This window comes from Delphinus delphis, chromosome 2, assembly GCF_949987515.2.
Source record: "Delphinus delphis chromosome 2, mDelDel1.2, whole genome shotgun sequence".
NCBI classification, from domain to species: domain Eukaryota; kingdom Metazoa; phylum Chordata; class Mammalia; order Artiodactyla; family Delphinidae; genus Delphinus; species Delphinus delphis.
The window spans coordinates 145,879,789-146,412,651 of record NC_082684.1 but is presented as its reverse complement, the minus strand read 5'-3'; the positions used below and the strand labels follow the sequence as shown (position 1 = coordinate 146,412,651).

Sequence of the window (532,863 nt, the reverse complement as noted above, 5' to 3'; positions counted from 1 at the left end):
TGTGTTGTGACTTGACCCAAAAATGCATCCATTATGTTTCTGGAGGAACTGATGGGCCAGGATCTTTTTTTTTTTTTTTAACATCTTTATTGGGGTATAATTGCTTTACAATGGTGTGTTAGTTTCTGCTTTATAACAAAGTGAATCAGTTATACATATACATATGTTCCCATATGTCTTCCCTCTTGCATCTCCCTCCCTCCCACCCTCCCTATCCCACCCCTCCAGGCTGTCACAAAGCACCGAGCCAATATCACTGTGCCATGCGGCTGCTTCCCACTAGCTATCTACCTTACTATGTTTGTTAGTGTGTATATGTCCATGACTCTCTCTCACCCTGTCACAGCTCACCCTTCCCCCTCCCCATATCCTCAAGTCCGTTCTCCAGTAGGTCTGCGTCTTTATTCCTGTCTTACCCCTAGGTTCTTCATGACATTTTTTTTTCTTAAATTCCATATATATGTGTTAGCATACGGTATTTGTCTTTTTCTTTCTGACTTACTTCACTCTGTATGACAGACTCTAGGTCTATCCACCTCATTACAAATAGCTTAATTTCGTTTCTTTTTATGGCTGAGTAATATTCCATTGTCATGGGCCAGGATCTTGAAGAGGACAAGCATCGTCTTGAGAGGCACCTACCTGGTGTAACATCTTTGCAGGGCCTCTAGGGGCAGGAGGCTGCTAGCAAGGGCAAGGGAAGGGCTTCTGCCAGTCCAGAGAGTTCAGGGAAATCTGGGTGTATTAGTTTCCTAGGGAATGCCATAGCAAATTGCCACAAACTGGCTGAGTTAAACAACATAAAATTCTTCTCTCACAGTTTTGGAGACCAGAAGTCCAAAATCTAGGTGTTGGCAGGGTAGCACTCCCACTGGAGGTTCCAGAGGAGAATCAGTTCCTTGCCTCGTCCAGTTTCTGGCAGCTGTCAGCATTCCTTGGTTCGTAGCTGCATCCCTCTGCTCTGTCTTTACGTTGCCTCCTCTGTGTATCTGTGTTATGTCCCTCTGCCTCTCTCTCATAAGAACACTTGTGATGGCATTTAGGGCTCACCTGGATAATCCAGAGTAATCTCCTTATCTCAAGATCCTTAACTTACATCTCCAAAGACCCCTTTTCCAAATAAGGTAAAGTAATTACAAGTTCCAAGGATTGAGACTTGCTATGTTCGGGTGGCCATTATTCAGTTTAGCATAATGAGGTTTCAAGTTTCTCAGGCTCTTCCAACCAAATGTCCGCTTCTAAGGTTTACAGAACTGAGTCCAGTATTTTCTCCATCAGAGCCCTGACTTTGGCATGACCAACCTGTTGAGTCTGTGTATTCAGTTTCCTGTGTAGTGTTGCCACCCTTGCCATTAAAGCTTGGACTTGTTTTCATCACAACCTGCCTTAGAGCTACAGGAGAAACAGATCTCTTTACATGGAAGATTTCTGACTTTCACCATTCTATAACATTGCCCACGCTGTCTTTCTTCTTGCAGTGCCCTTCTGCCTCACTTTTCTTTTACTGGAAAGCAGTTACACATTTCTTTTTTGTTGTTGTTGTTGTACGCGGGCCTCTCACTGTTGTGGCCTCTCCGGTTGCGGAGCACAGGCTCCGGACACGCAGGCTTAGCGGCCATGGCTCACGGGCCCAGCCGCTCTGCGGCATGTGGGATCTTCCCGGGCAGGGGCACGAACCCGTGTCCCCTACATCGGCAGGCGGACTCTCAACCACTGTGCCACCAGGGAAGCGCTGTTTGTTTTTTTAAAAAATTAATTAATTAATTATTTTTTGGCTGCGTTGGGTCTTTGTTGCTGTGCACGGGCTTTCTCTAGTTGCAGTGAGCAGGGGCTACTCTTCCTTACAGTGCACGGGCTTCTCTTTGTGGTGGCTTCACTTGTTGGAGAGCACGGGCTCTAGAGAGCGGCTCAGTAGTTGTGGCACACGGGCTTAGTTGCTCCGTAGCATGTGGGATCTTCCTGGACCAGGGATAGAACCCATGTTCCCTGTATTAGCAGGCGGATTCTTAACCCCTGCGCTACGAGGGAAGTCCCAGTTACTCACTTTTTAAGATCCAGCTCACATGTCACAATTCCCCCAGGCAAACTTAGTTGCACTGTTTTCAGTGTAATCACAGACCTCGATTCTTACCTTTTTCTTTAGAAAAAAACTTTAGTCAGCTTTCATTCTTTTAAAAACTTATTCATACCTCTTTTACAGGACCTAATGCATTGTCTTATAAATTGCTTTACAGTGCTCCCTGAATTAATGTGGGAATTCCTTGAATATAGGAATCATGTGTATTATCTTACCACTGGACATATAGTAGCCAGGCAACAGTTACGTGTTAAATGAATGAAAGATATTTCCCAGCAGTAGAGGAAAGGGCATATGTAACACTCATATTTTTACCTCATAAAATTTTTACATTTATGGATTTTATGTTGTTTTGTTATTGCATCTGACTCAGCTCTACAAATAAATAAGTCATGTCTAAACCATCAATACTCTAGCTCAAAACGTGTGAGCAAATGCTATTGCTTGTTTTCACTCCCAAATATAAAATAAACTTACAAAGAACATTCAGTTTTAGTTATTAATGATTTTTGAGTGATAAAATTGAAAAGTGGAGGTTAGGAAAAAATATTAATAATTACTACAAAAATATGGTCTTTCTATGATGACTTGTTGAGCTTTTACTTAAAATGAGTAGCATTTAGGACTATAGATGATATTTGCATGAATTATCAAAAAGTTAGAAAGGTAACGATTTGAACTGCAAAATGTTTTATATTGTTCCCTGGAGGAATAAAAGACATTGTATCAGTGGATTCTTTTACCCTAACTATTCTTAAGTCTGAATTAGAGAATCTATCCATTAAAGTGAATTTGAGTTAAACATTTAAGAAATTGCTTCTACTTTATTATAACATATAGAGTAAAAGTATTATAAATGAGGATTTCTACACTGTAATTTGAAATGACTCAAATCTGTGGCTAAAAATAACATTACCTCCATATAAACCCAAGAAGACAAGTTGGAAAGCAATTAGAAGCTCAATATTTTATTTAAAAATTGAAAATTATCCTGTAGGTAATGTGGTGTGTGTACGAGTGTGTGTAATTTTGTCCTCTTTCTTTACATGCCACATTTCTAATGCAAAGAAATCATTTCTAAGTTACACGTGGCCTCAAATATCTAAACCATTGAGAAAACTCTCTTTGAGTTTTCTTACCAAATATGGGTTGACATTCCAGTTCTGTTAAGAGATGGTGAGAGATAAAATGAATGGCTTGAGGGGTTTGCAAGAAACCACTTATAAATTAAGCTGAAGGTCTTATCTACCTGCACAAACTTGTTTAGCTTTCAACTGAAGAGACTCAAGTGAAGATAAATAAGTTACAAGCAATTTATTAAGTAAATCTGTTGCATCTGAACTCTTCCTCCTTCTCTTGACTCATTTATGAGGCCAAAAATAAACTCACTTCTTCTAAGGAGATAATTTTGAGGTTAAAACACTATACTACCGGTCTAGTGTACAGTGAAAGTACAAAAAGCAACTTGGGGGTTTCCCTGGTGGCACAGTGGTTGAGAGTCCGCCTGCCGATGCAGGGGACGCGGGTTCGTGCCCCGGTCCGGGAGGATCCCACATGCTGCGAAGCGGCTGGGCCCGTGAGCCATGGCCGCTGGGCCTGCGCGTCTGGAGCCTGTGCTCCGCAACGGGAGAGGCCACAACAGTGAGAGGCCTGTGTACCGGAAAAAAAAAAAAAAAAAAAAAAAGCAACTTGGCATCTCTTATTAGAAATACACATAGAATCACAGAATTTTAGAACAATAGGGCATGTCCCTCATTGTATGTGCTAGCTGATGTTTAAGGACAAAAAAAGTGTTTATTGCAAAATAAATAGAAAAATACTGACTTCAAAAATAATGTTCTTTTGCCACATTGAGCTTTTTGGATCAGTTTTATGTATAGAAATATTTTCCTATTATGTGAAAAATTCATAGGAAACAATGTGAAATCTAAACAACCAAATTAACGTCAATAGGGAAAGAGGTTAAATAAATTGTGGTACATTGACACTATATTCCCAAAAATATAAATGTATAAATTAGATGGGTATGCAACACCATAGATTAAAAGACATAGTAGGAAAAAAAAAAACAAGTTGAGGAAAAATGTATACTATTTACTATCTAAGTAGAACTGTATGCATCAAACTTATAACAGTGGTAACTTCTGGCACAGGGGGAGGGTATTGGGATTTGGGGATTTGGTCAAAAGGAACTTTAGCCTTATTGAAAATGTATTCAATATTACGTTTTTTTAAGAATAATTTTAAATCTCTTTTTGTGTTATAATTAGTTAAAACATGATTAAATGAGAGAATGAATGGAGTGCTACATTAATATAAGGTTTAATACAAATACAAATTTATATTTAATATAAAAATATTAGATAAGATTTGGTGTAAGGAGGAAAAGATAAGGCACTTAACCAAAATTACTCCTGATTCTTATTCAATGATAATATTGCAAGGAAATAATTTTCCAGAGGACTTTTTAGAATAGTTTAAAATTTCTATTCAAATGAGAAACCAAATTCTGGCTCATGATGGCTCCAGGACACTGTCACTGTAAGTAAGAAATGAGCATTTAAATGAAAACTAATGTTATAACATTTGCTTTTGGCTGCCCAATGGATCTCCCTTTGGAAAACTTCCATTACTCCCACTTTATATAATTCTGAAAGAATGTCCATCATAAGCCAGCACACCCCTTACCACAGGGATGAGAATGTGGTCCAAGCTAGGCCACTCTGACTCTCTTCTGGGAATTTAAGTTTTAAGTGTGGAATCTAATAAAGGACTCAATAAGAAAAAAGACAGACAACCCAATAAAATACTTAAACAAGCACTTCACAAAGGAGGGTATCTAATTATTCAATGAGCATATGAAAAGAAGGTGTTCAACATCTAAAGTCATCAAGGAAATGTACACAATGAGATAACACTACTTACTCTCCAGAAAGGATAGAAAATTTTAAATGACACTACCAAGTGTTGATAAGAATGTGGAGCAAGTGGAACTCTTATCATCTGCAGGTGGGAATATAAACGGGCACAGCCTCTTTGGAAAACTATTTGGCTATATCTACTACATCTGAATGTACGCTTACTTTACCATCCAGCGGTTACACCCTTAGAGAGTGAAAACATATGTGAACCAAAAGACATGTGGAAGAACATTCATTTGTAGCTTTGTTTACAATATTACCAAATTGGAAACGACCCACATGTCCATCAAGAATACAGTATTTGTAGAGTGAAATACTATATAGCAATCAGAACAAGCAATTGGTATATGCAACAATAAGGATATATTTCCCAGGCATTACCTTGAGCAAAAGAAGTCAGACATTAAAGCATACTGTATGATTCCGTTTAAATAAAGTTAAAAAATAGGCAAAACACATTTATGTGACAGAGAAGTCAGAACAGTGGATACCTTTGAGGGGTAATGACTGGGAGAGGGCATAAGAGAGATTTCTAGGGCAATGATAATGGCCTATATCTTGGTATACATACTAGTTATGAGACAGGAAGGAAGGGGGCAGAGCACAGCCGTTAAAAGAATGACACAGCCGTTGAGAAAATCAGGATATGACAAAAACTGGTTAGAACCAACTAGGCCCAAGATGTTGGAAGATTTGATTCCCAATAGCCCTTGAATCTCATTATACGCTCACTGAAATACATTAGCTAAATGACACACCCATCAATGGTGCCCTGACAGTTCTGAGGCCCACCATAAAAGGCCAAAAAGTGGGCCATGGCCCAGTTCCTGGAAATCCCCACCCCTTCCCCAAAATAGTTTGAATATTCCTCCCACTTGTTGGCATATGAGATTACCTAGCCCATAAGAACTAACCACCCCATACCCCGGGGGCTGCTCTCACTTTCTGAGCCGGTGCACATTCTGCCTATGGAATGTGTATCCCTCCCAATAAACCTGCTTTCACCGTGAAACCTCTTACTATGGCTCGCTCTTGAATTCTTTCCTGCGCGAAGCCAAGGACCCTCACTTGGTGGCCCATCCCAGGGGCTCACTCGCATCCTGGGATGTGATATTTCCTTCTCCCATATCAGTTACATGAGTGTGTTCACTTGGTAACAATTTATTGAGCTATACACTTAAGATCTGTGTACTTAATATATGTTATACTTTAATTTAAAAGGTTTACAAAATAAAATTTCTAGCACAGACACACAGAGATGGAAGGCAGGTGGAACCAAGTTATCCCAAAGCTGGGACCTCTATAAGACTGACCGTGAGTTCCCACCTCTGAGGTCCCCAGAGCTCCAGAGCTATTCTAGTTTCTCTCTTGCCCAGGAACTGGTTGTTAAATTATTGTTTTGATTCTCTGGATCCTTACAATAAATTCCTTTCCATTTTTTCCCTCACATAGTAAGAGTTGGCTTCTTACTGAGACCCAACTTGAGTTGCCAGGAAAAATGTTGGTATTATTCTTGAGGTAAATAGTTACTTTATTTTTTTAAAAAGACAAATGCCTTATAGGTAAAGTGGAAAAAAATTTTCTTATAAATGATAGAAGCCTAGTTGAGTACATTGGAATGCTTGGCTATAAGCAAGAACGTTATATAAGTGACGTCTGTACTGGAAGGGAATGCCATATAACTTAACAGCAATAAAATCCAGATCTAACATCAGAATTAAAAGAATAATAGCCACATGGGTAAGATCAGTTAGACCTGGTGTCTCCTGCCAATTATTACTCTTGAGCACACTGACCTAAACATGATTAACTGATCCTTAATATTCCCTAGTGCAACCAAGAAGGCTGGAAAGTTTAAAATGGCTAACTTACAAGGACAATTCTCTTCTAAAGAGGGTGGATCCTGTTATAAGAAAGCCCCTTCTGTTTTGTTGAATACTTTGATAGATCTGGATACACAAAACAAGGCTAGAGCTAAATTTGAGACTGAAGATTTGAATTGCTCTGCATTTTAGAGACAGAAGAAATTGGAGTTCCTGGTATACTCATTGAGGGTAGAGGAGTTCAGGAAAGAAAGGAAGAGGATAACATGAACTTGGGGAGAAATGGGTACAAAAGAAACATACCTTGGGCTACACACCCCTACACACCCAAAAAATTATTTGCGTTTTAACAATGCAAGCCCCATATCTATCTCCCCAAAATATTCAATCAAGGTTACTCAACACATAAATGTTTCTTGTGTGTGTGTATTTCAAACACAAGAGTTATGCTTCAGATAAAAGTTAGTATAATATTTAGCAGACAGAATACTGCTCAACATATACTAGAGAATGAGATGACCCATAAAGAGAACCATTGCCAACAGTGGGCATATGAACATGAGTACATCTAGAATTCAAAGAAATCTAGAGGAATGCTTTGTATTTCCACAGAACTTGGAATAGTGGGATCAAGATACTCTCTGCATAGTCTCATGGGAAGGAAACTCCAACTAACACATGGCTTACACAAGACTTCACTAAAGCTAAGAAGTAACAAAAGGGAAATAAACTCATCATGTAAGACCAAACTAGATTGCCTGGTTATGATTTGCTTACCAGCTCTCAGTCCTCTGTCCAGTTGAGGGGACTTATTGTTTAGGGGATTATACCTGGACATCTATCGGTCAGTTAAGAGGCTTGCTACTCTAAATAACAGAAAAACAAATCCAAGACTAAACAATGATGCTGGCTCACATAACCAGAAGTCTAGACAGTACAAGCTTCAGGTACAATGTGATCAAGGCTCTGGTCCTATTTTTCTTGCAGTTCTGTCAGCTCCATTCTCCTTCACGTGTAGGTTTTGTTCTCAGGCTGATATCCCTCAAGGTCACAAAATGGCTGCCAGCAGGAAATGGGCAATATTCAATACAGAAGAGTGAGATTGACTTTCCATCACTACTGCTCAAATAAAAGGAAGTACTTTCTTAAAAGCTTTAAGTAACTCATATTTAATTAGCCAACATCGGGGCACATTCCCATTTGTAAACCATTTGCTGGCCAGGGGCAGGATTACCATGAGTAGCTTACCTTAACCAGTCCTCCCTTGGTGAGCCAAGGATGGAGTTAGCTTTCCCTGAGTCAGAAAGGCTATATCTGATAAGGACCAGTACCCAAACAAAACTGGAGATTAATGAGAAAGGAGGCTTGGCAACTGGGTTATGGGTAATCATCTAGAATATCCACTATATCTATTTTCTACCTCCCTCAGACTCTTGCACTATTTTTCCCCTTGCTCTTTGTAATCCATCCTCACTGGCCTTCTTTCAGATCTTCAACATGCTTTGTTCCTTTTCCCTCTAAGGTCTTTGCTCAAGCTATTCCTTTAGCCTGGAATGCTCTTCTTCTACTCCCTTTCCTAGTGAAATACTCATCGGTGTGCTTTCCACTGAAAAGTCACCCCTTTAGTAGAGCCTTCCCTCAGCCCCATACTAGCTCACGTGCTGCTTCTTTCCACTCTAACTTAAGCAAAAAGAGAAGACAGTTGATTCTCATTATTCCTGGTAGGTATGTTCTATAAAGTTGCCACAAATACCGAATTAGTGAATACTGAACCACTGTTGCTAGGGGATACAGGCTTAGGTACCAGGGAACCTGGTCACAACACTGTCAGTAACCAACAAATACATAACATTGTTTTATGGGTGTTTCTGTTTAAAGACACCTGATTTAATATATAGTTGACTCATTGACATAGAACTCACAGCCAATAGTACTATAACTCACACCTGAACTAAGCTGATGTAACACACGTGTTTTCTCTGTAAGGCACCTCACGCCTTCCTGCGCTCAGGGACATTAGAGAACACTTCAGCACTCCCCTCGTGGGACATTTTAAGCAGCAAGGTTACCAATAATAAGTGCAAAAATTAGATAAATGCGAAAAGGACATGTTTACAGTCTGAGAGCTGAAATAAGAAGGCAGAGTGTGGCCTTGTTTGACCTCAGCTGGGAACGTGCACATCAGGCAATTCAAAATTTTCACCATTCTGCACACGTGCATGTCTACAAATGATGGAATGACCACAAAAGTCCACAGGTATTGATGTTGGGGTTACGCATAAATTTTAGCCAGTAGGCAAATTTGCAAATACAGAATCTATGAATAATGAGGATCAACTGTATATTGCTTCATATACCTGGGGAGTCCTAGAAGGTGAATCTGATGCCAGGTGTGACTGGATCTCAGAGTTCCAGGGCTCTTTCTGCCTCCATCTTCTGCCTTTTCTCGGCTTCCTTCCTGAAAACCTCTCTCCACCCGTTAGCACAACAGCCGCTGGTAGCCCCAAGTCTATGTAATTCTTAGTTTACCCACAAACCCAGAGGAAAAAGAAACCCTTTGTCTCTCAAGCTCTCTGTACGGATCTATGGGAAGACTGGTCCTTCTTGCACCCTGCTCTACCCTCTCTGGCGGGAGGGAGCATGTCAGCCCCACACGACCCACGTAGACAAGACTCCTCACTGGGAAGGGGGCCCTGGGATCAGAAGAAAGAGAACAAGCACAGTGGAAAAAATTTAAAATGTCAATTATAGTTGACATACTTTTAGAATTCTTTAAAATGAAAAATGAACTTCTTTTTTTTGGCTGTGCTGCATGGCTTATGGGATTTTAGTTCCCTGAACAGGGGTTGAACCCAGGCCCATGGCAGTGAAAGCATGGAGTCCTCACCACCGCCAGGGAATTCCCTGAACATATTTTTTTTTAAATAATAACTATTTTAATATATTTATAATTAAAGAAGATGTGGTATATACACACAATGGAATATTACTCTGCCATAAAAAAGAATGAATGAACGCCATTTTCAGCAACCAGGATGGACCGAGAGATTATCATATGAAGTGAAGTAAGTCAGACAAAGACAAATATCATATGATATCACTTATATGTGGAATCTAAAACAATGATATAAATGAACTTATTTACAAAACAGAAATAGACTCACAGACATAGAAAACAAACTTCTGGTTACCAAAGGGGACAGCAGGGGGTGGGGAGGTAAATTAGGAGTTTGGGACTAACAGATACACACATATATATATATATGTGTATATATACATATATATACATATATTTTATACACATGTATAAAATAGGTAAACAACAAGGACCTACTGTATAGCACAGGCAACTCTACTCAATACCTTGTAATAATCTATAATGGAAAGGAATCTGAAAAAATATATATATTTATAACTGAGTCACTTTGCCATACACCTGAAACTAATGCATTGTAAATTAACTATACTTCAATTAAAAAATGTTTTTAAAGTATAATAAAAAATCATAGTAGATATATTTCCTTGGCACACCACTGGACCAGTGTGCACATGCTTCACATGAGACAGCACTGTTCTAAACACTCCCATTACTAACCCCTGATGTAGGTCTTACTATCATTCCATTTAACATACGAGGAAACTGAGGCACATCAAGATAATTTTTGAAAAGGAGCAGTGATGGTGGACATCAGTCTTCTTACTGACTTTAGAAAATATTATTTCTAATATTTCACCATGAAATGTGGTGTTTGAGGAACTTTTTTTTTTCTGTACATCTTTTATAGCTATGTTTTATAAAGGTAAACAAGTTTCCTGTTCTGAGTTTTCCTAATGAGGATTTTTTTAAATGTACCTAACTTACCATTGTAAAATGTAATAATTGGACTAAAATATTTTTTTAAATACCCTTGAGATGTTTCCTCACCATTTGCTTATTTCCTATCAACCAAATCATAGACTGTTCAGATTGCTGTTGACCACAGAACATTAATTGGATTCAATTTGCAGAAAAGAAAATTTTTTCCTGCATTTGTAAGAGTATCATATTGTTTTTCTCTTTTGATCTACTAAGTTAGTAGATCATTTATAAGTTTCTCTTGCATTTCTAAGACAAATTCTACTTGATCTAGAGTAACTTGTATAGTCATCCCTAACCACTCTCTTTCATAACCCATATCCAGTCTACTAAATCTATTAGTAGACTCAACTGGCCCCTTCTTCAAATTATACCCTGAATTTGACCACTTCTTACTACCTCTGCCATCCAAAATAAAGACATCATTATCTGTTGCCGAGATGGAATCATCGATCCACTCCTGGTCCCTTTGCCTCCACACTTGCCTTTTTATAGGTGATTCTCAAATTGCAGTTGTAATGATCCTTTAAAAATGTAAGACTTCCCATTTCCTCAGAGTGAACACTATAATCCTTTTAATGGCCCACATCTCCTGTTGCTCTCCCCTGTTCTTGTTCACTCTGAATCACCCCACTGGCCTTCTTGCTCTTCCTCGAGTACACCAGGTACACTGCTACCTCAGGGCCTTTGCATTTGCTGATTCAACTGCCTCTGCCTGGGTAATTCTTTCCACAAATGAGTACAAATATGTATATTGGTCTACATGTATACTAATAGATGGCTACATATATACATGTCTACACAAAGATTACACATATAGGTCCACCTATGTATTATACACCTGTCTACATATATCCATCAACTCTCAGGTCCATGCCCAAATGTCACCTTCTGAGTGAGATGTTTCGGATAACACTATGGACAGCTGCAATCATGCTCCTGTGTTACTTTACCCCCTCCCCACAGCAGCTTTATATTTCTCCACATTTTTCTCCATCTGATATACTGCATACTTGCTTATTTATTGTGTTTCTCCTCCATTAGAATGTCAGCTTCATGACAGTAGAGGTGTTTGCCTGTTTTGTTCCCTGTTACACCTGCAGTGCATGAGTCACTCAGTAAATATTAAATAGATGAGTGGACCATTATTTTATTCATTGTTTGCCTCAAGATCTGCTTCTGTCTCCCCTCATTGTTGGATTCAGTTTAGTAACATTTTATTTAGGATTTGAGGAGCTATGTTTCTTAATGTGACTGGCTTACAATTTATTGGATTGATTGTACTTTCTTTGTTCCTCTTTCTCCCTTCAACTTTTTAGGAAGTTATATCTCCTGTTTTCATTCTTTCAGTAGTTACCCTCAAAATGTTAACATGTAGTATAGACTTAGAAGAGGAAATTAACAGTATCTCTACTCTCCCCCAGTATGATACAGAGACCCTGATCAGACCACATGTTCTGGTTGCTAGTAATTTAGGCTACACTTTGTAGACTGTCAATGTAATTCATGTCCATAGTACGTCCAAAAAAAATTATGAAGCAGACACAATCCTTGGGGTCTCCTCTTCTTTCTGCATTTTTGCACAGTTTCTCCACCTGGGCAGAGGAGTTTTATCTGAACTGTACATTCTGGTTTTAATGCTGTTATACTCTTTCCTATTAATACTTATTGTCTATCAATACCTACAGTCATGAAAGAATCTTATTAACTAGGTCACAATAACCAATGAGATTTACAGTGTTATGTCACCTTAAAGTAATTACATTTCAGCATAAAATAAATGAAAATATCAATACATCACTAGTGGGGAAATTTAAATAGAATAGTTAAATTAAACCTGGTCAAGGGCTCCCTTGTTATTCCTTAAAAAATGTAATATGTATTGCTAACTTCTTTTACTCACGGTCTTTGTCCCATCAATAAGAATTAACAAAAGCTGATTTGATTGTCTCAAATTATTTTTCCTCCATCACTACTTCTTACCCCTCACTGACGTCATCAGTAATATTCTCTCTAACCTTTGCCAGCATTCAAAATATTCTTTATTACATCCGCATCTGTACTAAAATATGAAACCAATATATCTTGTCTTCTTAGTTTATTAATGTTGATTAATGTTGATTAATATTAATGTTGATTAATGTTACATTCAACCTGTAAATATTTTTTAAAATAGTAAACAGCTTAGCAGCATCAGAATCTTGATTTTTGTGGAATACAACTGAATATCTAATGCCATGATTTTTTTTTTTTTCCCCACACTGTGTGGCATCTTAGTTCCCTGACCAGGGGACCAGAGATCAAACCCATGCCCCCTGCAGTGGGAGCACAGGGTCTTAACCATTGGACTGCCAGGGAAGTCCTTAATGTCATGATTTTTAAAGCATTACTTACTTAAATATTTTATTTTATTTTATTTTTTAAATATGCCCTGCTCTTGTAACACAATGCCGGAAAGACTGCCCCTCTCTTGCGACACAGTGCCAGAAAGACTGCCCCATTTACTTTTATCAGTGCCTATTTCCCCATATCACCTTCAAAACAGAGTTTTAGTATTATATTTGGTTTTGCTACATTATTAAGTATAAAGAAATAAAGTACAGTCACTTTGGAAGACAGTTGGCTGTTAATAAATTATTTTAATTTGCATTATTTACTTACTAAAAATGTGAATATTTTCTTGGTTTACTCTTTATGTTTCTCTTTGTAACAAGCTGTTAGTTACTATGCTTAAAAATGAGTTACTGGGCTTCCCTGGTGGCGCAGTGGTTGAGAGTCCGCCTGCCAATGCAGGGGACGTGGGTTCGTGCCCCAGTCCAGGAAGATCCCACATGCCACAGAGCGGCTGGGCCCGTGAGCCATGGCCGCTGAGCCTGCGCGTCCGGAGCCTGTGCTCCGCAACGGGAGAGGCCACAACAGTGAGAGGCCCGCGTACCGCAAAAAAAAAAAAAAAATGAGTTACTACCTGAAGAATGTTTTGACTAGAATCTGGCATATAGTAAGTTCTGAATAAATGTTACTTGTTCTCATTATTATTATTGTTAAAATATTATCTTTGTTTTTGTTACTATGATCATCCCTGGACCTAATGAGGCTAGATTTAGCCCATGGATTTATACCAAATTCCTTCTTTCTCTATTTATTTTTAATAGGCTTTATATTTGAGAGCAGTTTTAGGTTCACAGCAAAATTGAACAGAAGGTAGAGATTCTCATATATTCCCTGCCCTGAGGCAGGCATTATCAACATTCCCCACGAGAGTGATGCATTTGTTACAACTGACAAATGTACACTGATGCAGCATTATCAGGCAAAGTTCATAGTTAATATTAGGGTTCACTCTTGGTGTTGTACATTCAGTGAGTTTGGACAAATGTATAGTTATGTATAGCCACCATTATAGTATCACACAGAGTAGTTTTACTGCCCTAAAAATCCTCTATGCCTTGCCTATTCATCCCTCCCTCCCCTTAGCAACCACTGATCTTTTTACTGTTTCCGTAGTTTTGGCTTTTCCAGGATTCCAAAACTTGGACTCATACAGTGTGTAGTCTTTTCACATTGGTTTCATTCACTTAGTAACACTCATTTAAGTTTCCTCCATGACTTTTCTTGACTTGATAACTCATTTCTTTTTAGCACCAAATAATATTCCACTGTCTCTATGTACCTTAGTTTATTTATTCATTCATTTACTGAAGGACATCTTGGTTGCTTCCAAGTTCTGCCAATTGTGAATGAAGCTGCCATAAACATCCTTATGCAGGTTTTTCATTTTCAGCTCCTTTGGGTAGATATCAAGGAGCACAACTGCTGGATCTAATGCTAAGAGTATGTTTAGTTTTGTAAGAAATAGCCAACTGTCTCGCAAAGTGATTGTACTATAGTACTTTGCATTCCCACCAACAATAAATGAGAGTTCCTATTGCTACTCATCCTCTTTGGCATTAGCTAGCTGTGTCCGTGTTCTGGATTTTGGCCATTCTAACATGTGTAGAATGTATGTGCATATGTAGTGGTCTCTCATTTTAATTTGCCTTTCCCTGATGATATAAGATATGGAGTATCTTTTCATATGCTTATATGCTATCTGTATATCTTCTTTGGTGAGGTGTCTGTTAAGGTCTTTGGTCCATTTTTTAGTTGCGTTATTTGTTTTTATGTTGTTGAGTTTTAAGAGTTCTTTAATGTTTGGATAACAGTTTTTTATCAGGTATGTCTTTTGTAAATGTTTTCTTAGTTAGGGAAATCCCCCCCGCCTCATCAATGTTTCAGATGCCATCTCTTCTCACCTTGTCTAGAATACTGTTTTAGCAAATCTCACCTTTCTCTCCTGCATTATTCGACTTCCCTCTCTACTGGATTTTTCCCTAGCAGCATACAAAATGCCTTTTATATCTCCTATTTTTAAAAAAATACAACAGGGACTTCCCTTGCTGGCACAGTAGTTAAGAATCTGCCTACCAGTGCAGGGGACATGGGTTCAAGCCCTGGTCTGGGAAGATCCCACATGCCGTGGAGCAACTAAGCCCATGTGCCACAACTACTGAGCCTGTATGCCACAGCTACTGAAGCCTGTGTGCCTAGAGCTCGTGCTCTGCAACAAGAGAAGCCACGGCAATGAGAAGCCTGCGCGCCACAGTGAAGAGTAGCCCCCGCTCACTGCAACTAGAGAAAGCCGGTACACAGCAATGAAGACCCAAAGCAGCCAAAAATAAATAAATAAATAAAATTAAAAATAATAATAAAAAAATAAAAAAACATGACAAGAAAACACTCTTGATCACAATTTCGAATCCTGAATTCTCACTTTCCCTTTACAGTAAACTAAAAAGGAATTGTCTAAACTTGTCTCATCTCATCTTTCTTCCAATCTCTTTTTAAAGTTATGAATTTATTTCACATGGTATATACACTATGGAACAAAAATTAAAATAATCAAAATTCCATTAAAAATTTCACAATATGTAGGAAATAGTGAAATAAGATTGACAAAATATTAATAATTGTTGAAGCTACATAATGAGTCCCTGTAGGTTTATTATACTAGTCTTTATATATATATATTTGAAATTTTGCCATAATAAAATGTTAAAGAAGTTTGTGTTGAAATCTTTCTCCTGCTCTTTCCCTATCCACCTCATCTGCCCTGTCCTCTACAGGTAATCACTTTTATTAGTTTCTTATGTATCCTTTCAGAGAAGATACAAGTAAAAATGAACATATATTCTCTACCTTCTTTTCTTACACACAAGGTCGTACACCTCATACACACTTCTGTGATTTGCTTTTATCGTGTTAACAGTAGGTGTTGTACGCTACCTTGTGTGTGAGGCACAAGTCTGTAGGGCAAAACTTTTCTTTGCTTTTCATATTGAGTTACCTTTCAGTCCAGGGTCTCCCTCAGATGGACATCTAGGACTTTCCTTCTTCTCCCTTGGGGCTCCTTCTCCTGCACACAGGGTCCTGATATTTTTCTCCTTGCTGGCACTGTCCTTGAGGGCTGGAGTCGGATCCTTGAGGGCTGGAGTCGGATCCCTGAAGTCCTGCGTGTTCCCTGGCGCAGCGATGTCTGCTCAAGGCCTTCGCATCTTGGGAGGCGGTTTCACTCCTTCAGGTCCTGGGGAGTGAAGCATCTATGACAGTGGTCCCCAACCTTTTTGGCAGCAGGGACCTGTTTCGTGGAAGACAGTTTTTCCATGGACGGGGCTTTGAGGGGGTTCAGGCGGTAATGTAGCTATGGGGAGGGATGGGGAGCCGCAGGCAGAGGAAGCTTCGCCTGCTCGTCCACTGCTCACCACTTGCTGTGCGGCCCGGTTCCTAACAGGCCGTGGACAGATACTGGTCCACAGCCCCGGGGGTTGGGGACCCCTGATCTATGAGACAAAGCTTTCCTTTGCAGATGGTGACTACTTCTTGTGGCCAATTTTTAGTGCAAAGTCTTACCAAGGATTTCTTTCCATTTGGGTGTGTGAGTGTGAAATGGGAATGGGGATATAAAGAGAAAAAAAGGAAGAAAGTCAAATCCAGCCACTCATGTAAAACTTTTAATTTTTTGGTTCTATTTTTACATTATCTGTATCATTAACCTTTATTTCTGTTTATAAAAATTTTTTAAATACGTATTTGTTTTCTATTTAAAAAGATACTGCTTTTCCACTAAAAATAGTTCCTGGAATTCTTACTATTTATTTTTCTGTAAACAGTTTCCTATTTTCTATAGAGGTTTCCATCGATATTTTAATTGTACTGCATTAAATCTATGACTAAATTAGGAAAGATATTGTGTTCCTCAATATATTAATCATTTACACCCCAGAACGTAACATATTGCTTGTTCTATTCAAACCTACCTTTATTGTAATGCTTTTTTATTAGATCTAGTTGGGACTTTTCTAGGCTAATTTTATAAATGCTTTGCTAATTTTATAAATGTCTTAGCACCTTAGCATGGCTAACATACACTGGATTGTTCAAAAACAACTTTGAAAACAAATTAAGGGAAAAAAATCAGAATAATATACTGATGGAAAGTTATAAAACAGCAAAAAAGTCTGAATAATGAGGCTAATTAGCTTTACTGAATCCAAAATTCCCATGTCCTAAGGTAACACCATTCTCTCAAGACAGTGATTGGCACATGGCAATCCTTCCCTCAGTCAGGCGCCAGCGCCCTGCACAACTAGTTCCATTTGGGCAGACACCAACTCATTTCTAAGCTAAACTGTTTTGTAGTTCAAACCTCCCTAGGTTAGGGTTGCCAGATAAAACACAGGACAGTTAAATTTGCAATTCAGATAAACAAGTAATACTTTATTCTAGTATAAGTATTCCTTTTTTTTAACATCTTTATTAGAGTATAATTGCTTTACAATGGTGTGTTAGTTTCTGCTTTATAACAAAGTGAATCAGTTATACATATAAATATATCCCTATATCTCTTCCCTCTTGCATCTCCCTCCATCCCACCCTCCCTATCCCACCCCTCTAGGTGGTCACAAAGCCCTGAACTGATCTCCCTCTGCTATGCAGCTGTTTCCCACTAGCTATTTATTTTACATTTGGTAGTGTACATATGTCCATGCCACTCTCTCACTTTGTCCCAAATTACCCTTCCCCCTCCCATATCCTCAAGTTCTTTCTCTAGCAGGTCTGCACCTTCATTCCCATCTTGCCCCTAGGTTCTTCTGACCAGTTTTTTTCTAGATTCCATATATATGTGTTAGCATACAGTATTTGTTTTTCTCATTCTGACTTACTTCACTCTGTATGACAGTGTCTAGGCCCATCCACCTCACTACAAATAACTCAGTTTCATTCCTTTTTACAGCTGAGTAATACTCCATTGTGTATATGTGCCACATCTTCTTTACCCATTCATCTGTTGATGGACACTTAGGCTGCTTCCATGTCCTGGCTATTGTAAATAGAGCTGCAATGAACATTTTGGTATATGACTCTTTTTGAATTATGGTTTCCTCAGGGTATATGCCCAGTAGTGGGATTGCTGGGTCATATGGTAGTTCTATTTGTAGTTTTTTAAGGAACCTCCATACTGTTCTCCATAGTGGCTGTATCAATTTACATTCCCACCAACAGTACAAGAGGGTTCCCTTTTCTCCACACCCTCTCCAGCATTTATTGTTTGTAGATTTTTTTGATGATGGTCATTCTGACTGGTGTGAGATGATATCTCATTGTAGTTTTGATTTGCATTTCTCTAATGATTAATGATGTTGAGCATCCTTTCATGTGTTTGTTGGCACTCTATATATCTTCTTTGGAGAAAAGTCTATTTAGCTCTTCTGCCCATTTTTGGATTGGGTTGTTTGTTTTTTTGATATTGAGCTGCATGAGTTGCTTGTATGTTTTGGAGATTAATCCTTTGTCAGCTGCTTCATTTGCAAATATTCGCTCCCATTCTGACGGTTGTCTTTTCGTCTTGTTTATGGTTTCCTTTGCTGAGAAAAAGCTTTTAAGTTTCATTAGGTCCCATTTGTTTACTTTTGTTTTTATTTCCATTTCTCTAGGAGGTAGGTCAAAAAGGATCTTGCTGTGATTTATGTCATAGAGTGTTCTGCCTATGTTTTCCTCTAAGAGTTTGATGGTGTCTGGCCTTACATTTAGGTCTTTAATCCATTTTGAGTTTATTGTTGTGTATGGTGTTAGGGAGTGTTCTAATTTCATTCTTTTACATGTAGCTGTCCAGTTTTCCCAGCACCACTTATTGAAGAGGCTGTCTTTTCTCCACTGTATATTCTTGCCTCCTTTATCAAAGATAAGGTGACCATTTGTCTGTGGGTTTATCTCTGGGTTTTCTGTCCTGTTCCACTGATCTATATTTCTGCTTTTGTGCCAGTACCATACTGTCCTGATTACTGTAGCTTTGTAGTATAGTCTGAAGTCAGGGAGCCTGATTCCTCCAGCTCCATTTTTCTTTCTCAGGATTGCTTTGGCTATTCGGGGTCTTTTGTGTTTCCATTCAAATTGTGAAATTTTTTGTTCTGCTTCTGTGAAAACTGCCAGTGGTAGTTTGATAGGGATTGCATTGAATCTGTAGATTGCTTTGGTTAGTAGAGTCATTTTCACAATGTTGATTCTACTACTTCAAGAACATGGTATAACTCTCCATCTATTTGTATCTTTTTTAATTTCTTTTATCAGTGTCTTATAGTTTTCTGCATACAGGACTTTTGTCTCCTTAGGTAGGTTTATTCCTATGTATTTTATTCTTTTTCTTGCAATGGTAAATGAGAGTGTTTTCTTAATTTCACTTTCAGATTTTTCATCATTAGTGTATAGGAATGCAAGAGATTTCTGTGCATTAATCTTTTATCCTGCTACTTTACCAAATTCATTGATTAGCTCTAGTAGTTTTCTGGTAGCATCTTTAGGATTCTCTATGTATAGTATCATGTCATCTGCAAACAGTGACAGCTTTACTTCTTTTCCGATCTGGATTCCTTTTATTTCTTTTTCTTCTCTGATTGCTGTGGCTAAAACTTCCATAACGATGTTCAATAATAGTGGTGAGAGTGGGCAACCTTGTCTTGTTCCTGATCTTAGTGGAAATGGTTTCAGTTTTTCACCATTGAGGATGATGTTGGCTGTGGGTTTGTTATAGATGGCCTTTATTATGTGGAGGAAAGTTCCCTCTATGCCTACTTTCTGCAGGGTTTTTATCATAAATGGGTGTTGAATTTTGTCGAAAGCTTTCTCTGCATCTATTGAGATGATCATATGGTTTTTCTCCTTCAGTTTGTTAATATGGTGTATCACGTTGATTTGTGTAAATTGAAGAATACTTGCCTTCCTGGGATAAACCCCACTTGATCATGGTGTATGATCCTTTTAATGTGCTGTTGGATTCTGTCTGCTAGTATTTTGTTGAGGATTTTTGCATCTATGTTCATCAGTGATATTGGCCTGTAGTTTTCTTTCTTTGTGACATCTTTGTGTGGTTTTGGTATCAGAGTGATGGTGGCCTCGTAGAATGAGTTTGGGAGTGTTCCTCCCTCTGCTATATTTTGGAAGAGTTTGAGAAGGATAGGTGTTAGCTCTTTTCTAAATGTTTGATAGAATTCGCCTGGGAAGCCATCTGGTCCTGGGCTTTTGTTTGTTGGAAGATTTTAAATCACAGTTTCAATTTCAGTGCTTGTGATTGGTGTGTTCATATTTTCTATTTCTTCCTGGTCCAGTCTCGGAAGGTTGTGCATTTCTAAGAATTTTTCCATTTCTTCCAGGTTGTCCGTTTTATTGGCATACAGTTGCTTGTAGTAATCTCTCATGATCCTTTGTATGTCTGCAGTGTCAGTTGTTACTTCTCCTTTTTCATTTCTAATTCTATTGATTTGAGTCTTCTCCTTTTTTTCTTGATAAGTCTGGCTAATGGTTTATCAATTTTGTTTATCTTCTCAAAGAACCAACTTTTAGTTTTATTGATCTTTGTTATCATTTCCTTCATTTCTTTTTCATTTATGTCTGAGCTGATCTTTATGATTTCTTTCCTTCTGCTAACATTGGGGTTTTTTTGTTCTTCTTTCTCTAATTGCTTTAGGTGTAAGGTTAGGTTGTTTATTTCAGATGTTCCTTGTTTCTTAAGGTAGGATTGTATTGCTATAAACTTCCCTCTTAGAACTGCTTTTGCTGCATCCCATAGGTTTTGGGTCGTTGTGATTTTCATAAGTTTATTAATATGTGTCTTGGCGTGTTTCTCCTTGGATTTATCCTGTATGGGACTCACTGTGCTTCCTGGACTTGATTAACTATTTCCTTTCCCATATTAGGGAAGTTTTCAACTATAATCTCTTCAAATATTTTCTCAGTCCCTTTCTTTTTCTCTTCTTCTTCTGGGACCCCTATAATTCAAATGTTGGTGCATTTAATGTTGTCTCAGAGACCTCTGAGACTGTCCTCAATTCTTTTCATTCTTTTTTCTTTATTCTGCTCTGCAGTAGTTATTTCCACTATTTTATCTTCCAGGTCACTTATCCGTTCTTCTGCCTCAGTTATTCTGCTGTTGATTCCTTATAGAGAATTTAACTTCATTTATTGTGTTGTTCATCTGTTTGTTTGCTCTTTAGTTCTTCTAGGTCGTTGTTAAAAGTTTCTTGTATTTTCTCCATTCTATTTCCAAGATTTTGGATCATCTTTACTATCATTATTCTGAATTGTTTTTCAGGTAGACTGCCTATTTCCTCTTCATTTGTTAGGTCTGGTGGGTGTTTGCCTCACTACTTCATCTGCTGTGTGTTTCCCTGTCTTCTCATTTTGCTTAACTTACTGTGTTTGGGGTCTCCTTTTCACAGGATACAGGTTCATAGTTTCCATTGTTTTTGGTGTCTGTCCCCAGTGGCTAAGGTGGGTTCAGTGGGCTGGGTAGGCTTCCTGGTGGAGGGACTAGTGCCTGTGTTCTGGTGGATGAGGCTGGATCTTGTCTTTCTGGTGGGCAGGTCCATATCTGGTGGTGTGTTTTGGGGTGTCTGTGGCCTTGTTATGGTTTTAAGCAGCCTCTGTGCTAATGGGTGGGGTTGTGTTCCTGTCTTGCTAGTTGTTTGGCATAGGGTGTCCTGCACTGTAGCTTGACGGTTGTTGAGTGGAGCTGGGTTTTGGCGTTGAGATGGAGAGCTCTGCGAGATTTTCGCTGTTTGATATTACGTGGAGCTGGGAGGTCTCTTGTGGCCCAGTGTCCTCAAGTTGAGATGGAGAGCTCTGGGAGATTTTCACTGTTTGATATTACGTAGAGCTGGGAGGTCTCTTGTGGCCCAGTGTCCTGAACTTGGCTCTCCCACCTCAGTGGCACAGCCCTGATGCCTGGCTGGAGAACCAAGAGCCTGTCCTCCACATGGCTCAGAATTAAAGGGAGAAAAAAAAAGAAAGAAAGAAAGAAAGAAGAAGATAAAATAAAATAAAGTTATTAAAATAAAAAATAATTATTAAGAAAAAAATTTTTAAGTAAAAAACAAAACAAACAAAAAAAAAACGGACAGACACAACCCTAGGACAAATGGTAAAAGCAAAGCTATACAGACAAAATCACACACAGAAGCATACATATACACACTCACAAAAAGAGGAAAAGGGGGAAAAATCATAAATCTTGCTCCCAAAGTCCACCTCCTCAATTTGGGATGATTCGTTGTCTATTCATGTATTCCACAGATGCAGGGTCCATCAAGTTGATTGTGGAGCTTTAATCCGCTGCTCCTGAGGCTGCTGGGAGAGATTTCCCTTTCTCTGTTTGCACAGCTCCTGGGGTTCAGCTTTGGATTTGGCCCCGCCTCTGCGAGTAGGTCGCCTGAGGGCATCTGTTCTTCACTCAGACAGGACGGGGTTAAAGGAGCAGCTGATTCGGGGACTCTGACTCACTCACGCCGGGGGCAGGGAGGGGTACGGATGTGGGGCGAGCCTGCGGCGGCAGAGGCCGCCGTGACGTTGCACCAGCCTGAGGCGCGCCGTGTGCTCTCCCGGGGAAGTTGTCCCTGGATCCCGGGACCCTGGCGGTGGCGGGCTGCACAGGTTCCTCGGAAGGGGGTGTGGAGAGTGACCTGTGCTCGCACACAGGCTTCTTGGTGGCGGCAGCAGCAGCCTTAGCGTGTCATGCCCATCTCTGGGGTCCGCGCTGATAGCTGTGGCTCGCACCTGTCTTTGGAGCTCCTTTAAGCGGCGCTCTTAATCCCCTCTCCTCGCGCACCAGGAAACAGAGACAAGAAAAAGTCTCTTGTCTCTTAGGCAGCTGCAGACTTTTTTCCCGGACTCCCTCCCGGCTAGCCGTGGTGCACTAACCCACTTCAGGCTGTGTTCATGCCGCCAACCCCAGCCCTCTCCCTGCACTCCGACCGAAGCCCGAGCCTCAGCTCCCAGCCCCACCTGCCCCGGCGGGGGAGCAGACAAGCGTCTCGGGCTGGTGAGTGCCCGTCGGCCCCGCTTTGCCCCCCGCACTCCTGTTGCTGTGCTCTCCTCCGTGGCTCCGAAGCTTTCCCCCTCCGCCACCCGCATTCGCCGTCCGCAAAGGGGCTTCCTAGTGTGTGGAAACCTTTCCTCCTTCACAGCTCCCTCCCACTGCTGCAGGTCCCTTCCCTATTCTTTTGTCTGGTTTTTCTTTTTTTCTTTAGCCCTACCCAGGTATGTGGGGAGTGTCTTGCCTTTTGGGAGGTCTGAGGTCTTCTGCCAGCGTTCAGTAGGTGTTCTTTAGGAGTTGTTCCAAGTGTAGATGTATTTCTGATGTATTTGTGGAGAGGAAGGTGATCTCCGCGTCTTACCCTTCCGCCATCTTGAAGCTCCTCAGTATTCCTAAGTATTCCACGTTCATTGTTTATCTGAAATACAAATTTTAACTGGAGATCTATTTCTATGTCTATACCTATACTTATCTATCTATCTATAAATATGTGTATGTGTGTGTGTATGTGTGTGTGTGTATTTCTAATATTTTCCTAAATCTGGCAATCTTACGCCCTACCCAAGATATTATTACCAACTAGTTTTATTTTCTGGTCTGAGTGATAAACCTAGTTCACAATTAATGTGCTGGCTAATGGAGATAAAGTTTTTGAAACCAATCAAGTAATAAAAGTACATCTTTTAAAGCATTCAATGGTTTGCAGTCCACACTTTCCAGGATATAAAAGAGCAGGCCGGAAGGCTCAAGCCTCCATGTTCAAATCAATGATACACTTTTATTGAACTGATTGCTCCAATTCATCTATCCTAAGAAGCCTGATCTTGGGGCTTCCCTGGTGGCGCAGTGATTGAGAGTCCGCCTGCCGATGCAGGGGACATGGGTTCGTGCCCTGGTCCGGGAAGATCCCACCTGCCACGGAGCAGCTGGGCCTGTGAGCCATGGCCGCTGAGTCTGCGTGTCCGGCGCCTGTGCTCCGCAGCGGGAGAGGCCTGATCCTTAGTATACCTGCCTAAGAATTCATTCCTTCCCTAGCTTCTGGTTCTCTCAGAATCTTCCATACCAGAGCCTTCCTGCTTCATCTGAGCTCTCCATTACTGGCTGAAGCTCACTCATGGAAGTGTGCTTTCTGTGTGCCAACCCTGCACATCCTCTGGCTCCTGGATGCAGTCTGCTGCCTGTCCGTGACTTTCTGCCATTCCTCCCCCTGCACAGCCCTCTGGCACTCCTTCCAGCCACAGTCCCATTCTTCTATCACCCCAAGTGATCTTTAAGAACTCCACTCCCCACTGCAGATTGACTGGGAGAAGGGTGTGAGAAGCCCCTGATGGTGGGCACTCACAGCTGGCCTTGGTGTTCTCCGGTCAAACATAATTTCACAGAACAAACATCAGACAAGGCCCCTGAGACCAGGCTGGATCAAGACAGAAACAAGTCCACTCTGTAATCATGTCTGAACACAGACAAAAACACTGTCCAGACCACAAAAATGACCACCCAAATATGCCCTAGCCTGGCCAGCAGAAGTGACTGCTGCTTCTTTACCAATTACGGCTTAGCTTTACTCTAGTCCTCCCTCCTTCTAGATAAGGTTCATTAAGATCCCCAGTCACAGAATTGCCCCTGCTTCCCGACAGCCTTCAGTCCAAAGCAAGCTCTTGCCTCCTTAAGCTCGCCTTAAAATGAACTAACTAGAGCCCAGATCCTATAGTAAGTCTTTTCAAACCCCCATGGTTACTGAGATGCATGCCATGGGATGCTGTCTCCCCCTTTCTAGGAGCAATAAACCCAAATGCTAAACTGCAGGGGTGTTCCGGGTGCTCTTTGACTGGAGGACATTGACAACTCCCAGCAACATCAATAGTCTTCAAGGTCACTCCCAGGATGGAGCAAAAGTGGCAGGCATTTTGTCAAGCCCCAAGCTGCACTGTGTTCCCTAGAGGTACTCTTATCTCTGGATCCTGCCTAGCCAGTCGAAGCTTACAGCAGGGCTCTAGGGGAGGGTTACAGGGTCTGCCCACCTGTCAGAGGTCAACTTTCCAGCCCTCTCACTCAGAACCACCTGGCTATTGGGGGTTAGCCCCACTTGGCTATTGGGGGGTAACCCCACTCTGCTGGTTTCACTGTGATTGGGTGGGACCAATAAATCTAGAAGAAGTAAGCCCTATGGGCCGTTACCATCTAACTGAAGAACTATGGTTTATAGCTCTGTCCTCACACCCTAGAACAACAATCTTTTCCTTGCAGAAGTACCCACTTCTCTGTCAGTGATCAAAGAGCAAGAAGAATGTTAGGCTTAGCATATACTCAACTCAAAGTTGGTACAGGAGTACCTATGCTATTATTAAAGTTCAAGAGAAAAGAATCCCTGTCTAGCATATGAAGCTGAAACAAGCAGCTTTAAATACCCACCAAAGTCTAGAAATTTCACAACACAGATATTATAAAGAATCTTTAAAAAAAAAGTCAGGTTATCTGCCAGGCTTCCTTGGGAAGCAACTCTGACCATCCAAGGATCTAGGAGGTGAACCCCCCTCTCTGGCCTCAAATATACAACCACCAAAAATTATCCTTCCAAACATAGCAGTGTTGGTTGAATTCCACTTTGTAGAATTACTGTGGGCTGCTGTTTTGTACCTCCCCCATAGGAGAATGTGAGTCCTGTCTCTGTTAGGGTATGTGCTTTCTTGACTTATCCTTAGGACGCCAACATTTGTCTGTCTGTCTGGATTCAGCTTCCACCACATTTGTTGCTGGCAGCAGGGTCAGCAGCAGGGTCTACTTGCCCTGATCTAGAGAAGTCAGTCTCCCATCTGATGGCCCCTGGGACCCAGTGCCCTTGCCACTGTACCCACCAATTCCCTTCTTGGCAGGACTTACCAATAGTCACCTATAGAGTGGTACTAACCTTTTCCTCTGTTCTCTTCCCTCAACTTTGTTGTCATGCTCATTCCTACTCAGTTTAGACTTTCTTCCCATTTGCTGCTTCTCTTCCTTAACTCACTAGTGTTTAATCTAAGTTCTCTAGTTTTAGTAGGATTCAGGTCACTGCTTTTTGGACAGGGAACAAATCATACCATAGGATTACTCAAAATTAAGCTAGAAGATCTCTAAGGTCCCTTTCAACTCTACAATTACATGATCTTTGGAACACTGTTCTCTCTAACTTCTACCTGCTAAATAAATAATTCAACTAGAACTTTCACTTTAGTGGGTACTTTATTAACTCTGTTTAGAGTTAATTTTGGAGACAGAAGACCAGCTCATAAACAAGTTTCTCAACCCTAGAAATAGAGAAATTTAAATTAAGCAACAAAACAGTATTGTTTTCAATCAGTCGAACTGACAAAGATTAAAAATAACAGTAATTCCCAGAATAGGCAAAATTAATGGGATAGTACTTTGGTACATCTTTCTGGAAAAGAACCAGGTAACATATACTAACATTTTAAATATACCATAGTCTACATTTAGGAATTTAAGAGTTCTTTATATATATATATATATATATATATATTTTTTTTTTTTTTTTTTTTTTTTGCGGTACATGGGCCTCTCACTGTTGTGGCCTCTCCCGCTGCGGAGCACAGGCTCCGGACGCACAGGCTCAGCGGCCATGGCTCACGGGCCCAGCCGCTCCGCGGCATGTGGGATCCTCCCGGACCGGGGCACAAACCCGCGTCCCCTGCATCGGCAGGCAGACTCTCAACCACTGCGCCACCAGGGAAGCCCTAGAGTTCTTTATATATGTTTGATTGACATTTTGCTGATAGTGAAGTCGTGCATATTTTCATGTATGTGTTGGCCATTTGTGTCTCTCTTTTTGGAAAAGTGTCTTTAAATACTTTGCCATTTAAAAATGGAATTGTTTGGTTTTTTGCTATTGAGTTGTATGAGTTCCTTACATATTTTGGATATTAACTCCTTTTCAGATAGCTGGTTTGCAAATATTTTCTCTCATTCCATAGGTTGCCTTTTAATGCTGATTATTTCTTTTGTTGTGCAGAAGCTTTTTAGTTTGATGTACTTCCACTTTATTTTTGCTTTCATTGCTTGTGCTTCTGGTGTCATGTCCAAAAGTCTTTCCCAAAGCCAATGTCAAGGAGATTTTCCCCCTATGTTTTCTTCTATGAGGTTTATAGTTTTGGGTCTTACATAAATGTTTAATTCATTTTGAGTTACTTTTTTAAAAATAGTGTAAGATAGGGGTCCAGTTTCATTCTTCTTCATGTGGTTAAACAGTTTTCCCAACACTATTTATGGAGAAGACTCTCCTTTCCCCATTAAGTCTTCTTGGCTCCCTTGTCAAATATTAGTGACAATGCAGAGGAAAAATGAAAAACTGGTCCTGGGATAGTTTCTGAATGTAAGGAGGAAATTCGACCCTAAACCCAACTTTCCATAGCTGACAACAGCAAGTAAGTATTTAGAGAAAATATAGTCACCTAAGGTCAAGTCAAAAAGAGGGGCTAACTAATTATGAACTGTCCTTGTGAATTGATGTTCTAGAGAAAGAGATAATAAAGTGGAATATATAAATGTATAAAGGATATATCACCTTCTATTTTAGAAATCACATATTCAGGCAAGCATTTGTAAGTGCATACTAAAAAGTGTTTGCACACTTGAGGCTGGAGAGTTAAACTTTGTTATAGCTCACATTCTAGAACTTATATATGAACTGGTAGTAGAATTTACTGAAAATCATGATTCATAGTTTTACCACACAGTAGAGTTCATTAAAAAATTACAACTAAAAAAACAATAGAAAGGATCAATGAAACTAAAAGCTGGTTCTTCGAAAAGATAAACACAATGGATAAACCTTTAGCTACACTCATCAAGAAAAAAAGGCAGAAGGCCCAAATCAATAAAATCAGAAATGAAAAAGAAGTTACAACCAACATCACAGAAGTACACAGGATCATAAGAGACTACTATGAACAACTATATACCAATAAAATGGACAACCTGGAAGAAATGGACAAATTCTTAGAAAAGTATAATTTTCCAAGACTGAACCAGGAAGAAACAGAAAATATGAACAGGTCAATCACCAGTAATGAAACTGAATCAGTAATTTTAAAATTCCCAACAAACAAAAGTCCAGGATCAGATGGCTTCACAGGTGAGTTCTATCAAACATTTAAAGAGTTAACAACATCTATCCTTCTTAAACTATTCCAAAAAAATTGCAGAGGAAGGAACACTTCCAAACCCATTCTATGAAGCCACCATCATCCTGATACCAAAACCAGACAAAGATATCACAAAAAAAGAAAATTACAGGCCAATATCACTGATGAATATAGATGCAAAAATCCTCAAGAAGATATTAGCAAACCAAATCCAACAATACATTAAAAGGATCATGGGATCATACACTATGATCAAGTAGGATTTATCCCAGGGATACAAGGATTTTTCAATATCCACAAATCAATCAATGTGACACACCACATTAATAAATAGAAGAATAAAAGCCATATGATCATCTCAATAGATGCAGAAAAAGCTTTTGATAAAGTTCAACATCAATTTATGATAAAAACTCTCCAGCAAGTGGGCATAGAGGGAACATACCTCAACATAATGAAGGCCATATATGACAAACCCACAGCGAACATCCTACTCAACAGTGAAAAAGCTGAAAGCATTTCCTCTAAGATATTAGTTAGAAGACAAGCATATCCACTCTTGCCACTTTTATTCAACATGGTTTTCGAAGTCCTAGCCATGGCAATCAGAGAACAAAAAGAAATGAAAGAAATCAAAATTGGAAAGTAAGAAGTAAAACTGTCACTGTTTTCAGATGACGTGATACTATACCTAGAAAATCCTAAAGATGTCACTAGAAAACCATTAGAGCTCATCAATGAATTTGGTAAAGTTGCAGGATACAAAATTAATATACAGAAATCTGTTGCATTTCTATACACTAACCACAAATTATCAGAAAGAGAAATTAAGGAAACATTCCCATTTACCTTTGCATCATAAATAATAAAATAACTAGGATCAAACCTACCTAAGGAAGAAAAAGACATGTACTTGGAAAATTATAAGACACTGATGAAAGAAACTGAAGGTGACACAAATAGATGGAAAGATATACCGTGTTATTGGATTGGAATAATTAATATGGTTAAAATGACCATACTACCCAAAGCAATTTACAGATTCAATGCAATCACTATAAAAATACCAATGGCATTTTCACAGAACTAGAATAAATAATTTTAAAATTTGTATGGAAATACAAAAGACCCTGAATAGCCAAAACTATCTTGAGAAAGAAGAACAGAGCTGGAGGAATCATGCTCCCTGACTTCAGACTATACATTAATCAAAACAGTATGGGAGGGCTTCCCTGGTGGCGCAGTGGTTGAGAGTCCGCCTGCCGATGCAGGGGACACAGGTTCGTGCCCCGGTCCGGGAAGATCCCACATGCCGTGGAGCGGCTGGGCCTGTGAGCCATGGCTGCTGAGCCTGCACGTCCGGAGCCTGTGCTCCGCAACGGTAGAGGCCACAACAGTGAGAGGCCCGCGTACCACAAAAAGAAAGAAAGAAAAAAAAACAGTATGGGACTGGCACAAAAACAGACACATAGATCAATGGAACAGGATAGAGAGATCAGAAATAAATTCCCACACTTATGATCAATTAATCTATGACAAAGAGGCAAGAATATACAATGGAGAAAAGATAGTCTCTTCAATAGCTGGTGCTGAGAAAACTGGACAGCAACATGTAAAAGAATAAAATCAGAACATTCTCTAACACCATACACAAAAATAAACTCAAAATGGAATAAACACCTAAAAGACCAGATACTATAAAACTCCTACAGGAAAACATAGGCAGAACACACTTTGACATAAATCATAGCAATATTTTTTTGAATCCATCTCCTAAAGCAAAGGAAACAAATGCAGAAATAAACAAATAGGACCTAATTAAACTTAAAAGCTTTTGCGCAGCGAAAGAAACCATTGACAAAAGGAAAAGACAACCTACTGAATAGGTGAAGATATTTGCAAATAATATGACTGATAAGGGGCTAATATCCAACATATATAAACAGCTCATATAACTCAACATCAAAAAAAAAAACCAATTAAAAAATGGGCATAAGAACCAAAGAGACGTTTTTCCAAAGAGGAAATGAAGATGGCCAACAAGCACATGAAAAGATGCTCAATATCGCTTATTATCAGGGAAATTCAAATCAAAACCACAATGAGATATCACCTCACACCTGTCAGAATGGCTACCATCAAAAAGAACACAAATAAAAAATGTTGGTGAGGATGTGGAGAAAAGGGAACCTTCCTACACTGTTGGTGGGAATGTAAATTGGTGCAACCACTGTGGAAAACACCATAGAGGTTTCTCAAAAAACTAAAAATAGAACTACCATATGACCCAGCAATTCCACCCCAGGTATATATTTGGAAAAAGCCAAAAAACTAATTCGAAAAGATACATGAACCCTAACGTTCACAGTAGCATTATTTACAATTGCCAAGGTATGGAAGTAACCTAAGTGTCCATCAACAGATGAATGGATAAAGAAGATGTGGTGTATATATATATATATATATATATATATATATATATGTATACACACAACAGAATACTATTCAGCCATAAAAAAGAATGAAGTAATGCCATTTGCAACAACAGATGGACTTGGAGGGCATTATGCTAAAAGAAGTTAAGTCAGACAGAGAAAGTTAAATACTGTATGATATCACTTATATGTGGAATCTAAAAAATAGAACAAACTAGTGAATAAAACAAAAAAGCAGCAGATTCTCAGATATAGAGAACAAACTAGTGGTTACCAGTGGGGAGAGGGAAGGGAGGAAGGGCAATACAGGGGTAGGGGAAAAAAAAGGGTTATTATGGGGTTATATGAAATCATGGTGTGTGAAAACTTTGAAAATCATAAAGCGCTAAAGAATTTAAAGATTCCTTCATTCAATAAAAAAATTACAACTCAATGAAACTGTATATATATATATATATGTATATTTAAATATCATTGATTTCAAGTCTATAATTCTTTCCTTCCTTCCTTTTTTTGTCAGGGGTTTGAGGGAAAACATCTAATCAACAAGTTTGCACAGGGCTAGATTGTCAAAGACCTGATTTCTTCATATTATATAATCATACTACTTGTGCATTTAAAAAACAATTTAAACTCATAGATAAATTCATTATTTTTTTTGTTACTTCCTTCTATCATATAAAACCTTCCAGAATGATAAGGAGACTGAGGCTCTATTCACAATTAAGTTCAACTGTCAGGAATGAATAAACATCTTCCTTATCCACAGGAAGGGTGTGAACCAAACAGTGAACAACCACGCAAGTTAGGCTGTTGGTTTTCTCCATTCAGATGATACGGTGCATCCTAGCTCAGAAGAGGAAAACAGCATGGTTTTGTACCAGATTATTGGATGGAGAATGGGATAAATTTTCTGACTTCTCTGAGATCAGTCTTCCAGAAAGAGTTGTTTTGCTTGATGTTTTGTTTCCACAACATTTAGACACCAACTCTCAATTGTAATATTCTAAACACGAAAGTCATAAATTATAAGGGATTTTTGAAGCACTCTTCATAACCATCTGTGTTGTTCTTTCCCTTTACTAGCATGGGTAATTTGGAGTTAATTGTAGAGTTAATACGTAGGAAATAAATACCACATGATTTTCAGGTTAAAGGTGAGAAAAAAGGAGAAAGGGCATTTCCTGTACCTTGATGAAACACTATTCCATCTGCAGAAGTAGCTGTAGCTCACATATGTGACTCATATTAGAACAGCAACCTAATATAAAAAGTGCATCACGTCCTGGCAAACAGTGTAAGATGACAGGCTGCTTATCTTATTGGCCTGATGCAATCCTGGAATTTCCTGAATTGAAATACAATTTAGAACCAGAGGCAGGGACCCTGGGCTCTTTGGCCTTTAGCTAATTCTGCCCCTCCTCCTCCTTTTAAATGCATTTTTCTGTTTCTGTCCTTTCTTATGTGTGAGGTGATCATTGCTAAGAATTAGAGGAGTGCCAGACACTCCTCTAAATGTTTAATTCTTTTAACTTTAATCATCCCATTTTACACACAAGGCAACCGAGATGCAAAAATCCTATGTAATTTCTTTAGGTCACACGGGCAAAAATGTAAGACTCTTCCCTTTGAGACTCATATATGAGGGTCTTTGCCTTCAGAGCTCAGGTTGTGCCTAAGTCTTCCAGGAAGCCCCACTCTCGGAAAGACCATGCCCCCTGTGAGCTGTGACAAAGAGGCATTGGCACCTCGGTAAACTCAGAGGTCTGGTCATCCATTTTTAACCTTGAAACTGAAGCTTTCCTTTAACTATATTAGAATCTTATTTTTCTACAATTGTTTCAGATTGCTGTTAGTATTTTGTCTTCAGTGTTTTACTAGAAAAGGGTCACCACCTAAGATCTCCACCTACATTTTTAGGATTTAAATAATGGGATTTACAGACTTCCCTGGTGGCCCCGTGGTTAAGAATCTGCTTGCCAATGCAGGGGATACGGGTTCGAGCCCTGGTCCGGGAAGATCCCACATGCCGCGGAGCAACTAACCTGTGCACCACAACTACTGAGCCTGCGCTCTAGAGCCCACGAGCCACAACTACTGAAGCTCGTGCACCTAGAGCCCGTGCTCCGCAACAAGAGAAGCCACCGCAATGAGAAGCCCGCACACTGCAAGGAAGACCCAAGGCAGCCAAAAATAAAATATAAATAAACACATTTTTAAATAATGGGATTTACTTATCTATTTGGGGTTTTAAGATTATTTTTAGATAAAATCAAATGATGAAGTCAAAATCTTTTATAGCTCATTATTTTGTTCTGGATTTAATAACAATATTTATATAAATAAGAGATCAGAAGAGAAAAACAGGCAAGGACTATGTTGGTTTGATGATTATCCTCAGGTCTCACACAATTCAAAATCCATACATCCTCCACTTCTTATCATTGTATATGAATGGAGGAAACTATAAATGTCTTATAATCCTGGAGGCCATCTCAATGATGGCTTTCATTCAGCCTTGGATATTTTCCACCTGGCAGCCACACCAATCCAAAGTACCTATGCCCTCTGGTACTTTGCTAGGAAGGCAAGGAGCACAGAGTGAGTATAGATCGATTGCCCAAACTTACTACCTGGATCCCAGGTGTCCAGGACAGGTGTCTCTAATACCTCCGAGCCAGGGATGGAATTAGATATTCAGAGTTCATCTCAGCCTGAGGCTCTTTCACTACTTCAGTTTACTCTTGAGACAGAGTTCAACTCTTCCTCTCATGTGTTCCTGGAGTTACTAGAATGTTTCAAAGGTTTAAGTCAAGGTTCGTGGACCTCACCAATAGCACAGGGTCACTGTTCTGTTAGGGCGTCTGGCAAGTGCTACTTCAAGGTGCCTTTCTTACCTATAAAGACTGACTTCTATTTAAAAAAGGACATGTCATACCTAACTAATGGAGGATGAACAGCACTTTTCTATTAGAATATAAATTCTAATTAAATGACAAGTATGATTTATAACCACATATAGACAAAAAAACGAACACAACTGATGCTTTGATTATTGCTTTTTTTCTTTTAATTTTTTGGCTGCGTTGGGTCTTCATTGCTGCACATGGGCTTTTCTCTAGTTGTGGCAAGCAGGGGCTACTCTTCACTGCAGCGTGTGGGCTTCTCACTGCACTGGCTTCTCTTGTTGCGGAGCACGGGCTCTAGGTGCGCAGGCTTCAGTAGTTGTGGCTCACGGGCTCTAGAGCGCAGGCTCAGTAGTTGTGGCACACGGGTTTAGTTGCTCCGTGGCATGTGGGATCTTCCTGGACCAGGGCTCGAACCCGTGTCCCCTGCATTGGCAGGCGGATTTTTAACCACTGCACCACCAGGGAAGTCCTGATTATGGCTTATTTGAAGACTAATTCCTATCTCTCCCCACCCTTCCCCACCCTGTGACATATTAAATATAATCAGTACATTTACCATTTTAAGATGGAGGAGTACCTATAGAGGGGATACTGATGGGAAGAAGTTGATTTACCCCCTCAGAACCCTGGAAATGCTCAGGGATTAGAAGTGCCGAGCACCTCAGAAGTCAGAGAGTGAGGCATGTGAGTGCGTGTGTGAGGACCGAAAGCAGGGGATTGTTTGAAAGTCTGTATAATCAACAGTCAGCTTGCTAGGTTGCCATTCACACTCTAAGTAGTAGGGCCCTCCCCCTTCCCAACACTTTCAGCAGAAGGGATGCTTTGGAGAAATTAGACCAGAGGCTCTGGGCTTGAGGATGCCAGGAATAGAGGAGAATGAGGATGAAATGACACATTTAAAACAAGTAAGTGATATTCTGCATACTGAAAAGTAAAACCATTCTCCTTCCCCACTGAATTTCAGACTAACAGTAACCAGTCTTATAAATACAGGCAGGAGATGGCAAGATGGACAGCCTCAGGAAAAAATGTCTATAGAGAATGACCTTTGGGGTTACATGATGAAAAAGGCAGCTGGCCACCTGTTTGCTCTAAAATAAAGACCACCAACTAACAAGACTGTTCACTCATACTACTTGAATTATGTATGTGAAAAAATATATATATACATATGTAAAAAAATTATATATATACCTAAGTGGTTACATTTAAGGCAGAGAACAATAAGATGAAAAGGGCAGGAGATTGCTGTGTTTTGGTACATGACTTTAGCAGTTATATGATATTTTAAAACTATGGACTAATATTACTTTGGTGAAAGTGATATAATATACAGTTAATAGTAAATTGTTTTATTTCTTATCAATGAATACGTTAAGAAGTGCACACCTTAATGGAATACCACTCACGTACTTGTGTGTGGACTGCTAATGGCACAGAGCTTTGTGGAGAAAATTTCACAGCATCTATCAAATTAAAAAATCTACTTACTACGCAACATAGAAATTCTTCTCTAGGAATAAATCTACAGAAATACTCTCCCAAATACGCAGCTATATATGTAAATGAATTTCAATGTGGCATTACTTGTTACAGAAAAAGAAATATCTGTAGTAGAGAATTGGCCAAATAAATTAATAATTTAAGGTAAAAAAATAAAGAGTGTACACCTTAATTTAATTAAACATGTTATAGGTAGAATACCCCTGTTGCTTTCCAGAAGGAACTAGATTGTTCTCTTTAAGAATACTTCCCATACAGGAACCCTCCCACACTGTTGCTGGGAATGAAAACTGGTGCAGCCACTATGGAAATTCCTTTAAAAAGTAAAAACAGAGCTACCATATGATCCAGCAATCCCACTCCTGGGCATAGATATATACACCCCAATGTACAAAGCAGCACTATTTGCAATAGCCAGGACATGGAAGCAACCTAAATGTCCATCAACAGATGAATGGATAAAGAAGATGTGAGATATATATATATATTCAGCCATAAAAAAGAATGGCATATTACCATTTGCAGCAACATGGATGGACTTAGAGATTATCATACTGAGTGGAATGTCAGACAAAGACAAATATTATATGATATCACTTTTATGTGGAATTAAAAAATGATACAAATGAACTTATTTATAAAACAGAAACTGTCTCACAAACTTCAAAAACAAACTTACAGTTTGTCCTTTTTTTTTTTATTGGGGTATAGTTGTTTTACAATGTTGTGTTAGCTTCTACTGTACAGCAAAGTGGAGTTCCCTGTGCTATACAGCAGGTTCTTATTAGTTATCTATTTTATACATATTAGTGTATAGATGTCAATCCCAGTCTCCCAATTAATTGCCCCCTGCCAACCTGCTTTCCCCCCTTTGGTGTCCATATATTTGTTCTCTACATCTGTGTCTCTATTTCTGCCTTGCAAACTGGTACATCTTTACCATTTTTCTAGATTCCACATATATGCGTTAATATACGACATTTGAAAACAAACTTACGGTTACCAAAGGGGAAGAGGAGGATAGATTAGGAGTATGGGATTAATAGATACACACCACTATATATAAAATAAACAACAAGGGTTTACTATATAGCACAGGGAACTATACTCAATGTCTTGTAATAAATTATAATGGAAAGTATCTGAAGAAAATATATGTATGTATAACTGAATCACTTTGCTGTACACCTGAAGCTAACACAATATTGTAAACCAACTATACTTCAATTTATTTGTTATTAATATTTTATTTTATTTTTTGGCTGCACCATGCAACATGAGGGATCTTTTTTCCCTGACCAGCGATTGAACCCACGCCCCCTGCGTTGGAAGCGTGGAATCTTAACCACTGGACTACCAGGGAAGTCCTTATACTTCAATTAAAAAAAAAGAATACTTCTCATGCAGGAGCTAAATCTTTAATGAAAGACAAAGAGATTTCCCCAGTAAGGTAATTCCATGAAGATATTAGAACCTGGAGAAGGGAAGTAGAAAACTGTCTTTCAGTAGATGCATTGCTCTTTCTTTCTAAATTAGCCTGGATAGCTTTGCAGTAAATGGCTATTACCTTCCTAGAAATTCAAATGCTTCATTATTTAAGAATGTTGTTGAGCTATAGTTTGAGGCAATAGCTTGAAAGCTTTGGAATACGGAGCAAAAAAAATATTGGCAAGCCTTTGATAAATACATCATTTTCTCATTAATTATACAGGGTGAAAAGACATTTTAAGAACACATTATCTCTTCATCAATATTAGGTCGTGCCCCAGGCAGAAATCAAGACCAGCCACAGATTCTAAAGGGAGAAAGTCTACAGGGTCAGGAGACATAGGTCAGGGCTTAATTATCTGGTTATTTAGTACAAAGGGTTATATGGATTATTTAAAGACCCCTTTGAAGAAAAACTGACAATTTTTATAGAATCTTCTTCTCAAGGAGTAACTAAATATTATGACCAAAGTGGAGATCTGAAAAAACAGGCTACTAAATAAAGTCTTAAATTTATTCTATTACCTCATAAATTTACCGAAACAAGTTTTAATTCAATGATTAATGAACTCATGTCTTTCCCTATAAAAATGATCTCCCCGTTTACGTAGAGATTCTCTCTACTGAGTATTAGACTATAAAGAGATGTTAAATATATCAGAAGAAATAACCAAATGTCATAAGGAAATCTCTAAGTCCAGAATTCTCAGCGGCCACGGCTCACGGGCCCAGCCGCTCCGCGGCATGTGGGATCCTCCCGGACCGGGGCATGAACCCGTGTCCCCTGCATCGGCAGGCGGACTCTCAACCACTGCGCCACCAGGGAAGCCCTAAGTCCAGAATATTTAAAAAATATTTATGTATTTATTTATTTGGCTGCGTCAGGTCTTAGTTGCGGCATGAGGCATCTTTTGTTGCGTCATGTGGCTCTTCGTTGGGGCATGTGGGCTTCTCTCTAGTTGCAGCATGCAGGCTCAGTAGTTGTGGTGCACGGGCTTAGTTGCCCTGTGGCATGTGGGATCTTAGTTCTCCAGCTAGGGATCGAACCCGTGTCCCCTGTATTGGAAGGCAGATTCTTAACCACTGGACCATCAGGGAAGCCCCCTCTAAGTCCAGAAATTTTGATAAGCCTTTAAACCTTGACTCCGTTTAACATCCATCTTTCCATAGTGCCTTGCAAGACACATGTCAGTAAAGAAGGGGTTCATCAAATATTTTTAAAGCCATGATGGCATTCTTGAAGAAATGCAAAGGGTCAAAACAAAACCACACAATCAGCAATAATTCCAAAGTATAACAATGTCTCAGCATGTCTCTAAATTTGTACTGAGATAGAATTTAGAGATATTAACCTTGGACCTTTTCTTCTCCTAAAATTATTCTGTAGTTTTTCACTGGTTGGATAATGACATTCACTGTTTGATGAAAGCAGGTGCTGCCTACAGAGAAATAATTCAAATAATTTAATTGAAGGACTGAATGAATTTTTAAATTCACACCTGGCAAAAGAGTCTGAAAGCACAGCATTTTGGACTTGTGTGAGCCAAGCCTCTGACAGAGAAATGGTTTTGTTTTGAATTCACAGAGGGGTTGGTTCCAGATTTTGAGCTTGATTAGAGGACCAGAGTTTAGGCTTTATAAAAAGTAACCATAAAGTAAGGAGCAATACACTCTGACTCCTGGGCATTTCCGCACCTCCAGGGCAGGACAATTACAGAAGCTCTTCCAGGACTGGAAGAGAGAAATCAGAGAAAGAGGGAGAGGAGAGCAAAAAAGCTAAAGTGACTGAATGGGGCTACTGGAACCCAGCCCCTTGGGGAGCAGTCAGACCTGCAGTGGGGGGTAGGTTGGTGGAGCTTGGTTCAGTAATCAAAGCAGGAGCCTGTGCCCCACTTTTCACAAGGGACCCTTGGAGGACACCCCTGCAGAGTGCCCCACCCCACTATGGGAGGCCTCAGTAGAGTAGAAATGGTACCATAATGTGTTTGAGTCTCTGGTTCCCCATGACCTGGACCAGATCCCTGAGTTCCTTGGGCCCAGCTGATAGGCCAGGAGCGCTAAGCAGAGGTAGACACAGGATAGCTGGCAGAAGAAAGCAAGGAACGTGGGATGCTATATTTAAAGTTTCTTTCTTGGACTCCGAATGATTCAAAGAACTGAGCCTCTTTTCAGAGAGATAAAGACATGAAGCACCAAACAGAATCTTAAAGCAACTCAGGCCCTAATGTCAGGCTTAGGGGATATCTGGAAAGACTAGGCTTTGGAGAAAGAGACAAGATTTTTAAAGCTAGGCTTGAAAGAGAACCCAACGCTACTGACAGAGAAACTGTGCAGACCTGGGAGGTGCTGGGGAGGCAGAGAAGAGACAAGGGCAGGGCCATACTGATTCGGGCAGAACCTTGGCTCAGGAGATGCCCACAGCCCTTTCTCTGCCACAAGCCAAGGAAGACACAGCCGCCAGCAAGGAGAAGAGGGACTTGGGTGGAGGGATTGGCCCGCACTGTCTGTTGCTCTTAAGAAAAGATAGCTGCTTACCTTGTTGTTGTGGAGTGAGGACCACCATGTATAACCCTGTGGGGGGAGTCAGACATACAGCTGAGGATAAAAACGATGCCCCCGGGGCAATGCACATCCTGCACTCCTGTACTTGGGACCTTGTCCAAAGCCTGTCTGAAGCTTACCCCCCATTGAGGGAGGCTCTGTGTACATCATGGCTGAAGCTTCCTATGAGGTGCGGTCAGTGGGGGAATGAAGGAAAGCCACTGATGAAGGAATGTGAGGATTTTACTTAAGACCAAGGCCACCCAGGTAAACCTAGAGGGCTTTTGAAGAGAGATGAAACAGATTCTATACAGAAACCTCCTGGAAGTGGGGACATCTAGATGAAAGTAAATGTCTTTGTGAGGACCATGGTTAATTCGCTAGAAGAAATGAATTTGGAATTTTGAAAGCTACTTGGAAGTTTTATATCAAGATTTGTTTTCTTTCCAAAAATGATACTTGTTGCCCAGTGATTCTCCATTCATTAGAATGGCATTCACTGCTTTGGGGAAAGGCTAGAATAAAGAAGGCCATCGAAGGGCTGCAAAGTAGTGCATGCATGTGTGTGTGTGTGTGTGTGTGTGTGTGTGTGTGTGTGTGTGTGTGTGTGTGTGTGCGCGTGTGCACGCGTGTGTGTGTGTAGTCTGTGTGTTTAAACTCAGAGCAGAAAAAATTACCTGAAACCCTTCATATGCAATAGGTTTGAAGTTTATGGTCATAATGATTCAGAAGCAAAGAAATGTAAGGTTCTTTATTTGTCATTAAAAATTGAAAGAGCCCCTCATTTCTACAAATGGTGGGAAAACATTTCGTCCTGTTCCTTTAAGGTAACTCAAACAGCTCCAGTTTAAAATCTCATCTGTTTTGGAAAAACAACTGAAGGGTGACAGAATACGCCACCCCCAAACATGCCACTTAGGCATAAGGATTATTTTGAGCTAAAGGCAAATGAGAAGAATCAGATATAAGGAAAGTCATGGGGATATAGTGCACTGCAGTGTGACTACAGTTAAGAATACTGCATTGCATATTTGAAAGCAGCTAGAAGAATGGGTCTTGAAAGTTCTGAGCACAAGAAAAGAATTCTAAATATAACTGTGCATGGTGACGGATGTTAAGCGGATTTATTGTGATGATCATTTCGCTACATAAATACCGAATCATTGCACTGTACACGTGAAACTAATATGTCAATTATACCTCAACAGAATTTTTTAAAATGCTACTTGTTTATGAAATAATTTCCTTTTAAAAAAAGAAAGAAAAAAGAAAATCCACCTGCCTTTCCCCTATTTGCCTAAAAGTAGGACATACATTTACAAAGGTGTCTCTCCCCTCTCTACGAGGAAGGACAAAAGTGAATCACTGGAGACTTTAGACCCTGTCAGCCTGGAGATGACACCAGAGGGGTTTACATGCAAAGTTTACAACCTAGCCTTTGACCTCTGCCGCTTGTTGGCCTAAGACGACACCTTGCTCAGCTAAGGTGTCTTATTCTCTGCTGTGTGCACCACTAGCCATCACCTGCTTGGAAGCCTATGGCTCTTGCCTTGGCCTCCCTGCGCGAGGGGTCTGCTCTCCTCAGCTGGAATCCAGTCCTGCCCCAGTAACGCCCTCTCAGCTGTTGTGCAGCCTGCATGGAGGCACACGGCCTCTGGATCTTGTCCAGGACACACATAACCCCAGAAAACCCATGGAAAACCACAATCACAGGCCGTTTCTCTGCCTAAACACTCCACCCCGCCATTGCTACTCTATTGTTGGTGTCGGGTATTCTTTAAGGTGGCGTCCTTCCAAATTTCCAAACAGAAAATAGTGCAGGGGCTTCCCTGGTGGCACAGTGGTTGAGAATCTGCCTGCCAATGCAGGGGACATGGGTTCGAGCCCTGGTCTGGGAGGATCCCACATGCCGCGGAGCAACTAGGCCCATGAGCCACAGCTACTGAGCCTGCACGTCTGGAGCCTGTGCTCCGCAACAGGAGAGGCCGCGATAGTGAGAGGCCTGCGCACCGCGATGAAGAGTGGCCCCTGCTCGCCGCAACTAGAGAAAGCCCTCGCACAGAAACAAAGACCCAACACAGCCAAAAATAAATAAATAAATTTAAAAAAATAAAAATAAAGGAAAAAAAAACAGAAAAGAAAAGAAAATAGTGCATGAGCACCCCCTGCTCTAGGAATTTCAAGCTGAGGCTCCTTTTCCCTGCCTGTCCCCATTCATGGAGCTCGAGAATCCTGTGTTCCTCAGTATTTCCTCCAAGCTCCTTCTCCCAAGCCAGGAAGGGTTTTTATTGCCTTTTTGTGTGACAGGAAATTGCCATGACCTCATGTTCTATACCCTATGGTTTATGTTATAGACTCTAAACTTAGCCCTCCAGGCTTTGGGTCTAGAGATTTAAAGAGAACGTTTAGGAAGATGAAAACAAAACAGAGCAAAACCCTGTTCTATCTCCAGTGGCTGGCCTTTGTAATTGGTGTGTGGACACTGAACCTGCTTGCCCTCTAGCGCTCTCTGGTCCTGCCCCTGTCCATCTCTCCGGGGGCTCCGGATGCCTGCAGGTCCCGATGGTACTGACTCTGGCTGGGCTCAGCCACTGGATGACACTAGCAGGAGATGGGGCCGGGATGGGAAGGGAGAATTCTAAATATTTCTCTCTGCCTTTGCGGTACCTCTGGCAGGAGCTGCCTTACTCCACTGTGGATCCAGTTTCCTGTAGCGACAGTCTCCTCCCTTTGCCCCTCCAGTCTTGCTGATGTGGCTCATCTCTGGGTGACTTCACCATCCAGTCTCTGGTTTCTCACCTACTCCATCTCCTGTAAACCCAGTTACCTAAGTCAATTTTCCTATACTGTAAGTTCTTAAAGGGATTTCTGTTTTCCTATTTAGACCCTGACTGTACACCTGGCTTCAAGACTCTTGCTTCTGAAATGGGCTTCAAGATTAAACAATGACTTTGCATTCCTGCTAAAAAATATCCTAATCCTTCTTAAGGCAATGAAGACTAAATTGGGGGGGAAGGCATAGCCAAAGAAGTACAGAAGTAAAAAACACATTAATATATTTCAAAATATCTCACCACCAGAGCACCCATAATTATTGAATTCATTGTATTGTTACTTGAATAGACATTTTTTTGCTGCCCTTATATACTCATGGGGCAAAGTTCTCCGGTGTTCCATTAATCATGTGATCTTTCTGGATTCTACACTTTGTCTCTTACCTCTTCCTTGTAGAAGATTATACCCGATTCAATAGCAAGTCACACAACCCACTTAGTTTAATGAATTGATGGCATATATGCTCAGTTGCAACAAAATCAATTTTACACACTGACCAAAATGTGGATGCAGGAAAGAGTTTGAGAACATCAGTGTGTAATGACTGGTGATGACCAGTCCAACAAAGATACTAAAATCTGCAGATCCCAACGGGCAGACATAGAGATCACACAAATCAAATGTCTATGGGCCAGACAGGTAATATAAATTGGAAAGCAGGTCCTGTGTATTACAGAAGGGAGCAGGGCACATGGAAACTAGAGAGGAGGTGTGTTACTGAATGGGGGGGTGGTCTCTACACAGCTCCAGCTGACTATGCTGAATGGGAACGGGGATGCCTTGTTATGAAATTTTACAATATTTGAAGAGAAGCCAGAAATCTAGATTGCATGTGAAAGCCTCATGATTTGTAAAGTAATATCAAGTAACTCAAAAAAAATTTTTTTTTTTTTGCAGTACGTGGGCCTCTCACTGCTGTGGCCTCTCCCGTTTTGGAGCACGGGCTCCGGACGTGCAGGCTCAGCGGCCATGGCTCACGGGCCCAGCCGCTCCACGGCATGTGGGATCTTCCTGGACTGGGGCACGAACCCGTGGCCCCTGCATCGGCAGGCGGACTCTCAACCACTGTGCCACCAGGGAAGCCCTCAAAAAAAATTTTTTTTAATGTTGTGCAAATTTAACAAAACATATATATATATATATATATATATATATATATATATTTTATTTTTTAAATATTTATTTATTTGGCTGTGCCAGGTCTTAGTTGCAGCACACAGGATCTTCATTGTGAAGTGCGGGATCTTCATTGTGGCATGCTGGATCTTTAGCTGTGGCATGTGGGATCTATTTCCCTGACCAGGGATCAAACCCGGGCCCCCTGCATTGGGAGCACGGAGTCTTAGCTGCTGGACCACCAGGGAAGTGCCCTTACAGAACATATTTTGAGCTAGATAGGACCCCGAGTCACCAGTTTGCAATCTCTGCCCTAATTGGACATTATTCTTTGGAGCAATATACACTGTGTGTTCAAATAATCTTCCTCAACTCAGTAACATTTGTGGATATTTTAGTTACCTCCATAATGTGGTCTATTCTTTTGAATATTCTCATCATATGAAATATACATTCTTTAGTGGTAAGCCAAATTTTCGAAAATAGTTAAAATAATAATAACATGAGTACCCTTAATAAAAAGAGAAAAACTGGGAAAAATGAATTTGGGTTTATTTTTTATCTCTCACTTTCACTACCCCCAACATATTTGTCAGATATTCTAGTAGGTAGGAGGGCTGTAGGTGTGGGGGAAAGGGAGTCCTGACTCCGCCCAAAGGAAGGAATGTGGAGGAACAGAGCCTGGTTTATAGACTGGTGTCTCAAAGAACTGGGGGTGGGGGTGGGGCTGGGGGGCACCTCCATCATTGATTGAATTAATTATAATCTCTTCAACTCGGCATTTAAAACAATATAGCCCTACACTACATGTCAAGTCTTATCTCTTGGTGTTCCAAGAACACATTATCATGCTTTCCCACCTCTGTGTTTGTTTATCCAACACTCTCCACCTCAGTCAGTTGAAATGCTACTTGAACTTCAAAATTCAAATGCTACCTCATCCAAAAATCTTCTGCTAATGTTTTGGAGTTATTCTCTCTTTTGAGTTTCCATAGAACTTCTCATTTGTATTTTGACATTTATATTCTGCTTTGAAATACAGATTCTTGAGTTCTTGTCTTGTCTCCACCAGACTACTATGATGTTTAGAACATCAACTGCATCTTATTTTTGATAATCTGGAGTGCCTAACATTAAGCTTTCCACAAATTATGCGCTGGAGATTTCTGTCTTGTGTTGATAAGAAGATGAGTAAGTTGGTAAGAAGATGGATACATCTAGTGGTAGAACTGAAAATTGCATGCAACTTTTGCTTTATCTAAAAGTTATCACAACCTCCTCTCCAACAACAAAAAAAGATTGCCTCATCGATACTACAGATGGCTTCAACTTTAATCTCTATTGAGGAATGCACTGTGTTACTTCTTAGGCAGACACTGAGCTCTCTTATAGCATTTTTTAAAAATAAATTTATATATTTTATTTATTTATTTTGGCTGCTTTGGTTCTTTGCTGCTGTGCGTGGTTTCCTCTAGTTGCAGTGAGCGGGGGCAACTCTTCGTTGCGGTGCACGGGCTTCTCACTGCAGTGGCTTCTCTTGTTACGGAGCACAGGCTCTATCTAGGCGGGCTTCAGTAGTTGTGGCACTCAGGCTCAGTAGCTGTGGCTCGCAGGCTGTAGAGCACAGGCTCAGTAGTTGTGGTGCACCGGCTTAGTTGCCCCGCAGCATGTGGGATCATCCCGAACCAGGGCTCGAACCTGTGTCCCCTGCATTGGCAGGTGGATTCTTTTTTTTTTTTTTTAACATCTTTATTGGAGTGTAATTGCTTTACACTGGTGTGCTAGTTTCTGCTTTATAACAAAGTGAATCAGCTATACATATACATATATCCCCACATCTCCTCCCTCTTGCATCTCCCTCCCACCCTCCCTATCCCACCCCTCTAAGTAGTCACAAAGCACCTAGCTGATCTCCCTGTGCTATGCAGCTGCTTCCCACTAGCTATCTATTTTACACTTGGTAGTGTATATATGTCCATGGCACTCTCTCACTTCGTCCCAGCTTACCCTTCCCCCTCCCCGTGTCCTCAAGTCCATTCTCTACTTATGCGTCTTTATTCCTGTCCTACCCCTAGGTTCTTCAGAACCATTTTTTTAAAATTCCATATATATGTGTTAGCATACGGTATTTGTTTTTCTGACTTACTTCATTCTGTATGACAGACTCTAGGTCCATCCACCTCACTACAAATAACTCAATTTCGTTTCTTTTTATGGCTGAGTAATATTCCATTGTATATATGTGCCACATCTTCTTTATCCATTCACCTGTTGATGGACACTTAGGTTGCTTCCATGTCCTGGCTATTGTAAATAGAGCTGCAGTGAACATTGTGGTACATGACTCTTTTTGAATTATGGTTTTCTCAGGGTATATGCCCAGTAGTGGGATTGCTGGGTCATATGGTAGTTCTATTTGTAGTTTTTTAAGGAACCTCCATACTGCTCTCCATAATGGCTGTATCAATTTACATTCCCACCAACAGTGCAAGAGGGTTCCCTTTTCTCCACATCCTCTCCAGCATTTATTGTTTGTAGATTTTTTGATGATGGCCATTCTGACTGGTGTGAGGTGATACCTCATTGTAGTTTTGATTTGCATTTCTCTAATGATTAATGATGTTGAGCATTCTTTCATGTGTTTGTTGGCAATCTGTATATCTTCTTTGGAGAAATGTCTATTTAGGTCTTCTGCCCATTTTTGGATTGGGTTGTTTGTGTTTTTGACATTGAGCTGGCAGGCAGATTCTTAACCACTGCGCCACCAGGGAAGCCCTCTTATAGCATTTTTGATCAAAACGCTGTGTGCAAGATATTTCTCTCGATTATAAAAGATGCTACAAACAATCATAAAGATTCCTGTAAATGGGTAAGTTTCCTTTATCAGGCTTAGATAAGTGCCACCATTGTTTTATGACCCATGACATAAATATCTTGGACTAAATGCAGATATTCTCTAATTCTTCTAGTTTAGCAAACCCATATTTGTGGAATTTGTGAACGAAAGGATGCTCTATAAGAGCTGGTTCTCAGTACGTTTCTAACTATTAATCACTCAAGGACAAGTCCAGAAAAGTTAAGCTTAACATTTTGAAATGTAGGTTTTTACAGAAGTTTTTAGAGCACGATTTCTGATAGATAGGGACCTACCCAATGATCTAAAGGTCTTACCTGACAGAATTTCCAGCTGATTGCTGCTCTCACATTCCACTTTCTCCTTACTCTCTTTTCCCCAGGCTTAAAAGGATTTCAGGGGCAGAAAAGCGCTCACCAGCGATGGGGGCCATGCAGGATGATCTCAAGACCTGAGGAAATGTTTGGTAATTCATAAAACAGTTCGGAAACCCTATTTTAGTATTTGGTATCTTTTAAAATTGGCTTTCTAAAAAATAAAGAAAAAAAGAAAGTTAAGGTGGTTTTGACAATAGGGCTAAAGTAAAAATGATGATATAATGCTTTCTTAGATTAATTTTAAAATGTCATATATGTTATTTTGTGTACAGTCATTCTAGTTCTGTTCCTAAGCACAAATACCTGGCATTTCACTAAAATTTTTGTGACATGATGGTAAATTGAAAAACTTGGCCACAATACTTTGCAGCTCTTCTCATCAATAAGATGAGAAAAGAAACTACGTGGTTCTCTCCCGTCTCTTGAATGAATCTGGGCTGACTGTTTGACTTGCTTTGAATGTGGTGGAAGTGACACTGTATAAGTCCGTAGAGACTCACCTTCAGGCAGCCTTGCAGCTCCTGGTTTTTCCTTCTGGGAACGCTGCCCTAAGACCACCATGTAAGGAAACTGGTCTAGCCTACTTAAGATGAGAGGACATATGGAGAAGAACCAATGGCCAGCCCTGTGAGTGAGGCTGTCTTGGACCTTCCAGCCCAGCTAACCCTCCAGCTGAATGCAGCCCTATGAGTGAGCCCAGGCAAAACCTCCACCTTTTGAAGGGTGAACCCCAAAGAACTTGAGCTATCATTAGTCCATCACTATATTTCTGTTGCATTCATCTATTGCTTTGTAACTAGCTATCCCAAAACTTAGTGGTTTAAAACAACCCCTGTGCATTTACTCACAGTTGTGCAATTTGGGTTCGCTGGACTTAGCAGGACAGCTCTTTGCCTGCGGCTGGGAATTCAAGACAGCTTTTCCCACAAGTCTGGTGTCTCACTGTGACAGCTGGAACATCAAGGGCTTGGCCAATGTGACACGGTGATAAAATAAGACATCTATATTTGGTCTTCGTCCCAGTTCCTGTCACAGAGCTCTTAAAATTTTTGTGATTTCCTGAGTGATGTGGTGAGAGAAGGGTCTTTGTTAATCATAATAAACCCTTTTCAACCATGCTTGAGTTTATGTTAATAAGATGAATGGTGGCCAAAAGCCCCAGGATACAGGCTGGTCACCAGAGGAACCAACCAAGTGACTAGAGGATTAGAACTTTCAGTCCCACCCCCAGCCTCCATGGAGAGGAGAGAAGCTGGAGACTGAGTTAATGATCAATGGCCAGTGATTTAATCAATCATACCTACAAAATGGGACCTTCCTAAAATGACTAAACTATAGATTGTTCAGAGAGCTTCTAGTTTGGTGAACGTGTCTATGTGCCGGGAGGATGCACACCCCAAATTCACAGGACAGAAGCTCCTGTGCTCAGGATTCTTCCAGACCCCACCCCATGCACCTATTCCTTTGGCTGTTCCTCTGTACCCTTTACAGTATCCTTTATAATAAGCCAATAATAGTAAGCAGAGTGTTTCCCTGAGTTCTGAGCCATTATAGCAAATTATCAAACCTGAGGGGAGGGTCGTGGGAACTCCTGATTCGTAGCCAGAAGTTGGACAGAAGTTGGATAGAAGTTGGACAGAAGTGTGGGTAACCTGGGGACCCACTATTTGCATAGTGGGACTGATCCCCTTAACCTGTGTGCTAACTCTAGATTAATAATGTCAGAATTGAATTAAATTGTGGGACACCACTTCGTGTGCACAGAGAATTGGAGAATTGCTTGGTGTGGAAAATCTACACACTTGGCGTCAGAAGTGCTACGAGCAGAGAAACAGTTTTCTTTTAGCCAGGCACCTTTCAGCTCTCCATCTGGGTGGCTGAACCTCTTTCCATGTGGCTTGGGGCTCCAAGAGGGCAAACGTGGAAGCTGCACAGTCTTTTAAGACCTGGCACAGTATCACTTCTGCTGCTTCTATTTGTCAAAACAGGTCACGAAGCCAGCCCAGACTCAAGGGGAGGAGAAATAGACTTCTGGTCTCTATGCAAGGACACAAAAGATTTTGTGGCCATCTTTTTACTTTTTATTTATTTATTTATTTATTTTATTTATTTTTGGCTGCATTGGGCCTTCGTTGCTGTGCACGGGCTTTCTTTAGATGGGTCGAGTGGGGTCGACTCTTCATTGCGGTGCGTGGGCTTCTCATTGTGGTGGCTTCTCTTGTTGCGGAGCACAGGCTCTAGCTGCGCGGGCTTCAGTAGTTGTGGCGCGTTGGCTCAGTAGTTGTGGCTCACGGGCTCTAGAGCGCAGACTCAGTAGTTGTGGCTCACGGGCTTTGTTGCTCTGCAGCATATGGGATCTTCCCGGACCAGGGCTCGAACCCGTGTCCCCTGCGTTGGCAGGCGGATTCTTAACCACTGCACCACCAGGGAAGCTCTTTGTGGCCATCTTTATCATCTATCACAATCCATCCTCTGGCCATAAATTACTGGCATTTCTCCCTTATGCAAAACACATTCATCTCTTCCAGTACCTCCCAAAGTCTCACCCAGTATGGCAGCTGCTCGGTGCCCAGAATTTCATCATTTGGATCAGGTCTGGATGTGGATGAGGTTGCTTGGGTGTGGCTTTTCTCAGTCTGGAAACCTGTGAACTAAAAATCCAAGTTATCTGCCACCATCACCAACCCCCCTCCCCGCATGCAGTGGTGAGAGAGGGATAAGATAGCAGCAGATGCTCCCGTTCTCAGGGGGAGGACATTAAAGGCACGTAGCAGGCACGGGTCCTTAGCAGTTCTAAAAGCCAGCTGTACACATGTTGCCAGTTTCCCTAGGTCTGGAGGGAGGGACTATTGCTTGATTGGGGCCTGCTCCTGCTCCCTCCTCCACCACACCCCGCCAAATTACCATCACATCACCTTGTTCTTTTTTTCTTGCCATTTGAAATGATCTTGTTTATGAATTTTCTAATATGTTCACTTTTTCCTCAATCCATTGTTCTTAGCTGTTGGCTCTGTCCTCTGAGACCTTTTTCATTTTCCATGAGAAATGGTTCATCTCTGAGGCTGATTTCTCAGTCTGCTTCTTGCTCATGGAAAGGTGGGAGCCCAGAGGCCTCTTTTCATTTTCAACTGTCTTTGTTCCTTTAAGTGTGTACAGTTCCTTTTAAAATGCTGTGGATGTTCTGTATGGTAAATTATAATCTACTCCATTAGACAAGAGTCACACACCGATCCACACATCTCTTGGGAACGGGCCCTCTGCATTTTGGGCTCTGAGGTCTTAAAATAGGTCTTACAGCCACACCCTCAACTTGATCTTGACTAAGATCACGTTTGGCTGGCAGCATGCTGAGGCCATTTATTATTTTTTCTGCTTGAAAACTGAAATTCTCGTTCATCCTTCCTTCCCATATTTTATGACAGGCAGCTAAAAGAAGCAGATTAGCCCCTTTGGCATTCTACTTGGAAGTTTCCTTTGGACAGATCCACAAGTTCATTAAGTACATTTTCTATCTTACATGTTACCGCAGTCATCAGCTTTACCAGCTGTTCCCCAGCTTTACAACACAGATGACCATCTTTCCAGCGTTCCATTTGCTCACTGCCTTTGCCACCCTTCCAGCCTTCCTCCATGGCTCAATCTCAAAATCACCTGCTTTAGGTTTCCGTTACAGCAGCACCCCACTTCCAGGTGCTACTTTCTCTTTCCGTTTTCTATTGCCATGTAATTAACCACCCCCCAAAATAATGACTGAAAACAGTGATTTATTGTTTCTCATGATTTTGTGGGTTGACTGCAGTAACGTGACCACGTTCTTTTAGGAGCTCGGTGGCGCTGCACTGTCCAAGGTGAACTCTCATCCTCCAGAGGGTGTCTCCATGTGGCCCCTCATCACTCACTAGTCTAGCTCAAGTCACTTTTCAGCATGGTGGCTAGCTTCCAGAGACAGCGTTCCAAGAGGACAAGCTCTAGTGTGCGAGTGCTAATCCAGTCTCCTTCTACCATGCTTGCTAATGTCCCACTGGCCAAAGCAAAGCACACGATCAAGTAAACGTGCTTATGAGTTTTCTAATTTGTTTACTATTTTCCTCTCCCTACCAAAATATAATATCAGGGGTTCTTGTCTACTTTGTTCATAGCTGTATTCCCAGAATTCCAAGTAGCTCCAGTACATACTAAGTACTTAATAAACTTTTTCTTTTTGTTTTCTGGCTGTGTGGCATGCAGGATACCAAGGACATGAATATTGGAAGGGATGATTTGTTGGGGGTCACTGTCTACCACACTCTCCAGCTGTATGTCTGACCAGTTTCTCCCTTGTTTATTATGCTGAATTTACACTGTGTTCCTTGCTGTTCCCTGACACAGAAATCTCTTCCTTGCCTCAGTCTTTTTGATTTTCTCTGCCTGGTTCACTCTATACCCAGTCTTCAAATTGCTGTTCTTTTATATTCTTCAGGTATCAGCTGAAATGTCACACCTCCCCTCCTTCCACCAGGCCGAGTTACTATCACATTACCTTGTTCCTTTCTTTCTTGACATTTGAAATAAACTTGTTTATGAATTTTCTAATTTGTTTACTATTTTCCTCTCCCTACCAAAATATAATATCAGGGGTTCTTGTCTACTTTGTTCATAGCTGTATTCCCAGAATTCCAAGTAGGTCCAGTACATACTAAGTACTTAATAACCTTTTCCTTTTTTTCTTTTTTTTTCTGGCTCTGCGGCATGCAGGATCTTAGTTCCCTGACCTGGGATTGAACCCATGCCCCCTGCAGTGGAACCATGGAGCCTAACCACTGGACCGCAAGGGAATTCCCAATAAATGTTTCTGACGTGTGATGAATGAACAAATGGATGGACAAATGGATGAACTAACTAAATCAGTGTAAAGAAATTTGTAAGTAAATATGCTTATTTTTGTAGAAACTGTATCAAAGTTTTAAACAACTACTGACTACTAAAAATCAGGAGTGATCCAGAAAAAGCCTTTTTGAGAACTGGACTGAACAATGGTTATAGCTTGCTGAAATATTTAAAATAAATGATATACTTGAGATTTGTTTCAAGATAATCTGGAGAACATGGGGAAAATGGATGGGAGTACAGAGAAAATGAGACTAACTGTGAATTGATACTTATTTAAGTTGGGTTAAGGGTACATGAAGGTTCATTATACTGTTCTCTTAACTTACATATTTGTTTGAAATTTCCATAATAAAAAGTTTTAAAATTACATGTAGATTATTAAGGGACTGAAGAGCATTGGAAAGACTGTGAGAAATATTCATAAGTATGAACTAATTTATTAATATTCCTACTTCTCCTACATCTTTTAGAAAGAGATATGATGGGAGGCATTTTAAAGATCATCTAGAAATGTCATTGGCTAGATACTCTGAAGGTTATTTAGATGTTGCATTTAACCTGTAATAGACCTTATTTTAAAATATTCCTGGAACTTTGCATGTGGAACAGATTTCGGTAAAGCAAGTCATTTCCCCATTGATTTCCATTCAATTTTGAAGACATGCTCTCATACCTCCTGATTTCCCAGTCTGCTAATTATAGCCCAAGGTAGGAGATGGGAAGTACAGAGCTCATGTAAGCATTGGCATTTTGCCTTGATCTGGGGCTCAATCAGGTATCTGGTGCAAGAAATTTTTATGTTCTCTGCCTGGATCAAGAAGAAGCCAGGGAGAGCAGGAGCTCGCCTCCACAGATGCCATCCTCAAACTGACAACTGCTTTGCCTGGCTTTGTTATCAGTCTGGGGAGTTGCTAGTAGGTTGGCAGAATTCAATTAATAAGGACTTTTAATTATTATATATCTTCCTTACAAGTCATAATTTGGGGAAATATAGAAGAAATACAGTTTTGTCCCTGGTATCAAAGAGCCTGAAGATTTCAAGGGCTTAGGAACAAGTCCAGCCTTAAGCATTATATAATATTTTCCATCCAGAACTAGAAGAAGAGTAATGTGTTTGGGGGCTGTCATATCCTGGGCATTCATTTAAGGGATCAGGGCCATGGGGCCAAAATCATTCAGCACAAAGCTTATTCATGAGTGAGCAATGGAATCGATGATGTGGTTCTTGGGGCAGAAGACCAGGTGACTGGTTTGCAGGCAGAGGAGTGAGCTCTCCCACTCCTAGAGATCCCCAGATTTATTATAACTAGGCAAATCCATTCAGGAAGACCATTCTGCTGGGCATCTCTGCCTCTGGAATAGAGATAAGGCAACAAGTATGAATTTGTTTTAATGGAAGTCTCTTTGCTGGGGGATTTGTCCTCACTCAGAATTCACACACACCCCCCTACATTTAATGCTGTCTGATTATAAAAATGGTTGGAAGAAGGCCAAAACACAGAAATAGAGGTGTGTGGAGGGAAGAGACCTGGGGTAAGAGAAGCATAACAGTTTAGGGTGCTCTCAGCTGCAAGTAACAGTGAACCGCAAGTGTGGGTTAACTTCAGGCAGCTTCTCGTTCTCAGGGAGGCCCTGAATTTATACTGGAGGCCAGGGGCCAGGTGGCCTGAGTATTGGTCTTGAGTCATCACTTTTCTCACCTTTCCAAACCCAGTTTTCCCATTTGAACAAGGAGGGTGTGGTCTAACTTCTCTGAGATATCAGGATCTAAAGATCCAGGAATATTTGGTGTGTAGTTCCTGTAGGTGGGTAGTAGATCATGGACAAGTGGGAGGAACTAGTTCCTCATTTTGTGATTATGTTCAAAGGCCCACATTGACCTTGGCTTTTTGGAATAAGTTAAATGAAGGTACCTGCCACGGTGCTCAATGAATGTGTCTCCTGCTTCCTTCCCATAGGTGAAGCCCATCTTCCATATGTAGGACCACATCACCTGGACAAGAGAGAGAAGCAGTTCTGATTTGCAAATGCAAACACAAGCCTATGTCAAGACTTCCTTTCAAAAAGGGCTTATTAAATTAAAAAAATATACATTTGCATAGCATAATTTCACATAGACAACAGTAGACTCCAATAACAAAAATAAAAATATAAAAATGTTATATTCTTATTGGAATTCAGTTAGATTTGAGGATGTTACCATTTACAGACTCATGATAAAACAGTAGTTTAATCAAAGATCTGTTTAATGCAAATATTTGGAGTCCTACCAGAAAGACCATAAGGCTATTGTCAAATCAGTTAAATGTCTGTTACAAGCAGTAAGGGTGACCATCTGCTGTGGTTGGCAAAAAATTAACATATTTCAAAATACAAACACTTCTCAGTCTACCCCTACAGACCTCAAAGCAGTCATCTTCGCTATAGACAGTTTGGATCTAATATCTAGTACTTCAACTAAAACGATATCCAATGTCTTTAAACAGGCAAGAGATATTGGATAATAAATGTTCCATTTATTTGCTATTATGAAAGATGACAAGTTCTTAGCTTATTAATACTTCGTGCCTTGTTGAGAAACTCAATCTGAAAATCCCTGGTGTTAATTCAATTAGGCAAACAAGGATTGTGCCCTTGCTCTAGACAGTTCATTGGGCTCCATTGTTTGAGGTATACAATGAAAGGAGACTTCAGGGAGCCTCCAATTTAGTGGGGGCTATGGATACGCACGTTTGCCCATACAAGGCAGAATACTATCACAGAGGCTGAATCCAGTGCCACAGGAGTCTTCTTATTTTATAGGCTTGTAAGGCAAACGTTACCCCTAAGATGGCAGTTGCGGTGGATTTTGAAGGAAAGTATGACCTCAGTTAAAGAAAAAAAAAGTACAGAGGACAGCCTGAGCAAGACTAACAGGCATAGGAATGCACTCTACTCAGGACATAGCACGTGGTCCTGTTTGGCTACATGCGTTTTGTAAGATGAAGCTCAAAAAGTTGTGTGGGAACAATGGTGGGCATCTATTATGATTTTTGCCTGGCTTTGATTCTCCTTCTTCTAGAAACAGCACCATGGTTTTCCCTTGGGAATCTATGCCTGCCCTCTTTTTCAGCTCATGTGACTTGAAGGAGCTGATTGTGCAATGCCATGAATACCATCTAAAAGGCTTGGATTTTGAGTTCCATATTTCAAATCTCTTATTTAATAGAAGGGAGAATCATGAAAACCTTTGTAAATGAAAGAATGTTCAAACATGTACAGAAGTAAAACAAAACAAAACAGTGAATCTCTATAAGCCCCATACCCAGACTAAACAATTACAGGCATACCTCATTGTATTGTGCTTTGGTTTATTGCGCTTTGCAGATAATGTGTTTTTTACAAATTGGAGGTTTGTAGCAAGCCTGAGTTGAGCAAGTCTATCAGCGCCATTTTCCCAACAGCATTATTTCTAAATTAAGGTATGTACATTGTTTTTTTTGTTTGTTTGTTTGTTTTTGTTTTGTTTTTTGCGGTACGTGGGCCTCTCACTGTTGTGGCCTTTCCTGTTGCGGAGCACAGGCTCCGGACACGCAGGCTCAGCCGCCATGGCTCACGGGCCCAGCCGCTCCACAGCATGTGGGATCTTCCTGGACCGGGGCACAAACCCATGTCCCCTGCATCGGCAGGTGGACTCTTAACCACTGCGCCACCAGGGAAGCCCCTGTACATTGTTTTTTTTTTAAAATAATGCTATTGCACACTTAATAGACTACAGTATAGTGTAAACATAACTCTTACATACACTGGCAGACCAAAAAATTCATGTGACTCGCTTTATTGCAACATTCACTTGATTGCAGTGGTCTGAAACCAAACCTGCAATATTTCTGAGGTATGCCTGTGTCAAGATTTTATCATTCTTCCTCTATCCTCCGCTCTGTCTTTTGCCAAAGTATTTCAGAGCAAATCCTGGACATCCTGTGTTTTCAATTCTATGTATTTTAGCATGCGTCTCTAAAAAGTATGGACATTTTCTTACAAACAAAATGTCATCGTCACACCTAATGATTCTTGGGGATTGACTAATCCCCAGTCCATATTAAAATTCCCACTGCTATATTTAAAATAGATAACCAACAAGGACCTACTGTATAGCACAGGGAACTCTGCTCAATATTCTGTAATAACCTAAATGGGAAAAGAATTTGAAAGAGAATGGATACATGTATATGTATAACTGAATCACTCTGCTGTACACCTGAAAGTAACACAACATTATTAATCAACTATACTTCAAAATAAAATTGAAAAACAAAATAAAGTAAAATCTCCCTATCTAAAAAATGTCTTTGGTTAGCTGGCTTGTTTAAATCATGTTCTAAACAAGGTCCACACATGGAATGTGGTTTTTATAGCTCTTCAGTTTATTTTAATCCACAGCAGCCCTACTCACCCCACCTTTTTCCTTTATTTACTATGAACTTTAATATAACGTTTTAAAAAGTGTCTTTTAATCTACAGGTTCTCCTTCCATTGCTTTTTCTTTTTTTTCCTTGTAAGTTATTTGTTAAAGAAACTCAACTGTTTGGCCTGTAGTTTCCCAGACTCTGGATTCTACTGATTATATCTCCATGATGCAGTGTTTCATGATCTGTGTACTTCCTGTAAATTGGTAATTGGGTACAGAGACTTGATTAGATTTCAGTTTAATTTTTGGAGGCAAGCCTACTTAATTGTGAACTGTACTCTTCTATATTGGGGCACATGATGTCTTTTTAATTCTCTCTTTGTGATATTAGTAGCTGTCAATGCCCATTGTCTAGATCCATTCAATTCATTAGGGATTGCAAAATGACGATATTCCAATTTTATCACTCCCTTACTTATTAGCTAAAACATTTCTATATAGAGTAGCTCCCCCTCATCTATTATTTGATTATCCAGTAGTATAGCTCACATAGGAAAGGCAGGATAAATATTTGATTGTTTCCCTTTACCCAGTTTTAAAAATAATAAGTTGGTTGCCTATCACCCTCAAAAGGTGACCAATTAATTTTTTAGGATCATTAAAACTCATGGATTAAAACATTTTAAGTGTGTCAATCCCCTGAAGTTATTACCCCTATGGAGTTTAATTGTTCCAACTCTGGCCAGTGGCAGCTTCTTCAAGTTGGGTCTTATGTCCTTTTGACATGACCTCAGTAATATTTGATAGTTTCCTTGCTATCGTATGGCAAGATATTCCATGAGTTCACACTGATACTTCCAATGCAAAGTCAGGACTGTAATGTTTTTACTTAACATCTTCTGTTTTACATCGGTATCACCTTTCTTCTGAGAATCCAGGTTCTCAGAGACCAGAGAATGATAGAATTAGAAGATCACACAATTACAGTGTGCATGGTCTTGCATTATACCCCACTACAGTCTCAGCAAAATCACCCATTGTACCATCACCAGTACTACTGAAACAGTTTAAAAACTGTTTGCATATACTCTCTCCATTTTCTTTAGTTTGATTTTATATACATTTTCAGAGCATATAGCCAATACATAGTATGCTCTTTCTTCTCTAACCCTCATGTGGTCTTTGTTTTACAAGTAAATAGGTATTTAATGCTCACCACCGGTCCTTAGGTTGACATCTCTCTAGTCGTTTGGACATTTGAAGTCTGTTCTCTAGTAGATTCTTTACGAAATGTGCAAGGAAACAATATTAAATGCCTGTGCTCCCCCAATGTTTCTAAAAGAGGATGGCATCAAGCATAGATTTTTATTTTATTTTTTTGGCTAACCTGATAGGTAAGGAGGGCCAACTTGGCATAGTTTTAATTTGTATTTCTCTTAGTATGAATCAGGTTGAGAATTTTTTTTTAATGTTTAAGGATCATTTCTTCTTTCTGTGAGCTGTCTGTTCACATCTTTTGTCCACTTTTCTATGGGGTTGTTGGTGTTCCTTCTTCCCCCGTTTTTAGGAGTTCTTTCCATATTGGAGCCATTACTCCTTTGTATGTGGTATGTGTTAGAAATATCTCTTCCTACTTTGTCATTTGTTATTTGACTTTACTTATAGGGATTTAGGAATATGACTCTATGTTTAATACCTAGTAGGGTCAACCCCTCAGACATTGCTTTTTTTTTTAAAGATTTTGTTTTGGCGGGGGGCTATAATTAATTATATTCTAAGAATACATTCAACTTGTCTAGAAAAAAAGATTGACATTTTTGTTGGGATCATGTTAAATTCATCAATTATCTTAGTGATGTTGTGTCTTCCCATCTAAGAACACGGTTTTCTCATTCCATTTGCTCTAGTCTACCTTGTGTCTTTCAGTAAAAGTGTTTTAAAAATTCTCCTTATATAACTTTTGCACGTTTCCCATTAGGTTCATGGCTGGATATTTTATCTTTTTTCTTGCTAGCATAAAAAGGATCTTCTCTTGCATTATATCTTCTAGCTGGTTATTGTTTATATATACGAAGAACACTGATTTCTGAATATCAAAGGCTTTTGAGTTAAGGATTTCAAAGGTGACATAGTACAGAGATGATTAGAAAAGTGAGAGATAATTAAGTTACCGATATTTCAAGTGAGAAATGAATCCATGTACCAGGGCAGGATCAGGAGGGAAAAGAAGAACAAGGAGATAGGGACATCAAAGGTATAGAACTTGGAAACTAATTTGATGTTGAGGAGAGGATGAAGGAAAGGGCACATGAGCTTTCAACTGAGTGACTGCAATGATAGTAATGTTGTTAACAAATAATAGGAAGAGGAGAGGGTTGGGGAAAAGAGAGTGGATTTCAATTCTGGGTGCTTAGATTTTAAGACTGGAAGTCAGGGAGAGGCTGGAAGCCATCTGGAGGAGCTGTAGGAGTGTTAGAAATGACTAGGGAGAGAAAGCAGAATGAGAAAAGACAATGATAGGATGTTGAAGGATTTCTATATCTAAATAATAGGCAGAGGAAGCCGATTTATGAGAGAGATGGGCAATGAGGGGTCTGAGGTAGGAAGTGAACCAGAAAATAAAGTCATAGAAACCAAAGGAACAGTGTCGCAGGATTTACTAATTATGAAATCACCAGTAATTTTGAGACAGCCATTTCAGAACTGTTGTGAGGGTGTGGTAAAATTACGAAAGACTAAGTAGAGAGATTATATTGACTAGGGGTGAATTGGCGTAGGAAATTTAAACTCTGTGTCCTTCAAACATGTGAAATCTAAATACATGGTATCATGATTTAAATAATCTATGAAGGTGTCAGTGAAACAAACATGCTCAGGTGACAATAACTTGGTTTAAATTAAATTTTGTTAACGGTGATTTCTTATGGACACATAACCTAATTCAAAGTTCAGCCCTTTGTCTGAATATAATTCTTACTTTACCTCCTGACAGATGTGATATGTGTGTGTTCAAGTAAAACAGTGCATTTTAGTGCTAAAAAGGACAAGAATTTTTCCCACTCCTAGGTGAATGTCTGTTCTTTTATGTAGGCATTTATAACAATCATAATAGTTTATATTTAGGGTTTACAAAATATTGTCATTTCTCACTGAACTTCACAAAAGATTCTGCGATGTAACCAGAACAGAGGTCATTATTCTTCATAAAGTGCAAAGAGGGGGAAAGAATGACAGAACCAGGTCTGGATCTCCGATGTTCATGACTCCTACCTTGTAGGCGCATGAGTCAGAGTTATGTGTAGGAAATGTTTATTCTAGGTATTTTAAGCAAAAAAATACTTAATGCAGGGAATTTGGTACTTCTACATAACATGGAAGAACAAGCTTTAGACTGTGCCTCCAGAAATGACAACCAGAACAACACGGTAGAGTTGATCATTTGGGGGACAAGTTCATACCTGAGACCACTCCACGGATCAGGAAGCCAGACCAGGAAGTTGCTGATACTGCTGCTGTTACCATCACTGCCGCCACTCGACTGTATCTTGATATTCACGGAACTGCTGACTTGGCACTGGGACGTGGACCCTAGATACCAAAGAATCTCAAGAATGGCCTCTAGAACATTGCTGCTGCTATGAGCTTGCTTTCAAGAAAATCACCAAAAATGGGTAGGAGGATAGCTTCTGTTTCATTTTCATCCTCCAGATCTTGCAAGAATGCATCGAATAGACAGCATGCAATTCATATCCAGAACCCAAGCTGTGAGGAAGTCTAGAAAATGTAGTTTTGGGCTTCCCAGGGTCTGCATAAGAGGAAGAGGCTGGAACAGAAATTGAGCAAGCTGTTCCACGGTACTTGCCATAGTAAAACTTTTGTCTTCATTCAAGATGTTGGCAAAAATAACGAACAGGCCAGAACCACGTGGCACACCACTAGGAAATGCTCTCCAGATGGTTATCATTACTAGTACTCATATAACTTGGTAGGGTGATGGTTATAATTGGCAGAGCTGAGATTTAAACCTAGGTCTGACACCAATGACCGGAAAGCCGTATTTCCTTTTGATTCAATCAATTTTCTTTTGTTGTTTAAGTAGCTTAGAATCCACCTGAATTTATTCTTTATATTGGGCAGTCATGAAACACTATTCAAATCTGTGCTAAAATCAGGGTATTCTTTCCAAGAGTCTCTCCTGATTTACCAATTTCAACGAAAAGGAGATGCAAGTTTGTCATTCTGCAGGGGAACCCACGATGGTTTAGTGATCCCCATGCTAATCTAACATTCCCCACTCCTGCTTAAAACCTTCTAGTGGCTACATTGGTTAGAATTTGCATTTGCGTTGAGTAACAGAAAACTCAGAATGACTTGAACCAGAAAGAAACTTCTGCCTCACATAAAACACATCCAGAGGCAACAGTCAGGACTCGTAGGGCAGCTTCCCTCACAGTCATCAGGGCTTCGGGCTCTTTCTATCTTGTTACTCCATCATCCTCTGTGGCCTTACCGCAAAGTCCAAGGGAGCTACTGGAGTTCTAGTCATCATATCTACATTCTAGCCAGCTGAGAGGAAGGAGTGCAGGAACACTTCGAAGAAACACACAAACCTTTTGATTCTTTTTGGCTGAGTACTTGGTAAGCAGCTCCACTTAGCTACAAGGGAAGCTGGTAAATGTCTTTTGTGCAGATGGCTAGGAGAATGTGTTAGTGGCAAACAGCAGTCTCTGCTACAGTGACATCACTGCATCCTGCAATCCTGTTCATTGTGCATCTTCCTCATCATATTGTAAAATTTAAAAATGGCAGATGTCTTCTCCTACTCCTGGCACAGACACTGACATATTTTAGGCACTTTATCATTTGTTCAACAAAACATTTTTTGCCTAGTTTTTATTTCCTGATGAAATTTAAGAGGTGGTTTTAAAATAGATATGATTAGGTATACCTGTAAGACGTGCTTGAAAATCTGTGCGTAAAACAAAATTTTCTATTTAAATCTTACTTCTCCCTTGATTTCCAATACATTAGGGCATGTATTTCCAAGGGGGGGGAGAAGGGGAAAGGAACGCAAATAATTTAGAGGAAACTTACAAAATACAGGCAAAATCCAAAAGCAACAAAAATGCAAAGGAAGTATAAGAAATATAAGGATCAGAGGTTAAACAGAAACAAAATTCCCACGAAAATCAAATTTAATTTTAAATTTTAAGCCAGAATGAAAATTTCAAAGAAGCCACCAAATCAAACTACTACTGTAGGTAATTTGAACAAGTATCTTCAAGTACAGCATAATAGTTGAGAACTTGGCTTTGGAACCAAGTTAATTGCAGCTCTTCCTATTATTAGCTGTTACTCCTACCAGTTAATATCTGAGCTAAAATTTTCTCACTTGAAAAATGATATTCTTTCGTAATTGTTACAATGAGAAAATCAGAATATATGTGAAGTATTTAATACAAGGTTTAGTGCAAGGAAATATTCTATATATGGTAGTAATACCATTCTCATGATACATTTCACTTATAAAACTATTTTCCCTTCTCTCTAAAATTAAGTAGTTCTTAGAAATAAAACCTATCTTGAAAGTTGTTGCCTTTTTGTTTTTCCCCTTCTAAACTTATAGCTCCAGGACTAGTCATATACATATTTTTTAAAAATTCCAGATCATGTGCTATTGATAAATGATCCCATTCACAAATTTGTAATTCTAATTATTTAAAAATTCATTGATAGCAATGTATATCAAAATAAATCTCTACAGACTCAACAGAATCAAAATCTCGGTCTTCTATGACAGTAATAGGTACTGAGGCAATTTACACTTATGATATTCCATAATATCTGATTTTCAACTCAAGAGAGGGAGGCAAGACACAAGTTAACAGTTTACACTAGTTTACAGGCTACTTCTAAATGTAGTCCTTACTAACGACCTCTTTTGCCCAGTTCATGGATCCTCAGAGTGTGAACTCTCACCTTTTTTCTTCTAGATAGCATGCCATATATACTTCTAATTCGCACTTATCAAAGAACATGCAATCAGTTCTTCACAAGACTATGAGCCTCTCTCAAAGGTGGGCACAATATCTTAAGTCCCTGGTATCTTCTCTAGGTTATGGAACTCATTTTCAGTGGATGATCACATGCTCCTGGAAATGGGCCCCTCCCCTAGCTATAAAAGATGAATCAAGAATCTAAACTAGTTAGTTTTATGGTGGGCCTTGACCTTCTTTTTTCTAACAAGATTAAGTAGGGGGTGGAGTGGGAGGGAGTAATGGGAGAGTATGGGAAAGATATTTTTCTCTCTGATAAAAGGCTGAGAGCTGCCCTTACCACCTTGTTTGGGATGTATGAAGATACCATATTTGGAGCTGTGGTAGTCATCTTGTGACCATGAGGCAATAGACACAGAACAGCAACGCTGAAGCTGATGGAACACAGAAAAAAACACTGAGTCACTGAATGAACCTGAGCACCTCCTATCACCAAAATTCTTATTAAGCTAAAAATAAATGTCCTTATGGCTGAAGTCAGTGTTAGGTTTTCTCTTACTTGCAGCCAAAAGCACCTCAGATACTACATAACACTTCTTCCTCCAGAGTTTCTTATTGGTTCATTATATCCATTGGTTCCTGTTCTGCTTGCCTGTTCTTCACCAAAATGCCTATAATGCTTTTGGACATAGCTATGCTTTAAAATTTTCTGTTACTTTTCTATTCAAAGTTCCCCAAATACCCATATCTAGGTACTACACAGACTAACATTTGAAAGCAAACAGTATATGTCAGTGAACGAAAGGAAAGACCTTTTTTTTTTTTTTTGGACAACATAAAGCTCTATGCCATGTATCATTCATTGGTAATAAACTCTAAGTTAGTAGCAGAGTTCTGATGAACAAAATAAGATCTGTGTAGCCCTCCGGATTAATAGCAGAGAATAGATTAGCAGCACTCTTCCTCCTGATGCTGATTTTTTCCCATTTTCTCAACTTTCATGAGATCAAAGGAAGAAATGCTTCAGGTCTGTTTACAAAATGGCATGCTGTCTACATAAAACGGATCCCATAAATCACCTTAAGATCCAGTCAGTTTAATATAAAATGTTTTTAATTGTTTTTGAAAACATTTAAAAAACAATTTTTGAGCACTTTCAATAAAAAAAGAGAACTGAAATGCTACTGCAATATTCAACTACTGTAGTTTCAGCAGGTACAACAGACAACAAAACACTGGGGAAATCTTGAATTTTTGCACTAAATGAAAACATGAAACAGGGCTTGTTTTTGTCATTTATGGTGTAGTAAAACACATTATAGTACAAGACTGTTATATGAACCTCTGATGCACTGCACAAAAAAACACTTTCCTTCTTTTCAGTTCAAAAGTCAGTGCTTATTGCAATTATATGCAAAATTATTTACTTCATGAAGTCTTATCATGATAAACAGTATGCAAAATGTTTAAAACATCAAAACAATGAAAATAATCTGAGAAAAGAACATATTCAACAATAACTAAGCAGAATTAGTAAACATAAAAAAGCAAATAACTTGTGAATAACTATGCTTGTCTGGTTAACAATGAACCAGTTTCAGTACAGCCAAGAAAAAAAAAAAAAGTGGTTACAGGAATACCTAGTACTGTACAAGATAAGTCAATAACACTCATGCACATTTTGTGATCATGTATTAACATGGTGAAGCAAACTAAACTTAACTTTTCCTGCTGTAATATTCTCATGTAAGAGAATAAGAAATAGAAATATCTCATTGAGATTAATGCACATTGCTACATAAGACAATTTTATCTGTCACTTTGATGACATTTTGTCTTTTCATAATGAAACACATTTAAAAAGTTTAATCTGTGGACTGTATTGGTTGCATTTATCCTAAGAGATGTGCCTACCACAGGTTCAACAAATTTAGTGCAATATATGAACCCCAGAAAGTTTGCTGGACGAATTCAACCAAATTTAAAGTGTTTGCTGCAATACTGTACAGGGGGTTAAAAATCCTCCAGTCTTTATATTTTTATCAAAAAAGATTTCCATTATTTTTGTATTAGTAGGAAGTTAATAATGTAAACAAGGGATTAGAATGGCCTCAAAATCTCCTTTTCAGAGTATCTCATGTAGAAAGGCTCCCATCATTTGTTAAAAGAAATCACACAGTTTCCTTTGGGTATTGCATACTTTGGTGTGCAGTAGTGCTGTGTCTCAATGTACAGTGAAGAAATAACTAGCATCAAGAAAGAAAATCTAACAGATCATTAAATCAAGATAACAGCAAACACACACAAATGCCAATAACTAGGACATATCAATATATAAACCTCTGAGCCAAACCTAGCACCATTTATTTATCAAAATGTTAATACCCTACTTTGCAAATTTATTGAACAATGAAATCTTATTAAATTAAACCCTTCATCACATTTGTTAAATATTCATGGATTGTAGTCTTCTGATTGGCTTACTAATTAAGGTAAAGGAAAGCTTAGCTAGGCTCAAGGTAGCATAGAAATGGTTTAATGTTAGCTTTAAAAACTTAACGGCAATTTTTAAGTCTATTTGAAACTGATCTTGAAGCTCACTTAAATGGAGCTGTCAACTAATGAGAAGATTTGTGTCACCATGAAGTTCATAAATAATTATTCACAAAACAAAATGGGAGCCACAGAGAGAAACATTTTAAAACAAATCCTGAGTGCTTCTTTTGCAATTGTGGTTATCACAATAAATAAAAATTAAGCATGTTATAAAATGCTCCTCTTCTTCAAGTACTATTGATATCCCCTTTGTTTTATCAGAGATACAAAGATTTGTGACTTCAGACCTCAGGTGGTGAAATGTTTTCTGTTTAGTTTTTTATGTTCTCTCCTGCTTATTTGTCTTTCAAAGGGATTCTCATGATCAAATTGCATTTCTATATTCAGGAGCAGTGAAGGAGTCAGTCACTAAATCGAGGACTTATAATTAAAACCCTTCAAAATAAATCTTAAATAGAATTTTAATATGTGCATGCAGACATACTGTGATGAAACTAAGAAAATGCTTTTAGTTTCCTTCTAAATTCCCCTATCTCAACTACCAAATAATAAAACATAAAATATTCTTCTAACATGCTTTTATTTATTCTATTAAATTACAATGTTTGGAATTACGTACTTGTTTTGTTTGTGTGTGTGTGCACGTGCGGGCATGTCTCTGTGTAAGCTCCATGTTAAAATCAACATTTTAAAAGAAGACTAATGCAAGGTCACAAATATAAATGGCTACTAGTTTTTTCCTTTTAAATATTTTAGCGCAGCTTTTGCTTTCCTTACATTAATATTTAATTTTCCATTATCTTCTCCTATTTAAGCCCTTCGTTGCAGGTGCAAATGGTACTGAAGTCCCAGAAAGTCCTACAGAGATTTTTTTTTCATTCTACAGTAGCTCTATGCTTCAAGCCTAAATATTTATAATAACCTGAATATTATCCCTGTTTCAAGGAAGACCTTCTTGTCTACAGTTCACCTTAACTATGATTTCATATCTAAATGATAATGCCAACAACAAAAAATATCCTATACCTAAAATCAATGGTTTCCTCTAAAATCTGTGCAGATCAACCAATGAATTAAAATAAACTTATGCAAAATAAAGATCTAGACTGCTCTCGTAAAAGCTGGTTATTCTTTTGCTTACTAGCGAACAATGTGATTAAATGGGGAACATTATAAAATTGAAAACCTAATATTTGTTTTTCTACAGCCTACTCTCTTCAGAAACTTGTTAAGAGCTGAGGCGAGTCTAACCATTTCCTACTGAAGAAGAAACCGCTTCTGCAGCAAACTCTTAAAATGTCACAATTAATAGTAAGTGTTTCTGCTGCGGGAGGCACTTCCATTAAGACAAATACAATACATATGTCTTTCGATACAGTGTGCTACATATTATAAAATACAATTTAACCCAACATTTCAACAGTAGGGTGGTCCTTGCTTTCTATCCATTCAAAACCTGATGAAGTCATAGAGCTCATGGATTCACTGCAAATTTGTTGAAATAATGGGTCATTCTTTAATTCTTCCAGTGTAGCTTCATCATCTTGTCCCTGCTGACGACCTGGATCAAACAGTAGATTTGGATCTAAAGCGTTCAAATCATTGATGCTGCCTGAGAGCTCAGAAGACAACCTGATGTCGCTAGAAAAATCAGATGCAGGATTAGTGAGATCAGATGCTACCTGACCTACCAGCTGCTGGTTGGTTTGCAAGCTGTCTCCACTCAACAGGTCTTTAACAGTGCTACTGAAATCTAATTGTTGCTCTCCAATTTCTGATTGTGCTTGATTATCGCCAGGAGAAAAACTGATCTGATCGGTGCTATTACTTTTGGTGAGGTAAGATGGTGCTTGGAATTCATAAATAGAAGTGCTGGAATCGATCATATTCTGCGGATTGGCACTAGGAAAGACAGTGGAAGTTTCCAAAATCTGAGTGAGATTCATCCGGGCTGTATAATTGGAGGGCAGGTTGTTCATGCCCAAACCTCTCACTGCATCATCATTGTCAGAATCAAGTTTACTCAACAAAACATTGGTTATTTTTTTACTGTTTGTTTGCTTCTGAAGAGCATTTGGGAAGGCTGTTTGCATCATGACTGTCAATGGAACCGACTGACTTCTTTGAGCTATGTTGTTGGCACATGCATCCGTGTGAACGTTTGTGAAAATATGAACTTCAGGGGTTACTGGACTTCCAAAGGGGGTCACATTAGATCGGGGGATATTAGATACTGGGTAGAGGGTGCTTCCACTAAGATTACGTTGGCGATGAACAGCAGGGCTCACGCTTCGGCACCGGAAGTTGCTGCTGGCCGAAGAGTTAGTTCCTTTATTATCAAGAGGGGCAGGGACCGCAAAGCCCTCCTGTTTGTTGGTGTTACTTACAGTGGCACCTTGATGCTGCACAGGAGAGACAGGAGTCAGACGACCAAAATGAGTGTCATGATGTCTGGATTGAGACTGGTAGGACTGTCCAGGCACAGCAAAAGCATGAGGTTTCCTGAAACGGTCTTCCACTAGTTCCTGATAGCTTGGGAGAATGCCATGGCCAGAAACGGATGAATTACCAACCCCACTATACCCATTATTCATCCATTCAAGCTTGGTTTTGTCGGGGTGTGTGGCCATGGGTCTCTGCATCGGTTTCACAGGACTACTTGAGACAATGCTGGCGTCATGATATGCCATACTGGAGCTTATTGGGGTAAATGCAAATGGATTCCTGCATTCCACGGGGCTGGGAGGGACACTGCTGCTGCAGTTAGAATGGGGAGTACCGATGGGTGTATGTCGGCTACTTCCTAAAGCACTATCCACGGGCGTGGTCTGGGCCAACCTGGAGCAAGGGCTCTCCCGTGACAGGCTCTGAGACCCAGCAACCACTTCAGATGTAGGGGTGGGGGTGGGGGTGGGGGTCGGGGTCGGGGTGGGGGTCGGGGTGGGGGTGGGGATCGGAGTGCCATTGCTACGGATGGGGTGATAGAAGTGGGTGCTGGGGGCGTGAGATGACGCTGGAGCGCCTGGAGTCACAGACTGACTCTGAAGGGTCATTCCCAAACAGTTACCGTAAGCATGGGAATTGTTCATTGACATCTGCTGCTCCATGAGTACCAGCTCCTCTACAATACTGTCCTGTGTAAGCTCCTCATCGAAAGGAAAGTAGCTTTCATTTGCTTGGGAAACAGAAGGCTCGAACTCCTTCAGTTCGGACTGTAGAGGTAACTGATCTGAAGACTGTGCTTGCATTTGACTCAAAGAAGATTCTTGTATCTGGCTGTGTAGTTGCTGGGAATACGTGTCCTGTGGCATTCCTTCTAATTCCCAAACAGACTTCTCTAAGTCATTGATATCAGAGTGCTCAGGAACTGTCATGACACTGATATCTTGCTGTTGTTCACAGCCGGCAGATAGAAACTCAGAATCCTTAGTGACCTGTTGCCATTCATTTGGATTAAAGCTGCCATGCGATTTTGAATCACTGTCCAAGAGAAAGACACTGCCTTCAAGCTTTACTTTTATATCTGGAGATGATGATGGTGTGGTTTGCTGTTCTGAAGCTAAATCACTGGTAACAAGAGCAGAGGAATTCACTTGCTGAGGATGACTTGCCACTACGTGTGAGTTAACATTTGTTGATACCTTGCTAGGAATCTGAGAACCTGCTGCTGAACTTTCCGTTTTCCCTGAATGTGGAACCTTTTGGTCCTTCTTAACACTGCCTGGTTTCTGACCTTCTGAGATAACTGCAGAAAGCTGTTCCACAATTGGTTTCTTTACAGGAGGCACCTGGGACTCTTGCAATGCAGAAGACAGCCGCTTTCTTGGACTTTTAGTGCATAATTTAGGGTCTTTATTTATTGAGTCACCATTAGATGGTGAGCTGGTGCTGGTGAAAGTTAAGTTCTGAGTGGCAACTGAGAGAGTGATAGTGCTTTGATTATTGCCTGTTGAAGTGCCTGGCAGAATTTCATTACAGCGATTTTTACATTTGGTCCTCTGGTCACAGACCTTAGTTGCTTTTATTTCATTAACACCTTCATTTGAAGGTTTTTGCACTACTCCCTCTGTATTACTTTTCTGCCCTGAGAGGGCACTAGGTGTTGTTTTGGGCACATCAGCCCCATCAGAGTTCTCTTGGCACTGTACAGGATGCTCATCTGATGACATCTCAGGTTCCATTTTGACTTCCACAGCAGATGGTCCCCCGGTGCTGCTGGTCCTGGATCCAGGAGACTGAAGTGAAACAACAGAACCATTCTTGATCTGTGGAAGGGTCCTTGATTCTTCCGTTGTCGCTGCAGCACTGTTTACTGAGGCAGAATGTTTCAGAGGGGCACTACTGTTGCTGGGTGTGAGGGATATTGCTGTCATTTTCACCACATTTAGAGAACTCACGTGTGACGTGGGTACAACAGCGGTTTTGATGGGACTACTAGTAAAGAGGACAGTAGTTGGAGAGCGGATGGTGAGGGCACTGGTGTTGGCTGGTTTGGGTAAGATCTGAGGGTAGCGGTGTCGGGCAGAGCGATCCCCCCCAGGACTGGCTGGGACGTGCTGAGGAGTCTTTGGTGCCTGCTTCACAGACTGCATGTGCTGGGTGACCACCTGTACATTGAGGGGAAGAACTTTGCCGTCAGAAGAACTCATTGGACTTGGTGAAGTTACCAGTTGCCTGGTCCGTTGGACCTGTTAAAAAGGCGGAAAACAAAAATATCAGATGTAACAAGTCTAGAATATAAATAGCAATTCATATATTCATTAGTATTAAGGCATTTAATACATGTAATGCTAAAAAGAAAAAAAAAAGACAGTTCGTATGTTAGACAAGTTTTTAGACCAGATTCGATAGGATCAGACAAGTAAATACTATAATAAATGCAACATAGTGTAATACAGTTACCAAATACAATGATATGTAAGAAGAGAATTATTAAGACTTCAATGAAAAACTTCACATTTGTGATGAATACTTGCTAAAACAATGAATTTGAAGGAGGTTATAGGGAGCAGAAATAAAATCTTGAAGAAACATGCAACTATAAAGGTATCTAACTGGAGTCTGTGGCAAGATGACTCACTCACAGGGGAGACTGTCTTATAAATGGATCTACCTTGGGCATTACTAATAAATCACTGCGGATAAGGTCTCAGATAAAACTACTGCCTTCCCCAGTTTGCTCTACAATGAATAGTGCAAGAGTATGGTTCCCAGGTATTCCATGTTTCAATAACATGATGATGACGATGATAAGGATAATGATAAGAACAGGAAAAACCACAAGATACTATATTTCCCTAATAACATCATAAATAACAACATAAAATACCATCTTGCTTTAGCATGATGCACTCTCATTTTATTTTTATTTTTTTATTTTTAAACATTAAAAAAACATTTATTTATTTATTTTTGGCTGCTTTGGCTCTTTGTTGCTGCGTGTGGGCTTTTCTCTAGTTGCGGTGAGTGGGGGCTACTCTTCGTTGTGGTGCACGGGCTTCTCATTGTGCATGGGCTTCTCATTGCGGTGGCTTCTCTTGTTGTTCGGCATGGGCTCTAGGAGCACGGGCTTCAGTAGTTGTGGCATGCGGGCTCAACAGTTGTGGCTCACGGGCTCTAGAGCGCAGGCTCAGTAGTTGTGGTGCACGGGCCTAGTTGCTCTGCGGCATGTGGGATCTTCCCGGACCAGGGCTTGAACCCGTGTCCCCTGCACTGGCAGGCGGATTCTTAACCGTGGCGCCACTAGGGAAGCCCCTGCACTCTCATTTTAAAAGCCTCTTCATCATAAACTCAGTTGTGTGAGACAGACAAGTAGACCATAACCTCTATTTGTTGATAAGGAAAGAGACTCAGAGTAGCTTAGAGACTTGACCGAGGTCCCACCATTGAGACAAGTCTATGTTAATGTACTACCAACACATATTACAATTTTGCTCCATCTGAATGTTAAAAAGGAAACAAATATAAACCAAAAAAAGTTTGCAATTTTGTCACCTTTGCTTGGCTAGAGATGAAACAACTCTGAAAATGACTCATCTCTTACATAAAGCTCTGACTGGTTATGTGCAAACTTGTATGTCTTGTAATTGCACTTCCGTTCCTTTTATAGCTCACGCTGTAATCAACAACGTATATCCTGAATAAAAGAACCGACTGAAGTGAAATCTGTGTGTGGTCACAAAATCAGTTTATAACTGAATCTACACCTATACTTGCCTCCTTCTTCTGTGCCACTTTTAACTAAACAACTGACTTCCCACAATCCCAGTAAGGCCAAATGCTATTTAATGATATTACCGGAATGGGACTAGGGACAGCTGCCACAACGATACCAATAGGCTGAGGAGAGAGGATTGCAGGATTTCCATTAGAAAGACTAGTCACTCCATTGGTTGTAGCGCCTTCTGATTTTTTTGCTGAGGATTCTCCTGGCAAAGGGGATTGTAGTTTCTGTTCTTGTTGTTTCTTTTGGATTTTCCGTTGCAATTGCTGTTTAGCGTCAATAGGAGATGGCAGAGTCTTCACTTGAGGCTGAAAGGAATTACTTTCAGCTGTAGGTATAAAAGCAGAAGGCTGGGTAATTCCTTTAATTCCTGAAAATAAACAGAAAGTAAAGCTAAAATACTCCTCTTTATACAAAGAGGTTACAACTCAATTTCTAAGACTATGTAGCCATTTACTGGACAAAGCAACCAAACCCAGCAAATTTTAACTCACAGTTTCTTTATGAAGCATAAATATTACACTTCCAGTTTATAAACATTTGTCAATATGGTTTTAACTGACACCTTAAAATACGGTTCAACTTGGGTGACAGCTGTAGTTATATCTGCAATAATAGATGAAGATTTTGAAAAGAGTAGTAGCTATGTCACTAATGTGCAAAAGCTAAGATAAATGCCAAGAGAGCATGTTTTACATATTATCAGTAGATGTCAGAAAAATCTTCCTTCCCCCTTCTCTAATTAAGAAATTCATGCATTTTCATGATTTTAATACTCAGTCCACAAGGGGTACTCAATAAATATTTGCTGAAACCATCCATATCTTAGAAAAAAATTGTACGGGGAAAACAAGTCTTTAATTCTACATGAATTTCACGAAAACAGGTAATACAATTTTAACCGCTTTAATTAATTAATTATTCCAGTATGACCTAGGAGAAATTAAGCAGAGCTTCTTAATAAGACTAAGGTTAAGGTATTCTAAAAAAGGGTCACTGAGAAAGCTTTTTAAAGTAGTAGTAAGATCAACACTGAGGAAAAGGGATGATAAAATAATCAAGGGATAAATTTTAAGAAAACTTGATTATGTAATACAACTAATTTTTCAAAAGCTCATTTCACATTTAGGGAGTGGCATTAAGATCATTAGATAGTGAGCAGGGGTCAGTAGAAACAGTGGAGAGAGGCAAAGGGAGGACACCCCTGTCCTGCTGGCACATCCTGACCTTCCCTTCCCCAGCCGTTTCTGCTTTTCATCTTGTCAACAGCAACAGCTTCGTGAGTGGGAGGCGGGAAGGAGAGAAAGGGACTGTAAACTCTAACCCACACACTCACTGCTCAACAATCCCACATGTTCTGACCGCCCTTTTATCACCTAAGTACTATTCTTTCTCCTCAAATCCAACTCGAATTGCGCTGCTCCCATCCAGTCCGCAGCCTCGGCTCTGGCTGCTCAGCACCTGAACCCGAGGGCCTGTGCCAACCGCTCAAGCTCGCTGCCTCATGCCTCCTGCTAGGGTTTCTGGACAGGCATGAGTTCCAAGCAGCTGCTTACAAAGGACGTCTGTAATACAACCTGTTCTTAATATGGAGACGATATTTACAAAAAACCAAGTGCACCTTCAAAGGAAGAAGATTCATCACCACCAAAGATATTTTTAAAAGTGGCAATGGGGCTTCCCTGGTGGTGCAGTGGTTAGGAATCTCCCTGCCAATGCAGGGGACACGGGTTCGAGCCCTGGTCCGGGAAGATCTCACATGCTGCGGAGCAGCTAAGCCGTGTGCCACAACTACTGAGCCTGAGCTCTAGAGCCTGTGAGCGGCAACTGCTGAGCCCAGGTGCCACAACTACTGAAGCCTGTGCACCTAGAGCCCACGCTCCACAACAAGAGAAGCCACCGCAATGAGGAGCCTGTGCACCACAACGAAGAGAAAGACGCTTGCTGCAACTAGAGAAAGCCTGCATGCAGCAGCGAAGACCCACTGCAGCCAAAAATAAATTAAAAAAAAAAAGTGGCAATGGCTGAGAACGAAATTTCAGAAGATTGTTAAAAAAACAGTCAGCCTCCCGAGCTACTTTCAAAAAGTGAAAATGCCTACTTATATATGTGATTTTTAGTATTTTGGTTTAAAAAATATACCTTTCTTCACACTTAGCCTTAAAAATCCATTCATTCAACATTTCTTTCAGTGAGACTATGTGAACAATGTGGGAAATAAGAAGATAGAGATGTCTCTGTTTCTTTACCCCATGATACCTCCTAAGTCCTCAACTTGTGGAAGTACTCTTCTGGGTGTCAGTAGGGGTAGCAGAAAGAGAACACAGAAAGCTGAAGGGCCCATATCTTTTAGAACCTCATTTTGCCAGAAGCTAGGAAGACAGTCTGGTGTAAAGGAGTAACCTGGGTTTTGGAGAAGGACAAACCAGGATTCAAATTCTGGCTAATTCCACTACTTATTTGACTATGGACAAATTACTTAACCTCCCTGAATCTGTTTCTCGATCTGTAAAATGGGAATAAATATCCCCTACCTTACAGGACCGCTGGGAGAATAAATGAGGTAACAGATGTGAGCTATCTAGCTAGGTAAGGCTGCCTAAGCACTCTTCTGCCCCTGTGTAACTACATAACTATACAGATTAGAGCCATCCATTTTATATCGAGACAGGAAAAACTATGAGGAGGCTCTTGTAAAAAGCTATTTTGCTGATATTTATGGTCCTCAATTGACAATAAAATGAGAGAACAGAACAATCTCTCTCACACACATACTGCAAATGCTTAGAGCTTCTGATAAATTTAAACAGAGAAAAAGGATTCCTTATTAAAATAATGAAGTTAAGATAGAAAAGTAAAGTCATTTAAGAGTATAATTATAATTATAATTCTGGCTGTGATAAATCTACTGTTTCATATTAATAAATTTTTTATAGAAGTTATAATTTCCTAGAGTAATAAAAAAATGTATTCACTCTTTTTTTAGGTTTATAAAGTATGACTGAAATAAGACATTTTAAAAATTTCATTAAAATAGATACTTTACACAGCTATTAATTTAGGAGGGAGTTATTATTCCAACGATACTGTCAGTCCTAATACTGTTAATTCTTAAGTTGCTATCTGAATAAAAATACTCATCTGAATGCATATTAAAAAAATCACTCTTGCTATTTCATAGTAATGCTTCACATGGTTTATTTTTTGTGAGACTAAGGTACCTTTCACATTGTCCAAAGATCATTTCACTTATAAGTATTAGTTTTGGGGATAGGAGTCTTAGCAAGCAATTAAAAAACTTAATCTTACTTTATATTTGTAATATTTAATTTATCAATTTAGAAATACATATATACTTAAAAGTACACATACGCATCTTCTTTAAACTTTAAAACAGCAATGGAAAAATTAATGAAATACCAACTAGGAAATCATAAAAGTTTCATACTTAAGCAGAGCAACATACAAAGCTATAACTTAAAGTTTATCATGAAAGAACTATTATTATTTTTGTTAGCTCAACAAGCCCATCTGAATTTAGTATTAAGGGAAGTAAGAGTGGACGCATACAAATACTAAAAAGACAAAGGAGGTTTTTAGCTAAGCTCTTCTTTTTACTACCAACTCTAAAGACAGTTAACACCGTGTCAGTTTTAGCTTGTTAATAATTTTGTACCTGGTGGTGCTGCGGCCATTACAGTTAGAGCTGCCATCGACTTGGTGCCTATATAGTGACTTTTTACAAGGAAGCGGGCTAATTCCAAGACCGTGTCAAATGGCTGGCTTAACACTTTCTGGGCCCATTCACACACAAGACGGCAAGCAGAAGTGATAACTTCCTCATCAATATTTTGAAGCTGCCCAGAAGGTTCAGCTCCTTCCAACTAAACAAAGGAAAAAGGAAAAAACTTTTAAAAGAAAGTTCAGAGAAATTAAATTGAAGCACACTTAAGATACATGTTCTTAATCAGAAGACACAATATAAAACTATTGAGTCAAAGTAGTACTAAGTGAGTGGTACTGGCAGGCATAAAAGTACTGCAAATATGAGGTCTATGCCTATACCCACTGGTGCACAGCCACCAGCAGTGTTGTGAATATAACATTTAAACATATATTGTTAAACATATATGGAGACTAACAGATCTTTTGAATTTTTTAAAAAGCCTTTTCTAACATCAAGAAAACAAGCTATGCCATAAGCCGTATTTCCTCTTCTGAAAACATTCGTTCTACACGTTATTCTATAACTTAAATTTTCCTCTTGACAATATATACCATAGATATATCTACCAATCAGGAACTTTAGATCCATCTTTTTTCTCCTTAATTTCACGAACCACGGTGATATAAGTCATATATGCTAACAGTTACCAGCCACTGTTGAATTTTTTGGCTCATTTATTTAGTAAAAGACAGTTCCTGGTCCCTGGTTTTATCCAAATGAGACCATGCAGAATCGTTTCAATGTTGATAATAAGGTACAATTCTACTTATCAAAAAGAAAAGGCAGAAATTCTTACCCCATCCCCAGTTTTGTGAAAATCAAGATTGGGTAGTGTTGGCATATGAACAAAAGCTTTTTTTCTTAGTCCACTGTAGCAATACGTAATAAATGGTTAAGGTCTGAAGTACTCGAAATTAAATGAACTGTTTATATAGTTAGCACTTGAAAAGTAACCATATATGAAATGAGAATAAAATCAGCCTGAGATACCATCGACTTTCTGAATTCTTCTGTAAAAGAAAACTTAATTATTAGAAGCTCAGGACACCTTTACTCTTTTGAAACTGAAACAGTCCTTGTAGAATGTTACTGGCTCAAATGGAACAAAATGATTTTCATCTGTTATAAATTTTATGAATAAATGTTCCTAATAAGCGGTGCCAGCCACCAGTAACAAACAGGTCAGAAGGAAAGGAATATCCAGATGGAAACCTGGCAGAGAGAAGGGAAACTTTAGCCCAGGGCACTGGGACAAAAACAACTCTTATGAGTGTCACAAGAGCTTTAACCTTTTCACTTCTCTTTTTCCACTGAAACGTACAGGATTATCACCTGTAACATGCCAAAGACACATGAAGACATTTTTGTTTGTACTCAGGAAACAAGACTCGGTCGTGCAACAACTGGTTACAGAACACCTGGAGCCGTTTGAGAAAAGCAGCCTCTCCCCTTCCCCTCTTCATCTCCCCCACAGCAGAATTTTTATGTTTTGGAAAAGGCCAAAAGCTAAGCAGAGAGAAATGATGCATTTCTAATATGATACAGAGACCCTCCATGTTACAATCTTCTTCCAAGGGTAGGAAGAACTTTAGTAAACTCTTAATTTTAATTTCCTTACTTCTGTTTGCTCCTAAGTATTTCTCTATCATGAGAGGGGCCTTTTCTATGCCCTGGCTTTAATTTTAATACAGCCTTTAAAGGGTTGGATGAAAATACAAAGAGAACACTAATCCTACAGCACAAGTTCCACAAAAAAATTGTTTGAATGTTGTATATATTACCAAAGAGATCCCTATGTTTCTAAATTAGAGGAAGGAAAGATGATAAACTAACATCTTTCTCCACTTTCACTGACATAATTTACAACTGCTGTACTGTGGCGTGCCTTAGTAATTCTATTGTTAAGGAAAAGAAGATCAGACCATTAAGAACACATTATAGTGACAGAGTAAGGTGAAATCTATCACAATCCTAATAACCACTATTTGTTATTTCTCTTGCAGTGTGATAAACAGCTGGGAAAATACAATTTACAATTATTCTAAGTACTTTTGAGTCGTTTATATTTGTTGATTTAAATTTATTTCTAAATATAGTTGCTAGTTGAACTACAGCAGCAGATGTTCTGTAATAAGGGAGAACTTAAAGAGATTACTAAAAACCATTCTGGTAAAGGATATTTAGATTTGCCTCTCGTGCCCAGACGACGTGCCTTCATGTTTGGAAAGACATTTTTCATGATCTTTCCAAAGTCAGCAGCACTTAATGGATGGTAACCAAGATTGTCACAATAGCTCCTGCAAAACAAGGAGGGATCAATTCAGAGAGAGCAACAGAATTCAGAATCATATTAGCACAGCGTTATTTCAGTCCAATTTGACCCCTATGACAAAGTGAAAAAACACATCTTCAAGTCATTCACCACAAATTTCATTGATACATGCTCATCCTTCTTTAAAGACTAACTCAGGCTTACTTAGCTTGTTTCATCCTCAGGGTACACAGTACTACTGCTTTTAATAGCAAAAACTTGCAGTAAGACATTGGCAGTACAAAGTTTTCCAGCTACAATCCAAACGTGCATTCTGAAATGAGAATATCCAGGCTCGACCAGTAAGGCTATACGTTTCCACATATATATCAAGCTCACATACTGGAATAATTTCCAATGTAAACATTATGTGTGTCAGACATTAGAGACAAAACTACTACATGGTTTGGAATAGAAACACGATGTATTAGAACTAAAAGGGACCTTAGGGATCATCTATACCAACACTCTCATTTTACCAGTAAGGGAAAAAAATGAAGGCACAGTGTTCTCACCCCCCCTCCCCCATTATTGCAAGGAGAAAGTACCTTGTAAGGCAGTAACTTCAAGTGGGACCAGGGAAACAAGCCAAGTCTCACCTACTACTAGATCAGGTGTTCTGTTTTTCTATACAGCTGCCAGTCATGGGTAAAAGGCCAATTCCTTCTCTACCAGTTCAGCAGCAGGAAAATGCCATGTCCTGTTCTGGCTACCAAGGCCAACAGTTATGAGGAGAACCGCTACCAAAGAGCAAGTCAGAGGAATTCCAAAATAACTCAATCAAATCTCCCCAGCTCATCCCCCATTTCAGCATCAACTAGAGCAGCTTCTTGATGAAGCAGTCATGCTGTAGAGAGCCAAGGAGAGAGGTTTAGGATGAAGAAGGAAAACCCCTGGAATGGGCAGCATATAACAGTAACTGGGACTTGAGTTCTTGTAGATGGCTGAATACCCTGGCAACATTCTTGAAGTGACCTGAATTCCAGAAGTCAAATTGGTAGACTCAGGAGAAGGTTGGGACCCCTGGGAGACTTAATAGAGAGAACAGGGTAGGTCTGAAGACTGGTGTTTTTCTTGATTGTGCCCTCCCTATCCCAGCACCAAATACCACACACTTCTGCTGGGGGTGGGGCTGAGGGGAAGGAGAAGAGTTGCCTGGCAAGTGCATTCTCAACAATGCCGCACAGTAGGGAGAAGGGAAAGGAGCTAATATGTATCGAAAACTCCCTCTATAAGAAATATCAGATACATCATATGTACGTTGAGACTAATACTCCAAGTGTCTGGGGGCCAAGGTTTAAAGCACAAAGTGAAGGAGTGACTATTTTGGGGGGCTGACAATTTAAATGAATTGCATCAAATCATAACCATCTCAGTAGCAAGTTAAATTGGTCATCTTTATGGTTTAAACCAGCGCAGAAAGAAAATGTGAATGATCTCTTTTACACCTTAGGGACCTGATACTTGTTTCCTCTACCTGGAATATTTTCTTACCCTTCAAGCCCCTGCTTGTTATGATTTTGAAAGGGTCTCTACTGACTACCCTATCTAAAGCAGTGCTCTCCTGCCATACCCTCACCATATTCCTTGTGTGTGTACTTTCTTTTCAATGCCTGACTTAAAATTATGTAACAGCCAATTTATTTGTTATGCATCCTCCATTAGACTGTAAGTTCAACCAGGGCAGTGACCATATCTATCTGGTTCATCACTGTATTCTTAGCACTCGGAACAAGACTGAAGAGTCATATTATGCCCACGTGTCACATTAAACCTTAATATGACATACAACTTAAAATGACTTTAAATATGACTTAATAAGTATGTCACATTTAAAATGACAAGAAACCTTAAAGAAACACATAAAACAAACAAAGCAAAAAAGAAAACAGTGCCCACTGGCTCCTATGACAGCACTGGCAGAGGGGCCTAAAAAAACTGAAACCAAATAAAGAGAATCAAAGCAATGAGTCTAATGAGAGATATAATATCCATTCTCTTCTCCTTTTGTGATTTAGGTTTTGATATTTTTTCCATTATATTAGTATACCGAAGTTCTTTATTTTGGCAGAAGGGGTAGGTGGAAGGTTGACAAAATTAAGTATCAGGATGACGAATGCAAAATTTGTTTGTCAAACTGAACTAATCCTGAGTGTGATTTCAGAATGTGACCATCTAGTTTCATCTGGTTTTTGATTCTTATTTATTCCACTAGAAGCAGGGAATTCACTATTTGGAAGGATAACAATGAACTTACCTTTAAAATACTCTTTAGTGGATAAATATATAAAGTATCGGTTGGCCAAAAGGTTCGTTTGGTTTTTTCTGTAAGATGGCTCTAGTAGCACTTATTGCCTTTAACTTCATTCAAAACAATTTTGTTAGATTGTATGTGACAGCTGTCATATCAGCGTGCATTTAAAAAAAGACATCAAAACTGGTGAAGTTTTGTGTAGCCATTTTAATATTGAAGATGGAAGGAAAAAAGCAACATTATTTCAAGAAAGGTAAAAACGCAACCGAAATGCAAAAAAAGATTTGTGCAGCACATGGAGAAGGTGCTGTGACTGACTGAAGGTGTCAAAAGTGGTTTGCGAAGTTCTGTGCTGGAGATTTCTCGTTGGACAATGTTCCACGGTTGGGTAGACAATTGAAGTTGATAGTGATCAAATAGAGATATTAATTGAGATCAATCAACGTCATCCCACGTGGGAGATAGCAGACATACTCAAAATATCCAAATCAAGCGCTGAAAATCATTTGCACCAGCTTGGTTATGTTCATCGCTTTCATGTTTGGGTTCCACATAAGTTAAGTGAAAAAAACCTTCTTGACCGTATTTCCACATGTGATTCTCTACTAAAACATAACGAAAACGCTCTGTTTTTAAAACAAACTGTGACGGGCGATGAAAAGTGGATACCGTACAATAATGTGAAACAGAACAGATCATGGGGCAAGCGAAATGAACCACCACCAACCACACCAAAGGCCGGTCTTCACCCAAAGAAGGTGATGTTGTGTATATGGTGGTATTGGAAGGGAGTCCTCTATTATGAACTCCTTCTGGAAAATCAAAGATTAAGTCAAACAAGTTCCCAATTAGACCAACTGAAAGCAGCACTCCACGAAAAGCATCCAGAACTAGTCAACAGAAAACACAGAATCTTCCATCAGGACAATGCAAGACCACATGTTTCTCTGATGACCAGGCAAAAACTATTACAGCTTGGCTGGGAAGTTCTGATTCATCCACCATATTCAACAGACATTGCACCTTCAGATTTCCATTTATTTTGGTCTTTACAAAATCCTCTTAATGGAAAAAATTTCAATTCCCTGGAAGACTGTAAAAGGCACCTGGAACAGTTCTTTGCTCAAAAAGATAAAGTTTTGGGAAGATGGAATTATGAAGTTGCCTGAAAAATGGCAGAAGGTGAATACGTTGTTCCATAAAGTTCTTGGTGAAAATGAAAAATGTCTTTTATTTTTACTTAAAACCGAAGGCACTTTTTGGCCAACCCAATACTTTGGAGACATATAATAAACAACTCAAATTATACCTCCTGAATCATATAGTAGGCAATGTTAAGAATAAAACTGCTTATGGTTCAAGACTCTATACGTTGACACCTTACATGTCAAAGAGAAAATAAAGAGCGCCTCAATTTGAAAGTAACAATGACAATACCCAGACAGGTCATCAATTTCTTTAATTTTGTGAAATTAATGAACTGGAAATGAGTTCAGAAGGTTGTATAGTTCAACTTCCTGCCAGGTGTGGAAATGGCTATCCTCCTGAATGATGGGTTACCTCTGAACACTTCTCCTGATAGGAAGGGCTCTATATTGTGACCTGGCCTATCCAATTTTCAGTGGTTCTAATTTTCAAAGAAAAATAACTTATTACAGCCTCTTCCCCATTGAGAAGTTCTAGACATTCAGTGACACTGTTTAATATAATTAAGTATTTATAGGCTATCTATTCATAATTTTGAAACCAGGGCTATATAAGATGCCATAGGTCATTCCAGGCCATGTGGAGATCTTGGATAGTTTACACCTTGTTTTCCTGCTTCATAACTAAACTGCAGGTTGATCAAGCAAGATATGGTGTCAGTTAACACCTAACTCAGCGTCAGATTATATTTATGCAAGACTCAAAAAAGGGGAAGGTACAGAGAATGTTCTGTTCACAGGATAACTAACACTCTAATGCCATTCTTAAAATGAGATTTTTCCTTTGGTCTTGCTCTTTTTTTAAAAGTATGCTTTACAGACTTTGAAATTAAGCTTAATATTTAATATGGCCATGAACATGTCACTCAAAATCCTCAGTAGCAAGTCAGTCTTCAATGTTTATTCATACCATTTACAAATAAACTATTAAGTTAAAGGTAAACACTGCTTAAAGGTACAAAAATACAAATAAAAATCATAAAAGACTTGTGGCAAAATATAGTCATAGGATACATAACAATACCTGGACAGTTTTGGACTGCTTTGTATGTGTTACATCAATTAATCCCCCCAACCACCTTGAGGCAGGTTGTTTTTTTTTGTTTTTTTTCCTGTGAAGCTGTTTTTATAGTTCTTTTGAGACATTAAATTTCAAAACCCATTATAAATAAGCCCCTATTTTCTTACAGATGTTAAAAAAAATGGCCTCAACATTATTTATATGAAAACATCCACACATACTTTAGTATACATAAAGTATATGTTACCTATACTGCCTAAATGCCAGTTAATGAGGATGGTGACAGTAGCTCCTAGAATGCAATTAAGCTGTCTCCTTGCAATGACACATTATTACCTATAAAAAGACTGATGCAAAAGATAATCCTTACATTATTATGTAGAAAATAAAGAAAACAGCATGTGTATAAAATGTTATAAAGTCCAACTGCTTTTATTTATAAGAACATGCTTTCAATTTGTGCACCAAAAATTCTAATTTGCCTATGGACTCCTACAATTCAAGGTATATACTTCTGACTTAATGTATGATTTCAAGATTTTTTATTTTTAACCTCTTGACCAAGTTCACTCATCTCTCCCACCCTCTACCATCATCCTTTGACAACAAACAATATATTATCTATATCTGTTAGCTTTTTTTTTAAAGGGATTTTTAGTTTCAACATGTAAGAGAGATCACATTGTATTCGTCTTTCTCTGTCTGACTTATTTCACTTAGCATAATGCCCTTGAGGTCCATCCATGTTGCTGCAAATGGAAAGATTTCATTCTTTTTTACAGCTGAATAATATTCCACTGTATATACACACAATTTCTTTATCCATTCATTCATCATTGGACACTTAGGTTGTTTCCATGTCTTGGCTATTGTAAACAGTGCTGCAGTGAACATGAAGGTGCTTATCTTTTTGAGTTAGTGTTTCATTTGTCAGATATATACCCAGAAGTGGAACTCTGGATCATATGATAGTTGTATTTTTAATTTTTTGAGGAACCTCCATACTGTTTTTCATAGTGGCTGCACCAATTTATATTCCTACCAACAGTGCACGAGGGTTCAATTTTCTCCACATCCTCACCAACACTTGTTATTTGAGTTCTTTTTGATAACAGCCATTCTGACAGGTGTGAGGTGATATCTCATTGTGGTTTTTTCATTTCCCTGATGATTTGTGATGTTGAGCATCTTTTCACGTACCTGTTGTCCATCTTTATGTCTTCTTTGGAAAATGTCTATTGAGATGTTCTACCCCATTTTAAAATCGAATTACTTTTTTTTTCCCGTTATTGAGTTGTATGAGTTTTTTATACACTTTGAATATTAACCCCTTAACAGATATATGACTTGCAAATATTTTCTCCCATTCAGTAGGTTACCTTTTTATTTGGTTGATGGTTTTCTTTGCTGTGTGGAAGTTGTTTGGTTTGATATAGTTCCACTTTTTATCTTTGCTTTTAAAAAATTTTATTTTTGGTGTCAGATTAAAGAAATCATCGCCAAGACCTATGTCAAGGAGCTTGCTACCTATGTTTTCTTCTAGGAGTTTTATGATTTCAGATCTTATGTTCAAGTCTTTAATCCATTTTGAGTTGATTTTCCTGTACAGTATAAGATAGTGTTCCAGTTTCACTCTTTTGCATGTGGGTCTCCAGTTTTCTCAACTCCATTTATTGGAGAGACTGTCCTTACCCCACTAATTTTGGCTCCTCTGTTGTAAATTAATTGATCACATATGTGTGGGTTTATTTCTGGGCTCTCTATTCTGCTCCATTCAACTATGTGTTTGTCTTTATGCCAATACCATACTGCTTTAATTACTATAGATATGAAATAGAGCTTGAAATCAGGGAGTGTGATGCTTACACGTTTGTTCGTCCTTCTCAAGATTGCTTTGGCCGCTTGAGGTCTTTTGTGGTTTCATAAAAATTTTAGAATTCTTTGTTCTATTTCTGTGAAAAATGCTATTGGAATTTTGATAGGGATTGTATTGAATCTGTAGACTGCTTTGGGTAGTATGGACATTTTAACACTATTAATTCTCCCAATCCATGAGCACAAAATATCTCTCCACTTATTTGTGCCTTCTTCAACTACTCTCCTTGATGTCTTGTAGTTTTCAGTATGCAGGTCTTGAACACCTTTGGTTAAATGTAATCCTAGGTATTTTATCCTTTTTAATGCAGTTGGAAATGGGATTGTTTTCTTAATTTTGCTTTCTGATAGTTTGTTATTAGTGTGTAGAAATGCAAAAGATTTTCGTGTATTGATTTTGTATCCTGCAACATTACTCAATTTGTTTATTCGTTCTAGAAGTTTTTTTGTTGGAGTCTTTAGGGTTTTCTATATATAACGTCACGTCACCTGCAAATGGTGACAGTTTTACTCCCTCCTTTCCAATATGGATGCCTTTTATTTCTTGTTCTTGCCTAATTGCTCTGGCTAAGACTCCCAACACTATGCTGAATAAAAGTGGCAAAAGTGGGCATCCCTGTCTTGTTCCTAATCTTACAGGAAAAGCTTTCAATTTTTGAGTATGATGTTGACTGTGGGCTTGTTGTACAATATATGGCTTCTGTTATGTTGGGGTACATTCCCTTCATAGCCACTTTGTTGAGTTGTTATCATAAATGAATGTTGATTTTTGTCAAATGCTTTTCCTGTAGCTATGGAAACGATCATATGATTTTTATCCTTCATTTTGTTAATGTGTTGAATCACATTGACTGATTTGTGAATGTTGAGCCAGCCTTGCATCTCTAGAATAAATCCCACTTGATCATGGCGTATGATCCTTTCAATGTATTGTTGAATTGTTTGCTAATATTTTTTACACCTGTATTCATCAGGAATACTGGCCTGTAATTTTCTTTTTTTGTGGCATCCTTGTCCGGTTTGGGGATCAGGGTAATGCTGGCCTCACAAAATGAGTTTGGAAGAGTTTCCACCCCTTCTATTTTTTGGAAGAGTTTGAGAAGGATAGGTAGTAATTCTTCTTTGAATGTTTGGTGGAATTCACCAGTGAACCTGCCTGGTCCTGGACTTTTGTTTGTTGGCAGGTTTTTGATTAGTGATTCCGTCTCCTTACTAGTAATCAGTTGGGTCAGATTTTCTATTTCTTCATGATTCAGTCTTGGTAGGTTGTATGTTTCTAGGAGTTTATCCATTTCTTCTAGGTTGTTCAATATGTTGGCATATAACTGTTCAAAGTAGTCTCGTATGATCCTTTGTATTCTGTGCTATCAGTTGTACCATCTTCTCTTCACTTCTGTTGTTATTTATTTGAGTCCTCTCTTTTTTTCTTGGTGAGTCTAGCTTACGGTTTTTCAGTATTGTTTATCTTTTCAGAGAACCAGCTCTTATTTTCATTGATATTTTCTATTGTCTCTTTCATTTATTTCTGCTCTAACCTTTGTTATTCCTTTCCTTCTAGTAACTTTAGGCTTTATTCTTCTTTATCTAGTGAGGTGAAAAGTAAGGTTGTTTATTTGAGACTTTTCTTGTTTCTTAAGGTAGGCATTTATTGCCATTAACTTTCCTCTTAGAACTGCTTTTACTGTATTCCATAAACTTTGTTATATTCCCATTTTCATTAGTCTCAAAGTATTTTTTTATTTCTCTTTCGATTTCTTCTTTGACTCATTGGTTGTTCAAGTAGCATGTTGTTTAAGTTCCACATATTTGTGAACTTTACACTTTTCTTCATGTAATTGATTTCAAATTCATACCGCTGTGGTTGGAAGAGATGCTTGACATGATGTCAATTCTCTTACATTTATTAAGACTTTGTCTTGTGGCTTAACATATGATCTATCCTGGAGAACGTTCCATCTGTACTTGAAAAGAATGTATTCTCTTGTTTTTGGATGGAATGTCTTTTATATATCTGTTAAGTATATCTGGTCTGCTGTGTTTTTGTTTTTTTTTTGCAATATGCAGGCCTCTCACTGTTGCGGCCTCTCCCATTGTGGAGCACAGGCTCCGGACGTGCAGGCTCAGCGGCCATGGCTCATGGGCCCAGCCGCTCTGTGGCATGTGGGACCTTCCTGGACTGGGGCACAAATCCGTGTCCCCTGCATCGGCAGGCGGACCCTCAACCACTGCGCCACCAGGGAAGCCCCTACTGTGTCTTTTAAGGATGATGTTTCCTTATTGATTTTCTGTCTGGATGATCTATCCACTGAGGTAAAGGGGGCATTAGAGTCCGCTACTATTGCTGTACTGGTGTCTGTTTCTCACTTCAAGTTTGTTAATATATGCTTTACATACTTAGGTCCTCCTAAGTTGGATAAAAAAATATTTTATAAATGTTTTATCTTCTTGTTGGGTTGGCCCAATATAATATAATGTCTTCTTTGTCTCTTATTATATAGCCTTTGTTTGAAAGTCAATTTTGATAAAAGTATAGCTACCCCAGCTTATTTTGGTTTCTGTTTTCATGGAGTATCTTTTTCTATCCCTTCACTTTCAAGTCTCTGTGTGTCCTTATATCTAAAGCAAGTCTCCTGTAGGTAGCATATAGATGGGTTTTGTTTTTTATCTATTCAGCCACTCTGTCTTTTGATTGAAGGAGTTAGTAAATTTACATTTAAAGTAATTATTGACAGGTATGTACTTATTGCCATCTTATTTTGTTTTCTGGAAGTTTTTGTGGTTCCTCTCTTGCTCTTGCTCTCTTTCTTTGTAGTCTGATGACCTTCTTTAGTGATATGCTTGTACTGCTTTCTCTCTATCTTTTGTGAATTTACTATAGGTTTTTGCCTTATGGTTACCATAAGGCTTACATATAAAAACTTTTAACAGTCTACTTCAGGTGGTTAACACCTTAAATTTGATTACATTCTGAAGTTCAACGTTTTTACTCTGCCCTCCAATGTTTTATGTCACATTTTATATCTTTTAATCTTCTGTATCCATTAGTTATTATAATCATAGTTTTACTACTTGTTTTTTTATCTTCATACTAGCTTTATAACTAACCCATTACATTTACTATATATTTACTTTCTCAGTGACACTTATTCTTTCATATGTTTTCTTGTTACTAGTTAGTATCCTTTCTTTAGAGCTTATAGAAGTCCCTTTAACATTTCTTGTAAGGCTGGTTCATGGGTGATAAACTCCTTTAGCTTTTGCTTGGTTTAAAATCTCTTTATCTCTCCTTCAATTCTGAATGATAACTTTGCTGGATAGAGTATTCTTGATCACAGATGGAGATTTTTTTCCTTTCAGCATTTTGAATATATTGTGCCAATCCCAAAGGCTTGTAAAGTTTCTGCTGACCAATCTGCAGGTAATCTTATGAGGGTCTGCTTGTACATAACTAGTTGTTTTTTCTTGCTGCTTTTAAGATTCTCTCCATGTCTTTAACTTCTGACATTTTAATTATAATGTGTCTTATCTCCATTTTATTAAGAATTTTTGCTGAGGTTTTACCTTGTTCTTTCATTTGGAACACTTATATATATATATTTTAAATTTATTTATTTATTTATTTTTGGCTGCATTGGGTCTTCGTTGCTGTGCGTGGGCTTTCTCTAGTTGCGGCAAGCGGGGGCTACTCTTTGTTGTGGTGCACGGGTTTCTCATTGTGGTGGCTTCTCTTGTGGAGCATGGGCTCTAGGCGCACGGGTTTCAGCAGTTGTGGCTCTCAGGCTCAGTAGTTGTGACTTGCAGGCTCTAGAGCGCAGGCTCAATAGTTGTGGTGCACGGGCTTAGTTGCTAAGCAGCATATGGGATCTTCATGGACCAGGGCTCGAACCCATGTCCCCTGCACTGGCAGGCAGATTCTTAACCACTGCACCACCAGGGAAGTCCCTGGAACATATTCCTTTGTTTCTTCATTTTGCTTAACTCTGTGTTGGTTTCTATGCAGTAGATGAAACTACCACCCCTCCCAGTCTTGAAGGATGTAGGAGATGAAACTTGTTGTTCAACTCTGTCCTAGGTCTTGGTTGTCCCTTAAACTTTTGTGCTTGTCCAAGCAGCTTATTATATCTTTAATAGCTCCCAGTAGTTAGGTATGTACCAAGACCTATCAAGGTCCCAGAAGGGAGGATCTCAGCACCTAAAATCAGGCTGACTGGAAGTTGGACCCTCAGGCAGCAGCTTTTAAAAGTATGCAAGTATATATAGTCCAGTATGACTACAGCATAAACCCTGCTTGCCACCAGAGCCAAGCAATCTGGAGGTGTCACTTGGGCAGTTGCAAAAATCAGGGCTCCTGACAAGTGTATGAGATACTGGTGAGCTGGAGCAAGGCAGAGGGAAAGAGGCAAGACTACATCTATTCCTTGAGAGTAGCTCTGTAGGCCACTAGACATATGCCAAACCTGAAGCCTACCCCTTAGGCCAAAGCTCGAGGAAAGCAAAGAGGCTTCCTTCACAGAAAAACTGGGGATGGGAGGGGGTGTCCCAGTCTGCTGTCTGTGCAGTGCCTTGGAGGTGGTACTTGGCCAAGAACTGTCTTTCCAACTGCCACATTACTCTGGAATGACCCAGGAATGCAAGCCGCCCCGGCTACCAGAGCCAGTTGATTTAGGGGCATCCCCTGGGCAGTGGCTACAAAAACCAGGCTGCCAGATGAATGGAAAGCTCCCCCTGGGGGCACACTGGCATTCAGGAGTGTGGCAGAGGGAGAGCACAAACATAGCACCAGCCCTCTGAGGTCTCCGAAAAGGATTACAATCAGTTGCTAGATACACGGTTAAGTAGAAGCCTGCCCCTCAGGCTGCAGCCGTGACAGCTGGGTAACAGGTCTCCACAGAAAAACCGAGCTCTTGGGTCTGTGACTGCTGCTGTGCCTAGAGGTGGTAGCTGTTGAAGAACTCTTTCTCTGTTGGTTACAGTCCTGTGGGACCCTTTACTGTAAGCCCCACTGGCACCGGTGCCATGCTATGTAGAGGTATCCTCTGGCAGCAGCCACAAAAATCAGGGTGCCAGACAAGGGTGTACGATCTCCTTTCTGGGTGACTGTGTTACAGTTCCATTGGACTGGGAACACAAGCTCCCCTGGCCTCCAAAGCAAGGCAATTAAGACGTGTCTCCTGGGCGGAAACTGCAAAAATCAGGGCACCAGATACATGTAGTAGCTTCCTTCTGGGAGATACTGATATTCTGGAGCACAGCAAAGAGAGACTGCGAAGATAGCACCTGCAAGTCTCTGTCCCTGGACAGTGTTCCAGCTGTCTCCTACATGTGTCTTCAATTGGATGCCTACCCCTCAGGCTGATGCTTTAATATAAGTAGGTGATCCTCCTTCCCTTATGTCTGGGCAAGACAGGCTGACTCTGAGCTGGGCCCTGGGGCAGGTAAGTCCGAGTGTGTGGGCCCTCCAATAGCCATGTCTCAGAACCTTATAGTCTTGTGGTTCTCGGGCTGTGAGCCCCACTGGTTTTCAAAATTATATGTTTTTTTGAGGGTTCGTCTCTCAGGTGCAGGTCTTAAAACTTGGGGTGTGCAATGTGGAGTGTGAACCCTTTGCTCCTAATGAGAAGCTCCGGGTTTTGAGTTCCCTCTTGATTGGAGGTTGCTGTGTCACTGGTGGGGTTTATGGCAAGATTGTGTCTGAGCCTCCCTTACCTGCTTCAGGTGGCTTTCTTCTTGTTTGTCTGATGTGTAGTCGTCACTCGGCCAGCCTTTAGGTTTTTTTTAAAGAGGAAATTTTCCATATGTAGCTGGAGACTCAGTGTGTCCATGGGAGGAGATGAGTTCAAGAGCTTCCTGCATCAAGATCTTGAACTGTTCTCCCCAAGTATTTTTTATTATACACATTTTATAAATGAGACACTTGCATAGAGAGGTGAATCTGGAAAGAATTTGCTCATCTAGCCTAATCCACTCATTTTATACGTGAGAAGATTTTGTTACTAATCAGTGAGTGTAAGCAAACTGAATGGCTTGGAAAGCAACCAAAATTATATCACTGAAAGTTTTTCTAATACTTCTAAAGAGAAGAACTTATTAATTTCTATTAGGAGTCTTTTTCTTACCAAGACCTATAGTATTATTAACATTCATGTATTACAGATGACAATAAAAGATGGAATTTAGAAAGGTCCCAAAGACATGGTAGAATTATATTCCCTTACAAGTATTAAGCAAATAATACATTTGCTAGGTAATACATAAATGAGGTAAAAGTAATACGGTCAAACGTCTAATTAGCCTGAGCCTTTGAAAGTATAACAGTTGTTGAAATCCTCCAATAATTTTAAGGTACAATTAGATCGAGTCTCTGGAGAGAAAACTCTTTGAAGGGGCCTGCCTGACCTTGATCATAAAGAGATTTGATTTTTCTTATTGTTCCAGGTTCTGGACAGAACAATAATACACAGCTGAGTCTGAGGCATGGCTAAAGTCCACCAGCGTCTGGCATTTGACAGGAACACTCAGAGAACACTGCAGAAGTACACAGTGTAAAGTACATGAAGGCTTGGTGTCCCAGGGAATAGCACAGCTGGAAAAGCACTGCATAAGTCTGTTGGTTAGTTATGGTGTCTTCTAGTCTAGGCCCTGGAGAGAAACTAAGAGCTGTTAATAGTACCATTAAGCCGAGCTTAGACTAAGATCAAACATCACCTTTGAAATTCACGTGGTAAATCTTATTTTTGTGGTAACTACATAATAAACAATATACTTAAAAGATTACTTTGAAGTCAACATAATTAATTTAAAGAAGAATTAGAGCATCTCCCCACAACTAGGACACCTGCTGGCTGCTGGTGGGGAACACTGATGCCCAAGGAGATAGGAGGAACCCTCAGGTGAACCAGTAGGACATGGGGGGACTGAGGGGGGAGGGCAGTGGAGGCCAGACAGGATCGGCACCCTTGAGACCAGGGAGATCAAGAGAGGCAGGCAGGAGGGACTCTGCAGGAAGAGCGGGAGAGAAGCGGAGGGTGACCGCCTGGCCCACTTGGGCCGGGGAGCCTGTTGAGCTCCCAGGCAGTCCCCTGTCCTCTGAGGCCCCCCTGTCCCCGCTGCCACGTTGGTTCTTGGGGCATAGGAGAGATCAGGAAAGACAGGCGGGAGAGGCCCTCCCAGACCAGAGGAGCAGGAGAGGAGAGGAGGGTGTTTACCCCGCCCACTCGAGCCCAGGAAGCCTGCTGAGATCCCAGGTGAGGTCCTCTGCCCTCTGAGACCAGGGGTGGGGGCATGTCTGGGCCCCTTCTGTTCCTTGAGCTTAACTAAGCTCCAACCCCCACAGACCCCAGGGCCTTTTCCAGCCCTGTGGGTCCTAAGCATAGGCCCTGCCCACAACCCAAACCTCACCCTTGTTTCAGCCCCCCCCTCCACAGCCAAGGCCTCCCCGCCACAACTTTTTTTCTTTTCCCCCATCCCCTTTCTTACTATTGTGGTACTGATGTACCTTCTGGTTGTTTATTCATCTATATTTTAATTTTTAAGTTCTTTCTAACATATCTGTTACTTTCCTAGTCTAATTTTATTTTTTACTTTGTAATTGCTTTTTTGTTTTGTTTTGTTTGCCATCCCACGCAGCTTGCAGGATCTTGGTTCACGAGCCAGAGGTCGGGCCGAAGCTCCTGCGGTGGGAGCTCCAAGTCCGAACTACTGGACTAACAGAGAACCTCAGACCCCAGGGAATATTCATCAGAATGAGGTCTCACAAAGTTCCTCATCTCAGCACCAAGATCCAGCTCTACCCAACAGCCGACAACCCCCAGTGTTGGAAGCCTCAGGCCAAACAACCAGTAAAACAGGAACACAATCCCACCCATCAAAAAAAACAAAGAAAAAAGAAAAAGAGACGGCAAAACAATATGTCACAGTTGAAGGAGCAAGGTAAAAACCTACAAGACCAAATGAATGAAGAGGAAATAAGCACTCTACCTGAAAAAGAATTCAGAGTAACGACAGTAAAGATGATCCAGACTCTCAGAAAGAGAAGGGAGGTACAAACTGAGAAAATACAAGAAATGTTTAACAAAGATCTAGAAGAACTAAAGACCAAGCAAACAGAGATGAACAACACAATACTGAAATGAAAAACACACTAAAGGCATCAATAACTGAGGCAGAAGAACGAATATGGGAGCAGGAAGACAAAATGGTGGAAATAACTGCCAAGGAGAAGATGAAAGAAAAAAGAATGAAAAGAATGGAAGACAATCTCAGAGACCTCTGGAACAACTCTAAATGCAACAACATTTGAATTATAGGATTCCCAGAAAAAGAAGAGAAAAAGAAAGGGTGTGAGAAAATATTTGAAGAGATTATAGCTAAAAACTTCCCTAACATGGGAAAGGAAATAGTCACCCAAGTCCAGGAAGTACAGAGAGTCCCATACAGGATAAACCCTAGGCAAAACACACCAAGATACATATTAATCAAACTAACAAAGATTAAATTCAAAGAAAAGATATTAAAACCAGCAAGGGAAAAACAAAAAGTAACACACAAAGGAATCCCCATGAGGTTATCAGCTGATTTTTCAGCGGAAACTCTGCAGGCCAGAAGGGAGTGGCAGGATATACTTAAAGTGATGAAAGAGAAAAACCTACAACCAAGATTACTCTACCCAGCAAGGATCTCATTCAGATTCGATGAAGTCAAAAGCTTTTCAGACAAGCAAAAGCTAAGAGAAATGAGCACCACCAAACCAGCTTTAAAACAAATGCTAAAGAAACTTCTCTAGGCAGGAAACACAAGAGAAGAAAGAGACCCACAAAAACAAACCCAAAACAATTAAGAAAATGGTCATAGGAGCACACATATCGATAACAACCTTGAATGTAAATGGATTAAATGCCCCAACCAAAAGAGACAGACTGGCTGAATGGATACAAAAAAAAGACCCATATATATGTTGTCTACAAGAGACCCACTTCAGACCTAGGGACACATACAGACTGAAAATGAGGGGATGGAAAAAGATATTCCATGCAAATGGAAATCAAAAGAAAGCTGGAGGGCTTCCCTGGTGGCGCGGTGGTTGAGAGTCTGCCTGCCGATGCAGGGGACATGGGTTCGTGCCCCGGTCCGGGAAGATCCCACATGCCGCGGAGCGGCTGGGCCCGTGAGCTGTGGCCGCCGAGCCTGTGCGTCCAGAGCCTGTGCATCCGGAGCCTGTGCTCCGCAGCGGGAGAGGCCACAACAGTGAGAGGCCCACGTACCGCAAAAAAAAAAAAAAAAAAAGAAAGCTGGAGTAGCAATATTCATATCAGATAAAATAGACTTTTAAAATAAAGATAGTTATAAGAGACAAGGAAGGACACTACGTAATGATCAAGGGATCAATCCAAGAAGATATAACAACTATAAATATATATGCACCCAACATAGGAGCACCTCAATACATAAGGCAACTGCTAACAGCTATAAAAGAGGAAATTGACAGTAACACAGTAATAGTGGGGGACTTTAACTCCTCACTTACACCAATGGACAACCATCCAAACAGAAAATTAATAAGGAAACAGGAGCTTTAAATGACACAATAGACCAGATAGATTTAATTGATATTTATAGGACAGTCCATCCAAAAACAGCAGATTACACTTTCTTCTCAAGTGCACATGCAACATTCTCCAGGATAGATCACATCTTGGGTGACAAATCAAGCCTCGGAAAATGAAAGAAAACTGAAATCATATCAAGCATCTTTTCTGACCATAACGCTATGAGATTGGAAATCAATTACAGGAAAAAAATTGTAAAATACACAAATACATGGAGGCTAAACGGTGTGCTACTAAATAACCAAGAGATCACTGAAGAAATCAAAGAAGAAATAAAAAAATACATAAAAACAAATGACAATAAAAACAGGACAACACAAAACCTATGGGACGCAGCAAAAGCAGTTCTAATAGGGAAGCTTATAGCAATTCAATCTCACCTCAAGAAACAAGAAAAATCTCAAATAAACAATCTAAGCCTACACTTAAAACAACTAGAGAAAGAAAAACAAAGAAAACCCAAAATCAGTAGAAGGAAAGAAATCATATAGAGCAGAAATAAATTCAATAGAAACGGAGAAAACAATAGCAAAGTTCAATAAAACTAAAAGCTGGTTCTTTGAGAAGATAAAATTGATAAACCCTTAGCCAAAGTCATCAAGAAAAAAAGGGAGAGGATGCAAATCAATAAAATTAGAAATGAAAATGGAGAAATCACCACTGACACTGCAGAAATACAAAGGATTATAAGACACTACTACAAACAACTATATGCCAATAAAATGGACAACCATGAAGAAATGGAAGAATTCTTGGAAAGGTACAATCTTCCAGATTGAACCAGGAAGAATTAGAAAATATAAACAGACATATCACAAGTAATGAAATTGAAAATGTAATTAAAAATCTTCCAACAAACAAAAGTCCAGGACCTGATGGCTTCACAGGCAAATTCTATCAAACATTTAGAGAAGAGCTAACACCAATCCTTCTCAAACTCTTCCAAAAAATTGCAGTGGGAGAAACACTCCCAAATTCATTCTACGAAGCCATCACCCTGATACCAAAACCAGAAAAAGATATCACAAAAAAAGAAAATTACAGAGCAATATCACTGATGAACATAGATGCAAAAATCTGAACAAAATACTAGCAAACAGAACCCAACAGCACGTTAAAAGGATCATACACCATGATCAAGTGAGACTTATTCCAGGGATGCAAGGATTCTTCAATATATGAAAATCAATCAGTGTGATACACCACATTAACAAATTAGGAAAAAACCCCATATGATCATCTCAATACATGCAGAAAAAGCTTTTGACACAATTCAACACCCATTTATGATAAAAACTCTCCAGAAAATAGGCATAGAGGGAACCTACCTCCACATAATAAAAGCCATATATGACAAACCCACAGCAAGCATCATACTCAATGGTGAAAAACTGAAAGCATTTCCACTAAGATCAGGAACAAGACAAAGACGTCCACTCTTGCCACTATTATTCAACATAGTTTTGGAAGTCCTAGCCACAGCAATCAGAGAAGAAAAGGAAATAAAAGGAATACAAGTTGGAAAATAAGAGGTAAAACTGTCACTGTTTGTTGATCACATGATACTATACATGGAAAATCCTAAAGATGCCACCAGAAATCTACTAGAGCTAATCAATGAATTTGGTAAGGTTGCAGGATACAAAATTAATGCACAGAAATCTCTGGCATTCCTATACACCAACAATGAAAAAGCAGAAAGAGAAATTAAGGAAAACTCCCATTTACCATTGCAATAAAAAGAATAAAATACCTAGGAATAAACCTGCCTAAGGAGGTGAAAGACTTGTCCACAGAAAACTATAAAACATTGATGAAAGAAATCCAAGATGACATAAACAGATGGAGAAATATACCATGTTCTTGGATTGGAAGAATCAACACTGAAAATGACTACACTACCCAAAGTGACCTACAGATTCAATGCAATCCCTATCAAGCTACCAATGACATTCTTCACAGAATTAGAACAAAAAATTTTACAATCCATATGGAAATACAAAAGACCCTGAATAGCCAAAGCAATCTTGAGAATGAAAAACGGAGTTGGAGGAATCAGGCTCCCTAACTTTGAACGATACCACAAAGCTACAGTAATCAAGACAGTATGGTACTGGCACAAAAACAGAAATATAGATCAATAGTACAGGATAGATGCCCAGAGATAAACCCACGGACATATGGGCAACTAATTTACGACAAAGGAGTCAAGAACATACAATGGAGAAAAGGCAGCCTCTTCAATAAGTGCGCTGGGAAAACTGGACGGCTATGTTTAAAAGAATGAAATTAGAACACTCCCTAACACCATACACCAAAAATAAACTCCAAATGGATTAAAGACTTAAATGTAAGACCAGACACTATAAAACTCTTTGAGGGAGGCATAGGAAAAACACTCTTGGACATAAACCACAGCAAGATTTTTTTTTTTTTTCCTCAGTACGTGGGCTTCTCACTGTTTGTGGCCTCTCCCATTGCGGAGCACAGGCTCTGGACGCGCAGGCCCAGCGGCCATGGCTCACGGGCCCAGCCGCTCCGCGGCACGTGGGATCCTCCCGGACCGGGACACGAACCCACGTCCCCTGCATCGGCAGGCAGACCCTCAACCACTGCGCCACCAGGGAAGCCCGCAAGATCTTTTTTGACCTACCTCCTAGAGTAACGGAAATAAAAACAAAAATAAACAAATGGGACTTAATTAAACTTAAAAGCTTTTGCACAGCAAAGGAAACTATAAACAAGACAAAAAGACAACCCTCAGAATGGGAGAAAATATTTGCAAATGAAACAACAGAGAAAGGATTAATCTCCAAAATATACAAAAACCTCATGGAGCTCAATATCAAAAAAAAAAACCAATCCAGTTAAAAAATGGGTGGAAGACTTAAACAGACATTTCACCAAGGATGACATACAGATGTCCAAGAGGCACATGAAAAGATGCTCAACATCACCAATTATTAGAGAAATGCAAATCAAAACTACAATGAGGTAACACCTCACGCTGGTCAGAATCAAAATATCTAGAAACAATAAATGCTGGAAAGGGTGTGGTGAAAAGTGAACCTTCCTCCACTTTTGGTGGGAATGTAAATTGATACAACCACTATGGAAAACAGTATAGCAGTTCCTTAAAAATCTAAAAATAGAACTACCATATGACCCAGCAATCCCAGTACTGGGCATATACCCTGAAAAAACTATAATTCAAAAAGAGACACGTACCACAATGTTCACTGCAGCACCATTTACAATAGCCAGGACATGGAACCAACCTAAATGTCTATTGACAGATGAACAGATAAAGAAGATGTGGCACATATATACAATGGAATATTACTCAGCCATAAAAAGAAACAAAATTGAGTTATTTGTAGTGAGGTGGATAGACTTAGAGTCTGTTATACAGAGTGAAGTAAGTCAGAAAGAGAAAAACAAATATCAAATACCATATGCTAACGCATATATATGGAATCCAAAAAAAAAAAAAAGGTACTGATGAACCTGGTTGCAGGGCAGGAGTAAAGAGGTAGACACAGAGAATGGACTTGAGGACATGGGGTGGGAGAGGGAAGCTGGGACGAAGTGAGAGTAGCATCAACATATATACACTACCGAATGTAAAACAGTTGGCTGGTGGGAAGCAGCAGCATAGCACAGGGAGATAGGCTCAGTGCTTCGTGATGACCTAGAGGGGTGGGATAGGGAGGATGGGAGGGAGGCTCAAGAGGGCAGGGATATGGGGACATGTGTTATGCATATGGCTGATTTGCTCTGTTGTGCAACAGAAAGCAACACAGTATTCTGAAACAATTATACTCCAATAAAGATCTATTAAAAAATAAAAATAAATAATTAAACTACCATGTATATATAAACAAATGATCATAATGATCATGTATGACCTTAGTAACCAGGTCTTTTCTTCCAACTTGCCTTTCCTTTTTCATGGGATTATTAGCTGAAATGATTTTAGGTAACAATCCCATGAAAAAGACTCAGCCATGATGAATCATGATTGGTATGTCAAGGATCTTATTGCAAAGTTTAAAAATTACTAATAAAAGAATATAAACCTCAGGTGTAGTCACTGATAAATCCTCAATATTTTAAAAAGGAATTTGTGTCAATTTTTTAATAATAAAAAGTAAATATTTCTGCTTTTATTATTTCTTAAAAAAGACTTGATTTCTCACTATTGCTTATAAAAGAGCCATTTAAAACAATTATCCTTTTGCTCAATTTGGATTGTAGTTTTTTTTTTAATTAAAAAAATATCTCTGTATATAGTGCAAACTATACTGGTATGCTTACTTTCATTTCTAGATTGTCTCAGTTTTTCTTTGTTTTACATTAACCTCACATAAAATGTTCAGATTATATGAATGTAGTTTCTGCATACAGATTAAGAATGAACAAAAATACTGAAGCAGTGGGCCTTGAGTCAATTAATTCCTGATCAACCATTTCTGTTCTTTGAGTTTCCACTCAAATCCAATTTTACTACAATTTTTCTTCAATAGTTTCAAACATTTCTGAAATAATTTTAGTAAAATGATAAGTTCAGACAGGAACAAGGTTGTCTACATTTAAAAACCCCCAACAAACTCCAACATCATCTTGTGTATTCACACCATGTTATAGATGAAGAAACAAAAGAACAGAGAAGTAGAGATGACTTGCAAGTTCATTAGTGAAGGGTTCTTCTATCACCAATGGGCCAAGCAGAGTTTTATACAATGGGTATTCAATATATATTTGTTAACTGGTGGCAGTGCAACATCTTCCTTCTGAAGAACATCGATCAGTTCCCAACTTAATCTGCTGCATAAAGTTTCCAATCAATAAATATATAAAGCTATGATGTATACAGCATGGCATTCTTCTAGAAACTATGTCAGCAGTTAATGATGGGTGTGATATATTTACCTGCCTTTAAAGATTATACAGGAGAGAAAAATAAAGACTTAAATAGGTCCTTCATGAAAAAGGATATCCGACCGGCCAAAAAAAATATTAAAAAATCAGTCAACTTTATTTAGTCATCAAGGAAATGCAAATTAAAACCCAAATGGGAAAAAAACCTAATGTCCATACACAGTAGAATGGAAAAAGAAATTGTGGTATATATTCATAAACAGAATACTAAACAGCAATTAGAACGAATGAACCAAAACTACAGAAAGCAAAATGCTTGAATCTTACAAACAAAATGTTGATCATTGTATAATTTCATTCATATAATGTTCTAAAACAAGCAAAGCTAATCCACGGTGTTCAGAAGCCAGGAGAGCAGTTGCTCTTGGCAAGGGTGGGGTGGAGGTGGTGGGAAGGGTAGTGACTGGAAGAGGAAACAAGGGGCCTCTGGGATAATGGCCATGCTCAGTTTCTTGATCTGGAAGCTAGTAATACATGCATACTCACTGCGTGAAAATTTATTAAGTTGTACACTTACAAGGTGTGTACTTTTCTATGTGTATGTTACACCTCAAAGAAAGTTACATAAAACACTGTAAATAAATGGTAAGAGAGATACAAAAAAGGTGTAATGTGATCAAAAAGTAGAGAGTAATTTAACTTAGGTCATTGAGAATATAATCGTATATGGAGAAAGTGGATTTAAACTGGGCCTTAAAAAACAAGCAGATTTAATCATATGGGTGTTAGTGTGGGAGGGGGTGATTCGTGTAGAGGAGTGTGAACAAAAACTGAGAAGAGGAGGGTGTGCTTCTGAAATCTCAGTAAGTTCAAAAGAGCTAAGGTGTAGGATGAATGGTGAGGAAAAAGAAGGAGGGGGAAGAAGTTTATACAAAATAGGGATTACACCAGGTAGGCCAAAATGTTGGGTTGTGGAAGAGTTTGAGTAACAACTGCTGCCACATATTGAGGGCTTACTATGCTCTAGGCATTGTGACAAACATTATATATATATGGTTTTAATTAAACCTTAATAAAAACAGTATAGTATCTTTACATTTCACAAAGGGATAGAAAGCAACTGACACTAAAGATTAAGGACCTGCCTATGGCTACAAACCCCAGTACACTTTAAATTAGTCTCAAACTTTGATGTGGCTAGTTCCAAAGTCTAATCTTTCTCTACCATATAATTCTGCCTTCCTCTGAAAAATAAAGGTGTTGAACTTTATTCTGTAGCAATGGTTAATATTAAATATAATTTAGAATGAGTCTTTCATAGTTTATGATTGTAGACTTTTAAAGAAAATATAGAGGTCTTCATCTTCTAGGCTGAACAATCTTATTTATGTTTGAAACGGCTATTCCATTTGCTGTATCATTTCAGTTAACTTCAATGAAGTGTGGCACTCAGAACTGCATATACCATTTCTGGTCCTTTAACATTTATGAATTTCAATTTTATAGTTTTGGTGAAACATCAATGAACATTGCATAGTAAGGACCATTAAGATTCACTTCTCCATAAAATACCCCATTCTTCAGCAGTAGCCTTGAAAAGTAACAGCCCGTATTCCTAGTTTGGGTGGCCGCCAGAAGAAATATAACACAGCTAGAGCTCTCTCAAAGCCTCATCCCAAAGACTCATTGTTCGTCTTGTGTGGTGGATCCTACGTAGACCCCACCTACTGGTTGTATTTGACCTGTGTTGGAACGTGCCCACTGTGAAAAGCTTTCTCCTTTGTCGGGGTGGAAGGATGGGGAAAAGAAGTTGTTAAAAAAAATTACAGGCAAGTATCTTAACTTCGTGACAGCCTGAGACACTGACTATCAATTAGGGCAAACAATAGACTAACCAAAAAGTTTAAAAGGCAAAGCTGGGAAGTAAGATGTCCAAAGAAGCTTTGAAAAGCTCCAACATACTCCTGGGAATCTAGAAAGCCATGTACATGCAAAGAGTTACGTGCAATTCAAGACCCAAGAAGTCCCTAAGCTCTAACCTTTTGCTAAACTTGAGGCTTCAAAAAAGCAGGAAGTGAAGGCTAAGGAAGAGCTGTCAACTGCTTGAGAGTTTATGGTGTACCCCAACATGCACACAGAGCCCTCTGGCAAAGACTGATTTATTGGTTTAAGATGTTTAAGGAAATCTCTGTCCAATCAACAGCTGACTATTAAGTGAACTGAGTAGAGACTTCAATGGACAGACAAAAATATGAGAATTCATCAGTAGCAGACTGGTCCTATAGGGAGTCATTTAGGCTTAAATGAAAGGACAGTAAACAGTCATTCAAATCCACATTAAGAAATAAAGAACACCATTAAAGGTAACTACATAGGTAAATATAAAATACAGTCTAAATGTATTTTTTGTTTGTAACTCCTTTATTCTCCTATCTGATCTAAAAGACAACTACATAAAGCACCAAATATAAATCTGTGTTGAATGGGTACACAATGTATAAGATAAATGGGGGTGGGGAAGATAACAGAGATATATAGGAGCAAAAGTTTTTATATATTTTTGAAGTTAAGTTGGTTTTAATCCAAATAAGTGTTAACTGTAATCTCCAGGACAGCCACAGAAGAAAATAATTTAAAATACACAACTACAGTAAAAGAAACATGAAGGGGTTTAAAATGGTTTATTAGAAAATGCCCATTTATCACAAAACAAGTTAGTAATGACAGAATTGAAGAACAGACATAAAACATATAGAAAACAAATACAAAAATAGCAAATGTAAATATCATCAGTAGTTACATTAAATGTAAATGGATTAAACTTCCCAATGAAAAGGCAGGGACAGGCAGAACGGATTTAGAATAATATATGATCAAACTACATGTCATTTACGTACTACATATATATTTTACACTCAAAGACACACATAGGTTGAAAGTAAAAAAACAGAAAAAGATGCAGCATGCCAAAAGTAACGAAAAGAGAACTGAAATGCCAATTTTAATATCAGAGAAAAAGACTTTGACAAAAATTGTTACTAGAGAAAAAGAAAGTTATCATTTCATGACAAATGGGTCAACATCAAGAAGATACAACAATCATAACCTGTTATGTACCAAACAACAGAGCTCAAAATACATAAAACAAAAATGGACAGAAATGAAGAAAGAAACAGAAAATTTAACAATAATAATTGGAGATTTTAATACTCCACTTTCAGTAATAGATAGAACTAAGCAGAAGATATACAAGGAAATATACAACAACAGTATAAACCAAATAGAAACAGTAGACATCTATAGAACACTCCACCACCCAACAACAGAATATACATTCTTCTCAAGTGTACATGGAATATTCTCCAAGATAGATCATATGTTAGGCTATAAAACAAGTCTCAATACATTTAAAGGGAATGAATCACACAAAGTATTTTCTTCAACTATAACGGAATGGAATTAGAAATCAATAACTGAAGGAAATTGGAAATTCATAAATATGTGGAAATTACAAATGCGTCAAAGAAGAAATCAAAAGAGAAATTAGAAAATACATTGAGAAGAATAAAAATGAAGGCACAACATTCCAAAACTTATGGGATGTAGTGAAAGCAGTGTTTAGAGGAAAATTTATAGCTGCATATGCCTACATTAGAAAAGAAGAAAGGTCTCAAATGAATAATCTTCCATGTTAAGAAACTAGAAAAATTAAGAGGAAACCAAATCCAAAGCACGCAGAAGAGAGGAATAATATGGATTAGAGTGGAAGTAAATGAAACAGGAAATAGAAAAACAACAGAAAAAATTTAATGAAGCCAATAGTTGATTCTTTGAAAAAGGTCAACAAAGCTGATAAATCTTTAGCTAAGCAGACCAAAATAAAAAAAGAGAGAAGGCTCAACTAAAATCAGAAATAAAACAGGGATATTATGACCAACCTTACAGAAATAAAAGGGACTGTTCAAGAATACCATGAAAAACTGTATGCCAACGAACTAAATAACCTACATGAACAGGCAAATTCCTAGAAAGACACAAACTACCAAAGTGGACTCAAAAAGGAGTAAGACAATCTGATCTATAAAAAGAGACTGAATTAAATTTAATTTAACTGAATTTAACTGAATTTTAAAAGTACCCACAAAGAAAAGCCCAAGACTAGATGGCGTCACTGGTGAATTCTACCAAATAGTTAAAGATTAATACCAATCCTTTGTAAAGTCTTGCAAAAAAACAGAAGAGGAATACTTCCAAACTCATTCTGTAAGGGCAATCTTATCTGATTCCAAAGCTAGACAAAGATATCAAAGAAAGAAAAATACAGACTGATATCCCTTATGATTATAGATGTAAAAATCCTTAACAAAATACTAGCAAACTGAGTCTGTCAGCATATATAAAGAATAATACATCGTGACTAAGTGTGATTTATCCCAGGAATACAAGACAGATTCAACATACAAAAATCAATCAATAACATAATACACTGTATTAATTGCATAAGAAAAAATCTGACACGATTATCTAAATAGATGCGTAAAAAGCATTTGACAAATTTTAACATCCAACAATCTCGCAATAGAATGTAAGTTCCTCACATGTATAAAGATAATCTATGGACAACTCATAGCTATCATAGTTAATGATGAAATGCTAAAGACTTCCCCCTGCAGACTGGGCTCATCATTTCTATTCAGCACTGTACTGGCGATTCTAGCAGAGCAATTAGACAAGAAAGTGGCATAAAAGCCAGATGAGAAAGGAAGAGGTAAAACTATCTCTATTTTCAGATGACATTATATGCAGAAAATCCTAAGGAATTTACTAAAAAAAAAAAAACTATTATCAGAGCAAATAAACTAGTTCAGCAAGACTGCAGGATACAAGACAAACATATAAAAATTAGTCTTACTTCTATAAACTAGCAACAATCAAAAATGAAATTAAAAATTAACTCCATTTACAACATCATTAAAAAAAAAGCCAGGAATAAACTTAACAGAAGTATAAGATAACTAAAAAGTATAAGAAAACTATAAAACATTTCTTAAAAAATTAAAGACCTAAGGAAATGGAAATATATTCTGTGTTCATGGGTTGAAATAAGTAATACTGTTAAGATGACAATACTCCCAAATTGATATACAGATTCAATGCAATCTTTATGGAAATTCCAACTGTCTTCCTTACAGAAACTGAGAAGCTGATGCTAAAATCCATATGGAAATTCAAGGGACCCAGAAGAGTCAAAATAATCTTCCCAATTTCAAAAATTACTACAAAGCTAAAGTAATCAATACATCATAATACTAGCACAAAGAAAGATACATAAAGCGATGGAACAGAATTCAGAGTCCAGAAGTAAGCCCTTATACGTATGGTCAATTGATTTTCCACAAGGGTGCCAAGACCATTCAATGGGGAAGAAGTAGTCTTTTCAACAAATGATGCTGTGACAATTGGATATTGGATATCCATGTACAAAAGAATGAATTTGGGTATCTACTTCCCACCATGTACAAATATTAACTCAAAATGCAAAGACCCAAATGCCTGAGCTAAAACTATAAAACTCTTATAATTATAAGCATAGTGTAAATCTGCAACAGTTTCTCAGATATGATACCTAAAAGCACAAGCAACCAAAGAAAAAATAAATTGGATTTCATCAAAATTAAGTTTTTGTTCATCAGATGACACTATCAAAACAATGAGGAAAGCCCAAAGAGTGGGAGAAATATCTGCAAATCATAATATACCTAATAAGGATCTATTATCCTGAATAAATATAGAGCACTTATAACTAAATAATAAAAAAACAAATAACAAAAATGGGAAAAGAATAAATATTTCTCCAAAGGAAATATACAAATAGCCAATAAGCACATGAAAGGATGTTCAATATCATCAGTCATCAGGGAAATGCAAATCAAAACCATGAGCTACTACTTCGTATGTACTAGAATGGCTATAATATAAAAGGCAGACAAGTGTTGGTGAGGGTATAGAGAAATGCAACCCTCATACATTGTTGATACGAATGTAAATGGTGCAGCCATTCTGGAATACAGTTTGGTAATTTTTCAAAAAGTTAAACATAGAGTTACAATATGGTCCAGAAATTCCACTTCTAGATATATGCTCAAGAGAAAGGAAAACACATACCATATCAAGACTTGTAGACAAATGTTTACAGCAGCCTTATTTATAATACCAAAAAGTGTAAACAGCTCAAATGTTCATTAACTGATGGATGGATAAATAAAATGTGGTATATTCATACAATGGACTATTATTTGGCCATAAAAGAGAATGAAGTACTGATATATGATACAACATAGATACACATTGAAAACTACGTCAACTGAAAGAAGCCAGACAGGAAAGGCCACAAAATATATGAACCCATTTATATGAAATGTCCAGAATAGGCAAATTCATACAGAAAGATTATTTGTTGCTAGGGTCTGGGAGGAAGGAAAAATGGGTAGTTACCACTAATGGATAATGGGGTTTTGGGGAAGTAATGAAAATATTCTAGCATTAGACGTGACTGATGCACGACGTTGTAAATATACTAACACCCACAGAATTGTGCAATTTAAAAGTGAATTTTAAGTGACATATCTCAAAATATAAAAGCTCATAAACAAAACAAAATGTATAGTTTTGCCTACCTGTGAATAACTGTCTTAGTCTATAATATGCAGTAAAATGAGACATTACTACTGTGTGAATCTGAATCATATGCTTTAAGACTGGGTAGTAAAAATAAATAAATAAACAAAAGACTGGGGAGTGGAAGTGACCCCTTTGCTGAGATATAAGCTAGCCAATTACATTTGCATAAGTAAGGCTCCACTGTTCTCAAATCATTAAAACACAGACTCTAAATATGAAAAAAATGTTTTTCTATATTTAAAATAGCTCCAAACCTGGTAATAGATGGATTAGAGGATTGTTAATTTTCCCAGGTGTGATAAAGATATTATGGTTATAAAAGGGATTGTTCTTACTCGTAAAAGTATCATATCCAAAACTTAATTTCATATGGTACAGGAAAAAAACTGTTGAATCTAGGTGGAGAATGTGTGCATATTCTTACATTATTCTTTCAACATTTGTTATATTTGAAAATTTTGATAACAGAAGTTGGAGGAGAAATTGCCCTGAACACAAAACAGTTCTCCAGGGTAGATGATGACAGTACTGAATAGAAGCTGAAGAGATCTAAAAGAGTAAGGATATTCCCAAAACTATGAATTCATGTACGACGTATAGTGTCTACTTGGCAAATTTCAGGCTGCGTTACCTGGCAGCATCATGGTTTTGTGAAAGGGTGAAATGTTTGTTTTCTAATTCTGTTTTCTTTCTGATGGTACCCACTATGATTGATCTTTTTGGCCATGGCACAACATTAGGCTACTCTTCCCAGGATATAATTTATAAAGATCTTCCTGAGCCATTTATAAAAGGTAGCTGAAAATCCTCTTCCTGTAGTACAGGTTATTTTCTTAAATACACTTACTTTTGCCCACAGTGAAGTTTCCTGATTAAATATGCTTATGTGGATTTTTCTGCCAACTTATATGCCTTAGGACTGTTCCTACAGTTGATATACTGCTGGCATTCTTGTCCTGATAGAGCTCAGCGTAAACTGCCTTTCTTCTTACATGGCCCAGAGAGGACTACCCTGCTGTTTGTACTTCTCCTTTAAAGATGTTATTTGTTTACCCTCATTTTTACTTCCCTATCCTTCAGCAAAGTGATCCAGTAAAAAATAAAAACAAAAACATACAGGCACACTACCTTGTTAAAGGCTTCTGAAAAATCAGAGTACCCTTTACTCTTCAATTTAAACATAATATAACCTAAACATAAAGGCAAATCTAACAGTAAAATAAAAATGGTTAAGTAGCCCGTATGTGGCACACCTAGACTTCACCTGAATTAATAAGTGTCCTGTAATACAACCCAGTTGTGACAACCAAAAATGTCCCCTGGCGGGCTAAACTACCTGTAGTCGAGAACCAGTACTCTAAAGCAGTACATGTCAACTCTGGCCTCAAAGTAAGAACACTTGGTAAGCATTTAAAATTCCTAATGCCCAGCTGCACCTCATATGAATTAAACTGGACTATCTGGGTAGACAGGGGTGAGAAACAGACTTGTTTTGAAAGCACCCCAGGTGACTGCAATTTTTAGCCAAACTACTCTGAAGTGACAATTTTATATATAATTTCTCTCTCCCTTCCAGGATATCTATGAACTCTCAGAAAGAGAGGACAGGTGCATTTTGGGTATATGCTGGTCATGTCTAGTCTGGCTACTAGATGAAACAGTACACTCAGGGAAGAGGTGCTAAGAGCTGGGAAAGAAAAGACTTGTTATAAACTCATTTACTTTCAGTAAACAATTTTTTAACCTACACACCCAACGCAATTTTGAAGTTTTTAGAAATTCAATAGTACTGCTGCTTATAGTTGGTAGGGTGCCATGGAGGAAGGGAGAATGGACGGGTGGTGGGGTGGAGCCGGGGTGTGTGTGTAGGAGATAAAGTAAATAGGGTATATGCTCCCAGAGACATGCAGGGATTTCATGTTGACTGATTAGTTTCTTCCAGAGAGTTGCAGGAGAGAATGTAATGCATACAAGCAATACAGTTAATAAAGTTAATATTTTTAAGCATACATTTAAAATATTTTTCTATATTATCTCATCAAATTCACAGACTTGAATTATTAGAAAATGTAATAACTTCTGCCTAAAAAATTTTAATGAAGACAGAATATGGTGAGTTGCAGAGTGAATGAGACATGAGGAAGTTAATGTATGGCCCACTTCTACTGAAAGAAACTTCTTAGAGATCTAAAAGTTATTCTGCCTTAGGCTGTCAGGGTAGTTATTTACACTGTTTAAGTGTTTCCTAGGTGCTAGGTTCCTATGGGGATTTAAGGTTAATCTGGAAGGCCAGAAAACTTGAGATAGTTACATAATCATATGCTGCATTACACTGTCATATGCCAAAGTAAGTGAAGAAAAATTCTGGTTCAATGGACAGATCACATGCTTAAAAAAAAGTTAATATAAGGAATAAATCCTCCCACCCCCCCCACCAAGGCACAGAGTAACAGCGGTCAGAAATCATCTCCCAGGCAGAATAACTTAACCCTTCAGAGAAATTTAAAAGGAGTGAGTGACAGTCAAGAGAAAGCAAAAGGTGAGGTAGAAATCTCAAGCCAGTCTGGGTGGTAGTGGGGAGGGGAAAGGGGAATGCAGTGCAGATTTGTTAAAAGTCTGCTAACAGAATAGTCCATTTCTCCCTTCCCTGCCCAATGTCCAGAACTATTCCCAGTAGCCAGTGGTGCTTCCTAAGCAGAAGTTTGGAAGAATCCTTCTGAAGAACAGAGAGACACCTGGAGAACATAGAGACATTTGGAAATCTCTCAAAATAAAGCCTGGTCACCTAAAAGTAAAGCCCAACAGCAGACAAGCTCTGGCTTGCCTTTCAAAATATGAAGATAACAAAGAGCACTGGACGTGTTTAAGAAAATCTCCAACGTGAAAGAAGATTTAAAAAAAAAATAAACTAAGAATAAAAATTCAGAAGCAGAGATAATGCAGGAAATGAAGACCAAAAAGAATGTGCATCTCTATGTGTTAGATGACTTATGTCCAAATTACAAAAACACAAATCCTTAGTAATTTCATGTATTGGAATTTGTTTTACTGATATACGTGTGTGTTCATTGACGGCAGCACTGTCAGTATTACCAAAAACGCTAGAAACAACCTAGATGTTGATCAACTGAAGTCTAAATATACATAATGATTCATATGATAGAATGAGATGAGGCCATTCGTAATTAAGATTAATTATGATTATTTAATTATAATAATTATACAGGCATACCTCAGAGATATTTCCGGTTGGGTTCCAGACCACCGCAATAAAGAGAACATCACCATAGAGCAGGTCACACGAAGTTTTTGGTTTCCCAGTGCATAACAAAACTATGTTTACACTATACTGTAGTCTATTAAGTATGCAATAGCATTACATCTAAAAAACAACATACATACCTTAATTAAAAAACACTACTGCTAATAAATGCTAACTGTCACCTGAGCCTTCAGTGAGGCATAGTAAAATCAAAGATCACTGATCATCATAAGAAGAATAATAATGATGAAAAAGCTTGAAATTCTGTGAGAATTAACCAAAATGTGACAAAGAGACATGAAGTAAGCAAATGCTGCTGGAAGAATGGTGTCAACAGACTTGCTTAAGGCAGGGTTGCCACAAACTTTCATTTGTAAAAACTGTAGTACCTATGAAGCACAGCATAGCAAAGCACAATAAAATGAGGTATGCCAGTATAGTAAAACGATTAATAATTAATGTTCTGTTATGGATAGATCTCAGGATACGTTGCTGGGTGAACAAATGCAAAGCAAAAAACCATGTAGACAGCACGTAAAGAAAGAGGAAACAAAAATATGTAATACTGCTTACCTGTACAGTATTACAAAATATTGCTGCAATGACAGAAAAGAAACTACAGTAAGTCCCCTACACATGAACGAGTTCCGTTCCGAGAATGCATTCGTAAGTTTAATTTCTTTGTGAGTCCAACAAAGTTAGCCTAGGTACCCAACTAACACAATCGGCTGTATAGTACTGTACTGTAATAGGCTTATAATACTTTTCACACAAATAATACAGAAAAAACAAACACAAAAAATAAAGAAAACCTTTTTAACCTTACAGTGCAGTACCTTGAAAAGTACCAGCTACACCACCGTTGCTTTTACGCTTGCTTCTGGACATCCTGGGCTTGAAATAAAGATACTGTACTACTTACTGTACTCTATCCAGTACTGTAAAGTACATAAAAGCAAAACTACTTGTAGAGGATGCATGCACATGACAATATATGCCAGACACGTGAACTAACTTACGTGATTGGACATGCAAACACACGTTTGCATCTTTGAAAGTTCTCAATTTGAAGGTTCGTATATAGGTGACTTACTGTAATATGAGTTGCTGCCTATAGGTTTAGAAAATGGGTGGCTGAAAGACAAAGATGAGATGGACTTTCTTCCTTGTATACTTTTTATGCTTTATGATTTATAATCATGTGAATGTAATCATTCAAAAACTAAATTAGAATGGATAAACTAGCTTTTGATCTAACAATTCCAAGTACCACTGCTCCCTGAACAACCTGAGGCTGAACTGCATGGGTCCACTTATATGCAAAATTTTTAAAATAAATACTACTACAGTACTATACTATCCTTGGATGGTTGAATTCACAGATGTAGAACGAAGGATATGAAGTACCAAGTGTAAATTTATAGTGGATTTTTGGCTGCTTTGGGTCAGCACTCCTAACCCTTGCAATGTTCAAGAGTCAATCACAGTGTATACTTCAATGTTACTTTCATACAAGTGCAAAGATACTTAATTCAAGGCTGTTGAGCATTTTTTTAATAGTAGAAAAAATCAGGAACTACCTAAATGTCCATCAATAGAGGCTATACACACACACACACACACACACCATGGAACATTTATATTATGAAATACTGTGCAGCAGTAAAAAGAAAAAGAATGTAGTAACTCTACATATATAGACAAGGAGAACTACCTAAGATATAGTACTTAGTGATAAAAGTAAGAACAACATTTACAGTATAGTTTCATTTTAAATAAAAAACTGTATGAATAACTGGCAGGACTCATAGGTACAGAAAAAAAGAACAGGAAGATAAAGCTGTTAGGAATATTTAAATCTCAAGAGCATAGTGGGATGAAGGGGGGAATAAACAAAGATCTTAATTTGATGTTATATTTTCAGACTGTTTTAATTTGTTATAATGAACACATATTGTATATTATTTGTAGAATTAAAAACAAATTAATGTAAATAGCTCATAAGAGGTTAATATTCAGGATATATAAGGAACTCCTACAACTCAACAACATAAAAACAAACAACCCAATGCATAAATGGGCAAAAGAACTTGAATACATTTCTCCAAAGAAGATATACAAAAGGCCAATAAACATATGAAAACATGCTCAATACCACGAATCATTCAGGGAATGTAAATCAAAACCACAATGAGGGAATGGAAGAAGGTATCCCATGCAAACAGAAATCAAAAGAAATCTGGAGTAGCAATACTCATATCACACAAAATAGACTTTAAAATAAAGACTGTTATAAGAGACAAAGAAGGACACTACATAATGACCAAGGGATCAATCCAAGAAGACGATATAACAGTTGTAAATGTATATGCACCCAACACAGGAGCACCTTAATACATGAGGCAAATACTAACAACCATAAAGGGAGAAATCGACAGTAACACAACAATAGGAGGGGACTTTAACATCCCATTGGCATCAACGGATAGATCATCCAGACAGAAAATCAATAAGGAAACACAGGCCTTAAATGATACATTAAACTAGATGGACTTAATTGATATTTACAGAGCATTCCATCCAAAAGCAGCAGAATACACATTATTCCCACGTGCACGCGGAACATTCTCCAGGACTGACCACATGCTGGGCCACAAGGCGAGCCTTGGTAAATTTAAGAAAATTGAAATCATATCATGCATCTTTTCCGATCACAATGCTATGAGCTTAGAAATAAACTACAAAAAAAATTATAAAAAACACAAACACATGGAGGTTAAACAGTAATGCTTGAAACAACCAATGGACCACTGAAGAAATCAAAGATGAAATCAAAAACTACCTAGAGACAAGTGAAAACGAAACCACAATGATCCAAAACCTATGGGATGCAGCAAAAGCAGTTCTAAGAGAGAAGTTTATAGCAATACAGTCTTACAACAGGAAACAAGAAAAATCTCAAATAAACAATCTAACCTTATACCTAAAGCAACTAGAGAAAGAACAAACAAAGCCTAAAGTTAGCAGGAGGAAAGAAATTATAAAGTTCAGTGCAGAAATAAATGAAACAGAGACAAAGAAAACAACAGCAAAGATCAATGAAACTAAAAGCTGGTTCTTTGAAAAAGAAAAAGAAAATTGATAAACCTTTAGCCAGACTGATCAAGGAAAAAAGGGAGAGGACTCAAATCAATAAAATTAGAAATGAAAAAGGAGAAGTTACAACTGACACCACAGAAATACAAAGGACCTGGTGGTCCAGGGCTTAAGACTGCGAGCTCCCGATGCAGGGGGCCCAGGTACAATCCCTGGTCAGGGAACTAGATCCTGCATGCTGCAATTAAAGATACCACACGTGGCAACGAAGATCCCACATGCTGCAACTAAGACCCGGCGCAGTCAAAAAGAAAAAAATAAATAAATATTTTTTAAAAAGAGGATCATAAGAGACTACTATGAGCAACTGTATGCCAATAAAATGGACAACCTAGAAGAAATGGACAAATTCTTAGAAAGGTACCTCCCAAGACTGAACCAGGAAGAAACAGAAAATATAAACAGACCAAGCACAAGCACTGAAATTGAAACTGTGATTAAAAAACTCCCAACAGGGCTTCCCTGGTGGCACAGTGGCTGAGAGTCTGCCTGCCGATGCAGGGGACACGGGTTCGTGCCCCGGTCTGGGAAGATCCCACATGCCGTGGAGCGGCTAGGCCCGTGAGGCATGGCCGCTGAGCCTGCACGTCCAGAGCCTGTGCTCCGCAACGGGAGAGGCCACAACAGTGACAGGCCCGTGTACCGCAAAAACAAAACAAAACAAAACAAAAACCTCCCAACAAACAAATGTCCAGGACCTGATGGCTTCACAGGTGAATTCTATCAAACATTTAGAGAAGAGCTAACATCTATCCTTCTGAAACTGTTCCCAAAAATTGCAGAGGAAGGAAAACTCCCAAACTCATTCTATGAGGTGACCATCACCCTAACACCAAAACCAGACAAAGATGCCACAAAAAAAGAAAATTAGAGGCCAATATCACTGATGAACATAGATGCAAAAATCCTCAGCAAAATACTAGCAATCTGAATCCAACAATACATTAAAAGGATCATACACATGATCAAGTGGGATTTCTCCCAGGGATGAAAGTATTTTTCAATATCCACTAATCAATCAGTGTGATACACTGTATCAACAAATTGAAGAATAAAAACCATATGATCATCTCAATACATGCAGAAGAAGCTTTTGACAAAATTCAGCACCCATTTATGATAAAAATTGCAGATATCAAAACTAATACAGAGGAATATGCTGCATTTCTATACACTAACAATGAAAGATCAGAAAGAGAAATTCAAGAAACAATCCCATTTACCATTGCATTAAAAAGAACAGGGCTTCCCTGGTGGCGCAGTGGTTGAGAGTCCACCTGCCGATGCAGGGTACGCCGGTTCGTGTTCCGGTCCGTGGAGGATCCCACATGCCATGGAGCGGCTGGGCCCGTGGGCCATGGCCACTGAGCCTACGCGTCTGGAGCCTGTGCTCCGCAACGGGAGAGGCCATGGCAGTGAGATGCCCGTGTATGGCAAAAAAAAAAAAAAAAAGAACAAAATACCTAGGAATAAACCTATCTACAGAGGTGAAAGACCTGTACTCTGAAAACTATAAGATGATGATGAATGAAATCGAAGACAAAACACACAGATGGAAAGATATACCACGTTGACAGACTGGAAGAATCAATATTGTCAAAATGACTATACTACCAAAGGCAATCTACAGATTCAATGCAATCCCTATCAAATTACCAATGGCATTTTTCACAGAACTAGAACAAAAAATCCTAAAATTTGTATGGAGACACAAGATCCCAATCCCAAATAGCCAAAGCAATCTTGAGAAAGAAAAACAGAGCCTGAGGAATCAGGCTCCTGGACTTCAGACTATACTACAAAGCTACAGTCATCAAGGCACTATGATACTGGCACAAAAACAGAAATACAGATCAATGGAACATGATAGAAAGCCCAGAAATAAACCTATGCACCTATGGTCAATTAATCTACAACAAAGGAGGAAACACTACACAGTGGGGGCAAGACAGTCTCTTCAACAAATGGCACTGGGAAAACTGGACAGCTACATACAAAAAAATAAAATTAGATCATTCTTTAATACCATACACAAAAATAAGCTCAAAATGGATTAAAGACACTATAAAACTCCTAGAGGAAGACATAGGCAGAACACTCTGACAGAAACTGCAGCGATATCTTTTTTGATCCATCTCCCAGGATAATGGAAATAAAACCAAAAATAAACAAATGGGACCTAATTAAACTCAAAAGCTTTTGCATAGCAAAGGAAACCATAAACAAAACGAAAAGACAACCCACAGATTGGGAGAAAATATTTGCAAATGATGTGACCGACAAGGGATTAGTCTCCACAATTTACACACAGCTCATGTGGCTTAATATCATCAAAACAAACAACCCACTGGAAAAATGGGCAAAAGATCTAAATAGACATTTCTCCCAAGAAGACATACAGATGGCCAAGAGTCACAGGAAAAGATGTTCAATGTCACTAATTATTTGAGAAATGCAAACCAAAACCACAATGAGATATCACCTCACACGAGTCAAAATGGCCATCATCAAAAAATCTAGAAACAATAAATGTTGGAGAGGGTGTGGAGAAAAGGGAACACTCTTGCACTGCTGGTGGGAATGTGAATTGGTACAGCCACTATGGATAACAGTATGGAGGTTCCTTAAAAAACTAAAAATAGAGCTACCATATGACCTTGCAATCCTACTCCTGGGCATATATCCAGAGAAAAACATGGTCCGAAAGGATACATGCACCCCAGTGTTCACTGCAAGCACTGTTTACAATAGCCAAGACATGAAAGCAAACTAAATGTCCACTGACAGAGGAATGGATAAAGAAGATGTGGTATATATATACAACGGAATATTACTCAGCCATTAAAGAGAATGAAATAATGCCATTTGTAGCAGAATGGATGGACCCAGAGATTGTCATACTGAGTGAAGTAAGTCAGAGAAAGAGAAATATCATATGATATCCCTTATATGCAGAATCTAAAAAGAAACGATATGAATGAACTTATTCACAAAACAGAAACAGACTCACAGACTTAGAGAATGAACTAATGGTTACTGCGGGGGACGGGTGGGAGGAAGGGATAGTTAGGGAGTTTGGGATCAATATGTACACACTGCTTTATTTAAAATGGATAACTAACAAGGACCTACTGTATAGCACAGGGATCTCTGCTCAATGTTATGTGGCAGCCTGGATGGGAGGCGAGTTTGGGGGAGAATGGATACATGTATGTGTATGGCTGAGATGCTTTGCTGTGCACCTGAAACTATCACAACATTGTTAATCGGCTATACTCAAATATAAAATAAGAAGTTAAAAAAAAAAAACCACGATGAGATACCACCTCACACCCACTAAAATGGCCACTATCAAAACCCCCAGAAAATAATAAGCATTGACAAGGATATGGAGAACCTTGTACACTGCTGGTGAGGTTGTAAAATGGTATAGTCATTATGAAAAACAATATGATAGTTCCTCATAAAATTAAAATAGAATTACCATATGAGCCAGCAATTCTGCTTTTGAGTATATACCCCAAATAACTGAAAGTAGGTCCTGAAGAGATATCTGTACACCCATGTTCATAGAAGCGTTATTCATCACAGCCAAAAGGTAGAAGCAAGCTAAGTACCCATCACAGAAGAATGGATAAACAAAATTGTGAATACATATAATGGAATAGTCTGACACATGCTACTACATGGATGAACCTTGAGGACATTATGCTGAGTGAAATAAGTTATTCACAAAAGGAGAATACCATATGATTCGGCTTATATGAGGTAATACTTGGAATAGTCAAATTCATAGAGACAGAAAGGTAGAATGGCGGTTGCCAGGTGCTCAGGGAGGAGGGAATGGGGGGTTATTGTTTGATGGGTACAGAGTTGCAGTTTTGCAAGAAGAAAAGAGTTCCCTGGATGTATGGTGGTGTGGTAGCACAACAATGTGAATGTACTCAGTACCACCAAACTATGAACTTAAAAAGGGTTATGATGGTAAATTTTATGTGTGTATTTTACCACAAATAAAAATAAATGTGGTTTTATTATAAGCAAGGCTTAGTGCAAGGTTTTTTTTTTTAAAAGTATCTATTTGGGAAGAGAAAAAAAACACTATATTTAAATGGTAATTTAGAAAACCAGAAGACAGGATGATTAGCTTTAAATAAGTAACATAAATCAGTGATTTTCCAAACTTTTCCTCCCTTCCATAATGCATCTGAATTCTAAGTCGCTTAGTTTTCCCATCAGCCATAGTAGCTCGTTTTGGACGCAACAAGTAAAACCAGACTAGGGATTATGGGTGGTGGAGTGGGGACTTAGAAGCCTGGATTCCTGCTAATATTACAGAGCTGGCAAAAGGAAAACTGAATTCCTTCTTCTTGTTGCAGCTACTGCTCATTGCATGTTGCTATATGCAAATTAACTTGATCCCTAATGGATGAGACTGAAAAAAAAAAAATCTGTTCTCACCACCTCACGTCTCTACTTCTAACTACTTTTTCTTTCTCTAACGCTTTAAAAATAAGTCTCTACTCAAGTTCTTTACTTCCCACCTACTTACCTTTCATGACATTGAAATCAGGCTTCATTCCCTAATACGATGCGGAAACTGCTCTGGCAACAAAATAATCTCTTTTCTCACATTATAACACAACGTGCTTTCTTGCTTCTCTTTTAAATTCCTCTTCATTTTTGGAGGGCTCTTGTTCTTCCTGTTCCTAACTCTTAAATACTAATTCTCTCCTTAACCTTTCAGTTTCTCACTTTCTGCCGATGTTTGTTTTTATTAAGTTTTCAGTGAGCCTGCATGACCTGGTCATGGAAGTAGTCTAACGTTTTTGGTCTGGTCTCTGACATCTTCTCCTGAACTCTGATTATAAGCCTCCATGCATTACGTATTGCACCTTCCACCTAGAACCCCCTTCTCAATCCCTAGTCTGCTTGGTAAACTTCTCAGTTTTTATAGAAGTCACCTCTTCTGTGACGTCTGCCTTCAATTCACCAAGTTAAGCTATAGTAACTCTTTCTTTGCACCTGTTTACTTACTGGTCTGTTTCTCCTATTTGAGAGCAGGGATTGTGTGCATATAATGCTCGGTGAATTAATGCACTCAAATTAATTTATTTTTAATAATTTAATTTGTCCTCAGGAGTAGTAATGTTGAAGTCTTAATAGCATTAGCTAAAAGAAAAGTACTCAGTGCCTATCAATTGCAACATATCATGTTAGTGGCAGACGAAAAAAAAAAGTTAAGGTAGTAAGAGCAGTGATGGATTGATAACAGAAAGATTCAAGATATGGAACAGCTGGGCTCATGAACATGCAGTTTACACGGGTGGGGGTATTGGAAAGGACTGATTTTAAATTAGGAGACTTGCTTTGTAGTTCCAGTTATGACTATAACATATGTTTAGTACAGTTGGTGTAATTTTGGACAAGTCAGTCAGTCTTCTCTACAAATGTGTCAAATAACAGAACTAGTTCCTTTCCTGATATAATATTTACAATTCCAGCTTTATTCTCCACTGTGCTGTTACTGCTCTTCCTATTATTATTGTAAAGAGTTGAGGAGAGGAAGATGAGAGTAAATGAGCGCTCTGTGAAAGTACCAGAGGTCAGAAACATAGAGAAGGTGAGGGAAAGACAGATTATCAACTAGCTCCTTGAGAATCAAGTCAAAGGAAACACAGGGAAAACAGAAAACTAGGATAAGGACCTCTGTGAAACAGGCCACACCAAGGAAGTGTGAAAAAAAACTTACCTGAAAAGTAATAACTTAAAGGCTAGACAATGTATTTAGGGTAACAATTCAGACTACAAATATTAATGTAAATTTAAATGGTAAAAATCTTAAACCAATTTATGTCTTAAGCATATTTAGTATATATTTAACTATCAAATATGAACAAAAAGTCAGTAATCCCAAAATTGATCACTTTTAAGTTTTAGCTTACTATTTCCAATTAGTTATATATATTTAAAATACAATTAAGGCTTGGCAAATGCTACTCTAAAATTTTAAATTTTAAAAAGAATAGCAGGGACTTCCTGGTGGTGCAGTAGTTAAGAATCTGCCTGCCAGTGCAGGGGACACGGGTTCGAGCCCTGATCCAGGAAGATCCCACGTGCCACGGAGCAACTAAGCCTGTGCACCACAACTACTGAGCCTGCGCTCTAGAGCCTGTGAGCCACAACTACTGAAGCCCGCGTGCCTAGAGCCCGTGCTCTGCAACAAGAGAAGCCACCGCAATGAGAAGCCCGCACACCACAACAAAGAGTAGCTCCCATGTGCCACAACTAGAGGAAGCCCGCGTGCAGCAACGAAGACCCAACACAGCCAAATAAAATAAATAAATAAATTTATATAAAAAAGAAAAAGGATAGCATTTGGGACAAGTTTCTAGAGGTAATAGGGATTAATGTAAAAAGAGCCCAGCTTTGAAGTCAGAAAACCTGGTTTCAGATTTGTCCAAAACAATTCACTTCTGAATCATAAGAACATCATCCACAAAGCAGGAATAATATCTGCTTCCATTTATTTCATACAGGTGATGTAACATTAAACAATACGTATTTAAGAAATTTATAAATTCTACACATATGTTTAGGTCTGACCTAGATTATAGGTTGCTGTAAAACATATATATGTCATTTAACTCATGAAATGTTCACTATTTTAAAGGTCTTAAAACAAGTATGTTATTAGAACTTATTTCTACCTTCAAGGTTGTCCTAAGAATTTAACTTACATTGATTAATACAACAAATTACAAACGTAGATGGGTAAGCACTAAAGTATCACACATACAAAATTAATGACCATGCACAAACTAAAAAGCAAAACAGGGAATTCCCTGGTGGCGCAGTGGTTAAGAATCCGTCTGCCAATGCAGGGGACATGGATTCGAGCCCTGGTCTGGGAAGATCCCACATGCCGCAGAGCAACTAAGCCCGTGCGCCACAACTACTGAGCTTGCGCTCTAGAGCCCACGAGCCACAACTACTGAGCCTGCATGCCACAAATACTGAAGCCCACGCACCTAGAGCCCATGCTCCGCAACAAGAGAAGCTACCGCAATGAGAAGCCCGTGCACTGCAACGAAGAGTATCCCCAGCTCGCTGCAACTAAAGAAAGCCCGCACGCAGCCAACAAAGACCCAACACAGCCAAAAAAAAAAAAAAAATTCTTTTTAAATTAAAAAAAATAAAAAGCAAAATAATCATATTCCTTAAAATATTACATAGATTTAACAAAAATGGATTTGGAGAGAACATCTGTGTCCCAGGGAACACTGCAGCCAAAGTTGTCAAGTTTATAAATCTGAACATTTGTGATCCTACCGAGAATGAAAGCAAACAGATTTTCAGGAATGCTAAAACAGGCTACATATTATTTAGTAAGAAATCCACTTAGGATTAATGCTTGTGTTTCTCTAGCATACAGCAGGAAAAAGCAGCAGGAACTGTGGCTGCTGCTGTCTCTGTTGCTAAGTGTTTGCAAACATCAGAGTTCTCAGACTGGTTCATTCCACCAGCTTCTCCTATCGGTCAGATTTTAAGACCAAAGACAATTTTAGATTAAAAACTTTAGAAACATAATAATGTAAACTGCCTAAAACAAAATGACATAAATGGTAAAAATAAAAGGATGGAAAACTATATACTTATATTAGACAGATATCCAGAATGGGTTACAAATATTGGTATCAAAGGAGAATTTAAGACAAAATGCATTTAATATGACAGAGGATCTTTTTTTTTGTTGACAATAGGCTTTAACTATCATAAAGATATATAATCATGAATGTTTTTTGTCTAACAGCCCCAAGACCTGTGCAGCAAAACCCATTAAAAACACCATAAGGAACTGTGAGAAATATCACTTTTGTAAGAGATTAACACAGTACTCATGCTAAACTAATTAAACACACAAAAGAGTAAGGACTTCTTGCAGAATTCGAAGGATCTGAAAATTACAGGAACTGGATTCAGTGCTTATCAATATAAGTCAATATACAGTGCAAATAAAGAGAACGTCCAGACATATTTATAAAAATTGAACGTTAGTCTGAAAGTAAACCTCAATGATTATAAAAAAATCAAAAATTGAATGAGCCACATTCTTTGACTATAATATAATAAAACTAGGAATTAATAAAGTGCAAAACAAAATGGAAAAAGCCCTCAACTCCCTCAAGCACGTGAAAAGTTAAAAAAACCACTCCTAACTATTTTGGGTCAAAGAAGAAATCAAAGCTATAATTGCACACTATTAGAAAATAAAGGTATATTAGAAAATAAAGGTAATCATATCCATACCTAAGTAATACAGCCAGAACTATAAGAGGCAAATTCATAGATATAAAGATGGCTCTCCTGAATGGAAAGAGAGTCGTGTAGAATGTTGACTACCAGGCCGTGTATAGCAGAAGAATGAAAGTGGAATTAAAAATAAAGATCCAATTCGGAGATTTTTTTTTTGAGCTTTTATATTCAAGTTTATTCTTCATTTAATTTTTTTTTTTTTGGCGGTACACGGGCCTCTCACTGCTGTGGCCTCTCCCCTTGTGGAGCACAGGCTCCGGACGCGCAGGCTGAGCGGCCATGGCTCACGGGCCTAGCCGCTCCGCGGCATGTGGGATCTTCCCGGACCGGGGCACAAACCCGTGTCCCCTGCATCAGCAGGCGGACTCCCAACCACTGCGCCACCAGGGAAGCCCCTTCATTTAATTTTTAAAACACTACTATAGTTGAATATTAAAACAAACAGTAGCAAGTAGTGAGCATATTATGATTACGGTCCTTCACTCAATCACTACTGCAAATAAAATGCCAACAGTGAGTGTTATTCACTGGCCATATTAGGAGGTCTGACAAGGAACACCACCCCAAGGATGATGTTCATCATCCTCATATGCTTCTCCATTGTAATGGTGCCGTCTTTTTTATCTTAAATATGAAAAGAATGAAAACGAAGTAAGCATTCCATTTAATAAGGAAAAAACCTGAGAAAATCAGGGTAACAAAAATAGACACCTAAAAATGAGACATCAGGCAAAAAAAAAAAAAAACTGACTTATCAATCTTAGGGTTTTTTTTTTAACAAAACCAATAAAGATAAACTACAGCTAAATATACTTTGAAAAAAAGAGGAAAATTCAAATGACTAAAACTAGAAATATAAAAAAGGATATAACAGATAAAGAAGATATTCAATTTGTGAGAAAATAGTATATATAATGTTATGCCAATATATTTGAAAATCTGAATGAATTCCAGGAAAAACCAATGACCAAAACTAATGAAGTAAAAGTCTAACCAGAAAAAAACCCCCCCAAATTGTCAATGAATTACCTCCAACAAAGGTTCCAGGCCTAGATGGTATTACAGTTGAGTTCTTTAACATTTTCAAGAACAAATAATTCCCAAACCATATAAACTGTTCCAGAGCACAGGAAATTAGGGAAAGAGTTCTAATTCATTTATGAAGCTGGCCAAACCCGATATCAAAACTTGACAAAGACAGCACAAAAACAGAAAATTACAGACCATATTCACTTATGAATATAGATGCAAAGATCCTAAAAAATATACTTGAAAATAGAAACCAACAGTATGCTAAAAGATTACAGATCTTGACATGAAGAAGACATTCATTCTAGGAATAAAAGAAGGGTTTATACTAGGTAGTATCTTTATATGTCATATCAATAGGTAACAGAAGAAGCAATGAATAATCTTAACAGATGCCCAAAAAGCATTAGATGAATTTCAATATCAATTTCTCATAAGAAAGCCAATAAAGTCTTGGTCAATTATAAATGGTACACCCTTAACATCAAAGAACTGTAAGACAAAATGATGCCTATTATTGCTATTATTCAAAGTCAGAAGGAAAATCAATTCAATGTAATTAAATAAAGAGGATGAGGAAGATATACAGGATAAACGCTACCCAGAAGAGTCCAAAGTAATAGCTGAAAAATTAGGATTAAACAAAGTTCACTAAATATAAAATGTGCAACATAAATATAATAGAAGTCTACAGATATCTTACAAACCAAACCAATAATAAAATACATTTTTCATAATATAAATAACATAATAAAAATTTGTAAGGAATAAACTTAACAAGAAAAATAAGTGGAGTCAATTGAAGGAAAAATAACTAAAACTTTACTGAACGACACGAGAAAGATGTTAAGAAACATACTTCTAGCTCTGAAGTTAATTTTTCTAAAATAAATTTTCGTATTTAATGCATTTTGAATCAAAATTCCTTTGAGGTTTCCCTTTTAAAAAAAAGTTAGAAAAGTGATTCCAAACTTCACAAGAAATATTAAGTGGTATGAAAATAAAACCATGGAAATTTTTGAAAAAGAGGAATAATGAAGGAAGACTGTTCCCACTAGCTTTTTAAACATTTAATGGCTAAAATACTTAAAAATGGTATGGTACTGGCATAAGAACAGAAAAATACAAAGGAAGAAAATTGAATCCTAAAGGCTTTAGTAAGATAAAAATTACATTATAGATTAGTATTGAGAAAAAAATTGTCAATAAATAAGACTGGGAAATTAACCATTTAGAAAAAATTAAAATTAGCTCCTTATCTTATGGCATTTATCAAAATAAATGTATATATTTGGTCTAGAAGAACTAATGGGTTATATGTGAAAAATGAAGTAAGTAATATCTAGGGAAAATACACATGAGTATTCAGCTGCTAATGGAATTGGGAAGAAGTTCTTTCTAAGCAAAATAGCAATGTTACAAGCTGCAAAGAAAGAAGACAGATCAGACTACTTATTAAAAAATTAAATAATAAACAGCAATCTTGAAAAAAACTTATATTTCAATACTTAATATCCTTAATATATAATGGTTCATAAGCAGCAATTCCAATTGTAATAATCTACACTAAATTATATAGTCAAGAATGTTCACTGCAGTATTATTTGCAACTGTTCCCCCATTCAAGAATTGTGTAACCAGTGGGGTCAAGATTTGATTAAACAATAACAAGAACATATACATGAAAAGAAGGCGGTAGAAAAAATAAAAAGAATTAATAAGCCAAAATGGTTACTTGTAGGTAGTAAGATTACTGGTGCTAGTTTTCTTTTTATACATTTATAACTACCTGCCAAAACATTCATGATGAACACATACTACTTTCATAATTAGAAAAATTAACACATTAATCATCACTTTCATAAACACATGTGATTATCAGACTTCAGAAGTTTCAACAAATATAAAAATTCACAATAGTTTGTAAATCGACTGTCTTTGCATGTGGGAAGTCCCTTAAAACTTTGGTTCTATTAATATCTTAATTTAGCATAAAAATACAGTTAAAAGAAACCATACTGTCTTGGATTACATCTTCATTTTTTCTCTCAAAGGGATTCTGATTTTAATGGCTATGAAAGGGATTGATTTTCACACAAAGATATCTAAACATCACTGCAATGAATAGGAATGGCTTAAAATAAATGTACATTTCACATTAATAATATTTTTCAATGAATATTTAGAACAGATTCAATTTAAGGTTTGTCACTCTATGTTTTTACTCAGGAAACCTCATTAAGGCATTCCAAACTGGAAAATGACTAGTCCAAAAGGCCTGTAGAAAAGGACAAAATTTCTCTAAAAATCTCTTCTGGCAGGAAGTGTTATTTTGTGTCTAATTGAAATCTCTCCTCCTGTGATTTAAACTTCTTGTCCTTTAAAAAAATATAGCTATATTCCATTTTGCTTTCTCTAGACAACATAATTTAAAAACGTTTAAGTATCTATTTCCTAATACTTTGATCTACTTTTTGCCTGTCTCTAGCCTTTCTACAGTTTTCATCAAGTTATTTAAACCCACATAGCAAATTATGGTTTTAGGCAATGTACAATGAAATGAGAGAATAGCTTGGAGCTCCCACATGCTGTAATTCTGTGGAAACACAAACATACTTTCTTCTTAGAACATGGCATGCTGCTAATAGATGTTACTGTGCTGTGTCTCTTACAACACTCACATTATCTGTATGCATGTATACTAACCGTATATTAACAGATTCATATTTTGTGCAGCTTATTTATTGACACTAAGTGGAAGCCCTAGGCAACTTTATTTCTAACTACTTTCCCAACCTATTCTACTCGCTCTGCTTCATATCACTCAAATTGAACAGGTTTGCCTTCTCACTTATTATGAACTACTCATGGAATCTGAGTTCTAGCCTTATATTCATCCCTGACAAATTTTGGAACACTGGAAGAGTCACCTAACTTTCAAGTTTTAATGTTTTGCCTATACAATGGGGATGGTAGTGTACTAGAAGACTTATAACACTGAAATTTTATTATGAATGTCAAGATCAGATTCCATTCAAGTCACTCACTTTTTTTTGAATTTTATTTATTTTTTTATACAGCAGGTTCTTATTACTTATCCATTTTATACATATTAGTCAATCGCAACCTCCAAATTCATCACACCACCCCCCGAGCCCACCACTTTCCCCCCTTGGTGTCCATACGTTTGTTCTCTACATATGTTTCTCTATTTCTGCCCTGCAAACTGGTTCATCTGTACCATTTTTCTAGGTTCCACATATATGCATTAATGTACGATATTTATTTTTCTCTTTCTGACTTACTTCACTCTGTATGACAGTCTCTACATCCATCCACATCTCTACAAATGACCCAATTTCGTTTCTTTTTATGCTGAATAATATTCCATTGTATATATGTACCACAACTTCTTTATCCATTTGTCTGTCAATGGGCATTTAGATTGCTTCCATGACCTGGCTATTGGAAATAGTGCTGCAATGAACATTAGGGTGCATGTGTCTTTTTGAAATATGGTTCTCTCTGGGTATATGCCCAGTAGTGGGATTGTTGGGTCATATGGTTATTCCGTTTTTAGTTTTTTAAGGAACCTCCATACTGTTCTCCATAGTGGCTGTATCAATTTACATTTCCACCAATAGTGCAAAAGGGTTCCCTCTTCTCCAAACCCTCTCCAGCATTTGTTGTTTGTAGATCTTCTGGTGATGACCATTCTAACTGGTGTGAGGTGATACCTCACTGTAGTTTTGATTTGCATTTCTCTAATAATTAGTGATATTGAGCAGCTTTTCATGTGCTTCCTGGCCATCTGTATGACTTCTTTGGAGAAATGTCTATTTAGGTCTTCTGCCCATTTTTGGATTGGGTTGTTTGTTTTTTTAATATTGAGCTGCATGAGCTGTTTATACACTTTGGAGATTAATCCTTTGTCCACTGATTTGTTGGTAAATATTTTCTCCCATTCTGAGGGTTGTCTTTTCGTCTTGTTTATGGTTTTTCCTTTGCTGTGTAAAAGGTTTTAAGTTTCATTAGGTCCCATTTACTTATTTTTGGTTTTATTTCCATTACTCTAGGAGGTGGATCAAACAAAGAACTTGCTATGATTTATGTCAGAGAGTGTTCTTCCTATGCTTTCCTCTAAGAGTTTTATAGTGTCCAGTCCTACATTTAGGTCTCTAATCCATTTTGAGTTTATTTTTGTGTATGGTGTTAGGGAGTGTTCTAATTTCATTCTTTTACATGTAGGTGTCCAGTTTTCCCAGCACCACTTATTGAAAAGACTGTCTTTTCTCCATTGTATATTCCTGCCTCCTTTGTCATAGATTAGTTGACCATAGGTGTATGGGTTTATCTCTGGGCTTTCTATCCTGTTCCATAGATCTATATTTCTGTTTTGGGGCCAATACCATACTGCCTTGATTACTGTAGCTTTGTAGTATAGTCTGAAGTCAAGGAGTCTGATTCCTCCAGCTCTATTTTTCTTCCCTCAAGACCGCTTTAGCTATTGGGGGTCTTTTGTGTTTCCATACAAATTTTAAGATTTTTTGTTCTAGTTCTGTAAAAACTGCCATTGGTAATTTGATAGGGATTGCATTGAATCTGTAGATTGCTTTGGGTAGTATAGTCATTTTCACAATATTGATTCTTCCAATCCAAGAACATGGTATATCTCTCCATCTGTTGATATCTTCCTTAACTTCTTTCATCAGTGTCTTACAGTTTTCTGCATACAGGTCTTTTGTCTCCCTAGGAAGGTTTATTCCTAGGTATTTCATTCTTTTTGTTGCAGTGGTAAATGGGAGTGTTTCCTTAATTTCTCTTTCACATTTTTCATCATTAGTGTATAGGAATGCAAAGAGATTTCTGTGCATTAATTTTGTATCCTGCAACTTTACCAAATTCATTGATTAGCTCTAGTAGTTTTCTGGTAGCATCTTTAGGATTCTCTATGTATAGTATCGTGTCATCTGCAAACAGTGACAGTTTTACTTCTTCTTTTCTAATTTGTATTCCTTTATTTCTTTTTCTTCTCTGATTGCTGTGGCTAGGACTTCCAAAACTATGTTGAATAATAGTGGCAAGAGTGGGCATCCTTGTCTTCTTCCTGAACTTAGAGGAAATACTTTCAGCTTTTCACCATTGAGAATGATGTTTGCTGTGGGTTTGTCATATATGGCCTTTATTATGTTGAGGTAGGTTCTCTCTATGCCCAATTTCTGGAGAGTTTTTATCATAAATGGGTATTCAATTTTGTCAAAAGCCTTTTCTGCATCTGTTGAGATGATCATATGGTTTTTACTCTCAGTTTGTTAATATGGTGTATCACATTGATTGATTTGCGTATATTGAAGAATCCTTGCATCCCTGGGAAAAATCCCACTTGATCATAGTGTATGATCCTTTTAATGTGTTGTTGGATTCTGTTTGCTAGTATTTTGTTGAGGATTTTTGCACCTATATTCATCAGTGATACTGGTCTGTAATTTTCTTTTTTTGACTATCTTTGTCTGGTTTTGGTATCAGGGTGATGGTGGCCTCACAGAATGAGTCTGGGAGTGTTTCTTCCTCTGTAATTTTTTGGAAGCGTTTGAAAAGGATGGGTGTTAGCTCTTCTCTAAAGGTTTGACAGAATTCACCTGTGAAGCCATCTTGGCCTAGACTTTTGTGTTTGTTGGAAGGTTTTTAATTACAGTTTCAATTTCATTACTTCTGATTGGTCTCTTCAGATTGTCTATTTATTCCTGGTTCACTCTTGGAAGGTTATATCTTCCTAATAATTTGTCCATTTCTTCCAGGTTGTCCATTTTATTGGCATAGAGTTACTTGTAGTAGTCTCTTAGGATGCTTTGTACTAGTGCGGTGTCTGTTGTAACTTCTCCTTTTTCATTTCTAATTTTATTGATTTGAGTCCTCTCCCTCTTATTCTTGATGAGTCTGGCTAATGGTTTATCAATTTTGTTTATCTTCTCAAAGAACAAGCTTTTAGTTTTATTGATCTTTGCTATTGTTTTCTTTGTTTCTATTTAATTTATTTCTGCTCTGATCTTTATGATTTCGTTCCTTCTACTAAGTTTGGGTTTTGTTTGTTCTTCTTTCTGTAGTTCCTTTAGGTGTAAGATTAGATTGTTTGAGATTTTTCTTGTTTCTTGAGGTAGGCTTGTTTTGCTATAAACTTCCCTCTTAGAACTGCTTTTGCTGCATCACATAAGTTTTGGATCGTTGTGTTTTCATTGTCATTTGTCTCTAGGTATTTTTTGATTTCCTCTTTGATTTCTTCAGTGATATTTTGGTTATTTAGTAACGCATTGTTTAGCCTCCAAGTGTTTGTGATTTTTATGTTTTTTTTCCCTGTAACTGATTACTAATCACATAGTGTTGTGGTCAGAAAAGATGCTTGATATGATTTCAATTTTCTTAAATTTACTGAGGCTTGATTTGTGACCCAAGATGTAATCTATCCTGGAGAATGTTCCATGTGCAGTTCAGAAGAAACTGTAATCTGCTGTTTTTGGATGGAATGTCCTATAAATATCAATTAAATCTATCTGGTGTGTTGTATCATTTAAAGCTTGTGTTTCTTTATTAATTTTCTGTTTGGATGACCTGTCCATTGGTGTAAATGAGGTGTTAAAGTCCCCCACCACTATTGTGTTACTGTCGATTTCCTCTTTTATAGCTGTTTTAGCAGTTGCCTTATGTATTGAGGTGCTCCTATGTTGGGTTCATATATATTTATAATTGTTATACCTTCTTCTTGGATTGATCCCTTCATCATTATGTAGTGTCCTTCCCTGTCTCTTGTAACATTCTTTGATTTAAAGTCTGTTTTATCTGAGATGAGTATTGCTCCTCCAGCTTTCTTTTGATTTCCATTTGCATGGAATATCTTTTTCCATCCCCTCACTTTCAGTCTGTATGTGTCCCTAGGTCTGAAGTGCTTCTGCTGGGTGCCCTCTGGTGGATGAGGCTATGTAAGAGGTTTGTGCAAGTTTCCTGATGGGAGAGACTGGTCCCTAGTCACTCTTAATATTAAATTAGTGCCTACTATGTGGAAACACTATGTAGAATACAACAGTGAATAGCGTACATTCTTAGTGAAATGTGTTTTGAACTAAAATACTCAGATTCAGTTACAGTACTATTGTATAGTAATATACTGATTTTTATAAAGAGACAATCATTAGTATAATACTTTCAAATTCCATGAACAGAACTGGTATTTCTTTCCTATTTACGTCATTATCAAGAATTTCCCTTACCTACTACTTCCTTTTAAAACTCTAGCCTAAGTTACTTCCTTTTATTTCAGTTGCTCTCTACTGAATTGCGAATAAACCGCTCAAAATTGGAGCTACCATTCCTTGTCCCAAAACAATGTTATGTTTTGGTTCTCTTTTGTTTAGGAAAAACCTTTAACTTTTCTTAGTGAAAAAAATTGTAAGAATTTATGAGAACCTTAGAAAATGATTTCACAGCAAAATATTATAGAAAAATATAACTGTGCTTTGCCCAAGGCAGGAAACTTTTAGGAACGTAAGGACTGCTTTAATGGTTCAGAGTCATACTTCCACAAATGTAGGGTGCTGTCTCTAATGGTGACGCAAAGGGTTGTGCAGGAGAAGGATATCACTTCAAAAATATATAAATATCCTCGGTTTCCTTATTAATTCATTATGGAAATGTCATGCATTAATTTGTCCGATTTGCCTTTTGGGAAACATGAGACATTTTGGATAATTTGTTTTCCTCATTTCCTACCTCAGACAACTTTCAGAATTTTAGAGCTAAAGGAAACCTCATACCTCTTCAATCATCTCATTTTATAGATTATGCAACTGAAAAAATAGTGGTTAAAACACCTGTCCAGGTCACACAAGTTTAACGACAGAACCTATTCTCTTGATCCTCGATACAGGGTTTCTTAAACATATCATGTTTGCTTGATATTAATAAACTTTTAATGAATTTAAATTTACTTCTTTGTAGTTTCACAAGGTTATCTCTATCTTAATTAGAATTAACTTGTAGTTAAGAATTCATGCTCACTATATATATATTTTTTATATATATATTTTTTGTTTGTTTGTTTGTTTTTGTTTTTTCATATTCTTGATGAGGGCAGAAGCTGTGTTTTATTTGTTGTATCCTCAGAACTTCTTACAGGGTTTGACATGCACATAGCAGGTATTCAGTAGACTGTTGTAGACTGAGAAAATGAACTTTATAGACTTGGATCACATGTACTCTTAGCTTTAATTTTTCTAAAGAGGAAAAATCTAAAGCTGTTCAGTTTAACCTTGTTCCCTTGATTATTTCAGACGTATTTCTCTAGACTTTCTCCAGTTCTACTGCATTTCTTAAGGTGAGGGAATCAGAATTTTGAATGAGCACAGAAAGTTTTCTTTCTAGATACCAATAATCTTCTCAGTAAGTGTAGTTCTTTTGCATCATCTTACACTGGCTAACAGCAGCACTTATTTGACACTTTTCTTCCACATTGTGTAAGTACAACACATACGTGGTCCTTGCTTTGATATTTCAATACCCAGAAAATTTTGGTTTCACTTACTCTGCTAGAACAAATTCCCGCTTCCAAATCAATTATAAAATGTTAAACAAGACTAGATTCAGCATCTATAACATTTATCCAGAAAGGCCCATTAGCCTCTATACTTGTGTTTTCCGTGTTTAAATAAGTTATCTGTACAATCAAAACTGTTTGAGTGTCTTCTATGTGCAAGCCACTGAACTCCTTCGTCTGAGTAAGTAATTCACAACATTCCAGATACTTAGCTTTTTCTCGGGGTGGCACAGAAAATGATTAGGAAAGTTTTGGATTCATGAAAAAGACATTTAAGAAATCTAAATAAAAAACATGTTTTAGTTTTTCCTTATGCATTGATTTATTTATTGCCATCCACTGTCCCTCTACGAACCCCAGACACACCCTTCTTGTCATCCTTAAGAACTTCACAGGAATCCTTTTATTCACCAAACCTACTCCATTGTCCCTCTGCCCTCAGACATCCCTCCTGTGATCCAGAAGAACTCTAAAGAAATCCTTTTATTCAGTAATCCTGTTCTTTATTACACATGCTACCAGAGGAGCTTAGAAATGAATGGAATCCAGAGATTTCTAAGTTAAACTCTCATATACCAGTATGGTATTTGCCAATGATAAAACAAATCATTATAGCCAAGTATAGTATACCATCTCTTTAATATACTGCATGCCTGACATATACACATAATACTTACTTGTACTCATCATAGACTTCCTGTTTGGGCAGTGAAGTCTCAGGATGCTCCTCTAGGGTATTCCGAATCCAGGAAAAGGCATGCATTTGCTGTGCCCGACTAGATGACATGGCATTCTGATCACTAATCATAAAACAAAAACATGTTTTAGCTGAACTAGACAGCAATTCATTGATAATTTTTGAACCAGGCCTAAATGTTCCACTAAAGGACTGTGTGTAAACTCACTATAAATGACCAAACCAAACTCAGGACATAAAGTATATGCCTAGTTATCCAAATACAAATTGTCCACCTGTGGTTGTGAGCCATTTTCTATAGCTAGTGTCTGACTAAAGTTATCGCCCTGTTCCATCCCCACCACCGTCTCTAAACTGGCAGAGATGATGGAGCATTGAAAACATAAGGTATTTGTTCGGCCAAAATTACCTCTAAGGGGATATTTGTTTATTTACTTGCCTGTTCATTTGCCTAAACTTACCAAATCATCAAACTATAAAATGAAAGTTATGGAAAAAATTGTTTATTTTCTATTTGCTTAGCATTCTCAAGTAACTACCCTGAATCTTACTAAAGCCTCTATGATCCAGAATGGAATTCACACTGGAGAGATCCTGAAAGGACAAGTCTCCCTCTATGGTCCTTTCTGTAACCAGTCCTCCTCTCCAGGACAACACCTCCACTAAACATCATAAATTTTTATTATTTGGCAGTGTCTCTTATAACATGAGGGAAGCTCCTCACTCATAAATAATAATTGATGCATTTTCAAAGAAATTACTGAGCAATTTCTAGAACAGAAAATTATTAAAATAGTTACAAAATGTGGTCCAAGGGGAAAAAAGTAAAAGCAACAGATTTTTCATTCCAGTTCTTTTCATACCTATACTTTTAAAGTAATGTTAAGCATAACTTATATGGATGAAATGAACTCTGAGAAATACTTAAAAGGGTAGAGAAACTCCTTTAAGAACAGAATGCATGAACCAACAACTTTTCTCTATATTTTCTAAATGAGGCTATTAAATATTTGTACTAATGAAAATAGAGTAATACCCCGCAAGCACTTAAAACATCACACATTTATCATAAATTCATGTGCCATACAGGCAATTCATTTTTTTTTCTTTTTTATGCTCTGTGATCTGCTTACCTGACAGTACCTAAAAAAACTCTTGCACTTTATTGCTCACAATACTTATCTGTTTATTCTTTGGCTTTCTGTTCAATTTTCAAAATCTGCCACACTGTATAAATACACTAATCTGCTTATAAAACATAACCCAACTGCATTTCCCAGCACTCATCCAGGTACACAAATGAATTATCAAAAACTATGGGTAAACACTTAACCAAATATGATCAAAGACTAAAAAGATCTACTGTTTTGACAGTCTGTTTCCTGATGGTTTTAGGAATAGTGCAAAACAATAACAACCACAACACACACATAAACACTGTAACTGAGGCAAAGACAAGAAGTGATATTACCTTTTCTCTCCATTGCTGAGACCAGAAGGCAGCTGAAGGTAGAGGTAGAGTTTCTCTAGGTCTGTAAACTTCTCAACTTCTTGCTGGTTAAAAAGGATTAAAAAGAAAGATCATTTAAAAAATTCTTGTTTCTCCCTCAACAAAATTTACTAACACCTCCCTAAAAATACTATCTAAATTTAAACCAGGTGGAATGAATCACTTGCCAAAGAAAACAGAATCTAGGCTTTTTTCTTATCAGTAAAATAATACAGTCAAGTTGTGTGATAAAGTTGGTAAGAGAAAATGGTACTTTCCTATTAATTCTTACATTCTAGGTATAAATAAAACCATAAATCAATGCTTAGACGAAAACTTCTCATCTTAAATCACATTTAAAGAAGGAGGGTTGTGCAATATTACAGGAAAACTACTAGATTGGGAGTCAAGAGACTATTTATTAGTTGGCCTTAGCCTAACTATTTAACTGGTTATGAGGCTTCCATTCTCTGGCGGATTTTCCTTAGAAATGTGAAATGAATGAGATGATTTCTAGGCTTCTTTTCTATTTCTCAAAAATCTAGAACATGTGACTGATGATGCTACTATCACTGGGGGTGGAACTGAGGTTTAAAAATATAGTTATCCCTCAATATCCGTAGATAATTGGTTCCAGGACCCCCCTTCTCCCCTCCACGGATACCAAAATCCACAGATACACAAGTTCTTTATATAAAATGGTGTTATATAGCTAGTCCTCCTTATGCACAGTTCCTCCATAACTGAGGAATCAAATCTGATCCAGGGTTGGTCTAATCCGCGAATGCAGAACCTGTGGATACGGAGGGCCAACTGTTCCAAAGTACAACTAACAATCTGTTCCATGCTATGCAGATGTAATTACTCTCTGACTTGCAACAGTGGATGCTATTTGGAGAACCTACTTGTAAGACTGTCTATCACTACTGTTGTGCAACTTTGTCATTTTGTCTATAAATGTACCCTTTAAGAAAATTTCTGCTATGCAGAGGACTGTATAGTTTTCTTTCCCAGCTGAGTTTGCCACAGGATAGCTTTAAATGTGCCACAAATCCTACCTTAATAAAAAAAACATAATAAAATTTTGGTAGCCATATTCATTACAACTGAATTGCATTGCAATGGAAAATATGGACAGATTACTGGCATTCTTGGTGGCAGAATTTATTCTTACACAATAAAGCATAGCTCAAACATAGATCCAATTTTTTAAAAAAGATTACAATGATATAATTTAGCCTGTTCTTATTCTCACCAGAATTCATTCACGAAACAGTTTAATCTTAGAATTTATCCATAGAATGACTTAGTCTATCAATTACATGCAATTAACTCTCAAATCCATATTTTTTTCATTCCACTGTCTATGGGGTATTTTCCGATTAGCTCTTGCTTTAATATCTGATAGACTGATCAGCAATTATCCTGCATAACTCTTCCCTTGACAACAACAAAAAACCCCTACACGTACACAGGCATTTTCTTTCTCAGTTGTTACTTAGCACCTTCTTTTCTCTAGTTTCCCAGTGTTCAGTTTTGAGTCTGCCTAGTTCTGTTCCTCTTGTTGTATTACACTCTAATCCTTCATTTAGCCTTCTTAACTCTTTCCACCATGTTCTTCTAGTCTATTTCCCAGCCACCACATTAGTTTAAGTCTTTAGCTGTCTTTCTTTTAACAATAAAGGAGAATTCATCTACTCATTTATTTATTCACTAAGCTTACTTTCTGCAATGTTCCACAAATGATTTATAACTATGAACTTATACTGTGTATCACAACCTATACAAAGACTGGAAATAGACAGATGAACAACACAACAATAGGCCCTGCCCTTAAGGAACTTACAATGATTCTTGAATTACTAAAAATGTCTAACTACTTGCTTTCCCTGCCTCCAGCCTTTCCCCACTTTTATCTGTCGAAATGGAAATAAAAACAAAAATAAACAAATGGGACCTAATGAAACTTAAAAGCTTTTACACAGCAAAGGAAACCATAAACAAGACAAAAAGACAACCCTCAGAATGGGAGAAAATATTTGCAAATGAAGCAACTGACAAAGGATTAATCTCCAAAATTTACAAGCAGCTCATGCAGCTCAATATCAAAAAAAGAAACAACCTAATCCAAAAATGGGCAGAAGACCTAAATAGACATTTCTCTGAAGAAGCTATACAGATTGCCAACAAACACATGAAAGAATGCTCAACATCATTAATCATTAGAGAAATGCAAATCAAAACTACAATGAGATATCATCTCACACCCATCAGAATGGTCATCATCAAAAAATCTACAAACAATAAATGCTGGGGAGGGTGTGGAGAAAAGGGAACCCTCTTGCACTGTTGGTGGGAAGGTAAATTGATACAGCCACTGTGGAGAACAGTACGGAGGTTCCTTAAAAAACTATAAATAGAACTACCATATGACCCAGCAATCCCACTACTGGGCATATACCCTGAGCAAACCATAATTCAAAAAGAGTCATGTACCACAATGTTCACTGCAGCACTATTTACAATAGCCATGACATGGAAACAACCTAAGTGTCCACTGACAGATGAATGGATAAAGAAGATGTGGCACATATATACAATGGAATGTTACTCAGCCATAAAAAGAAATGAAATTGAGTTATTTGTAGTGAGGTGGATGGACCTAGAGTCTGTCATACAGAGTGAAGTCAGTCAGAAAAAGAAAAACAAATACCATAAGCTAACACATATATACGGAATCTAAGAAAAAAAAAGGTCATGAAGAACCTAGGGGCAAGACAAGAATAAAGACACAAACCTACTAGAGAATGGACTTGAGGACATGGGGAGGGGGAAGGGTAAGCTGGGACGAAGTGAGAGAGTGCCATGGACATATATACACTACCAAAAGTAAGAGATAGCTAGTGGGAAGCAGCTGCATAGCACAGGGAGATCAGCTCAGTGCTTTGTGACCACCTAGAGGGGTGGGATAGGGAGGGAGGGAGGGAGGGAGACGCAAGAGGGAAGAGATGTGGGGACATATGTGTATGTATAACTGATTCACTTTGTTATAAAGCAGAAACTAACACACCATTGTAAAGCAATTATACTCCAATAAAGATGTTAAAAAAAATAAAATAAAATGATGTAATGGAGATAAGCAATAAAATAAATAAATAAATATCACCCCTAAAATACCTCTTGTTCAATATTGTTAACATCACCCACGTAATCCCAACAGTGCCTCTCATATTAAATCGAACATAGATTATGTTACCAAAAAATCCATTCGTATTATTATGGGCAAAGTCTGAGAGAACACAACATAAAACATCATTTTTTTTGGATAAAGAAACTCTCTCTCTCAATGGAATATTATTCAGCCATTATAATGAGTGAAATCTTGCCATTTGTGGCAACATGGATGGACCTGGAGGGCACTATGCTAAGTGAAATAAGTGAGACAAAAAAGGATAAACAGCGTTATGATCTCCCTTGTATGCGGAATCTAAAAACAACAACAAAACAGACAAAAAAACCCTGAGCCCATGGATACAGTGACAACTGGTGGTGGCCTGAGGTGGGGGGGTGGGAGTGGGGAAAATGGGTGAAGGAGGTCAAAAAGGTAAAAATTTCCAGTTACAAAATGAATGTCATAGGGATATAATGTACAGCATGGTGATTACAATTAATAATACTGTACTGCGTATTTGAAAGTAGCTAGGGTGGTAGATCTTGAAAGTTCCTGTCGTAAGAAAACTTATGTATGGTGACGGATGTTAGCTAGATTTACTGGGGTGATCAGTCTGCAATACAAGCATACCTCGAGGTACTATAGGTTCAGTTTCAGACCACTGCAATAAAACAAATACCGCAATAAGGCGAGTCACACAAATTTTTTGGTTTCTTAGTGCATATAAAAGTTATCTTTACCCTATACTATAGTCTATCAAGTATGCAATAGCATTACGTTTAAAAAAACAAGGTACATACCTTAATTAAAAATACTTTATTGCTAAAAACATGCTAACCATCATCTGACAATGCAGGCAGGCTTACCACAAACCTTCAATTTATAAAAAATGCAGTATCTGTAAAGTGTAATAAAGCGCAATAAAATGAGGTGTACCTGTATATACAAGTATCAAATCATTATGTTGTACACCTGAAACTAATATAATGTTGTCAGTTACACCTCACTTAAAAAACATCAAATGAAAAACACATCATTTTTGATGACTAAGAATAAAAAAACTTCATACTGTTGGAGAAACCTTGGATGCTACAGTTTTCAATTTTTATATATGCTAGAGAAAAGAACAGAGAAGAAATTCCAGAAGGAATTCAGAAGATAATCCAAATTAGGATAAAGTGCCAAAGAGATTTAATTTAAAGACGGAATAGTTTTGAAAAAGATCAAACTCACTGCTGCCCCCCTTTTTTTTGCCTTTCAAACAATGAAAACTTACTACTGTCAATCACTCTTTTATTTGTTATGTAGGACTCAACACACAGAAGAAAAAATTGGGGGAGTTTACTAAAACTGATTATCAAAATTCTATGAAGCAAATGAGAACAAAACGATGCAAGTGTATAGTGATGGCATTCCAGTCCAGCAAAGCTGAGTTCACCACGAGGATTTTTGGTTTTGGATACACTTGTCATTTACGGCTAATCACTGGCTTCCAAAACAATGATCAGTGGTGTAGAAGACCTTAACCTTGCTTGATTATCAAGGCAAGAATATCATTTGGCAAGTATGTTAAACCTCAGATTATTTGATATACTTTGTAAAGATTTAAACATCAAGAATAAAAGGTTTGGACTTCCAAGGTGGCACAGTGGTTAACAATCCACCTGCCAATGCAGGGGACATGGGTTCGATTCCTGGTCCGGGAAGATCCCACATGCCATGGAGCAACTGAGCCCGTGCGCCACAACTACTGAGCCTGTGCTCTAGAGCCCGCGTGCCACAGCTACTGAAGTTCGCGGGCCTAGAGCCCGTGCTCCGCAACAAGAGAGGTCACTGCAATGAGAAGACCGTGCACCGCAACGAAGAGTAGCCCCCGCTTGCCACTACAGAAGGCCCGAGAGCAGCAACGAAGACCCAATGTCGCCAAAAAATAAAGAATTAGCTTTCTGTTCCAAGTGGAGATTCATTGGTTGTCAAAAAGAAATATGTTTGATGCATTTATGAAATGAAGGACAAAGCTGCTTTATTTTTAGAGTATTAGGAAAAAGACCAACTGCATAAATTAAAAAAAATTGTAATTTAAAAACTCAGCCATAAAAAGAAATGAAGTATTGATACATGCTGCAACATGGATAAACCCTGAAAACATTACGCTAAGTGAAAGAAGCCAGTCACAAAAAGCCGCATATCAAATGCCTTCACTTTTATGAAATACGCCGAACAGTCAAATCCATGGAGAGAGAAAGATTAGTGGCTGCCAAGGACTGGGAGGAGGGGAGTAAGAGGACTGACTGCTTAATGGGTTTCCTTTTGGGGTGATGAAATCATGTTTTAGAGCTGGGTAGAGGCAGTGTTTACATAACATTATGAATATACTATAATAAATATCACTAATGAGAAACTTTGTGTTAAGTGTATTTTACAATTAAAAAATCACAATTTTTAATAGCACTTGGCATATTTGACAGATATATCTGAATATCTGACCTGAAACGTCAAATGACAAACAACAACATCTCTACTCATTAGTCTTAAAAGTCTTCATTTTCTCGAGTTGAAGAAGTTAAGTTCTCAAAGCAAAGTTACTGAAAATGTCTTCAAGTTTAGGGGGAACCTCAAATATTATCTAGTCTGTTGAATGAACTAAGGTGATGATTTCCCACTACTGGCGTTGAAAATCTTGCCCAAAAGCTTATGGGGACTTCTCTCTCACACAGTTCAATCTTTGCAAGAAGATATCCAAGGGATCTTGGAACTGAAGTTTGATTTAGATGTCAAAGACATGCCAGGAAACCCCTTTGGAGAATTTTTGGTAAAAATCTCCCTGTTTACTTCCCCGTAAGTAAGCAGACCTTGTGTGTCGATCATCCCATTTACATAAGCATACATTTATGTAGCTGGTTTTTCAGAAACTTTGGGTATGAAAACAAAGCAATGTTACAGACTTAATGTTGCAAATGACCTAGATAGTGCTTTGCTCTTTCACATCCTAGACAGAAAAGCATATAGCAAACAACCAGATTCAACATTCACTTTGATATCATATGATCCAGAGAAAATTAAAGGTGTAAAGCAAAATATACAAGATCAAGTTACTTTTGGAGGATCAAGGTGGAGTTTTGTGTTCGAGTTCTACCACTCCTATGCCCTTCCCCTCTGAAACTTTGGCTGATAAAGAATATTCACATGGGGCTTCCCTGGTGGCGCAGTGGTTGAGAGTCCGCCTGCCAATGCAGGGGACGCAGGTTCATGCCCCGGCCTGGGAGGATCCCACATGCCGCGGAGCGGCTAGGCCCGTGAGCCATGGCCGCTGAGCCTGCGCGTCCGGAGCCTGTGCTCCGCAACGGGAGAGGCCACAGCAGTGAGAGGCCCACATACCGCAAAAAAAAAAAAAAAAGAAAGAAAAAAAAAGAATATTCACATGAAGAACGAGAGCATGGAGCTATCTAATTCTTTCTATGAGGTGTAAGTAAAGTGGTTAAGAGAATAAGGAACAGAGACAGTTCATCAAATATTCCATCTGCTCACCTACATTTCTCAGCCTCTTCTGCAGTTAGTTTAGGGCCATGAACTTAGCACAAGTGATGCATTTCATTTCTCAGCTGACATAGTTAAGAATCAATGTGTCACCTCTATATCCTTTTTCCCCCTTTGTGGCACCTTGGCAGTCCTGTGTTTCAGTGGTGAGGCTATAACATGGCAATGTCTGTCAATGTGGGTTCCTGAGGGACTACGTGGAACAGGGTCCTCCAATGATTTGTGCTATACAGGTAGTGTGAATGAAAATAAGTTCTTCTGGTTAGGCCACTGATATTTCAAGCTTCTTTTGTTTCAGCAGCATAGCCTTGCCCATCCTGCTTAATATAGCAAGTCAGACCTTTCCCCCTAGCACTTCTGAGAGAACTGAAGATCCCTTTTAGATATGCAGATAAAAACGTTGAGAGAGGAACTGGGCTCCTCTCTAATCACAAAAGCTTTCATTTACTCATTTTTAGAATAGTATTTAACATATTTTGAAATTTCAAATTATATTAACCAAGAATATAAGATATTTATGTTTATCAAAATGAGACATGGGCTAAAAAAAGTTAAGAAGTACCAGTTTAGAATATACAGCCTTCATGCTCTCTCCCACTTTATTTAAAAAAAAAAAAAAAAACCTAGTTAAAAAATTCAGCTCTAATAGATTTTGTACACAAGGTCCTATAATATGCCTGTTTGTCCCTTTACTTTGGGCCACAGCAATTACTCAGGGATTTATACTCAATTAATTTGCATTTATTGATTGCTAAAAAACAGTTTTTCGGTATCTAGTTACACCTTCCCCCCTCAGCTAGATCGAAGATTCTGGTTTATCCAAACTCAATCACCTTTTGAAGCAGAATCCTGAAATGTAAGACAGAGCCAGATGGTACTCCTTTTAATATTTAATACTCCATTTAATTTTTAAATTTAAAATGATAAAGTATTTCAACCAAAGTATACAAAGTAGTACACATGTATCACTATCCATATTTAAAAGATGCTAACTTTTTACCATATTTGCTTCAGAATTCTTTCACTTTTTAGATTATACAGTAGTGTTTGTTATATGGACTGAAACCAGTTTATCCATTTCTTTATGACAGACAGTTGTTATAAAGTCTCATTATTTCAAAGAGTGCTGCAATAAAAAATTTTATTTGTGACTGTTGTGTCCTTGAGTGGGAGTTTTTTCTACAGTACGAACCTCCCTAAAAGTAGAAGTACTTGGTCATATAAGATGCCCATCTTCAACTTTGTTGGTATTCCCAAATTGCTCGCCAAAACTGTTATGCCTATTTATATTTCCAACAGCAATGCTACAGTTTCTCCACATCCTTGTTAAAACTTAAGATTTCCATTTTAGCTAATCTTATAAGTATGAAAAAGTATCTGTTTTATTTTACATTTTCTGATTGACGATGAGACTATCATATTATTTACCATTTGAGTTTACTCTAATACAATGGCTATCCAATTTTATCATGCATCAGAATCACCTGGAGAGCTTGTTAAAGATGACAGTTTCTGATTCAGTAGTCTGGAGCAGGGACCTTGACAACCTGGATTTCTAAAAAGTTCCCAGTGATGCTGATACTGCTAGTCAGAGGATCACATCTGAAGAACCACTGCTCAAGGAACTACACATTTAATGATGGGAATATTTACTATGTAGTCCACATAGTAATCTTCTATCGCTTAGAAGTGTTGCTAGTATCTTCTCTAGTTGTAGCTTGTATTTGCATTTTGTTTTTGGAGTCTTGAGATGCAGAGAAGTTTTTAATTTCCAGGCAGTCAAATATATCAATCTTTTCATTTATAATCTGTGCTTTGTTGTATCTTATTTTGAAATCCTTCTCTATCCCAATGTCATCAAGATATCCCATGTTTTCTTTTTAAAGTTTTGTTTTTCACATTTAGGTCTTTAGGTATTGTACTTAATTCCCCTAAAATTTATTTTTCTCTAAGTTATGAAGTAGAAACCTAATTAAAAATTTTCCTCAAGGTTAGCTAATTTTCCAAGTATAATTTATTGAATGATTCACCAATTCTAATTTTCATGCCACATCTATTATGGGATTCTTGTTTATTAAAGGTTAAAAATAATGCTGTTTTTACTTTCAGTATTTAAAAACAACTTTCACTGAGTTGGAATTTAACTTAGAAAAAATCTGGCAACTTATCCTTGAGAGGATCATATAGCAAAATGTATGATTCACTGATCCTTCTTGAACTTGTGAAACAGACTTTTCATATAAGAATATCTCCCAGTAACTGATGAGTGTAGTAATAAAGCGGCTTTGATGGAACTTTTAGAAATCCGAGGTTAATAGGCAAGTCTCATATTGATAAATTAATAGTTAGTGAGGATAAAGGAGCTATATCATGTATTATAGATGAATAAAGCAGCTGCTACTTGAGCTTGATTGGTGGACCTTTCAAATCTAATGTATCTAAAACAGTAGGATATAGTGCTAAGGTACAGGATACAGAATCAGAAGAGTTCCAGATTTGCCACTCATTAGCTCTGTGATATTAGGCAAGATGAGCATTAATTTTCAAGTCTGTAAAACAGTGATAAAATGCCCATAATATTTTTGTGAGGATTAAAATAAATTTATAAAAGGTATCTATAATAGGTATTATTATTACATAAATATTATTTTAAAATATATACTTGCTTAAAGTCAGATTTTGGCAAAAGAGTTTATAATTCAAATTCTATCAACAAGTATAGAATCTTTTATTTGAAAAAGCAAGGTATCTTAAGAAATTTAGGAAATATTCTGCCTGGTGACCTCCACTAGCTTAAGAGGTATACCACAAGAGCAAGGTTCCTAGATTTTATGTGAGCATCAGACTTGACCACAAATTACTGAAGACAATGTTCCACCAGCACTGACTTTCGTCAGGGTCTAAGTGCAGAAAAATGTAGACACTATTCCTTCCTGAGCCATCAAGATGTAACTGAAGTTAGAAAATATTTCTGATTAACTGTGATACTAGAGAGAAAGGAATGAATCTAAGCAGAATAGGTCAGAAATAAAAGCTTTCCCTAGGTTGGACTTGGAAAAAAATGTATAACTTTCCATTTGTCTTCCGTTATTAAAAAAAATACCTGAAACAATATTCTATATTTCAGAAAACTGAGTTAATTTTTAGTGCTTCAGCTTGTCTGCTCAGGACATCCACCTCCAAACTGTCAAAACATACCAGAAGAATTGCAGAGAACCAGGTAGAATTTTCAATGTCTTATTACTAGAACTTGAAAACCTTCAGACGGTAAGGAAAAACGTTCCCACTATTTACTGGCATAGAATACAGTTATAAGGTAGTCTGAGTGGAGAGATCTGCTCCGGTTTTTAGGGAACAACCTGAATCAGGTTTACCCCACAATTTCTCAAACATTACTAAAAAAGGTTTTCCCTGTTTGAAATAAATTTCTTTGCAGTGATGTGTTTCTTGTTATGAGACTTTGCTCTCAGGTGTTATTCAGGTTTGTTTTTTTTTAAAAGGTCACAAAACTGGGGAAGGGTTGATGGTTATAAAGATGGTAACAAGTAAGGACTTAACTGAGGAGCTTTCCTGCAAATCCTTAACGGATCATTATCTTTATTTCCAAAAGAAGCAGAAACTCCTGTTGAGATGTATAAACACCTTTCAAGGAACTAGTCAGGTTGACAATGACGGAGTCTTGATGGAAGATGACCAACCAGGGTGTCACATTCATGATTACTTCTTTAAATTTTACTTTTCAAACTAGTATCAGAAAAAGGTTTTAGAAGAATTTTTAATTTAAATTTGTATTTAGAACAGTTAGCTTAAAATCCAGAAACTTAAATTCTCCAGTTTGACAGTTTCTTCAGTTAAGTTACCAGGTAAGGAGCGAAAATATATACAATGACAGGATAATCAGACTTGAATTTGTTTTTTAATTTTGTAAACTTCAGAAACAAAACAAAATGTGAAAAAAATTCTAATTATTTCTTCCCCGACAAGAGACACTGATTCCGGAGCACAGTTACTAAAAGGCCTCTTTCTTGACCAGCATCACTGACAGAAGGACTTGAATGGGAAAGTAGAACCTTATTCTATAGCCTTTTAAAAAATTTATGGAAACAATGAACATACCTGATATTACATTCTCTCAGGCCCCAGCAGTTGTGAAAGCTGTCCTTCCACAGGATTGAATAAGGAAGATAGAGAAAAAGGTCAAGGTATAAGGATTCTATTTTTCAATTCGTTTTGCTTAGAATTCTTAATTTTCAGTTTCCTAACCTGCTATGAGAAGCATGTGGTCATTTTTTATAAATGTGCCCTAAAATATACTCTCTTGATTTTTTTTTTTTAGGGCTTAACAAAAAAGGAAGCTAAATCCCTCAAACTGAAATAATGAATAACATGGTAGCAAGTACCACAGCTACGTAAATGCCCAGATGACTAAAAACCAAATGCAATGCTGAGACAAGGGCATATTGCTAGGGTTCAAATAGGCAGAGGGTACAATAAACCTATAGATTTGAGTCCCTTTGAAACAGGATTCAAATGAGAGCCATCTCTAGGGAGAATACTTCTGCCCATAGTTAAATGCTACAAAAAGTGAGCATCACGGAATGATCATGTAATCTTTCTCTGGGTCATTTAGGTGAGGCAAAGGTTATTATCAATGTTTCTGTATGCTGTTTGAGAAGATCCTAGGGTTCTACTATTGGTTGGGGATAAGGCTGAGGGCACTAGCAAGAAGGATAAGGTTTAGGTCTTTCTAGTCACTGTGTTTAAAGTTTTTTTGTCTGTTTGTTTTTGTTTTTATGGCATGGAAAGAAAGGATAGTCCCTGGGAGCCCAGCTACTATTACGTTTCCGGAAAACTGGATTTGTTCTAATTGATTCTTCAAGATCACAAAGCTGCAGCCTCAACCAAGGTGTAGGCCACAGAGGAAAAGTTAGTTCTTTAATTCCTGTCTCTGCTCCTAGTAACCTTTCCTTCTTTCCCCCTTAGTTTATTTTTCTGTAAGTCTGAAAATAACTTAAAATGAACAAATAGAAAAACTAGAATACTATAAGAATTCATTTGTTTTCTATCAAAACGCATTATTGTGTATTGTATCATTCTTTGAATATAAAGGTACTAATGAAAATTGGGCTTATTTCAGGTAAATGGGTGAGAGATTGCCATCTTGGTCTATCCTATTCCTCTTAGTGGCAATAAAATGAATTTGAAAGCTAGCTGACAATGATAAAGGCATTCTTTACAATTACGAAAGAGAAAAGTAACCAGAACTCATGATTTGGGCCTTAGCGGCAATTTAGTCCACTTGAATTCCTAACAGGAGAAAACCCAAAGAACTGAAAACATTATAACTATATTATCCTCCCATACTGAGGGATAAAATAACTCATGTACTTGATGTAAATAAAAAGGAATAAAAGGTTCAAATTCCTCTGAATGGATGGCATGGCCCTATACAGATGATTTCTTTTTGTGATACTCAAAAAACAAAGCAAATGCAGCTATTTAAATCCAGCCCCTCTGTCAGCAAGCACCATGCCCCAACCCCTGCCAGGACAGGTAAAATCTACACAAAAGTAGCTCTCTTGGGCTTCCCTGGTGGCGCAGTGGTTGAGAGTCCGCCTGCCGATGCAGGAGACACGGGTTCGTGCCCCGGTCCGGGAAGATCCCACATACCGCGGAGCGGCTGGGCCCGTGAGCCATGGCTGCTGAGCCCGCGCGTCCGGAGCCTGTGCTCCGCAACGGGAGAGGCCACAACAGTGAGAGGCCCGCGTACCACAAAAAAAAAAAAAAAAAAAAAAGTAGCTCTCTTGAAAGTTACTCATTTCCTCTCCACCAAGTGGTTGAAAGGAAAAAGTCAGATTCTAAGCTAGGTCTTTACTAAGAGTAACCCCAGTGCTACATCACATGATAAACCCTATCTTCTATTCTAACAACGAGCCTTTTTCAAGTCTGATGTATTTTAATTAGATAGTCCAAACAAAATTTTTAGTTTCAATCAATACTGGGTCAGGAAATTGACCTTGGTCATCATTTAGTATTCATTATAGCAAGGATTTGAGGTGAGAAAGCATGCTTTCCTCCATAAAGGAGGAAAGGGAGGAAAGAAGTCTTTTCAAATTGTATATACCTCATACATGCCCCCTCAGTAACATATATCTCTGGAGGGCAGGAGAGGAGGTGTGCCTTTTGTGAAAAATTCTCCCTTGAGCAAGTTACTCGAATGTATTTCTGGGAGTGTGTCATCTGTCTTAGAAAGTCCCACTCTAGTAACATTAGTCTGGTTCTCAGGAAGCAGATATCCTACACCCTGCTTCACATATCTTTTACTTCTCATCCAACCACTTCAGCAGTAGGCACATTAAAAGAATTGGTTTCTAACTTAAAACATTAACTATGGGATAGATTTGAAAAGTTTAAAAAATTAAATGAGATTATATTCATTCATTCATTCATTGAGTATTGAGTGCCAACTATGCTTTAGACATGCATGACCTTACATTTTAGTACCAGGGAGACAGAGAATAAAATTTAAAAGTAGAACATCCGTTACATGATAATGATAAATGCTATAAAGAATAAGTATTGGTAACGGGTACAATTTAAACTAGAGAGGTCAGGGAAGGTTTCATTGGGAAGTATGAAGATAAAACGTTTTACACAGTAGCTAACCAATAGGAAAGCTTCTCAAAGATCTTTACCATTATCCTTTGTTCTACCCTACTTTTGCTTTCTACTGACTGACTGCTGTAATGGCCAGGCAGGGCAAGAACTGACAGTAAAGAGGTCACATTACTAAGAGACAAAAATGGAGGCTGCCTTCTCATTATCTGTCCTCATACATACTATTATGGCTCCTCCAATCCTGTGATGAATGGCTCTCAGGAAAATCTTGCCCCCAAAGGATCTAACACAGAGGTCAGAAGCTCAAATGCCAGGTAGGTAATGCAAATGATTAAACTAGACTACAGGTAAGAAAAATATATATGTTTAGGAGTTAAATGCATGGCAGGAAAATGCAAGAAAACTGGAAAATACACATCATATAGAAATAAAGACTCATCAGTGCCCTAAGTTTTCAGAGAGGCCAGACTCCTGATTTTTTTCTGTGAACTCTCCCAATTTTAAAATTTCAAATTTGAAATATGGCAACCAATTTGAAATTTAGAAAATGTTACCGTGGGCCAAAGGAAACACCTCTGTGGAATGGATCTAGTCTGCGGGTCTCCAGTTTAGCTCCTCAGGTCTACAGGGTTAAGGGTTGATTCCTTCCAGGGCCATAAGCACCAAGATGCTTGAGTTGCTGGACCAGGCCTGCTTGCTATCACCATCCAGTCCATAGCAACCATATGTTTTAAAATCCAGGATCTCTGGAATGTACAGTACTTCGATTCAGAGTAAGCTATATGAATAAGATGCTATAAGCCAAGATGAAATGAAACTGGAAAGGTTATACCCAGGGTAATATTCTCTACTGCAATGTTCCAGATAGGACCCTGGTGAGAATGTAAGTAATGTTGAACCTCTACTTAGATATCCATGATAAATGAATAGACTTGCTACAGACAGATTGCTTGCCCTGCTCCCCCCACTGCCTGTTTTCTAACCAACTTATTACTGTGCTAAACAGGGTTTTTCAGATGGGGTAGTTAGTACCTCCATTGTGATTCTCTTTCCAGGTTTTAGCATTTATAATGGACAACTCACGTGTGCCCAGAAAGTTGGTTCTTAGGATTCATCTAATAATAGACTTTGGTGTCCATTACAGAAGGAAAGTTTTTATAGAACATAGCTTAGACTGTTAATTATTGTTCATTTCCCCCAGGGAGGACAAACTAGTCCAGCGTGGGTGGGAGGCGACAGCAGAGTACTGAAGGACTACTTAATCAGCATTCAAAACCTAACACACACTGACTATTGATTGATTCCCTACAATCTTACCCTTTCAAGTTTTCTACTGTATTCCCTTGCAAGAGGACCCTATTGAGAGTTCTCCCCTGTAGGGAACCTGCCTCACTACAGAATAATCTGAATGATGGCATCTGTCACCAAATTTCAAGTTTCTCTAGCCCTCCAGAAGGAATAGGCATTCTGGCAACCTCACATCACTTTCAACTTCTCTCTCTTACTGGTAATCCTAGAAAGTCCTCCTTGGTTCAACTCGCATGAATATAACTCGCTCTCTCCCAGTATAGCAGACTTCGGTCAAGAAGTCTTTAGATTTATCTGTGCAAGGAAATCATTAGACATGTTCAATTTCTGCCCAGTTGAGTTTACTTGGCCTTCTTGGTGCAGAGCATAGAATGCTCTGTAAAGCACATGCTTTATTAGGCCATGTTAACTCGTCAACACTGCATTTATTAAACTTAGAAGTAACTAGCAATACATAAGAGTCCTCTCTTAGAATACTGGTCAGTAGAGAGCCCTAGAAGTAAGGCAGTATACTCTTCCTAAGACATTTAAAATATGGACTTAAATGGATCTAAAATACAGTTGACCCTTGAGCAATATGGGGGTTAGGGGTGTCTACCATCCTTGTGGTTGAAAATTCGAGTATAACTTCACTGTTGGCCCTCCATACCACAGTTGCATTTGGGGACTCAACCAACCACAGATCCTGTACTACCATATTTAGCAAAAGAAATCTGCATATAAGGGACCCAAGCAGTTCAAAACTGTGTTGTTCAAGGGTCAACTGTACTTAGCCTCCCTTATTCCTCCTTTTAAGCCTTTTATCTCTCCAGCTGATGGGAAAAAAAGTAAACAAAGATTGTCTACTCTTATCTCTATAATCTTACTAGGATTGCTGTTGAATTGCCCAGTCCATGAGACAGAAATAGTTTTCTTCTTGCTTTCAACTGATTTCCTGATAAGCGAAATGTTATTTGTTTTAATATTTACATTAGCTTTTCCTAATGGGAACCAAAATATACGGTCATTTTCCCCCCTCTCTTGTTAGTTCTAGTAACTCCAACACAACTAATCAATATAGGGGACCTCAACATTAGAACTGGTGAAAGATTGCTTCCTGGTAGCATACACACCTAATATACAGTAATATAAACAGGAAGTTCTCAATATCCTGATAGTTCTGGATAGCACATGGAAAATAATTTCTCTCTCTAGTGCAGAAACTTACCCTATCAGTTTTATCAATCACTTCCCAAATAGTGTGTCTTCTCATGAACATCAGTTTCATGAGAAGTTTTATGAGGGGAAAAAAGTCTTGTATATATTGAATATTTGTTGGGATTCACAATACACAGCAGTATATTAATAACAGCTCTTGACACATCCTTCAATCCAGAGTTCATGAAACATATTTGACTTTTGGAACCTTTTTTGCATATTAACATCCTATGGAATTATTCTTCCAAGGACCATATTTTGGGAAATTAACTATTATTTCCCATCCTTCTGTGGTTGAGCCTCACCAAACCAGGCCTTTTCTCCATCAAACATTCAGAATTATTTCTCTCACATTTTAGGCCTCGCTATAGCTTTCAGGTAGTCCAACTTTCATTCAACTAAAATAAGGGGCCTAGGTAATACGGAATGAGCAGCTTTCAAAGTCTGCTGAGGTCTAGCTAATCCTAGGGGGTTGGAAGTATCAATGGTAAGATTTTTGCCTTGACTATTAAGCTGGTTATGAAAAATATAATTGGATCAGCTTTACAAATATATAATGACATTATAGATCTAAAATTGTTACAACTCATGAGAAATTTAGTTTAAGTCATGTTGATTACTATTAAAATTAAGTAAAAATCAATTGTTTTATTGCAAAAGCATTAAAATATTAACAAAAAACTCTGTTCACAATTATGCTTCTGCAAATATTTTCCATTTGTCTTTACTGATAAGCAGGCAAAATACTAGGCTTTAAAAATAGCACAGATACAATTTTCTATTTGTCCCTTCTAGCATATTTCACAGCACCATAGTCTTCACAATTGTAATCAATTTAAATAGTTGAAATCATTTTAGCAATTTTGTTTTAATGAGCATATTATGTTTTTAAAATGGCATTCAAGCAACCTGCTTGCAAAAAAAGAGACTGAATTTAGAATTACTGACTACTAAAATTCAGTAAGATAATGAGGACAGCTTTACATTTTTTCTTTTCAGATTTATTTTCAAAGTGGATAATTACTTTCAGGAACATTTCTTAATTACAGGAAGATGAAGAAGTAGAATTCTTAAAAATTCATATATAATAACCTAATATTTCAGACACTTTAAAAATGTTATGTATATCACAGTTTTTTAAAAGCCTGGGCTCTGGAGTCAGACGATCTGGATTACAAGCCCAATTTTATCAATTAGCAAGTTTTATGACCTTGAGTAAGTTACTTAACCTGTCTGAGCCTGTTTCTTCATTTGTAAAATGAGGATAACAGATTAACCTCATAGGCAAATTATGAGGGGTGAATGATAAAATATGTAAAGCACTTGTCTGGCACATGATAATAAATAATAAATGTTAATAATAATAACAACAACACGTATAAAGAAACTCTGGGGATATTATGTGCATATTATACATTCTTTTTGATAATTATTGTTTGTGGATAATCATTCAGCAAATATTTACTGAGTGTCTTCCACGTACTAGACACTGCTAAGCACTGAGGATACCAAGACCGTAAGACACAGTCCTTACTACCAAAAGCTTATTCTTGGGGAAGAAAACCAATTAATCTGGGGATTAGCATACTATATGGTAAGAGCTTTAACAGCGGTATAAAGCTTTTTATAAGGTGCATGACAGCAGGGGACCTTAACATGAGAAGGTATGGCAGACAGGCTGGACTCAGACGTATATTGCTAACCACCTTCTTTTTGGTCTTCTTCTAGTAGGTATAGAGGCTAGAAAACAAAAAACTACATATCCTAGTTTCCATTGCAGCTCGAGGCCCCCAAGTGACATTACCCTGGAGGTGGAAGTTCCTGAAGTGGGTTTTTGAAACAGAAGTCCTGTACTGAAAACAAAGACAGAGCTTCCCTAGAAGAAAGCCCTTTGACCCTTCCTCCCTTCTTCCTGCCTTAGCATTTGGACAGAAGGCGTGAAAGTGCAGCAGCCATCAATGACATGACAGGATAAAAGATGACACAGCAAAAAACAAAGGGCCTAGGATTCCAGTGGCATTACTGAGTTAACTGTACCACTCTTGGATGCCTAACTTTGGACTTATTAGATGACACAAACTCTTATTTCTTTAAGTCACCAATAGTTGGGGTTTTCTCTTATCTACAACTGAATGCATTCCTAATAGATAAAAAGCATTCCGAAAAGGGTTTTTGGGCCAAGTCCAAAAGGACTAGGAGTTATCCAAGTGAAGAAATCTGAGAAGGGTACAGGTGGCAGAGGAAACAGCACCTACAAAGGCCTGAAGGGGGAGGGAGCATAGAGTGTTGATACTGGCAGCTGTTCTACAATATGTACCTTCTGGCTTCCAGGCAGCTTTAGCCAGGTGATTCCCAACTTCTCTGTCTTCCACTGTCTATGTTTGAGGGGTTCAATATTCTCCCCTCATTGGTTCCATACGGTAAGCATTCATTCTTAAATGGTAAGTTTTGTGATGATGAACATAAAATGTTATCCCTGACTAACATTTAGACTTCTAGAAACATAAATGTGTGGCAATAAAGTCAATTAGATCCACATTAACAATTTACACATACAACACCTTCAACTGAAGCTGTCATGTGTGCTTACGATGTACCAGGCACTGTATTTATACTGTAAGCATACTTCCTTTTATTGAGCTTCCTTTTATCACACTTTGCAAACATTGTGTTTTTTACAATTTGAAGGTTTGTGGCATCCCTGCGTTGAGCAAATCTATCAGCACCATTTTCCCAATCTTATTTGCTCACTTTGCGTCTCTGAGTCACATTTTGTTCATTCTCACAGTATTTCAAAGTTTTCCATCATTATTATTATATCTGTTATGGTAATCTGTGATCAGTGATCTTTGATATTACTACTAAGACTTGCTGAAGGCTCAGATGAGGGTTAGCATTGTTTAGCAATAAAGTATCTTTCGATTAAGGTATGTACAATTTTTTTTAGACATAATGCTATCACACACTTAAAAGACTACAGTATAGTATAAAAATAACTTCTTTTTAAAACTTTTTATTTTATATTGGAGTATAGCTGATTAACAATGCTGTGATAGTTTCAGGTGCAAAGCAAAATGACTCAGACATACATATACATAAAGATAACTTTTATATGCATTGGGAAACCAAAAAATTTGTGTGACTCGTTTTACTGCAATATTCACTTTACTGCAGTGGACTGGAACTAAACCCTCAGCATCTCTGAGGTATGCCTGTAACAAGTACAGTTGTTATTTCCTTTAATATTCACAGTAACTCAGTGGCTTAGGTACTATTATTATCACCTTTAAAAATATAACTAAAAAAAAAAAAAACTAAAATAGGTTAAAATTGTCCAAAATCAGACAATAATGGCAATAATGGTAGGGGCAAAGATTCAAATTCAGGACTGTGTCATTCTATAGCTTCAGCTCTGAGCCATTCTGTTATGCTGCCAGTTTCTCTTAGTTTCTGAACTATTTATCCCACTTTACTTGCTTAAATCCTTCCTGAATCTATGCAATAAAGTTTCAGTTCCCCATCTGTACTCTGGGGATGAGTGGGAGTGGTTTTGGCTGGTTCTCTCTTAACAGGTTAGTGTAGGAGGAAGGGAAATACCTAGCTGAGAAGAACAGGGGAAAAGAGGAGAATGCCAGGAAAAAAAAAAAAGTTCTTTCCCTCTAAAGGAATGAGACCAGTTTCTGTTCTTACGGGCAAACTGTGAGGTAATTCCAACAAATAAATTCAAATGTTTTATCAAGTATATGGTCTCTAAGGAGGCCTCAACTGAAGGCGGTAACACTTCTTTACATTTTACATTGCAATATGTTTAATAATTGAGTCGTTAGATTATACTCATTCATACATTTAACAAGTATTTATTGATCATCCTCATGTGCCTTTGGGCATATTCCAATATGTTCCTACACTCAAGAAGCCAAGAACAAATAAAAATGCTGATTATGACTATCATAGAGGTGACTGCGTAAAACAAATAAAGGTAAGCACAGGACATTAGGGGACAGAAAATGTATCAGACTCAGACCTGATAAATCACAGATGGTTTTCCGAGGGGTGATATCTAAGATGAATCTTAAAATATAACTAGATAGAGGGAAAAAAAAAAAGAGAGGATAGTCTAGACCACAGTTTCTCAACTTTAACACTACTGACAATTTTGGGCTGATAAAGTGATGTCCTGTGTTTTACAGGATGTTTAAACAGCATACTTGTCCTCTACCCACTCAACTGGTAGCAAAACAAAAATGTCTCCAGATATTGTCAAATGTTTCCTGGGGGGCAAAACTGCCTCCAGTTGAGAACCACTGTCTAGATATGCACTATCCAAAAAGGTTGCCACTGGTCACTTGCGGCTATTTAACTTAAAATTAAATTAATAAAATTAACAGTTCAGTTTCTCAGTCACACTAGCCACATTCCAAGTGCTTAATACATAGCTACATGTGTCTACTGGCTACCATACTGAATAGTGCATATACAAAACATTTCTACCACCACAGAATGTTCTAATGGCTACTGCTGTTCTAGACTGAGAGAGTATATATTCTCTTTTCTTACTCCACAAATGTTCATTACAGCTTGCTGACAGCCTGTGGAGGGAGTAGAGAAAGATGACATTAAATAAGAAAAGTAAAGCCTGAGTATGAAGAAGGGTCTTCAATGCCTTAGATAGAACAATGGGGAACCAGCAAAAGGTCTTAAGCAAGGGTGCAAAATACACAGATTCACATTTCATAAAGATGATTGTAATGATATGTGAAGAATGGAATAAAAGTGGAGAGACAAGAAGCAGAAAACTAGCTGCAGTATTTCCAACAAGTAAAATGATCTGGATTAATGTAGGAGCTGTAGGGACAGACAAAAATGGAACAATTATGAAGACAGAAGTGATAGGACTTGGTGACTGACTAGATGTGAGGCAGGTGAGAAAGAGGATGAAAACAAGAAGGACCGCCAGGCTTTTAGGTTGGATGAGTGAGGATATTCACTAAGGCAATATGGTAGAAAGAATAATGGCCCTCCAAGATGTTCATGTCCTAATCCTTGAATCCCTGGAACCTGTTAATCTGTTTCCTTACATGGTAAAAGGGACTTTCCAGATGCGATTAAATTAAGGACCCTGAGGTGGGGAGAGCATCCTGGATTATCTAGTAGGCCTAATGTAATCACAACTGTCCTAGTAAGAGGGAAGTTGAGGGAGATTTGACTACAAAAAAGAGATGTGTCAGCGTGATACAGTGTAAGAAAGACTTGAGCAGCCATTGCTGGCTTTGAAGATGCAGCCACTAAAAGCTGTAAAAAAAGGCAAGGAAACAGATTCTCCCCTAGAGCCTCCAAAAGGAACACAGCTCTCTCGACACCTTCATTTTATCTAGGTGAGACCTGTGTCAGACTGCTGACCTGCAGAACTAAAAGATAATAAATGTGTGTTGTTTTAAGCCACTAAATTTATGATAATTTGTTACAGCTGCAATAAGAAACAAATACAAATATGTTCAGAATTTGGGGTGTGATACAGTGAGATTGGTTCTGGAAAAGCTGAGTCTGAAGTGCCTATGTGACATCTTAGTAAAATTGGTGAATTGATAACAGTTTGGCTGTATGGGTCTAGAGCTTAAACTGGGGATGTATAATTATGCATCATCAGTATACTGAGATTAATTGAAACCATCAAAATAGATGAGATCACCATGGGCAAATATAGACAGAATACAGAGGACTTAGGTTGAGGAACAGAGGCCCTTGAAGAAACTGGGAAGGAACAGCCTAAGGTGTAACAGGAAAACCAGGATAGTGTGGCATCTAATGAATTAAAAGAATGAGAATGAACAAGGGAGGGTTAAAGGATGGTCAACAGAGTCAACCGAAAAAGGGTTGTCAAGTTAGGAACTGAGACTGTCCATTATATTTAGCAATGAGAGGTCATGGTATCCTTGATAAACACAAGTTTCAGAGGAGGAGACTGAATTCAATCAACACTTTGACTAAGCCTTGACTTTCTTCTTTCAAAAGAAAGAGGACAGGGTGGTAGCTAAAGAAGGGTTGTGTGTTTCGGAAGGATTGTTTTTTAGATGGAAAAAAATTAAGCACTGAACTCTTAATGGGAAAAGGTCAGTAGAAAATGAGAGCATAAAAGAACAGGAGGAAGAGAATAAATGAATTCAGAGACAGGAAGAGATGGAATCCAGGGCCTAGAAGGAGGAGATCAACCTTCAGATAGGCAGAAAGATATTTCTTCTGTTGGGAGGAAGGGAAGGAAGACATGGTACAGAAGTGAGGAACTACTGAGTTGGGAATTCGAAGTGGTTTTAATTTTGTGAGATACCTACACTGCATCTTCCTACTTCCTCAGAGAAGTAGGAGGTGAGATCATCTGCTGACAACAGAAGTGACTTTAGGAACTTTAGCTAAAGAAGCTTAAGTTAAAAAGAGCACATTTGTTGTCCATTTTCTGAAAACAGAGTTGTATATTCTACTGTCATTGGATGGAATGTTCTTAGCAAAAAAAAATAAATGAGATGATTCTGTCTGAAGGCAACTTCTGAACTGTGGTATAGGAAGTAGGAACCCAAGCAGTTCAGTTTCTGAGATCAGTGTCTGAGAAGGCAAAGTACCAAAAGGAAGGAAGACACAGAAATATCTTCAAAATCTATACAAATCCCTACGTAGATTTGGAATCTACTGCTGAGTATTAAACTATATATGGGTAGAGGAAAACTCCATGAGGCTGGGAAAAGAACTACCAGGGAACTGTAACTGACTGTGACATGTTCAAATTCCAGTCAGACAGCACTGAGATCTCAGTCAACACCCAAGGAATGCAGTACAGACACTAGAGTGGTAACATTCTAGTGTAAAAGCTGAACTCTAAAGTCTAGCTATTCTAGACTTGCCACAACAGAGCTTAAACACAGCCTCAAAAGGATCAAACTAATCTGCAAGTAGTTTAGCTGCCAGCCAAAGAAAACTGCAATACATTTTAAAGAAAGAGAACAAAATCTAGACATTCTAAATAAATACTAAACTAAAAATTACTAGATGTGGAAAGAAGCAGAAAAACGTGATCCCATAATTGCAACAAAAACTCAGTAAATAAAAAGATACTTAGAGATAATATAACTAGCAAACAAGGACTTTAAAATAGCTATTATAAACATGCCCAAGGATAAAACAAGGAAAGAAATGGAGGATATATATATTAAAAAAATAACCAAGTGAAATTTCTAGAACTTAAAAAATGCAAGGTCTAAAATGGGTAATTCACTGAATAGAATTATAGCAGATTAGACACTTTAAGAAGATTAAGGAATGTGATAATAATAGTAATAAAGAAATATAAAGTATCCAAAATGAAGCAAAAAGAGAAAAAAATAAACATAGCCTTAGTGTCCCGTGGAAAATTACTAAGGAATGCAATGCAGGCATAGTTTGAATCCCAAGATGGAAGGGGGCAAAGAAGAGTATTTGAATGGCTGGAAATTTTTGAAAGTTGATGAAAAATCATAAGCCCACAGGTTTGAGGAAGCTCAGTAAACCACAAGCAGGACAAAAACAAAGAAAACCATACTAAGGTTATAAAATTGCTAAAAACCACTAATAAATAATCTTAAAGGAAGCCAGAGAAAAAAACAACACATTACACACGGGAAAACAAGTTAAGAATGACAACAAACTTCTCAGTGGAGTCTATGCAAACCACAAGAAAACGGACCTACATTGCGAAAATGCTGAAAGAAAAAGTATCTAGAATTCTATACCCAGTGAAAACACCCTTTGTAAATGAAGGGAAATTAAAGACCTTTTTCAGATAAGCTAAAGCTGGGAGAATTAATCAACAGGAGACCTACACTACAAGAAGATAAATAGCAAAATGGTATACATACATTCAACCAATCACAAGACAAAACTTGTCAAACTGGTTAAGAGACAAGCATATGATGTCAACAACAACAAAACACTTTAACTACAAAGACTCAGATTGCTTAGAAGTAAAAGAACGAAAAAAGATATGCCACACAAACACTAATTATAAGAACGATGGAGGGGCTATGGTGATATCAGACAAAGCAGACTTGAAAGCAACAAATGATACCAGAGTTAAAAATAGAAATATCATAATAAAAGAATCAATTCATGAAGAATACATAAAAATCCTAAAAATTTATGCTCCTATTAACAGCTTCAATACATGAAGCAAAACCTGACAAGATCAGAGAAAAAAAATTCACAATCACAAATATGAGATTTTAGGCATCCCTCTCAATAAGTGAAATAAGTAAAAAAAAAAATCAGTAAGGATAAATATGTCTTGAAAAACAATAACCAACTGATATATACATATATCAGTTTATATATCTATATATAAATATATATATAGAGAGAGAGCACGCAGTCCATCCAATAACACTAGAATATACATTCTTTTCAAGTACACATGAAACATTCATGAAGATATACCATAAACAAGATTCAATAATCACTCAACTATTTGGAAACTGATCAGCCTATATCTAAGTGTTCCATGGGTACAGGAATAAATCAGAATGGAAAATAGACAAAAAATTTAATTGAAAGATAATGAAAACACAACATAATTTATGGAACGTAGCTAAACCAATGCTTAGAGGATAATTTGCAGCATTAAATGCTTACAATGAAAAGAAAAAAAAGTTTAAAATTTCCTTCCTATTTACAAAGTAACAAAATTATTTAATATAATTAATTTTATTTATAAAATTTTTAAAACTCTAGCTAAACTGATCAAGAAAAAAGAAGACACAAATGGCCATTATCAGAAATTAAAGGAAACTGCTACAAATCCTACAGATAGGAAAGGATGATAAAGGAATATTATGAACATTACACTAACAAATTCACTAACATAGGAAACATGAACAAATTCCTTGAAAGACACAAACACCAAAACTGCGTGAAGAAAAAGTTTAAGAATTTAATAACCTTATAATAATTAAAGAAACTGATTTCATAACTAAAACCTTTTCCACTGATAGTTTCACTAGTGACCTCTACCATAAACATTTAAAGAAGAGGGAATTCCCTGGCAGTCCAGTGGTTAGGACTTTGCGCTCTCACTGCCGAGGGTGCAGGTGAGGGCCTGGGTTCAATCCCTGGTCGGGGAACTAAGATCTCACAAGCCGTGCAGTGTGGCCAAAAGAAAAAAACAACCAAACATTTAAAGAAGAAATAATATTAATTTTAAATAAATCCCTTCAAAAAATAAAGGAAAAACACTTCCAAACTCATTTCATGAGCCAACATTACCCAGAGAGCAAAAACAAAAAGACATTATAAGAAAACAGCAGATCAAAAGTCCTGATTAACACAGACAATAGTCTTTAAAAAAACAGCAAATCCAATGTAGCAATATATAATAGTATAACACAACATACGGAAATATATGCACCATATGGAGTTTACCAGGGGAAGGCAAAGATGGTTGATTTTGGAAAATCCCTCAGTGTAATTCACCTTTTTAACAGAATCATGTAGAAGTACCATGTGATTATTTCAGTAAGTGCAGAAAAAATCATTTGATAAAATCCAACATGTATTTTTGATAAAAATCCTCTTAGCAAAATAGGAACAGAAGGGAACATGTTCAACTTGAAAAGAGCATTCATAAAAAAGCTAATGCTAACATCACATTGTAAGGTGAATGAATAAACGGCTTTCTCCTAAGACTGAGAACAGGGAAGTAAATCCAATTCTCACCATTTCTATTCAACATTGAACTGAAGGTCCTAGCTGTGAATAAGGTGAGAAAAATGAATAAGTAGACATTTAGACTGAAATGGAATTAAACTTTTCTTTATTCATGGATAATATGATTGATTTGGTAGAAAATCCAAAAAACTCTACATCTCATATGAGAATTTAGTAAGTATGCATACTCACAAGGTCAATATAAATATTAGCAACAAAACATTGGATAACAAACACTTTTTTTTTTTTTTTGCGGTATGCGGGCCTCTCACTGTTGTGGCCTCTCCCGCTGCGGAGCACAGGCTCCGGAGGCGCAGGCCCAGCGGCCATGGCTCACGGGCCCAGCTGCTCCGCGGCATGTGGGATCTTCCTGGACCGGGGCACGAACCCGTGTCCCCTGCATCGGCAGACGGACTCTCAACCACTGCGCCACCAGAGAAGCCCACAAACACTTTTTAATGCCGTTTGTGATAACATCCAAAATCTTAAAATATCTAGGAATAATTTAAGCAAAACATATACAAGATCTATACACAGAAAACTAGAAAACACTGCTGAGAGAAATTATAGAAGAATCCACTAATATGGAGATATACTATGCTTATGGATTAAAAAACTTGTCATTAGGATGTCCACTGGCCCCAAATCTATCAATAAATTCACTGTAATCACAAACAAATCCCAGTAGACTTTTTTGTTGAAAGAAATTGACAAGGTTATTCTGAAATTTGTATGGAAATGCCAAAACCAATTTGAATTATCACACTACCTGATGTCAAGACTTTTGACAAAGCTACTGTAAACAAGACAGTGTGGTGATGTCATAAAGAAAGAGACAGCAATTGATGGAAAAAAGAGACTCTAGCCAAAGACCCACGCATAATGGTTTTTGATATAGGAAGTGATTGGGGAAGGGTAGACTTTTCAATAAGTGATGCTGGAACAACTGGATATCTATCCATACGGTAAAAAATAAACACTGAAGTTCACCTTATACCAAACAGAAAATTTAAATCAAAATGGTTCACAGACCTAACAGAAAAAGCTAAAACTATAAAACTTCTTGAAGAAAACATGATAAAATCTATGTGAGAAAGCTGAGCTATCTAGAACAAATGGAATGAAGAGCCAGCAAATCCTCCCCTCAAAATAACTCTAAAATGATGAAAAACTGTCAAAAAGAATGATTTTAGGGCTTTGGAAACTGATGAAAGGCAACAAACTGAGAGGTCTTTGGTCATTAAAAACTACTGAACTTCAGGTATTAACTGTGAGAGTCTGTTTTACTCTTGCTTGGGGCTTCTCCCATGACCTATCCCACATGGATGAGGCTGACTGTGTGTAAACATAAAAAGGAAACCATGATGAAAAGGAATGAAATAATAGGGAATCTTAATAAAAACAGAGAAACTAGAACACAGGGAAAAATAATCAGAAAAAAAGAAACAAAGCCCCAGAGACTAGAGTGATAAAATCAATAATTTCAACAGCAGTGTAATGGCAGCTTTCTATGGAGAGGGGAATCCAAGGGACAGAAAAAGTATTTGAAGAAATAATGGCTGAAAACTTCCCAAATCAAATTAATCTACAGATGCAAACTCAGCAAACCCAAAGTAGGATAAACACAAAGTGATCCACACCTACATATACAGTCACACTGTTGAAAGCAAGAGTAGGTGGGTGAGTGAACAAACAGTGAATGAATTTATGAATGAATCTTGATAGCAATAAGAGAAAAACAACTCATCATGTACCAGAAAACAACATGATTAATGACTGACTTCTCATCAGAAACAATGAAGGCCAAAGGAGGAAAACTATCCTTCAAAACTGAAAGTAAAATAAAGACATTCACAGATAAATACTGATCAAGAGAATTCATTATGAGCAAACCTGCCTTGTAAGAAATACTAAAGGAAATCCTTTAGACCAAAGGAAATTATCCTTAATTCCTCTGTTTCTCCCTTCACATTCAATACGTCAGCAAGCAAGGCCTACTGGCTTTATATCGAAAATATGCCTTGAATTCATCTATTTTTTCCCCATCTTCCACTGTCATCATCCGAGCAAGAGCCTTATATTCTCACTTGGACTTTTCCACTAGCCTAACTGGCTTTCCTGCTCCTACTCTCATCCCCCTACAAGCCCATTTTCCAACAACAGCTAAGGTATTAAAAAACAGAAAAACAAAAACAAACAAAAAAGCTAGATCATACTATTTTCTTACTTAAAACCTTTTAATTGGCTTTCCACTCACTTAGAAGAAAATACATACTATTTGCCATAGCTAAATAAGCCCTATCTAGACTTTTCTCCTATCATCCTCTCCTCCTTTCATAAGTTCCAGCATACTGGGTTCTTTGTATTCTTCAAACATCCCAGACTCATTTCTGCTTCAGAATTTTTGTACTTTCTGTTCCCTCTGCCTAGTATGTGTCACTGGCAGATCTTCATACAAGACTGGCTTCCTATTATTCAGGTCTTCTCTCAAATGTCATTTTCTCAGAGACTTTTCCTAATCACCCAATCTGAGGTTATCCTACCCACCATCAGTTGTCTCCTGTTGCCTTTAAAAATTCTGTAATAGTATTTATGGTTACCTGAAGTTATAATGTTTACTTATTTTACCATTCATTTAATGTCTACTTCACACAATAAAATGTAAGATTCATGAAGACAGAGATCTTACTATCTTGTTCATCAAATACATATAAGTTTAAAACTTATGCTAAAATATAAACACTCCTGAACTCTTGAAAGATTAAAAAAACCCTTTTTGTTCTTATTTAGTATTTTATAAATGCCATATTTAATAAATTATAGTGGTCTTCTGTCTCAATTTTCTCAATGAAAAGAAAAAATTGAATAATCCTCCAACATTATCTCAGATACTGAAAAAAAAAAAAAAAGGGCAGGAGGTCTTAGATAGCAACTGTATCTGTCTTGTTTACCACTGTATTCTGACACCCAGACAGGGTCTAGCACAGAGTAATTATGCAATAGTTACTGAGTGACAGATATAAACAATGAGACTCCAGAGATGGGAGATTCAGAAAATGCTCTGGGGGGTGGGGGTAAGGTCGCCCAATCCATCCCCAATCACCACCTCCCTAGATCTTAAGAGCACTATTAAATCTATTTTAACAGACTGAATTTCTTGAGGGCAAGGCAACATGTCCTTTTAATGTTGTATCCCTTATACCTAGCATGGGCTCAATAATTATTTTTTGAAGTAAATGCAAGAGCATCAGTTTCTTCATTTGTAAAAGAGAAGTAACAAGATTATCTGCTTCAGAGGGTTACTGTGGAAAAAAAAAGACAATAAAGGTAAGTGAAAAAAAGGGGAAAACATCCCCACAAAGTCCTCTTTCTTAACTATTAGGTTAGAAAGGCATAGGAGAACTGATCAAGTTACCTGTTCTCCTATGAAGTACTGTTATCTACTCACCTACCTAGAAACTAACAATAATATCATAAACTAATAAGATCCCATACTATTTCAGCACCAGACACTACAGACACTTACTCCCTAACAAAAAAATGTTAGCTTATAGTGAAGACCTGAACATGAATAAGAAAGTTCTGATATCACAAACATAGAAAGAGGACTAACTACAGTGACATTTTGGGGAATCTAACAGTGCAGAATCACTGAATATTCTAGAGCCTAGGGAACATTCCATTAATATACACTTCCATGAAAGAAGTCAGTACTATTCCAGTAGTCTCAGTAGCTGCATACTTCTTCCCTCATATGTTTAAGAGAAGATCTAAGGAACTAAAAACACAATCTAAATTTAAACTATTTTTGTGGCTTTACGCCTAAAGGCCAGCAATCCAAACATAAAAAGTATATTATAGCAACAAAAACCAACCCATAAAGTATTTTAAAAAGCTATCATTTAAACAAATTCTTATAGTCTGCAAGTCAAACCTGAATGTAAACTATTATTGTGGTTTTAATTCCTGAAGTCTAGCAACGCAAATACAAAAAATACACTATCACAACAAAACTTAACCCATCAAACATCTTGAATTTTTTCTTTAACAAATCCTTTAAGAGTTATTAGAAAAGAAAAATAAACATTCACTTTATTAAATGCTGAAGTGATCTTTAGTAAAAGCCAGTAAGTTTCAAAAACATGCAATTATTACTGATGAGATATAGGAAAGTATCTAGACAGCACATAGCCAGTTCACCCCTAGGGTTGTAATTAAATGTCAAATTTTATTCACTTAAATTGAGTTACACTTAAAATAAATATTTACTCAAAAATGTATTTTATATAGTGGGAAAAGCCTTATAACAAAAGAACTTTAAGATTAGTTATTTTACTTACCAAAATGCAGTCCACTTTAGATTGTATAGTTTTGCTAAAAGAAAAAGAAAGTTAAGTTAATAAGACTGATAAATTTATTAAATGTTCAAAGCATTTTCAAACAGACATCGTAATTCGTTATCGTACTATGAAAAAAATAAGCAAAAGTTCTTAAGATTAGGCATCATACCCTAAAACTGCATGTTTCACAAAGCAAAACAAAAGTCTGCTTCCCACTCATTGTACTAAATTCAATCCTAAAGCATGATCAGAATATTTTCTGAGTTCACTGCTACAGTCACCCTATTGCTGATATGCTCTATCTTTGTAAAAGATGTTTTTGAACAAAGTTTGTTTCTAGTGATACATAAAAGTGCAGATGTATTATTACACATAGAAATAGAACACAGAGTTTACAATGAATTATGATTTTTACTCTATGACTGCCACTCTGGACAATGATTTGTTTAGCATTTAAAAGCCATAATGGTGTAACATTATCTGTATTTCTAAAGACTTATTACAAAGTAGATTCTCTTGAGGACTTCCCTGGCAGTCCAGTGGTTAAGACTCCTCGTTTCCACTGCAGGGGATGCGGGTTCCATCCCTGGTTGCGGAACTAAGAGCCTGCATGCCGCGTGGCACGGCCAAAAAAAAAAAAGTAGATTCTCTTCCCCTCCTCTCTTTCTCCCCCTCTCTCATGCACACACACACACACAGACTCCATAGACATAAAAGTAATAATAAAGATTAGCTAATATAGTAATAAGTTGGAGAGAAAGACTGTATTTAGAAATAAATAACACAAAAAGCCACTATATAAAAATTTAACTGAACTATTGAATATAAGTGAACAATTAATATATAATATAAATGAAGCTGGTATAAAATAACTGAACTATAATTTGGATTTTAAAATATCGAAGTGCAAATGCAATGAAATCATGCAAAAGTTCAAAGACAGTTTATATACTATCTTGAATAGATGTTACAAACCAAATTATTTTCCATAAAAGGTTCTAGAGCCAAATAAATTAAAAAAAGGTGGTTATTTACCTTTGTATATAGCTATACAGTTAATCTATAGAGTAAGTAAAAATAAGTATTTAAATCACAATTCAGTTAATTCAATCAGTAACCTCAAAACTTTACACCTGTACTTGAATTTCAAATTTCATTATTTAAAGAACAAAGTATTACTGGATTAAGCTCAACTGCAAAATTCACAATGACTAAAAGGAAAAAGTAAATGATACCTCTAGGTAAGAGGAACTGAAATCCCCTCCTTACCATCCCACAGAAGATCTTTAGAAGTTTAAAATCTTTGGAGACTGTGTGTATAGCTTCTCACTCATTAGCAGCTAAAGTGTGCTGTTTTTCCCTCTTCTTCATAACTCCCACAGTTTCCCTGAGATAAGAAGGTAATCTACAGATTAAGAATTGATGCTAAAAAGTAATGTATCAAAAATACAACCGGGACTTCCCTGGTGGTCCAGTGGTTAAGAATCTGCCTTCCAATGCAGGGGGCTCGGGTTCGATCCCTGGTCGGGGAACTAAGATCTCACATGTCACGAGGCAACTAAGCCAACGTGCAACTACTGAGCCTGCAAGCCCCAACTAGATAGAAGCCCACATGCCACAACTAGAGAAAAGACTGAGCCCACGTGCCACAACTAGAGACAAGTCTGAGCGCTACAACTAGAAAGAAGCCCACACGTCGATCCCGCGTGCGGCAACTAAGACCCGACACAGCCAAAAAAAACACAAAACAACCATTTCTCACCACCTTGGTCTAAACCATTATCATTTCTTTTCAAAACTGTTATAATAACCTTCTATCTGGTCTCCCTGCTTCTATCTTTACACCCCCACCACCTACCTTGTGGGCTATTCTCAACCAAGTAGCCAGAGTGATACCGTCCACCACATTAGTCCTACGCTCCAAGGTCCTTATCACAGCCAACAAAGCCCTGTATGATCCAGTCCTCTGCTATTTTTCTAATCTCATCTCATATTAGTCTACTCCTCATTCATTCAGCTCCTGCCACGCTGTCCTCCATGCTGCTTCTCAAGGCAGGAGTAGGGCCTTGCACTGGCTTTTTCGGTCAGCATCTAAGAATCTTCTCCCATGTAACTTATCTGTTCAGTTTCCTCATGACTTTGCTCAATATTGTCTTTCACAGACACTTCTTCCCTGACTACTTCCTCATGTAAAATACTCTCCATCACGCTCTATCCCTCTTATCCTGTTTTAAATTTCATTACTGCACTTACCACCATTTAATATTTTTATTAATTTATTTGTTTACTGGCTATCTTCCTTGTCTAGAATTTAAACTCTATGACAGCAGGATTCATCTGTTTTGCTCACTGCTGTATTACCATTTGGCATATGTTAGATGTTCAATAAAATCTGTTGAATAAATGAATGACAAACAGACATTTAGTCCCCCATATAAAGACAACTCTTTGGGACCACTTAAGAAAGAGTTTTCAGAGAAATTAATATGAACTTGAACATGTGATTATTTTAAAAACAATAGATCTAAATATATTCCCCTTCTACGAGAAAGTGACTGCTCTATAGGATATGTAAAGAGGATGACTGTGACTTCCTATCACAAACAAACAAGTTGGTAAATCTCTGAAAAGAATATGTAAAAGACGGCCTTTTAAAGAATAAACTTATAAAGTAAAATGGGAACACATCTAAATCTAGCCCTTCATACTTAACACAAACATGATAGAGGGATATAGAAGACATTTAAGTCCCCTTTGTTCTTCTGTCCAGTCTCACACCCTCCCCTACCTTCCCAAACACAACCATCATTAATCTGATGTATAACCTTCCCAGGTGGTATTTCAATACCTGTATTAGATCTACAAGCAACATACACTATTGCTCCATGAAGCTTTTAAGTGTTTATATAAATGCCATTACATTGTATATATTCTGCAAATGTCCTTTTCACTCAACCCTGTTTTTGAGATCTTTCCATGTCGACACACTTAGATGAAGTCCATTTATTTCAACTGCTCAAAGTATTCCATTGAATGAATGTATCAAATTTATTCATCCATTCCTCTATTGAAAGCCAATTATGTACTTTTCAGTTTTTCTACAAACAATGCTGCAATAATGTCTTTGTACATGTCTCCTGGTATACACAATCAAAAATTTCTCAGTTATAAGTCTAAAAGTTGATTTTCTAGGATTCATGGATATATCTTTTCAGTTTTATTATGTATTACAGAATTCCTTTCGCAAGCACTTGTATACATTCATACTTCCATCAGCAGTATATGTAGTCCCTATTATCCTGTCAACTTCCACGAAAAAAAAATGTATATACATATGCCATTTATATATGATACATATATTATGCTGACATATATTAAAAACTTACTATTCTAATGGATATGAAAAACTCTTTGTCATTATCCCAATTACTAGCATTGTTGTATACCTTTTCACCTGCTTTTTGACCACATGGGTTCTCCTCCATAAACTGTTGGTTCTTGGCTTTTGCCCATTTTTAAGTGGAGTTGATGATTTCTTACTAAATTGTAGTAGTTCTTAATGTACTCTGGATACTAATCTTTTGCTTGTTACATATACTTAAGTTTGTTAGTGGTACATTTTAATAACTTACTAAAGTTTAAATTTTTGACTTAGTAAAATTTATTAATTTTTTTCCTTTATGACCTGTGTTTTTTGTCATAAGAAATCCTACCTAGCTAAGGTTTTAAAGACATTCTATATTTCATTCTAAAATTTCTGAAGGTAGTTTTGTTTTTGATCTTTATTTTAATCAGAATTTATTCTTGTTTGGTATCTGGCAAACCAATTGTTCTCTATTTTATTATGTCAAGTTTACATATATGTTTGAATCTGTTTCCAGCTTTTTTTCAGTTTTATTATTAATCTACTTGTCTATACTTAAGCCAACACCACACTTTGAATTTGTATGACACTCCTCAACCATTTTCGGAACAGCCTTGAGAATTCTTGGACCTCTAATTTCCAGGTGAGCTTTTTGTTTTTCCAACTCAACAGAAGTCCTAAGAGTTTTATTGAACTGCACTGATGTTGTAGATTGAACTGGGGGAGTTGACTGATAATTTGAATTTATTCTTGTCTGTTCTTTAAGAATGTCATGTAATTTTCTCTATATCTTTTGTTACAGAGTACTAGGTAGCTTGTAGATGGTATTGTAAACTGTATCTCTTTTTTCTTAATATGTTTTCTAATTGGCTTTTGCTAATGTGCATGCTGATGTGCAGAAAAACTATTGGTATTCTATGCTGGCCTTATATCCAGCAGCCTTCCTGAACTCTTATCTGTTCTAATAGTATGTAGATTCTCTTGTTGATAATAATTTCACTTACAATTAATGAAAATATTTTTTTTCCTTTCCAATCTTTAGGCCTCCCCCCACCCCCACACCCCGCTTCTTATCTAATTACTTTGGCTAAATCTCTCATCTAAAGGTGAAGAGTAGCAGTGATAGCAGACATCCTTGTTTCCAAATTTTGTTTCAAAAATTTAACATAATGTATCGTAATGTTCCATTTACTGGATGTTTTACAATTTCCTAAAATATTCTTTGAATAATGGATGCTTTGACTGAACTAAAATAAAATAATGCTTCACTATTGTAATGTTCTGCTTTGAAATGACAAGCTAACTTATATTAGAGTAACCTTCCCACCCTTAACAATTATATACTGTGGATAAAATATAAAAACAAACATTAAAATATAAAAACAAACAAGACCAAAAACAGGTAGCAACTGGAGGGAAGTCATCCTTAAAAGAAGGAACTGCACCAGGTAGGAGCTGTATTTATAGGGCTGTTGCCTGATAGCACTTATCTGCCCACACAGCAACAATCACTCAGGATGGAAGCAGAAATCTGCCTTCTTGCTAGCTGAGGAGCCACAAAGGACAAAGTCTAGGGCTGCCAGAGCCACTGTAAAATAAAGATGAATCCCAGAAAGGAAAATGTCACAAAATTTCTGTATAAATTATGCCCAAATATTTGGATGACCTTCATTTGGGGAAGACTCTAAGGTTACCAGCAAAAAGCAATAGCTGGAAGGTGTAAAGATGTGAGTTGAGACTTTTGTTGTTACTTAACACAAAAGAGATAATGTTGGAGTTTGAATCCAGCCCTGTTAACTGGCAACCAGGATAAAAAAAATTAACACTCATCAGAGAAAAATAACAGAATCCAAAGTCTACAACATATCACTCACAATACCCATTACACAAGCAAAATTTACCAGAACAAAGGAAAAAGAGACCCAGAGTCAAGAAAAAAAAAGCAGCTCAAAGAAACCAAATCCTGAATGACCTAGACATCAGAATTACCAGATGAAGACTTCAAAGCAAGTATTACAAACACATTCAAGTATTTAAAGGAAAATATGGTCATAATAAATGTACACCTGGGAGGAATCTCAGCTGAGAGATGGAACCAAAATGAAAGAACCAAATGGAAATTCTACAAGTAAAAAGGACAATATCTGAAATGAAAAATTCATTGGATTACCTTAAAGGAGATCAGCTACAGCAGAAAAGGGGACACTAAACCAGTAAATAAATCAATACATTTTACTGATTCTAAAGGAGCAAGAAAAAGATCTTCAAAATAATAAACAGAGCTTCAGAAATTCATAGTACAATATCAAGTGGTCTAATTATGTACCACTGGAGAAGATAATGAGACAGAAGAATATCTGATAATGGCCAGAATTTCCCCAAATTTTGCAAAAAACACAAACTTACATATCCAAAGAAGCTCAGCAAATGACTGGGAAAGAGCATATATGGACTCTCTAGTATACTGTAATATACCCATTTCCCCTTTTCAGGAAAGAAGGACTCTGTCCCCCACACCTGCTGGGAGTGCTTCCAGCAGAAAGCCCTCAGCTGTCAGCCCCCTATGGGGATACCTATGCTGAAGAAAACTTCACTCCCTAAGGTCATACCTCCTTCCAGGGACAGCCCACATCCAGAGGCTGATCAACATGGGGGTAATAAAGGCCCAGCTCTTTGTCTTAACTTGGACATCTCTGATGGGCCATTGTAGCTTCAGAACTCTCCGCACTACAGCTTAACTTTCTCTCTGCTTCCCTCCAATCCATTCCTTTCATAGATGCCAGTCTCCTTAATAAAGTGGTTCTTAAAATGTGATTCTTGGACTAGCAACACCTGGGACTAGTTAGAAATGCAAATTTGTAAGTCCCACTTCAGGCCTACTGAATGAGAAAGCAGAAGCCCCACCCATCTGCAAAGACCTTCCTGTCAGCTTTTTGTGCCTCACTCTTAAATTCACTCAGATGGGTGTACAATTGGGAAAAATCTCTAATATGGAAGACAGAACATTCCCCTTATAAAGGGGGCATGAAACCATCACTTGGAAGGAAGAAGACCATGAAAGAAGGAAAAAAATTTTAATTCTCACAAAGGTAAAAACCAAAAAGTGGGTACTATATTACTATATATAAAAAAAAAAAAGTCACTAAAAAGTGGTGTCTTAGAAATTAAAACTATTGGGCTAAATTTTTCCTGTTTGCCCTTTCAGATCCAATTCCCACCCTCTGCAAAAGGAGGTTGGTCTTTATGCATTGTATCTATATGACTTCCTTCCCTTTTGGTTTCCAGTGGGCTGATATTAGTCACGAGAAGGAGGTGAGAGAGCAAAAGAGAGAGGAGGTATTTACCGCACTTGGCTTTTCTCTCTGACAAGGCAATAAGTTAGTGGTTGGGGGACTGTGGTTCTTCTTAGCTAGTCTTGTAAGACCTTTTTGACTCATTAAACTATGAGCATTAAAACTTCAATCAAAAATGAACCTTAAATATATAAAATTTAAATTAAAAAATCTCAAAGCTATCAAACAAGAAATGAGATTATCTATGAATATATTTGGGATTATAATTATTTTTTCACCATTATTTCAACTCATTAAGTTTAAGAAAACTTCTTCAGCAGCAGGAAAAATATGCACAAAGATACGATCATCGCTCGATAATGAACCACTGATGCACATTTGAACCTGCACTTAAGTGTTCTTTTTTTATTTTTGAATAAAAATGTATTTTTATTCAAAATGTATTTTGTTAATTTTATCCACAAATAGCTTATGTTCAAATAATACATATTTAACATTAATATTTTTATAAGGTTTTTGACATTTTCTGAATTGTTGATAATTGATAATATTTGATATGCATTAAACTTTTGGCCTCACTTATTTTTTTAAAAATCGTTATTTTGTAAACATTTTAATTAAATAGTATCAACCTGGTATTTTGGTATTAGATAAAAACAAAATATCAGGATGATAATTTTGCTGTGCTATTGTAATTACAAAGTTTATGAAACATGACAATCATTCATCTTCTAAATCTTTTAGTTCAACCTTCGCATATCAAGTCAGATCACCACAATGTTATAAAGCAAAGCTTAATCCTAGACCAATGGAGTAAGAAAAAGGGGAAAACACACCAGCAAGGAGAGCATATAAAAACTTATGGAAGAGGGGTACAGTTTGAGAAAGCATATTTTGTTTTCCCTAAATCAAATTACAGAGTGAAGCTGGGGAAAACTTTCTTACCCAGTAGGACTACACAAAAGAGAGTAAATTGAAGAAGCAGATGTTTAAAAAACAAAAACAAATAACTTAATCTAAGCCTACTTTACCTCAAAGAAACACTTCACAAAAATACCCTGTAATATTTCCTTTCTTCAGACTTAAAGTATGATACAATAACTAAATTAACAGTCATGGGCCAAACACACATGGTATATAATAAATACACTGTAAGTAAAAGGATGCGTGAAAGAACACTTAGAGACTTCTCTTGCTAAAAACATTTCAGAACCTGCTTCCCCACTTTAAACAAGTTGTTTCTAAACTATTTGTTTAATGCAAATAATATCATTCTAAGAGACTCCCACTCATCTCTTCCAACACCAGTTCGGCCTCCATCCAAAAGTTCAGTACTACTTCTAAATTTATTTGGAGTCCCCAAGTTTGAATTCAGACTCACAATTCCTATATTCTTGATTCAAAATTCTTGTGTTGCAGAAATAGAGATCTGTGAACACTAGATACAAGACTTCACCCACAGAAAATCTGAGGTAGCAGAGTACCGTGTAATATATCAACCGTAAGAACCTTTTGCATTCTAGTCTTACCAGGACCAATCAAACTCTTACATTCTTCTCTTGTAAAATACTTCTGTTAAAATATATTAAGACTTCAGATCTTTTTTGTGGATTATAACTCAGCTCACAATCCAACATATAAAACGAATTTTAACTTTACATTTGTCGATAATGAATGTGAAGCATTTACTTTCAGTTTGCTCAAATGAGAACAAATACAATTTTACATTAAAAAATAACCATAGTAATAGTGGCTAATTCTATAAAGGTTAAAAGGTGTAGCCAGAAAAATATAAAAAATTTTATATTTTTTATAGTGATAAAAAAATCCCACTATCCAGACATTTTGATTCAATTACTTAGAGTGTCATCTTAAATATAATTGGGATCTGTTGGTGAGAATGTGGAGAAATTGGAACGATTACACACTACTGGTGGGAATTTAAGATGGTAGACTTGCTGTGGAAAACAGGTTGGCGTTTCCTCAAAAAGTTAAACACAGAATTACGATAAAATCCAGCAATTCTACTCCTAGGTATATACCCAAAGAAATGAAAACAGCTATGCCAACAAAAACCTGTATATAAATATTCACAGATGCACTATTCACAAGAGCCAAAAGGTGAAAACAACCCAAATGTCCATCAATGGATGAATGAATAAACAAAATGCAATACAGCCTCACAATGGGATTATTTAGCCACAAAAAGGAATTAAGTAATGACATGTGCTAAACATGGATGAATCTTAAAAATTTTGTGCTAAGAGAAGGCAGACACAAAAGGTCACATATTATATGATTTCATATATATAAAATACCCACAATATCTAAGAAGACAGATTGGTGGTTGCCAGGGGCTGAGATGACAGGAGAATGAGAAGTGACTGCTTAATGCATATGGGGCTTCATTTTGGGGTAATGACAAAAATTCTGGACCTAGACAGAGGTGTTGGTTACACAACACTAAATACCAGTGAATTGTACACTTTATTTATTTATTTTTAATTTATTTTGGCTGCGTTGGGCCTTTGTTGCTGCATGCAGGCTTTCTCTAGTTGTGTTGAGTGGGGGCTACTCTTCGTTGTGGTGTGTGGGCTTCTCACTGCGGTGGCTTCTCTTGTTGTGGAGCACAGGCTCTAGGCGCGGGCTGCAGTAGTTGCAGCATGTGGGCTCAGTAGTTGCAGCACACAGGCTTAGTTGCTCTGCAGCATGTGGGATCTTCCCAGACTAGGGATCGAACCCATGTCCCCTGCATTGGCAGGAGGATTCTTAACCACTGCGCCACCAGGGAAGTCCCTGAACTGTACACTTCAAATGGTTAATTTTATGTTATGTAAATTTTACCTCAGTGAAAAACAAGTAATTGTTATCATAAAACTACGAAAAATTCATTTTGATGCTACCAGTGACTAATCAAGAAAGTACTGTTTATTTTTATAACCCAAAATGATTTAAAAATAGTTACTGTTTCACAGTTCTTATCTGCTTTTATGAACCTTCAGGTGATCTGCTTTGAAAGGAAATTAGCCTGTAGACCAACATTTCTCAATGGGCCATTGACATTTATTGGCATCCTTCTTTACAAGTTTGTCCTATACATTACAGGATGTTTTGCATTACTAGATGCTGCCCACTAAGTGTCAAGAGACATTATAACAACCAAAAATGCCCCACCTACTATCATACATACCTAGTTAAGAGCCACTGCTCTAGACTGTAGAGAATAAAGTCATTTATATGCTATGTGTTGAGTCACATATGAGATGTTCCCTAACATGCCCAACACAATGCTCCACAAATGAGTCACTTCAAAAGTTCAAACTTCTTGTATGAAAAGTGAACTTCTTGCTTTCTACAAAGGACACGGGAATATCTTGTTTTATTGCATTTTGCTTTTTTGCTCTCCACAAACAATGCATTTTTTATAAATTGAAGGTTGATGAGAAACCCTGCATCAAGCAAATCTACAGGTGTCATTTTTCCAGCAGCACTTGCTCACTTCATGTCTCTTTGTCATATTTTGGTAATTCTTGCAATATTTCAAACTTTTTCATTATTATTATACCTGTTATGGTGAACTGTGATCTTTGATGTCACTATTATAACTGTTTGGAGGCACCATGAACTGAGCCCATATAAGATGGCAAAATTAATCAATAAATGTTGTGTGAGTTCTGATTGCTCCACTGACCAGCCATCCCCCATCTCTCACCCTCTCCTCAGGCCTCCCTGTTCCCTAAGACACAACAATATTGAAATTGGGCCAATAAATAACCCTACAATGGCCTCTACATGTTCAAGTGAAAGGAAGAGTCATATGTCCCTCACTTAATATCAAAAGCTAAACATGATTAAGCTAAGTGAGGAAGACATGTAGAGAGCTGAGACAGGCCCAAAGCTAGGCCTCTTGCACCAGTCAGCCAAGTTGCAAATGCAAAGCAAAGTTCTGGAAGGAAATTAAAAGTGCTACTCTGGTGAACACATGAATGATAGGACAGCAAAACAGCCTTATTGCTGATATGGAGACAGTCTGAATGGTCTGGAAAGAAGACCCAACTAGTCACAACATTCCCTTTGGCCAAAGCCTAATCCAGAGCAAGGCCCTAACTCTGCAATTCGATGAAGGAGAAGAAAAGTTTGAAGCTAGCAGAAGTTGGCTCATGAGGTTCCAGGAAAGAAGCCACCTTCATAACATGTAAGTGCAAGGTGAAGCAGCAAATGCTGATGTAGAAGCTGCAGCAAGTTATCCAGAAGATCTAGCTAAGATCAATAATGAAGGTGGCTACACTAAACAACAGATTTTCAGCGTAGACAAAAAAGCTTTATACTGGAAGAAGATGCCATCTAAGACTTTCATAGCTAGAGAGGAAAAGTCAAGGCCTGGCTTCAAAGCTTCAAAGGACAGGCTGACTCTCTTGTTAGGGGCTAATGCAGCTGGTGACTTTAAGTTGAAGCCAATGCTCATTTTACCACTAAGAAAATCCTAGGGCCCTTAAGAATTATGCTAAATCTACTCAGCCTAGATGGAATCACGTCTGTTTATAGCATGGTTTATTGAATATCTATGCTCAAAAAAAAAAAAAGATACCTTTCGAAATACTACTGCTTATCAATAATATACCTGGTCATCCAAGAGCTCTGATGGAAATGTACAACAAAATTAATGTTGCTTTCACACCTGCTAACACAACCATTTTGCAGCCCATGATCAGGACTTATTTTGACTGTCATGTCTTATTCTTTAAGAGATACATTTTGTAAGGCTACAGCTGCCACAGACAGTGAGTCCTCTGATGAACCTGGGCAAAGTAAATCGAAAACCTTCTGGGAAGGATTTACCACTCCAGATTCCATTCATGATTCGAGTTGTAAGAAGTTGATTCTAACCTTCACGGATGACTTTGAGGGGTTCAAAACATCAGTGGAGGAAGTAAATGCAGAGGTGGTAGAAATAGCAAGAGAACCAGCATTAGAAGTGGAGCCTGAAGATGTGACTGAATTGCTGGAATCTCATGAGAAAACTTGAATGGATGAGGAGTGGCTTCTTATGGATGAGCAAGGAAAGTGGCTTCTTGAGATGGAATCTATTTCTGGTAAAGATGCTGTGAAGATTGTTGAAATAACATCAAAGGATTTATAACATTACATAAACTTAGTTGATAAAGCAGTGGCAGGGTTTGGGAGGACTGACTTCAATTTTTAAAGAAGTTCTACTATAGGTAATATGCTATCAGACAGCACTGCATGCTACAGAGAAATCAGTCTTGGAAGGAAGAGTCAATCGACGTGGCTAACTTTACTGCAATTTTAAGAATTGCCACAGCCACCCCAACCTTCAGCAACCACCACCCTGATCAGTCAGCAGCATCGACATCAAGGCAAGACCCTCACCAGCAAAATCATTATGACCCGCTGAAAGCTTAGGTGATGGTTAGAATTTTTTAGCAATAAAGTGTTTTTAAATTAAGGTAGGTACATTGCTTTTTTTTTAGACATAATGCTATTGGACACTTAATGAACTACAGTATATTGTAAACATAACTCTTATATGCACTAGGAAACCAAAAAATCCATGCCACTCACTTTATTCTGATATTCACTTTATTGCAGTGGTCTGGAATCGAATCTGTAATATCTCCAAGGTATGCCTGCATTATAAACGTTTGTTAATTTTATCATAAAATTCATTTTGTTGCTCTGAACATTAAAACTAATTTCAACCAGAATTAACTCTTGTCACTACTCTATAACTTTTGCCTATGATTTAATTACTGATTATATTATTAAAATTAACTTTTCAACTTAGTGACATTATTCCATTCACTAATATTTTCTTTTCTCTTATTATTTTTTAAATTATCAAGTTGCAGGAATATAGCAAAGTTACAAAGAGTATTAATAACACTCATGTACCTGCCAACCAGTTTGAACAAATCTGAACATTTTGCCTTTGTTCCCTTAAGGAAGAAAACTTTACGGATAAAACTGAAGCTGCTATGGTCCTTTTGCAATTGCATTTCACCATTCCTTTCTCAGTGGTGAGAACTATCCAGAAGTTGCTGTTTACCATTCCCATAAATGTTGAGATTTTTACTATAGATGTTGAGTTTACTCATAAACTATATAAAGCAGTTTTGTTTACTTTATAGACATGGAGTTATGATGCATATATCACTCTTTTTTTCCCTTTTACCTAATAGGCTTTAGAAGTTTATCTGCTTTGATTCATTCTAGTTTATCCATTTTTAACTGTTACATAGTGTGATGGGTTGCATTGTATCTCTCCCACCCCAAAATTCATATGTTGAAGTCCTAACCCTCAGTACCTCAGAATGTGACCTTATTTGAGGATAAGGTCTTTATAGGGGCAATCAAGTCAAAATGTTAATCAGTATTTGAGGGACATTATTCCAATATGACTGGTGTGTTTATAAAAAAGGGAAAGGTGAACACAGAGAAATACATAGAGGGAAGATAATGTGAAGAGACATAAGGGGAGGGCCACCTACAAGCCAAGGAGAATGCCCTGTAAAAGAGATCCTTCCCTCATACCCCTCAGAAGGAATCAACCCTGCTGAAACCTTGATCTTGGACTTCTAGCCTCCAGAGCTATGAGAAAATTATTTTCTGTTGTTTAAGCTACCTCATCTGTGGTACTTGGTTGTGGCAGCCCTAGCAAAGTAATACATATAGTATCCCATTATTTGAACATACCACTTTTTATTTATACCTTCTCTCACTGAAGGACTTTTATGGTATTTCCAGCTCTATTTTTGAAACACACAATATTGCAACAAACATGTGGCACACAGATCTTACTATACACACTGCCAAGACGTTTCCTCAGATAGACACATACAGAAACATACATAGACAAACCTTGCAGGGGAATTCTGGAATGTTGATCTTCAACTTTCTAATTATTGCTAAACTGCCTTCAAAGTACACTCCATGAACTGTGCATAAGAATGATTTCTCCCTATCCTCTCCAAAATGTGGTAATGACAGACTTTTGCCAATCTCATGTGTGTGAAATATTTTGTTGTTTTAATATGCATTCCCCTATTAGTGAGGCTGAACATCTTTACATGTTTAATGACCATTAATCTTTCAACTGTGAACTACCTACTCATATCCTTTACACATTTTTCTATTTGGTTATTTGCCAATATTATATATATATATTACTTAGAGGAGCCCACTTATACTTTGGATACTAATCCTTTGCCAATTATTTGAATTACATATATCTTCTCCCCAGCTGCAACTTGTTTTTCGTTTTATGGCATTCATTGTTTTACAGAAAGTTTTTATTTTAATATAGTCAAATTTATTAGTATTTTTCTTCATGAGAAGTGTTTTTGGTGTCTTAAGTCTTCCTTTAAAAAATAAAGTCTTCCTTATCATGAGGCCACAGAGGTTTTTTTTTTTTAATGTTTGCTTTTCACATTTAAGGGGTTAAATTTCCCTGGATTCTGCATGTGATATAAGCTTTTTTTCTTTCATATAGATAACTAAAGGTCCCAGCAGTCCCCCTTTCCCTTAAAGATAAGGCCTATGTCTTATTAATCTGTTTCTTAAAATCACTTTTCCTGGTGCATATTAGGCAGTTATAAATGTGTGATCAATAAAAGGAGGAATAGAGGGAAGAAAAGGGAAAGAGAGGAAGGCAAGGTAGGGATGGGAGTGTGGGGAAAAGTATTCAGATCATAGTCCTTGGTGCAAACTAAATATCAGACCCATACAAGTCAAAAGGTATTAAAACAGATTCAGAGGTGGTCTGCAGGAAGATGACTTTCCAGAACTCTTGAAAGTTAAAGGCAAAGATATTACTCATGTGTACTGATACTGACTCTGCTTTTTCTCTCCCAGGATGAGAATATGGCCTTCCTGGTGTTGAATTGGTTCAAAAATCCAGAAAACTGTGATGTTGTAAGCATCACTTGATTGTTACATCAAGTCTTTGCAGAATGTTCATCAAAGCCTAAGTATAAAGGGCAAAGATATACCAAGAATTCGATATAATAACTCTAGCTGAATTTTTCCTGTAGGAAAGGTGGCTATATGTACCACAGGAAGCCTAGAGAGATTGGAAAAGCTGTTAAGAGGTAAGCTGTATTTATTACTATTCAGAACAGTCATGTGGCTTCTACATCCTTAACTAAATAATACAGGAACAATCAACAGGTGGGTGAATAGTCTCCTCCCAACCATTCTTAACCTGAAAGTCAAATGGGGGCGGGGGGAAAACAGAAAACAAAGAAAAGAATGAGACCTAGAATGACTTTTGTCTCAGTGGCCCTCAACAGAAAAACAGCTCCCTCGAGTAACATTATGGTATCTAGTTCAGTATAGTATAAGAAGTATGTTCCATAAGAGTGAAAGGGAATATTCTTGCTGAAATACTGAACCATGTCTGCATATTGAACCGTATATACATCTAACCACCACTATACAGGAAAAAGAGGGGAAGAAAAATATGCTAAATAGCACCATGGGAATGAAACCAGCAAAGCCCAGACTGTGGGAAAATCCCGAGAACAAATGATCCAGCTTCTTCAACAAATACAAAAACTACAAGAAAAAATTTAGAAGAACATCTACAGATTAAGAGATTATCAACCAACAGCAGTGTATGGATGCTGATTCAGACAAACTGTAAAGGAAAAAATAAAACAAAATGAGATGTGGAAATTTGAGCACTGACTGTATGCTTGCAAATATTAAGGAATCACTATTTTTTGTGTGTGTTAATCATAGAGCTATATTTATTAACAGATGAAATCATATGATGTTTGAGATTTCCTTCAAAATAATCAATGGAGGGTTATAGATTGGGTTATATAAAAATAAGATTAGCTAGAGACTAGTTGTTGAGGCTGAATAAGGACAGGAGAGTTCACTGCATTTTCTCTCCTCCTGTACACAACTGAAATTTTTCAAAAAAACGTTTAGAAAGTGGGAGTACTTAGTAGCTCCTTTTCGAAAGAAAAGCAAACTGACCATGTAGGTCCTAAAGCTGAGAGAATAGTTTGAGACCTAGAAACCTTCTGATGTTGATAAAACTCTGAAGGACTTAAATTCTATGAGAGGACTATATAGAATACTTAAGATCATCCACTATAACCAATGTCTACTGAGTGATACTGAAAAATCATGTTGGTAGTACAGTCAGCCCTCAGTATCTGCGGGCTAACTGTACTACGCCATTTTGTATTAGGGATCTCAGTGGCGCAGATTTTGGTATCCGAGGGGAGTCCTAGAGCCAATCCTCCAAAGATAATGAGGGATGACTGTATTACAAAGTTTAGACTATAATGACTCATTTTCATAAAAAGTTTCTAATGACTTATTTTTCCTTTTTTTGCTGTTCTTCCACATACAGGCATCTTTCATTATATGAGCTGGTTGTTCCAAATGCTGACTTTTACAGAGTTTAGACTATAATGTTTAGAAAGTATTACAAAGTTTAGACTATAATGACTCATTTTCATAAAAAGTTTCTAATGAGTTATTTTTCCTTTTTTTGCTGTTCTTCCACATACAGGCATCTTTCATTATATGAGCTGGTTGTTCCAAATGCTGACTTTTACCATTAAAATTTGCTCTAAAAGGACTGTAAAAATCTGTACTTTGGGGAGGCAGCGTACTGAACAATATTGGTTGTTCTCTTTAGTCTCAATCTATGCATTTGCCCAATTTTTTTCAATGCAGATTTTCAGGTTGATAATAAAAGTTCAAATAGTCAACAGGATTCAAATGTGCAGTCAAATAAAAGGAAAGCATTTGCTCATAAATATACTTTTTAAAGTTAAAAAGACTCCTTCAAAGAAATTTATGTAGTAAGAAACACCATGATACATGTAGCAGGAAAAAAATATCATTTTTAAAAAAGATTTATTTATTATTTTTTAATTTATTTAATTTATTTTTGGCTGTGTCGGGTCTCAGTTGCGGCACGCGGGATCTTTCGTTGTGGCGCACGGGCTCTTCTTTGAAGTGCATGGGCTTCTCTCTAGCTGTGGCATGCAGGCTCCAGGGCATGTGGGCTCTGCAGTTGCGGTGCGCAGGTTTCAGAGTGCATGGGCTCTGTAATTTGCAGCGCGCAGGCTCTCCAGTTGAGGCACCCGAGCTCAGTAGTTGGGGTGCGTGCTGGCTTAGTTGCCCCGCGGCATGTGGGATCTTAGTTCCCTGACCAGGGATTGAACCCACGTCCTCTGCATTGTAAGGCAGATTCTTTACCATTAGACCACCAAGGAAGTCCCAATACTGTGGTTTTTGAAAGAAGGAACTCCAATTTTGCCACTACCAGCGATATGCTTCTTACTTAGATGAACTGTTTTTTCTTGAGGAATGATACCTCCAAAATTTTTTGTGAACATTAAACAAGATGATTTATATAAAAGCCATACTGCAACAACAAGCAAGTAATAGATTGCCAATAAATGTTAAATGAAACTAAATAGTCAAATCCTTTTTCATTTATAGTAAGGAAACTAAGGATCAAAAAGATTAAATGGCTTGTGCAAGGTCACTCATTGATTTTTTTTTAAACATCTTTATTGGAGTATAATTGCTTTAGAATGGTGTGTTAGTTTCTGCTTTATAACAAAGTGAATCAGCTATACATATACATATATCCCCATATCTCTTCCCTCTTGCGTCTCCCTCCCTCCCACCCTCTCTATCCCACCCCTCTAGGTGGTCACAAAGCACCAAATGGATCTCCCTTTGCTATGTGGCTGCTTCCCACCAGCTATCTATTTTACATTTGGTAGTCACACACTGCCCCATTATCTAGTAAAAAATACTAACTGATAATAATGCCTCTATTTTACACTGATATTTTAATTAAGAAGAAAAACTGTGCCCTAGTCTCATCACTTGGGAACTTACTTCGCCAAAAAACATTAGGTATTGCCGGTAAGTGGGCTGGATGAAGGCTTTGACTAGCTCCCAAGCCATATACTCTTTGCTGGGCTTCAATGCCCTCTAGTGCTGATCTGCAGAGGCAGCCTCAGGTTCCAAACAGAACAGGCTAACAGTGCCCATAAAAATAACGAAGTGAAACATGAGACAAGTGCATGCACATAGAGACCCATCTATAAAGGTGACTCCATTTTCTTTGGGAGATGAGATTTTTTTTTTTTTAAACATCTTTATTGGGGTATAATTGCTTTACGGAGATGAGATTTTTGAGAGGCTCTGTTTTCTTTTCAAACTTAAAAAAAAAACTTTTTACACTTTCTGTTTTTGTTTGAATTTTTATAATAAACATATTAAACTTTCAAAAACAAACTAAATTATGCAGAGGACAGAATCATGTGGGTAGCCCAGTGGGGTAAACTATTCTTCTCCCCCTACTGCATAGTTTCAGAAAAAGAGTTACACAGCCATGCAGCTTCATATCTTCTTATGTTACCTTATGAAAAAGCAGGATCAGAGAGAAGGCAAATCTTTAAATTGAGAAAAACAGATAAAGGTAAGTGACTTCATTTTCTTTGGAGGTACCTTATGTGTGATCAATAGGTGACATACGTGTAAGTCTTTTTTTTTTTTTTTTTTTTTTTGTGGTACGCGGGCCTCTCACTGTTGTGGCCTCTCCCGTTGTGGAGCACAGGCTCCGGACACGCAGGCTCAGCGGCCACGGCTCACGGGCCCAGCCGCTCTGCAGCATGTGGGATCCTCCTGGACCGGGGCACAAACCCGTGTCCCCTGCATCGACAGGTGGACTCTCAATCACTGCGCCACCAGGGAAGCCCTGTGTAAGTCTTTTTAAACTAAAAAGCATTATACTAACCTGTGGTAGTCATTACTAGATGCTTAACTGAGATTCTAAAAGAAGGAAACCAAAGTGAGGATGGCTATAGAGGACTGAACTTAAAATGAGACTTCCTCGAAGATGGCAGATGCAGGCAATGATGCTTGATGTGCAGATCAGAAACTATGCTAATGGTTCATATAAACGGCTACAAGAATATTTCTTAAAATTGTACTTGAAGTGACCCTCGTGTATACTGCCTTCTTGAGACATGACTTACTACTATCCTTTTCTAGATTTTATTAGGGCTGTAGAGGGTTCAGTATTTCAATATCTGTTCAAAAAACGAAGCCACCAAGTTCAATGTCCTACTGTCTGCCATTTAAGCTCAAGAATCAAGGACTTTTGTCAGAAAGTTAAAAACCAATTTGATAGTTAATACTAAAATTATTTCCCCCAAAGCACTAAAAGAACCAAAAGCAGAGAGCCTAACCTAAAAACAGTGTTCCAATCTATAAAGTAGAAGATCATCCAAGGAGATCAAAGATATTCAATGCTCAGATGTTTTAGAAAGGAAGATACTGATGTATTTTAAAGACAGAATAGTTATCAATTCAAATAGGTAAAATAATTTATTAATGATACAGTTAGAAACAACTAGATTTTCATCTTTCTATGACTAAAGCATGATTTCATAAAGGAACGTCTGGTAATAATCTCTTCTTGGGATACTTCAAAGAGACTTACAGAATGAAGGATCATTTGATCTTAGGTCAAAAGTTTTCAAAACAAAAACAGAATTCTTCCCTGGGCCAGAAAGCTTTATAAAAACCTAAATAACGAGGTTCAGTTCTTCAAGATCTGTCAGTGCATGGGAAAATTATCTACAGTCTCACTGACTAATAGCAATATAATACAAGCCACATACGTAATCTTAAATTATCCAGTAGTCACAGTAAGTAGTAAAAAACAGATGAAATTCATTTTAATTAAATATTTTATAAGTAATACATCAAAAAATTACCACCAGTATTTCAATATAAAAATCATTAAAATATTCTTGATAAAGATGTGGTACATATATACAATGGAATATTACTCAGCCATAAAAAGGAACGAAATTGGGTCATTTGTAGAGATGTGGATGGACCCAGAGTCTGTCATACAGACTGAAGTAAGCCAGAAAGAGAAAAACAAATATCATATATTAATACACACATGTGGAATCTAGAAAAATGGTACAGATGAACCTATCTGCAGGGCAGAAATAGAGACGCAGACATAGAGAACGGACATGTGGACACAGGACAGGGAAGGAGAGGGTAGGACAAATTAGGAGATTAGGACTGACATATATACGCTACCATGTGTACAATAGATGGCTAGTGGGAACATGCTATAAAGCACAGGAAGCTCAGCTCGGTGTTCTGTGATGACCTAGATGGGTGGGATGGGGGGAGGTGGTGGGAGGGAGGTCTGAGAGGGAGGGGATATAGTATACATATAGCTGATTCACTGCATTGTACAGCAGAAACTAACACAACATTGTAAAGCAATTATACTCCAATAAAAAATTTTTTTAATAAAAAAATAAAGGCATTAAGAGAGAAAAAAATTACCACCTCAGTATTTAAATACAAAAATCATTAAAATATTTTAGATTGTTTTTTCATACTTCTAAATCTTTGACATCCAGTATGTATTTTCTACTTAATACATCTCCATATGATTTAGCCATATTTCAAGTGCTTAATAGCCACATGTAGCTAGTGGCTAGTGTACTGGATAGCACAGGTGTATGGCACAGTATGTCTCCTGGGCTATACTTAAAAGAATATAAGTATGTTTGATGATGGCTTCAGAGGTAAGCAAGCAGAGACCAAACAGGTCATCTGTTACTCTTTAATTATATTTACTCCTTAAAAAGTATATGAAACTATCAATCTCTTGGGTAGACTGCCTTCATGATTCATGTGGAATAATTCCTTTTCTAGATCTTACTAGGACAATGAAGGGATCAGTATCCCAATATCTGTCCCTACCAAAACAAGTCACTAAGCTAATATCCTGTTGTCCTTCACTTAAAACCAAGAATCACAGGCACAGATGATAAACCATTTATGTGCTGTAGTCAATAAGGGATTATAACATAATACAGTGATTATAACATAATACAGGGAGAAGGTAGTTGTCAAGTAAAAAAGAGTATGAAAATGTTAGCAGCCAGTCATCTGGAACTGAGAACTGTAAGGTTAGTAGACATTAGTGACATATTGCTGGTATTTATTCTAGAGTTGCATTTTGTGAGGACTGTTCCTCCTAATACAAATAGGTATCCCATGTGAAAAGTGGCCAATATTCAAGTAAATTTAGGAACTGTTGAGTTAAATAAAATTAAACATATTCTAGGTTCCCCCATCCTTATAATACAGGACTGTTCATGCACCTTAACATGCTACCATGCACTGTCTCCATCTTAGAGTGGGTTAGAAACAGGGCTACAGTATGCAGCATTTCCCAACTAATTTAACAAAGATACTTTACTCTCATGGATCATCTTGAGAAACCAGTATCTCAAGCTGTGAAATAATGATCTAGAAGCACAGGTAAGAAAGACTACTTCCACAACCCCAGGGAGAATCAATGCTAGAGTGTTGGTAAGGGCTTTAAGAACAGAATATACTGTATTGTTAGGGTAGGCTTTGAAGGTATAGTTCCTAACAATATTCTAACATAAACTCTAAGGACTAAATTATCAGGAACACCTTTTTGATTTGGTCCAGTATAAAAGGCAATGATCTGTCTGGAGAGCTGTAATACCTACCCTCTTCCTATATTCAAGTCATAATGTCTATGAAATACAAGATTAATTTAATTAAAATCCTACCCTCCCCAAATCTTATTTTGGTCTTTATGCTCCTGCAAACCAAAAGAGAAACTTTATGAAATCAAATAGGAGTGAGGGTCAAAAACTCATCTGATTCTAAAGCTGCTGCAGTTGAAATTAGGCATGTTTAAGGACTTTGTGAACATCACAGCACAAAGTTAAAGTAAACAAGCAACCAGAATAATTAATGTAAATAGAAACACATGAAACAGCTACACTGTCTAGAATGAAAAGAAATAGAAAATACCTATAAGGGTGCCAATTAAGATAATAAAAGCAAGGGCTTCCCTGGTGACACAGTGGTTAAGAATCTGCCTGCCAATGCAGGGGACATAGGTTCGAGCCCTGGTCTGGGAAGATCCCACATGCCGCAGAGCAACTAAGCCCATGTGCCACAACTACTGAGCCTACACTCTAGAGCCCGTGAGCCACAACTACTGAGCCTGTGTGCCACAACTACTGAAGCCCACGTGCCTAGAGCCTGTGCTCCACAGCAAAAGAAGCCACCGCAATGAGAAGCCTGCACACCACAACGAAGACTCAACACAGCCAAAAATAAATAAACAAACAAACAAACATGTTTCCTTTTTACGGAATGCCTGATTACATTTTTTGCCCAAATTTCGATTTACTTGTTTCTCTTTCTTAGTAATCTGGAGGACTTCTTTATATATTTCAAATACTAATCTTTCAGTTATGTGGCAACCATGTTCTCTCAGTTCGTGACTTATCCTTTCACTTTCATTATGCTGACACAAAATTAATAAAATTTTAGAATTAAATAAACTTTTATTTAAATGCTCAGAAACGCTAGAGATTTCTACCAAACATTTAAGAACTAGCACCAACTCTACAGTCTTTTCCAGAAAATAGAATAGGAGGGAAAACTTCTCAATTCATTTTATGAAGTTGGGATTATGACTATACTGGCAGAGTGATAACACACATAGATCAATGAAATAGAACAGAGCACCTTAAAACTAGACCCATTCAAACATGCTCAATTGACTTTTTTTTTTTTTTTTTTTTTTTTTTGCGGTACGTGGGCCTCTCACTGTTGTGGCCTCTCCCGTTGCGGAGCACAGGCTCCGGATGCGCAGGCTCAGCGGCCATGGCTCACGGGCCCAGCCGCTCCACAGCATGTGGGATCTTCCTGGACCGGGGCACGAACCCATATCCCCTGCATCAGCAGGCGGACTCTCAACCACTGAGCCACCAGGGAAGCCCTCAATTGACTTTTGACAACAGTGCAAAAGCAATAATGGAGGAAAGACATTTTCAACAAACAGTGCTGGAGCAATTCCATAGGTTGAAAAATGAGGTACCATCTCACAGCCATTGGGATAACTACTATCAACAAAACAAAAAAACAAAACAGAACAACAAGTCTTGGTAAGGATATGGAGAAATTGGAACCCTTGTGCCATAAATACTGTAGTCATAATTATAATTAGCCTTGGCATTTGGTATTTCAAGTTCTTAACTTTGTCCTTCTTTAGGAGCACCTTGACTACTCTTCCACAAAAAGCTTAAAATTAGATAGTGTGTTTTTTTGAAAAACACTCTTTTGTTTAAAATTGCATTGAATCTGTAGAACTATTTGGTAAGAAATGAAAAAAAATCTTCACAGTACTCTTTAAATAAACATGGTAAGTTTCTCCATTTATTTAGGTCTAAATTATTTTAAATCTTTCAATAAGGTTTAAAAATCTATTAAAAGGTTGGCACATTTCTTATTAGATTTATTTACAAGTACCTATTTGTTTTGTTACTGAATATGTTTTTAAATTAAATTTTATACTTGTATATAAATTTTTAGATAAAATTACTGTTGTATAGGCAAATGCAAATGACTCTTGCTAGATTATTTTAATAATTTCAGTAATTTTTATGTAGATTGAGTTTTCTATACAAATTAACCCATAAATTTGCTTTTTCCTTGTAATTATTCCTAACTTTAACTCATTTTATTTTTTTCTTTATTTCTGAATGTACAATGTGTATAAGAGTGATAAGAAACATCACCATCTTGTTTCTGATTTTAAAAAGTATATTTTAAATCTTTTTCACTAATAGGTATGTTTTTTGTAGTTTCTTTGTAGATACACTTTAACAAATCAAGAAAGTTCTATTCCTAGATTGTTAAGAGTTTTATCATAAACAGATACTGAATGTTATTAAATTCTTTTCCTGCATCACAGATAAATAATTTGTCTTCCTGCATGTTAAAGTGGTCATTTATATGAATAGATTTGCTAATGCACTAACTTTGTACTCTGTAAAACTCAACCTTTTTAAACATTTTTGGCTTCAATCTTCTTATTTTTGTTTTGGACATTCTGTTCCTATGTTTGAGTGGTATAGTAAAATTAAAGACTATTTTTAAATATTCTACCTGATTTGGGTGCCAAGATTATCCTAGTCTCACAAAATGAGTAACAGTATATATTAGTTATTTGCTGTGTAATACATTACCTAAAAACTTAGTGGTTTAAAGCAACAAACTTTTCTAACAGTTTCTGTATGTCAGGAACTTGGGAGTGGCTTAGCTGGGTGGGGTCTAAGCATTTCTCATGGGGTTTCAGTCAGGATGTCAGCAGGGGCTGCAGTATCCATTGTCAAGATGGCCCAATCACACGCTGTTGGTGGGAGGCCTCACCTCCTCAAACAGAGGTTCCACCATAGCCTTGAGTGTCCTCATGATAATTAGCTGGCTATTCCAAGAATGAGTAATCCAACAGACAGAGTGAGGAAGAAGCTGCAGCGCCTTTTAAGAACTATTCTCTAAAGTCTCATACCATCGCTTCTGCTTTTTTTCTGTTAAGGCTGTGTCAATAGGGGACTTCCCTGATGGTCCAGTGGTAAAAAATCCGCCTTCCAATGCAGGGGACATGGGTTCTATCCCTGGTGGGGGAACTAACTAAGATCCCACATGCTGTGGGGCAACTAAGCCCACGTGCCACAACTACTGAGCCTGTGTGCCTCAACTGGAGACCCCACGTGCTGCAAACTACAGAGCCCACACGCTCTGGAGCTCATGGACCACAACCAGAGAGAGAAAGCTCGCCCGCCGCAACAAAGAGCCTGCAACGAAAGATCCGGCATGCCGCAACTAAGACCTGGTACAGCCAAAATAAATAAATTAAAAAAAAAAAAAAAAAAGGTTGCATCAATAGGTCCAGCCAGTACCCAAAGAGTTTAACATATTTTACAATGACCACAGAGTATTCTCTCTTTTTCTGATTTCCAAATTGGTGTACAATTGGAATGATCTGTTCCTTGAATATTTGGTTGATTCCACTTCTAAAACTATTGTGAGTTGGTATTTTCTTTGTAGGCAATTTTTGAAGAACAGATTCAACTTCCTTAATGGTTAAAGGGCAACCAGCTTTTCTGTTATTGAAGTAATTTAAAGTTTAAAAAAAATTTACCTACTGCATTTAATGTTTCCAATTTACTGACATCAAGGTTGCTTAAAAATTCCCTTACTTTGATCTCTGCTGCATCCATAGTTATATCTCATTTTTCATCGCTAATATTATTTCTATCTACTTTTTTCTTGATTCATCATTCCTGAGTCTTGACCATTTAACAGGATTTTGCAAAGAAACGAACTCTGATGTTGGATCCTATCATATCTTGGTTTTCTATTCAATTGATTTTTATTCTTACCTTTATTACTTCCTTCCTTCTATTTTCTTTGGGTTAATTCTGTGGTTCATTTTTCATCTTAAACTGAAAGCTTAGCTCATTAATTTTCAATCCTTCTTTTTTCCTAATACAAGCGAGGAAAGCTACAAATTTCTCTATTAAGTACCAGTTAGCTACATCTGTAAGTTCTAACAGGGAATCTTTTCATTATCAGCCAGTTCTTACTATTTTCTAATATTCATCATCATTTCTTCTTTGAAGATATTTTTTAAATTGCTAAATGCATGCAGGTGTTATCAAACTTTTCATTATAAAAACAGTCAAAGCAAAGAAAATTTTTTAAAAAGTACAACCAACAACTGTATATATGCTTCACCTAGATTCAATAATAATTATTCGTCAAATTTATTTTCTCTTAATACATACACACATATATAGTATATATAACACATGCATTCTGCTATACCATTTAAAAGTTGTAGACACTAAGACACTTGATCCCTAAAGGGTCTGGCATGCATCTCCTAAGAATAAGCACAATCTCTTAAATAACCACAATTCCGTTATGTCACCTAAGAAAATTAATAATAATTCCACAAGATAGCATGTAGCCCACATTCACATTTTCCCTAATTATCTCAAGAATATCTTAGTATAGCTTCTATCCCAGAACCAGATCAAATCCAGATTCATACACTTTAAGTGGCTCTTCTATCTTTTATCTAGAACAGTCTCTTCCATTTTTCCCCTATGACATTCACTTTTTGAAGAGTCCAAGTCCAGGACAGTTGACTTGATAATGTCACATACTCTGGATTTTTGTGATTGCTTCCTCCTGATGGCACAAGTGAATGCAAGGGCTATTCTAAAGCAAATACTTTATCTTTTCCACTAAACATTTTAAGTTATGAGTCAATGTCCATATAATCTGAGCACCAGTTTGGATGTCTGAGAACGCACTAGCTGAACTGCATGGTACGTAAGATTTATTTGATTATAGCTTTAATTTGACCCAAATTTAATGATATGCTTTGTTTTTGTTTTCTGGCAAAGTATTCAGACACAAATGCTAAATAGCTCAGGTAAATGATAGTTATCAATATTCTTTTACTCAACCAAACCAACTTGTCAGTTTTTCTTTCATTTTTATTATTTCTCCAGTAATGAACTAGCACCAAGGTCTACTGCATGTAATAACAGCATAGAGTTTAATCCTCATATTCAATAATTCACATATTAAAAAGAGAACCAATATTCCTTGATCCTGCCTTCTTCCCTGGTACAGTTATGACTGAGACTTAATCTTTCTCTACATCTTCCCTAAAGAGTAGGCTCTAAGGAGTCCTTCAACAATTCACTGACTACTGACTATTGTACATCATTAGTCCCTTAGGTCTTAAATCCCAAATAGAAGAAACATAGTGTCCCTAAAACCACAGCAGGGGCAATGCACTGTCAGGCTGATTACCTGGGAAACTGGAGAAAACACAGTGAGCCTGGTTTTTGGAACTACAGTACTGGGCCTCTAGAGGCAAGAAGGGATGACAAATAGTTATTCTCTATTTGGGAAGGAAGTAGAGACTGAACTTTAACAGCATGTGCAGTGAGCAACAAGAAAGATCTAATCACCTCTGTCCAAAACAAAGCAAAAAAATACTAAAACAAAACAAAAACTCTCCCAGGTAATAATGTTATCACATACTAAGTGCCAATACACAGTATTTTATATACATTGCTTATAAAATGAGGTACAAAGAAATACAAATCTAGAAAAAGAACCAGAGTTCAAATGTAGATCTGTCTTATTACAAACCTATACACTCACTATTTACCAATACCAGGTAAGAGAAACACCTAACTGCAAAATTAGAGAGTTAATGTCCATTAGAACAGTGAATAAACTAACGTAAATAAGTGAAGGAACTCAAGTTCAGATAAAAATTTAGTGAGCAAGATGACACTGGGAAAAGAAAAGGTTGGTAACATAATACCCTCTGAAGTTTACTACAAAAACCTAAAATATATTAAGTCCTTAGTTATTAACTGGCAAAACTACAATATTTACTTTTATTTCTTCTTTCATCAGTTCCTTTGTCATGTATATTGAAGCTCCATTACATGACAACACAAAAACGTGTTTTAGGTTTCTAGGTCTTTTTGATTAATTGGCTCTTTTATCATCATGAAATGTCCTTCCTTATCACTGGTGATGCTCTTTGTCTTGAAGACTACTTTGTCTAATATTAATAGAGCTGCTCCAACTTTCTCATTAGTGTTTACCAGTATGTCTTTTTTCCTTCCTTTTACACCTAGTCTGTATCTTTATAGTTACAGTGCATCTTGTGGAGACAGTATATAGTTGGGTCTTGCATTTCTATTCAGTCTGAAAATCTCTGCTTTGTAACTGTAGTGTTTAGTCCATTTACATTTAAGGTAAATATTAATATGGTTGGCTTTGCTTCATCTGGTATCTCTTAGTATTCCATTTTATCATCTCTATTGGCTTTTTAGCCATACCACTTTGTTGAGTGATTGCTTTAGGGATCTGTTATATTATATCCTCAATCTATCACAGTCTACCTTCAGTTAATATTACACCATTGCATCATCTTACAAGTATGTGATTCAATCTACCTTCCTACTATCCTGTGCTACTGTCCCATGTTTTTTACTTTATCTCACAATATATTAACATTTTTGTTTTAAAGAGGCAATTTTAAATAGAATTTTTATAGATAATAAGAAATAAGAAAAATGTTATTTATATTTACCTAAATAAAGACCAATTCTGGCCCTCTCCATTCCCTCATTTAGAGCTGAGTTTCTGACTGGTATGTTTCCTTTAGCCTGAAAGACTTACTTTAGTATTACTAGTAGTGAATTCTGATGGTGATGAATTCTCTTAGCTTTTGCTCATCTGAAAACGTCTTTATTTTGCCTACAATGCTAAAAGATATTTTTGCTGGATTTATAATTCCAGGTTGATTTTTGTTTTCTTTCAGCACTTTATAAAGAATATATTCCGTTGTCTTTTAGTCTCCATTACTTCTGATGAGAAATCAGTGGTCATTCCTATTATTGTTCCCGTATTATAATACAATGTCTTTCCCTCCCTTTAGCTACTTTTAAGGTGTTCTCTTTATGTTTGGTTTTCAGCAGTTTGACTTGATACGTTAGTATGGCTTCCCTTGTGTTTACTGTACTTGGAGTTTCTTGACCACCACAGGTCTGTGAATTTTCATCAAATTTGGAAATCTTTCAACTACTATCTTCAAATATCTTCCTGCTCCAATCTCTCTTCTCTTTCTGGGCTCTATTTACACAAACGTTCTACCACTCAATAGTGGCCCATGGATCACTGAGGCTTGTTCATTTTTTTTCCTCTCTTTTTTCTCTCTGTGCTTCAGTTCACTTAAGTTTTCTTCTGCCGTTTACAATTTGCTATTAAACCTATTCAGTGAATTTTTATTTCAGATACTGAATATTTCTGTTCTAGATTTTTCATTTGATAATTACTTAGATTTCCACTTCTGTTGAGATTCCCTACCTGCGCACATGGATCATGCCCATCTTTTCCTTTACATCCTTGAAAATATTTACCAGAGATAATTTTTATTTATTTATTTTAATTAATTAATTAAAATTTATTTATTTATTTTTTGGCTGTGTCAGGTCTTAGCTGCAGCGTGCAAGATTTTTGTTGAAGCAAACAGGATCTTTTGTTGCAGCACACAGGCTTCTCTCTAGTTGTGGCATGCAGGTTTTCTCTTCCCTAGTTGTGGCACACAGGCTGCAGGGTGTGTGGGCTCTGTAGTTGTGGCATGTAGGCTCTCTAGTTGAGGCACGCGAGCTCAGTAGTTGTGGCGCGCAGGCTTAGTTGCCCCGTGGCATGTGGGGTCTTAGTTTCCTGACTAGGGATTGAACCCGCATCCCCTGCATTGGAAGGTGGATTCTTTACCACTGGACCACCAGGGAAGTCCCATTTACCAGAGATAATTTTTAATATCTGCCTGCTAATTCCACATCTCTGTCATCTCTGGGTCTGTTCCTATTGTTTTTTTCCTCTACAGATGAGTTGCATTTTCCTTCTTCTTCATATGTCTAATAATTTTTTATATAACTGGACACTGTGGGTACTATGTTGTTGAGTGTCTGAAGTTCCTTCAAAGTGTGTTTTATTCTGGCAGGAAGTTAATGTATGGCAATTCAACATGATTCTGTTGAAGCTTAGTTTTAAGCTTTGTTGGAGTAGGTCTAGAACAGCCCTTACTCTATGGGTAAAATAGCCTTAGCCCTAAAATATAAGACTTTCTGGGGTCTCAACTAATACCCAAGGTGCTCAGCAAGGTCTTTCCAATCTGCTTGGTTGAAGTTCTGTCTCTCAGCACCATGTGACCTTCAGAATCTCCTGCTGACTTAAAGGTCCCAGTAGTTGTTCTCTGAAAAAAGACCTGTCCTGCACATGTGGAGGTCACTATTTAGCCAAAGAATCTGACAATCACTGTTGAAATTTTTGAAGCTCCTTCTATAAGTATCTCCTTCCTTTCTAGTACCTCCAATTCCAGCTGTTTCAGCAGCCATGCACTCCAATCGCTGTTTCCACCATCTCATTAAATCTCTGGTCTCTCAGTGGGCTCTACTTCCCTGAGTTGCAGTCTGGAAAGCCAGAGTGAGCTCACCTCTTGAGTTTTCCTTTTCTTAGGGATTACAGCCCTTACCAAAAAACAACCTAATTAAAAAATGGGCAGAAGACCTGAATAAACAGTTTCCCAAAGAAGACATACAGATGGCCAACAGACACATGAAAAGATGCACAACACCACTTATCATCAGGGAAATGCAAATCAAAACCACAATGAGTTATCACCTCACACCTGTCAGAATGGCTATTACCAAAAAGACAAGAAATAACAAGTGTTGTCAAAGATGTGGAGAAAAGCGAACCCTTGTGGACTGTTGGCGAAAGGTAAATAGGCACAGCCACCATGGAAAACAGTATGAAGGTCCATCAAAAAATTAAAAAGAGAACTACCATATGATCCACCAATGCTACTGCTGAGTCTTTATCCAAAGAAAACAAAAACACTAACTCAAAAATATATATTCACCCTTATGTTCACTGCAGCATTATTTCAGTATCCAAGTTATGGAAGAAAGCTAAGTGTCCACTGATAGATAAATGAATAAAGAAATGGTGGTATATGTGTATATATAATTTACCATCATATTACTTAGTGTGTGTGTATTTATTTATTGTTTATTGTCTCCCTCAACTACACTGCAAGCTTTATGAAAGCAGACATTTTCCACTATTTTGTTTGCTGCTATAACCCCAGAGTTCTAAAAGAATCCCTGCTTAACAGCAGGTACTTATTACTTGTTGAATGAATCATTATATGAATATTAAAGAAGGATAAACTATACAATATGATTTAAACTAGACCAAAACAAAAATTATTTATAGGAAAAAAAACAAAAGAAACATGTTTATAAGTTTCCTGTAATTAATATTCTTTGCTTTGAAGATGTAAAAAATAAATGATCTTTTTGAAAAAGACAGTGCATTTGGATTACATATCAAACAAGAATAAATGCATATAAGTAAAAAAAGAACTAAAACATCTTTCTGACTAGTGATTTAAACTGTGACAAATTATTATTTATATCAACTTAAGACCATAAATATTTGCTAACGTAGCACTGTGGGAGATACAAAGATGAATAAGATATGGTTGTTGCCCATTAGGGACTCAACATCTACTGGGAAAGAAAGACATACACAGCACAAAATACAGTACATGCAAACTGTGATAAGTGCTATACTGGAAGTACAAGGTAAAATGGGGTAAAAGAAACACTGGAAAGAATACAGTAAACTGGGGTGGCCTAATTATGTTCTTGAAAACTGTCTTTGAATATGCAGAGGGAAAAGGGAAGCCAAAGCCAAGGAAAAGAGATGAAGACTATGTGACAGATCTGTAAGAGAACAGCACAAACTCCAAAACACCTATCAAGCAAGGGGTACAAGGCAAGGATATCCTCCAGGGCTAGACAGAAAACCTAAATGTGTGATACATCAGTATCTAATACAAATAAGATGTGGTGGGCCATGCTGTGAAATCAAACAAATTGAAGGTATTCACATTAAAATTTCTGTAAAATTTTATAAAAAGCATTGGGCTAGTCCCTGGTAGACACACTGTGTAAGAGAAAGTAAGACAGAGAAGAAAAGCTGGAAACAAATTAGGAAGTGTTTAGACTTCATCCTGTAAGCAATTTGAAAAGAAATATCTTTTAAAGTAAAGTAAGTAAGCATTTCAGAGAGGTTCAAAAATACTAAAAATAAAATAAAATAAATTATTTTGAAAATCACCCACACCACCACTCCCAACATTATTGAAAGGCAGTATTTTGGTGTGTTCTTCTCTCACTCTCTCTTCTAAGATTAGGGTTGTGTGTGGGTGTGTGTGTATGTGCACATGTGTGTGTATGTTTGGTTATGTGTATGAAATGTACACCTATATTGTTTTTTTATTCCACTAAGAGTCTATCAAAATATTTTATTTATTTATTCTCCTCAATCATTTTTAATGGGAGCATAACCATTTAAATTTTATTCTGTTCAATCTGTCTTCTAATTTGGACTAGGAGGTAAAAAAAATTACTAAGTTTTTTGTTTTTCATTTTAAGTAGTAAAATCTTTTTTTCTTCTTTTTTTTTTTGGTTTGTTCTGAGATGTCTTCTACTACTTCTAACAGAAAAAAATCTTTCACTACACCAAAACTGATTTCTATTTTGTTCTAGTCTTTTATTTTAATCGACCCATTTTTTTTCTTTTCATTTAACTATTTATTCATCTGTAATATATTGATGACTGCTATGAGTTGCAGCTTTAAATTTAAGCAATTGTACTAATACCATTTCTTAAATAATCCTCCTGCTCATTTGTGGTGCCCTTTTTATCATGTATTTGTATTACAGGTGAAATAACAACTTGATTATGATTCTAAATTTTAAAAAAATATAAATGACAGTAACAAACAAAATTATATTATTAAATATTACTTAATGTAACAGCTTTATATTTGGAACTCAAGGGATGAATAATTGCAATCCAAAACAGCCAAATTATACAGGTCTAAAATACAGTTTTGTTTTGTTTTTTAATCTGCCATGATCACTCCAAAGCCCATTCATCTCTTTAAATTATCAGAAAGATTAAACACATATAACCTCAGCTATATACTCAAATAGCAAACACACTACAGCACTGACATCCCAGAACGATTTCCTATAAAACTGAATTTCTCAGGCTTCCCTGGTGGCGCAGTGGTTGAGAGTCCGCCTGCCGATGCAGGGGACGCGGGTTCGTGTCCCGGTCCAGGAAGATCCCACATGCCGCAAAGCGGCTGGGCCCGTGAGCCATGGCCGCTGAGCCTGTGCGTCCGGAGCCTGTGCTCCGCAACGGGAGAGGCCACAACAGTGAGATGCCCGCGTACCGCAAAACAAAAACAAAAACAAAAACTGAATTTCTCTAGCTGGGTTTCATTTATAGTCCCTCACAGTTCTTTGTCTTCATCCAGCAAAGCAATTGTCTGAGCAATCTCTAAATTCTTCATACTGCATTCCCAATGCTGGAATACAACTTCCAACTTACTTAAAAAAAAAGATTTTAAACAACTACAGAGAATTTATTCTGTTATTTAAATAAAGCAAGACTAAGCTGCATGTCTACCCAAATAAGCTGAAATTTTAGAGAATTCACAACACTTCACATTCTCACTTCAGGAGTCAGGTATCCCAAAATGTCCTTTTAGCTTAATTCCTATCTGTCTTCAACTGGTGGGAATTTGGTAGCCTTATATCTGGAGAGTAAAGCAAGAAAGTAATCAGCCGAGCACAGCCCTTCCTTCTGTTAAACTTGCCTGCTGACTAACACCTTCTCTACAGTACATTATTAAATAATTTTGCATAATCTTTTCCATAGCAAAGGCTCATCACATCTTTTCTTTAAAAACCTGATTATGCATTTCCCTGGTGGTCCAGTGGTTAAGACTCCGCGCTTCCACTGCAAGGGGGCATGGGTTCCATCCCTGGTGGGGGAACTAAGATCCCACATGCAGAGAGATGTGGCCAAAAAAAAGAAAAAAAGGATAAAAACCTGATTAGGCTTTGAAATACCCTGATAAAAAAAATATAAAGCTATCAACTTCTCAGATTCTAAATTTAAGAAATGACATACAATTTTAATAAATTACATAAAGTTTTTTCTTTTATGATGGGGAGAGAAAGGTATGAGACAGAAAAAAACGTAAAAGAAGAGGGGGGAAGGAAAAGAATAAGAGAGAACAAAATAATAGAAAAAAGGGGGATGGAGAAAAATTGAGGGAGACAAACTAGGAGGTTCTGAATTAGCTGTTATAAACACCTTGTACTAATATGAGCACTGTGAGGAAACACTTCACAATTTACTGGAAATTATCTCTTGTCTTGTTTTAGATGAGATGATCCACATTTATGAAACAAGTTTAAAGAAATAAATGTACTAGACCAATGTAAATATTTTGGGGCCACAGAGAGTCTGCCTAAAGAAATGACTAGAAGAAATGAGAAACTGATGATTAACTGTGAAGATTAAGAGGAAGTACAGGGTAGATATCCACCGTTACTTATCCTGAGGGAAGTCCCCCCGAGAAGGATAGAGAACAAGGAATAGCTCTGGGAAGAGTGACAGACAGATGCTACATGCCAACTGCAGAGGCAGAACTGGAGGAAAAAAGACAGACAGTGATGAAAGAAACTGAGAAAGAAAACCCAGACTTAAATGTGCTAGAAGCAAAGATGGAACAAGAAGGTAATATACAGAGAAAACTGTAAATACTTACACACTGTGTTAAGACCTGCTCTTTCACATGACAAAAGTGTGACCCTGATGTAATTACCCACCAGTATTTAAGTCCATAACCAAAGATTTCCTTATCATTATGGTATATATGATATATAGAATGAAAAGCTATAAATAGTTGAGCACATAATGTGTGAAACCCTCCAGAGAGGAAGAGCATAAAAACAAGAGTGCAGCCCCAAGAAAAGTGGCACCCAACACTGGGATGGGCGTAAGTGTGGTGAACCACAAGCCAAAGAACAAAAGAGAGCTTTCTTTAATGTTTGGAGGTTCTTCAGATCCATTTTACATAGGAGAAACTTCTTTGGAATTCTCTGTGTTTAAAAAAAAAAACAAAAAAACTCCAAAAATCCCCAAGCAAGAAATTGTGAATAAAAACTTTATTACTCTCCAAGGGGAAAAAAGCGATCAGAAAGATTTTTTAAAGAATTGAGATAGACATAAAAACATATGTGTTTAGTTAATCTTGAATTCCCTGGAAATGCCCTTCAAGAAATAAATCACATCCCCCCAGAATTAAGCCTTAAGGATCATAGCTAAGTGCGTAGGCTGTCTATATGCCAGACTTTCCTTCATACTGTTTCCCTCATACTGATTAGTACACTCAGGCTGTATTAATCAGACATGTCATCATTTCCAGATATTAAAAATAAAGAAGTGGGGCAGTGACACCACAAAGTCATTTTTTTTTCTCCTCCCCTACCTCCCCAATGAGAAATTATAAAGAAATTAAACAAATTTCTATTAAGAGCACTTAATACTTCTTCACAATAAAACATACTATAATATATATATATATATATACACACACCAGTAAAATCTACCATACTGAGGGAAAAAGGAATATGTGGGAGAGTTTCAGAAAAATGTTTCATACTTCAAGCTAAAAAACACCAACTTGAGATAATACATATCAATTTGAATTCTGATAAAATGATTTATTTTTGGTAATGCTGTCTATATTAACACTAATTTAGACATTCAAAAAGATCATCTCTAAACAGAAATTTTAAATAAGCTATACTTTTGTACTGTTGAAAATGGTTTATCAAGAAAACTTAAGATTTTTAATGGTAAAAATACTAAAGTTTGCTATTTTTATTTATAACTCCTACACTTAGTAACTTATAACTTAAAACATGACATGAGGGGTAGACAGTGGAAGGTGGGAGAAGGAATAGCAGGAAAACTGCACCAGACCTCCAACTGAAGTTTAAAAGAAGTCTGGTACATAGTTATTAAGTTAGCTCCTGTACACATGCATGTATTCACTGCACTGGGGAAATATCTTTGAGAGATACAATCCCTGTCTTTATGGTGCTAATATTCTAACGGAGGAGACTATGAAGTTATTCAACTATTTTACTACAATTGTAATGCATGGTAACAAGAACTAGAACCTAGGAGAGTGATAGGCCTGACTTACCTTAAATTATTCAGGAAAGATTCTTTCCTTTTCGAGTTATATGAGTTGAGCTCTGAATGATAAGCAGAAATTTACCAAGGGGGTATTAGGGCTGGGAAAGTGTGGACCAGTGAGCGTTTTAAAACATCAGTAGCATCATGTCACTCCTCTGGTCAGAGCCTTCCAGTGGCTGCCATCTCACTCAGAAGGAAAGCCTAAGTCTTACTGCTTACTAGACCTGCAAGGCCCTAAACAAATCTGCCCCTCCATCTCTGACTTCACTTGTACACTCTGATGCACTCTCATCGCTTGGCCTCCCTGGGGAGGCCTTCTCATGACTTTTGCATTTGCTGTTCCCTCAGCCTGGAAAACTTCCTTCAAATATGGTTCCTTCTATCACAGTACAGTAATTCAGTAATTAGAATCAGGAAGTAACCTGAATTCTCTGTGTAAACAGATTGTGTGTTAAAGTGAAAAAGTTCTCTGAATTTTACCGTGGTTAAAAAATAGCCAACATTTACTGAGTACTTACCATGTGCCAGATTCTGTACTCAGTGTTTTACATGAATTATCTCATTTAATCTTCACTATAACCTTACCAGGTAAACACTATTACTGTTTCCATTTTACTGATAAAGGAGACAACTTCAAAAGGTTATGTGACTTGAGTGGCAAACCAAGGCAACTAATTTCAGAATATCTTATAATGACTTATACCACTGCACTGGACGGCCTCTTTGTGATTCTGATTACTTTCACTTTAAAACTGTTAAATATGTAAGATTTTAAAAATAAAAGTTACTCTATTTTGTAAGTTTTTATGCTTGGCAGAGAAAATTTCTAACCATCTTAAAGAGAAAATTAATTTAGGACGGTACAATGACCTCACTGGTTCAAAAACATGTTAAAGAAAAAAGTGAGAGCTGACATATTATGCTTTATAATTACAAATACATAAAGTAGAAATGTCTTAAAATAATGTGTGCCGTAGTAAGACTCACACAAGTGTTTAACCAGTTATGATGAAGCTCAAGGCAATACTTAGAAAAAATTTTTTTAGCAGAAAGCACCTAAATAGAAGAAAGCTTTTTAGCATATCTAAAGTAATGAAAGACTGGTCCACAGAGGATAAAGACAAGCAAAGACTGCAGGGAAAAAGAGCAGAGCCAAATGCAACTTCATTGCTTGAGTTTCTAGAAACCCATGTACTATTGTTAAGTCTCATCAACAGGTAAAACAAAAACTCTACCTCAAATGCTCCTACTACCTTTGACCCTGAAGAATTACAATTAGACAAATAACCTTTCCACTTCTAGTCAATATAATTAATTTCTCAATTGCTTAAAAAAAAATTAAAGCATTCTAAAATTAGATCATGGTGATGACTGCACAACTCTGTAGATATACTAAAACCCCTGAATTGTACACTTAGAACAGGTGAATTTAATGGTATGCAAATTATCTCATTAAAGCTGTTTAAAAAATCAGAATCTACGTAAGAAATGCTCAATAATTACTTGTAAAATTAATTTTAAATGGATATTAAATAGTTTATAGACAAAACTGGGCACAAAACATGGCCACTCTCCCTTGAGCTCTTTACCATTTAAACTGCTCACCATTTGCTTGCAACTTTTATAGCAAAGGTTCTCAAATTCAGTTACAACATATTCCTGAGCTATGTTACAAGTAATTGCTTACTAAATGTACCAAAGTATAAGAACAGTAATACTTGTAGACAACATATAGTTGGGGCTTGCTTTTTAATCTACTCTGACAGCCTCTTTTAATTGGTGTATTTAGAACATTCACATTTAAAGTGATTATTGATATAGCTGGATTAATATGTACCATATTTGTAACTACTATTCATTGCCTTTTTTTTTTTTTTGGTCTTCTCCACCTTCTGCCTTCTTTCATTTTATTTGAGCATTTTATATGATTCTATTTTCTCTACTCTCTCAGCATGTCAATTATACTTCCTTTTTAAATCTTTTTACTGGTTACCCTAGGATACTTTTATGACTGCTCTAAGTTCACTTTCTTTCTACCCATCCATCCATCTATCCATCTATCTATCTATTTATGGCTGCATTGGGATTTCGTTGATGCGCCCGGTCTTTCTCTAGTGGCTGCGAGCGGGGGCTACTCCTCGTTGCAGCGTGCGGGCTTCTCACTGTGGTGGCTTCTCTTGTTGCGGAGCATGGGCTCCAGGCGTGCAGGCTTCAGTAGTTGTGGCACACGGGCTTAGTTGCTCCGAGGCATGTGGGATCTTCTTGGACCAGGGCTGGAACCCATGTCCCCTGCATTGGCAGGGGGATTCTTAACCACTGCACCACCAGGGAAGTTCACTTTTAAGTAACACTATACCACTTAACAGTCAGTGCAAGTACCTTTTAAGAGTATTCCCAATTCCTTCTTTCAGTCCCTTATAACATAACTGTCATTCTTTCACTTATCCATAGCTAGAATTACCAAACGCATTATTTTGAACAAACTGTTAGCCATTAAATCAATTAAAGAAAAATAAGATTTTATTTGATCTTCATTTATTCCTTCTCACTCTTTCTATCTTTATGCAGACCTGAGTGTCTGTTCTATATCAGTTTCCTTATCTTTGAAGAACTTCTTTTAACATTTCTTTCAAAGCAGGTCTACTGATAACGAATTCTCTCAATTTTTGTTGGTCTGAGAAAGCCTTTATTTCTCCTTCACTTTTTTTTAAATATGTTTATTATTTTTTTTTAATTAATTTATTTTTGGCTGCATTGGGTCTTCATTGCTGTGCACAGGCTTTCTCTAATGGTGGCGAGCAGGGGCTACTCTTCGTTGTGGTGTGTGGGCTTCTCATTGCGGTGGCTTCTCTTGTTACGGAGCACAGGCTCTAAGCGGTGGGCTTCAGTAGTTGTGGGACACAGGCTCAATAGTTGTGACACACAGGCTCTAGGGCACAGGCTCAGTAGTTGTGGCGCATGAGCTTAGTTGCTCCGCGGCATGTGGGATCTTCCCGTACCAGGGCTCGAACCTGTGTCCCCTGCATTGGCTGGCAGATTCTTAACCACTTTGCCACCAGGGAAGCACTCTCCTTCACTTTTGAAGGATAATTTTACTGGTTGGTGGTTTCCTTCTTTCAATGCTAAATATATTACTCTACTCTCTTGGTTGCTTGCTTGCTTACTTGGTTTCTGAAGAGAAGTCTTATTGTAATTCTTACCCTTGTTCCTCTGTAGGTAAGGTGGTTATTTCCCTCTGAATTCTTTCAAGATTTCCTCTTTGCCTTTAATCTTCTGCAGTTTGAACACAATATGCCTAGGTGTAGATACTTTTTATTTATCCTGCTTGGTATCTTCTGAGCTTCCTAGATCTGTGGTATGCTGTCTGTTATTAATTGGGGAAAATTCTGCCATTAAACTTCAAATATTTTTTCTGTTCCTCTCTTTCTTTCTTCTTCTGGTACTCCAATTATGCATGTTACATTTTCTGTAATCGTCTCACAGTCTTGGATATTCTGTTCCACCTTTTTCGTTCTTTCTTCCTCCCTGTATTTTAGTTCTGGAAGTTTCTATTGAGATATCTTCATACTTCATACTGATTCTTTCCTGAGTCATGTCCAGTCTACTGATGGACCCATCAAAGACATTCTCCATTTCTGTTATAGTATTTTTGATTATTAGCATTTCCTTTTGGTTCTTTCTTAGAGTTTCCATCTCTCTGCTTGCATTACCCATCTGTTCCTGCATGTTGTCCACTTTTTCCATTAGAGCCCTTAGCATATTAATCTAGTGATTTTAAATTCAGTCTGATAATTCCAAAATCTGTGTCATATCTGAGTCTGATTCTGATGCTTGGTTTACCTCTTCAGATTGTGCTTTTTTCCTTTTAGCATGCCTTGTAATTTTTTGCTGAAAGACAGACATGATGTTGGATAAAAGGAACTGAGATAGATAGCTCCTTACTGCAAGGTGTTATGTTCATCTGTCTAGGAGCTGGGCTGCGTTGTTTGCCATTGCTGTGGTGCCTGAAACTAAAATTTTCTCTAACTTCCTTGTTTTTGTCTCCCGTGTTGTCTGAGAGTACCTATAATAAGGTACTTATTAAGCAAGGTCTGAGGTTTATAGTTGTTTTAGCTGTAATCCCATTATTATACAGAAGCCCTACTGACGTGGTAAAATTGGGGGTGGGGGGTGAGGAGCATTCTACTGTCCTATGATTAGGTCTCAGGTCTTTTTTTTTTTTTTTTTTTTTTTGCGGTATGTGGGCCTCTCACTGCTGTGGCCTCTCCCGTTGCGGAGCACAGGCTCCAGACGTGCAGGCTCAGCGGCCGTGGCTCACGGGCCCAGTCGCTCCGCGGCATGTGGGATCTTCCCAGACCGGGGCACGAACCCGTGTCCCCTGCATCGGCAGGCGGACTCTCGACCACTGCGCCACCAGGGAAGCCCCTGGTCTCAGGTCTTTCAGTGAGCCTGAGTTGGGTATTTCCCTTCCCCCACATAGAAGACTAGAGGGGACTGGAGTTGGGTATTTCCTTTCCCTCAGGTCAATTAGGCTTTGGTAAAGTCCCAGTTGGTTAGGCTGTGGTAGAAGTTTCCCTTGAGGCAGGCCTTCTTAAAGAGAACAAAGCGCTCTGGCTGTATCTCAAAATGGTTATTTTTCTCCTCCTTTTATTCTTGTTGCGACAACAGGAGTGAAGACTTTCAAGCTCTTTATATGTTGGACCAGAAATCAAAAGTCAGTATACTTTATTATCGTCACTAGGAGCTGAGTTACGACTACTGCTAAAATATAACTCTCATTTGTATTCTAATATGCTTTGCATATAATCCTGGTTTTACCCAAGGGAGAATTACAAGACAATTAATATCAAGCAGGTGACTAGCATCCATTCTTTGTCAATGTAAGATAGTGAAGACTGAGAACAGTTATCTGTATTCTTTGCATACTTCTCCCAGGTAGCAGTGGTATACAGGGGTCCACAAAATACTGCCCAAGGGCCAAATCCTGCCAGCAGTGGAACAGATTTGGCCATCCCCATTCACTAATATGTTATTGATGGCTAATTTCCTAATACAACGGCAGAGTAAAGTAGTTGCAACAGAGACTCTATGTCCTACAAAGCCCAAAATATTTACTACTGGCCCGTGGAAGAAAAACCTTGCTGACTCCTGGGTTATACATCCCATACTTTCTTGCACATGTGGTCACTGGTATCGTGTGCCTGACTGCCTGTCTTTAAACTGTTGACCAGGGATGAGTGCAATGATGACTATGCACTATCTGTTTTATTTTTATTCATCAATTCACTTAATGTACAATTACTGAAACTAAAGATTTCGACTTAGTGGAAATCTTTTACAGCACAGTGTAAATGATGCTATAGCAGAATTATATTCAAGTACTATGAAAATTAAAATAAAGGAGTTACTAACTCTACCTGGGGTACTCAAGAATTGAGAATACTAAAGCTCTGCCACAGAGAAGACTTGGGCTTAATATTTTATTAGAAGATATCTCCTTTAAGCCAGTGGTTCTCTAACCTCAGTATCTATCAGAACCACTTGAAAGGCTACTAAAACAAAGACTGCGGGTCACACCCCCAGTTTCTGTTACAGTACATCTGAGGTAGAGTCCCCAAATTTACAGCTCTGACAAGTTCCCAGGTGATGCTAGTATGACCACCATTTGACAACCACTGTTCTAACAAACCAAGTGGCATCGTATAAATACAATTTTAAAGCTTAAAAAGTCTTTTAAAGATAAACTAGTTGCTGTATTTCTCTGAAAGAATATCTAGCAGGCCAAATAAACAAATTTAAAAGGCTCCATGTCAGATAAACAGGTCCAGCAGACTAGCCTGTTTTATGAATCTGAAATACTTCAGGCCCTCAGAATTATTTTCATATTTTAGTCATTCCCTCCTTACTTCCCAGATAAATCCACCTCCCTCAGTTACTTGCCCTCACTCACAGGTTTCCTTTGCTGTCTTCAGGCTTCAGTCATGACTCAACAAGTTACCTTAGCCTTGGATCTTGGCTCCCAAAATAAGTAGGTCAAACCTTCCACCAGGACCAAACATAAAAGAAGCTATCTCCAGCTCAACGTTAAGAGAGTCTTCAAAATTCCAAGTTTATCACTTGGGAACTAAGCTGGGACACAGCTGATCAGTCCAGAAAACCCTAACTAAATACAATTGACCTCTGAACAATGCGGAGGACAGGCTGCCCACCCCTGTGCAGTCAAAATTCTGAGTATAATTTTACAGTCACCCTAAGTATCTGTGGTTCCGCATCTGCGGTTTCAACCAACCACGCATGGTGTAGTACCACAGCACATACCTACTGAAAAAATTCCACATAAATGTGGACCCTCCCAGTTCAAACCCACGTTGTTCAAGGGTCAACTCTACTACTGTATACTCACTCATGAAAGGTTACAGAACTATGTAGTAGTCATCTGCTCAGTATTTTTTAAATGAGGGACACAACGGCTCTCACTTGGGATATACATCATTTTTTAATCTAAATACAGTGAAAGACATTTGACTAGTGAAACTGAAACTCGAAACATGATTACTTCAGTTTCACCCATATAATTTTTTAAAAAACAACTGCTATAAGGCCTCTATTATGTAAAATGCAGCATGAGTTTAATAACTTGTTTGGGGAGGAAATTATCTCATTAAATATATAAAATACAGAAACATTAATATGTAGAAAAAAATACCTCTAAGAATATAGTGAACAAAAATGGTATTCAGTAGTACCTACTGCTACATGAGAAATAAAAAGATGCAAAAGATGTTGCCCCCAGCTTCAAAGAACTTGTTGTTTATTGAAACAGCACAGGAAAAAAATTAAGAGTGATTAAGTGCTTAATTGTACAGACCTCAATATACAACATGAGGCCAAGAAAAAACAAATATGGACTAGGGTAGCTAAAGAATGTTTTATAGTACAATAACTTGTGCTATGACTTCAAAATAGTTAAAATGTGATTAAGCAGGATTTGGAGACAGGGGAGTGGAGATTCTAGAAAAGATACAAAGCAGGAGTGAAAGCAGGACCACAAAATATAAGACAGACAGTGGAGTGCCTGCTGCACTGAAGTGGAGCTGAATGCTTGTGAACAGCAAGAAGTAGGGCTGGATGTACTGTACAGGACTAGGTTACAAAGGCCTTTGAAACCTGACAAATATTCAATCACGGTACGGGGGGCAAGAAGAAATTACTGTAGGCTTTAGATACATAAAAAAGGATGTTTTAGAGACTGATTTTAGCAGCAGTATACAGCATCACTGAACAGGGGGAAAGGCCAGGGGCAGAGAACAGCCATTTTGCTGCTGTAATAATCCAGGAATGAGATAGTAAAGCACTTAGCTATGGTCCTGGCAGTAGAAATAGGAAGATAGGGAGAAACTTAAGTGACAAGGCGAACTTGGCAACATGTTAAAATATTGGGCAAGGGATGAGAGAGAAAAATCAAATATGAAGCCAATGCTGCTAGCCTTATAGAATGAAGGAACACGGGTATCTACTACCAAAAGAACTAGAATAATTGGAAAGGAAAGCAAATTGAGGTGGCAAGGCATCATGGCACAGAAGAAGGTTTAGTGTGAAAATGCCAAGTTTAACGTGACAATGGTGGCAACCTGTACTCTGGCGAATGAATGAGTAGATGTGGTTAGAGTTGTCTGGTGAGCCTATTTCGTGACTTTAGCAAAGATATAAAAAGAGAAAAAGAATGGATGGCTGAGAAGTAAGTATTTGGATATGCACAATTAAAGAGCATCTAGAGGAAAGCAGCAGAACAGATAAAACATTAATCAGAGGTAAGGTCCCGAAAACAGAGATCCTACACCCTTGCCCATGGAATCCCCAATGCCTGGCAGAGCAGCTGATACAAAGGTGACTCTCAAAAAGGAATGAATGAGAATTTCCAAAGTGCGAAGGAATCTTACTAATCAGAAGAAAAGTTACAAAATGGAAAACAGAGTCTCAGAAAAGGCCACTAAGTTGGCAAGAAGAGCAGGAAGCCAGACTGCAAGAGTTAAAATGGGTAAGAGAGAGAAAAGATCTGAAGGACAGACGGCAGCCTAAAGGGAAGAGCAGCAGGATAGACAACGAGCATTATTTTACTTGTTCGGATATTTTTCCAAACTAAAATTAATACTTGCTCATTTAAAAAAAATTGGAGAATATAACAAAGCAGAGGGAAAAACCATACGTTGTTCCAACACCTAAGTGCAGACACAGTTAACACTTTTAAAATATATGTTCAAACTTATTCTACCAAAAATATGAGTGGGCTTACATACCATACAACAGGATAATATGTGAGGGATTGGAGGGAGGGAAAGAGATAAGGAAAATAGTAAAACTACCAGGGGTAAGATTAGTTAGCAATAATTACTATATTTCTTAAACCTTTTCTTAGTGGTCAGAAAAATAGTACTTTTCTGTTATAATTGTTATCATCGAGAGTAAAGATTTTTGCATATTTGTTAATAGTTTATGCTATTCTTCCTATAAAATGAGTATCTACATTCTTCATTCACTTACCTAATGACGTTTTTCTTATGACTATGAATGAGCTCTTTAGGTCTTTGAGGGATCAACTGTTTGTTTTACTGCAAAACCTCCAAGGTTGTTTGCTGCTGATTTAAGGAAGCCCTAAGCATGTATAAAGCCACAGGAAAAGCAGCCTATGGAAAAGAACAGTTTGATGATGCTGACAGAAAAGGGGTATGTGTTAAAACAAATTCCCTAAATATATGGACACAGATGAATCCAACGGGGAAAGGAAACTGCCTCCAATAATAGAAAAGTGCATAGATATAGATGCCAAGATATAGGAGCCAAGATATGGGCTGAATGAGATACATGAGGGACCCCCACATTAAATATTCTAATCCTCTTCATGAAGTGGCATCACTCACTGAGTCAATTCAGGGTACACAGTCCCCTGCCAAGACTGCTATTGGAGCAGTTCTGGTCCCCTGCCCCAGCTCCACCCACCCTCGTCCTTTTCTTCTCTATTACTACTTTATATTATTGCTTCCACCTCTGTGCATTAAAATTTAGATGAGAGGATTGTGATTGGTGAAAACCCCACTCCTCAGTCAAGCAAACTTTGTCCTAAGCTATTTTCCTCTAATTAGTCTCATTACTGGCAAGGCTTACTGTCATCCACAACTCTGAATCTAATTCCTGATAGTGGGAATAAAGACCTCCCAGTAAGCAAACTGTTAAATGTATCTGGATCAATAGCCCATCCCTTGATTTTTTGCTAAGGCCATGATCCTGAATTTTGCCAATAAAACTATTTTGTCCTCACTGAATCTTTCTCTCATCTAATTCGGTATTTGTTTATACCATTGATTACACCATCACTGCATGTAACAAAATCTTACTTTTGTTAAATTCAATTATGTTGCATACAACTACACACAGAGGGTGAATGTAAGGTAGAGCTAGCGTCATATTGCTTTTTAATCTTTCTATGCCTGTATGCAGTAGACATTAAAATAAATGTGCACTGAATTCAGTTTTCTTTGACCACTTGATTCCATAAATGCAGGATTAGTTGTTGACCTTCTCACTTCTTTGGAACTTGTATGTACAGAATTTGCCCAAACAAAGCTTGCTAATATCTTCTACTGCAGAAAAAGGGATCATGCATTTAGTAATTTGACAGTTAATTTTTTGATCATAGATTGCTTATACACAAATGCAGTTAATAAATCTAATGAATGCAATCAAATTACGGAAATGATTCACTTACATTAACTGAAGCATCTTGTTCAAATACATTTCCCAACCTCACAGAAGCACCAACTTTGCTCCAAGCAAGATATCACTGAAGTGACCCTCTTATCCAATTACATTTTAAAAATTTCATGTATACTGCAAAAACAATGGCAAATTCTTGGCTCTCCCATATACAAATAATATTTTACTGTCATATTGTAAACTACTTATTATGCAGTGATTGCTTTGTTTCAGGTATATTCGGTCTCTGAATTCCTATAAACCTTACATATTGGAAAATGAGAATGTTTCATTTAAATTCAGTAAAAATTCACTAAAATGGATTCATCTCAGGTAAGGCCAGTCTAAATTACTGAAAAAAACTAATTTATACACTTTAGATCATTGTTCCTTAGGAGTTGGGAGAAGTTTCATGGAAGCAGTAGCACATGAGTTGGATCTTAAAGTTAGACACTTACATCAACAGAAAAAAGAGAAGGGTTTTTAAGGTAGCAGGTAAAAAGACCAGCACAGGCATAAGCAGAGAAACAAGATAATGAAAGCAAAGAAAAAGGGTTATGGATAATACAAACTGAAGTAGCCAATTAATACAGTAATCCCATTCCCATCTTGAAGCTACTTAGCAGCAAAGGATCATCAAAATAGGAAAGCCACAGAAAAATAAAAACACAAGAAAAGAATGAAAAACACAAACCCAAGTGCTCTATATGCTTGGTTTGTATCTTAAAATTAGGAATCACAGATGGCAACCCCAAAGCTCTAGGGAATCATCCTCCAAGACAACCAATAGTTCTGATGCTTTACCTATAACACAGCTCAAATTCTAAAAATCACGGATTTCAGAAAGAAAAGGGGAGGTAAATATAGGGCATATGTACCATCACTTCCTATTCCCATGCCCTTGGTAGGCATCACTCATTAATCAGACTTGTGGCATGCAAGTTCAAGTCCATTTGAATCCTGTGTTGAAATGAGTGTAAAGGTATCCTTTGCTATCTGAACCCTTCCTATCCAAACCCAGACCACCACAAACAGGTTCAGGAATTTTTTTTTTTTTTTTTTAAGATAAAGCTATTTGGAGGATATGGTATTTCCCACCATATGTACTCTTGCTTCCCCAAATTCCAAAACAGAACAGATTCGGAACCTGTCACTCCGACCTCTCACTCTTCAAATTAAGAAACCAAATAGGGTACAAATAGCAAGGAATACACTTGTATGTTTTCAGTTTGTTCTGAGATACAAAACCTCACCTCCCACACATTCTTGTAATATATATAGGAGCTCCTGTAATAGATGCCTGATAGAGGTATTGTGCATAATTAACCAAACCTCATTGTTTTCTATTTCCTCTTATGAATAGGAAGTACACAGTCCATGACACAGAAAAAACTAAACGTCTCAAGAAAGAAAAATTAAATCATGTTTTAAAGTTTTTATTCATGTGGGTTAAGGTTAAGCGTTAACTACCTTAATCTCATAGTCAGCAATCAAGTGCATTAAGGTTTCAGAGCTTATTGTTCCTTATTATCCTGCCCAGGGCAGAAAGAGTCTTCCTCTTATTGGCCCATGTTACTCTTCTTTAACCTGAACTTTTAGAACCTCAAGGAAGCAGAAAAGAAAGCAACTAAAAAGACCAAATGCAGGGGGCTTCCCTGGTGGGCAGTGGTTGAGAATCCGCCTGCCGATGCAGGGGACACGGGTTCGTGCCCCGGTCCAGGAAGATCCCACATGCCGCGGAGCGACTGGGCCCGTGAGCCACGGCCTCTGAGCCTGCGCATCCGGAGCCTGTGCTCCGCAGCGGGAGAGGCCACAACAGTGAAAGGCCCGCGTACCACAAAAAAAAAAAAAAATGTCTACCCTTGATGAATAAAGTGGTGAAGCTCAACTCAACACTCAATTTTCTGAAAAGAATACACACCTTTCTTATTTACATAACCAAATTTACAATATAACACTCTCTACTGCCTTAAAATATTATATTATTACTACAGGAGAAAAGTTCCTATGTGACATGCTCTTAAGTATTGAGCACCTCTTCATAAACAAAACAATCACACAAATAACCCCCCTAGTGCAATCTCTCAACTAGCAACTAGTAAACTCCCCAACACCAGGGAAGCACTACATAGTCTCACATATTTTTGCATAATCAACAACAGCTCTTAGAATACATTAAATGTAATACATGCTCAATAAATATTTGCAGACTGAATCTCATGTAACAGAACTCTTGCACGAGGTAACAATAAGTGAATTACACCTTCAGGTAGTTCTCCTGGGCTAGCACCCAAGAAAACACTGACAAAACCTAACAATCCGTCCATTGAAAATGTTCTGCTGATTGTTGATTAATTAAATGTTAGTCTTTCACTGTACTTATGGTCTGCTTTATTATTGCTGTCAATATTAATTTAGTAAAAGAGCCATAGAAATTTAAGCTAAAGGAACTTGCAGGGTCATCTAGCATAAACCTTTCATTTTGCAGACAAGGAAACGAAGGGGTCTACTTTTCCCATGCTCTGGCACTTGTCACCGCATTCCCTGGTCCTCTAACTGAATGAAAGAGACGTTTTATTGCACATTTTTGCTTAGGTTAATATTACATGTGAATGGGCATTCCTCAAATGCCAGTCTCTAGAATAGTACTTTGTATACAGCAGGTACTCAGGTGAGTACTTAAACACTGTTCTTGCTTAAAGTGTTGAAATCTGAGTGAACGACAATGCTCATTTTCATTTGTACAGTTTTAGTGTGTAACATTTTTCTAATATAAAAAGTGATTTGACGTAAGTTTTTATTTAAAGCGTCTTTCATAACAAATAAGACATTTCTGCCTTTCCTACCACTGTGAAGTTCATTTCCCCCAATAATACCAAAAACTAATAGTGACACAGAAACCAAATCAGTTCTGCACATTACATCATTCAAGACACCTCCCAATGGGGAGAGCAAACTGGTCAATAATTTATACACACACATGATCAGTACCTAAGTTAAACGAGGCCATAAAGTTGAGGGGTTTGAAACTGCCTAACTTGCCTATCTGAGCAATAGGGAAGACAATTTCATCAGTTTCTGATCATAGAGGAGAACAAGGAATTGCCTTCTTTCTGGAATCAGAAACACTTAGTGCTAGGATGCACCATCACAGCTGGCCTCAATACAGACAAGCTAAAAGGACCCTAAGTCTTCGGTGTGCTTGGTATGGAAGATAGGTTGAACTCGGTAGGTGACATGTCAAACAACTAATCAAAATGTTTAAAAGCCAGCTGATGTACTAGTCAGTCTCTAATTTTAAAGCAAAATGAAAATCTTGGGCTTATGGTTAAAGTAAACTCTAAAGTCATGAGCTTTATAGCAAATGTTTCCCACTGAAGTTGAAGAAACAATAACTATTCCTTAGAGCTAAAAATTGCCTGTCCCAGAGCCAAGAACAAAACTGAACTACTGAGTTCTATGACAGGGGACAGAAATCAGAACAAATATGGCGCTAATAAGAAAAACGTATGGATCGCCGTACTTTGCTCACTGCAACTAAGAAATAAGAGAGTAAAACAAAATTGCTCAATTTGGGTTTAAATTCTAAATCTAAAATGTACCAGATTCAGACCTCTGTATGACTTACAGGATTAAATAAAGACAAGGAACTATAGCCACAGCACTGCTCCCAGGATCTGACAATGAATCAGAGGAATCCTATAGCTTCCCTGTCACTCAATTTATCTCTTTCCATAAACTGTGTAGAATAATGACACATCATATAGAACTGTTTTAAAAAAATGGTTTTTAAGGTCTTACTTGCAAATAGTTACATAAATAAAAATAATAACTGATAATAATGAATTCTTTTAAGAATCCCTGAATTTGTTTGTTGAGTAAATACAGTATTAGAACATTTTCTACAATGAAACATCATGATTTCTTTTGAATTTATAGGTAAATGTTTGTCGTCTACGTGACAGTCTAATTCCAAATATGCTAATCACCCCCAAACATGCAGGTATGATTATTCTTAAACATAACTAATCACAAACAGGCAGAGTGATTTCAAATGCAATTTTTCCACAGTAATTTTATTCTATCAGAGTTTCAGGAAAAACTGCTTTAAAAAGGAAAAGAAAAGCACTTAAATTCTTTTGGTCTAAATTAAATACAAACATTCTTTTTTTTTAAAACTGGGAAGACACTGGGAGATAAGAGGAAGGAAAAACTTGCTTCAGTATTCTTTTTTCAGGTAACCAAAGAGGGGTGCAATGTAAGTTAAAGAAGTTTGCAGTGAGGTTAGATTGTGGCTTTGTTTTAGGTTGCCAGTATGAGTTTTTATTTAGAAAAAATGCATGAGTTACTAGCTTTCCTTTTTTAATGAAAAGTTTATATCAGAATTCTATTATTTTCTATTACTTACAAAATATAAATACTATGTTATAGCATATTCAGTATTAAAACACACCTCTGCAAATAAATCTCCTTTCAAGTGAGTTGTGTAAGTGATCTGGACCTCTGTCTATGGAGTGGGAATAAGGAAGACCAAGAAAGGTACAGGCTCGTTACATTGGACTTAAGCTGAAGATACCCGTAAATATATTACACAAATACTACAAGACTATCAAGTTATCAAGTTAGTAACTTTATTTTGTAGAACTATCTTAAAAATACATTATATTTCCAATTCTTAAGAAATCTGGTTTCTGATGTTAATCATTAAGTACCATGATTTCAACTCTGAATACTTAATATTTTTTCCAAAGACTCATTTTTAATGCTTGAAATAACCATGGTCATACTTTTATCTAACAGTATTTTAGTTTACTAAACAGAATAGATTAATTATGAACTGACATAATAAATAATTCATTATCCAGCTAAAGGCCTACATCACATACTGTATATGTGTAAAATAGGAGGACAAGTTCAGACTTGTTTGTGACCTGCAAGTCCAATTATTTAGAAACTATGATCAACCTAAATGCAAAACCCTTTTGATAATTATTAAATGCCACATTTGTTTAATGCAATTTTAAATTCTCATTAGTAATGATACCAAAGGTTGATACAGGATGTACTACAAAACTGATAATCTTTCAGAACATTATCAAGTGATAAAATAATTGGTAAAAAGATACTGTTGCTTCAAAAAAATGAAAAGAGATACCTAAAGAACTGTACTCTTACCTATTAAAAGTCATTTTAATTTTATACACATACACACACTATTTCGTAGGAAGAGATTGTGGTGAAGGAGATTTCACTTTCTAATGTCTTTATTTTATATAGTCACTTGATGAATAACATAAATCCAGTCTTGCGGAGCAGCAGCTATGAGTCTATATATTACATAGAGCCACTAACGTTGTTTATGATCCACAAACGTTGTTTATTCTAAAGTTTTAAATATAAAGAAATAATTTTTGCAAATAGGATTTCTAAAGCTTAAAATTAAATGCTACTAAGTGTGCCAGTACAATTTTATGAAGCTATAAAATTGTACATTTGGGGATTAAGGTGTTTGTTGTCAGTTTTTCTTTTCAGAGCAAGTACCAAAAACTGAAGCACACTGTACTTCAGAAGTTTTTCTTACATTAAAATCAGCGCGGTTAAGTTGTAATGGATGTGTAAATATAAATTATCAATTAAAGAATAATTAAATCACATGATTTACCAAAAAGAGCACCACTCCACTATCATTATCATTCAAACACTTCAGTCCACTGCCTATACAACTTATTCATATCTTAAAAATATAAGGTGAAGGTTCCTTTCCCTTACTGTTCTCATAATAAATTAAAACATATACTTACTAATTCAACTTTCAAATTTGCCTTTCTTAAAAGATTTTAGTCCTTTAACTTGGATGTCCCTTACCTGAATGTAAAAACCAAAGTGCTCAATTCAGATTTCAGAGACACTAGTTACATCAAGTTAATAGGGGGGAAAAAAAACCTGGTTTCTGGAAACCTTGATAGTAAGGAGATTAAGCATCTCTTCCTTTAAATTACAGCTTTAAAAGGGCGTAGGGCATCCATCGAAGAATAAAGCCTTCTCTCTCTCTCTCTCTCTCACACGCACACACACAAGGCAATCCTATTTATCTGACCTATTCAAACTGTCACAGCAGGACTATTGTTAACCCTAAAAAATTCTCCTTTAAAATATTTAAACTTCATTTTAAAATTAAAACTGAAAGCAAGATACTCAGCTGCCAACTACTGTGTAGTATGAAACTATTAAAGCCTGCACTGACCTACTTCATATTATCATCATGACAATATGGATGTATGCCAAGAAAATAATGAAATTACTATATAACAAACTTTAATTTTCTATTCAAAAATTGTCACTGTTTTTAAATGTGTAAATATTGTACTGCAAGGCCAGTTGTTTTATACTTTTTAAGTTGCAATACAAAAAAAGGAGTTTTGATATTTCAGTAATCATATTCAATGATGAACATGCAAGATCTCATTTTTAAAATCAGAGCTTTTTTAAACACCACATTTAATTCTATTTTTAAACTTCTATTAAAAGCAGTCTCTTAGACTAAACTCCAAATAATGCTTTCCATTTTTAAAATAGCACTACACTTCTTAAAACATGTCAGTTAATGAAGAACCCTACAAAAATAATGCAAGTTCATGTTCAAAGAATATTTGCAATGGCTCTAACAGAGGACAGACTTAAGTCAGTGTATTTAATTATTAAAAGACTGCTACCAGTCTTTCAGAGTTTAATCTAATGTTGAAATATTAGAAATTATCATACAAGAAAGTATAGGAATAGCAAAGGATATTTCATCCATGGTTTCTAAAAAGAGACACACGGAATGGCAACACATTTATTTTAAATTAAACACATCCTTTTAAATTAGAAAATCACTTTGCTGTGTAAACTACCACCTTAAAATATCTCATACTAAAGAAACCCTTTCTTCACAATCAATGCAAAGATTAAGATCCCTGGAAGAGAATTTTAATCTCAGAATAAAGAATGCAAAAACATCCAGAAACAGCAGCTAAACCAACTGAAAGGAAGAGACACATTAGGTTTTGTGCTGCATATTAATATTCTTACGCACAGTGTCTGTTTGGTGAAAATTCACAATACACTTCTTCCTCCCAGTATGACTGCAAAAAGGAGTAAACACATTTTACATTCCTCAGTCCCAAATTCATGCTACCATCATGCACCATGACTTAATTTCGACCCGTATTCCTCTTACACATAAGTGAAAAACATAAATGACTTGTTTATCTGCACTCGAAATTGAGGAGGGGGCAAAAGCATTTTTTGGCTCCGGAGCCCAGGAGCTGATGCAAAGTCCCCACACCTCCAGAGGTCCTATGAATATGCACCCGACTTTGTGGAGACCCCCATTCAATGAATGCATCAGCCTCCTCCTCGGCTCCCTTGCCCGCCGCCCCCCACCCGCTTTGCAGCAGAAATGTGCCTGGGCTTTTTTACCCCAGCGATGGAGGATCCTCTTACCAGATGGAGTTCTTGATCCTGTGTTGCAGCGCCCTGGCCTCTGTCCCTGGCAGCCCGGGCACAAGGGCTGGCAGAGCCACCCCCGAGTTGGGGGCGCTGGGGGGAGGCTGCTGATGGGCATCAGGCTGCTGTGGTGGCGGCTGTTGTTGTTCCTCTGCCATCGCTGCTGGAGGGGGGGGGAGGGACGGGGGGAGGGAGGGAGGGAAGATGGGGGCGCGGGGAAGGGTGAGGGAAGAGACGGGGAGGGGAGGACGTCGGGGGAGAGGAGGAGGGGGGAGGGGAAGAGGAGGAGGAGGACGAGGAGGAGGAAGGAAGCTGGATAAGCTAGGCCTTTACCCCAGGGCTCGAGTGAGTCGCTTTCGCCTGCCGCCTGGGGGACATCACCGGGGAGACCGAGCGGCTCCTTACGGCCGGGGCGCTTCACCGCGGGAGAGGCATGGCGGCGCCCCTCAGCCCCCCGCCGCCGCCGCCGCCGCCTCCTCCCGTCAGCGGCCGGGGCTTGGGGGGGTGAGGAGGGGGCGTCTGAACACGAGGTGGGGGGCAGGGCTCCCCCAAATCCAAGGAGAACGGTTGCTCAGGGACCTGGCGGCCTGGCCTTCCTTTCTTGCCCCCGGGGCTTTCTACTCCGGCAGCCCCGCGCTGCTGCAGCCCCAGGCTCGGCTCCACGCCACTCCCCACGCCGCCGCCGCCGCCGCCGCCGCCGCCGCGGCCACCGCTGCCCTGCCAGCCCCGGAGGCAGCCCAGTGCGCGCAGCCGCACTGCGGCCCGGCGCAGACGGCAAAACACCTACCGCTCGGCCGCGGGGGGGGGGGGTGGGGGGGGCGTGGACCAGTGTGTGCGGGATACGCGCGCGGGCGCGGGAGGCGCACGGGCGCGGAGGGCGGGCGCGGGCCAGCTGGGCCCGGAACGTGAGCCGCCGGGGCCGAGGAGGGGACTGGCCGAGCTGGTGGAGGAGAGCAGGAAAACGTGGGGGGAGGTGCTGGCGAGAGAAAGAGAACTTGCGTGAGGAGGAGGAGGAGAAACCAAATTTAACATTTGGCGTGGAAATGGGATTTTTTTTTTTTTTGCATCCTCCAAGCAAGTAAAGTGAAATCAATCAACATTATCCTCCCTCCCCTCGGCAAGTGAGGATTACTTTCTCCTTGGGTAAAGGAAGAGAACTGAAGCAGGTAAGAGCATAAGCTGACTTTTCAGAAGCCCCCAAAGAAGAACACCCGTTGGAATTAACCACCCTTTAGGTCATTCAGTCTTGAACGGAAATCGCAAGGCAGGAGCTGGGTTGAGTGCTCCTCGGTCGGGCATTCAAAGCCCTCCAAATCTGGCCCCACTTTAGCTATCCAATCATAGCTGCCTCCATCCCCGTGCAAGAACTCCCGGCTCCAATCAGTGAAGTCTCCATGCCATTCTCAATGCGCCGCAGACTCATTCTTCCTTCGTGCCTTTGCTCGTGCTCTTCCTCTCACCTCCCTCCCCACCCCACCCCCTTTCCTGGATTGCCCTCCCTCCTCCTCTATACCGCTCTCCAGCCAACCCAAGCTCTCGGGCACAGCTCAAGTCGCGGCTTGTCAGGGTCCCTGGCAGCTAAGGCCCCTGCCTGCCTCGGAAAGAAACGCGTGTAGTTCTCACAACATGGAGGCTCAGGCTCCAGCCACAAGCTCCTTCCTTCGGAGCCAGTTGAACCCCTGGACGTACTCTCTGCCCCCTACCACGCTACTCATCTTTAAGAGATAGCTTTGCCCACCAAGAGTAAGACTCCCTGCCAGAAACATGCAAGTCCCCTTTAAGAGCAGAAGAATTGGCTTTTCTAGGTGGGGCTGATCAGGGAGGCCTAAACTGCCTGGGTGTAGAAGACTACAGCCAAGGCCTCTGGCACCAGACGGAACAGCTGCTCAGCTCACACTGACCTTTCTATGGGCCTGTGGGTGTTATGAGCTATTCTGCTTTAACTTTTCTGACAGTTTCTATCAGGTTTCTACCTGTCAGATTCTCTGGCCACTTTCCTGCAGTGCTTGGACTTTGGGCAGTGAGTCCCTGCCACCTTTTAGACTCCTCCTGGGTGGGGAATCTGATTGGCTTGGGTTTCTTGGCCTTTGGAGTTCTAGGTTCCCTGCCTTGGCCTGGAACCTTTTCGCTTTTGCACCACTGTGCCCTCAGGCCTGACTCACAGAATCCACTCCCAGCTTCCCCCTGAGTTCTTGCACGTGGTGGGAGCAGGAGGAGTAGGAGGGAGGAAGGATACCTGCGTGCTAGACAGCTCCTCCATGAGGATTCAAAGCCCCTTGGATTCCTTCGCACCCTGAAACCCACTGCACTGACTCTGCCACACAAACAAGCCCCCTCTTCCATAACCTAGGGTCACTATTCGCTTAGCCATTTTTAGAAAATATTAGTTGTTTATGAATTCATTTTGCTTATGGACCCTTATGTTCTATGTAAAAACAGGCTTTTTTTCTGTACCAAATTGATAGACGTGCTGTGCACTAGACAGAAGCTTTGAAGAATGAAAATGCCTGATGTTTGCTGAGCACTTTTTACTGTGCAAGGCCGACCTAGCACTTTCCATATATTGTCATCCCCAAATTGTATAATGTAGTACTAGTCTCCCTATTTTACAGAACCAGAAGCTTAGCGAGGTTAACACTCTTAAAGTGACCCAAATAGTAAATGAGGGAGCCAGGATTTGAATCCTGAAGTCTAATGCCAGAGCTTACAAGCCTTGGTGAAAATGAAGTTATACTGAAAAATCTTGAATGCATGTCTAAGCTGTATATCCATGGGGAAGATGGAGGGAGTAAAAAGGCATTGGGGAAAGTTGCAAAGTCTCCCAGGTTCTAATTTTTTTACCTTGCCAAGAGAGAATGATGGCTCCACGTTGCCACACCCTGGGAGGGGGAGACCCTAGGGAGGAGGTTCATCCAAGAAGGGTAATGTATCTGAGACTGCCAAACGCCTTAAGAAAAGGAAGCTGAGAACCAAGACGTTTCTTTTAAAATTTACTACCGGGTGTCACACAGGCTGACTTCCCGACTGCTATTTTTCAGTGTTTTATAGGTTCCATAAAAGAGCATGTCATCCCAGCAGCCACTAGAGGGCACAGCAGAGCCGCAACCCTGAACTGCCCTCTAGCGGCCTGACGAGAGGGCAGTGTTGAGCCTGTGGGCCCTCAAGGGCCCACGGGGGGTTGACATCTGGGACTCTTAGGTTCAACCAGCAATGAGAGGGGTCGCAGATAATGTCAGACTTAAGAGATCTTATTGCCAGAATGGACATCCTTGCAGGGAGGCTTTAAAGAGTCAGCCCCCACTGCTCACTTAAAATCTGGGAGTGGAGTGTGTGTTTTGTTACCGTCTTCCGAGAGGGCGGTGAATACGGTTATACCAGTAGAAACCTAAAAGAAATCTGATGAAGTTATTCAAAATCGTGGGTGGGGACTCAAGCCAAACCCAGATACCTCGAGTAAAGGTGGCAGTGTAGCCATGGTGCTTCTGAAATTGTGTTTGCCCCCCTCTGGTTATGAAACTCTGTACTAAGGTCCCTCAGGGACCCAGAATCAATGTGGCTGAATTCCTCAGACCTTCGGTTTGACTCAGTGAGAAGTAGCGGAAAACATTATAGTGAACATGAATTTTCAAGAGAATACACTAAATTTTGAGCTTTTGTTTCTCAACCCTGAGGAGTATAAGTCTGTTCTCCCTGGGAAAGTGTACTCCCGTGGAAAATTTTGAGAAACACTGATGTAGTGGGGAAGAAAGACTCCAGTCTGAGAGTCAGAAAACCTAGGAATTCAAACCCTCTGTTCTCATCTCTATAAAAATGAAAATCATTACCTATCTCACAGGGTTATTGTGAGAAACACATAAGGTGTTACCTAAACCAGGGAAATGCTGTACACAGAGAAAGACAATCTATAAGGCGGATCGTGAGTACCTTGAAGCCTTATTTTATCTTAGTAATCCCGGGACACAATTCCTTACTCCTGGGTGTTCATATTTGTTGAATTGAGTAGTTACCTAACCTGAATTTTCTTAGCCCAGTACATTATACCATCTTGCTCTCTTATGTCTAAACTTTGTCTCCTTTATGAAACTAAAGGAGTACATATGTTTATGTACATATGTTTATCATACATTTATTATACCCCATACATAAGTGTGTCAGGCATTGAAAATATAAATAAATAGATAGATAGGTAAGACCTGGTCCTAACTTGAAGTAGTTTACATTCTGGGGAGCAGAGAGACCTATTAATATATACTAGTTACACAAGGTGGTGAGTATAGTGGAGGGAGGGATTGGTCCTGCTCAAGGTAAAAGAGCTTTTGGAGAAGGCCTCTTGGCTATCATTTGAATGGGGTCTCATCGGGTGAATAGAAGTTCAACAGGCAGTACACTGAGGGAAGATGTTTTCAGGTCAAGGAGCAGCATGAACACTGGTGTGAAGCCATGAAAGGGCACATGAGATGAGTGCATAATGCAGAACCCAGTGTTAGCTCTGTGCTCAGATCCTTAATGGAGTGTATAGGGGAGGGAAAGGAGGGGAGGGAGACACAGCCCATTTTACTAAATGTTACTCTGTGTTAGTTACGATTGTTCTGACAAAATGAGGCCTCAAATAGGCTCATCATTGGTTAATATTGGTTAAGTGCTTAAAGTGTACATTTAATTTCCACCAAGTATGGTGGTTTACAGATGTGGAAAAGATCAGGTTCTACCCTCTTTTCCTTTCCCTCTTAAAAACAAAGGATTCCCTCATCCTTTTTTCCTTTATCATTACTTTCTCTGCCTTCTTCCATTGCAAACTTTTCCCTCTAGCAGCTGAAAGTGGAATATGTAATTATCTACATGTTATTATTTAAGGGAACAGGGAAGGAAGGCTTTCCATCTCCAAAAAAACTTTCTGTGTATCAGAAAGTGATGATTAATTTCTTTGGACTAAGCTCTTGTCTTTCAAAATGCATGTAGTACAAGGGGAGCTGATGTATCAAGTTCCAGTGCTGTAATGTAATTGAGTTTTCAGTCTTTTACTAGCATTAGAGGGAGGGAGGTGAGGGCAGTCAGGGGGAAGACAACAAAGAGGAAGCAAGATTACAGAAGAGGGAGGTTGGAAGGCTCAAAACCAGGTGCATATTGGCAAATTTGGTTAAATTTTCTCCATGCCATACTTACTAATGTTAGCATGATGTGAAAATATGATTTCTCCTGTTAGAGCGCAAATATTTTATTATGTCATCAAAACAATGGTTTGTTAAGGGGAAGTGGCCTAACTATTCAAAAACTGGGTAAGGCAGCAAGGTGTTAACAACCCTGTCACTACCTGGCTATGTGACCCTATCTATACCAGTCATTCTGTCAGGTCCCTTTACTTACTCCTAAGGATTATTGGGATAAAGTTCTCGTAATGTACTTGGCTCTTCAAGTGAAAGGTATTGTGAAAATGAATGCCAGGTACTGCTTTGATTTCATTTAGAAATTTTCCACTGTTGTTACAATACACGTTTATGTTGTGACCTGCATTCTTTTTTTATGAAAGAAGGTTCAAGTTAATATCATCCGTCTGAATTTTAAAAGAAATGTTTACATGGCCCCAAGTAGCAATTTGAGATCTTGGAAATTCAGGCCAGCAGCAGCTATGAACAGAAGCTGGTAAAGGAAAAGCATATTTACCTAACCCTAAAAGTGACAGTAAAAAGACACTAGAGCCAGTCCTACAATGAGGAGGTCAGCACTGGTGCAGTCTGAACTGGTAGAGCCTAGTCAGTAATCCACAAACTCATCACTCCTCAGTTCAAGACACATTTAAGTCCCTCTTATATACTAATTATTATGCTGAAACTACAGAAAGATTTAAAAATAAGTGGTAAGGGACTTCCCTGGTGGACCAGTGTGTAAGACTCTGTGCTCCCAATGCAGGGTCCTGGGTTCGATCCCTGGTCGGGGAACTAGATCCCACATGCGTGCCGCAACTAAGAATCCACATGCCACAACTAAGAAGTTCGCGTGCCGCAACTAAAGAGCCCACATGCCTCAACAAAGATCCTGCGTGCCACAGCTAAGACCCAGCACAGTCAAAATAAATCAATAAATCAAAAAAAAAATTAAAAAAAATAAGTAGTAAATACAGTATTGTTCTAATCTTCAAGAAGTTCATAATCTAATTGGAACATAGACATATCAGCCCACACATATTTTTAAACATGAAGTGAAAATGCAGGGGACAAACAAAAAAATAAGTGTGTGCCAGGATAATTTATTGAGCTATTAATTTGGTTTATGTTCCCCTTATATTTTCCCTCCTCTCCATTCCAAACATGCTTCAAGGGAGTTTTGTGTTTCTAGGCAGAAAGAAGTTTACAGGAGCTCCATATTAGACCATTCCAGGGGGCACCACTCACATTGTAATTGAAGCCTCCTGGACCACAACTCCTTAGGATGCTGTTACCCCTGGAGTTGTGCCCAGCAATTTGCCTTCCAGGTTCCTTGCTCCTAGAGGGATTTTGCTAGGGGGTTCAAGAGGTAGGGGCATCTGGTGAGGGAAAGGAGGAAAGAGAGAGAAGGAAGGAGGGGTTGTGCGTAGGTGGAACTGTGGCAAATGAAAAAATTTCCCAAACTGGAAGAGAGTCAAAGTTCAGGGTTGCAGTAGTGGGGACACCAGCCCTGTTTCCTCGATCACCCCAAGTGATAGCCAGACCTCAGACAGATGCATGGTGACCCTATGGAGGCTGGATCGCCCTACCACTCTTGGTCTATGAGCAGAGCTGTTGCTTGGCTTCTAGGGACCATGTATCCCTGAACAATGAAGTTGTCAAAGTCCATCTTCCCCCATTTTCTGGGCTCAACATAAATCTTCCAGACTCTAGTGCATTTCTAGGGAAGAACGGAGAGAAGCCCAGTAATAACTGGGATTGGAGTTCCTTCTACTTCAGTGGAATTAAGGCTGGGATCATTTAAGTCTGACGTGAATTTAATTTGATTTAAACACAATAAAGAAACGTGACATTTCTTGCACGCCCAAATTTGTACTTACAGCTTTAAACCTAACTAGTGGTGGATACTATATACAAAGCAGTGTTAAGCGAGATGTGTAAGATTAAGCATCACAGTGAATGGCACAGCTAATAACTGCTGAGGGAGTTAAGAGAAAGCAAAGAGCAAATGGAGGTGGCTTCACGGAGGGCCAAAAAAAAGTAAAACAGAGGTGGCTTCACAGAGGGCTTCGGACAGAGTTGGAGTGTAAGGAAAGGGAAGAAGTTTGTGAAAGTGGGAGAGAGAATGTCAGCAAGCCAGAAGGGAAAAGCAGTGTGAACAGAAGCAGGAAAATCAGCATGACTAAAGAGACAAACAGGAGACTGGCCTAACCGGAGTGAATAGCTGATGATAAAGGTTGTGCTGGGTACCAAATTCCAAATCTCTGCTTCTGTCCTCGCTGTATAAGGCAGGGTTGTATCAGAGAACAACCAGTAGAATATATTATAAATTTCTTGTAATATTCATTATGATCACATATTTATCACAATATTTATTGTAATTTTTCTATTATAATATATAATTTAAAGGAACTGGCTTGCCTGATTGTGCGGGTTAATAGGTCCAAACTCTGTAAGGCAGGCCAGCAGGCTGACAGGCCAGAAACTCTTGGGCAGGAACAGGCGCTGCAGTTTACAGGTGGAATTTCTTCTTCCTTAGGAAGAACCTTAGTTTTGCTCTTAAGGCCTTTCACTTGATTAGATGGAGTCCACCCAGAATATCAAGGATAATTTCCTTTACTTAAAGTCCAATGATTGTAGATGTTAACCACATCTAACAGAATTCCTTCACAGCAACACCTAGGTTAGCATTTAATTGAATAACTGGTACATTAGCCTAGTCAAGTTGACACATAAAACTAACAGTCACGTTCACTACACTCTTTATGTCATCCCTCATGTATTTGAGAAGAGGAGGAAGTCTTTGGACTTTCTTCTTAGGAACCTCAGGAAAGATCCTTTCCTATGAAGTAGGGCAACTTGTGTCCTTTCCTTGGGTACATTTATTTTCTTTGCTCTTTTTTGTATATAAATATACATACTCCCAGGAACTTCCTGTTTTTCTTCATCCTTCCCTCCCGCCCCCATTACCTGAAGTTGTACCAAGTAAGAATTGTGGTTTGATGTTAGTATGGGTTTTTAAAAAATCTTTTGTTTTTCCTATTTATAGTGCCTCTAATGTACCTATTAGCATCATTCTCCTGAGTTGGCCAAGCTCTCAGATTTCTGCCTTCTGTAGCTACCCTCTAAAGGGCTCAGCTGATGTAAGCCTCCATCCTCGTCACTTGTAACCCTGGGTCTGTGGTTGGAACAGGGCTCAGCATCCAACATAAGGGCAACCAATCCCCTGGTGACCTGTGAGCTGGCTAAATATAAGGTCTTTGCTCAAGGAAGAGGTTAGTAATTAATTAACAAATTGATTCCTTTCTTGGAGAATATGAATATGATAAAGAGAGACAGTTAGGCAGTTGGCGGTAAAAAAAAAATAAAGTAGCTAAGAGACACAAGTGAGGCAGACCTCAGAAAGCATTAGGCAGCAGCAACCAGAAGAGGGAATAAGTAAGAGGCAACTGTGAGAAGACAAGCAGAAAAGGCTTTCGGAAGATAAGATAGTTGCTTAGTAATGGTAGGAGCAATAGGCCCAGAGGTGGGTAGAAACTGGGGAGATTTTTTGATGGAGCTCCAGAGTAAGAGGGCACAAATGAGGAAGAGCAGATTATTGGCCAGGCCTTGGGGAAATCCAGAATAACTGACCAGAAACCAAGGAGCAGAAAGTCTAAGTGACTTCATACAGACTTGAAGAGAGCTAGGGAACTAAAAGTCCATTTAGGTTCCAGTGCAGTTCTAGCAAGTGGTTTATTTCCTCAGATCCTCAGGAGAAGGTTTCCATTGCTACCTTACTTTAGGGTGGATCTCTCTCTTCCAAAAGATTCTTACACATGCAGTTATGGTCCTGACCATCTGAAGGGCTCAATTAAATGTCAAGAATTGCATCCTCTTGAAAGTCTTACCTTATCCATTCCTCATCTCACCCGCACCCAGGTTGAGTTAGCTGTCCCTTTTCTGTGGTCCTTTAGGACCTCACACAGCCTTATGTCAAAGACACTATCTCATTATATGGTAATTGTAGGCTTACTTGTCAATTTCTTGTACTTACCCTCCCCACCGTTGGCTCCAAGTACTGTGAACTGTATGTGGTTAGGATGTATGTTTTTATAATTTTTTTTTTTTTTTTTTTTTTTTTTTTGCGGTACGCGGGCCTCTCACTGCTGTGGCCTCTCCCGTTGCGGAGCACAGGCTCCGGACGCGCAGGCTCAGCGACCATGGCTCACGGGCCCAGCCGCTCCGCGGCATGTGGGATCTTCCTTGACCAGGGCACGAACTTGTGTCCCCTGCATCGTTAGGCGGACTCCCAACCACTGCGCCACCAGGGAAGCCCTATGTTTTTATTCTTTTCTGTATCTCCTACATATAGTACAGTCCCTACCATAAAGTAGCCAAATAATAAATGTTTGTTGAATTGAATTATTGGGTTAGAGAGAACTCCTTTTGTTTAGGCCAAGAAAAAAAAAGGCAGGATGCAGGAAAAAGCAGAATGGGCTAATAAGAAAACTCAATAGCTTGTCCGTAATAATAGTGCATGTACTAAGAACTTAGTTAATTCATACTTAAAATTCATGTCTCTGTGACTATACAAAAATTTCCCAAGCAGCCAAATATTGTCTGTTCAGCTAGACATCTGGTGCTATGATTCACCAGTTTTAAAGGTACTTTGGCCAGCCCTCTTCCTTTTTTTTGTTTTGTTTTGTTTTTTGCGGTACGCGGGCCTCTCACTGTTGTGGCCTCTCCCGTTGCGGAGCATAGGCTCCGGACATGCAGGCCCAGTGGCCATGGCTCACGGGCCTAGCCACTCCGTGGCACGTGGGATCTTCCCGGACCGGGGCACGAACCTGTGTCCCCTGCATCAGCAGGCGGACTCTCAACCACTGCGCCACCAGGGAAGCCCCCTCTTCCTTTTAAGTAGAAGAGTCGGCTACGTTCTCCCTTCAGCCTCCAGTTTCTCATCTGAATTCAGATCCACACTCTTGGACAGGCCAGGCTTGAGGCTCACTCTCAGGAACATCCTTTGGGCTTCAGAGCTGAGAGTCCAGGACCCAAATCCCAGCCATACCCCTTGCTACTTTTGTAGTCCCAGACAAGTCCCTCACAACTCTCTGAGCCTTGGTTTCAAAGTGGTAGAAGTGGGGAAATAGGACTCCCTTACATAGTTATGCTGAATGTTTGATGAAAAATATTTGTGAAAATACCTAGCACAATGTTTTATACTTCGTAAGAGCCAAATAAATGTGAATTTCCTGTATATTCCTGAGGAGGTGGAGAAGGGAAGGGAAGACATAGGATGATGGTGGAGGACAAGGACCTTGACAGTAACAGGGCCCCTGAAAATCAAATGGGCCAGCAGCTGAGGGACCGTGTGCCACCACTTGAAAATCTGTTAAAGCACAGGTCTTAGTCATCCAAAGCCACACTGCTCCAGAGGCAGCTGCCACAGGAGATTTTTTGATCAGTGTGGAAGGACATTCAAACCCTGCCAGGTTGAAATTGGGGCACAGTTGATAGTGAGATAGGCATCATTAATGGCAAGGGGAAAATTTTTGGCCTACACGAAGCAGAGAAAAATTTGAGATTCATCTAATGCTGTCTCAGAGAGTTCTGAGAATGTACAGAGGCAACCCCTGCAAATAAACCCAACACTGGAAATGGAGAAAGAAGGGAAGGTGTTAATAATCAATTGAGGAATCTCAGAGTATTCATAGGAATTTCACATCCACATGTATCCCTTCTGAGGTCCCGAAAGAAAGCCCAATGAGACCAGCTACTCTTCCCAGGGACTTAACAGCCCAGATAATGTGTGTGTGTGTGTGATTGAGGGAGGGGGGCGTCAGGGTTTATGTTTTCCAGCTGCTCTGGGTAGAGTTCCCTTAAATCAGGATTAAAAACTGTTAAAGTTAGCTCATAAACAGGCTATGAACAGGCTGCTTGGCAGGCAGGGATTGAGGTATGGCAGGACGGGGGTAGCATTCCAAAACAGGATGAGCTTGTTAGTCAGATTTTTCTGACTGAATATGTCACAGATGTCACTGATTGCTGCCTAATGTGTCATTTGTTATCAGGCGGAAAATGCTAAATGATTACAGCTCTGCAGCAACCGGTGTCTCCCACCCCCATGAAGGAACACTTTTTAATTGAATGGACCACCGAATCTATTTTTAAAGGCAAGTGACTCAAGACTAAGTACCCCTTTTCACTCTAATTGGTGAACATCGTTTTCTCATTTCGAGTCCCCTCAGAGATGCTGTTGGAGTAGGGCTTCAATGTTCTTTCTGTGTCGTAGATGCTCTTTCTGAGTATATTTTTAAATGTTTTGAAATTTTAAAAATGGTAAGATAATAAGTTACCACCCACAAATAAATTATATTTAATGGTGTTTTGAAAGGGTTAGTTTTAAAATCCTGTGTTTGAAGATTAAATCAAGACGTCAGACTGAAGGAAGCTTACCTCTACCAAATCTTATGAAATGACAGAAAAGGTTGAGAGATGGGGGAAAGGGGAAGGGGGAGAGGAATAATTGGTAACAGGACTGGGGACAAAAAAGTGTCATCAGTGTATCAGAAAATTTGGAAAATTTTCTTGGAAAAACAAATTAGAGCACCTGAACCTCAAATACTCCTAAGCTTAAGACTGCTAAAGGATTAGAAGCAATTTCAGGGCTGCTCCCATCTCAGAAAGAGCAGATTCAGTGCGTAGAGGGTGCTAGCATAATGACCAGAGCAATGAATGAAGATATAGCAGTTGGAGCAGCTGGACTGCTGATCTCCTTCCCTTTTCCTGCTTAGAATTGTCCCCAGATTAAAGCAGTGAGCCTGTGGGTCCTGGGAGCCAAAGATAGAATAATAGCAATGGACTCCAGGAGGGACAGGGAGACCCCTCGCTCTGAAATCACTCTGCCCAGCAGTATGTCCTTCCCTTCTCCTATAATCACGGGAGTCAACTCACATTAAGAAGAAGTAGAGCACTAAAAGGAATTTTCATTTACAAAGTAAAAGATTAATCAACGTAAGAATAACCCAAGTTTGTAGAGGCAACAAACTCAGTAAATACTGAAATAATACCTGTGGAAAGATAAATGAAAAGTAAGTATAAATTTCATCTTATTTTAAGAAAAATATAACTATAAGTAAAATATATACTTGCTACAAATTAACAGTTATCTTCAAAGAGATTAGGACATTATTACATTAGTGGAAAGGAAGCAAACAGTGATCTTAGGGGTTAAAAACATGATTTTCAAAATAAGAAAACTCAGCAGATGTGTATCATCAATAGAAATTCCTTGAAAGGATAACTGACTTTTGGATGAATTTTAATAAAATAGATAATGAATCCAAGAAAGGTGAAGATATTCAAGAAACAGTGGAAAGGAAAGAAACTAGTTAACTTGTCTAATTATGGCCTGTGTTTAAAAATTAGTAACATAAAATTAAAATCTAATTAGATGCTGGCAGACTTTTCCTGTAAAAGACCAGAGAGTAAATATTTTCAGCTTTGTGGTCCATACAGACTCTGTCTTAACTACTCAGCTCTGCTGCTATAGTGTGAAAGCAGCCATAGATAATATGTAATTGAATGGGCCTGTTTGTGTTCCAATAAAACTTTATTTACAAAACAGGCAGCAGGACAGATTTAGCCTGCCTGCCACCCCTGTTTTGGATGAATGCAGCATAAAGATGGCAGAGACAAGGTGTGATGAAGAGATAAGAGGAAAGTTCTAAAAGGTCAATTAATAATGAACCTTTACAAACCTAACAATATAACATCAAAAGTCATGTTTATAATATAACGTATAAAGTAAAAACTGATAGAAATACAGGTAGTGATGAAAAATACACAGCTATTTTGGAAGACTTCAACCCAGAAATTGACAGATAAAGTAGGAAAAAAGGAAGCAAGCGTAGTGAGAATTTGAATAACACAATAAAGAAACTTGACTGAATAGGTGTAAAGGACTGTACACAATAAATGGTGAATGCATAATCTCTTCTAACACACATGCAACATTAACTACTTTCTAAAACAAAGAGAGAAAAGAAAATGTTAATAAATTCCCAGATAAGAAATCATTCAGGTCACATTCTTTGATCACACTGCAATAAAATTTGGAGTTAGTACAAAAGAATACAATTTTTGTAACTTGGAAATAAAAAACCCACACCTTTAAATAACTTTAACTTAGAATAACTTTAATGAAAAGAAATGTAAACTGAAGCTATCAATTATTTAAACATAACAATACCAAAAATTTATTAAACGTTACTATACAACCAGCTTTGTGGTAAGTGATCCACCTGGATTGTCTCATTTTATTATCACAATAATCCTGAGAAGTTGATTCCATTATCATCTATTTCACAGATGAAGAACTGAAACACAAAGCTCTGTTAAATAACCTGCCCAAGGGCACATAGTCCATAGATGACAGAGTTGGGATTTGAACCTAGATAGTATAGTCCAGAGCCAGTATATTTAACTGCTACAACAAGAAGAACAATGAGATCAATACAATTCAAAATCTATACATACTCAGAGAAAACTTATAGCCCTGGATGCATGCATTAGAAAATAGGAAAAGATTGAATGGAAGTAAATCGTGCATACAGTTCAAGAAGCTAAAGGAAGAAAAATAAAAATATATAAGGAAAGTATTACTAAAGAAAAAACCAGAAATGCATGAAATAAGGAGTAGAGTTAATCTGAATAAAATTAAAACTGATCATCTGAAAAGAAGCAAAAATATCAGAAGTCTAGAATGTTTAATCAAGGTTAAAAAAAAAAGAGAGACAGAATTATCAACCTTTGAAATAAGAAAGGGACATTATAAGTATAGAGTAGATTCTAAAAAATCTGAGATGAATACAAAATTTAAGATAATAAATTAGAAAATTCTAGATTAAAATAATTTCTGGAAAATAGAAATCACCAAAATTGACCCATGAAGAAATAGTCACCTTAAAACAACAACAATAAAAACAGTGAGAGCATAGTCAAAGCTCTCTCATAAAAGGTCACCAAACAAAGATGGTTCTATAAGTAAGGAACAAATAATCCCTATGGTATATTAATTAGTTAATCCAAAGCATGGAAAAAATAGAAAGTTTTCTAACTCATTTACATTGGAGCTGACATGGCCTGAATTTTAAAACTGGCAAGAAAAGCGTACACTCACTTATGAACACATATACAGATATCTTAAGTATTGGTATTAGTAACACTTTACTAATGCCAGAAATGTATTTTTTAAATGTCATAAGTAAGAAGGATTTATCTAAGCTATTTATCTAAGGTATTCAAGGCTGATTCAAAATTCAAAATATATTAATGCAAATCATTACATTCAAAATAAAAAAAATATTAAGAGATACAAATGGCGTTTGATACAATTTGACATCTATTTTTTTTAACATCTTTATTGGAGTAAAATTGCTTTACAATGTTGCGTTAGTTTCTGCTGTATAACAAAGTGAATCAGCTATATGTATACATGTATCCCCATATCCCCTTCCTCTTGCATCTCCCTCCCACTCTCCCTATCCCACCCCTCTAGGTGGTGACAAAGCACAGAAACCTGTGCTATGCAGCTACTTCCCACTAGCTATTTTACATTTGGTAGTATATATATGTCAATGCCACTCTTTCACTTCGTCCCAGCTTACCCTTCACCCACCCTGTGTCCTCAGGTCCATTCTCTACGTCTGTGTCTTTATTCCTGTCCTGCCCCTAGGTTGATTAGAAAGAAAACCACTTTTGCCAACCAGAAATAGAAAGAAACTTCTCTGTTTTAATGAAAGATATCTGCATACACAAGCATCATAGCTAATGAAGTATTAGAAGCTTTCCTATGAAAGTTTTTTCAATATTGCTTTGAGAGTCCTGGCTAATGCTATATGATAAGAAAAAGAAAGTTAAAAGTGGCAAACCAGGAGAAAATATTTTCAAAATATATATTATTACATTTAATAAAGAACACCCCAAAATTGATAATAAAAATATAAGCAACCTAATAAAAACATGTGCAAAGGATCTAAATAACCACTTCCATAAGGAGAAATGTAAATAATGAATAAAAAGTAATTTAAAATAACAGTGAATTGCATTTTTTTTTTTTGCCCTTAGAACTGGCAAATGTGTAAGAGATTGATAATATCTAGTGTTTATAAAAATGTTGGGAAACAGGTATTTTCATATACTGTTGGTCAGAATGTAATTTGTAAGACTTTCTTAGAAAGCAATTTAGCAGAATTTACCAAAATTTTTACTCTACAATTTCTTTTACTCAGCAATTTTGTTTCTACTGTTTCAGCCAAAAGAATTGTTCATAGTGCACAAAAAAGAAAATACTTGTTTGTGTGCACCAGGAAATTTTAAGAAAGTTTGTTGCAACATTGTTTCAAATAGTGAAAAATTAGGAGTAATTTATATATCCGTTAGTAGGGAAATTAATTAATTATGTTACATTGATACAATAGAATACTGTGCAGCTGTTAAAATGAGACTGATCTGTATTCGACAGAAAGAGCTGAGAGATGTATTTTTAGGCTAAAAATAAAATTACAGAATTATTGTGAAGTGTGGATGTGAATTTTTTAATGTTACACATACATATGCATATACATATATATATATATATGCACATATATATGTGCATGTAAATGTATAAAAAATAATTTGGAAGTAGAATCACCTAATGTTTTTTTTTAGGGAGGACAGCAAGAATGAGGGACAGGAAACAGAGGTAAGACTAATGTTTTAGTCTCTATATTTCAGTGTTGTTTGAATCTTTCAGTGAAAATATATCCTGTAAATTTCTATGATTTTTTAAAGTTTTTTTTTTGAGTTTTAACATACTGAGACTAAAGTGCACAAATTATAAGTATATAGCCCAATGAATTTTTAAACGTGTATTACTCATGTAACCACTACCCAGATCAAGATGTAGAATATTTCTGCTCCCTAGAATGCTCCATTGTGGTCCTCCATTGTACCCACCACCACAGATTATTTTATCTGTCCCTGAAATTCATAGAAATAGAATCATACAGCTTATTCTAATTTTGTGTCTGGCTCTTTTAGTTTCATATCATGTCTACTATACTAATCCATGTTATCAGTTCTTTTCTATTGCTTATAGTATCCCACTGTATGAATACACCACAATTTAGTTATCCATTCCTCTGTTGATAGACATTTGAGTTATTTTCAGTTTGGGGCTATTAGGAAGAAAACTGCTATGGCTTGCCTTGTACATGCCTTCTGCGATATTCATGCATTTCTCTTATATACCTAGTACTGGAACTGCTGGGTCGTAGAGGAGGTTTTAGTAGAGTGATTCAAGGTAATTGTAACAATTTACACTTTCATTAGTGTATATGGAAGTTCCAGTTCCAGTTGCTCCATAATCTGGTTACCACTGCATATTGTCAATTCTTTTCATTTTAGCCGTTCTGATGAGTCCATACTGATATTACATTCTGGTTTTATTTTTATTTGCTTGATAACTAATCATATGGAATATCTTTTCATGTACTTATGTCCATGCTGATATTCTGTTTTCTAAAACTCCCACTCAAGATTTTTCTCATTTTGTTTGAGCTGTTTATCTTCATTGTGTTGTTTATCTTTTTCTTACTGATTTGTTGGCATTCTTTAGATATTGTGGCTATGAGATATTTTTTGGATATATATGCTACATCTATGATATATGTATATAAACATGCATATATATATATGCATATATATCACAAATATCTTCTCTTGGTCTATGACTTTCTGGTTCACTCTCTTGATGGTGTACTTCGATAAATAGAATTTCAGAATTTATAAATCTTTTATGGTTCATGGTTTTTTGGGTCTTATTTAAGAAATCGCTGCCTACCCCAAGGGCATGGAATTATTCGTCTATGTTATCTTCTAGAACGTGTCAGCAGACTATGGCCCATGTGGCCTGCCACCTGTTTTTGTAAATAAATTTTTATTGGAACACAACGATTCCAATTCGTTAGTGTACTGTCTATGGTTGCTTTTGTGCTGTAGCAGCAGAGTTGAGTAGTTGCAACGGAGACCATGTGGACCACAAAATTGAAAATATTGAGTATCTTGTACTTTACAGAAAAAATTTACTAACCTCTGTTCTAGAAAATTATTGATTTCCTTTCATATTAGGCCTATAATCCAATTGGAATTAAGTTTTGTAAATGGTATAAAATAGGGTTAAAGTTTGTTACGTATGAATTATCTAACTGCTCCAGCATCAAGTTTTGAAAAAAAATCTCATTACCACAAAATTGCAGTAGCACCTTTGATGTATATCAGGTTACTGTATAGGCATGGGCCTGTTTCTAGACTCTCTCTTCTATTTCACTGTTTGTTTACCTATCACTGCACCAGTACCACACTATCTTAAATATTGTAGGTTTATGCTAAGTCTTGGTATCTGATCTTGTAAATCTTCCAACAATTTCTTCTTCCTGATTTTTTGGCTCTTGCATTTCCGTATAAAGTTTAGAATTGCCTGATAAATTTCCACAGAAAACCTTGCTGGGAATTTGACTGTGACTGCATTGAGTCAATAAATTAATTTTGGGAGAATTGATGTCTTTATAAAACAGAGTCTTCAAATCCATGAACATGGTATATTTATCTATTTGTTTAAGTGTTCTGTGGTTTTCCCTACAATGTTTTGTATTTTTCAGTTTAGCAATCTTGCATGTCTTTCATCAGATTCATTCCTAGATATTAGACCATTTCCAAAGCTATTGTTAATAGTGTTGTATCTAAAATTTTATTGACTAATTGTTTTTGCAAGTGTAATATATAGAAATGCAATAGATTTTTATATATTGAGTTTGTATCTAATGACCTACCTAAATTCATTTATTAATTCTAATAGTGTACATATTTTTTTGAGTTTTTCTATATTGACAACCACGTCACCTGGAATTACATTTTTACTTGCTCCTTTCCAATATTTATACCTCATAATTCTTGTTTTGTACCCTTTTGCACTAATTGGGACCTATGGAACAATAATTAACAGAAATGATGAAAACGAATGTATTTGAATTGTTCCGAGCTCAGGGAGAAAGCACTCAACATTTCACCATTAAATATGTGAGCAATAGACTTTTTATGTATAAACTTAATCATATTAAAGAGGTTCTCTTCTATTCCTAGTTTGTTGAGAGTTTTTATCATGAACTAGTGGTTAATTTAATTGGATGCCTTTTTTTTTTTTTTTTTTTTTTTTTTGTCGGTACGCGGGCCTCTCACTGCCGCGGCCTCTCCCACTGCGGAGCACAGGCTCCGGACGCACAGGCTCAGCGGCCGTGACTCACGGGCCCAGCCGCTCCACGGCATGTGGGATCCTCCCAGACCGGGGCACGAACCCGTGTCCCCTGCATCGGCAGGCGGACTCCCAACCACTGCGCCACCAGGGAAGCCCTGGATGCCTTTTTGTATCTGTTGAGGTAATCATATGGCCTTAATGTTCACTTTTTGTTAAAGAAGTAAATTATATTGATTAACTTTCAAAATTTAAACCATTTAAAAAAATTTTTTTGCCCACACCCCATGGCATGTGGGATCTTAGTTCCCGCGCTAGGGATCAAACCCACGGCCTCCATTGGAAGGCAGAGTCTTAACCACTGGACCGCTGGGGAAGTCCCTATACCATTTTTTATTCCTAGAATAAGAGAATTTGGTCATGACGTAGTACATATATTCTCTGGATCTGATTTTCTAATATTTTATACTAATGTGTGTATCAATTAATAAGAAGTACACTTATGCAGTTTTCTTTTCTTGTAATTTCCTTGTATATTTTTGTATCAGGCTTATGCTGGTCTCATAAAATGAGTTAGGAAGAAGTGCTCTCTCTATATTCCTTAAAAGAGGTTGTACAAGATTGGTATTATTTCTTTCTTTAAATGTTTGGCAGAAATCACCAGTAAAGTCATCTATACTCGAATTTTCTTTGGGATAGATTTTAGTTACAGATTTAATATATTTCTTTCTTTTATTATTTATTTATTTTACCTTATCCATTTTTTCCTTTTTATTTTATTTATTTATTTTATTTTATTTTTTTTGCGGTACACGGGCCTCTCACTGTTGTGGCCTCTCCCGTTGCGGAGCGCAGGCTCTGGATGCGCAGGCTCAGCGGCCATGGCTCACGGGCCCAGCCGCTCCGCGGCATGTGGGATCTTCCCGGACCGGGGCACGAACCCGTGTCCCCTGCATCGGCAGGCGGACTCTCAACCACTGCGCCACCAGGGAAGCCTCCTTTTTATTTTTTAATTGAAGTATAGTTGACATACAATATTATATTAGTTTCAATTGTACAACATACTGATTCAGCATTTATATACATTACAGACTGATCACCACAATAAGTCTAAGTCCATCTGTCACCATACAGAGTTATTACAATAGTATTGACTATATTCCCTATGCTGTACATTTCATCCCTATGATTTACTTATTTTATATCTAGGAGTTTGTACCTCTTATTCCCCTTTACTTGTTTTGCTTAACCCCCTACTCCCCTTCCCTCTGATAACCACCAGTTTGTTCTCTGAATCTATGAGTCTGTTTCATTTCGTTTTATTTATTCACTTGTTTTGTATTTTTTGCAATGTTGTCAGTTTTATTTTTGCATAGGAAAAGCATCATAATGACTAATGAGAAGATTAAAATGGTCTCTGTGAATCATCATCTCTTGCCAGTGGTTATTCAGATTCAGAGTGGAGTATGAGATACTCTCTGCTTAATAATTTGTCAAAAGCAGTGGTTCTCAACCAGGGGCAGTTTTGCCCCTGAGGGGTTGTTTTGTATTTTAGATTCCACATGCAAGTGATAACATAGAGTATATATCTATGGCTGAGTAATATTCTCTTATATATATATAATACATAGATATATAATATATATGTATCTCACATCTTCTTTATCCCTTTGTCTATAGATGGACATTTAGGTTGCTTCCATATTTCCACATTGGCTATTGTAAATAATGCTGCAATGAACATAGGGGTACATATATATTTTTGAATTATATTTTCATTTTCTTCAGATAAATACACAGAGGTGAAATTGCTAGATCATATGATAGTTCTATTTTTAGTTTTTTGAGGAACCTCCATACTGTTTTCCATAGTGGCTGCACCAATTTACATTCCTACCAACGGGGCATGAGGGTTGCCTTTTCTCCACATCTTTGCCAACACTCATTATTTGTTGTCTTTTTGATAATAGCCATTCTGACAGGTGTGAGGTAATATCTCCTTGTGGTTTTGATTTGCTATTCCTTGATAATTATTGATGTTGAGCATGTTTTCATATGTCCATTGGCCATCTGCATGTCTTCCCTGGAAAAATGTCTATTCATGTCCTCTGCCCAATTTTTACTTGTTTTTGTTTGATGTTGAGTTGTGTGAGTTCTTTATACATTTTGGATATTAACCCCTTTTGCAACTATCATCTCCCATTTAGTAGGTTGCCTTCTCATTTTGTTGATGGTTTCCATTTCTGTGCAAAACCTTTTTAGTTTGTTGTAGTTCCATTTGATTATTTTTGCTTTTGTAGCCCTTACCTGAGAAGACAGATCCAAAAAAAATATTCCTAAGACCAATATCAAGAAACCTACTGCCTATATTTTCTTATAAGAATTTTATGGTTTCAGAACGAACATTTAGGTCTTTAATCCATTTTAAATTTATTTTTGTAAATGGTGTAAGAACATGGTCCAGTGTCCTTCTTTCCCATGTAGCCGACCAGTTTTCCCAACACCATTTATTAAAAACAGTCTTTCCCCACTCTATGTTCTTGGCTCCTTTGTTGTAAATTAATTTGCCGTGTAAATGTGGGTTTATTTCTGGGCTCTCTATTCTGTTCCATTCATCTATGTCTGTTTTTGTGCTAGTACCATACTGTTTTGATTACAGTTGTTTTGCAGTATAGCTTGAAATCAGGGAGCATGATACCTCCAGCTTTGTTCTTCTTTCTTAAAATTGGTTTTGCAATTCAAAGTCTTTTGCGGTTTTATACAAATTTTTGAATTATTTGTTCCAGTTCTATGAAAAATGCCATTGGTATTCTGGGATTGCATTAAATCTGTAGGTTGCTTTAGGTAGTATGGTCATTTTAATAATATTAATTCTTCCAATCCATGAGGACAGTATATCTTTCCATTTATTTGTATTGTCTTCAATTTCTTTCATCCACAGTTTTATTGTTTTCAGAGTACAGGTCTTTCCTCCTTGGTTAAATGTATTCCTAGGTATTTTATTCTTTTTTGATGCAATTGCAGTTGTAGATGGGATTGTTTTCTTAATTTCTGTTTCTGGTAGTTTATTATTAGTGTATAGCAGTGCAACAGTTTTCTATATATTAAAATCTTGCATCCTGCAATCTTATTGAATTCATTCATTAGTTCTAATAGTTTTTGGTAGTTTTAGGGTTTTTTTATGTATAGTATCATGTCATCTACAAATAGTGACAGTTTTATTTCTTGCTTTCCAATTTGGACACCTTTTATTTCTTTTTCTTATCAGATTGCTGCGGCTAGGACTTCCAATACTATGTTGACTAAAAGTGATGATATGAGCACCCTTATCTTGTTCCTGATCTTAGAGAAAGAGCTTTCAGCTTTTCACCCTTGAATATTATGTTAGCTGTGGGTTTTTCATATATGGCCTTTATTATGTTGTGGTAAGTTCCCTCTGTACCCACTTTCTGGAGAGTTTTTATCATAAATAAATGTTGAATTTTGTCAAATGTTTTTTATGCATCTATTCAGATGATCATATTATTTTTATCCTTTGTTTTCTTAATGTGATGTATCATGTTGATTGATTTGCAAATAATGAATCAACCTTGCATCTCTGGAATAAATATCATTTGATCATGGTGTATGATCCTTTTAGTGTATTGTTGAATTTCGTTTGTTAATATTTTGTTGAGGATTTTTGCATCTGTGTCCATCAGGGATATTGGTCTGTAATTTTTTTGTAGTATCTTTATCTGGTTTGGGTATCAAGGTAATGCTAGCCTTGTAGAATGAATTTGGAAGCATTCATTTCTCTTCAATTTTTTTAGTAGTTTGAGAAGGATGGGTATTTACTCTTCTTTAAATCTTTGGTGGAATTCACCTGTGAAGTTGTCTGGTCCTGGACTTTTTTTTTTGTTGGGAGTTGTTTGATTACTGATTCATTACTAGTGAACAGTCTACTCAAATTTTATATTTTTTCCTGACTCATTCTTAGAAGAGTGTATGCTTCTAGGCATTTATCCGTTTCTCCTATGTTGTCCAATTTGTTGGTGTATAATTGTTCATAGTAATGTCTTATAATCTTTTTTATTTCTGAGGTCTAAGTTGTACTTCTCTCTTCTTTCTGATTTTATTTATTTGAATTCTGTGTCTGTCTCTCTCTCTCTCCTTGAATGAGTCTGGCTAAAGGTTTATCACTTTTGTTTATATTTTCAAAGAATCGGCCCTTAGTTTCATTGATTGTTTCTATTGTATTCAATCTCTAATTTATTTATTTCAACTCTGATCTTTATTATTGTCTTCCTTCTACAATACTAACTTTGGGGTTTGTTTATTCTTCTTTGCTAGTTCCTTTGGGTGTAAATTTAGTTTGTTTATTTGAGATTTTTCTTGTTTCCTGAGGTAGGCCTGTATTGCTATAAATTTCCCTCTTAAAACTGCTTTTGCTGTGTCCCATTGATTTTGGAACACTGTGTTTCCATTTTCATTTGTCTTAAGGAATTTTTTGATTTCCTCTTTGATTTCTTCATTGACTCATTGGTTGCTTAGAAGCATGTTGGTTAGCATCCAAGTATTTGTGTTTTTTTCTTAGTTTTCTTCTTGTAATTGATTTCTAGTCTCATAGTGTTATGGTCAGAAAAGATGCTTGATATAATTTCAGTCATCCTAAATTTACTGAGACTTGTTTTGTGGTCTAACATGTGATCTATCCTGGAGAATGTTCAAGGTGCTCTTGAGAAGAATGTGTAGTCTGCTGTTTGGGGGTGGAAAGTTCTACATATATCTGTTAAGTACATCTGGTCTAATATGTCATTTAAGGTCAATGTTTCCTTATTGATTTTCTGTCTGGATGATCTGTCCACTGATGTAAGTGTGGTGTTTAGGTCCCCTACTATTACTGCATTACAGTCAACTTTTCCTTTTATGTCTGTTAATATTTGCTTTATGTGTTTAGGGGCTCCTATTTTGGGTGCATAGGCAGTTACAAGTGTTATGTCACCTTGTTGGATTGATCCCTTTGTCATTATGTAATACCCTTCTTTGTCTCTTTTTACCGTCTGGGTTTTAAAGATTATTTTGTCTGATATAAGTATTGCTACCCCAACTTTCTTCTCATTTCCATTTGCATGGAATATCTTTTTTCATCCCTTCACTTTCAGTCTGTGTCTTTACATCTAAAGTAAGTCTCTTGTAGGCAGCATATATATGGGTCTTCTTTTTTTTTCTTTAATCCATTCAGTCACCCATGTCTTTTTTTTTTTTTTTTTTTTTTTATGGTATGTGTGGCTCTCACTGTTGTAGCCTCTCCCATTGTGGAGCACAGGCTCTGGACATGCAGGCTCAGCGGCCGTGGCTCACGGGCCTAGCCACTCCACGGCATGTGGGAGCTTCCCGGACCGGGGCACAAACCCGTGTCCCCTGCATCGGCAGGCAGACTCTCAACCACTGCGCCACCAGGGAAGCCCCACCTGTGTCTTTTTATTGGAGAATTTATTTACATTTTAAGTAAATATTGTTAGGTATGTACTTATTACCATTTTGTTACTTGTATTCTGGTCGTTTATGTAGTTTTTCTCTGTTCCTTCCTTCTTTTTTTGCTCTCTTCCCTCATGGTTTGATGACTGTCTGTAGTGTTATGTCTGGATTCCTTTCTTTATTTTTTATGTAACTGTTATAGGTTTTTGGTTTGTGGTTACCATGAGGTTCATATATAAAAACCAATGTATATTTCAGTCTATTTTAATTTGATGGTCACTTAAGTTTGAATGCTTCTAAAAATGCTACATTTTTTACTCCCCCCTTCCAATGTTTTATGTTTTGGATGTCATATTTTACACCTTTTTATTTTTTGTATTGCTTAACTAATTATTTTATTTTTTAATTTATTTATTTTACTTTATTTCTTTGGCTGCCTTGATCTCAGTTGCGGCACGTGGGATTGTCGTAGTGGCATGTGGGATCTTCTGCCACAGCGCTCAGGCTCTTTGTTGCAGTGCGCAGGCTTCTCTCTAGTTGTGGTGCTTGGGCTTCTCTCTAGTTGTGGCATGTGGGTTTTCTCTCTCTGGTTGTGGCGTGCAGGCTCCAGGGCTCATGGACTCTGTAGTTTGCGGCACATGGGCTCCCTTGTTGAGGCGCACGAGCTCAGTAGCTGCTGCGCATGGGCTTAGTTGCCCCGTGGCATCTTAGTTCCCCGACCAGGGATGGAACTTGCCTTGGAAGGCGGATTCCTTACCACTGGACCACCAGGGAAGTCCCTAATTATTTTAGATAGATGATTTTACTACTTTTGTCTTTTAACCTTCATACTAGCTTTATCAGTGGTTGATCCGCTATCGTTACTATGTGTTTGCTTTTACTAATAATACTTTTCTTTCATAATTTTCTTGTTTCTAGTTTTGGCCTTTTCTTTTCTATTTAAAGAAGTCCCTTTAACATTTCTTGTAAGGCTGGTTTAATGGCGATGAACTCCTTCAGCTTTTACTTGTATGGAAAACTCTTTATCTCTCCTTTTATGCTGAATAATAACCTTGCTGGGTATGGTAGTCTTGTTTGTACATTTTTACACCTAACGTTGTCTCAGAGGTCTCTTAAACTATCTTATTTTTGTTTGCTTGTTTTAGTGCTTTTTTCTTTTTGCTGGTCTAATTGGGCGATTTCTACTACCTTGTCTTCCAGATTGCTGATCTGTTCATCTGTATCCTCTAATATGCTATTAATTCCCTTTAGTGTATTTTTCATTTACATTTTTGTATTATTCAGTTCTGCTGGTTCTTTTTTATATTTTCTATCTTTGTTGAAGGTCTCATTGATTTCATCCATTCTTCTCTCAAGTTTGGTGAACATTTTTATGACTATTACTTTATAGTCTCTGGTAAATTCCTTATCTCCATTTTGTTTAGTTTTATTTCTGGGGTTTTGTCTTATTCTTTCATTTGGAGGTATTACTTTGTCTCCTATTTTGCCTAACTTTCTGTGTTTGTTTCTTTATTAGGTATATCAGTTACATCTCCTGGTCTTGAAAGAACAGCCTATGTAGAAAGTGTTTTGTGGAGCCCAATAGTGCAATCCCCCTGGTCACCAGCGCCTCCAGGAGTATTCCCTCTGTGGGCTGTGTGCACTCTCCTGTTGTGGTTGGGCCCTGATTGTTGCAGACACACTGGTGAGGGGGGCTATCCCCTGGTATACTGGCTGTGTGGCCTGGCTGTGACTTCTGTAGTCATGCTGGTGTACAGGGCTGCCCCCCAGAGTGGGAGCTGCTTTGGAGGGGTGCCAGTGCCAGCCAGGGTACCCACTAAGTGGGGCGAGGTGGGAGCCACTTTGGAGGGGCTGGCCAGTGGCTGGCAGGCTTGGTAGATGGGTCCTCAGGGGAATGCCAGGGCAGGACATATGGCATTAGCTAGGTTGATGGAGAGTGACAGAAATGGTGCCTGCCAGCCCTGGGCCAGCTAGGTAGAAAGAGAGCTAAAAATAAAAGATGGTGCCCATCAGCACTTCCATCCCCAGAGAAAGTTCCACCAGATACCTGCCTCTCCAGCATATGCCCTAAAATTAGCCAGTGAATCTCCTTGTGTGACCCAGGTACTTTTCAAGCTTCTGCCTCTGTGCTGGGTATCAGAGTGAGTGAGTCTGTGCATGAGCTCTTCAGGAGTAGAGTCTTGCTTTCCCAAAGCCCGCCAGCTCTCCTGGTGAGCCTTGCTGGTTTTCAAAGCTGAATGTTATGGGGGCTCATCTTCCTGGTGCAGATTTTCTGGGTCGTGGCGACCCACATGGTGCTCAGACCCCATACTCCTCCAGGGGAACCTCTGTGGTTGTAATATCTTTCCCATGTGTGGGTCACAGCACTTGGGGTGTGGGTTCTGACTAGACCATGTCTCTGCCCCTTCTACCTGTCTTGATGTGGCCTTTTCTTTCTCTCCTTAGTTGTAGAAAATCCATTCTGCAGGTCATCAGGTTATTCTCAGAGATAGTTGTTCTATATGTAGTTGTTGTTTTGTTGTGTCCATGGGAGGAGGTGAGCTCAGAATCTCCCTACTCTGCCATCTTGATCTGGACCCCTCTGGATTTAATATATTTAACAACTATTCAGATTAAAAAATTTTTTTCTTGTGTCAATTTAGATAACTTGTGATCTTAAAGAAAATCATCGGTTTTATTTAGTTTGTTAAATTTATTTATATAAAACTAGGTATCATAACCCTATATTATCTTTTTATGTCTGTAGGATCTGCAGTGATATCTCCCTTTCATTTTGATATTAGTAGTGTATACTTTCTTTTTCTTGATTGGTCTTTCTAAGAGTTTATCAAGTTTATAGATATTATGACAGAAAAAATTTTTGATTCTGTTGATTTTTGTCTATGTATGTGAGCTTACTCTTTTTTCAATTTATGTTTTCACTTTTATTAATTTCCTTCTATTTTTTATTCTTTTTCTAACTTCTTGAGATGGTAACTTAGAAGTTGATTTTTCATTTTTTTCCAATATATGCATTGAAAGTCATTTTTCTCCTAAGCACTGTGAATCAACAGGTCCAATCAGGAGAGAGAAATCACACAGTAATTTCAACAGAAAGATTTTAATATAAGGAATTATTAACCATACCAGGGGATGGCAGTAATGAGTGATTGGTTAGCAAGAATTAAAGAGGATTCAAAAGAATATAGGAATAGTAGATACAGGGAAAAGCTAGTACACCCCAGAGCTGAGATAGCACACCAAGGAAGAGGCCCACTGAGGCCTGAGATCCAGACCTTTCTTTAGAAGGCACAGCGTGGCTCACTAGATGGCAGAAAGGTTACTGTGGTGCCATCCTGCTTCAATATGCTGGAAATCCACCCTCTGAAACTCGCTGGAAATCCACCTTGTGGGGTGCCAGGGAAGACTCTTCACAGGGAGATATCTCACTGGAGGCCCTTTGCTACAAAAGTGCCTGAGGGATATGCCAGGGGAAGCCGCTGGCTGCTAGGTGCTGCTGGCCACTGTGCACTGCAGAAGTCTAGTGTAGGGGGAAATAATGCATCCTGGAGAAGCTTGCACAGCAGGCACCCCAGAACCAGGAAGCAAAAACTTTTCCCTGCTGCAATGTATTTACAGTGCCCTCTAATGGCAAAGTACCAGTTGGCAAGGGGAAATATTTAAAGGACCCAAACCCATTTTCACAAAGCAGCCTAATAGGTGGAACTTAGAACTGAAAGGCAGTAAGTAATAACCAGCACACACCATTTTAGCCATATCCCATAAAGTTTAGTGTGTTTTATTTTCAATATCTAATTTTCATCGTGCTTTCCTGACTGCTGGGTTATTTAGAAGAATGTTGGTTAACTTCTAAACGTTATCAAATTTTCTAGTTATCTATTAATTGATTTCTAGTTTTATTCCACCATAGCCTGAGAACATACCCTATGTGATTTTAATTTTTTGAAGTTTTTTCAGACTTGTTGTATGTATACCATATAGTGCATTTTGGTAAATATTTTGTGAGCACTTGAGAAGAATGTGTATTCTCCAGTTGCTTAGTGTAGTGTCCTACATATATATATATGTAGTGTCGTACATATATAGTGTCCTATATATATATATATATATATCAGGTAGGTTAAATTTTTTAATAATTTTGTTCAAAGAGTCTATATACCTTAGTTTTCTTTTTTTAGTCAACACACCAGAAATAGGTGTATTAAACTAAGTTTGGGGTTATGTCTATTTCTCCTTTTTTGTATTATTACCTTGTTTGAAACTATGTTATTTTGGATGTAAAAACTCAGGATTGCTGTGTATTCATGTTGAATTGACCCTTTTATCTTAGGAAATGCCACCCTTTATCTCTAGTATACTTCTTGCCTTAAAGTTTACCTTATCTGTTACTAACATTTCCACACAAGCTTCCTTTACTTTATAGTTTGTATGATATTTATTTCCATTACTTTGGTTTCAATCTGTGTACTTATATTTAAAGTGTAACAGCACACACTTGAGTTGTTTTTTTAAATCCAGTCTGGAAATCTTTGCCTTTTAATTGAAGGGTTTAGTCCATTTGTACTTCATATAATTAGTCATATAACTGACTTGCTTATGTTTTTAATTTCTCTCATCTGTTCTTTCTTTTTTCCTTCTTTCCTATTTTTTAGGATTAATTATTTTATTATTCTGTATTACTTCCTTACTAGTTCTTCTTAAATACTATCACGGTCAAGATGCAGGCATAGCTTACAGATTTGCTTTCTCAGTGCATATAAGAGTTGTTTATACTATACTGTAGTCCATTAAATGTGAAATAGCATTGTCTTTTTAAAAAAATGTACATACTTTAATTAAATAATACTTTACTGCTAAAAAATATTAACCATCACCTGAGCTTTCAGAAAGTCATAATCTTTTTGCTGGTGGAGGGTCTTGCCTCAGTGTTGATGCTGCTGACTGATCAGGGTGGTGGTTGCTGAAGGTTGGGGTGGCTATGGCAATTTCTTAAACCAAGACAGAAACAAAGTCTGCTGCATCAGTAAGCTCTTGCTTTCACAAACATTTCTCTGTAGCATGCAATGCTGTTCGATAGCATTGTACCCCCAGTAGGACTTCTTTCAAAATTAGAGTCAGTCCTCTCAAACTCTGCCACTGCATCTTCATAGCATCTTCACCAGGAGTAGATTCCATCTCTAGAAACCACTTTGCTCATCCTTAAGAAGCCACTCCTCATCCGTTAAAGATTTATCATGAGATTGCATCAATTCACTCACATCTTCAGGCTCCATGTCTAATGCTAGTTCTCTTGCTATTTCCACCACATTTGCAGTTACTTCCTCTATTGAAGTCTTGAACCCTCGAAGTCATCCATGAGGATTGGAATCAACTTCTTTCAACTCCTGTTAATGTTGATATTTTGACCTCTTACCATGAACCCTTAATGTTCTTAATGGCATCTAGAATGGTGAATCCTTTCCAGAAGGTTTTCAGTTTACTTTGTCCAGATCCATCCTAGGAATCACTATCTATGGCATCTATAGCCTTACAAAATGTATTTCTTTAAGAATAAGACGTGAAAGTTGAAATGACTCCTTGATCAATGGGCTGAAGTATGGATGTTGCATTAGCAGGCATGAAAACAATAAGCAGTAATATTTTGAAAGGAACCTTTTTTTCTGAGCAGTAGGTCTTAACAGTAGGCTTAAAATATTCAGTAAACCATGTTGTCAACAGATGTACTGCTGTCCAGGCTTTCTTGTTCCATTTATAGAGCACAGGCAGAGAAGATTTAGCATAATTTTAAGGAGCCTAGGATTTTCAGAATGATAAATGAGCATTGGCTTCAGCTTAAAGTCACCAGCTGCGTTAGCATGTGATGAGGGAGTCAGCCTGTCCTTTGAAGCTTTGAAGCCAGGCATTGACTTTTCCTCTCTAGCTACGAAGGTCCTAGATGGCATCTTCTTCCAATATAAGGCTACTTTGTCTGCATTGAAAATCTATTATTTAGTGTAGCCATGTTCAATATTGATCTTAGCTAGATCTTCTGGATAACTTACTGCAGTTTCTACATCAGCACTGGCTGCTTCACCTTGCACCGATATGTTATGGACACGGCTTCTTTCTTGAAACCTCATGAACCAACCTCTGCTACCTTCAGACTTTTCTTCTGCAGCTTCCTCATCTCTCCCAGCCTACATAGAATTGAAGAGAGTTGGGTTCTTGCTCTGGATTAGGCTTCAACTGAAGAGAATGTTGTAGCTGGTTTAATCTTCTATGCAGACCGCTCAAGCTTTCGTCATATCAGCAATAAGGCTGTTTTGCTGTCCTATCATTCATGTGTTCACTGGAGTAGCACTCTTAATTTCCTTCCAGAACTTCCCTTTGCATTTGCAACTTGGTTAACTGTTTGATGTAAGAGGCCTAGCTTTGGGCCTATCTCAGCTCTCTATGGGCCTTCCTCACTTAGCTTAATAATTTCCAGCTTTTGATTTTAAGTGAGAGACATATGACTCTTCCTTTAACTTGAACACTTATAGGACATTGTAGGGTTATTAATTGGCCTAAGTTTAAGATTGTTGTGTCTTTGGGAACAGGGAGGCCTGAGGAGAGGGAGAAAGATGGGGGAAACACAGGTCAGTGGAGCAGGCAAAACATACACATTTATTGATTAATTTTGCTCTCTTACATGGATGCAGTTCAAGGTGCCCCCCAAAATTACAATAGTAAATAAAAGATCACTGATTAGAGATCACTGATTATAAAACACCATGACAGATATACAAATAATGGAAATGTTTGAAATATTTGAAGAATTTCCAAAGTGTGACAGAGAGAAATGAAGTGAGCAAATGCTATTAGAGAAACAGCACTAAGAGACTTGCTCAGTGCAGGGTTGCCACAACCAGCAATTTGTAAAAAAAAATGCAGTATCTATAAAGTAAAATAAAGTGAAGCACAGTAAAATGAGGTATGCCTGTATATTACACTTCCGTGATTCCCAGAATTGTGCCTGTGTCCCTTTAAAGCCAGTCTTTCCCCATTCACCAATTGAAAAACATTTGAGTTATTCCCACTTTTTTTTTTACATCTTTATTGGAGTATAATTGCTTTACAATGGTGTGTTAGTTTCTGCTTTATAACAAAGTGAATCAGTTATACATATACATATGTTCCCATATCTCTTCCCTCTTGCGTCTCCCTCCCTCCCACCCTCCCTATCCCACCCTCCAGGCAGTCACGAGCTGATCTCCCTGTGCTATGCGGCTGCTTCCCACTAGCTATCTATTTTATGTTTGGTAGTGTATATATGTCCATGCCTCTGTCTCGCTTTGTCACAGCTTACCCTTCCCCCTCCCCATATCCTCAAGTCCATTTTCTAGTAGGTCTGTGTCTTTATTCCTGTCTTACCCCTAGGTTCTTCATGACATTTTTTTTCCTTAAATTCCATATATATGTGTTATTTGTCTTTCTCTTTCTGACTTACTTCACTCTGTATGACAGACACTAGGTCTATCCACCTAACTACAAATAACTCAATTTCATTTCTTTTTATGGCTGAGTAATATTCCATTATATATATGTGCCACATCTTCTTTATCCATTCATCCGATGATGGAAACTTAGGTTGTTTCCATCTCCGGGCTCTTGGAAATAGAGCTGCAATGAACATTTTGGTACATGACTCTTTTTGAATTATGGTTTTCTCAGGGTATATGACCAGTAGTGGGATTGCTGGGTCATAAGGTAGTTCTATTTGTAGTTTTTTAAGGAACCTCCATACTGTTCTCTATAGTGGCTGTACCAATTCACACTCCCACCAGCAGTGCAAGAGTGTTCCCTTTTCTCCACACCCTCTCCAGCATTTATTGTTTCTAGATTTTTTGATGATGGCCATTCTGACTGGTGTGAGACGGTATCTCATTGTAGTTTTGATTTGCATTTCTCTAATGATTAATGATGTTGAACATTCTTTCACGTGTTTGTTGGCAGTCTGTATATCTTCTTTCGAGAAGTGTCTATTTAGGTCTTCTGCCTATTTTTGGATTGGGTTGTTTGTTTTTTTGTTATTGAGCTGCATGAGCTGCTTATAAATTTTGGAGATTAATCCTTTGTCAGTTGCTTCATTTGCAAATATTTTCTCCCACTCTGAGGGTTGTCTTTTGGTCTTGTTTATGGTTTCCTTTGCTGTGCAAAAGCGTTGAAGTTTCATTAGGTCCCATTTGTTTATTTTTCTTTTATTTCCATTTCTCTAGGAGGTGGGTCAAAAAGGATCTTGCTGTGATTTATGTCATAGAGTGTTCTGCCTATGTTTTCCTCTAAGAGTTTGATAGTTTCTGGCCTTACATTTAGGTCTTTAATCCATTTTGAGCTTATTTTTGTGTATGGTTTTAGGGAGTGATCTAATCTCATACTTTTACATGTACCTGTCCAGTTTTCCCAGCACCACTTATTGAAGAGGCTGTCCTTTCTCCACTGTACATTCCTGCCTCCTTTATCAAAGATAAGGTGACCATATGTACATGGCTTTATCTCTGGGCTTTCTATCCTGTTCCATTGATCTATATTTCTGTTTTTGTGCCTGTACCATACTGTCTTGATGACTGTAGATTTGTAGTATAGTCTGAAGTCAGGGAGCCTGATTCCTCCAGCTCCTTTTTTCGTTCTCAAGATTGCTTTGGCTATTCGGGGTCTTTTGTGTTTCCATACAAATTGCAAAATTTTTTGTTCTACTTCTGTGAAAAATGGCAGTGGTGGTTTGGTAGGGATTGCATTGAATCTATAGATTGCTTTGGGTAGTAGAGTCATTTTGACAATGTTGATTCTTCCAATCCAAGAACATGGTATATCTCTCCATCTATTTGTATCATCTTTAATTTCTTTCATCAGTGTCTTATAATTTTCTGCATACAGGTCTTTTGTCTCCTTAGGTAGGTTTATTCCTAGATATTTTATTCTTTTTGTTGCAATGGTAAATGGGAGTGTTTTCTTGATTTCACTTTCAGATTTTTCATCATTAGTGTATAGGAATGCCAGAGATTTCTGTGCATTAATTTTGTATCCTGCTACTTTACCAAATTAATTGATTAACTCTAGTAGTTTTCTGGTAGCATCTTTACGATTCTCTATGTATAGTATCATGTGATCTGCAAACAGTGACAGCTTTACTTCTTCTTTTCCCATTTGCATTCCTTTTATTTCCTTTTCTTCTCTGATTGCTGTGGCTAAAACTTCCAAAACTATGTTGAATAAGAGTGGTGAGAGTGGGCAACCTTGTCTTGTTCCTTATCTTAGTGGAAATGTTTTCAGTTTTTCAGTATTGAGGACGATGTTGGCTGTGGGTTTGTCATTTATGGCCTTTATTGTGTTGAGGAAAGTTCCCTCTGTGCCTACTTTCTGGAGGCTTTTTATCATAAATGGGTGTTGAATTTTGTCAAAAGCTTTCTCTGCATCTATTGAGATGATCATATGGTTTTTCTCCTTCAATTTGTTAATATGGTTTATCACATTGATTGATTTGTGTACATTGAAGAATCCTTGCATTCCTGGAATAAACCCCACTTGATCATGTTGTATGATCCTTTAATGTGCTGTTGGATTCTGTTTGCTAGTATTTTGTTAAGGATTTTTGCATCTATGTTCATCAGTGATATTGACCTGTAGTTTTCTTTCTTTGTGACATCCTTTTCTGGTTTTGGTATCAAGGTGATGGTGGCCTCGTAGAATGAATTTGGGAGTGTTCCTCCCTCTGCTATATTTTGGAAGAGTTTGAGAAGAATTGGTGTTAGGTCTTCTCTAAATGTTTGATAGAATTCACCTGTGAAGCCATCTGGTCCTGGGCTTTTGTTTGTTGGAAGATTTTTAATCACAGTTTCAATTTCAGTGCTTGTGATTGGTCTGTTCATATTTTCTATTTCTTCCTGATTCAGTCTTGGCAGGTTGTGCATTTCTAAGAATTTGTCCATTTCTTCCAGGTTGTCCATTTTATTGGTATAGAGTTGCTTGTAGTAATCTCTCATGATCTTTTGTCTTTCTGCAGTGTCAGTTGTTACTTCTCCTTTTTCATTTCTAAATCTATTGGTTTGAGTCTTCTCCCTTTTTTTCTTGATGAGTCTGGCTAATGGTTTATCAATTTTGTTTATCTTCTCAAAGAACCAGCTTTTAGTTTTATTGATCTTTGCTATCATTTCCTTCATTTCTTTTTCATTTATTTCTGATCTGATCTTTATGATTTCTTCCCTTCTGCTAACTTTGGGATTTTTTTGTTCTTCTTTCTCTAATTGCTTTAGGTGCAAGGTTAGGTTGTTTATTCGAGATGTTTCCTGTTTCTTAATGTAGGATTGTATTGCTATAAACTTCCCTCTTAGAACTGCTTTTGCTTCATCCCATAGGTTTTGGGTCGTCGTGTCTCCATTGTCATTTGTTTCTAGGTGTTTTTTGATTTCCTCTTTGATTTCTTCAGTGATCACTTCGTTATTAAGTAGTGTATTGTTTAGCCTCCACGTGTTTGTATTTTTTACAGATCTTTTCCTGTTTTTGATATCTAGTCTCATAGCATTGTGGTCAGAAAAGATACTTGATACAATTTCAATTTTCTTAAATTTTCCAAAGCTTGATTTGTGACCCAAGATATGATATATCCTGGAGAAGGTTCCATGAGCACTTGAGAAAAATGTGTATTCTGTTGTTTTTGGATGGAATGTCCTATAAATATCAATTAAGTCCATCTTGTTTAATGTATCATTTAAAGCTTGTGTTTCCTTATTTATTTTCATTTTGGGCGAACTGTCTATTGGTGAAAGTGGGGTGTTAAAGTCCCCTACTATGATTGTGTTACTGTCGATTTCCCCTTTTATGGCTGTTAGTATTTGCCTTATGTATTGAGGTGCTCCTATGGTGGGTGCATAAATCTTTACAATTGTTATATCATCTTCTTGGATGGATCCCTTGATCATTATATAGTGTCCTTCTTTGTCTCTTATAGTACTTTTTATTTTAAAGTCTGTTTTGTCTGATATGAGAATTGCTACTCCAGCTTTGTTTTGGTTTCCATTTGCATGCAGTATCTTTTTCCATCCCCTCACTTTCAGTCTGTATGTATCCCTAGGTCTGAAGTGGGTCTCTTGTAGACAGCATATATATGGGTCTTGTTTTTGTATCCATTCAGCCAGTCTGTGTCTTTTGGTGGGAGCATTTAATCCATTTCCATTTAAGGTAATTATCGATATGTATGTTCCTATTCCCATTTTCTTAATTGTTTTGGGTTTGTTATTGTAGGTCTTTTCCTTCTCTTGTGTTTCTTGCCTAGAGAAGATCCTTTAGCATTTGTTGTAAAGCTGGTTTGGTGGTGCTGAACTCTCTCAGCTTTTGCTTGTCTGTAAAGATTTTAATTTCTCCATCAAATCTGAATGAGATCCTTGCTGGGTAGAGTAATCTTGGTTGTAGATTTTTCTCCTTCATCACTTTAAATATGTCCTGCCAGTCCCTTCTGCCTTGCAGAGTTTCTGCTGAAAGATCAGCTGTTAACCTTATGGGGATTCCCTTGTGTGTTATTTGTTGTTTTTCCCTTGCTGCTTTAAATATGTTTTCTTTGTATTTAATTTTTGACAGTTTGATTAATATGTGTCTTGGCATGTTTCTCCTTGGATTTATCCTGTATGGGACTCTCTGTGCTTCCTGGACTTGATCAACTATTTCCTTTCCCATATTAGGGAAGTTTTCAACTATAATCTCTTCAAATATTTTCTCAGTCCCTTTCTTTTTCTCTTATTCTTCTGGAACCCCTATAATTCGAATGTTGGTTTGTTTAGTGTTGTCCCAGAGGTCTCTGAGACTGTCCTCAGTTCTTTTCATTCTTTTTTCTTTATTCTGCTCTGCAGTAGTTATTTCCAATATTTTATCTTCCCAGTCACTTATCCATTCTTCTGCCTCAGTTATTCTGCTCTTGATCCCATCTAGAGTATTTTTAATTTCATTTCTTGTGTTGTTCATCATTGCTTGTTTCATCTTCAGTTCTTCTAGGTCCTTGTTAAATGTTTCTTGCATTTTCTCTATTCTATTTCCACGATTTTGGATCATCTTTACTATCATTATTCTGAATTCTTTTTCAGGTAGACTGCCTATTTCCTCTTCATTTGTTAGGTCTGGTGGGGTTTTATCTTGCTCCTTCATCTGCTGTGTGTTTTTCTGTCTTCTCATTTTGTTTATCTTACTGTGTTTGGGGTCTCCTTTTTGTAGGTTGCAGGTTGGCTTCTTGGTGACGGCAGCAGCAGCCTTAGCATCTCATGCCCGTCTCTAGGGTCTGCACTGTTAGCCGCGGCTTGCGGCCATCTCTGGAGCTTCTTTAAGCAGCGCTCTTAATCCCCTCTCCTCACGCACCAGGAAACAAAGAGGGAAGAAAAAGTCTCTTGCCTCTTCAGCTTGTCCAGACTTTTCCCCAGACTCCCTCCTGGCTAGCCGTCGTGCACTAACCCCCTGCAGGCTGTGTTCACACCGCCAACCCCAGTCCTCTCCCTGCACTCCGACCGAAGCCCGGGCCTCAGCTCCACACCCCACCCGCCCCGGCAGGTGAGCAGACAAGCCTCTCGGGCTAGTGAGTGCCGGTCAACACTGATCCTCTGTGCGGGAATCTCTCCGCTTCGCCCTCCGCACCCCTGCTGCTGTGCTCTCCTCCACGGCACCAAAGCTTTCCCCCTTCGCCACCCTCAGTCTCTGCCCGCGAAGGGGCTTCTAGTGTGTGGAAACCTTTCCTCCTTCACAGCTCCCTCCCACGGGTGCAGGTCCCGTCCCTATTCTTTTGTCTCTGTTTATTCTTTTTTCTTTTGCCCTACACAGGTACGTGGAGAGTTTCTTGCCTTTTGAGAGGTCTGAGGTCTTCTTCCAGCGTTCAGTAGGTGTTCTGTAGGAGTTGTTCCACGTGTAGATGTATTTCTGATGTATCTGTGGGGAGGAAGGTGATCTCTGCGTCTTACTCGTATGCCATCTTCCCCCTCTCCCTATTCCCATTTTTTGACTATTAGTAGTAATGCATTTAACTTGCTACCAGTTTTTGGCAATTTTGAATAGATTTGCTAGGAACATTCAATACAGGTTTTTGTGTGAATGTATGCTTTCCTTTTTACTTGGTAATTACCTAGGAGTTGGATTGCTGTGTCATATGATCAGTAAACAGTTAATTGATAACTAAGAAACTGAAAACTCATTTCCAAAGTAGTCATACAGTTTTTAAATTCCTACCAATAATGTATAAAAATTTAACATCTTCATCAGCCCTGGGTGTTTTCAGGTTTTTTGGTCATTTTAATAGGTGTGTAGTGGTACCTCGTTGTGATTTTAATTTGCATTTTTCTAAAAATTACTGATGTAAATTATCTTTTTATGTGCTTATTTATCATCTATAAGTTGCTTTGTTTTGTTTTTATTATTTAATACTTATTTTATTGAGCTATAATTGACATATAAAATTATATTAGTTTCAGGTGTATAACAATGATTCCATATTCCATATGTCTTTTTTGGTAAAGTATCTGCTCAGATCTTTCACCAAGTTTTTTTCCAGGATTTCTGTTTTCTTCTTATCAAGTTTTTAGAGTTCTTTATATACTGAGGACGTGAGACTTTAACTGATAGGTGTTATTGAAATATTTCTGTCCCAGTCTGTCACTTATCTTTTATTTTCTTACCATGGTCTTTTGAAAACCTGAAATTTTGAATTTTGATGTATCAATTTTTTCTTTTATGGTTCATAAATTATTGAGTAAGAAATCTGTCTATGAGATATTTGCATGACCTAAGGTCACAAAGACTTTATCCTGTATCTTACTGTAGTTGTTTTATAGCTTTAGATTTTTCATATATCTGTAGCTCATTTGACTTCCTTTTTGTGTATGGTCTATATTATGTGCTGAGATTTAGTTTTGTTTTTGAAATGGATGTCCTACTTTTCCATGCTGTTTGTTGAAAGTATGACATCCTTTCTTTATTGAATTGCCTTTGAAATTTTGTTGAAAACCAGTTAGCTATGGTTCTATTTTTGGATTACTTGGTTCCATTGACCTATGTGTCTGTTCTTTCACCAGTATTACAATCTTGATTATTTGATTATTTGTAATACATCTCGAAACCATATAGGAAATATCCTCCTTTGTTTTTTTCTGGTTTTTTTTGTTATACTAGCTCCTTTGTCTGTTCATATAAGTTTTCTACTTTCTTAAGATAAAAGCTTAGATCACTGATGTGAGACCTTTCTAATTTTCTAGTAGCATTTTTTTAGTTTTTTATTTTAATAAACTTCAACTTTGGAATCATTTTAGATTTACAGAAAATTTGCAGATATAATACAGAGAGTTCCCATATAAGTCTCACTCTGTCTCCCTATTGTAACACCTTACCTCAGAGTGGCACATTTCTCACAGCTAAGAAACCAACACTGGTACATTGGTACAGTACTATTAGCTAAACTACAGACTATTTGGATTTCACCAGTTTTTCCACTGATGTCTGTTTGTTTGTTTGTTTCAAGATCCCTTCCAGGATACCACATTACATATAGTCATGTCTCTCTTTTTTAAAGAATTTTTATTGGAGTATAATTGATTTACAATGTTGTGTTACCTTCTGCTATACAGCAAAGTGAATCAGTTATACATATACGTATATCCACTCTTTTTAGAAATTCTTTTCCCATATAGGTCATTACAGAGTATTAAGTAGAGTTCCCTGTGCTATACAGTAGGTCCTTATTAGTTATCTATTTTATATATAGTAGTGTGTATATGTCAATCCCAATCTCCCAATTTATCCCTCTCCCCCTTCCCCCCTCACCAGTAACCATAAGATTGTGTTTTATATCTATGACTCTAGTTCTGTTTTGTAAATAAGTTCATTTGTACCATTTTTTTAGATTCCACATATAAGCAATATCATACAATATTTGTCCTTCTCTGTGTGACTTACTTCACTCAGTATGACAGTCTCTAGGTCCATCCATGTTGCTGCAAATGGCATTATTTCATTCTTTTTTATGGCTGAGTAATATTCCATTGTATATATGTACCACATTTTCTTTATCCATTCCTCTGTTGATGGACATTTAGGTTGCTTCCATGTCCTGGCTATTGTAAATAGTGCTGCTATGAACATTGGGGTACATGTGTCTTTTGAATTATGGTTATCTCTGGGTATATGCCCAGTAGTGGCATTGCTGGCTCATATGGTAATTCTATTTTTAGTTTTTTAAGGAACCTCCATACTGTTCTCCATAATGGCTGTACCAATTTACATTCCCACCAAAAGTGTAGGAGGGTTCCCTTTCTCCACACGCTCTCCAGCATTTATTGTTTGTAGATTTTTCTGTGATAGCCAGGTGATATCTCATAGTAGTTTTGATTTGCATTTCTCTAATGATTAATGAAGTTGAGCATCTTTTCATGTGCTTTTTGTCCATTTGTATGTCTTCTTTGGAGAAATGCCTATTTAGATCTTCTGCCCATTTTTGATTGGGTTGTTTTTTTGTTTTTGTTATTGAGCTGCGTGAGCTGCTTGTATATTTTGGAGACTAATCCCTTGTCGGTCACTTTGGTTGCAAATATTTTCTCCCATTCTGTGGGTTGTCTTTTCATTTTGTTTATGGTTTCCTTTGCTGTGCAAAAGCTTTTAAGTTTCATTAGGTCCCATTTGTTTATTTTTGTTTTTATTTTCACTACTCTAGGAGGTGGATCAAAAAAGATCTTGCTTCGATTTATGTCAGAGAGTGTTCTGCCTATGTTTTCCCTGAGAGTTTTATAGTATCCGACCTTACATTTAGGTCTTTAATCCATTTTGAGTTTACATTTGTGTATGGTGTTAGGGAGTGTTCTAATTTCATTCTTTTACATGTAGCTGTCTAGTTGTCCCAGCACCACTTATTGAAGAGACTATCTTTTCTCCATTGTATATTCTTGCCTCCTTTGTCATCAGGTGACCATAGGTGTGTGGGTTTATCTCTGAACTTTCTATCCTGTTCTGTTGATCTATATTTCTGTTTTTGTGCCAGTACTATGCTGTTTTGATGACTGTCGCTTTGTATTATAGTCTGAAGTCAGGGGGCCTCTCTCCTTCAGCTCCGTTTTTCTTTCTCAAGATTGCTTTGGCTATTTGGGGTCTTTTGTGTTTCCATACAAATTTGAAGATTATTTGTTCTAATTCTGGGAAAAATGATATTAATTTGATAGGGATTGCATTGAATCTCTAGATGCTTTGGGTAGTACAGTCATTTTGATAATATTGATTCTTCCAATCCAAGAACATGGTATATCTCTCCATCTGTTTGTGAGTATGAGCATTAATATTAAAAATGTCTCTGTAAGGACAGCTTTATCTGCATCCCAGTAGTTTTGATATGTTGTATTTTCATTTTCATTCAATCCCAAATATTTTCTGATTTCCTTTCCAAAATTTTCTTCTACCCATTTGTTATTTAGAAGAGTTTTAAAATTTTCCAAATAGAAGATTTTGTCAGAAATCTTTCTTTTTACTTTAATTCTGTTATAAAAACATACATTGTATGGCTTTAAGTCTTTTAAATGTGTTGTTTGTTTTATGGCCCAGAATATCATCTATCTTGGTGAATGTTTCATATTTTCTTAGAAAGGATAACATATGCTGTGGTGGGTAGAGTGTTTTATGAATACTAATTAGTTCAAGTTGGTCGACATGTTGTTCAGGTTTTCTAATTCCTTATTGAATTTTGGTCTAATTATTTTGTTGATTATAGAGAGAAAAATGTTTAAATCACCAATCATAATTTTGCATTTGTCTTTATTTTTTCATTCTACCCAGTTTTGCTTCTTGTATTCTGAAGGTCTTCTGTTAGGTGCATGTGAACTTAGCATTTTTTGGTGTATTCTTAGTGAACTGATACCTTGGTCATTGTGTAACTTTTCTGTTTATCCCCAGAAATATTCCTGTTCTGAAGTCCAATTTTCTGATATTAGTATTGCCTTCCCAGCTTTCTTTTGATTAGCATTTGTATAGGCTCCTCAAGTTCCAATCTGTCATGTCACCTTCTGTAACTACCCAAAGATCTGCAGGTTTTTCTTACACTCATTCTAATTCTTCTACATGCACCAAGTCTAATCTGTAATCCAAGCCCAGAATTAGCCAATTCCACCAGGGAAGAAAACTGCTTGCCAGCATAGCTTATTAGAAAGGGTTCTTCCTTCTTTGGAATATTATCCAGTCCTTTTTGCTTCAATATCACTCTGATGTCTTTAAAAATGTGGTTTTTGTCATTTATTTATTTTTTTCTAATTGTTGCATCTGGAACATTGGCCTGATGCAATCTATTAAATTGCATTCAGAATTTTCATTTTTTGTTAATTTAAGGAAAAAAAAATAACCCTGTTCATGTACTTATCAGTGACAGGGTTTTTTTTTTTAAGGGGTTTACTTGATGCTTGCATTTAGAAATACGCCACAGGGATTATAGTTTCTCATGTTTTATGGTATTTGAAACTACATGCCTTCATATTGTGTTGAGAAGAGCTTGGGAGGAGAATAACATAGGAAGCTTTGACCTCAAAAGTGAACTATGTGTTAAACATGAGAATTGTCAAAGTGTAGTTTCTTTAAAACATTAAGACTGGTTTATTATGCAAATATTATAGTGAGCATGGTGGGTCAGGGATTTCTTAATCCATTATTGAGGAAATCATAAAGATGGCAAAGCTGATTCAAAAAAAAATCTGAGGAACCCAAGATAGGTGGTTCTCCAGTGAAAGGAAAGCTGAAATGTATTTGCTAACAGCTACAAACTAGTTAATGTCCTATAGGGCAAGAGAGCCGTAACCACTGGGGTTACCTTTATTTCCAGAAAAAAATCTATAATTAATATCTAATTTTATAGAATCTAGCCCCTAATCAAGAGTAAATAGTCAAGCAAGGGTAAAATTCCCTACTCAGGAATTAAATAATCTTTGGACAGAGCCATTAGTGCTTTAGAGTAACGTGTGGACAAACAATATCTCCTGCCATATCAGTAGGATGTTGCAGCTATCAAGCCATCAGCTACTGCAGCCACCCCCACCCCCTACCCAGTGGTGCACCCTGAAGGGGATTCAGGATGGAGAAAAAGAGGATACTGGCCCTAAATAGTTAAGGTTCATATCAAAGGAATAATTTCATTAAGTCCAGACTCTTGCATATTCCCATACTTAGAAAAGTGCTAAAATCATTAACTTGAGATGTCTGGTTTTTCTTCGATTAGCAGCAATCTTTTGATGTTAGACTACCTGGGTTTTGGGTTTTTTGTTTTGTTTTGTTTTGTTTTTTGCAAAAATTCCTATATATCCTGGCCCCTCCCTTTCCTCTTCGGAACAGTCCCTCAGAACTATCTGAGAGGCTGTATCCTGGGCTGAAGTTCTCGGTAAGTCTGCTGAATAAAACATAATTCTCAGCTTTTAGGTGGTGCATTTTTTTTCAGTCAACACATGAAAAAGGTATGTACTTATCCTTTTGCTTTATTTACAAATATCAGAACATTTTTCTTAATGTAATTATATTAACATGAAGCAAATGTCTCAGAAATATTAAATTTGTGTACAGAAAAGCAGAAATGGGCTATAAGAATTGAGAGATAATTTGGAGGCATTTCCTCCCTATGATCCTTACTAACAACTTTAGCTTGCTTTGTGGGAATTACCTTTGGTGTTAGGGAGATGAAGGATGTTATTTATTTTATTGTTAAACCCTCACATTGTGTAAGTCTTGAAAATACACACGTTCTTATGCAGGAATAATTTTACCAGAAGGGGTAAATAACCCCCTTTTATCTTCTGAATATTCTACCCAAAGGCAAAGATGGGGGGTGGTAATGATAGATGTAATTTCTGTGCATAAGGAATAAATTACATGAGCCAAGTTAAATAATGTATGATTGTGGCTGCTACAAATAAAAGCAAGGTTATGCCTACTTTAACCATTTTCTAGCAGATTTATAAGAAAAAGAAACATTGTCCACAAGAAAGATACAAAAGAACATAACTCCATCAGGATATTTTTAATTTCAGAGAACTGTTGTTCTGAATAAAGTTATCTGGAGAGAGATGTAACAGAATCATCGGAGCTGGGAATGATTTCCACATTTGTCAGTCCCTGGCTGAATCATTTAAATTCTCAATGCAGATTTTATGCCTAAGAGTGAACATTAATTAGAAAAACCAACATTATTGCAAAGCCACATGAATAACTAATGCCTGTCATAGATCTGCTGAAGTAATTTCAACCAAATGTTTGTGTTGGGTTATCAGTCACTGAATTAAACCAGAAACCAAAGCAAAGTTGTCCTTTATAGCTTCAGAAAGACTTAATTTGATTTAAGTTTGATTCTTTTGAGTTCAGAGGTACTCCGGGGATTTTTTTTTAATGATTGGTAAGAAAGTTATTGTGTGTGTGATAGAAAACTTGAACTGAACAGGTTAAATGACATCTGAGTTACTTGCATATTACCTTCAGCATTACAAAAGTGCTGGTGTTTCTGAATATAAGGGTTCCTAAATGCTTAATAGGCCTTTAAAGATATTTGTGTCACAGAATGGGAAAGGGAAAAAAATAGAACCCTTTTAAGGCAAATGAAAAGAAAATTCCCGAAAAGATATTAGTTAACAGAGGTTAGTATATGGGTTTAAATCCTCAGGTAGTCAAAATAACTGAAAAGCAAAAGAAAACTGTGGTATCTATATAATGAAGTAATTTTGTAATATTTTTGCCCTTTGAAAATAAGGTCTTTGACCTAGGAACTTGTGAGAATTGGTGTGGCTGACTGCATGCAGGCAGTTTTCATGGCTATGATACTTTATACTTCTGCCCCAATACAGTGTTTCCCCCCTAAGAACTACAGATTGAGTAATTTGATTCATCCACAGATGATGAGATGATATGGGTTCATGCTAATCGAATTCAGATTATCAATTGTTTTTTTTTCAGATTATCTTTTTTTCAGATTATCAATACCTTTTTTCAGATTATCAATTGTTTTTCATTTATAATAAAAGGCATTTCTGGCTTAAGTTGAGAGACTCCCTGCTCCTTTAAATGTTGATGTTCTCTCATTCTAAGTTACCGCTCTCAAATCATTGTTACTAATCCTTCTCATTCATATAGGTGCAAAAAATGCTAAACAGAATGTGAGAAAGAGAAAGCAACAATTGTATTTTTAATCTCCCAGACCAAAGAGATTTATCCCAGGAAAGAAATCAAGATTCAACATTAGGAAACTTTTCCTGTGATACATTGTATAAATAAGTCATATAAAAATCACAATCATGTCAACAGATGCCAAAAGGGCATTTAATAAAACCAAAACCATTCATATCCTCTAAAATAATAGGACTAGGTAGTTACTTCCTTAACATAGTAGAGAGTATATATTACATATGTCACCAGTAGACATCATATTTTAAATTAAAACAGAAAAGACATATTTATTAAAAGTAGACACAATATTGGGATGTCTACCATCACTATTACCACTTAATATTACATTGGAAGTTCTGGTTAGTGCAATAAAGATAAACCAGAAATAGGTAAACTCTCATTATTTGCAAATTATATTTGACATCAAGAAATTTCATTTGAATTTCTAAAACCATCAGAATTAGTATGATTTTATTAAAGCACTGGATAAGCACTGGATATCAGAAAGTGGGAGAAATATCACAAGCTAATACCTGAAGGGTGGTTAAGAGTTACCAAGATGAAGGGGGGCAGAAAGGAACTGAGGCAGATGAGAGTACTCTTCCTATCTAAGGGAATTTCTAAGCAAGACCCGGGGGCAAGAGGAGGCCCTTTATCGCTGAGGGAGTAAAGGAAGTTCAATATGCCTGTTAGTGTTTATAGGAGTTGATGCGATTCCAGACAAAACTTCAGTGGAATATTTTGGAATGTCACAAGTTATTTTAGAGTTCTTTTTGGTTAAGGAATGTACCACAATTATGACAGGTGAAGGGAAAAAAACAAGTTTAAGAACTGAATGTGTAGTATGAACCAAGTTGTGTCAAAATTGGGAAGGGGGACTGGACATTATATATGTTCTTATAAATAAATATATGGACAATTTCTGGAAAAATACAACCAAAAAAAATGTTAACAGTGGCCCCCAAGGAGCAGCACTGAGAGTTTGAAAGGAACATGGAGGGAGCAAGCTTTTCTGTTTGCTTTCTAATCTTCAATATTATTTGCATCTTTTTCTATGACTGTGTTGTAAGTTTCTTATATCCCTGTTTTGAAACACAGACAATCAGCAAATAATCCCCACTGAAAATATTTCTAGAAGAAAAACAACAAAAATATGTTTGAAAACCATCTGTTAAGTTTTGGTCCTACTAGAATTAAAGAATATTGTAACACACAATTATAAACACCATTAAATACTGGGGCAAGAAGAGATAATCAGTGGCACAAGACAGCCCAGAAATAGACTTGAATATAATGTGAAAGCAATATAGATAAAGGATATATCATTAATCAATGGAAAAAGAAGGAGTTATTCAGTGAATAATGCTAGAGCCATTGTTTAGCAGTTTGGAAAAAATATCATGTAGATTTTCACCTCACAACAAACATAAAAATAAATTCCAGATGGTTTGAGTTAATATACAAACAATTTAAAACAAGAAAAATAGAAGTGAATATTTATCAAACTTTTGGAAGTAGATAGTTGAAAAGCAATAGAAAAAATTAGGGAAATATTTAACTATGTGAACATTTAACATTTCTTTTTATCCCCAAGGTAAGCCACAACTAAAATTGAGACAAACATAAACCTGGAGGAAAAATCACACTTAATTTGATAGGACTGATACAAATTTGATAAAATACTGAGACTTCAATTGATACACAAAGGAAATGAATTCACAGAGGAGAAAATACAAATCTTCAATAAACATGGGAGTGTCCAACCTCACTGGTTATCAGAAACGTGCAAATTAAAATGAACTTCCATTTTTTATCTATAAATTTAACAGATTTTTTAAGATTGATAGTGGAATTCCTAATATCAGTGAGCTGCCTAGGTCAATTGCTGATGGCAATGTGAGTTAGTACAAATATTTTTTAGGAAGCATTTTGGCAATATGTATGGAAGTCCCTAAAAGTGTTTATTTCTTTTGTCCTAGAAATTACACTTCTTGAATCTAACCTAAGGAAATAATCCTAAATATGAAAAAAACTTTATGCATAAAAATGTCATCTAAATAGTATTTAAAGTGGTGTCCAGAAATAACAGAATGGCTGTTATGACATCCTCTATATAGAATATTATATTTCCATTTTACCAAGTATGTGTGGATAGAATGTAAAATGCCTCTTATACAATATCAACTAGAAAGAAGGAATATATTTATTGAATCATTTATTATATTTGTTGAATGATTATTATTTTGTTAAATTAAAAGTATGTAGAAAAAAGATGGGTAAGAAATAAATTGAATATAATGACTCACTCAAATGAGTGAGGAGATTATGAGTGATTTTTTGACTCTAATTTTCTCTAAAGATAATGCTTTCCTTTTTAAGTGGAAAAGTATGATGAAATAAAAATTGTTCATACTCCCCACATAGTTCTAATAATCCTTTTTCCAAATTTTATTTTAATTCAGAATAATTTAATTAAAAATAAAATTGTATTTAATTATTATATTCATTTTATATCAAAATATATAAAATAGAAAAGAATGATAAAAACATGGAAAAAATTTGGGGGCCTCAGAGTTAAGTCCTTGGCGTCTTTCTTATATTTTACTTTCCCAAGGTGATTCACATCATGACCTCATACATTAATGACTCTGGCAACTCTAGGCCTGACATCTCCCCCGAGTTCCAGACACATATTTCCAACTGACTTCTGGACAACTGTTGTCCTGCAGATAAATCAAACCTATTTTCTCCCCAGATGCACCTCTCTACTCATATATTTCTAAATATATGTTTCCTTTTTTCCTCCATCCTCACTGACACTGGCTTGATTTTTTTTTCAAGTTCTGATCTTCTCACAGGACTTAAACCACACTCCCATTTGGTCTTTCTGCTGTACCTGATTTTTAGTATTAACTTCTAGCTTACTTCTTTTGTGACAAGAGAACATTTTCTAAGGAATCAAAAGGAAAATCAAATAATATCTGAGAGAAATGAAAATGGAAACACAACATACCAAAACTTATGGGATCCAGCAAAAGCAGTTCTAAGAAGGAAGTTTATAGCTGTTAATGCCTAAATTAAGAAAAAAAGAAAGCTCTCATATAAACAACCTAACATTATACCTCAAGGAACTAGAAAAAGAAGACCAAACTAAGCACAAAGGTAGCAGAAGGAAGGAAATAATAAAGATTAGAGTAGAAATAAATAGAGAACAGGAAAAAAAAGATCAACAAAACTAAGAGTTGGTTTTGAATGATAAACAGAATTGACAAAACTTTAGCTAGACTGACCAAGGAAAAAAGAGAGAGTACTCAAGTAAATAAAATCAGAAATGGAAGAGGAGATATTACATCTGATACCACAGAAATACACAGGATAATAAGAGACTACTATGAAAATTATACACCAACAAATTGGACAACCTAGAAGAAATGTATACATTCCTAGAAATATACAAAGACTGAATCATGAAGAAAAAGAAAATCTGAACAGACCAATAATGAGTAAAAAGACTGAATCTGTAATCAAAAGCCTCTCCAAAATGAAATGCCCAGGACCAGATGGTGTCATTGGTAAGTTTTACCAAACACTTAAAAAGAATTAATGCCAATTCTTCTCAAACTCTTCCAAAAAAATTGAATTTGAGGGAATACTCGCAAACTCATTTTACAGGGCCAGCATTACCCTGATACCAAAGCCAAATAAGGACACTGCAAGAAAAGAAGATTACAGGCCAATATCCATGATGAATTTAGATGCACAGATTCTCAACAAAATACTAGCAAGCTGAATTTAGCAGCACATTAAAAGAATCATATAACATGATCAAGTGGGATTTATCCCTGGGATGCAAGGATGTTTCAACATGTGTAAATCAATAAATGCGATATATCACATTAATAGAGGGATAAAAATCATATTATCATTTCAATTGATGCAGAAAAAGCATTTGACAGAATTCAACATTCTTTCATGGTAGAACTTTCAACAAATTGGGTATTGAAAGAACATACCCCACTATAAGCAAGGCCATATATGACAAGCCCACAGTTAACATCATACTCAGCAGTGAACATTTGAAAGCTTTTCTTCTAAAATCAACATGGTACTGGAAGGCCAAGTCACAGCAGTTAGGCAAGAAAAAGAAATAAGAGGCATCCAAATCAGAAAAGGAAGAAATAAAATTGTCTCTGTTCACACACCATGTGATCTTATATATAGAAAACCTTAAAGACTTCACCAAAAAACTGTTATATCTAATCAACAAATTCAGTGAAGTTGCAGGATAGAAAATCAACATAAAAAATCAGTTGTGTTTCTATACACAGTGAACTATCTGAAAAAGAAATAAAGGCTACAATCCCATTTACAATAGCATCAAAAACAATAAAATACTTAGGAATAAATTTAACCAAAGAAGTAAAAAATTTGTACACTGAAAACTGTAAGACATTGATGAAAGAAATTGAAGAAGACATATATAAATGGAAAGATATCTAGTGTTCATGGGATTGGAAGAATTAATACTGTTAAAATGTCCGTATTACCCCCAGCAATCTACAGATTCAATGCAATTATCAAAATTCCAATGACATTTGTTTTCGCTGAAGTAGAAAAAAAAATCGTAAAATTCATTTGGAATCATGAAAGACCCTGAATAACCAAATCAATCTTGAGAAAGAAGAACAAAGTTGGAGGCATCACACTTCATGATTTCAAACTATATTACAAAACTATAGTAATCAAAGCAGTATAGTTCTGCCATAAAAATAGACATATAGACCAATGGAACAGAATCAAGACCCCAGAAATAAATCCATGCATATATGGTCAATTAAATGTTTGAAAAGAGAGCCAAGAATATTCAGTGGTGAATAGATGGTCTTTTCAATAGTGTTAGAAAATGGGATATTCACATTCAAAAGAATGAAAGAGTAGACCCCAATCTTAACACCATTCACAAAAATTAACTCGAAATGGATTAAAGACTTAAATGTAAGACCTGAAACCATAAAACTTCTGGAAGAAAACATAAGCTCCTTGATATTGATCTTGGCAATTTTGGGGTTTTTTTGTGTGTGTTTTTTTGGATATGACACTAAAAGCATAGGCAACAAGATAAAAAATAAATGAGTGGAACTATATCAAACTAAAGGCTTCAACACAGCAAAATAAATGATCAACAAAATGAAAAGGCAACCTACAGAATGGGAGAAAATATTTTCAAACCATATATTCAAAATATATAAGGAACCCATATAAATAGAAAAAGTCAAATAATCTGATTTTTAAAATGGGCATTGGACCTCAGTAGACATACAAACAGCCAGTAGGTACATGAAAAGGTGTTCAGCATTAGTAATCATCAGGAAAATGCAAATCAAAACCGTAATGAGATATCACTTCACCCCTGTTAGAATGGCTATTATCAAAAAGACAAGAGATAATAAGTGGTGGCAAGGATGTGGAGAAAAGGGAACTCTTGTGCTCTGTTGGTGGGGATGTAAATTGGTGCAACCACTATGAAAAACAGTATGGAGCTTCATAAAAAAATTAAAAATAACACTACTACATGTTTTAGCAATCTGACTTCTAGGTGTATATCCAAAGGAAATGAAATCACTATTTCAGAAATATCTTCACTCCCATGTTCATTGCAGCATTATTTACAATAGCCAAGACATGGAAACGACCTAAGTATCCACTGATGGATGAATGGATAAACAAAATGTGGCATATATACACACACACACACATATATATATATATGTGTGTGTGTGTGTGTGTGTGTGTGTGTGTGTGTATATATATATATATAAAATTCAGCAATAAGACAGTAGGAAGTTGTGCCATTTGCAACAACATGGATGAAACTTGAGGGTATTATGCTAAGTGAAATAAGTCAGAGAAAGACAAATACCTCACTTATGACCTCATAAGTATGACCTCACTTATATGTGCAGTCTAAAAAAGTTGAACTCATAGAAATGGAAAGTTAGATTGTTGGCTACCAGGGACTGAGAGGTGGGGGAAATGGGGAGATATTAGTCAAAGGGTACAAACTTTTAGTTATAAGATGAATATGTTCTGGAGATCTAATATACAGCATGGTGACTATAGTTCAAAATGCTGTATTGTATTCTTCAAAGTTGTTAACAGGGTAAATATTACACGTTCTCGCCAGACACACAAAAAAATGGCAACTGTGAGGTGATGGACGTGTTGATTTAAAAAAAAAAGTAATAGCAGAAACTCAGTGGTGAGGGAGTAGGCTGAGGGAGTTTATGGGAAGTCTCTACTTTCCACTCAGTTTTTCTGTAAACCTAAAATGACTCAAAAAAATAAGGTCTATTAATTAAAACAATTCTATATAATTTTAACCATATTAGATTTGTTGAGACTTAATGTTTCATGTGCGCTTGGAAAAAAATGTGTGTGTTTTACATTAATCCTTTGTTTAGGTCAATTTTCTTTATTTTATTCAAGTCTTTTATATACTTATTTTTGTGTGCCTGTTGTTTGGCAAATTTTTGCTTTAGAAATTTTGAGACTGTATTATTAGGATTATACAAATTATAAATGTTTATATCATCCTGGCCAATTGTACCTTTTTCATTATGAAATGATCTTTTTTGTTTCCAGTAATGTTTTCTGTCTCGGCATTTTATTTGTTTGATATTAACATAGCAACAGCTACACTAGGTTTTTAGGAAAGAGTTTAGTATTTGCATGGTATATCTTTTTCCATTTTTTAATTTAAATCTTATTGTTTTAGACATGTTTCTTGTAAATGTCATACAGTTAATTGTGTTATTTTATCCAGCCTGAATCTTTCTTTTTCTGGAGCATTAAGTCTATGTCAGGCAATTCCTGACATATTTGGGTTTAAATCTGTCATTTTATCTGTGATTTCTACTTGTCTCACTTTTCTGTTTCTTTCTCTCTCTTTTCTTGCCTTCTTTTTGACTTCTTAAAAAATTTAATATTAGTTTGGAATTTATACATCAAGTTTCTCTTCTCTTAATAGTGACACTAGAAATTTAAAAATTTATACCTAGGGCTTCCCTGGTGGCACAGTGGTTGAGAGTCCGCCTGCCGATGCAGGGGACACAGGTTCTTGCCCCGGTCCGGGAAGATCCCACATGCCGTGGAACGGCTAGGCCCGTGAGCCATGGCCGCTGAGCCTGCGCGTCCGGAGCCTGTGCTCCGCAATGGGAGAGGCCACAACAGCGAGAGGCCCGCGTACCGCAAAAAAAAAAAAAAAAAAAAATTTATACCTAACTTATCAAAGTGTAATCAATACCTTTGCTCTCCTCCAGCACAATACAAATTTCTTAGAACACATTAACTTTATTTTCCCATCTCCACTTACATGTTGTTGAATTTTAAAATTCTATGTTGTAATTTTTTAAATTTCACAAGATGTTATTATTTCTCATTTAGATTTACCTATTATGTCCACCATTTTTGTTCTTTATTCCTCATTGTATCTCAGACCTTCTATTTGAGATTACTTTCCTTTTACCTGAAGTACAGCCTTTAGAACTTACCTTTAGTCTCAAAACTGTTTTCTCTTGGTACATGGAATCCTAGGTTGGCAATTATTTCCTTTAACAACATTTAAAGATATTCTACTGTCTTCTGGCTTCCATTGTTACTATTGAAAAATAAGTCGTAAGTATAACAGCTGATCTTTAAGGTGATCTTTCACATCTAGCTTCCTTTAAGACTCTACCTTTGGTGTTCTACATTTTCACTATGATATACCTAGATTATGGTTTCTTTTTATGTATCTTATTCTATATGAATCTATAGATTGCTGTCATTCATCAGTTCTGGAAAATTCTTAGCCATGGTCATGATTTTTTAAAATATTGCCTCTGTCTACCCTCTCTTTCCTTTCTCCTGGAATTCTGATAAATGTTTATTAGACCTTGTCACTCTATCCCCATGTTTTTTAATGTTTCGTTCAAATTTTTATGTGTTTTTATCTTATATGTTTCTTTCTGGATAATTATTTTTTTATTTTTGGCTGTGTCGGGTCTTCCTTGTTGCTCGCGGGCTTTCTCTAGTTGCAGTGAGCAGGGGCTACTCTTCGTTGCAGTGTGTGTGCTTCTTATTGTGGTGGCTTCTCTTTTTGCGGAGCATGGGCTCTAGGCAGGGTTACTTCTGTAGTTGTGGCACACGGGCTCAGTAGTTGTGGCTCATGGGCTCTAGAGCGCAGGCTCAGTAGTTGTGGCACACAGGCTAAGTTGCTCTGCGGCATGTGGAATCTTCCCGGACCAGGGCTCAAACCTGTGTCCCCTGCATTGGCAGGTGGATTCTTAACCACTGCGCCACCAGGGGAGTCCCTGGATAATTTATTCTAACTTATTTTTTGATTCATTTATTTTTTTCTTCCACTAGCTAGAATTGGCTGATAAGCGCATCCATTACATTTTTTATTGTAGTTAGTATGTATTTTTTCTTTCTTGCAATTTCTAATTGGTCATTTGCAGTCTATTTTATACCTATTCTCTAGAGAAAATTCCAAACTTTCCTTTCGTCAAACACAGAAGGAATAGAGGGTTTTAAGATTTATGTCTGATAGTTCTTATATCCGAATACTTTGTACCTCTATTTATTATGCTGTTTCTGCTGGTTTTCATTAATTGTACTTTACATTTTTTTGAGAATAATTTTTATTTATGTTACAAGCTTGTATATAAATAGATTTCATTAAAAATTTTTCTTCATCAAATGCATTTGCAAACAATTACAATAATTAATACTAAAATCAGTTTCCTGATTTTAGAATTTGTAAAAGTCATCTATATGCTTATATAGTTGGGACAGTTCCAAGAAAGCATCATAATTGGCAAAATCTCCAAATTTATTGGATTGAACACTTTTCTCCTTCTTCTCTAATCTGCACTGCCATCCATCTGCCTAAAGCCTTTCACATAGTATTCAATAGAATGCTATAGAAATAAAAATGTTTATGAATAGGATGACACAACCAGGACAATACTTTTGGATTATAGACACCATCCACATGGTGGTGCAGAGAATATATTAGAAGTTAGAGACACTACCACCACCAAAAACAATGACAGGTTTGACAAATTTTTTTGCAGGTCTTGCTTAGAAGTATAGTGCATCACTTTGGAATTGTAGAAAAGTTGATACCTAATATTCTGGTCTCTAATTTTGGCTATATCTGAAATGGAGATAGAAACTTTCTATGTTGATATTTCAGTTAGCGGTGAAAACTTATTTTATAGACAAGTTTATGTCTTAGATTTGTTCCCAAACTATGTGTTTAAAGTTAATTGTTGCAACATCATCTATAGCTTGGAAATGCATTTTTCTATGCTTGGTATTTTTACTGTGTATGGCTCATTGTTCTTGAAAATCATTGATGGGGATTCTTTGGGACCTATAATTAAGGCACCTGTAAAAATTTCCTATTGCTACTATAACAACCACAAATTTAATACCTTAAAATAACACATTTTATTCTTTTACAGTTCTGAAGTCTAAAATCAAGGTGTCAGCAGGGCTGCATTCTTCCTGGAGACTAGGGAAGAATCTGTTTCTTTGCCTTTTTTTTAGTTTCTGAGGCTGCCTGCAGTCTTTGGCTTCTGGCTCTTTTTTTGCATCACTTCAAACTCTCCTTCCATCACCACATCTCCTACTCCTGACTCTGATCCTCCTGCCTCTTTCTTATAAGGAGCCTTATGATTGCATTGGGCCTACCTGGATAATCCAGGATAAGCTCCTAGCTCAAGATTCTTAACTTAATCACATCTGCATTGTCCCTTTTACCAAGTAAGGTAACATATTCACAGGCGCCACAGATTAGAACATGGACACCTTTTGTTCTGGGGGAGGAGGCATTATTCTGCCTTACCACAGTACCTTCTCCAGAGAGTATTTGTGTTTGCTTCTGCCAGGCTCCAGTCCAGAACCATCTCTCAAAACAAGTTCATGGCTTGAGGTTTTATTGATCATCCGGTGATATTAATCCAGGCTGCACATCCATGGGAGGATACACTGTGTAGTCACAAATTCTTAGAGAAGGTTTTAATCCCTTCTTTTTTCTCTTCTTCCTTCTCCCCTCCACTCCCCCTCCCCCTTCTCCTCCTTCCTCTTCTTCTTCTTCTTCCAGAACCAACGCAAGATTCTTTGCAGTTCCCCAGAAGTCGGAATTAGAGCAGATTTACTTGTTTCATCTCTATCTTGAGAGTATAGCGTTTTATGGCCTCAGTTTAATTTGACTAAATCTTCTACTAGACTCCTCGCCTCCCACTTAGGATTTGACATCTGTCCCCCCTACCCTGCAGGTTTTCCAAACCAAATTCAAGTTTTCCAGGAATAACAAAACCCTCAGGCCAAGAATAGCTTTGGTGTTGTGACTTCTCTCTCTGGATTTCGGCTTTCCCTTGGATTTTGGCCTGGTAGTTCCTTATGATCTTGTCAGATTTTTAGTGCTCTTAATTAAAACATATATATTATATTCAGCATTTTTTGGTGTTTTCAGTAAAAGCATTAGTTCAAATACTTACCTGCCATCACACAAAATTAAATCCCCAAACGAATTCTTTATAATGAAAACATAATAGTTTTGCAATTTAAAACAATTATGGGCAAAACCTCAGGATATCCAAAGAGCAAGATAGGTTACAAGATAGTACATGGTCATTACCAAAAGAATGAATCTAGTGATAATTACTTCTCTTGAGTTCAGAAGAAAATGAAATCACCGGAGTTTGAAACACTTTGACTAGTTTAATGGCAGAAGTGTGATTTAAAGTGCAAGATAGACCAAAGGATTTTGATGTAATAGGTTAAAAAATATTTAATTAATTTTAATGGCTTCACCTTTAGCTCATGATCAAAACTGTGTAGCTGTGAGATATGAATCTATGGGGTTTTTAATCTCTGTATTTCCCTTCTCCTTACTTCTCATTCAAGCACGTAGCCCTGTGATCATTGCCTAGAAGAAGGCATGCAGCAGAAGGGAAAGCAGAAATCGACCAAGTCTCCTTGGATTTTGCATCCCAAAAGTGTGAGCCCTTAAAAAAACTTAAAGGGGAAGTTAAAAGGAAGTGGGGATAAAATTCCTAGGCATAAATGGCATGTCTCAGAAGAGACATGAAAAAACAAAGATCTCAGACTGTACAGATATTCTCTCAGAGGCAGGAATGAAAGGATCTGTGAGGTACTGAGCTTAGACATTGGGGTACTGCTTTCAGCTATACCACCAGGGAGACAGCACAGAGAAAGAAAGCAGCTAGGGAGAAATGGCTCTTGGAGCATCTAGACAGATGGAACATAAGCAGTCTGAAAAAGATTCCCAGGCACTAAATTGGCACAAAAGCAGCAGAGATCTTCTAGAATTGGAGGGTCCATGGAAACAGGACAATGGACTCCCAGTGGGAACTGTGTAAGTTCCCCTCCATGCCCTGGCACTGTATAAGACCTTGAAATTATGGTACAACCCAGGGAGAAGGGCATCCTTAAGAGTGGCTGAGATCAACTTTCCTGTCATCCCAGTGGAATGGAGTCAGAAAGTAAGTCACGATCAGAAAGTAAGTTGAAATGTAAAAAAATAGAATAAGTTGCATATCTTATACAAGCTTGTGACTAACTTTCAAATTACTACGTCTTTATCTCTAAATCTGACATTTTCCTCAAGTTCCATCCAAGTGCTTACTGGAAATTTCTAGTTGGGTATTCCACTATCACCTCAAATGTGGCCTATTTATTACCATACCACTTATATTCCCACTGAGACAGAGAGAGCCAGCTGGGACAACTACCTCTGTACTCTTTTTCCTCTAATCAGGGGAGAAACAGGGAAAAGCAACATGAGCAGAGTGTCCCTTGTTACTTAATGTCAGAATGTTTTGTAGTTTAGCCCAGGTCAAGGAGGATGTTATGTTCTTTTAACATAAGGCCTACGTTTGTAATAAATAAAATCAAAGTTATGCCAGTAAGAGAAATAGAAGTCTTTTGTGTAGAGAGATGTGTTAAAATAAATTAAACTTCAAGGTTGATCGTTGTTTGATTATGATTATTGAGAAGAATCCCAGCCACAAGTAGAGTGGAAACTTCCTGCTCCCATTCTTTTCCCAACTTTTCATGGGACAAAAGTGTGAAGAGCAGTGGGACTTCCCTGGTGGTGCAGTGGTTAAGAGCCACCTGCCAGTGCAGGGGACACGGGTGCGAGCCCTGGTCTGGGAAGATCCCACATGCTGTGGAGCAACTAAGCCCGTGTGCCACAACTACTGAGCCTGCGCGCTAGAGCCCGCAAGCCATAGCTACTGAAGCCTGCACACCACAACTACTGAGCCTGCATGCCACAACTACTGAGCCTGCATGCCGCAACTACTGAAGCCCACGCCTAGAGCCCATGCTCCACAACAAAGAGGAGCCACCATAATGAGAAGACCGTGCACCGCAATGGAGAGTAGCCCCCGCTCACCGCAACTAGAGAAAGCCCACGCCCAGCAATGAAGACCCAATGCAGCCAAAAATAAATAAATAAATAAATTTATTTATTAAAAAAAAAATGTGTGAAGAGCAGTGAAGGATCTGAAACCGAGCCTTACTTGCATGCTAAACGTCAGCCTGAAACTTTCAGGGATGCTGGCAGAAGACACAAGACTCTTGGGTCAGAGACAAAGGACTTTTTACTCATGGCACAGCAGACAGCATAAGCTTTCTGTTTCCTTTGGTTGCCTTTACACCCCTAAGTCCCATGAGGGTGATGCAAAATAGATTTTGTACATGCAGTAGATATGCAACAGGTCCCAAGAAGGGTTTAGGAGTTGATGAGTTGTGTAGGGACAGGTGGCAGATTCCAAGGAAATGGAGAAGCAAACACTGCAGAATGTGCAGATGGAAATAGAGCAGGTTAAAGATAGGGACATTTTCAAAGTGAGTGGGGTAGATCTTCTAACTACCACCTGAAGGTCTAGAGAGTGAAGCTTTATATGGAGAAGGGAGCAAATTTTAAAACCCAGGGACCCAATACCCCATTTTCTACTACCACCAACCACTCAACACTTGTCTCCTTCCATTTGATTTGGAGAAGGTAGCTACTGTAGGTTGGGTCCTCCAGGACGCAGACTCTGAGTTAGAGTTTAGAGTGCAAGGTGTTTATTACAGAATACCCTCAGAATTAATACCTGTAGCGGGAAAAAAAGAAGCAGGTAGGTGCAAAGAGAAAAACCAAACTGTAATGCAGGCTTGATGACATTTTTGCCAATGCCAGGGAGAGCTCTGGAGCTAATCGTCAGAGTTGCTTTATTTGGGGTGGAAATGATGGGGCCCTTATTCTTAGTGTCAATCAGTCATTGGATGTGTGCCATTGAGAAGGGTTGTGACCTTGGGTGAGGGATGTTTCTGCAGCTGAGGCAATCCTGGAAAGAGCTAAGAGCTGGGTCCAAAAAAGCTAGTGACTGGGCAGCAAAGTCCTTCTCTAAACAGGGGTCTGGGCATCACAGTTTTGTGTCTATCGCTATATACCCTCTGCACAGCTCAAATCTACTTCTTAAAATAGGACCGGAAGGAAGCTCCTCTAGGATTCTGATGGACCTCTCCTACTGGAGAAAACTTAGAAGAGGAATGTTAGTGAGGTGAACTACAGCCCTGTAATTGCAGCTTGTCTCAGTCCAGATGTTTGTCATCCTCAGCTGGCACCTCTGCTGTTTTTAGACATGACTACCAAGTCTAAAAGCAATATTCAGCAGTCTCTGAAACATTTGGACAGTTCCCTTTTCCCAGTACATGTGTATCTGAGTAAATGTCCATAGGTCCCAGTGGGAAAAGATTTTTACTGTGTACATTTGCCCTGCTGTTGTAGGGCTATTCCTTCTGAGGAGCTGGCATCCTCTGGTCCAAAAAACTGGTTTAATTTTGAAAACAGGGCAAAAGATCATGAAGTTGTTTGGTTTTTTTTAATTTATTTTTGGCCGCGTCAGGTCTTAGTTACCTCACGTGGGATCATTCATTGTGGTGCGCAGGATCTTTCGTTGTGGCACACGGGCTTAGTTGCCCCACGGCATGTGGGATCTCAGTTCCCTGACCAGAGATCGAACCTGCGTCCGCTGTGTTGTAAGGTGGATTCTCTACCACTGGACCAGAGAAGTCCCGATCATGAAGTTTTGTTGGGACAACTGTCCTCAGCCTCCTAATTAGTTATCCTTGCTCTCTTCTGATGGTACAAGTTGAATAGTGCATTTGGTTTTGTCCATCTGTTTTGTTGCTGGGGATACTGTATCATACTAACCATCTCCATAATTCTCCATGGGTCAGTTCCTCTCAGTTCCCAGCCTGAACTTGCCATTCATTACAATAATTGCATCAACCTGGCTTCTGATCATTAAGTACTACCACCTGTCCTCTATCTTTTGGGGACCTTATCATCCCTATTGCCATGAGTAAACCTGGTTATCTAATTGTCTCTCCTATCAAGAGTACATGCATACAAAAGAGAACCAACACTGAAGTTTACAGGGAATCTTGTCTTCCTCTCACCAGCACGTCCGTATGGTCTCGGTAAATTGTGTATCCTTCAGGTCTTCCCATTGAACATAACTAGAGGGTTTTTTTTGGTTTGTTCTTTGTATGATATGGTATATCTACTCTAGGATGCTTATTTCCTTGTGCCTTTCAATCCCCTTTTCCATCTGCCACAGGGATTCTGGCATTTTGACTTCCTTTATTATGCACCATCATTTTTTGCATGCTTCTATGTGCTATCCAATTAGTGAGTTCACACTCCCTCTTGGGATCTTTGCTATAGTTGTTAAATCCTATATCTCAGCATTTAATAAATAACTCCTTTTACAATCTTTTGTTCTAATCCTCTTGATCAAGCACTCCAGAATACAGTCCCAGGCATACTTCCCAAGCTCTTTCCAGCCCATGCTGGCTGGCTCCCGCATTTCCTTTCTGTCCTTATTAGGCCCAACATGCCCCCAGCTGGGTTTTGCTTTGACCCCCATCAGAATCATTCCCCCAACTGCCTACCTTACAGGTTCTTAGAGGAGCACATATTGTCTGGCAGGAGAGAGAAATCTGCATTTTCTTAAAGCAAGAGACACATGGTAGCTCTGAATAGGGAGGGTTGGGCCCTTTCTGTAGCCTGATAGCTTTCAGGAAACCTGAGAATTTGATATTTTCAAGGGTATCAACCCAGACTTCCCCACTCTAAGTGTTAAGGCCCAATTCTTTCTCAAATAGTGTCTTGACCTGTCTTGTTTGAAAGTTGAACTGTTTTGGAAAGTACCTACTCTAACAATTAAGTTCTGGGCCTGGTCCTAAGTTTTCTATGCCCTCCTACTTCAGGAAAGGAGAGCCACTTTGTATGCTGCTAAGGGGCCGCCTGGTTTTCCATTTGACTCTCAATTGTGTGTTAATTGCTCTCAGCCTTTTGTTGTCTTTTTCTAGAGCATCAATCCACTTTAGCATTAGCTATGGAATTCCATTGTCCTTGCAGTTACTAATGTATCCATATTTCTCAAATGTCTAATACATCAGACCAGCTAGGTTATTTCTTTCCACTGGTATGCCTTCCCAGTTCACCACGAGTGGAAATTTGGACCATTGCAGAGCTCCCTGCCTCCAGAGGCTGTCCATGCTTCATTTGCTGTCAGTGATGGCATCCTCTTTACCGAGCAGGTAGTGAATGAACTAACTCTAGATCCCTATCTTATCTGTGTTTTAGACCACCCTGGCACTAATTATTGCAGGTTGGACTTTCTGGGACGCATACTGAATTGGAGTTTAGGGTACAGGTTGTTATTAGGGAGTGCCATTGTGATCAATAGCTGTGGAAGGGAGGGAGGAGCTCTGGAGCTAAAATAGCCCATCAGAGTTTTCCTGTATTGGGCCCATTTGGCAGGGCCTTTATACTCCCCTGTTAATAAGTCATGGCTATGAGCTGCTCTGGAAAGAGCATGACCTTGGGCTAGGCACTATCTGTGCCTGAGGCGGACCCCATAAGCGCTGACAGCTAAAGGCTGCCTGCTGACAGCACTTCCAGCAGCTGGAGTTACAAACTCTTTCCATGAAGGGGAATCTAGATGGTATGTCCTGTCCTTCACAGTCGGTGAGGCAGTATCTGAAGCATTTAGGTGGAAGTCTCCTCCTTCATAAATCAGCAGGCATCAGCTCCACCTTCATTGTGTATTATTGGGTATAAGGCTTAACCACTCACAGTAAACAAGCCAGCTAAAGGAAACCTAATTTTGACCCCTATGACCTCCCCTCTTGCCATTTAGGGAGGGACCTGCCACATAGTTTTCCCCTAAATAAATCCCCTAATTAATTTCCTTCTTTCAGATAATGGTGTCATCTGTATCCCAGTCAACCATACTTCAAATGATAATATCATGGCTCATCCCTTTTCCTTAACCTTTCCAATCATTTAGCAAGCCCTGTGTTTTTTGTTTTCTGGGAATTTTTTGGTGGTAAAATACACATAACGTAAAATTGACCATTTTAGCCATTTAAAAATGTACAATTTAGTGGAATTAAGAATCGCAGTGGTGTGCAACCGTTATCACTATCTAGTTCCAGAACATTTTCATCATCCTGAAAAGAAACCCTGTATTCATTACATAGTCACTCCCCATCATCCCCTTACCCCAGTCCCTGGTAACCACTAATTTGCTTTCTGTCTCTACAGATTTGCCTATTCCAAATATTTCAAATAAATGAGATCATACAATACTGGTCCTTTTGTATATGGCTTATTTTACTTAGCATAATATCTTCACGGCTTATCCATGTTATAGCATGTATGAATACTTCATCCCTTTTATTTGCCAAGTAGTATTCCATTGTATAGGTAGACCACATTTTGTTTATCCATTCATTATTTGAACATTTGAGTTGATTCCACTCTTTGATTACTATGAATAATGCTACTATGAACATATGTGTACAAGTTTTTGTTTGAACACCTGTTTTCAGTTTTTTTGAATATATACCTAGGTGTGGAGTTGCTGGGTCATATGGTAATGCTATGGTTAACCTTTTTAGGAACAGCCAAACAAGCCCTGTGTTTTGAAATAGGCCTTCCATCTATTCATTATTTCCATTTTTGTTACCATCAGTATGAGGCCTTATTCCCTCATGCTTGAATAACTTCAAAATTTCTTTACTATCATTAATTCTCCTTCTGATAGTTCTGCTTAATGCATCACACATCTTCCCAAAATAAAGTTTTAATGCCATCAATTCACTTCCTAAACACCATTGAAGACTTCCTTCTCACTCCAGGATATTATCCTAATTCTTAGTTTGGCATGTAAATTCTCCACTTTTTCATTCCAGATTTAACTCTCACATCTGATTCTGGAAACCTTCCAGATAAACTAGTTCATTTGTCTTCTAAAGACATCTTGAGTGTTTCCAGTTCTTCCTGTTTTCTTGAACTATGTCCTCATTCCATCTCAAGCAAAGATGGGTTATAACCCATTCTTGATTTAGAAAGCCATTACCCTTTCCAGTTTGCCCCACCTCTGAATTTCCAGAGCATTTTGATCATGTTGGAATTTTATAGCCTGGAACACAGAATTTATTCTTCAGAAAATATTATAGTTTTAAAGAGGACAAGATTTCAGGGGTAGGTGGATGATTTTATGTGAAAAATATAAAGAAAACCACCAAATCGAATTCATGACAGTGTTTAAAGTAACTTCAGTTTGGACTTTTGTGGAATCTAATGAAAAGAAAGAGATTTGTGAAGATGCATGCCAGACCTGAGGCAACATTCTCATACAATAATGGAAAATACCACTATGGACTTAAATCTGACTAACAAAGACCCGAGGATAATGTGAGATTGGAATCTCTGAAGAGAGAGACCATGTCCTCTATGGTTCCTCTGGCTTTGGAACTGAAAATGGGATTGTCAAAGGCAAAAATTTATTTTACTTTAAGTACAGACTCTGACCTCCCTAGTGATTTCAGCATCCATGAGTTTTTGGCCACATGCCAAGATTATCCATATGTTGTGGATACTAGGGTTAGAATATCTATAAAAGAATATGGTTCAAAATATATGAGATTTTTATAAAATTATCACTATGCAATCATTAATTATATCATTGGGAAAGTGAGATAACCAGCATACAAGGAAATAAAATCAGCTATATAGGGAGCTTTGTGATAAGCCCAGGCTTTAAAATGATCTAAAACAAAATAGAGGGTGTGTCACATAATTCAAAGACAACAAAATGTGCTGTGAATGTTTAAGACTGGAAGGCTGGAGTTCAATAGATAAGATATGCTAAAGACATGAAAAGTGCCCCATCTCCCATTTTAAAAAAAGATGTTTAGATGATTGGATTAAAATGATTGAAAAGACACACTTTAGCTATTTTAGCAGGTTAAGCAATGTTTACTAAGGAAGACAGGACTTGGTAACTCCTATTTTCCTTCCATTTTGTCTAGCAAAGAGCATTCAAAAGTAGAACTAACAAAGTGGAAAGAGAATAGAAGCCGTTTATAAGTAAGGAAATGGTTTTAATGCACCTAGGAGCTTTAGATAAATTTAGAATTCTTTATTTATACAAATTGTAATGTAGACTGAGACACTTTTCTAAATACATATGCGAAAGGTCTTCTGGGTCAGAGCGGTTGCAAGTCTGAACAGGAGAAGAAGGATACTATTGGACTTGGTCATGACCATGGACTGTGGTATGTTGCTGAAGAGTCAACGATGCTTGTTTTTGCTTGGGATGAGAGGAGCCGTAAGGAGACCCTTTGGTCTCCCTTGCAGTCATTTGGTGGCAAGTTGATTACATGAGATAATGTCCACCTTTGAAAGATCAAAAATTCGTTCTAACTATGATCGTTCTGGGTATGGGTGTGTCTTTCTCGTTTACAGAACCTAATCTAACTGTATTCTTTGACGGCTCATAGATTTTGATTAACTGACATAAGATCCCATATAATATCTCCTTAGAACAAAGGACCCATCTTATGGCAAAGGAGAAGAGACAACTTGCGTTTGAATATAGAATCCACTGGTCCTACCACATATAGCATGACCCGGGAGCTGTCAGCCTGATAATGTGGTGGAATGGCTTTTTGAAGCTTTTGCTGAGGTGCTAGCTGGCAGATGACTCCCGAGTGAGAAAGGAGCGCTGTTCTTTAGAATGTTGTGTACATACTAAAGTGATGATTATTATATGGAGCTATGTCTCAGGTAGTTAGAATGCATAGCTTAAGGTTCTAAGGGGTAGAAATAGTAGTATCCCTACTCAGCATCACTCTCAATGACCCACTTGGAGAATTTGTCTTCCTATCCTTTCAGGTTTAGAATCTGAGGGTTGAGAGTTCTGAATTTTCAGGGGGGTGGGTCCTTCCACCAAGGAACATAGAGTACCTCTAAACCTAAAGCTATAACTACTTCCTGGTCACTTTGCAATCCTTGTCCCTCTACAGCAGTTGGTAGGCAAAGAAAGTAACTACCACACTGGCAAGGGTAATAACCTTCATCATTATGAAGAGGTAGAACTGTTGATATCTAAAGGAGCAGGGGGAAATGGCTTCGCTATTCAGGTGATCTGCTGTGGCATCTATTATTCTCCTGCCTGATTTTAACTGTAAATAGATGAAAATAGCAATCATAGCCTGAGAAGGGCCTTAGCCCTGCTCACAATGAGGGTCTGAGATACTACACCAGGCAAACCTAATCCAGTGGAAACCCTTGCCAGTGGAGAGGAGAATCTAGAATGAGCGGCAGAGGAGCGAGATGATGAGTATCTGGCCTTGTGATCAAATGTAGCAGCAGAGGACTAAAGTCTGTCCCGCTGACCTTCCTTTTTGGGGAAATGAATGCTCCAGAATGCTGGAGAAGCCGTGACTGGGCGGAGTGAACTCACTGTGACAGCACACTGATGTGAGCAGTACAAGGTGTGGACTACAGTCATTGCTATTGGTGGCCCACCCAGACCTGCTTTTCCAGGTCAGCGCATCTGTTCTTGAGCTGCTGCCTGTGTGCCTATTGATACTGGCTCACAGCTGCACCCAACTCTGGAGAATTGCCTTGGGACACTAGTTGCTGCTTCACCCAGTAATGCCTGGGAAATAATGCCTCCCCTCCCCCGTGGTGGCCCAAAGCCAATGGCTGACTGCTTTGGAGATACAAAGCCTCTTCTCAAGGTGGGTCAGGTCTGAGGTGCAATCGATGTCATGCCCCTGGTCTATGGCTAGACTTCAGCTGAAACCATTTCTTTGCTTAGCATCTTCCCCTGTACTATCGTGCTTCCCTTACATCCTGATACTTTCTGCTGAGAACACTCCTTCAGTAAATCACTTACACAAGAGTCCTTGCTATGCTTCTAGGGATCCCGACTAACGAAGTCCCCTCTTCTCCATCTCCAAAGAGAAAATTCCTGGGGAAGAATTCTGGTTGGCCTGGTATGCAGTAGAAAATTAACCTTACGCAGAGAGTGGTCTGGCCTTTCCCTCAACTACAGGGAGGTGATCTCTAGCCCGTTGGAATGTCCTGCCTGATTGGAGTATTGTTGCCTGAGGGTTTTGGCCCACTAATTATCCGTCTAAAAATGTGGTTTATGATGGGGGCTTTGGGCCGTGAGGTTTCAGTTTTGTCTCCAGAAGGGACTGGAGACTAAAGATATCAGCCTAACCTCCCAGAAGGGCTGGAGAGTGAAGGTCAGCCATGTAGATAGTGTGTGATGGAGCCCCAGTAAAAACTCTAAACACCGAAGACTGGGGTTTGCTTCCTTGGCTGGCCATGTGTATTGTCACATAACATGGCCATAAGGAGTTAACGCTGTCCATGGCTCCATATGAAGAGGACAACCAGGAGCTCTGTATTTGGACCCATCCTGGACTCTGCCCTATGCATGCATCTCTTCCCTTGACTGATTTTAATCCCTGTAAGATCCCATAACTGTGGGTGTAGCAGCTTTCAGTGCATACTGAGTCCTTCTAGCGAATTATCAAAACTGAGTGTGGTTTGGGGAATGCCCCACATTTGCAACTGGTGTCCTAAGTGATGGCAGTCTTGTGTGGACACTGTTCCTCCTAAGTGTTCAGTTGGCTAAACTCTCATACTTGGCTTGGCGTCTCATCTCCAGCTCTGGAACCATCACTAGGACCAAGTGAGTGCCGCCCATCAGTACATGTGATTGGAGTTGGGAGGCGGGGGAGCTGGTCGGATGGACTGACAAAGAGATGTTTAGTTTCAGCAGCATTTTCTGGGACCTGGCATCTGCCCTGCCGTGACCAAAGTCTGCTTTTCCATTCAGACTATTGTTGATGCTGCTTCTTTTCCTTCCTTCTCTTTCTTGCATCAGGGACAGATATTCCCCTCTCACCCCTAACCTTCACCCTCCTCCTCCCTTCAGATGCCCAATGTATGCTTTTGTTGACACATCTGATATTATTTTGCTTGGAAATCTGTATTGAATCCTTCTTTATCTGATGCACAGATACAACTCCTGTACTATATATTTTTATCTCTGAAATTGAGTTTCTAATGTTAAAATGTTTCTTTACGTTGAAACTTCTTTGTGAATAGATGTAGTAGGGCATCCATAGCATTGTCTTTATGATTTTTAAAGATCTGTGGTAATTTTCTTCTGAAGTTTTATTATCCTAGATAATAATATCACCTCATACCTTAGTTTTCCCTGTCGTCAGGTGTTAGTTGATATTGGGAGCTAGGAGGAGGCTACATGACTGTGACCCAAAGATATGAAGGAAATTTAAGTTGGAATTTGAATACTAGCAGATTTTAAACACAAGTTCTGTTTCACTTAGGATTAGTTTAGTAACTGGGGTAATACATCTACCAATACATCCCAATTGGTAGACCAATTGGGAGAGTAAAAAGGCAAACACTAAGAAACCAAGACAGAGATTGAGAAGCGTAGACATTATCTAAAGATTTCACTAATATCCAAATGAGAAAGGACCAGTTAGCATTAGATCATCACAGTAACAAAGCCTGTGTTTTATTTTCATTTTGCTATACATATATTAAAGTAAGCTGAACTATACACGTAAATGAAATTTTTTTTTTTTTTCTTAACTGGTAATAAACTGTACATATTTTATTCCGTAAGATAAGCCTATTTTTTCTCAACTGCTTTACTGAAACCAGACCCAGTGTAGCACCTTATTAGCTGAGTGGCTGGGGACCCTTTACTGTACCTCTCTGAGTCTTAGTTTCGTATCTGTAAAATACTAGTAAGTCTAAGTACCTTGTCAGTTGTTGAGAGCATTATAGATAATTTACGAAAAGTGCTTGGCCCAACTGAGGTGCTCAGTAAATGTAGCCATTACTATTAGCTCTTATAACATTCCGGGTTTAAAAAACTTCTCACCAAGTATTCTTAAGGAGACACCACTCTGGTGTCCTAACTGGATGTACAAGTTAATCAGCATCCTTTTTTTTTTTTTTTTTTTTGGTGGGTTTTTTTCCGTTACGCGGGCCTCTCACTGTTGTGGCCTCTCCCGTTATGGAGCACAGGCTCCGGACGCGCAGGCTCAGCGGCCATGGCTCACGGGCCCAGCCGCTCCACAGCATGTGGGATCTTCCCGGACCGGGGCACGAACCCGTGTCCCCTGCACTGGCAGGCGGACTCTCAACCACTGCGCCACCAGGGAAGCCCAATCAGCATCCTTTTTTGAATGTATATAAGTACAAACCATTCCTTTTGGGTTTCCATCCTTTCTACGTCACGAATCACTTCTTGAGGACTGAGTTTTATAGGCTCTGCCTTCACTAGCCCTGCTCTTTTGAAGGCACCAATACCCTCAGCCTGACATTCAGCTAAACCAGGTTCCTGACTCTCTTGCAGCCATTGCTTTTATCTTTGTTCCTAACAGGCAGTGTTTAAAATCAGATTCAAACCAGAGTCGTTGGAATATGGGATTCATCTTACTGCTTTAAGCCTGGGTTTTGTGTGCCTGGGAAGAGCCCTGGCTTCTCATATGGCCCGAAGCCCAGGCTCTGCTCATCCTTCTATGCTCTTCCAGGCCATTTGACTGGATTTCTGTCTCAGTTAACTGTTCAGAACTCAAGTTCCCCTTTGGAACAGGAGGACTGAACCAAATCCACGTGAATGGGACCCTAACAGCCCTCTCTTGAGGTGCTGAATCCTGTGCTCCGTAAACTAAGGCTTTGTTAGACTCTGCTGCCGAAACCCCAAACCACTACCTCTTCTGACTTCATTATTTTCTAATCTCTATACCCTTGCCCACTGGAATGGACCAACTTTCATTGCCAGTCTGAATCAGTGAAGAATTTGCCATTTGAACACTAGCTTCCAGCCCCATGACCCAACTTATACGTGGATCTGTTCCTCTTCCTGTCTCATCCGGGATTCAGCCCCAGTATACCTCAGGGTCAAGCTCATACAAGTGTTAAGTACTGCTAAATGCACTCCGGTATTATACCTTTTAAAAATTCACATAAATTACATTCCGTATAGTACTTTGTAGAGCTACCTGCTGTCTACTGTATTACATGAATTCTTTTAAAATCTTCTAATTATCTAATTTTGTGACAGTCATTCTAGTTTGTCACTGAGTTTCAAATTCCATTTTGTTTTAAAGCCCTAGGAAAATTGCACACACGGCTTTAATTAGTATCAATTTGGTTGTCAAATTTTCAAGATGAAGCCATTGTGTTTCAGCATTATTTAAAGCTAGGCAATTGAAATAACTGGGGATTTTTCAAGAATCACTCATTATGACCCAATTTTAAAGTTATTTTAAATGTAACATTAAAAAGAATTATTAACAAGTCTGTATGCTATCTCTTTGGTCTACAATATCTCAAAGTTATATAAAAAGCTAATTGCTAGCCAAAGGTCCTTTTACACTTTTCATTGTGTAAAATATACTGTCAACTCAATTATCTGCATCAGGAGAAGTAGAGGTTGAGCAATCCAAAAGGAATTTATGTTTGTCTTTGGGATGTTTTTGCCCTTAAATTTGAATATGGGTGAGTCTGATGTCTGGGGAATTCATGTCAAAATAATGAAGCTGTATTACAAAGATCTCAAATCAGGAAGCTGATGAGTTCAATTTTTTTTTTTTTGAGTTGCTTTCCCAGGTTGAAAGAAGCAAGTAAAGCTGAGCTCTAGTCCTCATTGGAAGATTAGAATATTGAACCCAGATGTTAAATCATGGGTCTGGGAAGAATTCAGTAGCAGATTAGAAGCTGCTGAAGTAAGGATTTTTAGATCCCTATTAGGTTACAAATTTAGATTCCTATTGGGAAACAACAACAAAAAAGGAAGAGAGATTATGTCATAGGAAAAAAAAACATTTAGAGAAAATACTGCAGAAATTCTGTAAAGAGAACAGGGAATGATATCTGGCCAAGTATTATGTTGGCTTAGAATTTCTCTACCAAATTCGATATACTGCATGCCATGGACGTAGAGGTAAATTGGAAAAGGAAGTGAAATAATAAGCTAATGAAGTAAAAACTAGTGTCTTTGAAGATTAGGGCATTTCTTGTGTCCTGGTATGTAAGAAATGCACATACACACAATATTTAAAAACAAATACTCTTTTGAATAATTTTTCACCATATGTATCTTTTACTACCCAACAACAAACTTGAAAATAGACACCTTGAATTTGAAAATATGTATGGAATTTGACAGTAACAGCAAATGTTTCTCCTAATGACAAGTACCTAACACTCTACCTAGCTAGCTTAGTTTGCCACAAAATTTCTAAATTGAAAGACAGCATGCTTTGTTCACCTTCTTCAACTAGACAGTACATGCCTTAAGGCAAATTACTGTATTATAGTTCTTTATATCCAACGCAGGCTCTAGGAAAACACTTTGCACATAGTAGGTGCATATTTTTTGAATGAATGAAGGCATGAATATGGAATGCATGAGTGTCTCTGGTTAAATCTGGCTGCCCCAAATAACAAGAACACAGCAGAGGCAATTTGATCATTTTAGCCATTTTAATGACCCACCAAATTGCCTCTGCCATGTTGATTATGTGATCTGCAAGGAACAATTACAGCTACTATAATTTATTTCATTTATATTCCACCTCATTTACAAAAAAATTTTTAGATGGCACCAAAATTGCTCTATTGATCATGCCACCCTGTTTAGTTTTTTTTAAAGATCCTAACAATGTTCAACATGCTGTGCCATGTATGTTTAGTTTTTCTTTCATAATGGTTCATTTTTAAGAAAATATTTATTTATCTTAGTTGCAGCAGGCAGGCTCCTTAGTTGTGGCACACAGGGTCCTTAGTTGTGGCATACGAACTCTTAGTTGCAGCACGCATGTGGGATCTAGTTCCCTGACCAGGGATCGAACCCGGGCCCCCTGCATTGGGAGTGTGGAGTCTTATCCACTGCGCCGTCAGGGAAGTCTCATGTTTTGGTAACACTTCCTTTGCCTTGGCAGATGTACTGATCTCATTTAACTATGTCATTCCATCTTTGTTGTAAACATATACTCCCTCTCTCTCTCTCTCTCTCTCTCTCTCTCTCTCTCTCTCTCTCTCTCTATATATATATATATATATATATATAGGACACGAGATAGTCCTTCACATTTGTAACTATATTTGTTTTAATAATGGGAATCGATTTACTGGTGTGTAGCTAGCTAGGCAATTAAGAACTGACGCTTTTTTTTCTGTTTCTTAACAATCATATAGATGCCCTTTCAGGAAAACTAATATTTAGCAATAATAGCTAACATTCATTCAGTACTTACCATCTTCCTAGCACTGTGCTGGCTCTTTAAATGCCTTATTTCTTTTTTATTTAAAACTTTTAATATATGCACATGTAATTTTATATAAATTTATAAGTATGATTATACCATGCATGGTGAGAAGAGCCTGAGGGTCTGGGTGTTTCCCCTTCACGTCAAGGCAAGAAAGAGGAACTTAGGGAAACCACTGAAAGAGCTTAATATGTGCTCCCTGGCGTTTGGTGGATTCAGAAGACCGGTGTCAGAATAATGCTTGAAAAATCTAAAAAATGAGGGCTTAAGAGGAAGTCACCAACGGCTGCAGTTGGGAAATCAGTGCCCTTTAGAGTCTGTCACAACAAGAGTTGTGAGGTTTCCCATGGACCAGATCTCGGTGGGTAATGTGACAGAGTCAGTCTGGGGTTGTCTTAGTTCCTGCCCAGGAGGAAGCCTCAGTAGAAGTAGGCCAGAAGTGGACCCGCAGAATCCTCAGGGTATGGAAGAAATCACAAATGACTAGCTGGAATAGAGATGGATTGGACACATGCAGAGTGGTGGTCATGGTGATAAGGTTTGCAAAATAACCCAAACATCATCTAAGAGAGAAAGAGCCAGATTTAAACATCTGCCAAGTCTAAAAGGAGCCAATGGCAGCCAGCATCAGCATCAGTTAAGTAAGAATTTTCCTGCCCTGCTTTCCTCTCCTCTCCCTCTGCACTCCAGCTTTGGAGAGTAGTAAAACTATGAGAGGAGCAGTAGAAATGCAATGAAAAGGAAAATAATCATATTCCCTTTCCTGATTTCTGGCTTCTCTGACTGCAGGCTGCTTTGGGTGCAGCAAATCTGAGCCACATATAGAGAGGAGAAGCCTAAAATATAAATGAAGTTTCTAATTTTGATTATTAAATGGGAATAGAATTTTTTGTTTGCTCCTATATGTTTATTTTATTGTGTCTTAAATTGAGATATAATTGACATAGAACATTATATTAGTTTCAGGTGTGCAACATAATGGTTCGATAGATGTATTTATTGCAAAAACGATCACCATAATAAGTCTAGTTAACACCCATCACCACACATAGTTAACAGATTTGTTTTTCTTATGATAAGAACTTTAAAGATCTACTGTCTTATAACTTTGAAACATACAAGACAGTATTATTAACTGTAGTCACCATGCTGTACATTGCATCCCCAGGAGTGCCACTCTGTTTTTATTCTAAGTTTCTAGATCTTCTGTCAACAAGTTTCTTGTTATCAGTAAGGAAAATAATCTCAAAGCAGTACCAAGTGGCTTCAGTCACTTTCATACCTTTCCTTCAAATTAAACGTCTGCCTTAAAAGTAAAGCCACTTTTGACCTTTCCTTCTTTATTTATCCTTGATAGAAATATACTTTGATTAGTTAGAAATCTAAACTGTATACTAGCTTTTAAATTTAGTGTCCAGGTTTCTTTGATATGAATTTATGCAGAAAATGTAGATTTGTTTAAAGATCATAAACCATTTTATTTTTTTGTTATACTTCTCTCTTCTTCCTCTCTACACTGGGCCCTCATTATATAATCAGAAAAATAAGTTACTATAATTTTTTTTACCCTGCCTCTTCCTCAAGCTGTCTCATCTATCCTTTCCTTTAGTGGTGAACTTGGAAAAGGAGCCCACTCACATTACTGCTTTCACTTTTTCACTGCCACTCACTCTGATCCTCCCAACTCTGGTTCACGTCTCCAGTGAAACTGCTTTTCAAAGGCCACTCTTGTCCATCCTAAGATTCAAAGGCTCTCTCTTAGGCTTTGTTTTTCTGGATCACGTTTGTGACAGTGCTTAAGGCAGTGCCCAGTAACCAGTCAATTCTTAATACATTTTAGTTCTATTCCCACAAGAATTTGTTTAATATTATTGATTAAATGAATAAATACATAGTATTCTTTATCTGCATAAAAGATCGAGTCGAATGAAGATTTAGGCAGTCCTGGTTTACCTGTTGCTAATGCAGCACAATACATTTCAACACTTTTTCACTCATATCTGGGGTGTGGGGCCCGATATTTTAGAAATTCAGCTCTCGTTTGTTGTACTTCATTGCCATGCCTAGTAATATAATTATTTACCTAAAATATAAAATAAATAAGTTCTGGGGATGTAATGTTCAGTATGGTGACTATAGTTAATAAAACTGTATTGTATATTTGAAAGTTGCTAAGAGATTAGGTATTAAAAGTTCTCATCACAAGAAAAAAAATGTAACTATGTGAGTTGATGGATGTTAACTCAACTTATTGGGGTGATCATTTTGCAATAGTACATATATCAAATTACTATGTTGTACACCTAAAACAAATACAATGTTATATGTCAAGTATACCTCAATAAAATAGGAAAAATGATACAGTTTTCTGGCAGGGAAATGACTCGGTCCACTGTGACTATAAGCAGTGGGATAGCTGCCTTCCCTATAAGAAATCAAGCATAAGTTTGTTTTCTATATCTGTGACTCTATTTCTGTTTTGTAAATAAGTTCATTTGTACCATTTTTTTAGATTCCACACATAAGTGATATCATATGACATTTATCTTTCTACTTCACTCAGTATGACAATCTCTAGGTCCATCCATGTTGCTGCAAATGGCATTATTTCGTTCTTTTTTATGGCTAAGTAATATTCCATTGTATATATGGGGGGGATGAATTGGGAGATTGGGATTGACATATACACAGTACTATATATAAAATACATAACTAATAAGAACTTACTGTATGGCACAGGGAACTCTACTCAATATTCTGTAATGACCTATATGGAAAAAGAATCTAAAAAAGAGCAGATGTATGTATATGTATAACTGACTCACTTTGCTATACGGCAGAAACGAACACAACATTGTAAATCAACTATATTCCGATAAAAAAATTAATAAAAAAAGAATTCAAGCTAGCAGCCAAATGAAAGTCAGAGAAGGGGATATAGCAAGCTGTTAATTGAATTAAGCTTCCTCCAGATCACAAGCCAGTGGTCTCTTGTCTCAACTTTTATTTTCCACCCTCCTCCCAAGTTTATTGTCTAGAATGGCCTCTGATGAGAGAATCTGCCTCTGTTCCCTAACTTTGGATTCCCCATTCTTTATCACAGCTCCTCTTCCCAGCCCAAAGATATGGACAGCTGTTTCCAGTTTCCCTCTCTGGCAACCCTCAGGCTATCCCACCTGATCACTGCCAAGGCTGAAGGGGGGTAAAAGTTGTTAAACCCTGGGCAGGAAGTAGCCTCAGCTCTGTTATCTAAATTTAGCCTGATGGGAATGAAACCAACCAACATTTATTAAATGCCTACTGTATGCCAGAAGTTTAAAAAATAACAGTTTTATTGAGATATAAATTCACCCTTCTAAGTGTATAATTCAGTGGTTTTTTAGTATATTTGTAGAGTTGTGCAGTTATCACCATTATCTAATTTTAGAACATTATCATCACCCCAAAAGGAAACCTTGTACTCATTAGCATACACTCCCCAGTCTCCATTTCCCCAACCCCAGAAAACTACTTGACTACTTTATATCTTTATGGTTTTGCCTATTCTGGACAATTCACATAAATGGAATAATGTATAGCCTTTTATGTCTGGCTTCCTTAAGTTAGACTAATATTTCCAATGTTCATGCATGTTGTAGTGTGTATCAGCACTTCATTTATTTTTATAGCCTATAATATTGCATCGTATGGGTATGTCACATTTTGTTTGTAGATTCATTAGTTGATGGGCAGTTGGGTTGTTTCCACTTTTTAGCTATTATGAATAATGCTACTGTACAAGTTTTTTTGTGAACATAAGTTTTCAGTTCTCTTCAGGATAAATCTAGGAAGGAAAATACTGGGTCATATGGTACTCTATATTTAACTTTTGAGGAATCACCAAACTGATTTCCAAACTGGCTGTACCACTTGATATCTTATCAGCAGTATATGAGTGTTCCAATTTCTTCATATCCTTGCCAATACTTGTTACTGCCCACCTTTTCGATTATAGCCATCCTAGTGGGACTGAAATGATATCTTATTGTGGTTTTGATTTGCATTTGCTGATTAATGATGTTGAACATCTTTTCATGTGCTTATTGACCATTTCTTTGTCTTTTTTTGGAGAAATATCAATTCAAATCCTTTGCCTCTCTAATTAGTTGTCTTTTTATTGTTGAGTTGTAAGAATTCTTTATATATTCTGGATACTAGGCCTTCATCAAATAGTACATAATTTGCAAATGTTTTCTCCCAATTTGTGGGTTGTCTTTTCATTTTCTTGTGTCCTTTGAGGGACAAAAGTTTTTAACTTTAATGATGTCCAGTTTATCTATTTTTTCTTTTGTTGCTTGTGCTTTTGGTATCATATCTAAGAGACCGTTGCCTAATCCAGGGTCATGAAGATTTACCTCTTTGCTTTCTTCTAATAGTATTATAGTTTTAGTTCCTACATTTAGATCTATGATCCATTTTTAAATTAATTTTTGTATATTGGGTGAGGGAGGGGTTCAACTTTATTCTTTTGCACATGGATACCCAGTGGTCCCATCATCAGTTGTTGAAAAGATTATCCTTTTCACATTGAATTATATTATCCCTTTGCAAAGATCAATTGACCATAAGTAGGAGTTTCTTTTGTTTCTGGATTCTTGATTCTATTCCATTGATCTGTATCCTTTTGCCACTCCTACATTGCCTTCATTAGCATAGCTTTGTAGTAAGTTTTGAAATTGAAAAGTGTGAGTCCTTCAACTTCATTCTTTTTCAAGATTGATTTGGCTTTTCAGGATTCCTTGTATTTTCATATGGATTTTAGGATCAGCTTATTAATTTCTGCAAAAAAACTACCCAGGATTTTGATACTGATTGAGTTGAATTTGTAGATCACTTTGGGGAGTACTGCCATCTTAACAATATTAAGTCTTCTGAATCATATACGTGGAATGTCTCTCCATTTATTTAGATCTTTAATTTCTTTTAAAATGTTTTATAGTTTTCATTGTGTAAATATTGCTCTTTTGTCGAATTTATTCCAAAGTGTTTTATTCTTTTTGGTGCTCTTGTAAATGGAATGCTTTTCTTAATTTCAATTTCAGATTGTTCCTTGATAGTGTATAGAAATATAATTGATTTTTTATACTGATCTTGTGTTCCACAACTTTGCTGAATTCTTCTCTTAGTCCTAATGGTATATTGTGTGGATTCCTTAGGGTTTTCTATGTACAAGATCATGTCATCTGAAAATACAGATAGTTTTTATTTCTTCTTTTCCAATCCGAATGCGTTTTACTTCTTTTTCTTGATTTTCCTCTGGCTAGAATCGCCAATACAATGTTGAAGTAAAGTGGCCAGAGCAGACATCATATTCCTGTTTTTGATTTTAGGAGGAAAGCATTCATTATTTCACTGTTAAGTATGATGACAGCTGTGGGTTTTAAATGGATGACCTTTGTCAAGTTGAAGAAATTCCCTTCTATTTCTTATTTATTGGGTGTTTTTATTAAGAAAGGGTGTTAGAATTTGTCACATTTTTTTCTATGTCTATTGAGAAGACCATGTGGTTTTGGGGGTTTTTTCTATTAATATCACATTAATTAATTTTCCAATTTAATCGAACTTTTCATTCCTAGGATAAATCCTACTTGGTGTGTAAACCTTTTAATATATTGCTGGATTTGATTTGCTAGTATTTGCTGGTATTGAGAATTTTAACCTCTATATTCATAAGAAATATTGGTCTGTAGTTTGCTTCTTTTGTGGTGTCTGATTTTTATATAAGGGTAATACTGGCTTCATATAATAAATTGGGGAAAGTTTCCTCCTTTTCTATTTTACAAAAAAGTTTTAAAATGATTGATGTGAAGTCTTATTTAAAAGCTGAGTAGAACCCTGGGTAGATTTTTAAATTACTAATTTAATATCTTTACATATCATGATTTTGTTCATATTTTCTATTTCTTCTTGACTCAGTTTTGGTAGTTTGTCTTTACAAGAATATATTCAATCTAGGCTATTGAATTTGTTGGTAAACAATTTTTCATTCCCTTATACTCCTTTTAATTTTTTTTTTATAGGAGTATAGTTGCTTTACAATGTTCTGTTAGCTTCTACTGTGCAGCAAAATGAATCAGCCATACATATACGTATATCCCCTCCCTTTTGGATTACCCTCCCATTTAGGACACCACAGTGCATTAAGTAGAGTTCCATGTGCTGTACATTATGTTCCTGTCAGTTGTCTATTTTATACGTACTATGAGTAGTGTATATGTGTCAATTCCAATCTCCCAATTCCTCCCAACCCACTCCTTTCCCCCTTGGTATCCATACATTAGCTCTCTACGTCTGTGTCTCTATTTCTGCTTGGCAGATAAGGTCATCTATACCATTTTTCTAGATTCCACATATATGAGTTAATATACAATATTTGTTTTTCTCTTTCTGAGTTACTTCACTCTGTCTGACACTCTCTAGGTCCATCCATGCCTCTACAAATAACCCCATTCCGTTCCTTTTTATAGCTGATTAATATTCCATTGTATATATGTACCACATTTTCTTTATCCATTCCTCTGTTGATGGACATTTAGGTTGCTTCCATGTCCTGGCTATTGTAAATAGTGCTGCTATGAACACTGGGGTGCATGTGTCTTTTGAATTATGGTTATCTCTGGGTATATGCCCAGTAGTGGCATTGCTGGCTCATATGGTAGTTCTATTTTTAGTTTTTTAAGGAACCTCCATACTGTTCTCCATGCTGTATCAATATGCATTCCCACCAACAGTGTAAGAGGGTTCCCTTTTCTCCACACCCTCTCCAGCATTTATTGTTTGTAGATTTTTTGATGATAGCCATTCTTACCGGTGTGAGGTGATACTCATTGTAGTTTTGATTTGCATTTCTCTAATAATTAGTGATGTTGAACATCTTTTCATGTTTTTTGGCCATCTATATGTCTTCTTTTGAGAAATGTCTGTTTAGGTCTTCTGCCCATTTTTGGATTGTGTTGTTTGTTTTTTTGATATTGAGCTTCATGAGCTGCTTATATATTTTGGTGATTAATCCTTTGTCAGTTGCTTTGTTTGCAAATATTTTCTCCCATTCTGAGGGTTGTTTTTTCATCTTGTTTATGGTTTCCTTTGCTGTGCAAAAGCTTTTAGGTTTCATTAGGTCCCATTTGTTTATTTTTGGTTTTATTTCCATTACTGTAGGAGGTGGGTCAAAAAAGATCTTGCTACAATTTATGTCAAAGAGTGTTCTTCCTATGTTTTCCTTGCAGAGTTTTATAGTGTCTGACCTTATATTTAGGCCTTTAATCCATTTTGAGTTTATTTTTGTGTATGGTGTTGGGATACCTACATTCTTCTACATGTAGGTATCCAGTTTTCCCAGCACCATTTATTGAAGAGACTATCTTTTCTCTATTGTATACCTTTGCCTCCTTTGTCATAGATTAGGTGGCCGTAGGTGGGTGGATTTATCTCTGGGCTTTCTATCCTGTTCCATTGATCTATATTTCTGTTTTTATGCCAATACCATACTGTCTTGATTACTGTAGCTTTGTAGTATAGTCTGAAGTCAGGGAGCCTGATTGCTCCAGTTCTGTTTTTCTTTCTCAAGATTGCTTTGGCTATTTGGGGTCTTCTGTGTCTCCATAAAACGTAAAATTGTTTGTTCTAATTACAGGAGGAACGCCATTGGTAATTTGATAGGGATTGCATTGAATTTGTAGATTGCTTGGGTAGTATAGTCATTTTCACAATATTGATTCTTCCAATCCAAGAACATGGTATTCTCTCCATGTGTTTGTGTCATCTCTGATTTCTTTCAACATTATCTTATAGTTTTCTGTGTCCAGGTCTTTTGCCCCCTCATGTATGTTTATTCCTATGTATTTTATTCTTTTTGTTGCAATGGTAAATGGATTGTTTCCTTAATTTCTCTTTCTGATCTTTCGTTATTAGTGTTTAGGAATGCAAGAGATTTCTGTGTATTAATTTTCTATCCTTCAACTTTACTAAATTCATTGATTAGCTCTAGTAGTTTTCTGGTGGCATCCATAGGATTTCCCATGTGTAGGATCATGTCATCTGCAAACAGTGAGAGTTTTACTTCTTTTCCTCCTTAGGTAGGTTTGTTCCTAGGTATATTATTCTTTTTGTTGCAGTGGTAAATGGGAGTGTTTACTTAATTTCTCTTTCAGATTTTTCATCATTAGTGTATAGGAATGCAAGAGATTTCTCTGCATTAATTTTGTATCCTGCTACTTTACCAGATTCATTGATTAGCTCTAGTAGTTTTCTGAATCCTTAGGATTCTCTATGTATAGTATCATGTCATCTGCAAACTGTGACAGCTTGACTTCATTTCAGATTGGATTCCTTTCATTTCTTTTTCTTCTCTGATTGCTGTGGCTAACACTTCCAAAACTATGTTGAATAATACTGGTGAGAGTGGACAACCTTGTCTTGTTACTGATCTTAGAGGAAATGGTTTCAGTTTTTCACCATTGAGAACAATGTCGGTGGTGGGTTTGTCATATATGGCCTTTATTATGTTGAGGTAAGTTCCCTCTATGCCTGCTTTCTGGAGGGCTTTTATCATAAATCGGTGTTGAATTTTGTCGAAAGCTTTCTCTGCATCTATTGAGATGATCATATGGTTTTTCTCCTTCCATTTGTTAATATGGTGTATCACATTGATTTACTTGTGTATATTGAAGAATCCTTGCATTCCTGCATAAACCCCCCTTGATCATGGTGTATGATCCTTTTAATATGCTGTTGGATTCTGCTTGCCAGTATTTTCTTCAGGATTTTTGCATCTATGTTCATCAGTGCTATTGGCCTGTAGTTTTCTTTCTTTGTGACATCTTTGTCTGGTTCTGGTATCAGGGTGATGGTGGCCTTGTAGAATGAGTTGAGGAGTGTACCTCCCTCTGCTATATTTTGGAAGAGTTTGAGAAGGATAGGTGTTAGCTCTTCTCTAAATGTTTGACAGAATTCCACTTTGAAGCCAGCTGGTCCTGGGCTTTTGTTTGTTGGAAGATTTTTGCTCACAGTCTCAATTTCAGTGCTTGTGATTGGTCTGTTTATATTTTCTATTTCTTCCTGGTTCACTCTCTGAACGTTGTGCTTTTCTAAGAATTTGTCCCTTTCTTTCAGGTTGTCCATTTTATGGACATATAGTTGCTTGTAGTAATCTCTCATGATCCTTTGTATTTCTGCAGTGTCAGTTGTTACTTCTCCTTTTTCATTTATAATTTTCTTGATTTGAGTCTTCTCCCTTTTTTTCTTGATGAGTCTGGCTAATGGGTTATCAATTTTGTTTATCTTCTCAAAGAACCAGCTTTTAATTTTATTGATCTTTGCAATTGTTTCCTTCATTTCTTTTTTCATTTATTTCTGATCTGATCTTTATGATTTCTTTCCTTCTGCTAACTTTGGGGTGTTTTTTTGTTCTTCTTTCTCTAATTGCTTTAGGTGTAAGGTTAGGTTGTTTATTTGAGATGTTTCTTGCTTCTTGAGGTAGGATTGTGTTGCTATAAACTTCCCTCTTAGAACTGCTTTTGCTGCATCCCATAGTTTTGGGGTTGTCGTGTTTTCATTGTCATTTGTTTCTAGGTATTTTTTTGATTTCCTCTTTGATTTCCTCAGTGATCTCTTGGTTATTTAGTAATGTATTGTTTAGCCTTCATGTATTGGTATTTTCTACAGATTTCCTCCAGTAATTGATATCTAGTCTCATGGCATTTTGGTTGGAAAAGATACTTGATACAATTTCAGTTTTCGTAAATTTACTAAGGCTCTATTTGTGACCCAAGATGTGATCTATCCTGGAAAATGTTCCATGTGTACTTGAAAAGAAATTGTATTTTGCCGCTTTCAGGTGGAATATCCTATGAATATCAATTAAGTCTATATGGTCTATTGTGTCATTTAAAGCTTTTGTTTCCTTATTTATTTTATCTGGATGATGTGTCCATTGGTGTAAGTGGGATGTTAAAATCTCCCACTATTATTGTGTTACTGTCCATTTCCCCTTTTATAGCTGTTAGCATTTTCCGTATGTATTGAGGTTCTCCTATGTTGGGTGCATAGATATTTACAACTGTTATATCTCCTTCTTGGATTGATCCCTTGATTATTATGCAGTGTCCTTCCTTGTTTCTTGTAATATTCTTTATTTTAAAGTCTATTTTGTCTGATATGAATATTGCTACTCCAGCTTACTTTTGATTCCCACTTGCATGGAATATCTTTTTCCATACCCTCACTGTCAGACTGTATGTGTCCCTAGATCTGAGGTGGGTCTGTTGTAGACAGCGTATACACTTGTCTTGTTTTTGTATTCATTCAGCTAGTCTGTGTCTTTTAGTTGGACCATGTAATCCATTTACATTTAAGGTAATTATCTGTATGTATGTCCCTATTACCATTTACCTAATCGTTTTGGGTTTGTCCTTGTAGGTCTTCTTTCTTTTCTTGTGTTTCCTGCCTAGAGAAGTTCCTTTAGCATTTGTTGTAAAGCTGGTTTGGTGGTGCTGAATTCTCTTAGCTTTTGCTTTTCTGTAAAGCTTTTGATTTCTCCATCAAATCTGAATGAGATCCTCTCTGGGTAGAGTAGTCTTGGTTGTAGGTTTTTGCATTTCATCACTTTAAATATGTCCTGCCACTCCCTTCTGGCCTGCAGAGTTTCTGCTGAAAAATCAGCCGATAACCTAATGGGAATTCCATTGTAGGTTATTTGATGCTTTTCCCTTGCTGCTTTTAATATTTTTTCTTTTATTTAATTTTTGTTAGTTTGATTCATATGGGTCTTGGCATGTTTCTCCTTGGGGTTATCCTGCCTGGGACTCTCTATACTTCCTAGACTTGGGTGGCTATTTCATTTCCCATGTTATGGAAGTTTTCAACTATAATCTCTTCAAATATTTTCTCAGGCCCTTTCCCTTTCTCTTCTTCTTCTGGGACCCCTATAATTTGAATGTTAGTGCATTTAACGTTGTCCCAGAGGTCTCTGAGACTGTCCTCAAATCTTTTTATTCTTTTTTCTTTCTTCTGTTCTTTGGCAGTTATTTCCACCATTCTATCTTCCAGCTCACTTATTCGTTCTTCTGCCTTAGTTATTCCGCTGTTGATTCCTTCTAGTGTATTTTTCATTTCAGTTATTGTTCATCACTGATTGTGGGTTCTTTAGTTCTTCTAGGTCCTTGTAAATCTTCTCGACCCATGTCTCCATTCTATTTCCGTGATCTTGGATCATCTTTACTATCATTACTCTGAATTCTTTTTCATGTAGATTGCCTATTTCCTCTTCATTTATTTGGTCTTGTGGGATTTTACCTTGCTCCTTCTTATGTAACATATTTCGCTGTCATCTCATTTTGTCTAACCTACTGTGTTTATGGTCTTCTTTCCACAGGCTGCAAGGTCGTAGTTCCTCTTGCTTCTCTTGTCTGCCCCCTGGTGAATGAGGTTGGTCCAGGAGCTTGTGTAGGCATCTTGGTGGGAGGGCCTGGTGCCTGCACTCTGGTGGGTGGAGTTGATTCTTTTCCCTCTGAAGGCCAGGGCCTCTTCAGGTGGTGTGTTTTTGGTTGTCTGTGAGCTTAGTACGATTTTAGGCAGCCTGTTTACTGATGGGTGTGGCTGTGCTCCTGTCTTGCTGGTTGTTTGGCGTGAGGTGTCTAGTACTGGAGCCTGCAGGCTGTTGTGTGGGACTTGGACTTGGTGCTAATATGGATACGTCTGGGAGCACGCACGCTGATTAATATTCCCTGGATCAAGGAACTCTCTGGCGATCTAGTGTCCTGGACTCTGTGCTCCCACCCCAGAGGCACAGACCTGACCCTTGGCCAGGGAACCAAGAGTCCACCAGCTGTACAGCAAAACATGAGAGAAAAGAGAGGAAAAAAAAAAGGAAAGGAAAAAAAGTAAAAATTAAAGGAAGCAAACAGATGAACAAAACCCAAGACAAATAGCAAAACAACATCAAACAAACAGCAGCAACAACAGCACAACACACACACATGCACACACACACTCTCAGAAAAAAGAGGAAAAAAAATTTAAGGAAAATGAAGGAACAGAAAAACAAAAATGCTAAAATTAGAATAGTCAAGAACTAAACTAACAAAAACAAAGAATGAAAAATAAAAACAGAAAGCAAACAGAGAACAAAAGAAGCAAAGAAAACATAAAATATACACACAAAAAAACATGAAAAAGACTCCCTCTTGCGAGACCACCAGAATCACAACTAACTGCTGAACAATCATGGACAGGAAGACACTGGAACTCACCTAAAAAGATACCCCACATCCAAAGACAAAGGAGAAGCCACAATGAGACGGTAGGAGGGGTGCAATCACAATAAAATCAAATCCCATAACTTCTGGGTGGGTGACTCACAAACTGGAAAACACTTATACCACAGAAGTCCACCCATCGGAGTGAAGGTTCTGAGCCCCACGTCAGGCTTCCCAACCTGGGGGTCCAGCAACAGGAGGAGGAAGTCCTAGAGAATCAGGCTTTGAAGGCTAGCGGGATTTGATTGCAGGACTTTGACAGGACAGGGGAAACAGAGACTCCACTCTTGGAGGGCACACACAAAGTAGTGCGCACATCAGGACCCAGGGGAAGGAGCAGTGACCCCATAGGAGACTGAACCAGACCTACCTGCTAGTGTTGGAGGGTTTCCTGCAGAGGTGGGGGGGGTGGCTGTGTCTCACAGTGAGGACAAGGACACTGGCAGCAGAAGTTCTGGGAAGTACTCCTTGGCGTGAGCCCTGCCAGAGTCCACCATTAGCCCCACCAAAGAGCCTGGGTAGGCTCCAGTGCTGGGTCACCTCAGGCCAAACAAACAGCAGGGAGGAAACCCAGCCCTACCCAGCAGCAGAAAAGTGGATTAAAGTTTTACTGAGCTCTGCCCACCAGACGAACAGCCAGGTCTACCCACCACCAGTCCCTCCCATCAGGAAACTTGCATAGACCTCTTAGATAGCCTCAACCACCAGAGGGCAGACAGCAGAAGCAAGAAGAACTACAATCCTGCAGCCTGTGGAACAAAAACCAGATTCACAGAAAGATAAACAAGATGAAAAGGCAGAGGGCTATGTATCAGCTGAAATAACAAGATAAAACCCCAGAAAAACAACGAAATGAAGTGGAAATAGGCAACCTTCCAGATAAAGAATTCAGAATAATGATAGTGAACGTGATCCAAGACCTCAGAAAAAGAATGGAGGCAAAATCGAGAAGATGCAAGAAATGTTTAACAAAGACTTAGAAGAACTAAAGAACAAACAAACAGAGATGAGCAATACAATAACTGAAATGAAAACTACAGTAGAAGGAATCAATAGCAGAATAACTGAGGCAGAAGAACAGATAAGTGACCTGGAGGACAGACTGGTGGAATTCACTGCTGCAGAACAGAATAAAGAGAAAAGAATGATAAGAAATGAAGACAGCCTAAGAGACCTCTGGGACAACATTAAACACAAGATTCGCATTATAGGGGTCCCAGAAGGAGAAGAGAGAGAGAATGGACCCGAGAAAGTATTTGAAGAGATTATAGTCAAAAACTTCCCTAAGATGGGAAAGGAAATAGCCACCCAAGTCCAGAAGTGCAGAGAGTCCCATACAGGATAAACCCAACGAGAAACACGCCGAGACACATAGTAATCAAATTGGCAAAAATTAAAGACAATGAAAAATTATTGGAAACAACAAGGGAAAAACAACAAATAACATACAAGGGAACTCCCATAAGGTTAATAGCTGATTTCTCAGCAGAAACTCTACATGCTAGAAGGGAGTGGCATGACATATTTAAAGTGATGAAAGGTAAGAACCTACAACCAAGATTACTCTACCCAGCAAGGATCTCATTCAGATTCAATGGAGAAATCAAAAGCTTTACTACAAGCAAAAGCTAAGAGAATTCAGCACCACCAAACCAGCTCTACAACAAGTGCTAAAGGAACTTCTCTAAGTGGGGAACACAAGAGAAGAAAAGAACCTACAAAAACAAATGCAAAACAATTAATAAAATGTTCATAGGAATATACATATCAATAATTACCTTAAACGTGAAAGGATTAAATGCTCCAAACAAAAGACACAGGCTTGCTGAATGTATACAAAAACCCATATATATGCTGTCTACAGGAGACCCACATCAGACTTAGGGACACATACAAAATGAAAGTGAGGGGATGGAAAAAGATATTCCATGCAAATGGAAATCAAAGAAATCTGTAGTGGCAATACTCATATCAGACAAAATAGACTTTAAAATAAAGAATGTTACAAGAGACAAGGAAGGACACTACATAATGATCAAGGACTCAATCCAAGAAGAAGATATAACAATTATAAACATATATGACACCCAACATAAGAGCACCTCAATACATAAGGCAACTGCTAACAGCTATAAAAGAGGAAATCGACAGTAACACAATAATAGTGGGGGACTTTAACACCTCAGTTACACCAATGGACAGATCATCCAAGCAGAAAATTAATAAGGAAACACAAGCTTTAAATGACACAATAGACCACATAGATTTAATTGATATTTGTAGGACATTCCATCCAAAAACAGCAGATTACACTTTCTTCTCAAGTGTGCCCGGAACATTCTCCAGGATAGATCACATCTTGGGTAAGAAATCAAGCCTCAGTAAATTTTAGAAAATTGAAATCATATCAAGCATCTTTTCTGACCACAATGCTATGAGATTAGAAATCAATTACAGGGAAAAAAACATAACAAACACATGGAGGCTAAACAATACATTACTCAGTAACCAAGAGATCACTGAAGAAACCAAAGAGGAAATCAAAAAATACCCAGAGAGAGATGACAATGAAATGAAAACACGAAGATCCAAAACCTATGGGATGTAGCAAAAGCAGTTGTAAGAGAGAAGTTTATAGGGATACAAGCCTACCTCAAGAAATAAAAAAAAATCCCTAATAAACAATCAAACCTTACACCTAAAGGAACTAGAGAAAGAACAAACAAAAGCCAAAGTTAGTAGAAGGAAAGAAAGCATAAAGATCAGAGCAGAAATAAATAAAATAGAAACAAAGAAAACAATAGCAAAGATCAATAAAACTAAAACCTGGTTCTTTGAGAAGATAAATGAAATTGACAAACCATTGGCCAGACTCATCAAGAGAAAGAGGGAATGGACTCAATAAATTTAGAAATGAAAAAGGAGAAGTTACAACAGACACCACAGAAATACAAAGCATCCTAATAGACTACTACAAGCAACTCTATCCCAATAAAATGGACAACTTGGAAGAATGGACAAATTCTTAGGAAGTTATAACCTTCCAAGACTGAACTAGGAAGAAATAAAAAATATGAAGAAATCAATCACAAGTAATGAAATTGAAACTGTAATTAAAAAATCTTCCAAGAAACAAACGTCCAAGACTAGATGGCTTCACAGGTGAATTCTGTCAAACATTTAGAGAAGAGCTAACACCCATCCTTTTCAAACGCTTCCAAAAAATTGCAGAGGAAGGAACACTCCCAAACTCATTCTATGAGGCCACAATCACCCTGATACCAAAACCAGACAAGGATGTCACAAAGAAAGAAAACTACAGGCCAATATCACTGATGAACATAGATGCAAAAATCCTCAACAAAATACTAGCAAACAGAATCCAGAAGCACATTAAAAGGATCACACACCATGATCAAGTGGGTTTTATCCCAGGAATGCAAGGATTCTTCAATATATGTAAATCAATCAATGTGATAAGCCATATTAACAAATAGACGAATAAAAACCGTATGATCATCTCAATAGATGCAGCAAAAGCTTCTGACAAAATTTAACATGCATTTATGATAAAAACTCTCTAGAAAGTGGCCATAGAGGGAAGCTACCTCAACATAATAAAGGCCATATATGACAAACCCACAGCAAACATCATTCTCAATGGTAAAAAAACTGAAAGCATTTCCTCTAAGATCAGGAACAAGACAAGGATGTCCACTCTCACTACTATTATTCAACATAGTTTTGGAAGTCCTAGCCACAGCAATCAGAGAAGAAAAAGAAATAAAATGAATACAAATTGGAAAAGAAGTAAAACTGTCACTGTGTACAGGTGACATGATACGATACATAGAGAATCCTAAAGATGCCACCAAAAAACTACTAGAATTAATCAATGAATTTGGTAAAGTTGCAGGATACAAAATTAATGCAGAGAAATCTCTTGCATTCCTATACACTAATGATGAAAAATCTGAAAGAGAAATTAAGGAAACACTCCCATTTACCACTGCAACAAAAGGAATAAAATATCTAGGAATAAACCTACCTAGGGAGACAAAATACCTATATGCAGAAAAGTATAAGGCACTGCTGAAAAAAATTAAGGATGATACCAACAGATGGAGAGATATACCATGTTTTTGGATTGGAAGAATCAATATTGTGAAAATGACTATACTATCTAAAGCTATCTACAGATTCAATGCAATCCCTATCAAATTACCAATGACATTTTTTACAGAACTAGAACAGAAAAATCTTAAAATTTGTATGGAGACACAAAAGACCTCGAATAGCCAAAGCAGTCTTGAGGGAAAAAAACCGAGCTGGAGGAATCAGACTTCCTGACTTCAGACTATACTACAAAGCTACAGTCATTAAGACATTATGGTACTGGCACAAAAACAGAAATATAGATCAATGGAACAAGATAGAAAGCCCAGAGATAAACCCACACACCTATGGTCAACTAATCTATGACAAAGGAGGCAAGGATATACAATGAAGAAAAGACAGTCTCTTCAATAAGTGGTGCTGGGAAAACTGGACAGCTACATGTAAAAGAATGAAATTAGAACACTCCCTAACACCATGCACAAAAATAAAGTTGAAATGGGTTAGAGACCTTAATGTAAGACTAGACACTGTAAAAGTCTTAGAGGAAAACATAGGAAGAACACTCTTTGACATAAATCACAGCAAGATCTTTTTTGATCCACCTCCTAGAGTAATGGAAATAAAAACAAAAATAAACAAGTGGGACCTAATGAAACTTAAAAGCTTTTGCAAAGGAAAGGAAACTACAAACAAGACGAAAGCACAACCCTCAGAATGGGAGAAAATATTTGCAAATGTATCAACAGACAAAGGATTAATCTCCAAAGTTTATAAACAGCTCATGCAGCTCAATGTTATAAAAACAAACAACCCAATCAAAAAATGGACAGAAGACCTCAATAGACATTTCTCCAAAGAAGACATACAGCTGGCCAAGAAGCACATGAATAGCTGTTCAACATCACTAATTATTAGAGAAATGCAAATCAAAACTACAATGAGGTATCACCTCAAACCAGTTAGAATGGGCATCAGAAAATCTACAAACAACAAATGCTGGAGAGGGTGTGGAGAAAAGGGAGCCCTCTTGCACTGTTGGTGGAAATATAAATTGATACAGTCACTATGGAGAACAGTATGGAGGTTCCTTAAAAAACTAAAAATCGAATTACCGTATGACCCAGCAATCCCACTACTCGGCATATACCCAGAGAAAACCATAGTTCAAAAAGACACATGCACCCCAATGTTCACTGCAGCACTATTTACAATAGTCAAGTCATGGAAGCAACCTAAATGTCCATCGATAGACGAATGGGTAAAGAAGATGTGGTACATATATACAATGTAATATTACTCAGCCATAAAACGGAACGAAATTGTGTCATTTGTAGAGACGTGAATGGATCTAGAGACTGTCATACAGAGTGAAGTAAGTCAGAAAGAGAAAAACAAATATCGTATATTAACGCACATATGTGGAACCTAGAAAAAGGGTACCAATGAACCGGTTTGCAGGGCAGAAATAGAGACACAGAAGTAGAGAACAAACGTATGGACACCAAGGCGGGAAAGCATCAGGGGGTGGGGGTGGGGGTGGAATGAATTGGGAGATTGGGATTGACATGTATACACTAATATGTATAAAATGGATAACTAATAAGAACCTGCTGTATAAAAAAATAAATAAAATAAAATTCAAAAAAAAATAAATAAAATAAAAAACAGATATCAAAGAACAAAAGCAAGGAAAAAACCACAAAGCAACAACAGTAAAGTAAAAATAGAAAAATTTAAAATAATATATTTTGAAAAAAGATTAAGAATATAAGAATAAAAATCAAAAACAAAAGATAAAATATAATAAAAGCAAGAACACCAACAGCTGAGCAAAAAAAACAAAAAAATAATATTAGTACTAAGAATATTTTCCTGGGGCCTCCTCTGTCAGTGTACTTGCTCCCAGAGTGACCCAGTGCCAATCCCCGCCTCCTCAGGAGGCCCTCCAATACCTCTAGATAGGTCTCTGGACCTGCTGTGGGAACTGTGGAGCCAGCAGAGACTCTGACCTGGCCCGATTCCTGAGTGTACTTGTCCCCAGAGTCCAATGCTGTGACAGCTAGACCAGTCTCAAATGTTGAAACAATCGTCGTCTGTTCAGGTATTCCACAGATGCAGGATTTACCCAGCCGACATGGGGGTTTAATCCACAGCTTGTGCAGGTGCATGGCAAGATTTCCATTTCTCTTCCTTAGTCGCACTGCCCCTGAAGCTCAGTTTTGGTTTTGACCCCACCTCTCTGTGCGCGCCACCCTCAGGAGTCTGTTCCTTGCCCAGGCAGGAGAGAGCAAAAGCAGCGGCTGCTTGGGGCACCCTTTCTCACTCATGTTGTGGCCTGGATACTGTGGCCACAATTGAAGTGTCTGCAAGTTGCCTGCAGCAACGGGTCCAGCAAACAGTTGGAATAGACTGTGGCGCTGGCAAATGGGAACAGGGTCAGCCTGCCCCCGCCCACCCCCATGCCTCTCAACAATGGTGCCTCCCTTTCCAGGCAGCCTACTCTTCCTCTAGGGTCATTCGTGGCCACGCCTCCCCTCACTCCCGTCCCTTCTGCTGTATCCGTGTAGCCCACAGCATTCCTCTCCCTGGATTCGTTCTCCCAGCCCCACTCTTTAGCACTCAGCCCCCTCCAGCATCTTCAGACTCTTGTCCCAGGCAGGGGCGCCCAGGCCTGATTCCCAAGGAGGCTTTGGGATGGGCAGTGCTTAGGCCCCCGGAGCCCACGCAGGCGGAGGAGACCCTGGCCCGGGCGGGGGAGTGGGCCTGCTCAGATGGGAGCTCCTCCCAGTGCCCGCAGAGGGTGAAGAAGCTGGCGGTTGGGGGTTGGCAAAAGGGCTTATAATGGCAGCTCTGCCCCTTGCACACCACTTGACAATGACCCCTTGCTTTTATGGTATCTCAGGCTTCTTCTGCAGACTTACCCAGTTGTGGAGTTTCTTACCCCTGTCCCTTCAGGCTGTCTTTTCACAGCCAACAGCTGTCCCTTCCCTGGGTCCACACTCCAAACTCCACTTTCTAGCACCCAGCCCCCTTTTGCAACAGGTGACTCGTGATTCAGGAATGTGCAGAGCAGTGGTGTAGACCCTGAATACAGTTCTTACTTTGTCCTGCCTTCCACGGACTGTCTGCTGCATTCTCCTTTGATCCCCCAAACGTGCTTTTCTGTCACAGCTGATTCTCTCACCGTGAGGGAGTTTTTCTGAGTGTGGGGACCTCCGCTCACCTTCAGCTTCTCACCATGGTTGCTGGTCCCTTTTTTGATTCCTCTTTTCTTTTTTTTCTTTTATTTCTTTTTTTTAGGTGTCCAAAGTTTTCTGCTAATGTTCAGCAGGTGAACTGTGGGAATTGTTCCATCTGTAGATAAATTTGCAATGTACCCGTGAGCGACGAATTCTGCATTCTCCTATTCCACCATCTGGATTCCCTCCCTCCTCCTTTTAACTTTTGTAACGTAGTAAATAGCTCCTTTTCATTTGTACTATTAATACTTTTAGTTTTCTTTTTCGTTATCGGTCTAGCTAAAGGATTGTCGATTTTGTTGATCTTTTCAAAGAACTAACTTCTAATTTTGTTGATTTTCTCTATTTTTTATTTTCCATTTCATTTATTGCACTCTAGTCTTTATTTTCTTCTTTCTGCTTGCTTTGGATTTAGTTTATGCTTCTTTTTCTAGTTTATTAAGGCAAAACTTTAGGCAACTGATTTGAGATCTTCTTTTTTAATACTGGTGCTTATAGGTATACATTTCACTCTAAGCATATATTTAGCTGTTCCATAAGTTTTTTGTATATGTATATGTGTGTGGGTGTGTGTATGTGCGTGTTTGTGCATGTATATATGTATTTATATTTCACATTTTCTTTATCCATTCATCCTTTGACAGACACATACTTTTTTTTCCATGTCTTGGATAATTTGAATAATGCTGCAATGAACCTGAGCTTCCAAGGTCAAGGTTCTAGCTGATTCATTTTCTGGTAGGCGCTCTCTTCCTAGCTTGTCTTCTCACTATGATGATGTTCTTACTATATCCTCACATGGCCTTTCTTCTGTGTACAGAGAGAGAAGAAGTGAGCTCTCTGGTGTTTCTTCATATAAGGACACTAATCCTATCAGATCAGAGCCCCACTCTTATGACATCATTTACCCTTAATTATCTATATATAGGCCCTATCTCCAAATACAGTTACACTTGGGGTAGGGCTTCAATATAGGAATTTGGGAAGCATGCAAATATTCAGTCCATAACAACGCTTAACACTTAACACAATGGCTATAAATAGTCCTAAAATAGACTAAAGAAGGACCACATTAAAAATACGTGCCATTCAAAAAAAGCCGTAAGACTGAAGTCTGGGAACTACCATGGCAGTTTGTTGGCACATGGATATACATTGATTATTTTATTCACATTGAAAGAGTAAAAGGAAGAGAGAATTCATTTGCAAGAAGACGTAAGAATTCTCATGCTCGAGAAAGACACCTTTGGGTACCACTGTTTTGTGAGGTGAGATCCCATGTTGTCATCCTGAGCTGTGTTCACCCCAATACTTCAGCATTTCTGAATGTGGCTGGAGGACTCATAGGGTGAGGTTGCTGAAGATCTATTTGCTTGGTGAAAGAACAATGCTTCAGGGTCAGAGTGAAGGAAAAACTCAGAGAAGAGCAAAATGCCTGACCCTCAGTTTGCCATTGTGTTGGTTTTCTTCCCTTTCTCCCTCCTCTCTACCCTTCTCTACCCTGTTTTCTCCTCCAGAAAGCTGACCTATATGGAGCACATCAATGGGCTTCCTCACCCTTTAGATTTTACCTGAAGACAATTATCCAATCCAAGTTTTAAAAGAGATAAGGTAAATGGGTGGAAACTGGTCATATGTCAAAATGGAGCTAGATGACGAAAGCCAGTAAGGCCTGAAATTGAATGAGGTGAAGGCCAAAGGAAGCTGATGTTGAGCAAAGACCTTCAGGGTAGGGACTTCCCTGGCAGTCCAGTGGTTAAGACTTCGCCTTCCAATGCAGGGGGTGCAGGTTCCATCCCTGGTTGGGGAGCTGAGATCCCACATGCCTCGTGGCTTGTGGCCAAGAAACCAAAACAGAAGCAGTATTGTAACAAATTCAATAAAGACTTTAAAAATGGTCCACATCAAAAAAAAAATCTTTAAAAAAAAAAAAAAAGACCTTCAGAGTAGATGGAGAGATTCCCAAGCCAACGTGCATAAAGCTGTAGCAGTTTTTAATATAGTTTGAGCCTTGATTCTAAGAGCTTTTATAGAAGCAAGAGAAGAGCAGATTTAATGCTCTGGGTTCTTACCATTAAGAATTCAGATAGCAAGAAACATATCCAAGTATTTAAGTAATCACGGTGTTGCATAAGAACAGAAGACTGCTGCAGTCCAGCCTAAGTCATTATAAAGAAGAATTCAATTACATACTAACTCAAGAAGACAAAGGTCATAGCTGTGAAGGAAGAACAGTGATTTTATTTGGATCTAGATGTTGCATGGCATGACACATACTAAAAGTTACTTTCTCTGGAGTAAAATGCAGGAGATTTTGTATTTCTGGAGTAAAATATATTGGATTTTGAATTTCCAGCAGTATCGTCTAAGCTATTACAAGAGCCATGAAGTAAAGAGGGGGTAGTCATTCTTCAGGGCCATCACAATTGTCAAAATGAAAACAGCTCATATGTTATTAAATAGGAATGCCACTGCTGTGCTAGAGCTGGGGATAATCTAAAAGCCTCATAATTTTGCCCAACAGAGGGACCCATTTTCAGTCAGGCTGTAATCAGGAAGAAATTCTTTCACCTCAGGGGAATGTTATATATAATATGGTGTGTATAACTATGGTAGGGTTACCAAATATTATATGGGCCTACTTGGACCTTCAGCCTCATACACTCCTCTCTCCACCACGGGCCACGTTCTGGTACTTTCATAGAGGCATGTGTCCTACCTCTGAATACCAGGAACTTCTTATGTTCTGTAAAGGAGGCCAGAAGGACAGGAGTCCTGTAAGAACTTCTGTGCCCAAGACAGGGAAGAGGGCACGAAGGCCAGGACCCTTCCCACTGAGAAGTGGAACTTGGCTTAGTTTTGCGTTTGATTTATGTGAAGGGAAAGATGATACAAAAGAGCCAGCTAGAACAAGCCTTGTGGGTATGAGAAGGAAGAGAGAATTCATGCTGCACATGTGTGTGTGTGACTTTTGCTGCATGATGGTCCCATCCACTATGGCAGGTGGTCCAAACAGACTCCTGGAATGTAGCTCATCAGTCTTCTCCAGAAGGAAGAAGAGGAATTGGGAGAAAGAAAGCTTCCCCGCGAGGCTCCCTTACAAGCTATCTAAAGTGCTCAACTGATGTTTTATCTTTTATTTATTTTTTGTCTTAGATATTATCCTGAATGAGCAGAATGTGCCTCTCCTCCTCAGGAGTTTGTTGCACAAACTTAAGAATGATAAACACAGATGCCTTCCTAGAAATACAGTGCCATTAAACCAGACAGTTGGAAGGAAACTTTGATAACATCTAATGAAATCCAGTGCTCTCATTCATGTCTGGAGTTAAGGAACCTCAGGCCCAGAGAAGTTAAGTGAGTTCCACAAGGGCATCCAGATACTTAATGGTAGGAACAAGTATGGGGTTTACTGTAGCAGAGGTAGAGTTGACTACAACTCAGTATTTTATTACAAGTAAAAGCCATGTAAGCCAATCACACCCTAGCTCACATACTCAGAAGGAATAAACTAAACCACAGGTCAAAAGGAAACAAAGTGTCCTCAAACGGCATTGCAGAACCAGTCTAGTTTCTTACACATAAGGTACCTCTCTTATTTTTATCTCGAATGATATTTTATTAATACTTAACCTGGTGGTGAAGCTGAAAAACTCTCTCTCTCGGGAATTACAGAATTACCAAGGGCTTCTGTAATGTGCAACTCGCCTAGGCAGAAATAAGCTGTGTTAACAGAGTATTTTGTTAACAATGCTGTTTATCTGGTTTTCTCCATGCTGGGTATTGGAATTGTTATTGTAAAACTCAGATAGGGCCCACCTAGCCCAGTTAACACTTATTTAACTCAGGATTTTGTAAGACTAGTAGTAGATGTGTTGAGAATGACTAAACTCACACACCTGAATGAAAAAACTGTCTTTTAATATTGATATCTCTTTTAATATGTATCAGAACTGAAAACATCATAAAGCAATTGTTCTTTACTTTGAGGGAACTTTTTCAGATTCTGATGAAATTTATGGATATATCTTCCAGAAAAATTTTTATACACAAGAAGTTTTAGTTATAATTCACAGAAGTTCCATAGACCCCAAGGTCCATCCAAGGAGCCCAAGATAAGGCCCTCTGCTGTATCATGAGTTCTGGTATCATCTTTTAGTTCCTCTTTCAGCCATTTTGGCTAAGGGATTAGTCTCTGTTCTGGTCCAATCTGCATGACTTTCCTGCATCTCCTTCCTGCTTCACCACACTTCTCTTTTGGGATGTCATTCTCTAGGTTCAGGGGCCTTAAAATTCTACCCTGAGAACTCCCTTTATGGGTGCATTGTTTTCACTCTAAGAGGTGTAACAAAATTCTGGCTGCCAATTTTACTTTAATGCTAGGAATGACTTTGGTTCCTTTCTTTGACTCTATACGCCTTTCCTTGTCTGTCTAATTTCTAATGGTTCCATATTCCCTCCAGAGCTTAGAGGACAGGGGGAAGGGGAAAGTTTTATGTTGTGTATGTATGCTGTATATAATTAGGGTAGCCGTATAATTTATAATCAAAACTGGTACACTTTGGGAGTAAAAAAGGTGTTATCAATAATTATACCCACACATCCAGCACTGTCCTGACAAACTAGGCCATATGGTCCCACTAACCTAAAGCTAAAGTACTGCTTGCTTTCCCTTTGCCCTTGTTGCTTGGGCATATACCTCTCTCAGGGGTCTTGTGAGAAGTAGTGGTTAGAACTTGGAAATGAAGAGGCCTCCAAGGTGAATTCAGAGCTAGAACCCAGTGTAGCCTCTCTAATATGCATGGGACAAAGCCCAAGCAGCTTTGTGACTCATCAGTGGTTGTTGAAGCTGCTTTGCAATATAGCCTGCCAGATATGGTAACCCCTGGTGTTCATGCTGCAGCTGCACCAGGCTCAGGAACTAACCTGTGTGCTTTCTGATTTTTCCTACTTCTTGGAAACCCAATCCCACTATATAATTCATGGGTCAGAGTTCCCAGTGGGTGTGAATGATTAGTGGGTGTGAAATGGTCAAATAAGAATACACCAGGGCTGCAGTAACCAGGCTGGAAGTTGGACATTAGCACTTAAACCCTCCTGTCCCAGGGCACACTCAAAACACAAATGTGGCAAACCAGAGTCAAGGGCAGAGCACAGAATGCTCAAGTAAAGAAGCAACTGCTTTATGCATTCATCTGTCAGTGGACATTTAGGTTTTTTTCCGTGTCTTGGCTATTGTGAATAATGCTGCTGTGAACATAGGGGTACATGTATCTTTTTGAATTACAGTTTTATCTGGATATCTGCCCAGGAGTGGGATTGCTGGATCATATGGCAACTCTGTTTTTAGTTTTTTGAGGAACCTCCATACTGTTTTCCATAGCAGCTGCATCAATTTACATTCCCACAAACAGTGTAGAGGGTACCTGTTTCTCCACACCCTCCCTAGCATTTACTATTTGTGGACTTTTTGATCATGGCCATTCTGACTGGTGTGAGATGATACCTCATTGTAGTTTTGATTTGCATTTCTCTGATAATTAGCGATGTTAAACATCTTTTCATGTGTCTGTTGTCTATCTGTATGTCTTCTTTGGAGAAATGTCTATTTAGTTCTGCCCATTTTTTGACTGGATTTTTTGTTTTTTTGATATTGAGCTGATGAGCTGTTTGTATATTTTAGAAATTAATCCCTTGCTATTTTTTAATCGAGTTTTTTTTTGGATGTTGAGTTGTATGAGCTGTTTATATATGTTGGATATTAACCCCTTATGAGTCATATCATTTGCAAATATCTTCTCCCATTCAGTAGGCTGTCTTTTTGTTTTGTTGATGGTTTCCTTTGCTGTGCAAAAGCTTTTAAGTTTAATGAGGTCCCATTTATTTATTTTTGCTTTTATTTACTTTACTTTAGGACATGGACTCAAAAAAATATTGCTGTGATTTATGTCAAAGGGTATTCTGCCTATGTTTTCCTCTAGGAGTTTTATAGTATCCAGTCTTACATTTAGGTCTTTAATCCATTTTGAGTTTATTTTTGTATATGGGGCTAGAGAATGTTCTAATTTCATTGTTTTACATGTAGTCCAGTTTTCCCAGCACCACTTATTGAAGAGACTGTCTTTTCTCCATTGTATATTCTTGCCTCCTTTGTCACAGATTAATTGACCATAAGTGCAAGGGTTTATTTCTGGGCTCTCTATCCTGTTCCATTGATCTATGTGTCTGTTTTTGTGCCAGTACCATACTGTTTTTATTACTGTAGCTTTGTAGTATAGTCTGAAGTCAGAGAGCATGATTCCTCCAGCTCTGTTCTTCTTTCTCAAAATTGTTCTGACTATTTGGGGTCTTTTGTGTTTCCATACAAATTTTAAAATTATTTGTTCTAGTTCTGTGTAAAATGCCTTTGTTACTTTGATAGGGATTGCACTGAATTTGTAGATTGCATTGGGTAGTATGGTCATTTTAACAATAATGATTTTATTAATTTTGTCTTTTAACCTTCCTACTACCTTTCTAAGTGGTTGCTCTACTGCCTTCACTGTATGTTGGCCTTTACCAATGAGATTTTTCCTTTTGTAATTTTCATATTTCTAGTTGTGATCTTTTCTTTTCCACTTAGAGAAGTCCCTTTAACTTTTCTTGGAAAGCCAGTTTAGTGCTGCTGAACTCTTTTAAGGTTTGTTTGTCTGTAAAACTCTTTATCTCTCTTTCGAATCTGAATGATAGCCATGCCATGTAGAGTATCCTTTGTTATAGGTTTTTTCCTTTCATCACTTTGAATATATTGTACCACTCCCTTTTAGCCTGCAAAGTTTCTTTTGAAAAGTCAGCTTATAGTTATGTAACTTGTTGCTTTTCTCTTGCTGCTTTTAATAGTTTCTCTTTATCTTTTTTTAATATAAATTTATTTATTTATTTTTAATTTTTGGCTGCATTGGGTCTTTGTTGCTGCGTGCGGGCTTTTCTAGTTGCGCTGAGTGGGGGCTACTCTTCGATGCGGTATGTGGGCTTCTCATTGCGGTGGCTTCTCTTATTGAGAAGCATGGGTGCGCAGGCTTCAGTAGTTGTGGCACACAGGCTCAGTAGTTGTGGCACACAGGCTTAGTTGCTCTGCGGCATGTGGGATCTTCCTGGACCAGGGCTTGAACCCGCGTCCCCTGCATTGGCAGGTGGATTCTTAACCACTGCTCCACCAGGGAAGTCCCTCTTTATCTTTTTGATATTTTAATTATAATGTATCTTGTTGTAGTCCTCTTTAGGTTCATCTTGTTTGGGACTCTTTGTGATTCTTGAGCCTGGATGTCTGTTTCCTGTCTCAGGTTAGGGAATTTTTCAGCCATTATTCTTCAAATAAGTTCTTGCCTCTTTTTTCTCTCTTCTCCTTCTGGGGCCCCTATAATTCAAATGTTAGTATGCTTGATGTTGTCCCAGAGGTTTCTTAAATGACCCTCATTTTTTAAATTCTTTTTTATTTTTTTCTATTCAATTTGGGTGATTTCCACTACTCTGTCTTCCAGTTTGCTGATCTGTTCTTCTGTATCATGTATTCTACTGTTGATTCCGTCTGGTGGGTTTTTTGTTGTTGTTGTTTGCTTGTTTTTGCCATATCATGGATCTTAGTTCCCCAACTAGGGATCAAACCTGCGCCCCCTGAAGTGGAAGCACAGAGTCCTAACCACAGGACTGCCAGGGAATTCCCTCTAGTGTATTTTTAAATTTTAGTTATTATATTCTTAAGCTCTGTTTGGTTCTTCTTTATGTTTTCTAATTTTTTGTTAAGATTCTCACTGTGTTCATAGAGGCAGTAATTTGAAAGGAGCCTAGTCAGACCCACCTGCTGATCTTGAAGGGCCTCCTGGTGAGGCAGGAGGCAACTAGGACTCCCACTGGGAATATAGGCACTGGCAGCAGCCATTTTGGGGAGCTCCTTCTATCATGAGGTCACTGGTGCTGGCAAGCGCCATACTGGAATCTTTCTTCTAGTGCATTAGCACCAGGAACTGACCCGTCCACCAGTGGACCAGCAGCAGTTCCAAGAACTCCCAGGCCACACAGCCATCTGTGCAGGGACCTAGCCCTTCCCACACATGGGCTGGCAGCCACCACGTGAGGCAGGACATGACAGCCAATCAGGCTGGGGACTAGTCCCTCCTATCAGTGCACCCACAGTACTCAGCCCTGCCACAGCCTGGGTAGAGGGCATCCCTAGAGCATATAGCTCTGGTGACCAGAGGCAAGTATGCTGCTGGGCTCCGTAGAATGTCTCATAGATAGTTCCTCTGTAAATAGTTGTAATTTGTGTATGTCCATGGGAGTAGGTGAACTCAGGGTCTTCCTACTCCACCATCATGGCCACCAAGCCTTCTCTAGACTGTTGCTTTAACAAGTTTATATCTTTCTGAAGGATACAAAGATACATCTGCCTTTCCATGTGTAGGCATATTATAGGCCACTGACACAGTAGAAATAGTATATGGGAGTATGTAACTTGCTCCATCAAAATTCCCTTATGCAGTAGTAAGTAGAACCTTGAGTACTGATATATCTCAACACTTGTGCTAATGGTATAAGAAAGAGGATAGGTGTGGAGGTAGAGGAAGGTAATATATGAACAGAGTCCTGAATGAACTGAGAAAGTGAACCATGTCAAACTCTAAGGAAGAGTGTTCTAGTCAGAGGGAACAACAAGTGCAAAAGAGGTGGACACATGCTTTAGTTTTGAGGATCAGCAAGAATGCCAGTGTGGAGAGAGAGGAGTAGGCAAAAGTTAGGGGAGCAGGCAGATCATGTGAAGTCTGATAGGCTTTCAAAAGAATGAGTTTCAGTTTAAGTATGGCAGGAAGCCACTGAGAGTAAGCAAGGGAATTATCTGATCTGATTTGCATTTTTAAAAGCTCACCATGGTTGCTATATGGAGAATGAATATTTGGGGGCAAGTATGGAATCAAGAAAGACATTGCAACTGTACAGAAGTGGTGGCAGGGTGGAAGAAGTTTAGTATGGAAGGAGTGAATGAGACGGAAAACTTTGTTCTGTTTCCTGGCCAGAACCCCATCTCTGGTTCATCATTGCAATAATATTCTTAATATTATTTTAGGATTCCTTATTCTCCTGGGCCTTAAATAGGCATTGTAGTACATGTAGAAATGCTTCTAGGTAACTTGAATGCTAGTTACAGTTGGAGTCTAAGAATTCTTTTAACGTTTTATTGAAGTATAGTTGATTTACAAGGCTTCAGGTGTATAGCAAAGTTATTCAGTTTTATATATATATATATATATACATTTTTAATATATATATTCATTTTCACTTTCTTTTCCATTATAGATTATTACAAGATAATGAATATAGTTCCTGTGCTATACAGTAGGTCCTTGTTGTTTATCTGTTTTACATATGGTAATGTTCAACTGTTAATCCCAAATCCCTTATTTATTCCCCCCCCACTTCCCTTTTCCCTTGGGTAACCATAAATTTGTTTTCTATGTCTGTGAGTCTATTTCTGCTTTGTAAATAAATTTCTTTGTATCATTTTTTTAGATTCCACATATAAGTGATATCATATGATATTTGTCTTTCTCTGTCTGACTTACTTCACTTAATATGATCATTTCTAGGTCCATCCATGTTGCTGCAGATGGCACTATTTCATCCTTTTTTAATGGCTGAGTAATATTCCATTGTATGGATATATATATATATATATATATATATATACACCACATCTTCTTTATCCATTCAGCTGTTGATGGACATTTAGGTTGCTTCTATGTCTTGGCTATTGTAAATAGTGCTGCTGTGAACACTGAGGTGCATGTATCATTTAGAATTAGAGTTTTCTTATTTTCCAGATATATGCCCAGGAGTGGGGTTGCTGGCTCATATGGTAACTTTATTTTTAGTTTTTTAAGGAACCTCCATACTGTTCTCCATAGTGGCTTCACCAGTTTACATTCCCACCAACAGTGTAGGAGGGTTCCCTTCTCTCCACACCCTCTCCAGCATTTATTATTTGTAGACTTCTTGATGATGGTCATTCTGACTGGTGTGAGGTGATACCTCATTGTAGTTCTGATTTGCATTTCTCTAATAATTAGTGATTTTGAGTATCTTTTCATGTGCCTGCTGGCTGTCTATATGTCTTCTTCGGAGAAATGTCCATTAGGTCTTCTGATCATTTTTTGATTGGGTTGCTTGTTTTTTTTTGATATTAAGCTGTATAAGCTGTTTGTATATTTTGGAAATTAATCCCTTGTCGGATGCATCTTTTGCAAATATTTTCTCACAGTCCATAGGTTGTCTTTTCATTTTGTCTATGGTTTACTTTGCTGTGCAAAAACTTATAAGTTTAATTAGGTCCCATTTGTTTATTTTTGCTTTTGTTTTCATTACCCTAGGAGACAGATCCCAAAAAAGTATTGCTGCGATTTATGTCAAAGAGTGTTCTGCCTATGTTTTTCTCTAAGAGTTTTATAGTATCCAGTCTTACACTTAGGTCTTTAATTGATTTTGAGTTTATTTTTGTATATGGGGTTAGAGAATATTCTAATTTCATTCTTTTACATGTAGCTGTCCAGTTTTCCCAGCACCACTTATTGAAGAGACTGTCTTTTCTCCATTGTATATTCTTGCCTCCTTTGTCACAGATTAATTGACCATAAGTGCGAGGGTTTATTACTGGGCTCTCTATCCTGTTCCATTGATCTATGTGTCTGTTTTTGTGCTAGTACAACACTGTTTTGATGACTGTAGCTTTGTAGTATAGTCTGAAGTCAGAGAGCATGATTCCTCCAGCTCTGTTCTTCTTTCTCAAGATTGTTCTGGCTATTTGGGGTCTTTTGTGTTTCCAAACAAATTTAAAATTTTTTTGTTCCAGTTCTTTGAAAAATGCCATTGGTAATTTGATAGGGATTGCATTGAATTTGTAGATTGCATTGGGTAGTATGGTCATTTTAACAATATTGATTCTTCCAGTCCAACAACATGGTTTATTTTTCCATCTGTTTGTGTCATCTTTAATTTCTTTCATCAGCATCTTATAGTTGAGTACAGGTCTTTTGGCTCCTTAGGTAGGTTTATTACTATATATTTTATTCTTTTTGATGAGATGATAAATGGATTGTTGACTAAGTTTTTTTTGTGGATCCAAGACACCTGACTGTATAATTTTCTCTAGCAGTGTTCAGAAGCCCAGGTGTATAATGAAGGCAGATGGTTAAATTAATCTAGAGTCAAGGTTTTGCTAGACATGTCTGGGGGATGAACAAAGGGGCCAAAATAATATTACCACAATTCTCACTAAATGTTAATATGTTAATCCACTACATATTACAAGAGAATATTACATGGTAATATTACATGGTAAAGAGAGGTAAAGAGAATATTACATGGTAAAGAATATTACATGGTAAAGAATATTACATGGTAAAGGAATATTACCTTACCTATCAAGGTAGGTAAGAGGACAGTAAGAGGAATGGTAAAGAGAGGATGGGAGAAGGAGGGGGAAAAGAAAGAATGTCAAAAGGTACTGTCTAACAAAATAAATTATGAATGGTACAACTTCAGGTTTTTTAAGGAGAGTAATCCTTCCTGGAATTCCTCACATCATGTTACATATCTGTAATTTACTTTATTTTTTTCTTTTTAAGAACTTTTTATTATTTTCAGATTGATCTTTTTAAATCAACATAATAGCATCTCAACTTTCACTAAAGATACAAGTAAAAGAATTTTTTCAAGTCCCTCCCTACTTCCTGAAAATATTTCTTTTGCTGGGTGTTATTTGTGCTGAATGTTCAGATTGGTTCTTCAGTCCCTCTCTTTGAATCGCTAAGTCTTTTCACAATATCAGCATCTTTTCACCATTTACTCATGCTTTTTTTTTTAACTTTTTATTTACATTGGAGTAGAGCCGATTAACAACGTTGTGATAGTTCAGGTGCACAGCAAAGGGACTCAGCTGTACATATGCAAGTATCCATTCTCCCCCAAACTCCCCTCCCATCTAGGCTGCCACATAACATTGAGCAGAGTTCCCTGTGCTGTACAGTAGGTCCTTGTTGGTTATCCATTTTAAATATAGCAGTGTACATGTCAATCCCCAACTGCCTGACTATCCCTTCCTCCCTTCCTTCCCCCGTGGCAACCATAAGTTCATTCTTTAAATCTGTGAGTCTGTTTCGTTTTGTAAATAAGTTCATTTGTATCATTTCTTTTTTAACTTCCTCATATAAGGGATGTCATACGATATTTCTCTTTCTCTGTCTGACTTACTTCACTCAGTATGACAATCTCTAGGTCCATCCATGTTGCTGCAAATGGCACTATTTCATTCTTTTTAGTGGCTGAGTAATATTCCATTATATATATATATATATATACACCACATCTTCTTTATCAGTTCCTCTGTCGATGGACATTTAGGTTGCTTCCATGTCTTGGCTATTGTAAACAGTGCTGCAATTAACATTGAGGTGCATGTATCCTTTTGGGCCATGTTTTTCTCTGAATATATGCCCAGGAATGGATTTCGGGGTCATATGGTAGCTCTATTTTTAGTTTTTTAAGGAACTTCCATACTGTTCTCCATAGTAGTTGTACTGATCTACATTCCCACCAACAGTGTAGGAGGGTTCCCTTTTCTCCACACCCACTCCAGCATTTATTGTTTGTGGATTTTTTGACGATAGCCATTTTGACTGGTGTGAGGTGATATCTCACTGTAGTTTTTTTTTGGGGGGGGGGTTCGCGGGCCTCTCACTGTTGTGGCCTCTCCCGTTGTGGAGCACAGGCTCCAGATGCGCAGGCTCAGCGGCCATGACTCATGGGCCTAGCCGCTCCACGGCATGTGGGATCTTCCTGGACCGGGACACGAACCCGTGTCCCCTGCATCGGCAGGTGGACTCTCAACCACTGCGCCACCAGGGAAGCCCTCACTGTAGTTTTGATTTGCATTTCTCTAATAATTGGTGAGGTTGAACATCTTTTCATGTGTTTCTTGGCCATCTGTATGTCTTCTTTGGAGAAACGTGTATTTAGGTCTTCTGCCCATTTTTTGATTGGGTTGTTTGTTTTGGTGATATTAAGCCTCATGAGCTGTTTGTAAATTTTGGAGACCAATCCCTTGTTGGTCACATCATTTGCAAATAGTTTCTCCCAGTCTGTGGGTTGTCTTTTAGTTTTGTTTATGGTTTCCTTTGCTGTGCAAAAGCTTTTGAGTTTAATTAGGTCCCAGTTGTTTATTTTTATTTTTATTTCCATTATTCTGGGAGACAGAATGAAAAAGATATTGCTGTGATTTATGTCACAGAGTGTTCTGCCTATGTTTTACTCTAAGACTTTTATAGTCTCCAGTCTTACATTAAGGTCTCTAACCCATTTCAACTTTATTTTTGTGCATGGTGTTAAAGAATGATCTAATTTCATTTTTTTACATGTAACTGTCCAGTTTTCCCAGCAACATCTGTTGAAGAGACTGTATTTCCACCATTGTGTAGTCTTGCCTCCTTTGTCATAGATTAATTGGCCATAGGTGCATGGGTTTATTTCTCGGCTTTCTATCCTGTTAACATTGGTCTATATTTCTGTTTTTGTGCCATTACCATACTGTTCTGATGACTACAGCTTTGTAGTATAGTCTGAAGTCAGGGAGCCTGACTCCTCCAGGTCTGTTTTTCTTTCTCAAGATTGCTTTGGGTATTCAGGGTCTTTTGTGTCTCCATACAAATTTTAAGACTTTTTTTGTTCTACTGTGAAAAATGCCATTGGTATTTTGATAGAGATTGCATTGAATCTGTAGATTGCCTTGGGTAGTGTAGTAATTTTGACAATATTGATTCTTCCAATCCATTAACATGGTATATATTTCCATCTGTTAGTGTCTTCTTTGATTTCTTTCTCCAGCATCTTATACTTCCTGGAGTGCAGGTCTCTTGTCTCTTTAGATAGGTTTATTCCTAGGTATTTTATTCTTTCTGATGCAGTGGTAAATGAGATTGCTTCTTGAATTTATTTCTGATCTTTTTTTTTTTTTGCGGTACGTGGGCCTCTCACTGTTGTGGCCTCTCGCGTTGCAGAGCACAGGCTCCGGACGCGCAGGCTCAGTGGCCATGTCTCACGGGCCCAGCCGCTCCGCAGCATGTGGGATCTTCCCGGACTGGGGCATGAACCCGTGTCCCCTGGATCGGCAGGCGGACTCTCAACCACTGCACCACCAGGGAAGCCCCAAACTGACCACTTCTTGATGGTCTCTGGCTTACATATTTCAAATGCCGGAAAATTGTATGAAACTAGACCTATTTCATGGTCTGAATAAAGTCAGTGTCAATAATGTCAATTTTTAAATTAACATTTTTGGATCCACATTTTATGATTTATCCAGACTCCTAAATCTTTTTCCACTTCTATGTTTTGTGAATGTGTATTTACCATTTGTACAAAGTGCTACAGTGATCCCTTATCTCACATTTGAAGGTCTAGGAATGAATATATGGTTCCAAATAATCCAGTACTCCTAGTATCATTAGTAAGAAATCATAAATGATTCCCAGATATCCACATAGTTTGATTAATTAGGCTCAGAATTAGAGACTCTCCAAGTTGAGAGGGATGTTAAAGATCCTTCCAGCCAACTGCCCCCGTCAAGAGTCAGCCAGGTTCCACTCACAGTCTGGCACTTGTCACTGACAAAAATGCTCTTTTTCCAGAGACAGTTTATTCCAGTTTGAAGCAGCTTTAACTGCCAGACAGTTCTTATTTAAATAGAAATTCTTCTCCTTGTGACTTCCACTAGGCTCTTTTTCTATGGTTTCTTTAGTATCATGATGAATACATCAATTTTTCTTTTACTTATTAGCCCTTTAAATATTTGAAAGTAGTTTTCATGCCCCCATCACAGCTTTAAAACAAACACTTATAGACAAATATCTTTATTGAAGAACACAGAAAGAACTCTGTGTTCTTTAACTTTTCTTTAACTTTCCTTCTGTTTATGTATTTTTACATCTGACTTATAAAACATCATATATAAAATGTTTTTTAAACTTTTATTAAATTTTTACATAAATCATCTGAGCTTTAGTAGAAGTATTTGAAAATTACAGATAGATATCTTCGTATGAGTATGCCTAGAAACAGATGAAACAAGGATTTGAGTGTAAGCAGATTATTTCGGAAATGCAGAGTACTTATGGGAATGGAGGAGTAATATAACGAAGAGAATCCAACCAGTGAAGGGTGTGTTATTAAGCCAGATATGACAGTGGGCTACTAAAGAGAAATCTCATGGAGAAATCCTGAGAAATGCTGTAAAAAAATGCCTCAGAATGAGGTCACCTCAAGGGTGAGCTACTACCTCAGCATTTTCAGCCTGCTGCCAGACAAGCTGTCTTCCACAGTTCTGGAATAAAAAGCTGTCAGACACAGAGGAAGCATTAGAAGTTGGCTGCAGTACTACATGGGACACTGGCAGCATCTGTGATAATAATCAAAATAATTATAACTATAATTATTAATGAATAAAATTTTCATGTAATTCTATTCAGAATTTTTCTATATATATATATTTATATGACTATAAGTTATCATAAATAAGGTAATTCTGGACTTCCGTGGTGGCACAGTGGTTAAGAATACACCTGCCGGGGCTTCCTTGGTGGCGCAGTGGTTCAGAATCCACCTGCCAATGCAGGGGACATGGGTTCGAGCCCTGGTCTGGGAAGATCCCACATGCTGCGGAGCAACTGGGCCCGTGAGCCACAATTAACTGAGCCTGCGCGTCTGGAGCCTGTGCTCCGCAACAACAGAGGCCGCGATAGTGAGAAGCCTGCGCACCATGATGAAGAGTGGCCCCCGCTTGCCACAACTAGAGAAAGCCCATGCACAGAAACGAAGACCCAACACAGCCATAAATAAATAAATAAATAAATAAATTTATTAAAAAAAAAAAAAAGAATACACCTGCCAGTGCAGGGGACACGGGAAAGATCCCTGGTCTGGGAAGGTCCCACATGCCGCAGAGCAACTTAAACCCGTGTGCCACAACTACTGAGCCTGCACTCTAGAGCCTCGAGCCACAACTACTGAAGCCCACGTGCCCTAGAACCCACGCACCCCAACCACTGAGCCCATGCACCACAACTACTGAAGCCTGCACGCTCTAGGGCCCATGTGCTGCAACTACTGAGCCCGTGTGCTGCAACTACTGAAGTCTGTGCACCTAGAGCCTGTGCTCTGCAACAAGAGAAGCCACCGCAACGAGAAGCCTGTGCACTGCAACGACGAGTAGTCCCCACTCGCCTCAACTAGAGAAAGCCCACAAACAGCAACGAAGACCCAACACAGACAAAAAAAAAAATATATTATTAATATTATTAATAATAATATTAATAATAATATATAATATATTATAATAATATATATAATAATAATATAATATATTATATATATTATAATATAATAATAATATAATATTATATAATATATATATAATAATATATATAATATATAATAATAATATTAAGTTAATATATATATTATATAATATATATATTATATAATATATATATTAATATATATATATTATATATATACATATATACATATATATGTATATATGTATATATATACACATATATATGTGTATATATATATATCATATATATATATCATATCTTTCTGTCAATAAATATAAATCTACTCATATCATCACTAATTATGATATACTATACCATGACTTATTAAACTAATTCTCTAGTTGGACACTTAGATTGACTCCAGGTTTTTGCTGTTCTTCAGGGAGATGCTTTATTTCAGTCTCATTTGAACATTGAATTTATACTTGGTTCAGTTGCCGCTCAACTATATGTTTATTATGATAATGTGCTTAAAAGATATAAACAGTGTGGGAAAGAACGCTGTGTATTCAAATGCCAGTGATTCATACTTGCTTTGCAGTTTAGGAATATTACTTAATTCAGATACATTTGAGTTCAAAACACTGTATTATGTCTTGTGATTATATCACAAGATACAGCCATTTAGGTTACAGAGATTCAACTTCATGTGTTTCACTTAACACCACTACCACAACTTAGGATCCATTTCTTTATATTTATGAAGATTAATTTGGATTCGGGCTGAGTACCACGAGTTCAGAGCCATCACGGCTTCCTGTGTGTGGTTATATAGTTGGAGTACTTTCTTTTCTCCTCAGAACCCTTGTTGTCTGTTAGTTTATAGCAGTGCTAAATTATGCATCATATCCTCATGATCTCAACTTGTTCAGTGGGTATGATATTAAGTTAGGTTTTCTGAGAAACAGATTGAGATGGAGATGTGCATGTGGGAGGTTTATAGGAGTGTAGTCTCAGAAACATTCTGAGAAACATAACTTCATCTGGAGACAGTTTATCCTGGCTTCTGTTTACTCTTTTTTTTTTCCTGGAGAAATTTACAACAGGGTTAGTAGGAAAAATTCCAAATCCTAACATTGCATTTGATCTTGAAACTCATCATGTCTCTCCTTTTCCACAGATCCTATATCTCCTTTACATTTAACTAGCCCTTCTGCTGGGCTAGGTGGCTTGTCTGGTGGGGCTATCCAGACTCCCTTCTTTGAGGGATCTAAGTCCTGAGTTACCATGTCTGTCTTAGGTTGTGGACGCTTAAGCTTTGTCCATTTGCTATGAAAATTGCCTAGGGAAGTTATCAAGGGGCATTCCAGTGGACCAGCTAAGTGCAGAATAGGCTTCCTTCCCCTGCATCGTGTAACACAATGCTACCTCATCCAAGTCAGTTACCCCGCCAGTACAGGGACTCTTTTCCTTGACAGCCAGCCTCTTGGCACAAGGAATCCAAAATGAGCAGGCAGTAGCCTCATAGTAAAGTTTAATGACTCTTATTACTGTGTTCCTATTTGGAAGCATTTCCCCTATGCAAACTAGAACCTCTAGGCCTGCAGAGCATGAAGTTGCAGTGACAGAAATCACTTGGGGCGCTAGTAGAGAAAGCTACTCCTACTTCCACAACCTGGGTTCCCCTGTTTGGAAAATATCCCCATACAATGGCTACTGATTTGTGTGAACCCTATCCTGAAGAATCATGCCCATGCATACATGATGCTGTGCTTTCGTAAGTCTGTTCTACTTCTCTATCAGGCCTGCAGGTTTGGAGGGATACAGTGTGTGATAGGACCAGTGACTCTCATGGTTCTGGGTCCACCACCACATCTCTTTTGTAAAAATGCTCACTTCATCTGAGACAGTGATCCTTTGTATAGTGGTGTTGTCTGAGGCACTTTGGGCAGGAAAATTAAACCCATTCCTGAAATAGATCTCAATATTAATTTGGAGGGGATGTCTCAGCAAGCCCCAGACCTTAAAAACTTCACTCACATGGGTAGGCCTGAATTTTCATAGGGTTTGTCTCCTATACTCTGGAGTGCATGTGTCTTATCAAGGTATACAGAGTACTTGCCTGTTTCTTAGGCAGTAAGTTCAACTAACATGAAATCTCTAATGTCATAGAACAGTGTGGTGTTCCATGGGAAGTCCAGATGGTCCACGTATTTTCCACTATGTTTTTTTTGTTTGTTTGTTTTGTTTTTTTTGCGGTACGCGGGCCTCTCACTGTTGTGGCCTCTCCCGCCGTGGAGCACAGGCTCCGGATGCGCAGGCCCAGTGGCCATGGCTCACGGGTCCAGCCACTCTGCGGCATGTGGGATCCTCCCGGACCGGGGCAGGAACCCATGACCCCTGCATCAGTAGGCGGACTCTCAACCACTGCACCACCAGGGAAGCCCTCCACTATGTTTTAATGGAGAGTTAACCCTGGAGTAAGACCATTAATGTATACTATTGTCCATTCCACGTAAAAGCAAAGTGCTTAATCTCCTCCTGCTTCTAGGTATTGAAAACACGTATTTCAGATTAATAGCCACATACCACTTATTAAGGGCTGTGGTAATCTACTATAACAATGATATCACATCCATTATAGTAGCTACAATTAGGATTACTGCTTAGTTAAATTCGAGATATTATCCTCCTTTTATTTTAGAGGCCAGACAGGGCAGTTACAGATGAATAAAATGGGTACCTTCAAGGGGAGTGCTAACCTTCTCTCCTTTCATACAACACTACCCACTGGCATTTTTCACAGAACTAGAACAAAAAATTTCACAATTTGTATGGAAACACAAAAGACCCCGAATAGCCAAAGCAATCCTGAGAAAGAAAAACAGAGCTGGAGAAATCAGGCTCCCTGACTTCAGACTATACTACAAAGCTACACTAATCAAGACAGTATGGTACTGACACAAGAACAGAAATATAGATCAATGGAACAGGATAGAAAGCCCAGAGATAAACCACGCACATATGGTCACCTTATCTTTGATAAAGGAGGCAAGAATATACAGTGGAGAAAAGACAGCCTCTTCAATAAGTGGTGCTGGGAAAACTGGACAGCTACGTGTAAAAGAATGAAATTAGAACACTCCCTAACACCATACATAAAAATAAACTGAAAATGGATTAAAGACCTAAATGTAAGGCCAGACACCATCAAACTCTTAGAGGAAAATATAGACAGAGCACTCTATGACATAAATCACAGCAAGATCCTTTTTGACCCACCTCCTAGAGAAATGGAAATAAAAACAAAAGTAAACAAATGGGACCTAATGAAACCTAAAAGCTTTTGCACAGCAAAGGAAACCATAAACAAGATGAAAAGACAACCCTCAGAATGGGAGAAAATATTTGCAAATGAAGCAACTGACAAAGGATTAATCTCCAAAACATACAAGCAACTCATGCAGCTCAATATCAAAAGAACAAACAACCCAATCCAAAACTGGGCAGAAGACCTAAATAGACATTTCTCCAAAGAAGATATACAGATTGCCAACAAACACATGAAAGAATGCTCAACATCATTAATCATTAGAGAAATGCAAATCAAAACTACAATGAGATATCATCTCACACTGGTCAGAATGGTCATCATCAAAAAATCTACAAACAATAAATGCTGGAGAGGGTGTGGAGAAAAGGTAACCCTCTTGCACTGTTGGTGGGAATGTAAATTGATATAGCCACTATGGAGAACAGTATGGAGGTTCCTTAAAAAACTAAAAATAGAACTACCATGTGACCCAGCAATCCCACTACTGGACATATGCCCTGAGAAAACTATAATTCAAAAAGAGTCATGTACCAAAATGTTCATTGCAGCTCTATTTACAATAGCCAGGACATGGAAGCAAACTAAGTGTCCATCAACAGATAAATGGATAAAGACGATGTGGCATATATATACAATGGAATATTACTCAGCCATAAAAAGGAACAAAACTGAGTTATTGGTAGTGAGGTGGATGGACCTAGAGTCTGTCATACAGAGTGAAGTAAGTCAGAAAGAGAAAAACAAATACTGTATGCTAACACATAAATATGGAATCTAAAAAAAAAGAAAGAAAAGAAAATGGTCAGAAGAACCTAGGGGCAAGACGGGAATAAAGATGCAGACCTACTAGAGAATGGACTTGAGGATATGGGGAGGGGGAAGGGTAATCTGGGACAAAGTGAGAGAGTGGCATGGACATATATACACTACCAAATGTAAAATAGATAGCTAGTGGGAAGCAGCCGCATAGCACAGGGAGATCAGCTCGGTGCTTTGTGACCACCTAGAGGGGTGGGATAGGGAGAGTGGGAAGGAGGGAGATGCAAGAGGGAAGAGATATGGGGACATATGTATATGTATAACTGATTGACTTTGTTATAAAGCAGAAACTGACACACCATTGTAAAGCAATTATACTCTAATAAAGATGTTTAAAACGAAAAAAACAAAACAACAAAAAAAATGGGTACCTTCAAACCTTCATCATTTATGTCTTTGAAGATGGTACTAATCTCTGCTGTTCCCACTAGAGCAGTATTGTTTTTGATTTTACAGTCTTCCAAGGATGGGGAGGGCAATATCAGGGGTTTCCGCTTGGCCTTTTCTATTATAATGGTTTTTCTTTCATAGGTCAGGAAACCAATGTGAGTGTTCTGCCAGTTGCTGAGAATGTCCACTCCAATTATGTATTTAGATACCAGGGAAATGACCCTTAGATCATTTTATATTTATTTTTATTCTTGGAACCAATGGAGGCACTATGAGATGGACTTAGGCCAAGATTCCATTTTTTATCTGACTTCCTTACTCTAACAGAACTCTATTCCTTAGTCTAACAGAGGTGTTGTGATAACGTTTTGGGCCATGGGGTATTCAACTCTGTTCATTCAGACCTTACATCCAACATCCCTCAGAAACTTGTATGTGTTCCCTTTCCTCAGTTTATAATTACCTGAGAAAAGTCTTTGTGGGGGAGGACTGGGGAATCACTGTGGTACACATTTGCTGTTGTATTGCAGTGTCCTTCTTCAAGGGATCTGGCTTCCCTAATTGATGGGTTCTGAGTCTGAGAACTGTCTTAGATCTGGAAACTAGGCAAGGGATTTTTTCTTCCTACTGGGGCAGCTGACCCCAATCTTTTGCTGATCCAGTAATATATGTCCCTGATTGATTGTTTATAGTGAGTAATACTTTGTTGGATACCTATCTAGCTCCTGGATACATCATGTTCTATAAATTACTGTGGGTTGGGCTTCCCTAGTTGCCTTGCTACCCAAGAGAATAATTACACCCACCTTGCTTCTGACAGTTAGGTGCTGCCACCTGGCCTCTACTATTCCAGGATTATACCATCACTATTAGGGAGGCTAGTTGTGTTACAAAATTTCTTACTGTCAGCTTCTTCTTACAGAGAACAGGCACTACTGAGCATCTCCCTGCTGCTGCAGCCCGTCCTCACCATTGCATCTTGTATTGCTTTGGTAAATAGCATGTCTTCAGGGCCATACCAGGCAATATAATTAGCTGTTGAATTTTCCACTTCATTTAACATAGGCCATTGCTTTTTCAAAGCTTCTAAGAACCATCCCAGAAACTTACTAGAACTGGATGTCAAGATCCTTGCCAGGGTGTTAATTCCAATGTTATAGGAGAGTGCCTGTATATCAACAGACTCTTCTTCAGTCCGCTTTATATTCTGTTCCCTGTGATTCAGCATCCTCAGGATCTACTTCCATGTATATGGTCCCGGTTTTGGGTCACTGCATGTTATTGAGATGCTACAGCTCATTTGTTGCTCATTTCTCTTCTGCCTTAGCAAACCCGACACTACCGAATTATGTTGAGATTTTACTCTAGTTATTGATCTGGACATAAGTTGGAGGCAGATCCCAAGAAGGATAAGCATTGTTTTGTAAGTCACCTGTCTATTTGAAACATCTGCATATTCTTCAAGCAGAGCAGTGCTCATCTTCTAACAAGAATGAATGGGGCATATCTGTAGGCTCAGAGGGTTCAGATATACCAGGGGTTCAAAGTTCTGAGCTGGATCTACCCAGAATCCTTAACTCAAGTCTCAGGGTCTCATTCTTTCCATATCAGGGCCCTGATTTTGGCATAGGAAACTTTCTAGGGTTGAAAATGCAATATTTTCTAAAATTCCGCTACTCTTAAGATGAGGTCCTCAGCCAATGATGACTTCTTTAAGTGCTACCTAATAAGATCTTTAGTATTCACACTTTGCTTTGAATTGATGAGTAGTCATCTTTAGCCTATCATTTTCTTTTTTCACTTCAAAACATTGATGGTGTTCAGCAACAACTAGGCAATTCCACAATCCTTGTAATTACTACTTCTCCGGTACCTCTCAAATGCCAGAGATATTGAACAAGCCAGTGCATCTTCTTCCAGATCATATCCCAATTAGCCACAATTGGGAAGCCTTAATGATTTTACTGCTTCAGGATACCAGGACTACCAATACTCTACCTACCCACAGGGGTGAGGTCCTCATTGGCAGCTGGCCAGCAAGTGATTCAGCTCCTGAATACCATCCTTAGAGTCCACTTCCTAGCCCATTCCTAACACATCCTGAGGCTCTGTAGGAGCAGAAGCTGAGACAAGGATTCAGATGCAGGGGATTTATTGAGGGAGTGTACTTCCAGAAGAAACCTAAAAGAGATAGAAGTGCAGTGCTCTGGTGTATTTTAAATGGTTTCTTTTCCTCTCCCCCTGAAGAAAGACCAAGGGGATTTCTCTCCACTATATACTGTGGGAATCTGGTCAGAGTCCTAGAGGTAAATCTCACAGTATGTGGGTACCCTCCATGACTGAATTTCTTTGGAGTTTTTAACCCTCAGAGTTGTCTGTACTGAGCCTCCAGCAATTTGTCAATTACTGTTCTGTTTTTCCTACCCAGGCACTGGTTCCTGTGGCATTTGCAATTGTGAGTTTCTGCTCTGCTATGTACTTAACAATACAAATGATGAAGCATTTTTACTGAGTCGGGGCAGAGATTTCAGCATTTTCTAAAGAAAACTTACACCTAAAATTGTGCTCTTCTGTGGCTATTTGGGATAATCATGTGGAAAATCATTATAAATGGTGCATGTTTCATCAAGGGGCCACCAGAATCCTGTGTCTTTTAGGTTACCTTGGAGGAAACCTGAACCCATTCTGAAAACCAACCAGCGATCAGTACTAAAATAGCATATAAGTCCTGTGGAAACGTTTTGAACAACTATCATGAGTAGAAAACAATCTAAAAGATTTGAATTTCAACACAATCACTGTTTATAAATGTGTATTTTAAATCATATGTTAATAAAGAACAGTTTCTTCTAACATCAAAAAAGAGTAGACCATTTAATTTTGACTCTTTAATGGAATTAAAAAAATAGAAGAAATATAGCTCAGTTTTACAAATGTAGCCTTTAGGACATTAAATAGATTAGATTTCTATGGATACAATAATATAGAAGTTCATGGCAAAGTTTTCAAATGTAATAAAATCTGTTGGATTTTTCTATAATAAATACGAGTTTAAAAAAAAAAGAGGGATAGAAGCAAGCAGGATAGGGAAGGGGAAAGAGCATGCAATGATGAGGTCGCAGGTTAAGTCTGACTTAAGAATGGGGCTGGGTCCTCTGGAATATAAATCACACTGACAGTTTTCCCAACTTGAGGCAAGAGAGCCAGGCTTTTAGACTTTTAGGTCGGTCATTTACTAACACCCCAGCCACTAACCTATGCACCTGGAATGCTTCTTTTGTACTTTGAGCAATAAGTAGAAATTTGGAAAAATTTTTTTAAAAGTGGCCTCATGCTGTTTACTTTCTTCCAAGATTTCCTGGTTAATTTTATTGGGGAGTAATAACAAAAACCAAAAGTGTGGAGTCCCTTAAATGTTCCCATTGCTCAAGCTATGATATTTGAGCAGGAAAATAACAATAAAAATTATTATTATTTTAAGAATTGATGTAAAATGTGAGTCTGTGAAAGGAAGTGAGAATATGCAAAAGAAAAATTAATATAAAGTATTTAAAAAGATAATCATAATTATAAAAATGTTCACTTTAATAGGAAATCTTTAATGTTAATTCTAGGTACACAGGAGAGTTACTGATAGGCAAAAATGCTGATAATTTTAGAGGCAGAGGTGGAAAAGATAGTTCTTTTTAAAAAAAGTTATGAGTTCATATTGATCTTCCCAATTTATCATATATGCCGATACCCAACTTTTTTTTATCAACTATGTTTTTTTTGGCAAGTGAGGTTTTCTATTACACTGACATAGATTTAATTCCATGCCAAGCCCTGTGCTGAAGCCCAGAGTCTAGAATTTTAAAAGTTTAAACATGAACTTTCAACTCAGTACTAAAATACCACTCTTTCCCATTTTCTTGGTGCTATTATTGGTGGTCACTACTCTTGTGACCCCGTAAGAATAATAGCTAATAATATGCAAGGAACTCTTCTAACACTTCATATTATTGCTGTCACATTTTACAGTAACCTTATGAAATAGGAAGTATTGTTATCCTCATTTTTCAGTTTAGAAAACTAAGGCTCAGAGAGGTTAAGTGTAATTGTCGCATAGCTAGTAAACAAATGAGCCACATGACCACCTCTGCTCATTTTAGAAAATGAATTTCATGGTAGCTGGTTTTAAAAACTAAAAATGTTAAGAATAATTTTATCTGTGGTTGTCTGTTTTACTTGAGACAACAATCTTCCATCTACCCATCTGTGGTCAAGGAAGGAAGTAGGGGCAAATATTATGGTTCAGAACATTCAGTATTTTATTAAAGAGAAAGAAAAGAAGCTCTGTGTGCTGGAGAAAAGTTGGTGTTGCGATTAGGGGTGGCAGAAATAAACACACCTAAACACTGGTCCACTGCAATGAGTTCCTAAAGAGATAGTAAATTACTTTTTTAAAAGCCTCTGTATAAGAAAAATAGGCAAGAGTTTACATTGGACTGAAATACTCTGCTCAGGGACAAATGTGGCTTTCTTAAGGATTTGGGGGTATGTCATAGTTAAATAATTCAGAAACAATTAAATATAATTATTTCACCTGGTTATGTAAGGAACTGACAAATGTGTTCTGTTTTCCCATCCTTTAATATTCCTTTCCAGTGACAAGCTAATCACCTCTGTTTCCTTCTTCATCTGTCTAATTTCCTCCTTCAAGCAGAATGTGTAGCAGTATGCAGTTCTAAGGAGCAGAAGTGAGAAAACATCTCCTTTCTTTTTAAGAGTTTTTAAAAGCTTTTTTTAAAAGAAAAATTTTTTCTTTATTCCTCTATTCAACTCAGTGGTGCAAAAAGGATATAAATACTTTTTAGAATTTGTGGAGGTACAAAATACTTTTCTACTGTAGTTTGGAGTCTCTGTGCTTGAGGTCTCTGCCACTGGCTCAGATACTTTGCTGTGTTATTCTAAAATAAATGTGAAGTTTCAGAACTGGAGTACAGGAAGTCTTGCTGTAGTGATGATCAGGTACTATCATCATTCCTCACTCCACTTAGGCTCTGATTCAAACAAAACACCTGGTCTAGGAAAAGTATAAAACAGTAGCAGCCTGGAGAACTACCCAAAGATGCCTAAGGGGACATATCAGTTGTGGTCCCAAAAATGTCATGATTTTTTGATTCATTTCATTAGGCCTTGAGCTTGCATTGGTCCTTAAAAGGTCCCTAACTAAAGTGAAAATATTTGTGGGAGGAGTAACAGTTTAGAAGATAGTCAATTAACTGATAGCTTGCTGTGGCCAAGACCAGGCAAGAATATGCCACATAATGAGTGTTTAAAGAGTCTGTAGCATGTGTGGCGGTGGAGTTGGTAAGATGGAAGAAGGGCAACTGTAAAACATTTCCATAGCTTGATTGAAGGTCACTGTTTCAGGAGACCCTTGTCAATTTTCCCTTCATAGGCTATCAAACCCCAGACACTTAGGATACAATGTTTTCCCTGTCTCTTGAGAAAAAGATGAAAATAATTTGTGGCTATTAACCATGTTTTGTAGGTCTTGCCCAGATTTTGTGCACCTTTCTATGAAAGATACATTTCACATTATAGCAATCATGGATCCAAAGTAACTTTGTTTGAAATTTATGCCAGGTTTCTGTTTATTGTCTCCAGTTAAGGACAAAGAGAGATCTGCCTAATAAACTGTCTCAAATGAGATAATGGAGTTATGATAGGATACCATCATTATTGAACATTTCAGCCCAAACAGCAATTATAAGAAGGTTAGAACTCCATCCTCCTTTGAAGAACATATCTGTTGTAGGCAAAATCCTCTGGATTTGCCCCCAAAATGTCAGAGTGTGTAGTTTCACTTGAACATAAAAAAATTATTTCACAAGCAGAGGACTAAGACTGCACAAGGGTTGGACTGCAGCCAGTGTGGTGGTATTTGCATGTTGTGTAATATTGTTTTGAATGGAGAAAAATGAAAGGACGGCAGAATAATCCTTGACTGATCTCTAGGTTTTTAGCTAGTCAAAATATCAGGCCTAGCTAGAGGTTATTAACTCTAGATTCAGCAAATGTCTTAAGCAGTCAGACTTAGCAGTTGCCAAAATATTGAGCTCAAAAAATTTCTGGCTTCCTAAAATCATTTAAAAATGTAGTCACAAAGATTGAGTTATGTGTAAAAGAGAGAACTGCTGTTTTATCTGGCACTGTGTATTTCTTTAATCATTCAAAATGTTATTTAAACTAAAATACCAAGCTGAGGTATACAATATGCTTCCTCTTGATTTCTCTAAATCCTAGTGCCTAATTTTGTTAAGGAGGCACTTTAGACACTGTTGTCATTCTCCTTAGTACTTGAGATGAGTGGGAGAGGATGCATGATAAGTACATAATGAAGCTCTTGGTGTGAAGGTATCCATCCCTGTAAGTGAGCTTAAAGCTATTATAAGGTGAACAAGATTGAAAAAGAAGCGACTTCGATACTTTGGGGAATTAACTTCATTCAGGGAAGTTAGCTTGTGCAGGTTTAAAAGGACTCCCAGACAGAAGTAGGTTGGAAAGTGTTGAGTGATGAGGTGTTAGGTGTGAGGTGCAGGCGGAGATGTTAATTGCTGCATTTCTATTTCAAGCTCTGCCATGTGTCTTCCATTAGTATAAACCTATTTAAATTATTTACTTCTCTTGACAATGCAGTGGCTGATGGCACTTCTTGTTTATTATCTCTGTTGTTTTCAGTATTCTTACTGTAATATGATGCTTTTATATCAGGTTACTGAATAGCAGGAAACATGTTTGCCATCACATCAGAAATATATTACTTTGAAATTTAAAAATAAGCTTTTCATACACAAAATTTTAGTTACTCCACCCAAACCCTGAAATAAGATAGTCAGTTAATAAAGACTAAGCTCTGTAACATAATTTCACACTAGATGAGAGTGCTTGGAAACTACATTTCTAAATACCTTTGAATTATTTTTCCCTCTCCATCTTCTCTCCAATTCAGCTCATCTAAACTACCTAAGGTAAGTTCTTTCATATTCTTATACAAAACTGATAAATATTTGGATCCTTGTAATATAGGGCCTAATGTTTGGGTGCCTGACCTGCTCACAGCCCCTTTCTGAACAAATAGACCAGTAGCAGCCCTTAAGTGTAGGTGGCCATGCTCAGGTTTATAGGATCTCAACACCATAACCACAGTTGATTAGACCCAAAGGTAGCAAATGACCTGGCAAGCAGATGAGTGAGCCTATTGTGAGAGCTTTGGCCAAGAGTGGTGCCCAGGTGCCCCGTAACTGGCCAATACCAACAAAGACTTCTCTTGGAGAGTTTGAATGAGACACTTGTTTTGAAAGGGTTATTTCACTGTTCTTGCCCGGAGCAGTAGCAATAAAGACAGTGACTGAGTCGTGGAGCACTAGAATGGGGAGCAATGAAAGTCTACTGTTGTCTGTATGAGGAAGTAAGTAGATTGCTAACATTCTGTTGTTTCCTTAATGACACCCCAGTTCTCCATGGCCTGGCTATATGGCTTTTGAGACGATTTCCTTTTCTTCCAGTGACCTCCTCCTGTATATCCACAATAGAGACTCATTAATTGAAATAACATGAGACTGTTCCTTACAATCCTAAAAAGCCCAGATCAGTACTTCTCAAATTTTAACATGCATACAAATCTCCTGGGGATCTTGTTAAAATGCAGATTCTAATTCAGTAGCTGTGGGGTGTGGCCTGTGATTCTGCATTTTATAAGTTTCCAAGTAATACTGGTGCTGTTAATTCATGGTCATGGATTGCACTTTGAGTAACCAGGGTTTAGATAACACCTCCTCGATGGGCTACGTGCTAAATGATTGATTGATCTAAAGTTCCTACTAGGAAGTAACATCTATAAAGATTATTTTAGTCTTCAACAACAGAATTTTAGCACTGGAGAAATCATCTACTTCAGTGCTGTCTTATCTGTTCAGGCATATGGTATATGAGAAATACCATAGAATGGGATTGTGTATAAACAACAGAAATTTATTTCTCACAGCTCTGGAGGCTGGAATTCTGAGATGAGGGTGCTAGCATGGTTGGGTTCTTGAGAAGCCCTCTTCTAGGTTGCAGGCTGCTGACTTATTATATTCTTTTTTTTTTTTTAACATCTTTATTGGGATATAATTGCTTTACAATGGTGTGTTAGTTTCTGCTTTATAACAAAGTGAATCAGTTATACATATACATATGTTCCCATATCTCTTCCCTCTTGCGTCTCCCTCCCTCCGCCCTCCCTATCCCACCCCTCCAGGCTGTCACAAAGCACCGAGCTGATCTCCCTGTGCTATGTGGCTGCTTCCCACTAGCTATCTACCTTACGTTTGGTAGTGTATATATGTCCATGCCTCTTTCTCGCTTTGTCACAGCTCACCCTTCCCCCTCCCCATATCCTCAAGTCTGTTCTCTAGTAGGTCTGTGGCTTTATTCCTGTCTTACCCCTAGGTTCTTCATGACATTTTTTTCCCTTAAATTCCATATATATGTGTTAGCATATGGTTATTATATTCTTAAATGGCAGAGAGCAGAGAGAGAAAGCGAGCTCTCTGGTGACTCTTACAAGGGCACTAATCCTGTTCAAGAGGGCTCCACCCTCATGACCTCATGTAATCCTAATTACCTACCAAGGCTCCACCTCCTTATACCATCACATTAGGGAGTGGGGTTTTAACATGAATTTTGGGAGGACAAAAATGTTCAGTTCATAACAAATGTCTCAACCAATGCCAGAATCTTTTTCTACTGTATCCATGATGTGTGGTCTCATTCAGCCTCTGAGTGAATGCTTATTAGTGATGAAGAATACACTACCCTACAAGACTTTCTATTCTACTGGCAGACAACTCTGGTTATGAGGCCTCTCAAAGGCAGGGCCTAACTACAGTGAAGCCTACTCTAAATGTGCAAAAACTATGAATTAGAGGATTTTAAAATAATCATATTTACTACCTATTGATTGTCATGACAACTCTACAATATGGGTTTCTGCATTTGACAAGTAGAAATTGAGGCTCAGGGTAGGTAAGTTACTTACCCAAGTTTGCACAGCTATTAGGTGGTGGAACCAGGAATCAAACCCAGATCGGAGTCTAAAGTGGGTGTTCTTTGCACAATACTATATTGTCTTTCAAAGTATAATTTTGTTTCTTTCAAATGCTTTAAATGTCTAATTACCAAAATAGTTTCTTAGCTGGGACCTCTGCACACAGAGGTCCTCTTCCTATTCATTTTATTTACTGCTGTTGGATGAATTTTCCTTCAAAATAAAAAATATATATAGTACTTCTCCAAAGTTCAAGGAGCCTTCGACGTTTTCTCACTGTCCTTCACTCCTTATTACTCCCTGCTACCCACTGTTAACACTGTATGGGACATCCCAGTCTCCTCTTCCCTTCCCTCCAAATACAAATGATTCTTTTGTTTCCCAGTGTTTGCCAAATGTTACATATTCTTTAAGGCCCAGGTCAAATCCTTCAAATGTATTTTTTCCTTCCCCGTGAAGTTTTTCCTTATTTCTCAAGACATTTAGGAGCTTTCCCTTCTTGAATTCCTATAACAACTATTACATGTTTTAGCCCTTTCTGAATCACAAATTCTATCATATTGTTGTCTTGACTTTTACATTTTTTCAGTCTCATTTCCTCCAACATCATTTAAACATTTTATAAACTGCTAACATATAGCTTTATATGTAATGGATTTTCCTACCCAGCCCAATTTATACCTCGGAAATAGCATGTATTTTATTTTTATACATTTTATAGTTGGCTACAGACAGAATGTCAGGACAGGATTGTTTTCTTAAACTTTGTACTTTTAACATGTCTAAGGGTTAAATTCTGATTTTGAAACACTTTAGAGAAAAATAAATTATTATAGTGGTTATAAAATTAAAGTATTACACTAATTTAAAATTTTATCAAAAACAGTGGGGTTGGCGGTCATAAAAACCTGGCTTTTAACCCCAAAGTTACTGTTAATGACCCATGTAACCTTGAATGAATTTTTAAATCTCTCTAGATTTAAAAGGTTGATTTCCTAATTATTGAAAATGAAGGGCCTATGCCAAATACTGTACTCCTCTAAAATGTGATGATTCTATAGTATAATTTCATCTGAAACTTTAAAAATACTTTAAGTAGGTTGGGATTCCATTCTAGTTAACGTTAAGGATATCTTTGATGGTTACAATTACCAAGCTGTGTTTGCGTCATGCACATTTTGAGCTGAATTCTCATTAGCTACCCGCCCCCCAATAAACCTTTTCTGTTTCTAGTTTCTAGCTCCATATTATTGAATCAACTGCAAATGTTTATTCGTGTCACGCTCAAAGTGATGAATATTATTGGATAAAGGTCCGGAATTCACAACATCCTTTGAACTCCTGCTTGTTTTCACAATGTTTCCATAGCTAAATGCTCTGTTTTATACATTCTCATCACCCCAAAACATTATTTCAAAATACATGTGGTGACTACATAGAATTACAAACATTCCTAATTTTTTCCAAATATTTGCAGAATTGAATTATGAAAGACTAGTTTTGAATGGGCAAGTTCCATTTAAAGTGGAGGAAATCAAAAGCACTGTTTCAAAAGTTTATCAAAGAGTACTTCCTTATTCAAGAGAGGTATTGTGAGAGATGATACATGCCCTCTATGACTTGACTGACAGCTGAGTCTTTTAGTCATTTTGTAGGTAACAAGTATTATCTGAAAGACACCAGAAGATTGGTATTATCAGGGCAGGACTTGAGGAGACCTCTGTCATTTGGGGGATGACAGATCAAAATATGGTACAGCTTTTCAACCAGGTCTAATAATTATTACACATAAACATTGGCATAGAGAAAATTTTGAATAATTAAAGCTAAGGCTCAGCTTTTGCTCAAGAAGGGCTATGGATTTTACACACTCTTTTCTGACCTCATCTGACATTAATTACACAATGTTTGAAGGTAGGGAACAGCTGCTGAAAATTACATAACAAAGAATAGTGTGGGTGAATGTGTCTTGTTTGCTGCCAGTTGTCAATCTTCTGGGGAAGAAGAACATCCAGAAATCATCTCTCCCTCCCCAAATAGATTATTAAACATGCTTAGTTAGGGACAGTGGTGAGATGGAAAGAAATTTTTCTTGACTATTCATTTTATTCATTCAGTGTGACTCTTATAAAAGGTTGACTTTTTTTTAAATTGAAGAATAGTTGACTTACAATATTATATTAGTTTTAGGTGTACAACCTGTAGAGTGATTCAGTATTTTCATAGATTATACTCCATTTAAAGTAATTACAAAATAACGGCTATATTTCTCTGTGCTGTACAATATCTCCTTGTTGCTTATTCATTTTATACATAGTATTTTGTGTCTCTTAATCCCATACCCCTCTCTCATCCCTCCCCCTTCCCTCTCCCCATTGGTAACTACCAGTTTGTTCTCTTTATCTGTGAGTCTGTTTCTGTTTTGTTATATACATTCGTTTTATTTTTAAATTCCATATATAAGTGATAACATACAATATTTGTCTTTGACTTATTTCACTAAGCATAATACTCTCTAGGTCCATCCATGTAGTTGCTAATGGCAGAATTTAATTCTTTTTCATGGCTGAGTAATATTCAATTCATCTGACAATGGGCATTTATGGTTGCTTCCATATCTTGGCTATCGTAAATAATGCTGCTATGAAGATTGGGGTGCATGTATTGAATTAATATTATAAAAAATATTTTTTCTCATAATAATTTGAAAGCAAGTAATTTGAATAAACAGGATTTACATAGGCATCTACACTTATCATAAAATATTGAAGAGCTAATCCATATATTAATAACAGCACCATTTTCTGCGGTGAAGAGAAAGTGAGAACTTTCCCTGTATGAATTTTGTCACAAAGTTCTTTGATAACTGAAGCTGGAAAACACATTTAAAGTTTTTCTACTAAACTTATGACCAGGAAGAAATAAATTAAGTGAGTTCCATAGTCCTTTTCATATTGCCCTGACTGGACTGTACTTGTTTTCCGTTTATAACTACTTTATGCATTTTGGTGTATAGTATATTTGATTTATTATATTGTTTGCATTTGTTGAGAAATACTCAGATTTTATAAGTTTGTTTTAATTCAATTTAATTAAATTAATGTATATGCTGTTGTTTTTGGTTCTACTATTTCCCTTCAGGACAGCTATGTTGAAAAATGAATAGTCACTTCCCAATGATGCCACGATGAAATGTTCAGCTTTGGATGTTTTTAAGTAAAAAATGAAAATAACAATTACTGCTGAATTTCTGATATCTATAAAAACACTGGGGAAAAAAACAAAACCATATTAGCACTCTAAATTAATAGAGAACACTTTTGAAAATTATAACCTACAGCTTTCTGAATTGTGAGAAACTTCTTTTAAAGTTACATTAATATCAGTAAAACAAATTTTTGACCATGATTAAAATTGTGAGTTTTAAATGACTTATTTAAAATAAAATGTAACAAAAAGTGGAAAAAAATCTAGCAAAAAGAGATGATGTGGTAAAAATTTAAAGTGCCATATGTAAAGAAATTGGCAAGAGGCAATTCAGTTGGTCAGGCCTAAGCTTCAGATTTTGGGATATGGACGGATTCAAAAGAATTATGCAACCATCTTTTGGCACCAAATTCCTCAAACATATTGTTGATAGTAATTGCCTTCCACTCATTCCCTTATAACATGGCTTCTAATTCTTCTACTTTACTATAAATATCCTTCCTGAGGCCAGTGGCTTCTTTCTTGCCAAATCCAGAGATCTTTCCCAGTCTGCTTATTGCTCAGTCTTTCCACTGTATTTTAGACGGGTAACTTCATATGTGTTTCATTTTATTTTTAGCATTGTACATATTACAAAAGTAATATGTGCTCTTTTTAGTAAATTAGAACATACAGATTTTAAAAAATCATATGTGATAACAAAGGCTGACATTTTAGTGGAATCTTTCCTCGCTTTTAAATATGTTTATATACTTTGCACATTTGTATCCTGAGTTAGGTCACTTGGGGTCAGAGGTAGGAATCATTCTTACATTAATACTCAGATGTGGCTGGCTTTTGCTCCACCTGCTTAAAGAGGACATTACGCACTTTTGCAGTGTCCTTCAGTTATTACTAGGAGTCCCTAGAGGTGTCTGTCCTGTAGTTACAAACAAATCTTACCTTAAAGGTACTGCTACTGCTCTGTGAGATATCCACTTCTCTCCCATTGGGCATTGTAAACTCTGCTGAACACCAGCATTGGCTTTTTAGAGTCCTTGAATTGGCAAAGCAGGACTTATGTCCAAAAGTAGAAAGATGGGGAAAAGATAGACCAGGAAAATGACCAATGAAAAGAATGCCAAGTTAGTTATTTTTATAGCATATAAAATTGACCAACTAAAAAGCATTATTGGAGATAGATTATTACATAATAATAAAAGGTTAGTTTCACGAGGATTTAAACATTCTTTCTTCTACCACATTTCAGTTCTAACATGTCCTTTTTTTTCTTCACATTTTAATATATATGAAGTCAGAAGGCATCTTATAGTTACAGTGAGATAAGTGGCAGAAACAATGTGATCATCACTGCTTGAATATTCACTCCAAAACTTGCAAAATGGAGTCAGAAGCATGGAAGAAAATCTGGAGAAAATAGTAGTGCACTCAATAAAAGTTGCACAGCTAAACTTGATGATACAGAAGAAAGTATTATATGGAGAAGGATGGATATCCTTGAGTCAGTTGAAAAGTGATTCAAACAAGTCAGACTGAGTATAGGAATTTTTAGGAATGTCTTAACCAATCTGTTTTTCTCCAGCTTTATTGAGGAATAACTTACACACAGTAAAGTTCACCCATTTTAAATGTATAGCTTAATGAGCTTTGACACTTATATGCACTCAGGTATCCACCACCACAATCAAGGTATAGAACATTTCCAACAACTAAAAATTCCTCGCGGCCCTTTTCAGTCAAGGCCTTCCTCCCTCCTCCAGTTCCAGGTGACCATCGATCTGCTTTCAGTCACTATGGTTTGCCTTTTCCAGAATTTAGTATTAGTGGAATCGTATAGTATATGGCCTTTTGTCTTTGATATATGTTTTCATTTGTCTTGGGTAATTACAAACTAAATTGCTGTGTTGTATGGTAACCATATATCTAACTTTATAAAACACTGCCAAATTGTTTTTTATATGGTATGGAGTGTGGATCAAGGTTAACTTTTTCTCATGGATTTATAATTGTTCTAGCAATATTTGTTTAAAAGCCTATTCTCTGGCTCCATTGAATGCCTTTGCACCTTTATTAAAATGTGTGGGTCTACTTCTAGACCCTCTTCTCTTCCATTGACCCACATGTCTACATTTTTTGTCAGTACTACACTGTCTTCATTACTGTACTTTTAAAATTAGGTATTGTGAGTCCTCCAACATTGCTCTTCTTTCTGAAAATTGTTTTATCTAGCCTAGTTCCTTTGTCATTCCACATAAATTTTAGAATCAGCTTGTTGATTTCCGCAAAAATCTTGCTGGGATGTTGAATGGCGGGAGCTGACATCTTCACAATATTGAGTCTCCTAAACCAGGAACATGGAATATCTTTCCATTTATTTGCTCTTCTTTGAAATCTTTCATCAATGCTTTGCAGTTTTCAGCATATAGATTTTGCAGATATTTTGGTCGATTTTTACCTAAGTGCTTCATGTTCTTTTGGTCCTATTGTAAATAGTGCTGCATTTTAAAATTTAACTTCCAGTTGTTCATTGCTAGTATATAGAATTACAATTAGTTTTTGTATATTGACCTTGTATCTTACAACTTTGCCAAACTCAGTAAGTAGCTCCATAGATTTTCGGGGGTAGATTTTTCAGAATTTTCGAAATAGACAATCATGTCATTTGTGAATAGAAACAGTTTTACTTCCTCTTTTCCAAGATTGCTTGATTGATTAACTTACCTTATTGCACAGGATAGAACCATCATTCATAATGTCCGGTATGATTATGAATAGGAGTAGTGAGAGTAGAAATTCCTGTTTTGTTCCTCATATGAGGGAACAGCATTTGGTTTTTTATCATTAAATATGAAGTTAGATATAGTTTTTTTTGAGATGCTTTTTATCAGGGTGAAGAGGTTTCCTTCTACTCCCAGTTTGATGAGAATACAATTTTTAGTCTTACTTTTTTCTTTAAAAAACACCACATGGTAGGCATTATTATTGATAGGAATTTTAGAGAAATTATTTATTTAGACCTACATGCACATTTACCATTTTATTTGATTACCATTCTTCTGGCCTCTCAAAATGTTCCTCTGGTATTATTTTCTTTCTTCCTGAATTACATCATTTTGAAGTTCCTTTAGTATGAGTATGTGGGTGGTAACTCTCTTAGGTTTTATTTATCTGAAGATATCTTTATTTCTCCCTCTCTCTTGCAATATAATATTAGAGACTGAGTACACAGATCTACACTGAAATTATTTTCTTTGATCACTTTGAGGGTATAATAAAACCCCCTCATAATAAGATTCATGAAGATGGAAAATTTCAATTGTGTAAAAAGAAGGGTGGGCTTATTGCGAAAATTAAAGAAATGAGTCATCTGAGTCTGTCTAGCTGATTGGCTAGAAGTTCTAGTGGTCTGGCTCTATAATTAAAATCTTTGCTCATCCTGGTTGTGGTTTAGCACCACTTGGTGGTGGCTGTCTGCTTCAAAATAAACATCAGTGGTGCCAATTCTGGATCCTGTCTCACTGGCTGGAACTTCCAGGTCAGTGGCAGCATTAATAGTAACCTCCTGTTTAGCTGGGGCCCATTTAGTCAGTCTAATCAAAGGAGATTTAGCTAGAAGAATAATGGCAATAGAGGGCCCCTGCCTCCCTGTTTCCTGGGATAGTGTGCTTACTTTTTTCTCACCCAGCCTTACCCTTTCCTCCATATCCTGTACCCCACTCACATTCCTATCCCAGAAGATAAAAGTTTATCCCAACCAATTTGGGGCTAGGCAAAAGGCAGCCAATCATTAATGATTAATTGGTGATTAATCACCAATCATATTTGACCCAAATTCTCATTTATAATGGGGCTTATTATCCTAGGATTTCAGTCATTATTTTAGTGTCTTCTAGCTTCCAGTACTGCTATTAAAACATCTGCTTTCAGTCTAATTGCTTCTTTCTAGGTTGTCTGTCTTTTTTCTCTTTGGCTGCTTTAAAGATCTTTTCTTTTTCTTTGGTGTTTTGGATTTTATGACAGGCAAATAGATTTTAAAATTTATCCTCTTTGTGACACTCTGTGCTTCTTGAATCTGTGCATTCATTTCTTTCCTAAATCCTAGAAGATTCTAAGTAATTAACTTTTGTAATATTGCTTCTCAATTCTGAAAATCTGTCCTTGGAATCTGCTTATTTATATGTCAGACCTTCTCAGTCTAACTTCTGCAATTGTTTAACATTTCTTTTGTATTTCCCATGTCCTTATCATTCTCTGTTCATTCTGGATAATTTTCTTAGATATTTTATGCTTTGCAAATCATCTGTGTCTAATCTGCAATTCAACCCATCCACTGAGTGTTTTCATTTCAACAAATGTGTATTTGATGTCTGAAAGCTTAATTTGAATATTTGTCACATTTGCTTGGTCATTCCTGATAGTCTCTTGTTGCTTGCTCATCATTATGATTCTATCCCTTATTTCTTTAAATATTTTCTAAATAGATATTCTACATTTCACAGCTGATACAATTTTAATATCTCTCTTGGAGTTCTAAATATTTATTATTTCTTCCCATTTTTCACTAATGGTGATTTGTTTCCTTTATGTTTGGTGGGTTTTTTGTTTTGTTTTGTTTTTTGCGGTACGCGGGCCTCTCACTGTTGTGGCCTCTCCCGCTGCGGAGCACAGGCTCCAGACGCGCAGGCTCAGCGGCCATGGCTCACGGGCCCAGCCGCTCCGCGGCACGTGGGGTCCTCCTGGATCGGGGCACGAACCCGTGTTCCCTGCATCGGCAGGCAGACTCTCAACCACTGCGCCACCAGGGAAGCCCTGCTTGGTGGTTTTTGATGGTGAACTCACATTTTCTTGATCTTAATCCCGGAATCTGGTGGGCTTAATTAGAGATCTTTTTCTCTGAAGAGGATTTGTGTTTGATTCTGCTGGTAGCCTGGGGGCACTACCAGTCTGGAAGTATTTTAGCCTTTTTCATTTCGTTTAGTAGCTTAGAGCAAGGGTCTCAAGTTCAGCTCCTTCATATTACTGTTGACTTAAACACAGACTGAGCACAGTTCTTTTATGGGCATTTTCTCAGATTAGTTCTTTATTTTTAATTGCCTATTCCCAGAATCAGTTTTGTTTATTTGAGGGAGCAAAGAGCTGGAGGGGGAGATGTCAGCAGGATACATAGAAATTTTCTCTGCGTCCTTCAAGTTTTCAGCAATGCATATATATTTGTCCATTTGATGGTTTGTTTTAATAGAATCTGGTTGATTTGCAGTACAAGGATGCCCCAGATGATTTAGCTTACAATTCTTTTGGAGAAGTCTCTTTCAGCTTATTTTTTTTAAAAAAATAGACTTTATTTTTTAGAACAGAAGTAGATGTACAGAAAAATTGAGAATAGAGTACAGAGTTCCCATATATCCTGCACCCAATTTCCCTTATTATTAACATCTTACATTAGTATAGTACATTTGTTAGAATTAATGAACCATTATTGATACACTGTCATTAACTAAGTCCATAGTTTATTCATATTTCTTTGGTTTTTAAACCTAATGTCTTTTTCCGCTCCTGGATTCAGTCCAGGATACGACTTTACATTAACTTGTCGTGTTTCCTTAGGCTCCTCTTGGTTGTGACAGTTTCTCAAACTTTCCTTGCCTTGCCTGACCTTGATAGTTTTCAGGAGTACTGATCAGGTATTTTGTAGGCTGCCCCTCTATTGGAAATTTTTTACTGTAGAAAAATATACATAACATAAAATTTACCATTGTAACTATTTTTAAGTTTACAATCTGGTGGCATTAAATATATTCATAACATTGTTCAATGATCACAATCGTCCATTTCCAGAACTTTTTGATCATCCCAAACAGAAACTCTGTACCCATTAAAAAAATAACACGTCAGTCCCCTCTCTCCCCATCTCCTGGTAACCTCTATTCTATTTTCTGTCTCTGAATTTGTCTACTCTAGATACCTCATATAAGTAGAATCATACAATATTTGTTCTCTTGTGTCTGGCTTATTTCACTTAGCATGTTTTCAAGTTTCATCCATCTTACAATGTGTATCCAAATTTCATTGTGTGTATATACTACATTTTGTTTTATCAATCTTGCTTATAAGTTCCAGAAGATTTTTGTTGATTCCTTGGGATTTCTCCATAGACACTCATGTCATCTACAAATGAAGGTATTTTATTTCTTCATTTCCAACCTGTATACCTTTTATTTCCTTTTCTTGCCTTATTATTAGCTAGGACTTTAGGTGTGAGAGTAAATAAGAGTGATGAGAGAGGATATCCTTGTCTTGTTCCTGATCTTTGGAGGAAAGCATTCAGTTTCTCACTATTAACTATGATGCTGGGTGTAGGTATTTTGTAGATGCTCTTTATCAAGTTGAGGAAGTTCCCCTCTATTGCTAGTTTGCTGAGAATTTTTACCAGGAATGTTGTTGGATTATCTCAAAAGCTTTTGCTGCATCAATTTGTATGCTTGTATGATTTTTCTTCTTTATCCTCTTTATGTACTAAATTATACTGAGTGATTTTAGAATGTTGAACTGTCCTTATTCACCTAGAATAAATCCCACTTGGTTGTGTTGTATAATTCTTTTTGTACATTATTGGATTCAATCTGCTAATATTTGTTAAAGACTTTTACATCTATGTTCATGAGAGATATCAGTCCATAGTTTTTCTTCTTATAATGTCCTTAACTGCTTTTGGTATTAGGGTAATGCTGGACTCATAGAATAAAGGAAATGTTCCATTTCCATTTTTTAGAAGAGATTGTGGAGAATTGGTATCATTTCATCCTTGAATGTTAGTTGAATTCATCAGTGAAACCATCTGGGCCTGGTGCTTTCTTTCCTGGAAAGTTATTGATTCAGTCCTTGATACTCAGATTATCTATTTCTCCTTGAGTGAATTTTGATAGTTTGCATCTTTCAAGGAATTGGTTCATTTCATCTAATTTATCAAATTTCTGGGTATACAGTTGCTGATAGTATTCCTTTATTTTCCTTTTAGTGTTCATGGGATAATTAAAGATGATCCCTATTCCATTTCTGATAATGGTATTGTATTGTTTATTTATACATTTTTCTGTATATTATTATTATTATTATTATTATTATTTTGCGGTACGCGGGCCTCTTGCTGTTGTGGCCTCTCCTGTTGAGGAGCACAGGCTCTAGATGCGCAGGCTCAGCGGCCATGGCTCACGGGCCCAGCCGCTCCATGACATGTGGGATCTTCCCAGACAGGAGCACGAACCCATGTCCCCTGCATCGGCAGGCGGACTCTCAACCACTGCGCCACCAGGGAAACCCTCTGTATATTATTATGTTTTTACGTCTTAAAAAAGGTTTCTGGCTGGGGAGGGACTCCTTGGCATAGCCAATTCTTGGAGATAGCAAAGGGCTCAGCCAGGTGTGTACCTTAAATATACCAACTGACTAATGCAGAGTCATACCTCCTCTATCTTGCCTGTACACCTCAGGAGGCAATATTCCTCTATTTTAATCATCCCAGGGCCAGATACCAAGCAAGTAGGATCAGACCCTAAAGCTTAAAGGGCTGCTGAAATGATTCAAACTAGCCAATCCTAAACTGTTCACTCTGCCTTACTTTTTCTATAGAGTAGTCTAGGTTTTCCCTTCACTCATGTTTTCTGCCTCCTAACTACTCTGAGTCTTTTCCATATATCTCTGCATGCCATGCTGTGCCTCCCAATTCTAGGACCTATGAGTATAATGAACTTTGTTTTCATGAGCCTCTTCTATACCTTCTCTTGTGGTTGCACCTGACTGACCTGACTGACCATCACATAAAAGAACAGAACAGGTAATTTCCTTTTTTTCTTGGTTAGTGTGGCTAGAGGTTTATTGATTTTATTGATCCTTTCAAAGAAACAGATTTTGGTTTCTGTGATTTTCTCTGTTGTTGTCCTGTTTTCAATTCCATTGATTTGTTCTAATTTTTATTATTTCTTTTCTTTTGCTCTCCTTAAGCTTAAATAGCTCTTCTTTCTCTCATTGCCCAAGGTGGAACCTTAGATTGTTGATTTTAGATTTACCTTCTTTTCTAATATATACATTTAATGCTAAAATCCTAAGTGATGCTTTCATTGTATCCTACAGGTTTTGATAAGTTGTATTTTCATTTTCATTGAGTTCAAAATACTTTTAAATTTCTCTTTAGACTTCTTTGACCCATGTATTATTTTTAAATGTGTATTTAATCTCCAAATATTTTGGGATTCTACAGCTATTTTTCTGTTATTTATTTCTAGTTTAATTCCATCATGGCCTCAGAGAAGATAGTTTATATAATTTCTGTTACAGGTTGAATTGTGGTCCCCCAAAAGACATGCTGAAGTCCTAACCCATCACATACACACACCCCCCCTTAACATGTGAATATGACCTTATTTGGAAATTGGGTCTTTAAAGATGTAATCAAGTTAGCATGAAGTCATTAGGGTGGGTCCTAATCCAGTATGACTGGAAGAAATGCGATGTGAAGACAAACACACATAGGGAGAATGCTGTGTGATTACAGAGGCAGAGAGTGGAATGATGCAGCTACAAGCCAAGGAATGCCAAGGAGTGACAGCCACCACCAGAAGCTAGGAAGATGCAAGGAAGGATTCTCCCCTACAGGTTTCAAAGGGGGCATGGCCCTGCCAACACCCTGATTTTGGACTTCCAGTCTCCAGACTGTGAAACAATAAATTTCTTTTGTTTTAAGCCACCCAGTTTGTGGTACTTTCTTACAGCAATTCTAGGGAACGAATATGATTTCTATACTTTTAAATTTATTAATGTGCATTTCGGGGCCCGGATAGTCTCTCTTGGTAAATGTTCTGTGTGACCTTGAGAAGGATGTGTATTCTGCTGTTGTTGGATGGAGTATTCTCTAAATGTCAATTAGATCAGATTGATAATGCTGTTTAGGGCAATTATATCCTTACTGATTTTCTGCCTGCCTGAACTATCAACTACTGAAAATGGGGTGTTGATGTTTCCCAATGTATTTGTGCATTTTTCTATATCTCTTTGCACTCCTATTAGTTTTTGCCTCGTGCATTTTGACACTCAACTTTTTGGTTCATACACATTAAGGACCGTTATATCTCCTTGGAGAGTTGACCTCTTTATCATTATGTAGTGCTCCTCCTTATCCCTGACAGTTTTTCTGGTTCTGAAATCACTTTGTTTGAAATTAATGTAGCTACTCCAGCTTTCTTTTGATTAGTGTTAGTATGGCATAACTTTTCCCATCTTTTGACTTTTTAATTTTAATAATTTATTTTTAATGTTTTAACAACTTGAGTGATGTATTTCACATATCCACCATTCACCCATATAAAGTGTACTATTAATTGGTTTTAGTATAGTCACAGAGTTGTGCAAGCATCAGCACAATCAATTTTAGAACATTTTTATTACCCCTCCCCCACCAAAAAAATCTTGCAACCCTTTAGTCAACCCCCCATCATCTGCCAGGGCTAGGCAACCACTGAACTACTTTCTGTCTCTATAGATTTGCCTATTCTGGACATTTCATATAATATGTGGTCCTATTAGAATGGAATCATATGATATGTTTTTTTGTGAATTGCTTCTTTCATATAGCATATTTTCAAGGTTCATCCATATTGTGGTATGAATCAGTACTTCATTCCTTTCTGGTGCTGAATAATATTCCATTGTACCAATATACTACTTTTTATTTACCTATTAATCAGTTTATTATCATTTGAGTCATTTCCACTTTTTGTCTTTCCTGCAGTAAACATTTGTGTACAACTTTTTGTGAGGGTATATGTTTTCATTTCTCTTGGGTATATAGCTAGGAGTGGGTTGCTGGATCATGTGGTAACTTTATGTGTGAACTTTTGAGAAACTGCCAGACTGTTTTCCACAGTGGCTGCACAATTTTGTATTCCTACCAACAGTGTTTGAAGATTTGAATTTCTCCACATTTTCTCCAACACTTGTTATTGTCCATCTTTTTTTATTATAGTTATCTTAGCTGGTGTGAAGTGGTATCTCATTATGATTTGAATTACACTTCCCTGAAGACTAGTGATTTTGAACACCTTTTCATGTCCTTTTTGGCTATATCTTTTTTGAAGGAATGCCTATGCAGGATACTTGCCCTTTTAAAAATAGCTCTTTTATATATTCTAGACAGGTCTCTTATTAAATAAAAGATTTGCAAAATTTACGTCCCTTTCTGTGGTTTGTCTTTTCACTTTATTTATGGTATCCTTTAAAATGAAATGTTTTTAATTTTGATGATGTCTAGTTTATTGATTTTTCTTTCTTTGCTTGTGTTTGTGGTGTCATTTCTAAGAAATCATCACCTAATTCATGAATATTTATACCTGTTTTCTTTAAAGAGCTTTATGGTTTTAGCTCTTGAGGTTAGGCCTTTGATCCATGCTGAGTTGATTTTTGTACATGGTGTGAGATAAGGGTCCAACTTCATTCGTTTACATGTTGACATCCACTTAACCCAGTACCACTTGTTGAAAAGACTATTCTTTTCCCCATTGAATGGTCTTGCTACCTTCGTTGAAGATCAGTTGACCTTAAATGTGAAGTTTATTTCTTGGATTCCCAAGTTAATTAAAAAAAAAACTGGAATTTTTGACTGCTTACTGTGTTCCGGGCACAATCCTAAGCACAAATGCACTTATCCCTCATAGTAACTCTGTGAGATGGGCACTATTCTTACCCCCACTTCACGGATGAAGTAGCGGAGATAATGATTTGCCCAAGCTAATAAGTGGCAGACCCAGGACATGAATTTAGACGACTGCCTTGAGAGCCTGAGCTTTTAACCATGCTATAAATAAATGTGCTAAGTCAGAACTTGGAATCCCACTAAATAGTTCATTTTAAACAAAACAGCTGGAGGTCAAATTGGCCACTTAGTTTGGAAAAACCACAACGGAGGAGGAGCTTTACTAGCTTGCTTCCTACTGAGTATTAGAAATGGACCTGTCTTCCTTGGTTGAAAGCCCTCCATTGCCAACTTAAGAATTTATAAATCAACGCACTACTTCGGCTTCTTCTGTTCTTGCAGCAGGACAGACGTTAGCCTTACCGGCGAGGAGCGGAAAGGCAACAGGGCCCACTCCCCAGTTCTCAGCCCCGCCGCAGCCTCGCGCTATTTTCTGCCAACAGTAGGGGCGTGGACAGAATCGCCCCCCGGGCTGGAGCCGCCCGTGTTGTCGTAACTCTCGCGGGAAGTTGCGTCGTTGCCTCGGTAACGGCGTCGCGGCCGCGAAAGATGGCGGGGCGAAGTTTTAAGGTTAGTTCAACTCTACACGGCTGGGTAGCAGCTAGGTTTCGGGCGGCCCTGCGGACACCGGAATTCATCTAACTTTGGGTCTGAAAGTGTCTCTTTTACAGAGACGGGGCGTTTCAGGGACTCCGCTTCCACCACGCGTTCAGCAACCTGCCACACCTCGTCGGGACCTCCTCGCCAAGGAGGAAGAATATAAGTAAGAAATTTGGCGGTTCAGCTTTTCCTTTTTTCTTTCACTTAAATGAGGCTGCTTACAAATACTTTTCCTGGTGACTGACTGGATCTTTGGGACCATTCACTGTCCAGCAGTTTATCATCCCGTTCGCTTGCCCTTCTTTTTAACTTGAGCTGCGGCCTCGTAGCTGTTGAAAGTGGGCGAAAATTTAACCCAAGTGAATAAACCTGTTCGTCAGCGAGATGATACCGCTAAAAGTAGTTTGGATAGCAGGAATTGCCACGAATAGTTCAGTTTCTACTTAAAGGAATTCTACTTAATTTCAAGTTCCTAGAGTTTACGTATGTAAATTTCTTTTAGGTTTGGTTTCTAAACTGAAAGCATGTTTCTCAGGGCATTTGGAATTACCGTTCTCATCCACATTTGGTGGTGTTGGGAGGATTTCTCTTCCTTATCTGCTGCCAGTGTAATTAGAGCTATCCTGACAACACGTGCTTTCATTCTTGGACCACTCCACTCTTCATCCCCCGGTTTTCATGCAGATGTCAGAGTCATCTTTTAATTTGATCTTGTCACTCCCTCGTCTAAAACTTTGCAGTGGTTTCCAGTTGCACTTCAAAAGCTCTGTCACACCTGGCTCCTACCTCTTGTATGATCTTGACATCTCTCCTTTTTGCCTACCAGAGTGGCCTTTCTTGACTATGATAAGTAGGCTCCCCATTACTCTTTTTTAATTGTGTGATTAAAGTTTCGTTGCAATTAGCATAACTTGTTACAGTAAATTCATTTGTTAGTTTACATTTTGTTCTGTTTCCTCCACTGGACTGTTAGTTCCACAAGGTCAGAGACCATGTCTTTTATTTGCCCTCGTATATACCCTTATCAAAAAAAAATATTTAAAAAATTCACCCTTTTAATTTAAAGTAATTTAATTTAAAACTTGGGAAACATTCTGGCAGTTCCTCAAATGGTTTAACATAGAGTTACCAAATAATCTGTACTTAAAATTAAAGCATGTTTAGAGTTAAAACTGAAGTGTCCTTTCTTTAGATAAACTAGACATGTGTCAACTTGCATGTAGAAACATAATGATCTTCCACTGCTTGATGAAATGGGCCTGTTATTCAAGTATGAATGTACTTAATCAGTGGATCTGTTGTTCATATACAGCTCTGAATCAGCTGTTTTCAACCCAAAACATTTGTTTTCTTTACCATGCACGAGACAGCACTAAATACATGCACTGATTAGGTTAATTCATTTGGTTATTTAAAGATCTATTTGCATCTGGCCCTTCATTAAGGATATGCTCCTGATCAAAGTCAGGCATCTGTAGTAACTATTCGATTTTAGCAAAAGTTTTGTGGTAAAGGCTCCCACTTGTTACTTGTTCTGTTATATGCACTCCGAGGTGTGCAAATCTGAGGCGTTTGAACAGAGTAGCTCCCAGGCACTGCTTGAAACTTGTGATCACTCAGCACTATGCGCAAGGATGAAATGTCTGGCCATCCTTATAGGCAAGACTATGAGTTCATAACAGAGTATTTTGCCACATGTTGTCTTGGTGGTAAGCATATGGGGATGTTGTTTTAATCAACTGAACACAGCACTTTCCAGGGATCCCAATGCAGAATCTTTTACAATCAGCTCCTGTCAAATAGTTGGAGGAAATAATCACTATATGAGACAGTAAACCAAGGAATATGCTGATCACTCAAGTCAATAGATATTCCAAGTCTTGTGCGTATATCATAAAACTAGAGAGCTAAACAATAAGATTACGTGACATCTGGTTTAATTGATCTTGATAACTGGAAGGGCAAGCCTTCCCCCAAACTTCTTGCCCATAAATAATAATTACATTGGATTTATAGATTAATTTGCAGAGAACTGACATCTTTATGCTGTTGAATCTGCCCTTCTACGAATGTGATATATCTCTATTTACATGTGGGTGTTTTGGGTATTCATTAATAATATTTTATCATATTACTACATAAGAGTCTTGCATGTACAATTTTTTCAAGGTACCTTATAGTTTTTTCTTGCTATAATGAATGGCTCTTTTTCTACTACATTTTCTAATTGGTTATAAGTATAGAAACATTACTGATTTTTGTATGTTGATCCTAGACCTATATTTATATAGATTGTCAGCTCTGCTGAACTCTCTTATTCTGCAGAGTCCGTTGAGTTTTTTATAAAGACAGTTATATCATATGCAAATTGTGATAGTTTTGTCCCTTTACAATTTCTTCTACATTCTTTTTCTTGATCTGGTTAGAACTTCCAGTGCAATATGAAATAGAAAAAGTAATGGTAAGCATTTTTATCTTAGTTACGATTTTCAGGAGCCCACTTTTAATAATTTATCACTACATTTGAGGTTTGCTGTAGCGTTTTGGTATTTTTTTTTTAATCAGGCTTAAGGACGCCATTTCCCTTAATTATTTTTTCATCAAGGATAGCTGATATGCAGTATTATACCCTTAATTTGTATTTTGAATGAATGTTAAATTTTAACAAAGCTTTTTCCCCCCAAATTTATTTAGGCAATGAAATTTTTTTCACCCCCTCATTTAATGTTTTAACATACTGAACTACAAAGGCAGATTTCTTGTTTTCTTTTAAAGTCCCTTGGATTAGATTGCTTTAATTTTATGGAGGTTTTTTTTCAGCTATAAAAAGAAATGAAATTGGTCTTGCACTTTTTTCTAGTTCTTTGCCTTTCTGATTTTGATGTGATTATTATCCTAGCCACATAAAATAAGTTGAATAGTTTTCCTTTTTTGTTTTAGTCTGTTCTTGGAAGCTTCTTGTAATCAGGGATCATCTGCCCTTTGATTAAAATTGTGAAACTGAGTCTAGTGTGGGTTTTTTTTTTTTTTGCCTGTGAATGCAGTTTCTTTAATAATTTTTGCTTCCAGAATAAATTTTGGTTATTTTCTAGTTTTCTGGAAAAGTGTCCACTTCATGTATGTTTTAAAATGTATTAACATACATTTATTCTAATTATTCTCTTACGTTTTAAGTTTTGACTGTATCTGTAACCTTATACACACCTTCTTTTGGGGACTTTTCTGTCAGTCTTGCTGGAAGGTGTATATGTTTTATTGGTCTTTTCACAGAATTAGCTTTTGGTTTTATTGCTAATCTATGTGATTAAATTTTTTTTTTGATTAGTCTTATCTCTATTATTTCTCTCTCTTCTAATGGTGGATTTATTTCTTCTTTTTTTTAGTTTCGTTTTTCTTATTTTTTCATACATACATTTAATTTCTGTATATTTCTCTCCAACCACAGCTTATCGGTATTTCAGTATCTGTTTTGATATATATATTTCTTTTGTGGTTATTTAGTTTTAAATATTTTATGATTTTTCATAGTGATTATTTTAGGAGTGTGTTTTTGTAGTTCCCAAGCATCCGTTTGTTTGCTTGTTTGTTTTATTTTTGTTATTTTATAATTTATTTTTAATTGTACTATGGTCAGAGAATGTATATAATATTGATTTTCAAAAATGTTTTGAAACTTAGTGGTGACCAGGTAATGTGTTGAATTTTTGTAAATATTCTGTGTGTTCTTTGATAGAAAGTGTATTCACTATTTGTTGACTCATATCTTAGATCAAGCTAGTTAATATTGCTGTCCATAACATCAGTATCATCACCATTTTTTTTCCTAGTACCTGTATTGGTTTCTGTTAGAGATGTACTGAAATCGGCTATAATTATGATTTAAAAATTTCTCCTTATAATTGTGTCCAGTTTTGTTTGGGGGCTATATTATTTGATTTATTTAAATCCTCTTGATGAATAATTCCTTTCATTATTATGTAGTGTCTGTTATATCTTTTCTCATTCCTTTATTCTCAAACTTTTTATGTCATTTAGCTTTATTAAGAGCATTTCTTTTATATTTTCTGGTAATTTCTGCCTTCTAATGAGTGAATTTATTTATATTATTTTGTTTATTAATTTGAAGTTGTTTGGGCCATCTAATTTTTTTTTTCTATTTATGCCTTTTCTTTGTTTTTTTTTCTGTCTTTTGTTGGTTGAATGAGTTTTCATTATGTCTTTATTTTTCCTTTACTGGTTTGGAAAGACCTTAGAATGTTTTAACTTGGTTTCCCTCATTTGTCAAGTTATATAATACTTATTTCCCCTTTGCTTTGAATACCTTACCTGTTATTTTCGTATTCTGTACTAATTTAGATTTATCATCATGTTTTCTCATTTCTTTGCATTTTTTTTCGAGGTTCAATTTCCTCTTTTCTGAAGCATAGACCATTCAGTACTTCTCTGTATGAAAATTGGAGTCTTAAATTCTCCAGTCTTACCCGAAAATTTTGTTACTTTGCACTTATTCTTCAAAGATAGTTTAGCTGAATATAGAACTTGAAATGGCTAGTCCCTGCCCCCCCACCTCCCAGTGGTCCATTAAAGATACCATTTCATTGTCCATTGGAATCTAGAGATATTGATAAGGCATCTACTGCCAGCATTTAAGATAGTCATGCTGGTAGACTATTTTTCTCTCTTCTTTTTAAATATTTGGTTTGTAGTTTAAAGAACATTCTCCTTGTCTTTGAAGTTCTGCAGTTTCACTATGATGTGTACAGGTGTGGATTTTTTTTCTTAATTCTGCTTGAGCTCCCTATATTCATTTCTGGAACATTCTCAGCATTATCTCTTTTTAAAAAAAGTATTGTCTTTTGTTTTATGTTTATTGCTATATTCTTCAAGTTTCAAATATTTGTCATTTTTCTTTTTGTTTTGTTGCAGTATACTTGATTTACAATATTATACCATTTTTGGGTATACAGCATAGTGATTCAAAACTTTTATAGATTATACTCCATTTAAAGTTATTATAAAATAATGGCTATATTTCCTGTGCTGTACAATATATCCTTGTATCTTATTTATTTTATACATAGTAGTTTGTATCTCTTAATCCTTTAACCCTATTGTACTCCTCCCCCCTTCCCTCTCTCCATTGGTAACCACTTGTTTGTTCTCTACATATATGGGTCTGTTTCTGTTTTGTTATATTCATTATTTGCTTCATTTTTTAGATTCCACACATAAGTGATAACAGAGTATTTGTCTTTCTCTGACTTATTTCATTAAGCATAATACCCTCCAGGTCCATTCATGTTGTTGTAAATGGCAAAATTTCATTCTTTTTTATAACTGAATAGTATTCCATGGTATGTATGCAGATATATATATATATATCACGTCTTCTTTATCCATTCATCTGTTGATGAACATGTAGGTTGCTTCCATATCTTGGCTATTATAAATAATGCTGCTATGAACATTGGGGTGCATATATCTCTTCAGAGTAGTGTTTTCATTTTCTTTGGCTATATATCCAGGAGTGGAATTACTGGGTCATATGGTAGTTATATCTTTAAGTTTTTGAGAAACTGCCATACTGTTTTCCACAGTGGCTGCACCAATTTACGTTCCCACCAACAGTGCACAAGGGTTCCCTTTTCTCCACATCCTTGCCAACATTTGTTATTTGTGGTCTTTTTGATGATAGCCATTCTGACAGGTGTGAGGTGATATCTTATTCTAGTTTTGCTTTGCATTTCTCTGATGATTAACAGTGTTGAGCATTTCATGTGCCAGTTGGCCATCTATATTCTTCTTTGGGAAAATGTCTATTCAGGTCTTCTGCCCATTTTTTAACCAGGTTATTTGTTTTTTTGATATTGACTAGTATGAGCTATTTATATAGTTTGGGCATTAAACCCTGGTTGGTCATATCATTTGCAAATATTTTCTCCCATTCAGTAGATTGTCTTTTCATTTTGTCAATGCTTTCTTATTTATTTATTTATTTATTTGCGGTACACGGGCCTCTCACTGTTGTGGCCTCTCCCGTTGCGGACCACAGGCTCCAGACGCGCAGGCTCAGTGGCCATGGCTCACGGGCCTAGCCGCTCCGCGGCATGTGGGATCTTCCCGGACCGGGGCACGAACCCGTGTCCCCTGCATCGGCACACAGACTCTCAACCACTGCGCCACCACGGAAGCCCTGTCAATGCTTTCTTTTCCTTTCCTTTACTTTCCTTTCCAATTTAATTAGGTCCTATTATTTATTTAGTTAGTTAGTTTCCTCTGCCTTAGGAGACAGATCCAAAAAATACTGCTGTGGTTTATGTCAGAGTGTTCTGCCTCTGTTTTCTTCTGGAGTTTTATGCTTTATGGTCTTACATTTAAGTCTTTAATCCATTTTGAGTTTATTTTTGAATATGGTGTGAAAAAAAGTTCTAACTTCATTCTTTTACATGTAGCAGTCCAGTCTTCCCAGCACCACTTATTGAAAGACTGTCTTTTCCTCATTTATATTTTTGCTTCCTTTGTCATAGATTAATTGCCCATATAAACGTGGGTTTGTTTCTGGGTTCACTATTCTGTTCCATTGATCTCTGTGTCTGCTTTTGTTCCAGTACCATACTGTTTTGGCTACTGTAGCTTTGTAGTATAATGATTATGGATCAATCGAAGAAAAATATATAACAATTGTAAATATATATGCACTCAACATAGGAGTATCTAAATACATAATGCAAATGACAACAGAAATGAAGGACAGTAACACAATAATAGTAGGGAACTTTAACACCCCACTTACATCAATGGACAGATCGTTCAGACAGAAAAATCAATGAGGAAACACTGGCCTTAAATGACACGTTAGACCAAACAGAACACATAGTATTCTATTCAAAGGCAGCAGAATACACATTCTTTTCAAGATCACATGCTAGCCCAAAAAACAAGTCTTAGTAAGTTTAAGTAAATTGAAATCATATCAAGCATCTTTTCCAATTACAGTACTATGAGATTAGAAATCACCTAGAAGAAAAAAACTGCAAAAAACACAAACATGTGGAGGCTAAAAAATATGCTACTAAACCAGTGGATCACTGCAGAAATCAAGGAGGAAATCAGAAAATAGCTGGAGACAAAAGAAAATGAAAACACAGCAATCCAAATTGTATGGGATACAGCAAAAGCAGTTTTGAGACAGAACTTTATAGCGATACAAGCCTGCCTCAGGAAACAAAACAAAATCTCAAATAAACAACCTAACCTTACACCTAAAGGAATTAGAAATAGAAGAACAAACAAAACCCAAAGTTAGTAGAAGGAAAGAAATAATCTGTTGATTGTCCCTCCTGGGCACTTGTTTCTTTTTTTTTTTTTACATCTTTATTGGAGTTTAATTGCTTTACAATGGTGTGTCAGTTTCTGCTTTATAACAAAGTGAATCAGTTATACATATGTTCCCATATCTCCTCCCTCTTGCGTCTCCCTCCCTCCCACCTTCCCTATCCCACCCATCCAGGTGGTCACAAAGCACCAAGCTGATCTCCCTGTGCTATGTGGCTGCTTCCCACTAGCTATCTATTTTACGTTTGGTAGCGTATATATGTCCATGCCACTCTCTCACTTTGTCACAGCTTACCGTTCCCCGTCCCCATATCCTCAAGTCCATTCTCTAGTAGGTCTGTGTCTTTATTCCCGTCTTACCCCTAGGTTGTTTATGACATTTTTTTTCTTAGGTTCCATATATATGTGTTAGCATACGGTATTTGTCATTCTCTTTCTGACTTACTTCACTCTGTATGACAGTAGGTGCATCCACCTCACTACAAATAACTCAATTTCGTTTCTTTTTATGGCTGAGTAATATTCCATTGTATATATGTGCCACACCTTCTTTATCCATCATCTGATGATGGACACTGAGGTTGTTTCCATCTCCAGGCTATTGAAAATAGAGCTGCAATGAACATTTTGGTACATGACTTTTTTTGAATTATGGTTTTCTCAGGGTATATGCCCAGTAGTGGGATTGCTGGGTCATATGGTAGTTCTATTTGTAGTTTTTTAAGGAACCTCCATACTGTTCTCCATAGTGGCTGTACCAATTCACATTCCCACCAGCAGTGCAAGAGTGTTCCCTTTTCTCCACACCCTCTCCAGCATTTATTGTTTCTAGATTTTTTGATGATGGCCATTCTGACCGTGTGAGATGATATCTCATTGTAGTTTTGATTTGCATTACTCTAATAATTAATGATGTTGAGCATTCGTTCATTTGTTTTCTGGCAATCTGTGTATTTTCTTTGGAGAAATGTCTATTTAGGTCTTCTGCCCATTTTTGGATTGGGTTGTTTGTTTTTTTTATTATTGAGCTGTATGAGCTGCTTGCAAATTTTAGAGATTAATCCTTTGTCACTTGCTTCATTTGCAAATATTTTCTCCCATTCTGAGGGTTGTCTTTTGGTCTTGTTTATGGTTTCCTTTGCTGTGCAAAAGCTTTGAAGTTTCATTAGGTCCCATTTGTTTATTTTTGTTTTTATTTCCATTTCTCTAGGAGGTGGGTCAAAAAGGATCTTGCTGTGATTTATGTCATAGAGTGTTCCACCTATGTTTTCCTCTAAGAGTTTGATAGTTTCTGGCCTTACATTTAGGTCTTTAATTCATTTTGAGCTTATTTTTGTGTATGGTGTTAGGGAGTGTTCTAATCTCATACTTTTACATGTAGGTGTGCAGTTTTCCCAGCACCACTTATTGAAGAGGCTGTCCTTTCTCCACTGTACATTCCTGCCTCCTTTATCAAAGATAAGGTGACCATATGTGCATGGGTTTATCTCTGGGCTTTCTATCCTGTTCCGTTGATCTATATTTCTGTTTTTGTGCCAGTACCATACTGTCTTGATTGCTGTAGTTTTGTAGTATAATCTGAAGTCAGGGAGCCTGATTTCTCCAGCTCCGTTTTTCGTTCTCAAGATTGCTTTGGCTACTCGGGGTCTTTTGTGTTTCCATACAAATTGTGAAATTTTTTGTTCTAGTTCTGTGAAAAATGCCACTGGTAGTTTGAAAGGGATTGCATTGAATCTGTAGATTGCTTTGGGTAGTAGAGTCATTTTCACAATGTTGATTCTTCCAATCCAAGAACATGGTATATCTCTCCATCTATTTGTATCATCTTTAGTTTCTTATATCAGTATAATTTTCTGCATACAGGTCTTTTGTCTCCTTAGGTAGGTTTATTCGTAGATATTTTATTCTTCTTGTTGCATTGGTAAACGGGAGTGTTTTCCTGATTTCACTGTCAGATTTTTCATCATTAGTGTATAGGAATGCCAGAGATTTCTGTGCATTAATTTTGTATCCTGCTACTTTACCAAATTCATTGATTAACTCTAATTGTTTTCTGGTAGCATCTTTACGATTCTCTATGTATAGTATCTTGTCATCTGCAAACACTGACAGCTTTACTTCTTCTTTTCCGATTTGGATTCCTTTTATTTCCTTTTCTTCTCTGATTGCTGTTGCTAAAACTTCCAAAATTATGTTGAATAAGAGTGGGGAGAGTGGGCAATCTTGTCTTGTTCCTGATCTTAGTGGAAATGCTTTCAGTTTTTCAGTATTGAGGACGATGTTGGCTGTGGGTTTGTCATATATGGCCTTTATTATGTTGAGGAAAGTTCCCTCTATGCCTACTTTCTGGAGGGTTTTTATCATAAATGGGTGTTGAATTTTGTCGAAAGCTTTCTCTGCATCTATTGAGATGATCATATGGTTTTTCCCCTTAAATTTGTCAATATGGTGTATCACGTTGATTGATTTGCATATATTGAAGAATCCTTGTATTCCTGGAATGAACCCCACTTGATCATGGTGTATGATCCTTTTAATGTGTTGTTGGATTCTGTTTGCTAGTATTTTGTTGAGGATTTTTGCATCAATGTTCATCAGTGATATTGGCCTGTAGTTTTCTTTCTTTGTGACATCCTTGTCTGGTTTTGGTATCAGGATGGTGGTGGCCTCATAGAATGAGTTTGGGAGTGTTCCTCCCTCTGCTATATTTTGGAAGAGTTTGAGAAGGATGGGTGTTAGCTCTTCTCTAAATGTTTGATAGAATTCACCTGTGAAGCCATCTGGTCCTGGGCTTTTGTTTGTTGGAAGATTTTTAATCACAGTTTCAATTTCAGTGCTTGTGATTGGTCTGTTCATATTTTCTATTTCTTCCTGATTCAGTCTTGGCAGGTTGTGCATTTCTAAGAATTTGTCCATTTCTTCCAGGTTGTCCATTTTATTGGCATAGAGTTGCTTGTAGTAATCTCTCATGATCTTTTGTATTTCTGCAGTGTCAGATGTTACTTCTCCTTTTTCATTTCTAATTCTATTGATTTGAGTCTTCTCCCTTTTTTTCTTGATGAGTCTGGCTAATGGTTTATCAATTTTGTTTATCTTCTCAAAGAACCAGCTTTTAGCTTTATTGATCTTTGCTATTGTTTTCTTCATTTCTTTTTCATTTATTTCTGATCTGATGTTTATGATTTCTTTCCTTCTGTTAACTTTGGGGTTTTTTTGTTCTTTCTCTAATTGCTTTAGCTGGAAGGTTAGGTTGTTTATTCGAGATGTTTCCTGTTTCTTAAGGTAGGATTGTATTGCTATAAACCTCCCTCTTAGAACTGCTTTTGCCGCATCCCATAGGTTTGGGTTGTCGTGTCTCCATTGTCATTTGTTTCTAGGTATTTTTTTATTTCCTCTTTGATTTCTTCAGTGATCACTTCGTTATTAAGTAGTGTATTGTTTAGCCTCCACGTGTTTGTATTTTTTACAGATCTTTTCCTGTTTTTGATATCTAGTCTCATCGCATTGTGCACGGAAAAGATACTTGATACAATTTCAATTTTCCTAAATTTACCAAGGCTTTATTTGTGACCCAAGATGTGATTTATCCTGGGGAATGTTCCATGAGCACTTGAGAAAAATGTGTATTCTGTTGTTTTTGGAAGGAATGTCCTATAAATATCAATTAAGTCCATCTTGTTTAATGTATCATTTAAAGCTTGTGTTTCCTTATTTATTTTCGTTTTGGATGATCTGTCCATTGGTGAAAGTGGGGTGTTAAAGTCCCCTACTATGAATGTGTTACTGTCGATTTCCCCTTTTATGGCAGTTAGTATTTGCCTTATGTACTGAGGTGTTTCTATGTTGGGTGCATAAATATTTACAATTGTTATATCTTCTTCTTGGATCGATCCCTTGATCATTATGTAGTCTCCTTCTTTGTCTCTTGTAATAGTCTTTATTTTAAAGTCTGTTTTGTCTGATACGAGAATTGCTACTCCAGCTTTCTTTTGATTTCCATTTGCATGGAATATCTTTTTCCATTCCCTCACTTTCATTCTGTATGTGTCCCTAGGTCTGAAGTGTGTCTCTTGTAGACAGCGTATATATAGGTCTTGTTTTTGTATCCATTCAGCCAGTCTGTGTCTTTTGGTGGGAGCATTTAATCCATTTACATTTAAGGTAATTATCGATATGTATGTTCCTATTCCCATTTCCTTAATTGTTTTGGGTTTGTTATTGTAGGTCTTTTCCTTCTCTTGTGTTTCTTGCCTAGAGAAGTTCCTTTAGCATTTGTTGTAAAGCTGGTTTGGTGCTGCTGAACTCTCTCAGCTTTTGCTTGCCTGTAAAGGTTTTAATTTCTCCATCAAATCTGAATGAGATCCTTGCTGGGTAGAGTAATCTTGGTTGTAGGTTTTTCTCCTTCATCACTTTAAATATGTCCTGCCAGTCCCTTCTGCCTTGCAGAGTTTCTGCTGAAAGATCAGTTGTTAACCTTATGGGGATTCCCTTGTGTGTTATTTGTTGTTTTTCCCTTGCTGCTTTTAATATGTTGTCTTTGTATTTAATTTTTGACAGCTTGATTAATATGTGTCTTGGCATGTTTCTCCTTGGATTTATCCTGTATGGGACTGTCTGTGCTTCCTGGACTTGATTACCTATTTCCCTTCCCATATTAGGGAAGTTTTCAACTATAATCTCTTCAAATATTTTCTCAGTCCCTTTCTTTTTCTCTTCTTCTTCTGGAACCTCTATACTTCGAATGTTGGTGCGTTTAATGTTGTCCCAGAGGTCTCTGAGACTGTCCTCAGTTCTTTTCATTCTTTTTTCTTTATTCTTCTCTGCAGTAGTTATTTCCACTATTTTATCTTCCAAGTCACTTATCCGTTCTTCTGCCTCAGTTATTCTGCTATTGATCCCATCTAGAGTATTTTTACTTTCATTTATTGTGTTGTTTATCGTTGCTTGTTTCATCTTTAGTTCTTTTAGGTCCTTGTTAAATGTTTCTTGAATTTATTCTATTTCCAAGATTTTGGATCATCTTTACTATCATTATTCTGAATTCTTTTTCAGGTAGACTGCCTATTTCCTGTTCATTTGTTAGGTCTGATGGGTTTTTATCTTGCTCCTTCATCTGCTGTGTGTTTTTCTGTCTTCTCATTTAGCTTATCTTACTGTGTTTGGGGTCTCCTTTTTGCAGGCTGCAGGTTTGTATTTCCCATTGTTTTTGGTGTCTGTCCCCAGTGGCTAAAGTTGGTTCAGTGGGTTGTGTAGGCTTCCTGGTGGAGGGGACTGGTGCCTGTGTTCTGGTGGATGATGCTGGATCTTGTCTTTCTGGTGGGCAGGTCCATGTCTGGTGGTGTGTTTTGGGGTGTCTGTGGACTTATTATGATTTTAGGCAGCCTCTCTGCTAATGGGTGGGGTTGTGTTCCTGTCTTGCTAGTTGTTTGGTATAGGGTGTTCAGCACTGTAGCTTGCTGGTCGTTGAGTGAAGCTGGGTGCTGGTGTTGAGGTGGAGGTCTCTGGGAGATTTTCGCCATTTGATATTGTGTGGAGCTGGGAGGTCTCTTGTGGGCCAGTGTCCTGAAGTTGTCTCTCCCACGTCAGAGACACAGCACTGACTCCTGGCTGCAGCACCAAGAGCATTTCATCCACACGGCTCAGAATAAAAGGGAGAAAAAGAAGGAAGGAAGGGATGGAGGGAGGGAAGGAAGGAAGGAAGGAAGGAAGGAAGGAAGGGGATAAAATAAAATAGTTATTAAAATAAAAAATAACTGTTAAGAAAAAAAATTTTTTTAAGAAAAACAAAAACAAAACGGACAGATAGAAGCTTAGGACAAATGGTGAAAGCAAAGCTATACAGACAAAATCTCACACAGAAGCATACACATACACGCTCACAAAAAGAGGAAAAGGGGAAAAAATAATAAATCTTGTTCTCAAATTCCAGCTCCTCAATTTGGTATGATTCGTTGTCTATTCACGTATTCCACAGATGCAGGGTACATCAAGTTGATTGTGGAGCCTTAATCCGCTGCTTCTGAGGCTGCTGGGAGAGATTTCCCTTTCTCCTCTTTGTTCGCACAGCTCCCAGGGCTCAGCTGTGGATTTGGCCCCGCCTCTGCGTGTAGTTCGCCGGAGGGCCTCTGTTCGCTCAGACAGGACGGGGGTTAAAGGAGCAGCTGCTTCGGGGGCTCTGGCTCACTCAGGACGGGGAGCAGGAGGGGTGCGGATGCTGGGCGAGCCTGCGGCGGCAGAGGCCGGCATGACGTTGCACCAGCCTGAGTCCCGCTGTGCGTTCTCCCGGGGAAGTTGTCCCTGGATCCCGGGACCCTGGCAGTGGCGGGCTGCACAGGCTCCCCGGAAGAGGGGTGTGGAGAGTAACCTGTGCTCGCACACAGGCTTCTTGGTGGCGGCAGCAGCAGCCTTAGCGTCTTCAAGCCCGTCTTTGGGGTCCGCGCTGTTAACCGCGGCTCGTGCCTGTCTCTGGAGCTCCTTTAAGCAGCGCTCTTAATCCCCTCTCCTCTCGTACCAGGAAACAAAGAGGCAAGAAAAAGTCTCTTGCCTCTTTGGCAGGTCCAGACTTTTCCCCAGACTCCCTCCCGGCTAGCCGTGGCGCACTAGCCCTTTCAGGCAGTGTTCACGCCGCCAACCCCTGCGCTCCAACCGAAGCCCGGGCCTCAGCTCCCAGCCCCGCCCGCCCCGGCGGGTGAGCAGACAAGCCTCTTGGGCTGGTGAGTGCTGGTCGGCACCGCTCCTCTGTGCGGGAATCTCTCTGCTTTACCCTCTGCACCCGTTGCTGTGCTCTCCTCCGCGGCTCCGAAGCTTCCCCCCTCCGCCACCCACAGTCTCCGCCCGGGGCTTCCTAGTGTGTGGAAACATTTTCTCCTTCACAGCTCCCTCCCACTGGTGCAGGTCCCGTCCCTATCCTTTGTCTGTTTATTTGCCCTACCCAGGTACGTGGGGGAGTTTCTTGCCTTTTGGGAGGTCTGAGGTCTTCTTCCAGCGTTCAGTAGGTGTTCTGTAGGAGTTGTTCCACGTGTAGATGTATTTCTGGTGTCTCTGTGGGGAGGAAGGTGATCGCCGCGTCTTACTCTTCCGCCATCTCTGCTCCCCCCCTCCCCCCGTCCAGGCACTTGTTTCTTAATGCAATTTGTTACTTTTGTGAGGACATCTTTAATGGGGTTTGCTTTCTGAGAGAGTTGCATGTGTTCTAGATGAGTAAATCCCTAAGTGTGGTTTTGCATTTAACTTTATTAGCTTATCAGAGTTTTCACTGGTTCTTATCCAATTTACTATATTAAAGTTTTGGCATAGTGTCCCTGTACCATCTGGGTAAGATGAACTTGGAGTACACTCCTGTGTGCTCTGATTACTCACAAGAGAATCTTTTCCACACACGGCTCTAGTTTCATTTCCATTCACCTAAGGTTATGGGTAGTGTTTCTGTGGTATGTGGTTCACAGGTGTAGCCCTTTGTGACTCTCTCATGTGCATCAGTTTCTAGCTGTTAAGCTGTTTTGGCTTCTGTTCCTGTTTACTGCTCTCATTTTTAGTTGCTGCTTTATTTTTAGTGCCAGGGTATTTTCCCTGCCTAAGTTTAAGTTTAGCAATATTTCGTTCATTGTATTTTATCCAGATTTCTATGGGTTTTGGAGCAGAAGAATAGCCTTTTGATTTATCTCAGCCTGCTATATTGACCAGAAACCTCTATTGGTTCTTGTTAAGGAAATGTGAAAAATCAGGTAAAGGCATCTTGAATACAACTTTAAGTCTTTATTAGATATTTTTATTTTGATTAACTTATCCTAAGATATAAAAATATTTCTTAAAACATCAGACTTTTTAAAGAAGGGGTGTGATACTGCTTTTTTCTTCCTGGGGGTGGGGGTCATCACTGGTTTGTGGTACTTCTGAATCACATATCTAAAAAAACAAGGTATCTCATTTAAAAAATTGCTCTGCATATTTTCTTCATAAAACTTCAGAAGAGCCTAGATAGTCTAGAAGTGTGATCTATGAATAGAATTTAAAAGTTACATGCTTTTGAAGTTGTTTATTATAATGTTAACCTTTAAAACTGAGAAGCGGACTTCAACTAACAGGGAGAACGGTTTAGTACATTATGTTAACTTCAACTCTAGAATATTTCATAGCCATTTAAGGCACTAATTATAAAAATTATATAGAGATAAATATATTCCATCTGTATTGTTATGGTAGAACAGTACAAAATTGTGTGTGTGCCTACATATGAAAATTAGAGGGAATTTTAAAAATGATTGGATGATAGTGGTAGGATGATGAGCAATTTTTTCTTTAAAAACGGTTTCCCGCAATGGCATTGCTATTCTTACAGTCTTAATGGGACTAAATAGTATTCCTATTCTTTGCTAGATTCCAAATAGATTGGAAAAAAAAAAAGGAGTGGCAGGTGTAGGTGAAAGTAATCACCTGTGTTCCTGATGAAGCTGATATTGAAGTATGTAGCTGAGGTATGAGCCACCTCAGGTCTGCTCACTAAACCCCAGATATACCTCCCCAGTCACCTGAACACCCCTGATGAAATCAGCCCCCTCCACACCCCACCCCACTCCTGTTCCCAATTGGAGTTGATCCCAAGAACATGGAGAGTGGAACTGAGTTGAACCCACCCGGTTTATTCTTCCCAAATAAATCATTCCACCTGAAGTAATGGCCAGGGAGAGGCTAGGAGTTACATGGTTTGAGCTTCCACCAGGAAGAAGAAGGATCATGGGGATTTGGAGATAAGCTTTGTAATAGTTGTGTTAATTTTCGAATAAAAATGTCATGTGTACGTTTTGGCATTTATTGATTAGCTAAATTGTAGTTATTGAAATTTAATTACTTTTATTTTTGTGTTACAATCTTCAGTCTATCACAATTATTATTTTCTCCTTTTAGGCGTTTAAATGCAGAATTAGAGGCAAAAACGGCTGATCTGGTTCGACAAGCTGAGGAAGTAATAGTAAGTGAATGTACAATTAATAGTAATTCCATGTAAGTGCTAGTGTTTTTTTGTTTTTTTTTTAATTAATTAATTTATTTTTGGCTGTGTTGGGTCTTCGTTTCTGTGCGAGGGCTTTCTCTAGTTGCGGCGAGCGGGGGCCACTCTTCATCGCGGTGCGCGGGCTTCTCACTGTCGGGCCCTTCTCTTGTTGCAGAGCACAGGCTCCAGTCGGGCAGGCTCAGTAGCTGTGGCGCATGGGCTTAGTTGCTCTGCGGCATGTGGGATCTTCCCAGACCAGGGCTCGAACCCGTGTCCCCTGCATTGGCAGGCAGATTCTCAACCACTGCGCCACCAGGGAAGCCTAGTGCTAGTTTTTTAACTTTAATTTGATGTGTAACATACATGCAAAAAAGTGCCCAAAGCATAAATTTTCAGCTCAGTGAATTATCATAAATTGAACATCAATATATGCATAAGTATGTGTATACATGCATGTATATGTTTTTGATAAGCACACTTTTTTAAAAAAAATTATTTTTGGCTGCATTAGGTCTTCGTTACGGTGCGTGGGCTTCTCATTGCAGTGGCTTCTCTTGTTGTGGAGCACAGGCTCTGGAGCATAGGCTCAGTAGTTGTGGCACACGGGCTTAGTTGTTCCACGGCATGTGCGATCTTCCTGGACCAGGGCTCGAACCTGTGTCCCCTGCATTGGCAGGTGGATTCTTAACCACTGTGCCACCAGGGAAGCCCAGCACACATTTTCTAAAAGCCACTGAAAAAGTGTTTTCCATTTAGATATTCCAATCATCTAATTAATAGGAATATTAATATTGAACAGTATTTCCCACTGTTTTAAGATTAATATTTGCAAGTAGCTATATAGAATTAGTACTGGTAATTCAGTAAGGATAGAAATAAAATGGTCTTTGGACAGAAGCTGAATAAAGGTTAACAACTACCATTAATGCTCAGATGGTAATCCGTTTCTTAAACTCTGCAGTTGGATATAACTCAGATTCTTAGGGCTAGACCATAATCAGATTTATAGTCAGGAAAAATGTAGTGAGGTTACATCACTAGACAATGTAAGCATATTTGCCCCATTCTGGCTACCATATTGGTTATTTCTACTTTAAGCATCCCTCCCTAAGTATCAGCATTCCCAATATTAGTTGATAGGATATAGTAATATTCCTTAGAGGAATAAAGTAGCTGCTTTCAAACTTTTTAAATTTTTTATTCTAATTCATTTATAATTCTCTTTCATTTAAATCCCACCCCCACCCCACTTTGGAGTTGATGGAGGCAGGGAAGAATAGGCAATATTTTAATGTCTTAGATCTGTCATTATTTGTTAGTTTAGGAATGGGAATATTTAGATAATGGTTACAGATTTACTAGTTGCATTTGTAATTAAATATTTTACTAAAAAATAAACATTTTATTACATCTTTTAGTTTTTATCAGTGTCTGAAGAGCAGGAAAATAATTTTTCTGAAAATAATGTTCAGAAACTCAACATTATGGTAGAGTGAGTGATTCATTATGTATTCTGATCAGAGTCCTCTAATGGATATAAATTTTGCCACATTGAATTTTTGTTTTTTCACTTTCATATTAATACATTTTCTCCAAAAGCTTTCACTCTTAGTGCTTCATTTTTAGCACTTTCATTTCTATGTGGTCATCTTAACATTGAAGTTTTTATGATTTGAGACAAGTTTTTCTATCCATTAAATGGATTTATGTTTCCACTTCTTGTGAACCTTATTTCCTTTGCATGTTACAGAAGATGGAAGCTCTAATGTAGTTGGGAAGCAGGAGTCAGCTAAGATCATATAAAGGCATTGGCATTCTTACAGTTTTGCCTTAGAACTGACTCTTTTAACCAAGAATGAGTGAAAGGGTGAAACTACATTGTTACAGATCTTATTTTGATACCATAGCTTTTAGAATTCTGTGCTTTGATTTTATAGAAATTGTGGACAACTCTGAAATAATTAATGATCAGAAAGGCACTTGAATATATCCTAGTTTTGTACATTATTTTCCTACATGACTTTGTTTTATTTAACTAGAGAGATCAGCAAGAAGTACGATCTCAGTCTATTTCAACACAAATTAAATCATATGAAGAGGAAGATGATTACAGTTTAAGGTAAGACTTAAATTCCCAAACACCTTAAAAGTTTTTTCTTTTTACTGGGTAAATGCTTTAAGATTATTTTCTGTTTGTTTTTTTTTAATTAAGGTATATTTGACATACAACATTATATTGGTTTTAGGTGTACAACACAATGATTCAGTATTTGTATATATTGTGAAATGGTCACCACAGTAAGTATAGTTACTATCCATTACCATATATAGTTACAGAATCTTTTTTCCCTGTGATGAAAACTTTTAAGATCTAATTTTTTAGCAGCTTTCAAATATGCCATTAGTATTGTTAAGTATAGTCTCCATGCTGTACAGTACATCCGCATGACTTACTTATTTTATAATTGGAAATTTGTACCCTTTGACTCCTTTCACCTATTTCGCCTGCTCCCAACCAACCAGCCTCTGGCAACCATCGATCTGTTCTCTGTATCTATAGGCTTGTTTTTATTTGTCTGTTTTTAGATTCCACATACAAGTGAGATCACTTATTTGTCTTTGTCTTTCTCTGACTTATTTCACTTAGCATAATGCCCTCGAGGTCCATCCATGTTGTCAAAATGGCAAGATTTCATTCTTTTTTTATGGCTCAGTAATAGTTATATATATAAAAATATCATTTTATATAATACTTTAACATATATATATAAAAGCACATGTTCTTTTCTCATTCATCCATTGATGGACATTTAGGTTGTTTCCATATCTGGCCTATTGTAAATAATGTTGCAATGAACATGGAGGTGCCTATATATAAAAAAATAAGTGTTTTCATTTTCTTCAGATAAATACCCAGAAATGGGGTTGCTGGATCATATGACAGTTCTCTTTTTAATATATTTTTTCTTTTTTCTTTTAATAGATCTTTATTGGCGTGTAATTGCTTCACAATACCATGTTAGTTTCTGTTGCACAACAAAGAGAATCAGCCATATGCATACACGTGTCCCCATATCCCCTCTCTCTTGAGCCTCCCTCTCATCCTCCCTATCGTACCCCTCTAGGTCATCACATAGCACCGAGCTCATCTCCCTGTGCTATGCTGCTGCTTCCCACCAGCCAACTGTTTTACATTCAGTAGTGTATATATGTCGATGCTACTCTCACTTCACCCCAGCTTCGCACTCCTACCCCATGTAATCAGGTCCATTCTCTATGTCTGCCTCTTTATTTCTGCCCTGCAACTAGGTTCATCCGTACCATTTTTTTTTTTTTTAGAACCTATATATATGCGTTAGCATACGGTATTTGTTTTTCTCTTTCTGACTTCTCTCTGTATGACAGACTCTAGGTCCATACACCTCACTACAAATAACTCAATTTTGTTTCTCTTTATGGCTGAGTAATATTTCATTTTATATATGTGCCACATCTTTATCCATCCCTCTGTCGATGGACACTTAGGTTGCTTCCATGTCCTGGCTATTGTAAATAGTGCTGCTATGAACATTGTGGTGCTTGTCTCTTTTTGAATTATGGTTTTCTCAGGGTATATACCCAGCAGTGGGATTGCTGGGTCATATGGTAGTTCCATTTTTAGTTTTTTAGGGAACCTCCATACTGTTCTCCATAGTGGCTGTATCAATTTACATTCCCACCAACAGTGTAGAAGGGTTCCATTTTCACCACACCCTTTCCAGCATTTATTGTTTCTAGCTTGTTTGTTAATGGCCATTCTGACCAGTGTGAGGCGATACCTGATTGTAGTTTTCATTTGCATTTTTCTAATAATTAGTGATGTTGAGCATCTTTCATGTGCCTCTTGGCCATCTGTATGTCTTCCTTGATGAAATGTCTATTTAGGTCTTCTGCCCATTTTTTAACTAGATTGTTTGTTTTTTTGATATTGAGCTCCATGAGTTGTTTGTATATTTTGGAGATTAATCCTTTGTCTGTTGTTTCATTTGCAAATATTTTCTCCCATTTTGAGGGTTGTCTTTTTGTTTATGGTTTCCTTTGATGTGCAAAAGCTTTTAAGTTTAATTAAGTCCCATTTGTTGATTTTTATTTCTGTTACTCTAGGAGGTGGGTCAAAAGAGATCTTGCTGTGGTTTATATCAAAGAGTGTTTTTCCTATGTTTTGCTCTAAAAGTTTTATAGTGTCTGGTCTTATATTTAAGTCTTTCATCCGTTTGGAGTTTATTTTTATGTATGGTGTTAGGTAGTGTTCTAATTTCATTCTTTTACATGTAGCTGTCCAGTTTTCCCAGCACCACTTATTGAAGAGGCTGTCTTTTCTCCATTGTATGTTCATGCCTCCTTTGTCGTAAATTAGGTGCCCATATGTGTGTGGGTTTATCTCTGGGCATTCTATCCTGTACCATTGATTTGTATTTCTGTTTCTCTGCCAGTAACATACTGTCTTGATTACTGTAGCTTTGTGGTATAGTTTGAAGTTGGGGAGCCTGATTCCTCCAACTCTGTTTTTCTTTCTCAAGATTGCTTTGGCTATTCGGGGTCTTTTGTGTTTCCATATGAATTGTAAGATTTTTTGTTCTAATTCTGTGAAGAATGCCATTGGTAGTTTGATAGGGATTGCATTGAATCTGTAGATTGTTTTGGGTAGTATAGTCATTTTCACAATATTGATTCTTCCAATCCAAGACCATGGTATATTTCTCCATCTGTTTGTGTCATCTTTGATTTCTTTCATCAGTGTTTTATACTTTTCTGAGTACAAGTCTTTCGCCTCTTTAGGCAGGCTTATTCCTAGGTATTTTATTCTTTTTGTGACAATGGTAAATGGGAGTGTTTCCTTAATTTCTCTTTCTTATTTTTTGTTGTTGGTGTATAGGAATGCCAGAGATTTCTGTGTGTTAATTTTGTATCCTGCAACCTTACCAAATTCATTGATTAGTTCTAGTAGTTTTCCAGTGACATCTTTAAGATTTTCTATGTATAGTATTGTGTCATCAAAAAATAGTGACAGTTTTACTTCTTCTTTTCCAACTTGTATTCCTTTTATTTCTTTTTCTTCTCTGATTGCTGTGGCTAGGACTTCCAAAACTATGTTGAATAATCGTGGTGAGGGTGGGCATCCTTGTCTTTTTCCTGATCTTAGAGGAAATGCTTTCAGTTTTTCACCATTGAGAATGATGTTTGCTGTGGGTTTGTCATATATGGCCTTTATTATGTTGAGGTAGCTTCCCTCTAGGCCCACTTTCTGAAGATTTTTTATCATAAATGGGTGTTGAATTTTGTCGAAAGCTTTCTCTGCATCTATTGAGATGATCATATGGTTTTTATTCTTTAATTTGTTAATATAGTGTATCACATTGATTGATTTGTGTATATTGAAGAATCCTTGCATCCCTGTGTTAAATCCCACTTGATCATGGTGTATGATCCTTTTATTGTGTTGTTGGATTCTGTTTGCTAGTATTTTGTTGAGGATATTTGCATCTATATTCATCAGTGATATTGATCTGTAATTTTCTTTTTTTTGTAGCATGTTTTTCTGGTTTTGGTATCACAGTGATGATGGCCTTGTAGAATGAATTTGGGAGTGTTCCTTCCTCTGCAATTTTTTGGAAGAGTTTGAGAAGGATGGGTGTTAGCCCTTCTCTAAATGTTTGATAGAATTCACCTGTGAAGCCATCTGGTCCTGGACTTTTGTTTGTTGGAAGATTTTTAATTACAGTTTCAATTTCATTACTTGTGATAGGTCTGTTTAATTCTTCCTGGTACAGTCTTGGGAAATTGTTCCATTCCAAGATTTTGTCCATTTCTTTGTGGTTGTCCATTTTATTGGCATGTAGTTGTTTGTAGTAGTCTTTTATAATCCTTTGTATTTCTGCAGTGTCAGTTGTGATTTCTCCTTTTTCATTTCTAATTTTATTGATTTGCATCCTCTCCCTTTTTTTCTTGATGAGTCTGGCTAAGATTTTCTCAATTTTGTTTACCTTCTCAAAGAACCAGCTTTTAGTTTTATTGATCTTTGCTATTGTTTTCTTTATTTCTATTTCATTTATTTCTACTCTGATCTTTATGATTTCTTTCCTTCTACTGACTTTAGGTTTTCTTTGTTTTTCTTTCTCTAGTTGTTTTAAGTGTAGGCTAGATTGTTTATTTGAGATTTTTCTTGTTTCTTGAGGTGAGATTGAATTGCTCTGAATGTCCTTCTTAGAACTGCTTTTGCTGCATCCCATAGGTTTTGGGTCATCATGTTTTCATTGTCATTTGTGTCTATGTATTTTTTATTTCTTCTTTGATTTCTTCAGTAATCTCTTGGTTATTTAGTAGCGCACTGTTTAGCCTCCATATATTTGTGGTTTTTGCAGTTTTTTTCCTGTAACTGATTTCCAATCTCATAGCATTGTGGTCAGAAAAGATGCTTGATACAATTTCAGTTTTCTTAAATTTTCCAAGGCTTGATTTGTGACCCAAGATGTGATATATCCTGGAGAATGTTCCATGTGCACTTGAGAAGAAAGTGTATGCTGCCAGTTTTGGGTGGAATGTTCTGTAAATATCAATTAGATATATCTGGTGTATTGTGTCATTTAAAGCTTGTGTTTCTTTATTTATTTTCTGTTTGGATGATCTGTCCATTGGTATAAGTGGGTGTAAAATCCCCTACTGTTATTATGTTACTGTCAATTTCTTCTCTCATGGTTAACATTTGCCTTATGTATTGAGGTGCTCCTAAGTTGGGTGCATAAACAATTATAATTATTGTATCTTCTTCGAATGATCCCTTGATCATTATGTAGTGTCCTTCTTTGTCTCTTGTAATAATCTTTATTTTAAAGTCCATTTTGTCTGATATGAGAATTGCTACTCCAACTTTCTTTTGATTTCCATTTGCATGGAATATCTTTTTCCACCCCCTCACTTTCAGTCTGTATGTGTCCCTAGGTCTTAAATAGGTCTCTTGTAGACAGCATATATATGGCTCTTGTTTTTGCATCCATTCAGCCAGTCTGTGTCTTTTGGTTGGGGCATTTAATCCATTTACATTGAAGGTTATTATCAATATGTATGTTCCTGTTACCATTTTCTTAATTGTTTTGGGTTTGTTTTTGTGGGTATTTTTCTCCTCTTGTGTTCTTGCTTAGAGAAGTTTCTTTAGTGTTTGTTGTAAAGCTGGTTTGGTGGTGCTGAATTCTCTTAGCTTTTGCTTGTCTGAAAAGCTTTTGACTTTTCCATTGAATCTGAATGAGATCCTTGCTGGACAGAGTAATCTTGGTTGTAGGTTTTTCTCTTTCATCACTTTAAGTATATCCTGCCACTCCCTTCTGGCCTGCAGAGTTTCCACTGAAAAATCAGCTGATAACCTTATGGGGATTCCTTTGTATGTTATTATTTGTTTTTCCCTTGTTGCTTTTAATATTTTTTGTTGTGTTTAATATTTGTTATTTTGATTAATATGTGTCTTGGTGTGTTTTTCCTAGGGTTTATCCTATATGGGACTCTCTGTGCGTCCCAGACTTGGGTGACTATTTCCTTTCCCATGTTTGGGAATTTTTCAACTATAATCTCTTCAAATATTTTCTGAGACCCTTTCTTTTTCTCTTCTTCTTCTGGGACCACTATAATTCAAATGTTTGTGTGTTTAGTATTGTCCCAGAGGTCTCTGAGATTGTCTTCCGTTGTTTTCATTCTCATTTCTTTATTCTGCTCCTCGGCAGTTATTTCCACCATTTTGTCTTCCAGCTCACTTATTCATTCTTCTGCCTCAGTTATTCTGTTCTTGATTCCTTCTAGTGTATTTTTCATTTCAGTTATCGTGTTGTTCATCTCTCTTTGTTTGTTCTTTAGTTCTTCTGGATCTTTGTTAAACATTTCCTGTATTTTCTCAGGCCATGCCTCCATTCTATTTCCAAGATTCTGGATCATCTTTACTGTCATTACTCTGAATTCTTTTTCATGTAGCTTGCCTATTTCCTCTTCATTTATTTGGTCTTGTAGGTTTTTACCTTGCTCCTTCATCTGTGTGATATTTTTTGCTGTTCCTTTTTTTTTTTTTTTTAATTAGTGGGATTGTGTTCCTGTCTTACTGGTTGTTTGGCCTGAGGCTTCCAACACTGGAGTTTGTAGGCTTTTGGGTAGAACTGGGTCTTGATGCTGAGATGATGAACTCCAAGAGACCTCACTCGGATCAGTGTTCCCTGGGGTCTGAGGTTCTCTGTTAGTGTGCAGTGGTTTGGACTCAGAGCTCCCACCACAGGAGCTTCGGCCTGACCCCGGGTTCATGAACCAAGATCCCACAAGCCACCTGGGGCAGAAAAGAAGAAAAAAGAACAATAACGAAGTAAAAGATAAAATCAGACTAGGAAACTAACAGATATGTTAGGAAGAATATAAAAAATATATATAGATGAATCAACGACCAGAAGGTACATCAGTACCACAATAGTAAAAAGAGGAGGAGGGAAAAGAAAAGAAAAAAAAAAACTGGGGGGGAAGGCCTTGGCTGTGGAAAGCAGGGACTAAGCAAGGGTGAGGTTTGAGCAGTGGGTAGGGCCAGTGCTCAGGACCCACAGGGCTGGAAAGGGCCCTGGGGGCTGAGGGGGGGGCTTAGGTTCAAGGAACAGAAGGGGCCCAGGCATGACCCCCACCTCTGATCTCAGAGGGTGGGGGACCTCATCTGGGAGCCCAACAGGCTTCCTGAGCTCGATTGAGCAGCCCAAACACCCTCTTCTCCTCTCCTCTCCTCTCCTGCTCCTCCAGTCTGGGGTCTGGGAGGGCCCCTCCTGCCTGCCTCTCTTGATCTCCCCGGCCTCCCTCCTATGCCCCCAGGACCAACGCGGCCAGGCGGGGAATGGGGAGCCTTGGAGGGCAGGGGACCAGCCTGGGATCTCAGCAGGCTTCCCATGCCCAAGTGGGCAGGGCAGTTGCCCTCTGCTCCTCCTGGAGGGCCCTTCCCACCTGCCTCTACTGTTCTCCCCTTGGCCTCCTTCCTATGCCCCTAAGGACCCACGTGACCTGGAGTGGGGCTTTGGAGGGCAGAGGATTGGCCTGGGAGCCCAGCAGGTGTCCTGGGCCCAAGTGGGTGGGGCAAATGCCATCAATTCCTCTCCTGCTCTTCCTGCAGGGTGCCTCCTGCAAGGCCCCTCCCACCTGCCTCTCCTGATCTCCCTGGCCTTCCTCCTATGCCCACAAGGACCCACACAGCCTGGAGGGGGCTTGGAGGGCAGGGGATCGGCCTGGGAGCTCAGCAGGCTCCCTGGCCTGAGTGGGCCAGGTGATCGCTCTCCACTCCTCTCCCACTCTTCCTCTTCCCGGAGAGTCCCTCCCAGCTGCCTCTCGTGATCTCCCTGCACTCAGGGGCACCGATCTTGTCTGGCCTCCACTTCTCCTCCCACCTCTGTCCCCCTACATCCTACCAGCTCACTCTGGGGTTCCTCCCATCTCAAGGGTCAGAGTCCCCCACCAGCAGTCGGCAGGCACCCTAGTTGTAGGGAGATGCTAACTTTGCGTCTTTCTACACTGCCATCTTGACTCCTCCCCGCTCTGTTTTTAATTTTTGAGGAACCTCCATACTGTTTTCCATAGAGGGTGTACCAAATTATGTTCCCACCAACAGTGTGCAAGGGTTCCCTTTTCTGCACAGCCTTGCCAGCATTTGTTATCTCTTATCTTTTGATAATAGCCATTCTTAAAGGTGTGAAGTGATAGCTCATTGTGGTTTTGATTTACATTTCCCTGATGATTAGTGATGTTGAGCTTCTTCTCATGCATCTGTTGGCAATCTATTTGTCCTCTTGGGAAAACGTCTCTTTCACTTTTGCCCATTTTTAAATCCAATTGTTTGTTGGTTTTTTTTTAATTGACTTTTATGAGTTTTTTAAGTATATTTTTGATAGTAATCCTTTATCAGATACATGATTTTCAAATATTTTGTCTCATTCAGTAAGTTACCTTTAGTCTTGTTGGTGCTTTCCTTTGCTGTGCAGAAGCTTTTTTTTTTTTTTTCAGAAGCTTTTTAGTTTGATGTAGTCCCATGTGTTTATTTTTGCTTTTGTTGCCATTGGTTTTGGTGTCAAATCCAAAAAAATAATCACTAAGACTGATGTCAAGGAGCTAGCCACCTATATTTTTCTTTTAGGAGCTTTATGGTTTCAGGTTTTACATTCAAATGTTTAATCCATTTGAGTTTACTTTTGTGTATGATGTAAGATAACAGTCCACTTTCTTTTTTTTTACACGTGTCTGTCCATTTTTCCCAGCACTATTTACTGAAGAAACTATCTTTTCCCCTTTGTATATTCTTGGCTCCTTTGTCATAAATTAATTGAGCTTATATGAGTGAGTTTATTTCTGGGCTCTGTATTCTGCTCCATTGATCTATGTGTCTGTTTTCATGCCTATACCATACTGTTTTGATTACTATAGCTTTGTATAATAGCTTGAAATCGGGAGAATGCCATTTTTCTTGGAGAGTGTATGTGGATCTGTTATTATATAATTTTTTTTACGTGTAAGTATTAGAAATCTATAATTTGAAGAATAAGGTAAGTTATAAAATACTAATAATTGGGGGCTTATACCAGTCAGACACAATGTAAACCTTTTACCTATTTTATCTCATTTAATTCTCATTTTAAAAAATGAGGAAACTGAAGCTTAGAGAAGTTCAGTAGATTGCCTAAGGACTTACGGATGGTATGTAATTTCACTGAGATCCAAACTACAATTAATTAATTAATAATTAGTTTTAATATGTCTCGGTTTAGTATCATTTATTAACATATGGTGTTTACTTTTTTTCTGTAGACATCTATTATTGTCTGAAGGGACAGTTGATTTACGTTCAGAAACTAAGGTAAGAAATCAAACTTTTTGTGAATGTGATTATATTCTGTAGAATTTAGGTTGTTTTTTAGATTTTTCTCTCTTTTTTTGGTATTTATTATTCTCACTTTTATTGTGTTTATTGCAGGTAGGGTAGGGGGTGTTTTCTTTAAAATGCTTTTCCTGAGTCACAAGAACTCCAGGGCCCCTGCCTATGAGTGGGCAGCTGGCACATGTCACTCCTGCAACATTCTGGAAAGAAGGGGCAGGCAGGCCCTCCCCCAAAGGGCTCCCCAGGCCAGCTCTGCCGGCCTCAGCCCCTCTGAAAAAGAAACCCAAACCCCAGAAGCACCCCACCCCTTGGGCTCACGAAGCTGGATGTGCATCCCTGCTACCCCACAAGCGGCTTCCTCTCCCTCCTTCCTACCCCCTTTCCTTGGGCTTCTCCGTGCTCCCCTTGTGGGCACTTCAGCCCCAACCTGCCTGCTTCCCGTGCTGCCCTGGAAGATGCTTTCGTATTTGCCAGGCTTGCCTGTTGTTTACAAGACCCAGGATGCTCACCCGGTGCACTCCGGCTGATTCTGGCTGGGCACCCTTCCCCCACCCCTGGTTGCCTCTACCCTGTGACAGTGCACTGGCCTATGGGGTAGAGGCAACCAGTCCCGCCAGCCTCCCACTAGCTTGAAGGGAGCAGGTCCTAGGGCCCACAGCACGCCTTCCAGTAACAGCTAGAAATAGAATATTAGCCTTGATATTCAGAAGGGATGTCTTTATGAAATGTTGCTTGTAAAATGAATTGAGTCCTTTTTTGTCTCATAACTTCACTGAACAATTTGGAGATACATTGGAAAAATTCTAAGTGAAATTAAGTTTTCTCTCCAAAGCCCAAATTCACTAGATAGAAGATCTGAGAAAGAAAAGTATTCATATACAAAGAAGGTGATTGGGAAGGTTTATTCATTTATTTAAATATTTACAGTGTGTAGAGATCACTAGTCCAGGTGCTGGGCACACTGGGATGTACAAATTCCCTACCCATGGGAATCTAGACCTAAGGAATAGTATGCGTGGAGGCCTATCTGAAGAATAATTGGTGAGGAGAATTAAATTCTGTGAATCAGAACATCCAGTTTAACATTCCACTAACTAGTTGAACATCCTTGAATCTTTGGGCCTCATTTTCTTGTCTTTAAATCTCTTGGTCCTAGTAATAACTAGGTCTTTTCCAGGTATACAATTTTGGATTCCTTAAAATATAATTTGATTAATTCTCTGAAAATAAGAATTCTTCTGTGTAGCAATCTAGCAGTTCTGTGTATTACACAGTTGCCTTCCTTGGCAAGTGATTAGAGTCTAATTAATTAATCGTTTAAATTCTTTTCATGTAGCCAAAGACCAACAACGTTGATCCAATAAACAAAGTTCAAAACAAATTACACTCTGCAAGTAAAGGAAGGAAATCAAATTCAAGGTATAGTACAGTTTTTAAAGTATTACTTTTTAAGAATTTTATAATTTATACTATCATTGTTCTTAATAAGATCTGTTTCTCTAGATCTTTTTATACCCAAAATATACAAAATTATACTCTGTATTTCTTCTCCACATTTAATAATTTAAAACATCTTCTAATCAGAAATGTCTTGCAACAGTTAATGAACATTTTGTATTGTTCTCTTAAGCAAAATTGCCACATTTCAAATTTTTTAAACGTTATTTTTAGCTAGATATTTTCTTTGATCAGAAACTAGAACCTAGATGTCTTTCTCTGCCTAGTTCTCTCAAATAGACTTATACTTTTTGAACACCATGCATTATTGTATATTGTATATATTGAGATACAGAATGATTTTGGCATGCTCTCAATAAAACTATAGTATAGTTATAATTTACATTCTATTGCTTTTGGTGAGAAAGAATTCAAGACTGTTTTTAGTACTTTAAGCATAAAAAGGGGACCCAAGAGGTTCTTTAGGATAGTAGACCTTCTAGAAAAGGAGGGTCACACCTGCAGTGGATGGTACCAACCAGCTTCTAATTCACAGTAAATTGTTAAATTTATGTCTATTGCTTACCCAAACTGATAATTGCATTGTAATTCTAGAAGAATTCTTATTAATCCTTGTGTCTTTTAATTGGCTAAGTAAAATTTTTGTTTTTTGAACAAAAGAGACAAAAAATAGGGTGAAAGGATAAGGAAGAATAAAACTAAAATTGATAGAAGAGAACATATGTTACATACATAAGTACTGTACATACATCAGTACTGTATATACATACATAACTGGAAAGAGTCATCTTATTTTTAGACTTCAAGTTTACTTTTTAAATAAAAGGTTCTTTTTCCAAAAGAATTCTAAAGCATTTGCTTATGTGTTAAAAGTAAGTTAGGCTTTAAAGTAAGTAAAAGGTTAAAAGTAAGGCTTTTGGAAGCAAACTTGATGGATTAGGCCTGGCCCATTCCTCAACGCCATTAGAAGTGACTTTCATTTCATATTTCTCTCTTCATTAAAGAAAAAAAAAATCAACTTTTGGTAAACTTTGATCCTGCTTAAAATATGTTTTTTTAGGTGGAAAAATGAGTTTGAGCTAAGAACTGTTCACTCTGTAATTCTTTCTTGAGAGGTATTATTCTTCAGTGTTTGCAGAATTATGACTAGAGTGATATCAAATTGTACAGTTCTACTCCAGCAGCATGTAAAATTAAAAGCCCCAGGCTGGATTTCACCTAGGAGGCCAAGTTCAGTACTCTTAGTTTTGATGTTCACTTGTTTGGGAGTGTTGACCTAGAACACATAATTCTCCAGCAAAAAAATGGGATTATTCGGGATCAGCAGAACATTGCACTTCAGGGTCTGAAATGATGGCGAGCCACGTGCAAGTCTGCACACGGCAAGGCAAGGAGAACTCTTTTATAGAAGGAAAAAGGAAGTTGGGAGGGCTAGAGTAAACAAAGGTTTTTCATTACCTGACTTGTTGCCAGGAGTGAAGAGGAGCCTTCCTTCACACCGCGGGGCTCTGCTGTTGTCTCAGGATGTGAGAGCTCCCCCTTCTGGTCCGCTGACTGTTAAATTGAGGCTTCTGTTTATTAATATTTTACACTGGCCATGTCTAAGTGGCCTCATAAAGCCTCCTCTAGCTCAGTGGTTGTGTGATTCATAAAGACTGAAAGTCTACTAAGTCTCTTGTAATATAGTCCTTGAAAGTATCAATTGTAGATTTCATCATAAAATTTATAATAATTTTGATCTGCTTTTTTATTTGGATAAAGGTCATATCTGGGAGTCATATCTCCTTTTTTATTATATGTATATAATATATAATGTGCCTATATGTGGTTCTTTTAGAGTAAAATTGAAATACTCTGATGTACAAACTGCCAGCGATGTTGCCATTCCAGAGGATTTCTCAGACTTTTCTCTTGCAAAAACAATTAGCAAAATTGAAGGGCAACTGGAAGAAGGCTTACCTGATTATATAGATGATGGTATTTTTTGTGGTGTTAGTGAAGACATTGGAACAGGTAGGTGGTTTTTTGTTTATTTTTATCCTTATATCACAATTATTTAGAAAATATAGTGATGTCTTGCATTTGTTTAATGAAATAAAATTGGTTTTGAGTCAATAATTGTTGAAAATGGATGATGGGTGACCAGGGTTTCATTGAACTCATCTCACTACTGTTGTATATGTTTGATGTTTTCCATTATAAAAAGTAAAATTAAAAAGAACTATCTGGGGAGTTCCCTTGTGGTCCAGTCGTTAGGACTTGGTGCTTTTACTGACGTGGCCTTGGGTTCAATCCCAGGTCGGGGAACTAAGATCCCACAAGCCCTGTGGTGTGGCTAAAAAAAAAAAGAGAGAGAGAAAAGAAAAAAAAAAAAAAAGAACTCTCTGGTATTGGTTTCATTGACCACTTTTCAAATAAGTTAAATGCCCCATAGCTTAAAATTAAAACATTGAAATAAATTTTTAAAAACCATATTTCTTTGAATTCCTTCCATTTAATGTTACTGAATTCTCTTTATTGTGTGTTAAGTCAACACATGTTAAAGGATAAATGAATTATTGATGTAGTATCAGGTAAAATAATGAATTTTCTAATGAATATTATTTTCTTTGTTATAAATTCATTCTCTGCATACCGCTAGAAAAATAATACTTAGTCTAGATCATCAGAAACATGTTAGTTACCAGTAGTGCCTGTAAAATTGTTGAATTTATGAGGAGCCACCTATGCTATTATAAATTTAAAAAAAGACAGTCGAGTGTATATGAACAGTTAATGCTGAACTATAATTAATTGTAGGTTCAGACAAACTGCTTTAGCCTCTCTGTAATAGCAATTTCTTCACTTGAAAATGAAGCAGTTTGTATTAAATGATCACGAAGTTTACCCTTAAAATTCTCTGATTCTGTGAAAATCACAACGATTTACATGTGTAATTATTGTGCTACATGCTAGTTAGTCATAAACGCAGATTAATTCATTTATGCATTTATTACGTTTACTGACCTATCCAAGCTTTCTGGGGCTAATTGTTAGGAACGAAGGTAAGTGAAGCAAAGAATTAACCTTCATGCCTCTGTTAAGATACCTTCAGGGATGCAATGGTCAGATGTTGGCTGTTCCTCAGTTTACAGTCTCCCATAGCCTTGTTAACAAAGGTCCTCCTCCCAGTATGGGAACCAGCACAGACTACCTTAAATTACTGCTTTTATTCTTATTGCTGAATGACCTCTTTGCATCCCTGTCTTCCCTTTTCAGAATCTTTGGCCAAGGTGTCTCCCCTTTTAGGGGAGTTTTCACTTATTCCACATGATTGCCTAGAATGGCTGGGTTATGTGTGGGAGGAAACAATAAAAAAGTAGTTTAGGAGCACAGACTGTTTTATAAGACTAAAGTTGGAGTGGGATGGTTGGGGAGGTTAATGCTGTGGACCAACAGAGACAGAGCACTCAAATCGTTGATGATACTACCGGGGTTAGAGTTGGGGAGAAAAAGAGATGCGAAAAGTCATGCTCTCCCATTGCTTCTTCCTTCTTTCCCCCTAGAGACCAACTACTGCAAACGTCACACTTTTAAGTTTATTGTTTCCCTTCTGTCCTCTGCTAACCTGGAGTTACATGAGAAGCTAGAAGGAGAGTTGAGGCTGGAAGAAGCTAGGTGGGGTTAGAGCCAACCATTGTTCATTGGCTCCATGTAACACAGGGGACTTCATAAGAAGAGCTTTGAAACAGGAAGTATGTGTGGAGATTTATTGTGCTCTGTGGAATTTGTCCTAATAACTTTCAGAGGCTATTCAGAGTGTTTACTCAAGATAAGTCCCATGAGGGCAAACCTTGTCTTGTAATATTGGTATTATGCCTGGAACATAGTAGAGACTTGATGTATATCTTTTTTTTTTTAATTTATTTATTTTTGGCTGCGTTCAGTCTTTGCCTCTGGGCACGGGCTTTCTCTAGTTGCGGCGAGTGGGGGCTACTCTTCGTTGCAGTGCGTGGGCTTCTCATTGCGGTGGCTTCTCTCGTGGAGCACGGACTCTAGGCACGTGGCCTTCAGTAGTTGTGGCATGTGGGCTCAGTAGTTGTGGTTTGCAGGCTCTAGAGCACAGGCTCAGTAGTTGTGGCGCACGGGCTTAGTTGCTCCGCGGCATGTGGGATCTTCCCAGACCAGGGCTTGAACCTGTGTCCCCTGCATTGGCAGGCGGATTCTTAACCACTGTGCCACCAGGGAAGTCCTGATGTATATCTTTTTAATGAATGATTGAATGAATTATGAGTGAGTTCTAAGTTCAGTTTTTACTTTATTTACTTTTATAGGCCTAAAACCCTCAGAGATTTACTGATATTATTGAATAAAGAACTTTTGATAGCAATACCAAAGGTAGATGTTCGTGAGGGGTTTGTGGGAGAAAGCTTCGGTAGTAAGGTATTACTGCGTTTTTTTGCTTCTCAGACACGTCACTACATTTTAACATCTGTGAAATTGGGATGTGTATTACAGTCAGTGGCATTTTATAATTACAATGGCTGGGATTGAAGTTGAGTTTTGCTAGACCTGTGTTTGCTTCTGCCAAATACCTGGGGGCATTACCGATCTGAGACCACTTTAAGTTCTGTTTGAGGTGTTTCGAACCACCTGGGTAAGTATGAATTCAGTCTGCAAACTTATGTGAGTACTTGGCTTGTGGTTCTGATTCTCAGGAAAAGTTTTTGTTTTTTTCCTCTTTCTTTACTTGGTTCCAGTGTAACAGTTCCTTTCTGTTGGATGGATTTTTCATTTACCTCTACATTAGGGGTATGTAGTGTCTTGAGTGTTCCCAAACAGGGATCTCCTATTAGAGAGACTATTAGACTCCCCATCTTGAGCCTTTTTTCCCTCATAAAATAATAGTCTGTCTTACAATTGATGGCATCTTAGATTCAGTGAAAGACAATAAATATTATTATTAAATTGACACAGAAGCACAGATCAGATTTCTGAAGGCCAAACTCCATGTTATGCAGGAGGAATTGGATAATGTTGTATGTGAATGCAATAAAAAGGTAAGTTTTTAAAACCTTTCAGAATAAATGCTGTAATATTCAAAGTCATTTTAGGAGTAGTTTTCAATTTTATTTTAAAAATAGCTTCATTGAAGTATAATTCACAATTAACTTTTAAATTCAGAAATTTAAATACTGAACTTTATTCTGAGATGTTGAATTTTCACAGAGCTGAAGAATTTTAAATACTTGCCAGCAATTAGAATGCTGTGTATTAGACTTACAAGTGTAAGCTATTAAGTGCAAATAAAACATCTGTCTTCCATTTTGAGGATGAAAATAGAATGTAACTCGTTTTTCTTAGTGAAATTGGTGTAAATATCTCACCAAAGATCATACGAAGCTCTTTTATGTTTTCTGCTTTATGTTTTGATACCAAATCATGTATGTTTTTCCATATAATCTATAATTTCATAACTATAGGAGGATGAAATTCAGGATTTAAAGTCTCAACTGAAAAATTCTGAAGGAGATTGTATGAGACAGCAGCGGACAATTAATTTGCAACAGTCTCAAACAGAAAAGTATAAAACTCTTTTTGAAGAAGCAAGCAAGAAATGTGATGGATTACAGCAACAGTTGTCTTCAGTAGAAAGGGTAATAATTTTGCTATTTTTTCCTAATCTAATGCCAAAGATGCACAAAAACATATAAGTTACATGTTTGCATAGATACCACTTTTCATTGTTTAGTTATTTTGTTAGTGTATACTAAAAACTCTTCCCCCATTATTAGGAGAGTATTTTTTAACAACTTTATTGAGATACAATTCACAAACATCTCACCCTTTATACAATTTGGTAGCTTTTAGTGTATTCACAGAGTTGTGCAACCATCACCACTCTCAAGTTTAGAATATTTTCATCACCCAAAAAGTCACCCCATACCCTTTAGCCTCAGTACCTCTATCCTCTTCCCCTAATCTCCTCCAGCCCTAGGCAACTTCTCATTTATTTTCTGTCTTGATAGATTTGCCTATTCTGGACATTTCTGTATATGTAGAATCATACAGTATGTGATACTTAGTAACCAACATTTTTCACTTTAAGTATTGTTTTGAGGGTTCATCAACATTGTAGCGTGCATCAGCACTCCATTGCTTTTTATAGAGTAATATTCTTTTTTATAGAGTATATGGATGTAATACATTTTATTTATCTGTTTATCAGTTGATGGACATTTGGGTTGTTTCTACTTTTGGGCTGTTTTGGATAATGCTGCTGTGAACATTCATGTACAAGTTTTTGTGTAGATATATGTTTTTGTTTTTCTTGGGTATATACCTAGGAGTAGAATTGGTAAATTATAACCTTACATTTAACCTTTTGAGGAACTGCAGGCTGTTTTCCAAACCAGCTATACCATTTTTACATTTCTACCAGCAGTATATAAGGGTTCCAATTTCTCCACATCCTACCAACACACGTTAGATTGGTGGTATCAATCCCCTGTGGATACTGAGGGATGACTCTATACAGTTCTATTATGAATTTTGACAAATGCATAGTCACATAGCCATCACCATAATTGAGATACAGAGCACTTTCATCATACCAAAAAATTTCTCTGTGAATTTAGTCAAGTCCTCTCCCTACTCCCAACCTCAGGCAACCACTGATCTGTTTTTGATTCTTATATTTTGGCCTTTTCCAGAATGTCATATAAATAGAATTACATAGTAGCTTCCTGAGTCCGATCACTTAGCATAATGCATTTGCGATTCATCCATGTTGTAGTCTGTTCCTTTTTATTGTTGACTGTAACATTGAATGGGTATTCCACGTTTTGTTGACCTTCTCATCTGGAAAGAAAAATTAATTATAGTATCTAATAGTCTAAGCCTGTGCTGTCAAAAATGGTAGCCACTCATATGTGGCTATTCCAACTTGTAAAGTGCTGTAAGTGTAAATCAACATCAAATTTTGAAGATTAAATACGAAAAACGATGCAAAATCTCATTAATATTTTAATGTTTACATGTTGAAATGATAATATTTTGGATATACTGGGATAAGTGAGATACAGTAATAAAATTTATTTTAAGTATTTCTTCTTAAAGTGACTGCTAGGGAATTTAAAATTACGTACATAGTTTGTACTATGTTTCAATTGCTCTAAGAAATAAAGGCAAGTGGTCTAAGAAAAAACAAGCTGTAATATCTGGGAAACAACTGTTTTAATTTGTCACCTTACCATTTGTCATCATCCATCCAAGCTGTGGTCATGTCACTGCTCTAGTCCACATAACTTGCCTGCATCTTTGATTCTTTTCTTGTTCTTAGCTCTCATACCCAATCCTGTGTTTTCTTTCCTCTAAATGTTTTCATTCATCTCTTCTTTTCAATTCCCATTGCCACTTCTTAGTTCAGGCTATTATTATCTTACTTCTGAATCCTTCTCACTGGTTATTTTATGTCCTTTCTCTTTTTCTTATCCACGGTATTCTGTACCCTGTCAAAAGATTAATATTCTCAAAGGACCACATTGATTATAACTCTACTTTCATTTGGGCAGAAAAGGAACTAACATTTTTTGAGTGTTACCTTCCAGGTAAAACACATTTTACAAAAGGGAAACTGAGTCTGAGAGGATAAGCAAATTGCCTAAGGTCAAACAGGAATGGCAGAGCAGGATTCAAACTCTGTTTATCTGACTCTGTAAATCACGTAGACTCTTTCTCCAACTCCCCAGAATTAAATAGACTTAAACACACAGCTGTTTTAAAATCTCGTTATTTAGAATTAATATTTGAAACTTTTAGTTCACAGTGAATGTACTAGGGCATTATGATACACTGGCTAGCTGAAGATTTTTATGAAAATTTGCACTGGCTCTGAGCTTCTCAGCTTGAATTCCTATCTACCTACCAGCCAGAGAGGCATAACATAACTCTCCTGGATTATGTGAAACTCAAGATTGAATCTTTCTTACTAATTCATTTTTTATATCTCTAGAAACACACCTAGTGTACAGTTCACAGAAATGCAAAACAGAGCTTAAGTAGCTGCTTCTGTAAACCTGCAAAAACCAACTATTAAAACATTGTTATGTATATTAACTTATTTTAGCTGCTGATTCTAACAGATGAAGTCATTTTTAAAATATAAAAACAGAGGGCTTCCCTGGTGGCGCAGTGGTTGAGAGTCCGCCTGCCGATGTAGGGGACACTGGTTCGTGCCCCGGTCTGGGAAGATCCCACGTGCCGCGGAGTGGCTAGGCCCGTAAGCCATGGCCGCTGAGCCTGTGCGTCCGGAGCTTGTGCTCCGCAACGGGAGAGGCCACAAAGCATTCTACTCCAGCTTTGGATTTTATTTTTCTATCACTCCCCCAAATTTCCTTTGTGTCTCTACCCCATAAATCCCCAGTGTCTGATCATAGCCCCAGGCAGCCACTGATTTGCATTCTTTTACTACAGATTTGTTTTCCTTGTTATAAAATTTCATATAGATGGATTCCTAAGTATGTACTTCTTTGCATCTGTCTTCTTCAGCATAATGTTGTTGACGTTCATCAGTGTTGTTGCTTGTTTTGTGATTCATTCCCTTGTATTGCTGAGTGGTATTTATTTATGGATTTACACATTTCATGTGTTCACCAGTTGATGGGAATTTGAGTTTTTTCCAGCTTTGGACTATAAAAAATAAAGCCACTATGAATTTTCATGTACAAGTTTTTGTGTAGATACATGTTTTTGTGTAGACACATTCAGTATCATTCATGATGTTGATTAAATACCTAGTAGTAGAACTTCTGAGTATTATATAGAGTATATGTTTAACTTTTTAAGAAACTATCAAACTATGTTCTAAAGTGATTTACCATTTTTCATTCCCAATAGCAATGTATGAGAGTTCCAGTTACTCTATATCCTCACTTAACACTTGATATTGTCAGTCTTTTTAGTATTAGCCACTCTAGAGGGATAGAAGTAGTATCTCAGTATAGGCTTATTTGTATTTCCCTGATAACTATTGATCTCGAGCATGTTTTAATATGCTTATTGGCTGTTCATATATCTTCTTTTGTTAAGTGTATGTTCAAATTTTTTGCCCAATTTAAAAACATTGGGTTGTAGTAAGAGTTCTTTATGCTTCCTTATATAGTTTCTTTGCTACAAAGAATATGTATTGTGAATAGTTTCTCCCAATCTGAATTGGCTTTTAAATTTTCTTAACAGTGTCTTTCAAAACCACACAGTGTGTGGTTTTGTGCTTTTTTCATCCTATTTGAGAAGTCTCTGCCCACAAATTTTATTAGTGTATATAAGTCTATTTGGATTTTCCATAACTTTTTGAGTCAGTTTTGGTAATTTATGTTTTTCAAGAAATTTTTCCAACTCATCTAAGTAGTCAAATTTATTGGCATAAATTTGAACATAATATTCATGTATTATATTTTTATTTATATTTTTAATATCTGTGATAATGACCCCATTTCAGTCTTGATATTAATAATTTGTCTCTTCTCTGTTTTATTCTTAATCAGTCTAGTTACATACTTATCAATTTCATTGAACTTTTCAATGATTCAGCATTTGACTTCGTTAGTTTTTCTGTACTGTTTGTCAGTTTTCTGTTTATTGATTTCTAACCTCATCTTTAGCATTTCCTTCATACTTATTTGGGCTTAATTTGCTCTTATTTTTCAGGATTCTTAAAGCAGAAGTTTAGATAATTGATTTTCTACTTCTTTTCTCACATAAGCATTTAAAGCTATAAATTTTCTTCTAAGTGCTGCTTTATCTGCATCCCACAAAATTTGAGACTGTCTTTTTATTTTCATTAAGTTCAAAGTATTTTCTAATTTCCTTCCTGATATTTCTTTTATTTAACATCTTTATTGGTGTATAATTGCTTTACACTGGTGTGTTAGCTTCTGCCATATAACAAAGTGAATCAGCTGTATGTATACATATATCCCCATATCCGCTCCCTCTCACCCCCTCATCCCACCCCTCTAGGTGGTCACAAAGCACCGAGCTGATTTCCCTGTGCTATGCGGCTGCTTCCCACTAGCTATCTCTTTTACATTTGGTAGTGTATATATGTCAGTGCTACTCTCACACGTCGTCCCAGCTTACACGTCCCCCTCCCTGTGTCCTCAAGTCCATTCTCTAAGTGTGCGTCTTTATTTCTGTCCTGCCCCTAGGTTCATCAGGACCTTTTTTTTTTTTTTTTTTAGATTCCATATATACGTGTTAGCATACGGTTACTTCAGTCAGTATGACAGACTCTAGGTCCATCCACCTCACTACAAATAACTCAATTTCGTTTCTTTTTATGGCTGAGTAATATTCTATTGTATATATGTGCCACATCTTCTTTATCCATTCATCTGTCGATGGACACTTAGGTTGCTTCCATGTCCTGGCTATTGTAAGTAGTGCTGCAATGAACATTGTGGTACATGAACTCTTTTGGAATTATGGTTTTCTCAGGGTATATGCCCAGTAGTGGGATTGCTGGGTCATATGGTAGTTCTATTTTTAGTTTGTAAGGAACCTCCATACTGTTCTCCATAGTGGCTGTATCAATTTACATTCCCACCAACAGTGCAAGAGGGTTCCCTTTTCTCCACACCCTCTCCAGGATCTATTGTTTGTAGATTTTTTTTTTTTTTGTAGATTTTTTTTGATGATGGCCATTCTGACTGGTGTAAGGTGATACCTCACTGTAGTTTTGATTTGCATTTCTCTAATGATTAGTGATGTTGTGCATTCTTTCATGTGTTTGTTGGCAATCTGTGTATCTTCTTTGGAGAAATGTTGATTTAGGTCTTCTGCCCATTTTTGGATTGGGTTGTTTGTTTTTTTGATATTGAGCTGCATGAACTGCTTGCAAATTTTGGAGATTAATCCTTTGTCAGTTGCTTCATTTGCAAATATGTTCTCCCTTTTGAGGGTTGTCTTTTCATCTCATTTATGGTGAAACACTATTTTAAAAAATCTCTGATAATACTCTTTGTTCCAAAGTCTACTTTGTCTAACATTAGTGTAGTAATTGCAGTTTTGTTCTCAGTGTTTGTGTGAGACTATAATTATTCTACTCTTTTTTTAAAATTAATTTTTAGTGGATTATAGTTGATTTACAATGTTGTGTTAGTTTCTGCTGTACAGCAAAGTGAATCAGTTATACATATACATAAATCCATTCTTTTTTAGATTCTGTTCCATATAGGTCATTACAAAGTATTGAGTAGAGTTCCCTGGGCTATATGGTAGGTTTTTCTTACTTATCTATTTTATATATACTAGTGTGTATATGTCAATCCCAATCTCCCAGTTTATCCATCCTGCCCCCTCTCCCCCTTGATAACCATAAGTTTGTTTTCTACATCTCTGACTCTATTTCTGTTTTGTAAATAGGTTCATTTGTACCATTTTTTTAGATTCCATATGTAAGCAATATCATATGATATTTGTCTTTCTCTGTTTGACTTACTTCACTCAGTATGAAAATCGCTAGGTCCATCCATGTTGCTGCAAATGGTATTATTTTGTTCTTTCTTATGGCTGAGTAATATTTCATTGTATATGTATATTACATCTTCTTTATCCATTCCTCCTTCAACAGACAGTTAGCCATGTCCTGGCTGCTGTAAATGGTGCTGCAATGAACATTGGGGTACATGTATATCTTTTCAAATTATGGTTTTCTCTGGATATATGCTCAAGAGTAGGATTGCTAGATCATATGGTAGCTCTATTTTTAACTTTTTAAGGAACCTCCATACTGTTCTCCATAGTGGATGTACTAATTTACCTTCCCACCAACTGTGTAGGAGGGTTTCCTTTTCACCATACCCTCCCCAGCATTTATTTTTGTACATTTTTTGTTGATGGCCATACTGACTGATGTGAAGTGATACCTCACTGTATTTTTGATTTGTATTTCTCTACTAATTAGTGATGTTGAGCATCTTTTCATGTACCTCTTGGCCATCTGTATGTCTTCCTTGGTGAAATGTCTGTTTATATCTGCCCATTTTCTGATTGGGTTGTTTGGTTTTTTTTGATAATGAGCTGCATGGGCTGTTTGTTTATTTTGGAGATTAATCTCTTGTCCATCACTTCATTTGCATCCATTTTCTCCCATTCTGTGGGTTGTCTTTTCATTTTGTTTATGGTTTCCTTTGCTGTGCAAAAGCTTTTTTTTTTTTTTTTTTGCGGTTCGTGGGCCTCTCACCGTTGTGGCCTCTCCCATTGCGGAGCACAGGCTCCGGACGCGCAGGCTCAGCGGCCATGGCTCACGGGCCCAGCCACTCCGTGGCATGTGGGATCTTCCCAGACTGGGGTACGAACCCGTGTCCCCTGCATCGGCAGGCGGACTCTCAACCACTGCGCCACCAGGGAAGCCCCTGTGCAAAAGCTTTTAGTTTTAATTAGGTCCCATTTGTTTATTTTTGGTTTCATTTTCATTACTCTAGGAGGTGAATCAAAAAAGATCTTGCGGGCTTCCCTGGTGGCGCAGTGGTTGAGAGTCCGCCTGCCGATGCAGGGGACACGGGTTCGTGCCCCGGTTCGGGAAGATCCCACATGCCGTGGAGCGGCTGGGCCCGTGAGCCATGGCCGCTGAGCCTGCGCGTCCGGAGCCTGTGCTCCACAACGGGAGAGGCCACAACGGTGAGAGGCCCGCGTACCGCAAAAAAAAAAAAAAAGAGATCTTGCTATGATTTATGTCAAAGAGTGTTCTTCCTATGTTTTCCTCTAAGAGTTTTATGGTATCCAGTCTTACATTTAGATCTTTAATCCATTTTGAGTTTATTTTTGTGTATGTTGTTAGAGAATGTTCTAATTTCGTTCTTTTACATGTAGCTGTCCAGTTTTCCCAGCGCCACTTATTGAAGAGACTGTCTTTTGTCCATTGTATATTCTTGCCTCCTTTGTTTTAGTTTAGGAGACCATAGATGCGTGGGTTTATCTCTGGACTTTCTATCACAACTCCAACAAAGAGAGCCCCTGCTTCCCCACAGCTCCAACAGGAGTCTTGAGGTTGATTCCCATTAGTTTGTCCCCAAACCAATTACTTTAGCTTTGCAGACTCAGCACTGGACAAGCTTTGGTCGGGTGTTGAGCTCTGGACATGGGAACAGAAGTGGGTGGGAAATGAAGTCCATCCCTCCTAGTCACAGGGACTGAGAGTGACTAAGGGTTGGGTCCCGAAAGAAGAAAAGAGGATCTATTATCTAGAAAAACAACCTTTCCTGAACCCACCATTCTTAGGAAGAAACTGGAACTTGGTCTCTTGGTACAACTCAGACCAGGTAAATGCAGGTGAAAGTATCCAACCCAGAGCGATCCATTCACCCATATTTGGAGACATCAGTCTGCAGGCTCACTCGCTTATCTCCATCATACCATGGATGGAATGACCTATAAATAGCAAAATAACTTTTGTGCACTGACCTTGATCTGTTGGACAAGTTCCCCCAACCTTTTGCACAACCCCAGGGTACTGCTTCGGCTAACCCTCTCCATGGGGTGTTCCCAGGAACGCAACAATGGTCCCTTGATCTATATTCCTGTTTTTGTGCTAGTACCATACTGTTTTGATTAGTGTGGCTTCGTAGTATAGTCTCAAGTGAAGGAGCCTGTTTCCTACAGCCCTGTTTTCCTTTTTCAACATTGCTTTGGCATTTGGTGTCTTTTGTGTTTCCATACAAATTGTAAAATTATTTGTTCTAATTCTGTAAAAAATGCTCTGTAAAGAATCAATGACAGTGTTGATTCTTCCCATCCAAGAACATGGTATATCTCTCCATCTGTTTGTGCTATCTTTGATTTCTTTCATCAGTATCTTATAGTTTTCGGAGTACAGGTCTTTTGCCTCCTTAGGTGGGTTTTATTCCTAGGTATTTTATTCTTTTGGATGCCATGGTAAATGGGATATTTTTCTTTAATTTCTCTTTCTGATCTTTCATTGTTAGTGTATAGGAGTGCAAGAGATTTCTGTGTATTAATTTTGTATCCTGCAACTTTACCGAATTCATTGATGAGCTCTAGTAGTTTTCTGGTAGCATGTTTAGGATTTTCTATGTATAGTAACATGTCATCTGCAAACAGTGACAGTTTTACTTCTTTTCCAATTTGAATTCCTTTTGTTTCTTCTTCTTCTCTGATTGCCGTGGCTAGGACTTCCAAAATTGGAGTAAAAGTGGTTGAAAGTGGACATCCTTGTCTTGTTCCTGATCTTGTTGAATAAAAGTGGTGAGAGTGGACATCCTTTTTTTGTTCCTGATCTTAGAGGAAATGCTTTCAGATTTTCACTGTTAAGAATGATGTTTGCGTGGATTTGTCATATACGACCTTTATTATGTTGAGGTAGGTTCCCTCTGTGCCCACTTTCTAGAGAGTTTTTATCATAAATGTGTGTTGAATTTTGTCAAAAGCTCTCTCTGCATCTATTGAGATGATCATATTGTTTTTATTCTTCAGTTTGTTAATGTGGTATACCTCATTGATTGATTTACATATGTTGACGAATCCTTACATCCCTGGAATAAACCCCACTTGATCATGGTGTATGATCCTTTTAATGTGCTGTTGGATTCTGTTTGCTAGTATTTTGTTGAGGATTTTTGCATCTATGTTCATCAGTGATATTGGCCTGTAGTTTTCTTTCTTTGTGACATCCTTGTCTGGTTTTGGTATCAGGGTGATGGTGGCCTCATAGAATGAGCTTGAGAATGTTTCTTCCTCTGCCATTTTTTGGGAGAGTTTCAGAAGGATTGGTGTTAACTCTTCTTTAAATGTTTGATAGAGTTTGCCTGTGAAGCCATCTGGTCCTGGACTTTTGTTTGTTGGAAGATTTTTTTTTTTTTTTTTTTTTTCTGTTGGAAGATTTTTAATCACAGTTTCAATTTCAGTACTTGTGATTGATTTGTTTACATTTTCTATTTCTTCCGGGTTCAGTCTTGGAAGGTTGTTCTTGGAAGGTTGTACCTTCTCAGAATTTGTCCGTTTCTTCTAGGTTGTCCATTTTATTGGCGTATAGTTGCTTGTAGTAGTCTCTTGTGATAGTTTGTATTTCTGTCATGTCCATTGTAACTTCTTTTTTATTCTACTTTTTTTTGATTTGGGTCCTCTCCCTTTTTTTCTTAATGAATCTGGCTAAAGGTTTATGAATTTGGTTTATCTTTTCAAAGAACCAGCTTTTAGTTTCATTGATCTTTGCTATTGTTTTTTTTCCTTTCCATTTCATTGATTTCTGCTCTGATCTTTCTGATTTTCCTTTTACTAACTTTAGGTTTTGTTTGTTCTTCTTTCTCTAGTTGCTTTAGTTGGTTTATTTGAGATTTTTCTTGTTTCCTGAGGTAGGATTGTATTGTGATAAACTTCCCTCTTAGAACTGCTTTTGCTGTGTCCCATAGGTTTTGGATTGTTGTGTTTTCATTGTCATTGCCTCTAGATATTTTTTATTTCCTTTTTGATTTTTTCAGTGATCCTTTGGTTGTTTAGTAACGTATTGTTTAGCATCCATGTGTTTGTGTTTTTTACAGTTTTTTTCCTCTAATTGATTTCTAATCTCAAAGCATTGTGGTCAGAAAAGATGCTTGATATGATTTCAGTTTTCTTAAATTTACCAAGGCTTGATTTGTGGCCCATGATGTGCTCTATCCTGGATAATGTTCCATGTGTACTTGAGAAGAAGTGTATTCTGCTGCTTTTGGATGGAATGACCTATAAATATCAATTAAATTTATCTGGTCTAATGTGTCACTTAAGGCTTGTGTTTTCCTTATTAATTTTCTGTCTGGATGATCTGTCCACTTGTATAACTGGTGTGTTAAAGTCCCCCACTGTGAATGTGTTACTGTCGATTTCCACTTCTAAGGCTGTTAGCATTTGCCTTGTACATTGATGTGCTCCTATGTTGAATGCATAGATATTTACAATTGTTATATCTTCTTCCTGGATTGATCCTTTGGTCATTATGTAGTGTCCTTCCTTGTCTCTTGTAACAGTCTTTAATTTAAAGTCTATTTTGTCTTATATGAGTATTGCTACTTCAGCTTTCTTTTGATTTCCATTTGCTTGGAATATCTTTTTTCCATCCCCTTTCAGTCTGTATGTTTCCCTAGAGTTGAAGTGGGTCTCTTATAGATAGCATGTTTATGGGTCTTGTTTTTGTATGTATTCAGCTAGTCTGTGTCTTTTGGTTGGAGCATTTAATCCATTTACATTTAAGGTAATTATCGATATGTATGTTCCTATTGCCAGTTTCTTAATTGTTGTGGGTTTTTTTGTTTTTTTGTGTGTTTTTTTTGCAGTACGTGGGCCTCTCACTGTTGTGGCCTCTCCCGTTGCGGAGCACAGGCTCCAGACATGCAGGCTCATTGGCCATGGCTCACGGGCTTAGCTGCTCCACGGCATGTGGGATTTTCCCAGACCGGGGCACGAACCCATGTCCCCTGCATCGGCAGGCAGACTCTCAGCCACTGTGCCACCAGGGAAACGCTGTGGGTTTGTTTTCGTAGGTCATTTTTTCTTCCCTTCCTCTTTTGTTCTTTTCTCTTGTGGTTTGATGACCATCTTTAGTGTTGTGTTTACGTTTCTGTTCCTTTTTTGTGTGTGCATCTATTGTAGTTTTGGGTTTGCTATTCCCATGAGGTTTTGATATAGCAGTCTATATATGTATAAGGTTGTTTTAAGTTGCTGGTCTCTTTTCCCCCTAGAGAAGTTCCTTTAGCATTTATTGTAAAGCTGGTTTGGTGGTGCTGAATTTTCTTAGCTTTTGCTTGTCTGTAAAGCTTTTGATTTCTCTGTCGAATCTGAATGAGAACCTTGCTGGGTAGTGTATTCTTGGTTGTAGGTTTTTCCCTTTCATTGCTTTAAGTATATCGTGCCACTCCCTTCAGACCTGCACAGTTTCTGCTGAAAAATCAGTTGTTATCTTATGGGGATTCTCTTGTATGTTAAATGTTGCTTTTCTCTTGTTACTTTCAATATTTTTTCTTTGTCTTTAATTTTTGTCAGTTTGATTGATATGTGTCTCGGCATGTTCCTCCTTGGGTTCATCTTGTATGTGATTATCTGCACTTCCTGGAGTTGAATGATTGTTTACATTCTCATGTTAGGGAAGTTTCAGCTATAATATCTTCAGATATTTTCTCAGACCCTTTTTCTTTCTCTTCTCCTTCTGGAATCCTATAATGCAAATATTGGTGCATTTAATATTGTCCCAGAGGTCTCTGATACTGTCCTCATTTCTTTTCATTCTTTTTTCTTTGTTCTGTGGCAGTGATTTCCACCATTCTGTCTTTCAGGTCACTTATTCATTCTTCTTCCTCAATTATTCTCCTATTGATTCCTTCTAGTCTATTTTTTATTTCAGTTATTGTATTCATCTCTGTTTGTTGTTTAACTCTTCTAGCTCTTTGTTAAGCATTTCTTGTTTATTTTTGATCTGTGCCTCCATTCTTTTTCCGAGATTTTGGATCATCCTTACTATCATTACTCTGAATTCTTTTTCAGGTAGATTGCCTGTCTCCTCTTCATTTAGTTGTTCTTGTGGGTTTTTATCTTGTGCCTTCGTTTGCAACATATTTCTCTGTCATTTCATTTTCTAACTTTTTATGTATGGGGTCTCCTTTCCACAGGCTGCAGGATCATAGTTCTGCTTGCTTTTGGTGTCTGTCCCCTGGTGGGTGAGCTTGGCCCAGGGGCTCCTGCAAGCTTCCTGGTGGGAGGGACTGGTGCCTGCCGTTTGATGGGTGGAGCTGGGTGGGTCTTTTCTCTCTGGTGTGCAGGGCCGTGTCAAGGGGTGTGTTTTGAGGTGGCTGTGAGCTCAGTACCACTTTAGGCAGCCTTTCTTCTTATGGGTGGGGCTGTGTTCCTATCTTGATGGTTGTTTGGCCTGAGGCTTCCCAGCACTGGAGCCTGCAGGTTGTGGGGTAGGGCTGGGTCATGGTGCCAAAACGTGGACCTTCAGGAGAGCTCACTCTTATCAGTATCCCTGCGGCTTCTGCTGTCAGTGTCCTTGCCCTCACAGTGAGCTATAGTTGACCTTTGCCCCTCCAGGAGACCCTCAAAGACCCCTAGCTAGGTGTAGCCATGTTCCTTTGGAGATACTGCTTTATGCTGGGTCCCAGTGCACACGAGATCTTGTGTGCACCCTCCAAGAGTGGAATCTCTTTTTCCTCCAGCCCTGTGGAGCTCCTGCACTCAAGCACTGCTGGCGTTGAAGCCTAAATGCTCTGGACAGTTCTTCTGCCAAATGCCAGACCCTCAGACTATCTTGTAGGGCCATTTTATGTGGGAACGTCCCTGTGTAGCCTGCGTGGTTTAATATTTTTTGGTGTGAGGGCTGTTTTTAGTATGGATGTCTGCCACCTCTTTCCTCGCTGTATGTTGGCCATTGTCCCCTTTATAGGAGGTGTGACTGATGTTGTGGTGACCAGAGCCTGCACTGGATATTGAGCAGAGCCTGCCCTTTGCTCTGTGGTTGTCACTGCCGTGTCAGAAGTGGGGTCTGCTCCAAAGTTGTTGGATTAGAGACCCCAGATCTGTTTCTTAGCTGTGTTTCTGGTCTGTGGTGTGAGGTTGGAGGGATTGGAGCGCTCACATTGGGAGGGAAGCCACTGAGTATTCCTCCTCTGGAGCTGTTCACCTGTGGTGTGCTCTGTTATGTCACCTTTCACCTTTTGTTCAAGCTGTCGTATTACACTGTTGTTGGCGCTGCTCTCAGCTCCACCTTAACTGTGGGTATGCCGGCAGTTGGCCTGGTGTCTCTCAGACGTTGTTTCCACCAGACCACCAGTGTAGATCCACTGAAGTCAGGTCCCAGGTTTGCAGTAATCATGGATCTGGACCCTCGGTGGGTGCTCTGGGGGCAACTCAGACTCTGGCCTGGCCCGACCCCCATGCGTATGTGCCTGCATAGTCTACAGCAGCTAAAGGTAGACCTGTCTTGGCTGCGGGAGCACTCGTCGTCCATTTAGATGTTCCATAGCCACTGAGTTTACAGTCAATCGCAGTGGTGTCAATTTATGGTTTGCCCAGCTGCGAGGAGAGATTTCAGCTTTTCTTCATTAGTTGCACGGCCCCTGGGGCTCAGCTGTGGTTTCAGCTCCACCTCTGCATGTGGGCCACCCACAGGGGTCTGTTTCCGAGGCTGCTCCGGAGTACACGAGTCCGCCCTGGTGAGGAGGGGCATGGAGATGGTGGCAGCTGGGGTCACTGGAGCCCTGGTGGGGACAGGGCACACAGGGGATCCAGCAGCTGCAGGCTCAAGAGAGCCAGCGCCAGCGGGGGCCCTTCCTAGTGCATGGGGAGGCAGGGGCTGGCACGTGGGGAGAGAGGCTGCAAATGGCCCCGCCCCTTGTGTGTCACTCAACAGTGGCTCTTCGCTTCTGTGGAGGTCTGCACTTCTTCCACAAGCATTCCCAGTTGTGGATTTCCTCACTCCTGTCCTCTCAGGCTGCCTCCTCGCAGCCAACAGCAGTCCTCTCCCCAAGTTTGCTTTTCAAACCTCACATTCCAGCACCCAACCCCTGTCCACACCAGTGGACACATGTCTCAGGCAGGGCATGCAGGGCTGTGGCGTGGACCCTCTGTGTAGGTCTCACTCTGTCCTGCCTGCCACAGATCGGTTGCTGTGCTCTCCTCTGATAGCCCCCAAGGCTCCCCTTCTGTCCCACCTGATCTCCTCACCAGTAAGGGGGCTTCCCTGGATGTGATAACCTCTCCTTTCCTTCAGCACCGCCCCTCTGGGGCGCAGGTCCTGTCCCACTTCCTCTCCTCTTCCTTTTCTCTGCTTTCTTTCATCCTACATGGTTATGTGGGGATCTTTCTTGTCCTTGTAGGTGACTGAGCTCTTCTGCTAGTGCTCAGCTGGTGCTCTGTGAGAATCATTCCATTTGTAAATGTATTCTTGATGCCTCTGTGGGGAGAGATGAACTCCACATCTTCCTACTCCTCCACCATCTTGACTCTCTTTTATCATCTTTTTACTTTTAATCTGTTTCTGTACTGAAAATGGGTTTGTTATAGAACCCATATAATTGGTTTTTGCTTCTCTATCCACTCTGACAGTCTTTGTCTCTTACTGGAATGTTCAGTCCATTTACATTAATGCAGTTTTTGATGTTTGGATTTAAACCTACTATCTTCCTATTTGTTTTCTATTTTTGCCAACTGTTAACTTTGTTACTTTTTCCTCCTTTGAATTGAATATTTTTTAGTATTCCATTTTTTCCCTCCACTGTTAGCTGTATCTAGTCTTAGATTTAAGGTTTACAATATACATATTTAACATATCACAGTCTACCTTTAAATCATGTTATACTATTTCATGTGTAATATAACACTCTCATACTCCATCTGCTTCGTTTGTGGTCATACCTTTATTTTTAAAGGTCATACATCACACAATATTTTTTTCTTTAAACAGTTATATTTTAAAGAGATGAAGATATTTGCCATTTCTTGTATTCTTCATTCTTTAGATCTGTTTTCCATACTTCTGCTTGATATACCTACCCTTTCAATTTTTGTGGTACCAGTTTGCTAGTCACTAATTCTCTGTTTTTGTTTCTCTGAAAAAGAGTATTTTCCTTACTTAAAAAAACCTTTTTATTTTGAAATGATTATCAATTCACATGAAGTTGCAAAAATAGTACCTCTAGGGCTTCCCTGGTGGCGCAGTGGTTGAGAGTCCGCCTGCCGATGCAGGGGACATGGGTTCGTGCCCCAGTTCGGGAAGATCCCACATGCCGCGGAGTGGCCGGGCCCGTGAGCCATGACCTCTGAGCCTGCGCGTCCGGAGCCTGTGCTCCGCGACGGGAGAGGCCACAACAGTGAGAGGCCCGCGTACCGCAAAAAAAAAAAAAAAAAAAAAAAAAAATAGTACCTCTAGAGAGGTCCTGTGTATCCTTCAGTTTCCCTCAAAGGTAACATCTAACATAACTATAGTCCAGTGTTAAAACCAGGAAACTGACATTGGTACAATCCACAGACATTATTCAAATTTCACCAGTTTTGTATGCACTCGTGTTTTTGAGTCCTTTAATTTTTGAAGGGTATTTTTCACTAGGTATAGAATTGTTAGTTGACTATTTTTGTTTTTTGTTTTCTTTTGTTAGTTTAAAGATGTCCTCCCTTTGTCTTCTGTGTTGTATAGTTTCTGACTAAAAGTCCACATAATTCTTCTCTTTCTACTTTTGTATGTAATGTGTCTTTTTTCTCTGCTTTTAAGACATTCTCTTTGTTAGTGGTTTTCAGCAATTTCATAATTATGTGCTTTCTCAGTTTTGTGTGGGGAGTGTATTTATTCTGCCTGAAGTTTGTTGAGCTTTTTGAATCTGTGGGTTTATTGTTTTCATCAAATTTGGAAAATTTTGGTCATTATTTCTTCAAATATTTTTCCTGTACTCCCTATCTCCCTCCTCCACCTGAGAGTCCAATTATACTTCTGTTAGACTACTTGATATTTTCACATTGATAATATCAGTGATATTAGGTTACTGATGAGCTGTTTTCAGCCTTTTTTCTTATGTTCTTTATTTGGATAGATTCTATTGCTATGTCTTCAGTAGGTTACTGATCTTTTCTTTGTAGTGTCTAGTATGCCCCTATTCTTAAGCAGAGAGATGTTCATTTTGATATATTATACATCTATAGAAGTTCCATTTGATTCTCCTTTATAGCTTCAGCTTATTTTCTCATTATATTAATGTTTTGCTTTAATCACTTATGTATAATTAAAATAGCTGTTTTGACAGCCTTGTTCACTGTACCCATTATATTTCTCATTTATGGGTTTGTTTGTATTGACTGATTCTTTTTCTCCTGGATATCGGTTACATTTTCCTGCTTCTTGACTTGGTTAGTGATTTTTTACCAAATGCTAGACACTGAATATTATATTGTTGAGCATTTCTCTTTAGTGTGCTTTTTGAAGACAGTGTTGAATTTTGACAGGTAGTTATTTGCCAGTTTAATCACTTTGAGACCTGTTTTTAAGTTTTGCTAGAGTGTGTCTAGAGCAGCCTTCAGGAATAGTTCAGCTCTATCCTTAAGTCTTCCCCTAAAGAGACCTTTCAGGATCTCCACTGAATGTCCCTGATGATCACTGAGGATTGTCATTCTGGGTGATTAGACCTCAGATGTCTTCCTGCCCTGTGTGAGCTATGGGAATTGTTCTATTTACAGCTCCCTAATGGTGCTTTATCTGGCCTTCTTGAATTTTCATGTATTTAGGTGTAGCCTAATAGACTCAAGGGATTTCCTGTGTAGATTCGTGAAGCTCTCTCCTAGTGTAGTTCCTCCTTACTTGAACCTTCACACAAATTCCCAGCTGCCTGTCTCCTCCAGCTGTGTTCTGTTTCCTCAACTCAGTGGACCTCTGGGCTCTGTTTGTATTTTCTCTTCCCTGTAGCCTCAGTGTGGATATTGCCTCCCAGAAGAATGCTGGGGTGATTGTAGGACTTGTTCTGATTTTCCCTTTTCTCAGGAATCACAACCCTACTGTTTTCCAGTATTTCTAAACAGTTATTAAACATATCTTAATCATTTTTTCTGGTTGTTTACAGTGCATTTTTGTGTTACGTGTTTATTATTTCTTCATGGCCGGAAGACTTAATCTCACTTTTGTTTTGTTTTTTGGTTAAGTTCAAGTTATTGGTGCACTCCACAAGTTTCTCTGACCATGGATTTGTCATATTAACACTCATATTAACATCAGTAACTCACCTTTTTTAAAAAAATGTCTGCCCTCTTGTTATCTTGCTCCAGGTAAAATTGATCTCTGTGTCATTTCCTAAAGCTGCTTTGTTCTTTTCTGCTTTCATAGTAAAAACTCTTCAAAAGCATTTTCTCACCTTCTTCATTTCCTTATATTGTAAACAAAGCTTTTTTCATTTTTGCCTGTATTTATCCTGCAAAATCATTATATGAATGTACCTATCTTTGTTTAATATTGTGTATCTATCATATACATATAAGAGTTGTATATTCTCATTTTTATATATTTTATTACATAGCTCTACCCCTTCCCCCATATTCTTTATTTCCTTCTTTTCCAGCTTAGGTTCCATGGTACACAACTTAATTATCCATTGAATATATTCTTAATTTCCCTGCCAGTGTAGTGCGTGGCAAAACCCAACCTAATTTCCCCCATACTGCTTGTCTATATGGCTGGACAAAAATACACAACCAAGTGGATTGGTCCTACTTTAACTTATTTACAAATATCAAGTGTAATGCTATTTTCCTCTCCTACTTTCTGAGAAGGTAGTCCCCTCTCCCACTTTCAGAGTTGATTATTAAACAGGTTATTTTTTCTCCTCATCTTTCCAATACCTCTTCCAACATTACCATTCTCAGTTCAAAACTTCTCCCTATTTTACTAAGAAAACAGTAAATTTTACATCAGTCTCTTGGCCTTTGTACCCATCTACTCTTCTTTCCCCCTCATTACCATGGATTACTATCTCTTCTGTCTAAAGCTGATCACCTCACTGTGCACTGGATCCCATAGTCTGTCTTACTCAAGGACTTTGCTCCTACAATTATCCTGTTTTCCATTCTCTTGCAAAAATCACATTTACTCTATCTGTGAAATTATTTGCATTAGCATACAGACATGCCATAGATCTCCAATATATATATTTTAAAACCTCCATAGATCTCATATGTACCTCTTGCCCTGTATCATTACTCTCCTTTATAGCAAAGCTTCTTAAAATAGTTGTCTCTACTCAATTTTTCTATTCCTCATTTGCCATTCTCTTGAAACTACAACAGTTAGGCTTCTATCTCTACTCTGCCTCTGAAACCATTCTTAACAAGGTCACTAGTAAGCCACATTGCCAGTTCTAGTCAGTTATTATTCCTCATAGTAATTTATAGCTCAGCAACATTTGACATAGTTGATTTCTCCCTCCTTGAAACACTTGATTTGGCTTCTGGAGCATCACACTCGTAATTTTCTTCCTTGTTTTCCTGACCTTTCTATGTTGAAGTGTCCAAGGCTCAGTCCTTGGCTCTGTGCTGTCTACATCCAATTCTGAGATGCACTCATTCATTTCCATGGCTTTATGTACCATCTATATGTTGTTCACTCTCACATTTCTACTTCTTGCTCGGATCTTTCTTTGAGCTCCAGACTCTTATTAACATCTTGCTTCCCACTTGATATCAGTACTTGGTATGTTAAACATCCTATGTCCTAAAGAGGGAGCTCTTGCTTCCCTGCTCTCTGCAGACCTTCTCCTTTTCTCCCTCTCAGGAAAAACACTGAGTTATTTAGGCCAAAATCCAAGAGTCATCTTGATCCTTCTCTTTCCTCACACCATCATCCAATCCATCAATGAGTCCTGCCAATTCTGTTTTCAAAATACATGGAATTAACTACTTCTCAAAAACTCATTACTCCCACCCAAGCCCAAGCTACTGTGTTTCACTTATACTATTCTAATGACCTCCTAGATTTCCTACACTCAGTAGCAATACCACAGTAGCTAGAGTACAGTTGACCCTTGAGCAGCCTGGGGTCTAGGGGCGCCGATCCTCTGAACAATCTAAAATCCCCATATATAGTCGGCCCTCTGTATCCCCAGTTCCTATGTACCCGTGGTTCCACATCCGCAGATTCAACCAACTGTGGATCCTGTATTACTGTAGTATTTACTATTGAAAAATTTCTGCGTGTAAGTGGACCCACATAGTTGAAACCCATGTTGGCTTAACTGCAATCCTTAAAAAAACTTAGGATAACACACACACACACACATCGACTAAAAACCCTCCAAAGACTTCCCATGTCATTCAGAATAAAATCCAAACTATGAGGCAGGGTTTACAAGGTCCACCTAAGGTCACCCTGGGTGTTTCTGCAATCTCGAGACCTAACACTGCCTGTGTCAGTGAGCTGAAGCCACACTGACCATGTAGGTGATCTTTGAATATATTAAATGCATTCCAGCCTCAGGGTCTTTGTCTTCTTTGTTCCTCCAGATCTATACATGAATCATTCCCTCATTTGGAAGCCTTTCCCTAACCACTGTATTTTAAATAATTATGTCCCTCCCCGTTGCTCTGTCCTCTTTTTTTTCCTTCTTCCTTTTTTTTAGAGGGGTTGGTGGTGCTTCACTGCACGGCTTGTGGGATCTTAGTTCCCTGACTAGGGATCGAACCAAGCCCAGCAGTGGAAGCACAGAGTCCTAACCACTGGACTGCCAGGGAATTCCCTTTCTTTTTCTTCATAGCCCTTATCACTGTCAGATGTTACATACGAGTGTGTATGTATGTATGTGTTTATCATCTGTCTCTTCCTCTAGAGTGCAAGCTTTACTAGAGGAGAACTTTGGTTAATTGTCATGTGCCCATCATGTAGAATAGTACCTGGCAACGTAGTAAGTGCTCGATAAATGTGTTGAATAAGTAAAACCTATTAGACATAGATATTACTACTCCCAATTTCAGATGTAGAAACTGAATCTACCACAGCTGGCAGATTTTTTGATTCCAAGTTTATTGCTTTTTGAACCTCAGCCACTTGTTTCTAGAACCTTATCTGATCATTTATTTGTCCTCATCTGATTTCTCCTCATCAGAAATACTATGGTTGTTTTTGTTACTCTTTAAGCATTTGCTACATTTGTTTTGTACTGTTACTGATGCATGCCTCTTTCTCGCACTATCCCAGTACCTTATGAATGCTTTAAAAATTATGGGAGAATCACAAATTATTTCCTCTTAGATCTCTTAGTATTTGAGTTTTAAACTTAGACTTGATTTTCTTTAAGCTGTCCAGCTTTTTCTTTTAAAACTAACGTGAAATTCAAGATTTGAGATTTTTCATAAAAATTTTCTCTAGCAACCTGTAAACTTCTTAATTTGGGAGGTAATAATAGATTTACTTTAGGAGAGAGTTTTCATCCTAAAACTACTCAATATTGGTATCTTGTCTGCACTTTGTAAAAAGTACTTAAGTATGATTGAAAACAGAAGTGTTTTCAAGTTTTTGTTAAGATTATCCCTTTCTTAATGGATTTTCTTGCATAGGAAAATTTTATTTCCTACTTTACTATTCTTCTGACTATCCTTTTTCTTTTTCACTTTTTCCCAAGAAGTGGGGCAGTATTGATTCAGCAGTAGGGGAACATCATGTGGTAAAGAAAGGTTTTCTTTTTTCTATGAAGTAGGTTACAGAGCCGCTAGCAGGAAAGAGAAGGGCAAAGATTCATTTCCATATTCTTATGAGAAGAGGCTGAAATGAGGCAGCAAGAATTGTGCCTTGGTAGCTAATGAGAGTCTCTGCCTTTTCCGTGTGAACAGTGAGAGAAATCAGGCTGCTCTTAGTGTAGCTACCACCCACAAAGCTGTGAAGAAGGCTGGTGAGAGCAGATGGTATCCAGGCACAGTTTGATTTGTGTAGAAACCTGCATAAAGAGCAGCATGTGTTTTGTTTTGTTTTGTTTTCCCCTTAATTACTGAGAGCCAGGGAGATCAGTGTTCAAATAAAACATAGTGATACAGCCAGGAGAAAAAATTGTAAAAGAAGAAAACAGACAACTACGTTGTTAACTGCATCATTTCAATTCCATGATATTTACTGAGAGTGTCTGCTTTGTATAATGCTCTGTACCAGGCATTGTAGGACATGCAAAGAAGAGTAAGTTAAATATTACAAAATAAATTCAGTTCAGTAAACATGTCACTAGTGCCTTTTATATGCTGCTGAAGTGCTGGGAATATAGAAATTAAAGTAGTTCTATCCTTAAGGAGCTTACAATATAGTGGGGGAAATGAAGTAAATGGATAGTTTCGGTTCCACACAAGCAGGTTCTATGATATATGTATATCAAGGTGCTATAGAAGCTCTGAAGAAACGGTACTTAATTCAACCTGGGAGGAGAGTGAGGAAGACAGTGAGGGAAGGCTTCTGGGAGAAGGTAAAACCCCAGTGTATAGCTCTGAGTCTTGAAGGATGAATAGTTGCAGGAAATATCATGGCTGTTTGGGAGAGATCCAAGCAAGTACTGCTCTTGTAGCTGAAGGTAACATTTGTGGGAGGAGATGAGATTATGGTACCAGATTGTGATGGAGTTTGGAGCTTGTCCTGTATGTTCATGTTTCTTCCTTTGTGGCCTGTAGACTCTGCAACAGCAACTCTAGAATATTTGCAGAAATGCAGGTCTAAACCCACACCAAGATATGGAAAATATCCATAGAATCTGTTGTTTTTGCTCAGAATTGGGATTTTCCTATATTGCTAATGTACAATAGAATGCTCTGTATTTAACAAATATTTTTTAAGTGATATATTTCATCAGGTTTACGCAAACACAGTATTTATGAGAGAATTTATGTCTTACATTGGTGTTTTAGGAGGTTCCCAAGAGAAGAACCATGATTATAAAATGTTGTTTATAAAGTAAATGTAGAAGACATGTATACTGACTCTTGGGATCAATAAAAAGGCAGAAAATTCCAAACAAAAAGCAATTTGGAAGCCTAATTTGTGACTACATCTTTAAGGATATATTTTCCTAAAACCAGTTCAGAGTGAGAATTCCCTGAGACCTCTGTCACTCAGTGTTCAGTCTCTGGCCGTGTGTGTGTGTATACAGTTCAGGAGAAAGCAAGGAATATGGAAATGGAAAACGTTTCAGAATAATAGAAAGAACTTATGATATGTTTATAAATGTTCTACATATCTCTCTTACTGTACAGGAATTAGAGAATAAAAGAAGACTACAAAAACAAGCTGCCGCTAGTCAAAGTGCCATGGAAGTTCGCTTGAATAGAGCTCTAGAAGAAGCAGAAAAGTATAAACTGGAGTTAAGTAAAGTAAAGCAAAATAACAAGGTATGGAAAAACTGAATAATTTGGGTAGTGATCACCTTTGGTAACTTTCTCTTTTAGGCAAGACTCGAAAGTGATAGTTTTTAAATTATAATTCTTGATGTCACGGTAAACACACCTCTTTTCAGAAGAAATATCCTTATTAGCAATATGTACATTTCCAATAAGTTAGAATTATATTGCTTGGACTAGTGCCATACTTGGGTGATAGCACAACTCTTTGGAGAATTCATTCATTTTTTTCATCCAACAGATCTTTATTGTGTGCCCATCTTATATGCCAGACACCTTTCTAATCTCTTGGAATAAATAAATGGTGGGGAAAAGTCTGTTTTGAATCTCAAGTCTGTTCTATCCCTCTCTGAGCCTCAATTTTCTAATATATAATGCAAGGGGCTATTTTACAGGGCAGTGGTTCTCAAACTTGAGCATATATCAGAATCACCTGGAGGGTTTATTTAAACATAGATTCCTGGGTCCCACCCACAGATTTTCTTATTCAGTAGATTTGGGGTGAGACTTGAGAATGTGCAGGTTTTTTTGTTTTTTGTTTTTTTTAAATTTTTATTGGAGTGTAGTTGATTTACAGTGTTGTGTTAGTTTCTGTTGTACAGCGAAATGAATCAGTTATACATATATATATATATATATATATATATATATATATATATATATATATATATATATATATATCTCCATTCTTTTTTAGATTCTATTCCCATATAGGCCATTACAGAGAATTGAGTAGAGTTCCCTGTGCTACACAGTACTGTGTGTATGTCAATTCCAACCTTCCAGTTTATCCCTCCCCCCTTTACCCTCTGGTAACCATGTTTGTTTTCTAGATCTGTGACTCTATTTCTGTATTGTAGATAAGTTCATTTGTACCCTTTTCTTAGATTCCACATATAAGCAATATCATGTGGTATTTGTCTTTCTCTGTTTGACTTACTTCACTCACTATGACGATCTCTAGGTCCATCCATGTTGCTGCAAATGGCACTATATTGTTCTTTTTTATGGCTGAGTAATATTCCATCGTGTGTGTGTGCGCGCGCGTGTGTGTGTGTGTGTGTGTGTGTGTACACATATATATATACACACCACATCTTCTTTATCCATTCCACTGTTGATGGACATTTAGGTTGCATCCATGTCCTGGTTATTGTAAATAGTGCTGCAGTGAACATTGGGGTGCATGTATCTTTTCAAGTTATGGTTTTCTCCAGATATGTGCCCAGGAATGGGATTGCTGGATCATATAGTACCTGAATTTTTAGTTTTTTAAGGAACCTCCATACTGTTCTTCATAGTGTCTGTATCAATTTACATTCCCACCAACAGTGCAGGAGGGTTCCCTTTTCTCCACACCCTCTCCTCATTTATTGTTTGTAGACTTTTTGATGATGGCCATTCTGACTGGTGTGAGGTGATACCTCACTGTAGTTTTGACTTGCATTTCTCTAATAATTAGTGACGTTGAGCATCTTTTCATGTGCCTCTGGGCCATCTGTATGTCTTCTTTGGAGAAATGTCTATTTAGATCTTCCACCCTTTTTTTTTTTTCTTTTTGTGGTACGCGGGCCTCTCACTGTTGTGGCCTCTCCCGTTGCGGAGCACAGGCTCCAGATGCGCAGGCTCAGCGGCCATGGCTCACGGGCCCAGCCACTCTGCAGCATGTGAGATCTTCCCAGACCGAGGCACGAACCCGTGTCCCCTGCATCGGCAGGCGGACTCCCAACCACTGCGCCACCAGGGAAGCCCTTCCACCCATTTTTTGATTGGGTTGTTTGGTTTTTTGATATTGAGCTACATGAGCTGTTTGTATATTTTGGAGATTAATCCCTTGTCAATTGCCTCATTGGCAAATATTTTCTCCCATTCTGAGGGTTGTCTTTTGTTTATGGTTTCCTTTGCTGTGCAAAAGCTTTTAAGTTTAACTAGGTACCGTTTATTTATTTTTATTTTCATTTTCATTACTCTTGGAGGTGGATTGAAAAAGATCTTGCTACGATTTATGTCAGAGAGTGTTCTGCCTATGTTTTCCTCTAGGAGTTTTTATAGTATCTGCCTTACATTTATGTCTTTAATCCATTTTGAGTTTATTTTAGTGTATGGTGGTAGGGAGTGTTCTAATTTCATTCTTTTACATGTAGCTGTCCAGTTTTACCAGCACCACTTACTGAACAGGCTGTCTTTTCTCCATTGTATATTCTTGCCTTCTTTGTCATAGATTGGGTGACCATAGCTGTGTGGGTCTGTCTCTGGACTTTCTATCGTGATCCATTGATCTGTATTTCTGTTTTTGTGCCGGTACCATACTGTTTTGATTATTGTGGCTTGTAGTATAGTCTCAAGTCAGGGAGCCTGATTCCTCCAGCTCCTTTTTTCTTTCTCAAGATTGCTTTGGCTATTTGTGGTCTTTTGTGTTTCCATAAAAATTGTAAAATATTTTGTTCTAGTTCTTTGAAAAATGCCATTGGTAACTTGGTAGGGATTGTATGAAATCTGTAGATTGCTTTGGGTAGTATAGTCATTTTCACAATGTTGATTCTTCCAATCCAACAACATGGTATATCTCTCCATCTGTTTGTGTCATCTTTTATTTCTTTCATCAGCATCTCATAGTTTTCAAGGAAAGGTCTTTTGTCTCCTTGGGTAGGTTTATTCCTAGGTATTTTATTCTTTTTGATGCCATGGTAAGTGGGATTGTTTCCTTGATTTCTGTTTCTGATCTTTCATTGTTATTGTATAGGAATGCAAGAGATTCCTGTGTATTAATTTTCTATCCTGCAATTTTACCGATGCATTGATGAGCTCTAGTAGTTTTCTGGTAGCATCTTTAGCATTTTCTATGTGTAGTATCATGTCATCTGCAAACAGTGACAGTTTTACTTCTTCTTTTCCAATTTGGATTCCTTCTATTCCTTTTTCTTCTCTGATTGCATGGCTAGGACTTCCAAAACTATGTTGAATTATAGTAGTGAGAGTGAACATCCTTGTCTTGTTCCTGATCCTAGAGGAACTGCTTTCAGTTTTTTACCATTGAGAATGATGTTTGCTGTGGGTTTGTCATGTATGGCCTTTATGATGTTGAGGTGTGTTCCCTCTGCTCGCTTTCTGGAGATTCTTTATCATAATTGGGTGTTGAATTTTGACAAAAGCTTTTTCTGCATCTATTGAGATGATCATGTGGTTTTATTCTTCAATTTGTTTTTTCTTTAATATTAATCTATTTATTTGGCTGCGCAGGGTCTTAGTTGCAGCATGCAGGATCTTTGTTGCCGTATGCGGCATCTGTTGCGACATGCAGGATACTTAGTTGCAGCATGCAGGATCTAATTCCCTGACCAGGGATCGAACCCAGCCCCCTGCGTTGGGAGCAAGGAGTCTTAACCCTGCTTAACTAGTCTTCACTGGACTGCCAGGGAGGTCCCTATTCAGTTTGTTGATGTGATGTATCAGATTGTTTGATTTCTGTTATTGCAAAATCCTTGCGTCCCTGGGATAAATCCCACTTGATCATGGTGTATGATCCTTTTAATGTGTTGTTGGATTCAGTTTGCTAGTATTTGTTTGAGGATTTTTGCATTTATTTTCATCAGTGATATTTGCCTGTAATTTTCTTTTTTTGTGATACCTTTGTCTGGTTTTGGTGTCAGGGTGACAGTGCCCTTGCCTCATAGAATGACCTTGAGAGTGTTTCCTTTCTCTGCAATTTTTTGGAAGAGTTTCAGAAGGCTAGGTGTTAACTCTTCTCTAAACATTTGATAGAATTTCCCTGTGAAGCCATCTGGTCCTGGGCTTTTGTTTGTTGGAAGATTTTTAATCACAGTTTCAATTTCAGTACTTGTGATTGGTCTGTTCATATTTCTATTTCTTCCTGGTTCAGTCTTGGAAGGTTGTACATTTCTAAGAATTTGTCCATTTCTTCCAGATTGTCCGTTTTATTGGCATATAGTTGCTTGTAGTAGTCTCTTATGATCCTTTGTATTTCTGTGGTGTCCATTGTAACTTCTCCGTTTTCATATCTAATTTTATTGATTTGAGCCCTCTCCCTTTTTTTCCTTGATGGGTCTGGCTAAAGGTTTATCAATTTTATCTTCTAAAGGAACCGACTTTTAGTTTCATTGATCTTTGCTATTTGTTTTCTTCATCTCTGTTTCATTTATTTCTGCTCTGATGTTTATGTTTTCTTTCCTTCTGTTAACTTTAGGTTTTGTTTATTCTTCTTTCTCTCGTTGCTTTAGGCATAAGGTTTGGTTGTTTGAGATTTTTCTTGTTTCTTGAGGTAGGAGTGTATTGCTATAAACTTCCCTCTTAGAAATGCTTTTGCTGCATCCCTTAGGTTTTGGATTCTCATCTTTTTGTTGTCATTTGTCTCTAGGTATTTTTTTAATTTCCTTTTTGATTTTTTTAGTGATCCATTGGTTATTTAGTAACATATTGTTTAGCTTCCATGTGTTTGTGTTTTTTACAGGGTTTTTTGCCTGTAATTTATTTCTAATCTCATAGCTTTGTGGTTGGAAAAGATGCTTGATATGATTTCAGTTTTCTTAAATTTACCAAGGCTTGATTTGTGACCCAAGATGTGATCTGTCCTGGAGAATGTACCATGTGCATTTGAGAAGAAAGTGTATTCTGCTGCTTTTGGATGGGATGTCCTATAAATATCAATTAAGTCAATTAAGTCTATCTGGTCTAATACTTCTGTTTACTTATTAATTTTCTGTCTCAGTGATCTGTCCATTGTGTAAGAGAGGTGTTAAAGTCCCCCTCTATGGTTGTGTTACTATCAATTTCTCCTTTTATGGCTGTAAGCATTTGCCTTATATATTGAGGTGCTCCTATGTTGGTTGCATATATATTTACAATTGTGTACTTAAATATGCAATTGTAAATTCGTCTTGGATTGATCCCTTGATCATTATGTAACATCCTTTCTTGTCTTGTAACAGTTATAAGGTCTATTTTGTCACATATAAGTATTGCTGTTGCAGCTTTGTTTTGATTTCCATTCGCATGGAGTATCTTTTTCCATCCCCTCACTTTCAGTCTGTAAGTATCCCTAGGTCTGAGGTGGGTCTCTTGTAGACAGCATAGATATGGGTCTTGTTTTTGTATCCATTCACGCAGTCTGTGTGTTTTGGTTGGAGCATTTAATCTATTTACACTTTAGGTAATTATCAATATGTATGTTCCTATTGCCATTTTCTTAATTGTCATGGGTTCGTTTTTGTGGGTCTTTTTTCTTCCCTTACTCCTTTGTTGTTTTCTTTTGTGGTTTGATGACCATCTTTAGTGTTGTGTTGGGTTGCTTTTTCTTTTTTGTGTGTTTATCTATTGTAATTTTCAGGTTTGCACGTCCTATGAGGCTTTGATAAAGCAGTCTTTATATATACAAGGTTGTTTTAAGTTGCTGTTCTCTTAATTTCAAATGCTATTCCCATTTTCTGCATTTGTACTTTTCTCACGGTTGCTGGATTTGATATCATATTTGTGTATGGATGATTTCCTGCCTTTACTGTATGTTTGGCTTTACCAGTGAGCTTTCGCATTTTTGATTTTCTTGTTTCTAGTTGTGACCTCTTCCCCCATCCACCCCCCGCCTAGAGAAGTTCCTTTAGGAGTTTAGAAGTTCATTTGTTGTAAAGCTGGTTTGGTGGTACTGAATTCTCTTAGCTTTTGCTTGTCTGTAAAGCTTTTGATTTCTCTGTTGAATCTGAATGAGAACCTTGCTGGGTTCTCATTTCAGCCCCACCTAATAGTGTATTCTTGGTTGTAGGTTTTTCTCTTTCATCACTTTAAGTATATCCTGCCACTCCCTTCTGGCCTGCAGAGTTTCTGCTGAAAAATCAGCTGATAACCTTATGGGGATTACCTTGTATGTTATTTGTTCCTTTTCCCTTGTTTCTTTTAATATTTTTTCTTTGTATTTAATTTTTGTTAGCTTGATTAATTTGTGTCTCAGCGTGTTCCTCCTTGGATTTATCCTGTATGCGACTCTCTGCGTTTCCTGGACTTGGGTGACTATTTCCTTTCCCATGTTAGGGAAGTTTTCCACTATAATCTCTTCAAATATTTTCTCAGGCCCTTTCTCTTTTTCTTCTTCCTCTGGGACTCCTATAATTAGAATGTTGGTGCATTTAATGTTGTCCCAGAGGTCTCTGAGACTGTCCTCATTTCTTTTCATTCTTTTTCTTTATTCTGTTCTGCAGCAGAGATTTCTACCATTCTGTCTTCCAGGTCACTTATTTGTTCTTCTGCCTCAGTTATTCTGCTATTGATTCCTTCTAGTCTATTTTCATTTCAATTATTGTACTGTTCATCTCTGTTTTTTTGTTCTTTAGTTCTTCTAGGTCTTTGTTAAACATTTCTTGTATCTTCCCTATCTGTGCCTCCATTCTTTTTCCAAGATCTTGGATCATGTTTACTATCATTACTCTGAATTTTTCTTTAGGTAGATTGCCTGTCTCCGCTTTATTTAATTGTTCTTGTAGGTTTCTATCTTCCTCCTTCATCTGCAGCATATTTCTTTGTCTTTTCAATTTGTCTAACTTACTGTATGTGTGGTCTCCTTTCTGCAGGCTGCAGGATTGTAGTTCCTCTTACTTCTGGTGTCTGTCTCACCTAGTGGGTGAGGTTTGTCCAGAGGCTTGTGCCATTATCCCCTTGATAGGAGGTTTGACTGGTGTTGTGGTGACCAGAGCCTGCCCTGGATATTGAGTGGGGCCTCCCTTTGCTCTGTGGTTGTCAGTGTCCTGTCAAGGGTGGAGTCTGCTCCCTGGTTGGTAGAGTAGAGGCCCCAGATCTGTTTCTTAGCTGTGTTTCTGTACTGTGGTGTGAGGTAGGTGGGAATGCAGCACTCCCACTGGGAGATAAGCCACTGAGTATTCCTCCTCTGGAGCTGTTCACCGTGAACGTGCTCTGTTCTGTCCCCTTTCGCCCATTGTGCGGGCTCACAAAGTACACTGTTGTTGGCACTGATCTTGGTCCCACCTTAACTGCCGGCAGCTGGCTCTGGTGACTCTCAGACGTTGTTTTCACCAGGCCACTGGCACAGCTCAACTGAAGTCAGGTCCCAGGACTACAGTAGTCGTGCACCTGGACCTGCTGTGGAGCTATGGAAGCAGCTGAGACTCTGGCCTGGCCCAACCTCTGCATGTATGTGCCCACAAAGCCCACAGCTGCTAAAGCCAGACTCGACCCACCTGCTGGAGCACTTGTCCTTTCAGATGTTTTGCAGGCACTGAATTTAGGAAGCCATCAGCGGAGGTGTAACTCCGCAGTTCACGCAGCCATGAGGAGAGATTTCAGCTCTTCTTCCTTAGTCACATGGCCCCTGGGGTTCAGCTGTGGTTTCACACCTCTGTGTGTTCCTCCCACCAGAGTCTGCTCCAGAGGTTGTCGGAGCACAAGAGCCCATCAGGCAGGAAGGAACCGTGGTGGTGATCGGGGTGAGCAGGCTCCCCAGGTGGGAGGGTGCTGGGGTAGGGATTGGAACATGTGAGCCCATCAGGCAGCGATCAGGTGAGTGGGGCCCCCAGGCTGAGGGAAGGGGTGGAGGAGGCAATAGCAGAGCCATGAGAGCCAGCTCCAGCGGGAGCCCTCCTTAGTGCCCATGGATGCAGGGGCTGGTGCGTGACGGGAGAGGCTGTAATGGCCGCCCCGCCCTTTGCACATCACTCAGCAATGGTTCTTTGCCTCTGTGGAGGTCCAGGCTTCCTCCACGAGCATTCCTGGTTGTGGAGCTCCTTACTCCCGTCCCCTCTGGCTGTCTTCTCACACCCAACAGCAGTCCCCTCCCCAGGTTTGCTCTCCAAACCCCACATTCCAGCCACCAGCAGAAACCTGTCTCAGGCTGAGGTGCACAGGGCTGTGGCACAGACCGTCTCGTCCTGCTTCCTCTCCTCTTCCTTTTTCCTTCTTTCTTTTGTCCTACCCAGTTATATAGGGATCTTTCTTGTCCTTTTAGGTGTCTGAGGTCCTCTGCTAGTGTTCAGCAGGTGCTCTGTGAGAATTTTTCTATTTCTAAATGTATTCTTGATGCCTTTGTGGGGAGAGATGAACTCCACGTCCTCCTCCTCTTCCACTGTCTTGGAAAGTCCAAATATGCAGGTTTAACAAGTTACCAGCTGATGCTGATGCTAGTGGTTCTGAGATGACATTTTGTTAACCACTGTTATGGAGTTATTATAAGGATCACCATTGTGTCTCTAGCATCTAGCCAGTGATTGGTGTAGAATTAACACTCAGTTCCTGAAATATCTGTTGAATAAATGAAGACTCAAATATCAATGGGTGTGAAAGCCTTTTGTACACTCTATAAATACTGGCTATTAGTTTTTGGTTTTGTGTCAACCTGAAAGTGACACTCCATTAGGACAATACTTAGTTATTTAACAGTGCCTTGGATGATGGATTTAGGTGTCACCCTCCTTACATGCACAGATGATACATTTTGGATTAAATTAGTAACACTTAACAGGACATAGAACTAAATCAATCTTGGTAAGTACAATATTTTTAACACAGGCAAATATATTACAGTGACTACAAAGTTTTGTTTTTTTTTTTTTTTTTTTGTGGTACGCGGGCCTCTCACTGTTGTGGCCTCTCCCGTTGCGGAGCACAGGCTCCGGATGTGCAGGCTCAGCGGCCATGGCTCACAGGCCCAGCCTGTCCACGGCATGTGGGATCCTCCCGGGCTGGGGCACGAACCTGTGTCCCCTGCATCAGCAGGCGGACTCTCAACCACCGTGCCATCAGGGAAGCCCAGAGTTTTAAGATATTGTCTGTGTGTTAGTTTATGCTGTATGATCAGACTGTGTTAACATTCAAGAGCCATCCATAGTATGATGACTGGGAATTATTAATAGAATGTATTTAATGAACAAGTTAGGAAGTCAGCTTTACAGACTTGCCAGTAATTATGTTATTGGAGTATTATTTCTAATTTTGGTGTATTCTAAAGGGATTTTGAAGAAAATAAAATGTAATAATCATGTAAATATCAGTATTTGCTAATTCTGGTTTCAGATTTGAGCTGTATTTTAGCACATACATTAGAGAAGTAGAAAGAAAAACTTATTTCCATGACAACAGATGACTCTCCTATTCTAGCCAGCCATTTTGCAAATTCAAGTAATCAGGACTTGGTATGTGAACATCTCAGTTCAAAACCATCAACACTATAAAAACAACTTAGATGTGTTCAAGACAAATTTCTGACCCTAGGTCTGCATTTTGGTGATCGATTTAAACATAGTGGGATGACATTTTGTTGTATATGTTTAAGTATTTATTATCAAGTAGACATTTTGAGATCAGAGTTCTTAAATGTACTTGTTACATGTATATTGTTTCAGATTTCTGAAAAAATATGTGTATGTGTCTTAAGTTTTTGATTTTTAAATTATTTTGCCTTGTTTCTAACTTTGAGGGGTGTTTTCAAGATACGCAGTAAGATTTTCCTTGGAGTCTAATCTGTATATAAGTTTTTCTTTTGGGAGTAGTTATATTTTTTTCCATTTTAATTCTTTGTACCTTGCTTCTCTTTCTGATTAGACATATTATTATAGTTAGGTAGGCAAGTAAAATTATTCAGGTTTATATGTGTAAGAAATAGTAAGATTTCCATAAAATAGAACAATATTGTCTCATAGTCATCAGAAAGTTAAAGATTTATTTTAAAAATAATGATAAAAAAATTTAAAAAATTTAAAAAAGTAATGATAAACTCATTCTGCACAGAGCTTAGGAAACAAGTAAACTGGTTTAGAGTAACTTTTGAAAAGTCAGTCAACTTAAACCAGATGCTGCATTAGTGCAGGAACCCTGTCTCTTTCACTCCTATGCCTGAGTGCCTGGAACATAATAATTGCCTCTGAAACACACTGAAGGGAGGAATGATGAAAGACAACCCTGTGATGGTTTAACTGCGCATTTGATTAGATAGTTGCTTGAAGTTCATTTAAAGTATGTCACCAACTACATGTTACTTCATTTAGAAACAGATAATTTCTAATTCTTCATTAATTCATTTATAAATATTTATGAGGACCTGCTATGTACCTGTCAGATCTTTACTAGAGGCTGGAGATATAAAGGTGATAAAAAATAAGTATGGTCCTTGTAGTCATGCACCTTACAGTGGAGAAGTTAGATGTTATTTAGACAAAACATCAAGCAAAATTAAGGTGCAACTGTGATGAATGCCATGAAGGAGGGTACATGGTGCTTTGAGCAAGTAACCAGATCAGTGAGTGAATTTTAAAAAATGTAATCCTAAGCTAAGATCTGAAAAACATACAGGAGTTATATATCAGGGGAGAGATTGTGGGCAGAAGGAATAGCATTTAAAAAAATGGCTCTGCAGCAAGAAAGAAGACAGGGTAATGAAAGGCAGGGATGGATGTGAAGGGGATGTTGCAAAGGGAGGCTTCAAACACAGGGAGAGGCCAAACCATCTAGGCCTTCAGGCCATGGATTTTATCCAAAGGGCAGTGTAAGCCACTGCACTGTTATTTTGAAAAAGATGACAGGAGATGATGCCATGATCAGACATGCATCTGGAAGTACAGTCGTCTCTCAGTGTCCACGGGTGCTCAAGTCTCTTATATAGAATGATGCAGGGGCTTCCCTAGTGGCACAGTGGTTGAGAGTCTGCCTGCCGATGCAGGGGACACGGGTTTGTGCCCTGGTCCGGGAAGATCCCACATGCTGCGGAGCGGCTGGGCCCGTGAGCCATGGCCGCTGAGCCTGCACGTCCGGAGCCTGTGCTCCGCAATGGGAGAGACCACAACAGTGAGAGGCCTGCATACCGCAAAAAAACCAAACAAACAAACCAAGAACTTTATTAAACAAAATAGTCACCCTTTTGTTCCACTACCTTATGCCATTTTTCAAGCAACTTCATAATTCCATCTTCCTAATACTTTTTTATCTTTTTGAGCAAAGAACTGTACCTTTTACAGTCTTCCAGGGAATTGACATTTTTTCCATTAAGAGAATTTTGTAAAGAATGAAATAAATGGAAATCCGAAGGTGCAATGTCTGATGAATACAGTGGATAAATCAGAACTTCGCAGCCAAGCTGTAATAGTTTTTGCCTGGTCATCAGAGAAACACGTGGTCTCGCATTATCCTGATGGAAGATTCTGCATTTTCTGTTGACTAATTCTGGACGTTCTCATTTAGTGCCGCTTTCAGTTGGTCTGATTGGGAGTAGTATTTGTTGGAATCAATTGTTTGGATTTCTGGAAGGAGTTCATAATAGAGGACTCCCTTCCAGTCCCACCATATACACAACATCACCTTCTTTGGGTGAAGACCAGCCTTTGGTGTGGTTGGTGGTGGTTCATTTCGCTTGCCCCAAGATCTCTTCCCTTCCGCATTATTGTACATTATCCACTTTTCATCGCCTGTCACAATTTATTTTAAAAATGGAACATTTTCATTACATTTAAGTAGAGAATCACATGTGGAAATATGGTCAAGAAGGTTTCTTTTTGCTTAATTTATGTGGAACCCAAACATCAAAGCAATTAACATAACCAAGCTGGTGCAAATGATTTTCAACACTTGATTTGGATATTTTGAGTATGTTGGCTATCTTCTGTGTGGTATAATGTTCATTGTTCTCAATTAATATCTCAGTTTGATCGCTATCAACTTCAACTGGTCTACCCAACCGTGGGGCATTGTCCAGTGAGAAATCTCCAGCACCAAACTTCACAAACCACTTTTGACATGTTGGATCAGTCACAGCACCGTCTCCATACACTGCACAAATCGTTTTCTGTGTTTCAGTTGCGTTTTTACCTTTCTTGAAATAATAAAGCGTAATAGGCTGAAAATGTTGCTTTTCTTCCATCTTCAATATTAAAATGGCGACATAAAAATTCACCAATTTTGGGCTTCCCTGGTGGCACAGTGGTTGAGAGTCCGCCTGCCGATGCAGGGGACACGGATTCGTGCCCCGGTCCGGGAAGATCCCACATGCCGTGGAGCGGCTGGGCCCGTGAGCCATGGCTGCTGGGCCTGTGCATCCGGAGCCTGTGCTCTGCAACGGGAGAGGCCACAACAGTGAGAGGCCCGCATACTGGAAAAAAAAAAAAAATTCACCAATTTTGATGTCTTTTTTTAAATGCACGCTGATATGACAGCTGTCACAATCTAACAAAATTGTTTTGAATGAAGTTAAAGACAAGTAAGTGTTATTAGAGCCATCCTATGGAAAAAAACGAATGAACTTTTTGGCCAACCCAGTACATCTATAATTTAGTGAGTTTGGGCTCAACCATCTGTGTAACCACCACTTCAGTCAATAGATAGAATATTTTCATCACCCCCAGAAAGTTCCCTTATATTCTCTTTTCAAGTACTCCATCCTCCTAAGTGGAGGATGTTCTGATATTCGTGTTCTTGACTTTCATGTAAATGGAGCTGCATAGAATGTACTCCTTTGGGACTGGCTTCCTTCACTACACAATAATGTTGAGATTGATCCATGTTGTCAGGTTTTTTTTTCATGATCAGTCTTGCTAACCAGTTATCAGTTAATCTTTTCAACTTTTTAAAAATTTTTTCTATTGTCTGTTTTCTATTTTCACTGAATTCTCCTTATACAATTTTGTCTACTTTGCTTTTTTAAATATATTTATTGATATTCATATTTTTAAATAAATTTATTTATTGTTATATATTATTTTTGGTTGTGTTGGGTCTTCGTTGCTGCGCATGAGCTTTCTCTAGTTGCAGCGAGCGGGGGCTACTCTTCGTTGCGGTGTGCGTGCTTCTCATTGCAGTGGCTTCTCATTGCGGAGCACGGGCTCAAGGGTGCATGGGCTTCAGTAGATGCAGTGCATGGGCTCAGTAGTTGTGGCTCATGGGCTTAGCTGCTCCACGGCATGTGGGATCTTCCAGACCAGGGCTCAAACCTGTGTCCCCTGCACTGGAAGGCAGATTCCCAACCACTGCACCACCCGGGAAGCCCTGCTTTGCTTTTTAATTTGCAATCTTTTCAGTTTCTTAAATTGAAGACTTAGATCATTGATATTTCAACCTTCTTTTCCAATACAGCATTTAAAACTAAAATTTTCCTCAAAATGATACTTTAGCTGTCTCACAATTTTTTATTTGCCTATCTTTAAGTGTATGTATTTTTATTTCTATTTTATCACATTTATTGTGGTATAATTGACATATAATAAACCTGCCCATATTTAAAGTGTGTAAAATTTGATGATTTGTGACTATGTGTGTACCTATGATAAATCACCACAATAGAGATAATAAATATATCTATCACTCCCAAAAGTTTCCTTGTGACCCTTTATAATCATGCCTTTCTCCCAACCCCTATCTTCAGATAACTCATTTATATTTTCTAGAATTTCATATTTTTTAAAAGTGTAACTTCTTTCACTCAGTAAAATATTTTGAGATTCATCCACGTTACTGCATGTGACAGTAGTTCACTTTTAATAATTTTACACATGGTGTAAATCTACCAAATTATACCACCTGTTGATGGACATTAGGGTTGTTTCCACTTTTTGGCTATTACAAGTAAAGCCCACAGGCACATTCACGTGTAAGTCTTTGTGTGGACATGTGTTTTCATTTCTCTTGAGTAAACACCTAGGAGTCAATTATCTGGGTTGTATTTTACATGTACGTTCAGCTGCCAAACTGTTTTCTAAAATGGTTTTACCAATTTACATTCTCAACAGCACTGTATAAAAGCTGCAGTTGTTCCATACCTTCACCAACACTTACTGTGGTCAGTTTTTTGTATTTTAGCTGTTCTAATAAGTGCCTAGTGGTATTTCATATTATGATTTTAATTTGTATTTCCCTAATGACTAGTGATGTTGAGCATATTCATGTGAATATTTGCCATCTTGATATCCTTTTTCCAGTTTTATTGAGATACAACTGACATACAACATTCTATAAGTTTAAGATGTATAACATGATGATTTGACTTACATATTTTGTGAAATGATTACCATAATGTTTAGTTAATATCCATCATCTCATATGTATACAAAAAGAAAAAGAAAAAAATGGTTTTTTTCTGATGATGAGAACTCTTAGGATCTACTCTCTTAACTTTTAAATATACCATAGAGCAGTGTTAACTCTAGTCATCAAGTTGTATATTATATACCTAGTACTTTTTGTCTTATAGCAGGAAGTTTATACATTTCGACCACCGTCATCCAATCCCACCCTCCCACCACCCTCTGCCTCTGGTTACCACAAATCTTATCTCTTTTTCTGTGAGTTTATTTTTTTGTTTTTGTTTTAGATTCTACACATAAGTGAGATCATACAGTATTTGACTTTCTCTGACTTATTTCACTTAGATAATGCCTTCAAAAGCCCATCCATGATGTTAATGGCAGGATTTCCTTCTTTTTTATAGCTAAACAATATTCCATTGTGTATATATCCCACAACTTATTTATCCATTCATCTGTCACTGGACACTTAGGTTGTTTCTATGTCTTGGCTATTGCAAATGCTGCTGCTGTGAACATTGGGGTGCAGATATTTATTTGACAAAGTATTTTTGTTTCCTTTGGATATATTCTCAGTGGTGGAATTGCTGGATATATGGTAGTGATATTTTTAATTCCATAGTGATTGGAATATAATGTACAGTCTTATCAACAGTGCACAAGTGTTCCTTTTCCTCCACATCATCACCATCATGTGTTATCTCTTGTTTTGTTTTTTTTATGATAGCCATTCAAACAGTCATAAGGTGATACCTCATTGGGGTTTTTTTTTTCTTAAACCTATTTATTTTTTTAAAATTTTTGCCTGCATTTGTTCTCTGTTGCTGTGCGTGGGCTCTCTCCAGTTGCGGCGAGCAGGGGCTACTCTTCATTGCAGTGCGTGGGCTTCTCATTGAGGTGGCTTCTCTTGTCGCAGAGCACAGGCTCTAGGTGCACAGGCTGCAGTAGTTGTGGCACGCGAGCTCAGTAGTTGTGGCTTGCAGGCTCAGTAGTTGTGGTGCATGGGCTTAGTTGCTCCGTAGCATGTGGGATCTTCCTGAACCAGGGCTCAAACCCGTGTCCCCTGAATTGGCAGGTGGATTCTTAACCACTGTGCCACCAGGGAAGCCCCCTCATTGTGGTTTTATTTTGCATTTCCCAAATGATTAGAGATGTTGAGCACCTTTTCATGCACCTGTTGGCCATTTGTAAATCTTTGGAAAATTGTATATTCATGTCCTTTGCTCATTTTTTAAATTGGATAATTTGATTTTTTGTATGTTGAATTGTATGAATTCTTTATATGTGTTGAATATTAACCTCTTCAGATATATGGTTTACAGTATTTTTCCCATTCTGTAGGTTGCCTTTTCATTTTGTTGATCATTTTTTTTTTGCTGTGCAGAAGCTTTTTACTTTGACATAGTCCCACCTGTTTATTTTTCATTTTGTAACTTCTGATTTAGGTATCACATCCCAAAAAGTCATTACCAAGACCAATGTCAAGGCGCTTTATCCTGTGTTTTCTTCTAGGAGTTTTATGGTTTCTAGTCTTACATAGAAGTTTCTATTCCATTTTCAGTTCATTTTTGTGAGTGATGTAATATAGGACTAGTTTCATTCTTCTTACATGTGAATATCAAATTTTCCCAGCACCATTTACTGAAGAGACTGTCCTTTCCCCACTGAGTATTCTTGGCTCCTTTGTCAAATATTAGTTGACTGTACATGCTGGGGTTTGTTTCTGGGCTCTTGATTCTGTTCCAGTGGTCTATGTTTCTGATTTTATGCCAGTACCATACAAATTTTGATTACTACAGCTTTATAATGTAGCTTGAAATTGGCAAGTGTGATGCCTCTTGCTTTTTTCTTTCTCAGGATTACTTTGGCTATTGGGGTCTTTTGTGATTCCATATAAATTCAGGATTTTTTTTCCTAATTCTGTTTAAAATTTCTTCAGAATCTTGATGGGGATTGCATTGAATCTATAGGTGGCTTTGGTAGTATTGACATTTAAAAAATATTAATTCTTCCAATCCATGAACACAGGATACCTTTCAACTTATTTGTGCCTTATCTGATTTCTTTCATCAATTTCTTAAAGTTTTCAGTGTATAGATCTTTCACATCCTTGGTTAAATTAAGTATTTTATTCTTGATGTAATTCTAAATGGGATTGTTTTCTTTCTTTTTCAGATAATTTGTTGTTAGTGTATAGAAACTACTAATTTTTTAATGTTAATTTTGTATCCTACAACTTTACTGAATTTGTTGATGAGATCTAACAGTTTTTTGGTGGAGTCTATAATACTTTTCTATATATAAAATCATATCAACTGCAAATAGATGCAATTTTACTTCTTCTTTTCCAGTTCTGATACTGTTTATTTTTCTTGCTTGATTTCTCTGGCTAGAATTCTAGTACTATGTTAAGTAGGAGTGGTGAGAGTGGGCACTTGTCTTGTTCCTGACCTTAGAGGAAAAGCTTTCAACATTTCACCATTGAGTATGATTTTAGCTGTGGGCTTGTCATATATGGTCTGTTTTTCATTGAGGTAAATTTCTTCTAAACCTGATTTGTTAAGAGTCTTTATCATGAATGGATGTTGAATTTTGTCAGATGCTTTGTCTGTGTCTATTGACATGATCATGTGATTTTTTTCTTTCATCCTATTAATGTGATGTATGACATTGATTTGCAGATATTGAACTGTTCTTGCCTCCCTGGGATAAATCCCATTTGATCATGGTGTATGATCCTTTTAATGTATTGTTCAATTCAGTTTGCTAATATTGTTGAGGATTTTTGCATCTATGTTCACCAGTGTTATTGGTCTGTAATTTTCTTATTTTTGTGGTATCTTTATCTGATTTTGGTATTAGGGTGATGATGGCCTCAAAGAATGACTTTGGAAGCATCCCCTTCTCTTCAGTTTTTTGGAATAGTTTGAGAAGGATAAGAATTAAGTCTTCTTTAAATGTTTGGCATAATTCATTTGTGAAGCCATCTGGTCTTGGACTTCTGTTTGTTGGGAGTATTTTTTAATTACTGATCTAATTAGTGTTAATTGGGGTCTGTTCATATTTTGTATTTCTTCCTCATTCAGTCTTGGGAGACTGTATATTTCTAGGAATTAGTTCACTTCTTCTAGGTCGTCCATTTTATTGGTGTGTCATTATTCAGAGTAATCTCTTATGATCCTTTGTATTTCTGTGGTGTCAACTGTAACTTCATTTCTGATTTTACCTATTTGGGCCCACTCTCTTTTTCTTCTTAATGTGTCTGGCTAAAACTTTATCGATTCTGTTTATTTTCTCAAAGCTCTTAATTTCTTTGTTTCTTGTTTTCTCTCTTTTTCATTCTTTCGTGTCTATTTCATTCATTGCTGCTCTGATCTTTCCTTCTACTAACTGTAGGTTTTGTTTGTTCTTTCTGATTCATTTGGGTGTAAGGTTAGGGTTTTTGAGGATTTTCTTGTTTCCTGATGTCAGCTTGTATCACTATAAACTTCCCTCTGGGAACTGCTTTGCTGTATCCCATAGATTCTGGATCACTGTGTTTTTGTTTCTGTCTCCATGTATTTTTTTATTTCCTTTTTGATTTCTTCAGTGACTCATTGGTTGTTCAGTAGCATATTGTTTAGCCTCCATGTGTTTTGGTTTCTTTTAATAGTTGATTTATAAGTCTCATAGTGTTGTGGTCAGAGAACAGGCTTGGTATGACTTCAGTCTTAAAATTTATTAAAACTTGTTTTGTGGCCTAGCATGTGATCTGTCCTGAGAATGTTCCATGTGCACTTGAAAGGGATGTGTATTCTGCTGCTTTTGGATGGGATGTTTTATATATATCTATTAGGTTCATCTAATCTAATGTGTTGTTTAAGGCCTGTGTTTCCTTATTGATTTTCTGTCTGGGTGATTTGTTCATTGATGTAAGTGGAGTGTTAAAGCTCCTGGCTATTATTGTGTTACTGTCAATATCTTTCTTTATATTTGGAATGATTTGCTATATGCATTTAAATGCTCCAGTTTGTGTGCATAAATATTTACAAGTGTTATGTATTCTTGTTCATTATGTAATGTCCTTCTTTGTCCCTTTTTCATTACGTAGTCCTTCTTTGTCTCTTGTTACAGACTTTGTTTTTCCATCCCCTCACTTTCAGTCTGTGTGTGTATTTAGATCTGAAGTGAATCTCTTATAGGCAGCATGTATGTGTGTGTGTGTGTGTGTGTGTGTGTGTATCTTGTTTTTGTATCTGTTCAGCCACTGGATCTTTTGATTGGAACATTTAGTACATTTACATTTAAAGTAATTATTGATAGGTACATACTTATTGCCATTTTGTTAATTGATTGGGGGTTGTCCTTGTAGTTCTTATTTCATCCTTTCTTCTTTTCCTCCCTTCACTTGTGATTTGATGACTATCTTAGTGTTATATTTGTATTCCTTTATCTCTTTTTGTGTATCTATTATAGATTTTTTGGTTTGTGGTTACCATGAGGTTTATATATAGCAACATACACAGGTGAATATTGAAAGTTGAAGATGTCTGAAGTTTGAACACATTCTAACAACCCTGGAGATGAGCAATCTACCCAATAAAGTGTTCGTGGTAATGACCATAAAAATGCTCAATGTACTAGGAAGAAGAATGGGTGAACACAGAATTTTAAGAAGGAGTTAGAAAATATAAAGAAGAACCAAACAAAGCTGAAAAATACAGTAACTGAAATAAAAAATACACTAGAAGGAATCAACATTAGATTGGGTAATACAGAGGAATGAATCAGTAAACTGGAAGACAGAGTAGTGGAAATCACCCAAGTTGAACAAAAAAAAGAAAAAAGAATTTAAAAAAATGAAGACAGTTTAGGAGACATCTTGGAAAACATCAAGCATGCTAGTATTCACATTATAGGGGTCCCAGAAGGAGAAGACAGACAGATAGGGGCAGAGAACTTATGTGAAGCAATTGTAGCTAAAAACATACCTAACACGAGAAAGGAAATGGACATCCAGGTCCAGAAAGAACAGAGAGTCCCCAAAAAGATCAACCCAAAGAGATCAACACCAAGATACATTATGATTAAAATGACAAAAATTAAAGATAAAGAGAGAATATTAAGAGCATCAAGGGTAAAGCAACTAGTTATGTATAAGGGAACTCCCATAAGATTGTCCACAGACTTTCAGCAGAAACTTTGCTGGCCAGAAGAGAGTGGCACAATATATTTAATGTGATGAAAGGAAAAACCCTGCAGCCAAGAATACTCTATCCAGCAAGGCTGTCATTCACATTTGAAGGAGAGAGAAGGAGTTTTACAGACAAGCAAAAGCTGAAAGAATTCAGCCCCACTAAACCAGCTTCCCAAGAAATGTTAAACGGACTTCTGTAAGTGAAAAAGAGAAGACCACAACTAGAAATATGGAAATTACGAAAGGAAAAATCTCATTGGCAAACACAAACATATAATAAAGGTAGTAGATCAGCCAGTTATAAAGCTACTAGGAAGGTTAAAAGACAAAAGTAGTAAAATCATCTATATTCACAGTAAGTAGTTAAGGGATACACAAAACAAAAAGATGTAAAATACGATGTCGAAAACATTAAACATGCAGGGAGGAGTAAAAATGCAGAGATCTTTCTTAATGTAGGCATTTGTTGCTATGAACATCCCTCTTAGCACTGCTCTTATTACATCCCATAAGTTTTGGTATGTTGTGTCTCCTTTTTCATTTGTTTCACGATCATTTTTTTCTCTCTCTGATTTCTTCTTTCATCCGTTGGTTGTTCAGGAGAGTCTTGGTATCTTCTTTGGTGAAGTGTCTGTATAAGTCTTTTCTTCTTTTAAAAAATTGTTAAATGAACTTTAATTTTTAGAACAGTTTTAGATTTACATAAAAAATGGGAAATTAGTACAGAGAATTTCTATAATCTCTACACATTGTTTCCTCTGCAACTAATATGTACATTAGTATGGTACATTTGTTACCATTAATGAATGAATCATTATTATGATTCGCTATTATTAACTAAAGACCATACTTTATTCATATTTCCTTAGTTTTTATCTCTTTGGTTCATTTTAAAGAATTGAGTTGACTTGTTTTATAATTGAGTTTTAAGAGTTCTTTATATATCCTAACTACAAGTCTTTGTCAGATACCTGCTTTGCAAATCTCTCTTGCCTTTTATTTCTGTAACAGTTTTTTTGAAGAGCAATGTTTAAAATTTTGATGAAGTCCAATCTGTTGTTTTTCTTCTTTTATAATTTATGCTTCTTGTGTCCTATTTAAGAATTCTTTGCTGAACCTAAAGGGTCACTAAGATTTGCTCTTAGGTTTTCTTATAGAAGTTGCATAGCTTGAGCTTTTATGTTTTGGTTAGTTCTTGTGCATGATATAAGGGGTCAGGGTTCATTATTGGAATATGTGCAGCACTATTTGTTGAGAAGATTATCCTTTCACTATTAAATTGCCCTGGTACCTTTGTTGAAAATCGGTTGCCCAGATATGTGTGGATTTGTTGCTGGAATCTCACTCTTGTTCCATTGATCTGTATGTCTGTCTTCATGTTAATACACTGTCTTATTATACCTTTATAATAAATCCTGGGGCTTCCCTAGTGGCGCAGTGGTTGAGAGTCCGCCTGCCGATGCAGGGGACACGGGTTCGTGCCCCCGTCTGGGAAGATGCCGCAGAGCGGCTGGGCCCGTGAGCCATGGCCACTGAGCCTGCGCGTCCAGAGCCTGTGCTCCGCAATGGGAGAGGCCACAACAGTGAGAGGCCCGCATGCCGCAAAAAAAAAAAAAAAAAAAAAAAAAAGAAAAGAAATCCTGAAATCGTGTAATTTCTTTTAATTAGTCTTGACATTAGTGTTGTCCTTTCCATCCCTTCATTTGTAACTCCTTTGTATGTTCTTGTAGGCAACATATAGTTGTTTTTCTATTGTTTTAATCCAATCTGACAATTTGACTTTTTAATTAGGAGGCTTAGACCATTACCTTTAATATGATTATTAGTAATGGTTGGGTTTTATTCTATTAACTTGCTATTTGTTCTCTTCTATTAACTTGCTATATGTTCATGCTTTCTTCCTGTTTCTTATTTTTCTCCTTTTGAATATTTTTAACAATTTCATTTTATCTCTTTTACTGGATTATTATCTCCACTTATTTTTATGGACATTTTATCTTTTATCAGATACACCTTTAACTTATCATTGTCTACCTTCAAGCATTTTATGAATAATGTAAGAACCTTTCAGCAGTATACTTCTCTCCTCCCCTTTTTGTTGTTGTCATACATTTTATTTATTATACACAAACTCCACCCTACATTGTTACGTTTTTGCTTTGAGGAGTTAATGAACTTTCTGAATTAAAAAAAAAAAAACCTTTGTATTACACTACACATAAAATTTACACTAATTTTTGAAAGTGTACAGTTTACTAGTGTTACATACATTCATACTGTTGTGTACCCAAACTCTAGAACTCCTTGTTCATCTTGCAAAAACTAAAAACCTATGTCCATTAAAAAATAATTCCCCATCCCCCTCTCCCTGATTCCTGGCAACCACAATTCTACTTTCTGTCTTTATGATTTTGACTACTCTAGGTACCTAATGTTAAGTGGAATCATATACTATTTGTCTTTTTGTGACTGTCTTATTTCACTTAGCATAATGTTCTCAAGGTTCATCCATGTTGTAGCATGTATCAGACTATCATTCCTTTTTAAGGCTGAATATTCCGTTGTATGTGTATAACAGGTTTTGTTTATCCATTCATTGGATAAAGCAACCTGGGTTGCTTCCACCTTTTGGCTATTGTGAATAATGCTGATATGAACCTGAGTGTATGGGTATCTCTTAAAGACTCTGCTTTCAATGATTTTGGATATTTGCCTAGATGCGGTATTGCTGGATCATATGGTAATTCTATTTTTAACTTGAGGAACCACCATACTGTTTTTCCATAGTGGCTGCACCATTTTACATCCATAGCAACAGTGCACAAGGGTTCCAATTTTTCCATATCCTTGCCAACTTGTTATTTTGTGTTGCTTTTTTTTAATAGTCATCATCCTATGTTTATTAGGTGGTATCTCATTGTGGTTTTGATTTGAATCTCCCTAAATATTAGTAATGTTGACCACCTTTTCATGTGCTTGTTAGCCATTTGTATATCTTTTCTGGAGAATTATCTATTCAAGTCCTTTGCCCATTTATTAATTGATTGTGTTTTTATTATTTGTAGGAGTTATTTCTGTATTCTGGACATTAACTCTTTATCAGATATATGATATGCAAATATTTTCTGTAGGTTTCTTTTTCACTCTGTTGATTGTGTCCTTTGACGTAATCCAATTTATCTATTTTTTTCTTTTGTTTGCCTGTACTTTTGGTTTCATACCCAAGAATCCACAACCAAACCCAGTGTCATGATCATTTCCCCTACATTTTCTTCTAATTGTTTATAGTTTTAGGGTTTACATGTAGGTCTTTGACCAAATTTGAGTTGATTTTTGTATATGATATGAACTAGGTGTACAGCTTCATTGTTATGCATGGAGATATCTAGCTTCCCAGCTCAATTTGTTAGAGGCCATCTTTTCCTAGTGAATGGTCTTGGCATCCTTGTCAAAAATCATTAGACTTTATATGCAAGGGTTTATTTGGGGGCTCTTTATTACATTGGTAAATATTTCTTTATGTCCGTAATTACACTATTTTGATTACCATAGATTTGTAATAAGTTTTGAAATTGGGGAGTGTGAGATCTTCAACTTGTGTTATTCATTAAAATTGTTTGGCTATTTGCGTTCCCTTGAGATTCCATATAAATATTAGCTAGCATGGATCTATCTCTGTAAAAATGCCATTGGGGTTTTGATAAAGATCATACTGAATCTGTAGATCTCTTTGGGTAGTATTGACATCTTCTAATCTATGACCACAGAATATCCTTCCATTCGTTTGTCTTTAAATACTTTGAGCAGTGTTTTGAAGTTTTCAGTGTAAAAGCATTTCACCTCCTTGGTTACTTTTATTCCTAAGTACTTTATTCTTTTTGATGGTATTATATTTGTAATTGTTTTCTTAATTTTTTTAGGAATGTTCATTAGTAGTATATAGAAACACAACTGGTTTTGTGTGTGCGTTGATTCTATATCATGCAACTTTGCCAAATTAATTTATTCGGATGAATAAATTGTGGAATCTTGTGGAATCTATAAGGTTTTGTACATACAAGACAATGTCATCTGTGAACAGAGATAATCTTGCTTCTTTTTGATTTGGGTGCCTTTTATTTTTATTCCCTAGCTGCTCTGACCAGAACTTGCAGTACTGTGTTGGATAAAAGTGACAAAAGTGAACATCCTTGTCTTGTCTCTGATCCTAGAGGGAAAGCTTTCAGTCTTGTACCACTGAGTTTGATGTTAGCTGTGGGCTTGTCAATATATGGCTTTTATCATGTTGAAGTAGATAGAATCCTTCTGTTCCTTGTTTTTTAAGTGTTTTTTTATCATGAAAGTGTGTTGAATCTTGCCAAGGGTCCCAATGTGTCTCAGAGATGGTGTTGGACTGCTGGTGGGCGGGGCCAGGGTCTAGCGGTGGGGAGGCACCCAGTGCTGGTGGCTGGGCTGGGTCCTGCCATGGCAAGCTGTGGTGGTCCTGGGCTGGTGTCAGCCCACTGGTGGGTGGAGCTGGGTCCCAGGGTCTCTGGTTGCAAGGCCCTGGGGATCCTGGGGCTAGTGCTTCTGCTCGTGTGTGTGGGGGACAGGGTCCTGGGCCCTCTGGTGGGCAGGGCTGTGCTGTGTTCCAGGTGGCTATGGGCTCAGGGGGTCTTAAGATAGCCTGCCTGCTGGTGGTGGATGGGGCTTTTTCCCTACCAAGCTAGTTGCCTGGCCTGAGGCTTCCCAGTACTGGTGCTGACAGGCTGGTGGGTGGAGCCATGTCCCACTGCTAGTAAGCTAGAGGAGGACTCTGAAGTGGTGCTTCCCAGCATCAGTGTCCACGTGATAGAATGGGCTCCCACAAATGACTGCTGCCAATGCCTATGTCCCAAGGATGAACTTCAGTTGCCTCTAACCTCTTGGTGATTAGCAGGTGGGTCTGACCCAGGCTCCTTTGAAAAATTACTGCTGCTTCTCTGGGTCCTGCAGCATTTGAGATTTTGTGTACACCCTTTAAGAGTGGAATATCTATTTCCCATAGCCCTCTGGGTCTCCTCTCCACTGGCCTTCAAAGCCAAACATTCTGGGGCTTGTCTTCCCAGTACAAGACCCACAGGCTGGGGAGCCCAATGTGGGGCTTAGACCCATTGCTCCTTAGGGAGAACCTCTGTAATTGTAATTAGCCTCCCGTTTGTGGGTTGCCCATCTGGGGTATGGGTCCTGACAATACTGCACCTCCACTCCTTCTACCTATCTTATTGTGGTTCCTTTTTTATATCCTTGGTTGGAGAAGATCTTTTCTGTTAGATTCAGGTCTTTCTCATCAATAGTTGTTCTGTACATAGTTGTAATTTTGGTGTGCCCATGGGAGGAGTTGAGCTCAGGGTCTTACTCTGCCATCTTGGCAACCAAATCTAACCCACTGTCAATTATCTTTTAAAGAGAAGTTTTTAACGAAAAACGCTACTAGTATTTACCACGTGTTACTATTTCTGATACTTTTTTTTTAAATGTGTGTGTATGTAGATTCAGATTTCCTTCTGGTATCATTTCCCTTTTTGCATGAAAGACATCCTTTCACATTTTTTCCAAGTACCGGATGTTCCTCTACTTACATAGTTTCTACTTACTTGTCTTAGAGTTCACTGGTCCTTTTTCTCCATTGTCCAAATTGCTGCAGAGCTCATCCAATTAATTTTTACCAAGATTACAAACTCGGTCTTCCTTATCACAGGCAGTGGCTGAATTCTCTGCTCAGCTCTTTAGACCACGACTGTGAGGAACACCCTGCACGTGTTATTTAGGTGCCAAGGATTTGAGGGAACTGTGCATGCAGATTTTGAGGGATTTCCCACCTGGAAATTTCTACCATCGTGGCAGCCATGCTGTCCAATTCCTTAGCCCAATAAGACTGATACTTTTTGCTTCAGGTCTGTCCCTGTGAACCAATGAACTGAAAAGTGCTCTCAGAAACCAGCTGAATGTGGATCTCAACCAGTATGCTTCCATTTTTTTCAAGGATCATAACCGTCTCCAGTTTCTGCCTACTACTGATTACTCATCTCTGCCTTCAAATATAAGCTACTTTGGCATTATTGGAATTAGAACTGAGTTGTTATTTTAAAAACGTTTTTTAAAATGCTAGAGGTGTGAGCATCATTAAAAGTTATCAGAGTTACAGTAATTTAGTAATGCAAAAACTAAAAATAGCTTTTATTGCTGATATCATTTTTTCCATTCAAATACTGCAAAGAATAAATGGGATTATTTTTTTCTTTTTGCAGGATATAGCAAATGAAGAACACAAAAAAATTGAAGTGTTAAAATCAGAAAACAAGAAGCTAGAAAGACAAAAAGGAGAATTAATGATAGGGTTCAAGAAACAATTAAAATTAATCGATGTTTTGAAAAGGCAGAAGGTGAGTTTATCCTAAAAAACAAAGTTAAAATAAATCGTAGATGTTATTTGGCTCTTTCTACTAAGATATTTAGTATTCTACTTTAGATATGTTTATTTTGACATGCTTAGTCACAAAATTTTATCTATACATCAGTGCAAGTAAATTAGAAATGTAGAAATAGGACTACTAAATACAATATGGATACTCCCTAACTAAAGAAGATACCATATATAGAAATAACTTAGGGGATCCGTTTGCCTCCTGAAGAGTGAAAACTGATTACAAACCACTTTTGTTCTGTTCACTACACGAGTTACCTAGTGGTAAGAGGATATGAATTCATGGCTTTGCCACTGTCCCTTTTTGCAAAGATTAGGTATTACAATATTATTGAATTGTTCTCTCAACAGGTTGGTACAATACCAGCAGTGAACGCAGGTTTTTAGAGGCTGACCATTTCAAATGTCACACTGTAATTAGAATTACATATTCCTACAACAAAACTTAATTTGATAGCATATTATACACACACTTTTATAAATTTCCTGTTGTTCTGTGGTCTACTCTTAACACTAAATTAGACAATATTTGTTTTTAAACACAGATGCATATTGAAGCTGCCAAGATGTTGTCTTTCACTGAAGAGGAATTTATGAAGGCACTCGAATGGGGAAATAAGTGATCTACCTTTTAACCTATAGTGCCTGGTGGATATACCCTTTATTTAACTTAAGTTGTAATGGTTTGAATTATTTTTACTCTAAGAAATAGAAATGAAGATACTTGATAAATCAAAATAATTCCAAATTCCCTGTGTAGATCTGGGTATGTAAAATTGATATCTATTACAAAATGGAAATATTTTATAAAATAAAGCAATAGGAATTTAACTTTTGATATCTTTCTTATGACCATCTAGCCCTTTTTCAACTGCACTTATGTTCTAGAGATGTAACTCTAGGTTTTAAATGATGTTTATATGAGAGAAACTGTTTGTGTTCTTACTGACAATTAAGTGCATTCGCTAGTAAAGCACGTTGAAATTCCTCACTCTTTTCCTGTCTACTGTGAGAGGAGAAAAGTAAAGTTTTCCCTGGCCAAATAAGGGAAGTAAAGTTCCAAGACACCAACATAGATAGAAGTGGTATGAAGAGGTTAGTCCCCTGGGTTGTTGGATTTTATATATATATATATATATATTCCTCTATATGGAGTGTGGTGCAGAATTCAGATCTTCAAATTATTAGTACAAAAACAACAGTTTGATTAAAAGCAATTAACTTTGCCATTAATTTTGCAGTGAAAAAATACTCAGTAATTTAATTTTTATCAAAAACAAGTGTTTTCTTATAAATAATTGTTTATAAATGATGAAATACAGATGTTTTAGAAAATCCAAAGACAAAGAATGGATTCCTACCCTCACCGAACTGTAAAACAGAAGTTACACTGACATCTAGTGGTAACATACAAAAGAATCCAGGTTTACCAAATTTTGATGATATCACTTCTCTTCACAAATTTCACTCCTTTTCTGATATGCTTTTCTAAACTCTTCACCAAGCATATCAATATCATCCTCTTTTTTGAATACTCCCTACAAGAAAAATATTTTGTGGGTTACTGTGAATGCCAGAATAATTCACTAAATGTTCATTAACGCTAACAGATATACAGACATGAGGTTTGTAAAGTTATTTCCAAGATAACAAGATCTAATATATTTATGAAAAAAATTTTTCTGAAATTATTACTTGATATATACAAAATATTCTTAGCCTGACCTGATTTCCTGATTTACCAGATCCTGTGTTAGAACTTGTCATAGGAATCTGGGCTCTTCTGCTTTATTACTACAAGTACTACTGCTTTGATGGGCTGAATAGGAATTAATTTAATCCATACTATACCCTCTACCCTTGTTTTGAAACAGCCCTATAGTATGTATGATATGAGGGAGGTCAGGGTGAAGAGGTTGAGCTTTGCCAGATTCATGCATGGGATTGGCTCTTGCCTCAGTTCTGTGTCTAATGAGCAAACATTCAGACCCAGGTTGGGAAGCCTGATGTGGGCTCAGAACCTTCACTCCAGTGGGTGGGTGGACTTCTGTGGTGTAAGTGTTCTCCAGTTTGTGAGTCACCCACCCAGCAGTTATGGGATTTGATTTTATTGTGATTGTGCCCCTCCTACCATCTCATTGTGGCTTCTCCTTTGTCTTTGGATGTGGGGTATCTTTTTTGGTGCGTTCCAGTGTCTTCCTGTTGATGATTGTTCAGCAGTTGTGATTCTGGTGCTCTCACAAGAGGGAGCAAGTGCACGTCCTTCTACTCCACCATCTTCAGTTTCCCTCTGAAATCTTAATACCATGTTTTTTTCCCCACTATTAGAGGTTATATGTTAAATGTCACTTACTTTAGGGAGATATCCTAGTAATTTTGTAGCATGTTCTTTGAGAAGTTTTAGTCTTTCTTCTTCAATAATTTCATTAATACATCCTTGCCTTCTTTGCTGCAACTGCCATTCCTCCAGTTCACGTTGCTGGAAATATAAATAAAATTTATTTTATTGTCAGAAAACACATTAAACTAAGAATGTGTCCGATAAATTTGTCTAATTTACTCTTGCAGTAAATCAGATAAAACTGATAAGTACTAGATAATATATATCTTTTACCTTATTTTATATATATATATATATATGTATATATTACAGTCACTATTTCTTTAAAGTTACAAGAAAAATCCCAGCTATGACTGGGATTTTAGGGAGGCAAGTACATATTTTCAGGACAAGTATCTTCATTACCAAGGAAAAAAGATTCAAAGAAATTATTTCCTAATTAATTCAACAAATATTTATTGCGTGCTTACCATACTCCAGGTACTGAAAGCAGCTTACAGTGTAAGATGAAAAAAAAGGTAGATAAAACAGTATAGGGATATCTAAAAGGTAAGTACTGCCATATAAAGTTTTGTAAAGCCTGTATGAAGCACAAGAGTAAGAGCAAGAGTTCCAACAGGCAAGAGTTCTGATAGAGGGCCTTTCCTGGTGGCGCAGTGGTTAAGAATCCGCCTGCCAATGAAGGGGGCATGGGTTTGAGCTCTGGTCTGGAAGGATCCCACATGCCGTGGAGCAACTAAGCCCCTGCGCCACAACTACTGAGCCTGCACCCTAGAGCCCATGAGCCGCAACTACTGAAGCCTGCGTGCCCAGAGCCCTGCTCTGCAACAAGAGGAGCCACCGCAGTGAGAAGCCAGCACACCACAACGAAGAATAGCCCCCGCGTGCCACAACAAACACCCAACACAGCCAAAAATAAACAAACAAACAAACGTCTGATAGACAACCACACCAAACTTCTGTGCCATATAAATATGGAAGAGCTGACTAGCTTTAACACGTTTTAGGGCTTAAAAGAACTCTTATGGAAATATATCCAAATAGTCCTATTGGATAGTGAAGGATACTAAAGGCAGACCACTGAAAAAACATTGATGAATTTCTGCCAAGAATTACTTTAAAGTAGTATTAATGCTAAACTTTTCTTTGAAATAACTAAAGTCATGTAAACCAGAAAGCAGGATATCTGTCTTTTTTGCTACAGTGAGAGGCAAGCTTCAATATAATCTCTTTAAAGTAATTGAATGAAAATACAGAGGAATGCTAGGACACAGCCATATCCAATGCCAGTTAAACCTGGAATTGCTTCTCCTGAGAATATTTTGTCTACTATCATGTCAGATTCATTTGTATTACAGAATTAGAAGTATCACTGACAGCTAATTGAGAAAAGACTTACACTTTCACCCATGTTGCTACTGAATCAAAGGGTTGAGTTGCTCTTAATTATTTTATCTCTAAGATGAAACAGGGTAATAGAATCTACCATAGAATCACTATACCTGATTTTTTTTTTAGACTACATTTCTAACACTCCTTTAGGGTCAAATGTGGTCACAACAGGACTAGGATTTTGCCAATGGAATATAAGCAAAAGTGTCAGGTGGCAGTTTCCAGGAATCAATCTTATATCCTTTGTCCCTTCTGCACTTCTTCCATCTGCTGCTTGAAACATGGATATGAAGGTTGAAGATCTAATTTAAACCATGAAGATGATGGCTATAGCCTACAGAAGCCATAACGAAAAGCTAGAAGGAGCCTGGGTTCCTGAAGACTATGAATAAAGTCTCAATTTCTAGACTTTCATGTGAGGGAATAGTAAACTATCTACTAAGCCACTGTTAATTTGAGACTACTTGTAGCCAAGCACGATCCTAACTGATCTATTCCTTATAATAGGGAGGTGCAAGAAGTTCTATAATGTTATGAGAAAAATTCACTCATTGTCCAGTGATGTATATGGGCTCTAATTTGGGTGTAATACAGGATCTCCCTTTTTAGGATGTGGTAGACCACATTAACTGTTCATCCTAAAAAACATTTTTATAGTTAATTAGGGTAAATATTTTAGAAAGGTATGAAACCAATTTGTTCATGAGGACAAAAAAAAAAAAAACAGAGCCTTATATGATTGTGTAATAGAATGGATTCATGATTCTATGATCATGAAAATTCATCCTTGCCCTTGGACCAGAATAGAAATGCGACCCAATCTCACTGATATTGAAATTAAGCCCACAGCTTCATATTGGGAACGTTTACAATTTTAAAAAAATTAAGATATAAATTTTTTGTAAAAGTATTTATGCTTTAGGTAATATTTTCAGATTTCTTCCATTTATAGCTGTCTTGCTAACTTTTCCAATAGCTTTCAGATTAGCTCTGTAAGCCATGAGATAGTAGGACAGTCACAGTCACTGGTTCTACCTCTTTCTATACAAGGAGTATTCAAAGCTTTCTGGTCAATTTCAAAAGGCTTTTAATTTTCAGTCTCCTTGATCACTTTGCTCTGACCAGGCAAAATGCTAGGTGCTTTAAAGGTAATTATCTCCCTTAAAGGTTACAGTAGATAATGGTTGGTTTATATCAAAGCTACAGAATTGAAGTTTTATCCAGTAGGAATCCACTTAAGTTAAGCAGGAGGAGGACATAATGAGATTTTTTTTATACCTTGCTAACTGGTAGCAGACGCCACAAGGAGACCAATTATAAGTCAATTTCAGTAGTCCACAGAATGATACTGAATGTCTAAATTAAGTTATGAAGAAGAGAAACTGAATTTAAGAGGTGAAATCAATAGGACTGTTGAGGTGGAATCAATAGGATTTGGTGGCTGACTAAAAATTATTACGTAAGAAATAGGAAGAGTCCAGGAATGATTCCTAGGTGATAGCATATTCACTCAGTCACTGAAGCCTGTCTTTAACCAAGATTCAGGCTACAGAAATTGGAGGTTTGTCTGTTACATTCACTTTTGGAAACCTAAATTCTAAGGCACCCACAAGATTTCCAACTGTGTCCTTTAGGCATCTGGAAATCTGACAAAAGAACTACGGCGTAAGGGGACTTTCCTGGTGGTCCAGTGGTTAAGAATCCGCCTTCCAATGCAGGGGACATGGGTTCGATCCCTGGTCAGGGAACTAAGATCCCACATGCTGCGGGGCAACTAAGCCCATGGGCCACAACTAGAGAGAAGCCCAGGTGCCGCAACAAAGAGCCTGCACGCCACAACAAAAGATCCCACGTGCCGCAACTAAGACCTGACGCAGCCAAAATAAATAAATATATTTTTTAAAAAGAGTTGATTAAGTATAGAGGAAAGCCAAAAATTGAACCCCAAGTCTCTCAACACGTCATTGCAGCAGTCAAAAGAGCTGATCTCTCTTGGTTTTCTATGACTGCCAGATTCTTTTATCTTTCTGACCATTTCTTGGTCTTGGCAATTTTTTCTACTACTTCCACCTCCTAACTAGAATGTTCTCCAAGTCTCAGTCACTGGCCCTCTGATTATTTCTCATTATAATATATTATTTGGAAGAATCACCTTAGTTTGAAACTCTCTGTGCTACTTAATGACAGAAATGCTTGTCTAAGAATACTTGACCTAAGTTTTCTTCTGTTCAACTGCCTTCAGGATTTTTCAACTTGCGTTTCTATTTCAAACTCAGTATGACTAAAAATGAAGTCATTATATCTTTTTGCTCCAATTCAAAACAACAGCACTTGTATTCCTTGAGTTTCTCATGTTTGAAACTTTGAGAGTTATTTTGACTCCTTCCTCCACTCTACCTTATATGGTCCAAAATAATCATACAAGTCTCATCTATTCTTCCTTTAAAAATATTTAAACTCTACCCTTTCTCTCTCCTTCCACTGCTCTGTTAACCTATTCCAGGTCATCTCTTCACTCTTAAATTACTACTTTCTCCTCTTGTTAAACACCATATTATGATAACCAGTTTCTACTGTATCATGTCCAAACTCCTCTGCCTACTATTCAGGTTTCTCCATTTGATAATTCCATATGCTGCCAACTTGGAATAGCCTTCCTCTGTCTTCTTTTATTCATTTTGTATGTATTTCCAGATAAGTCCACATAGTTCTGTCGTAAAGGTATTGCACACTAGTAAATCCCACACTACCACATTCTACAAATGTTTACATTGTACATTTAAGAAATATATTCTTAATATAGTGCTATATATAGTTGAGTCTTTTGGGTATCTAGACCTTATTTTCTTTTGCTAGGTTAGAAGCTACCAGAATGAGCTTTTATTTGTTTTGATTCCCTCACCAACACTCAGCAGAATGCCTAGCAGATCAGTATCTGTTGATTATAAGAATATCTTGAGATTTCTTTTTGTCTACCCATGCAGGAAAGATCAGCATTATGATATTAATTTAATAATCCCAGCTCTGCCACTTACTTGCTGTGAAACCTTGGGCAATACATATAATCTCTATGCCTCAGTTTCCACATCTTTAAAATGGGGGTAGTAATAGTACCTAATTCACAGGGTTGAAAGTTAAAAGTTATTACTTTGCTTGTAATGAGTATAGAATAGTGAATGACATATGAAAATGCTCAGTAAATGTTAGTTATTATTACTACCACTTCTATAACTACTTAAAAATATTTGCCATATGCCTAATCTGTACTTTTCGTATTTAGAGTTCTTTATCTTTTCAAAACACTTACACATTTTCTTATTTGGTTCTTAAAGTATTATTTCAGTTTTACGGATGAAACACAAATACACAAATCAATGTGTCCGAAGTCACAAACCTAGTTTCCTCACCAATTCTTAAATCTACATTTCCAACTAAGAAATCTTCCCCTGGGCCTCAAAATCAATGTGGACAAAATGGAATTATATACTCCCTCAAAATCTGTTTTTCTTTGTACATACACTTTCTGTAGCACATCACCACTCACTGAAGATGGAAGTACATAATAGCATTATTTGTTAGTAGTAGCCTAATTCTTCTTTCAACTCTCCAGAACTAATTGGTCACCAAGCCCCATCAACTCTACCTTCCTAACATCTCACAGATGGATCCCTTCTCTGTTCACATGGGTTTTCATCACCTATCACTGGGATAACTATAAAAACTTCCTTACTGATCTTCCTGTCTCTGGTCTTACTCCCCTCACATCTGTCCTCAACACTGCTACCTGAGTCATCCTTCCAAGTGCAGATCTTATCATGTAGCTGTCTTAATTCTTCAGTGGGTCTCCCTGGATAAAGTCCACCATTAGAATAGCAGCCAGGGCATTCATGATCTGTCTCCTCTCTGCCATACCAAGATGTCCATGTCTGTATAATTATCATCACATGCACTTGATATACCTTTATAATCATTGTTTTTAAGGTACTTTTCTTAAACACTACCAAAAACTCATAGATGATATGGACTTAGTCATATTTATCTTTGTGTTCTCAACACGAACCAATGTCTAACACACAGAAAGCATCAATAAATATTTTCTAGATTCATTAATTAACAAGTGGTCATAAAATTTATATATCATATGATTAGTAAATGGATATCTAACATCTGGCACATAAACGGTTCTCAGTTAAATGTTTAGTGGATAAATAAATTAGCTGGTTGTTATTCAATGATAATTACCAAAAAAAAACCCAAAATACTTTTCCTTACTTTTTCTGCAAGGAACTGGTTGCGACGCTCTTCAATAAGTTTTTCCACAGCCCTCTTGTGTTCTAGTTGCTTCATTCTTTGCTTCTGAGCATTCATTAATTCTATTCGATCATCCTCAGCAAATTTCGCCAGCATAGCTTTTCTAAAGATCTCCTCTTCCTCTTTTGCAGCCTGAAGTACTAGTTCCTTCAAGGCCATTTGTTCCATAAAATTTTGCTTCAACTCCTTTTGCTTTCTCGATTTCTCTTCTGCTTCTTCCTAAATCACAATACATATAAAAGTTAATTCAGTAACTATGTCTTTACAGCAGATTTATAAAGAGAGGGTAGGACAGAGTTTGATTAAGCTTAGTGTTACGATATGAAATAAAACTGAAAAATTAAGGCTTTTCAAGGTAACACTTGCCCCATCCTTTAAAAACTAATAGTTACACAAAGTACATGTTACCCTTGGATTGCCTCCTATTACTTATTTTAATTAATATATATTTACCACCTTGTTTCTGTAGTCAGAATTAACGCATTAACTTTGAAAATAGCTGATATAAAAAATTTTTGCGTATCTCAGTTTATTAAATTTGTCATCTGTATAATTTGTACCAACTATGAATCATTCTAGAAACTTGTGTTCAAATCATTGATAAATATTTTTCAGAACAATAATCTAGCAATGACAATCAGAGTATTTCAGGGAAATTCAAATTTACTTGAAGCAGTTAAAGTCCTTTCCTACAAGGTTTAATTTCCCCAACATTTTATTATGAAAAATTTCAAAAAATACAAAGAATTTTACAGTCATCACCCATTTTTGCTGTATCATCTATCTATTCAATTAGGACCGATGTAAATTTTAAATCATTTGCTAATCTAACAAACTTTGTTCAATTCTAATACAAGCTCCAGGTAGGCCAGAATCTTCAAAGCATTCAAAATATTGCCTTAACAACACCCAGATGGCCAAGGTTCTTACCTACAGATAAAACAAACTACAAGGGATTTACTATAGGCCATCAGGTGGCATACAGAACTTCCAGGAAGGCCAGGGAACCAAGCTGCCCTCACACTGCTCAAGTCCTATTATGGTAACTCTGACTGCTATCTCATTTTGCTCACTTCCATCTTCACACCTTGAAGTGGGGGTGATGACTGTTGGAGGTAACATAGTTCATATGAAGAATTCTAGCTAAAAGAAGAGAAATATAGTTTTAACTTTATAGTCTTTATAATAAAGACAAATGAATTTAAAACGGGGTAGGATGTGGTAGGAGTAGGAGTGGGTTTTAAGAGAGCCAATCTGCAGTATCAGTTACAGCAACTTTGTTCATTATATTGATCATTCAGCCTCTTTTTCTTCATTTATCCCTATCTAATCCTCTTTTCAAATCCTACCTCCATAGTCTTCTCTAATCACTGTAACTCAAACTTCTCTCTCTTTGTGAGCTCTTATACCATTTAATATTCCATCATTTAATTTTATTCCATATATACATGCCTCATCTCCTCACTAAAAATAAATTCATAGATGGCATATCTTATATTCCTTTGGGATGCTGGGCACGTAGTGATTTTGTAATATATAGTTTGTGTTTATTTGCCATATATCTCATAGAAGTCAAAGGCTCACTGGAGGCAGAGATGCTGTGTCAGTTAGCTTTGAATTCCTCCAGAGCTTATCATAATACTTTGCACAGAGAAATTCAGTACATATTGAACTAAATGAACTGTTGACATGCCTGGCAACCATCTCCCATACAAATTTTAGTTTAATCCAATGGTGAAGACATCTGGCTAAAGAACAGGGAAGAGTTTGGCAAAACAACACACCATTTATTATGTTTTTTCAACCAGAAAAGTATTCATGTACTCTGATGTGTCTGGATCAGGATTATGTAGTTACATAATATGAACTGTATAATTTTCCATCCTTTTCTGTGTTCTAAAACCCATTATGTGGTTTGAGGAACAGCTGTTCACTGAAGGTTTGAAGTAATTTGCTGTAAAACTACTCTGAGGCTGGAAACTTTTTAGAGATATCTTAGTCTGGGTTCTCCTCTGAAAGCAGAGCCTTAAACAAGGACTTATATATAGATATTTTACTGGGGAGGGAATCTCAGTGGTGAGGGACAGAGTAAAACAAGGAAAGAAGAAAAGCCAACACAAGGGTACATCACTGAGCTGGTTACCGCCTCAGACAACTGAGGCTTAATCCTGCCAGGACCTTGTGAGGAATGCATGGAGCACCTTTTAGGACCTTCCCAAAGGCCGCCAGGCAGAGAAGAATTTATCCCTCAATTTCTGTCCACTGTTGGTTGAGGGATGCCCCAAAGGATGTTACCTCCCTGCCCCCACACACACCCCTGCACTTTAAGAAGCCGTCAGCACAGAGTCCGTCTGAGCCCTCACAACTGTTCCCCAAAGCTGTCACTGAAATCAGAGGTGAGACTGAGAAGATGTGAGGCAGGGCACAAAAGTCTTGTGATAGAGGAAATATCCTTAATAATCTTATTTTGTCTAGTTTTCCTACATTTTTTGAAATCACTGTATTTTTAATGCAGAAAATTATGCCATTGAGATTTTCATTTTATTAGTAGATAATTGAACAACTTTTCAGTATTTTTCTAATCTACTCTCTTTATAGACCCTTTATTCCTTCAAATTTTGTTTTCACCTTTTTTCTTTTTTATTACGTTTTTCCAGAGTAAAATCTTTTTCCTCCCAATATTAAGCAACTGGATTAATAAATGCTAATGTGTTCTCCTGATTTTGGGTTTATTTCTACTTGTATCTTTATTATTTCCTTCCATATTCTTGCCTCATACTTGAATTTATATTGTTTTCTCAGTTACTGAGTTGGGTGCCTACACAGTTTTTTCTAATATTTCTCATTTAATAATTAATTGCCTGATAGATTTTGATAGCTCATAATCTTATCCTCTGAATTTTTTGCAAATATCCTCTTCAACCAATAATAATTGAAAAGAAAGTTTTTAAATTTTCAGTTAGTAGTTTAAAATATTTGTTATTAATTTCTAGTGATGTTTAAACACCCTTTCCCCTTGTATTATTCCAGTAAATTTTCTTTGGCGATCTAACAGCTTTTAAAGTTACGTACTTCAGTACAACGTTACATGGAAGATTAAATGTTCATTCTGTTATACCTCCCTTGGTGATTATACCTTTTATCTGTGGTATCTGGGATTCATTTGATGTTCCACTTACCTAGTGATAACCCTGCCTACCTGCTTCCCATTTGGTCATATATGCCTGTTATGCCTTCCTCCATCATTTTATTCTTAATGCTTTTGGGGTTATTTGACATTAGGTATCTATAAGTGGATTACATTAAGATACTTTTTTTAAAAAACTGGACACATTTTATATTCTTACATGCAGTTAATTATTTACATGAAATAAGTATTGATATTTTACATGGTATCTATTTCCTCCTCATTAATGAAACAGTATCTAAAATAATGTTCCATTTTTATATTGCTGATAATATTACAAATAATAGTACTAATAGCTATAATATATTGTGTACTTGGCTATTCATATATCTAGTTTTACAAACTGTTCAAACTTTTGGGAATTCCCTGGTGGTCCAGTGGATGGGACTCCACACTGTCACTGCTTAGGGCATGGGTTCAATCCCTGGTCAAGGAACTAAGATCCTGCAAGCCATGCAGTGTGGCCAGAACAAACAAACAAAGTGTTCAAACTTTTGGCTCATTTAAAAAAACTGGGGGGCTTCCCTGGTGGTGCAGTGGTTGGGAATCCACCTGCCGATGCAGGGGACATGGGTTCCAGCTCTGGTCCAGGAAGATCCCATATGCCGCAGAGCAGCTGAGCCCGTGCACCACAACTGCTGAGCCTGCGCTCTGGAGCTCGTGAGCCACAACTACTGAAGCCCATGCACCTGGAGCCTGTGCTCTGCAACAAGAGAAGCCACCGCAGTGAGAGGCCCACACACTGCAGTGAAGAGTGGCCCCTGCTCGCCGCAACTAGAAAGAAAGCCCGCGCACAGCAACAAAGACCCAATGCAGCCAAAAATAAATTAATTTTTTTAAATGGGTTTTTTATATTTTTTATCAAGTTATGAGTGTTCTTTATATATTCTGGATAAAGGTTATTTGTAAGATATACATATAGGGAATATTTTCTCCCAAACTGTGGCTTGCATTTTCATTTTCTTAACAATGTTAAGAAATTATTAATTTTTTAAAAAAATTTATTTATTTTTTGGCTGCGTTTGGTCTTCATTGCTGCACGTGGGCTTTCTCTAGTTGCGGCAAGCGGGGCTACTCTTCTTAGTGGTGTGCATGCTTCTCATTGCGGTGGCTTCTCTTGTTGCAGAGCATGGGCTCTAGGCATGCAGGCTTCAGTAGTCGTGGCTCACGGGCTGTAGGCACGCAGGCTCAGTAGTTGTGGCACACAGGCTTAGCTGCTCCATGGCATGTGGGATCTTCCCGGACCAGGGATCGAGCCTGTGTCCCCTGCCTTGGCAGGCGGATTCTTAACCACTGCACCACCAGGGAAGTCCGGAAATTAATTTCAATGTAGCCAGTTTATAAATTTTTTTTATGCCTCATGACTTTTTTATCCTTCTAAAAAATTTTTGCCATTCTCAAGTTTATAACAACCTTCTCTTATGTCTTCGTCTAGAAATTTTTTAGTTTCAGTTTTTTTGTGTTATAGCATGATAGAATATAACAAGTGTTGGCAAGGATGTGCAGAAATTGGAACCCTCCTGCACTGGTAGTAGTAATGTACAATGGTGCAGCCTTTGTGGAAAAACAGTTGGGCACTTCCTCAAAAAAGTAAACACAGAATTACCTTATGACTCAGCAATACCACTGCTAGGTATTTACCCAAAAGAATTTGAAAAAGATATTCAAACAAAAACTTGTACACAAATGTTCATAGCAGTAACATTCACGACAGTCAAAAAAAAAAAGGTGTAAACAAACCAAATATCCATAAACTGTCGAATGGATAACAAAATGTTACATATCCATGCAATGGACTATTACTCGGCCAAAAAAAGGAATGAAATACTGATACCTGCTACAAAATGGATAAACCTCCAAAATATTATTCTAAGGGGAAAAGAAATCCCAACACAAAAGATCACGTATTGTATGATCCCACTTATATGATACACCCAGAATAGCCAAATTCATAAAGACAGAAAGCAGATTAGTAGTTGCCAGGGTCTAGAAGAGCACAGAAAGGGCAGTGACTGCTTAATGCAGGTATCCTTTTGGGGTAATGAAAATGTTTTGGAACTAGACAGAGATAATGGTTGCACAATATTGTGAATGTACTAAATGCTGCTTTAAAATAGTTAAAGTAGTCAATTTTATGTTACATGAATTTTACCTTAATTAAAAAAAAACACTTTAAGGAGAAACACACAAATCCACAAATATATGGTTAGAGTCATCAGCAATCCTCTCTCCACAACTGATACAACAACTAAATAGAAAATCAGCAAGGATATAGAAGAACTCAACAAAACTATCAATCAGTAGGATCTAATTGACATTTATAGAACATTTCACCCAAAATAGCAGAATACATATTCTTTTTAAATGTTCACAGAATTTAAAGCAAATAAAATCATATTGAGTGTGTTCTCTGATCACAATGGAATCAAACTAGAAATCAATAATTTTAAAAAAACACAAAAATTTCTGGACATTTGGGCACTAAGTAACACACTTTTAAGTAATCCACTGGTTAAAGAGGAAGTCTCAAGAAAATAAATACATCAGAGTTAATGCAAATGAAAACAAGACATCAAAACTTGTAAGATGAAACTGAAACAGTTTTGAGAGAAATTTATAGCACCAAATGCATCCATTTTGTAAAATGCATTTATAGCATTAAGGGCATGCATGTAGGAAATGTCTCAAATCAATAATCTAAGCTAAAAACAAAACCAAACAAAAAACTACATCTTAACCAACAAGGACCTACTGTATAGCACAGGGAACTATTCTCAATATCCTGTAATAACCTATAAGGAAAAAGAGTCTGAAAAAGAATTTTAAAATTAATAATAATCTAAGCTACTACACCTCAGGAACCCATAAAAAGGAAGCAGAAGGAAGTAAATGAAGAGCAGAAATCAGTGGAATTGAAAATAGAAAACCAATAGACAATATCAATTAGGCAAAAGGCTGGCTCTCTTTAAAATATCAATGAAATTGAAACCATGAATCTCCTAGAAGGAAACACAGGGGGGTTAAGTTCCTCTATATCAGTCTTGGCAATATTTTTTTTGTTATTTGACACCAAAAGCAAAATAGACAAGTGGGATTACATCAAACTAAAAAGCTTCTGCACAGCGAAGAAAATCATCAACAAAATGAAAAGGCAACCTATGGAATGGGAGACAACATTTGCAAATCCTGTATCTGATAGGAGTTAATGTCCAAAATACATAAAGATGACATAAAATTTAACAGAAAAGAACAGAAAAACCCAATTAAAAAATGGGCAGAGTATCTGAACAGATTTTTTTTCCAAAGAAGATATACAAATGGCCAACAGGTACATGAAAAGGTACTCAACATCACTAAACATCAGGGAAATGCAAATCAAGATCACAATGAGATACCTGTTAGAATGGCTATCATCAAAAAAAACCTGAGAGATAATAAGAGTTGGGTGCGTATGTGGTAAAAAGGGAACCCTTATCACTGTGGGTGGAAATGTAAATTGGTAGTCAGTATAGAGGTTCCACAAAAAATTAAAGATAGAACTATCATGTGATCCAGCAATCCCACTTCCAGGTATATATCCAAAGGAAATGAAAACAGGATCTTAACAAGGTATATGTACTCCCATGTTCATTGCAGTATTACTCACAATAGCAAAAATATGGAAACAACCTAATTGTCCATCAACATATGAATGGATAAAAAAATGTGGTACATCTATATAAAATGGAATATTATTCAGCCATAAAAAAGAATGAAATCCTGCTATTTTTGACAACATGGATGGGCCCTGAGGGCTTTATGCTAAGTGAAATGAGCTGGACAAAGAAAGACATATATTGCATGGTAACACGTGTGGAATCAAAAAAGAAAAAAAAATGTCAAACTCATTGAAAGAGAAAGTTGAAAAGTGGTTGCCAGAGGCTGGCAGGCGGGGGAAATAGGAAGAGATTGGTAAAACGGTACAAATTTCTGGATCTAAAACAAATAAGGTCTGAGGATCTAGTGTAAAACATGGTGACTATAGTTGATAACACTTTCTTGTATAAATGAAATTTCCAAAGAGAGTAGAACTTAAAATATTCTCACACATAAAAAAACAAATCTGTTAAGTGACAGATGTGTAATTAACTAGATGGGGGAATCTTTTTACAATGTAAATGTTTATCAAATCACCACAGTGTACACTTTAAATATCTTACAATTTTATGTGGCAATTATACCTCAAGAAAGCTGAAATTTAAAGAAAAATCAGATAAAATTAAATCCTAATGTAAGAGTGACCAAAAAAAGGAAGAAACAAACTATCAATACCAGAAATGAAACACTAGAGACTCTGCAGACATTAAAAGGATAATAGTACAAACTATTCTACACACCTAAGTTTGACAATTTAGACAAAATGGATCACTTCTTTGAAAAACACAAGTCACCAAAACTCACCAAATATGAAATAAGATAATTTGAATAACTCTATTCAGTAACTAATAAGAATATTGAGGGGATGAGACAAGATGGTGGGGTAGTAGGACTTGAGCTCACCTCCTCTCATTAAAATACCAAAATTACAACTAACTGCTGAACAACCATCGACAAAAAAGACTGGAACCTACCATACAAGATGTTCTACATCCAAAGACAAAGAAGAAGCCACAACTAGACGGTACGAAGAGTGCTTTCACGATATAATCAAATCCCATACCTGCGAGGTGGGTGACATGCAAACTGGAAAATAATTATATCGCAGAGGTTCTCCCACAGGAGTGAGAGTTCTGAGCCCCACGTCAGGCTCCCCAGCCTGAGGGTCTGGCGTTGGGAGGAGGGACAAGTGTACACGGAACATTCTCCAGGATAGATCACAAGCTAAGCCACAAAGGAAGCCTCAGTCAATTTAAGTAAATTGAAATCATATCAAGCATCTTTTCTGACCACAGTGCTATAAGATTAGAAATCAACTACAAGGACTTCCCTGGTGGCGCAATGGTTAAGAATCCACCTGACAATGCAGGGGACACGGGTTAGAGCCCTGGTCTGGGAAGATCCCACATGCCATGGAGCAACTAAGCCCGTGTGCCACAAATACTGAGCCCGCATGCCACAACTACTGAAGCCCGCACGCCTAGAGCCCATGCTCCACAACAAAGAGAAGCCACCACAATGAGAAGCCTGTGTACCACATCGAATAGTAACCAGTGCTTGCCACAACTACAGAAAGCCCGTGCTTAGCAACGAAGACCCAATGCAGCCAAAAATAAATTTTAAAATTTATAAATTAAAAAAAATCAACTACAAGAAAAAAACTGTAAAAAACACAAACATATGGAGGCTAAACTATGTATTACTGAACAACTGATGGATCACTGAAGAAATCAAAGAGTAAATCAAAACATACCTAGAAACAAATGAAAATGAAACCTCAATGATCCAAAACCTATGGGATGCAGCAAAAGCAGTTTTAAGAGGGAAGTTTACAGCAACACAATCTTAACTCAGGAAACAAGAAAAATCCCAAATAAACCACTTACCATTACACCTAAAGCAACTAGAGAAAGAAAAACAGACAACACCCAAAGTTAGTAGAAGGAAAGAAATCATAAACATCAGAACAGAAATAAATGAAACAGGGATGAAGGAAACAATAGAAAAGGTCAATGAAACTAAAAGCTGGTTCTTTGAAAAGATAAACGAAATTGATAAACCTTTAGCCAGACTCATCAAGAAAAAAAGGGAGAGGGCTCAAATCAATAAAATTAGAAATGGAAACGGAAAAGTTACAATGGACACCACAGAAATACAAAGGATCATAAGAGACTACTACAAGCAACTATACACCAATAAAATGGATAACCTAGAAAAAACGGACAAATTCTTAGAAAGGTACAACTTTCCAAGACTGAACCAGGAAGAAATAGAAAATATTGAGTTGGCCAAAAAGTTCATTCAGGTTTTCCTGTAACATTTCATGGAAAAACCCAAACGAACCTTTTGGCCAACCCAATACGAACAGACCTATCACAAGTACTGAAATTGAAACTGTGATTAAAAATCTTCCAACAAAAAAAAGCCCAGGACCAGAACTCTAGCAAACACAGCTGAATTCCAGCAAACATTTAGAGAAGAGATAACACCTATCCTTCTGAAACTCTTCCAAAAATTGCAGAGGAAGGAAACACTCCCAAACTCATTCTATGAGGCCACCATCACCCTGATACCAAAACCAGACAAAGATACCACAAAAAAGAAAATTACAGTCCAATATCTCTGATGAACACAGATGCAAACATCCTCAACAGAATACTAGCAAGCTAAATCCAACAATACATTAAAAGGATCATACACCATGATCCAGTGGGATTTATCCCAGAGATGCAAGGATTTTTCGATATCTGCAAGCAAATCAATCAGTGTGATACACCACATTAACAAATTGAAGAATAAAAACCATATGCCCATCTCAATAGTTACAGAAAAAGCTTTTGAAAATATTCAACACCCTTTCATGATAAAAACTCTTCAGAAAGTGGGAATAGAGGGAACATACCTCCACATAATAAAGGCCATATATGACAAACCCACAGCAAACATCCTTCTCAATGGTGAAAAGCTGAAAGCATTTTCTCTAAGATCAGGAACAAGACAAGGATGTACACTCTCATCACTATAATTCAACATATTTTTGGAAGTCCTAACATGCAATCAGAGAAGAAAAAGAAACAGAAGGAAAAGATGAAGTAAAACTGTCACTGTTTGCAGATGACATGCTACTATACATAGAAAATCCTAAAGATGCTACCAGAAAACTACTAGAGCTCAACAATGGATTCGGTAAAGTTGCAGGATACAAGGTTAATACACAGAAATCTCTTACATTTCTACACAATAACAATGAAAGATCAGATAGAGAAACTAAGAAAACTATTCCATTTACCATTGCATCAAAAAGAATAAATTACCTGAGAATAAACCCACCTAAGGAGGCAAAAGACCCTTACCCTGAAGAGTATAAAGTACTGATAAAAGAAATCAAAGATGACACAAACAGATAGACAGATATACCATGCTCTTGGATTGGAAGAATCGATATTGTTAAAATGATTATACTACAAAAGGCAACCTACAGATTCAATGCAATCCCTGTCAAATTACCAATGGCATTTTTCATAGAACAAAAAATTTCACAATTCGTATAGAAACACAAAAGACCCCAAATAGCCAAAGCAATCCTGAGAAAGAAAAACAGAGCTGGAGGAATCATGCTCCCTGACTTCAGATTATACTATAAAGCCTCAGTCATGAACACAGTATGGTAGGGCTTCCCTGGTGGCGCACTGGTTAAGAATCTGCCTGCCAATGCAGGGGACACAGATTCGAGCCCTGGTCTGGGAAGATCCCACATGCCGTGAGCAACTAAGCCCATGCGCCACAACTGCTAGCCTGCGCTCTAGAGCCCGTGTGCCACAACTACTGAGCCCACGTGCCACAACTACTGAAGCCCACGTGCCTAGAGCCCATGCTCCACAACTAGAGAAGCCACCGCAGTGAGAAGCCCGCTCACCACAACAAAGAGTAGCCCCTGCTTGCCGCAACTAGAGAAAGCTCACGTGCAGCAATGAAGACCTAATGCAGCCAAAAAAAACAAACAAACAAAAAACAGTATGGTACTTGCACAAAAACAGAAATATAGATCAATGGAATAGGATAGAAAGCCCAGAAATAAACCCATGCACCTATGGTCAATTAATCTATGACAAAGGAGGCAAGAATATACAATGGAGAAAAGACAGTCTCTTCAATAAGTGGTGGTGGGAAAACTGGACAGCTACAAGTAAAAGAATGAAATTAGAACATTCTCTAATACCATACACAAAAATAAACTCAAAATGGATTAAAGACCTAAATGTAAGACCAGATACTAGAAAACTCTTAAAAGGAAAACATAGGCAGAACACTCTTTGACATAAATTGTAGCAATATCTTTTTTGATCCACCTCTAAGAGTAATGGAAATAAAAACAAAAATAAACAAATGAGACCTAATGAAACTTAAAAGCTTTTGAACAGCAAAGGAAGCCATAAACAAAATGAAAAGACAACCCACAGAATGGGAGAAAATATTTGGAAATAATGCAACTGACAAGGGCTTACTCTCTAAAGTATACAAACAGCTCATACAGTTCAATATCAAAAAAACAAACAACCCAATCAAAAAATGGGCAGAAGATCTAAAGAGACATTTCTCCAAAGAAGACATACAGATGGCCAAAAAGCACACAAAAACATGCTCAACATCACTAAAACTACAATGAGATATCACACCACATCGGTCAGAAGGGCCATCATCAAAAAGTCTACAACAATAAATGCCAGAGTGGGTGTGGAAAAAAGGGAACCCTCCTACACTGTTGGTGGGAATGTAAATTGGTACAACCACTACGGAGAATGGTATGGAGGTTCTCTAAAAAACGAAAAATAGAGCTACCATTTGACTCAGCAATCCCACTCCTGGGCATATATCCAGAGAAAATCATAATTCGAAAAGATACATGCAGCCCAGTGTTCACTGCAGCACTATTTACAGTAGCCAAAACATGGAAGCAACCTAAATGTCCATCAACAGAGGAATGGATAAAGAAGATGTGGTACGTATATACAATGGAATATTACTCAGCCATAAAAAAGAATGAAATAATGCCATTTCCAGCAACATGGATGGACCTAGATATTATCATACTAAATGAAGTCAGAGAGAGAAAGATAAATATCATATGATATCACTTATATGTGGAATCTAAAAAACAATAGAAATGAACTTACTTACAAAACAGAGACTCACAGCCTTCGAAAACAAATCTATGGTTACCAAAGGGGAAAGGTGGGGGGGAGTTATAAATTAGGCGTTTGGGATTAACATACACACACCACTATATATAAAATAGATAATCAACAAGGACCTACTGTATAGCACAGGGAACTCTCAATATTCTATAATAACCTATATGGTAAAAGAATCAGGAAAAGAATGGATATATGTATAACTGAATCACTTTGCTGTACACCTAAAAGTAACACAATATTATAAATCAACTATACTCCAATATAAAATAAAAACTTTAAAATAAATAAATATACAATAAAATATTGAATTAATATTTTAAAACTCTCAAAAAATAAAACTCCTAGCCTAGATAGTTTCACTGGAAAATTCTACCAAATGTTTAAAGAATTAACACCAATTCTAAACAATCTCTTCTAGAAAATAGAAGGAAATACTTCTCCATTCATTTTATGAAGACAGTATTACCCTGACACCAGTATAAAAAATGAAAACTAAAAACCAATATTCCTCATGAATATGGATGCAAAAATCCTTAACACATTATTAGGAAACTAAAATCCAGTCATATATTATAAGAGGTATACACCATGACCAAGTGAGATTTATTCCAGTGATGCAAGGTTGTTCAGTAACCCCCCAAAATCAATCAATGCAATCAACCAGGCTAAAGAAGAAAAAGTACATGGTCATATCAATAGATGTAGAAAAAGCATTTGAAAAAATTCAACACCCTTCATGACAAAAATCTTCAGAAAAACAGTGATAGGAGAAAAAGTCCTCAACTTTATAAAGAGCATCTACAAAAAAAAACTACAATTAACAGAATGCTTTTCCCCTGATAGATAACAAAGAAAGGTGATGTCTACTCTCATCACTTTTATTCAACATAGTGCTAGCCAGTGCTGAGTTTTAGCCAGTACAATAAGGCAAAAAAAGTAAATAAAAGGTATATAGATAAGAAAGCAAGAAATAAAACTGTCCCTGTTTGCAGAGGACATGACTATGTATGGAAAAACAAACAAACCAACTCCTACAGCTACTAAGTGAATTCAGCAAGGTCATGAGACGCAAGATAAACATTAAAAAAGTCAATTCACTAGCAATGAGTATGTGGACAATGATACTAAAACTTAAATTCCATTTACAATCACTCAAAAAACTGAAATACTTAGATGTAAATCTAACAAAACGTACAGGATTTGTAAGCTGAAAACTATAAAACATTGATGAAAAAATTCAAAGATCATCTAAATAGACTTGACTCTTGAACAACACAGGGGTTAATCCACAAAATTTAGTCAGCTCTTTATATCCACAGTTGCTCTATATCTGTGGAATCAACCAACCATGGACTGTGTAAATAGTAGTATTTACTACTGAAAAATATCTGAAGATAAGTGGACTCACACAATTCAAACCCGTGTTGTTCAAGGGGCAACTGTAAGTGGAGAGTCATTCTGTGTTCATGGACTGGAAGACTCAATATAATGAATATGTCAATTTTCCCCAAATTGATATTCAGACTTAATATAATTCCTATCAAATTCCCCAATGACTATTTGTAGATACAGACAAGATTATCCTGCATGTCCGGAGCCTGTGCTCTGCAACGGGAGAGGCCACAACAGTGAGAGGCCCGCGTACCGCAAAAACAACAACAACAAAAAAAACTGTGGTACTGCTGAAGGGATAGACACATAGATCAACAGACAAAATAGAGATCCCAGGAATATACACACAAATATGCTCAACTGTGTTTTAAACAAAGGTACAAAAGCAACTCAATGTAAGAGAGAAAACCTTTTCAACAAATAGTGTGGAACAACTGGACACAGAGAAGCAAAAATGAAACCTGACCTAACTCTCATACCTTATAAACAAAAATTAACTGAAAATGAAACCTTTTAGGGAAAAAAAGGAGAAATTCTTCAGGATGTAGGCAAAGACTTCCTAGAATTGATACCAAGGTATGATCCATAAAAACAGAAACTGATAAATTGGACTTCACAGAAATTGAAAACATTTACTTGGAAAACGACTTTGTTAAGAGGATGAAAAGACAAGCTATAGACTGAGTGAAAATATTTGTAAAACACACACCTGACAAAGGACTAGTAACTAGAATACATAAAGAACTCTTAAAATTCTACAATAAGTGAACAAAAAACACCCATTTAGAAAACTGACAAATCTTGATTTGTTGATATTATTGTTCAACACTATATTCCATGGTTTTCTGACTACTTATTTTATATAGTAATGAGAAGTATTTAAACATTCAAATATAAATAATTATGGATTTATTTCTCCTTTCAGTTTTTCCAGTTTTGCTGCATGTATTTTGAAGTTTTACTTAGGTTCACACACCTTTAGGGCTATTACATCCTCTACATGAATTTAGCCTATTCATCATGATTTCTACTCTAACATGCTCTTGGTTGGTGTTGGTATGGTATATCTTTCTCCATCCTTTTGCTTTTAAACCATATGTGTCTTCATATTTAAATTATGTTCCTTTGTAGATAATATAGTTGCATCATGCTTTTGATGCACTTTGTGAACTGCTGCCTGGGTCTAGCATTTTTACCCATCCTAAAAATCTCTTTTAACTGTAGTGTTTATACTATTTACATATAAGGTAATTATCAATATGGTTAGGTTTAAATCTATTATCTTTCTACTGCTTCATCTCAAAATCTACTGCTTCTACTGCTTCTCTATGTTAATCATTCCTTCAATTTCCAAAACTTACTTTTAGTTTCTTCCTATGTATTTCTGCTTGTTCTTCCTGGTATAATTCCTGTTGCACTTGTTCTAAATCTTCACGTTGTCGCAGCATTTCTTCCAATCTCTGAGTCAGCTATTAAATTTTAAAAAAACACACAAACATGTAAAGGAATCAAATTCTATGACAAATATTTCAGAATTTCTCCAGTGTTAAAGAAATGGTTATTTTAATACCATATTCTGAAGCTGTAGCCTTTTTTCTTCACCTTCTTGAACTTTTGCCATCCGATCTTCTTCTCTTTGTTGCTGCATCTTGGCAAACTCTATGATTTTTCTGTTTTCTTCTTCCATTTCCTCATGTTTCTTTTTTCTCCAGAGAGCCTGCTCTTTCTTAAAGTCTTCTATATACCTTCGAATTGTATTCATTTTTTCTAACTTTTGTTGTCTTTCCCTAAAAAGCAATAGTGAATGCAGTTGTATAGTAACAGAAATAATAATAAAATATCAAAAAATGTAAGTATCATTTCCTTCAGTTGATAATGATGTGGAGAAAAATGGCTTCCCTATTTACAATTTTTTCATTCTTTCATGCAACAAACATTTTGAGTGTTTACTATGTGCCACTAAATATAATAACAGATATGAATTTTCTCTGAGTCAACTACTACTATGCCTCTTCTCTAACCTATTATGATGTTTTATGCATCTCACTTCAGAAAGGCCACCACCTGTTTATATATGTTTCACAGCACTCTACACTTTAGCTGTCTACCAGGGAAACTGAACAGAAAACAAATTCTCTTGATATGGGCTTACTTAAGAAAATCAAAATTTAGCCATTGTCAATAAGTATTTCTTAACTATCAGACAATTAATTATCATGCTAACAAAGATAAGTAAGACTTGGGGGCTTCCCTGGTGGTACAGTGGTTGGGAGTCCGCCTGCCAATGTGGGGGACACGTGTTCGAGCCCTGGTCCAGGAAGATCGCACATGTCGCGGAGCAACTAGACCCATGTGCCACAACTACTGAGCCTGCGCTCTAGAGCCCGCGAGCCACAACTACTAAAGCCCGCACACCTAGAACCTGTGCTCCGCCACAAGAGAAGCCACTGCAATGAGAATCCTGCGCACCACAACAAAGAGTAGCCCCGGCTCGCCGCAACTAGAGGAAGCTGGCACACAGCAACAAAGACCCGACGCAGCCATGAAGAAAGAAAGAAAGAAATTTATAAAAAAAGAGAAGACTTGGTCTCAGTTTATGTGATAACATTTACTGGGACTTACCATGTACTGGGCACTGTTTAGGTGATTTCCTCTTCATGACAAGCCTGAGATAAATCTAATGTAAATGTTTAGGCATGTAAGAAAGTTGGGATAAACTTACAATTGATCTTCTTCATAGATTTTCCTAACAATTTCATCAATCATGAGTTTCTCTTTCAGCAGTTGCTCATAAGCTTCCTGCTTCTTCTTTCCTTGTTCTTCAAGTTGTTTCTCTAAGTCACGACTGTACTGTGCTTTTACTTTGTTTCGTTTTTCCTCCACAGCATTCTCTTCCTTTATTAATCTCTCGTGTTCTTCCATCATAGTTTTGGCAATTTCAGCATCACGTTTCTGTTATTAAAACAAAATTCATCTTTCCACTTTCAAATCTGAGCACAGTAGGATAGAATACTTTTAGCAGATGGAATTGAATACTATAAAGCCTGTTATATAAAATATTATGTAACTGTGTAGGTAAAAAGCAAAGGTAAGTCACTGTCACCTGAAGGGTTTGAATGATGAGTCAAACCCTAAAGAGGCTTTCCTATTCCTTCAAGTAGCTCTCTCAGGGCAATAAGGAGAATAAACTCCACATTTGAAAAACAGTAAGTAAAATTAGAAGTGCTTTGTTAACAACTATGTTAACTGCCAGAGCAGTAGTCATCTTTTTCATCTATTTAAAAGTTGATGTAGGCAATTTTCACAAATTTTAGCTCCACTGGGTATTGGCTGCTATTTAGAGTAAGGACGGTACTATCTTTTTTATACAGGTCTGCTATTAAATAGCTCTGAGCAGCTCTTAAGTTTCTCTCAGCCTAAATTTTCTTTCCTGCTACTGGCCTTTGAAGTCTCCTCTTTCTCATTTATTAAAGGCCCCTGGTAATCACTTTAATTTAATAAAAGGGTCACATATGTCACTGTGCCTGTTTTCTTAGGTTTTAATTCACTCATTCAAGACCATTCCTTCTGAGTTAGACACAACCCTGCTTCTTGAATGGGTTAACCTCCTTACTTGTTTTGAGCATTTTGAAATCATTTAACAAAATGTTTTAAAGTAAATATATTAGGGCACTTTAAAAAAATCATCCTTGGGCTTCCCTGGTGGTGCAGTGGTTGAGAGTCCGCCTGCCGATGCAGGGGACACGTGTTCGTGCCCCAGTCCGGGAAGCTCCCACATGCCGCTGAGTGGCTGGGCCCGTGAGCCATGGCTGCTGAGCCTGCGCGTCCAGAGCCTGTGCTCCACAACGGGAGAGGCCACAACAGTGAGAGGCCCGCGTACCTCAAAAAAAAAAAAAAAAGTCATCCTTTACCATTAGGATCACATCCCAAATGCTAGAATGGCTAGCAGCATCAAACATAAAAGAAGAAACAGATTAAAATATGAATGCTAATGCCATTCCTGATCTAATTGATGCCTTTAACATATACACTGTTAATATGACTTGACCAAAATTCTTTCTTTCCTTCTCTTTTCTTAGCACATGTTGTACTAGGCTCTATAGAAAAAATATGACAAGACAAAAACATGTATGTACAAATTATCACACACTTATAGAAGTACAATGTTCTCATTTCACAGATAAGAAAATTTAGGCTGAGAGAGAGAGCCAAAACTAGCACCTAAATATCCTGACACCTAGTCAAGTCCTAGGAGTATTTGACTTTAATTTTTGTGGATCAATTTTATTTAGAAAATAACAGCAATTCTTTCAACAACCAGAATAAATATCTACAACTGCCTCGAATAATCTCAATTATCAAAATAATTAAACTGCAATCTACTGGTCAAATAGTACATTGTTTATGTTCTACTTTATTTTTTAAAGGGTAGAGTATGGCTCATGAAGTGAAGTCTCCTTACCCTCTCCTACCACCTGTCACACCAAAGGTTATCATGTTAACAGCATGCTGTACAACCCACCAGACGACTTCTATACTAACACACATGCACACACACATTTCACTATGGCCAGCATCTGTTCTTATTTGAAGCCTGTATAACACTGCACTGGTCAAGTATTTTGATATCACCCCTCTAATTCTATGTGTGTGTGAACATGTGTGTTGATATACATGCACACACAGATGCTGATATACACATACACACATGTACAAGTTTTAAAAAATGTACTGTGAAATGTATTATTCTCCAAATTTTTTTGCAACTTGCTTTTTTTCCTTTTAACATATAATATATTCTGGCCAACTTTAAAAGCCAAACTATTTCCCTTTACCTCTTTCTCTTTAATAGCCGTATAACATCTTTGAAAGGGATCTAGGAGAGGGGGAACTCTGCTATCAAAATGCTCTACAAAGTAATAGAGAAATGAGAGAAGGGAACTTAAAAGACTGTGTAACATTGCAATCAGACCTTTTCATCTATGTCTAGCCTTTATGAGTGACAACGAGTGCTCAAGTGATGACGTACACCCTGCTTTTAAGTGTTAATAAACCCTATTTTATATTATACTGTGCAACACTACTGCTGCATGTGTCTGAAACTCCTTTGCCCAAGAGTAACTATTACCAGTAATGCACAGTAGGTCACGAGTAAGAAAAGAGGATAAAAATAGAGGAAAACATGAGAAGAAAAGATTGATATTTATGAAACAGAAAAGTTTCCTGCTTATAGTTTATTTTTTAAAACATTTTAAAAATTAAAAATTTAGTAACATTCTAAAATACACTGATTATGCTAACAACTTGTATTGGTTTGTCAGAGAATAATCAGTTAGAGACCATCAAGAATGCTGGGAGTTACTGAATATAGCTGTTCATTCTAAGCGTCAACCTAATTCCTTGTGTCTCTGAAAGGTTCTACTATTAAATTACACAAAGCTCAATATCCATAATTTCTTACACCTTAAGGATCTGCAAAGTATAAAAGTATTTGAGAAATCTAACAGTGTAAATTCTGTATAGAATGTAACAATTTTCCAAAAATTGGTCTATTTTTGGTTTTCTAAATGAAGCTAAAAATATGGAAAACATAATGACCAGAAACATGATTACCATTTGCTCATATTTGATGGCATCCTTTTCAGCAATCTGAGCTGCTCTTTCTTTACTCATGTAAGCTGCTTTTAATTTCTTCTCCAATTCTCTGAGCTCAATACTGTTTTAAAAAAGACAGAAATTTAAATTCGAGGACCATGTATCTCTTACCATTTTAAAAATAATATGTATCTGCAATTTAAATGAATTTTTTTCTAAATGCATAAAAGATATTTACATTATTTTTAAAATATTTTGAAAAAATACCCCTTTCTCCATTCATCCCAAGAAAAATCAGAATGCATGTGAAAAGAGACATTGTAATTAATTTTTCTAGACAAAACAACCCTTTTATTTTCAATAATCATCACTAAAAATCTTTCTGCCAGTGCCTGGCTCAGAAAAGGTGCTATATCAATATAGGTTAAAATTTCTGTCCAGTTACCAGTACTATTAGGCTAAAAGAATAACTATAGTGGAGAGGTTTAAACCTATACAAGTTACTTAAATTTTGTACCTTGGTTTTGCTATCTGTAAAAGGTGTAGTTTTGGCAATTAACTAAGTTAATGTGTATAACAGCAGACACTCTACTACATATGGTAACTATTTTTTGATGATGATGAAGAGGGAGTAACATGGGAAGTTTAGGTCACTTCTCTGGGCTTGTTTACTTATCTGTTAAAAAAAATGGGGATTGGCGTCAGATAATCTCTGAATTACTTTTTAATCTATCACTCTCCTAAATTTACTGAAAACAATATGCCATACAAAAATTTTTATTTTACTGTGCCAGTCATAATTCTGAATATGACAGAATATGAGAATTCTGAGTTGGAAGGGCCCTGAGATGTCACCAAGATGTACATGTTAATTCTTACTGGAACAAAGAGGCACTCACCTACCTATAAACTCAACTTACAAGTACCCCCTACCTACAAAGAAACAATCCTAAGGGGTAAGGGAAGAGAGATATTCCTGGTATTATGGTGTGGGTCCTTCTTGCCCTTACCATTGTAGGTGCAAATGTATATGACACAAGATTACCTTCTTACATAAAAAGTGTTAGAAACGAGGATTAAGTTTCTAGGTTAGTCTACATATTTTATTCCACTAAGAGTTTGAGATACATTTACAAAGATTTTTGTTAGAGTTGGGTACTAATGATTATGCACCAATATGCAAACCCAATCAATTTATAATATTGTCTCTACAAAAAAATGTGCATTAAGTTGCAAACAACCAACATTCAAATAAACGACCTTCATTTGAAGGACAAGGGCACCCATACCCATTGGATATATACCTAGAAGTGAAATTTCTGAGTCACAGGGTAGGCTGTGTTCAAATTGAGTAGATAATGGCAGTTTTCCAAAGCTTTGTCAGATTTACACTCTCATAAACAGTGTCTAAGCACTTGCACCACTCCACACCCTCAGCAACACTTTCGTCTTTTCATAGATTTTAACCATTCTTTTGGGGGATGTAATTTATCACTGGGGTTTTAATTTATGTTTCCCAACTACTAATGGAACTGAGACCTCTTCATATGTTGACTCATTTGTATAACTTCTATGAAGTTCTTGTTTAATATTTAAAAAAATATTTTCATTCTTATACTGGTTTGTCTACTTCTTATTGTTGCATAGAAGTCTTTTAAAATTTATTTATTTACTTATTATTTTTGGCTGCGTTAGGTCTTCGTTGCTGCACGCCAGCTTTCTCTAGTTGCGTCGAGCGGGGGCTACTCTTCGTTACAGTGCACAGGCTTCTCACCGCGGTGGCTTCTCTTGTTGCGGAGCACAGGCTCTAGGCACGCAGGCTTCAGTAGTTGTGCAAGCAGACTTCAGCAGTTGTGCACGCAGGCTCAGTAGCTGTGGCTCGCGGGCTCTAGAGCACAGGCTCAGTAGTTGTAGCACACAGGCTTAGCTGCTCCACGGCATGTGGGATCTTTCTGGACCAGGGCTGAAACCCATGTCCCCTGCATTTGCAGGCGGATTCCCAACCACTGTACCACCAGAGAAGCCCAAAAGTTCTTTATATATTCCAGATACAAGTCTCTTGTTGGTTATATGCATTGCAAATACCTCCTTCCAGTTTGCAGTTACTCTCACAGTGGTTTCTTCAGATGAAGAGTATTCTAATCCACCAATCTTTTTCTTCATTGTCAGTAACTTTTGTGTCATGTTTCAAGAAATGTTGCCCACCCCACAGACATAAATACATTTTCTTGTATTAGTCTCTCAAAGCTTTGTTATTTCACCATTAACTTTTAGACGATAATCCTCCAGGAATTGATTTTTATGTGTGGTGTGAGGTAGAAATCAAGTTCATTTTCTTCCATATGGATATCTAATTGATACAGTATCATTTTTTTTAAATGTCTATTTCTGAATGCCCTGCAGTGATTCTAAAATGTATATGGAAATGCAAAGTAGGAATGGCTAAAACAATCTTTTTTTTTTTTTTTTTTTGAGCAGAGGCTCCGGAAGCACAGGCTCAGCAGCCATGGCTCACCAGCCCAGCCACTCCGCCGGCATGTGGGATCCTCCCAGACTGGGGCACGAACCCGTGTCCCCTGCAATGGCAGGCGGACTCTCAACCACTGCACCACCAGGGAAGCCCTAAAACAATCTTTAAGAAGACCAAAATTGGAGACTTCTTCAGGATATGAATACTTATTATAAAGCCACAATACTTAAGATAGTGTAGTTTTAGCACAGGATGAACAAATGGATCAATGGAATAGACTAGAGCAGCTCTTCTCAACTACAAGTTTTAAGCCCTAATGCCCTTAAGCATCTATTATGTGCAGTGAATTAACTTGGTTCCTCTGGATCTAAAATAATACCAGCTATATACTGTCTTTGAGAAAATTAAAAATACAATCACTCAACTTTCTGTGACACTTGGTTCTCCTATGGAACCCCAGTTGCGGAAGGATGGGATAGAAAAATGCAAAAACAGATGCATGCACATATGCACACTTATTTTATGACAAAACTGGCACTGCAGAGCCAGTTTCCCTTTCTACTACTGCTAGTCAGTTTGGTAAATGTGCTATTTAGTAATTTACCTAAATTTTCAAATTTGCATAAAATTGTTCACAATATCCTGCTATGACCTACAGTGATCTCCCATTTGTACGATCTACAGTTATATCACACTATCTATTCCTAGAATTGGTTATTTGTACATTCTCTTTTACAGTTATATATTCCTGCCAGGGACTATCAATTTTATTGGCCTTTTTAAAGGCACAATTTTTGGCTTTGTTGATTCTACTTTATGTCTACATTCTAAATTGCTCATTTCTGACCTTATCTTTATCCTACATTATTTTTTAATCACTCCAGATGGGAATTTTCTCTTTGTTTTCAAATAATTCCAGATGGAGTCTTCTTTTCTAATAGTCATTTTAGATTATAAGCTATCCTCAAGGAATAGCTTTAGCTATTTATGGGACAAGTTCTGGGGGGTTTTCAATCCTAGAATTTTTTTCTTGTAAAATATATATAACAAAAATTTGTCATTTTAACCATTTTTAAGTGTACAATTCAGTGGTGTTAATTACATTCATAATGCTCGGCAACTATCAACACTATTTCCAAACTTTTTTTCCAAAAAGAAATGCTGTACCCATGTAAGCAATAACTCCCCATTCCTCCCTTCCCTGCTAATTTACTTTTTGTCTCTGCAAATCTGTCCCTAGATATTTCAAGTAAGTGGAATTATACAGTCTTTATCCTTTTGTTTCTGGCTTACTTCACTTAGGATAATGCTTTTCAAGGTTCAACCATATTGCAGCATGTATGAGAGCTTCATTCCCTTTTATACCTGAATAATATTCTACTGTATGTATATGCCACGATTTGTTTATCTACTCATCTGCTGATAGACACTTAGGTGGCTTCTACCTCTTGGCTATTGTGAATAATGTTGCATTGAACATTGGCGTACAACTATCTGATTGAGTCCCTGTTTTCAATTTTTCAATTCTTTTGAGCGTACACCTAAGGGTGGAATTGCTGGACCACATGGTAATTCTGTTTAACTTTTAGAGGAACTGCCAAACTGTCTTCCACAGTGCACCATTTTACATTCCTACCAACAATGTCTGAGGTTTCCAATTTGTCCACATCTTCACCAACACTTATTTTCCATTGTTTTTATTACAGCTATCCTACCAGGTGTGAAATGGTATCTGCTTGTGGTTTTGATTTGCATTTCCCTAATAACAAATGTTGAGTACTTTTTCATGTGCTATTGCCCACTGTCTGTCTGCTTTGGAGAAATCTTTAAGTACCAGGCCCATTTTTGAATTGGGTTGTTTGTCTTTTGTTGTTGAACTGTAGGCATCCTTTATATATTATGGAAATTAAATCTTACCAGAGATACAATTTGCTTTTCTGGCCTGAGTTCTGAATTAGGAGAAACACAGATAAGCACATTGTGTCAGTCCTTCAGGTAGCTCCCAGGTAGGTTAGAATATACAGACACAATAATTTGCAAATAAGATCTGCTCTTCTTCCTCCAGAACCAGGGCCTGGTACTCTATGGGCTGCTGTCCTCAAGACTGCCTCATAGCTGGGAGGGGATGGAGCAAGGAAAAGTAAAAACACTAAAGACTTTGCTTCCATTGCTAAGTTGCCTTTTTCTTGTTTGAGCATGCAGTTGGTTGCTATAAAACTTTGTTGTTCAGAGTTCTTACAAAGTTGATTCTGACAGTTTCTGCTACTTTGACTGGGAGGACAGGAACTTGGAGCTGCCTACTACACCATTTCTCAGATGTCACTCCAATCTTACAACCATTACTATGTGGCATTTTCATTATCATTCAGTTAAAAATACTTTCTAATTTCAATTCTGATTGCTCCTTTAGCCTGGGGTTATTTAGAAGTACATTTTAAAATATCTAAATATACAAAGATTGTCTAGTTTTTTGGGGTCTTTTTGTTACTGTATATCTAGTTTAACTCCACTGTGGTCAGAGAACATACTATGTATGAAATAAATGTGTTAAAAATCTGTTGTATTTGTTCTGGCATAACAAATGGTCTGTTTTCATAAATGGTTCAAACATGTTTATTATAACTACTAATATAGTTGGGTTACATTTACAATCTTAATATATTCTTTCTATTTGTCTTACCTGTTCTGTGTTCTCTCTTCTCTTCTTTTTGTCTCTATGTTTGGAGTCCCCAAGACCACCCCCACACTGGGTTCCATCACTCACTCAGAGGACTCACAGGACTTAGTATATAGTCATACTCATGGATATGATTTATCACAGTGAAATACAGAGCAAAATCGACAAGGAAAAAAAGCATGTCGGCAAAGTCTAGAGGAAATCAGCTGCAAGTTTCCAAAAGTCCTCTCCCAGTGGAGTCACACAGGAGACGCTTAATTCCCCCAGCAATAAGTTGTGACAACATGTGAGAATTGTCTACCAGGAAAGCTCGCTAGAGACTTAGGGCCCAAGATTTTCATTAGGGGCTAGTCATGCATGTACCCTCTGCCTACAAGTACCAAAATTACGACTACCAGAAGGAACAGAGTTCAGAATGAACCATACTGTTTTTCCAAACAATTAGGCACTCTTATCACAGAGTGGTGGGAACCTTCTTGAAATCCAAGTTTCCAGATGCCAGCCAAGGACAAACTTGCAAAGCAGGGCTATCTGAGGAAATTAGCCTCAAGTGTGCTATGTCAACTCTTTTCTGCACAGCCTCATCATTCTTTATTATCACATTTTTCCCTCTATTAATTTGTTAATTGTATATTCTTTTCCAAATTTGTATTACAGAGATTACATGTTTGTTTCAAGTCTGATAAAATTTGTCCATTTTTTACCAAACAATGAGAGATTCTTGACCACTTTAACTCCATGTATGTACTTCCTACCTCACTTTTGTTATGGTTTGTTACATTTTTAACTATTTATATATTTTAAATCCCAAAGACATTACAATAAGTGATTTACAGATTCATATTTCACCTAGACTTACTACGCATTTTCCTCCCTGAAGTTTTGAGATTAATGTTGGGATCATTTTTATTCTTCTACCTGAAGAACAACTGCTAGTATTTCCTTTAATGCAGGGTTATCGTGATCAATTCTCTATTTTGTTTGACTGAAAATGTTATTTTTTTAAGCCATCTTATTTATTTTAATAATTAACATATTGATTATCAGTCAGAAATGTAATATAATAGTACTGGCATCAGCAAGGAACTAGTTGTACATTTAATAAGGGCAGACTGTCTCTTCTTTGAGATAGTTTTTGCTGAACTTAAATACAAGTTATAAACAAGGTACTTATTTTTTCTTTCATAAAGCTATGTGTTAGCTATATAATAAATATAAATTGCTATTATTTAATAATTATAAATTGTATGGTCATAATTATACAATTAGTTGTAATAACTGTAAATAATTATAACTAATTGTACAACTAATTATAATTATTAATGCTACAATTAAAATAGGATTTCTAAAACTAGACAGTGGTGGGGGCAGTCCAGATGGCGGTGTAGGAAGACATGGAGTTCACGTCTCCCCACAACTAGGGCGCCTGCCACACGCTGGTGGGGGACCTAGACGCCCAAGGAGATGAGAAGTACCCCCTGAGCAATGGGTAGGACGTGGGGGGAGTGAGGGGGGAGGAGACGTGGTGGCTGGGAGCGGGGAGGGGTTCCCATGCCTGGAGGGACCCTCAGGGGCTCAGATATCAGTGGGAGCACGCCTAGAGTTTCCCTTGCCTAATCGGGCCCCAGGAAGCCTGCCGGGCTCCCCAGCCGGGTCCTCCGCCTTCCAAGGCCCCCTCCGGGCCACGTTGGTCCTAGGGGTATAGGAGGGAGATGGGGGGCGGGACTGAGCAGAGAAGAGGAGTGGTGGACAGGGAGGGGCCCTCCAAGATCAGAGGATCAGGGAAGGCATGGAGGGTGTTTCCCCTGCTTACCATGGCCCAGGAAGCCTGCTGGGCTCCCGGGCCTGGTCCTCCATTCTCCCGGGCCTGGTCCTCCATTCTCCCGGGCCCTGTCGGGTTGTGAGGGTCTTAGGGGCATAGGATGGAGGGAGAAGGGGGGTAAGAGGAGGAGAGGCAGATGGGAGGGCCCTCTGGGATTGGAGGAATAGGGGAGGGGCGGAGGGCATTTCCCCCACCCACTAAGCCTCGGGAAGCCTGTTGGGCTTCCAGGTCTGGTCCCCTGCCTTCTGGGGCTCCCTCTGGCCACGTGGCTCCTAGGGGCACAGGAGGGAGGTGAGGGGAAAGAAGAAGAGAGGCCAACAGGGAGGGGACCTCTAGGATCGGAGGATGCGGGGGAAAGCACCCTGCAATTCCCCCCACCCACTAGGGCCCAGTGAGCCTGCTGGGGTCCTGGACCTGGTGCTCTGCCCTCCAAGGCCAGAGGCACTCCTGGGTCCCTCCTGCTGCCTTGAGCCTAAGCCTCACAAGCCACCCAGGGTCTTTTCCGGCCCTGTGGGTCCTAAGCATAGGCCCTGCCCACCACATAAACCCCACCCCTGCCTAAGCCCCACCCCCCCACACAGCCAAGGTCTTTTCTGGCTTTTTTTTGTTTCTTTCCTCTCCTCTTTTTTACTATTGTAGTTCTGTTTTAGCTTCTGGTTGTTGTTTCATCTATATTTTTATTTTTTTATTCTTTCTAACATATCTGTTAGTTTTCTAATCTTATTTTTTACTCTGTTATTGTTCTGCTCCTTTTATTCTTCTTCTTCCTTTTTTTTTTGCCGCCCCACGTTGGTTGTGGGATCTTGGTTCATGAGCAGAGGGTTAGGCCAGAGCTCCTGTTGTGGGAGCTCCGAGTCTGAACCACTGGACTAATAGAAAACCTCAGACCCCAGGGAATATTCATCAGAGTGAGGTCACCCCGAGGTCCTCACCTCGGCACCAAGACTCAGCTCTACCCAACAGCCTACAAACTCCAATGCTGGAAGCCTCAGGCCAAAAACCAGTAAAACAGGAACACAATCCCACCCATCAAAAAATAAAATAAAATAAGACAACGAAAAAATGTCACAGATGAGGGAGCAAGGTAAAAACCTATAAGACCAAATAAGTGAAGAGGAAATAGGCAAGCTACCTGAAAAAGAATTCAGAGTAATGACAGTAAAGGTGATCCAGAATCTCAGAAATAGAATGGAGGCACAGATTGAGAAAATACAAGAAATGTTTAACAAAGATCTAGAAGAGGGCTTCCGTGGTGGCGCAGTGGTTTAGAGTCCGCCTGCCAATGCAGGGAACATGTGTTTGTGCCTCGGTCCGGGAAGATCCCACATGCCGCGGAGTGGCTGGGCCCGTGAGCCATGGCCGCTGAGACTGTGTGTCCGGAGCCTGTGCTCCACAACGGGAGAGGCCACAACAGTGAGAGGCCCACATAATACAAAAAAAAAAAAAAAAAGAAGATCTAGAAGAACTAAAGAACAAACAAACATAGATGAACAACATAATAACTGAAATGAAAAATACACTAGAAGGAATCAATAACATAAAACTGAGGCAGAAGAACAAATAAGTGAGCTGGAAGACAGAATGGTGGAAATAACTGCCGAGGAACAGAAGAAAAAAGAATGAAAAGAACTGAAGACAATCACAGAGACCTTTGGGACAACATTAGATGCACCAATATTCGAATTATAAGGGTACCAGAAGAAGAAGAGAAAAAGGAAGCGTCTGAGAAGATATCTGAAGAGATTATAGCAGAAAACTTCCCTAACATGGGAAGGGAAATAGTCACCCAAATCCAGAAAGTGCAGAGAGTCCCATACAGGATAAACCCTAGGAGAAACATACCAAGACACATATTAATCAAACTAACAAAAATTAAATTCAAAGAAAAAATATTAAAAGCAGCAAGGGAAAAGCAAAAAATAACATACAAAGGAATCCCCATAAGGTTATCAGCTGATTTTTTAGCAGAAACTCTGCAGGCCAGAGGGAGTGGCAGGATATACTTAAAGTGATGAAAGAGAAAAACCTACAACCAAGATTACTCTACTCAGCAAGGATCTCATTCAGATTTGACAGAGAAATCAAAAGCTTTTCAGACAAGCAAAAGCTAAGAGAATTCAGCACCACCACACTAGCTTTACAACAAATGCTAAAGGAACTTCTTTAGGTGGGAAGCACAAGAGAAGAAAAGGACCCACAAAAACAAAATGAAAATAATTAAGAAAATGGTAATAGGAACATACATATCAGTAATAACCTTGAAAGTAAATGGATTAAGTGCTCCAAATAAAAGACACAGGCTGGCTGAATGGACACAAGAACAAGACCCATATATGCTGTCTACAACAGACCCACTTCAGACCTAGGGACACATACAGACTGAAAGAGAAGGGATGGAAAAAGATAATCCATGCAAATGGAAATCAAAAGAAAGCTGGAGCAGCAACACTCATATCAGATAAAATAGACTTTAAAATAAAGAATGTTAAAAGAGACAAGGAAGGACACTACAAAATGATCAAGGGATCAATCCACGAAGAAGATATAACAATTATAAATATTTATGCACCCAACATAGGAGCACCTCAATACATAAGGTAAATGCTAACAACCGTAAAAGGGGAAATCGACAGTAACACAATAATAGTAGGGGACTTTACACCCCACTTAACCAACGTACAGATCATCCAAATGGAAAATAAGGAAACACAAGCTTTACATGACACAACAGACCGGATAGATTTAATTGATATTTATAGGACATTCCACCCAAAAGTGTCAGAATACACTTTCTTCTCAAGTGCACACGGAACATTCTCCAGAATACATCACATCCTGGGTCACAAATCAAGCCTCGGAAAATGTAAGAAAATTGAACTCACATCAAGCATCTTTTCTGACCACAATGCTATGAGATTGGAAATCAATTACAGGAAAAAAACTGTAAAAAACACAAATACATGGAGGCTAAACAGTATACTGCTAAACAACCAAGAAATCACTGAAGAAATCAAAGAAGAAATAAAAAAATACATAGAAACAAATGAAAATGAAAACACACAACCCAAAATCTATGGGACACAGCAAAAGCAGTTCTAAGAGGGAAGTTTATAGCAATTCAATTTCACCTAAAGAAACAAGAAAAATCTCAAATAAACAATCTAACTTACACCTAAAGAAACTAGAGAAAGAAGAACAAAGAAAACCCAAAGTCAGCAGAAGGAAAGAAATCATAAAGATCAGAGCAGAAATAAATGAAACAGAAATAAAGAAAACATAGCAAAGATCAATAAAACTAAAAATTGGTTCTTTGAGAAGATAAACAAAATTGATAAACCTTTAGCCAGACTAATCAAGAAAAAAAGGGAGAGGATGCAAATCAATAAAATTAGAAATGAAAAAGGAAAAATCACAACTGACACCACAGAAATAGAAAGGATTCTAAGACACTACTACAAACAACTATATGCCAAGAAAATGAACAACCACAAAGAAATGGACAAATTCTTGGAAAGGTACAATTTTCCAAGACTGAATCTGGAAGAAATAGAAAATATAAACAGACCTATCGCAAGTAATGAAACTGTAATTAAAAATCTTCCAGCAAACAAAAGTCCAGGAGCAGATGGCTTCACAGGCAAATTCTATCAAACATTTAGAGAAGAGCTAACACCTATCCTGCTCAAACTCTTCCAAAAAATTGCAGGAGGAGGATCATTCCTAAATTCTTTCTACAAAGCCACCATCACCCTGACACTAAAACCAGACAAAGATACTACAAAAAAAGAAAATTACAGACCAATATCACTGATGAACATAGATGCAAAAAGAGGATACAGACAGATGGAGAAGTATACCATGTTCTTGGATTGGAAGAATCAATATTGTGAAAATGACTCTACTACCCAAAACAATTGACAGATTCAATGCAATCCCTATCAAACTACCAATGGCATTCTTCACAGAATTAGAACAAAAAATTTTACAATTCGTATGGAAACACAAAAGACCCCGAATAGTCAAAGCAATCTTGCGAAAGAAAAACGGAGCTGAGGAATCAGTCTCCCTGACTTCAAACTATACTACAAAGCTACAGTAATCAAGACAGTATGGTATTGGCACAAAAACAGAAATACAGATCAATCGTACAGGATAGAAAGCCTGGAGATAAACCCATGCACATATGGTCACCTAATTTATGACAAAGGAGGCAAGAACATACAATGGAGAAAAGACAGCCTCTTCAATAAGTGGTGCTGGGAAAAGTGGACAGCTACATGTAAAACAATGAAATTAGAACACTTCCTAACACCATAGACAAAAACAAACTCAAAATGGATTAAAGACCTAAATGTAAGACCGGACACTATAAAACTCTTAGGGGAAAACACTCTTTGACATAAACCACTGCAAGATGTTTTTTGACCCACCTCCTAGAGAAATGGCAATAAAAACAAAAATAAACAAATGGGACCTAATGAAACTTAAAAGCTTTTGCACAGCAAAGGAAACCATAAGCAAGACGAAAAGACAACCCTCAGAATGGTAGAAGATATTTGCAAATGAAGCAACTAACAAAGGATTAATCTCCAAAATATATAAACAGCTCATGCAGCTCAGTATCAAAAAAACAAACAACCCAATTAAAAAATGGGCAGAAGACCTCAACAGACATTTCACCAAGGAAGACATACAGATGGCCAAGAGGCACATGAAAAGCTGCTCAACATCACTAATTATTAGAGAAATACACATCAAAACTACAATGAGGCATCACCTCACGCCAGTCAGAATGGCCATCATCAAAAAATCTACAAACAATAAATGCTGGAGAGGGTGTGGAGAAAAAGGAACCCTTTTGCACTGTTGGTGGGAATGTAAATTGACACAGCCACTACGGAGAACAGTACGGAGATTCCATAAAAATCTAAAAATAGAACTACCATAGGACCCAGCAATCCCACTACTGGGCATATACCCTGAGAAAAACATAATTCAAAAGGACACATGTACCCCAATGTTCACTGCAGCACTATTTACAATAGCCAGGACATGGAAACAACCTAAATGTCCAACAATAGATGAATGGATAAAGAAGATGTGGTACATATATACAATGGAATATTACTCAGCTATGAAAATGGATGAAACTGGGTCACTTGTAGAGATGTGGACGGACTTAGAATCTCTCATACAGAGTGAAGTAAGCCAGAAAGAGAAAAAAAATATCGTATATTAACACATATATGTGGAATCTAGAAAAACGGCACAAATGAACCTATTTGTAGGGCAGGAAGAGAGATGTAGACGTAGAGAATGGACATGTGGACATGGGGGGGAAGGGGAGGGTGGGACGAATTGGAAGACTAGGTTTGACATAAATACACTACCAGGTGTAAAATAGAGAGCTAGTGGGAAGCTGCGGTATAGCACAGGGAGGTCAGCTCGGTGCTCTGTGACGATCTAGATAGGTGGTGGTGGGGTGTGGGAGGGATTCCCAAGAGGGAGGGGATATAGGGATACATATAGCTGATTCACTTCATTGTACAGCAGAAACTAACACAACATTGTAAAGCAATTTTATTCCAATAAAAAATAAATAAAATAAAACTAGACAGTGAGTTTCTCAACTCCAGTTAAAAGCTATAATAAAATTAGATTGTCTTTTAAATATTTTCTTGGATTAAAAAAAATCATGTGTTCTAAATAATACAAAAGAGTCTCATGACTTCTGAACTTGAACAATTATTTTCAAAATAAATTTCACTGAGTTTTAAAAATTTACCCTGGGTTTTTTTTCTTTTTTCTTTTTTTTTTGCAGTACACGGGCCTCTCACTGCTGTGGCCTCTCCCGTTGCGGAGCACAGGCTCCGGACACGCAGGCTCAGTGGCCATGACTCATGGGCCCAGCCGCTCCGCGGCATGTGGATTCCTCCCGGACCGGGGCACGAACCCGTGTCCCCTGCATCAGCAGGCGGACTCTCACCCACTGTGCCACCAGGGAAGCCCTACCCTGGGTTTTAAAAATTAATTTCTTTTAAGTTTAAAGAGCCTAATCATGATATAGGTGATTTTTAATTACTTTGGATACATTTCAAGCACCACAGCAAACATTTCCTTCAATTTAGACCTGCCAATTTCCAGATGAATACACTGATCAGAAAATGGTCCATTTCTGCATGTCAGTCAAAATTTTACCACGGCTTATGCACAAAATTAAAAACTCTTAGCAGTTTTGACACTGCTGAGAGGAAACATACTCTATTTGAAAGAATACTCAAGAACGACTTTTGCCTTATGTTTGAAGAAACTTTCCACAATGTATAGATTACTAAATTTTCTTTCAGTCCTTTAAATCCAGTCTTCTAGTTTCTAATGTTGCTGCTCAAAGTTGTCATACTTCTCACTGTTGCTCTTTTGAAGGCAGTAGTCATTTTTGTGTGGCTACTTTTGTGATTTTTATGATTTTCTTTATTGTTAGATTTCTGAAGTTTGACTAGGATGAGCATGATGTATTTTTAATTATTTACTGTGTCTTTGTGGCTTTATGCCTTTTTTATTTTTGAAATTCTCAGACTGTATCTCTTTGAATACTGCTTCTGCATCATCCACTTTCATTCCTACTACCAGAATGAAAATTATACATCTGGTAGAACAGGTCCCCAACCTTTTTGGCACCAGGGACCAGCTGGTCTTGTGGAAGACAATTTTTCCACAGAGGGTGAGGGGTGGGGGGAATGGTTGAGGCGGTAATGTGAGCGATGGGGAGCGGCAGGTGAAGCTTCACTCACTTGCCCACCACTCACATCCCGCTGTGTGGCCTGGTTCCTAAAAGGGAGTGGGCCGGTACTGGTCCACAGCCCGGAGGTTGGGGACGCCTGTGGTAGCACTTTCCAGCACAGCCCTTATCTCTTTTAAGTTCTCTTTTGTATTTTTCTACCCTTTTGTCTCTCTATGCTTATTGTGGATATTTTCCACTAAACTGCACAGTATCTCTTCATCTGTTTCTATCTAATAAAATCTAATTAAATTCTGGATTATTAAAGTAAAACATACACCAAAGTACACAACTCTTAAGCATACAGCGTGTAGAATGATGTTGAACACCTTACTATATGCTTACTGGCCAAGCTCTGCTTCACTTGTTTACTCTCAGCCATACTTTTGCCATCTGCAGAAACTTCCAGGAGAAATGCAGCTACAAATGCCAGGCTCACCATTCTGGTTTCCTTCCTCTCCCATATCTTATTATTTTACTTTCTCTAGACAGTCTTCTCTGAGAGGGAGCTTTTATCTGAATCACCTAGCCTTCAATTGCTAGATAGGTCCTATATTTAAATCTTTTATCAGTGAATCAGACAAAGAAATATGAAACATTTCATCTTCAGAAAACATAAAAGTGTGAGTGATAGCTAACAATAATTGCAGAATTAAGATCAAAAAAGACAGTTTGAGACTAGAGCAATACGAAGACATTAGCAGCAATTTTAAATCTTTTTTTTTCTTCTAAGAATTAGTAATCCCTTAGAGAATGTGATAAAAGTTGTGGACACAGAAAAATACACATGGGTACATTTGCCAAACATACATATATAATTTAATGGGCTCAAAATCTCTGGAGCTCATCCATGGGTTATATAATATTCTATAGAAGCCTTGCTCAGTTAAAGATAAAATGTAACAACTATCAAAGTAAATTCCTAATATATTCAACTACATAAGTACAGAATGGGCATTTAGTTAGTCTGAGTTTTAATCAATAGTGTGATAGGCTGCCACTGAAAAGTAATTCTATATGAGGCAACATTAAGAAACATATTCTAGAACAATGTGGTTAATAGTCTCACTATTAGAAGTACTAAACAGTACCCTAGGGACTTCCCTGGTGGTGCAGTGGATAAGACTCCATGCTCCCAATGCAGGGGGCCTGGGTTCAGTCCTTGGTCAGGGAACTAGATCCCACATGCATGCCACAACTAAGAGTTCACATGCCACAACTAAGAAGCCCACATGCCACAATTAAGAAGACAACATGCTGCAACTAAGGAGCCGGTGCTCTGCAACTAAGGAGCCTGCCTGCCAAGACTAAGACGGTGCAACCAAATAAATAAATAAATATTTTTTAAAAAATTAAATAAAATAAACAGTACCCTAGAGTATTACACATAATTGTGGGGGCAATATTTTGTTAAGGAATACTAAAAATCTACATTACATCTACAGAAGAGAACCAGGATGGTAAAGAAGCTTGAAATCATGTTATCTGAGGAACAAATGAAGGAATAAGGGACATTTAACTTACAGAAGGAAATGTTTAGTGGATTCATAAATATGAAGAGACGTCCTAAAGAAAAACTCAATTTATTTCTTTTTCAATCAGATAGCAGAACTAAGATAAATGCCTGGATATTACAGGGAAATTAATTTTGAAACAATAGGGAAAAAAAGATTATTCAAAGATAGGGCTGAATGAAAAAGTTCCTATGGCAGTCACTGGACGTGCTAAACCACAGCTGACCAGTCACCTTCCAGAAATACTGTAGGAAATTTATGTAGGGGCATAAAATTAAATTAGGTATCACCTAAGATTTTTCTTATAAGTAGAATTCATGAGTCTATTTTTTATAAGAGGTCATTTTAAAAATTATCTTTAGAGAAGAGGGAATTGATACTGATTTTCACCTTAAATATTAACACTGTATTTCTAAGAATATTACCTCTTTTCTCAGATGAACATATATATAGGATTTAAAGCAGTATTTCTAGTCAAAATATTAACTAAGAACAATGGCATAAAGAAAGAAATCTCACTCTCAGATGCTAAGCATTACATAAAAGTTTAAAGATAAGTGAAGTAAGTCAGACAGAGAAGGACAAATATATCACTTATATGCAGAATCTAAAAAAAAAATGATACAAATGAACTTATTTACAAAACAGAAACAGACTCAGAGACTCAGGGAATTAGCTTATGATTACCAGGGGGGAATGGCAGAGGGGAGGTGTAGATTGGGAGTTTGGAATTGACATGTACACACTGCTATATTTAAAATAGATAACCAAGGACCTAAGGCAAAAAAAAAAATTTTTTTAAGTGGCCAAAAAGACTAAATAAATGAAATTTTTGGAAGCCAAGATACCTGTTTTCTCTTACTTGTTGCCTCATCTTTTCATCCTTTAGACTTTCATGTTTAAGTTTTGCCAATTCCATAGCTAATTTTTCTTCTTGTTCAAGCTGGAGCTCCCTCAATCTTTTGTTTTCTTCTGCCTAAATAAAAAAATAAATAACTTTAGTCATTTGTCCCCCAGAACCAGATTTTTTTTCATTAAGGTTGAATTTGTTTTATAGCAAAAAACTACAAGTACCTTCTGAGCAGTCAACTGTTTATGTTTTAAAATACAAAATATAATTTCAATAAATAATTTTTCTGAACATTTTATCTGGAAAATGTTCTGAACATTTTATCACGGAAAATTTCTGAACATTTTATCTGAATGTTTTTTTTTTCTGAACATTTTTTCATGGAAATTTTCAAACATCACCAAAAGTAAGAAGAATACTGAAACACTCCCTCAGGTAGCCATCACTCATCTTCAAAAATTATCAGTATTTTGCCAATCTTTTTTCTCTACTCTTCTACTCCACTCCCACTTTTTCCTATATATATATATTTTTTTACTAGAGTATTTAAAAACAAATCCTAGATATATCATTACCATGTAAATAATTCAATATTGATCTCTACCTGACAAGAATTTCTTCTTATATAACCATACAAGTAATAAACTGAAATAAATTAACAATAATTCCTTAGTAAGGTCTAATAACTTTTCCATATTTAGATTTCCCCAGCTGTCTTGAAGATCTTTTTTTTTTTGGTTTGTTCAAATCAAAATCCAAACAAGGTCCATATATTGTATCTAGTTATGATTTCTATTAAGTCTCTTTTATTTTTTAACAGTCTCCTCACAGACTACCCCCCGCCAGCACACTGATTTGTTGTGGAAATTAGGACATATGTCCCACAGAATGTCTCACATTCTGAATTCGACTGATTGCTTCACCAGGATATCTTGTTTCTCTTTTGTATTTCCTATAAAATGGTAGAAAGATCTAGAGACTTGATTAAATTCTGTATTTAGGAAAGAATATGCACATGAAAAGATGTTCAATATCATTAGACATCAGGAAATTCAAGTTAAAACTACAATTATATATCACTACATACCTACTGGAATGGCTAAAACAAAAAGTAGCAGCAAAAACAAATGCTGGTGAGAAACAGCATTATTCACTGGGTGGGAATGTAAAATGGTATAGCTACTCTGGAAAATAGATTTTACAATACAACTCAACAGTTGTACTCTTAAGCATTTCTCCCAGAGAAATGAAAATTTATGTTTATTAAAAAAACCTGTACCCAAATGTTTACAGCAGATTTATTCAAAATACCCAACTGAAAATACCCAGACATCCTTCAACAGGTGAATGGTCAAATAAACTGTGGTATATCCATACTGTGGAACACCACTCAGCAACAAAAAAGAATGAGTATTCATACAAACTACAATTTGGATGAATCTCCAGGAATTATGCTGAGTGAAAAAATCCAATCCCAAAAGGTTACATACTGTTTGATCCTATTTATATAATGTTCTTGGAACATGTTCTATTTTAAAGCTGAAACATAATTCACACAGCGTAAAATTCACATTTCACAATTCACGACTCAGCAGTTTTTTAGTACATTCACAATGTTGTGCAACCAACACCACTACCTAGTTCCAGAACTTTTTTTTTTTAATAGACTACTATTTGGAGCAGTATTGGGTTCACAGCAAAACTGACAAGAACAGAGTTCCCAATAAACACTCTGCCCACACACATGCACAGCCCCTTATCAACATCCCACACCAGAGGGGACATTTGTTACAATCAGTAAACCTACACTGACACATCATTAACACCCAAAGTCCATAGTTTACCTTACTGTTCATTCTTGGTGTTATATATTCTATGGGTTTAAACAACTGTATGATGACATATATACCTACCATTACAATATCATACAGAGTAGTTTCACTGCCCTAAAAATCCTCTTTGTTCTGCTTATTCATCCCACCCTCTCCAAAACCCCTGGAAACCACTGAACTTTTCACTAACCCCATTGTTTTGCCTTTTCCAGAATGTCATATAGTTGAAATCATACATTATGTAGCTTTTCAGATTGGCTTCTTTCACTTTCATGTCTTTTCATGGCTTGATAGCTCATTTATTTTAGCACTGAATAATAATATTCTATTTTGTGGATTATTTATCCATTCACCTACTGAAGGACATCTTAGTTGCTTACAAGTTTCGGCAATTATGAATAAAGCTGCCATAAACATCCATGTGCAGTTTTGTGTGTGGATGTAAGTTTTTAACATTACAGAACATTTTTATCACCCGAAAAAGAAACCCCATACGTGTTAGCAGTCACTCACCATTCCACTTACCCCTCAACCACTAATCTACTTCCTATCTGTGTGAATCTGCCTATTCTAGATATTTCATTGAAAAGAAATCATACAATATGTGGCCTTTTTGTGTTTGGCTTCTTTCATTTAGCATAATGCTTTCAACGTTCACCTATGTCGCAGTACATATCAGTAATGCATACCTTTTTATGGCTGCATAATATACAATTGTACAGATATAACATATTTTGCTTATCCATTCACAAGCTGATGGGCATTTGGGTTGTTTCCACTTATCTGGCTATCATGATTAATGCTGCTATGAACATTTGTGTAAAAGTTTTTGTGTGGACATAGATTTTCAATTATCTTGGTCATATGCTTAGGAGTGTAACTGCTATGTAATATAGTAACTATGCTTAACTTTTTGAGGAACTACCAAACAGTTCTGTACAGCCACTACACCATTTTACATTTCCAGCAGCAATGTACAAGGGTTCCAACACTTATTTTCCTTTTTTTTTTCCTCCAACTGCAGCAGTCCTCGTGGGTCTGAAGTGGTTATCTCACTGTGGTTTTGATTTGCATCTCCCTAATGATTAATGATGTTGAGCATTGCTTTTTGGGCTTATTGCCCACTTGTATATCTTCTTGGGAGAAATGGCTATTGAAATCCTTTGCTCATTTTACTGATGAGTTGTACATGTAATGTTCTTTAAGTGACAAAATTATAGAAATGGAGAACATATTAGTGATTTCTACAGTTAAGGATGAGGTAGGGATAGACAAGAAAGAGAAGGGTATGTACATAAAAGGACAAAACGTGGGATCCTTGTGCTCATGGAACTCCTCTGGATCTTGGCTATGGTATTATATATACAAAGCTACACGTGTTATAAACTGTATAGAACTAAACACACACACACACACACACACACACACACACAAATAAAACTGAGGAAATCTGAACAAGACTGGTGAATTGCATCACTGTTGATATCTTGTTTGTGATATTGTACTATACTTTTGCAAGATGTACCATTGGGAGAAATTGGGTACAGGATATATAGGAACTTTATGTATTTTTCTTACAACTTCATATGAATCTATAATTATCTCAATAAAAATTTCAATGAACAAAAAGCAACAGCAAGTACTGCTGTGGACACAAAGCCATTGGAATTCTTATACATTACTTGAGGAAATGCAAAGTAGTGCAGTAACTCTGGAAAATGATTTGGCAGTTTCTTATAAAATGAAACTTACACATACCATATGACCCAACCATCCTACTATCAGATATCTATCCAAGAGAAATGAAAATTTATGTTCATAAAAAAGTTTGTATTCAGTTTTATTCACATTTGCCCAAAACTGTAAACAACTCAAATTTACTTCATACTGTGAATGGATAAACAAACTGTGGTACCTCCATATAATAGAATACTACTATACCATTCAGCAATTAAAATGAATGATTCATGCAACAACACAAAATATTAAATTTGTTTTGCTAAGTGAAAGAAGTAGACCCAAAAGGTGACATATTACATAATTCCATTTATATGATACTATGGAAAAGATAAACCTATTGGTCAAAAAAGAAATCAATTGTTTCCAGGAATTGGGGGGTGGTGTGAGTGGTTGACTATAAAGGGGAAGCATGAGGGGACTTTTGGTGTGATGGATTGCTTTGTATGACATTGTGATGGTGGAAACAGTAATCTGCATTTGCTAAAATCCATAGAACTGTACATAACAAAGAACGAATTTTATAATATGTAAATTTTAAATGAAATCAACTAGTACATCCATGCTGTGTACTACTACTTAATAATAAAAAGGAATCAACTGTTGACACATCCAACAACATGGATGAATCTCAAGAGCATTATGTGGAGTGAAAAAAGCCTATTCTAAAGGTTACAGACAAGGTTATACTGTAGATAATGAGAGCCAGCTTTCTTTTTGTTGGGAGAATGCAATTACAAATAAGGAAAGGAGAAAGACTAAAATGACCCCTGTGGTGGCAGATTGGAGTCAGCAGTACCAACTCAGGCTCATGGGTTTTTTTATTAATAAATACATGCAGATAGACACACAAATGTAAACACAGATGTGTGTGTATGGTTATTTTCTAGTTTGTTTTCTAGTTCTTTCCACCTAGAGGGAGTAGAGCAGTAAAACCCCAGTAATAATGAACACGTCCATCATTCAGACCTTGGTTTCTAAATACCATTTTCCAATAAAAGGAACCAAGTCTTCTTAGAGAACTGGTTGATTCCAAGGCAAGGGAAGAATAAGCTGAGCCTGGAACATCTTGTGGTACCAGAAAGCAAGTAAACTGCATGTGTAGAGAGGGTCACGTGGCAGGGAATGTCAGCAACCTCTGGGAGATGAAAACTTCAGGCTTACAACTACAAGAACATGAACTCTGCTGACAACTTAAACGGGCCAAGAAGAGGCCCCAAGATCCAGATGAGAATGCATCCCAGGCAACACCTTGATTTCAGCCTTGTGAGACCAAGCAGACAATCCAGCTACACCATGCCTGGACTTCTGACCTACAGAAATTGTGAGGTAATAAATGGATATTGTTTTAAGCCACTAAGTTTGTGGAAGTTTGTTACACAGCAACAGAAAACTAATATAACAAATGAACTATAGTCTTCAAAATTGTCAAGGTCATGAAAGAAAAAAAAAGGGAGGAACTCACAGAATGGAGGAGACTTAGAGGAGACTAAGGACACCTGACAACTAAATGCAATTTGTGATACTGGAACAACAACAACAACAACAAAAAGGTGTTAGTGGAAAAACTGATGAAATCTGAATAAATCTCACAGTTTAGTTAATAGTATTGTGGCAAGGCTAATTTCTTCATTTTGATAATTATTCTATGATTATCTTAGCAGTGACATAAAGGGAAGTCAGGTAAGGGTATTATTTTTGCAACTATTCTGTAAAACTAAACTTATCTCAAAAAGTTAAAAATATGCATATGCCCAAGTTCTATCTGCTGAAAAGACCTGGAACCAATATAATAAGCATATCTAACACCCAGGAGTAATAAGCATACCTAAAACCAAAATTGTCTCCACTAAATGATAATAGAACTCGTTGGTACAATGGCCAATACCAGGTATGAAGCAAGAAATTTACAAGATGAACCTTGTATTAGGGTTTTCGAGAGAAACAGAAACAATATAATAAGGAATCAGCTCAAGCAATTATGGAAGCAGGCAAGTCCCAAGATCTGCAGGGTGAGTTGGAAAGCTGGAGACAGAAGCCAGCCAATAGTTTAGTTCCAGTCTAAGGTCAAAGGCCTGAGAGCCACTGGTGTAGTTCCCGCCTGAAGGCTGGCAGGCTTGAGACTCAGTAAGAATTGTTTCAGTTCAAAATCTGCTTTACTCGGGCTTCCCTGGTGGCGCAGTGGTTGAGAGTCCGCCTGCCGATGCAGGGGACACAGGTTCATGCCCCAGTCCGGGAGGGTCCCACATGCTGCGGAGCGGCTGGGCCCGTGAGCCATGGCCGCTGAGCCTGCGCATCCGGAGCCTGTGCTCCGCAACGGGAGAGGCCACAACAGTGAGAGCCCCGCATACAGAAAAAAAAAAAAAATCTGCTTTACTCAGTCTATTAATTTAAATGCTAATCTCATCCAAAAACACCCAAAATAATGGCTGACCAAATATCTGGGCACCCCCCAGCCCAGTCAAGCTGGCACGTAAAATTAACCATCCCTAGCCTGTAACACTGTATTCTGACAAAAAGCAAGAAAGCTACCACAAATAAAGGGAGTCTTGTCAAAAGGACACAGAAGCAATAAAAGGGCATCCACTGGCCAAATGTAGGACAATCTGAGCATGAAAAAGAATAATAAATACAATTAATTCAAGTATATAAAGGCCCATGACTCCAAAAAAAAAATTTTTTTTAAGGGAAAAAGTCCAAAGCTCAAGAAAATAAAATTTTAAAAAGCAACATAGGCATACACCAATGGAAGTGACTAGGGCACCAGTTCTTACTCTGAAAATTATTTATCTCCCTTTCCAGTAAAAACTATATCTCAGGGTACCAAATTACGCTAGTTGATGAGGGAAAGTTCTTTACAGAGGAATTGCAGCTAATTAAATGTGAAAGGAACAACAAAATTAGAAAATCAGTGTTTTGCAACCCCTAATAATGAAAAAGATTTATTGGTGAAACCAAAGATTAAAGTTTGATGGGGATCTTTACAATGGAGGAACCAGGCTGTCTCATTAAACCCACTAATCAACATTAGCATCAACATCAGCACCAGTATGTGCCTGCTGGTGGGATAAGATAACAAGGATAGCACTGCCATGGAGTCACAGCCAAAAGAGTTGTACCTAAATCTAATCCTGCCCTTAGGGCTAACTTCCATTTAGAGGAAATATAAGAGATAGCGGAACAAAGTAAAGGAACCGCTGAGGAAGCAAATAGATAAATTCAGAAAGTGGGATATCGTATTAAACAACTGGCCTAGCTTCTTTAACAAGTTAAAAACATGAAGTTAACAAAAAAAGCACAGGGAAGGGTTGTTTTAGATTAAAAGGGACCTGACATAACCAAATACACTGGATAAACCTTGTTTGGATCTGATTAAAACAAACCAACTCTAAAAGCAGTCTTCTGACACAATCATAGAAATTTGATTATGGAATGGTATTAAATGATACCTTGAATTTATTGATAATTCTATCAGGTAAGATAATGGCACTATGCTGCTGCTATATAAAAATAAATCCATATTTTGTAAGATGTATACTGAAGTATACGAGAGAGTTGATATGATATCTGGGATTTTCTTTAAAATTAAAGAAAAATAAGAATAAAAAGAATAGGCAAAAAAATCTAATCCCCAAGGATCTTCTTGCTCAGGGTTAGAAAGTCATGTCTAAGCTTCTGGAATTTGAAACTCAGAAGGATGAATACCACTTTTAAAACTTGGTTTTGCCATTCCCCACAATATATTACAAAATGTTGAACATACAGCAGACACTCAAAAAATACTGAAATATCAGAACATCTTTTTCACATTTATGAGAACTCATTTCTTTTCTCGGTGGTTTCCCTTTTTCTACCTCCCTCATCCCTTAAAATATGCACTGAAAAACTGTCTCCACACTTTAGTAGCTACATACCTACGTATTATACCTGAATTTTTCAAGGCAGTATTTCAAAAATCAAAAATACAAGTAAATTCATAGCTAATAAATAAGTGTTCATTTTCTACCGCTTAATGTACATGTTTAATCTCAATAAATTCAAAAAAGGTATTCTTAAATTTTTGTCTTTAGAATTTTAGGGAAAGCAACAGAATTATACTTATGTGAACAAAACTGTGGAAGTTAGTAATTATGAATTTCATATTTATGAAAAAAAAAAACCTGAGTGCTTACTCTTCCAGGCACTATTCTAAGGGCTTTGCCTGTATTAACTGATTAATTACTAAAACAATCCTATGAAGTAGGTACTATTATTCTTCTCACTTTCTAGATGGGACAGAGAAAGTAAAAGCAAACTACCCAAGGTTCCACAGCTAACATATAGTAGTACTAGGACTCAAAGATACACAGTCCAGCTCCAAAACCCCAGCTCTTTCCCACTATACTGGGCTGACTCACTGGGAGGCATCCTTTGCCTGATACTTAGTCTCTCTACTCAATTCCAGTTGGCTTTCATTGTTTCCAAAGAGAAAATGAAGGAAAAAAATGATGTAAAAATGAATAGTAAAACTTACCTTTTGAATGGCCTCTTCCATATCCAACTCAAATTGTTCATTCTGTAATAATCGGAGGAACCTTTTGCGCTCAGCCCGGTCATCATTCTCATTCTGCACCATTTGGTCCCTGATTTGATTCTGCAGCCTTTGTAGTGCCTCGACATGCACTTGTTTGCAATAGTTTACATCTACTAATTTCTGATGCCTTTCACTAGAGCTCAGAGTTCTACTTCTGGAAGCCTAAAATGGGGGGGGGGGAAGCATACTTTAGTGCTCCAGGATCTAATTTTTTTTAATATATTGATGTAGCCCCAGAAACAAATGAAATGAAGATAGTTAACAGTAAAAAACGAAAGGCTTTTGGCTTCCTTCCTAAATTCAAAGAAATATATCATAATAAAAAAGCAAATGTGGTAGGTAACTACATGATATATCAATGAAGCAGGTACTATTAGTGTTCCCCATCTTATATATGAGGCATGAAAATTAAAGCAACTTGACCCAAGTTTCCTCAGCTAATAAACAGCCATACTAGAATTCAAAGACGTGCAGCTGAGCTCTATAGACCCAGCTCTTTACCACTACGGAGGGAATTCCTACTCATTCCACCCTCTACCCCTTCCCATTTGGCTGTAAAGTGAGGTTCAAAAGCTGGTCATGTCAACCTGGAAGAAATGGACAAATTCTTAGAAAAGCACAACCTTCCCAGACTGAACCAGGAAGAAATAGAAAATATAAACAGACCAGTCACAAGCACTGAAATTGAAACTGTGATTAAAAATCTTCCAACAAACAAAAGCCCAGGACCAGATGGCATCACAGGTGAATTCTATTAAACATTTAGAGAAGAGCCAACACCTATCCTTCTCAAACTCTTCCAAAATATAGCAGAGGGAGAAACACTCCCAAACTCATTCTAGGAGGCCACCATCACACTGATACCAAAACCAGACAAAGATGTCACAAGGAAAGAAAACTACAGGCCAATATCACTGATGAACAGAGATGCAAAAAACCTCCACAAAATACTAGCAAACAGAATCCAACAGCGCATTAAAAGGATCATACACCATGATCAAGTGGGGTTTATTCCAGGAGTGCAAGGATTCTTCAATATACGCAAATCAATCAATGTGATAAACCATTTTAACAAATTGAAGGATAAAAACCATATGGTAATCTCAATAGATGCAGAAAAATCTTTCGACAAAATTCAACACCCATTTATGATAAAAACCCTCCAGAAAGTAGGCATAGAGGGAACTTACCTCAACATAATAAAGGCCATATATGACAAACCCACAGCCAGCATCATTCCCAATAGTGAAAAACTGAAAACATTTCCACTAAGATCAGGAACAAGACAAGGTTGCCCACTCTCACTGCTATTATTCAACATAATTTTGGAAGTTTTAGCCACACCAATCAGAGAAGAAAAAGAAATAAAAGGAATACAAATCAGAAAAGAAGCAAAACTGTCACTGTTTGCAGATGACATGATACTATACATAGAGAATCCTAAAGATGCTACCAGAAAACTACTAGAGTTAATCAATGAATTTGGTAAAGGAGCAGGATACAAAATTAATGCACAGAAATCTCTTGCATTCCTATACACTAATGATGAAAAATCTGAAAGAGAAATTAAGGAAACACTCCCATTTACCACTGCAACAAAACAAATAAAATACCTAGGAATAAACCTACCTAAGAAGACAAAAGACCTGTATGCAGCAAACTGTAAGACACTGATGAAAGAAACTAAAGATAATACAAACAGATGGAGAGATATACCATGTTCTTGGATTGGAAGAATCAATAATGTGAAAATGACTATATTATCCAAAGCAATACACAGATTCAATGCAATCCCTATCAAATTACCAATGGCATTTTTTACAGAACTAGAACAAAAAATCTTAAAATTTGTTTGGAGACACAAAAGACCCCGAATAGCCAAAGCAATCTTGAGAAAGAAAAACGGAGCTGGAGGAATCAGACTCCCTGACTTCAGACTATACCACGAAGCTACAGTAATCGAGACAATATGATACTGGCAGAAAAACAGAAAGATAGATCAATGGAACAGGATAGAAAGCCCAGAGATAAACCCACGCACCTTTGGTCAACTAATCTATGACAAAGGAGGCAAGGATATACAACGGAGAAAAGACAGTCTTCAATAAGTGGTGCTGCAAAAACTAGACAGCTACATGTAGAAGGATGAAATTAGAACACTCCCTAACACCATACACAAAAATAAACTCAAAATGGATTAAAGACCTAAACGTAAGACTGGACACTATAAAACTCTTAGAGGAAAACATAGGAAGAACACTCTTTGACATAAATCACAGCAAGATCTTTTTTGACTCACCTCCTAGAGTAATGGAAATAAAAACAAAAATAAACAAATGAAACCTAATGAAACTTAAAAGCTTTTGCAAAGGAAAGGAAACTACAAACAAAACGAAAAGACAACCTCAGAATGGGAGAAAATGTTTGCAAACGAATCAACAGACAAAGGATTAATCTCCAAAATATATAAACAGCTCATGCAGCTCAATATGAAAAAAACAAACAACCCAAACCAAAAACGGGCAGAAGACCTAAATAGACATTTCTCCAAAGAAGATATACAGATTGCCAACAAACACATGAAAGGATGCTCAACATCACTAATCATTAGAGAAATGGAGATCAAAACCACAATGAGGTATCACCTCACACCAGTCAGAATGGCCATCATCAAAAAATCTACAAACAATAGATCCTGGAGAGGGTGTGGAGAAAAGGGAACCCTCTTGCACTGTTGGTGGGAATGTAAATTGATACAGCCACTATGGAGAACAGTATGGAGGTTCCTTAAAAAAACTAAAAATAGAACTACCATAGGACCCAGCAATCCCACTACTGGGCATATACCCTGAGAAAACCATAATTCAAAAAGAGTTCATGTACCACAATGTTCATAGCAGCACTATTTACAATAGCCAGGACATGGAAGCAACCTAAGTGTCCATCGACAGATGAATCGATAAAGAAGATGTGGCACATATATACAATTGAATATTACTCTGCCATTAAAAGAAATGAAATTAAGTTATTTGTAGTGAGGAGGTTGAACCTAGAGTCTGTCATACGGAGTGAAGTAAGTCAGAAAGAGAAAGACAAATACCATATGCTAACACATATATATGGAATCTTAAAAAAAAATGGTTCTGAAGAACCTAGGGGCAGGACAGGAATGAAGATGCAGACGTAGAGAATGGACTTGAGGACACGGGGAGGGGGAAGGGTCAGCTGGGACGAAATGAGAGAGTGGCATGGACTTATATACGCTACCAAAAGTAAAACAGATGGCCAGTGGGAAGCAGCTGCATAGCACAGGGAGATCAGCTCAGTGCTTTGTGACCACCTGGAGGGGTGGGATAGGGAGGGTGGGAGGGAGATGCAAGAGGGAGGGGATATGGGGATGTATGTATACACAGCTGATTCACTTTGTTATAAAGCAAAAACTAACACAACACTGTAAAGCAATTATACTCCAATAAAGATGTTTTTAAAAAGGTCACGTTTTTCCAATATACATTTAATAGGTCAACCCGCTGCTATTTATTCATTCGCTCTCTCCTGGACCTTCATTTCCACTCATTTGTTCAGCGGTTCTTAAACATTTCCCAAATTTCCACTTGTGTGGGAAGTAAGATTTTTACCGGTCAGATTAAATATACTGTGGAGAAATGCGAAAAAAGGCTGGAAGCCACCAGGAGCGTCCCTTAAATAACAGCACCTGAGGTCTCTGAAAAAAATACGAGTTTCCCACTTTATTCTCAGATTGGGCACTTCAAATCCTTTTTTAGAAGCAGGCTGGCTCTGAACTAGAATTAAATCAATAGACAACCAAGTAGTCCCTTAAATAATAGCACCTGAGGTCTCTGAAAGCAAATACGAGTTTCCCACTTTATTCTCAGATTGGGCACTTCAAATCCATTTTTAGAAGCAGGCTGGCTCTGAACTAGAATTAAATCAATAGACAACCAACTAGTTTTGAGACCCCCCGACAGGCTCACCATCTCGGCCGACGAAACTCCCCCTCGCTCGCTCTGGCGGCCACCAACTCAGGCGGTTTACCAAGACTCCAACAGAGCTCTCCGGTTTTGATACGGTTTCCCGGCAACTGCCGGCGCAGCGCGCCAGCCACCCGCGAAGGCCGCCGTCTCCCATTGGGCGCAGCCCTATCCAATGAGCGCTGAGCTTCTTGGGAGGCTTGGCAGGGCGGCTACTTCCGTAAGTTTTTTTTGTTTGTTTTTGTTTTTCCATAAATTTTAAGGAGATGGGGTGGGGAAGTATAAATGTGTCCTGAGGCAGGCCCTTTGCAGTCTGTTAGGAGCCAAGATTTCCCTCAAGCCACTATCTGTCGGTTTGCTGGAGTTGGGAGCCAAGTTGAGGTGTGGAAACTGTTTACAGAGAAATACGGCAAACTCCTAAGACATGAGGCCAAAGTCACTTTCCGTGCACAGTACTTACTGCACCGTCAATGCATGTTCTGCAGGGTTGATGACGGCATTCGTTTCAGCAGTGGGAGGCGCGGTCACGGTCTCCCTAGCTGAGTAACTGTGCACTGTGGGGGACCCAAAGAAGCTATTGGTAAATTGAGGGAATAAAATATATGGGCCACATGGATCTTATTCTATGTAATACAAGGTCCAGGTACCAATGAGAGAGCAGACAGATGATGGCAGGATTTTGGTTAGGTTTATTTTATTGGCAAGTTACACACTGAAGTGCATTTTAAATGGAAGAACTTAAGAACAGGAATGGGTCAGAGAAATTAGTCAAATATATTGATTTTAGAGATGACATATTTAGAGAACTCTTGTCCAAACTAAAAAAAAAAAAAATTGTTAAGGTAGTTAGCATGTGAACTTGGCTTAGTTGGGGCTAATTTGAAGTCCATCTTTTGTAGCAATATGTCTGCTTAAAGATTAATTAAAAATAGGACTTATGGTTTCAGCTTCAAAATATAAAAAACTTGGAAGTTATCACTTCCCCCCTTACTACCAGATAAAGCTGGATAAACTCGAAACTAATAACTTTTCTTGCATTCATCATAAAACTGAGGTCACAGGGCAACCCATCACCCTGAAATGTGGGGAGAGGTAAATCCAGAGAGTCACAGTCAAAACCTCCTTACATGGAGCAGAAGCCCCTGAAGCCATGAATTAGGAATAATTAAATGGTAATTTTGATGGATTGCTGGAGACTGAGTATGGACTAGAATCAGTGAAACTAGTGGGGGCTGCCATGTTAGGGAGGCCTCCACACTTCTCTGGGTTTTGTCTCCAGGAATCTCACCAGGTTCTCACAATGAAGAACCGAAAAAGATCGCCCATGGTCATGGCAGGAGGCTGAGAAGAAGAATCATTGTGAAATATGTCCAGAGCCTTCTCCACAATAAAGGCCTTCTCCACAATAAAGGCCTACTTTACAGAGGAAAAGATTTTACCAGAGCCTTCTTCTAGCTGGGGCAAGGACATTTCTCTGCCTCCAGCCTTTCTGTCTCACCTAAGTGGACAAAGGGGATCTAAGAAATATGCGTGAAGGTCCCAGCCCAGGGACACAGCTCTACCAAAAGACTTAACCATAAAATGCTTCCCCTTTCCCACACTTTATCACCACACCAACAATGCTCCAGTGTAATAACAGTTGATTACAGCTGGAAGTCCTTCAAAACACACTCTAACAAGGAATTCTTAGGGAATCCAAAGACAACAGGAGATAAAAACAAAAACAGAGGAATCTGAAGCCTCTGGAACCTACAGCTACAGCAAACATTAAACACAGCTTAACTCCTAGCCATATAATAAAAAAAAACCTCACACTAAAGCCCTGTTTACCTCAGTTCCCGTTACCCAATATACCGTGTCCACCTTTCAACAACAAATTACAAGGCTAAAGGCAGATTGTTAAGAGGCAAGGGAAAGCACAGTCTGAAAAGCAAAGTAAGCATCAGAACTAGACTCAGCTCTCACACACATGTGGAATCAAACAGGAATTTAAAATAACTATGATTAATATACTAAGGCATCTGACAGACAATGTGGACCACATACAAGAACAAAAGAGTAATTTAAGCAGAGACATGGAAATGGAAGAATCCAAAGGAAATTCTAGAAATCAAAAACACTGTAACAAATGAGAAATGCCTTTAATAGGATATCAGAAGACTGGACAGCACTGAAGAGAGAATCAGTGAGCTTGAAGATATGTCAATAAAAACCTCCCAAACTGAAATGCAAAGAGAATAATAGCAAATAGATAACCCTAATGGGCTTTTAGACCTCACCTTAGACTCAAATTGCTTTCTAACATCAGAAGGGACTTGTGCAAGTGTATGCGTGTGTGTGTATAGGGAGAATATTGTCAATGTTTCTGTCTTTTGGGAGTCTTATAAACCCAGTTACTACAAAAGTAAAATTGACAACAGGGTGTGTACAGTACAAAGCACTTTGAAACCAGGATGTAACTATTATTTGCATTTAATCCCCTGTTAGTCTAGCAACTTCCAAAAGAACTCTCCGAAAATCATGGCTTATGTATAGCTTCTCTTTAAGTAGCCTCTAATTACACCTTGTTGACTGGGCTGTCAGCAGAAATTTTGTTTGTTTGTTTGTTTGCGGTACACGGGCCTCTCACTATTGTGGCCTCTCCCATTGCGGAGCACAGGCTCCGGACGCGCAGGCTCAGCGGCCATGGTTCACGGGCCCAGCCGCTCCGCGGCATGTGGGATCTTCCCAGACCAGGGCACGAACCCATGTCCCCTGCATTGGCAGGCAGGCTCTCAACCACTGCGCCACCAGGGAAGCCCTGTTGTTGTTGTTTTGAACACTAATGTATCCCAAGCATTTAAAATAGTGCTTGGAATATAGTAAGTGATAAATAAATATTTGTTAAATGAAGAAATGATTGAAATTATATTACTGTTATGCACACAAGAGAAAGCCCTACCAGAAATAACTTTGAAGAAATATTGTTCTTCATCAGTTAGAGTTTTATTAATTTTATTTATGTTTTCAAAGAGCAAACTTTTGGTTTTATTAATTTTTTTTCTATTGTTTTTTTTATTTACAAGTCCATTGTTTTCTGCTCTTACCATCATATTTTCTTCTGTGTTTGCTTTGGGTTTAATTTGCTCTTCTTTTTATAGTTTCATAAGGTGAAAGCTTAAATCTTTAACACCATTCTTCTTTTCAAATATAAATGTATAATTTATATTTCCCTCTGAGCCCTGCTTTAGCTGCCTCCCACAGATTATGATATGTTCTGCATTCTCATTTGTTCAATTCAGAATATTCAGAGACTTCGTCTTTGACCCATGAATTATTTAGAGGCGTTTTGTTAACTTTCCAAACATTTCAGATTGTCCAGGTGTCTTTTTGTTATTGATTTCTAGTTTAATTCCATTATGGTCAGAGAACACACTCTGTATGATTTCAAATCTTTTAAATTGAGGTTTGTTTTATTGTTCAGAATACTGTCTGTTCTGGTGAATGTTTCATGTGTCCTTGAAAAGAATGTGTATTCTGATGTTTTGGGTGAGATGTTCAATAAGGTCAAGTTGATTGAGAATGCTGTTCAGGTATTCTATATTGTTACTGTATTTCTATCAATTTGCTTTATTAATTACTGAGAGGAGTGTTGAGGTCATCAAGAATAACTGTGGATTTGCTTATTTCTCTTTTCAGCTCTTTTTTTGCTGCATGTGTTTTAAAGTTCTATTGTTAGAGGTATACACCTTTAAGATTATTATGTCCTAAAAGTATTTTGACATTAACATTCTGAAATGACCCTCTTTTTCCCTGGTGATAGTGTTTGTTCTGAAGTCTTTTTGATATTAATGTAGGCAGTCCAGATTTTATTTAGTGTTTACATAATATGTCTTTCTCCTTGCTTTTACTTTTAATGTGTCTTTATATTTAAAATGGCTTTCCTGTAGATAGTGTATAGTTGGGTGTTGCTTTTTTATTCAATCTGACAATCACCATCCTTTAATTGGTGTGTTTATGCCATTTATATCTACATATCATTATGGATATTATGCATGGATTGATATCTACAATTTTGCAAATTTTAAAATATTTGTTGCATCTGTTATTGATTCATTTTCTCTTCTTTTTCTTGCTTCTTTTTGATTAATTTTTGTAGTTCCATTTTATTTTCATTATCAGCTTATTATTTATACCTCTTTATTTTTTAGTGATTGCCCTAAGATTTACTATATATATGTGTGTGTGTGTGTATACAGTTTACAACAGTTTAATTTCAATTCCTGCATCCCATCTTTTGTGCTATTGTTATCATACATTTTATTTACATATATAAATCCACAATACATAGGTTTCCACATATATTAGGTGATTTGATAGTGTCATGAAGTTCTCAAATGCTCTGCTTTTTCCTCCTCCAATCTTTCTATCTTTGTGTTTCACTTTAGGTAGTTTTTATTGCCATATCTTCAAATTTTCTGACTCTTTCCTCAGCTATGTCAAGTCTTCTGATGAACCTGTCAAAGGCATTCTTCATGTTCATTACTATTTTGTTTTTAATCTAATATTTCCATTATCTCTTTCTTATACTTTCTACCTTCTCAGCTAAAAATACCCATCTTTTCACATATATTGTCTGTCTTTTCCATTAGAGACTTGAGTATATTAATTATAGTATTTAAATTTTTCTGATAGTTTCACCATCTGGGTCATATGAGTTTTGTTCTGTTGACTGCTTCACCTTTGTACACTTTTTACAGTGTTTTCTCTTGGTTTTGTGTGTGTGTCTCATACTTTTTGATTGAATGCCAGACATCATGTGTAAGACAGCAGAGACCGAGATAAGTCATATCTATGCCTGGCAATAGCACACCTATTCTCCTACAGTGAATGTAGGAGGTTGACTCTGTATAGTCAGAAGCTGAGCTGGATTTGAACTTTGTGTTGCTTCGGTTATCTTCAGTGCACCACTGTCTTCAAATTTCTCCCGTGTTATCTTGTGCTTATGTTGGGGGTTGGTCTTCCAGATTGCTTCTCTCAACATTCCTGACTCACCCTTACCTTTAGGCCTTCCCTGTATTCCTGCATGTCAGAGGTTCTCTCCATACTCGTCTCCTCCCGAGCAGATTGCTCTTCTTTGTTGCTCCTGTTTACTAGCCAGGAGGTGGGAGGAAAGGGGTTCTCTGTTATCCTGGTCCAGTCTCAGCATTTTAGACAGGTCTTGGCACACTAGGTCTCTGGTGTCTCATACTGGAAAAACTTTCCTTAATGATAAGAATTCACTGTTTTCTTTTGGCCTTTAAAGAAAGCCTAAAACCATCAACCTGACCTGTAAAGGCTTATATATCTAGCCCTTCAGGTTTCTTCTTCAAACTTTGGCCAAAATGGACTTCTCTGAGCTTTCTCTTGTCAGAGGGCCTTTGTATGTGTGGGTTTCTGTCCTTAATAAGAGTATGTGATGACAAAGTCCACCAGCTGTCTTGCCGATGAGATAACACATGCTCTGGATGGCAGAGCAGAAAAAGAGAAGGAGCCTTGCTTCTTTATGACCACAGAGCTACCACACCAGCCCTGGGCTACCTAAGTCACGACCTCATGCTATCTGACAGAAAAGTAAACTAATTTGTCTAAGCCTCTGTGTCCTCTTCTCCACCCGGGATTCTATTACAGTTATCCAAATGCAATTCCTAACTGATACAACCACTATCTCTGTTTAATTTCATGGGTGAAAATGATTAAGAAAAACAAAACTTTTTGCAGCATTAATTGCCTTTTTAAATCAAAATCAGTGTTTGATTTTAAAGATTATTAGTAGTTAGAGTGGAAAACCTCTAATTTCCTTTCTCACATTTTCCTCTCTCCCTTCTTTATTTTCTAGAAGCTACTACCCAGTTTCCTTCCTTTAATCCCTGTGATCTCAGTCTTGACTACAATTTTTAATTCTTGGTTTTGTTCTCCAAAATATCCATGCAACATATTTGTCTAGTAATTCGATAACCCAGAGTCATGTCATTGCTATCTAAAAATTGGCACTTGCCATCTGCCTTTACAAGGATTAAGTCACTAGCCACTGCAGTAACTGACCTTCAATACACCCTGAAAGGAGTTCAGGGTGGAGATCAGGAATGAGGCACTCTGTGCTCTGGGAACAACTAGCAGAACAGGCCTTCAGATAGTTAGAAACTTTCAGGAGAAGATTTTATGAGCCCAAATACTTGCATCTTCTCATATGCAGTAAGACACTAAAATCATTAACAGAGACATCTGCTCCTCATGACTAGCAGCAACCTTCATGAGCCTAGCAGTCAAGTTTACTTTTTACAAAAAAAAAGTAAACTTGACTGCATGTATCCACCTCCACTAAAATCACCTATAATACTGACCTTCCCCCCTACCTCTTCAGAGAAGTTCCTCAGAGCTATTTGGGATGCTGTCTCCCAGGCTATAGCCCTCATTTTGCCCCAAATAAAACTTAACTCATAGGTCTTACATTGTGCTTTTTCAGTTGACATCATTTACAAATTGGATAAAAATGCCTTTCATATTTTCAAATACTTCATAGATAAAAATGCTGAGTAAGACTGGGAGAACACAGAGCCCTGATACGCACTACTAGAGTATCTCTCCAGGTGGACCTAGATCAGCAAACTCTGAGTACAATCATTCAACAATTTACCAATGCACTAATTTTACTAATATACTGCCAATATTTCTATACCCCTCTATAAGAATATAATGAGGGAATTCTCCAAAAAGACTTCTCTAAACTCTAGATACATTATGATTTCTTCATTTCCTTATCTACCTAACACAATCTAATTAATTGCTTGGCATCCAAATTCTTTGGTTGCAAACATAGACTCAAGTCAACATTATTTATCTGAAATGCTCACACATCAATAAATAGAAATGTCTTTGAAACATTAACAGGGTACAAATCTGATCTTTAAATGTTTAGTTACTTGATGAAGGTAAGCTCTATCATGTACAATGAACTTCTAAATCACAATAGGATATTAGTTTTTGCCAGGAAATATTTGTAACTTTGAGACTACTCATTAATCAAATACACAAAGTATGTCACTCATCGATATATAGATTATCTGTTTCATCAGGCAGTTAAATATATCAATACTATTTTCTTCTTAAAACATGCAATTAATATTTCATAACATCACACACAGCAGTAGTTTAAATGCAGTACTAATTGTCTAAATTTACCAAAATGTGGTTAGCACAGAGCCCTGAACATAGCATAGCTTAATAAATATCCATTGAAGGATTAACATTATATTTAGAATGTACTAATTTGAGTGTTAGGATGATTAGAAGGGTAATTCAGGTAGGGAATCTATTATGTGGTGGTGGGGGAAGCACTGCATTCAGTTAGTACAAATAAACTAAGGGGAAGCCATGTAGGTCATCAGAAATTATGAGAGACGAAGGATTTGTGGAATGGTTGCCACACTTTTAAACACAATAGTGAGGGGGAGCTGAATAAAACCAATAGGATTCTGACCAAGTACAATTCAAGTTCTCAGTTATAAGAGTATTCACACTGTACTCCCGGTTGCCCTAGCAAAGGGACCTCTACCTTAAGGTAATGACATTATAATAAGAACAAAGTGTACTAATGAAGAAACAGTGATTAAAAATCGAGCCATACATAATCAAGTTAAAACATGCAACAGTCACCTTGAAGGAAATTGTGGTTAAATGGTATATACCGTTGACCCTTGAACAACATGGGTTTGAACTGCAAAGGTCTACATATACAGGGATTTTTTTCAATAGATACATACAGTACTACAGGATCACTGGTTGGTTGAATCTGCAGATGCAGAACCACGGGCACTGTGGGCTGTATATGGGACTTGAGCATCTGTGGATTTTGGTATCCAGGGCAGGTCCTGGAACCAGTTCCCCGCAGATACCCAAGGACCACTGTATGTGGCAAACACTGATACCGTGAGAAAAAGAATACACAGCACGAATAAAAAGCTTCCGTTGAGCCTTGAAAGAGTTTTTGGGAGCTGCAAACCTTTTGCTCCCCTCTCTCCTTGAGTCACTGGTCACATGATTGCATATCAGCGTTACCTCTACTGCTCTACTCATTGGCAACACTGTCTAAGAGGAACAGAGGAAGGTTACCCTCTTGGTGTTGTATATAAATTGACTTGAGATGAAGCCTACTGCAGATTTCTTGACATAACCATCTTCTCAAAGTGTTAGGCTCCTTGAAGTGAGGGTAAGAGATGAGGATCAGTTCAGGATATAACAGGTTCAGTAGCCTAGAATTTGTTAATTCCTAATAGTGAAATGTCATGCAGCATTGCAAAGTATTTTAGCAAACATGTATGCTTCTCATTTATTTTGCTTCTCTGAGGATCTCTGACTCTAAAGGAAATTTTAGTTGTAGCTCCTTGTGTCTAGTCCACACATGGGTATTGTAGAAAGATTCTACAATAATTTATGCTATTTAATAGGGGGTCTGCCAGAGAAAAAGATTTTTGGCCTGACCATCTAAAACAAAGACAAATTTAATCAATTGCAACGATTAACTGATTTTATCTGAAGAAAATTAGCCTAAATTTTTTTTTAATTAATAGTCTTTGCTTTTTAGATCAGTTTTAGGTTTATGGAAAAATTGATAGACTACAGAGAGTTCCCATATGTGCCCTCTTCCATTCACACCCACACAATTTCCACTATGATTAGCACCATACATTTGTTACAGCTGACGAGCCAATATTGATACATTATTCATTATAGTCCATAGTTTACATCAGAGTTCACTGTTTTGTGCAGGTCTACATGGATTTTGACAAGTGCATTTTGTCATGTATCCACCATTACAATATCATGCAGAATAGTTTCACTGCTCTAAAATGCCCTGTGGTCCACCTATTTATCCTTCCCTCCTTCCACCCAAACCTCTGGAAACTACTAATCTTTCTACTGTCTCTATAGTTTGCCTTTTCTGGAATGTCATATAGTTGGAATCATACAGTATATAGCCTTTTCAGACTGACTTCTTTCACTTAGTAATATGCATTTAAGGTTCCTCCGTGTCTTTTCATGGCTTGATAGAGCATTTATTTTTATCACTGAATAATATTCCATTGTATGGCTTTTTAAAAAAATAATTATAAGCCCACATGCCTAGAGCTCATGCTCCGCAACAAGAGAAGCCACTGCAATAAGAAGCCTGTGCACCACAACGAAGAGTAGCCCCCGCTCGCCGCAACTAGAGAAAGCCCACGTGCAGCAACGAAGACCCAACACAGCCAAAAATAAAAAAATAAAATAAATAAATTTTTAAAATATATTTAAAAATTATCACATTTAAAGATGTCTCATGATAAATTATTACTATTATAAACGATATTTCATTGTTAAGGACGGATTTATGCCCTCCCAGAATTAAGGGGAAATCTCCTGGCTCATTTCCCCTTGGGATATAGCTTTTCACTCACAGGTCTAGACTAAAGGTCTAGATTGCTGAAGGGAAAAAGCTTTCCCTGATAATAAATGATGGATTATACTGATTAATGTTCCCCAATAGTTACAACGTAAAAGGGTTGAACATATCGGAGGTGCTGATATGAAATAAGGCATGTTAATAGGTACACACTGTAAGTTCTAACTCTGCAGGAGAAATTATTTACAAAATCGTATTGCTTTATAAAATGAAGCAATTAGAACAATTTTTCTTTTGTTCAGAAAAATGCCCAAATCTAATCTAATTTGCTGCAGCTGGACACCACCTGCAGATGACTGTTTAAGTACTCTGAACATTACACACTTATCTTTTAAATATTGATAATGCCATTTTTCATTTCCTTGACATGAAATCCCACAGGGAATAATTATGCTAATAAACCTTAATGATTCTTGCAAATAAATGATCAAACCAAATTGCTACTGTTGATTTATATTAATGGATGCCTTTAGGATGAGATTTGCCAGTACGGTGCTGCCTCTTGAATCTCAATTCATCTTATTTAGCTGAAGAGCATACATAGTTTGTTAAATAGATGGACTGTTTAAAATATAATGTGTTTGTGCAGTTTTTGCACTTCATAATGTTCAAGCATTACCAACTTGCCTTGTGGCAAATCTGCATTTAATGGTTTCATCGTATATAACTTCCTTTTGTACTTTTTCTCTCTGTTATATGCAGTTAGGAAATGACTACGTTCTGGTTGATTCAGAATAGGCCAGCTTCCATGTGTTGAATCTGGTTGTTCTGTTAAGACAATGAAATCTGTTTCTAGATATTTTAGCCACCATAAGCTGGGAATCACATTGACTATGTGAGGATGGGATCAAGTGTCACATAATTGTTTGGGGTGGGGGGAAGGGCACTATTAAATGGCTTATTTGTTGCCCCATTTAAACCTAGATCTTCCTCTCCTGCTCTCCCACTTTCACTCTTGCTCTGGCACCCTCACCCACCAAGTCTACAGGGACCAGGAAGTTGCTGACTTTGTAAATTCTAAAGTAAAACTGGAAAATAACTGCAGAATTGCTATATACTCATTTCCAGCGCTGGGGAACACTACACAGAAAGAAGGCTTATTCGTTGTAGATACGAACACAGTTTTATCTGGGTAATTTTGTAAAAAGCCACTTTTGTTTAAAATACCATATAATTGGGAAAAAATTACCTTCATCCAGATAATTGCCTCAAATGTCTTTTTTTTGTGCCTTGAATGTCAAATTCTAAGCATAGGAGAAAAAGTAGAGACAAACAGGTATAGAGACAGAATTGAATGAAAGTGATGTAAATTAGTAGTAAAATAGGGGATTGGAATATATAAAAAATCATGTATACATAAACAGGGTATGGAACTTGTGATATGAAATAACAGTTGCTTAGGGATTTGTCCAGTGTTACAGTGCACAGAGACTGTAATTTGGTTAGTGGTGAAGCAAAGATGACCACACTTAATTCACTGTGACGAGCAGAGGCATCCGCTTCTGAATTATAAAGCTCTCAATGATTTTTAGAAGTATACATATTAATATATATATAAACTACCTTTATAAAGGTATTTTTTTCATTTCTTAGCTTTAGAAAAAGTGCCTAATTTGATCAAATTTGGTACATTTATGGCAATTTTTTCTAATTAAAAATTAACAAGACTCCAACTTACAAACCACTAAATGCATTTATTCATTGTAAAATTTTCTAATTTAGCAAAAAATGAGGGGTGATTGAAATATGCAATGATAAAAGAATGATTAAAGTAAATGATAGCACATCAGCTATGTACCTAGAGAAATGTGGGTGTGTCTGGAGGGCTGGAGGGCAGGCCAGGGAGAGGTGATTTGTGGGGAGCCTAAGCACCCTCACAGGAAAGGAGAACGACTGGGCACTCAGAACCTGAGGAGTAACTCTAAGGTCCTAGGAGAGGAACAGGGACACAATAACCCTCCAGGAGGAATGGCAGATGAAGAAGGCAGCCCCCTGGGGAGGGAGTCAAAGGACCCAAGCTGGCTGCGGGAACTTGGAGCCAGGCAGAGAAGTACTGGTACTAGGCTGTTTCCATTGTTCTGTCCTCAGACCCAGCCCTGCTACGTCCATTGCTGGAGGGGAGGGAGGAGTAGGGAGTGTGAGGGGGAAAGAGAGAAAGAGAGAAGCTGTATCCATCAAGTGATAGAGCTAACAGAAAAGAATGGTCCAGAAATTCTGTAACAAGCTTACCTTGAGGTAATAGATGGCAACGTGTATACGGAAATGTAGTGGAAAACAGTTAATATTAGAAAGTATTATCCTGGTACCTTATCATCTATTGAGCACCTACTACATGCCAGTCACTTCGTATATAATTGTCTATAATCATCAGAACAACCCAGTTCATTTTACAAATGCAGAAAACAAGATTCAGAAGAAACAACTTGCCAAGTTCACAGAGAGGGCCAATAGTGGGACAGAGTTTTGTACCAAGTCTGTCTCCCCAGCTCATGCTCTTTTCATGAGTTCAGAATTTTTCAAACTGTGGATCATGAACAGTATTTAAATAGAAATAGAATAGCCAGAAAAACATTAGAGGGCATCAAATCTAGTAAGATGGGTATTGTTTGTGAAACTTCAGTTATTGAAAGAAAGAATGCATGTATATATTGGATCATGACGTAAAATGTGTTTCTCACTATGGGTCAAGCTCAAAAAAGTTTAAAAACTACTGACTTAGATCACATTGCCTCTCTTTCCCAATCTTAGGGAGATGCTCTTCACTTCTGAATTATAGCAAATTTCTCATTTTACGGAATGTTTTCCACACACTATACCAGTCCTTTTAACGATTATGGATTAGTATATCAAGATGATCCTCATTTATTCTTTCCTATGCAAACCTAACCTTCAGTTTTGTTAAAATATGCATTATAATTAATGTCTATAATAAAATGCATATGTTAACAATAGATCATAGATTACATAACACACTTTTAATTTATACATAATAAAATGTGTAATATACTAATAGTATATACATTACACAGTTTATGTTCTGCATAGGACTTATAGAACAAGAATAGTAACTATTTACTGAGTATCCAGTACTCTTTGATTTGTGTCCAGGTAAGGAATAACAATTATGTTTCTTCAGAGGCAGAGACTTCCCCATTTTGGAAACGGGGAGTGCTAGGGGAAACTTATCCAGGCATAAAGGCTGTGCCTGGAGAGAAGGGAAACAATGGTTTCAATCCTAATTTTAGAAACAGTCAGTGCCAAGGATTCCAATTTTAGATAAGCAGATACATTTATGGGATTCCAGGCAACAGATCCTTCCATCTAACCCATCTCCCTGGAGACTGTTAGCAAGCTTACTAAATTTGCTTGGTCTTCCATGCAGTGCTTCTTGCCCACATACCAACATGGGGTTCAACACATAGAGGGGAAAACCTTTATTATCATAGGTTTCGGTATACAAGATACTATGGGGAGAATGACAGAATAACCAGGAAAACAAGGTGACTATGGCCTGCAAGGAAGTATCAGTCATGAAAGTAGCCAAAAAAGGAAGAATAAAGGAATGAATAGAGCCAGAAGTGAAAGAACATATTTCCTTGCTTTCTATGATTACTTAATATTTCACTGGATCTCTAGTCTTTTCTATATTAATATACCCATGGCAACAGTTATCTGCTGTACATCTCTCTATAATACAATTCTGTTCCTTAGGGTTTTCCTTTCCTCATAGATATACCTAAGAAATAGCAAAATTACAGCCCCCTAAGGCTAATCCAGCCCCTTAGTTCTTTAAAATCCATTATAGTACCTAGCATCTGGTGACCTGAATTAAGCTAATGTATTTTACTGAATCTACAATACATCAGTGGTAGGATGCACCGTTATTTTATTCATCAGTAAAGAAGAAAAAAACTCTGCCACACATCATCAATTTTAAGACCTATCCCAATTTCAGAAAGGTTAAAATGAAAAAAAAAAAGTATAGCTTAGAATCTATGAAACATGGAATTTTTTCATGAAGGAGCACAGTTAAGGAATTATAATAATGGGAACAACAACAACCAAACAGAAACAATTACTATGCAGCCCTCACCAGCAGAGTAGGATCCTAATTCTTTTTCAAGTTATTTTTTTTATCCCTCCTTGGCATCAACCAAGGCAATTGTTATACTCTGCATCAGCTAAGGTCTTCTGAGACGCAGATGCCAAGACAAAATTGGTCTGTCAAGACATTTATTTTGGGAAGGGTCTATAAAGGATGAAAGAGGAGGGGAAGCAGAAGTAAGCAGGGAGAGCCTTCAGAACTGCTACAGATCTGACACCTGTAAAAGGAGAGAGGAAACAAAAAAGAAGGAGCCTCAAACTGCAGCACAATTGAGAAAGTCTCTGCCAGGCCAATGGGGAGTCCCCAAGCAAAGACTCTGCATTAGAGGTGTCCCATGTTGGGCCCAAAACACCCAGCTATGCTCAGGCATTGGCTGGGAGCAGCTTCGGGAGAGCGAGGGCTCAGCATGCATGCTGCTGAGATCCAAATGCACAGCAACTGGAGGTTCTTGGACACCCATTACCCTTGCAACAGGTTCTCTTAAAGAGAGATTTGAGCAGAACACCTCCTGGCTGCCACACTGACAAAGGGCATGCCTCCATGCTTCCCACAATTACAGTAGCTGTCTCATTCCCGCTAATCTTCTCATATGTCATCTTTGTTATCATCGCTACCAGACTGACAACTTCTCAAAAAATACTCTGCATACCAGCTTTTTCTACTTACGTCTTACAATCAGGCCCATAGAATCCTTAAGGGATGGCATGGCTTGCAAGTTACCATCAGGATTAGGTGTCATTCACACCATCAAATTGGGACCCCTGTTTTTCCACAAGTCCACACAGGGCTGCTCCTGTCTCCAGGAGTGTGTAGACCAGGACACGGCCCCTCCCCACTCCCCCTTTGCTGCATAAACATTATGGAGCAGGCTTCAAATTTTAAAAACGGAGGCTTGGAAATCCTTCCAAGGAGACATTCATGAGACGAATTCCCAGAAAAACCCATGTTCAAATAATATTTCATGATCAGATGCAAAGAAACTCATAAAAGCTTTAAGGATGCAATATGAACCCAGTTACAGGACTCAGTGGCAAGGACAGACAGTATCTTTGACCTTGAACAAATCATTTAACCTCCCTGATGTGTGTTTCCCCGTCTATAAAATGAACAGAGTAGTCTAGATGATCCTTGAGGCCTCTTCTAGCACTAACATTATATGAAATAAAAGTCAGCTTAAAGATTAATGGGTTTCTCAGCCTCAAGCAATTAATTACACTGTCGCTGCCCTTTAACAGACCCATCACAGAAGAAAATTAGATTCAACTGACAGATTCTAATCTTTACCAATTCATGTTGATTTTAAGTCCAACACTATTTTTTAAGATTTGCAAATTAATCCTTTCGAAACAGGTTCAATAGCTTCCTGGGCAAGGAATTTGACTTGACAGACATAATACTAAGGCCGTTCTTTTCCATTAAAAAAAAAAGTCTTTGTGCTGACATTTTTTTTTTTTTTTTTTTTGCATTCAGAACCTCAGCAGAAACTCTACCAGAGTTTTATAAAATGATAGACAGTGGATTTGTGAAATTCTTTACCAATTTCTCAAGTGCTCACGGACATCTGATCAGGGATTTTAGTTCTGTCCACACCTACTTCATCTAATTCCATTATGTTTTTCTTATTCTTCTTTGGCTTCTGAGTTTCCATAAATAGCCTTTACCTTGGGTCAACATTGAATTACTAGTAGAAAAGACGTTGGTAAATTTTCTAGCAAAAAAATAAACAAAAAGAAACCCACAGTTTCGATTTCCCATTAATAAGAAAATATTTTATGTTATCCTCCTTTTAACATCTATTCATTTAAACAATGCTTTATTTTCCTACTTTTTCCTTAAATATTACAGTCATATCTAGTTTAGATTTTAAAACTTAAATCCCACAACTTTTAGTTTCTTGAACTTTGATTGCTGGTATCTAGTTTCTACTTTTATATCATGTCCACTTGCATTGGTAATATTTCTGATTACAGAAAGGTATGGAGAATAATATGACACCCACGTTTTCATACAACATAAGAAAAACTATGGAAGCTGTTTTGTGCACTTGTAAATATCACTCTGTCTCATTTTGTCCTTCTAGAGATAACACTATTCTGTATTTAATAGCATTTATCATTCTCATGCATGTCTTTATACTTTTAATACCATGAATCAATTCAATCTCTGGAAAAAATGTGATATTATTTTGCATGCTTTAATGATAAAACTGAGCCATACTTCTGCAAATAGCTTTTAATTCCACATTGTGCTTGTGAAATTACATGGTAGTACACATACATCTACTTTACTTGTTTTCTCCAAGCTCTGGCTTATATTTTTACTTTCTCTAAGATCCCTTTTAATGCACAGAAATTTTAAGTCCAATGTAGTCAAATCTATCAATTGTTTCCTTTATGTCTTATGGGGGGGGTTGCCTTATTTAAACAATCCTTTAATAATGTGAGTTCATAAAGCTTTTCATGATCCATCTATAATTCACCTAGAATTTACATATCTTTTATATAATGTGATATAAGTATACAATTTTATTATTCTTTTGTCCATATGGATAACCATTGTCCCAGCATCATTATCTTTCCCTAATAATTTACAGTGCACCAATTTCATGGTTATTTAATTACTATGTGTTTCCTATAATACTTTTATATAATACTATTATTATGTAAAATTATAATAATATTTGACCAGATTTGCTGTTCTTCAAACTTCCTTGGCTATTCTCTGCCCTCAGTTCATATATATAAACTTAAATTTCCCTTGCCAAGTTTCATGAAAAAAAAAACTGATTGGAATTTCACTGAATCTGTGGACCAATTTGGAGAAAACCCTGTGTCTTTATGATAGTATGTCCTCCCATCCATGTACACGGTACATCTCTAGAATGCCTTTTTAAAAATTTTTTAATTAAGTTTTGTAATTTTCTCTATAAAGATCTTATGCCTCTTTTTGTTAGGTTTATTCCTAGTTACTTTAAATTCTTTGCTGCTGTCACAAATAATATCTATATCATTTAAGGTCCAAGTAGGAAAGAGCAGCTCATCTGGGTCATTTACAAAGATGTAAGCAGGGTTTAAGGAAACCGGAAATTGTACAGTACTGAGGGGAACTGTTACCACTCCTAACCCTAAAGGCAAGGGGAAGAGGCAATTTTCCAGAACCCAAAGTAAAAAACTGCTACTTTGATGGGAGCTGGGACCTTTGGTCAAGGGATACAGCCAGCCAGGAACAACCTCACAGGAAGAGAGGTGAGGCAATATAATCCCCATCCTCTTTCACCCTTCCTTGATCTCCCGCTGCTTAAACTAATGAGAAGCCAAAGAACAAGGGAGCCTCTTATCACTAGTCAATAAGGCATTACCAAGCATGGACAAGAGTAGAGAGTAAATACGGAGGGACAAATAGACATCCAGCACTGTATCTTTTACAAAATTAATTTTCTGCTTATTGCTGTTACATAAGAATGCAAATTGTTTCTGCATATTGACTTTACATCCACTAGTCTTTCTGAATTCCATTTAAAATTATAATCATTTCTGTTATCTCTTGAGTTTCCATGTTTATAAACATTTTTTTGCTTTTCTTTCCTCTCCTTATACCACTAAAAATTTTCCCTTCCTTATTAAACTGGCTAGAACCTACAATAAAATGACAAATAGAAGAACTAATAGGGGCAACCTTAACATATGTTTGACATCTCACCTCTAAGTATGATGTTTGCTGCAGATTTTGTTTGTTTTTTGCTTTATTATTGCAAAAGCATTATATGTACATTGTTAGAAAGCAAGAATATAGATAACTAAATATAAGAACAGAACACTATGTTTCTTTACCCAGAGATTATGACTATTAACACTTTAGTGAACTGTGCACATGTATACTTATAGATTTTTAACAGAAATTATACTGTATATGCTGTAATATAAAAGTTACATATTGGAAACTGCTTTTCACACTGTAGGTGTTTTATTCCCTTGTTTGTGAAGAGTTTTAATCCTGAATGAGAATTCAGTTTTATCAATTGGACCCTTCCCTTATACCATACACAAAAATTAATCCAAAATGAATCAAAAACCTAAACCTAAGAGCTAAAACTGTAAAATTCATAGAAGAAAACATAGGGTAAAAAGTTCATGACATTAGATTTGACAGTGTTTTCTTGGACATGACACCAAAAGCCCAGGTAACAAAAGAAAAAATAGATAAATTGGACTACGTAAAAATAAAAATCTTCTGTGCATCAAAAGACACAATCAACAGAGTGAAAAGTCAATCCAGCGAATGGGATAAAATATTTACAAATCATATATCTGATAAGGGGTCAATATCCAGAATATATAAAGAACTCATACAAGTCAACAACAAAAACCCAACCAGTTTTGAAAATGGGCAAAGGAGTTGAATAGACACTTCAAGGAGATACAAATGGCCAACAAGCACATGAAAAGATGCTCAGCGTTACTAATCATTAGGGAAATGCAAATCAAAACCACAGTGTGATATCATCTCACACCTAGTAGGATAACTACTATTAAAAAAACAAAACAAGGAAACAATTGTTGGCAAGGATGTGGAGAAATCAGAACTCTTGTGTTGGTGGGAATATAAAATGGTGTAGCTGCCACGGAAAACAGTTTGGTTCTTCCTTAAAAAAATTAAAATAGAATTAGCATACAATCCAGCCATCCTACTTTTAGGCATATACCGAAAGTAACTGAAAGCGGGTCTTGAAGAGATATTTGTACACCCAAATTCATAGCAGCATTATTCACAATAGCCAAAAGGTGAAAGCAGCCCAAGTGTCCACAGATGGATGAATGGATAAACAAAATGTGACATATACATTCGAGGGAATATTATTCACCTTTAAAAAGAAATGAAACTCTGACACATGCTACAACCTGGATGAACACTGAAGACATTGTGCTAAGTGAAATAAGCCACTGACAAAAGGACAAATACTGTCTGATTCCACTTGCATGAGATACCTAGAATAGTCAAAGTCATAAAGCCAGAAAGTAGAATGGTGGTTGCCAGGGCCTGGGGGAAGAGACAAGAGCAGAGAGTTATTGTTTAATGGGCACAGACTTTTCAGTTTTGCAAGAAAAGAGTTTGGGAGATGGATGGTGGTGATGGTTGCATAACAATGTGAATATACTTATGCCAATGGACTGTACACTATAAATGGTTAAGATGGTAAATTTCATGTTATGTTTATTTTACTACCAAAAAAAATGTGCAGGTGAATGAATCACACTCTCCAGATGGTCTGATTCAGGAGGTTATGGGTAGAGCCCTGCATTCCCCTCTCACAGTCTTCACAGAAAAGCCAAAACAAATTATTTGAGATTCCCTTAAATGAAAGGAAGTAGGATGGAAGAAGCAATAGAAGAATACAGTATAAATAAATAAAAAACTAAACCTGATTCCTTTCAATTCTACTGGATGCTAATCTTTCCGGATGCCTTCAGTGAAACCTTGACTTTATATTTTAGAAATTATTCTCACCTGTAGCAGGCAAGATACCAAAGCCTTTACCAACACTGTTATAATTTCAGAGAGAAACTATGGTTTTCATTTTAACTTCCCTTTTCTCTCTATTCCATTTTTTCTTTTTCTGATTATTGCAGCTTGATTTTCTTGTGTTTGGTTTTAAATAAATAAAACTTAACTACTCAAACTTTCTTAAAGCTTGATGTCTAGAAACAGATCCACAAATTGTATCATTTATTCAGGTTGCATTTATACCTGTAGCTAACTTTCTTCCAATCAGAGAAACTATATTACTGGTAATCATGTTGCCCTTAGAGTCACTGTCTCCCGCTACTGACTACAACAATCTTTTAGCATCCCTTAGCAAATGTGTCAAGTGGATGCTTGTCAGAGATAACAGAAATTTTACCAAAATACTATGGAGATGTGATCCCAACTCTAAGGAAGCATAGAGATGAGTTCATTCAGACACATGAATGTAAAGTATAAAAATAACACACATTTTCAATAGAATTTTCAAAGACATTTGCCTGTTAACTGTTTTTATCCTCCTCCTTTTACCTCCACTCAGAACACCCACCTACTACCTAACTGGTTCATAGTGGCCCTTCAATAAATATTTGTTGAGTGAATAAAGACGGAGCAAATTCAACTAGAAAAGACAACATGATAGGAAGAAACACTTCTCTTAAACATAAAAATCAACAGGCATTCTAACATAGAAGTTTAAAATGTCCAAATAAAATACCTAGATTAAGGAATACGTGTGCTAGAAATGTTTTAGGTTTTACAGAGACCTGTTTTTCCTACCCAGTTAATAATACCTTAGTGGAGCAGAGCCTAAGTCGGCTACCAGATCAAAATTTAAAATTCTGTTCTTAAGTTTTATGCTTTCTTGTGAGAAAAGCAGGTTGTTGAGTTTGGTGAGTCTGCATCTTGTTCTGCTCAGCTAGGGAAGGCTTTTCAGTATAGGAAAATACAATTCCTTGACTGACTTATATCTTTTGTGATGGACAGAAATGGCTATTCCTGGACTTGCAATGACAGCAATGGCCACTCCTAACTTAACATTTAATATTACCTTTGCTACCAATAAATTATCTAATCCAGTTCCCACAGCTGAATCTAACTTTAAAGAGGGAATCTATCTCATTGGTTTCAACTCTGCATGGAAACTTCTTTGTTGCTATTTTATTTACTTAATTGTATATATTAAAAGAATTAGCAGTTCAACCAAATCTATCTGCCCCTTTCTTTGTCCCAGAAATTGTCCAAGTGACTCTCAACCTAATCTTATACCTGTGAAATCATTCTGAGCAAACAATAATACCTAATATTTACTGGTTTTACTATGCACCATCAGTACTTCACATGCATTATCTAATTATTTTAACAACTCTAGGAGTAGGAGCTCTGGTCATTGTAAATTTAGAGAGGAAGAAACTGAGGATCAGAGCAGATAGTTTAGGATGCCTAACATAATACAACTACTAAGTTATGAAGCCAGGATTTCAGAGTCACATGCCAAGCCACTGGACTACATTGCCATCCAAACAAAAACACTGAGTAGAGCCTCCCTAGCAATAAACCAAAGCTGCAAGGAAAAAAGGGAACTTCCGTCATCATCCTCAGTTGCTGGGAGTAGTGCAGGGAGAGGGATATAGGCCCATGATGCACCTGATACCAACTCCTAGTTCCAACCACAATATTAGAATTCCAGACAAGTAGACCATCTCAAATAAGAATCTATTATTTGTGGGGCTTCCCTGGTGGCGCAGTGGTTAAGAATCTGCCTGCCAATGCAGGGAAAGCGGGTTCATGCCCCGGTCCGGGAAGATCCCACATGCCGCGGAGCAGCTGGGCCCGTGAGCCATGGCCGCTGGGCCTGTGCGTCCGGAGCCTGTGCTTCGCAACGGGAGAGGGCATAACAGTGAGAGGCCCGCGTACCGCAAAAAAAAAAAAAAGAATCTATTATTTGCTTAATGCTCACTGGGACATGTGTTGAACTTACTAAGTATAACTTCTTTGCTCTTTCATGTCCATGTTTTTGCAGAGATGAACAAGGTATAATTTAGTCTTATTTCAGAGACCAAATTTGCCAGATTGAAAAACCATAGCAGAAAGAAGGTCCTTTTGTCTTTGTCCGTGTGCTAGGCCTGAGCAATAAAGCCAACAATCATGGGTCCTTATTGCCTCAATTACATGATAAGAATCATCTTTTTTTCCTTTATGTGGGTTGTCTCAGTTTTATTTCCCATCTCTGAGCCACAGAACACATTAATTCTCAATTACGCTTACTCAGGGCCCCAGTTGGCAGTCCTTACACAGACAAAACTATAATGGGAAGCCTGGGTAATTAGTTCCTCCAACATCATCTAGGCTGAGGGTTTTATTTATTTCTTTTAAAGAAAATTCTGGGACATGGACTCAAATGAGTCTGCGGGATTAATGAGAGTCGAATCTTACTTTTCTAATCAGCCGGACTGGCCACTGCAGATGGCCAAGAAACAATCTGAGAACCCTCGTACATCCTGTGAGTGCTTCACAAAATGCTAAATAAGAATGACAACAACATCAAAAAACAAAGTTCTCGTCTGCATATAAATATAGCACATGTTATGGACAGAAAAGTGAAAGTATTTCAGAAGCACAGCATGAACAAGAAAAGATTTCTCAGTAGTAAAGCCAACTCAGTGGAGGGAGATTCTTAGTACATAATTAATCAAACTGCCTTGCAATCAATACCCAGACTAATATTAGCAACCAAAAAGCGACATTAACATGAAAACACTAGGTGTAATGGATGCTGTGTCGTGTTGCCCAGATCTGTATTCTGGTCTAAGGACTTATTTTCCTAGATGTTAGGAGTGCTGTCACTAGATACCCCTCAGCTGTCAGTCCTCTCCAGAAATTGCCCTTGGCCACACAGCCCCCTCTCTCACAGGGGATCAGCTTGCATCCAACGTCTGTCTGATGTGGGAGTTTGAAACCCTAGCTTCCTCACTGCAAGGGGAGTCAACTCTAAAAGGCCACCCCAGCTCTTCTGAAGAGCTCTGCAGAGGCTGAGCTGAGGCCTCTGCGGAAGCTGCACTGATCTCAGCTTTTCCCTCTGCCCAGTCCTGCCTCCTTCCCTTCCACAAATGTTGACCCCAAGAGTGCTCCCTGCTACATGCTCTGCATGCTAATCTCCATCTCTGAGTCTACTTCTCAGGGAACCCAAATTTGAATACTAGGGAAATTAAATTCTTTGTTTCTAACGTGTTATTAAAATATAAGTATTACCTTATAATAAGGAAATGTTTTCAACTAGCATTTAAGAATACTATAACATATTGTTTAGGCATTTAAATATCATTATTTTCTTAAGCATTTAGGTTGGGCTGGTTGATTTACTGTGACAGAAAAAGAGTCAGGAGGGTAGACTACCAAATTGTCAAGCCCCCATATGCAGGAAATGATACTGGGGATTGCGGAGTGGAACAGGAAGTACACGGGAGAGGGAGAGATTAAGAGGTTGCTAGTCCCACTGGAATCCACACAGAAAGTCTTTTGTTAAGACCTATAGCAATCCAGCTTTCTATAGGACTGATTCCCTCCAGTGATTCTGTCAAAGGCATTACAGCATGGTAAAGAAAATTTAGTATGGCCATCAGCTGCCTTCCCTCTGCTTTTAGTCCCTTCTGTTCTTGGTCTGATCTCTCAGAAAATCCTTTTTCCTGAATCTTTTATTAGCCAATAGACACATGCTGAAGGCATTTGAATTTTGGTAGAGAATTCAAGAGGCGGTGAAAACCTTCCAACATAGAGGCATGAATCTGAATTGCCAATGGGAGAGTTTCAGACACCATGACTAGAGGAAGGAAGGAAGTTTAGGGCAGACAGCCTGCCTACCGGCTAAGGCAGAGACTCTCCTAAAACACCTTTGACAGGGTCTTTAATTAATTACGCCTCGTGCTGAGATTATTCATCTACCTCACAGTGACAACTTGGTAGTACAGTCAGCTTCACTATCAGTTTGAATTCCAAGTCTGCATTTAACAATTCATTCAGGGCTTCCCTGGTGGCACAGTGCTTCAGAGTCTGCCTGCCGATGCAGGGGACACGGGTTTGTGCTCCGGTCCGGGAAGATCCCACATGCCGCGGAGCGGCTAGACCCATGAGCCATGGCCGCTGAGCCTGCGCATCTGTAGCCTGTGCTCCGCAACGGGAGAGGACACAACGGTGAGAGGCCCGCGTACCGCAAAAAAAAAACAAAACAAAAACAATTCATTCAACAGATAACTACTGAGAAACTACTGGTAATAAACAAAACAGACAAGTCCCCTGTCTCCTCCTTGGGGGGAGGGAGACAGAAATAAACAAATACCATGATTTCAGATAATAATAAGAGCTAAGAAGAGAATAAAGCAAGGGTAAAATAGAGGACCACTGCGGGGAGGGATAGTGACCATTTTAGCTGTGAGAGGCTAGGTCAGCAAAGACTCTTTTAAAGAGATAGCATGTGAGCAGAGATCTGAACACTGTAGGCATCAAGCCACATGAAGATTTAGGCAAAGAGCTTGCGAGGCAAAGGCTATCACAAACAGCAAAAAGGAGGCACAGCAGGAACAGAGTGAATGAAGGGGAGAGTGAGGGAGAGGTTGGATAGTAGGAAAGGTCAGATCACAAAGAACCTTGAAGGCCAGACTAGAGAGTTTGAATTTTGTTCTATATATAATAGGAAGCCACTGGACAGATTTTTAAAGAGGAAGAAATATGATATGATGTAAGTTTTTGAAGAGCCCTTTAAGGGCTGTGTGAGCTGTAAAACAGCAAGAGTGAAGTCAGGAAGAACAGTCGGGAAGCCATGGTTGTGGAACAGTGAGGGCTGAGAATGGTGGTGGCAGAGGTGATGGGAAGTGGTTGGGTCTAGAAGGTAATTTAGAAATAAAACTATCAGAATTTGATGATGGATTAGATGTGGGGAATGACAAAAACATTTACTCAGGGACTTCCCTGGTGGCACAGTGGTTAAGAACCTGCCTGCCAGTGCAGGGGACATAGGTTCGATCCAGGAAGATCCCACATGCTGTGGAGCAACTAAGCCCGTGCACCACAACTACTGAGCCTGCACTCTAGAGCCCACAAGCCACAACTACTGAGCCCGAGGGCCACAACTACTGAAGCCCACGTGCCTAGAGCCTGTGCTCTGCAACAAGAGAAGCCACCTGATGAGAAGCCCGTGCACCACAACAAAGAGTAGCCCCCGCTCGCCACAACTAGAGAAAAGCCCACACGCAACAACACCCAAGGCAGCCAAAAATAAAAAATAAATAAATAAATTTATTAATAAAAAGAGTTCATGTACCACAATGTTCATTGCAGCACTATTTACAGTAGCCAGGACATGGAAGCAACCTAAGTGTCCATCACTGGATGAATGGATAAAGAAGATGTGGCACATATATACAATGGAATATTACTCAGCCATAAAAAGAAACGAAATTGAGTTATTTGTAGTGAGGTGGATGGACCTAGAGACTATCATACAGAGTGAAGTAAGTCAGAAAGAGAAAGACAAATACCATATGCTAATGCATATATATGGAATCTAAAAAAAAAAACAAAAAAGATTCTGAAGAACTTAGGGGCAGGACAGGAATAAAGACACAGATGTAGAGAATGGACTTGAGCACTCAGGGAGGGGGAAGGGTAAGCTGGGACGAAGTGAGAGAGTGGCATGGACACATATACACTACCAAATGTAAAATAGATAGCTAGTGGGAAGAAGCTGCATAGCACAGGGAGATCGGCTCAGCTCGGTGCTTTGTGACCACCTAGAGGGGTGGGATAGGGAGGGTGGGAGGGAGATTCAAGAGGGAGTTGATATGGGGATATAAGTATATGTATAGCTGATTCACTTTGTTATACAGCGGAGACTAACACACCATTGTAAAGCAATTATACTCCAATAAAGATGTTAAAAAAAAAAAAAGCTCCTGGTGATTCTTATGTGCAGCTAAGACTTAGAACCATTGATGTAAAGATTGGGAATAGGAGGTTAAGCCAAAATGCCTAGAATGAAAGGGGCCATCAGTAAGGTAGGAAGAAAACCAGCAGAGTAATGTCTTGGAAGTTAAGTGAAGGGTATGTTCCAAGAATGAAATGGTCAGCTGTGTCAAATGCTGATGAGAAGTTAAGTCAAAGAGGGAAGACAGGGCAAGAGTGGGGTGACCTAAATGTGAAAATTTCTGGTGGGGCTGTGGGGATGAAGGCCTGCCTGGCATGGAGAGTGAGGAAGTAGAGACAGATGCTGTGTCCTGTGTTCTCTCTGCCCCAGGACCACCCAAGTCCTGGGCTCAGATCCAGGGACTCTGGCTGCCCCTTGTCCAGCAGCTTGGATATCCAGTGCCCCTCAAGTGATACCATCTCAACTACTTACTCATTCAGCCAGGCAACACCGACTCCACAACCTCATTCAATACCTGCTGAGCACTTAGATGTGCTAGTCATTGTTAGGCAATGGGGACAGAAAGTCAAATAAGATAACACTGCTTGCTCCCATGGAATTTTCAATCCATTGAGGAAGAGAGTCACAGGTAATTACAACAAAGTAGTCATCCTGATTCTACATCCACCGTGTCTATCTACTTTCCATTCCCATTTCCACTAACCTAGTTTAGGCCTTGAAAATGAATAACAGCGTCCTAAGCAGTCTCCCTATATCCAGTCTCTCCCTTCTTGCTAATCTAGTTTAAACATTGCAGCCAAATTCCTTTTCCTAAAGCACAACTCTGTTCATGTCATTCATTAATTGTGGAAGCATACATTTAGCACCTACTAAATACAAATGCAGTCTTCCCTCCTGTGATGTTAGGGTCAATTTCTAGTTCCAAAATCCTGATTTTGTCATCTCAATCAGAAGTAACCGTAGCAGTTACCTAGTCCATGCATGAATCCTCTTTGTGAATCTCTATAAATCATAAGTGGATAGGTGGATAAAAGCACATCCAGTTGGTCCTTAAACCTCCAAGGATGGAGAATTCACTTTTGAAAAAGAGTTCAGTACATGCTCAAGAATTTGGAAATTTTTATAAATTCTTCCTTTGTAGTGCTTCCTGCTTACTGGTTAGAGTGCAAGCTTTTTGGCCAGCATTCAAGGTCTGCTACAATTTGACCCTGAGGCATTCTGGTCTTAGCTTCTAATATTCTCCTTCATGTTTTCTTCCCTGAATGTGCTTTCACACCACCACACTTTCCCCTATTCCCTCATAGCCAGATCCTTCAAGATGGGGCTCAAGTACCACCTTCTCCATAAAACCACCCTGAGTCCCTCAGCAGACCAATCATCTCCCTCACCTGAGATCCCTCAGGCTTATTTTTACCTTCCTTGTGGGTTTCTCCCTTTGGTGATTGGGGCACGACTCCTATTTTCCATGCTTCACTGAAAGGTCCGTGAGAGCTGGGCCCATCTCTTGGGCACCTCTGTCTCCTGCACAGCGCCCAGCACAGTGACTTGAAAGTTTCATTAGACACCTGTGGGATAAATAAAGCAGCAATTCTCTGGATCTGTTTCCCATTTTGTGCAAGAAGGAAGCTATATTAGCTTTCCTACTGACTCTAATATTCTGATTCCCAAATTTAAAGTGAGTATTAGACACTTATTGCATGACTGATATTGTGGGATATTTTTTTTTTTGGCGGGGGGTTGGTAAAGACATGAAAGAATTAACTTATAAACAGACTATGATAAAATGTTAGTTGTAAGCAACAGAAAATAACAAAGGAGCTCATGGAGGGAGGAGATGCATGGGGTCAAGAGTCACCCGTGGAAGGTTAAGAGGAAGAGAAGTTCCTTGAACCTGGCTTTGAATCTCCATATAAATAGACTCCTCAGGCCCTGGGCATTTGAAGCCTGAAACAAAGGCTGAGTCAGGGACACTAGAGGGAGCCATGGCCTGTAGGCTGGAGAGAAAGCTTCCGGGCTCAGTCAGCCTTGGGTTCACGGATCCTACATTTGCTTAGTAGATTGAGAAGGATACTCTTTATCATACATTCAAATGCTTCCATAGGACAATTTCTAAAATGAAAATTATTTTGAGTCTGTTTTCAGTTTTTACTGGTGTTAAACCTCTTTTGAGGAGATCAATATGAAGTACTTAACGTCTGCACATTTTATGTCATTTTTGTCTGTGAATATCTCCTGAATCTTAACCGTGAGCTAATGGGGGTTTGGGGGGCTGGAAGTAGAGAAGGATCAGGTGAAACCCTGTCCAATGACCCCCCTGCTTGCTCAGACTGAAGCCGGGGTGGTCTGTGACCACTGGTTCCCAGGGCTGTCATATTATCAGGCCAGGAGACCAGAGTTTGCTGCCTACACGTTCAAATATGAGATTACAGCAAAGAAGTCACCCCTCTAGCCTTTTCCCTCAGTCCAAATCCACAGATAGCCCTAAGCAAGGTGTTTTTTTAAGTACCCGGAAGTTCTGAGGCAGCAATGGGAGCTCAGTCTGGCCAGCATCAGCACTGCCAGTGCCTGCCTGACAGACGGACATGAAGATGGAGGCCCCCATCCACGGGCAGGTGATAAGAATGAGGTGTAGTTGGAAGGTGGAAAAAGGGAAACTGGGTACAGCCCTGATGTACTGTCCTACCTCAAACAGGGTGACATTAAACAGTGTGAAATGCACGTCTACCACAGGATTAGAAGTGAATCATATATTTTTGCCATATATAAATGTTTACTTAAACTAAACTTTGGGATAGAGGAACTTAAATAAAAGGTAAAAAGGATATCGTACCTCTAAAGAATTAGTGACTTAAAGCTTGCCCAGGCCAAAGGGACAAGAAGCCTCAGAGCCAAGAGGGAGGACATTAGGGTACCCTGGCTTGGAGCATCTCCCCACCCTACCTACCCCCGTCGCCACCAGACAGAAACCTAAACAATCAGAAGGCAGGAAGGCCTCACCAGCTGCTGGAGTGCCCAAGAGGCTGCCTTTTCATCCAGATGCCACTTTCAGAACTCCCCTTGATGTGGCGGTTAAGTTGGAGACAGGAAGCTGAAGGTCCAGGTCTAGAGGGGAGAATGGAGAGGAAATTGTGGGACAGGCTTTGAAGCTAAGAAGAGAAGCACGTTACCCAGCACCTCTCTGCTCTGTTCTGTTCCCTGTGCTGCTGTGTTGGCATCCTGATGCTTTCCCTCTCTCCCTAAATCCAAAGGGAATAAGCGACAGGAGACAAAAGAAAGCAAGCAGACCTGGAGAGGAGATGGCTTTGGCCACTGCACATGCCCAGCGAGGGGAAGCCGGGTGAGCAGAAGCGCTCCCAGGGCTGAAGCCGCTACTCCGGTGGACGGGGGAGGGCGGAACTGGGTCGCAGGCAGCGTCGGGGAGAGTGAGCCTTCTGTGCAGGCGGGAGGGCGGGGCGGAGACATGTGAAGGCAGAATTAGGGGCGAGCTGGGGCCTCAGTGGGGAGGGCTCGGAAGCTCCTGGCCTGTGCGTTGCGAGCTCACTCAACCACTCCCCTCTTCTCCCAGAAACAGGTCCAGTCTGGTTTCCCTCCCGGGAAGAGCAAACCCGGGGGCGGAGCGGAGGCGGAGCCGAGACAGAAGTGGGCCGCACCTGTCTCCCCTCCAGGGGCGCGATAACCAGGCCGGGCCGGGCAGAGCAGAAACTCACAGCACGTTTGGGCAGAGGGGCTCTGGGCACAGCTGGGCCTTGGTCTAGGGCCCTGGGGCTGGGGCCACCCGAGAAGGTCAGAGCGCATCTCAGCTGCAAGAGGCAAGTCGGACTACAAGCTTCCCTGCCCTTGGTGGGGGCAAGAGGGGACAATTAGACCTGAGAAATGAGAGGAGAGAGGCAGCCCTCTTTGGGTGTGGAGAGCTGGGGTAGCCACGTCAAGAGCAGCTCTGATTCTGGTGCACGGTCGTGTCCTCCTTCAGCAAACCCTCAGGAGGCTCAGCGTGGATGGCAGCCACAATCACACTTGTCCCAGCGGACTCCTGTGCCCGGTGTTGAGTTGGATGTAAAGCTTGGTGAAGGCCACAGCGCATTCATACTTGAATACTCTTCCCCCATTCCCGCAGAGCACATCCTTCAACATGGAATTCAGCTGCCACCTTCTCCATAAAACCACCCTGAGTCTTTAAATGACCCATCATCTCCCTCACCTGAGATCCCCCCTCAGACTTATTTTACCTTCCTGCTGGGTTTCGCCCTTTGGTGATTGGGGCACGACTCCTATTTTCCATGCCTCACTGAAAGGTCCGTGAGAGCTGGGCCCATCTCTTGGGCACCTCTGTCTCCTGCACAGTGCCCAGCACAGTGACTTGAAGGTTTCATTAGACACCTGTGGAATGAATAAAGCAGCAATTCTCTGGATCTGTGCACTATTCTTTGAAAGGAGGAAGCTATACTTACATTTTCTACAAGCTCTTATTTTCTGATTCCCAATTAGATTAAGTATTAGACACCTGCTGCACACCTGATACCGTGTCTCTCTCATTTCAAAGAAGTGAAAGACACAAATGTGGTTTTGTTGCGGTAGCTCAATGTACCAGGAACAATTAGATTACGAGACTGATTGTGATAAAATGCTAAATTGCACATTGTAAGAGGAGCTCAGCGGAGAGAGAGACGCATGTGATCCAACAAGGGCCTGGAGAACCAAAAGGAAGAGAAGTTAGCTGGACTAAGCTTTGATGGTGGGTGGATTTGCACAGTTCAACAGCCCCACAGATGTTGCAGTCCTTCCCCTTGATGCCTTGCCCGGGCAGGCTCTTCACTGCTGCTATTATCACCAAGTAAACTAGAGGCAAGTCAGGAGCCCAGAGCCGCCCCTGGTGGAGCAGGACACCATCTCCTTGGAGTCCTGTCTTCTTGTTGATCTTCAAGCCTCCCAGGCAGATGTTGCAATCATTATTAAGAAGTGCCAATCATCGGGACCCTTCTTGGATTTGATTTCTGCTACTCAGACCTTGGGAAAACTGGGGTGGGGTGGCTGAGAGTCTCCCGTGAACTCATCCTGCTTCTTAGCTCAGTACAAGGGAGCTTCTTGCCCTGGCCATCCAGGAATGGATGCCTCCAAAGTCTTATGGGTCTGCCCATACCTTTACCCTTGCCATGACACATGGGGTGTCTTTTTCACAGTTCCCATTGTCCAGGTATTGGGAAGTGATTCCAGTGCTCCACTGGTGGTCATGGGAACACAACTGTCCTCAGCTCAGGCATCCAAGATGCCTCTAAACCTCCTCTCTGAGAAATGAGACTTTCCTTCTCCAGAGTCTGGTCTGCGTCTGGTTTCCTAGGTAGGAAGGAGCCGTGCACCCTCGGGGTAGGTTTGCTGCTTTATCTGTCAGCATGAGTCAGGGTAGAAGCAGAGCTGCCTAGAAACCAGTCATGGGCCCCAGTGTTGCTTTTTCATGCAGATATAACAGTTGCTCTGGGATAACATGGTCTGTGAGTCCAGCAAACAGGCACACCCTAAGCTCAGAACATGGGCTGGCGTCGTAATAGTAGCATACTTTCTGGCTTCCCACGGAGCTTCACTGTGTTTCCCACCACGGTCATCACTGTCCCTCCCTCTAAATATCTTTACATCTCCAGTGCCTAGCGCAGAGCCTGGCACGCAGCAGACATCCTATAATGATGCCAAATCCTGAGGGAGGCACTTGGCAGATAAACAACATTAGCTAATGCAGTCTTAAACGGATGGTATGACACAGTGATAAAGATAAATATCCTCTATCTCATTTTACAACAGTAAATCTGAAACCCCATCTTTTGGGAAAGCATTGTCTCCACCGTGATGCCCACGTCAGAGCTCCTGCTTATCAAATTCTGTTGAGCGAGTGTGGAAGGAGCAGCTCTCTGTAATCTATTTACTTTAAGAAGTCACGTGCTCAGCTCATAGCCCGTTTATCAGGATGAAGGATGCTCTCTGGAGAGAGCAGACAGCAGGACAGGCCGAGCTCGGATGACAGCCTGCCCCGTGGAGATTGACTTTAATGAAGCACAGAATAAACAGGAAGATTAAGAGGGTGCAAAAATCAGTGACAAGTTTTGAGTTCACCTCTCTGTAGGAAACGAAAGGTTCTCTGTACAGCTGAGAGCTGTCTCTGGGTTATAGATGGGGGCATCTGTTTTGTCACTAATGATCCCATGCTATCTAAATCAGCCTCTGTGTGGGGAAAGAAAAGTTTTCTCTTAATTTACAGACCCATTTCTATGCAATTTAAATTCACCCACAATGTGATGTGCTTTATAGTGAGTAGAAAGATTGGCATTATTAAAGGGTTTGAGGAATTATTTACTAGGCTAAAATGTTAGCCTGAAAAACAGGGACTAAATATTTCTCATTTTGTTCTTTTATGTACTCCTTCCATAATGTGCTGAGAAATCATGCACTCAGAGACTCATGACTCAAAGATATGGTCAGTCCTGGAGGGATGGCTCACCTTACGGAAGGCCTCAATTCTTGGAGTAAAACAAAAACAAAAATTAGTCTTCTTCATAAAACAGTGCCATTTCCATAGAAACTTAATGGCATTCAGGCGTTTTATTGTATATTGCTCCAGTTCCTCATTTCATATATAATCTTTTTAATAAATAGAAGGAAAAAGTTACAAAGCAGCCTGGGGACATAGTCTAAAATTCACACCCATCTTTTGAAGATGACAGGTTCATTTAGAGGATCCAAATGGGGACCTTTTCTTATTTCTTTGTCATTTCTTTTTGAATACATAGATCTTACTAAAGGTGGGAGTAAAGTTTTGATTTGATATAGCATATTCCTTATTCTTTAATCGAACTGTGAGAAATGGTGTGTGTGTTTGTGTGTGTGTGTGTACACATTGGGCAGAAGGTAGTTATGTTGATGTATTATAGCTTTCCTACCAGTAGATGGCACTCTGGTTCAAATTGATATTCTAAGCCTCCAGTGGTCCAGCAGGAACAGGTCCTGAGCAGTAACTGTGAGGAAGACAGTGTACCAATCAGCTGAGATGTATCCAGGTGAAAATGTGTGGTAACAAAAGTAATGCAAACCATATCTGCAAACTATTTTAGGAGAGTTGGCGTGTACAAGGATATAGGGCACAATCCTTATAGAGAGATCAGAATGCCTGGCACCAGATGGGATTAGTTGAGAACTCTTTTGTGGAAGAGCTTCCTTAAGTAGAGTGCTTTGAATGGAGAGGAAGGGACGTGAGGCAGCAAGGGACAGACATTCCAGGTAGGAGAAGTGGCCTGCAGAAAGGTTTCTTGGGAGCCAAAGAAGTGTATATGAGGAATATGAAACAGTTTGGGTCTACTTTGGGAAACTTATCTGAAGGAGGCTTAAAGTTAACACCTAAGCTTCATATCATGAGAGGAAAGTGGTGCAGGTGGGTGAGGAGAAACAAGAGCAATACTCAGCTTTGCAAAAATAAACAAAAATAAAATATGGTCAGCCAAAGTTTTGCCTTGCATCTGATTTTCACTTTTGATTATCACAGTAAATAAAATTCAAATCAGTCAACTGAGCCAATAGCTTTCATTTCTGGTTTTATATAAGTGTAAGTACTTACATTTATATTTTAGATTATGTAATTCTGGAACTTGTACCAGTCAAATGTAAACGCTGAGTTTTTTTACCTAAGCGTACAACTCTGAACCATGTATCTTTGGCACTGCCAAAATGCCGTCCATTAGACTTTAATTTTTGTTACCTTAATTACTTCCTAATTTTCTGGCTCTCTCCTTTCACAAACTTTTGTGTGTTGTTTATTTATTATGCCTAAGCTCAAGATGATAGCTCACAGTGTAAAGACAGAAATGTATTTGGGGGTGGGATTTAGCTTATATTTATTTTTAGAGCATTTGAAGCAATGGAGGAATCCTAATTGGCATTATACTTTCAAATGCAGATTCAAAGTTAAAGCAGTAAGGAGGCATTTTAAATAATTCAGCAGAAACTGCACCAAATGAACAGTTACTTAAATCTCTTTAAGGTCTCAAGTATAGTAAACCATTAATGGGAACTATGTTGCTTAATCTACAGAAAGTGTTTTCCATTCACCATATGTTACCTGGACTATCATTAAAATAGTAAGTTATTATGAGGATGAGTCTTTAAAATGCTGTGTGGAGGCCCCGGGTTCTGGAACCACTGGCTTGGTCAGCACTTTGTGGTTTTAAGCAGTGATGTGCCTTGGGTAAGAAAAATAGAATGAGGTTCATTAATTCTTGATGTGCTTTAAACACAGAAATACTGTACTTTTTTTTTTCTGGGAATGGGAAAAACCACCCTTACACAAATAGGTTAAATACTCTGATTGGTTAATTCTCCTCAAGATTAATAATGTCTCCCTTTCAGTGTGAATAGATGTTCCCAACAAGCTGTCATTCGGACAGGAAGAGTGTCTTTATGTGGTCCCTGCTGTGGTCACCGTTGTGACCAATAGACACAGTCTTCAAGAGGACTGCATGAAGGTAAGCCTGCAGTCTGGTAGAGGACTGGAGGAAATGTAGTTGTCATGCTGGGGGTCATGACCTAAGTAATGTAAACCCACTGTTCCGTGGGACTCAGCCAGTCAGCCTCAGTCGTCTGAGTTTCTTGGTGTTGCCACCATTGTACTGCAGGGTTGCTGGCTTTGATATTTGAAGATAGTCCTTAGGCCATATTCCTTGAATGTGAAAATGCATGTCCTGTTAAGTAAGTCTGTGTGTCTGGAAGGAGGTGTGGAGCTGCATTAAGTGGGGTGAGTGGTAAAAGATGAATCTAGAAAGAAAGGAAGAAAGAGGGTACCACTGTGGAGGGCCTTGAACATCCAGAACTTGGGTCTTTGTCTTTTATATTTATTTATTTTTGGCCGCGCCATGCGGCATGCGGGATTTTAGTTCCCCGACCAGGGATTGAACCCATGCCTCCTGCATTGGGAGCGTGGAGTCTTAACCACTGGACCACCAGGGAAGTCCTGAACTTGGGTTTTTTAAAGCAAGTCTGGGATTGAGGCTACACACATTCTTACATTTAGTCCCAGTCGTTTATGACATTTGCCAAAGCAGTTGTAACTTAAATCTTTTATTTCCAACCATAACCCATGAAAAGAATCTTATAGCCCCTGAAATATTCATGTTATTGCTGCTGCATGTTCATGCTAGAATTTGAGGGCTTGCCTTCAGCTATACCTTAGCATAAAAGAAATCACAGTAAAAATAATTGGCATAAAGCCATCAACTTGCTCATTTGCTCTCTTTCACTGTAAGACAATAAAGGAATTAAATGATGTCTCACTTGTCTTTATATATTTGCATACTTAAATGTTTGGATACTACCTTGCTAAATAAATTTGGCCTGATCAGACAAGCCAGTAGTGGGTGAATTCCTCAAATTTTCAAATGTATTAATTCTTCCCAACTGCAGATTACTAGTAATATTTTTTTTTTTTTTTTTTTTTTTTTTGTGGTACGCGGGCCTCTCACTGTTGTGGCCTCTCCCGTTGCAGAGCACAGGCTCCGGATGCATGTGGGATCTTCCCAGACCGGGGCACGAACCCACGTCCCCTGCATTGGCAGGCAGACTCTCAACCACTGCGCCACCAGGGAAGCCCACTAGTAATATTTTTATTGACTGTTATATCACAACAATGACATATGGTTGAATGGATGAAGCAGGTTTACAAAGCTGTATGCTAGTTGTGGAAAATGTTATATATGTGCTTATATATATTTTTCCAAATACATATAATCTGGTAATACACACACACAAAGACACACACATATAAAAATTAGTATGTCACTATCTGCGATTACAAATTGTCATTTTAACACTTAATGGCCAAAATCCAATGGCCCTGAGCTCTTCTGCTGCTTGATTATCCAGTCTTTTACAAAGTCCACTTCCCAAAATATTTCTAAAAGCCCCAGGGGAGCTCACATGCATAAACAAATATTAGTCTCAGACCCGATGGCTGCATTAATGTGTAACTTCCATCTACATTTATGGTAATTTTGAGATTTGTTCACACAAAGCAAGAATTATGAAAAAAAATGATTCCAAAATAATTACCTATTCCTGCCAACCACAGCATAGAGCTTTCTTGTTTTGTTCAGGAAGGAGCAGTTTGGAGGTGATACCAAAGTGTTCTCTCTTCTTTGTGTTTCCCTTCCATCTAAGATGTCCCAAAACAAGGCAGTTTGGTGCCCAAATGTTCCAGTTCATTAAAGGTACCTGCACCTACACACACACACACACACACACACACACTCACACTCACACATACATACACTTACACTCACACATACATACACACATTACCTTTCTCCAGGTTTTAAGCCATCCACAGGGCCCAAATTAGAGCAAATTGGAGCAACTTTCTTTAATTCTCCTTCCACTGTGGGGAGGCATTCATCCAAACCTCATTCATTTCCTTTCCTCATTCTCCACTCTTCTTACAACCACTGCCAATAAAACACATGTCTCTATAAAAATAAGTTATTAGCATAGTACAGTCAAATTGGACACAGAAGGTGAAAAAAATTCCATCACCCAGCTCATGCCCAATCTTGTTTCATTGACACTCACTCAACCCTGGATTAGGAAATTTGAAGTCCATATGGCCAACTTTGTTCAGATTTTTAAAAAGCAAATATAAAGAAGATAGATTTAAAGAACAAAATTAAGAACTTGTGTCTTTCTACGTATCGTGTATCTATTTATTATCCTTAAGAGAGAATACACTTCTTTTCAAGCACATACAAAATATTTACACAAAGCAACTGTGTAATAGTACACAGAGGAAGCCACAATAAATTCCAAAGGATCAAATGATACAGTGTTACCTGACTGTATGTAATAAAATAAGAAATCAGTAACAAGAAAAAAATATTAAAATATACTTGTCTGGAAACTAAAAAATATGTACCAAGACCCTTTGTTTAAAGAGGAAACTTAAAATTCGATGGTATTAAAAATATACCAGTCAAAATCTGTAGGACATGCTAAATCACTACTTAGAAGGAAATTTATAGATTTAATAAACTTATATCTATCAGAAAACAAGAAAGATTTAAAACTAATTAGCTAAGTGCTTAAATCAGGAAATTGGAAAATGAACAGCAGAGATAGCCAAAGATATACAAAGGAAGGAAATAATAAACATAAGATTAAAATCAATAAAATACCGAACAGCAGCAACACCAAAAAATAGAGAAATTTAGCTAAATTAAGACCTGAATTTTTTTATAAGATCAATAAAACAGAACAGCTTCTGGCAAGAATGTTAAAGGGGAAAAAAGTGAGAGAGAGAAACTGCAAATAAAATACAGAAAGAAATTAGAAATTTAAAATTGTACACACATATATACATAACCAATATATTTGAAAACCTAGACAAAATAAATAAATGTCTTTGAAAGTACACAAATGCCAAAAATTAATACAAGATGAAATCTAAAATGTGAATAGGCTAAAACCACAAGTGAAATTGGAAAAATAAGAATTCACCTTTTCATGAAAAGAATAAAAATCCCCTAGCCCCAGACTGTTTTACAAGTAAATTCTACCAAATATTCTAGAGATATGTTATTTCTACCATTGTAGGTTGTTACAGAAAGTAGAAAAAGAGAGAAAGTTAGTCAACTCACTTTATAAAGTCAGTATAACCTGGATTCCAATACAAAATGATGGTAGTAAAAGAAAATTATAACCATTTCATATATGAAAATAGATGTAAAATCCTAAAAAAAAAATAGCTAACAGAACCTGGCAGAGTTTTTTAAAAATTATATATTATAATGAAATAGGACTTATCCTAGGGATGAAGGATGGTTTTATAACAGAAAATCTGTCCATGTAAATCACCACATTAATGAACAAAAAAGGAAAAAAATACACAACTATCTCATAGAAGCCTAGAAAGCATTTGAAAAAAGTTGACCTCTATTTGTAATATAAAAATATAAACTCTCAGATAACTAGGAATAGAAGAGAATGTCTGGAACTTGTTAAAGGCTCTGTATTGCTACCTGCAGCACACTTCATACTTACTAGAGTAACTCTAAATGTAGCCATCTTAAAAGCAGGAACAAGGCAAGAAAACAGCTATCACTACTCTTGTTCAGTATGATTTTGGAAGTCGTGGACAGTGCAATAACACAGAAAAAGAAGCAAGAACTAGAAGTTTTAAGAGAGAAGAGACTTTATTATATCATTTTTTGCTGATATCATAATTCCCTACTTGGAAAACCCTCAAAACCAGCAACCTGTCAGAATAAGAGAGCTAGTGGTTTCATTACACTAATAGCAATTAAAGAGAAAATGTAATTTTAAAAATGGCACTACTGGGACTTCCCTGGTGGCACAGTGGTTAAGAATCTGCCTGCCAATGCAGGGGACATGGGTTCGAGCCCTTGTCCTGGAAGATCCCACCTGCCACAGAGCAACTAAGCCCATGTGCCACAACTACTGAGCCTGCACTCTAGAGCCCACGAGCCACAACTACTGAGCCCACGTGCCAGAACTACTGAAGCCCGTGTGCCTAGAGCCCATGCTCCTCAACAAGAGAAGCCACCACAATGAGAAGCCTGTGCACCACAATAAAGAGTAACCCCCCTTCACCGCAAATAGAGAAATCCTGCGCGTAGCGACAAAGACCCAATGCAGCCAAAAATTTAAAAAATAAATAAATAAATTTATTTTTTAAAAATGCCACTGCTCACAATAACAACAGCTATATAATATCTAGGAATGAAACAATAAAGCATGCATAAGACCTCAATGGAGAAAAATCTAGAACTTTAAAAGGGTATTAAAAAGACCCTGAATAAATGTAGAGATTTTTCATGTTAATGGATGAAATGACTTATTTATTTATTTATTTATGGCTGCATTGAGTCCTCATTGCTGCTCGTGGGCTCCTCTAGTTGTAGCGAGAGGGGCCCACTCTTCATTGGTGTGTGGGCCTCTCACAGCAGTGGCTTCTCTTGTTGTGGAGCATGGGCTCTATGTGCATGGGCTCAGTAGTTGCGGCACGCAGGCTCAGCAGTTGCGGCGTGTGGACTCTATAGAGCACAGGCCCAGCAGTTTTGGCGCACAGGCTTAGCTGCTCCGCAGCATGTGGGATCTTCCCAGACCAGGGCTTGAATCCATGTCCCCTGCGTTGGCAGGCGAGTTCCTAACCACTGCGCCACCAGGGAAGTCCTGACTTATTTGTTTTAAAAATAAGCTCTCCCCAAATTAACCCATAAATACAAAGGAATCCCAATTTAAATTTCAGCAGCAATTTTTGAGGAGATTTGCAAACATTCCAAAATTTATATGGAAGAATACAAGTCCACAGATAACATCATCAGTTGTGAAAAAGAAGGATGGGGTTGAGGGACATTTACCCTATCAGAAACAAGAGATATTTTTTAAAAAGCATTGTGGCAATGCTATAGAAATAGACAAAAAGAACAATGAAACAAAATAGAGTCCTCAGAAATCGACCCACAGACGTATGAGTACTCGATAAATGAAAAAGATGACATATAGGTGGGAAAAAATGGATTACTTAGTACTCAGAGTTGGGGTAATTTTTTGCTCTTTGGAGAAAAACAAATCTAGATCCCTCCTTTATACCATACACAAAAGTGAACTTCAGATCAAGGAGTCCTACGTATAAAAGATTAAAACTATATAGCCAAAAGAAGAAAATGTGAAAGAGTATCTTTGTCCACTTGGGGGTTGAAGAGAAATTCTTTAAACAAGGCCTAAAAGTATATGTTGTAAGATAAAGAAAAAAACCTGATGGTTTTGACTTTATCAAAATTGAGTATTTCTATTGGATGAAGAACACTATGGACAAAATTAACAGGTGACACCATGGGAAAAGACGTTTGCAATGATTGAAGAAGCCAAGGGATTAATATCTCAATACATGAGGAATACCTGAAAATAAATAAGAAAAGGAAAGGAAACCCAGGAGTAAAATAGGGAAAGTATATAAGTGAATAATTCACATAAAGGGAAATCTGAACAATTACCAAATCATTGAAGAGATGCTCAACCACATTAGCAGTCAGAGAAACACCTATATTAAAATGAGGTATCGGGCTTCCCTGGTGGTACAGTGGTTGAGAGTCCGCCTGCCGATGCAGGGGACACGGGTTCGTTCCCCAGTCTGGGAAGATTCCACATGCCGCAGAGTGGCTGGGCCTGTGAGCCATGGCCGCTGAGCCTGTGCGTCCGGAGCCTGTGCTCCGCAACAGGAGAGGCCACAACAGTGAGAGGCCCGCGTACCGCCAAAACAAAAACAAAAACAAAAAAATGAGGTACCACTTGACATATTTGAGTTTGGTAAAAATTACAAAGTCAGAAAATACTATATGTTGGTGAGGATGAAGGGACATGGTACTCTCATGTATAATTAGTTGCAGTGTAAACTAGTATAGCTGTTCTGGAGAGCAATCTGCCAAATTGGTAAACCAAAGATACATACAGCTCATACCTACAATCCCAGTCTTGATTACATAACCTAAAAAAATTCCTACCCAGATCCATAAGGGACATATAGGAGGATGTTTATCACTGCATTGTTTGTTCTAGAGGGCAGTGAACTTCTTGTTCAACTTTAGCGGAAGGGATCAGGAAATGTGAATAGATTCTGTGGGATACTATGCAGGAGTAGGAAGTAATAATTCAAGTATACATATAGCCATAAGATAGGTTATAAAACATAGTGCTGAATGTAAATAGTTACGTCACAATACTGTTTGTGTGAATTAAAAACACATACGAAAAGCACAGGGAACTCTGCTCAATACTCTGTAATAACCTAAATGGGAAATGAATTTGAAAAAGAATAGATACATGTATACGTATAACTGAATCACTTTGCTGTATACCTGAAACTAACACAACATTGTTAATCAACTATGCTCCAATATAAAATAAAAATTTTAAATCGTTTTTACGTGCTAACATAAATAAATAAATACAACAGAAAACAAAAAGACATACAAAAGAGCACAGCATAAGTTACAAGGATACATAAATATCTGAGGACATCTGCCAAATCCACCAGACTGGAGGCCTCTGTGGGGAGGAAGGAATGGGTGTAGGGATCATGGTTGAAGGGGGAAAATGAAATAAAAATTAAAATATAACATAATGAAATAAATGAGGGGCTGTGCATAGACCCATGTCAACAGAGTGCCATGAACCAGAGTGTGACTAACTCAGCTCTTGGCACCTGAGGGGAAGCAAGCCCATTGAAAGGAAGAAAGAGACAGTGCAGAGCGCTAACCTGGCCTGGGACGAATCTCTATTGCTTCAAGGTCCAAAGGTGTCAAAAATTCCTCAACTTGCCCATCACCTATAAAATAATACCCAAGATCCTTAGTAATACATTCAAAACTTTTCATCATCTGACCCCTGCTCCCTTCAGCCTCGTTGAACTTCTATCTATCTGCTCCCTAAAGAGGCACTAGATTATTTCACTCCTCTGTGTCTTTGCACTGGCTACTTCCACTGCTTGGGATGCTTTTTCCCTACTTGTCCAGCCAGCAAACTCCTATTCATTCAACATGACCTCCTCTGTGAACACCTTTTTGCCTTTTCTCCTCCTTCACCTGCTCTTCCCCCACCTATGTAACTACTGGGGCACCCGTCACATGGCATTGCAATTACTTGCTCACGTGTCTCTCCTGGATTAGATCACGAGCTCCTTGAGGACATGAAGTCTGTCTTATTTTGGCATCCTCGGAACATGCCTAAAAAACACAGCCTTCCTATAACTATAATTGAATGAACGGATGCATGCTCCATCGTGGGAATTTGCATAGATTTCTAATGAGCGTCTGTCTTTAAGAGACCCTCTTAAAGAAGTGTTGTGAAACACCAATGTGTAGTGTTATGGAGACTGAAGCTAAATTGTAGGGAAGTTCCATTTTGTCAATGACTCTGCCACCTCACCCTTCTTTCTGTGGAATTCCATCTCTACTACTCTGTAGATAGCAGCAGGCACCAGATTAGGAGCTACACTTTCCTAGCATCTCTGACCTATTAAATTGCCCTTATGGGATGCTGCTGTGATTGTCGTCACCTTTGTGCCCTCCCACCCTACACTCTTCCCTCGGTCTTGCAACTTTATCCTCGTCAAACTTAAATTTTATATTCTGATATGCATGTCCTGGGCTGGTTCATCACTTAGAGTAAGCAGGTATGACTCCAAAGATGGCTTTTTACCTCCTCACATGAGTTTTCATCATGAAACTCACTCTTCTCCCCATCTCCACTATCCCCAATAAACTCTCAATGTAAAGTTAAACTGATTGGGCTAAAGGTCAGTCACAGTACATTTAAATAAGCATAGGGAATATCAAAAACAGCAGGAAACACAGCACAGATGTCTGCAGTTACACTTTGATAAGCCCAGCAGCTGTGGCCATTTGAACTCTCTCATGGGAATTAAAAAACTAAAATCCATAAAACAGTCTTCAGGCAATAACACTGAGTCTGCCTCTCCACAGAGAATAGGAATCAGTGGAGTAAGACTCAGCATCAGTGAGCTTGGTACCAAATCTAATTATTTTCTGGTGTGAAGTTGTTGTGGGAAATGTAACAATTGGTATTGACTTTTAAACAGTCCTGTACCTATTTATTATTTGACCTCATTTAACATTTCATTTCCCAGTAAGTATTATGAGTAAAGCCAAAAGACAGGGGTCAGGGGAGACAAGTTTTTCTTGTCTGTTTGTTGCAAAAGGGACAAATGGAACTAAACCCTTACAACTATTGAATTGCTTATACGTATCTGAAACCCACACCTTGCATGAACTACAGGGTCTAAATGTCAGTTTGGTCAATTAAAGTGGTATGTTCTGCTGGTGTGTTTATTCTTTGCCAGCCAAGAATTATGATTTTTAAAATATAAAGGCAAAAAAATTTTAAAGAAAAGACAATTATGTGTAATTCTTATCATAAATTGTACTTGAAATCCAGTACCAACCAACCTATCACTGCTTTTCTCCACTGGAGGTCACCTGTAATGAGTGAAGAAACAGTCAAAGGTAGATTTATGTAGACACTGTCCAATTCAATCCAAGTTCAATTCAACTTGCTAAAAATCCTTTACAAAGACACAGAGATTACAAAACAGAGTTGTGACTATCCACTACTATGACTGAATTAAAGACATCTTAGACTGCTCCTGATAATAGCTTTAGCTATCAAAGTCCATGTAGTGAATATGTACCATAAAATCAGGCCCTATTCTAGTCAGTTATATAACATTACATATCACAAAGCTAATTTTAGAAATAAGAAACATGAGACTCAGAAACGGTAAAAAAACTAGTCCATGATTTCATAGCAACTGAAGGGCAAAGCAGAGATGGGAACGTGGTCCTGTAAGACCCTAAAGCATAAGTTCTCGCATCCATTCCACACCTCTCTTTCAAGAAGTGCCTCAGAGCCACCAGCACATGCTTCTGACATCCTTGGGCAGGAAAGTTAGTCTTTTGAGAGTATATTGGAGAATAAACAGCCCAGAGTCATTTGGAGCCCCATGTGCTAAATAAGGTGAATGATCAATACTGATTTGAATAAAAGATAAAACAACTACTTAGGAATGAGGCTGCTTTTCTGGCGACTCTTCCACAGCTGCCACATTTTGCTTCTCCTTTCACTTGTAACAGGGGTAGTATTTAGAAAAAAAGCATGAATGTGCTTTCCTCGTTTGTTTTCCTGAATACAAGACTTTCCCCCCCGTCTCGTACTTCCACTAAAGACATTTGTATGTTTACTGGTAGTAGTGGCTCCAAAAAGCATATAAAGAGAATGAAAGAGTTAATACCCAGCTTTTAATATTTAAAAGAGAATTTTGCAGAAAGATGTTAGTCTGCAAACAGATTATTTTCTCAAGACAAGATTTTCAAAATTCCTTTATTTCCCCTTAAACATGTTAAGAACTAAGTATGGAAGCACCAACTCAAAGAGTTCTCTCATATTAGAGAGAAGAGACCCCTTCCACTAAGGCAGCTAGACCAGGAAGCTTATTGTTCTGTGATAAGAGTAAAAATATAGGTCAGGAGAAAAAAAAAAAACCTGACCCTTCTGACCCTAAGTGATAGTGAGAAGAAGGAAACTAGAGACAGTGGACTCCAGAGTTCTTAATTTTTTCTCCCTTCTTGGGGCAAAGCTTTAAGACAGGGTGGTTATGGAAACACCATCTAAACTGAGGGGCATATACAACGCAGGGAGGGGTACAAAAGAAAGAAACTAGAGCCTTTGTTCCCATGTGCCCTGGTTCTGAGTCGGGGGCCTTGAGGGCTAACCCTGGAGGCGGTGAGATGACCTCACAGCAGAGACTTGGAGTGGACCCCTCAGGCCAGGGTCCCAGATGGAGCCAGTTGAGCCCTGAGTGGTAAGCATGCAGAAGGCAGTGTCTACGAGAGTGAGAGTTCGGGGAAGCTGAGTCAGCCAAGGGGTCAGCAAACTATGGTCCGTGGGTCAAATCCAACCTGCTGGCCGATTTTGTAAACAAGGTAAATGCCCAATTGTTTATATGTTGTCTATGCTGCTTTTGAGCTGCAGAGCTAGGTAATTATAACAGAGACTGTAAGGTCCACAAAGCCTAAAATATTTATTATGTGGCCCTTTATGGGAAAAGTTTGCCAACCCCTGCCCTAAACCTTATGAAAGGTTGCAGGACAGGCTGCGATGAGGCAAACAAGAGATGGTACCTTGGAGATCAGAGGAGCCAGAGGATACCAAGAAAATCTAAGAAGCTGACTCCTTTCCTTCATCATAAGGTCATATAACATAAGCCACTCCCCTCCCTCTATACACCCAGGAACTGTGCTGGAGAGAAGGTGGAATAGGGACTAAAGACTAAATGAAGAAATTGAAGAGGCTGAGCATTTTTACCTAGAAAGAGTGAGTGTTATCTACAGGGTTAGTTCTATTATTTCATTAGATTGGCCTGAATATAGTTTCTCTAACTATATTTGGTTACATGATCCATGCATGGGTGGAGAAACATGAGGAAGTCCAGATCAGTCACAGACAAATATATTACGTTTTCTCTGAACATCACATAATGTGTTTTACAGCCCACTTACCAATATCATAAACCTGATAGAAACCTTAGAAATACTTTAACCCTCTTCTCTCATTATACAGATAAAGAAACATGTCCCTGAAAGACCATGTTCCTGCCGTTAAGTAGACGATGAACTGAGATTGGCGTCCATGTCCCCTGATCCACTGGTTCTAAATATCAAGTTTTAGTGGAGGGATTATTAGTGCTGTATCCTCAGGGTCTTGGTAGGAAAGAGCACGGTCAAACATCAAAGAAATGAAGAGAGTTTGATAAGGGAATTGTTTACAAAGGTGTGGCCAGTGTTAGGTATACCAGTAGGGAGGGTGCAGTAATGCCAAGGCTAGCAATAGTGGGGAGCTCTTACCAGCCCGGGGCTGGGAGGAGGGGAGGGGGCTGCTCTGAAAGAGAGATGCCTAGGAGAGGAACACCAACAAGAGCTGGGGCCTGCAACTAACTCTAAGTAGCCCATTAAGGAAAAATCCAGGGAAACAAGTTTCCTGACTTCATTCTCTTTCTACACTTTCATCTTCCTGCTGGTTTGTTCCATTAGCTGAATCCAGAGCACATGGAAGGCCCTAAAATTCAGCCTCCTAAGATACAGAAACAAGTGGAGATAGTATCTAGAGGAGAAAACAAAAAATTGAGCGCCATCATATAAGAAAATCATATAAAATGGAGACTGGAAGCATGCCTGGCATGTGGTAGGTGCTCAAATATTTTTCAAATAAATAAATTGATTAATCAACTAATTTTACTGTTGATCAAGCCATCCTTATGAACTCCTGTGTGATTCTTTTTTTTTTCAATAAATGCTATTATTATTGGGAATAGATAAGACCAGAAAATGAAAGCATTTTGTTTATGACTAATAATTTCTAGGTTATATTCTTTTTTTAACATCTTTATTGGAGTATAACTGCTCCACAATGGTGTGTTAACTTCTGCTTTATAACAAAGTGAAGCAGCTATACATATACATATATCCCCATATCTCCTCCCTCTTGGGTCTCTCTCCCACCCTCCCCATCCCACCCCTTTAGGTGGTCACAAAGCACCGAGTTGATCTCCCTGTGCTATGCAGCTGCTTCCCACTAACTATCTCTTTTACATTTGATAGTGTATATATGTCCATGCCACTCTCTCACTTTGTTCCAGCTTACCCTTCCCCCTCCCTGTGTCTTCAAGTCCATTCTCTAGGTCTGCATCTTTACTCCTGTCCTGCACCTAGGCTCTTCAGAACCTTTTTTTTTTTTTAGATTCCATATATATGTGTTAGCATATGGTATTTGTTTTTCTTTTTCTGACTTCACTCTGTATGACAGCTCTAGGTACATCCACCTCGCTACAAATAACTTAATTTTGTTTCTTTTTATGGCTAGGAATAAACCTAACTAGGGAGACAACAGACCTGTATGCAGAAAACTATAAGACACTGATGAAAGAAATTAAAGAGGATACAGACAAATGGAGAGATATACCATGTTCTTGGATTGGAAGAATCAACATTGTGAAAATGACTCTACTACCCAAAGCAATCTACATATTCAATGTACTCCCTATCAAACTACCAATGGCATTTTTCACAGAACTAGTACAAAAAATTTCACAATTTGTATGGAAGCCCAAAAGACTCTGAATAGCCAAAGCAATCTTGAGAAAGAAAAACGGAGCTGGAGGAATCAGGCTCCCTGACTTCAGACTATACTACAAAGCTACAGTAATCAAGACAGTATGGTACTGGCACAAAAACAGAAATATAGATCAACGGAACAGGATAGAAAGCCCAGAGATAAACCCACCCACCTATGGTCACCTTATCTTTGATAAAGGAGGCAAGAATATACAATGGAGAAAAGACAGCCTCTTCAATAAGTGGTGCTGGGAAAACTGGACAGCTACATGTAAAAGAATGAAATTAGAACACTCCCTAACACCATACACAAAATTAAACTCACAGTGGATTAAAGACCTAAATGTATGACCAGACACTATAAAACTCTTAGAGGAAAACAGGCAGAACACTCTATGACATAAATCACAGCAAGATCCTTTTTTGACCCACCTTCTAGAGAAATGGAAATAAAAACAAAAATAAACAAATGGGACCTAATGAAACTTAAAAGCCTTTGCACAGCAAAGGAAACCATAAACAAGACCAAAAGACAACGCTCAGAATGGGAGAAAATATTTGCTAATGAAGCAACTGACAAAGGATTAATATCCAAAATTTACAAGCAGCTCATGCAGCTCAATATCAAAAAAACAAACAACCCAAGGCAAAAGTGGGCCAAAGACCTAAAGAGACATTTCTCCAAAGAAGATATACAGATTGCCAACAAACACATGAAAGGACGCTCAACATCACTAATCATTAGGGAAATGCAAATCAAAACTACAGTGAGGTATCACCTCACACCAGTCAGAATGGCCATCATCAAAAAATCTACAAACAATAAATGCTGGAGAGGGTGTGGAGAAAAGGGAACCCTTGTGAACTGTTGGTGGGAATGTAAATTAACACAGCCACTATGGAGAGCAGTATGGAGGTTCCTTAAAAAATGAAAAATAGAGCTACCATATGACCCAACAATCCCACTCCTGGGCATATACCCTGAGAAAACCATAATTCAAAAAGAGTCATGTACCAAAATGTTCATTGCAGCTCTATTTACAATAGGCAGGATATGGAAGCAACCTAAGTGTCCATCAACAGATGAATGGAGAAAGAAGATGTGGCACATATATACAATGGAATATTACTCCTGTGTGATTCTTGCCAAGTACAACATCCAGTCAACAGACCATCCATCTCAGCAGGAAAGTTATAAAGAGAGACATCTCCTCCCCACAACAGAATACGGAGTCCCATAGCTGTAAGCATTATCAGAGATAGGGTTCTTTTTGTGATTGTATTAGTTTTCTATTGCTGCATAACAAATTACCACAAACTTACTTAGCTGTTTAAAACAACACAAATTTATTATTTCTCTGGGTTAGGAGTCTAAGCATAGGTAAACTGGATTCTTTGCTCAGGATCCCACTGGGCTGAAATCAAGGTGTTGGCTAGGGCTGGGGTCTCATCTGGAGGCTGGGGGCCTCTTCTAAGCGCATTCAAGTTGTTGGCAGGATTCATTTCCTTTCAGCTGTGGGACTGAGGCCTCTGTTTTTTGCTGGCTGTCGGCCAGGAGTTGCTCTTAGCTCCTAGAGGCTGCCCTCAAATTTAGCTACATGGTTTTCTCCATAAGTCCTCTCACACTTCCAATCTGTCAGGTCCACCTACACAATCTCCCTCTTGATTAAACAAAGTCAACTTATTTATTAGTAACCTGATATCTAATATCTCATCATATTCACAGGTTCTGCCTGCACTCAAGGAGAGGGGATATATATACAGGGCGTTCACTCCAGGGGGATGGAATCTTGGGGGCTGCTGCAGAATTCTGCCTTTCACAATGTTGCAAGTTCTAGTGCTCTTCAAAGTTCCTAGATATTTTTTCAAGTAAAAAGTCTGTTTACATTTGTCATACTGACCTCAAATCTTTAAAGTCTAGAGTGTTTTGTTTTGTTTTGTTTTAACTTGGGAATATTTCCAGGCCATTTATATTTTCAGAGATGCATGTTGAGGAGGCTGGGGTATCAGTAGCTATGCCTGTGTTTTAGAACCATTTCTGATGAAGGGGTTTGGTGGATCTGATGTCATTCTCAAAAGAACAAAGAGGAAAGAATGGCTGCTTTAATTGTGGAAATGTGATTTTTGAAGCACCAAGTGCCTTATGGATTCAATCATATTTCTTTAAAACTTCACAAGCATGGTAGCCAGAGTCTACAATAATTTTTAGACAAAACCATGAAAAGTTAAACCAAGTACAGACTGTTTACAACCAAATCAAGATAGCATTAATAGACCAAATAATGTTTACACTTAATATCAAAAAAAAGTATTTTTAATGCTTTCCTGAATGATGTCTCTCAGATAGAAACATTCATGCAAATGACCACATTAGAATCCTTTTAAAGATTTTTTTCATTTAAAATTCCTACTGGTAAATATTTATAGTAATTCAACTCTAGAACTTTACCCTCTCTGTATCTTAAAAATCAACATGGGTCTTATATAAGATGAGCTATTTGATTGTAGACTTTTAAGATTCAAAGGAGGAAGGTATCAAGCATATTATCTTCCATTGAAACTTTGACTGCATTTTGTCTCTTTGGATATTGTTCAGATTTTATGAGAAAAGATTAGAAATTTCAAGGGTTTCTTTCAGAATCTTTCTGTCCTACTGAGGCTCAGAGAAGGAAGCAGGGGAAGCTGTGGGATGGTTTTAGTAGTGTCCGCACTGAAGCTATTGTTTTGGCATGGACTGATTTCGTAACTGTGATGATCACTTTTTGAGTAAAGTCCATTAATGGATGCAGTTTGATCAAGTTATGAGGAGGTAAGGGGAAGACATTGCACTGCGTATTTCATAAAATCCCTGCCCCTCCCACTTTCCTCTCTC

At 37.9% G+C, this 532,863-nt stretch overlaps 3 protein-coding genes, 1 long non-coding RNA gene and 1 pseudogene across 7 annotated transcripts; 1 reads left to right on the top strand and 4 right to left on the bottom strand.

The window, feature by feature from the left end:
- Window positions 1-16,165: 16,165 nt before the first annotated feature.
- Window positions 16,166-47,321, bottom strand: LOC132419857 (uncharacterized). Its single transcript, XR_009518260.2, has 4 exons — window positions 47,122-47,321; window positions 46,214-46,347; window positions 23,322-23,495; window positions 16,166-16,297 (listed from the first exon to the last, which is right to left on the bottom strand). It is a non-coding gene; the product is annotated as an uncharacterized lncRNA (long non-coding RNA).
- A 15,077-nt stretch (window positions 47,322-62,398) lies between these two features.
- Window positions 62,399-213,515, bottom strand: RFX7 (regulatory factor X7). Its single transcript, XM_060005924.1, has 9 exons — window positions 212,811-213,515; window positions 160,296-160,329; window positions 130,383-130,465; window positions 128,892-129,014; window positions 76,215-76,331; window positions 74,831-74,915; window positions 73,984-74,191; window positions 70,382-70,677; window positions 62,399-68,772 (listed from the first exon to the last, which is right to left on the bottom strand). Exons 1-9 carry the CDS (start codon window positions 212,969-212,971, stop codon window positions 65,488-65,490), a joined length of 4,392 nt encoding a protein of 1,463 aa, XP_059861907.1. The 5' UTR covers window positions 212,972-213,515; the 3' UTR covers window positions 62,399-65,487.
- A 143-nt stretch (window positions 213,516-213,658) lies between these two features.
- TEX9 (testis expressed 9) lies at window positions 213,659-429,801 on the top strand. Of its 4 annotated transcripts, none has more exons than XM_060005921.1 (14): window positions 213,659-213,979; window positions 224,008-224,109; window positions 228,650-228,683; window positions 311,584-311,622; window positions 363,018-363,081; window positions 365,142-365,221; window positions 373,942-373,990; window positions 375,348-375,430; window positions 377,307-377,482; window positions 380,426-380,508; window positions 380,932-381,105; window positions 403,187-403,321; window positions 428,794-428,928; window positions 429,515-429,801. In XM_060005921.1, exons 2-14 carry the CDS (start codon window positions 224,022-224,024, stop codon window positions 429,590-429,592), a joined length of 1,218 nt encoding a protein of 405 aa, XP_059861904.1. In that variant the 5' UTR covers window positions 213,659-213,979; window positions 224,008-224,021; the 3' UTR covers window positions 429,593-429,801. The 4 variants fall into 4 exon arrangements, with proteins under 4 accessions (XP_059861904.1, XP_059861905.1, XP_069396585.1 ...); XM_069540484.1 differs by lacking the exons at window positions 213,659-213,979; window positions 311,584-311,622 and adding exons at window positions 346,521-346,748; window positions 346,850-346,941 and having other exon boundaries at window positions 224,054-224,109; window positions 429,515-429,800; XM_060005922.1 differs by lacking the exon at window positions 311,584-311,622 and having other exon boundaries at window positions 213,660-213,979; window positions 429,515-429,800.
- Window positions 321,342-321,395, bottom strand: LOC132421472 (U6atac minor spliceosomal RNA; annotated as a pseudogene).
- Window positions 429,802-430,182: 381 nt separating the features above from the next.
- Window positions 430,183-484,356, bottom strand: MNS1 (meiosis specific nuclear structural 1). Its single transcript, XM_060005920.1, has 10 exons — window positions 484,267-484,356; window positions 480,212-480,433; window positions 472,128-472,255; window positions 456,037-456,139; window positions 453,146-453,375; window positions 451,994-452,210; window positions 451,785-451,892; window positions 436,975-437,232; window positions 431,323-431,448; window positions 430,183-430,507 (listed from the first exon to the last, which is right to left on the bottom strand). Exons 1-10 carry the CDS (start codon window positions 484,267-484,269, stop codon window positions 430,415-430,417), a joined length of 1,488 nt encoding a protein of 495 aa, XP_059861903.1. The 5' UTR covers window positions 484,270-484,356; the 3' UTR covers window positions 430,183-430,414.
- Between the last annotated feature and the right edge of the window lie 48,507 nt (window positions 484,357-532,863).

Bases quoted from the DNA above. Each gene is read 5' to 3' on its own strand.
- MNS1 (XM_060005920.1), bottom strand. The intron at 452,211-453,145 runs GTAAGTTTATCC...ATTGCTTTTTAG, and splicing joins ATCTATGAAGAAGATCAATT to GGAAAGACAACAAAAGTTAG. The intron at 437,233-451,784 runs GTAAGTTTTGGA...ATTGTGATTTAG, and splicing joins TACATAGGAAGAAACTAAAA to GAAGAAGCAGAAGAGAAATC.
- TEX9 (XM_060005921.1), top strand. From the start codon at position 224,022: ATGATTACAGCTCTGCAGCAACCGGTGTCTCCCACCCCCATGAAGGAA. The intron at 311,623-363,017 runs GTAGGTCCTTGT...TTCTCCTTTTAG, and splicing joins TATAGTTCCTGTGCTATACA to GCGTTTAAATGCAGAATTAG. The intron at 373,991-375,347 runs GTAAGAAATCAA...CTTTTCATGTAG, and splicing joins ATTTACGTTCAGAAACTAAG to CCAAAGACCAACAACGTTGA.
- RFX7 (XM_060005924.1), bottom strand. From the start codon at position 212,971: ATGGCAGAGGAACAACAACAGCCGCCACCACAGCAGCCTGATGCCCAT. The intron at 74,916-76,214 runs ATATCCTTTACC...ACCATTTATTAC, and splicing joins GGCACGAGAGGCAAATCTAA to GTATTGCTACAGTGGACTAA. The intron at 70,678-73,983 runs GTACAAAATTAT...GTTTATTTTCAG, and splicing joins AATGGCCGCAGCACCACCAG to GAATTAAAGGAATTACCCAG.